The 480158-nt window shown below is 46.6% G+C and overlaps 9 protein-coding genes across 23 annotated transcripts; 6 read left to right on the top strand and 3 right to left on the bottom strand.

The window, feature by feature from the left end:
* Positions 1-6998: 6998 nt before the first annotated feature.
* On the top strand, positions 6999-14627 carry SSR2 (signal sequence receptor subunit 2). Its single transcript, XM_048513846.1, has 6 exons — positions 6999-7070; positions 8246-8409; positions 8820-8918; positions 10575-10683; positions 12129-12206; positions 14078-14627. The coding sequence occupies exons 2-6, from the start codon at positions 8246-8248 to the stop codon at positions 14186-14188; spliced, it is 561 nt and encodes a 186-aa protein (XP_048369803.1). The 5' UTR covers positions 6999-7070; the 3' UTR covers positions 14189-14627.
* Positions 14628-29263: 14636 nt separating this feature from the next.
* ARHGEF2 (Rho/Rac guanine nucleotide exchange factor 2) lies at positions 29264-228675 on the top strand. 10 transcript variants are annotated; one of them, XM_048513802.1, is made up of 29 exons: positions 29264-29487; positions 49493-49622; positions 55016-55380; positions 64057-64379; positions 80734-80905; positions 82945-83053; positions 84990-85029; positions 89409-89541; positions 168393-168540; positions 198456-198523; positions 201365-201428; positions 202432-202561; positions 203770-203879; positions 205081-205227; positions 205964-206214; positions 207860-207985; positions 208499-208616; positions 208840-209085; positions 210394-210470; positions 212214-212383; positions 213532-213599; positions 213683-213877; positions 216042-216146; positions 216712-216779; positions 217671-217712; positions 217860-217910; positions 220119-220541; positions 221581-221770; positions 224630-228675. In XM_048513802.1, exons 4-29 carry the CDS (start codon positions 64096-64098, stop codon positions 224740-224742), a joined length of 3648 nt encoding a protein of 1215 aa, XP_048369759.1. In that variant the 5' UTR covers positions 29264-29487; positions 49493-49622; positions 55016-55380; positions 64057-64095; the 3' UTR covers positions 224743-228675. The 10 variants fall into 10 exon arrangements, with proteins under 10 accessions (XP_048369759.1, XP_048369750.1, XP_048369723.1 ...); XM_048513793.1 differs by having other exon boundaries at positions 80722-80905; positions 221584-221770; XM_048513766.1 differs by having other exon boundaries at positions 80722-80905.
* A 4473-nt stretch (positions 228676-233148) lies between these two features.
* On the top strand, positions 233149-251583 carry LOC125437030 (tyrosine-protein kinase Fer-like). Its single transcript, XM_048504404.1, has 10 exons — positions 233149-233226; positions 236643-236855; positions 238871-238999; positions 240316-240369; positions 240992-241110; positions 243651-243745; positions 245404-245527; positions 249133-249290; positions 249974-250096; positions 251438-251583. Exons 1-10 carry the CDS (start codon positions 233149-233151, stop codon positions 251581-251583), a joined length of 1239 nt encoding a protein of 412 aa, XP_048360361.1.
* Positions 251584-273781: 22198 nt separating this feature from the next.
* Positions 273782-274993, bottom strand: RXFP4 (relaxin family peptide/INSL5 receptor 4). Its single transcript, XM_048504393.1, has one exon. The coding sequence runs from the start codon at positions 274991-274993 to the stop codon at positions 273782-273784; it is 1212 nt and encodes a 403-aa protein (XP_048360350.1).
* A 5109-nt stretch (positions 274994-280102) lies between these two features.
* Positions 280103-285802, top strand: LOC125434368 (mediator of RNA polymerase II transcription subunit 10). Its single transcript, XM_048499693.1, has 4 exons — positions 280103-280267; positions 282384-282467; positions 284291-284393; positions 285363-285802. The coding sequence occupies exons 1-4, from the start codon at positions 280146-280148 to the stop codon at positions 285456-285458; spliced, it is 405 nt and encodes a 134-aa protein (XP_048355650.1). The 5' UTR covers positions 280103-280145; the 3' UTR covers positions 285459-285802.
* A 20954-nt stretch (positions 285803-306756) lies between these two features.
* Positions 306757-372353, top strand: ANKRD35 (ankyrin repeat domain 35). Of its 2 annotated transcripts, XM_048514329.1 has the most exons (14): positions 306757-307046; positions 334460-334590; positions 337661-337749; positions 342193-342257; positions 349277-349334; positions 351729-351799; positions 355234-355340; positions 356206-356390; positions 357250-357287; positions 361926-364211; positions 366918-367007; positions 368096-368161; positions 369755-369850; positions 371311-371441. In XM_048514329.1, the coding sequence occupies exons 1-13, from the start codon at positions 307008-307010 to the stop codon at positions 369812-369814; spliced, it is 3285 nt and encodes a 1094-aa protein (XP_048370286.1). In that variant the 5' UTR covers positions 306757-307007; the 3' UTR covers positions 369815-369850; positions 371311-371441. The 2 variants fall into 2 exon arrangements, with proteins under 2 accessions (XP_048370286.1, XP_048370277.1); XM_048514320.1 differs by lacking the exon at positions 369755-369850 and having other exon boundaries at positions 371311-372353.
* Positions 372354-387771: 15418 nt separating this feature from the next.
* PIAS3 (protein inhibitor of activated STAT 3) lies at positions 387772-435401 on the top strand. 3 transcript variants are annotated; one of them, XM_048513730.1, is made up of 15 exons: positions 387776-387915; positions 389990-390048; positions 403740-404205; positions 409662-409746; positions 411845-411895; positions 413173-413263; positions 415106-415240; positions 417282-417387; positions 419541-419614; positions 420664-420824; positions 422642-422778; positions 425566-425737; positions 427243-427376; positions 431120-431157; positions 433946-435401. In XM_048513730.1, the coding sequence occupies exons 2-15, from the start codon at positions 390034-390036 to the stop codon at positions 434219-434221; spliced, it is 1941 nt and encodes a 646-aa protein (XP_048369687.1). In that variant the 5' UTR covers positions 387776-387915; positions 389990-390033; the 3' UTR covers positions 434222-435401. The 3 variants fall into 3 exon arrangements, with proteins under 3 accessions (XP_048369679.1, XP_048369687.1, XP_048369696.1); XM_048513722.1 differs by lacking the exon at positions 389990-390048 and having other exon boundaries at positions 387772-387915; XM_048513739.1 differs by lacking the exon at positions 387776-387915 and having other exon boundaries at positions 389547-390048.
* Positions 435402-442346: 6945 nt separating this feature from the next.
* On the bottom strand, positions 442347-456647 carry NUDT17 (nudix hydrolase 17). 3 transcript variants are annotated; one of them, XR_007245994.1, is made up of 9 exons: positions 456074-456647; positions 454555-454677; positions 451062-451245; positions 448681-448706; positions 448010-448102; positions 447376-447474; positions 444577-444713; positions 442580-442818; positions 442347-442543 (listed from the first exon to the last, which is right to left on the bottom strand). XR_007245994.1 is itself a non-coding variant. In XM_048513695.1 (8 exons), exons 1-8 carry the CDS (start codon positions 456164-456166, stop codon positions 442656-442658), a joined length of 918 nt encoding a protein of 305 aa, XP_048369652.1. In that variant the 5' UTR covers positions 456167-456646; the 3' UTR covers positions 442347-442655. The 3 variants fall into 3 exon arrangements, 2 of the variants coding, with proteins under 2 accessions (XP_048369652.1, XP_048369665.1); XM_048513695.1 differs by having other exon boundaries at positions 442347-442818; positions 456074-456646; XM_048513708.1 differs by having other exon boundaries at positions 442347-442818; positions 454555-454765; positions 456074-456643.
* Positions 456648-459898: 3251 nt separating this feature from the next.
* On the bottom strand, positions 459899-479876 carry POLR3C (RNA polymerase III subunit C). The gene is given in 17 exon segments (XM_048504383.1): positions 459899-461944; positions 463845-463994; positions 465249-465298; positions 465422-465523; positions 465874-466024; positions 466890-466950; positions 468513-468523; positions 468557-468570; positions 468696-468776; positions 470325-470398; positions 470401-470413; positions 471530-471634; positions 474096-474173; positions 475439-475641; positions 475734-475989; positions 477790-477967; positions 479769-479876. Coding segments are annotated over 16 exon segments (1575 nt in total). The 5' UTR covers positions 477937-477967; positions 479769-479876; the 3' UTR covers positions 459899-461865.
* Positions 479877-480158: the final 282 nt, after the last annotated feature.

Below are 480158 nucleotides of genomic sequence, written 5' to 3'. Positions count from 1 at the left end.
GGAGGGAGGACTCGGGGAGTTCCGGGAGAGCGTGGGAGGTCGGGAGATCACCGCGTGATGCATGATCTCATCTGGCTACGTGCGGAGAGGAGCGTAAGCTGCTTGAGCTCCATCCTCACCTGGGCGCAAGACCATTGTCCCTGCGCCCGCTCATTGAGCCAGGCAGTTCATGACCCGCGTGACTCCATTGGGGATGAGGGAGTGGGGGTAGCGGTGCCACCAGCAAGGTCCGTGAGGTCCCAGCTGAAGGCCCCAACATATCTGCAACCACGGGCACTGCTGGGTCGGCAGTGCACTCACGTTACATCTCCTCCTTTTTACATTTGTAGAAAAAGGGGGACCGAAATGCTAAGGGGCTGCATTTAAAGGGACGCTTTGTCTCCTCGGGCCATCTGGTCAAGCTTGACCGCATTGCTATTGCTTGTGTAACATTAGAACTTTGGCTGCTGGGCAAGGGAAATCTCGAGGGGTTTCTTACACACGCTACAGGCAATATTAGACACGCGATTGAACGTAAACAAGATCCGATAGCGAAGTGTCAATACAATTAAAACCGCAATGCAGAGCTGTACAATAGCACTCAACCATCCTCCGGCAGCCAGTCTCCAGAGGGCTGACCACCAATGGGGCAAAACATCATACTTCAGATTAGATACAACTCTTTGCAGCTCACGTGACTTCGCATATGAATCAAATCTGGGAGTTATCGAAAGATTAAAACACATATTATGTACATCTCACAACCTGGTGATGCAATAACAACAAGTAATCAATAGCTGCATCGACAGTCTAAGGTCGCTTTGATTTGTTCCTGCTGCCTCGGAGGCCAGGGCATCCAGAGCGTGGAGGTAGAGTTGATGGATCTCCTCGCAGATAACAGGCCAGCCGGCCAATAGTCTTAGCATTGCGGGAGAAGCGAGTCCGACTCCTACTAGGAAGTCGCGAGGGAGACGAACTCCGCTGAGAGGGCGACCGCTACGTCTGACAGGAGGGGTCGGCTGGGCAGAGCTGAGCGGCGGCGGTCTGCCCCGGGTGGAGCCTGGGTAGGATAAATGGTGAGGCTACTGAGGCAACAAAGAGTTCCGCAGAGAGTCGGGCGAATGTAATTAAACGCTCTCTCCCCTCAAGAGGTCCAGAACCAGCCCTGGGAGCAGGATGTTCAACACGGGGAATGTCCTCCATGCGCGCAGTAGTCCAATTGGCCGAAATTTAATTTAATCGGGCCCGGTCGGTTCCTCGCTTGGCTGCGCTCGCGATGCGGCTTAGGTGTTAGATCTTCGTATTAGCGACAGTCTGGTGCATAAGGGGAGAGAGCCAGCCGGGAGGGTTTGGACGACGGGTCCCCAGTCGGCGCCATAGAGTACCTGATAGATGAGGCATTCAAGAAGGGTTTAGCCCAGACTCGCTTAGAAGTCTCCGGCTTTGCAGACGCGGGAGCAGGCAGGAGTTTAGCGGCCTGACTCTGCGTACTGGCCCCAGGCGGCAGAAAGATGAGACGCTGGCAGCGCAGCAAACTGCCCAGATGTTGGTCTGGTGAAAGCTCACAGGGGTACGCATCGCCATCGGCAGGAGGCAGCAGAGCAGGCAAAGCGGATGGTACGAAGTTGCGGTGATGATCGCAGCAGAGCGCAATGTGAGGTTCTCGGTGTCTCGCGGTCTCTGCATGAAAGCAGCTCAGGGCTTACTGGTGAGTCGCTTCTTTGACGCCTCCCCAGGTCATTCGGTCTTCGGCGCTATGACGGGCGCTCCTGTTGAGACCGCTGGCTGGATCCTTTAGAGAGATGTGTCTAATCTCCGATGGGGTTGGTTTCTCTCCTGGCCATTCCATGGGTTGGCCTGTCCTGGCTTAATCGAGTCCACAGGACCCGCAGGAAGAGGGATTGAAACACACACCCTTTCCCAGGTTACGTAATGGGTCCCGCTTTGCGGCTCCAGTTCTAGGGGCGGATGGCGGGAGAAGCTTTTGAATTTAATATAAGAAGGAAGAAGGCTTCTTGTTTTGCAGCCTGTGAAGGTTAAGCCACGAAGTCTCCTGGGGCCGCTTTACCTCTTCTTTAGTTGTTTGACAGGAGTGGGCAGGAGGTATGCAATCTCTGTGGGAATTCGGTTTCAGAGCGCCATCAGGGCGCGCCAAGGCAGGGTCCGAGCCCTCGAGGGGAGGGAACAGGCTAGTCCTGGGATTGTGGGCATGCATGCTTAATCAGCAACACAAAGTGGGGCTTTGAAGCACCTTTGGGGATGGGTGCATCCGGGAATGAAGCAATCAGGCAATTAGAGGCAAATTCCTCGACACAAAGGAAAAGGGTTTCTTTGCAAGGGAGTTGCACTTTACCGCGATCTTTGGTGGCTAAATGGTGAAGCTGGATGGTGCTAAAAATTTTGTGATCGAATTATTCGGGAGTTGCTCACAGACCGCCTTAAGGGGCGGCTTCGTCGGAAGCTGCAGCAAACACTCACCCACCCAAATCATGAGAGGATCTTTGTGTTTGCAGCAACCCTGTGGGTATTAGGGGCATAATGGCGGCAGCCCCTTTTAAACTGGGGCCTGTCCTGACAGTGCTGCGGTATCAGACGGCCTAGATTTTAATCCGGTGGAGGCCAATAATTGGCCTCCCGCCTTTACTGGTCAAAAGCAGAAGGAGAAGAGGAGGAGAGGGAAAACAGCGCTCTTCCCGCGGAAATTAGAATCTCTTCGAGGGCAAGATTGGGATCAACGACCAGACGTTTTACCTGGCCCCAGACCAGAGTCGCTTTGACCTGACCCATGTGAGGTCCCTTCCCCAGAGATTGACGGATGTCTAAAACGATGTGGGTGGGACTGTGAGCTGCCGCTGAGTTCTGGTTGTTGACCGCGGATGCATGGATGTCTGCCTTCGGTTTGTTCCCCACCCCCCCCAGATGCGCGGTAAGCTCGGTCGGCCACTGGCTATCGGGCTACTCGCTGCTCGATGACGGTAAATATCAGCGCGTCCACTCAGGCCCTTTGAACTTACATCCTATGGCGAAGCTCCAGATATGGACGGAGCTCCCCGATAGGCGCCTCCACCGCTGCGACGGTGGTGTAGGCTACATGTTGGCTGCTGGGGCTCGTATTCTTTATTGGTCGGCATGGCAGCGATGGGGCAGGAGAATAGCTGATGCTATTGTCTGCAGCAGCTCCTGTGGGATGTTTTGTCCAGACCTGAGATGGATGGGTCCTTGGTGCGGAGTCGACACTTCCCGGACGATGAACAGTCCCTTGTTCAGCGGCGAGGCTTTGGCAGCACCTGAGCCCAATAGTCCCGTAGGGATGGGCTCGCTTCATACTGGGTTAGCGAATGAACCTCGTGGGGAACTTGAAGGAGATGGCTGGGTGCATGAAATGCAGATGCCACGAGGGGGGGTGGTTTTGGCAGGGCCTTGGCGCTTGGTCTGCTCTAGTACCTCCTCCTGGTCCTGGTTGGGGAGACTGGCGGGAGTCATCGGGCAGTCGCTTTCTCCAATGGAAGCCTTTCTGGCAACGGCACCGGGTTTTAGGTGGCCTCCTGGGAGTGACCCTCCATCAGTTGTGGCCCCACTGGCTGCTCTTACACTTCGAAGTGTCCGGTCTGCCGCGAAAGCTAAAGCAGTCATCCTGAGACCGTCTCCGCCGTGGAGAGTGCTGCGGGCGAGGAGGCTAGCTTTGCATGGATGGACCTGATGTCCTGGCAAGTCTTTAAGCATGGCCAGTTCAGGATTTTGCCCAGGCCCGGATTGTTCCAAGCGCACTGCGGGAAGCTGCTCTTTGGCGTAGGCATGAGGAGCTCGTTTTGGGCCCTCCTCGCCATCTGCTACCTGCCTCTGGAGCTTCCTGAGCCTGTTCACAAATTCAGCATAGGGCTCTTTGGGTTTTGGCCGGATGGAGGATGTTCTGGGTTGGCTGGCCGGCATTGGGGACTTTTAATAAATGCCTTATAGGCGACTCCAGAGGCGGCATCGTAAGGGTGGCCCCAGGCAGGACAATCTGATCGCTGATTGGCAAAGCATCGAAACCGCAGAAGTTGAGCTGGGCGGTGGTATACCGCCAGAGGTGGCTGCCTGTTGAAGCACTGCTGGCGAACTTCGCCCTGGTGACCACAAATTGCAGGCTCAGGAGCATGCTAAAGGTGCATCTTCCAGTCATCTGGAACCATTAGGTGGTTCCTTGCGATGGCCTCCAGCATGCCTCTACCGTGAGGTTAGTGACTTCACGCCCCGCATTGCTTTGCGGAGCTCAGTAAGGATGCTATAGCTAGGGCGTAATTTCCATAACCTCGCCGGATGACGCACCTCCCCTCAGTATCTGTGAAGCGGACGGGCACAATGCAAGAATCTCGGGTATCGCCTTCCGCCAGGGTTTTCTTCTGCAGATCGCGGACTAATAATGCTCTATGAGTTTTGAAACCGCCTAATACGCATACTTGACGGAGGTGCAGTGGCTTCGAAAATGAAGGTGCGGAGCAGGGGAGGGGCGGCTGGAACCGCTGGGAGAGTTTGGAAATGGGTGAAGGAGCTGAAGTGGGCAGAAGGAGGACAGGCGGCCCAATTTAGTGTGTGGGATAGAGAAAATTCCGTGGGTTGGAAATTGTAGGTGAAAGATCGGGAAGCGAGGGGCGGCCTATAGCAAGGGAGCCATAGGTTCAGCAGGCTAGCGGATGTATTTACAAAACATTGCCCCACGCCAGTAGCAGCCACATCGGGCGCTACGAGGCTTCCCAGCGTAAGAGTGCCTGGATGTTTTCCCAGTTCCAAGATTCAATGTCCCCCCTCTGGGTACCTTCATGGACACTGAGCTTCAATCTCTCTCAACCAATTTGGCGAAGCTCCCCTTCTTTAACGGGACCCTGCCGCATTTCGCTAACGCTTTCAGTCTTCGCCAACGCAGTTTGTCATAAGCCCCTGCTTTTGGTAAGCTCCCATACTCTGACCGTGTTCCGGCCGGACGGTGAGAGTGTCTCTAGGATGCGGCTCCCTGATGCGCTCGATTCAGGAGTGACAGGCGATACTGGAACGGTGGTCCCTGGACAGCGCTACTGATTCAGCTGACTTCGTATCGCTGCCCTTCCCAGGCGCACGGTGAGCAGGGCGGAGGTTCGAGGATTCTCGGCTCGCACCAGCTTAGAAGGCTCCACTCCACGGGTCAGCGCAAGAACGTAGACGAGACGCTGAGGATAAATATCTGGTGGAGATCGCCAGCAGCGGAGACCGGAGGTCCGTGTTCCTAGCTTAATCTCCGCCTGCCGTTCCCGCACCTTTTATTGTTATTCCCATTGGGGCGTAGGAGGTGGAGGACCGAGGGAGTTCCGGAGAGCTGGAGGTCGGTATCATCAGCGTGATGCATGATCTCATCTGGCTACGTATGCGGCGGAGAGGAGCCGTGCAAGCTGCCTGAGCCTTAATCCTCCCCTGGGGCAAGCATCCATTGTCCCCAAGCGCCTCGGGTGATTGAGCCAGGCAGTTCATGACCCGTGACTCATTGGGGGATGAGGAGTGGGGGTGCGGTGCGACCAGCAAGGCCGTAGGTCCGTTGGCGTCCCAACGTTCCACCACGGCACTGCTGGGTCGGCAGTGCACTACTACAGGGGAGTTGAACCCGAGTCCTTGCAACAAGGGTTGATCCAAGGTTGCTACATAGAAACAGCCAATGGCAAACCACTCTGGTCTTGAAAACTCTACAAGGTCGCCTTAAGTCAGCTGCAACTTAATGGTGCTTTCTTCTACCACCACCTGGTGAGGTTTATGCCTGAGCAGCAATCTGAATTTGTGTCTTCTTTGTCAAACCACAATTAACTAGTAATGTCTTTGTAGTCTTCTGTTCATGCATCAAGAACAGAGAAATCAACAGCTATTGGCTACAACACCTAAACAGAAAACCAACCGGGGGGGGGGGGGGCGACAAATTTGCACAGGAGCAGTAGCAAAACTGACCATCAAAGCCAGGCAACAGCAGCAGCCCAAATTCCCATTTCTACACAAGCCCTGTTCTCCCCACCACCCTTGTTTTTGTATTAAGTATAGCTACATAACTGTAGAGCCACAATGGCTGATTACATGGTAAGTACGAGGCCTGAGATACATCTAAGATCACCTGTTCTTGTTTGATCCTATCTCAACCATTAGATCAATCAAACAAAACTTCTTGACAGGACCATCACTACATAAGATTGCCAGCTCTGGATGGGGCAATATATGGGAATTTTGGGGGTGGAGTTTGGAGTTTGGTGAGGGTTAGGAGCTTGTAAGCCACCTTCAGTGGGCTAAACTGCCACAGATTCCACTTTCCAAAGCAATCATTTTCTCCAGGTAAACTGATCTTAACTGGAGATCAGTTGTAATACTTGGAGAACTCCAGCCATTGCCTAGAGGTTGGCAACTGTAGCAGCACACCACGTTCAGATAGCGTCAAGAGAATTGTTGATTGTTGACCCAGAGCTGGGAGACTCTCTTCCTCTGTGGAGGTCAATACAAACTTGAGCTTGTTTACCTTCCTTGAGCCATGATCAAACCAACGTCTTTCTTTAATTGCGAAGAACCTAACAACGGGGACTCAAATAACGTATTATGACCAGTCATAAAATAATATGTAAATATATACGGAAAGATTCACTTGATCTCAGCCCTGGAACACTGTTCTAATGCTGGCCTTCTCAGCCCACGATTATACCAAACGACTATGAACGACTATAAACATTACGGTCAATGCATTTCCTACAAAAATCTCAGTTTCCTCCCAACCTTCACACATATAGAATCAACTTAGTCGAATACCTCGGTGAGCATCACAAAAAAAAAAATTCACCAACCCTTTGAGTTTGTCTAATCAAAAAATTGCGCGGAGGCACTTTTTAGATCCCGCCTCTCCTAATGGCCCGCGTCTGTTTGTCTGTCTGAAGTTGCCTGATCCTGGGGAAACGCAAAACACGTGCGCGCTCGGGACTACATTTCCCTGCAAGCTCAGCGGCGGCAGAGGAAGCCACGTGACGCTTTAGAAGCGGGCGGGGTTCCGTCGAGGACACCCGGGGCCAGCACTGCTGACGCTCTCTTCCGGTCTGTTGGCAGCGGCAGAAGCAAAGGTGGGAGCGACCAGATTGTGGCAGGGGAAAAGGAAAAAGCGATCGGGAAAAAGTCTGGTGGAGAAAATATCGCAGGTTCCCCGGGGGAAGTTGTGGTTCTGGCAGCTGGTAGAGGAAAGGGGGGATTGAATGGAAGATGGTGGCAAAGAGGCAATTGGGAGTGGGAGGAAAATCAATGGGGGAAAAGAAGGGGGGGAGGCTTTGGAATAAGGACCCCAACAGGAGAAGGGAGAGGTCTTGAGGAAAGGAGGTAGGATCCCAGAAACATGGTTGTGACCTGGGTGGAGGATTTGAAGCATCCTGGCTTACCCCAAACTCCAAATTGGGAAGTTAAGTAGGGTTGGCTCCTGGTCGGTTCTTGGATGGGAGGCCATTTAGGAAGTCCAGAATTGCTGTGCAGAGGGAGACCATGACAAACTGGCTCTGTTGATCTCTTTCCTTTGAGAACCCAGTTGAATCAGTTGGAACTTGATGGCGCTTTCAACCATTAGAGGATTTGAAGAGGGGTGGCAAAGGAAAGGGAGGGATTAAGACTGAATGGTATCAATAGATTTTTAAGACAATGGAGTAAGGGAAATAGGAAGAAAGATGTGAGTGGGGTTTCCTAGGACTTGGTTGTAAGAATGCACAAAGTTGCTTTACGGTGAATCGAGCCCTTGGGCTATCAGGGTCAGCACGATTGCTCTGACTGACAGAAGTAGGTTCCTAAGAGAGCATTCATTGAGGTTTTGGAAAGATGGGACCCTTGCGGAAGGACAGCCCAAGATGGTATAGTACCTAAGGTAGAAAATCCTAACAGTTCTTTTGCACAAGGTTCATTAAAACAAATGGAACATGAAGAAAAGTACTCTTTCCTATCCATTATAAAAAGAAGAGTTGGTTTTTATACCTGATTTCTGTAAACTGTAAGGAGTCTCAAAGTAATATACATTACTTCAGACCTTCACACAGCATAAAATTCTGTCCTAATGAATATGACTGTATGCAGTTGCAAGTGCCTCCACTTTGTTACTTCCCTTTGCAATTTTCATTGCTTTCCACTCCCTTTGAAGAGTGGGGTGCTGCCTTGTGCTACGTTGCTTCTAGAGACCTCCCATTTCCCTCCCAAAGTCCTCCTTTCATGGGTGCCAACTTTGGGGAGCAACTGCATCAGAACTTCTCTTATCTCTTTGCAGATGAAGCTGCTGGTGCTTTCTGTGCTTTCTGTGCTGGTCCTCTTTGCTGGCGTCCACTGTGAAGAAGGGGCCCGGCTCTTGGCTTCCAAGGCTCTGTTGAACAGATACGCTGTGGAAGGCAGGGACCTCACTTTGCAGTACAACATCTACAATGTGGGTTCCAGGTAAGTCCCAGGAAGGTGATGAGGAATGGCTGGTGTTAAGAGCCATTAGAAGGTTTCAAGGATCAGATGGATACCCCCATTCCAGGAGAGATCATTGTGTCAGTTTAGTGGGAGGATGTCACACACTTTCTGTCGTCTTTCCCAAGGCATTCCAGTGCAATCTTGTTGGAAAATCCAATACAATGTTATGTGAGGTCATTTGGATAGCAATCAATTCTGGGCCAGGGGGGGTTGTGGGAGGCGTGTGGGGTGATTCCCGAGTCTGAATCCTGTCCCTGACACCCAACCGGGCATTCCTTGTAACCAGAAATGGAGTGTGAACAGCTCTCTAGTTCAGCTGTTTTTTCTCTCTTCTTCAGATCATAGCTTGTTGCTAATATATCCTTTTTTTCTGATCTATTTACTTGCAGTGCAGCCTTAGAAGTGGAGTTGTCAGATGATTCATTTCCTCCAGAAGACTTTGGAATTGTTTCTGGGATGCTCAATGTCAAATGGGACAGGATTGCACCGTATCCTTTTTGTGCACAAAGATGGTTAGGACAGGCTCATTAGAATGCTGAACATCCCAGCTATGTTTCTAACCCTCATGGTTATAGGGAGAGTGGCAATATCGTTTTAAAGCAAACAAAGAACCAATAACCCTCCTCCAATCCTTCATTTTGCTTCTCTTTTGGGTTCTTATTGGGTCCACCTGGACTTGTGGCAGGTTTGGAAAAACCCTGTTTATGGCTCCCTCCTGAAGCACAAAGCAACCCACTTATAATCGCTCACTGCCATCTGCAGTGTTTTCAGGTTCTCTGCTCTTGAATGCTATGTCTTTAATGCTTGTGAGACCTGAAATTCTTTGGGCTCATCAGTTTGAGCGTGTTCTCTGACTCTTTTGAGTACCTGCTCTGTATCCTGGTTTGTTATTGATTCCCCTTTTGTGTGTTTCTTTCTCTTCCCTAAGTATTCCTCTGTTTTCCTTGTACAGGCTCCAATTTTCTGCCATACTTTTTGTCTCTACCCCTGTCCCTTCCCTATACACATCACGCACAGAGAATCTCCTGATCTGCAGGGACAGTTGTTTCGGGAGTATACTGGGCTGCAGGAAGTCAGAAACTTCTGTTTCACATTTTTGCTTGCGGTCACTTTCAGTCTTTTTTAAAAAAATATTTTTAATTGTATAGTTTGAAATAAACATTTTCCTTTTTTTCCCTCCCACCCTCCCCATATATTATGTTTTACTTTTCTTTAACCAAACAGCAGCAAGTTCATTCATTGTTGTCTTCTTATCCATATGTCTTTTTTCAGCCTTAATTCGTTAAGCTCAAAAGAGAAAAAAATCAACATCGCTTGGGCATTGTGGCAGTATGTGTAATGCACCTAGTGTTGGTTGGAAATATTAATGTGCGCCTCTCTCCTTCTGCCTGGAATTCTCTGTTCAAATGTTATGCTTTTGGGACTTCCGGTGGAATGACATTTCACTCTGGTTGAGCCTCTGAGTCCTCCCAAAACTACACATTGCTGATAGAGGCTGTTTTTGGCAGCTGCAGAGCAAGTTTTTCTTAGCTCTCCCCTTCTCAGACATTGGGGACCTTCAAATTTGGCAGGCGGACTGGAAGGGTCTGGACCTTGGACTCACCAGTCCTGAAAAAAATCCAGAATGTGCAGCGTGAGTGAACTGTTGAGCTCTTGGGAACAGCCGCTCCCTTACCTTTGCTTTTCTTCTTGTTTTAGTTTTTCTTCTTTAAAATTTTTCCCCCTTTTTTATGTTCGCTCATGTACGTTTTTATTTTTAAATTTATTTTCCTTTTTTCCGACTCTCAGTTGATAAAATAGAAATTACTTTTAAAAATGTTTTGCTTTTGCACAAGGGCTTGCAGTTTATCTGTATTTCCCTTGAAGCACGGAGCAAACTCAGGGGTCTGCAACCTGCGGCTCTCCAGATGTTCATGGACTACAAATCCCATCAGCCAATTGGCCATGCTGGCAGGGGCTGATGGGATTTGCAGTCCATGAACATATGGAGAGCCGCAGGTTGCAGACCCCTGCTCCAGATGCTCCGAAAGGAGCAATAATACTGAAGGCATCCTCTGCCAAAGACCCACATTCACTGAACCGTGGCCTCTTTTTTGGTTCCCCTTCCGTGATGCCATTTGCTTCTTTAACCACCAGCTGCTCAGTGCCAGCAATGTCTCGCACACCGTGGTCCTGAGACCCCTGCAAGCCGGTTACTTCAACTTCACATCAGCCACCATCACATACCTGGCACAGGAAGGAGGACAGGTGGTGGTACGTGGGACTTGCTCTGGGGTTGGCTCAAGACCCTGCAATGTTGTTTTTGCTCCACAGCCTATTACTGGGTGTGGCTGCTAACCCACCTATTCCTGCCCAGGAGAGACGTCTCTGTTTAGGATAAGTGTTCAGCAGAAACTTCACGTGAATCTTCAGTTCAGATTTGTTCATTAAAAATTAATGAAAAGTTTCAACATGCAAAGTTTCAACAGCTTACGTTTCCAGTAGGACACGGCAGCAGTTAATATTGAGCAGAGAAGCGTATAAAATTCCATGAAAATAGAATGAATGAGCACGCCCCCTCCATTCTAAGTGTTACAGAGAGCAAATAAACTTTTGCTAGCATTCATACAACCCCACCAGGAAAGGCAATTACATGCTAATCAGAAAACTAATACAAAGACATGAGACCGAGCAAGTTACAGACTACAACTCCCATCATGCTTTGTCTTAAAGGGAGAATTCTACTTTTCCTAACATTGCATGTCTAAGTAACTGTAACGTCTGCCGTAAATCAGAAGTTTGCTCTTGTACTGTTCTTTTATAGAAGGCTAAAAGTGACAGCCCAAAGAGCCACTAAGTTTATTTGTCTGACGTGACTTCTTAATCTAATCTGCCACACAAAGAGTAGATATATTTGACATGTTCATAAAATTGAGCAAAGAAAAAATATTTTAATATCTGTTCCTCTTTGAATACCTCTGAATCCTGCTATCAAAACCCTGCCTTGCTGAAAAGGCAAAGAAACCGCCCACCTCTTCCTTCCAGGAGAAGCATGCAGGAGGAAAGGTGGTTTCTTTCCCATAATTTGGGTTTTTGCTGGGAAATAATGCAGAAGTAATGCAGAAGTACTTGCTGGAGATGGAAAGAGATGCTAAATCTTAGTGGGGAGGTGTGTAAACTTATGGAACCCCCAAAGTGCTGCGACCATTACCCTTCCCCCAAAGAATTTGCCCTTTGGCATTCCATAACATTCTATTAGGAGAAAGATCTTTTCTCCTTCCATCCTTGTGGAGCTAGTCTGGGGTAAATGGGGAGCCCTTGTGATGTCGATTGGGGCCTTACTTGGGCTTAAAGGGAGACCTTTGTCTTAAAGCTGAAAGTCCATTTGGGTGGAATAAAGGAGTTCTTTTTCACAGACCTGCTTTCCTCCATAAAAGTCTATTTTGGAGTGTTATGTCTGGCCCCAGCTGCGATAGCCTCTTGCTGAGTTTTGAGTCCATGGGTCTCCTAAAATTACTGAGCCAGCTGAAGGTGGGTGGAGTCCAGCCAACAAGTTGATGGTCTGGTTGGGTGCTCTCCTTCATGAGCAGCGGACTAAGGGTGGTGGTGGTGGTGATGGTGTTTCCGAGCGGCTCAGCGTCAGCCACGTCTTCCACACAGTAGTTCAGGCCAAGTAGTGTGGTCCATAACTAATCTCTCCTCCCCATCTGGTCTTTCAGGTTGGCTACACCAGTGCTCCGGGACAGGGGGGCATTCTGGCCCAGCGAGAATTCGACAGGAGGTTTTCACCACACTTTGTAAGTGCATGCAAAGTTTGCCTTGGACAACCCACAAGTGCCCCTGGTTTTGCAGGCTGACCAAGTGTTCTGTGTTGGTAATACTATTGATATAGCCTTGGAACACTGGCTAAATGTAAAGACTGAACATAAAGGATGTACTTCTCCAGGTTCTTGGAACTTCTTCCTTCTTCTACCGTCTCAAGCATACCTTGGGCTGAAGAGCCATGGTTGAGTCGTAAAGCAGATGCCGTGCATGCTGAAGTCCTAGGTTTGTTCCCCAGTATCTCCAGTTAAAAGGATCAGTAAGCAGGCAGAGCAGATGAGAACCTCTGCTGGAGACCTTGGAGAGCCACTGCCAGAGTAGACAAGACTGACTGTATTTGCTTTTTTATCTGCTTTGTTCGCCATTCTTGGTGAAATTTAAGCAGTGGCGTATCTGCCAGAGGGACATGGGGGGGGGGTCAGTTGACCCCGAGTGCCACCCATTAGATCACGTGGGCACCCAGGGGCCCGTGACAGGCTCATGGCCCAGCTGCTCCTTCAGGCATTCCCTGGGCTGCCCCTCGGCCCAGCCCCGCTAGGCTGCTCCTTCAGGCAGAGCAGCCTGGTGAAGCAGCTTGGTGGGCCGGGCCGAAGGGCGCCTGGCAAGCCCATGGCAGGCTCCCAGCCTGGCTGCTCAGGTGCCCTGAGCAGGTGTTGCCCTGGGCGCCATTTCCCCCCAGTATGCCTCTGAATTTAAGGCAGATTACGGAATTATAAAAATAATACAGTACAGACTAGTGTAATAACTGCAATAAACAATGCAGAATAAGAAGAGCATTGCTGGGTCAGATCAGTCGTCTGTCTATTCCAGCATCCTGTTTTGCACAGGGGCCAATAAAATGTCTTGGAGGGACAACCAAAAAGGTATGGAGGCCAAGGACTTCCGTTGGCTTTGTCTCCTAGCATCGGTATTCAGAGGTTTTCCACCTCTGAATATTCAGGCTCACTTTATTTGCCACGCCTACAAGCCTTTCATGGACCTCTCCTCCCTGAATTTGCATAATCCCTTTTTAAGCAAAGGTGTAATTTAGACAAAGTAAGGACACCTTGTTTAACACCCCTTTTAAAACCATCTGTGCTTGTTCCCATCATTACGCCCATTAGCAGTGAATTTCACAATGTGCTGAAATAGTCCGGCAGAAGGGCGTCTCAGTAGGGGAGGTGGGATGCGTGGGTGTGCATTACTTGGCGGTGAACTAATAAACCCTATCAAGGTACCATACCAGGTCAGACCCTTGGTCTCTCTCTCAAGGGGTCATCTCCTGTGACCAGTGGCGTACGGGGTCCAAATGGCGCCTGGAGACAAAAAACTCTCCAGGTGGGCCTCCCCCGCAGAGCCCCGCTTACTTGCGAGTAAGTGCCGCAGCACTTACTCACACAGTGCCTCGTCCCCCTCATTCACTTACCCTTTCCTTTCCCTGCAGGCTCTGAGGCTGGGATTCAGGGAAGCTGCCTCTCGGACAGCTTGTCTCTATGATTTTCTTAAAAGGGCTATGCTCCAAAGATTGCTTAAGGTGGTACACCCCTGCCTGTAACTAGTAACACTTTCCAGGAGCTCAGGCAGAAAAAAGGTCTTTCCCCATCCCTGCTGTTTCTCATCTAAATGGGGATGCCAGGGATTGAACTCCGGACCTTCTACATGCAAAGCTGATACTCTGCCACTGAGCCATGGCTCCTTTGTTGAATGGCCACCCTCCCTCTCCCCTTGAAGACCCACTGTCATTGACATGTGATTCCCCAAGCCAGTATTTGGGAACCCCCAGGGTTCTTACAACTGTTGCTTGACCTTGTGATGCAATATTTTCCTTCTAATACTTCATCCCATCCCCGTTACTTTTTATTTAAAGCTGGACTGGGCGGCCTTTGGGGTCATGACTCTACCTTCCATCGGCATCCCCCTGCTGCTGTGGTACTCAAGCAAAAGGAAGTATGACACTCCAAAGACCAAGAAAAACTGAGCTGGGCCAGGAAACCGTCGAGGTGGCATTTGGGAGTGACGGCAGAGGAAAGGGCAGTTCTGTGCTTCTTTTCCAGAAGTGGAATTGGTGTGTTGCTGTGTGGGAACCATCTGCTATTGTATTAAAAAAATGCCAGAGAAGCAGTCTTCTGAGCCTCAGGGCCGTCCCCTTTCTTCCTTTCTCACCTTCTCTGAAGTCCCTTGTTGTCTCCGCTTCTGAGAGACCCTTCCAGCTTCAGGAATGGAAACTCCTCCTCCTCTGTACCAAAACCTCATTGTTTCAGCTGGCAACCAGTTCTACAAAGAGAGGCGAGATCTGAGCTGTGAATGCGTTTAAACTGGGACTCTTTGACATTCATCTGAAATAGAAAGAGCGAGATAGCTGTCATGACGTGTGTGGGTTTTTTAAAATCTTGGAAAATAAACCACAAACAATCTGGTGTGATTATTTTTTCTTTGGTTGCCATGAAACTTCTCAGATGGCGCGTTTCAAAGCGCTACGCTGGGAATAAGTTGCATGCATTGGTATCCTGTAGTGTGCCTTTTGCGTATGTAGGAGCCAACATTTTGCAACTGATATTTGAGAAGATTGGGCTATCCAGATCAGGGTGAAAGGGTCCTTTCCATGACACACAATTAGGTTACTGAATTGCTGGGGTGGGGGGTGGGGGTGGGGGGTTGACCCTTGCCTTAGAAGCAGTTGCATAATGGGTGTTCCAACTTGATGACTAAATAGAGCTTCCGTGTAAAGAGGCAGTATATCTTTGCGGAGACAGACTACCTTTGTAACCTTAGGAGCTTCCCAGTATCAAGTTGGCCATGGGATGCTGGAGTGAAGGGCCCTTGCTTAGATTCAAGAGGGCTTTTATGAGAGTGTTCCTATGTCTGCTGGAACTTGGCCTGTGTCCCAGCGCTCCGTTGCCTTCAGTCAGCTCTGGTCTTACTGTGGGAGGGATGCAGAAAGGAGAATGTGGTCCATGATAGTGACGCGATCAACTAGAGGGCTTAGAGGATTCTCTTTATTTATTTATTTATTTATTTATTTATTTATTTATTTATATTTCAAATTTATAGGCCGCCTCTTCCCCAAGGGGCTCGAGGCGGCTTCCAACATGGCTGTTCTCTGACAGCAGCTCCAACAGCATAAATTAACACATTTAAAATCCAACATAAATTAACACATTTAAAATCCAGCAACAATCATATACAATTTAAACAATAAACCAATAAAACGGTAAAAACGGGCGCCCAATCCCAAGGCTAAAAGGGAGAATTAAATAATAGAAGAGGAAAAAAGGGGGGAGCGGCGGCCCCAGATAGAATCAACAGTGGGCCCGACCGAAATAACAAGGGATGGAGAATGGCAGCCTCAGTTTCAATTCCGATGTTTCAGTGGGGGGCAGTAAAACCGCGGCCAGCCTCTCCAAAAGCCCGGTGGAATAGCTCTGTTTTGCAGGCCCTGCGGAACTCACCAAGCGCCCGCAGGGCCCGGACTGATGGGGGTTGAGCATTCCACCAGGCAGGGGCCAGAGCCGGAAAGGCCCTGGCCCGGGTCGAGGCCATCCGCATCGTCGCGGGGCCGGGGGTCACCAGCAGTTCAGCCACCGCTGAGCGTAGTGGCCTACGTGGGACATAAGGGGTGATGCGGTCCCGTAGGTATGAGGGCCCCATGCCGCGTAAGGCCTTAAAGGTTATTACCAACACCTTGAAGACGATCCGGAACTCCACTGGGAGCCAGTGCAGACGGCATAGCACAGGGGTGATATGATCTGAATAATCACCACCTGCCAGAAGCCGTGCCGCTGCATTCTGGACCAGCTTCAGCTTCCGGATCAATCGCAAGGGAAGGCCCGCGTAAAGCGAGTTACAGTAATCTAGCCTCGAGGTGACCGCCGCAGATGGATCACGGTGGCCAGGTCGGGCCGGGAGAGATAGGGGCCAACCGCCGCCTGGCGAAGATGAAAAAACGCAACCTGGGTTACATGGGCCACCTGGCTCTCCATTGTCAAGGCAGAGTCCAGGCGGACCCCCAGGCTGCGGGCCAGGGATGTCGGGGCCAGAGTGACCTTCTAGAATAGGCGGCTGGAGATCCCTCGGTCTCCGCCCAGCCAGAGGACCTCCGTCTTTGTTGGATTAAGTTTTAACCTACTCTGCCTCAACCAACCAGCAACCGACTCCAAACAATGCTGTAGAGCCGCAGGGGCGGAGTTCGTCCCCCTCTCCATCAACAGAATGAGCTGGGTGTCATCCGCATATTGGTGACAGACCAGCCCAAAGCTCCGCACCAGCTGAGCAAGGGGTCGCATGTAGATATTAAATAAGAGCGGGGAAAGTAAGGCTCCCTGGGGAACCCCACAGCTAAGTGGAGCCCTTTGGGAAGCCTCGTCCCCGCACCACACCTGCTGACCCCGACCCTGGAGAAACGAGGCAATCCATTGAAGGACGGTGCCCCGCACTCCAGAGGCTGCCAGGCGGTGGATCAAAAGGTCATGGTCGACCACATCAAACGCTGCTGTGAGGTCAAGTAACACAAGCAGCGCCGATCCGCCTTGGTCTAGCTGCATGCGGAGCATATCTGTGATGGCGATGAGGACGTCTCCGTCCCATGCCCAGCACGGAAACCGGACTGGAAGGGATCGAGCACCGATGCGTCCTCCAGGAAACCCTGAAGCTGCCTTAACATCACTCTCTCAATTACCTTCCCCAGGAACGCATAAGTTCGAAACGGGACGGTAATTGGCCAGATCGCCAGGATCTAAAGATGGTCTTTAAGAGTGGGCGGACCACTGCCTCCTTCAACCCACCCGGAAACACTCCTTGCTCAAGGGAGCAGTTGACTATATTCAACAGGTGGGGTCGTAACTCCTCCCGGCAAGCTTTTATCAGCCAGGAGGGGCACGGATCCAGAGGACAGGTAGTAGGTCTAACAGCAGCTAGGGCCCTGTCAACATCGGACTCGCAGAGTAGGGAAAACCGGTCCAAGTTTGGACCCAAAGACGGCGAAGGAGCCTCAAGTTCCTTTACTGTATCAATTGTGGTCGGAAGGTCCCGGCGGAGAGACGCGACTTTATCTGCAAAGAAGCTCTGGAATGCCTCACAGCCAATTGCCAATTGAGAATTTGTAGACCCCTCCACCAAAGAGGTGAGGGATCGAACAATCCGAAATAATTGTGCCGGGCGGGAGCTAGCAGATGCGAGGGAGGACGAGAAATGGGCATTCTTCGCCCTCCGTGTCACCAACTCATAGGCTTTCATAAATGTCCTATAAGTTGTTTGCGCCACTTTGTCGTGAGACTTCCTCCACACCGCTCTAGCCGCCTGGAGTTCCCGTTTGATGCAGCTCCTCGGTATACCAAGGAGCTCGTCAGGAACGGGGCAGAGGGCTTGGGAGCAATTTCCTCGATGGCGCCCGGCGAGCCTGGAATTCCAGTCTGACACCTGCTCATCGAGGGTGCCAGGAGGCTCAGGGTCCCGCAGAGCATTCAGGAACCTGTCCGGTTCCATAAGTCTTCGCGGGCGGACAAAAATAAGTCCGTCGCCTAGACAGGGTTGGGACGGCGGGTCCACCCGAACCTTCAGGGCAAAATGGTCGGACCATGGCACTCTGCTAACAGAGGATACGACCATATTCACTCCTGCCCCAAAGACCAGATCCAAAGTGTGACCAGCTTCGTGAGTGGCGTCGGTGTTTAGAAGGGAGAGTCCTAGCGTCGCCATGGATGACACCAGGTCCACAGCCGCTGAACAAGAGGCGGCGTCCACATGGACGTTGAAGTCCCCCAGAACAATAAGTCGGGGGAATCGCAACGCCCACTCGGCCACCGCCTCCAGCAGCCGTGGCAGGCCGTCGCCTGGTGCGCTAGGCGACCGGTACACCAGGAGAACGGCCAACCTCTCCCCAGACCTCTTTAATAATAGATAAAAATGAAATCTTGGGTTAACCTTGAGAGCCAGCGTGGTATAGTGATTAAGAGTAGGTGCGCTCTAGTCTGGAGAACCGGGTTTGATTCCCCACTCTGTCACTTGAGCTGTGGAGGCTTATCTGGTGAACCAGATTAGCTTGTGCACCAATGCATGCCAGCTGGGTGACCTTGGGCTAGTCACAGTTCTTCTGAGCTCTCTCAGCCCCACCCACCTCACAGGGTGTTTGTTGTGGGAGGGAAGGGCGAGGAGATTGTAAGCCCCTTTGAGTCTCCTTACAGGAGAGAAAGGGGGGATATAAATCCAAACTCCTCTTCTTAACGTGCATTCTGCAACATGACCAGTTGAATGCTGGCCCCTGTATAAATGAAGCATGAATTGGATAATCCTTTTTTGCAGCATTTCTTTTTCTTTTTTGTAATTTATTAGGCTTTTGCTAATCATGGGCGCATTCAGTCTCAGTCCTGAAGCCCTGGAAATCCATCCAGTTATTCCTTCGGGTGCTGAGATGAGGCCCAGCATTCTCCTCCCACACCTTTCCAGCATCTCTTTTGCATTTGCAGGAGCTAGAAACTGGCTTTGTATTTTTAAGGTAAAACTGATCTTCTTGGGAAGGTCACTCTGCGGCCAAAATGCTACAGTGGGTGGCTTTCCTGTGCTTCTGCAGGGTTCTCTGAGCCCTGGTTACGTGTGGTGCTTTCCCCAGTGCTTACTTGACTCCTTTGAGAGCAAAGCAGGCCAGGACTCCCAGCTGCTCGCCACCCGGGGCCCCGTGAATTCTGCGGTGTAGGCAAAAAAGCCCTTGTAGGCTTTTTTTTTCCTGTGAGCAAACACTATGGCTTTTGTTACCACAGCACTTTGCAGGATTCCTCTCCCCCTCAGTCCAATGCCTGTTGCCACCGGGCCACTCCTCTTGGATGGAACGGGCACAAAGAAGAGCAAGGATCAGGCTCCGTCGAGAGAATCCCCACGGACAGGGCAAGCCCAATTGGCATGCCCCCCGGCCTGGGCCAGAGGGACTTTTTATTCCTGGATCCCAGCCTGTTCTGAATGGCTTTTGACTTGTGGGAGATTCCTTTATGGACCTAACTGGGGGTGCCTAGGACAGGAGGCTCCATCCTCCAAGGATTTGAGGCCAGCAGTACTGCAGTCTGGGAAACCTGATCTTCAACGGACACCAGCCAGATGGGTAAGCTTCCCCCTTTCCCTGATGGGTTGAAAGTTTCTGTAAGGAGAAATATTCATCACAAAGGGTGCTGTGTGGTTTCCGGGCTGTACAGTGGGTGTACATTCATCACAAACCTGTTAAAACGGATTCTGCTCCACTGAGCTTAGCATCCTGCCCTCTGTATGGCATTGCCTCTTCCGACCTTGGGCACACAGAGGTCTTGTTCTGCTACTTGAGAGTGTTTTTAATTCGAAGTGCCAGAGATTGAGTGAAAGACTGATTCAAAACATAAGGTAGGATAATAAATGCTGACCTGTTCCAAAGCCCTTTAGGGAATGGCACATCACAAGCCTGCAAGTCCCCAGAGACTACCCAGCTTGCTTGGGGTAAAGTGTCGATGACTGGGGAAGGCAATTCCAAACCACCCCATAAGCATAATCTTCCTAATGATGTGATGTGACATCATCCCATCAGTCAGTAATCGGTCAGTGCTTGCACTGCTTTCCCTTTTAAGGCTGTAAGCAAGAAGGAAAACAACCTTGTAAGGTAAGTCAGTATCAGTATATTTCACATTAAGAAAAGAACAAGCCTGCTGGATCAGACCAGAGTCCATCTAGTCCAGCACTCTGCTACTCGCAGTGGCCCACCAGATGCCTTTGGGAGGCAAGATGTGAAAGCAATGGCCTTCTGCTGCTGCTGCTGCTCCTGAGCACCTGGTCTGCTAAGGCATTTGCAATCTCAGATCAAGGAGGATCAAGATTGGTAGTCATAGATTGACTTCTCCTCCATAAATCTGTCCAAGCCCTTTTTAAAGCTATCCAGGTTAGTGGCCATCACCACCTCCTGCGGCAGCATATTCCAAACACCAATCACATGTTGCTTGAAGAAATGTTTCCTTTTATTAGTCCTAATTCTTCCCCCCAGCATTTTCAATGAGTACCCCCTGGTTCTAGTATTGTGAGAAAGAGAGAAAAAATTATCTCTGTCAACATTTTCTACCCCATGCATAATTTTATAGACTTCAATCATATCCCCCCTCATACGTCTCCTCTCCAAACTAAAGAGTCCCAAACGCTGCAGCCTCTCCTCATAAGGAAGGTGCTCCAGTCCTTCAATCATCCTCGTTGCCCTTCTCTGCACTTTTTCTATCTCTTCAATATCCTTTTTGAGATGTGGCGACCAGAACTGAACACATTGATTTTTCATGACTTTTAATTTCTGAAAGCCATCTTGGCTCCATAGGGAGAATGAAGGAAGAAATAAGATAACCAGGAGATTGAAGATGGAATGATTTGCTTAAGGACCAGTTAGGAACACATGCAGGTACCTTATGCCAAGTCAGAGAATCTGGGAAAGGTATGGACTCCATTGACTGGCAGTGGCTCTCAAGGGAATCAGGCAGAGACAGGCCTTTAACAACACTGAATACCGGAGACTGCTTGAACATATGTGGTCTGCCGCTGAGCCAGGCTATGTACTGAGTTAACAGCAGAAACAGATATTTCCTTCTTAACGCTACTAAGGCATCAATGCCCCAATCTGGACCGGGGTCTATTCTTCCCCTTCTTTCTGCCAACTTTGCAGCTCAGCACGATCTTTGAATAATGTCTGTGAGAGCCCAGACTGATCTGCAAGTGGGTGCAAACCGCCCCTTTAGCTGCTCTCTGAGAACGCTGGAATTCTCTTCCGCCTGCGCTCTTTCCAAGATTGAGCCTGTGCATCTTGTATAAGTACTCTTTTACGAGAACTGGCTTTTTTTTTTAGCCAGGGAGAAGATAAAATAATTAACCGATGATCATCGATTCCAACACCCTTGTGATACAATATAAACCTGGAAAACAAGCCATGGATTTCTTTGTTGCCCAGACGTTCTTATTGATTTCCCCAACGCTGATGTACATGCTTCTCTTCTGTTCTCTCAACATTCAATAGCGGAGCATTCAGTAGCGTGAAGTATCGATAGCTCCATATCTGAATAAGAAAAAAACAACACAAATTGAGGCTCCCATCAGTTTTGTATTTTCAAACTTCTCTTGCACCCCATGTCAACCACTTCACTTATGTTATTTATATTGTGCCTTTCTTTTTGGAGCTCAAGGTGTATCAAAAGCTGGGACAGCCAATAAACAGGGCAATAGGGTTTGGATGGCAGAGGTTTGACAGCAGGCAGAAGTCTGATACAGAACTGAAACAAAGTCAAAGTGTTTGAACATGAGACATTAAACCATGCAGACATTGCCTAGCAGCCAAGTAGTATTGTCCACGGTCCCCGTCCCTTTGCCAAATCACCTTGCTGAACCATTCGTTATAGTATAACTACTACCTGTGTAAAAAACCCCTTCGGAATAATTCAGTTTTGCATAGTTTGTCCATCCCAGTTGGATTGGATTGGGGTCAATTCTGTCTCCCCCATCCCATCCAGGCACCTTAATACCATTGCAAAACGTACAACCCCACAATACCTTAGGGAAAGACTATTTATGGTGTGTGGACAGAACTGCCAATGGCAACTTTGCTATAGCAGTTATTTAATTGATCAGTTAGTTATATTTTTTCCACCAGGTGGCGCTGTACACCTTTACATATGACTTGGGATGCCTTCAGATGTCAAACACAGCAGTGGTTCTTGATTTAAAACTGGGTGAGGGGGGATAGCCATGTCCTTCTGGCAGACATGCCACTGAACTGGGAAGTGGGCTTCTGACTAGCTAACAGTGAAGTACTCAGGAGTTCAACTGCCTTTTTAAACTGTGTGTCTGTGAAAAGTCCCATCAAGTCGCAGCCAGCTTAAGGCAACCCCAGCAAAGGGTTTTCAAAGCAAGTGATTAAAGCAGAGCTGGTTGGCCATTGCTTTCCACTACAGAGTCTTCCTTGGTGGTCTCCCTTCCAGGAGACCAACCCTGATTAGCTTCTGAGATCGGATGCAATTGAGCTACACCATACCATTCCAGTCCCCTGTTAAAATTGTAAAACAATTAAAATAGATAAACAAGATAATGCACAAAAGAAAGCCTTCAGATACAAAAAGAAACCAGCAACAACATTAGAAAAATAAAACAGCAACAACCACATTAGAGGACATTCAATAATTAACCCTCTCCGTGAACAAATTAGATATCAAGTGCAGATATTTCTATGTAGTAAAGTACAGAATTCCAGTTATCAGCTATTTCTGGCAAGGAACCCTAGGAAATTTCTGAAAAGCAATAACTGAAATTATATAAAACCTTTGGTGTGTTTTTTTAATTTGCTTGCTGTCGAAGACAGCTTAGTTTTTCAACATTTAGCCAGGGTAATTACATGCAGAGCAATTTGTTGAAATCCTTTTGGGACTGTTAGGGTATAATTAAATAAGTGCAATTCAGTGGAGGACTCAGCATATTAGTACCAAATGTAAGTAACAATAGTTGCCCATTTAATCCCACATATTTGAGACCAAGTGCAGTATAGCAGTTAGAGTTGAACCCAGGTTCAAATGCCTAGTGTGCTATGGAAGCTTGCTTGAACAACCTTGGGCCAATCATGTGCTCCAAGCCTAGCCTACCTCATAGGATTGTTGCGATGTTAAAACGGAAGAGGCAAGGGCCCCTTCCACACGTGCAGATTAATGCACTTTCAATCCACTCTCCCAATTGTTTGCAAGTGGCGTAGGAGGTTAAGAGCTCATGTATCTAATCTGGAGGAACCGGGTTTGATTCCCAGCTCTGCCGCCTGAGCTGTGGAGGCTTATCTGGGGAATTCAGATTAGCCTGTACACTCCCACACACGCCAGCTGGGTGACCTTGGGCTAGTCACAGCTTCTTGGAGCTCTCTCAGCCCCACCTACCTCACAGGGTGTTTGTTGTGAGGGGGGAAGGGCAAGGAGATTGTAAACCCCTTTGAGTCTCCTGCAAGAGAGAAAGGAGGGATATCAATCCAAACTGTTCCAAACTCTTCAAATGGATTTGCTGTTCCGCACAGTAAAACCCAGCTGCAAAGTGGATTGAAAGTGCATTATTCTGCATGTGCGGAAGGGGCCAAGAAGGGCGGAAGCTGCTTTTCACTTAGGAGAAATATTGTGTATAAATGAAGTAAACAGATAAATAATATTTGGACCTAGGATTTGCTGGGGCAATCCAGCAGTGGTGTACTATCAGTTTGATTATCGCTTCAACACGATCAAGAGCTGAGCTGTAACGTTACAAAAAAAGTAGGTGTGGGCTTTGCTTTGCTGAGCAGTGAGCAGACAAATGTTTGGCAATGCTCCGATCTTTAAAAGGTCTCAGGAGCCACCTGTTTGCTTTTCGGGCAGTGAGAAAAGCAGTGTTGAAAAGGTGCGCGGAAGCTGAGGGCTAGACTCAACCCCCTTACGATACTTGCAAAAGTGATTTCAATTGTCTTCTCCCCATATGGGGGACAGTGGCATATAAGTTTGGTTAAAAGATAAATAGGAAGATAGGTAGGTAGGTAGGTAGGTAGGTAGGTAGGTAGGTAGGTAGGTAGGTAGGTAGGTAGGTAGGTAGGTAGGTAGGTAGATAGGTAGATGATGGGTAGGTAGGTAGGTAGGTAGATAGATAGGTAGATAGGTAGATAGGTAGATAGGTAGATAGGTAGATAGGTAGATGATGGGTAGGTAGGTAGGTAGGTAGGTAGGTAGGTAGGTAGATAGGTAGATGGATGATAGGTAGATAGATAGGTAGATAGATAGGTAGGTAGGTAGGTAGGTAGGTAGGTAGGTAGGTAGGTAGGTAGGTAGGTAGGTAGGTAGGTAGGTAGGAAGATAGATAGGTAGGAAGGAAGATAGATAGGTAGGAAGATAGATAGATAGGAAGATAGATAGGAAGCAGTTAATTCTGGCCTGTAATCTGTACACTCTGTGTATGTGGGAAGAGGTTCCAGCAATAGACACCTTCATTTAAACCAGCAGTTCTCAACCTGTGGGTCGCGACCCCTTTGGGGGTCGAACAACCCTTTCACAGGGGTCACCTAAGACTCTCTGCATCCGTGTTCTCCATCTGTAAAATGGATAAATGTTAAGGTTGGGGGTCACCACAACATGAGGAACTGTATTAAAGGGTCGCGGCATTAGGAAGGTTGAGAACCACTGATTTAAACTTTCTAAAGCCTTTATTTAGTATTGCCAGATCTTAAATACATTTTCCTGTCGGGTTCCTGTGAGGTGAAAAGAAGTGAGCTGGTGGAGCGTTTCTCACTAGGGTGGCTGCTTTCAAACAAGCTACAAAGGAGAAGGAAACACCATGTAGTTTCCAGCAGTTGCCATTTGATGCATCTCTCTTGTTTCGTACATTTATCTAATCCCCGTTCAGAATCATCTAAACTAGAGACTGTCTTGCAGCAAAAGTTCTTAATTATATATAACCCATCCATTTCTCTCAGTTACTATGGGGGAAAGAGAAAAAGTTTTCTTGCTCTCTCCATTTCCTATCTAATCTTGCCATCCTGTTCAGGTTTGGTTGCCAGCTCTGGGTTGGGAAATACCTGAAGACTTTGGGGGTGGAGCCTGAGGAAGGTGGGCTTTGGGGGAGGGGATAGACTTCGATAGGGTGTAATGCCACAGAAGCAGACATTTTCTCCAGGTGAACTGATCTCTGTTGCTTGGAGATCTGTTGTAATTCCAGGTGATCTCCAGACACCACCTGGAGCAGTGGTTCTCAACCCAGGGGGTCGGGACCCCTTTGGGGGTCGAACGACCCTTTCACAGGGGTCGCCTAAGACTCTCTGCATCAGTGTTCTCCATCTGCAAAATGGATAAATGTTAGGGTTGGGGGTCACCACAACATGAGGAGCTGTATTAAAGGGTCGCAGCATTAGGAAGGTTGAGAACCACTGACCTAGAGGTTGGCAATCCTATGCTCAATATATAACAAATGGAGAAGCACTCTGCTCTTCCCCCCTCCCCCTGCTGCGTATGTGTGACTGTGCTTGTACTCCAGCTTGTGTGTGCTCAGGGTGAAGGCTCAGCGTGACGCAACCCTGACTCAGGTGTATGGCCTGCTGCCTCACCTCTGTTATCGTACCTTGTTTGCGGTCTGGCTTCTCTCTCCTGGGATGCTTCCAGCCAGCCAGGTGCAACTGAAGGTACCGATTACCTTGCATGGCCCAGCTGCAGGTCTCTTCTCCTCTCTGGTGGCAGGAAGCTATATTTCAGTTCCTGAAAGATATGGGCAAATGATAGGGTTTCCAACCTCCAGATGCCACCTGGAGATCTGCTGCGATTACAATTGATCCCCAGATGATCCATGTTGGAAGACAGGGACTTTACGCTGTTTCCTGCCTCAACCTACAGAGGGGGTTTTACTAGATAGCCAGAGGCTAGATAGGGACCTAGGAATTCACACCTTTACTCTATCATGCTGGCTCTATCCCTTTGATGTTAGATTGCTACTCTCAGGGACTTCCTTCCTTCCACCTTCTTCTCGGACACTTCTCCATCTTACTTTCACCATGCCTAGAGGGAGGATGGGTGCTCCGTGCATCCGTCTCCATCCAGCTAGAATAGGATAGCTTAGTGACCCTAACTGCCAGTGGTGGGATTCAAAAATTATAGTACCAGGTTCCCATGGTGGTGGGATTCAAACTGTGGCGTAGTGCCAATGGGGCTGGGCAGGGCACGATGGGGGCGTGTCTGGGCATTCTGGGGGCGGGGGATTCCTGGGCGGGGCTGTGGCAAGGACGCAGCCGCTGCGCCGGTCCTTGAGCGGGAAACGAATGCACTCAGACGCAGGCTGCCACACACACCGGTGCACCTCCTGCTAGACTGCTTCAAGTTCTGCGCGCTACTGCTGAGAGGAGGGGCGTAACTAAGGCAAAAATCACGTGGCAAAATCACCAATTAGTAACCCCCTCTCGGCACACACAAATAATTAGTAACCTACTCTCAGAAACCTGTGAGAACCTGCTGGATCCCACCTCTGCTACCTCCCTACCTTTCTATCCAGAATGGAGTTCACTAATAAATACTCTTTTTATTAGACTAGAAACTACAAACAACTCCGACTTTCTTTTGTCCCAAAGCTTACTCTCACAAGCTCACACACACACGTGCACAGGTAAGCTTTCGCTGTGCTAAGCCCCCAGTGCACCCTGCTCGTTGTGCAGTGGGAAAACACACTACGAGGTGTTGTTTCTCCCTACAATCAAGACAAGTTCCCCTGGAGAAAATGGCTGGTTTGGTGGGTGGTCTCTATGGCATTATACCACGCTGAGGTCTTTCAAACACTGCCCTCCCCAGGCTTTCATCAAATCTTCAAGAATTTCCCAAATCACACCTGGCAACCCTAAGTGAGTGCCGAACATAACAACAGCCGTGCTGGATCAGATCCAAGGCCCACTTACTCCAGTATTTTGTAGACACAGTGGCCACCCGGCTGCCTTTGAGAAGCTCACAAACAGGGAGAAGAGTTACCGGTTGTTTATATACTCTGCTTTTCTTAACCTTTAAGGCATCTCAAAGTTGCTTACAATCTTGTTCCCTTCCTCTCCTCATAACTTGGGAGGTAGGTGGGGATGAAAGTGTTCTGAGAGAACTGTGACTACTAGACCAAGGTCACCAGCAGGCTTCATGTGGAGGATTCAGGAAACCAACCCAGTTCACCAGAATAGAGTCCACTACTCTTAATTACTACACCAAACTGGAGGACTGTGTGTCAGGGCGTGATATTCGATATAAGTTTTATGTTTGTCTAGCAATAAAATCCGTTGTGTAAAAAAAATACAGTGGGCTGTAGAAAGCTAATCTTCCCAGGGCGAGAGATATTGATGGGATGTATCTACAGGAAGTGGTGCCCAACGCAAACACTAAAATCGCACACACACCCCAACATCCCAGCTTTGCCCAGGTGGGGCAGCAGATGCCTATGAAGATGGGGAGAGGGATGTGGTGTAGATACCCACATTTACAAAGCTGGATCCCAGCTTTGCAAAGGGGAGGGGGCAAGACCAGCAGTGTGCCTGTGAAGATGAGGAGAGTTCTCCCCATCTTCATAGGCACCTCTGTCTGTAAAGCTGGATTCTGTCATCCTGTCTTTGCAAAGGTGGGGGAGCCAGAAGAGGCATTGTTGAAGGCTTCCATGGGCGGAATCACTGGGGTGTTGTGGGGTTTCCGGGCTGCGCGGAACATGAGGAGAAAATGCTTTTGGGACACAGTCGTACAGCCTGAGAACCCCACAACGCTCCAGCCAGAAGGATGCCTGTGAAGACGAGAAGAATTTTCCCCATCTCTATAGGCACTCCCTCTCCGTTTACAAAGCTGAATCCTGAACTGAGAAAAGACTGTTTCCTTACTGCTGGATATGATTTTAACTGTCGTCCTTGAGTTATATGAGTTCAGGGGGCACCATTCACCTGCTTGGGAGGCTGTCCCTTTATGACTTCACATCTCCCCGCTGAAGTTAAAACAGAGGGTAAGAAAAGGTTGGGAGATGAGTTCTAATCTGTTTGGTATAACTGAAGTCTGCCCAAGAAAATCTAACATGGGGGCTTTCCGCACTGACAGAGTTGTACTGGTTTCTATCTTAGGTTGCGGAATGGTGGCGAAGTGTTTACTCCAGAGATGTTATGGATTATATCTCCATCAGCTCCTGCCAGCATGGCCAATTGGCTGATGGGAATTGTGTAGTCCATAACATCTGGAGTGCCAAAGGTTCGCCACCACGGATCTAGGTTCACCTCAGTGTATCCGCACTGCAACTGAGCTCAACGTTGTTTCCTTTTGTCTCAGTGTCCCCTTCAGTGAACTGGCGAGATCCCTGTCGCGAAAGTTATGAACTGCACCTTTCTGCTGGAACAAGGCGTCGATACCGGCCGAAGCTTCGAAGTGCAGACGCATCGTAAAACGCATTATTAATTCCTCATCCGTTCAACCAATCAGGAGCCGCTTTTGTGGCATGCGCAGAACGGGAGAGTCGTGACGGGCATGTAACTGTAAACTGTAAATACTGTTTAAAAAAAAGAACGCTCCCGTTTCCCGTGGTAACACAAGCTCCAATCAATGCGACGCAGGAGCCGAAACAGGCACCAAGATGATCCCGCCCACTTAGCTCAGTTCCAGGGGGCCAAGTAAGTTGCTGTGTGGACAGCCTGGAATGGCCCCCCCCCCCCACTGAAGGGAACCGAGTCGACCTTAGCTCCCTTCTGTAGTGCGGAAAGCCCCATAGGCAACCTGGATTCAAGCTCTCACATCTCTATGAGATGAACAAAGCTCCCGCCATTTTCTCTCCTGAACTATCAGGTGTATCATAGGCCCTCAGTTTACATCTGGATCTGAGATGGTCCCTGTATGCCCCACTGGGGCAGTTCACTGAGCAATCCAGTTTCACTCTCAGTTGTTGAGAGGGAACTATTTGTTTCCACTCACCACCACCTCCAGCTCCTGGGAGTAGTGTTGCCAGTTTCCAGCTTGCAGACAAAAAAGTTACACCAAGGCGTACTTAAACTCCCAAAGTGAGCGATATCTTAACCAATGATATATAAAATACAATTCTGTCTTTGTTTCCCAGTAACGATTCCAGAAAATTGCAACAATAAGTGAAATGTATTTAATTTATATATATACTGATATTTGAATTTATACATGGCAGATTGGCTTGAGAAAGAATTACCGAAACAAAACCAAATCTGGAGGTTTTCTAGCCAAATAAGACTTTATGCTTACCTGTTTCAGTTTCCAGGTTGTGGCTGGAGGTCTCCCACTCCATGAAGGTGGACTCTATGGCATTATACTCCATTACACTCCATTGAAATCCCTCCCCTCCACAAACTCTGCCCTCTTCAGATTCCCCTCTCTCCCAAATCTCCAGGTATTTCTCAGCCTATGGTAACCCTACCCTGGAGAAAGAAAAAGATAAGCAAGGAAGGAATGCCCATCAGGGCTGTAAAAACAAACAGTTACTCGCCAGAATGACAAAGGGTTAACTGCAGATCTTGAAGAGGTGGGGGGGAAAGGACTGTTGTTCCTGGTTTACTTGCTGTCAGAGTAGGAGGCTGGGACAGAGAGGAGGAAGAGGAAAAGAAAGGAGGAGGTGGCTGGAGACAGCGAGCAACGTTCAAACTGGGAGATTCACAGTAGTTTGGGGTCTTTCTACAGAAATCCCAGAAAATTCCTGGTGGACCCTGTGGGTTTTTATTTCCCTGAGCATCTAGGTCCACTTCAGAGCTCTTGCAAGAAACTGAGGAATTAATCTCGTGGGAATGGTTAGCTCACTTGCCAAAAGGTAAGGGTTTGTTGTTGTTAAGCAAGTTTCCTCTCTTCATAGTTTTAAGGTTTCAGTTTCCAGGTTGGGTGAAAAATAAATAAATAAAATAAAGTCATGCCGTTCTTGCCCCCCACCCCACTGGGGGGGATGGGAAGTGTGACAACTGAGCCCAGAGCTAAATGAGTGAAACAAAAATTTGCAGGATTTCAATATACAGGAAATCTGCATCATCTAACTTGAATATCGTTCTACTGAAATCAAGCCTCAATAAGATGCGACTGCTTAGTGGTAAAGCACTCTGAATACGCTCAGAGGCACTTTGTTTATTGGGGTTGCACCTTCAGGATTTCCTTTGAGGAACAGAGAAAGTTAGGGCTTAGCCTCACAGCCTGATTTAGTGTGGAGTATGTAAAGTGAGTTTCGGTGCCTTTGAGCATCTGCAGAGGGCTTTCCTATATGACACCTAAGGCGTGGCATCCTTTCCCACCTGGAACTGGGCAATGTGACTGGAAAGAGTGCTTTCTGAGGTAGACTGGAATCCCTCTCTGTGGATAAAACATAGCGTTGATTTGATTTGAAAGGGATTTCCCTTTTGGAGAGGCACACGGTGGGAAACAGCTGTTTTCTCTGTGTCCATTTTAATCTGTTCCTGGTCTTGTGGCTACTATGCTTTCCTTTAGGGTGTAGCTCTATTCTCTTGTGATTTTTAGCACTTTCTCTGTAACCTCTGGCCCTCTGCCTCATAAAGTGGCATAACATTGGAAAAAGCTCTTGTTGCCTGCACAGAGTGGCATAAGGAGGCACGAACCTGTCAGGGCAATGATGTAGCAATCTGAGTGTCAGACTGTGAACAAGGAGACCCATATTCAAATCCCCACTCAGCCATGAAACTTCCTGGGTCCTTCTTGCCGAGAGTTGCTGTCTCTCAGATGCCTCAGGATATTGCTACCTGGTGTTCAGAGAAATTCTCTTTCCACATGCTGACTAGCACCCTCTGTTTATTGTCACTGCGGGCTCATCTCCACCGACTGTCAGTATTTTTTCTTATGGTACAGCGTTTGTTGGTTGCTTGTGACAAACTGTAGTCTTAAACTGGCTCGGTTGAGAGCGGGGAGATGGGGAAAGCTGGTGGCTCTGTGGCCCGCACATGCAGAATAAAGCACTTTCAGTCCGCTTTCACAATTGTTTGAAGTAGATTTTGCTATTCCGCCCAGTAAAATCCTGCTGCAACGTGCATTGAAAGTGCATTATTCTGCATGTGTAGAAGGGGCCTCTGTGTAGTTCCAGAGGTGGGATCCAGCAGGTTCTCACCAGTTCCCGAGAGTGGGTTACTAATTATTTGTGTGTGCCGAGAGGGGGTTACTAATTGGGTCTGCTTTTCCATTAGAAATTCCATTAGGTCCCAAAATCATAAAGTCCTGTTGTTTCCTATGTGGCTGGTTAGCGAAGGTAGAAAACGGGATAATTCTCCCTGTTGGGCTGTTTTAAAAACATGTTTTAGAAATATGGTAAAGTTCCTTGTTTAAGGAAAGTATCCTTCTTTTGATTTCTAGAAACAAAATTAAGTATTTGAAAGTATTAAGTATTTGACAGGCAATCAATTAGAGGAGAAGTTTCTGTTGGCAGTAGACGATAGGACTTGCTATAATGAGTTTAAATTATGGACAGAAAGATACCCGCTGGAAATTGGGAACTTTTTTTTTACAGTAAGAGTTTTTTACAGTAACAGAGAAATTATTAATGCCACGCCCCCTTCGTGCCCCGCCCAGCCCCATTGGCGCTACGCCACCGTTTGAATCCCACCACCATGGGAACCTGTTACTAAAATTTTTGGATCCCACCACTGATTTTGGCCCAGGTGTTGCTAGGATTACCAGGTCCCTTACTTACCACTAGCAGGGGATGGGGGGAGTAGGGTTGGCAGTTCTAGGTTGGTAAACTTTTGGAGATTTGGAGATGGTGCCTGGGGAGGACAGGGACCTCAGTGGGGTACTATACCATAGACTCCTCTAAAGCAGCCATTTTCTCCAGGGGAATTGATCTCTGTAGTCTGGAGATGAGCTGTAATTCTGGGGCATCCCCAGGTTCCACCTGGAGGTTGGCATCCCTTCTCACTGATTTGAGATGTCAAGTAGGGGTTGGAGAGTCAGACTGGAGACACCAGGGTCTGTGATTGGCCAGAAGTCACTAAGTTACAATTACTGTCTCTCAATGGGTTATTGTAGAGATAAAGTGTGTGTGTGAAATGTATGCTACCCTGAGCTCCTTGAGAAAGGTTGGGAGAATGCTTTTCTCAAACTCCAAACCCTCTGTTCACACTGAGCCCCCTTCTGCACATGCAGAATAATGCACTTTCAATCCACTCTCAGTGCACTTTGCAGCTGGATTTTACTGTGCCGAATAGCAAAATCCACTTTCAAACAATTGTGAAAGTGGATTGAAAGTGCATTATTCTGCATGTGCGGAAGGGGCCTTATAAGGTGGAAGTACGCTAGTCCTAACCCTGCAACTGTGACCAAGGAAGGATCTTTAAAGTGTTTCATGGGTGACTAGTTCTATCTCTGTGATGAGCAAGATGGGAAGGTGGTCCAGGATTTGTAAAAAAGGAAATGTTTTGCACATCACATTGACTGTTGCAAACACACTTGGTAGGTGCCGGAAAAGGTGATAGTGGCCATTGTGATCTCCATGGGCACCAGGTTGGGGAGCCCAAGTTACAGGATCTCAGGGAACCTGCTGCCCTTGAACTTACCAGGGAAGGTCTGGTGGCCCCCTCTGCCCTATAGCCAGATTAAAGGTTATTAACTTCCAGAGGGGAACTGGAATTCTGGAATTACAACTGGTTGCCTACAGTGGGGTTGCAAACGCCATGTTGAGAAATTCGTGGATATTTTGGGCATAGAGGATGGGGGAGGGAAAGCAACTGAGTGTCATGCCATGAAGTCCACACTCCAAAGCAGCCATTTTCTCCAGGAAATGTGATCTCTATAATTTGTGAAGGTCAACAGGTACCCTGTTTCCCCGAAAATAAGACAGTGTCTTATATTAATTTTTGCTCCCCAAGATGTGCTATGTCCTATTTTCAGGGGATGTCTTATTTTTACTCTCCACAGCTGCATGCTCTGGTCGACGGGCATGCTTCCAAACAAAAACTTTGCTACGTCTTACTTTCGGGGGATGCTTTATATTTAGCACTTTAGCAAAACCCCTACTACGTCTTATTTTCAGGGGATGTCTTATTTTCGGGGGAACAGGGTATATACCCTGTTTCCCTGAAAATAAGACATCCCCTGAAAATAAGACATTGTGCGTGCGTGCGTGCGTGCGTGTATATACACCTCAGAAATCATAAACAAAAGAACTTTACTTATACTGAGAAAGAGATTATATACATATAACAAAGTATCACTTATATATAGAGACATTCTCAGTTCATTGTTTGGTTACAATTTGGTAACCATAATAAGTACCATTTACAATATCAAACTTCCAATTGGAGGCTTTTTACATAGCTTTAGTTAACATAAAACTGAACAACATCTTTCCCTAGTCAGAGAGCTACCATTCCCAACTGTCACTTTTAGAAAGTCCGCTGAGCTATCCCAGAATTCTTGCTGCATGCAAGACTGTCAAATCCAACAATATAGAGGACAGTTGTAATCCCAAGACAACTCCAGACTCTACCAGTAGGGTGGCAACCCTATCATGAGGAAAGGGCAGCTTTGGAGGGGGGACTATTTTACCCCCCTCCCCCGGCCAATCTACCCCATATGTGTTCTTGGGCTGATAGAAATGGGTTTAACCTTCCCTGTATGCTGTTTTCCACACTGACCCTCTTTCTGGGCTGTTGAAGGGTTCCTGCAGCTGCAATTTACCTTCACAAAGGTTGTCTCCTTTGGCTTGTGCTATGCTTTTTGCATCAATGTAAAAAACAGCTATGAACCACAGGGATTCTGGGGAAGTCTGAAGTCATTCTATCCTTGTTTGAAACTACTTTTTGTCTCCTCTGGTTAACCGTTTTACTGAGGGTTGGACAATACCTCCCCATGCAAATCTGTTGGATTTAAATGCTGGGAGCGGCACTGCTCTGTTGCAGAGACTGTGCATCTTAATCTGATTTGCATCTGGTCCTAATTTCCGTACTAATGGACAAGAAATGTTGACCTGTGGAATAACTATTGACTTGGTCTGTAACAAAGTAATAAAGGTGCCACCTTAAAAACTGTGAGTTGGAATATATGTTGTCAGCCTTTAAAGCGGACTCCTTTTATTTAGTTCTCCCAGTACCAGCCTATTACACAGAGGCAGTTGTTGCAAATAAATAAATAAAGCAGGGGTGTGTGTGTGGGTAAGTGTCATCAAATTGCTTCCAACTCATGGCAGCCCTATGAAACAGGTGTCAAGTGGTACCTTGAAGACTTGAGAATATTTTGTTACGCATGGTGGAATGCTCTACCTCCAGCTATCCGGGCCCTGCGGGACCTTGGTGAGTTCCGCAGGGCCTGTAAGACTGAGCTATTCCATCGGGCCTTCGGGGGGGCTGGCCGCGGTTCTATCGCCCCCCATTGAGGCTGCCGCCTTCCATCTGGTCGGGCCCTGATCTCCATCCTGGGTCCTACCTATCCCCTCCCTCCACTGGCCTTTAGATCGGGCAATCTGTTGTTTTAATTTGTATGTAAATTTGTAATCGCTATTTAAGCTTTTAAGTTTTAAGTTTTTAATGAATTAAGCTGCAACTTTGTATTTTGAAATGTTTTGTTGATTTGTTGTTTTAAAGTGCAGCCTTTTTGTGAGCCGCCTCGAGCCCTTCGGGGGTGAGGCGGCTTATAAATCTCATAGATAGATAGATAGATAGATAGATAGATAGATAGAGAGAGAGAGAGAGAGAGAGAGAGAGAGATGTCAACTAGGACCTGTTTCTTCAGAAAAAAAGTTCTAGTCCACAAAAGCTTATGTTCAAATACAATATTGTCAGTCTTTAACCAAGTAACAATCCCTAAATCCTTCACAAGAAAACCAAAGTCCCAGTCCAGTCAGAGTAATGAAACTACTACAGAGTAATGAAATTGTGGATCCTCTGAATTCAGTATCAACAGGGAACAAGCTTGACAGCTCTGGATTGGGAAATTCCTGGATATTCTGGGGGTGGGGTGGCGCCTGCAATGGTTGGGGTTTGGGGAAGGGAGAGACCTCACCAGGATATAAATGCCATAAGAGTCTACTCTCTAAAACAACCATTTTCTCCAGTGGAACTGATCTTGGTCACCCGGAGATCAATTGTAATTGCAGATTACTAAACCCTACCTGGAGGTTGGCATCAAACAGGGTAGGAAAAGTTTTCCTAGGAAGATGGTAGGAAGTAATAATTGGATTACAAATAGAGAGACTGATTTTATAGCACAAATTTCCTGTTTGCTGATTGTGTCATTTCACACTTTTTCCCAATTTTGTGACCTTGCCGATAACCACTTGGAATTTATTGCAAGAATCTAGTGAGGTTTCTGAATTCAGGGTAAATGTCACTAATCTGAAATGTTGGCCATCACCTTCAGTGAAAACAAAAAGTGAGAACATATCTAAATACAACTGGATTACTCATAGATGGAGACATTATGAGTCAGTATTTTTACAAACTTAAATAAACGGATTAAAATTAATTATAACCTCATGAAACCTTCAGTTATAAAATATTTCGATTAGAATCATAGAGTTGGAAGAGACCACAAGGGCCATTAACCCCCTGCCGTGCAGGAATGCACAATCAAAGCACTCAGGACATATGTTCATCCAGCCTCTGTTTGAAAACCTCCAAAGGCGGAGATTAGAGTAAAAGGAAATTCTTCTGGTATAACAGAATTAAGATGATGATTCTACCAAAGCTGCTAAGACAGCAATCCTAAGCAGGTTCACTCAGAATCCTATGTACTTATACTCAATGGGAGCTTACTCTTGGGAATGTGTTCTTAGAATCTCACTGTGCAGAGATCTTTCAAAATGTACTGTACTGACACTATCTTTAAAATATTATGCAATGACATAAAATTATTTATATATCCCCAGTGGATTTGTGTGTGTGGAGAGGAGTTAATCTCCCCCTTCAGATAAAAACAGGGATCTTGAAGAACATATGACCTTATTATACTCTGTTCCACATAAAGTAAAATTGTAATATCATCCACAGTTTCCTCCTGCGCCCCCCCCCATGTGATCCATTCCCCCCCACACTCATCATCTAGTCAGGACCAGACTGCGATGACTGAGGGATGTGGAGCACGTGGAGGGGCGGGGCAGGAGAAATTGGCAGATGAAATCTACTTAGGTCTTTATGGGGAACGGGGTATAAGAGCATGCACTGTGACTAAAGGCTTTTCTGCACACTCACCTTGCTCCTGATTTTCCTGGCAGTCAATCCACAAGTATTTTAATCAGTTTGGGCATGGTTCATCTGCACTATTATTTATTTATTTAGATTTATTCCCCACCCTTTACTACAATCTCAGGGCATGTTACAATAAAAACCATAATAACGTCATTCCAACACAATATTAGAATTCCTATGAAACCCAACCCTAAAACCATAAAACATTATAAACACTGCTCTCTCTGTGTGTTTTTGCAGTTGTGGCATCTTCTGCGTGCGCCTTCACAAATGAGGATTTTCATGGGAGCATACTGTTGTCATTGATGGCATGTCAGCCCCCTCTTTTTAAAAATGGTACTAAAATATGGACAGAGGCCCCTTCCACACATGCAGAATAATTCACATTCACTCCACTTTCACAATTGTTTGCAAGTGGATTTTGCTATTCCGCACAGTAAAATTCAGCTGCATAGTGCATTGAAAGTGGATTGAAAGTGCATTATTCTGCATGTGCGGGAGGAGCCATATTGCTAAATTGTTGTGACAACAGGTATAGCAGGTTCTTTGAACCCCCAAATTTCATGAAAAAAAGTCTTTCTTGCCTTCACTCATGGAAGCGGTATTTTTCCTTGTATCTCAATGAGGAAAGAGGCTTGCTCCTTTGTTTTTTAAGGGAAGAGATGTACTTTTTAAAAAATGAAAGCTGAAAATTCAGACGACCTAGTGATTCATCAGTAGCGATATATCAATATTTTAGTGTCCTGAAAAAAGGAATCAAGTGTCTTTTGGGGCAGGGGAGGAAGAGGGGGAGTGATTTGACCACAGTCAGTCACTGAGGAAAGGGGCAACTCAGAATTGGCTTCCCGAAGGTGGCTTCAAAAGAACCCAAAGAGGAAAAAAGTGGAAAAGACCTAAGTGAAAACAAATGCATGTGGAAATTAGGGGCTAAACCAAAGCAGTATGTGTCAGAACCAACCAGAAGAAATCCCATGTGGAAAAACCCTAAAGGAGAAATACTAACTCTTATCTAAGAAAGGGCTTCACCAGATCTTTTGATTTCAATATCTTCAGGCTCAACATTTCATAAGTCAATGCACTGGCAAGAATGTATGGTGTAATAATTTATACGTAGCAATTATTGTTCTAACTCTTCTTGTTTCTCTTTGTTGCATGCAAATCTTGTATAATGCCCGTCCGTCCGTCCGTCCGTTCATTCTCTCTCTTTCTCTCTCTCTCTCTCTCTCTCTCCCCCCCCCCTCTCTCTTTCTCTTTGTAATGGCACAGAGTCTTCACACATCTTGTTAATTGTATGGATGGGGGAATTTCAAAAACTTTACCATCTATATCATTTATGCTGGACCTTTCCCTTGAAAACCCTAAAGGTCACCATAAGTCGGCTGTGACTTGATAGCACCTTCCCTCATCATATATCCTTTCGCCTTGTTGGTGATAGAAAGTGCTGTCCAGTTGCAGCTGACTTATGGCAACCCTGTAGGGTTTTCAAGGCAAAAGACATTCAAAGGTGGTTTGCCATTGCCTGCCTCTGTGTGAGCTGAGAGAGTTCGGAGAGAACTTGACTGGCCCAAAGGTCCCCCAGAAGGCCTCATGTGGAGGAATCATAGGGTGAATCCCCACTGGGAAAATAAACTTTGCCCCCCTCCCACAGCACCTTTTCATCCTGGTCTCTGCCTCCCCACTGCAGCATGGATCTGTTGAGGGGGGTCAAAGTTAATCACACTATCAAAATCTGTAACTATTTCCTCATGCTCGAGATCTGCTCTGTGGCTCTTTCCAATTGGCTGTTGTGCTGGGATGGGAATGCGATCCCACAGCCCCTCCCCTCTGCTTGAGGAAGGTTTTTTTAAAAAAATGTCTGGCTGTGCAGCTTTGTAGGAACATAGGAAGTTCTATTTTTTTTAACTTTTTGGTTGTGCAGTTTGTTTTGGCCCAGCTTTCTAATCTGTCCAGGTCACTTTGAATCCTGACTCTGTCCTCTAGGGTATTAGCTACCCCTTCTAATTTTGTGTCATCTGCAAATTTGATTAGCATGCCCTCTATTCCGTCATCCAAGTCGTTGATACAAATGTTGAATAGCACTGGGCCCAGGACAGAACCCTGTGGCACCCCAATAGTCACTTCTTGATGAAGATGAGCCATTCATGAGTGCCCTTTGAGTTCGGTCAGTTAACCAATTACAAATCCATCTAATAGTAGCATTGTCTAGTCCACGTTTCACTCACTTACTTGCAAGAATATTATGGGGCATCTTGTCAAAAGCTTTTCCAAAATCCAGGTATGCTACGTCCGCAGCATTCCCTTCCTCTAACAAGCTTCTCACTCTAACAAAAAAAGAGATAAGATTAGTCTTCTGGGGTGGGAACTGAACCTGATTTTCCAGATTAGAGTCCACTGCTCTTTACCACAACGCCACTCTGGCTCACTTAGCCTTGTGGGGAGGAAAGTAATACGGAAAATGTGTCAGCGCTGGGCAGAGTTCTTACAGGGATAATGTTATCAGCAATGTGCAGGGAGCTGTGTGGGTGAGCAGTGAAGTGTCAGCATAGTGGGGCGTGTGGTGTTGTGAGGTTGGCTAGAAATAATGCTTTGGAAATTGGAGGGAAAAGAGTCCTGAAGGCTTTTCCTCCCATGTCTATTTATCTTACCAATGTTTTGATGGGCAATTTATTTGATGTATGGTGTACTAGGGCTGAACAGAAACCGAGTCGGGGTGTGCCAGGCAGCAGCTTGAACACAAGTTGGCAGGATGGGTGTACTTTGAAAGAAGACATTCTGCCGTCTTATGCGAGTTGCCTTCGTTCCAACGGGGCTGCTTCCACAGGGGAATTTCCCCTGCATGTGGACAATCTGAAATCTCTGCAGTAAAGAGGGCTTCCAAGGTTGCCAGCTCCAGGTTGGAAATTCCTGGAGATTTGGGGCTAAAGCCTGGAGGTTTAGGCAGAGGAGAGACCTCAGCAAGGTATAATGCCTTAGAGTCCACCTTCCAAAGTGGCCATTTTATCTAGGCCCAGGGAACTGATCTCTGTAGTCTCAAGATCAGGTGTGATTCCAGATCTTCCTGGAAACTGACAATCCTAGTTGGCATTCTATTTGTGTCAAGTCCGTTCTGTGCATCATACATCATATGTATGGCTTCTGTTTTTACTCCAGAGAAATTATCAGTCTCATTTTCTCCAGTTTAAAGGGGCAATTGCAAGATAGCTGTAGCTATTATGTGTGGAGGGGTGGGGCTAAGTTCTGCTTTCAGTATGGTATGGACTAACTCACCCCCCCTTTATGTTTTGGGGGGTTTTTTTTGCCCTTTCCCTGCTAACCATACTGTAGATCAGCTCTAGATCATTGCTCCAGGCTGGCCGGGTAAAATGGCATGCACCCTGTTACAGTTGATTCAAAGAAGTAAGAAAAGCTGAATGGAGTAAGAAAAGGCAAAATCTTTGGGCCAGGAAACTAAAAAAAATGTACTTGGATATTATCTTTATGAACATTATTTTTATTGAATTGTCGAAGGCTTTCACGGCCGGAATCACTGGGATGCTGTGTGGTTTCCGGGCTGTCTGGCCGTGTTCCAGTAGCATTCTCTCCTGACATTTCGCCTGTATCTGTGGCTGGTATCTTCAGAGGATCTGATGGTAGTAAAGCAAGTGGAGTGTAAATACTTGTGGAATGTCCAGGGTGGGAGAAGAACCATTTGCATTGGTTGAAAGTGTTAAGGGTTATTATTTTTACTTAAGATGAATCCTACCAGATCAGGTCAAAGGGGTGCCAGGAAGGAATGGGGGTCAAAGACTGGCATAAGAGCAAGATACTGCTCTCTGCAAAGTGGATGCCTCTCAGAGAGTTTTAGGATCCATCTTGTGGGTCAAGCCTGGCCAAGAAGGAAATTGGCTGCTGAACTTCTCCTGTGGCCATGAGGTGTTCCTGCCTGGGCAATGGGGATAATACCCATTGTGCCATCCTGGAGTTATTTAATCAGTGCTCCAGGCCGACCATTATTTATCCTATCTGCACCCACCCCATCAATCAATCAGTATTCAAGAGAATAGTCCAAGCAATCAATTCTTTGTGTCTGGCTTTCCTGCCAGCTTACTTCATACTGCCTCAGGACCCATTTTGGGGTACAAATATTGGTTCTTTGGCCATTCACTGTATCTGTGTGTTCTATGTATGCAAGCTCCCCTATTTGTGTGTCAGCTCTTTCCTTTTTCTCCTTGGAACTCTGGTTGTTTTTCTTTTCAGCTCTGCTTTCCCTGGACGTCCCTTGAAGACTGGTAATTATCACCCATCCCTAAAACCCTAACCAACTTCTTCCAGTTTCTCATAGTAACCTCTTGTATGTTTTGTGTATTGTATGTTTAAGCTCATTGCTTAAAATATACGCATATGTTCATTGTTTAAAATATATTTCTAATTTTTATCATTCTATTCTTTAGTAAAACCAGTTTTAAATATACAGTTGTCTGCTCACTTGAGAGTTTTCACCCAGGACTATCCTGGTATACATTTTCATGACCTTTATTAGTTTATTGACACATAGGTTGTTGATACCATAGGTTATTGATCCCAGTTACGCTCTCTGTCTCCAGTTAATTCCCCCCAACTAAAGTGGAGACTGCCTACTTAGGGCAATAAAAGGGCCATGTAGAGTCACTTTCTGGATCTCACAGTGGCCAGCTAAATGTTTATGGAAAACCCATAAGCAGTAGTGCATGAAAGAACAGTCTTGTATGTCTTAAGCGTCTGGTAGAGGTATATGGCTTTTGGATGTGGAGGATATTATAGCTAATCAAAAGATAGAAAATCTCCACTGGATCAGTCCACAGAGCCTTCTAGCCTTTAATTGCCCAAAGTGGCCAGGCCAGAAATCCTCAGGCAAGACTCTCTGCAAATATTTTACCCTCCAACTGTTGTTATCTTTCTCCATATATATCCTTTCAGATCTTACTTCCCTTTCTCCCTTCTTGTCCCATCCCTTTGCAATGTTTTCTGGCGTCCTTTTTACATTCTTTGCCCTCCAGAAAACCTGGACTTCAAGAGTATTTACATTCCTGCTGCTAGGTTTTATGGTGTTCTCTCCTCCCCCTCCCCTGCCCTTTGTGGCTCTCCTTTTAGCTTTACAACATATAATCCTTAGCCACCTACTCAATCTCAGATGATGGGAGATGGGCTGGTCAGACCCACTGTGGGTTTCCTAGCAATGGTGCTATGTTGATTTGGAGAGGAAGCTTTTCAATGGCTGGTAAAATTGCACAGGGCATGAGATGAGGTTGGACTGGGATGAAGAAAAAGGCTTTGCTGAATTATGAGAAGACAGACTGCTGGTCTAGTGCGGCAGGACAGACAGCTTCTCACAAACAGCCTGTGTGGTCTAGTGGTTAGTACTGAACTATCATTGAGGAGAATGGAGTCCTGATTGCTATATAGCCAGAAAGCTTATTTACCTGCGTATGTTATTTGCTTCATTTATACCCACTTGATTATTTGCTTCATTTATACCCACTTGGTTATTTGCTTCATTTATACCCTGCCTTTCTTCCCAATGAGGGCCCAATCATTCCCAATAAGGGCCCATCATTCTCCTTTTGTCCAGAATAGCCCTGTGAGGTAGGCCTGTGTGTGTGTGTGTGTGTGTGTGTGTGTGTGTGTGTGTGTGTGTGTGTGTGTGTGTGTGTGTAATCACCCAGCAGTCTTTCAGGGCAGAGTGGGGATTCAAACCTGTGTCTCAGAGGCCCCTTTTGCACCTGCAAAATAATCCACTTTCAATGCACTTTGAAGCTGGATTTTACTGTGCGGAATCGTAAAATCTACTTTGAAACAATTGTGAAAGTGGATTGAAAGTGCATTATTCTGCAGGTGCGGAAGGGGCCTTAGAGCCCAGTGATAGAAGCAACGCTGGAAGCAACTGTAGCAACCCCAAGCTCATCTACCGTGTTTCCCCGAAAATAAGACAGTGTCTTATATTAATTTTTGCTCCCAAAGATGCGCTATGTCTTACTTTCGGGGGATGCCTTATATTTCGCACTTCAGCAAAACCTCTACTACGTCTTATTTTCAGGGGATGTCTTATATTCGGGGAAACAGGGTAGTACACACCTCTGCACCATGCAGGAAATTCATAGCTACCCCCCCCCCCTCCTTTGCTAGTGATCCCTGCTCTGTTCTTAGAGGAAAGCAAACAACCTCCAGGATCCCTGGGCCAATCTGGTCTGGAGGAAAATTCCTTCCTGACCCCAAAGTGGTGATTGATGTTACCCTGGGTGTGTAAGAAAGGGCCTCTAGAACCAAGCACTATCATCCCTTTCTGCCTTCCCTTTCGTGGTCTGCCTAAATGCATAGTGAGGCACAGAATCAGCATTGCTGTCCGATGGCCACCTAGCCTTTGCTTAAAAACCTCCAAAGAAGGGAGCGCTCACCACCTCCTGAGGAAACCTGTTCCTAGTCAGACATTCTGACCACTATACAACAGTGTCCTGATCACTGGGCAGTTGTGAGAGGGAAAGGGGGAATGCATACTATTTCCTGTATGATACACGTGTGGTAGAGGCTACTATGCACCCCCCCCCATCACATTTCCCTGACTGGTAAATATTAAAGTGAAAAACTCCAAGATATAGTTAAGATCTGGAATGGGGGTTCCCAAAGACCTCCCCCACCCCCAAATCAGGTCACATCTGACTTATGGCGACCTCTGGTGGTGTTTCAAGGCAAGAGACATTCAGGGGTGATTTGCCACTGCCTGTCTTCACCACAAACTTGGAATCCCTTGGAGATCTCCCATCCAAATACTTGCCAAGGTTGATCTTGTTTGTATTCTGGGATCTGCGGAGAATAAGCTAACCGGGGCTATCCAGGCCAGAGCATCCCAGTGAGATTATTTACCATGGGAGGGTCTGATTTGACTGTAGGCAAGGCTGTTTAAACTGACTTCCTGCTTTAACTCTACTCCTTCCCTACCTTCACAACCATTGGTTCTGGTCAGGGGAGAAACGGTCCTATCATGATTCAACGATCATTCCTTCTCCCCAGGGAACTGTAGGTCTGTTTAGTGGGTTTGTGTGGCTGACAGAGAACCAGCAGTGTTCTTTTGTGTGTGTAAAATGCTGTCGAGTTGCAGTCAATTTATGGCAACCCTGTCGTATTTTCAAGAGAAGAGATTTTCTGAGGTGCTTTGCCATTGTCTTTCTGTGCATAGAGACCCTGGAATTATTTGGTGGTCTTCCATCCAAATACTAGCCAGACCAACCCTGCTTAGCTTCTCAGATCTGATGAGACGTGGCTAGATTGGGCTATCTGGGTCATGCTCCCCCCGAATGACAATTTTCTGGTTTCTCTCTTTTTTTTGATGGAGGGTAGTCATCACAGTTAAACTGATGTAAAACCAGCATAAACAACATATACTTGTATAAAGCCAGATGTAAACTGTGTGCACTTGTATAAAACATCTATAAACTTGGTATAAAATCAACAGAGAGCCAGTGTTGCATGGAGGTTAGAGCACTTGACTGGGATCTGGGAGAGCCAGGTTATAACCCCCACTCTGCTGTGAAACTCACTGAGGGGCCTTAGGCCGGTCACTCTCTTTCAACCTGACCTGTGTCACATGGTTGTTGTGGTAGGAAGGGGAAAAGTAGGGTATAAATCTATCTGGAAGAAGAAGAGTTGGTTTTTACACCATGGAATCAAACCTAGTTCTCCAATTAAGAACCCATCTCTCTTACCCATTAGAAAATGCTGGCTCTCAACATATATATCCCTGAGCTCCTTGGAGCAAGGTAAACAAAAGTACAGTTTGTAGTAGTTTAGATTTTATTTTTAGGGTTTTTTTTCCTGTCTAATTTTAATCTTTCTCCAAGAAGTTCAGAGCACCCTATACAGTTCCCTTTCATTTTATCCCACAACAATTGGATGAGGTAGGTTAAGCTGAGTGATAGTATGTCACTTCCAAGGCAGAATGGGGGCTTGAAACCAAGGTTTCCTAATCCAGCACTCTAAGAACATAAGAACATAAGAACTGGCCTGCTGGATCAGACCAGAGTCCATCTAGTCCAGCACTCTGCTACTCGCAGTGGCCCACCAGGTGCCTTTGGGAGCTCACAGGCAGGATGTGAAAGCAATGTTACTGCACTGCTGCTGCTGCTCCCACAGGCACCCTGGTCTGCTAAAGGCATTTTACAATCTCCAGATCAAGGAGGATCAAGATTGTTAGGCATAGATCGACTTCTCACTCTCCATAAATCTATCCAAAGGCCTTTTTTCAAAGCTATCCAGGTTAGTGGCCATGTACCACCTCCTGTGGCAGCATATTCCAAACACCAATCCTGCGTTGTGTGAAGAAGTGTTTCAACACAGTAGTCCTAATTCTTCCCCCCAGCATTTTCAATGAGTACCCCCCTGGTTCTAGTATTGTGAGAAAGAAAGAAAGAAAAATTTCTCTCTGTCAACATTTTCTACACCATGCATAATTTTATAGACTTCAATCAGATTCCTCCCCAGACGTCTCCTCTCCAAACTAAAGAGTCCCAAGTGCTGCAGCCTCTCCTCATAAGGAAGGTGCTCCAATCCTTCAATCATCCTCGTTGCCCTTCTCTGCACTTTTTCTATCTCTTCGATTGGGATGCACCAGGTCTCAGAGATGCTGTGTGACTTTGTAATGGGTCCTAGGATCTACCTCTGGAGCAACTGCTTGTTGTAGTTATTGCTCAACCAGTTGTGCCTGGCCTTTTAATTTGGGATTTGAAAAATGTCGTGGCAATGAGATATTTAGAAAATGTGGGCTCAATATAATCTCAAGTCTAACTTTTGCAGAAGCTTTGGAATGGAATGAAGGTTTGCGTATGTCCTTGTTACGGAGGAGGGAGGGAACCCAACCAGATTTATCGTTAAGACTTTGCTATCACAAAGGAATGATAGAAATGTAAAACATATGACTGAAGATCATGAGTTCGGCTTGCAGCCATCCTCGAGCTGAGTTCGTTTTTGAAATCTCTTTTGATGATTTATTGACAGTCATGCCACTGAGAAGAGCCTTCGTTGAGAATTTAATAGCTCCAGAACCTGCTTTTCTTCTTCTTTTTTTTTAAAAAAATATTTTTATTTTCTGACACAAAAAGACAAAGCACAAAAACATACAAAAAGAAAACCAAACCAAACACAACCCATTACATGTAATAAGATGACTTCCAGCTATCTCAGCTTTGACTGCAGGTTAACTCTAACTTCAGTGAATACAATTAACATGTTGGTTCAGTAATTCTTTCTTAAATGTCTTCTGGTAATTAGAATCTGCTGTTTTCTTCAGATTTCAAGCCCTGATACTATTTCTCTACTTGAGTAGTTCTTCAAAAGGTATTCTGTAAAGGATTTCCAGTTTTGTGAAAAATTGTCCAAACTGTTCTCTCTTAATAATGCTATCAGTTTTGCCATTCTTCATATTCTGTAACTTCAGAATCCAATCCCCTTTTGTTGGTATCTTATTGTCTTTCTACTTTTAAGCAGATAAAGTTCTTGCTGTAGTTGTCATGCACCTAAACAGAGTTCTAAATGGCTTAGGAATTTCTTCATCCATTATTCTGAACAGAGAGGCCTCCATTTTTTTTCAAAATTGTTATTTTCAGGATTTTTGCAGTCCCTTGAGTATCATGTCTCAAAAAGTCATAGCCTCTTTACATGCCCATCTCATGCGAAAAAAGACCCCTCTTTCTATTGACGCTTCCAGCACCTATTTGACAAATCTTTATACAATTTTGCCACTGGGTTAAAATACAATGTGTTTATCTGTTTGTGTGTTCTTTTTCCAATTATAATGATAATATGCTATAAATTAAAAACCTTTCCTCTACACTCTCCCACTGTTCCATCAAAGTATCACGACCAACATTTCTAGACCATTCACAGGTTTAAATTAACATTTATTATCTTGAAAAATCAACAACTCTATATGGTTGTTGTAGATTTTCTAAATTGTATGGCTGTGTTCCAGTAATATTTTCTCCTGACGTTTCATCTGCATCTGTAGCTATGTAACCCCAGCTATGTAGAAGGGATAACTGTAAGGTGACCAGATTGTCACCTTTAAAACCGAGACGGGGGGCGTGCGCATGTGTGCGCGCGCATGCGCACAGCCACAGGGGCGCACAGCCTTTTGGGGCGCTCCCCGGTTTCCCGCCCTGTGACAGGGTGGGAAACGGGAGCGCCCCATGAAAAGTCTTGAAGACTGCTGCTTTACCTTCTAGGGTGCTCCCATGTTTGGAGGCGGGAGAAGGGGGGGAGGCCTTGAAGGCAAAATCGGGACAATTAAAAAACCCCGCGGGACGCGGGACAGATTGGTTTATGGCGGGACTGTCCCACCCAAAGCGGGACGTCTGGTCACCTTAGATAACTGTAATACCTGTCACTAAGGCCAGCCCAAATGTCACTAATCAGCATGTCTAATTTAACCTCACAGAATAGGACAAATTCTTAATTCTTGTGGTTGCTTGCTGCTCTTAAACATATTCATTATCACCTTACCTAAAGCTTTTCTGGATTAAAATTAAAGTCCATCTAGCTCAGTGTGCTGTCTCCAAGAAAGCCAGGCAGATTTTAGACTTAAACTGCTACTGAACACTGCATGTCCATTTAATATCAGGAAGCTTTCTCCCCGACAGTTGAATGCCAACGGCCCCTGTTGTGCTACCTCAGTGACAATGCAAAGCTGTATTTACTATTCCATTCGGTAACCTATGCAGCTCTTGCACATCTGCTTATCAATGGCTGATTCCGCATGGGCCAAAAACAGCGGTGTGAAAACTGTGTGAAAACAGTATAAACCCTTTTACACCATTTTCACAGCATTTTCACACTGCTGTTTTTGGCCCATGAGGAATCAGCCAATGACATTTTTCTTAACAGGAGTTCAGCCTATGGGGCTCCCTTCCTATTTAACAATCACAATAATCTGGTTAGGTACGTTCAAAGGTGGGATCCAGCAGGTTCACACAGGTTCCCGAGAGTAGGTTACTAATTATTTGTGTGTGCTGAGAGGGGGTTACTAAATGGTGATTTTGCCATGTGATTTTTGCCTTAGTTACGCCCCTCCTCTCAGCAGTAGTGCGCAGAACTTGAAGTAGTCTAGCAGGAGGTGCACCGGCGTGCGTGGCAGCCTGCGCCTGCGTGCATTCGTTTCCCGCCCAAGGACTGGCGCAGCAGCTGTGTTCTTGCCACAGCCCCGCCCAGAAATGCCCCGCCCCCGGAATGCCCGGCCATACCCCCGTTGTGCCCTGCCCAGCCCCATTGGTGCTACACCACAGTTTGAATCCCACCACCATGGGAACCTGTTACTAAAATTTTTGGATCCCACCACTGGGTACGTTAGGCCGAGAGTATATCACCAAGATCAACCAGTGAGCTTTCCTGGCAGTAGGAAATGAACTTGGGTCTTCCAGTTTCTACTCTTACACTCTAACCATTACAGAATGGTGCAGTGGTTATGAGCAGCGGAATCTAATCTGGAGAACCAGGTTTGTTTCTCCACTCCTTGACACAGAGTCCTTGGGCCAGTCACAGTTTGTCAGAACTCTCTCAGCCTCACCTGCCTCACAAGGTGCTTATTATGGGGAGAAGGAGGAAACGTGATTGTAAGCTGCCTTGAGGCTTCTGCAGGTAGAGAAAAGCAGGGTATAAAAACCTACAGCTCTTCTTCTAACAGCACAGTCTCCCAGGTAGGTTGCATACATTGTAAAGCACAGGGTGGTTCTAGTGGGGATGGTGAAACCAGCTTTCATATATCACTATAAATTTAAGAACCCTGTGTGAGCTCATTTAGAACTGTGTCTGGTTTTTTTCCGCGTGTCCACATGAAAGGTAGGGAAAGGGCTGAGGAGAGCATGAAGCAGCCGGTCCGAGACTTATTTGGAAGTAAGTCACATTGAAATCTCAGAGGTGCATGGACTATCAGTGGAACTGTTAATTTGGGCTGTACGTCACTGGAGTATAGAGTGAGCGGTACAGAGGCAGTTATGTACTACATCAGCTCTGCATTCACCTTTAAAGAAAATGATGGGTTTGGATGATGGATTAGAAACTCATCTTAATCTTTGTATAAATTCATAGTCCTGTTCAGTCCTCCGACTGAATGTACAGCTTTCCCTGTCCTCTACTGATACGCAGAAGCGTACCAGGGGTAAATGGTGCCCAGAGACAAATTGTCTCCAGGATGCCCCCAGGCTCTGCTGCCCCCCCTCTGCCCCCACCACCCTAGCTCCGCCCCCTGATGCTCCAGGCTCCACCCCACTGTCCTAGACCCCGCCCATGTCTGCGGGACGCAGGCAAAGGTCTAGGGTGCCCACCTCCCCCCCCCAACAGACTCCCCCCCACCTGGATGGGTGGCGAGGCATGCGAAAGCGTTTTTTTGTTTCTTGACAAACCAACTTGATAGGACAACTGGGACTTCCACAGGTCACATGGGGGAGACGATTTTGTTTCCCCCACGTGGCTAGAAAATTAATAGCCAGGGACAAGGGAGGTGCCAATTGTCCCTAGGCAGATACGCCACTGCTGATACGACTTCTGATCACTTTCTACTGTAATAATAATTGTGTGCAATCGATTTGGAACTGACTTGCGGTGACCTTGGGACTGTGGGGTTTTCAAGGCAAGAGGTGAACCGAGGTGGTTTGCCATTGCCTGTCTCTGCATTGCAATGCCCGCCTTCCCTGATAGTGCCCCATCCTACTGACTCTAAAAGGTTTCTGTTGTCTTCTCCTTAAGTGTGTACTGTCGTGTGTAGTGATTCCAGAGGGGCACTTGTGTTCACCTGTTGGATCAAAAAACAAATAGGATTCTTGTGGCACCTTAAGGACAAGCAAAACTTTATTCCAACAAAAGCTTTAATGGGCCAGAGCCCCCTTCATCAAATGTGGTAAGTCTCATTGCTAAAGTTGCCAACCTCCAGGTGGTGGCTGGAGATCTGACTGGAATTACAACTGGTCTCCAGGTTACAGAGATCAGTTCGCCTGGAGAAAACGGCTGCTTTGGAAGGTGGATTCTATAGCATTATACCCCACTCAAGTCCCTCCCCTCCCCGAGGTCCACCTTCCTTAGGCTCCACCCCCCAAATCTCCAGATGTTTGTCAGCCTGGAGTTGGCAACCTTACTAACTGAAGAAATGGGCTCTAGTTTATGAATGCTTATGGTAAATTGGCCAGGCATAATTTCTATTGAGGGTTTTCCCCGAGAAGGGCTATAATTCACTTAGACCCCAACTGGAACGAATGGAGGAATCATGTATATCTGAGGTACTGCAGGTCAAAATGACCCCAAGTGGCTGTGAAAACTCTCTTTTAATAGTTCAACTATTACCTCAGCATAACGCAGTAGTTAAAATAAGATGGTGATAACCATTCAGTATTCCAATTTTTATTTCTTGCCTCTAAAAGTGTGAGTTGAAAGGATATTTGTCTGCCCCTTCCTTCCTTCCTGCCCTGTTCTGTGGTTTAGCAATTGTTGTCTGTGGTTTTACATATGTATTCCTATTCTGTGCTTTGTTGGAATCTATTGGGCTGCAATGCCAGATAGGTGGAAATGTTTTTTCAAAGCGTAGGAGAGTGTTTAACAAGTGTATATGGATTACAGCTGACATATAACTTTTTGTACTTCTTCTGTAAACAGCTTTCTTCGCATTTGGAACTGCTTCGCCCTCCTTCTCCAAACAAAGCTTTTATCACAGAGAGAACGCAACCTGGTTGTGGTCGGCTTGCCTCACCTTTATCCATCATTCCCTGCCCAGCAGCTCAGTCTGGTAGAATCTTTGCTCTGTTTTTGTGTCTGCTTTCCAAGGTTCCCATAGAAACACTTCCTACCGGAAGCGTTTAACAATCCTTCCCTTCCGTCCCTACCCTTTCCCTCCCTTTGGGGCTCAGATGAGATCACCCAATGACCTCACACTTCATTCTTTAAGCTAAAATTAATATTTGTGTTTTGCTTATCAGCTCCTCCCTTCTGTTCTGTGCATATGTGCAAAGTGCCGTCAAGTCACAGCTGACTTATGGTGACCTAGTAGGGTTTTCGAGTCAAGAGACTAACAGAGGTAGTTTGCCCTTGCTTTCTTTGCATAGTGATCCTGGTATTCCTTTATTACCGTGTTTCCCTGAAAATAAGATAGGGTCTCATTAATTTTTGCACCAAAAGATGGATTAGGGCTTATTTTCAGGGTCAGTCTTATTTTAGGGGAAATACGGTACCTTCACAATTCATTAAGGTGTGCTCTCGGCAGCCCCTTGCTTCCTCATCACGTGTGATGCAAGCTGCATCCTCATTGGCTGGGAGCACCCTGCTGGATCACACCATCTGTAACTACCAGTAGGGCTTATTTTTGGAGTAGGGCTTATATTTTAAGCCTCCTCCAAAAGTCCTGAAAAATCATGATAGGGCTTATTTTCAGGGAAACACGGTATTTATTTGTTCCATTTATAGCCTGCCCTACACTGACGTCCCAGGGCAGCTTACATAATGGGGTTAAAAGCCCCCTTAAAACATACAATCCTAAAAAACATAAACATTAAAAATCACCATAATAACATCAGTTAAAAACAGTCAATAAAAACATCACTAAAAATCCCCACCCCACCCTTCCCCCACACTTCAGCTGGCACTGATGTGGAGGACCCATCCAAATACTAACCAGGACTGACCCTGTTTAGCTTCTAAGATGGCATAGATCCTGGTGCTTAAAGACCTTTTGACCTATGTCCCATTACAAGTCTCAGGAGTGCATTTAATGCAATTGTCATCCTCTAACCAGGGACTGGACTTCTCCTGGAAATACAATGGATGGGCAGACTACAGTGATAACTTCCCTTGCAAAAAATGGCAGACTTTATGGTATAATGTCCCCCTGAGCTCTCTCACCTTCCCAAACTCTGCCTTCCCCAGTATCCACCCCCAAATCTCCAAGAATTTTTCAACCTGGAGTAGGCAACCTCCTCTTTTACTCCCCTCTCAACATTTTTGCTCGTAGTGATTTTGTGACCTGCTTTCCTGCTTTTGCCTTTTCTGTAAAGCTAATTATAGAACCATAGAGTTGGAAGAGAGCACAAGGGCCATCAAGACTAGCTCCATGCCCTGCAAGAAGACACAATCCTGACAGATGGCCATTCAGCCTCTGCTCAAAAACCTCCAAAGAAGACCACCACCCTCTGAGGCAGTGTATTCCACTGTCACAATTCCACCTAATGTTTAGGTGGAATGTCTTTTCCAGTACTTTGAATCCATTATTCCTTGTCCCAATCTCTGGAGCAGCAGAAAACAAGCTTGCTCCATCTTCAACATGGCATCCCTTCAAATATTTAAACACACTATCATGTCACCCCTTAATTTTCTCTTCTCCAGACTAAACACACCAAGCTCTCTAAGCTGCTCCTCATAGGACATGGAATCCAGACCTTTTACCCTTTTGGCTGCCTTCCTCCAGCTTGTCAGTATCCTTCAGGAATTATAGTGCCCATAACTTGACACAGTATTCCAGGTGAAGTGTGCCCAATGCAGAATAGAGTAGGATTATCACGTCCCTCAGTCTAGACACTGTACTCCTATTCATGCAGTCCAGAATTGCATTGGCTTTCTTGGCTGCTGCATCACACTGCTGACTAATGGTCAGTTTGTGGTCTATTAAGACTCTTAGATCCCTTTCACATGTACTGTTGTCAAGCAAGGTGTCCCCAATCTTACATTGGTGCATTTCATTTTTTTCTGCCTAGTTCAGTATCTTATATTTATCTCTGTTGAAATTCATTTTGTTAGTTTTGGCCCAGCTCAGTATATTCAAGAAAAGCAGAAGCATTTAATTAGCATCATTGTAATGGTAGATATCAGAAACTGACTTCCTGGATATTTGTTTTCATGAAGCTTAGCATTTGTACAGAGCTTTTCAGTGGGCAAAGAGCTCCACACACATCAGTGATTCTTCATGGGGAACATTTATCTTCCCTGGAGCTAGTCTACCAACTTTAGGAGCTGTTGTGGGTATTCCCAGATGTATGGTAGTTTCTGCTCCTAACATTTCACCTGCATCTATGGTTGGCATCTTCGGGGTATGTCATGGTAAGATAGGGAGGAGACGGCACATTGTGGCATGGAGAGAAACACATCTCTCCATGACATGCTCCTGAAGATGTCAGTCATAGATGCAGGTGAAACATTAGGAGCGAAAACCTCCAGACCACAGCCACACAGCCTGGAAAACCCACAGAGGACAGTCAATTCCAGCCATGAAAGCCTTCGACAATACAAACCTTAGGAGCTTTCAGGATTTTTAGGAGCAATTCAGGATTTTAGGCAGCCTCTCCACTCCACTGACAGTGACATCTGACAGGTCTCTGTAACTAGCCATAGTTTTGCCTTGACATCTGGACTGGCAAACTATGGTCAGATGTTGGTCTGCAGTGTCAGATTCCATTTTGGAAAGCCAAGCATTAATAACAGTTTGTCAGACTAGATCAGTGGTGGCAAACCTTTTCGAGACTGAGTGCCCAAATTGCAACCCAAAACCCATTTATGTATCGCAAAGTGACAACACGGTAATTTAACCTGAATACTGAGGCTTTAATTTACAAAAAACTGTTGGCTCCAAGGCATGCGTTACTTGGGAGTAAGCTTGGTGGTAGTCGATGGCTTTGCTTTGAAGCAACCGTGCAACTCTTCCAATGGGTGAATCACGACCCTAGGAGGGTTTACTCAGAAGCAAGCCCCATTGCCAGCAACTGAGCTTACTCCCAGGTAAAGGATTTTGCTTTTCTTCCTCAGTGGAGTTTAACAGCACTTAACAGGTCTACCTACACTGCTTCCCCAAAATTAGGTCTTAGGTTTAATGCTAATAATCGAGCCCAGCGGCCCAGGCCAGCCTAGATGTGTGTGTGTGGGGTGTGTGTGTGTGACTGTTTGTGCGTGCCCACAGAGATGGCTCCGAGTGCCACCTCTGGCACACGTGCCATAGGTTCGCCACCACTGGTCTAGATGCTATGGCAAACTGTGGTTACTAGTGAAATGAAAAAGAGAGGAAGATTTGCAGGAATGTGTGAATCAATTGTTTCTAAATCTCATAGTGTGGAGGATCAGGTGAATTGGTTCATGGACTTGAAGGAAGCTGTAACCAAGGGGAAGGTAGTTCTGGGTAAATGACTTCATTGTAAAATAGCTGACCTAGAACTTATCAGGGAATCTGATTGTGTTCATTTAGGATTCCACCAGGATCAAGGTTTTTCCTCCCATTACAGGTATTAAACAAGCAGAACAAAACTAGGCAGTAGAAAACAGTGACAGTCCAGTAGCATCTTAAAGACCAACAACATTTCTGACAGGGTATGTGCTTTCCTGAGTCACAGCTCACTTCTTCAGCTCATGCCCTGCCAGAAATGTTGTTAGTCTTTAAGGTGCTACTGGACTGTCCCTCTTTTCTATTGCTGCAGACAGACTAACATGGCTACCCATTGCGATCTGTCTCCATGGAAAGGCAGGCAGGTTGTGTTACCAACAATTACTACTGTTGCGAATGATCACTGGTCTTTTATTCACAGGTTGGAGCTTGTTGGGAGTCTTAGTTGTGATAATAATATCACACTCCTTATAAACGCAGAGTTTACGCAATAAAGAGACAGAGGCCGTTGCTTACTGAAAGATAGAGTTTACTGACTATAAAAGAAGGGAGGGGAACTTGGAAACAAAACAAGAAAGTATCTTTTTCATGGCTAACAAAAACTACTGGAGAACATGTGCAGAGAGTAACAAAGGAGATATACCTATTGCCTATGTGCAGACCTGCATGACCAATGAGAGTCAGTTACCTGACCACTGACTTCTGACCTCACTAACTAATTAGCATGCACAACATTAACTCCTTCATTGCTGGATCGTGTGACTGGCCCTTGCCAAATTACAACAGAGCTGTTTGTGTTTCAAGATGTTTTGACCCCTCTGCTTGCAATTTCCCCCCTTCTTCCTGTTTGTATGTATGTGCAGGTGCTGCCTCACTAGGGTGATGAGCTTTGGGTTGGGAAACACTTCAAGGTTTTAGGGATGGGAGTCTAAGGAAAGTGGGGTTTGGGAGGGGGAGGGATTTCAGTGGAATATTATGCCATCGAATCCAATCTCCAAAGCGGCCATTTTCTCCAGGTGAACTGATCTCTGTTGCCTGGAGATTATTTGTAATAGCAGAAAATACCCAGCCACCATCTGGAGGCTGGCAACACTATGCTTCACAGCATTTTTAAATCACTTTAAAATGGCGGCGGCAGCAGTGGTGGGATTCAAATAATGTAACAACCGGTTCCAGTGGTGGGGGTCAAATAATTTAACAACTGGTTGTTTACAAGCACCATTTTAACAACCAGTTCTGCCGAAGTGGTGCGAACCTGCTGAATCCCACCCACCACTGGGCGGCAGTGTCCATGGATCACACTTATCATGCATAGTTTGGTCTAAGGCTGTGGTGGCGAATCTACGGCACTCAGATGTCCATGGGCTACAATTCTCATCAGCCCCTGCCAGCAAGGCCAGTTGGCAGGGGATGATGGGAATTGTACTCCATGAACATCTGGAGTACCGTAGGTTCACCACCACTGGCTAAGGGTTTTACCAACCTGCAGACTCTGGGGGCTTTTTTAACATGCCCCAAAATGGCTCCATGGAAAGGTGGGCAGATTATGTTACCAACAATTACTACTGTTGTGAATGATCACTGGTCTTTTGTTCACAGGTTGAAGCTCTTTGTGTTTCAAGAAGTTTTGACCCTTCTGTTTGCAATTTCCCCCTTTCTTCCTGTTTCTTCCCCGCACCCCCACCGCCTTTCCTCCTTGGTCCATTCTGAACAACCAGTTGGAAAAAGAATGCTGGGCAATTTGAAAACTCTGAGATGTTTTTTAGTTGGAGCTAATAAAAGTTGTTGGACTTCTCTGTGTGTGCTCTGCTCCTTGTTTGTCTTGCTTCTTGTCCCCATTTTTAAACTGAGATTTGAGATTATATTGGTTGAGAAAAGGCATTGTAAAAGAAGTGGCTCTTGAGGAGAGACTTGAAAGAGAAGTGGATCTTGGTAGAGTGGGAGATGGAGACAGGCTGGTAGATAAGGAAATGCTGAAACCGGTAGAAGAGGGAGGAGTCATCCGTGACTGGTTTCTGACTGTTCTACCTTGGTTTTCTAAGGGTTCGATCCCACTTCCTTCCAACTGAGGGCCTGAAATAAAACCAAGAGGATCTCTTCAAACAACATGCGTCCTGTCTTTGTCTCCATTCTCTGGTCACCTTCTATATTTATAAAACTGTTTAACTGACCTTCCGGACGACTCAGTGCCAATGCCGCAGGAGGCAGGGGAGGAAAATTCCTATCAACAGTTGGTGCTTGGAAAAAAAGCGAAACAGGAAAAGAAGTTGAGATCATCCTTCTTCCGTTTCTGTCTTCAATGATTCCCAGGACTGTGAGGACTGTGGTGGCCACGTAACCTTGTGTTCCCCAAAACGTGCTGACGAGGGAGGGAAGCCGAACAGGGGGCAAAGGTCAAGTGCCAGAGGTAAGCGGCTCGGAACTCTGAAAATGAGAGGTGTTGGGGTTCAGCTCTGCCCAGAAACAGAACCCCCTCACTGGGAAGGCTATATTATTTTGCTAGTATCATCTGCATTCATGGTGTTTTACAGAAGCAAAAAAGCGGGGTCCTTATCCTAACAGTAGGCGAGAAAACAGAGACTGAAGGGAGCATAGCAACTAATTGAGGGATGATGTACAGTGTCAGCCTTGCATGCAGAAGGTCCCAGGTTCAATCCTCAGTATCTCTAGTTAAAAGAATGGGGTAGAAAGTGATGTGAAAGACATCAGCCTGAGACTCTGAATAGCCATGGCCAATCAGAAGAGAGAATACTTCCTGGGCTTCAGAGGGGACTAAAGTTACTTGTACGTCTCTTTCTCCTCCTCCTGATCAGCTTTATCTTCTTGGGTGCTGTGTGGTTTCCGGGCTGTATGGCCGTGTTCTAGCAGCAGTCTCTCCTGACGTTTCGCCTGCATCTGCGGGTGGCATCTTCAGAGGATCTCTGAAGATGCCAGCCACAAATGAAGTAGCTTATCAGGAAAGAATGCTCTAACTAGAACATAACCCGCCTGTAGCTCCACAGTACTAACAGTCCGGCTTACGATGAAAGCCCAACCGACAATACAGCTTTATCTTCTCTTGTCATAACCCCAAGCAGGGTCCCCTTAAATGCCTGTCTGCCAGCAGGGATCATATGGCCTTGCCCTGCCCGCTCTTGTGAGATATGCACAGCTCGTGGACTTAAAAGAAAACTATGTAAACAGGCAGGCCAGAAGACAGTGGAACTGGCAATGATCTTTTCAGGGCAAATCTCAAATGCATGCAAGGTAACCACACTGACCACTGTAGACTTGCGACTACTTTATACTCACAGGTTTCCTAGCTTTGCTAAACTAATTAAATGTCTAGTAGTGTGCCAGGAAGGAACCCATAATCCCTACTGAGCCTAATTAGGTAGTATACGGGCTTTCATTTTTTCTTTTTTGCCATTTGACACACTAGTACTGCCCTGCTTCCTTCTTTTTCTTCTGTCTCCTCTATGGAACTGTATTGCCCTGATCTAGATAGCCCAGGCTAGCCGGATCTCATCAGATCTCAAAAGCAACGCAGGATCAACCTTGGCAAGTTTTTGGATGGGAGACTCCAAGCAATACGAGGGTCATAGTAAACCATCTCTGAATGTCTTTTGCCTTGAAAATCCTACAGGGTTGCCTTAAGTCAGCTGTGACTTGACAGAAAAAAAGAAAACTGGATATGTATCTACTAACTGATGATATACTTCATGCATCAGATGAAATCTTCTCTACTGCACAAAAACCAGCGTGGTGTAGTGGTTAAGAGCAGGTGGATTCTAATCTGGAGAACCGAGTCTGATTCTCTAGTCCTCCACCTGAGTGGTGGAGGCTTATCTGGTGAACCAGATGTGTTTCGCACTCCTATGTTCCTTCTGGGTGACCTTGGGCTAGTCACAGTTCTTTGGAACTCTCTCTTCCCCACCTACCTCACAAGGTGTCTGTTGTGGGGAGAGGAAGGAGGCATATAAATCCAAACTCCTCCTCCTCCTCCTCCTCCTTCTTCTTCTTCCATAAACAGCTGTTGATTAAGATGCCTCAATTCATTATTTGTTTATTTGCCCAGATGTAGATAGTTCAGGCTAGCCTGATCTTATCAGATCTCGGAAAAGCTAAGCAGGGTCAGCCCTGGATAGTATTTAGATGGGCATCCTCCAAGGAATACTAGGGTTGTGTGGAGGCAGGCAATGGCCAACTACTTCCTCTTGCCTTAAAAACTCTATGGGATTGCTGTAATTTAGTTGTGACGATGGCAATTTTTTTTAATTTAAGAGACTCATATATCACTTTTCCAAAAGAGTGTAGTCCCAAGTGCTATATATACCAATAATAAAGAAGAATGGATAAAAACAATAACAATAATAAAGCAGAATTAATAGCATATTAAAATGATTAAAATATCACAGCATAACAACTGAGAAAAACCATGAGTGCCTTAGGAGAAAACCAGAAATTCTAAGAAAGGCAAGCCATCAAACGGCAATGATACCGTGTTTCCCCGAATATAAGACAGTGTCTTATATTAATTTTTGCTCCCAAAGATGTGCTATGTCTTATTTTCAGGGGATGTCTTATTTTTCCTGTGTTCTGTTCATTGGGCATGCTTCCAAACAAAAACTTTGCTATGTCTTACTTTCGGGGGATGCCTTATATTTCGCACTTCAGCAAAACCTCTACTATGTCTTATTTTTCGGGGATGTCTTATATTAGGGGAAACAGGGTAACAGCTTTGGAAACCATTTGGAAATGTAAATGAAGAAGCCAAAGGCACTTCAGACATACAAAAATGCAAACAACAGTTACCGGTAGTTTAAAATTAACCAATTCTAAACATTCAGATGTACAGGAAAAATTTTTTAGCCTGATCCCGGCATAAGAACTGCTGGCACTCAGACTAGAGATAACCAAAGATCTCTACAGTTAGCCATGAGGACTAGAAACATCACTGGAGAAAACATGGAATTTCATACCGCCTTAATTGGAAACACACTGCGGTGCATGGAAAAGCAAGCAGTTCATGGTGGCGATCAACGTGCACACCCTTTCGTAGACAGACGTGCCTGCTGGGCAAAATTTTTGCAACTTTCAGAAGAGTCCTGCAGTTTTTGACTCATTTCCCGTGTCTCCCTCTGCACACCTCATTCCGGCACCCAGATGGGTAATTGTTGGAGACATTGTTCCTCTGCTGCCATGATCCCAATCTGACCCTGGCTGAGTTGAAAGCCCTTTGAGAGCAAGATCAAAGTCAAAGGAATGTTTGAACAAGGCTTTATGATGGGTGCCTCTGCAGGGGCAGATTTTGTGCCATGGCTCGCTTAACAAAATACATTTTCTTTCTTTTTTTTAAAGCAACCCTCTCTCCAGGTAGAGAAGTGGTTAGATGCAGGAAGCAGGTTACAAGCACAGAGCCTAAATCTCATTCCTTGTTGGGCTGATTATTAAGCTTTGTTGGGGAAGCTGGTTTGCAAGCAGTACTTTTCATATTCTATCTTTATTCTACCAAATGGATAAATGATGCTGATAAGGAAACAGGCCTGGATTATTCTGCAAAATATATTCTGTGTCTGCTAGTTGTGAGAAGGGACAAAAAGCTATGCTCTCCCATTCCTTATCTAAAAGAACATGAGAGTTCATCTGGAGGCCATCAACTAGATCTGTGATGGCGAACCTTTTCAAGACCGAGTGCCCAAATTGCAACCCAAAACCCACTTATTTATCTCAAAGTGCCAACACGGCAAACACTGAGCCCTTCGGGGGAGGGCGGTTTATAAGCCCAATAAATAAATAAATAAATAAATAAATAAATAAATAAATAAATTTAACCAGAATATTGAGGTTTTTGTTGGCTCCGAGGCTTGCGTTACCTAGGAGTAAGCTTGGTGGTAGTCAGTGGCTTTGCTTTGAAGCAACTGTGCAACTCTTCCAACGGGTGAATCACGACCCTAGGAGGGTTTACTCAGAAGCAAGCCCCATTGCCAGCAATCAAGCTTACTCCCAGGTAAAGGATCACACTTTAGTTCTTCCCATGAAAATCAGTGGGGTTTAACAGCACTTAACAGGGTTACCTACACTGCTTCCCCAAAACTAGGTCTTAGTTTTAATGCCAATAATCAAGCCCAGCAGCCCAGGCCAGCCTAGATGTGTGTGTGGGGGGGCACTCTGTTTGTGCGTGCCCACAGAGAGGGCTCCGAGTGCCACCTCTGGCACACGTGCCATAGGTTCGCCATCACTGAACTAGACTGAGTATGAAGGCAAAATTCTTCCCATTAATTATTCCCAGTATCTGATATCCTAAAAAATAAAACGCTACAAAATTGAATGTCCCAATGACGAACCCTCCACCAATGGTGAGTCCTGCTCTGCCATTGGTGCAAGGGTTGCTGTTGGGAAATTCGAGTTCTTCCAGGCCTGCGGGCCCTCAGAAGCCCTGTCTCCACCTCCACTCCCCACTTTCCCCTCCTGCCAGCGCAGGTCCTGGCAACCCCCCCCCCCCCGGCCTTCCCTTCCCTTCAAGCATCAAGGGTAAGTGCACTGAGAGGGGAAGAGTACCAACACTTCAGCACATTTTTTGGGTGTATGTGTGCTTGCTAAAGCCCATTGCATCATCTCCCCAATGGGCTTTTACTGCTAGTCCAGATATATGTTGCCTCTAAACATGGAGGTTCCATTTTAACCAGATTGGGAACCAAAAAGGTTGAGGTAGCATACAATAACAAAAAAATTGTTTCTTTATTGTGTGCACAAATTCTTGGAGCCCTTATAATAACGTACAGTTTAAAATGCAACCTGCCCATCCTTGAAAATAACTGTATATTCACTTGTGTATCTGGGTATATATTTTCTGAGACACTGAGGAAGGCTTTTTGGGCAAAATGCATTTGGTCACAGTGGTTTTATGTGTGTTATCAAACTGTATTGTTTATATATGGTGGTTTTAATACTTCTATGAGGCTTTGTTTTTAACCTTTTTTATGAATTTATGCATGCGATAAAGAAAATACTATTTTGTTCATTTATGCTCGCACAGGGGTCTGCAACCTGTGGCTCTCCAGATGTTCATGGACTACAAACCCCATCAGCCCCTGCCAGCATGGCCAGTTGGCTTATGGGATTTGTAGTCCATGAACATCTGGAGAGCCGCAGGTTGCAGACCCCTGTGCTAGCACAACCTTCTTTAGTTCCTTTTTTTTGGTGTGTGTGTGTGTGGGAGAATTGGATTTGGTTCCCTTCTATTTAAGTCTCCATGACCAATAACAATTACTGATGGACTTATCCTCCATTTATTTTCTAGTTTCCTTTTAAAACAACTGGCCATCAATATATCAGTGGAGTTGTGTGTTCTGTGACCTGCTTGAGCGTTCTGTGAAGAAATGCTTCCCTATACTCTGACCTGTACACATTATCTATCCACCAATTTCCTTGGAAAGCCTTGAGTTCTTGTATTGTGACTGTGTGTTTTGTTCCTTCTCACTCTGCCTTCTCCACACCACTGAAAATAGTTTATTAGCTTCTAAGATGACTTGTAATATTATAACTGAGGGATTCTGTAAGTTACGCAAAATAGTAGCTGCTGCATTGTTTTGAAAAGTTCTTTAATCCGCACAATTGATCACACCCTTTAAAAAAGCTACTGTTCCTTCCGGATGAATTGATCACCAGGTTCACCTCAATCATGGTAACAACTCAAGAGGGTATCATTTGGAAGGGTTAAATATTTTTCCTGTACCTATGCTTTGGTCATTCTAGTGTGCAACTGAAAGTTGGGATCTGGCTGTCTTTATATTTACTAGCAGTAAAGCCTGCTGTGCAGACAAATACAACAGGCTCTAGTAAATTGTTGGGGAAGGTGCTCATGAGCTTCTTGCTGACCTGGCTGGAATAGGTCACTGGCCCGGTGGCAACATCCTTCCTTCCTTCTTTCCCTTGTCCTCTGTCAGTTCCTGGTAGCGGAGAAGCCTGGCTGCACACCCCCTTCCCTTCCCCCATTTGCTATGAGCAGCACCTGCCCTTCTCAGGGCAGTCCCACCCCCCTCCCCATGTGTGGAACTGGCATCACACTGCATGGTGGAAGGTGGAAAGGACTGGCGGATGCAGCTTCTATTGGTCTCCTTTCAAGCTGCAGGGTGCTAGAACAGGAGCTTTGAATGGCCACTGCAAGCACGCCTGGCCCCAGTTGAGGAGATGCCAGGGGGCTTTTGGAAGGGTGTATGAGTGGGGCTGAGGTTTCATGTGTGAGACAGAGTTGCATTTCTCAGGGGTGTGTTGGTGACGACTGTGTTGTCAAAGCAAAGTATTGTGGGGGGTGTAGTCCAGTCAGCCCCTCTTTGTTGGGGAAATGGCACCCTCTGGACTACATCTCCCAGAGCCCTTCGCTTTAAGGAGTGAGTCATCGGGAACATGGCTTGCCTTTTATATAGTAGAATTGTTTACAGGTATAGCAGATGTTTAGAATTCTACTATTATAGAACATGAAAGTTCTGTTGCTACCATAAGGAAAACTGATTTGTTTTCTCCTTTCGATCCAGAATTTGACTTGGGAAATTTCCTTGCTGAGATATAGTCAAAGCTAGTCAAATATACCAATGCTTTTGCTGTGAGTGTAGAGACCTCTCCAGACACCAAGCCATTTGCCTCTGGAGACAGACCCCACTTCTGCTGAAATGCTTTGAAGTTTAATAAGTAACAAAGGCGGTGGTTGAAAGGGTGCACTACCTTAAACACTGATGCATTTTTAAAAATTCATCCCACCCCTTCTTCCCTTCTTGCTGAAGATCTGACCCTGGCCAACTTCAAATGTTGTGAATTCTCTCTCCCCTTTTCAAAGATCCTTCCGATTTCGCAGGAAGAGTTGGAAGTCGCCTAGCAACCCACCCTTGGATTGCTGCCTCTGTTTTTTTGTGCTGCAGTGCCCAAACTTTATTTCCCTCAGCTTTTCTTGTATGTTGTATCAAGTACATAGTTTCTTGTATGGGGGAATTGGCATCCTTTATTCAGAGAGTTGCCACTCCCCACTCTACCCCTTGTCTTTAAATAATTGTGGGACATGTAGAACTTCCAACTTCCTCTTAATTGCAGTTTATGCATACTGTGCAAGCGAGAGAATTAACATGAACTGCAGCCGGGCCATCTTTGGTGTAACCAAACTGGCCATTTTGTTACAGTTCTTTTCTAGGTGGGAGACATGCTTTTGTTTTTATACCAGACCCGAACCTTTGGTAATCCAGGAAAGGAAACTGCTGAGGTGTTTTGGGGCGTTCCATTTTTACCTCAGCAGGCAGAGTTTCCTGACGAGGCCTAGAAGGCGACACCAAGGCCTGGTACAATGCTTTGCAACGCTCCCACACTTCATTGGCCTTCCCTCTTATGAATGGTTATTTCTTAGTTTTGTGTTTATTTTGTGTTAAGAGGTGATAAGTCTGTCCACACTAGACTTAAGTGACTAGTTACCGACAGGAATTTTGCAGGGCCTGTAAAACAACCTTGTTCAATTGAGCCTCTCCACCTAGTTAGCTGGGGAGATCGTAAATATGCTAGCCACTGCCTCGGCTTGCTATGGGTATGGAAGGGAGGGGGGTGGGTTTGTTGCCATCTAATTTTATACGTTGATTGGACCTGTTTTATTGTATTGTATTTTATATGGGTTTTTATCCTGTTGTGTACGCCGTCCTGAGCCTCAGGGGAAGGGCGGGTTATAAATATAAATAATAAAGAAAGAAATAGTTGTCAGCAGACCAAATGACTAACTTGCCATATTATAGCATCCTTGATTTGGAAAGGAGGCTAACCTGCATTTAATGTATATTATTTTGCCAATTGTGCAGAATTCCATAATTACTGTACCGGCTATCAATTGCTCTGTGCAGAGAGACTGGACTGAGAACAGTGTGGGAGGAAGTAAACATATTGAGATATGGTTGATATTCATCTGAAAAACTGGAATAACTTGGTCATTCACAAAAGGCATGGGGTATTTTCCTGCAAAATTACTAAAAATAAGTCTAGGAAATCACATGTCTGGTCAGACTCACATTTTTAGAATCCACTGCTGTATCTCCTAATGTTCCCAGAAGAATTAAAGTACAGCTCAGAAAAAAAGAGGATTATTTATCTTTTTATTGGCCAATGCATGCCAGAAACAAAGCAAAATCTTCTTGTGTTGTTTATTTGCCAGAGCTCTGACATGCTGTATTGAACTAGGCAAGGAATAGGTTTCTCCTCATTAAAAGACTGGATGGAATACTGCCTGCTGATTTTGTTTATTTGATTTATAAATATTAGAAACTTAGCTGTACGTAAAAAAAATAAAAGCTTGGTATCTGGATGAGCTAATGGGCAAAAGAAAGACCAGATAGACTGCTGTTTAAAAACTAAGGCCCAATTATACATTTTCCCCAGACTGACTTGAAAGATGTGTTCTGGAGTTTTGTATTTTCCAGTTACATGAGGCCCAAATCCAGTTGGGACCACAGTGTGAAGGAGCGTAGACTTTCCTCCTCACAATACTTCCCTGACCTCACCTATATGACCCCTTGATGTTCCATTGCCCTGTTTGTGGCTTCATGTATACTAATGGGCTACGTGTTATTCTTCTCCAAGAAGACAAACAGTGAATTCTGAGGGGGTGGGTGGGTGAACTGTCTAAGCCAGGGATGTCCAACTCTGGCGTTTCAGATGTTCATGGACTACAATTCCCATGAGCCCCTGCTGGCATGGCCAAGTCTTACCAACATACCACCATCTGGATCTGAATTGAGTATTTGTGTGCCTAGGAATTGCAGAACTCCAGATCATGTCTCTGAAGGTGACCCGAGGAAAATGTTACATTTAGTTAGGCAGTTTTTAAAAAGGGCTATAGGGCAACCCAGTCAAGCTTGTGTCATGTAGAAATCTCTCTTTTGCATTCTGCCATGGTTATTATCGGTGTTTCAGATTTGAGTCTGTGACTAAGCTTTGTTGCCTGTGATCTCCAGGAGACCAGGAGCTGGTTCTTCTGATAACTTTTAGGCCAGTAATGTAGATAATTTTTTATGCTTATTTGCAAGGTGAATCCTAATTTTTCAACCTCATCTTATCCCTGTTTTCTTTCCAACAGAGACTTTTCTCCCTGTTAGAGCCACAACCTGCTCAAAGGATGAACGGCTCAGCCTCTGAGGTCTTTCTGAACCCATATGGTGGCACTCCCCACCCTCCTTTGGTCCAGAAACACTGCTGCTTATCAGTCGTAGAACCATGCTCTTCTGCTGTTGAAGACTGGGAGACCGCAGATGCAGAAGAAGAGGATGACTGCCAATTCCTAAATGTGCAAATGCGCAGGTCGGGTAACCTGAGGTGTTCTGCGCATGCACATGACTCCTTCCGAAGGCACAGCTGGGAGCCTGGGAAAGTGCTTGATGAACCAGATTTTCATCAGCGGAGGTAAATGTGTGTGTGTGTATATACATGTGCCTGCATATGCACACACATATGTAATAATCTAAATATTTAGAACTCATAGCAGACTTGTGACTATTTCTTTGTTTACAGAAAGGGAGGATTTGCCTCCATTTAGGGACATTTGTTCTGTTTTCCTTTCAGGCTAGGGTTGTGTCACAAATGAGCCCTTTTCCTAATTTTGTTCCTATCCTTGCCTTTAGGAGCTGCCTGGTTTAATGTTTTGGTAGGGTGAGTTGCTAATGTCATTCTTTGGGGTTCAGCTGAGAGGAATAGATGCATCTTGTCTCTAGTTCCCATCCCATTTAAATGTGGGTGCATGAGCATCAAGGAGCAGCTTACCACTTTGCACATTTTCCACATCTGAATGTAATGTACTGTATATACTCGAGTATAAGTCGACTTTTTCAGCACATTTTTAATGCTGAAAAAGCCCCCCATGGCTTATACTTGAGTATATACAGTAATTCCAAGATAGCTACCGGAGCTGTGGCACACGGAGAAAGGAGATCACACCAGCTGTGGCAGAAGCATTTTGCCTGCACATCCAACTTTGAGCATTAAATTCACCATTCCCTTTTGTGTTTTTATGTAAATCCAGGCTTGTAAATCCTCCAGGCTCTCAGTACAGCTTTCACTTCACATTCTAAAACTTCAGGTTCTTCTACAACCAATTCTTCTTGGAAGGAGCTCTCTTGTATAGTTCTTCAGTGTATTGTTCCCATGTTTTCTTTATTTTGTCTAGTTAATGTAATTATTTTTCAAAAGAAGAAAGTAAGGAAGTTGGAACTATCAAGAAAAACGGTATCCAAGGGGCATCAGGCATGGGGGGGGGGCAAAAAAAGAGACAGAGAACATGGAGGGAAGTTGGCATCACATAACTGGAAAAAGCGTATTACAAATGGAGAGTATGAAAGAGGCAGTAAGAAAGAGTGAATTTGTGGAGAGATCTTCAAGACAGAAGCAGCAGAATACTGTTGCTTCCAAACAAAAGTTTCACTCTGGTTTGGCACTAGGGTTGCCACCTCAGGGCTGAAAATATCTGGAGATTTTGGGGACGGAGCCTGAAGACGGTGAGATTTGGGGAGGGGAGGGACTTCTGTGAGGCAGGGGTGTACCGCCCACGGGGACATGGGGTATCACATGTCCCCAAGCGCAAGCCATCTAATCACGTCGGGGGGGGGGGGGGCACTAAGCCCAGGCTGGCTCTGGGCAGTAGACCTGGGCGGCACCACTGGCTCTGGGCGGTAGACCTGGGCACCATTGGGGGTGGTGATTTTGCCCTTGGCTCCATTTTCCCTGAATACACCTCTGCAGTGAGATATAATACCATAGAGTTCACCCTACAAAGTGGCCATTTTCTCAATGAACAGATCTCTGTAGCCTGGAGATCAGTTGTAATCTCAGGAGGTTTCTGGCCCTTACCTAGATATTGGCAAAACTATTTGATATCTAAACTGGAGCTTCTTTGTTCTTTTTTAAAAGGAAGCTTCCATACAACATGATTCCTTAATAATCAGGTTCTAGGTTTTTCCTGCTTTGCCTTGGTCTTTCACAAACCTGGTTTGATATATTTTCCTTTAAAAAAAAATTCACAGAGTAACTTTCTTTGCACAGCCATGGGGAGCGGAAGGTGCACATTTCTTTAGAGGCCCTGGCCCTATCAACACTGGTATTTTAATAATTACAAACACAGGATGATTACAAAGTTTCCATAAATCTCTTACATGCGAAGCTGTCATACTGATTCAGACCACAACTCTATCAAGGTCTGTATTTTCTACCCAGACTGGCAGTTCCTCTCCAGTGTCTCAGGCAGATGTCTCTCACATCACAAACTATCTGATACTTTTAACTGGAGATGCCAGGAATTGAGGCTGGGACACTGAGAATGCAAAGAAGATGCTCTGTTGGAGAAACACAGCTCAATCCCCATAGTCCTCCAAAACTAGTGAATCCAACAAAGGTTGTCCAGAACTTCTCACCTGGCTAGAGCAACAAAGCTGATCATCAGAGGTTCTGAGTGCAGTTCTAATGTCTGTACTCCAGGCTTACCTGAGGGGTGTTAGATAAACTACATTCTGCTAGTGACGGGCAGACTTGCTATTTTCCCTGCAAATTTTTCATTTCCTCTGTTCTCGTAGCCTTTCTTTCACTCTATACTGCGTTTGTTTTTCCTTTTATCATTCCTCTTCAGCAGCCTGCCCTGGAAAAGAAGAGCGCCTGGGATGCTGCGCGCTGAGGGGTGTGACAGCAGCAGCTTCAGGTGGCACAATGCTGTCCACACGCCCCTCTCAGTGAGAGATGCCAGGGACCCAGCTACTCTCCCTCGGAAGTGGCCCAGCGGGAGGCTTAAGAGAGAAGTGGGGGGAAAGGCCCCCCATTGCTTCTGCGTCAGATTCTGTTTCTGGCGCTTGTTCTCCCCGTTAACACACGTCCCGCCAGAACCTGGTTGCAAGTGGAGTAGACAGCATTGGCTTGCGGTTCTGAGCCTGATCCGAGGGGGAGAGGGGACAAAGGGTTAGAGAAACCCCTTGACTTTTTTTCCCGGCCACAGAGCATGGCGCGGCATTGAGAGGGAACCAATCACGTAGCTTCCTGCGCTGATGCAATGCGCCGCAGGGATGTTTCCAGGTTTACCTGTTTGGTTGTGTTTTTTTATTCGCATGCGCCTAAACATGCAAGAGGAAACCGTCCACCCATCTACCGATCAAATGTTTAAGCAATAAAACGTGAAAAATCACTGGTAACACATTGAGCGGCATAAGCATTCCTAAAGAGAAATGTGTGACGTTTACACGGTTGTTTTTTGTTCACGCCAAAACTGGGAAATTTTCTGCGGGGGGAGGGGAAGGTCCCGCCCCATCAGGGGATGCCAGCCAATCAGGGTAGACCGGAGAAGCGAGATCCCCTGGTGGTGGGGATTGCTAAGAGTTCTGAAACTGGATGTGTCTGCTGTGGGCTCACTGCGGTGGGGTGGGAGAAACTCCGATGAAGAGGACACGGTTTCACAACAAACAAGTTTGGATCTGCGTGCAATTTTCAAGTGGGGATTCGACCTATGAGTTCAAGTAAAAGAAGAGCTGGCAGAAGGGGAAGGAACTGCTCTGCATTTTTGGCTGTTGCTGTTCTGATAAGAATTTCTGCCTCAGGCTACTTTTTCTTTCTTCAGAGGAAAAAAAATACCTTCAAACATTTCACAACTGGAAACAGGAACGTGTGTTTAATACTCTTTTCCTACCAAGGATTGCTGCCTAAAATCCTTGATCCTCCATTTCATTTCATTTCAATTTTAATTTATACTTGCCCTATCCCTGAAGGGCTCAGGGCGGCTAACAACATGGTAAAACAATATACAATTATAATCGAATAAATAGTAATGAAACAGTAATAAAATACATTAAAACTAAAAATAAGGATCAACATTTCAGATGGTGACTTAAACGTATCCAATCTAACAAATCGATGGTAACAATATCCCAATACACATACAATATCCCAATACACAATCCCAATACAATATCCCAATACACATCCCAATATGAATCCATACCATAGCAATACATCAATAAACCAGTGCATTTACAATAATACAATAACAATAACAATATATTTACATGTTAGAAATATCAATACATGGATAGTCAATACATTTACAGTAGATCAATACATTTAAAACCGTACGTTTAACAATGTATCAATACATGAACACTACATCAATAAGACTAAAAACTACTCCACGCTAAACTATCACTGCTGCAAGAGCCAATCTAATAATACTATCTATTCAACCTACCCTCCTTGACAATATATAATATATAAGAGGAGCTAACTAAACGAACGATAAATAAGAAGGAAGTCAGCTATAACTAACAGTTAAACTACAATTAAAGTGACAATTAAAAAAAGGGATAATTGTGCACAAGCCCAGATTGAAAAAGGCTATCATTTCCCTCCCATATCCATTCTGCCAGGGGTTCCTGCCACCAACCCCACAAGGCTCGGAGCCTGCTCTGTTCATTCACTCTTCAGTCACCTGCCTTACACAGTTAAAAAAAAAAGCCAAGATGCTTGTTCTTTTAGGCTAAAGATACCTTAGCCCAGTGATGGTGAACCTATGGCACGGGTGCCAGAGGTGGCACTCAGAACCCCTCCACACACACATCTAGGCTGGCCTGGGCCGCTGGGCTCGATTATTAGCATTAAACCTAAGATTAAAAGCTCTGGGGGGGGCTTGGTGTAGGTAACCCTGTTTAAGCCTCACTTTAATTTTTCATGCAAAAAACTAAAACACAATCCTTTACCTGGGAGTAAGCTCAGTTGCTGGCAATGGGGCTTGCTTCTGAGTAAACCCTCCTAGGTTGTGATTCACCTGTTGGAAGAGTTGCATGGTTGCTTCAAAGCAAAGCCACCGACTACCACCAAGCTTACTCCCGAGTGGCAAGCCTTTAAGAATAACCTGGTTTTCGGCTTCAAACCTCAATTATTCAGGTTTAAATTTACCCGTGTTGGCACTTTGCGATAAATAAGTGGGTTTTGGGTTGCAATTTGGGCACTCTGTCTCGAAAAGGTTCGCTATCACTGCCTTAGCCAAACACAATTGTCTTACAATCTGTTTTCAGCAGTTCCAAATGAACCTGGGGAGCACAGGAAGTAGCTGGCTGTGCACTGCATGGTGGCCTAAGTGTTCATCCACAGGCATTCAAATGGATGTGTATTAAAGACAAAGTGAATCCCGCCATCCATTCACAGAATTAAATTTTAGAGATGCTGGAAACAGAGCTAAACCCTAAAGAACAGGCAAAGTGAGAAATTCATATTAACAAAATTTTAACAAAACGACACTCCCTAAAGGAAAAAAAAGTTGAATTACTGAAATTCGAAACTGGGATTATGGAATGGGTGTCAAACTTCATGACCCCTCCATAGATGTTAGTGGGACTACAGTTCCCCTCTGGCAGGGGATGATGGGAACTGTAGTCCATAACATCTGGAGGACTGCAAGTTCAACACCTATTCCATATCCTTGTTGAACCAGTATAGAAAAAATATTGATGAAAACACACACACACTGCAACCAACCCTTAGTGACCCCATCCACAGTGTGTTCCAGGCAACAGAGGAGGTTTGTATTGTCTTTTTTTGGGAGCCTGTCATCTGAGTACCAATCATGGCCAACCTTGCTTGGCTCCTAAGCTCTGACAAGCCCAGGCTAAGCTGGGCTATTATTGGTACCTGTATTTTTTTTTTCCCCACTGCAGGGAAAAGACAACTTGGAGGGGGAGATTTTGAATGGAAAAAATGGCTAGAAGATTAAGGTCCATTCCCTTCTGCTATTTCACTCAAGGCTTTTTGGTTAAAAATCAGGAATGACATGCACAACTACATGTCACGTCTGTTGAACCCCTGAGCCCCAGCACTGCCCAGGGTGCTCCTCCCCGGGGTCTGAGGCGCCCTTCCTCTGGCCTGAGACAGGGGGCTGGGTGCAGCTGCACCTCAGTGGCCCTTTCCCAAGGCTAACAAGTCCTGAGTTGGGCCGTGGCTGATGGGACGATCCTCCCTGGTGTCCAAGCTGTCACTGTTTTTATTCCCTCCCTCCTATTTGGGTTTTGCCCCCATCTTTTCCCTCAGAGCCTCCAGCCTACTTCCCTTCCTGCCTGACCAGGCTGGGCCCCGCCTCTTTTCTGTTACTGCTCCAAGAGGGCAGAAGTCTCAGTGGGGCTTCTGGGCCTGCTCCAGCCCCCTTGCTGAGGGCCTGGGCTTCAGGTGCTGCTGTGGCCTGCCTTCCAGGCCTCTTCTGCCGCTGAGCAGCCTTTGGAGCCCGGGCAGCTGCTGGCCCAGTGCAGGGCTCCTCCTACAAACTGCCTTGCTCTGCAGGGTCTGTCTGCCACTGCCTGCCGCCCTGTGCGCCCCCAGCCCCTTGGTGAGTCTTTCTCCTGAGGCTCCTCCCTGGCCTTCTGAGCCCTCTCCTGGTTGTGGTGGGAGCCCAGGGTGTGGTCCCCAGACACTGTCTAGTTTGGGCCTTCACATTTCTTGTGGTAGAAGATGGAGAGCACTTAAGATATTGCCTAGCAAGACCAACAGCATTAACTTTTGTGGAGATAGACACGGCGTTGTGCATCCCCCATGATATTTTAGCCAGTATTGTGCTTCCCTTAAGATACTGGGAGGAATTCTGTCGCCAACAGGGAGAGATAGGCACTGAACTTCTAAAAGTTGGAAGGGGCCAGGGTGATTGGGATTGTTGTGACCTGCTTTAAAATGTTGCTAGTATGGTTATATAAACTGTTGGAGAAAAAGTAAGGGTGTGTGCAAGTGAGATGAGGGAGGGGGCAACATAAAGTCAGGGATCCCAGTTATTGGGGGGCGTGGGAGGTATGGCGGTGGGAGAACGAGTGTTAGGGGAAAAGGCCAGAGATATGGGAAGGCCTGGTTGTCTTCCAGTTTTCATCACATCCCACAATTCAATGATGGTGAGGTTAGGAAAATTAATCCTTCTCAGACACTGATGTTGTGTAATGCTAGATGCATCGATAATAAACCATGACCCTTAAAGATTATTTCACAAGGCATCAAGTGGACCTGGCTTGTATGACTGAAGGAGGGTGAGATGGTTGCCCTGAAAAAACCAGCCCTACCCTCCCACCACGGTTTCTTAATCCTCCATTAGTCCTGGACAAAGGGTTGGGTAGTCGTGGCAGTGCTGACACCGGGAATCTTTCTCCTTCAGGGTACTCCCCGTTCTGAAGATTCCAGGTAGTGACTATGTTGGCCTGGAGAGGGGTATTGAGGAGAGTCTGGCTATCTGGTTGGTGTACCAACCACCTAATGTGCCTGCTGGGGCTCCTAGAAGTAGTTGTGCGCTAGGTCTTGGAGGTACCTAGGCTAATGGTTCTGGGTGACTAGGACGTCATGCAGATGATTCCAGATGGTGCTAAGGAGAAGAAAGCATTAGTTGAGACGACTAGAGCGATTTTGGTGGAAAACTCATGATAGAGCGGCAATAACATCTTATGGTAAGCATATGAAGGCCTATGAGGTGATGGTTAAGGCCACAAGAAAAGAATATTTGACAGCTATCATTGCATCTATTAGCTCTCACCCCACTTCATTATTTAAGGTGATTCAGTCCTTGACACTCCTGATAGAGCTGAAACTAAATCCATTGAAGATAGAGGTTCTGTGGCTAGGTTGGGGGGGGGATATGGGTGGGGGTGGCCAGCTTCCTTCTCTCGAAGGTATGCGTTTAACACCTATGTGAACTGTCCTGAGTCTAGGAGTGATCCTGGATGCCTCCCTATCTAGGGAGGCTCAGGTCACAAATGTAACCTGCATGGCATTTTACCACTTTCACCAGGCTGCTGACACTCTACTTGTCCCAACCTGAGTTGGCCACAACGATCCATGCAACAGTCATCTCTAGGCTGGACTACTGAAACTCGCTCAATGCAGGGTGGCCCATCTCTGGAAGCTCCAGTTGGTTCAAAATGCAGTGACCCAGTCTTGGGGACCCTGTGGCAAACCCACATCCAGCCAGTGCTCCTCCACCAACTGCATTGGCGCTAGGTGAAGTACTGAACCAGGTTCAAAGTTCTAGTAATCACTTTTAAAGCCCTAAACCATAGGTGTCAAACTCGCAGCCCTCCAGATGTTATGGACTACAGTTCCCATCATCCCCTGCCAGCATCATGCTGGCAGGGGATGATGGTAACTGTAGTCCATAACATCTGGAGGTCTGCGAGTTTGACACCTGTGCCCTAAACGGACTTCAAATGCCGTTGTACCTGCGAGGCTGATTATCCCAATACATTCCTCAAAGAGCCTTAGCATACCTCAAGCTCAACAACTTATTGGTGATCCCTGTCCCAGAAGCTGCCCAGCTGCCTTCAACCAGGGCCAGGGCCTTCTTGGCTGGATGCAACACTTTGTGCAACTGGATCCCTGTGAGACTTGGTACAATTTGTATGACGGAGCTGTTCTGCCAGTCTTGTGGTTGAGGCATCAGCAATATCTTCCAGCTTCCAGAGATGGCCTCCTCCCTTCCCTTTCCTCCCTTTATCTATCTTTTCTCTTCCCTTTCCTTCCTTTATGCCTGATGTGAATGACAATGTTATGGGTGTAATATAGCATGGGAGGGTAATGGCACCATGTTTTGGATGAGAATGTTTCATTGATGATGTTAATATTTATTATTGGAAATGGCCGTGGGCCCACTGAGGGGAAGGGCAGCCTGTGAACTGAATAATTTTTTAAAAATGAAGCAGTTATTTGCCCTGAGACTGGCTTTTCTTCTTTTATTTTGAGACATCTTCCACATGAAGATGTGGGTAGTTTCCCAGTTGCAGTAGTAGGGAAAAGATATGGATACTGTGGAGAAAATGACTGCTCTGCGGGTAGGACCAGGAAAATCCCACCCACGTGGCAGTCACTTAGGCTTTGCTGCTGTCTTTCCAAAAAAATTCACAATAAAGCAGTTTGAGAAGGAGGAGAAAAGCTGATGCACAGATGCACCACACTGCTCTGGAAAAGAAGAGGGGAAAACAGCTTCCCAACACGGAGCTAATAACCCAAGTGGAAACACCGTCAATCTCAACCCTGTAATGCTGAGCCAAGTGGAGGATATGAGACAATTACTCTAAGTCTTCTGTGCTAGTTAGTCTGCCCCTTGATATTTGTGGAACTCAGATTCTAGTTCTTCAGGAACTGACATTCTAGGTAAGCTGAGAGACGCTCACTTTGCCAGCTAGCATGCACATTGATAAATATTCCAAGGTGTTAATAAAATTTGGAATCTTTCACAGCCTGACATTTGTAAGCGACAAAATAAATTCAGATGTTTTAATCACTTTAAGGGGTCATAGAATCATGGTGTTGGAAGATACCCCAAGGGCCATCCAGTCCGACTCCCTACAATGCAGGAACACACAATAACTCCTGACAGATGGCTATCCATCCTCTCTTTAAAAACCTCCAAAGAAGGAGACTCCACCACACTCTGAGGTAGTGTATCTAGTATACACCTGCTCTGGTCGCTACCAGAGCAGGTGTATACTAGATACCCTTATAAAGGGATGTTTCACTGCGTTTCTGAAATGAAACTTGGCACTTAAGAGAAGTTTGTAGGGCTGAGCCAAATTCAGATCCAACTTCTGAGTTTTGGGTTTTGATTGGAGTCATAGGCTGCCATCTGCTGGTAGCACAAGATTTTCTCAGCATTTTTCTCAATGTGATTGAAGATGCATGTGGACTGAGAGAGTCCTTGCTGAACATGGTGAAGCTACATGGTGAAAGGTATTAGAGGGGATCCTCCACAGCTACTTGAACTCCAGGGTGTCGCATAGCACCCAGTGTGAGACATTTGCCCTGCATCCTTGTTTTGGTAATAAGAAGGTAAGAAGAATCTCATTGGATCAGTAAAGAACTATCTAGGCCAACAGCTTGTTTCCCTCAGATGTTTGCCAGATGTCTCTGAGAATCCCTCAGACAGAGCTTTGAGGCAACAGCCCTCCCCTGTTGCTTGCTTCTCCGCCAGTGGCTTTCAAAACTAGTTCTTTTCCGTACACTCAACTTACTCCTACTGTTCTTGGCAGTCAATCCACAAGCACTGGAATTGGTTTGGGCTGGATCCTTCTGCACCTCGGGCCCCCCTCTTTACTTTCACGGTTGTGGAGTCAGTTTATTTTCTTCCACACATGACTTCGATAAAGAGGCTTTTCAAGGCAGGGTGCTGTCATCATCAGTGGAGTCATCAGTGGCGCCATAGCCCCCCCCCCTTTTAAAAAACAATCAAACCCTAAATATCGATATATTAATAACCTTCATTATATATTTCCCAGCTTTCATTAAAAAAATCTCTATCACCTTCCCTTGATGAGATATGCACTTGTCCTTATATTTCTGTAAGGAAGAGGCTAAAGACTTGCTTTTCTAAACAATGAAAGCTGGGAATTCAGAATAGGCTTAGCCCATGGTTGGTAACATGTCATATTTTAGGGCCTTTAAAAAAAGAAAAGAAAAGCCACTAATCTTTGGGAGGGGGAAGAGGAATTTGTTTGCACACCACAAGCCAATAATCAAAAATAGAGGTGGGTAGGCGAAGAAAACCAGCAGAAACATTACACGCAAAGGAAAAGGCTGAAATTCAAAATTCACTTACAGAAAAAGATTGTGGTAAAAGTGGTCCCAAAAGAATCAGAGAAAACCTGGAGGGATGGGGTGAGGAGAGAAAATGAGAAGAAAACTGAAGTTACAAAAATGTGCACAAAAGTCTGGGATAAACTGAAGTAGCATGAGGCCAGAACTACTGGGGGAAAAAGAAACTAATGTGGAAAAGCCCGTGCTCTGAACATGATGATTTTGTTTTTTTTATACAAGCTTCCTGCTTGCCCTTCAGAATCCAGAATGTATTTGCTAAATTACTGAATCCAGATTCATCTGATAAACCTGATGCCAACCTCACTCAACTGAAGGTGCTAGATAGAACCATTCCCCCCTTCCTCCAGAATTTGTAGACTTTTTGATCTTTCTCTTCACAGCTAGGTGGCTTGTTTTAAATTCTCTCTTGCTGGTTTTATTATTTCCGTTAGTGTTATTTTTTTTATTTTAGGACTGGGTTTTATTATGTCTTTGAAAGTCTCTTAAATGGCTTATTTGTTATAGAATATGATGAATATTTAATTATTAGAAGCCACCTTGTGTACAAGTTGCAAAGAGGTGGGGAACAAATAGCGGCAGTATTGCAGAAAGAGAGTTCCAGCCACCAGTTTTCTTAGACTGAAGAAGTTCATTTGCGGGTGCAGTTTCTTTGTTTCAAAAGCAGAAAAACTCATGGGAGACTTACCCCCTCCTCCTCCGTGGTTCACTGCAGAAGAGTTGCTTAGAAACACAGAGAAACCCAAACCACTCTCTCCACTTCTGCAAATGCAATGGGATGGGGGTGCGTGGTGGTGGGGGGGTGCTGAGAAGGAAGTCTGCTACAGAGCGATTCTTAAGGTCTGGGAAGTTGCAAGAAGCGAGAACCATAGTAGACTCAGGAGGGATCTGTTGGGCTGTCAGCGGGCATCATGTTTTAACGAGTGAGTAACTTCAGTTTGCTTTGCGTGTCCATTTTGTTGCTGAGTTTGTGCCATTGGAGGGGACACGAGCTCTGGGTTTGAAACTCCAGGGGGCAGCAGGTTGTTTGCTGGGACAACCTGTATTCATGCAAAACAAAGACAGGACGCTCGTAGAAGGATTTTGCCACAGACCGGGCCTCATTTTTGTATTTTCCCCTAAAACTGTCACCTGTCACCCAGAAGTAAAATACATCTTTGTAAAATGTGCAAAGATTTGGATAAAAGTGACAGAGGGATGTGCACGTCACCACAGAGCAGCAGGTGCCACCTCAGAAGGCCTATTTCTTCTTGAAGATAGATTTGCAGGGTGTTGGGCTGCAGTACAGCATTTTGATTTACATCTGGTAGCACTGTGGAGCTCAACAAGAGTTTCAGGGCAGAGGCGTAGCTCCAAGGGGATGGGGTGTGTGCCACGCACCGGGTTAGCGCCCCTGTAGGGGTATGGCGAGGGTGGGGGCGGAGGATGCACCGGTGCACCCGGCACTTTCCCTCCTTGCTACGCTTCTGTTTCAGGGTGTAAGTTTTCAAGAGTCAAAGCTCACTTCTTCATACTGAAAGCTTAAACCTTGAAACTCTTCTTGGGCTCTGCAGTACTACTGGGCTCAAAACCTGACAATTTCTTCTCAAATGTGAGCGATGCTATTGGGTCTATGCATATCACGTATGTGAGAGAGAAGGAGAAGGATTTCCAGGGCCCACATATGAAGCAGAAAGAATAGCTTTCCCCCCAAGGTCTGGTTTGGAAGGCCCTGCTGGGCTTTATGACTTTGTTTTGCCTGTTTACGAAGTTTTAGGAATAAAATAGTTTTGTGAGTCACGAAACAAAATGTACGAGGTGGGATCGGAGAGAGCACATCAAACTACAAGTTTGTCCTGGGCCCAGAGAAAGAATGTTTGTGCCCTGGGAATGTCTGTTCTTAGATGATGCTCATGCACATCACAAGGGCACCTTCTTAAAAGAGATATTCTCTCCTGTTAGGGAGGAGAATCTGTCACTTTGTCTGACTGGGTTTGCCTATAATGTTAATTGTTTGCTATATTTCCACACATTATTTAGTCTATAATTATGTATTGAATGTAAGCAGAAGTGGAATGCTCAGGGGGGAAGTCTGCAGTTAGACTGATCCAAATTGTGTTCAATAAATTTGTTTAATGTGTTTAATTGTGTTTAAAGTTAGCAATAATTTAAATGGATAATTAAGGTTAGATGGGAAATGAAGGGATAGAGGTGGGGGAAGGGAAGAAGGAGAGGAAGGGTTAGGGGGAAATATTTGTGAATTTTAAATAAGTAGTGAATATAAGATAGAATAAAGGCAGAAGGTGAGGTGTTTTTTTTAAGTAAATAGTATAGGTTAGTTAATACAACACAAAAGGGGAGGAAACCGTCTCACAAATTGTGGTGGGAACGGTGTTAGGGTTAGATAGGCGGTAATGAGTGTTTATGTTGTCAATTTATATAAAATGAATAAAGATTATTTTAAAAAATGTTAATTGTTTGCTAATTATGCATGTGACTTGTTTGCATTGCTTACTAGTTGCTTTGGGTTTGCTTCTGACCGTTTCCACACAGTTTGAGAAGAACTGAAGGAATAATCCTTTTAATGGGTCGTTTGCTTATACCGACACGTGCTCTGGGAGAATTGCGACAAACATGTAAATTATAGTTGATAATCTACTCCCTTATTGGCCAGAAAAACAGACAGTGGGAGAAGGCCTGTTTCTCATTGACCAATTAAGCAGAAGATTATCAGCACATTTGGACTCCTATCTCCGGAATTCAAGGATTAGAGATTTACTTTTTTAAAAAAGCTAAGGGTTCAGACCTGCTAATTTCTAAAAAGGAGCTGAGTTGTATGTCAGAATCTAGGCAAAGGGGTGCATCCAGCCAGCTTTCCCACTCAATTTCATTCATCTCCCTTGCTTACTACAGCCCTAATTTACATGACTTTTGTCCACGTAGGTCCCATGATCCCCAACATAACCTTTTTGGATGGTCAAGCAGGACCCTTCCTCTCTATTCCTCTGCATTTTAATTCTTAACGTTGTATTTTTCGCTTTTATTTGTTTGCCAGTGTTGTGCACCGCCCTGAGGCCTCCGGGGGAGGGCGGTATAAAAATGAAATAATAAATAAAATAAATAAATTTCATCAGCAGAAAAGTTGGTTGGATCTACCCCAACTCTGGAGGACTTTTTCTCTGACTTTTTCACAAGAACAGCTGTGTTAAGTCCATGGTCGTGAAGTAAAATGGAAACCCGGGGGGCACCTTAAAGATTTACCTTGTTGCCATGGCATAACATGAGCCTGAGATCGGTGGCAACAGAGGAATTTGGTCCACGCAGCAGTAGATGCATATGGCTGGAATATGCCTTTTTCCTTTTGACTAGCTGGCAACCTGGCGCATGGGAGATGAAGGGGTTAACCAGGTATTGGAAGAGGGTTGCTAGGCTGCAACTCAGGCATTGCTTTGTCCCTTTAAATCACTCAGGGAACTAGACCCAGTGGAATTGTGGTTTCTTCTGTGTGCATCCCTTGTTCTTTCTCGTCTTCTCTGTGGGTGGTACATGATAGGCTTGGGGAGGAGAACAGGTGGGCGGGAGAAGCTGCCTGGTTGAATTGCTTCCTTCATTGACAATTTTTAAAAGGGCGAGCACATCAGCTTGTACCCGAAATCCTGGGTTTAGGCCAGGACTGTGCTCTGAAACTCATATTGAATGCAGTTTGTTTAGAATTACGGCCATCCATTCCTAAAGAAGTCTTAAAGCCATCAGCAATCGCAGCTATACCCTACAAAGAAAGATTACATTTAAACTTGGACATTTACCTACCCTTTGCCATCTTAAGCCTGCGCTTTCCAGGGCGGCTCAAACTAGTAGAACTTAAAGGTTAAGACAGACATAATTTGTAGAGCAGTGGGGGTGTTCTGGTAGTGTCCTTACTATCTTTGCTCCAAATGCATCTTTTCCCTTTCCTTTGGTGAACTCTGTAGAAATCTGTTCTGTACCTTTTCTGAGCGGCTTGATTTGAGTAGCTAAGCCAGTGGTTCTCAGACATTTTGAAGGGAGACTTCTAAACGTGCTGGAATTTTCAGGGTATTTGTGAAGGAGGAGTTTCTCCCTTCCCAACATAAAATCCAGCATCTCATATCTGTTAATATTGAACAAAGGCTACAGAGTAGCTGTACAAGGTTGGGGCTTTCAAACTTTAAGCTCGGTGCGCAGTGTGTTTTTTTTCCAGCCCCATATTTCGCTGGCCCTCATTAGCGCCCCCGGCATGCCCCCCTTCCCACACTTACCTACATTCCTTTTCTATTTCTAGTACTTTTTGAGGCTGAAAAAAGCGGCCTCTTTACACTTCAGGGAAAAAACTGCCTGACAAACTATACTTCCCAGGAGACCTTGTGAGCCCCAAGGTCTCACTTGGGAACATGCCTAGAGATTCCCTCAGGGCAGTTTTTAGCCTGAAGATGTGAAAAGAGGCTGCTTTTCCCAAAAGTACCTGCTAGAAATAGAAAAGGAACATAGGTAAGTGTGGGAAGGGGGGCAGGGGGAATGTGTGTACCGCGGGGGGGGGGGGCGCACACTGCGGTGGGTGTTGGGAAAAGGAGCAGCGGCTGGGGGGGGCGATTTTCCACCCCCAGGCGTGTGCCCGGTGCACGACACCCCCCGTCTCCTTGGCGCTCCGCCACTGAAAGACTGTATTTCTGTCATTTTGTGCAGTATATAGGAACAATCAAAAATTTGCCACTCAACCTTTCCACCCATTCTTCCTTCTTCTTGCTTGCCTTACAACTTGTCTGAGAGAGGTATGAGTAGGGTTGCCAACCTCCAGGTGATGATTGGATATCTCCTGGGATTACAAATGATCTCCATGTGACGGAGATCAGCTCACTTGGAGAAAATGGCCGCTCTGGAAGATGGACTCTGTGACATTATAAGCCAGTGAAGTCTTTCCCCTTCCCAAACCCTGGCCTCCTCAGGCTCCACCCTCAAAATCTCTGTGTATTTCCCAACCTGGAGCTGACAGCCATAGTAGGCCATTTCTGGGTTTTGGCTCACAGTTTGAGAACCTGTGGGCTAAGCCTTTTTTTGCCATCAAGTCACAGCTGACCATTGGCAACCCTCTAGCATTTTCAAGTGTCTGTATCATTTCGCTGGTATTCCTTGGTGGTCTCCCATACAAATGCTTGCCCTGCTTAGTTTCTGAGACCTGCCAAGAGATAAGGCTAGCCTTGTGTTATTTAGGTCAAGAGGCCAGGGGACAGAGGCGTAGCTGGCCCACGCACTCTGTGTTTTTCGCCCCCCGCAGCGCCCTGCCCCCCGCAGCGCCCTGCCCCCCGCCTCCCCACACTTACCTTAGTTCAGCCTGGAAAATCAGCCTGTTCCCTTCAAGCTGAAAACGGCCTGGTGGGAACTATACTTCCCATGAGACCTTGGGGCTTGCAAGGTCACCTGGGAAGTGTAGTTCCCACCAGGGCGTTTTCAACTCCCTGAAAAGGGAATAGAGGCTGGGCTACTTCAGTCTGCAACTGCTCTTACAATAAGGTATTAAGTGTAGAAACGTGGGGAGGTGCTGCCCACTGTGGAGGGGCGAGGTAGAGATTGTTCGGAGTGCCACACGGGGATTTTCACAATGTCTCCCAGGCATGTGCCCGGTGCAACATGCACCCCCTGGCCCCCTGGTAGCTCCGCCTCTGCCAGGGGATATGAATTAGGGTTGTTAACTGACCAGGAGAAGAATGTCCTTCCTTCTTAAAGGAGGCTTCATGTGTGGAAATATTCAGCTGAAGTGTTTCATGACATACAGTGGTAGCCATGTTAATCTGTCGTAGCAAAATAAAACAAACATAAGATAAAACAAAAACTAACACACTGATTTCAGTATGAGCTTTCATGAGTCATGTGAAAGTCCATACTGAAATAGATGTTAGTCTTTAAGGTTCCACTGAACTTTTAAAATGTATATGGAGAGAGATAGGTAACATCACCTGACAACTGATATTCCATTAAGTCTCCATTAAAGGAACGTGACAGTTTTCCAGAGACCAGCTGGCAACCTTATTGGTCGCTCACCAGCTGCTGCACAATGGCTCGTGCATTTGCTGGAAGACCGACTTTCATCATTGGGAGCATGTGTATATTTGGGGGGGGGGGATTCAGCTTTGGGTCAAATGAAGAAATAAACGAGGAACATTCTCACTGACTGATCTCTTAGCTTCCTTTCCAGTGTGAGCCTGAAAGGATTAGCCCCCGACGAGATTGACTCCTCTGCGGTGCAGATGGACAGGCATTCTCGGGGCAGAATGGATCCCCGTCGAATCCCCATCATTCGGAGCAGTGATGAGATGGAGTCTGTCCTGTCCCAGGACGAAGAGGACGATGACCTGGAAGTGGCTCAGGTATTTAGTCACTTATAGCTTTGTTCACCCTTTTCACCCAAAGCTGGCCTCCCAGATCAGCTGTCAGCAATTGAAATCTGACACATAGTGCTGGGTGCAGGAGCTGTACATTAAAAGGAACAGGACATCGGCTTACAAAGTGAAGGACAAGACATGCAAAGGGGAGTTAGACAGGAAAGAGAGAGGAAGGAGATTATTTTAGGACACCAGAACTAGTGTTTTGAGTGACTTTTGGCATTTACAGGGCGGACTGGTTTTTTTCTTGTTAGGCGTTCTTGCTGGGATGGTGGTGACTCAGCTCCTACCCAGAAACCCTTCATCCTCTAGCCCAGGGATGTCCAACTCTGGTGCCCCAGATGTTCATGGACGACGATTCCCATCAGCCCCTGCCAGCATGGCCAATTGAATCGTAGTCCATGAACATCTGGGGTGCCAGAGTTGGGCACCCCTGCTCTAGCCAGTGCAGATGTTAGTCTTTAAGGTGCTTTAAGACACCTTAAAGTTTGTCTTTAACATCAGTGCAGATGTTAGTCTTTAAGAATTATCTTCCCATCAGCTTTGCAGACACAGGGGAACTGGCACTTGTACCAGAGTTCTTTTTAGCAGGAAAGGAATGAACTGCCTGCAGCTGCTCATTTTTGGACCAGTGACTGGGGCTGCTCTGGACTTCCCTTAGCTGTGGTATTCTGTTGACAGAGGCAGGCACCTGAGTATTTTCACTTCTGATTGCACTCCTTCACGTATGGGAAAGCTAGGCAGGTAATCAGATTTCCTAATATTTTGTTTTAAGGCTAAAAAGCAGCACCCGAAGAAAGGTTATAGTAGCGGCAGGACCAATTTTGATTGGATTTGATTGATTGATTGGATGATGTAGGTAGAGGGAGGATTTAACCCTTTCCTTCCTGTACTTTTTCCTCCCAGCATAAATATTTTCATACACAGATGCCTCAAGAACTTGTTAGCCCCTCAGGGGGAAAAATAGGCACCTTTTTTGTGTCTCCCACACCCCTCAACTTGGATATCAGTAGTTTGAAGAAGAAGAAGAGCTGGTTTATTACCCTGCTTTACTTTACCTTTAAGGAGTCCAAGAGCAGCTTATAATCACCTTCCCTTCCTACCCTACCACAGGTACCTTTTGAGGCAGGTGGGGCTGGAGAGGTCTGAGAGAACTATGATTGGCCTAAAGTAACCCATTAGGCTTCATGTGGAAGAACAGGGAAATAAACCTGGTTCTCCATACTAGAGTTTGCTGCTCTTAACCACTACACGACTCTGACAACTGGTTTGTATCAAGGAAGAGTTAGCCTTTTCCCCACAGTTGCTTTGTCAACCTAAAAAATACAGTGAAAGATCTGATCACAGATCTTCCATGTCTCGTTTTGCTGAACCTTTAGTCTGCAGGTATCTGTGTATTAGTATCCAGATTCTGATGCTTCAAGGGCTCATCACTGAAAAAAATATTCAGAAGGCCTGGATCAGTTTAGCCTCCTGGACATAGGCTTATTTTTCATCTGCTGTTCTTTTCCTGTCCACATTCCCCTTGTTCTCAGTTTGTATTTAGTGTTTAGTTTTAACCAGCACCTTTAGCTCTGCTCAGTATTTTCAGTGATTTCTCTCAGATTCATGAAGTGAAGAACAAGAGATGGTTCCACAGCTCAGAAAATCCTCCTTGCTATCAACTCACTGGTTGGTTTTGCAGAACCCATTTCTTGAAGCATCAAGAAATGCCCCATCTTCATTATTGTTATTATCATCACTGTACATCTGATAGTAACACGTGGCCCCACTGTGCAGATCAACACACTGTGCAGATTAAAGGGAAGGCAAATCAGACTACGGTATATGCTTCGGCGAACCTGCAATAACTGAGAAACTGGAAACCTGGTTTTGTAACATATCTTTTTTTTAAAGCTAAGTACAGAGTAGTTGGGTCTTGCAGTACACACAAAACCTCAGTCCTCATCCTATTCAGGCCCCAGTGACATTGCTTGATCAGGACTTGTGGCTGCATGGCATTAACTGTTTTTTCTTGTCTCTAGGAACATTCCATGAGGATGCAAGCATATCGGGCATCCCCAGGGTCTGTTTGTACTTCTCTGTCCAAGTCAGTTTCCATGAGTGTCATTGACAGCTACCCAGATGCAGATGGTGAGTGGGGATACTGTTTGAATAAGCTCCTTGACGAAGAAGAGAAGAATTTAGATTTATACCCCCCTTTTCTCCTGTAAGGAGATTCAATGTAGCTTTCAAACTCCTTTCCCTTCCTCTACTCACAACAGATACCTAGTGAGGCAAGTGGGACTGAGAGAGTTCTGTGACAGGCCCAAGGTGACACAGCAGGAATGTAGGCGTGGAGAAACAAATGTGGTCCACTCCGCTGCTCATGTGGAGGAATGTGGAATCAAACTCAATTCTCCAGTTTAGAGATTTGAGTCTGGATTGTGCTTGTGCTAGTGAGTTTGAGTTCCAGGGGAGATTTTAAGATCCCAGGTCTTTCTAGAGTGATGGCAGCCCTTAGTGGTTAACAGAGATATCTGTTTTTAAGATCTGTCCGCAAGGGGGAAATGGCAAAAGTAGGGCGGTATCTTTCCTTTGATCATCTGATCCTGTTGCAGCTGGAAGCTGGTTTCTGGCCACTACTCAAGATGTAGATTTTTACCTTAACTCTCTGGATAGGTACTCGCCCAACCACTAGGATTTGGGGCTGGCTCATTCATCATGGGGATGGTGCCCCCACCCAGGCCGCTCCCATTAGATAGACCTTCCTACTTCCTGGTGCCTCAGTGTGGCAGTGTATAAATCTGCTGCTTGCCATATCACCACTGCTTCCAGACCTGGTAATAGGGGAAGGTCCTGGCCGCCTGAGTGCCTGGGGCTGCTGCAGCCCATGGCCCATCCCCCACTTCCTCCAAGAGGGCTAACTGAGTACCTGTCCATCTCAGGCATGTACTGGTTCCATAGTCAGTTGCCTAGATATGCCTAGTGGGTGCTAATGTTTGCTGCAGAAGCATGAACTTATGAAACTGCTTTATCCGGAATGAGATTGTTGGTTCCCCCAGAGATGTATTGGGGAAAATGGCACCTGGAGACAACTCCTTCTTCGGGTGCCCCTTGTGGGCGTGGCTCGTGGGTGTGGCCATGCCCCCGAGCCATGCCCCCCGGCCTCAGTGCAGGCTGACTCCTGAGCTTCAGGGAGGCAAGGGGGGGCGGGGCTCGGTGGCATGCGCCCAGGGGCATGGGTGTCCCCATGTCCCTATGGGCCATACATCTCTGGGTTCCCCTCATATCTTGGACATCCCTCCCCTGCATTTAGTGCAAAAAATTTCTTAGATCACTACACCGAAAGGGGAAGTGCTTGAGACTGAGGATCCCACAGGCTTGGATGTGTAACAAAAAGAAATGGTTTGTTGCTCTTGCATGATGCTGTAGATCAGGGGTGGTTTACATGTGGCTGGACATGGCCCCTTGAGAGAACTTATCAGGCCCATGAACCAGCTGGGGAATCCTGCCCCCTGGCCTAACCTAGTCACATTTATGTTGTATCCGGCTGTCGTAACAAATAAGTTTGGATGGTACGGTCCATGCAAGTTTTTCATTTCTATTGAAGAAATGAGTTGGTGCTATTGTGCCTGCCAGTGTTTTACAAATGAAACTGTGTTCACTCTCGTGTTCTTGTAATATCCCTATTTGCATGCCTAGGATCACTGCCAGAGGTATACTCCTGCTCTAGAGACATGTTCTGCTAGAAGGATATTCACTTCCTGCTGTACATTATATTAGTTTACACTGCAATATGCTGCTGTTCTGCTTTGAACTGAGATTAAGCAGCAGGTGTAAGTAAACAGAAGAGAAAATCAGGTCTGTCCAGGTAAATAGGGACTGTTGGAACAGATTTTCAATTACATTATAAAAAGACTAGGCAGGTAGAATTTTCCGGCTTAAGCGAAGATCCTCTTAAGGTCATCTGGAAAAAATTATTTACTCCTAGAATAATCTTTTATGGAAACAGGCCACTAAGAACTTTCATTTGTTGTATTTTTGAGTGTTTTGCCTGTTCTAAGTTGGTGTCCTCTTCCCTTCTCAGAAATCTCCCTTTATACTGATGCAGCGAGCTTAGGTAATGGGTAAGTAGCCGTTATTACATTTTATTTGATTGCAAAGGGCTTTCTGTTGGACCAGTTGAAATTAAGTCATTGCCCTGGAATGCGCTTGGGTACAGCTGCACGTGTAAAATCTTTACATCTTCCCAGCTATGTTATTTGACCTTTGGGGGGGGGGGGCAGGGGGGAACGCAGCGGAAACTGCTGCCATAAATTCTCAGTAAGGCTAATCCTTCCCATTGTGTTGTCCTTTGTGAATACCAGACCCCAAGAATCTCTTCCATCCCCCTCCCCCTAAGCACCACTAGCTCTGTTGGTAATTCTTTGCAAGAAAGGACAAGATGGGGTGAAGAAGATATGGGGGCAGCTCTGATCTTTCTCTCTTTCCAAGAAAATATTCTCAGTATTATGGAGGCCCAAGCATGTGCCACCAGGAGCGCAGTAACTCTCCAGCTTTTTCTGGCTGACTGGAGCTGTCAATCTAGGGAGGTTATCATGTACATTATATAGCTGGTGAGTTAAATTTGGCGTGCAGGCTTGGCATACAGGAGGCATATCTTAGTCCAGGTGGCTTTCCCTTTGCTCCAAGGTGGAGTATCTTGCAGGTTGCTCCCAGATGGAATTTGCCAAATATCCCCCATTCTCCTTGTGTCCAGAGAAAATCCCTCTGTCCACCGCCCTTGTGGGCTAGCTCTTCCTGAAGTCTCCAGGAAGATATAACCTAGCCTCTCCTAACCCAAGTCTCTGTTACCATCTACAAATTAAAATGCAGACAAGGTATGATCTGGTCAATGTATTGTGTGGAGCTTGGAGGGATGTTTTTATTCATCAAGTTTTATTCCTCAAGCTATTTTTATTCATCAGAGCCCTTCGTGGGTGGGCGGTATGTTAAACAAACAAACAAACGTTTTGATGACTGAGTGTTGAGCAAGGAGATTTTTGGGATGGGTGATGCTCTAATAGCAACCAACTTCTCCCACTTGGCTAGGTTTGCCAATCTCACGACGGCACCTGAAGATCTCCAGACAACTGCTATTGCAGTTGATCTTCAGACAATAGAGATCAGTTCCCCCCAGAGAAATTGGCTACTTTGGAGGGCAGGCTCTGTGGCATTATGTCCTGCTGAGGTCCCACCCCACCCCCAAAATCTCCAGCTATTTCCCGACGCAGAGCTGGCAACTCTTTGCTCCTGCAGACAGAAAAGATCTTTTAAAAAACAATCACGTGGGTTTGCAAGCCTCAAACCTTGAAACATGGGTGTTCCCCCCCCCCCTCTGTTGGAGGTGCTCTGTTCTTGGCTGGGACAGAAAGGTTGAGACACAAACCAGTCTTAACAGTTCTAATAATGGCTTTATTAATAGAGAAAACAAGACTCTAACTCCTCCCTGGCTCTAACTAATGGGAGTACTTGCTTATCTTCAGGATGATAGAAGCTGCAGACTGTCTTTTTCTGGCTGCTTTCTCATGGATCACCGTCTCTTGCTTCTTCACAGCTCTGTTGGTCTTGGTCTTTGCTCTAGCTGCTGATAAACTTGGCTTGCCCTCTTTAGACCACCATATGGACACATGGACTCCTCTGTAGACCACCCTATGAACATAAGGTCGTCCTGAATATTAAGGAACCCCAGCTTCCCTTTGCACCTCAATGAGACTGACTGACAAACTAAAAACAGGGGATGCTGGGTAAAGAGAGGAAATTACCTACTGGGACTAACTAAAATACCCCTCCCATGGAAGACTTAACAATAAAGCAAAACCACACTGACTGTGGGGAAACTAAATCTTAAGACTTAACAATAAAGCAAAACCACACTGACTGTGGGGAAACTAAATCTTAAAGGGGAAATAACCAAAGGCTGTGTGGGGGCATAACAGTGGGGATATGAGCCCCAAAATGAGCAATATTTCCCCCCGCATGGAATAGAAATTCTCAAAATCAACAAAAAATATTTCAGGGCGCAATGATGGGAAAAGTAGACTGCTCTGATCTTGGAGGACCTGAAGGCTGACTACATCCTGTATGCATGGACCATATGTAGGAACTATTTCATTTAGGAAGGCACCATTAGCTCTGTGGTCAAGCATGCAAAAGGGCCTGGGGGTTTCAGGCAACAGATGCTGGGGAAGCCATTCTTCAGTAAAGCCAGGGGAGGCAGTTCTGAGTTAGCTAGATCGACCAGTAGTCTGGTTTAATACCGGGCTGCTCAACGTAATATGTGAATCAATGAAATAATGCTCTCCCTGTTTGCCTGTTCCGTTTTCTATCCCAAGATTGTGCTTTTCCTATTGATTTTTTTTTAAGTTAGGAAATACCTTTTGGAGAACACTGAGCACCATTTGGACTTTACTAAAACTTGGCCCGACCGAAGACATACTCTGTTCAACTGTACAGGGACACTGTGAGGGCAAAAAGCTGCAACATAACCTTAGCCATACCTGCCAGAAAAAAAAAGGAAACATAGAATTATGACTTTAAAAAACTTTTAAAAAGCATAATCATTTGTTTCAATTGCAAAAGGGAGCTTTTTAAACCCTCTGGGTGTAAAATCTACAGACACTGCTGGATTTGTTAGAGAGGTCAGGGGTTATCCTGTAAACCGCACCCCCTGCCTCTCTTCTAGAGGTTCAAATTACCGCCTCTCTCCCCCCGCCTCCCCCCCCCCAGTCTCCATTTATTTGGCAAAGTCTCTGTTCTTCCCCATCACTGCCCTGCCAGTTTTAATTTCCATCTTCATTACATGGCTTGAGAGGTGGCGAGGGAATTGTTGCTGTTTTGTACCGTGGCTTCTTTAGGAAATCTTCCTTGCCATGATTTTTGGAAAAGCTAATCTTTTCCCACTTATTGGTGGCTCCCAGTCTTTCAGTAACACCACAACTAAGGGACAGGGTAACTGCAGTTTGAGGTGTGTATAGGTGCTCTTTTAACAGATGGAGAACACTTATTCCCCTTTCTAGGACTTTTCTAGAATCGTAGGAATCATAGCCTGGAATTCCTTTCATCTCCCACTTGATCTCTGGAACATGCAAAGGAACAAACCAGTAAGAAAAAAAATGTGGATGTGGCTCTCCTGAAACCATATCTCATATCCTCCTAGAATGTCATCTTCATAGTAACCTGTGCATGATTTTAATCCACCCTTTGTTGCTTCCAAGGCTTAATTACTCTAAATTCCAGACCACTCGCTTTTTGTTAAGTGATTGTAGTCCACCTTGGCAGTGGCTAAGTTCTTGGAAAACATTTCAAATACCAATATTTAAATGTTCTAAATGTAAATATATTTGCAATTTTATGTGCCATTAAAGGTTGAATTGAATTAAATTGAAGAAAAAAATCTTTCTCTGTCACTGAATTGAAAAATGGGATATAATTGGGTGGTAAATCCTTTGGCTGTGCTAGTGGGACGGGGCTTGCGGTGATGGATCTCCCCCTGCCCTTCTTTCCATTGCAGCCTCCAGGACGTTTACAAACAGTAGCTGTGGGTTGGAGGATCCCTGTGTCATCTTAAATAAATTGACAAACATGGATACATAAATCTAAACATTATGGGTTCTCAGTGCCACTGTCAATTTACTTCTTTAAAACTTTTCTCGGATCATATTGTCTTGACATGCCTCTGCAATTTGATGACTTCTCGGAACTGGAGGATTTTAAATGCGTCTCTGTTCACTGATATTTGTTGAAAAGTTTATACAAAATGGGGATTTACCTAGAAACCTGTCATACGGATATTTGCACATTGTGCATATGTTTAGTGTAATGTTTGCGATGTCCCAAATATATCATGTGTATGACTGCTAACATTAGGATGTTTTGGGGACATTAATTCTTAGGGTTGATGGCACTTAATGGCACTTAAAATGCACACATTGACTTTGCTGGCTTTGTGGCCATAATGAACTATTCATTCATTCATTTACACATCAATGCATTAGTGCTTAGTCTCACTATATTAGTGACAAGAAATGATGTGATGGTGTTAGTAAATTGTAAGACAGATGAAATATTTAAATTGGCATCAAGATGGGAGCAGAGAGGGCTCCCCAAGATGGAGAGTGGGGGACCTATGGGGTGAGAAAAGATCTGAAGGCCTGACAGCCTTTCCGTGTCCCAACAGACTCGCATCTCTTTTCCCTCCACCCCCCAACTGCTGACTGACTGCCTTTGCAGCTTAGACAAACAGAGATGCTTCTATGCTTCGTCTCCCCAGCTGGGAACAGGAGCAGCCACTCTCTGAGGTCACCAGGGGCCGCCAAGGGAATCAGCCCCTCCCTATTTCCTGGCCTAGAAACAATAACAACAAAAAAGGGGATTGTTTGTCTTTGGTTGGTGAGTGTGCATACGGCCCATGCTTGTTTTTCTACCACCCATCTTTCTCACTCTTGTGTTCTCTCCATGCTTTTAGTTATATCACCGGGAGCTGCGGGCAGCTGGACACCACCACGGGGGAGGCCGAGGACAAGGTGCACCCGCAAAGGGAGGGGACCACCCTGGGGAGGACTTTTAGCTTCTTTAAAAAGATGACTGGGAAATCAAAGGTAGGACCTTGGTGTTTTTCATATTGTGCTGCACCGTCCAGCTGGACCGCTTTATCCAAATAATGCACATTTATTTTTCATTGTTTGTTATAGATTCAAAAGCATTGGCTTGTACATGACATCCTACTCCCATGAGGTCTATAATCGTGGCTGTGAATTCATTTCCTCAAACCACCGATGTAAATTTCAAAAATTGATGAACTATGCTCAGTTCTTCTCAAACACATTAGCTCATTTCTTTCCTGTAAACCATCCAGCTTCTTCATTTTAGTAACTTTCCCAACACTTGTATACGTGTTGATTACATACTGGTAATTCCTTCTTATACTTATTCTTCTTTGCTCATTAGCAATCTGTAATTGGGGGTGGGGGCACATATTTCAAAAACTGTTACAAAACCATTGGAAGGGCTTCCAGATTTATCAGCCCAACACATTTCTGATATTTCCATCCTGCAAATATGGAGTTGGTGCCTAATTCCCAGTACTCCAGGTTGAAGCATTACTGGTAGAGCAAATGGTACCAGATGTGTTACAGTTGTTGATAAAATGAAATATAATATTGGTGTGGCTTAGTTGAAAGGCAGCAATGTGGCTGTACTGCTTAATTGTCATAAGTGAATGTGAAGTATTGTGACAAAAGATGCAGTTGGGTGACATAAATACATTGTGAAGGTAGGCAGAAATCCAGCTAATACAGAGAAGATTATCCATGGTTCAGCATTAAGACAGCAAAGCTGGGAAGAAGCATGTTGTTTGACGACTGGTGTGGTACAGCTGCTGGGAGTTTGAACTGTAGCAGACTTCTCAGCCTGAACCCTGTGTTTGCAATATGGGAAAATGAATACTGGTCCTCCTCCCAGGGCTGCTGTATGCATCACAATAAGATACTGTGTATGAAATGCTTCACAAGTACTATACAGATGCTAAGTATATCTGAGATTGCAAATGCCTTAGCAGACCAAGTGCTTGGCAGCAGCAGCGGCAGCAGCAGGAGGCCATTGCTTTCACATCCTGCATGTGAGCTCCCAAAGGCATCTGGTGGGCCACTGCGAGTAGCAGAGTGCTGGACTAGATGGACTCTGGTCTGATCCAGCAGGCTCTTTCTTATGTTCTTATGTTCTAAGTTCTTATGTTCTAAGCTGAAGCTGAAGGGTAAGAGATTAAAAAAAGACAAAAGGAAGGTACTTCTTCACACAACACCTGGTTAAATTGTGGATTTCTCTGCCACAGGATGTGGTGATGGCCGCCAACTTGAAAGGCTTTAAGAGGACTGTGGACATGTTCATGGAAGATAGGACTATTCCATGGCTAGTAGTCCAAAATGGATACTAGTCATGATGCATACTTATTGTCTCCAGTATTAGAGGTGTATGCCTGTGGAACACAGACAGGCTAACGCTGCTGTTCTCGTCTTGTTTGTGGGCTTCCTAGAGACACCTGGTTGGCCACTGTGTGAGCAGACTGCTGGACTTGATGGTCTGATCCCCCATGGCTTCTCCTCCGTTCTTATATTTCTTTTGTTTCAATACTTTCTTTTGTTTGAACACCGAGCCCTTCTTTTGAATTATTTTTGCATTTGTCAGTACTTTTTTGAGAGTTTGTATGTTACACGAAACATAGTTCTTTTACCAATCTAGGCTTTGTGGCCTTTTCCTTGTAACGTCTGAGTAAGCATGGGATATGACGTGTTGTTGTGCTGACAACTTTGATTGTAGCCTGTAGGGGAGGGGCAACATATGAAGGATGGGGTTACTGCATGTATTATGTTTATCTAGAATTACAAGAGAGAGAAGAAGTAAAGAGACAAGGAAGATAGCAGCATTGGCCATGTCATGACATCTAGAGAAGACTACATAGGTTCATTCAGTTGGTAACATCTTGTGATGTGTAGTATGAATCAGGGCTTGGACCCCAGAGGGCCTGGTAGGACCTGGTTTCCCATCTTTTGTGACGGATCCCTTAAGTTGCTACTTAATCAGGGCTTGGACCCCAGAGGGCCTGGTAGGACCTGGTTACCCATCTTTTGTGACGGATCCCTTAAGTTGCTACTTAATCAGGGCTTGGACCCCAGGGGGCCTGGTAGGACCTGGTTTCCCGTCTTTTGTGACAGATCCCTTAAGTTGCTACTTTGAAGAAAAAAAACGTCAGAAAGACCTAAATAGGTGGGACTCAGGTGGCTTGCAGATTCACCTATTATGTTAATATTTTTTGACAAATCCAGTTAATACTTGATAAGTTGTATTGGGGGGGGATCTCTTGTTTTATAAATGCCACTTGAAGAATTATGGGGGTTCAACTGCTACATCCAGGGGGGCTCAGGGGAGCTGGAAGGCTATTAGGAGATAATAGCTATTCCTTTAACTGAAATGATGCATGCATTGTAAAACATGAGATTGGAACACAGCTTTAAAACAGTCTTCCTGCACAGCCATCAACTGATTACACAGGAACGCAAGTACAGCCCTGCTGGGTCAGACCACTGAGCCATCTGATCCAGCATCCTGTCTTACACAGTGGCCAGTCATTTCCTCTGGAGGTCCAGCAACAGGGCATGGAGGCCAAGGCCTTCCCCTGATGTTGCCTGTTGGCACTGATATTTAGAGGTTTGCTAACTCTGAATGCAGACATTCCTTTTAGTCACTATGGTTAGCACCACTGATAGACCTGAGGAATCAGAAACACAGGAGACGTGCATGTAAGGCTGCTGCTTTATTTTTATGTCAGAAAATTTTCTTGTGATTGTAGAACTGAATGTCTGTTTTCGGCATATGTGCACCATGAGTGCGGAGAGCAACAAAAAGCAGTTAATTGACACGTGAATTTGGCCTTTGTCTTTCAAGATCTCTGCAGAAACACCCAGCAGTCAAACAGGAACAAGACTTTCCTGTAATGTGTGAGGTAGCTCTGAATCAGCTAAAACCAGAGGGGTTTTTTTTTATGTCCACCATGAATGAGGCAGTGTCACAAAGAAAGTCATCAGGAGATGGTGCTGTTTCCTAATATTGAAGATGAGTTAAAATCTATCACTGCTAGAAATGTTTTAATTTGCAGCCCCCTTTACTAACTTTATTGGGTTCTCTATCAGTCCGCCTCCTCACAACCATGGTGTGAGTTCAAGTAACTGTTGGCTAAACCTGTGTGTTAAGTACAAACATATGAGTCTGTGAATTTCAGCGGAAGAACTGAGGAGTGAGGAGTGAAGCTGTGTAACCCTTTCCCGTCTCTTGTTTTCTTGTTCAAAATTAACTCCCAGTCATCCTTCGATCCTCAGGGGGAAATATGTGTGAGCCCTGGAGGGACAAAAGGCAACTGGAGGCAGCAGCAACAGCAAAAAATTAGAAAGGTTAAAGTTGTTTTCAACCCCCCAGTTCTTCTACAAAGCAGGTTTTTGGTCTAGAAAAGCTGACGTCAATAAAAAATACACGAGGTTGTATGTAACATATAACTTTGACCTTCTGTATGCACATTATACACCTGACTATACTCTGTTCCACAGAAAGATGATGGTAGGGCAGTATATTCCTCTGCCACAGAACAAAGCATGCTGGACCTGTTTTGTTATAGAATGCTCTGCCTGGGTCCTAGTGCCTACCTAGCCTTGCTACTGGCATCTGTTTGAAAGTAAAAATACATTTTGGCATAAATGCTGTTATATCAAAGTACCATGTATAATAATGCACAAAATAATGGTTTTGACCAAGGCAGTGCATGAAAATGAATGATAATTCTCCTATTTGTTTGGGACTATATTCTAATGTAGATTGTCAACTGCTGCACTTAAACTAGCATCTTTATGTGAAACAGAGTATAATTGAGTCTAAATGGGTGTGGCTTGCTCAAGGCTACCCAATGAGTCTGTGGCAAACATGAAGAAACTAGGGCTTTCAATTACAAGCTTTAAGTATCTCTGGTCGAGTATGGCGCCTGTGGACACCAGGATGCCCACTGCTGTGTTTGCTGAACTGAACTCCCCTCTTTCCCAAAACAAGTTTGTTATACAGTGGAAAGGGGATACTTAGTTAGATGCACATCCTAGACTTTAAGAAAGCCGACTTGAGTAAGCTTAGGAAACTACTGGGTGTGACCCCGTGGTTAAAAATACTAAAAGAGAAGGGGGTGCATGATGGATGGGAATTTCTTAAAAGTGAGATCTTGAAGGCACAATTTGAAACAGTTCCAAGAGGAGGAAAAATGGGAGATGTCTAAGGAAACCAGGAGGTATGTCTGAAGAACTTTAAACTGAACTAAGATTGAAAAAGGACATATACAAGAAATGGAAAAGAGGGGAAATCACCAAAAAGGAATTCAAACAAATAGCAAGGATGTGTAGTGAGAAAGTCAGAAAAGCTAAAGCTCACAATGAGCTCAGCTTTGCCAGAGAGGTTAAAAACAACGAAAAAGGCTTTTTTGGGTATGTCCGTAGAAAAAGGAAGAAAAAAGATAGGATAGAGTCACTGAATGGAGAAGATGGCAAAATGCCAACAGGGAATGGAGAAAAGGCAGAAATATTTAACACCTTCTTTGCCTTGGTCTTTTCTCAAAAAGAAAAGTGCTCATCCAGGGGAAAATGGAACAGAAGATATGGTAGGGGAAGTTCAGCACAGAATAAATAAAGAGGTGGTACAGGAATATCTGGCTACCTTGAATGAATTCAGATCTCCAGGCCCTGATCAGCTACTTCCCAGGGTATTAAAAGAACTGGCAGAAATAATCTCAGAACCACTTGCTATAATCTTTGAGAACTCCTGGAGAACAGGAGACATCCCTGTGAACTGGTGGAGGGCTAATGTTATTCCCATCTTCAAAAAAGGGGAAAGAAAGGACCCAAACAATTACCGTCCAGTCAGCCTGATAGCAATACAAGAAAGACTCTGGAACAGATAATTAAACAGACAGTGTGTAAGCACGTACAAGGGAACAGTGTGATCCCATCTCTTTTTTAAAATAGAGTGACACACTTGATAGACGAAGGGAATGATGTTGATGTAGTATACATAGATTTTAGTAAAGCCTTTAATAAGGTGCCCCATGACATTCTTGCAAGTAAGCTAGTAAAATGTGGATTGCATAATGCTACTGTTGCTTTGCAATTGGTTGATTGACCAAACCCAAAGAGTGCTCATTAATCTTCATCCTGGAGTGAAGTGACTTGTGGGGGTGCCACAGGGTTCTGTCCTGGGCCCAATGCTATTCAAAATTTTTATCAATGACTTGGATGATGAAATAAAGGGCATGCTAATCAAATTTGCAGATGACACCAAATTAGGAGGAGTAGCTAATACCCCAGAGGACAGAGTCAGAATTCAAAATGACCTGGACAGCTTAGAGAGATGGGCCAAAGCTAACAAAATGAACTTGAACAGAGATAAATGTAAGATGCTCCACTTAGGCAGAAAAAATGAAATGCACAGATATGGTATGGGTGAGACTGGCTTGACAGCAGTACATGTGAAAGGGATCTGGGAGTCTTAGTATACCACAAGCTGAACATGAGTCAGCAGTGTGATGGAGCAGCCAAGAAAGCCAGTTCAATTCTGGGATGCATCAATATGAGTATAGTGTCTAGATCAAGGGATGTAATAGCACCTCTCTATTCTGCATTAATTAGACCTCACCTGGAATACTGAGTTCAGTTCTGGGCACTGCAATTCAAGAAGGATATTGACAAGCTGGAATGGGTCCAGAGTAGGGCAACCAAAATGGTAAAAGGTCTGGAATGGTAAAAGATAAACGGTCCCTATGAGGAGAGACTTGGGGAGCTGGGTATGTTTAGTGTGGCAAAGAGAAGGTTAAGGGGTGACGTGAAAGCCATGTTTAAATATTTGAAGGGATGACATGTTGGTGAGAGAGCAAGCTTGTTTTCTGCTGTTCCAGAGACCAGGAGTAATGGGTTCAAGGTGCAGGAAAAGAGATTCCATCTAAACAGTAGGAGGAACTTCCTGACAGGGCTGTTCGACAATAGAATACACTTCCTTGGAGTGTAGTGGAGTCTCTTTCTTTGGAGGTTTTTAAACAGAGGCTGGATGGCCCTCTGTCAGGGATGCTTTGATTGTCTGTTCCTGAATGGCAGGGGGTTGGACTTGATGGCCCTTCCAACTCTATGATTCTGTGGAAACAGCTGCCTCAATCGTAGGCTGATACTTTGCTTGTAATCAGCTGACATTTTGTGGCTGGCTTCAGAGCCCAATGGCAGCCACGTCATGGTACTCACTTCCTGTTCTCCAGATGCAGAAGTGCTTTGTAGCTGCTGGACCATCAGCTATTTGAATCTGATACTTCAAGGAGCGATTATAGCTGGTCATCAGCATAGGGTTGAAATATGGTCATCAATTAGATTCAAGATCGAACCATAGTGACCACAGGTGTTTCAGAGCTGAGGTGCCATTCAGTTTCCATGCCAGTATTTGTTGTTGGTTGTTTAAATGTACTTATTCTCCCCTCATTCCAAAAATGAGGAGAAGGGAGCTGAAAGCTGGAGTGGAGAAACTGGAGCAAACATACTCATTTGGTCTTTGGCTTTTGAGTAGGTTTTGGGTTGAAGAAATTGGATCTGCTGTTCTCTACCATCTACCGGCATGGTAGCCACTACGCAAGAAATATTCTTTGTGCGTTAGTGTGTGTGGAGGGGGGATTGTAGCATCTCTGGGAATAGATCTTGAAAGCAATGATTGTGTGGACATATCTGTGGGGTTTGTGTTTTCATCTTCGATGACTGGTGTATCTTATTAGGAAGTGCCTTAAACTAGCGTGTAAAATAGAAGTTTCTTCTTATAGTTATGTTAAAACAGGGATATATCTGTGGACTACCAAACATGTGTCCTGGCAAGGTTGTACCATGAGTTGGATGCTGGGATGGGATCTCCAGGAAAGGCCTGTAGGAATACAGGGCGGGTTGCAAGCTGGATTTTAAGTGAGGACCAGGCTTGAATTGCATGGAGGCCAGCAGGTCATCTGCCCCCAACTTTCTTGTGATGGCTTCCTTTTGGGGTTGTCAGCCACCAGGTGGGGTCTGGGGAGCTCCTGGAATTACAACTGGTCTCCAGAATATCAAGATCAGTTCCCCTGGAAAAAATGGCTGCTTGGGGGTGTGGATTATGTTGCAATCTGTTTTTAGAAAGCTACACAGAGGCTCGAATTGGTCATCATTCATTAAGGACACAGCAGTGGCATAGCTTCCATGGGGCGGAGTGGGGATAGGCGTCCCGGGTCCTCTGCCCCAACGCCCCTCCTCCTTCCCCCTGACCCCGCCCCACCAGGTCCTGCCACCGGCTAAGGTATGTGGGGCGCGGGGGAATTGGAGTCTGCCCCGGGCTCCATTTTCCCTAGCTACCCCCCTGGGACACAGCCCCATCTTTCCTTTCCTAATTCAAGCAGCAACTAAGAAGAAGAAGAGTTTGGATTTATAGCCTGCTTTTCTCAACTGTAAGGGGTCTCAGAGCAATACCTTCCCCTCCTCTCCCCACAGCAGACACCTTGTGAGGTAAGTGGGGCTGAGATAGAACTGTGACTAGCCCAGGGTCACCCAGCAGGCTTCGTGTGTAGGAGTGAGGAAACAAACCTGGTTCCCCAGATTTGAGCCCGTAGCTCATGGAGAGGAGTGGGGAATCAAGTCCCATTCTCCAGATTAAAGTCCACTACATTATGCTGGCTCTCAAGAAATTCTGCCACAGGACATGAGCAAAGGGTTTGATGAGCAGGCAAGTGGATGGGAAAACTTCTTGATCTGGAATGGAGAAATGCAGACCCAAGAGCCCCACAAGCCCGGGCAGAGTGCGGTGTTTACCTGGGTCTGAGGGCCCTTTCCCCACTTACCTTAAGCCCCGCGCTACTCTCCACAAGTAGCGCGGGGTCCCACTGTACTCCCCACGTCAGGGGCGGCAATAGTGCAGCCGCCCCGACGCTGCCGCTCTTGCGCCCGCTCAGTGCGCGGCATCCCTGGCGCTGGCGAAAACGGCGCCTGTGGACGACCCCACGCAGAGCGCGGGGTTGTGGGGATGCCCAGACGCGCACCAGGGATGCTGTGCACTCAGAGCAGCGTGCAGTGACGGCGGCAGCAGGAGAAGTGGGGAAAGGCCCCTAGATTAGGGTGACCACCCGTCCCGATTTTCGCGGGACACTCACGCTTTTGCGTAGAGTGTCCCGCGTCCCGCTGGGCTTATGCCATTGTCCCGATTACGGACAATGGCCCGCAGCAGCACACTGCCTTTTGCGGCGGTGCTCCCCAGTCAGGAAACAGGGAAGCGCCCCAGAAGACACTGCGGCAGCCGCAGTGCCTTCTGGGGCGCTTCCCTCCTGACCGGGGAGTGCCGCGCAAAAGGCTGCCCCTTGCTCCTGCGGCCGCGCACGGGGGCTTCTGAGGCTTGCCGTTTGCCGCCCTGTGACAGGGCGGCAAACGGCAAGCCGCAGAAGCCTGTACGTTTCTGCGGCTGCGCACGCATGCGCGCACGCGGCCGCTTCCCCGTCCCGGGCCGGAAAGGTGACCATCTGGTCACCTTACCCTAGATGTAAGATAACCAGACCTAGTCAGGAGGAACGGATGGGCTGCCTGCAGTGAAACCGGAAGGATTCTTTCTTCTTCTTTTCAGTGCTGCAAGAGGCGTTATCTGGCGAGAAGCCCATGGCTTAGTGGTAGAGGACCTGCTTTACAGTCAGACTGTCTCAAGTTCAGTTCTCTATCTAAATTGGTCTTAGATATCAGGCCTGGGAAGACTCTCCTTGAGGGCTTGGAGTAGCTCTACTGGGCAGAAGAAACCATAGACCAGTGGCCTGACTCAGTAGAAAACAATTTTAATATGTTCATGCTGCAGTCCCAATGATATTTACATGGAGAGTTCCTTTACCTCCCCTACCAAGTGACCAGAGCATTCACACAGCTCAGGTTCCCACAACAGAGGTCATGCCTTATGGTTTAGATTGAACCCTGTGATTGATAGCTGCCTGGGAGCTGACTTGTTAAGGGAATTTGGGCGCACCGCATCAGCAACAGAGAGGCTGGCTCTTCTGCCACTGAGAAGTGTCTGGCCTCGTGCCATCTTTTCTTGGTTCCTCAAAACAAAACAACCTTCCTCTATCTTGTATAGCAGCTGCTGGGGCAATGAGGTCAGAGGAAGCCATGGTCTTTTCCTGCCTCACTCTGGACCAGTGGTTTGTTTATCCAATGATTGCAGACACCACCCTGGGCTTTCTTTAGCCGAAATGACTTCTTTGGTTTCCGATTGGGTCTGGAGGCAGCTCCCTTCCACTTTTCTATAAAAGGAAGACATTTTGCAGGGATTAAGAGCTAGAGAAATGAGGTTTCACTTACGAACTTAGGTCTAGCAGAATGCCCTGGCATGGGACAAAATGAGGCGGTAGATTTTATTGGCCCGAGTGCAAATCAAACAGTTTTAATAATCAACAAAGAGAGAGACCAAAGCCAGCATCCTGTTTCCAATAGTGGCCAGTGAGATGTTTCCAGAAGGCTCTTATGCAGAACGTGAAGCTGGTAGAGTCTCTCTGCTGTTTGTCCCTGTGCATTTGATGCACTGCCTCTGAGCGTGGCAGTGCTGTTTAGGCACAATGGCTGATATTTAGGGAATAGCAATTGCAGATAAACCACCAGGATGTTTTCCTGTGCGGATTCCATTGAAGTGAATTGGTGTGGCGCAAGAGCATTATAGTTCCAGCTCATGGTAGATTGTGCCCTGTCTGTGTGGTGAAGTGTTTTTTCTTCGCTAAAGTGTGTTTGGTTAGCTAGATGAGCCAACTCTCTTCTTTCATAAAACAGCCAACGGGCCCTCAGCTATCACCCAGATCTCCCCATTTCTTATCTGTCTCTGGCTGTTGCTGTCTGTCACCCCCAAAATGTTCATCTTGGACCAAGGGTGGAAGAAGAATGGAAACTCAGCAGGCTAGGGCTGTGGCCCTTTAACTCTACTGCAGAACAGTAAACCATTTTTAAATATCTAGTTTGTGGTATAACTGTTGCCAGGCTACAGTTCCAAAAATAAATTTTGGCACAGTGGGTCAGTTGTGTCAAGATGCTTTTACGATGACCTCCTTTCTTCACGATTCTTTTCAGGGTGCTTCTGTTTTCTTGAAGTACGCCAAGGAAAGCCGGCCTAGGAACTGCCCGCTATCATCTGACATTATTATTCTCGGGGACACAGAAGGAGTTTAGCCCAGGATTCTGGGCCTAATCTCTGTCCGTGCACTCCCCACTCCATAAGGAAGCAAATATATAGATTAGCAGCCAGCTGTTAACATAGTTAAACTTGGCTAGGGATTTCCTTGATGTATAAATGTTCACCCTTCTTGCCCCCTTGTGTTTTGGCAGAATCTTAGAAAAAGGCATTTTCTTGCAATTACATCCTGGACTTGGCTTCTAAATCTGGAAAGAGGGAAGGAATAATTGGAAAAACACACATAAAGGATTAGATTTAAAATTGCTAGTTTGTTCTTGCTCAAAACTGACAGCCACCTTCCAACCTGGATCCAAGCATCCTTCATGGAAGACTGTATACAAATTCCCAATTGTCCCTACTTACTACCCACTTTTCTAGTCCCTTTCTCTAGTGAATCACTATCCCAATTTGGACTGTACTTGGGGTGGAGGCTTCTTAAAATTATGTTAGACTTTGTTGCTAAGCTCATGGTTATTCTAGGTTCAGCTCTCTCCCCAGGATCTCCAGAAGATTGTGGGGTAGATGCATTGTATCTAGGACACATACACGTCAATGTGCACGTATGAATGCTGAGATATCGTACAGGCTCAGCTTCCTATTTCACTCCCTTCAGCTGCTGAGGTCTATTTTCAACTCTTGATAACAGATTGTAGGACAATTTTATATTTTTATCGTATACCTTTAAGTGGAAGAACAAACTCCTTGGCTATTGAAACAGTGCAGGATAGGCTATACCAGAACAAATGAATAGCAGTGGCGGAATCAGGGAAGGGCATGAGGGGGCTTGAGCCCCTGGTTCCACTTCTGTGGGTCACTTGAGAGTACATTTGGCTGCCCACCTCTGTTCCCCACCCCCAGGAGTGAGGAGCTGGGGCATTGTTTTGCCTGCCATCTCCTCCACACACACACACCAGCCTCTCTCAACTGGCTCTCTCCCTCTTGGCCTGGCCACCTGCCTTTGCTGAGCTCTGCTCAGGCTTCTACTATTCACCCCTGGGCTCAGAGACACCCCAATGGAGGCCAGGCGTGCACAGAGCCAGGCGATGCTGTAGGGCTCAGCGACTGGGTGGGAGATGGATAAGAGAGCTCACCCCTCTCTTGCACTGGTTCCCTCCCTCCCGGTGCTGGCTGCCTGCCCACCTGCCAACCCACCAGGCTTTGCTGCCGCCTACCTGTGCTCAGGCTGCTGACGGCCACCCCTGGGCTCAGAGGCACTCACCAAGAGCCAGGTGCACAGTGAGCCAGGCTCTACAGCAACACAAAGCACAGGAAGGTGCACCGCTTTCTCCTGCTGGCTGGCTCCCTCCTCCTCCCCCCTGCAGATGGGCGTCCTCCTACCTAGCAGCCAACTGCCCAGCGGCTGCCCTGATCCACCTGCTCTGGAGTTGCTGCTGACCATTTCTGCCCTAGAGGTAATGTTCCTTTTCTAATTATACCCTGATCAACTGCTCTGCAACAGTACTAAAGTTGTGCATTCACTTTCACACTCCTCCAAGGATTGGAGCACAAGGCTCTTACAGGGGCAGGGGACAGAGTAAAGGTGAGTGTCTCATGCATGCAGGTGAGGCGGCAAGCCAGACCCCATCGGAGAAAAAGGTAGCATATAAATGAAAACTTAAAAGTAATTCTTATTTAAAAAATCAGTAATAAAACAGTGTGGTGTATTGGTTAGAGAGATTGAGTAACTCCCAAGATTGGAGATTCTTGAATGACCTAGGGCCAGTCATTCCCTCACAGGGTTGATGCGAGACTGAATGGGGGGGGGGGCTCACATTGAGCTGAGCAATTCAGAGGAACTGCAGGATAAAATTGAATTTGTGTTGTACACCGCCTGGAGCCCCTTGGGGATAGGGCGGTATAAAAATCTAATAAATAATAATAATAATAATTATTATTATTATTATTATTATTGTTGTTATTATTATTATTATTACAAATATATAATTACGAGAAGAAGCCAGTATTGGCTTGTCGGGGTAATTTGGTGCAGTGATGGATTTCCCTATCTGTCAGATGTAGCGGGGCGGGGTGCTTGAAAGCTTGCCCCAGACACCATTTTCTGTCGATACGCCTCTGATTAATAGAACCTCCAGTAATGTGTATCAGAGGACAGGTTTTGCTATGAGATCTGGGGCGTTAACAAACACATTTGTCAGTGAAAATGTTGGGGGAAAGATGTATATGCCCAATGGGAAAGGCTAGCTGTTGCTTGTACTGTGCAAACCCGCATCCCTGCAGCTGTTGACTGTATCTTATTCTAATAATTTAAGTGTTTCTAATCTACCTTGTTTTTTCTCCCCACTGGAGACTGACTACAAAGAAACACAGAAGTACAATTTGAACAACAAAAAGCAATAAGCGGTTCAAGTCCAATATCCTGGGACGGGCCTGGATGTACTTAGATGGCTGACTTAAGACCATGTGCCAAGAGTCAAGGGTCAGTAGCCCATTGATATCTGCTCTTTGGCTTGCCCTAAAAGGGTGAGACCACTGGCCATGCCCAAGCTTAAACACCTGTATCAGGAAAGGAAGCATAAGCTCAGCCTAGATTTTATTCAACAGGCAAACATGTTTCCAGGATTCTCTTCCCTTGCTGGGTTCAAGCTAGATATATTGGCAGCAGAGAGCAGACACCATAAATTTAAGCCTAGGTTCCCTCAGATATATAGAGGCTGGGGGTGGGACATTTGAAATTCATAGTAAAAATAATATGTAGACTACCTTGGACCCCTGGACTACTTTTGATTCCTTTCCTCCCAATAGTCTTCCTTCCACATTCTCCCCCCCACCACCACCCCTTGAGCTGATTCTGAAATCTAGATTTAACTTAGAAGAAAAACAACTAGGAAGTGATTTTGTGGAGATAAGCATCTTTCTTGCTCTTAAAACCACCCCTCCCCTTCTTTATATGATGGGGCAGACCTTGAGCCTGGTGCAGTAATTTCTGGTTTGGTTGTAACCAGTGTGACTTTATAGAAGAGTCAGAAATGCTGTCAATCGTGGAGTGTTGTCAAGTGGCAGAGCAACTCCAAAGGAACAGCTAGTCAACATGAAACTAAGTGTGTGTACATGGGAAGAAGAAGAAAACTCTGGGCAATTTGATTCATGCACATATGTCTACTGGTTGATGACTCGCTTGTGCAAATGTCAGCTCACAGATTTCCCAGAAAGCCAGAGGAAGCTGGTGAGCCAGAAGATTTAATTTGGGTTGCTATTAAGATCAGCAGAAGAAAGGCAGGTAGATCTCAGTTATGTGGCAGGATGTTCTTCAGTGTTAGCCTTGCATTGCTCTTGCACAGCTCCATTCGTTACAGGGTGGCTTACGTAGGAGAGTGACCTGATGGGTTGTGGCCCTTATTTATCAGCTAATTGCGTGGGGGAGCACCGGCTCTTATGCGGGCCAGCCATAAACACAGGCTAAGGGAGAGCCCAGCCAACAGCACAGCCAGTCTGGAATTCAGTGGGGTTTGGAGAGCCCAACTGGAACACTGCCTTATATTAAAGATCCTCTTTTTTAAATTTTGCTTAATTTTGAAAAGGGATGTTTATGTGTGTTAAAGCCATTATTGTCTTAGGGAAGGTGTGAATTCCTTAGCCCTTTCCTCTCTAGCCTGCTGTTCCTTTCAGGAAATCTGCAGCTGTTAGGAAATTGTCATTAGTAGTGGATTTCTCTCCGTCTCCAACTTTAAAGCGTTCTCCAGTTGATTTGGGTTAGGAGGGAAGAAACACTGTCCAGCTGTTCCCAGCCAGACTGTGAGGACATGGCGTGCTTTGTGTAAGAATTGCATCAGACTCTCTGCCTGCTTTTAAAGCAGGTCAAATAAACAGATTGGGAGTTCCAAAACGATGCCTTTTGACAGGTGGTTTTTGTTCTTCTAGCTCCGTGCTTTAGTGCTAAATATGAAAGGTGATGCAACATAGTAGAAATCTGAGTTGAAGCTGGTTTTGTACCGGTTAAGTTGGAGAGGGTCATGTGAGCTTCTCCGAGCAGTTGGGGTTGAAAACTCATGCATATTACATACAGTCAGACTGACTCTTTTAACCATGTTTTCTGGTCTCTCTGCCAGATAACTATCCATCCATTTTGTATGCTGTTAGGGCTGCCTGGGTCAGATTCTGAGAGTGAATTGCTAATGTTGTCCTCTTTCATAGTTCAGGTCTCTTCCCAGATTCGGCAGAGTTACCTTCTGAGTGGATGCATGTTGTATAGCAGGCTCATATCAGTTCATGCCTATGAACGCTAAGGTGCCATACTATGTACAGCCAACCATTCCATGCCATAAAGCTGCTGAGACCTGTTTAGAACTGATGATAATTATAGGGCAGTTGTGGTTTTCACCCACTCCATCAAGCCTTTTGCCTTTTGAAACACTGGAGAACAATCTATTTTACAGTAATTCGGTTTGGAGAAGAGCCTTCAGAAATGTGCACTGGAGGAAATGGGGGCTTCAGCAGGCATCCTTGGTATGAGGATTGGAATGTCCCTGATTTTTGTCTGTTAAATAATAGTAAACGATGACGTAATTTCCATTCAGGAGAGGTTTGTCTGGTGACACTACATGGCACCCATGGACAGAGCGCAATGAACCAGAACAAGAACATAATATGTTAAACAGTACAGAACACAGTATTATAAGCAGAAGCACAGTACATTTCCCTAGACTGGGTCTGGTATGATGTAGTCCTATCTCCTTTATGAAAATGTCCCCCAAACAGTTCTGTTTTATATAGTTTGCAAAATGCCAGCAGTGTCCTGACCTCTTCAGATAGGCCATTCCACAATTTGAAAGCCACTACAGTGAAGGCGTGTATATGGGTAGAGGTTGGTCTTGCCCTTTTGTCAGGTGGTGCTTCTGGTTCAGATGAGCAAAATGGTCATGGCAGGACATAAGTGAAGAAGTGGTTTTGCAGATATGAGGGGCCAGGGTCATAAGGGCTTTGCATGTGACAGGTGTTATCTTGAGTTAAGCTTAAGGATTGATGGAATGACTGCCGAATGAGCGTGCTCTGCTAGCTCTTGATAATAACCAAGCTGCAGCATTCTGCACCAGCCCCAGTCTGAGCTGATTTACAGGGCGACCTTTGCAAAGTGTCAATGTTACTTTGTTTTGGATCCCAGGTGGCTAGATCAGCTAAGTCAAGGTAGGGTGCCAACTCAGTTGGAAAAAGCACAGGGGTTTGTGGTTGCATGAACTTGCTTCTCTAGCAATAATCCTGGGTCCAGTCTATTCCCCAGGCTCTTAACCAAGTCAGCAATGGTCAGCTGGACCCCATCAAAACTGGGAATCAGTGTAATTCCAGATGTCAGGCTTCCTAACCACCATTACCTCCATCTTGTTTGGGCTCAGTTTCCATTTGCTTGCTTTCAGCCGTTCGACCACAGCATTCAGGCAGTGGCTCAAGACTGTCTACCACATTGACAGGGGATTTAGACAGCGTTTGAGTGTCATCAGCATATTGATTATATCCATTTCCAAAGCTGTGAATGATTTCCCCTAAAGGCTTTGCATAGAGATTGAACAGCATGGGTCATAATGTTGCATCCTGTGAAATTCCACATAACTTCCATACTATAGATAAATGGTCTCCAGTGGCAACACTTTGGGTCCTGTGAGGAACAATTTATACCAGTCTAAGACACATCACCTGATACTTTCAGACTCTTCAACAGGATCGCATGATCTGCTCTATCAGAGGCTGCAGATGAATTCAGTAGGAGCAGCAAAGAAGTGTGGCCTTTGTCTACCTCCAAATGAAGGTCATCAACTAAAGTCCCCAGGGCTGTCTGTGTCTCATAGCTTGACCCGAAACCAGACTTGTAGTAGTGCACTGCCGACCCAGCAGCGCCGTAGTAGAACGTTGGGACGCCAACGGACCTGCGGCCTTGCCGGTCGCATCGCGACCCCACTCCTCATCCCCCCATGAGTCACGGGTCATGAACTGTCTGACTCAATCATCAAGTAGGACAATGGTCTTGCTCCCAGGTGAGGATTAGGCTCAGACGCCAGACGCCTTCCTCAAGACGAGCCAGCATGAGATCATGCATCACATGATGATCTCCGACTCCCCGCCTCCGAACTCCCGTCCTCCCTCCCACACTCTTCAATAGGATAACAATAAAAGGTGCCAGGAACCGCAGACGGAGGACTCGCTAGGAACACGGACCTCCGGGTCTCCCCGCTGCTGGCTTATCTCCACCAGATGTTATTCTCCGCCTCTGCCTTCGCTCTCTTACGCTGACCACGCGGTCACTCGCGCGCTGGTGTCGAAACCCGGGAATCTCAACCTCCAATTCCTGCTCACCGTCGCTTCGGGGAAGGTCACATACCGGTCCGCTGGATCGGGCGATCCAGGGACCACCGCTGCATCGCCGTCCTCTGGATCGTATGCGATCCAGAGACATCGCCCTAGGACACTCTCGTCCGGTCGGAACACCGTGAGTAAGGAGCTTGCAAAAAAGCAGGGCTTATGATTGCCACGCTGGACGAACTGGAAAGCGTTTAACGAAAATGCGCAGGGTCCCCGTAAAGAGAAGGGAGCTGCGCAAATTGGTTGAGGAGATTGAAGCTCAGTGTCCATGGTACCCAGAGAGGGGGACATTGAATCTTTAAGGACTGGGAAAACATCGCTTAATTCTTTTCGACAGAGCCTCGCCGGCGTCGCCGCTACTGACGGAGACAATGTTCGCCATCAGCCTGCAGACCCGCGGCTCCCTTTGCCGTAGGTCACTCCTTCGCATCTTTCACCTTCAATTTCAACCCCGGAATTTTCATCCACTAGTCTGGGACTGTCCTCCTTCTGCCCCCCCTCGCCTTCACCCATTTCAAACTTCCGCTCAGCCGCCTCCTTTGTTCGCTTCTTCATTTTCCGGGTTAATTGCACTCGTCAGCTTACGTGAATGGCGCTGGTTCGAAAACTCGCAGAACGATTAGCTAATGCATCTGCAGAAGAAAAGAAACCCTGACGGAAGACGATGCCGATTCTTGCATTGTGCCCTTCAGCCCACTTCACAGATACTGAGGGGAGGGTATGCCATCCCGGGCGGGTTGTCGAAAATCTCTAAGCTATAACATCCTTACCGAAGCTCAGCAATGCGTGGACGAGTCACTAGCCCTACGTGGAGAGGCATGCTGAGGCCATCGCAAGGAACCACCTAATGGTTCCAGATGACTGGAAGACCACCTTCGTGATGCTCCTGAGCCCTGCACAATTTGTGGTCTGGGAAAGTGAGTTCGCCAGCAGTGCTTCAACAGAGCAGCCACTCTGGCGGGCGCTTACACCGCCGCTCACAGTTTACGGTTTCGATGCTTTTGCCAATCCCAGCGATCAGATTGTCCTGCCTGAGGCCACCCCTACGGTCGCCTCTGAGGCGCCTTATAAGGCATTTGTCAAAGTCCCCAATGCCGCCAGCCAACCCAGAGTTTCTCCTCCATCCGCAAACCCCAAGAGCCCTATGCGGGTGAACAGGCTCCTAGAAGCGCTCAAGAGGCAGGTAGATAGCGAGAGGCCCAAACGAAATTCTCACATGCCTCGCAAAGAGAACGCTTCCACGGAGTGCCGCCAGAGCAATCCGGCCTGGGCAAAATCCTGAACTGGCCGACATATGCTTATAGTTTGCTTGCAGGACATCGGGTCCTCCGGCCCCACCGTTAGCCTCCTCGCCGCAGCACTCTCCACCGGGCGGAGACAGTCTCAGGATGACTGCTTTAACTGGCGGTGACCGGACACTTCCGAAGGCGAGTGTAGGCAGCCCGTGGGGGCCTACAACCCCGAGTGGAGGAGGGTCCCTCCCCAGGAGGAGAAGGCCACCTAAAACCCGGTGCCCACGCTGCCAGAAGGGGCTTCCATTGGAGAAACGACTGCCCGTCGGGAAACTCCCGCCCGGCGCCTCCCCAGCCCAGGACCAAGGAGGGAGAGTACTAGAGCAGACCCAAACGCCAAGGCCCCTGCCAAAACCACCCCTCTCGTGGCATCTCGCCGTATGCACCCAGCCCATCTCCTTCAAGTTCCTGCACGCAGGTTCGCCTAACCCAGTATGACGGCCCATCCCTACCGGGACTATTGGGCTGGTGCTGCCAAGGCCTCCGGCCGGGCTGAACAGGGACTGTTCATGCGCCCCGGAGTGATCGACTCCACGCACCAAGGACCCATCCATCTCCCAGGTCTGGACAAACATCCCACAGGAGCTGCCCGCTGACAGCGCTGCGCCAGTTGATTCTTCTTGCCCCATGCGCTGCCCGCTTCGACCCAATAAAGGCCACGAGCCCTGTGCAGCCAACATGGCGAGGCCTACACCACCGGCCGCAGCGGTGGAGACGCTTAATCGGAGCCTTCCGTCCATATCTGAGCTTCGCCATAGAAGGATGTAAGTTCAAGGGCCTGGTGGACGCTGATGTTACCGTCATCAGAGCAGCCAGGGTTCGACCAGTGGCCGAATCAAGCTTGCCCGACATCTGGGGGGGTGGGAGACAACCACAGACGGAGACATCCTCGGCCACGGTCCAACAGCCCAGGACTCGAGCGCAGCTCACAGTCCTTCCCATTGTTTTAGACATCCATGTCAATTCTTGGGAAGGGACCTCATGAGCGTCAGGTCAAAAGCGACTCTGGTCTGGGACGGTAAAGCCGCCTACAGATCGCTGATCCTAATCTTGCCCTCCGGAAAATTACTTTCTAATTTCCGCAGGAAGAACTGTTTCCCTCTCCCTCCTCTCCTTTCCTGTTTTTCGACCAGTAAAAGGCGGAGGGGCCACTGCTGACTGGGTTCTCCTGGATTAAAATCTCAGCCCGCCCTGACATCAGCAGCACTGTCAGGACAGGCCCCAGTTTAAAAAGGGGCTGCCGCCATTATGCCCCTAATACCCACAAGGGGTTGCTGCAAACACAGATCCTCTCATGATTTGGGTGGGTGGTGTTTGCCACGCCGCTTGCCGCCTCTTTAAGGAGCCGGTCTCAAGCGGCTGCACCCCCCCAGATAATCGGGATCACAAAATTTAGCACCATCCAGCTTCCTGCATAGCCACCAAGGTCACGTAAGCAACTCCCTTGCAAAGAAACCCCCCCTTCCCTTTTCCTTTGTGTGTGCGAGGAATTCATCAATTGCTCTGATTGCTTCATTCCTCGATGCAATCTATCCCCGTGCGGTGCTTCCAAAGCCCCTTGTGTTGCTGATTAAGCATGCATACCCACAATCCCCCAGGACCCGCCTCTGTTCTCCTCGAAAGGTCAGACCCTCGCCTTGACGCACCCTGATGACTTGGAAGCCAATTCCCACCAGGGTCGCTTCTACCTCCTGCCCTCCCTGTCAAACAACTAAAGAAAGAGGCGTAGGCGCCCCAGGAGGTTGCATTAAAAGCAACCTTCACAGGCTGCAAAACAAGCCTTCTTCCTTCCTATATTAAATCTAAACACTAACTGATCCCGATCTCCCGCCATCCGGCCGAACTGAGCCTGGCGGGACCCGCCCCCCCCCGTAACCTGGGAAAGGGGGGGGGGTGTTTCAGTCCCTCTTCCTACAGGTTCCCGTGGACTCCGACTCCGCCATGACAGGCCAACCCATGGAATGGCTTGTGAGGAAACCAACCCCATCCGAGATGAACGATCTCTAGAGGATCCCGCCCCAGCTTATCTCAACAGGAACGCTGGCCAATGCCCAGCAAGACCAATGACCTGGGGAGACGCCAAGGCGACTCACCAGCCAGGCTCCTAGGAGTCGCAAGCGCGCCAGCAAGACCACCCCGACACCCGAGAACCTCTGTGCCTTTATGATCATCACCGGCCAACTGCCACCGCCCTTGCTCTGCTGCCTCCCCTGCCGATGGCGATCGGGCCACCCCTGACGAAGCCACCAGACCAACATCTGGGGAGCAGTTTGCTGCCGCTGCCAACGCCTTCATCCTTCTGCCTGGCCAGTACTCTAGGGAGTCGGAGCCTGCTAAGCTCCTGCCTGCTCCCCGGCCTGCAAAGCCTCGAGACTTCCTAGCGGGAGTCTGGGCTAAGCCCCTTCATGAATGCCTCATCCATCAAGGTACTCTATGAGCCGACTGGGACCTGTCGTCCAAACTCCTCCGCCGGGCTTGTCACCAAGACTGTCGCTAACCACTCTAACACCTACCGCATCATCAAGCAGCTGCCGGGAATCACTCCGGCCCATTCATCGGCTCGCCAACTGGAACTGCACGCACACGGAGGACATTCCCCCCCCATGTTCGAAACATCCTGCTCCCCAGGGCTGGTTCTGGACCTCCGCGGGAGAGAACGTTCAATTATATTCTCACCACTCTCTCGCGGAACTCTTTGTTGCCCTCCAGTCGCTTCACCATCGCCCTACCCCAGGCTCCACCCCGGAGCCCGGACGCCCGCCGCCTCCGCCTGCCTCGGACCTCCTCCTGTCGGACGGCCATCGTCACCAAGCAGAGTTCTCCCTAACTTCCCTAGTGGGAGTCCCGGACTTCGCTTCCCTACAACAATGCTAAGAGACTATTGGCCGGCTGGCCTGTGCCTCATGGGTCCATCAACTCCACTCCTCCACCGCTCTGACTCTGGCCTCCGGTAGCAGCAGGAACTTCGCCGTTTAAGCTCTAGACAATCGCAGTAGCTATTGGGATTACTTGTTGCTGTTACAACCACCAAGGTTGTGAGAATGTACATAATATGTGTTGTTTTAATCTTTCTGATAATTCCCAGTTGATTCACATGAAAGTGCGAGCTGCAAGAAGTTATCTAATCTGAAGTATGATGTTTTACGGAGCGATGGTTGAGCAAGCACAGGCCAGCTCTGCATTGGTTTAATTGTGTGCCTTATTATCGGATCTTGTTTCGCTCACGCGTATTCATTATTGCCTGTAACGGTGTAAGAAGCTCCCTCGACTTCCTTACCCAACCAAGTTCTAATGTTACACAAGCAGCTTGGTCAACTTGACCAAACGGGCGGAGGAGACACGGCCCCTTTAAATCGCCTCTTCAGCATTCTCGGTCCCCTTTCTAAAATGTAAAAAAAAGGAGGGAGATGTAGTGCACTGCCGCACTCCAGCAGCCAGAAGTAGAACGTTGGGACGCTTAACGACCTGCGGCCTTGCCGTCGTGACGCACTTCACTCATCCCCCCCCATGAGTCACGGGTCATGAACTGTCTGATTCAATCACGGGCGCAGGGACAATGGTCTTTGCCCCCAGGTGAGGATTAGGCTCAGACAGCGTGCGACGCCCTTCCGCGACGAGCCAGATGAGATCATGCATCACATGATGATCTCCCGACCTCCCGCTCTCCCGGAACTCCCCGGTCCTCCCTCCTACACGCCCCCAATAGGATAACAATAAAAGGTGCCAGGAACCGGCAGACGGGAGACTCGCTAGGAACACGGACCTCCGGTCTCCCGCTGCTGGCGATCTCCACCAGATGTTATCTCCGCGTCTCGTCTCGTTCTTACGCTGACCGCGTGGGTCGACTACACAGACTGAAAAGGGTCCAGGCCAGATGAGTTATCCAAGAAGACTTTGAGTTGGTCTGTCATTGCTTTTTCAGTCACTTTACCCAGAAAGGGGAGATTGAAGACTGAGTGATAATTAGCTACATCATTTTAAAATAGAAATTGTTAAGTAGTAAATGGATAACTGTCTCTTTGAATGGCTGAGGGAAAGTTTTTTGAATAAGTGTTCGATTTATTATGTGCATCAAGGAATCATTAATCATAGACACAGAAAACTTGAAAGGTCCTCCAGGGTCATCTAGTCCACCCCACCCACCCCAAAAAAAGTGTGGTCCTTCCGTGATTTTAGCTGCCAGGATGAGCAAGGGCCCAGTACACAAGTGGTGGCCTTGACAGATCTCAGGATCATGTTAACATCCATGATAACTGGGTGAAAATGGTCCATAAGCAAACCAGATGAAGGATTACTTCTGCCTATATTAGAAGAAGAAGAGTTTGGATTTATACCGCCCCTTTCTCTCCTGTAAGGAGACTCAAGGTGGCTTCCAATTTCCTTTCTCTTCCTCTCCCCACAACAGACACTTTGTGAGGCAGGTAGGGCAGAGAGAGTTCCGAAGAACTATGACTAGCCCAAGGTCACCCAGCAGTATGACTAGCCCAAGGTCAACCAGCACCCAAATCAGCGTGCATTCACAATATTTTTTCAGTAAAACCTTGGAAAATTATCACAGCTTATTGTCTGTTCCTGAGACAAGAAAGGCTCAGATTTAGGAATCAGCAGATGCAGAGATACCTTAAACAATTGCTCTGGCCTATGACCATTGCAACTATCTGTTGCAATGGTCACAGAGAAATAACATTGGGGCAATAGGTTGCAGTTGTAATTTAGGCTGCAGCAGAGAAGAAGGAGGAGGAGGAGGAGGAGGAGGAGGAGGAGGAGGAGGAGGAGGAGTTTGGATTTATATCCCCCCTTTCTCTCCAGACTCAAAGGGGCTTGCAATCTCCGTTCCCTTCCCCCTCACAACAAACACCCTGTGAGGTGAGTGGGGCTGAGAGAGCTCTGAAAAGCTGTGACTACTAGCCCAAGGTCACCCAGCTGGCGTGTGTGGGAGTGCACAGGCTAATCTGAATTCCCCAGATAAGCCTCCAGAACTCAAGTGGCAGAGCTGGGAATCAAACCCAGTTCCTCCAGATCAGAGTTCCCCTTCTCTTAGCCACTACATCACTGCTGCTCTACGCCACTGCAGAATCAACCAGCTTAGAGGCATTCTTTCCTTGGTGAATCAGTTCAGTTCTGGATTGTACCACTTCAGATGGTGCATGCATGTGGGCAGGTGCATGCATGTGGGCATGTCCTATTTTTTTTAAAGCGTTCACGATGTAAACAGGTCCCTGCATTTAATAAGGCAGGACTTCAGAAAGAAAGATTTAACACAGCCATTGTGCTGATGTGGTACCCTGCTACAGAAGGAGGAACATTCAAAAATAGAATGCCCATACCTGAAATCCAAAGTTCTTTGATAGGGCATAAAGTAAACCTGTCTGACCCCAAATATGACTGTTCCTTTTGGGGAAGGGCTATGCATATTCTGTGTGTCTGCAGTGAATAACAGGAGAACAGTATCTGCTGTATGAATTTAGAAAACTAGCAAAATTCGCAAAAAATAGGGCTGAGGGGTAAGTTTCTACTTTGGAATCAGTGAAGATAAGCTTGAGTAGCTGGGCACTGCACCTGGTGAAATCTTAGGGCCCAATCAAAGAAGGCTCCAGGAGTTCCCTTGTCAGGGTTCCCAACATAATGAAACTCCATGCACTTGATAACTGAACTTTTAAAAAAGTTCCAGGAGCTGTGGACATCTGATTTGGCCTTTTAAGGTAAAGCCTGAGGTGGGGGTGAGCTAAGCAGGATTTGTGGCAGGATTTGTGAGTTAAGCAGGATTTGCTGTGTGCTTACATGGATATGCAAATTCAAGTCAGCTCTCATAATTGTGCTGTCCTTGGTGCAGAATTTGGGAAGTTTTTTCTTTGTCAAAGTTCATATGTAGGTCTACATTTGCATGTTCAATTGATGCTACTGATGACAGAACTACCAAGTTCTCTGTATGACAGGACTACAAAAGCTGACAAGGTGCTAAGCAAAGGGAGGGACATACCTTGGGCACCAAAATCCCTTTGACGGCCCTTCTGTTTGTTAAGTGCCATCAAATCACTTCTGACTTAGGGCGACCCTATGAATTCATAACCACTGAAATGTACTATTATTAACATCCTTACTTAGGTCTTGCAAACTGAGGGGTGTGGCTTCTTTATGTCAATCCATCTTACATTGGGTCTTCCTCTTTTCCTGCTGCCTTCAACTTTTCCTAGCATTATTGTCTTTTCCAGAGACTCTTGTCTTCTCATCACGTGATCAAAGCATGCCAGCCTAAGCTTGGCCATTCTAACTTCTCGGCAGCAGTCAGACTTCACTTGATCTAGAAAACTCTCCATTCTGCCCATGTAGAAGTAATAATACCAAACAGAGGGACCAATTGGGAAATTTCCCTTTTAAATCCATTTTTTACCTCTCCTTTCCCTCTCACCAACTTTCCCTGGGGGCTCACATGACTGCCTTGTTGCTGTATCCTTTTTCCTTTTGGCTTTTTGTTGTTGTTGTTAATAGCAAGTTAAATCATCTGAGTGGTTTGGAGCAAAGTTCTTCCTGTGACTTATTAAAACAAAAACATTGCACAGAGTTCCCATTCTAGAATGCAAGCTGTTTCTTCAAGTAAGGGCTTTGATGAAGGGGATAGAAGGGCAGCACCTTTAGAAAAAGAAGTGCTAAGATATTGTTTTGCTGCTTCAAATGCTCTGTCAGTTTCAGTCACTGCAATGTCAAATAATTTCCAGCCGGACAATCCAGTCTGTGGCTTTCCCCCTTTGCTGAAAAACAGCAGCTCTTAAGAACGTTGGGGATTTATTTAAAAGATGTAGAGCAGTGGTTCTCAACCTTCCTAATGCCGTGACCCTTTAATACAGTTCCTCATGTTGTGGTGACCCCCAACCCTAACATTTATTCATTTTACAGATGGAGAACACAGATGCAGAGAGTCTTAGGCGACCCCTGTGAAAGGGTCGTTCGACTCCCAAAGGGGTCCCGATCCCCAGGTTGAGAACCACTGATGTAGAGGCTGCTGGGGAGGAGCTGTGGCTCAATGAGACAGTTTCTCCTTGGCATGCAGAGGGTCCCAGGTTCGATCCCCAGCCTCTCCAGCTAAGAGAATCCAGGAATAGATGATGTGAAAGACCTCTAGCTAAGACCTTGGATTAGGGTTACCAGGTCCCCTATTGGCCTCTGATGGTGGGTAAGATTGCCAGCTCCAGGTTGGGAAACTCTGAGATTTGGAGATGGAGACTGGGGAGGACAGGGATCTCAGTGAGGTATCGTCAGGGTCGTGTCCTATATGCTGTTAATATATGTAACCATTGCTATCTGACTCTTGTTCACGGTATTCTGTCTTGATCTGAGTTCATGGCTTCCTTGCTGCTTCTAGACAACTAGGCCTCCCCTGACATGCCAGTACCATGGGAAAGAGTGATCATTATCTGGGCTGGCAGCCAGGTGACTCCATGTTGTTATCTGCTACTGACAGAATAACCTTGGTACCTAGTACAACTGAAAGTAACTATTCCCAGATGTTCTGCTCTGAGGAAATGGGAGGGGGGACTGTGTGGGGATAAATGAGTGTCAGTTTGCCAGGTTCTTCAGAACTGGCTTTGAATCTGCATGCCCAGTCTGTGTATCCATAATAAAGGCAAACAAACAGGGTTGGCCAAACCCCCAAAGAACTTGCCACACGACAAGGAGAATTACACTACTGGATGAGTGTTAATAACAACAGTGACTATAGTATTGAATATATACAATATTCACAAAGTGACATAAATTCATTAAAAAATGAAGTCCATTCATGAATCCATAAAGTTCTCCCGATGGTAATAATGTCATATAAATATTTTCATTCACAATCCAATGGAAAACAAGACTGGATATGGTGGAAAGGCAGCAAGACTCTGTGCAATTTGGCGGTATGGTTGCTGCTCTTTTGAATCTGTGCTATTTGGCGGTATGGTGAGTGGACTGCCTTTCCACCATATCCAGTCTTGTTTTCCATTGGATTATGAATGAAAATATTTATATGACATTATTACCATCAGGAGAACTTTATGGATTCATGAATGGACTTCATTTTTAATGAATTTATGTCACTTTGTGAATATTGTATATATTCAATGCTATATTCACTGTTGTTATTAACACTCATCCAGTAGTGTAATTCTCCTTGTCGTGTGGCAAGTTCTTTGGGGGTTTGGCCAACCCTGTTTGTTTGTCCTGTTGCCTGATTTTGTTCTTGCCCTTTCTTCTTTTTTCCCATAATAAAGGCTACTGAGCAATACACCAGAGTCTGATTATTGGAACAAGATTCAGGGATCTAACAGGTACAGCACCCGTAGAGTCCATCAAGGAGAGCTCATCTCTGTAGTCTGAAGATGAGGAGTAAATTCCAGGGGATCCCCAGGTCCCACTTGGAGGCTGGCATGTCGTCTACCTGAGAACATTGCTGCCAACCTGAATCAGTGTGGCCAGATTCATCATAACCCAATAGAAATTGTACTGAAGAAAGCTCACAGCAATTGCGGTCTACTTTCAGATGGAGTCTTGTTATAAGTATTATACGTGTCCAAAAGTACAAACAATACAACAGTTAACCACAAAGTAGTAGAAGAAGAAGAGTTGGATTTATATCCCCCCTTTCTCTCCTGTAGGAGACTCAAAGGGGCTTACAATCTCCTTGCCCTTCCCCCCTCACAACAAACACCCTGTGAGGTAGGTGGGGCTGGGAGAGCTCAGAAGAACTGTGACTAGCCCAAGGTCACCCAGCTGTCGTGTGTTGGAATGTACAGGCTAATCTCAATTCCCCAGATAAGACTCCACAGCTCAGGCGGCAGAGCGGGGAGGTTCCTGCAGATTAGAGTACACCTGCTCTTAACCACTACGCCACTTCTGTTTCTGGAATACAGACCCTAATAACACTGATTAAATTTCTGTGCAGTACAAAACAAAGGTTTTGTGTAACACAATGTAAGTCCATTAAGCTGACCAGAACCTGGATGTGTACCACTCGAACAAGCTTCAAGGCTAGTGGAACATAAATTCCTTGAAGGATTTTTTGCAGCAGCTAAATTTTTCAAAGCAGATGGCAGTCCCTGACGGTTTCAAATCATTGATGTTCTAACAGTCTTTTGTAAATTTTGGAAGCACAGACATACACAGTTTATGTTCCACTAGCCTGGAAGCTTGTTCAAGACCGCTATACATCCGGGTTCCGGTTAGCTGAGTGGACTTTCATTGTATTACATAGTATAAGGCCACTTTGTGTGTTTTGTCTAAAAAGCTTTCAGAACAGCGGACAACAAAAGCCAAACAGCAACATAAAATGGCCAGAGCAGTAAAAAATAAAAATGAGCAGTGGGATAGTGCAGGGGTCTGCAACCTGCGGCTCTCCAGATGTTCATGGACTACAATTCCCATCAGCCCCTGCCAGCATGGCCAATTGTAGTCCATGAACATCTGGAGAGCCACAGGTTGCAGACCCCTGGGATAGTGGAACCTCCAGAGTCAAATTGTCTCTAAAAAGTCAGGCTCTCTCTGTTTTTACCATAGACAGTCCCTGCTAAAACACAGTCCCTATTTTTGCTGTTCTGCAATGATACTAGCATGAGTTGCTAGCATCCTCATTCTTCAGGGCTTATTTATTAAAACTTTTTGCTCCGAGCTTCTAGCACAACAGGTTTCCAACTAGTAATAAAACTAGCAGGCATCATATAAAGCTATAACCAATTGCCAGCATTGGAGCAATTAGCAGCTGACATGACCCAGAAGAACATTTAAAAGCCAATGAGAAAGCAGTAGCCACAGGTTGCAGTAGCCGTAAAACAAGATCAAAAGCCAGCAAGAGCCATCCCATGATGAGAAACATGGAAGAGAAGTTTTCATTTGCCCCAGAAAACTAGGCAGGCACCAAGAAACCTCCACAGTGGAGGTGCCAACACAGAAAAGGCCCTTTCTTTGATAGCCATTTTCCACTCTCTTGAACAGCTGAACAAGGGTTTCCTGGGGCTGTCCCTCCTTTAGTGTCTGCCTTTGTCCCACCCCCAAAAGCCAGAACTGCTATTTTCCCTCCTCATTCCATTCTGGCTTCCTAAATGTTTGCATCTTATGAGAGTTCAGGGAGGAATTGATGTCAGCTATTTTAGCTTCTGAGAAAGGTTAACAAGGGGCAGATGGAGGGACGGGGGAACAGTGGTGTGGGAAGAACTAGATGCTGCTTCTCCCCAAGCTGCTACATAGAATCGTGGAGTTCGAAAAGACCCCAAGGGCCATCAAGTCCAACCCCCTGCAATGCAGGAACACACAATCAAAGCACTACCGACATATGATCACCCAGCCTCTGTTTAAAAACCTCCACAGAAGGAGATTCCCCCATATTCTGAGGTAGTGCATTCCACTGTTGAACAGCAATTATTGTCAGCGAGTTTTTCCTGATGTTTGGGTGGAATCTCTTTTCCTTCACCTTGAACCCATTCCTCCTGGTCCTAGTCTCCCCTTTCTTCTTTTTACAGTGGCCTCTCCTTTTCCTTTGACGGGTTTAAATGTTTGTTTCGTGCTAGAAATAGGATAGCTGCTGCATTCAGAGTAGCCCGATGGGTGACTTTTGTCCGTTCTGCAACGTCAGAATCTCAGACACCCTGATGCAGATGTTCCGGCTCAAACCTGACTCGATGCTTCAGAAGTAGTCTTTGCTGACTCACACCCACCACTTCCTAGAGATATGAGCCTGCCTCTTTGCTGTTCACATAATGAAGTGGAACCGTCCTCTCAGAGTCAGGGCTAGTCACACATTTAAGGGCCCAAGGGATCAGTGAAAATAGATGGGGAGAGGATGTGGGGGAGACCTCAAAGAAACGCACTCTCCATGAAGAGGTTTCTTCTTTCTTTCTCTTCTGATCCAAGGAACCTCAGTTGATTTTCCTCAGAGAACACACCCTCCAACTTTTGACAGATGAAAATAAGAGCAGACTTATGAAACTTGTGTTCCCATTTCCAAGGGAATATTATAAGCTCCTTTCCTTCCCGCCGATACTCGGCTGAAGGCATTTTACCATCTCCCTGCTGTATTCACTGATCCTGCAATATCCTGTGGTCCAGTGACTGAAAAGCCAGGATATGCTAGAGAAAAAAATCGTTGCAGTTGTTGCAAAATTGTGAGCCGTTCATTCCACGGTACATTCAGAGGCTTAACGTTTAGATACTCTGAGGGAGGAAGTCGAGTGCTGATCAAGAATTCAAAACTTGCAAAACATTAACAAGGTATCCTCTAAATAAATACAAGGGGAAAATAGGACAGAAATTGACAAGAAAATAGAAAATGTTACTGGTAGATAGGATCAGTTGGAACTAAGGTTCCCAGCTCTGGGTTGGGAAATACCTGTAGATTTTGGTGATGGAGCCGGGGGTGGGGTGGGGGGCTTCAATTGGGGTATGTGTATTGCCAGGGAGTTCACTTTCCAAAGTAGCCATTTTCTCCAGACTGATCTCTGTCTCCTGGAGATCAGGTGTAATAGCAGGATATCTCCAGCCGCCGCCTGAAGATTGGCAACCTTGGTTGGCACATGGGCAGGAAGTGGAGGAATGCAGCTGCATTTCTCTCCAAGCTTTTGTTGCGGTAGATGCGCAGAGAGCACCAGCTCACCAGGCGACACCGATTTCCTCTCCTCTGATTTCAGCTAAGCAAAGGAAAAAAGAACAAGTGTAGGGGGAAATTCCACAAATAGACAGAATGACTAATGCCTGTTAATCAGAAAAAAGAACCTAGTGGCACTTTAAGGACCAACAGATAAGGTTGTGTAAGACTTTGTTGTGTCCACTGCAATAGACTGACATGAGCGCCCGTCTTGAATTTGTATGTATGTATGTATGTATGTATGTATGTATGTATGTATGTATGTATGTATGTATGTATGTATGTATGAATGTATGAATGAATGAATGTATGTATGTATGTATGTATGTATGTATGTATGTATGTATGTTATTGTTATTGTTATTGTTATTGTTATTGTTATTGTTATTGTTATTGTTATTTAAGAACATAAGACAGCCTGCTGGATCAGACCAGAGTCCATCTAGAGTAGCACTCTGCTACTCGCAGTGGCCCACCAGGTGCCTTTGGGAGCTCTCATGCAGGATGTGAAAGCAATGGCCTTCTGCTGCTGCTGCTGCTCCCGAGCATCTGGTCTGCTAAGGCATTTGCAATCTCAGATCAAGGAGGCTCAAGATTGGTAGCCATACATCAACTTCTCCTCCATAAATCTGCAAGCCCCTTTTAAAGCTATCCAGGTTAGTGGCCATCACCACCTCCTGTGGTAACTTTGTTTACTATCAGTTCTTTAGCCAGTTGTTGGCCTTTCATTACAATCTGTGTTTCTCCGAGAGGCTTAGAATGTCGTAATTCGTTGCCGTAGTATTCATGCGGATCCCAGCAAGGCTGACTTCTGAATTTGACCAATGTTGATTTTGTCGATTTGAAGATGTTTCAAGTGCCACCCTAGTGTTTTCAGAATAGCGCCAAGGGTGCCGATTACCACTAGGACAACCTCAGCTGGTTTGTGCCTTGGGTCGATTCCCCACCCACCATTAGATGCGCGCTCCTCACGGCAAATATCCCGGGGTCCTGCAGCACTCCCCACTACACCAGCAGTGACAATGCAGCAACAGCGCAGTCACCCCGATTCTGCCGCTCCTCCCACCCCTCAGCGCGCGTCATTTCAGATCCTGGTCGGAAGTACACCTTTTTGAAACCACACGCTGAACACGGAGCAGGGGTCCCCTCCACTTTCACTTTTGAAGAGGGGAAAAGCCCTTTGTCGCTGAATCTCAATTTCCCCAAAATGTGGTATTAAGTGACTTCCTGGCATTCTTTTTCAAGTCACCAGGTATTGGTGTGTTGATGATGGTTACTTTCTTGCCTCAGTCACTGTGATGTCTGGTGTATAATGTGCCAATTATAATTACTATTATTTGTATTATACTTCTATTCCTCCCCTTCCTGGCCATAGCTAGGCTCAGGGTGGCTTACATTCAATAAAAATAATACATAAATCGGCATTTAAAAGAAATAAAAACCAGATCGAACTTCTAAATGTCCCTTCAGCCTATAAAATCTCCAATTCAAGTCATTAAAAGATAACCGGGAACCAAGATATAATAAAAGAAAGGAGGTGCACAATAAACATACATAACGTTACTTGTGTTCTGGTATTCAGTCCAATGGACTAAGTAATCATTGATTGTAAGAGGTCAGGAGGCTGTTAATATGGTACTAGAACAATGGATGACCTCAACCAAAAGACTGGTGGAACCTCTCTGTCTTGCAGGGTCTGCAGAATTGAGTAAGATCCCTCAGGGCCCTGCTGTAAGCTGACAGAGGCCCCTTCCGCACACGCAAAATAATGTGTTTTCAAACCACTTTCACAACTGTTTGCAAGTGGATTTTGCTATTCCGCACAGCTTTAAAGAGCACTGAAAGCAGTTTGAAAGTGCATTATTCTGCATGTGCGGAAAGAGCCAGAGTTCCATCAGACCAGCCTAATGTTGTTAGGGCCGGGGCCCACCAGTAAGTTCCCATTAGAGGAACAGACCACTCATGGCCTTAAAAGTTAAAATTAACACCTTGAACATGACCTGGAATTCGACGGGCAACCAGTGTAGCCAATGTAAGATGTTCCCTCGCTGAAACTCCAGTGATTTTGATAGTAGACCAGTGGAAGTCCTTTGTAAGAATAGGATGTAAGCACAATGATTTAGAAGGACATTTTTTTACCTCATGACTTTGAGGCTACAGGGTTGAATCCTGCTTGAAGGGAAGCAGGGTTTGTCCCTTTAAAAGAATTTGCTTGTGCGGGTCCATGGCTCAACATATTCATGGCATCACAGAAGTCCCAGGTTTAGTGTTTAGTATCACCTGCTAAAAGGTGATAGAGTGCCAGTTCTTGTTTGTAAAATGTCCCAGCATAAATCCCAGCATCTCCAGTTTAAAAGCTGCAAAAGACCTTGGAGAGCCACCATCCATCTGATTGAGTTCTTGGTTATTTGGACAAAGGTCTAGTTTGGCATAAGGCAAGGTCGCATTTTTCTTGGACATAACAAGATGTAGTGGAAACATTATTGTGGCTAAATGTGGAGTGTTCAGGGTCCAGCCTCTGCTAAGTCATGTCCTAAAGAAGGAAAAGAAGAATTCAATTAATACACCATCTTTCTCTCCTGTAAGGAGACTCAAGGTGACTTACAAGCTCCTTTCCCCTCCTCTCCCCACAACAGACACCTTGTGAGGTAGGTGGGTCTGAGAGAGTTCTGAGAGGACTGTGACTAGCCCAGGGTCATCCGGCAGGAATGTAAGACTGCGGAAACACATCTGGATCACCAGATAAGCCCCTGCCACTCAGTTGGAGGAGTGGGGAATCAAACCTGGTTCTCCAGATTAGAATCCACCAGCTCTTAACCACTATACCATGCTGGCGAAAAAAGACAGCTATATTAATCTGTCTAGGCCTGTATGATCTACTCTGACTGGAAATAACTCCCCGGGGCCTTCAGCAGAGAAATGTGCCTTTCCTATTGAGCCTCAGCCCTTCCCTTCATTCTCCAGGTCTGTGCATGGGGATCTTTGCCTGCCGTTGTATAAGGTCGAATCCCCACTTGAAAATTGCACGCAGATCCAAACCTGTTTGTTGTGAAACCATATCCTCTTCATTGGAGTTTCTCCATCCCCACTGCAGCGTGCACACAGCAGACACACCCAGTTACACAACTCTTAGCAATCCCCACTACCAGGTGATCTCGCTTCACCATTCTCCCCTGATTGGCTGGCGTGCCTTGATGGGGCAGGACCTTTTCCCCCTGCGGAAACATACCTTGTAGGGGCGTGATTAAAAAAAACCAACGTGTAAAAGTTTAACGTTTATTCGTTTACCTGTATGAACAGTTAATCGTTTACCTGTGTGAATCATTAACGATTCAAAGCTACACGTTTGACTGTTTAATGTCCTTCTGCTGGCTGATCGCAAAAGCAAAAATGAAACCAAGGAAAGGCTGCACGCACATCACAACAGCGCCAGCAGTGCTGATTGGTTGCCCGAATTCCGCGTTACGCTCGGCGGCGGGAAACGAGTCAGGGGTTTCAACCCTTGTCCCTCCCCTCGGATCAGCTCTGAACTGTGTCAGTGGGGTCCATGCCACTTGCCACCAGGTTCTGCCAGGACGCAGGATAACAGGGAGAACGAGCGCCAGAAACAGAATCTGCCGCAGAAGCAATGGGGAGGTTGTCCCTGAAACCTGGTTAGTTTGTGTGCAGAAACCTGGGTAAGAAGGTGGTGGGGATTCGACCTAAGTGCAGTCTGTGAGAATCTGTTGCTTGGTCAGTCATTGAACACTGGCATTTCAAGAGGAATGGACCAGGACACCCTTTTGTCCTGCTCCCCCTCCCCCTCCTGCCCGGGACTATGGAATTATCATTTGAAGAAAGCAGGAGCTTTTCCGGATCTCCTTTCTTCCAAAATCAGATCCAGGTGGTGAAATGCTGAGGCGATCAGTGGGTGGTCTGAGGAATCTGAAACTGATTAGCGTCAAGGCAAAATATGGAGAAGCCCTTAATTCCAGCTCCCTGTTTCAAAGGGCCATTTTATATGTGACCCTATTTGCGTGCAGAACAGCTGAAAAGGCCTTATGCACGTTGCTGCCGTACTGTTCAAAATACTTGTGCTCAGTGGATCATCTGATGTCTGCCACTCCTTCAGAGCCATTGCCTGGGGCCAGGGCTGTGCATCATTGAAGAATTAGTTACTCATTACAGCAGCCGTTTTGAGTACCACTATGTTGGAAGAGCTTCCATGAGCATAGGAAGCTGCTTTTAAGGACGGCCAGTCCATTCTGCCCCGTATCAGCTCTCCCGGGTCTCAGTCAGAGAAAAGGGTTTCCAGGCACTTTCTGTTAGCTAGAGATTGAAGCTGGGTCCAGATGTATGCAAAGTTTGTGCTCAACCTCTGAACTCTGGTTGCTCTTGAGGTTCACAGCCTTCCAGTTTCAAGCAAAAGTCCTTTTCCGAGCCCTGGTCTCTGTCGATGCCACTGAACTGAATGTGAGACCTTCTCTATGCAAAACATCACAATGCTGTGAGATCTCCCTAGCACTACCTATGGGAGGCAAGCCTTCTAAACATGTCCTTTATCTACAAACATAACAGTAACCAGTGAATCCCCAGTGCCTTGGGATCTGAGAACTCCGGCTTCCAGATTAGCTTTTACGTCTTTCTTCGGAGACTGAGTTTCTCCTACCCTGGTATTTATTTATTTTTCATATTTTTATCCCACCCTTTCCCCAAGGGGCTCAGGGCAGGTTACAACATGATTAAAACACACTAAAACATTAAATAAACAGAGCATTGAAAATATGAAAACGCCTTCCAAAATTACAGTATAAATAAAGTTATGAAATTAGATGGCGACTTAGATGCCTCTATCCCAGCTCGTTCTTTCACCTCTCCCCCCCCTCCCCCCGCCTGCTCCGGAGGCCGAGAGGAGATGATGGTGCAATTGGATATGGCTGGCTAGTTGGAAAAGGTCTGGTGGAACAACCAGGTTTTACAAGCCCTGCGGAACAAAGATAGTTCCTGCAGGGCTCTGACCTCAGCTGGTAATTTGTTCCACCAGGCCGGAGCCGAAAAAGCCCTGGCTCTTGTTGAAGCCAGCCAGCCGGATATCTCTCGGGCCAGGGACCAACAAAAGGCTCCGATGAGCGGAGGGGCTTTTAAGGGCGATGTGGTCTCGAAGATATGCAAGTCCGAAACCACGTAAGGCCTTAAAGGTCAACACCAAAACTTTGAAAAATGACTCAGAACTCGACTGGGAGCCAGTGCAGATGTTTAAGGATCGGTGTTACCTGATCACGGCTGGCTGCCCCAGTAAGCAACCTTGCGGCTGCGTTCTGGACAAGTTTCAATTTCCAGATCAAAGGTAGGCCTGTGTAAAGCGAGTTACAGTAGCATGATAGACTTCATGTCAGCCATCCTTTAACAAGAGGAGGTGGTAACAGTAAGGCATTAGGAGCGATGGCTCCCTTCTGACAAGCCATTCACCCCTTCCAGCCTCCATCCTGCATGGGAGAAAAAACCCACTGCCTGCTTGTTGTTTCAGAGGGCCTCAGGGAGAGCCCTTGAACGAGTCCGATACAGTCAGTGATGACGAGAGAAAACTCTGTGCTTTGCTCTCAATCACAAAGGCAGATAGGACGTTTCATGCCGGCAGAATAGTCCCCTATGGGTCGGAGGGGAAGTTTGGGCTGGCCAGGCTTGGATTAATTTCCTCTCGCGAAGCCTTTCATCTAGTGAAGCTTGATATGAGCAGCGTTGACACCTTTCCCCAACCTTGATGGTGGGGATGAGGAATGAAGTGGGTGGAACCCTTCATGCAGGTTAATTCTATCAGCCCCCTCCTAGTCATGCTAAATACATGTGGCTTCCCTGCTCAGAGGTAGTTGCTTCTGAGTACCAGACATTGAAGGTTATTCTTTCCAGCCTCCTTTGTGGGCTTTGCAGGGGCATCTGGCTGGCCTCTGTTGGAAACAGAATTCTGGCCCAACCTTATTTTCTCTGGTTGTGGTGGGTTTTCCGGGCTGTGTGGCCGTGGTCTGGTGGATCTTGTTCCTAACGTTTCGCCTGCATCTGTGGCAAAACGTTAGGAACATTAGGAACGAGATCCACCAAACCATGGCCGCACAGCCTGGAAAACCACCACAACCAGTTGAATCCGGCCGTGAAAGCCTTTGACAGTACTTGTTTTCTCTCCTTTTTTTCTCCAGAAAGGCGTTCCTTTTTTATATTCCTTCAAACGTTCAGCATCTGATCCGCCGCATCGAAACAGGTTCCAGGTCTGAGGTCTGGTTGCCTGAACTGATTTCTGCGCCCTTCCCCCTTCTGCATCCATTCACAGATGTTTTCTGTTCAGATGCTGTGGATGAAATTCTCTTTGAAGTGGAGTTAACCTGGCACTGACTGACACAGCAGACCAGTAGTTACTGGAGTGAGCTTAGCTGAGCAGTGGGGGGAGCAGTGGGGGAGGGAGAGGCTAGAGCAGCCCCGTAGAAAAAAACTGATCCTTTCCCCGCACTGGTAATGCTGCCGCTATGGAGCACCTGTTAAGAGAGATCAAGGGGATTAACCCCTCCCCTGGGTCTTCCAGCCAGACTGTAATTTCAGCAGTTTGCAATGGCTGGTGGCAGCGGCAGCAACAGCTGGGTGGGTGTGGCTTTAGTAGTCAGCAACAAGCAAGTTCCCACAGAGGGCACAGCACCGTTTTTCTTCTGTTCCTTTCCTCTCCATGTGAACCATAATGCTGAGAGAGTTCCTATACTTTCAGACCCGAGTAAAAAAAAGTAAAAGAAACTTTACACTAGACTAGTATTGGAAAGTTATTTCCCTAAACTGCAGGTAGCCTGGTTTGTTAATGCTGCTTTACGTCGGGAAAGCAACCCAGTTGTAAAATGATGGCAATGTATAAAATGACGACTTCATGCTACCTAATCTCCTCTCTTGTATGCAGATCTGTGGAGACAGTGATGATTGATGCTGAAAATGAAAACAGTAGAAGGGGGATTTTGCTGTTTATGGACCTATAAAAAAAGAGCTAGAACATTTCTGAGTGCTGACGCTGGCAGTACTTGCCCCATGGCAATCAGCTTCAAAGTGGGGTTTTCCTGCTTTTTTTAAAAAAAAACAACAACAGAATTCTCCTGCCGCAAAGTGTCCTCAACTGAGCCGATCCAATATATTACCCACTTGTTCCGTTCATGCATCTCCCAGCTGGGGAGATTGCTCTATGCTGCTTTTTTTTTGTCTGTGTATGCCATCTTGTGTCTAGCATTATTTTGCTAGAGTAGACCATGTAAAGTTCATATAGATGTCACTGGTCTGTAGCTCCAGTGACAGACCGGCAGTGGTAAAATTTAAATATAGAAAAAAAGAAAGCTCTTCTGATACCTCTGAATTGCTGCCCCAAAGAAGAAGAAGAGGAGGAGGAGAAGGAGAAGGAGAAGGAGAGTTTGGATTTATATCCCTCCCCTTTCTCTCCTGCAAGGAGACTCAAAGGGGCTTACAATCTAATTTCCCTCCCTCCCCCACTCACAACAAACCCCCTGTGAGGTGGGTGGGGCTGAGAGAGCTCCGAAGAACTGTGACTAGCCCAAGGTCATCCAGCTGGCGTGTGTGGGAGTGCACAGGCTAATCTGAATTCCCCAGATAAGCCTCCAGAACTCAAGTGGCAGAGCTGGGAATCAAACCCGGTTCTCCAGTTTAGAGTGTACCTGCTCTTAACCACTACACCATACTGGGAGGAACTGCTGTTGGGCTGGCAAGAGAAGACTGGGAAGAGCAAGATGCAAGTCAAACACTTGCTGTCTCCCCTCACTTTCCTTGCGATGTGAGAGGAAAAGTTGCATATTCAGAGATTTCGGAAACTGCAGAGATTCGCTGATTTGAGGTACGGTGAGCTTGGGTGAGAGGAAACTTGAGTTACTGAGAGTCCAACTCAAAGGGAACGTACATTCAATGTGAAGCAGGTTACAAGTGGCCACAGTTTATGATTAGTGAGATTCTTATGCTTCATCTAGCCCCTGAGCAGGGCTGCCAAGTAGGGGGTGGACTAAGGGAGCATATGTGTGTTTGGGCTGGATGTGAATGGTGTGAGCAGGGCTGCAAGAAAAAAAATCTTTTTCCGGGGGCCTTTGGAAGTTCTTTTCCTGAGTGTAATCTTCTGAAATTATTTAGAAGGTGTAATGTCAAAGTATAAAGGAAGTTGTTCGCTGGGAAAATTATGAAGTGTCTTTTCGGAAAGACTAAGAGGATTACGGGAAATGCAGTGAACCTCTGAGCCTGCTTACTTAAGGCCACATGAGGAAATCCATGTCTGTGTGTTCATGTGGAGTAGGGTGTGGCTAATTTGTTCACAGGAAAAGAGCAGTTTATGGATGAGTGAAGCAAAACCATGACCGTCCCCTTCTTCATTTAGCCGCATTCTTCTTGAACGTTTTCTCCGGTATGACTCTGATACTCAAAATGAGATAGCCAAAGAGGTGGAGAGTTTAGCTTCTGTCACCCGTACCCCTTATTTCCGGCAAGAAGACACCACTCCTACTTTTAAGAGATTCTTCTTCAGGGTTCCGCTTCTTCCCCAAGATCTCCAGAAATTAAATCACTGAGAGAAGGATGCATTGAAGTAGACACATGCGCATGAACACCGAGGGCCAAAACACATTTGATGCTGAGAGTTCTGTAATCGAGTTCCCAAGTGATTTTTCTCCTTGAAATCAGGCACATAAGACTCCCATTTGGATTTGGACCACGGCCACAAAGGCAGGAGCGGGTTTTCAGACTTTCCTCCTGTACCATTTGACCTACCTGCACAAGCTGTCATTTGCCCACTAGGGTGAACGTACAGATCCTTTGCTCAGGATTTGTATGTTTATGCCTGTGGGAGAAATAGCCGCTGTGTGTGAACATCTCTAATCTGGAAAATGGTGCATGAGATGAAGGCTTAATCCCCTCTTACCTATGCTGCAGTTATGATTCAGATCAGGGCCCTGCACTCCTGCTTTTTAAAATCTTTAAAAATTGTATTGTCAAAGACTTTCACGGCCGGAATCACTGGGGTGTCGTGGGTTTTCCAGGCTGTCTGGCCGTGTTTCAGTAGCATTTTCTCCTGACGTTTCGCCTGCATCTGTGGCTGGCACCTTCAGAGGATCTGATGGTAGTAAAGCAAGTGGAATATTTATATCTGTGGAATGTCCATGGTAGGAGAAAGAGCCATTTGCATTGGTTAACAAATGTAAAGGGTAGAATTTAGCAAGTGTGAATTGCATGTGTTGAGTGGAATCCACCCATTTTAGCATATGTAAGTAACAATGAAGCTGCATAATCCATTAGTGACGGCATCTGCATAGTAGTTGCCTGGCATTTTAATCCATTTGATTGCCTTCCTGGAGACATCCTGTGTCTGGGTGGTGTTCACTAACCATTGTCCGGGTTTTTAAGTACTGGTAGCCAAATTTTGTTCATTTTTATGGTTTCTTCCTTTCTGTTGAAATTGTCCATGTGCTTGTGGATTTCTTTAAAAGTTGCTTGGAAGCTTGTGTGAGGAACTCCTAGCATTGCACATACTTCAGATCTAAGGCACCAGGCAGTGCACGCCCTGCAGCAGCTGAAGTCTGTTTTGAAATGTTGATCACATTCGTGGGCAATTATACTAGAAAAACATATCCTTGTCTTGGGGGGCTGTTCAGTCAGCCCCTGCCTAATCTCAGCTTTTTGTTGGAAATCTGCTAGTTCCTGTACCTCTGTTTTTTAGAGAACTCTACAAAGTAGAATTTTTGAGGACACTTGGGGCCTAATGCTTGTTAACTGATTCAGCATGATTTGTTGTGTGATCTGTATTTATATGCCGTTATGGCTGTTTTATGTATTATGTTATGATCTGGCTCGTGTCTTTTTGTAAGCTGTCTTACATCCCTTTTGGGAGAAAGACAGGATAAAAGTGCTTAAAATATATCTGAACAAATAAAACCCCTTCTTGGTTTTTAAATTGGCATAGGATTGCGTCACTTCGAAGTAAATCAGTTTCATGCAGGTCAAGTAAAGTGCACTACACTGCGAAGTACTTGGATGGGCTGATACACTGTGAGAACTGGGTTTCCCCTCTTTCTGCGAAGTGTTGGAAGGGCTGGCGAAGGAGATTTCAGTTTGGGGCTTCTGCTGTTGTTTCTGTTACTCAATTTTTTCATTTTTGTTTTGCTTTTTATGAGTTGACCTGCTCCGCTGAAATTTGTCCTCTTTGCCATGGCTTTAGGAAGCTTTAGGAAACTATTATTATTCTGTCATTTCCATAGCTGCTACCAGCTCTCCTGATGCTCCCAGCTTTGCTTTGTTTTGTTCTCCGCACCTATTTTGTTCTCCCTCCCCCTGGGAAAAGTTTACTTTTCCACTCCAATCTGACCACATTGCATCTTTTGTCTTTGTCTGCCTCTCTTTGCCCTCACATTGCAGCTTCGAGTCTTTTAGCACATCTGGCTTGTAGGGTGAGAGTTTGTTATGTGTGACATCTCTGCTTTTATTCTTATTCAGTTCTTTTTGGGCCTGAAGTAAGATATTGTTTTTCTTTAGCTTTTCACTGCCCTGTGGCCAGGGGCACATTGGCATTCTCTCTGGGCTTGAAGATGTTCTGCTTCTTAAGAATGGCTGTAGGAATAGTTTTCTTTTTCCTTTAGGTTCATTTCTGGCTGCTGGCTCTATGATTCTATTATTCTATTCCATGGCTCATTCCGCACATGCAGAATAATGCACTTTCAAACTGCTTTCAGTGCTCTTTGAAGCTGTGCGGAATGGCAAAATCCACTTGCAAACAGTTGTGAAAATGGTTTGAAAACGCATTATTTTGCGTGTGCGGAAGGGGCCTATGATTCTATGAAAACTCAGTTCATATGCTACTGGGCCATAAGTGCATGTCTTTGAATTAGTTCTCCCCTCTGGTACCTCCGAATTATGTTATGGAACTTACCTCCGAATTATGTTATGAAGATGAAATGGGAGAGAGAAGAGCCGTATATGCCACTCCGAGCTCTTGGAGGAGACCCTGAGCTGCCAAACTCCTTGTGCGGCCTGGAGATATTCTGGAATTTCAACTGATCTCTAGACTACAGAGATCAGCTGCCCTGAAGACATTGGCTGCTTTGGAGGCTGGACTGTACGTCATTACACCGATCTGAGCTCCCTCCTCTCTTCAAACCCTCCTTCCCCCATTCCAGGTTCTACCTCCAAAATCTCCAAGAATTTTCCAAGCCAGAATTGGCATCACTACCTGACAAATCATGCAGTCAAACTTTTTCTTTACAATAAGTAATTCCATCAAAACTGTATATGTGTAAAAAACATTTCACATTGATTTGTGTATCATCGCTTTCAGATATTTGGTGGGTAACAATATATGACAGAACCCTTTCAGTTACAGCACTAGACTGTGAAAAACCCGTCCCCATGAGTCATGTCTACAACCTTCCCTCCTGGTGTTAGAGAGGGAGTAAAAGTTTTATTTTTCTGCCTTTGCAAACTGTCCACAAACTTCAGTTGATCCAAGATACAGCAGCCAGGTGGTTGTTGGAGCCTTATTTATTTATTTATTTATTTATTTATTTATTTATTTATTTATTTATAAATAAATAAATAAATAAAGCAAGCAAGCAAGCAAGCAAGCAAGCAAGCAAGCAAGCAAGCAAGCAAGCAAGCTTTTATACCGCCCCATCCCCGAAGGGCTCTGGGCGGTGTACAGCAGATAAAAGCAATAATACAAGGTAGGTAAAACATTAAAAGCAGCAACAGTTAACAACAATTATCAGAAGAGTAAAAATATAAATGGGCCCAGCATCTTAATTTTAGAATTCCCTCCCCGCCCCCCAGGGGAAGCATGGTGGCCTCGTTGGATGACAATGATCCAGTTGTCCGGGTCGGGCGAGGGCCAAACAGAGAAGGGGGCACCACATCAGCGGCCAGTTCCTCCAAAGCCTGAATGCAGGGATCATATTGCCCCGGCACTGAAAGATCTGCACATTTGTTTGTGGGAACAGCTCAAACAGCTCATTCTTCTCTTGAAGGTCCTAAAGGGTTTGGAGCTACCCAGTGGCGTAGCTAGGGAAAATGGAGCCCGGGACAAAATCTGAGTTTTGCAGCCCCCCCCCCCCCCCCGGCATATGGGCAGCGTCCCTCCCCCACCACGACCAAACAACATTTTTTTGCACCAGGTCATCTCAAAGTCACCATCACATTATAGAACATGCCCCAACACACAAATCTGAACACACCCAGGGCTCCCTAGTTTAAACAACATTGAAAGTGATGCTATTTTTTGAAGTGGGGGGAATCCACCCTGAAACAGCATCACTTTTAATGTTGTTTAAACTAGAGAGCCCAGATTCTCCCTTTAAATCCACCTTAAAAAGAGACTCTGGACTCTCTAGTTTAAACAACATTGAAAGTGATGCTGTTTCAGGGTAGATTTCCCACCCATCCACCCCAAACAGCATCATTGTCAATGTTGGTTGTTGTGGGTTTTCTGGGCTGTGTGGCTGTGGTCTGGTAGATCTTGTTCCTAATGTTTCACCTGCATCTGTGGCTGGTATCTTCAGAGGTGTATCACAGAGAGAAGTCTGTTATACACTGTGTCCAGACTTCTCTTATAACAGACTTCTCTCTGTGATACACCTCTGAAGATGCCAGCCACAGATGCGGGTGAAACGTTAGGAACAAGATCTATCAGACCATGGCCACACAGCCTGTAAAACCCACAACAAGCAGTTGAATCTGGTTGTGAAAGCCTTCAACAGTACTTTCAATGTTTTTTTTTAATCTAGGGAGCCCAGATTCTCCCTTTAAATCCACTCCAAAGGTAGTGGATTTAAAGAGAGAACCTGGGGAAAATTTGAGGGTGCCTGTCAGGAGAGCAAGGTTTAAGCTAACAGTACCAAAAATTTAGGCTATCTTTAGGACACTATTCTGATTATACCACCCAGGTTTAGTGAAGTTTGGTTCAGGGGGTCCAAAGTTATGGACCTTCAAAAGGGTAGCCCCATCTTCCATTAGCTCCCATTGGAAACAATGGGGGATGGAGCACCCCTTTGGGGGGTCCATAACTTTGGACTCCCTGAACCGACCTTCACCGAACCTGGGTGGTATCAGCAGGAGACTATCCTTATGATACCAGCTAGGTTTAGTGAAGTTTGATTCAGAGGGTCCAAATTTATGGACCCTCAAAATGATAGCCCCATCTACTATTAGCTCCCATTGGAAACAATGGAGGATGGGGTCACCCCCTTTGGGGGTCCATAACTTTGGACCCCCTGAACCAAACTTCACCAAACTTGGCTGGTATCATCAGGAGAGTCACCTGATGATAGCCTGAAATTTTGGTGCCGCTAGCCTAAACCCTGCAGGCCAACATTGAAAAAAAAAACAGTAAAAAATACAGAAAGCCACAAACGAACCTGCAATTGGGGCACTTGTCCCTGGATGTCCCTATGGTAGCTACACCTGTGGAGTTAGCCTGCTTGAAGGATTTCCTCCTCTGGTCCTCTTCCAATCCTCTTCCCAAGCCCTTCTGTCTGGACCAGGGGTAGGGAACCTGCAGCTCTCCAGATGTTCAGGAACTACAATTCCCATCAGCCCCTACCAGCATGGCCAATTGGCCATGCTGACAGAGGCTGATGGGAATTGTAGTTCCTGAACATCTGGAGAGCCACAGGTTCCCTACCCCTGGTCTGGACCTTCTGCCTTGAGTGGAGGTGAGTGGCCATCAGAAAGAACTGAGATGCCAACATTGAAAAGCCCTGAAAAACAACCTCCTAATCTCTTGAAGCTGTTTTTATGGTCTGCTTCTAGATTGGGTATTGTTTTATAAATATCATTTTAGGCTGCTGAATTTAGTTTTTATGCTGTTTTTATGCCTCTGATGTGTTCTTGTCTGAATACTGGTAATTGTATGTGGGGTTTTTTTTACTTTACTTTTTACTTTACATTTTTTTACTTTACTCTAAAAAGGAAGCATACATATACATAAATGAATGCATTTTCCACCAAGCAGAAATTATTGATTTGAACTTTGCTTCTGCTGGTATTTGTTTTGTGTTAGCTTTGATTGTTGATTTATTGGTTATTTTGGTTTGTAAGGTATATTTTTAGCAGTAGGTTTTGTTGTAATATTATTATGTAAGCTTTGTGTTGAATAATGCCTCTTGTACTGGGTGCTCAAAAAAGGTCTGTTTTGGGAAAACACTCTGTGCATGCATAGAAGTACTGTTCCTCTATAATGATTTTACATGGTGTACTCTGGCCCTGAAAACTGGGTCAATACATTTAAGCTCTGGGGAGCCCTCTCAGAGCTAAACCTCTGTTCAGCTTAATTTTATTTTTCTGGTTCCTTTCTCTCATTGCTTAGGTACTGCTTTTTTAATGACATTCCCTGGCGATTCCTGAATTGGAAGCCACAGAACTATTGTGGAATAGAAAAGACAGGGGAAGAAGAGGAGTGGCCCAGTGTAAGAGCTGGAAGAAAATGCCTTTCAATCAAGACAGCAGGGGTTGTTAAAGCACTAGTTAATGCTCATAGGAATTAATTGCTTGCCCCATTGGCTTCCACCTAAGCAGGAAGTGAGAGATAATTAAAAGAGCTCCCTGAAAAGGAGGAGAGCAGCTGCCCCGGCTGTTTCTCTAACAAGAGGGGAGAAAAATAAAATAAAGTCAAGACAAGATCACTGGATCGGACAAGGAAGGAAAGTGGCAGCCTGGGACTGTGATGGCGAACCTTTTCGAGACCGAGTGCCCAAATTGCGACCCAAGACCCACTTATTTATCGCAAAGTGCCAACACGGCAATTTAACCTGAATACTGAGGTTTTAATTTAGAAAAAACGGTTGGCTCCGAGGCGTGCGTTACTCGGGAGTAAGCTTGGTGGTAGTCGGTGTCTTTGCTTTGAAGCAACCGTGCAACTCTTCCAACGGGTGAATCACTACCCTAGGAGGGTTTACTCAGGAGCAAGCCCCATTGCCAGCCACCGAACTTACTCCCAGGTAAAGGATCACACTTTAGTTCTTCGCATGAAAATCAGTGGGGTTTAACAGCACTTAACAGGGTTACCTACACTGCTCCCCCAAAACTAGGTCTTAGGTTTAATGCTAATAATCGAGCCCAGCGGCCCAGGCCAGCCTAAATGTGTGTGGGGTGGTGGGGGCGACTCTGTTTGCGCGTGCCCACAGAGAGGGCTCTGAGTGCCACCCGTGCCATAGGTTCGCCACCACTGTGTGTTTAGCTATTTAGCTGAAAGATATAACAAATCTATAGGAGATAATAAAATCATCTTGTTTTTAAAGTTACCTTTTAGAATTCTTGCAAGGCTAATTAACGAGGTTTGGAAAGCAGGAAACTACTCTTTTGTTTGAATAATAATTTCTAAAAATAGGGCTTTTGGATGGGAATGACGCAAGAAACGTGGTTTTTTCCCATTCCTGCAAATGGATACCCTTCTAAAAAGCCTAGTTTTGGGCCGTTGTGAAACTTGATGTGCAAACCACTGTTCTACACTAGAAAAAAAGCATGTGTACATTATTGGTAAGCCATGCCTTAGGCAGTTTTTTGTTTGCATTGTTTTTCCAGTTCTGTAATCCTAGTCTTACTGCATTACTTATTGGAAAGCTTCGCTATCTGAGTGAATGGCTTTTCACATTTTGTCATCTGCTTTGAGTCTCAGAGAGAAAGATAAGTTATAAATGGCCAATTAATTAATAATATGTCAACTGTCACTGTTTATTAAGGACTGTCCTTAATTTTTGGTTCCCTGTCCCTGTTAAATCACTGCCCCTCCTCCCCCCCTTTTTGCCTTTGGGGATTTCATGTTAAAATGCTGTCAGTTAAGTTTCTATCATTGTCACTCTTCTGAATTCAGCTCCTGTCTCAGAATCTCATAAATTTACACTTCTTAATGGAGAATCGATTCACCCTCTCTCTAGCATAGATCCCTATGCACTGGTGCTAAAAAGCAGATAAAGGTATTTTAATAATTCCTCATGCTTGAACAATGGCAGATGGCAAACTCATCCACAGTTAAGAAAAAAGGAATACAAATTGGCTCGTTTAGTTTGCATATGTGCTTTGCTCTTCATGCGTGACTTCGAGCTCTGGCATAGCAAAAGAATTGATTTTAAAAACTAATTTTGGTTACTGATGACTTATAAATGATGACAACAAACTAGGTTCTTGCCCATATTAACTTAACCATGGGCAGGGTTTAGTTTTCTTTCTGTAACTCCACGCAGTATAAAGTCATCATTTCACAAATCTTGGATGCTGAGGAATATTTTAAAGTGGGATAACATATTATCAAGCAATTACTTTTCTAGTTAGCAAAACAAAACTGATTAATGAAACAAAACTTGGCTTTTAAATTGGTGGATGATGGGCAATGGTTGTACAAATTAATATGGTTTAATAAATGGTTGTAATAAATTAATGCTGCAGACATTTAATGGAGCCTGAGAACTCCCAGGCACTGATATATTGCAAAAGTGTACTTTTTTTCATCCATGAGATGCTGGGTGCAATATATGTAAAAAAAGAGGAAAAGGTCAAGAATGGGGCATCTTATTGAAGGAATGTAGGAATGTGGAAGCACACCTGGTTCACCAGATAAGCCTCTGCCACTCAGGTGGAGAAGTGGGGAATCTCTAGATTACAATCCACCTGCGCTACCTGTTCCACCTGTTCTCTAGATTAGAATACACTATACCACGCTGGCTCTAGTTAGCAACCATTCAGAGTTTCTGTGGGAAACACACGTTGTTTCTATGCAAAGATGTTTTCATTTTTTTATTTCACATATTTTAAGACTGAACCCCTATCAGTCCCAAAGCAGATCAAGTCGTACAAGAAAGATTTGGCAAGGAAGCTCTGCAACTTAATCCCAAAAAAGTGGTCCTTTTTGATGTGCTGAAAGATTTTCTGCAGCACATTTAGGGGCATTCTCTTCTGAATTATTGTCTCATAATGTTCTAGTGCTGAACCACAGCCTTCAAATAGGTTCTGGGTGGAAGGGAGATATAATCCCAGATATGTGGAGCCTTGTGTTTCATTGGTGGTGAAGTGAAAGCGCCTTGCAGGTGCTCTAAAGCATCTCCTGTTTTATTGTGCCGAATTTCTCTACACTGTTTCTAGTACTGGAATGGAATTCCTTGCCAGGTCTCAAAGCCTGCCCTCTATTGCTCTCTATTATTTGTATCTCCAGCCAGGGACTGCAAATCTGGCCTCTCAAGATCTAACAGAATGCCTGTGGGTGTTTCTGCTGCAATGTTCCTCCAGGATAAATATAGTTCTTTCCACAAGGACATCTCTGAGGTCGATTCCCCACCGGAAAAATGAATGTTAGATACTATCCAGTTTGGGGAAAACCGGGATCTTTTGAGCACGGTTTCAGCGTCCCCCACTGCAGCTTCTGCCCCACAAATGATCCTTGTTCCCAGAAACGCAGCAGCAACGAAGGATTCCCCACTGAGGCGGATTGAAGACGCGATCCACTCAGGGGCTATCCTGATTAGCTGCTGCTTTGTGTTGGGGTGGGATTTTTTTTTTAATACCTTGAGGATTCACGTCTGCACAAGCATGCACAGAACGACTCTACGTGGAGATGAAGAAACAGGCGATTAAAGCAAAGCCCTGTTTCCGCGCACCTCCATGTAGTCAGATCCACGTGGATACGATGTGTAGCACTGCTTTGTATTGCCTTCTACTCAGTCAATCAGTCAAAACCACCCCCATGTTGCTTTGTGTCCCATGTTGATCCAATCCGTGAAATTAAAAAAAGGCTGCATGTACATCGCGCACAGCCCACTGCGTTCTCATTGGATGGGAGGCTCCACGTCACTACCAGCGGCGGGAAAAACGAATCTGGATTCACCCCCACAGCTTCCCCACCGCTCCAGATTGCCCATGCGTTTTTTGAAAAGGTCTACTTTCTTCCAGGTTCAAAAATAACACAAGCTGGGGCGGGATGAAAGCATGTTTGGCACTGGTGCAGTGGGGAGTTCTGCTGAAAACCTGGATATTTTGTGTGACGAGCACACATCTAATCCTCAGTGGGGAATCGACCTAACATCTCCCTCTTTAAATATTGGATGACGATTGCAGTGCTTTTCTTGCTTATTAGCAAGAGGGTAGGCCCAATCCCTAAGGGTAGGAAAATGAAGTGGGGGGAGAGGGAGGAATTCGATTTTTGATCTCCAAGTGAACCTTCTTCCAGCTTTATTTGGGAAAAAATGATATAGAGCTTAGGGGGCTTTTTTTTTTTTTTTTTAGAAAGTACCAAACTTTCCAGAAATTGATAACTATCCATGATTTTCCACAAAGGGCCTGGTTATTTATTTATTTATTTATTTATTATTTATTTATTATTTGGGTTTATAAACCGCCCTCCCCCGGTTTATGTTTTCTTTCTGCATGAAAAAAAGACCTGGAGCCTGTTTAAATGACCCACATAAAATTTCTTATCTTCTTGCTGCTACCCTGAGATTTTCATTTGTTTAAATCAGGCACAACTTAAGTTGTGACCTATCAAGCTGACTGCAGTGGCCATGTCCCTGGGCTTTGAAAGCTACTATAGAACTAGTAGAATAGTCAATCAGCATATCTGCCTGCCCAATCCTCCTTTCTCACCCCACTCATCTTGCATATTGAAATGGAACTATGGCAGTAGATGCTGTTTTTGGTTGACTAGACCAGTGCTGGCGAATCTTTTTGAGACCGAGTGCCCAAATTGTAGCCCAAACCCCACTTATTTATCGCAAAGTGCCAACCTGAAATTTAACCTGAATGCTGAGGTTTTAGTTTGGAAAAAACTGGTTGGCTCCCTCTTCCTCCGCCCCACCCGCTCGAGCAGCCTGCTCTAGCCTCCAGCAAGTCCTGCGCACACTGCTCTGTGCCTCTCCAGCATCTCTGCTTCCTCTGCGCCCCACCCCACCCCCAGGCAGCAGCCACCCAGAGCACAGGCACCAGGCCCACCAGCCGAGTCCTCCCTGCTCACCACAGTGCGTGCACGCCATGCTCAGTGGCCCAGGCCAGCCTAGATGTGTGTGTAGGGGGTGTGATTTTCCGCCCCCCACATGACAAACTCTGTGAGCGCATGCCCACAGAGAGGGCTCCGAGTGCCACCTCTGGCACCCGTGCCACAGGTTCGCCATCACTGGCCTAGACACTCCAAAATGGCTGCCAAGTTCTTATGAGGTAATTTTCTGAGATTTCAGAATTTTAAAACCTTTTTGTTTTATAACATCATTTTTTTAACTTAAAACTTTTCTGCAAATGTGAGTAAGTCCTCAGGTCTATAGAAATAGTTCCCCTGTCTGTATGTGGCTCCATTGTTCAGAAGTTTTTATCCTCATCTGTAGCCAACTTCAGAAATAGATACATGGATTCAGTCTCTCTTGGGCTGATTACAGATGGGGGAGCTTACCTCCTCTCTGGCCTACTGCGGCATCAGGTGCACGCCTGAAGCCCTCTTGCTTTCTGCAGGGAAAGCCAAGAGCAAGAGCAGCAGGTTCGCGGCAACTTGTACAAGGAAGTTTGCTGCACGTCATTTCTTCTCCCTGTGCATGGCAAGTTCAAGGAAGTTTGCCACGTCGCGGGGTTCAGTTGCCAGTGCGCCTCCTGCGTAATCAGCCTTGGAATACTTTGTGACTCATTTGATAACCACCTGAGATCCATTAGCATGGCTAAATTAATCTTTAACTTTCTGGTTCCCCCCCACCCCCACCCCGCCCCCTTACCATAAACTGAAAGAGAAAGAGTGGAAGGCATCAATTTTATAACATATGTGATAGGGCAGTGGTCTTCAGCATTTTCAAGTGGGATTCACAAGTAAATTTACTTGTTAGTACCTATTTTCAAAATAATTTCAAACTGGGGGTCAAGATAAATGCCTAGTTGAGAGATCTGTGGTGGGTTTCCTTAGGATTCCTATTTGCTCACCCATGGCATGTACACCCTTGCTGTCAGCCCCAGTCCCCTGCCCTTGAGAAATTGAGGAGAAAAAAAATGACTGGAAAGTGGCCTTCGTGGGGATGCTCCAGGAATTTGCCACGTCTCTGTAGTCCTACCATTGAGATTACCTGTAAGTGATGTGAGATTCTCTTTAACCCTCTCTGGCAATGCCCTCAAACTCTCCCAGTATTTGAGAGGGAGCTGGCAGTTGTAGATCCCCTATTTTTTTTCTGTTCCCTCTTTGGCAGATAGCAGCTGGGAGGTGGGAATTGAGGTTAAGACAACAGCACAGAGAGAAAGGATTAAATACCCTCCCCCTGCTCCACTTCAAATGAGGACCCCCCCTGTGCCTGCTATTTACTCGCAGGACATCTGTCTATAGGTCTCCCAGTGCTATGTCTTAGTGTCATCCTACCACATTTTTGTCTTTGAGTGTATAAGACCAGATTGGGGGTGGTAATACTTTAAAGCAGAATGGAAGGCTGTGTGGGTGTAAGGTTAAATTATTTTTAACTAATTCATATGAGCTGATTTAAAATTGGGGTGCTTTGTGGTTTCCAGGCTGTATGGCCGTGTTCTAGCAGCATTCTCTCTTGACGTTATTGACCAATGATTCCGGCCATGAAAACCTTCGACAATACATTGATTTAAAATTGTTTTTAACTAATTCATATGAATGCATAAAGATTTCTTATGATGAGTTAGGATGCTGATCCATCTTGCTGAATATTTTACCTTCTTAGTTGAAGCATCTCTTCAGAATTTCAGGCAAAGAATGGTCTTTCCCAACTTCCGATGCCTGGTATCTTTTAACAGAGACAGTTTCAAATGAACTCGTCCTGAATTTCTGAATCAATTCATGACTGGGCAAGAACATTGGTGACTTAAGCCTTTGTCTCTGTGCATCTGCCCATCAAAGGATTTTGTCATTGCGTAAATTATATTGGTTTCCCTTGGGGCCAAACCTGTGCTGGGAGGTCTGTGTTGGGTGTACAGGGACTTGGTTCAGAATGGAAACATGGCATAAGAGGTAGAGAAATTAAGGCCTTTTCCCCTCATTGTTGTCCTGACCTAAATTTGTCCCAGGGAGTTAGCACTCCCTCAGGGCTGCTTTCAGGTCTGGAAAACTGCAGGGAGGAAGCCACCTTGAGCCAAGAGTAAAGAGGGGGACATAAACATTTTAATAAATTAATATTCCTCTTCCCTGCATGCTTCAATCTCAATTCATACTGGGCCCTGAGCACCTTAAAATTAAGTTTTTAAATATCGCCAGGAGCTCTAGACACGAACTCCCATAGCATGACTGCTTTGACCCTAAGGGTCTCTTTCATCTCTAGAATTTAATTATGTGAACACTGGAGTCCAATTCCCCTTCTTCTCCACCACTGCTACCAGACAATACTACATTTGTCCTACGCTTGCAGGCAGATGCTTTGACCTATCTCTCTTCTTCCTTTCCCTCCCATAGGCAAAATTGTGACTTCTCCCCTGTTAATCAATATTTCCAATAGTGAGCCTGGCAGCTCTCAAATCCCTTTGAACTACATCCCTTATGGATGGTAGTGGTGTCCCCTTACTTTTAATGGATGATTTCTCTCTCTTTTTTTTAATGGAGACTTGTCTCCAGTGTCTGTTCTCTCTCTAATAGCAACGTTAGTTTATTTTTATCTGAGTGCAATTTGAAAAGGGTGATGATAGGACTATATCAGCCAATGAATGAAACTTACACAGCTGGCTTCATTATTCACAATGAGCAAAATGTCCATTATTATGTGGGAGAGCTAGTGGACCAAAAATAGTATGTGGGGAATGTGTGCATAGTGTGTCTTCAGGTACTGTGTCTATGGAGAAACACTGCAAACACGTGTAGGATCTCTAAGGTGGGGAAAAATTTTTTTGCTCTTGTTGCGGTAGTGTCCAGGAACGCCGCATTTTATCTCTTCCCAAGGAGAAAATGGAAACCAAGCAGCTTACAGTTCCAGGTGTCTGGAAAATTCAAATCCTAAGTGGTTGCGAGTAATTTTCAAGCAAACATATGTTCCGATTGGCATCTCAATCACTGTTTCAAATTCTCGGTTAGTCCCTTATTTGAGGGTGAATTGGGAAGAGATCATAACTGTAAATGTATAACTGGAGATGTATAACTGTGAATAATGATCCCAGCATTGTGACTGGCTTTATCTCTGCATCAGCTGTTCCTGATAAATTCCAGACATCCTTCTCGACAGGTTCTAGGAGTGCGTGTGCACAAATATATAAGTCTAACTCTGATTGCTTTTCTTCTGTGTTCTCTCTGAGGAACTCAAGGCAACACACACAGTTCTGTCCTCTTCCATTTTATCACTGCAGCAGCCCCGTGATGCAGTTTAGGTTGCGTAAGGGTAACTGGCTGAAGGTCCCCCAGTGAGTTTCAAGACAGGGATGGGGATAAGAACATGAACCCTGTTGGATGACACCAAAAGTTCCCTTTAGAAGAAGAGGAGGAGTTTGGATTTATAACCCCACTTTCTCTCCTGTAAGGAGACTCAAAGGGGCTTACAATCTCCTTTCCCCTCCCCCCCAGGAGGGCAGGGGTGGAGGGCGCACTCGTGCTCCAGGCGCAGTTTTCCCCTCGTTCCGCCCTTGCCCCCCACAACAAATACCCTGTGAGGTGCATGGGGCTGAGAGAGCTCCGAAGAACTGTGACTAGCCCAAGGTCACCCAGGTGACATGTGTTGGACTGCCCAAGCTGATCAAGTTCCCCAGATAAGCCTCCACAGCTCAAGTGGCAGAGTGGAGAATCAAATCCGGTTCTCCAGATCAGAGTGCACCTGCTCTTAACCACTACACCATTCTGAGCCATTTTAGAGAGCAATCCTGATGGCTGCTTATGCTGCTTTGGCCAGCTTGGTGTAACTATGGCAGCCATAGTCTGCTTGCTGTGGTACTTAGTTATGCTGTGGGTGGAAGGTGAATAAAGCTTTCTATGTGTGCAGCATCAGCATCCACAGCAACTGCAGGGTTCAGTGGTGGTGCTGAACAGAGCAGCCAGAACCAGTCTGGGCCAAGCACCTATCAAAGGCCAAATGGTGGAGAAAGGTATATCCAGAGAGACCACTTGGCTGTCAGCGGCACCCCCATCACCTTAATGGGTCCTTGGACTATCAGAAATCCATGGGATCTGGCCAGTTTTGGCATGGGCCCCAGAGCTCCCCCTCCACAAACACACTAAGCCAGTCCTTTGCAGGCTGAGCACAAGCGGGTATGGGAGCACATCTAGCACAAGAGCAGCCCTGCCACCCCAGGGCACCTTTTGGAGAGAGATGAATGCTGGCCTCTGGAAGAGCAGTAGCCCTGGTCTGACCCCACCTCCCATTCAATGGGGATCAGAACCATATCCCCCCCTCCCAAGCCACCTCCACTCTTCCCACGCCCACCCTGCCCTGCACCCAGGATAATAGGTGAGGGTCTACATTCAGGAGGAGGATTTCCTGTGTATACTCCCCTCCCACACCTCTCTGCAGTCCCTGGACTTCTTCGTCAGTGCTGTTTTCTGAGCTTATGCTGACCATCTTGCGCTGTACTTCCCTCAGTTTTTTTTTTCAATTTCAGGGGATCGTACACATGACCCTAGAGAATCGCATCCTGAGACTTTCATAGCTAGAAATCTCAGAAGTTTTTTTTAAAAAAGAACCACCACAAAATGGCAACCAAGAAACATTTTTGAAGGGATGAGTGCAGACAAATGAGGAATTCTGAAAAATGTTTGCAAAACGTTTTCAGGGGCTTGTGTGGAATGGGCCAATGCTAGTCAATTTGAAGGGGTTTAGTACTATGGAGGCCTGGAAGAGCCAAGTGGATGCTAGCAACCTTAGCCCTATTTGGGTATGCTAATGAAAGGATGAAGCAATACAAAGCTGCAGACCTTGGGCTTCATTGGGAGCATTCGCTAAAAGGATTGGTGCCCTGGCTATTGCATGGAAAATGCCCAGGCTTTTTTTTGGGGGGGGGGGTGGTGGTGGTGGTGGTAAAATGTTTCAAATATGAACACACTGTGAAGGAAACCAGCTTCAAAAAGTTTCAGTGAAAAGAAATGCTGTAAAAGTGTTTTCAGATATAACAGAGAAAAAGTGTTTTGGAAACATTTCCAAAACCAAGTGGGGGAGGGGGAAACAGTGCGAAACTCCACAGAGGGAACGTTTTATTTCCAGCCTGAAAACATCATAAATGGCATATGCAGAAAAGGCCAGAGTTTATTCCAGTATAAGCATTCATGAATTAGACTGTCCTTCTTGTTTCGCCAACTTCCAGGTGGAACCTGGAGATTCCCTGCAGTTACAATCAGTTGCCAGACAACAGAGATCTGCTTCAGAGGGTGAACTCTGTGACACCATATCTAGCTGAGGTCCTTCCCCTCCCCAAGCCGCTCCTTCCCCTGGCTCCACCCTGAGATTTCCAGGAATTTCCTTACCTGGAACCAGCAATTCTACTCACTTTAGTTAGGCTGTGGAAAGCCTTTAAGGCTTGCTGGACTTTTGTTTTATTTTCCTCATGATGTATGATTAAACCTCTTTCATATATCCCCTTTATCACCCCCCCCCACTCCCCCCGCCAAACTGTAAAGCCCCAAACACTTCAAACCCCAGGCTCCTGCAGCTGGTCTTCCTTGACTGAAGTCAATGAATAACCTGGAAGGTCAAGAGGGAATTTCCTACTCATATAGCAGCTAAATGCGCTGGATCAGAGAAGGGATCTAGAGCCACACAGTGACATTTTAGACTCTTAACAGACCAGTTGGAGGCAGCAGTCCATCTAATTCAAAGGAGACTAAATCTGTGTAGTTAGTGGAGCCAGTCGTGTGGCCCACTTTGGGTTTGGGGTTAGCAGAGTGTGTGGGAACCAGGAATCCTTGCTTTGCCTCTCAAGTGACCTTGTCAGCTTACCTCGTGATCTTGCATAAGTTTTTTTGGTCTTTAAATCTCCCTGCCTCAAAGCAACAGTTGTGCAGCGGGCATGAGCACTGGAGGGAGAGCAGAAAAGAGCCACTTAAAAATCAAGGCAAGGGGAGGAAGGTTGGCTAACTTTTGAGCACGCCTGCAAATTCTGAGTTGGGGACGGAGAAGGCGAACCGACTGGGGAAGAGTATTCTGCTCACGCTCAAAGGCACGTTGGTATTTCATCACACCTTCCAAAGCATTTGCCTCGATTAAGCCTGCTGGAGTGACAACATGCTTTCTATTCGCAAACTGGGGTGCGCTCTCTTCCCTCTGACCTGCATTCACCCCCCAAAGTTGCATAGTGGTTTCTCATTATGCGTGAATGTGCCTTGATTTTCTGTTTTCTCTGTCCTTTTTCTCAAGCTTCCTTCTCCCAGGCTCCTGTCGGTATTTCATCCTTCCTTCAGCCACCTTGCCTTTTTTGGTTTTTTACTTCTGATTCCTGAACCTACCCCCTTGAGATTTCAAGTCCAATCAAACAGACTGTCCCTTCTCTCTGATTGCTGCACCGTAATCATTCTGACAGCATTGATCATTTGAGTGTTTGTGAAAATTTTGTGCTCCTGTACTAGCATTATGAATTGTCAGATCCTTCACCATCACAAACAAAATACAGTACAGATGAAATTAAGGAGCACCCATTGAGGTTTTTTTGGGACTGTCTAGTTCTGGAACAAAAGAGGGAAAACTTAAGACAAAGGGCTGTGAAGCATTCTGGGTTGAGGAGGCTCTTTCCCCAGAAGGGTATCCCATCTTCCTCCAGTGTTATTGACAACAAGTAGGCACCAGGGGAGTAGATAAGTCTCTCTTTTGATTATATAAATTGCCTTTCACAGAACTTCTGAGAGCCAGGGTGGTGTAGTGGTTAAGAGCAGGTGGATTCTAATCTGGAGAACCTGGTTTGATTCCTCACTCCTGCACCAGAGTGGCGGAGGCTTATTTGTTAAACCAGATGTGTTTCTGCATTCCTACACTCCTGCTGGGTGACCTTGGGCTAGTCACAGTTCTTTGGAACTCTCTCAGTCGCACCTATCTCACAAGGTGTCTCTTGTGGGGAGAGGAAGGGAAAGGAGTTTGTAATCCACCTTGAGTCTCCTTACAGGAGACAAAGGTGGGGTGTAAATCCAAACTCTTCTTCTTCCTCAAACAATGGAGCCAGTGCAGTGGTGAACAAGGGCCAGGTGAATTCCCATTGAACCTTGTGGACACCTGATCTGGAACTGAACAGGTAGCCAATGCAGTTGGCAGAGTACAGGCATTATGAGCGATAGCACTGAGGTTCCAGAGGGGACCCTCACCATCACATTCTGAACTACCTGCAGTCTCCAGAGCAACTTCAAAGGAAGCCCAGCATAGAGTGAATTACAGTGGAACTTCAGTCGAATTACAGAGTGGATTTCTTTTTACCCCTTCATTACCCAGGAGGTGGGGCTGATTCGATTCTGTCTTCTTTGAGCAGCTGTGCTGCCGCTGCCCCAACTTGAATTCTGTACGGTGAGACACAACTCTGCATGAACGCTCCAAGTTTGGGGGTCAAGTTCTGAATATGCAATTTTATTTTTGTGCCGGGAAATGTCTATCTTTATACAAGTGTGTGTGCGTGTGTGAAAGAGAGAAAAGTAAACAAATCCATTTATATGGCCTTTGTAATTTATCTGTTCATTTGCATAGGGCAAAGTTCCTTCAATAAACATTTCTTTCCAGAACTTTCCTGAACACTTCTCCCTCTCTCTGCCTGTCTCTCTCCCCTCATGCTCTGATTTTCCTGCCAGGCTTTGTCTCCTGGTTTAAAAGTCATTTCTGCATATGCGTGAACTGTCCCTTTTTACCAGCAATGCATTCCTAGTACTTGCTGCTGTTACATCAGTCTCTCTGTTTTCGCCTTTGGGAGATCCCTTACGAAATATTAGGGTGAGTGGTTAGCCTTGTGATACTTGAGGATCCAGGTCTTTGGAAATTAATCCTCCAAGTGGGGCATCTGGAAGTTTTCCTGAATAAGTTTTATTGAAATAAACCGGAGCTTTGGTGCCTTGGTTAGGGAGGGCAGGATACAAATTTAATAAATAAATAAAATAAAAATCATGGCTCATGCTATTAGTGAGGGGCAGATTTTATGCCTTGGTCTGATGTACCTGGCACCACCATGTGCCACTAGAAGCATCTGAATCCTTTTCCCAGAGCAGGGGTCTGCAACCTGTGGCTCTCCAGATGTTCATGGACTACAATTCCCATCAGCCCCTGCCAGCATGGCCAATTGTAGTCCATGAACATCTGGAGAGCCACAGGTTGCAGACCCCCAGAGGATGCTGCAGCTGGGCTCAGTATTGGCTCATATGTGGTGCTTCCGGTGTTTCCTCAAAGTGTATCCAGTGGAGATCTGAAATGATCCTTTTGAAGTGAGCCGAAAGAGAGGGTGGGTGGGGTAAACTGCAATGGCGAGTTATGAGTTGGTTGTCACATATTGTATACAAGACCAAGGTTCTTGGAAAAAGATCCCTTGCCCCATTGGCTGAGTGAGATACCTGTGGGAAGTTGGCCGCAGGGGCTACTTCACTTCAGCTGGTGTCTGTTTTATTGACTTGTGCAGAAAGAAAGGGGCATCTCATGCAGCTAGAGACTATAGCTAGGACTGCTTATAGCGTCCAAAACTGGGGACATCTGGAGGAACTGTAGACATTTAGGTCATTCTTCCTACTTCAGCTTGCTGCTCCTCTGGCACTGAGCTGCCTGTTCCAGCATCCTTTTTTTAAGTTGATGTAAAGCTAAAGCATCAGTCAGTCCCCTCCTCCCTCTTCATCTTGAGAGGAGGAGCGAAGCAGTTTGAACAGCCCAAGAACAGTTTTTGAGCTCCGCCAGTTAACTTCCTGTGCTGTGAGTTGGATGTGTAGAGCGGAGTCAGCCTGAAGGGTGTCTGTGTGGCACGCTTTCTCCGTCCACGTTTTGCTCCGGATAGAACTTCATTCAGCCGGCTCTCCAGCTGCTTTTATAAAATCCCTTTTCCATTTGGATTTTTCGATTGCTTTTCATGCCCAAAACGTCACCTAACAATCACGGCAGCAGGAGACTCGGTCAGATTGATTGGAAATCGGTGGGCTTCAATGTTGGATTATGTCTCGAGTAGAATCACTGGCCAGATCTAGGATTGATCGTACCAAGGAGATTGCTTTCAAGGTTAGTAACGTGGAAAGCTGGACTTCTGGGTTGGGGTGTTTAACTGTGCCTTGTCTGTTGGAGTGTGTGTATAAGTGGGGAATCTTAACAACTTTCACCCTTGGCAAGAAGATCAGAGTCTCTGGGGTGCCTTTTAGGCTCTTTGGCTTATTGTTGCATGGGTTTGGTGGCCACATGGGGCAGCCAGCAGTTGTGCTTTTCAGTGTGGTTTTCTAGTTTTTCCATAGAATGATTAACAGCTAGGGCCTTTGTAAACTTTTTTCAGCATGAGACGCAAGCAAGCTATTGGGAAAGTTTATTCATGCAGCACTGCGCACGTGTGTGTGTGTGTATGTGTGTGTGTGTGTGTGGCTCTATTTGAAATTCAGAAGTTCATTATATTTTTAATTATTTTCTTTTCAGAATCTGTTTCTTTTTCATCAGAATATCGGTTTTGCCACAGTTTGGACAGGGTCTGCTGTTTTGAAAACCAGGTTTTGAAATATTCAGCACAAGATCCAAATATGGGTCCACATTTTCTTTTTAATCTGATTCGAGTTTTATTAGTGAATCCGCGCTGGGCGCAGAGACCTCTGTAACTCAACCCTGAACACATTTTACATAAAAATAAAGTCAGATGGCTTTCACTGAGTTCCAAATACATCTTCTATCTTGCCTAGGATTGCAGCCAAATTCGGAATATAATGACCTGTTCTCGTGGCCCTTGTGCGTCTTGGCAAACTGTTTTTTTTTCCCCCTTTGGGCGCTGAAAGAAACTCATCCTTTTTTCCTTTTTAGAAAAGTTGTCCCCTCCCACACCCTATTTTTGATCAGAGACCTAGGCTTGCCAGATGTCCTTTTATTTTAAAGTGCTGCCCCCTTATTCCCTGAACAATCAGGCTTCTGTAGATACATCATAAAAGGATATCCCCCTATGTTAGCATGCTCATAACTCAGCCATGATTGAACAGCCCCCAAAGATCATGAGTGTCCCTTAATTCCATAGGCTTCCCAGGACGCCTTCTTTTGCTTGCTTTCTGTGCCCTTTATTGTTTATAATTAATAGGGGTTTTTATTCTTGTCATTTCCAGCAGTATTTCAGGTTTCTCCATCTCAGTAAAGCAAAAGCATCCCCCCAGGAACAAAAGTCAGACAACACTTGCAAGCTACATTGAGTCCAATCGTGTCTGACCTTAATGGTCATTTTTTTCCCTTTGTGCAACGACAATAGTGCAGAGTCATTTTTGCCCCAGAAGAGCGAGTTGAAAAAAATCCAATTGTCTGCCCAACAGTGTAGTCCCATTACTCTCCCCTCCCCCGTGAAGGGCTGCAGCACGTGGCATCAGGCGAGGTCTCTGTGTTCAGTCTGGAACTTCCAGGCGCGGATTCTGGCTTTGCATATTTGGGTCACAGTGTTTTAGGTTTGAGAAGGATGCTTCTGAAATTCAGTTTCACTGGCTGGCTTTGTCTTGGTTGTTGTCTTTCCCCAAAGGGAACCACTGTAAAGTTGTTCTTTTTTTCTGGCATAAATGTGTCTCTTTATGTCTTCCATGTGAGGACCGGTGGCGGGCGGGCGGGTGGGCGGGTGGGGGAGAGGGAGTCTACCTTCCCAGAACAGAGCTGTGCACTGTGTGGATTTTTTTATGAAAAGGGAAAAAAAAACCCTTGGGGGTAACCTTGTGAAATGAAACAGCCCAGGAAAGGGAACAGCCACTGTTTATAGCTGCTTCCTCCCACTCTTAACCCCTTCATTTCCCCCATGTGGGGAGCTGGGGGAGGAATTTGTGTTACAGTTCCTGCTACATAAGTCGATTCAGAAGCATTTCTGCATGGTGGAATACATGGATTTATGGGAATACATTCGCGCCTCTGTTGTAGTTGTGAAATAAAACATGATCTAAAAGCTCTATTTCCCTCCTGTCACACTTTTCCATTTACAACGAGAAACGGTCACAAATCAATGTACTTAAATTTCTTATCCACCAAAAGACTTGGCGCAGATGACGTTGGGGTAAAACAGGACAAAATGAAATCCCATAGAACCAGGACCCCCAAAGGCTAAGCTAGTTGAAAAGGCGTGAAGTTGGACCTACAGACTTTTGTTAGTCCTCATAGTAGCTCCTGTGAAGTAGTCCACTCACATTCCCAATGGTACAGGTGGAGGACTGAGAGCCAGATAAGTCCTTAACATGGATGGGATTTGAACCCATTCATTCGAGATTAAGTTTGCAGTCTAAGTGCCAGTTCCAGCAAGCAAGTAGATTCTTTTGCAGTCAGTACCTAAGACTGTGCCCCTTGATGCTTCCGCTTTGCCATGCCTCTATCTTTGCCATGCTTGGGCGGAGGTTGGGTGGGGAGTAATGGAGAATCACATGGCGGATTTACATTGCACATTTGTAAAAGTTTCCAAACTGAAACAGAAATGCAACAGTACAGAGTTTGCAAGAGTCTTCTTCCTTGCCACTGAGAAAGGCAGTAAAGAAGCATTTTCTGGGGATACTTTTGCTTAAGGTTTTCTTCTCTTTATGGCAGGGGCCGTTGTTGTGATGCCATTACTGAAGTGTGTGTGAAGTTTCAGTGGTGCCCTGAAGTTCAGTGAGGGGCACTTATTTTATTACCAAAGGGCAATTTGTTAATCCATCCCTGAGAAATGAAGTGATGATGGCACAAAGGGAATGTTTCTCTGCATGTTTTGAGCACTGATTTGACCACAGCCAGCCCCCAACCTCCTGCGTTACGCAAATTTCCTGGCAGGTTTCCACCCCTAAACCTCTCATTTTAAAGATTTTTGGCACTATCCCTTGCTCCGCCCTCTCCTCCTCCCCTCAAGCATCTTGTGAAGTAATAGCTGGCATGATAAAACGAGGCCTTGGTATCTCGACCCCCGGGCCCCAGGTGGTGCTGTGAGAACAGGGAGTGAAAGGGGGAGGAGGAGGGGGAGGGGAGACAGAGGTTTCCATCCGGCTGGTGCAACTGAGGGGCCAGCCGTGCCCTCTGCGTTTGGCAGCTTTAGCCGGCAGCTCTGCCAACAGCCCTCAGAGCCTCCCCGATGCCAAGTGTGGCAGCAGATTAAGCAGATGTTTCAGCGGAGGCTGAGTTTGTGAAAATGAGATGGAACAATTCCCATGGGAGAGAGCCGCGCATTATGCCCCCCCCCCCCTCTTGGTACACAGCATCTGTCTTTAACATGAGGGGGGGCGGTAGGTTCAGTTCCCATATTTGCATATGTCCCTGGATTGCCCACTGCTGATTTTATGACTGTGAATCCACTGAAATGTACGACTGTAATTTCACTGGATAACATATTCCTCAAGATCGATGCATTGTGTGATAGCTCAATCCATGTAGTGCTTGATCTGAGGGCTCATTCGCACCCATGCAACTGACCACTGTGAAGGTTAGTCAGTGAGCCACGGGCCTGTGTGTGTGAATCACGGGATCATCGAGTTGGAAGAGGCCCCAAGGGCCATCAAGTCCAACCCCCTGCAATGCAGGAACACACAATCAAAGCATTCCTGTCAGATGGCCATCCAGCCTCTCTTTAAAAACCTCCAAAGAAGGAGACTCCACCACTCTCCTGGGTAGTGCATTCCACTGTCGAACAGCCCTTGCTGTCAGGAAGCTTTTCCTGAAGTTGGAATCTCTTTTCCTTCACCTTGAACCCATTACTCCTGGTCCTAGTCTCTGGAGCAGCAGAAAACAAGCTTGCTCCCTCACGAACATGACATCCCTTCAAATATCTAAACATGACTATCATGTCACCTCTTAACCTTCTTTATGAACTCATCCACAAAGTTTGAAAGAGACCAAAAGTTAGCTTAATCCAACCTGCTGAAAGAATGTCTTGGTGTTGTCTTCTGTCAACCCTGTGAAAAGCAAATTTGTATGTTATGAAGCCCTCCTGTATGTCAGCAGACTGTTCTGGGAGTTTATTTTATTTATTTCTTCTTTAAATTTATAGGCCCCCCTTCCCCAAAGGGCTCAGGGCAGTGAACAACATAAAATACAATAATGTTATTGTATTTTCCATGCTCTGCACTTAATCCTCAGACAGACATGGACCTACTTCAGATCAGGACAAAAAGGAAAGAGGCTTAATCCTCCTTGTTTTCTTGACTTGAAATGGCCGTTGGGAACCACTTTTTACCCTATTGGGTAAACTAGTGCGCAGTCCATCAGTACTTGTAAGTTTCCTCAGAAGGGTAAATAGAGGACATCCAGGACCATTAAAGATGCAGATAGAAAAGAATAAACCCTTTCTCCGTGCATGCAGTGATCCCAATCCAAGTGGGAGAACGAAGCCACAAGGACTGGATGCAGGTTGGAACTTGCGTCTATTACGTTTAGAAGACTTTTTGCCATCTAATCTTAAAGAGAAGTGCTGATGTTGTTTTGTTTTGTTCATATCCTGCTTTTCTTTTGTGGAGCTCAAAGCGAGCATTTGGATCCCGTGCCTTCAAGCCATGCCTTGGGTAAGAGAATGGCAATCCCAAACTCTCACTGGCTCTTGAATCTTTATTGTCCCAGCACTGAGCCAGAGTGCTGATCTTAAGATATAAGTAGATTTGAACCAAAAGTTGTACAGAAAGAAAGTCGCACCAGATCCGTGCTTGCATTGGTGGGAGAAGAATGATCTGCCCCATTGTCCGAGGTGAACACATGGAGTTAGGAAGAGAATCCTCATGTTGAACTATTATTTGGGGTTGTGGTGTGTTTTCCGGGCTGTGTGGCCGTGGTCTGGTGGATCTTGTTCCTAACTTATCGCCTGCATCTGTGTATGGCATCTTCAGAGGTGTGTCACAGAGGGAAGTTTGTTACACACTGTGTCCAGTGAGAAGGGAATGTTTTAGTGGGGTGTAAATTGTCATGTCCCCAGGTGGGACATTATTTGGGGGTCATTCACTTATATTAGGATGGTCATGGATGCTCTCAAGTATCCATTCAAGTTAGCCTCAGCCCTGGTTGTCTCTTGCCCCGCTTTTGAGAATAGTTTTTACAGAGGACTCTGTCCCCTTTTTCAGGTGTGACAGCTGAAATGTTAAATATCGTTGCTATATCTGGAAAAAGTTGTCACCTCTCCTTTGTTTATGCCACCGTGGTTGGCAGGAGCATTAGGCACACTTTCATGTGCAGGGACACCTAGATAATGACATCATAGGGGACTGCCGTCAATTGGGTTGAGGACTCCCTGCTCTGTAGAGTATTCCATACAATGGATAATCCTGGTATTAAAACCAGGCAGGATACGATGCCGTGGTCTAATTTCAGTCTTGCCTACAAAGGCTTTTATGAGTACCCTTCTAGTAGGGGGGACGGGGGCAGGGGACGCAAGTCCCGTTTTATCTTTCCTTTCCCTCCTACAGTTCTTTCTGAGCTGTTCCGAGAATGAATGGCCTTTGGAACGCTGCCATATTTCCTTCTCCCCTCTACCCTGCGCCCCTTCCCAGCTGACTCCCCCCACCAGCTGCCGTGTCCTTTCACCAGTAATAATCCACAGATACATTGTGGTTCAGGAAACAGACCCTGCGTGTTCTTATCATTGTTTTCCGTTCACCGAGATCAGAGGGAGACGGTGGCCCTGTGCACTTGTGAGTGTGTGTGTGTGTGTGGGGGGGGGAGAACGGGGGAATGGGACAAGGGAGCTACCGTGTGCCATTTAATTCATGCGGCAAAGCTGCCGTCAGCCGAATCGATCCAGCCGTCCTTTGTTCTCTTGGGATATCGCAGAAGAAGCCGATCTGTTCCAGGCAGGGTAATATAAGTATATTTATTTATGTTTGTGACAACTTCTTTTTGTCTCTTCCCAAAACTTACTTCCTCCCCCCCTTCCTTTTGTGCCAAAGGTTGCTATTTCTTCTGTCTTGCTGGCAACAGCCGTTGACTGAGTGGAACTGTCTTGCTGGCAACAGCCGTTGACTGAGTGGAACTTCCATTCTGGGTCCGATCGGAGGCGCACAGAGTGCGAGGTTCAGCCGGCGACGGCTAACCAGCTGCCCCAGCAGGAAGCAACCCACTGGGGCACAATGGAGGCAGCCATCTCCTGTTGTTTGTTAACAATCCTGGATATGTGTGAAGAAAGCAGGGGTAGACAACCTTTCTTCCAGCCAGTGTGTGATCACAGGATGATGATGTTGGGGTGCTGACCTGCGTTAAAGAGTTCTTGAAGACGGGCCTTTTCTTAGGACCTCGTATATTTTTAAAACCAGAAATTCATTTTACATCCACTTTTACAGCTTGTCACCCTGCAGCGGGGGGGGGGGGGGGGGGGGGTTGGAGGTTGATAGGAGCTTTGTGGTTCTTCTTCCATGAATGTGAGCCTTAAAGAGGGTTTTTTAAAACCCAGCTCTCTTTATAATAGAGTCAACGTTACAGCACTGGCTACACTTCCAGTAGTTTTAGCAGAAAAGCCTGTGGCAGGGTGCATACTCATGAGTAAGCAGGGGCAGAGTCATTTCGGTGCCCGAGATGAGGGATCCAAAGAACAATTCCCGTTACTGAGCAGAAGGCCAGTTTCATCTGCCTTCCAGTGGCATGGAAAATCTGCCCTATGTCATGGCAGGGCTTCCTCTTGAATTTTGGATCCCCCCCCTAGAGCTCCACCTGTATTCATAATTATGATAGTACAATGATGGGTAACTCTTTTCTTCCTCCTGTCTTTCCCCATGATGTGTACTTATGGTTGAAGTATTACAATTCTAATACAGATTTGGCCAGTGATACTAACTGGAGGCAAACAGACTTTTCTGCACAAATGTGTGATCTTCTGTAGTGCTTGTGGGAACGCACTGTGGGGTTTGTTTGTTCCCATCTAGAAGGCTGGGCATCCTGCCTAATTCCTCCCCCATCCCATCCCCCAGAGGTCCTCTTGGGGAAAAGGTGATAAAAAAACCCCCCCTCCCTCAAGGCTTCTTGTGAATGAAGCGGATTGTGTTCCTGGGGTCTTTAAATTCTGCCCTTCTTCTTTCTCTTTTTCCCCTGTTTGACCAAGTTGATGAAAAGCAAAGGTGCCTCACATCAGAAATGGGGGCTTTGTTCTCAGACTGCTTTGAGCAGGCGGCGAGGGCAGGCTGCCCAAGGCCAGGGGCAAAAGCTACAGAATCTCTCTGTGATGCTGGGTTCGTAATGGCCATTCACAGCCAAGGTTTGCTCAAGGCAGGACTGGCTCATACAGTGAGGAAAGATCCAGGGTTTCATCTGAGTCCTGACTCAGTATTATGACATGCAGATAATAACCTTTTAGTATCGGTTTTACATTCAGCTCATTAAACATATAGCACTCCCCCAACCCCCAAGTCTTCAAAGTGCTTTATATATTCTTTATATCAGCCCTGTAAGAAAGGTAGCCTTGTACCATAGTTGTCATATTGCATATAGGAGAGAAAAAGTGACTTGCCTTAACAACAACAATATGAAGAAGAGTTGGATTTATATCTCCTATAGGAGATTCAAAGGGGCTTACAAATTCCTTTCCCTTCCCCCCTCACAACAAACACCCTGTGAGGCAGGTGGGGCTGAGAGAGCTCAGAAGAACTGTGACTAGCCCAAGGTCACCCAGCTGGTGTGTGTTGGAGTGTACAGGCTAATCTGAATTCCCCAGATAAGCCTCCACAGCAAAGGCGGCAGAGTGGGGAATCAAACCTGGTTCCTCAAGATTAGAATGCACCTGCTCTTAACCACTACACCACTGCTGCTCCTTCTTAATTCGTATTTGGTATATATCTCACTTTTCTCCCCAAAAGGGATTCAGGTTTTAACATTGTTCTTCCTTCCTCCGTCTTATCCTTCCAGCAACCCTGTGAGGTAGGTTAGGCTGAGAGAGGGACTGATCCAGGATTCCCAAGCAAGCATCTTTGGCAGAGTGGGTGATTTGAACTGTGGTCACCCAGATCCTAACCCGGCCACTACATCAAGCTGAAGCTACACCAGGGACATCCAGTCGTACTTATTATTAATGTGAAAACATTTATTATTTACATGTATATTAATATGTTTACTAATATTAACATGTTTATTATTTAGTATTACCCATTTGTGTGTATGTAAAGTGCTGTCAAGTCACAGCCGACTTCCAGCATGTCAAGGCAAGAGATGGTTTGCCGTTGCCTGACTCTGCATAGTGACCCTGGAGTTTCTTGGTGGTCTCACATCCAAGTGTCAACTACGGCCAGTCCTATTTAGCTTCTGAGAACTGTAAAGACCTGGCTAGTTTGGGCCATCCAGGTTCAGAGCATTGGGCATATAGCTCCATCAGTAGACATGGAGCTTTGAGAATTAACACAAGGCTGTTCTCCAGGGAGACTGCAATCTAACTTTCAAATGTAGATAAGGAGACAAAAGACAGGAAGGGAAAGGGAAGCAGAATGGTAAGAATATGAACAAAATGTAAATGCAGTTAGATTTCATCAACTGGGACCAAGGATGCAGGCTGCCTCAAACCAGGAGGGTTTCCTAGGCCTCTTGTGTAGCTTCCATTCACTCCAGGGGTCCTTGCGCAGGAAACTTTCCAAGTGCATTAGGCTCTTTAGGTCTGTCTGCGGTTCTTACTATTGCTTGAAATCCTCTGCCTTGCGGTAGGACGCTTCCATCCCAGCACATTCCAGTCTTTGCCTGCCATTGCTGATTGGCAGCAGTCTCTGTGAGGGGAAGCACCCTGGATGTTTGGGTTCTGGAACCTTCAGAGAAGCAAGAAACGCTGCACCAGACTACCAAAGCTGGAGCCATTTCCCCCTCCACAAACCCCAAGGCCTTCTGTCCCTTTCTGGGTTTTTTGTTTCTAAATCCGCTTGGCTTTTGTCCCAACTGGTAGCTCAGGCTGAAGCCGGAAACATTAAGCAGCTATCGTGTTCGCGAGCTGATTCCCTTTCCTGTCTTGTATTGTCTGGTAAAAGAAAGAGAACATATTACCCAAGAGAAAAAAGACGGCTGAGGGACAGGGGTTCATTGGGACTCAGCCGCTTGTGGTGGAAACTCTGGCATAACTCTTTGGGGAGAAGCTACTCCGAGGCGTTCACATATTCAGGCTGTTTGAAAAGTGAGAGCCGTAGGGTTGCCAACCCCAGGTTGAAAAATTCCTGGAGATTTTGAGAGTGGAGTTAGGGGAGGCTGGGGAGGGTGAAGGACCTTAGTAGAATATAATGGCTTAGAGCAGAGGTCTGCAACCTGCGGCTCTCCAGATGTTCATGAACCAATTGGCCATGCTGGCAGGGGCTGATGGGAATTGTAGTTCATGAACATCTGGAGAGCTGCAGGTTTCAGATCCCTGGCTTAGTTTACCTTCCAAAGCAGGCACTTTCACCAAGGGAATCGATCTGCATAGGAAATTATATTTCTGGGAGCTCTCCAGATGCCACCTGGAGGTTGGCAACCCTAGGCTAGAGAAGGTGGAACATGTGTTTAATTGTGTGTGTGCGTGCACGCACTCATGTACAGCTGTGATTCTGCAGGTCTGTGTGAGGCTAAGAGCTAGTATAACAGTATGTGTGATTGTGGACATATACAGTTATATCTGTATAATTTTGTATAATTAACAAATACACACACGTGCTACTATAGCGTGTTGTGCTGACCAATAATGTAAAAGGGCTTTTTAAAAGTGCCTCTTGGGCTGTTGACATTTAGAATGCAAATTCCTTGGAGCTGAAAATGAACCTGTCTGTTTTACTCTGTAAAGCGTTATCCATAATGATGATGCAGTGTAGGTAAAAATAATATGATAGCTTAATGGAGCCTCCATGTTCAGAGGCACTGAACCCCTCAGCACCTGATGGCAGGTGCAAACAGCAGGGAATAGCCATCTTGGAAATGTGGATGAGCTTCTGTGCTTGTATGACTGTGGGCCCATGGATGCAATTATTGGACTCATGGGGGAACTTGAGGCACGGTACACCCGCTTCCTACACTTTGCTGTACTCTACATGTATATGAAAGTGGGAAAGTTTGTCTGATAGAAGCTGCAGGCACAATTTGATGGATACCAGAAGCCTAAATCCGGATGGGCAACATTCACAGAGAAGAGAGATTAAGCTGTCATTTTTACAAGCAGGGGAAACTGAAGCTTAATTCTCCCTGATGTGCCAAATCCATTTCCAGCTGTAGTCACCATGCGAATAAATATGCCTCCGTACGATTTCTTTTCCTACGCACAGAAAGCTATCATGGCTAGGAGTAAGCACCGAGCCCACGTTCTAATATTCTGTGTTTCAGGATCATTCCATAATGAAATCAGAAGTGTCAGGTCAACCGCTGCAATGAACACTAGAGCTAACAGAAAAGGCTCTGTAATGTGTCAGTTAACTTTCTCTGAAGGTTATTGGGTAGGTCTTTGCCTACTTTGTTCTCTTTCTGTAGTCTGGATTGTGATGGCTGAGCTTGAATAGGGAGGTGGTGCCGCCTTTTGTGGGAGAGGCTGGGTCCAGGTGGCCTTTGAATCCTTTTCAGCACTGATAGGATAGGCTGGATTGTCCCTGCTTTACACTTTTGTTAAAGGCTTTCAAGTTGTCAGCGCTCAATCCTTTTTCCTCTCCCTCTTGCGCTCATTCTCGCTGAACCAGGGATGAATGTAAGATGCAAGAGTTATAACCGCATGGAAGGTACCAAGATTTATCTTCCAGCCTCCCCCTCAGCTACTTCATTCACAAATGCTTTACTTCTGAAGCCTATAACTTTTGCTGAGCTACTTTTGCTCTCTCTCTTTTTAAAATAAATTGTTTGGAATCTTACTAACAATTCTGGAATGCAAGGCACTGTAAGCATCCAATGAATCATGGACGCTATTTCTGAGGACTTCCCGTTTTCATTAGGCTTGAATGAAAGTAGCCAGGGAAGTCAAAATGGGGCAGGAGCAAGCCAGAACTGAGGGGCCTCTACAGTGCTTTGCAGAGCTACTAGGACATAGCTTTATTTGCTCCAGTGGTCCTCTAGGGTAGTGACTCACTGGGAATTTTCCCTGTAAGTGAAATGGCCAGTCTGCTCCTGAAGGTGGGTCAGTGCTTTTGTAGAAGGGAAAAGGAGAGGACATTGAAACAACAGGAAGGGGCTGACTGCCTGCCAGTTCCTTTATTCACAGGAGCAATCCACTTGAATGCTTCTGGCCAGAGGGCTGCACGATTAACAGATCTTAAACTAAGGGCCGTTTCATAGGCGGTATGGAAGTCAATGTATTTTGTGTGTCTTTGTGATGATGTCCAAAACCGTGCATTCTGACACTGTGGTAGTTTCTAGCTATTAATTTCTTCCTCTCCCCCTAAAATTAGAAGAGGCCACAGTCCCAACAGAATTAACACTTAGGTGTCTGTTCAAGAGGATGTGGAGTAGAATCAGATGCTTCTTTTGAATGGCCTTGAATTGTCTCAAAACAAAGTACGGTTGCCTGTGGAGGCGTACCAGGCCCAAGTGGTGCCTGGGGACAAAAACCCCTCCGGGCACCCCCCCTGCATGCATAGCCCCGCTTACTCACAAGTAACCATGGCTTGCTTGTGAGTAAACATGGCTTGCTCACAAGTAAGCCACACGTACTTTCAAGCCACGCTTACTTGCAACTTGGGCTCCAGCCCCTCTTCGCTGCCTAGAAGCCGGGCGCGAGGGAAACTTGTGCCAGCTTGTAGGCAGGGAAGAGGGGCTGCCCGTTTGGTCACGTGAGGGGGGAGGGCATCCGGCACCGTACGCCACTGGTTGCCTATCAACATCCAAATATACTATGTGGAATTAGAGGATAATAAATTTTTCAGATAATTTGAAACCATGGGGAACAATTACTTCATTTTTGTAAAATCCAGTCGTCCAGATGTCAGGACTGCAACTCCCAGCATGCACCGGCTCCTGCCTTTTTCCAAAAAGAGCGGGAAAGCAAACTGAGAAGCTACATCCCACTGGAGCTTCACGGCCAATGTGAGGCCAGAGACTGGGCAGGGGGAGAAAGCTGATTGGTTGTTGTTGAGTTCAGAAATAAAATAAATACTGGAACCGAGGACAAGAATCCTCAGTTCCAGCACCCTGTAGTCAGGCGACATAAATCAGTAAAGTGCCTTTTCTAAAGTTAGCTTTGTCTGAGTGTGTTCAGCCTTACAGATAAAATGGCTGCTTTGGAGGGTGGACTCTATGACATTATACCCTGCTAAGGTCCCTTCCTTCCCCAAACCCTGCCCTGTCCAGGCTCCACTCCCGAAATATCCAGGTATTTCCCAGCCCAAAGCTGCCATCTCTCTCTCTCTCTCTCTCTCTCTCTCTCTCTCTCTGTCTGTCTGTATGTATGTACGTACGTATGTAATACTTTCTTATCAAGCCAAAATCTAGTTTTTTATTTAAAAACATAAAATATATTATTTGCAACGTTGTTTACGTGTAAACTTGAGCTATTTGACTATTTATGGAAATTTTCTACTTTTCTCACCTTCTGACTCTTCTCCTTCAAGCCACGATTAGAATTTCAGTGTTCTTTCCATCAAAAAAGTGGGTCACACCCTCGCCCAATTTACTCCGTGCTCTGCAGATTTTTGTCAGTTAAATCTATATTTGTATACTGGGCTAACTGCCAACCAACTGGTCTATTCTTCTGCCAAACGCACAAACTAGGCAAAAGCTGGAGAAATAGGCAGTGTCTGTACAGCCCCTCCTTCTCATCTTTTCTCGCAGATGAGCTAAGAAGGGGGTGGAGAAGGTTAGAATGGGTGAAAACTGAGAATATGCCAATTCACATTCAGTCAGTGTGCATGATGCTTTACTAGATCCCTTCTCCTAGGACCTTACAATAAAAAAAATCGTTGCAAGGGAGATTACGAAGGGAGAAGAAAAAGCTGGAGGCAACGTTGAACACGGGGAAAATGTACCTCCGCTTCTGTTAAACATTCTTTGCTTTTATGTATCACAACATGGTTTGGGTTGTGTCATCAGCGATCAAGCTGCCTAAGGGATCCCTGGGTGCATGTCTTAGGCCCCTTCCGCACATGCAGAATAATGCACTTTCAATCCAATTTCAGTGCACTTTGCAGCTGGATTTGATTGTGTGGAACAGCAAAATCCACTTGCAAACCATTATGAAAATGGATTGAAAGTGCATTATGCCGCATGTGCGGAAGGGGCCTTAAAGTATGCAGCTTTGTTGGTATCCCCACAATTGTGTCCCAAGTTCCACTGTCTCCCTAAACATTCAGGATCATCTCAAAACTGCTGGATTTGTTGCTATTGAGCCCTTGTCAATTACTTTTCACTTGTGCTACCTTTCTGATTTGTCTGATGAAGATTTCTGTAAAAGTCTAGTCAAAAAGAGATACCCCATGTTGCGTCAATCTACAGAAGTATGTGAACTGAAATCTATTGTTTTTCTTTCCTGATGTCTTCCATCCTGTGAGTCTACCTAGCTGTCTGCTACTGCCTGTGTACAATGTGGTCACAATCCTGAAATGTCAATTCTTTCCTGAGGCAATAACCAAGGCCAGTATAGGGTAGAATACTGGAGCCCTTGTTGCTGGGATGGACCGGGGAAGAACACTCACTGATTTTTAGTTACCTTTTAGCTCAGTTTAACTGCTTGGCCCAATTTAAAGAAGACTGTAAAATCTAGACAGGTCTAGCATGGGGCCTAGAGGAGAGAGTAAGGGAATCTCATGTGATGGAGCCCAAATTTCCATTATTGACTTTCTGGATCCTTGACTACAATCAGGTTTACTTTGTCTCTGTGTTACTTCTTTCTCTGTGGCAGTAGAAGGCTGCAAACTGGAGGAGGATACTGCTTGGTGCGGTGTGATGCAGTGGTTAGCCTTAATATTTGCGTTTTAAAACTTTGGAATATAATCTTTGCTCCAGACGAAACTTCACATGCACGAGTAAACCCAGACACATTGTTAAGTGGGGTAGGTTGGTGAGCTATGTAGTGGAGGGGGGTTATAGAGTGGAGGGCTTGTCTTCATTTCACTGTGATTTGGATCACTAACAGTCACCTGTAAGCACTTTTGAAAACAGTCTTATCATATATCTCTTTTTTAAAAGTTTACAGGTACCTGTACTTATCAAGTACATTTATTATGCATTCACATAGGCCAGTTATGCATTTGTGGTCTGTTCCGCAGTGAGAGTACATTGGCTTTGGGTCAGATTCTTGGTTGTGCACACATTCCCCCCCTCCCCCCAAATTCTGAATTCACCATGCTGCAGATCAAAGAAGTCTCGCAGTTTTGGAAACCTGGCAAAACGTGAATTTCCCCCTCCCTCTTCACAGGGAAAATGAAGGGAATTCGCATTCATTTTGCATGTTTCAAGTTTCCTTGCTCCTCCCGGTTTTCCCTGCCCGCACAACAGCAATCCCTGCCTGCATGATTAGAATAAGGATGGTGAGCAAAAGAGCTGATTGGCTAGACTGTGTTCACTTTGCAGCTGGGGAAATCTGTTGAAACAGTAAATCGTGGGGAAAACCAGATTTGAGTCTACTGCCCTTAACAACTACATCATGCTGGCTGAGGAGGGTCTTTCATCAATCCTAGACTTGCCCTCTTCCTCTGGGCAACAGCAGCAGCAGCTGTATTGGGCTACCCCACATGCAGGCTGCTAGTCACTGCTTCTCCTGCTGTGACCCTGAAGGCAAGGCAAAGGCACCTGCATGCTGCCATGTCCTCATCTGCTCTGTGCTCGCTTCAACCTCCCTTTCTTCCCAGTGACATTTGCCAGAGTGCCCACCTAAATGAAGTGGTGGCCACCAGCACCCTGTGAAAGCTGGCTGTGTGGAGGAGTGAGCAGTGGCTGCATGTAGCATCAATGCTGTACACGTGGCAAGGGACAATGGCACCCCTCTGCTACTGCCCATTTATTTGTCTTTCTCTAGTGGCAGCAGAGTGGGCTGCCATCCCTTTGGAGAGGATCCTTCCACAGCTTATGTTGTCCATAGGGACAGGGGGTGTTGCGGTAGCTGCTGCTTGTAGAAGCAATCTCCGAATGCTCACTTGGGCTGTGGGAGAGGATGAGGATCTCCCGCCCAACAGTACCTGACTATGAGGGTCTCAAAACATGGAACTAGCCCTTCTTTGAGTGATTCGCTTTCTTCTCACATTCTTCTGCTTCCCCCCCTGCCTTCGCTTCTCAGATAAAGACGAGATTGATAACCCCTGAGGGGGAAATGTTTGCAGTTCAAAAGTACTCTATAAATTATCAAAATATTCCTATTTTCTATTAATTTGCCCTAGCGATCCTCCGGTAATGCTGGTTTCAAGCACTATGGAAGGGAAGGGGTTTTTTTCCCCCCTGGTTTTTGTCCCGCCAGCTTCCTCTCTCTGTCGATGCTGTAACTGCCACTGCCTTCTGGCCTCCAGCCAAACAGCACAAAATAACATATTTGTTCTGCTGAAATCCCTCCTTTACTGCTCTGCAGACCCGAAGCTCGCCTCTGCTGCAAGGGGCAGACAGGCTTGCTCCTATCAGGGCATAGGTCTCGCGGGCTGTCAGCGGAGAACAAAAGCTCTCTTTGTCCGGACGGCCTCGGCTGATACAAAACTTGGCATCTTTTCTACAACAGCCCCAGAGCTTCTTTGGAACGATTTCATCAGTGACTAAGTTTAATGTGTGACATATCCCCAAGGCTTGCGGGCAGCTGTACTTTTAACAGTAATGTCTAGGTTTGGATAAAGAAATAGTGAGGCAAAGTCAAGGCCAGTCACACAGGCAGGCAGGAGGTCAGTAGCAACCAAGTATACCACAAGCTGGCAGAAGCGAAGCAAGCTAGTACAGGGTACAGTAACAGTTAAATTAGTCATAGTTTCTGTCCTGAGTGGCAGAGGCTTATCTGGTGAGCCAGATGTGTTTCCTCACTCTTTCATTCTTGCTGGGTGACCTTGGGCTAGTCATGGTTCTCTGGAACTCTCTCAGCCCCACCTATCTCACAAGGTGTCTGTTGTGGGGAGAGGAAGGGAAAGGAGCTTGTAAACCACCTTGAGTCTCCTTGCAGGAGAGAAAGGTGGGGTATAAATCCAAACTCTTCTTCTTCTTCCTCAAACAATGGAGCCAGTACAGTGGTGAACAAGGGCCAGGTGAATTCCCATTGAACCTTGTTATCACTTGACCACTTCTTTTTATCACTATAATTCTGCATTGGATAACTTGCCAGTGGAGCTGAGTGTAAGGTACCTGGGTCCCCAGCTTGAGTACTGTAGGTACCTTCTACACAAATTCTTGACTGTATCCCATTCTGAAGGCAATCAATTTTGAAAGAAGTCTTGGGATGTGAGGGAAAGGGCTTGCTCAGGCTCTGGGAAGCATGTAGTGGAACAGGTTCCGCAGCTATGAAGGAAGTTACTGAAATGGCCCTCCTACCTGCCCTTGCAGTCTGAACTTGCAGCTGGGCATCATGGCACAAAAGATGCTGTGTGATGATGTGAGAGAAAGCGGAAAAGGTGATGGGTAGTCTCTTAAGGCCCCTTCCGCACATGCAAAATAATGCACTTTCAGTCCACTTTCAATGCACTTCGCAGCTGAATTTTACTGTGCAGAATAGCAATATCCACTTGCAAACAGTTGTGAAAGTGGATTGAAAGTGCATTATTCAGCATGTGCGAAAGGGTAAGATATGTAGGCTAATTGCTTAAGCCCTTTTTGCATCTCATGGGAAGGGCTTCCATTGGCTCCATGTGCCAGGTTTTGTGGCTTAGTAGAGGGCTCTTTCTGTTCATTGGTCCCCCTCTTCTTACATATCATCAGGATGTATACCTGCAGAACTAGGCATAGCCAGGCATTTCCTGCCAGATGTTTTTTGTCCCCAGCAAACACCTCTAGGCTCTACCTGTAGCTCACCAGGTTTTACCTACAGCTCTCAGGCTCTCCCCCCACTAAGTTTCAGTGTCTCTCCCCATCCGAGACCTGGCAACAGACATCACCAATCTGACATTTTCTGCCACTGGAAACATTTATTTGTGGACATGCGCAGTGGCATAGGAAAGGTTTCGCAGTCTGCGTCTGATGTGTCAATGTAGCGCAGCCGTTTTCAAACTGTGTTCCAAGGAAGCTTGGTCTTCCTTGGATGAGTTCCAGGGCCTGCTAAGAAAGACTTCTTGTCTGTTGAAACCAGCCTGCTGGTCCCTTGCAACGAACACCCGTAGTGGCGTGAGTGTACGTGTGTGCTGGGTTGAGTTCCACAGCATATACTTAGCTCACACATGACTGTCAAGCATCATGTACTAGGCTAGCATGCACAGGAAGTGGGTGGATGCCCCAAAATCCTTTTCAACTCACATTGGCAAACAAATCAACAGGGATAGGATTCTTCAGAGAGGGTCTGAATACCACTAGTTTTATAGAAATGGGGAGTCAAGTCTTGTGTTTGTGAATTGTGGAGTATCAGTAGAGGAATAAACACTCTGTTTCTTGCAGTGCTGCAGTACGTGCCAGCTCGTTTTGTATGTGAATGTTTGGTCTTGCTATGGCAGCCCTGCCAAAGACTGTTCTGTGCTAACCACTCTGTTGCACACTTTTTCAAGAAATGCAGCCTGTTGTCTCAGTTGCCAAGACATGTGAGACTAGGAGAGCTCTCGAGTCAAAAATAACTGGGCCTCTATTGCGTTATTCCTCAGCTGTTTAGCAACAGGAAGTCCCTGTCTCGCTTCCTCTTTCTCGAGGGAGGCTGCTATGACAACTCATTTGCCTTTCTGTCCTATGATAAGGTTTGCAAATACTTAACCCTCTCACCTCCCCATGCCGCAGTTCCCTATAATGGGTCCAAGGTACTATCATGCAAGGGGCAAAGGGTTGCCAGTGGTGCTAATTTTCAGGTTGATCCTTCCCATTTTTGAAATTTGACATCAGGTGTGATCTTTGGGCAGCCTACTTAATTTCAGAACTGAAACAGACCCCCTAAACTGAGATGCTGGAGCCGGAGGTTTGCACTGCAGCCTGCAGAAGGGCAGCATACTAGTATTCCTCCTGGGCCTGGCTAATCCAGAAGCTTCATGGAGCCTGCCAATCATAGGGGCTGATGTTTCACATTCCTGTGTCCTTCCTTTGCATGAAGAGGGCTTTGAGGCCTGAAAGTCCACAGTGCCCACTTGTTTACAAGGCTAGCTTTCAGAGCAAATTTCACATTATGGGCAGGTGTGGGGCAACCTGTGGCTGAAACTGCCATGTAGGCCTAATCCCATGGCACGGCAGCACCATGTGAATTTGTCTCTCCCCCCACCTTCACCCCGGTACCTTTTCAGGTGCTGAAATAGTCACGAGGGACTGTTTCAGCACTTCAAAGGGTGTGAGGGGTGGGAAGCAGGACCACATGGTACCACCATGCTGGGGCCCCCTTATGGCAATTTTTAAAGTGCTAAATTCTCACCGAAAAGGGCTCCTGCAGCTACAGGTTGTCCCGTACTTGCCTGTAATGTGTAGCTTGGCTCTCAGCCTCGGAACCCGAGGTTCCCAATTTAAACTCTGAAATCCCTAACCCAGCTAGTTCCTTCAAAAAAACAACAACAACAAACCCTTAAATGGCAGTTGAGGTTGCAGAAGAACTGAGCTCGCTTGGTCAAACCCCCAAGTGCTTTGTGACCCAGTTCAGCCTCTGCGTAGGCTCGGGAAGATGGAAGCCCCAATGCTTTGCAAAAGTAGCCAAGGCCCATTTCGACCACACTAGTGTATTTAGTTTTTATATATATATATTTGTTTTTAGAGTCTGTGCACACCCTCCTAATTCTGGCAGGATGCCTCACTGGGAATGTTATCAAAGTGGATTTTTTTTGTTTTGTAACAAGTAGGTTTGAGGAAGGGGAGCTTGATTGAAGTCTTTCATCCTCCCGGTCCTCCATTTTTCCCACACTCCAGCTGAATCAGGCCTGCCAGAAGCCCACTTCTGATAGTCGTTTTGAAGTGATTTCCCCCACAGTGGGTAATACCCATCCGCAATTGGGCATGAGAAAAGAAGACTTCTTTTTTTTTACTGCTGGATTCTAAGGACAGTGCAGCTAGCACGTGTGATGGGGGTGGTGGTGGAATTTCTCAGTCAGACACATGGTTGTCATGGTTATTGGAAGCAGAGAGGTACAGAAGAAGATGAACTGCATGGGTGTCTCTTTAAAAAAAAAAAAAGTCCCCGCCTCCTCTTCCTCCTCCTCTTCAAATCTCTTCAGTCTGGGCTTTTCAGAGTCAAGTTGGTTTGCATGCTGGGTTTTCCTTTCTGTAGTCAGAGACATTACTGGAAGGGATTGGGGGGGGCATATTTAGGTAGTTAAGTCGTGCCCTGTCCAGACACGATGAGTTACCCTACGGTTTATGAGAAGCAGCTCAGGCTTGGAGTTTCAGGAAGCTGCTGTCGAGATCGCCCCGTAGCAGGGTCAAACTGGAACGGGCAGCAGCCGTATCGGAGAGCCAATGTTGGAAAGGTGCGTGAGGAGGACCCTGGCTGGATTAACCACTGTTTTATATACTTGGTGGGATGTGATGTGGGCATTTTTTGTATTGGGGGGTGTTTCTAGCATGAAGGGAACAAATATCTTTATCCAGGCATTGAGGACATTGACAGCCTGTAATTGTCTCTTAATTAATTTTTTCTTGGTGTGATTGGGTTGGTTGATCTGTTTTGCACTCAGGGTCTGAATGATGTTCGTGTTTTTGGTTTGGCTCGCTCACTTGAGCCATACGGAATGACTTACTCAACGGGCACCTTTTGCACTGCACTTTTGACATCCATGCTATTCTCGGTTGTATGGGTTGATTTGTGTTGTGAGCAGCAGTTGCCGCTCTGGGTAAAGGGCCGAGCTAGGTAAACTTTCAGGGTCAAGCTAGATGGGACACTAGGGGATTCATTAATTTCTATCGTGCATTGTTAACTGCTAAATAGCACCTCCTTTGGACTAGTGCTTCAGTGTACAGGAAAGGGAATTTAACTCTTTAACCCTATGCCATTTTCCCAACCTGTAGCTGCTGTTTGCCTTGGAAGAAACCTATAATCAATAAAAGACAATCTGTATTCTCCTAGTAGACTATTGCTTGCTCTAGGGAGGGGTGGAAAATGACCTGGGAGGGGGAAGGGTTAACCCCCTTCCCTCCCTCTTGTGGCCCAGATCTGAATATGCGGGCGGGGGGGGGGGGGATGCAGCTGCTATTTATTCACATTATTCAAGTATTATTCGGTTCACATATTTTCTAGTGTCTTGTCTAATCTGACCTTCAGACTATTGCAACTCTGTAGTTCTGAGATTCTTTAACATTCCCTGCAGTTCTGAATACAGCAACTAATTCCCACCATGAAAATGCCGGGGACAGAGCCGCTGTGTTCCTGGCTTCAGGAATTTCCTGCTAGCACATGGTCAGCATGAAAGATGGCATTTTTGTGTTTCAGAAGGGAGCGAAGGAGTTGACTTGTGAGAGGAACGCTTGGTTGAGGTGTGCTTTTGCATATTATACCTGGAGTTAATTTGCGACAGTAGGTGGAAGGGTCTAGCACAGGGGTAGGGAACCTGCGGCTCTCCAGATGTTCAGGAACTACAATTCCCATCAGCCCCTACCAGCATGGCCAATTGGCCATGCTGACAGAGGCTGATGGGAATTGTAGTTCCTGAACATCTGGAGAGCCACAGGTTCCCTACCCCTGGTCTAGCAGATTCTCTTGGCTTCTAAGGGTTTTTCCTAATTTTGAACAGATGACATTTTCCCCAGTTCTTGCACTGAGATGTCTTAGTGTGCTGATATTTATGCAGTTGCCTTACATTATCAGTGGGATTTGAGATTTTGGGAATTCTTTTGTAAAACTTCCTTCCAAATTAACCTCCGATTTTCAGAGGTGCGGTCAGTGAAAGGTGTCTTCCCAAACCTGTTCCCTGAGATCCTTCAAGTGGCTATGCAGGAGCCAAACTCGGGATCTTTGACACACAAGACATCTGCTCTGTCTCTGGATGGACCCTTCTGTAAAAGCAGTGTGTTTCAACTCCAACATTCATTTGTCTGTGTGGTTCCCTGGGCCTTTCTCCACTCTCCCCTATCCCCCCTATGTCGCATGCTGCTCTCAGCGCGCGGCATCCCTGGCGCTCCCCGGCGTCCCCGTGCTCTGCGGGGGGTCATCAAAAGGCGCCCTTTGCAAGAGCGCCAGGGATGTCACGGGCTGAGGGGGCGCGACAGCGGCAGTGTCGGGGCAGCTGTGCTGTCGCCGCCCCTCTCGTGGGGAGTGCCGGGGGACCCCGCGCTGCTCTCCTCAAGTAGCGTGGGGCTTAAGGTAAGTGGGGAAAAGCCCCCTGTTATTCGGATAAGCAAAGCTGGCAGAAGAACAACTGTGGGGCACGCTGTAACTACAGATTTGGTGGGTGGTGGTGGGGAGAACGAAAAGGGCAAGGGAATCCTTTTCAGTACAAACCTTGCTCTGTGTCTTTAAACCTGGCCTGTGTCTGGAGGACCATTTCCAGAAAGGGACTTTTTGCTGAGGATATTAACTCATCTCTCTCTCTCTTTCTTCCCCCGCACTCTTCATGCAGAACAGAGAGAAAGAAAGGATGAAGGAAAAAGAAAAGGATGCCCGCTACACCAATGGTCACCTCTTCACTTCTATCACGGTTTCGGGCATGACCATGTGCTTCGCCTGTAACAAGAGTATTACAGCCAAAGAGGCGTTGAGCTGTCCCAGTGAGTATAACGTGTGTGAATTTAGAAGGTGTCTGGGGCGGGAGGCTGCCCTCCCAAAACTTAAATCGGGGATTACTGACTGCCACATCGAGGGAGAGGATGCAGAGAATGCCTGCTTGGATTCCCCGTACAATTAAAAGTTTTTTTCTGATGTTCAGGGGACTAAATTTTGCCACATTTGGTGGCTGGGAAAGAATTTCTCCCAAGCCAAATTGACAGTGGCCCTGAAGGGGGTGGATGGAAGCAGCTTTATCAGCATGCATTATTGCTTACTTACGTAAGTTATTCAACTCTTTCATTTTCCAGGCACTGTTCTACAGGGCAGCTTGCTTGTCTTTCAGTGCCATAACTAATGATTTCTGTGAGTAGGGTTGGTTGAGTAGTGTAAATTGTTCTGGCTTTTTAAATTTTCTTCCGTAACATTTATTTCATTGTCATGGAACATGCCCCGCATGTGGAAATGTGCAGGTGTAGGCTGACTGCAGAAAATTGCCTAGAAAGTTTCCGGAAGTTTCAGAGTGCGCGGTGCCCATCCCTTCCCCTCTGTCTCAAGCCGAGAGCAGTGTGGTTTCCCGCCGAAAGAGGCTGGGAGAGTGCTCCTCCCTCAGTTCTCTCTTTGCCACTGTGGAGAGAGAAACCGCTTCGTCAGAGTACTTTGATTTGCTTCTGAGGCATTTTCTTTCTCTTCATCGATTGGGCATTGTTTGAAAAGCACACAAAGTGTGAAACAGAAATAACACAGAACAATGAGCATAATGAATATTTATTCTGCCTTGGTGAGACTCATGACTCCAAGATGGGCCCATCTTGCCAACCTTTCACTCCTAAAGCCAGACATGAATGTGCCTTCAGGCTTAAGGCTGCCTTGTGCAGAGGCGTAGCTGGGCCAAACTGCGCCTTCTATGTTTTCCGCCCCCCCATGCCACCCAGCGGCGCTGGCGCTCCATGCACCTTTCCTTACCTTAGATCCTTTTCTTTTTCAGAACTTTTTCAGGCTGCAAAAGGCCTGTTCTCAGGAAAAACAGCCTGATGTAAACTACACTTCCCAGGAGACCTTGTGAGCCCCAAGGTCTCCTGGGAACTGTAGTTTCTCAGGCCATTTTAACTGCGAACAGGCCTTTTGCAGCTTGAAAAAGTTCTGAAAAAGGAAAGGAACTAAGCTAAGTGGGGGAAGAGGGGGCGCCGCAGGGGAAAGGGGGAGGGGCCTGGGGGCGATTTTTGCATCCCCCAGGCATGCGCCTGGTGAACAGCGCACCCCCTGTCCCCTTGTGGCTTCGCCACTGGCCTTGTGGGAAAAATCCCTGACTTCTGTGCATGCTCCCACAGAGAAACCTTTTAAGAGGGCTCGTACAACTTTGCTCACCTCAGTCCTGACAGCTTCATCCAGCCCACCTTCTAACTCAGCTATGGTGGCCAGTCGGGCAACCTTGGAGCCCCCTGTTAAAAAAGCTAAAAAGAAGGTAAAGAATATCCCTTAGTCTAAACTGCTGTCCCCTTGGCACTGCAGCTCATCTCCGACATGCCCTCAGGCTGATTTCCTGGCTCAACAGCCAGCTGCTTCTTCATCTTTGTGAGTCTCCAGGCAGTCCCACATTGGGGACTGCACATGCACAGGCCCACCACAGATAGAATAGGAAGCTTATTTCCTGTTCTGTAGCTGTAGCTTTAAAAGGCACTCGCTCCCACTCCCTTTGCCTAGGCAAGAACTTTCCCGTCCAAATGCAGCACGTAAAAGCGAGGGGGCGGAGTTATGTTCCCTCTGTTCTTTCACTGTCATGGAGGATAGCTCTTCCTTCCATGGCTTTGTTTCTGCTGGTTCTTGGCCTGCTGTCATGACCGAACCAAAGGACACTGCTCTCTTCAAAAATGTGCTACTTGTAACATGAAGATGGCAAAGACTGTTCTTCATAAGGAGTGTCTCTTGTGCCCGTATTCCTTCAATTTGTATGGCCTGCTTGTCCCTGACTTCTCAGGCTAGACAAGGCAGGACCTTCCACCTCACCGGATGAAACTGATAAATTGTCGCCTTCTACCCCCTTGGTGCTGGCTGGCACTTCGGCTTCTGCACGGATTCCCCTCGCCAGGACTGTTTCCAAGCCCTTGGCCAAAAAGACTAAAAAGAAGAAGCAAGGGGGGGAAGCATAGGGACAAAAAGAGGCCAGCAGATTTCCCAATCCCAAAGTCCTTCATGCTGGTCTCCTTCATGGTCTCCACCAGGCCCAACATCTCAGCCAAGGAGCAGAAGCCCCACAAGGAAGTTGCAACGTTCCGACTCTTCACAACTGAGGCACCTCTTTGGCAACTTGGGACACTCCATCACCTCTGCTGCCTCATCGCCGATCCTCTCCAGCACCATCAAACGGGATGGACTGACAACACTGGAGGATCACTACCATCACACGTCACCTTTCAGTCAGAGCAGGTCCTCTTCCAGGCACTCCTTTATCACTTCCTATGCCTTTCCTGAACCGTCAGAACCAGAAAAGCAGTTCAGTACTGAGCATGCCACTTCACCTCATTCAGGCGAGTGTCCTCTGTTGTCAGAGGATGATGTGATAGTCATTCCACTGCTACCTTGGGGCAAATCTTTTTGACGTGCTTTGGAGCAGAGAGCCCTGTCACCGCTTCCTCTGGCCCCACAAGTATGGCAGCCATGACTGTTCCTCGCTTTGTCACTTGTTTTGTCCCATGAATATTTTCCATACTTCCAACCTCCTTGTCATTGGAAGTACTGAACTAGTGACTGGTGTCAACGCCCCCCTTCTTTTTCATTGTCAAATCGGTCTGCTAGACAACCTGCATCAGTTCCGAAGGACTGCTATAGATGGGGTGCTGTGTGGTTTCCGGGCTGTATGGCCGTGTTCTAGCAGCATCCTCTGTCAGATCCTCTGAAGATGCCAGCCACAGATGCAGGTGAAACGTCAGGAGAGAATGCTGCTAGAACACGGCCATGAAGCCCGGAAACCACACAGCACCCCAGTGATTCCGGCCGTGAAAGCCTTCGACAATAGACTGCTATAGATCTCCAGAACCAAGGAAGAGGTGTCAGGACCAACACTCATCCCAAAGACCGCTGCGTATGTTTCAGATGCCCTCATCCAAGAACTGCTGTGCTGTCTCCTCGCCTGCCACTTGCTGGTGTCGATTGCCTACCCCACAGTGGTCAGAGAGCAGCAGTCGTCTCAGGTTCCTGGAACAGAAGCCATGGCATCTCAATGATCCACATCTAAGCGCAGAAACCGTAGGGACTCTGTTACTGCTACAACAATTCCTCAGAACCGATCCCAATATCTGTCTTACATGGAAATGCTGTAAATACACATTGTGTAGGAGCAGGGAAACAAATCCAGTTCACCAGTATAGAGTCCGCTGCTCTTAACCACTACACCACGCCGACTCTCCACTGGTCCTGTTAAAGGATGTCTGACTGCCATCTCAGCATTCCATGACTGAGTCAATTCTCACCCTGAGTTTTCAGCACCTGATTCCAAGAGACTTTTGAGGGCTTTGACTAATCTTTTTCTTGTATTAAAACCCCCTCTTGTTGCTCGGGGTTTGTCTTTAGTTTTGTCGCAAATCATGCATAAACCCTTTGAGCCTCTGGCAGTGTGATTTGTCTTTTTTTCCCCTTATAAGGTGACTTATCTGGTCGCTATCACTTTGATCAGAAGAGTGGAAGAGTTGTCAGCTCTATGGCTTGACTCCCCTTTCACCAGATTCCATCCCAATAAGATAATGCTACATCCTAGCTTAGAATTTAGGCCTAAAGTTGTCTCCCAGTTCCATATGTTCCCAGTTCCATATGTTCCAGGACATTAAATGACCTTTATCTCCCCAAATCCTCTGTCACTAGCTGAGCAATCACTCCGCAAACTCAAAGGGCACGCCTTTCTATTTAAATCGTACAAGTTCATTTAGACAAGACAACAATTTATTTGTCTGCTTTAGGAGGTCTAAGAAGGGAAAAGCTGTTTCTGTGCAAACTGTTTCTGGATGGGTGGCTTATGGCAGTTCTCAAGTGGACTGTCCATTCCAGATTAAGACTCACTCCACCAGGACTGAAGCCACCTCAGCTGCTTTCCTTGCCAGTGTAGACCTCCTGGCTATCTGTAAAGAGATGATGAAGCAGGTGAAATGTTAGGAACAAGATCCACCAGACCATGGCCACACAGCCCGGAAAACCCACCAGCACCTGCTGCAATAATGCTCTTCCATGGCATTGAAGGGAAAACTGAGAGGGGAGCCCTCTCTCTGCCTCTGTCTTCGGAACATTTAGGTGAGAATCTGCACTGCTCTTGGCTTGGGATGGAAGAGAGGAAGAGTGCTCCAAACTCTCTGAAACTTTCTAGTCGGTTCTCTTTAGCCAGCTTGAACAGTCGCATATATGCCTGCACAGAAAACACTCAATGAACAGCAGTTACAGGGAACTTTGTTAACAGTTTCTATCTCAGTTCCACACCAATAACATTGTGGAGGAAAATTATTTACTGTCCTTTACTGAGGGCACCCAGGATCGACGAGAACTTGCCTAGAAGAAAATCAAGTCTAATAGGTGAAGGAGACAAAGTTGTTACTCTCCAATGCATTTCAAGCAATTTGCTCTTCATCAAGGAAGTGCAAAATGACCTTAACTTATTTGTACAAAGAGCTATGGCCAGTAAATTCCTGTAGTAATCACTGGGTGGTATCCAGCCAGCTTTTTCACACAGTCTTTCTCACTTCTCCTTGTGTCTCACATGGTTTTTCTCCATGAAGGTCTCATGATCCTCAGCAGAGTCTTTTTGTAAGCAAAGGGAATCCCTTCCTCATACTCTGGGGGGGGGGGGGCATGGTCTTCTTCCCTGCTTCCCCCATTTTTACCCATCCCCCCTCCCCTCCACTGTCTGCAGGGACTATAGAGAAAAATTTCTGATCCTGTCACTTAGAGATGGTTTGGTAAGCACTGGGATCATATCTGAGAGATCAGAAGGGCATACTTTACTTCTGGGCTCAGAAATGGAATCTGGCACTTATAGGATTCTCTCCTGCTGCTAGGATCAAGTCTTCCACTTGAACCTGGTCAGGCTGTTCTTTGGAATGCTTTTGCATTGGAACCCAGTTCAATGAAGCAGGACCCTGATTTGACTGTGGCGTTTGTTCTAGCTGCATTTTGTACAGCTGAGCTGGTTGTAGTTCCTTTTAGATCAGTTTTCAAGATTATTTCATATCCTCCTGATTCAAGTTATCTGTGCCAAAAGAGCTGGTCCTTTGCATTTGTTATGTTTGAGAGGGATGCTTTTTGTAATATCTGTTTCTGTAGTGTGTTTTGCTGTAGTGTGTCTGGTCTCTCATCACTTTCTCCCTCTCATCACTTTCTGCCCTCATCAAGTAGCTTACAGATTTGAATACATTAAATATAACATCTAAAAAACCATTAAAACCAACAAAGAAACCAAACACCTAATTAAAACACTTAAAACCAAAGCTGAAATTCTCATAAAAACATAAAACAACAATTAAAACATGCGGAAAGAAGGAGGGATCACAAAATAAATGCCAAACAAAACAAAAAACTCATCATCCATTGGTGGAAAATGGCAACAAAAGGAAATTAATAAATCTCCTGGGAGGGAGGATTCCAGTGCCAGCCTTCTCTCAGTTTACTACCCACCTAATCTCATAAGGCAGGTGCATCTGAAACAGAGCCTTGGAAGATGATCATAGTGGTCAAATACAGTCATACAGGCTTAGTCAGTCCTTCCGTTATGTTAGTCCTAAGCCATATAAACCTTTAAAGGTCAAGATCAGCACCACAGAGGGAACCAGTAAATAGATGGGCCAAGATCAGAATGATATGACTCCTGTCAGTGGCTCCAGTCAGTGTCCTGGCTGAAGCATTCTGCACCAACTGCAGTTTCTGAACCCTTCTCAAGGGTAGCCCCATGTAGAACACACTGCAGTAATCTGATCTAGATGTAACTATGGCGTTCATCACAGTGTATAGAACTTTTCTGTCCAGGAAAGGCCTCCACTGGCTAACCAGTCAAGGCTGGTAAAAGGCAGTCCTGATCACAGCTGCCATCTGGGCCCAGGAGTACCCCCATACTATGGGCTGTTCCTTCAAGGAACAAATAAATTCAGAAGTATAGTTCTCCTTGAGGAAACATCAACCAATCGTCTCTGTCTATCAGCAAAGATGGCCACTTGACAGGTATAAGAACATATATTATGTGTTCTTATCTAGCGGAAAGTCAGCTCAACATTGTCTACTCTGACTGGCAATGGCTCCATGAGATCTTAGCAGATCCCAACAATATAAAGGGCAATGAAACTCGTTTCTCCCCTGAGATCTTAAGAAAACTAGACAGTAGGAGCACTGCTGTGTTTGAATACCTGATTTTCAACTTCTGCAGGAGGCTGAAGGTACAAAGAGGCTCATTACCACTGTGATGGCCATTTTAGCATCTCAGTAGCAGGAAGTTTTGAATGCCCCATCTGGTGGAAACAATAAAAGATAACTAATATGATTAGATGAGACACCACTGTATTTTGGAAACTGCCTTCCCCCTCTGCCCTGGAAACGGCAGAGATAGAAGAAAAACATTTGCTTAACGTTGATGTGGGGGCCCTACAGTCAGTTTCCCCTTTCTGATGCAAATATAGCATGTCAAGTTTTTCTCTGCCGTGTTGCAAAGTCAGCTTTGTGCAAATGTTTTTGTCTGGTTCTGTTATCGATTTTACAAACCTGCTACTGTCAAGAACCATCTCATTGTGCTCCGAAAGGAGGTTTGATTGAATATCAAACTTCCTGCCATCTGTTCACTCCTGTATGTGACTTCTGTCCCATTGTAAAAAGTAAATTGGGGCTGAGTGAAAAGGAAAGAAGGCTTTAACCTTTCAACCCTGGCTCGGTCTTGCAACACAGAATGATCCAAACTGCATCGTCTTGGTGCTTCTCTTAGAAATTTTGAATAAGAAAATGTGTGCCCTTTTAAAACCTGTCTTTCCCACCCCTTAAAATGCTGAGAATGCTTCAGGAAGTTAAATTTCAGTTAGTGAACTCAAATCAATCTTGATGGGTTAAATCCAGTGGTGGGATTCAGCAGGTTTGCGCCACTTCAGCAAAACCGGTTCTTAAAATGGTGCTTGTAAACAAGCAGTTGTTAAATTATTTGAATCCCACCACTGGTTAAATCCCTTCTTTTTCTGTAGAACTCCACTTTGAATTGTGGCTGTACATGTAATTTACTCTTTGCAGTATAATGGAAGTCCATGAGCTCCATCTTGTCTGTCTTATTCCTTACTAGTGGGCCCAGCCATGCTTCGCTGTGGCTCCGGGGAGGGAGGTTCGGAAGGGCAGCATGGCTCACTGGGCGGGTGAGATGTGGCTCGAGCGTGTGCGAGAGGCCCGTCGGGGCAAGCTGCTGGCACGCGCCGGGAGGCTCCCGTCCCAGGGCCGACGCCTGTGTGAGTGGCTTGCGCTCAGCTGGGTCAGGGACGTCTCGTCGTGGCTGACTGGGAGAGGGCGGGGGGGTTAGGAATGGAAGGGAGGGGAGAGTGCTACTGTGTGCTTCCTGTGGCAGGGTTGTGAACGCTCCTTCTTCCTCTCCCTGTGGGCAGCAGCAGGCGGTGTCGCGCGATGTTCACGCACACGGCGCTGCGAAGACGGGCAAGGCACGCCCCTTCCCCGGATCGGCGGGCCCTGATTGGTCCGCCACGGGTTTGGGGAAACACGCTTTCTACCGGGCTCCAGTGTGATCTGCAAGCCCTGTGAAGGTTGCAAAACCTGCCCGTCAGGGGAACGGATGTCGTGTCAAAATTTGGGAGTAATCGGTCCAGCCGTTTCGGGCGTTAGGGCGTGACTAACAAAGTCTAGCTTTATATATATATATATATAGATTATTCTTATTAAGGAGTAAAGCAGTGTAAGGCATTGGTATTGAATCCTGGACAGTCAGACCTGTATCCTACTATCCGAGCACAGAACACTAATTTTCCAACATTGCCTTTCTGCAGCCTGCTCTGACTTCCAGGTAGATGATTCCTCAAGTTGTTGTACTCATGTGAAGGAATAGTCTGGAGGCTGCTCTAAGGAAGGGAAAGGGGAATATAACTGCTCTATCTGTATCTTCTTTCAGCAGAGGTCCACTGGCAGAAGAGAAGGAAATGGGCCTTTTCACCCCCTATCCTCTCCTCCTGGTAGTGTCCTAATTGCCTCTCCTCCCAAAGTTCCTCAAATTGGTTGACAACAAATAGACGCTAATGATGAGGAGAAGCAGTGGCATAGTGGTTAAGAGCAAGTGCATTCTAACCTGGAGGAACCTGGTTTGATTCCCCACTCTGCCACTTGACCTGTGGAGTCTTACCTGGGGAATTCAGATTAGCCTGTGCACTCCAACACACACCAGCTGGGTGACCTTGGGCTAGTCGCAGTTCTTCTGAGCTCTCTCAGCCCCACCTACCTCACAGGGTGTTTGTTGTGAGCGGGGAAAGGAAAGGAGATTGTAAGCCCTTCTGAGTCTCCTATAGGAGAGAAAGAGGGGATATAAATCCAAACTCTTCTTCTTCTTATGCAACTAACATGAAACTTTCTGAAAAGCACAGGGAAATAAACCTTAGCAAAGACCTTTTCATTATTGCTTTTTGGAAAAGAAAAGGCCTGCAGCAACCTACCTTCCAGTGGGAAGGAATTCAACAATTGAAGGCAATTGCTGAAAATAGGGCCCCCCAGGACACCAAGCCAGTTTAGCCTCTGCTAAGACTAGTTCCTAGGGGGAAGATCCATCCAAGGATCTTGGAGCCCAGGCAGGCTACTACTGCTGAGCGGGGAGCTTTAGATACTTATTTTTATTAATTTATCTCACTTTATCTTCCTGGATCAAGCTGGAGTCCTCAGAAATCAAGATGCTTAGGGCTTCAAAGGTCAAAACTTGCACTTTAAATTGAGCCTACAAACAGACTGGAAGGTAATGCAGCTGAGAAATCACTGGCTTTGTGTAGTCATTCCAGCATACCCCTATAAGGACCTTGCAGGCCTATTTTGCATTGACTGAAGTTTTCGTGCAGTCTTCAAGGATAGTCTCATCCAGAAGGTGTTACAGTAATCTAATCCAGATTTTAGTGCAAGGTGTATGTGGTTGTGGTCAGACCAGCTTTCTGCAGGAATAGCTGCAGCTGGTGAACTAACTTTAATAGGCAAAAGGGATTCTGGGCAATTTGCATCACTTTTTTGTCTAATGGTAGTGTAGAGTCCAGTCATACCTCAAGCTGCAAACCTGACTTTTCAGGAGGACTATTTAACCATCTAGAGTAGATGGAGCATGTGTTACCAGATTTATTACCTACACATGGCACTGCTACTTAATTGAGATTAAATTTAATTCATGAAACCTCATTCAATTGTTCATTGCCTCCAGACACTGTTTAAGCATGGCACTACGTATCTTCAGCGTAGTGATGACACTTTCCGCGCAACAGAAATATAACGTCTTGAGAACGTCGTTAAAAGCGCTGGGGGAAGAAGTTCACACAGCTCTCTCCCACAAAAAGTCTTTGGGACGTTTTATTTCTCTCAACCCAGGTTTTTCAAAAATCACTAAACTGGCAGTCTTTTTCCCCAGCTTGTCTACTGCTTGCTGAGCGAACAAAAGCAGGCAGAAGACACTTTATTTCTCCTGCCCAAAACTCTTACTTTCATTTTCGGCATTTGCACCTGCCATTTTGTGTTCTGCAGCAAAGATTCTCCATGAAGATTCCCCATGGAGGTTTCCTCTGCTTGCAGCTCATCCATGCATGATTTCCATGTAAAAGGTAGATGAATAAAGTTTGTTTTGCCTGGAGATCCCATGCGCATGTCGTTTTCCCTTTTTTGCTGTTGTTTTGAGGGGGATGTCTGTGAAGCTACGCACACATGATTAGAGAATCTGCAACATGCAGCTTATCTAATTCACGAAAAGCAGCAGAGACACTTCGAGAAGAACAGAAGACACACGCTACATCTATTCTTGAGTCAGTCAGATCTGGCCACAGTGACCCATGTTTTAGTCGCGTTTAGACTGAACTATTGCAGTGCGCTGTACTTGGGGCTGCTCTTGAAGAGTGTTTGGAGGCTGCAGCTGGCTAGACTGCTGATCAGGAACAGCTATTGGGAGCATGTGACCCTGATATGACAGAAATTTCACTGTCTGCTGCTCCACTCCTGAATCTAATTCAAGCTGGTGGTTTTGACCTTTGAAACCAAAACATAGTGTATATAACTCAAGCGGCAATAATTACCGGTATTTTAACCCTGATCATTACAATGTGGTACTGAATATCCACCCTTTTTGGTACTATTAAAAGGGATAGCAAATGGATGGTTAAGACATTTATGATGCTAAACAGAGACCCTATAACAACAGAACTGCGTTACTTTAATAGACTTGCAGTTCCCTCTAGAAAGGCTAAATTAGTTCTCTTTTTCCATAACCCTAGATTTCCATCTTTAATTTTGGCAAGGCGGCATATGTTCAATCTTTAGGAGGCAGAGTTGAAGACAGTTTTGTTCAGAACTGCATTTGGCTTAGCTTAGCAGCAGTCCTGAGCAGTGATTTTAAATGTTGGTTCTATGTTTTCCGTGTATTATATTGTATTTTTTTGTTCGTAAGCCATCTTGAGCTCCGTAAGGAGGACCTGCAGTCCAGTCCATTGATTTATTGGAAGTAGGTTTTTATCGTTCCAATGCTGAATATGAATCTTTTAGGGTACACTTTGCTTGATCATTGGTTAACCTCCCAGTTTAAAAGTACACAAACATCCTCAAAAATCAGTGAACATTTTAGTACAGAAATTGGTATGAGTAATAACTTCTTCCTAGAAAAAAACAAATGACTGCAAAAGCATTTGTTTAAGGGACACATCCGGATAGTTACAATGGATACACTTAGATACTTTACTCAGTCCTTTGCCCAAGAGTTGCTTTAGTGTCGAGCGTATCTTGAACATATTTTTTTGCTGATTAAGTCTCAAGATCTGTGGTGGGAGCTGTTATAAACTTCAAGGCGATATCACATTGTTTGAGCATAATAGGGCTCTCTGGGTCCTCATGCCATTCATTCCTGAGACTTTGCATGTCATGTTTATTAATTGAGATTTATTAAGGGAGAATTTGGGGGTGGAGCCTAAGGAGGGTGGTGTTTGGGGAGGGGAAGGACTTCAGTGGGGCATAATACCATAGAGTCCAACTTCCAGAGTGACCATCTTCTTTAGGGGAACTGGTCACTGTTGCCTGGAAATTAGATGTCATAGGAGGAGATCTCCAGCCATCACCTGGAGGTTGGCAACCCTCTACATTGTGTAGGGGTGGACTCTTGCAGCCTAGTCCTTCTGGCTGTCCATGGGTGTCCTTCCAGTCTATTCTTGAGCCCCTCCCAGTTTTTGCTCCAGCCTGCTTTCCCAACAAAGCAATGTCCCAGAGCAGCTATAGTAGGCCCCTTAGAATGGTGTTCCTTATGGCTTGACGCTTCTGTCTGTGAGGGCAGATGCTGGGACCAGGGAGAACAATGTGGGCTGCGGGGGCCGGCATTGTTTTTGTATCTCTCCTTGGCAGCTCTGGCAGCGGTTCCGTTTTGTCGCAGTTTGTTTTCTTTCAAACCCAGAAGCATGTGACCTTGGCTTTTCGCCACATTAGGGCAATCACAGTTGATCTGGTTTCCCAGGGCGAGCCAGTAGCCTCTGCCCGGGTGGCTTGCAGCACCAGGGGCCTGCTTGTGGTGGTGGTGTTCCAAAAGCAGCTCTCTTACAAACAAACATTCTACAGTGCTTTTGCTTTCAGAGATGGCTCACTGCCTGAGTCTGGTCAGCTGGACTTTTCTGGCCAAGCTTTGTAATGGCTGTATCACTTCTGGCCATTGGTGGCGGGATCCTTTCTGGCTATTACATCCATGCTGCTCCCCCCTGCAGAAGCTTGATCAGGGAGAATCCACACACAGTCACACACTGGTGCTCAAAAAGCTGACGTAGGCCCCTTCCGCACATGCAGAATAATTCACTTTCAATCCACTTGCACAATGGTTTACAAGCAGATTTTGCTATTCCACACAGTAAAATCCAGCTGCAAAGTGGATTGAAAGTGCATTATTCTGCATGTGCAGAAGGGACCATAGTAATGCCTGCAAATTAAGAAGCAGTGCTGGATCGTGCCTTTTCCTTCTGACATGATAGATAAGTTCAGTGGTGGGCAGGGAGGAGAGAACTGCATGCCGCTTGCTAGTTTGCAGGTGAGCGTCCCATTGATGAAACCGTGTGGTCTTGCACCAGGAAGGTTAGAAGCAGTGGGTCATCCCTTCCCCCAGTATCACCCTTTGTTATGCCACCCAGGGAGACATTCTCTTGGGAAACGAGGCCTAATTTAAATGGGATATTGGCTGAGGAAGAAGCATTCACCCGTTGAATTTGGCATTCACGCTACCTCTTGATTGTGCTGGGCTTCTGCCCATGCAAAGCAGCCACACGTGCCATAGAGCATCTTTGCATGGATGGCAGCCCAGTTTAAATGAGACACTACGCAAGTGCAAAGTCCCACGAGAAAGCGCTTTCGCTGCAGACAGCATCACAGTTCAGTCAGGATTTGCTGGCTTAACAGTGGCCATTCCTTGCTCTCCCTGTCTGGGGCAAGGAAGGGGTTTGGCAGAAACCAGCAACTACTGAAGAGGAAGAGGAGGGAGGAGGAGGAGGAGTTTGGATTTATATCCCCCCCTTTCTCTCCTGCAGGAGACTCAAAGGGGCTGACAAACTCCTTTCCCTTCCCCCCTCACAACAAACACCCTGTGAGCTGGGTGGGGCTGAGAGAGCTCCAAAGAGCTGAGACTAGCCCAAGGTCACCCAGCTGGCATGTGTGGGAGTGCACAGGCTAATCTGAATTCCCCCAGATAAGCCTCCACAGCTCAAGCGTCAGAACGGGGAATCAAACCCGGTTCCTCCAGATTAGAATGCACCTGCTCTTAACCACTACGCCCCTGCTGCTAGGCAGGACCCAGATGAGGCTCATGTGCCACCAGTTATTCATTCACATATAATATCACACTTGCCTGGGTCAGCACTGAGGCTAAAAGGGTCTAGTCGTATCCGCCAAATAGGTTCTTTTGAGGAGTGTGGGGGACCTCCTTTGGCCAGCATTCAGCCCCCAAATCTCTTTTTAATACCTGTGCTCTACTCTGCAGATCTGAAAGCAGCGGCAGGGCCAGAGCCAGTGCAGCTATTTGTCACACAACTGGTTTTAGGTGTACAATGGCTTCTGTGCGGCGAGGCTGCCACAAACATCCCATCTCTGGTCGCTTCCTGTGGAGACTGTCTGTTCCACGTGGGCGGAGCTCTTGGCAAGGGCTTCAAACCGAACAAGCGGCCAGTTGGTGTTTTTCTTCCTGGCCTCCTCCCTGCTGGTTGGGGGCGGCTGTGGAATTTACAGGGTGTGAGATGTTGTGGAAGTGCTTTCCTACAGCCACTTCACAACATAAAAGTACCCTGTAAATATATATTTAAACATTAGCTGACAAAAGGTCGATTCTCCCACCCCCACCCCCCCCAAAAAAAACAACTATGTCCAACAGTGTTAGAAATGTGAGCAGGTAGATGAAGTGGCCGGGGGGAGCGCAAGAGAAACCTGGAAGGCTGGAAATTAAAACAGGTGGTCCATTGGGCTGCTTCTTTTGAATCAGTACATCATATTCAGCTCTCTTTTTCCCTCACAGCATTGGATGCTTGGAGAAGAACCTATTAACTGAGCATCAGACTAGAGATGCATTGTTGAAGGAAACGTGATCTATGTATGCACTTTGTATTTCTTGGTTTCCAAAATTTATACAGTGCCTTTTTGCCCACATCAGAACCACCATAGTAGCGTACAGGTTAAAAACATGCTGAAATTCATCTTGATAAACATTAATACAAAAAAAATCATCATAACAGTTAGAACCTAAGCTGCAACATACTTTTTTGTGCTGTGAAGGCAAGAGAGGTTCAGAGGCGGCTTGCCATTGTCTGTTTTCTCACAAAGCCCCAGGTATTTCTTGGAGATTACATTACCCACCAAATGCTAACCAAGTCTGATCTGCTTAGCTTCGGAGACCAGACGAGATTAGGCCAGCCTGGAAATATACGTACAAAAACATAGAAACGGCAATGCCACATCAACTGCCATCTGTTTGTAATCTGTTTTTAAAGTTTATAATGTCATATTTTGATACTTATTTATGGTATGGAATTGTTTTATTGCTTTTAGTGTAAGCCGCCCTGAGTCCTCTGGGAGAATTGGCGGGGCATAAATGCAATCAATCAATTGATCAATCAATCAACTGTTTACTTGAAGAAATTATTTTTATTTATTTTATTTTATTGAATTTATATTCCGCCCAATTCCCGGTCAAAGTTGAGCTCAGGGAGGCTTACAGTCAACGTTAAAATACTGCAACTCGAAATACAATTCCAAAGTCAATTCCTATATACATTTTAAAAAAATAATTCATATGTAGATGGTTGCCATTTAACAAAAGCTATAGCTAAGTATATGTCTCTCCCACTCTCTATTCTTTAAGTGCTGAGTGGAGAGAAAATGGGGAAAACGGGAGGGCAACCCCACCAGATGAAAAAATTTGGATGATATTTGTGATGGTCAAATGGATTATGGATACGGAAGTGCAATGCTGAGTCAGCGTGGAGAGAAGTGGAGGATTGTGGCTGGAATCGTTATTTCTGTTTTCACCCGTGTTTGGAATCTGGGACATATATATGGAAAACACTTAGTCTGCTACTGTCTGTGCTCCTTCCTTGGGCTATCTGCTATTTTCGGACTGTAGCCAATTTGGGAACTCTGCCAACTTCCCCTGCTTTGATCTTTGGGAAGGGGGGCAGAGGGGAGGGGCTGCAGCGGCTTGTATTTGTGGAAGTGGACGGCACTGCAAGCTGTTCAGGGCATTGTCTGGTTCAATGGTTTGATTGTATTCTCCATCCTTACCTTGTGCTCTCCCTCCTTCCCGCATTTGCCTTTGCTTAATATGTCTTAATATTCCAAAGCTGGGGTCAGTGGCTGAATGTCTGTACTGCCATTGTGTTTGAACTCATAAAAATTGTGACATGCATCTGATTTATCCCATCATACCTGAGAGCAGTAGGTAGATCGAAGGAGATACACCTTTCAGGTGCTCTTGAGCTCTAATAATACACAGAAACAACATACAAAGTGGTTTATTGATGTTATTTGGGAAGTATGCAGAATTCTATGCTTACTAGAGACAGTTGGAAATTATGAAATTCACACTCAACAGTGTCCCTGTTAACAAGGGACAGACCCATTTTGGAAACTTTGTCTCTGGTAAAACACTGCCCTTGTTTGTGCCTCTGTGGGGTGTCTTGTTAAGATTTCTTTAGGACAAGTTGCTAGCATTATCATTCTTCAGGGTTCTTGCTGCAGTGTCTCTAGAAGTTACGATATCTGAGGGCCAAGGTATATATTATATACACAAGTTGTGGCAGGGTAAATGTGCATGCCATGGTCTTCTTCATTGGGTAACTGGAGAGGCAGTAGTTCAGTCAGGCATGAATTGCTTGGCATGAGAATTGGTGTTTTGCCTATACTTGCTCTGTGCAATGTTGAGTGTGAAATTTACTTTCTCCTTGGGATGGGCTTTTCGGCATGCTCCTGATTACCTTGGCAGTCAATCTACAATCATTGGAATCAGTCTGGGCACACTGGCCACACAACGCCTGCCCTCTTTTTGCATTTTCACTGTTGTGGAATCTCTTTACCTTCTTCCCCACGTAGCTTAAATAATCAGAATTTTCAAGGGAGGGTGCTCCCTTTTTATTTTTTGTGCATGATGATATTGATATCATGGCTGCATTTTTAAAAAGGTACTAAAATAAAAAAGGTAAAGTTTCCCCTTCAGTCCGACCCTGGGGAACCACTGCAAGCAGTGATTTTATAGGCAATCCACTTTTGTGGGGTAGTTTGCCATTGCTTTACCCCCTAGCTATGAGCCAGGTACTCATTTACTGACCAAGAAATGGATGGATAGCTGAGTTGACCATGAGCCAGCTGCCAGGATATCTGACTCACCAGGGACTCGAACTCCTGACCAGGTGAGTGGCAGTGCAAGCACTTAACCACTACGCCATGCAGCACCTGTACTAAAATATTGACCTAGAAATACAGTTTTAAAATAGTAGGTTAAGCAGGTTGCCTGAATTCCCAGCTTTCATTTTGAAAAAACTAAGTCTCTAGTCTCTTCCCTTGCAGAGATTATACCTTTCTCCTCATATCTCAGGCCGTTTCCGCATGGCTACACTGCGGGGGTGCGTCGGCGTAAATGTCACCGACGCACCCCCCAGGACCGTTCGCACAGATGGTCCCGGTAGGGGCAGAGAAGATGGCGCAGCCTGCGCAGAGGCTGCACTTTCCCCTGAACACCTTACCGTCCCTCCGACCTTCTGGCGCGTTGCCCAGGCCAGGGGACATGCCCCCCTGCCCTGTGCGACAGCTCTGGAAAGGGGGGGAAATGGCGCCTTCCAACTGCTGCCGTTTGCATGGCAGCGTTTGGAAGCCGCTGTTTTCAAAAGAAAAACCTACGCCGCTTCAGGGAAGCTGGAGGTTCGGAAACAGCTAACTTTGCCCCCACTTCGAGGAGGGATTGAAGGCCGCCGCCGCTGCAATGCGGCGGCGGTGGCGACCATGCAAACCCCTCCCCAGGGACACTGTTTTCCGCCCGTGCGGAAACAGCCTCAGTGAGGGAAAGAGTTAAAGGGTTTCTTTTTTAAAGATAAAAACTGGGAATTCAGAGAACTCGCTTGACCTGTCTCTATATCAATATATCGATATTACCATTTGAAAATAAACTGAAATGAAAGCACTCGTCTGCAGGGTGGGAGGAGGAAGAGAGGGAGTGGTTTGACAATCATGACAGCCCAGTCATCAGAAAGTGGGTTGGAAGTAGGTGGGTGTCGTTGGGACAAAGGAAACCAACTGAAATATTTCTCACAATGAAAAAGGCAGTTCAAAATTGGCTGCCAGAAAGAAAGATCAGCATAAAAGTGGTTGCAAAAGAAGTGGAAAACCTCAGGGGCAGGGCTGAACAAAGTGAAAACTAAAGACTCCAAAATATGCTGGGAACTCTGAGGATATACTGAAACAGTATAGCCACAACTGACTTTAAAAGCCTTTTGGGTCCTATTTCTTATGAGAGTGGGAAGTGGTAGCTCAGGGTTGAGAAACATCCACCCCCAAAAAACTCCAAGTTGCCTAGGCCATCCTCTTTGGCTGGTTCTGCACGGGCTGGGAACGCACGTGCACACCAAGATGTACAAGCCCAGTGCAGCCCTGGGGCTGTTCGCTTGGCAGTGGAGGCACAACAGTGTTTTTGAAAAAAACTCGTTAATTGAGCGAGTTTCAAAAACACCGGTTGGGGGGAAATAACACGGTGCAGCTTCGTTTCGGGGGCAGAAACCGTGCAAAGTTATCCCCCCAACCAGTGTTTTTACTGCGTTTGCACCGCTGTCCTTGGCCCGTGCAGAGTAGGCCTTTGTATTCTGATGGGGGAGCTGAGGATGCAAGATTAGCAGCAAGCGAGTTTGTGGCTGAGTGAGGTTGGAAGCAGGGCCAACCTCGCTTCATAGCAGAGTGTCATAAGTACCATGTTAACCCTTGTTCTTGCTCCAGACATAAAGCAGTTAACAGGAAGCTTGTTTGGGCTGTGGGATTCTAAGAGATTTCTCCAGGCTTTGGCCCTCGTAAGTGAGAACAAGTCTATGAATTTCTCCCTTCCCTTCTTCCACTTGGAGCTGTGCATGAGACTCTAGGATTGGGCTCGGCAGTCTCATAAAACATGTTCCTTCCTTCAGAGTCAGAGTATGACTTCACTTCCATGTCTGTGGCTCCTGGCTGATGTGTCTGAATTAGCTGTTGTACTTGCATTGCTCTTTTGTGGGTTTGGCACGGGAAGATAAATATTTAGAGTAAGTATACTTTTAGGGAGCACTGGACCATATTGAAGGGTTTTCCTTTTCTTGGTCACAAAAACTCCTTTCCTTTAATAGCTGTACAGGCAGAAAATCGCTATTTCCTATCATTCTAGTCTCTTGCACATTTAATCTCTGCCTGCCATGTAGATGGACAAATGAGGAGATAACAGGAGAATTTCTTGCTTGTTAGAAGCACAGCAGCCCAGCCAGGAAGAATAGTTGCTGGCAGTTCTAAAGCTTTCCTAAAAAGCTGTGGGGAGAGCATAGACTGGGAGTGAGATGTGAGACCTTTTTGCTCCCCTGCTGTGTATTAACAAGGACATGTGCGCCAGGATGTCTCTGGCTACTGTTGTCTGGAAATCCCTCTATAATCTGGCATCAAAGTCACTGCTGTGTTTACTGACAATCTCTTTGTACCCTTGCCGAACGTCCACTCTTGGGATCGTAAGGACTTTTGCAACCTTGAACACAGGAGTTCCTGGGAGAGGAGGAGCGCCGTGTTGTCTGAAGATTAAAAAACAACAACAGCACTCTTGTACCTTACACCCCCTCCTGGGATATTGACGGAGTTTTTTCTCCCACTCATAGCGATCTGTCTCTGTTGATCTTTGGGTGACCCCACATCATGTTGTAGGGTGATGGCTACCCCCCCCCCTTGTCTGTAGAGGCAGCTTCTTGCTGTGACCTGCCGGAGTAGAAACTTTGCCTCCTTTAAGAAGGTTTTAAAGAGTATTTTTTTCTGAATCCTGAATAACTGGGGAAGGGGGTGGGTCAGACAGTTCTGCTGACTGCTTTTATTTTTCTGTTTTATCATTCATTATTGTTATTATTTATTGTATTGCCTAGACCGCCCAATCCCCAGAGGGCTCCGGGCGATGTACAGAGGCAAAGACAAACCAACAGTATACAATAGTATATCAGTATATCATCATTTTGTGCACCTCGCTTTCAGAGTTCTAATCAGGAGTGGCTCTGGAACAGTTTCTTCCCTAGGTGCTCCTATTTCAGAACCATCTGTCCAAGGCAGGGGCCCGTGGGAGCACTCCCCCACCTGAAACACTGATGCTTTGAAAAAAGAATTTTTCAAAGAATAACCTTTTTGCATTGTGACTTTTTTTGTTGTTCAGAGGATTAGAGCTTCCCTTTAGAATTTGAAAGTCTGTTCTACAAAAAAAATTGGATGCGGATGCTGCTTCAGTACACACCCATTGGACCAACCCAGTTCCACCCACGCAATATTCCCCTTAAAAGGTTTTTTTTTAAATCACTCCTATGCTTTAAATGATTTTGAAAAAGTTCTTATTCTAGTTAAAAGGACTGTAGGCTTCAGAGGGATCTTAAAGAGGGTAAAGAATGTAAAAACAGTGTTATTTATTTAAGATGGATGTTCATTGTAAGCGGGTAAAGCTTCTGGACTTTAAAGTAGCAGTTGTTATTTAAATTGCATGTTTCCAATACTTAATTGCTACTAAAATACACACAAACCTTTTGACTCAGCAGTATTATTACCTAAATTCCTGATGGTAATGAGGAGATCACTGTTTTTCCATTCATTCCTTGGAAGACCCTACCTGAAGGGTATGTTGGCCCCAGCTGGCAGGATCTTACAGCCTAACATATACCCTGAGTGCACCTGGCCTCCAGGTGTGAACACAGATTGATTATGTTTCCTTTGAAAACCCACATATTAAATGCTGAAGAGGCCCCTCTCTCCAAGTGCAGGCATAACATTGAAATAACTGTTCCTGCCAGTTAAATTGCTTTCCTGTTCACATCTCCACCTCCCACCCATGTGTTCTTGGCTATTCTGAGAGTCAAACTTGTGAATTTGTTATTGTTCTGTTAACATTACCAGGTACTGCAAATCAAGAAGCAGGACTTTGTAAGAGCAAAAGTATGAATTTTAAAAGCGTCTTTAGATTTCCAGTCCATCTAGCATAGATTGCAGAGGGTCCTGGGCCCCTTCCGCATGGACAAAGTACAGTGGGTTGCAGTCAGGGTTAAGCAACCCACGTTGCCGTCGGGGCGTTGGCATGCCTCCAGTGAACAGACCCCGCTGAGGCAATCTGGGTTACCGTTGTGCCTTCACACGGAGATGTGGGGGTTTTTTTTCACTCACTTCCCTCCGCCGCGTAGCTATGAGGCCTGGCAGGCATGGACCTCCACAGTCATGCTGCTGTCCCTGTGCCCCTCTGTAGCTACGCAGCAGAGAGGCGGGGACTGAAGCCGTGGCTACAGTCCGCGTTAAAACTAAAGAATCGCTGATAGCACGATTCTTGAAAAACCCGGGGTGGGGGGGAAATATGGAGCGGACTCGCATTAGGAGTGGGATCTCTGCAAAGTCCACCCCCCACGTGGATTTTATACCGTGGTTAGCCCGCATTTATTGCCCTGTGCGGAAGGGACCTTGGTGATCCAGAGGGGAGTAGCTCAGCTTGGGAATTCTACACTGGTTCCCTTTAAGTTAGTTGCTTAACTGTAAAAAATCAGATTGTTTGGAAATGATATGAAACTCATCACACATATTTGCCTAAGAAACCCTGGGAAAATGTAATTCTGTGAAGGGGCTAAAGTAGCAGAAGATTCTTAGATTAGGATTTCAGAACTTGGATAATGCATGGAGAAAATTCGGGCTTTATTTTAAAAAGGATCTCCAGTCATCATGGAGAGCTATTGCCAGTCAAAGTAGGCAATACTAGGCTGCATAGACTAGTGGCCAGAAGGCACCTTTGTGTTTAAGTATGATGTATGTTCTAAGTGTGGTAGAAGTTATTTAATATATATACTCGTGTATAAGCTGACTTTTTCAGCACATTTTTTAATGCTGAAAAAGCCCCCCCTCGGCTTATACTCAGGTCGGCTTATACTCGAGTATATATGGTACTTTAAACACTCTATTCTGTGCCCTAAAAATTAATTACTTTGGAATTAGAGGTGATTATGTTTCCTGTTTCCATTACTTTGTTGTGCTGCAATTTCAGTCAGTGTTGTGTTCTAGTCTTCTTTAACTCAGCTTTAATTAGGAGAATTTCTAAAACTACCTGGAGTGTGTGCATACATCCTATTTATACAGTTCATTTGCATTTTCTCCTGTCGCCCATTACCAAACGCACACTGACAAAATATTGCAAAACAAATTTGGGTGTGAGAGTACATCTGATTAGTATATATGATTTTCTGTGCAGTATTCAACTGATGTGTAGTGTGCCCGTGCATGTTGATAAACTGTCACATGAGCCAGCATGGTATAGTGATTAAGAGCAATGGACTCTAATCTGGAGAACTGGGTTTGATTCCCTACTTCCCTGCATGAGCAGCAGACTCTGATCTGCTGAACCAGGTTTGTTTCCCCGATCCTACACATGAAGCCACCTGGGTGACCTTGGGCTAATCCAGGGGTAGGGAACCTTTAGCACCCAAAGAGCCATTTGGACCCGTTTTCCCATGGAAAAGAAAACTTGGAGCCGCAAATACTTTTTGATATTTAAAATGAAGATAACACTGTATATATTGGTTTTTTTACCTTTACGCTTTGTATAAACAATTATAGTGTGTTGCATAATAAATCCATGAAGTGCTACAGAGAAAATTATATTTTATTTATGTAAAGAACACATTTTGAACAATTTGAACTCTTAAACAATAGTGAAGCGCTTAAGAGAGAGAGATGGGTACCCCTCACCCGATTTGCCCTTCCACAACTAGCCATGAATAACTTCTTCCCATCCCCAGCTTCACAGTGAAGTTTAGGAGGTCATCCATCAGGTCTTCGAGGTACCACCACCAGGACTCAAATTCTTTATCCCATTTTAAATGAGGGGTGAAGGCGGCTTAAGGGAGAGATGATAGGGTACCACAATGTGCCAGACCTCATTGCACTCCCTCCCGCCTGGATTTGCTGGCATTCCACAACTAGCCATGGATTATCTTCTTCCCATCCCCAGCCTCTCACAATGAAGGGAGAGAGATGGGTGCCTGTGCTGCTAGAACCTGATACGCGACGCATGCATGCATGCACACACCCTGGATTCTATGGAACTGTAGCACCGCCCCGATTTATGGAACTGTGGCTCCCTCCAAACCCTGCCAGGGGTTGGGAGAGAGGTGGGTGCCTGTGCCAGACCTGATCTCTCTCTCTCTCTCTCTCTCTCTCTCTCTCTCTCTCTCTCTCTCTCTCTCTCTCTCACACACACACACACACACACACACACACACACACGAGAGAGAGAGAGAGCTCGGATTTATGCAACTTTGCCCCCCCTGGATTTATGGAACTGTGGCTCCCTCCAAACCCTGCCAGGGGTTGGGAGAGGGTTGGGTGCCTCTGCCAGACCTGATCTCTCTCTCTCTCTCTCTCTCTCTCTCTCTCTCTCTCTCTCTCTCTCTCTCTCTCTCTCAATCGTGTGTGTGTGTGTGTGTGTGTGTGTGTGTGTGTGTGTGTGTGTGAGAGAGAGAGAGAGAGAGAGAGAGAGAGAGAGTGAGCACTTGGATTTATGCAACTTTGCCCCCCACCCCGGATTTATGGAACTGTGGCTCCCTCCAAACCCTGACAGCCGTTGAGAGAGGGTTGGGTGCACACACACACACAGCTCGGATTTATGGAACTGTGCCCCCCCTGGCTCCCTTGGCAACCCTCCTCAAAGTCCTGCCTTTATGCCTCCCTTACAACCCTGTTCCTGCACAGAGTCTAACAGCAGGGAGGGTGGACTTTCCCCCTCTGTTGCTTCACAGAGAGAGGGATGGACAGGTTTGAGGGTATGCCTCTCTTCTGTTCCTTTACAGAAGGGGGGGGCAAGAGTGGGTTCCCCTCTTCTCCACTTCCCTTGGGTCCCTGCCCTCTGGTTCTCCCTGGCTCCCAGTTCCCCTTTACTTCCCACCACCTCAATCTTTCCACTTCTCCCCCAGATACCCTTCCACCCTCGTCTCTCTCCTCCTCGTGCTTTTGCCCCACCCCCTTACATCCCTTCGTCCCCACTGCTCTCCCTCGCCCCAGCTGCCGTTGGCGGCTTTCCCGCACAGCCGCTTCAGCTGTGCGTGGCTGCGCCTGCCTGGGCACACAGCCGCTGCCTGCTCCGGCCGGCTCCTCTCGGGCGGCTGGCTCCGCCCCCACCCACACTTCTCCAGCCCAAGCGGCCAGCGTTGCGTTCTCCTCGGCCATCGGGGCTGCTCAGCTGTCCCCACTGCTGCCATCCCCGCCGCTGCCTCAAGCGAGGGGCTCGCGGCTGCCCTTGTCATGCCTTTGGGGCCAAGACCGCCCTCCACTGTGTCTCCCCGGCGGCTGGCGGGGCCGGCAAATCCGGGCGTCGCACCCTTTGCTTCAGCTGAGCCGGGACAGAAGGACTCCCCTCAGGTCTCCCTTGGACCGCGCCCCGCGTGAAGTGGTGGCCACGAGAGCCGCAGTAGAAGGAGGAAAGAGCCGTGTGCGGCTCTCGAGCCACAGGTTCCCGACCTATGGGCTAATCACAGCCCCACATATCTCACAAGGTGTCTGTTGTGGGGAGGGACAGAGTTTGTAAGCCACTTTGAGACTCTTTATAGAAGAGAAAGGTGGGGTACATATCCAAATTCTTCTTCTTCAGCAACAACAAAGAGGGTATTAATGAATCCATATATGATCATTTGCTTTCCTTTTCTGCTGTATGTTATTAATGTACATACATGTGTCATGTAGATGAAGGGAAAAGCCATAAACAAAAAGGGCCACCAAGAGCTATGGCCAGCCCCCGGCAAGGATTACCTTTTCCCTCTCTGAAATGACAACCAATTCCGTGACTTGCCTGGTTCCATGGAAGATACGCACCTCTTGACCTTCCTGCAAATAAACTGAAGGCACTGAAAGTTTGGGGTAAATAAGACATGCATGCACTGTGAAGCATTTGGAAATATAATGGAGCAACCAAAGTTTTCCAGTGCATTGATTCCACACTGGAAATAAGATCAGATAATTCAGAACTCTTAACATCCAGGGACAAATTTGGATGAGGAGAATTTTAGCATCATCCTTAAAGCCTGTTTTCTTCCAGCACTTCACATTTGATTGACTTTCAGCACTGACTGTCCTGTTCATCATCTGAAGGAACCTTGGTGACTTTGTGCACTAGGGTTTTTTTCTATCAGATCTCTCAACAAAGCCACAAGTTCCCAGGGAATTTTGCAGTATGATTGGCTGACCATGGTTGGAGACAGAATGATAGAACTCTTGGTCTGAGCCAGTAAGACAGAGTTCTTACATTAAAGTTCAAAATCATTTTCTGTTGGCTGCACATTCATTGATTGATTGATTGATTGATTGATTGATTGATTGATTGATTGATTGATTGATTGATTGATTGATTGAATTTGTAGACCGCCCCATCCCCGAGGGGCTCTGGGCGGTGCACAACAATATTCATTACAATCAGTAAAATTATTAAACCAATAAAATCTATTAAAATCTATTAAAAGCAGCGGTCAATACAAAGATATCAGGCACCCCAAAACCCAATTTAATTAGAGGCCTCCCTAAGGAAAGGGAACGGCCGGACTCCCCTCTAAGAGGGTAGCATATGGTGGTAATCGAATATAGAGAGAGGGGGGCACACATCATGCGCAAGAGAACTGATGGAGGCATGCCATGAAGGGTAGGCATTACATCATCAGCAGCTGGTGTCAGACGTTTGGGTCACTCTTTTGAAAAACTGCCCAGTGTTCTCCAGATGGTGCATGGAGGCAGAGCTCTTGGACATGGTGAGCTGTTCAGGAGCTCTGCATATGCCTTGCTGGTTTTGGCAAGTGGCACAGCTTTGTCACCAACACTAGCAAGTTGGCAAGGGATATGTGGCCACTTGGATGGATGGGTCTACCTACCTGGCAAATGCTTCAGTTTCCCACAGGGAGTCCTACTCAGCTCATCTATCTTTCTTCATATGTCTGCCTTTCAACAAGCCATGAAGCTTGACAAGAGAGAATGGGAGAGGAAGTCATAAGAACATAAGAAATGTCCTGCTGCATCAAACCAGAGGTCCATATAGCCCAGGGGTGGCCAACCTATGTTAAACCGCTCAAGTTTAAAGGCTCCACTTTTGTTTCCTCTGCTATTCGCGCCTGCCATTTTTTGCCACTTCAGGGATTCTCTGTGCTGCCTGACATTTGCTGAGTGTTCCTCACAGATGTTTCCTCAGCTGGCATCATGGCTGCCCACTATTTCAGTGTTTAAAGGGCATGAACTAACTTAGTTTTTCCTGGTGATTAGGAGAACTGAAATAGTGGGCAGCTGCGATGCCAGCGGAGGAAACGTACGTAGGGAACACTCTGCAAATGGTGGGCAGAACAGAGAATCCCTGAAGCAACAGAAAATGGCAGAAAAAAAGAACCATATTCACTGGAAACACTTTATTTTTCCACACTATGTGACAAAAAAAGAGAGGAAAAGGTTCTTTTTATAACATCTGCAAGACATTTTATTTGTGTTGTGCGGAAAAAGCCATTGTCTTAGCACTGACAGTCAATGCTTGCACTGATCATTTGGAGAGATAAATTCTGCAAGGCTATTTGTCATAATGATATTGCTCCCCTTCCTGTGGCACACTGAGGACTGGCCTTGCGTGTGTGTATAGAGCGAGAGATGATAGCTCAGTGTAGTGATTCTGCCCTGTGCAACATTTGTGGCTTTGTCCCAAGTGGACTTTTGGTCCTACCCATTTTTGTGATCTGTAAACATTATGGGAGAAAAGGTGGCATCCTTTAACATCTGCCCTATCCAGTAACACTCCCCTCTCCAATTCCCCTCCCCATCCAAGCAAATCAGCAAAACAACAGATTGTAGTATGGGGGACTGATGACTGTGTGCTTCCTGAAAGATTTCTTTAGGCCAGAAGTTTGGCATGCGGCCTCTGCCAGGCAGTGGGTGAGTTGCCGGCTGTGGCAGCCAAATGGCCAGGATGTGACCTTCATTCATTTTGGGCGGCAAGGGAGGATGCCTGGTGGAGAGAGACAGGCATCTTTGATTGAAGGAACCAGAAGGCAATGCAGTTTCTTAAGCAGCCTGTTTGTTTTTACTGTGCTTTCAACAGTGACTTTCAGACTCAGTACATTGACGGACTTCTTTCCACAGCTGCTGAAAAGCCATTGCACACCTATGAAGATACCTTTATACCATTAGCTGGTCTAGAGTGATGCTAGCAATAGCTGTGTAGGGTCTCGGACAGAAGTCCTACTTAGGCTGGTTTTGCACGTTCAAAATGCCCCTTGGTAGATCTGGGAGCATGCCTGCCACGGGGCTTTTTGCCCTGCTGTTGACTTTGCACTGCTCCCTAGTTCTTCGTGGGATTCGTGGCAGGGCCAGCGTGTTATGCCCCAAATGTTTCTGCCCAAGTCCAGTGCTTCTCCATTTGCACCACAGGCTCTTCCACAATGTCTTCCATGCATACACGGATAACCTCCATTTCCCGCATTCTGATTGGCTGAACCCGTTCTCCACACTCACTTGCACTATTTTAGTTTTAAATGGCTCTGAACACAAAACAGGCACTGAGGATCACTGCCCTTGGGGGCCTCCGTCTAAAATTCTTGCATGTACGACGAAATCGCCATCCCGCACACCCCCTCTGTGTAAAATCTAGATCTAAAATCCTCGTGTGTGCGAGAAAACCGGCACCCTCCTGTTCGTGGCGCCTACACACGCTGCTTTTCTGTCCAAGATTTCTCCCTCCTTTCTAAAACCAAGGTTACTCCCTCTGCTTACTTTTTCCCACTGCAGGGGGGGGGGGGCACTGATTATTGGTGCCTGTCCATTGTTGGGGTGGGCCAGAATGGCGAGGCGGGAAAAATGGCCCCAGTTCTGCTACTGAGGAGTTTTGCACTCCGGCAGAAGCTACTGGAGCAACAAAGGGGCATTTCAGAAGAACCCTGACCTTTGCAGTTCAGGAAATTCGTGGAGCAAAGTCAATGCCGCAGGGTAGCTCTGGGGCAAAAACGTGGCAACCACGCAGCAGCACTGGGGGCTGTGCGGAACTCCCAATTGCATTGGGGCATTCCCCGTGGCAACAGAGGAGCAATTTCGCTGTGCAAAATCAGCCTTAGTGCCTTTAAACAAAGGTCTTTATAAATTCCAGGGATACTGATCCTGGGATGATCTTCATGAAAATCAGATGTTCTACCACAGTGGTGCAGATCTTCCCAACATTATTCATTTATTTGCCAAGCGAAACCATCAATGAAACCACCTAGCATAGCATTGCCATTCTAATTGGCAGCGGTTTTCCAAGGGGTCAGATTCTGGATTCAAACACAGAGAGGACTTCGCCAGTGCCAGTTATCCTAAACTTCAGATATTGAGGATGGAACTAGGGGCATTTTGCATATGAAGCATGTGTGCACTTGAGCAACTGTCCCTTCCATCATGTTAAAATTCACGTGAAATGACTTCATATTGTCTCGGGTAAAAGATAAAGGTCCTCTGAGCAATTACTTACCCATGGGGCAACATCACAACGTTTACTAGGCAGACTGTGCTTATGGGTGGTTCGCCTTTGCCTTCCCCAGTTGTCTACACTTTACCCCCAGCAAGCTGGGTACTCATTTTACCAACCTCAGAAGGCTGGAAGGCTGAGTCAACCTTGAGCTGACTTCTTGAAACCGACTTCTGCCAGGATCGAACTCAGGTTGTGAGCAAAGCTTTGACTGCAGTTCTGCCACAGGGCTCTGTATACTGTCTCGGCTTTATATAGCCCACTTTTGTATGTTACAACAAGCAGCAGCTTCTCTGGGTCTCAGGCAACAGAGGGGCTTCCCCCAGCACTTGCTATTTGAGATTGTCTAAGTAGTGAGACTATGGGTTGCTGGAACCGGGCCCTCCCACGTGCAAGGCATGTCCTCTTTCTACAGTAGCTTCTTTGTGTTGTTGGCAAAAGATTCTGGGGCAGATCAGATGACTGTAATGTGCTCTCTATGGCTTTTGAAGGGTGTTCAGAAACTTGCGCTGGCTCAAAATTCAGCTGCTGCAAGGCTACCTAGGGCTTATTATGTGATTCACCAATATGGTGTTCTTCAGGTTGTGTCCCAGTCCCATCTGTAGTGCTACCTGAAATGGTGGGAGTCTCTCCCTTTTTGGAGTGGGAAATTAGCGAGAGCAGACTCTCGGCTCGGCAAAAGGTCGGGCAAGCTCGGGGTCTTTGTTGCCTTTATATACCAAGATCGGCTTTTGCAGGAAATTCTGCAGGAGAACAAGTAAAGTTTAACAGATTTATTTAAGGATCACAGGGTAGACAAGCATACAATAATCAAAGTAGCAGAACAAACACACAGTCCTAGGTTATAAGCAGTTTTGAATGGATAGGTTTGGAATAGCAGAGGAATTGGGGGAATTCTTAGGATTGGCAGCCTTATGGGCTAGCATGACTGCACTGTGCTCCCTTGTTCTTCAATACTGCAACATCTTCTGTTTGTATCTGAGCCCAACTGGGAGTGCTACTTTCAATCTTTGATGTATTAGTGGTTCATAGCTTTAATGTTGTTTGTTATTTTGTTGGCATGTTTGTGTCAGAGGCGTATCTAGGGGAAATGGAGCATCTGAGTTTTCTGGGGGGCCCCCACTCCATTTCCCCTAGATTTTGTCCCTGGCTCCCTAGATACGCCTCTGCCGGGGGGGTTCCGGTCCCTTTTTCCCTCCCCCCATGTCGGTGGTTGGGGGGCCTGAGCGGGGTGAGCAAGGGGTTTTTCACGCAGCTTTGCTTGATCCAGATTTGCAGGAGGGGAGTGGGAGGGCGGGGGCTGCAGGGGGTGGAGGAGGCAGCTGAAGAAAAGAAGCAAGGGGAGCCCTGGGGGGCAGGCTAAGATGACCCCCCCACTTGCAGGAGCCCAGAAAAGCCCCACCGACCCACCCCGTTGTGGAGAGATGCTGCGCCTGTGGCCACCTCCTGCTGCTCACCTGCCCTCCTTCTGTGCCCAGGCCATGCTGAACGACACCTTCACCCTTCACCATGACGGCAGCAGTGGCTGAGACGGCTCTCAGGTCTTCTGGCTCGCCTCAGTGCTGCGGCTCTCTTTGGTGGCAGTGGCAAGAGGCACACTGTGGCTCTGCCCTGCAGGCCGACTGAGCCAGGAAGGGAAGTGGTGGGGCGGACCAAGGCTGCTGGGCGAGCTACAGGGAGGGCGCCAGTATGAGCCGCTTCCTGGGGGCTGAGCTTTGGAGGGCCCCTCCATCTCCACCTGGCCCAAGGGCACAGTAGGGCCTGGTTCACCGCCAGCTTTTGGAAAGCCATGGGAGTTCTGCGCTCTTGCTCAGCAGACCCACTGGCCTTCTGCGACCCCGAATCCCCCCTCCCTCTCCCTGACGCCGGCGGGAAACATGGACGTGGCCGGCGGGCACCGCATGTGGGGTTCCTTACCAGGCGGGCTGGTGGGTGCGCAGCTGTAAGGGGTGTGACCATGTGGGGGGCGATTTTCCGCCCCCCACATGATCAAATGGCCTGAGCCCAAGGAAATGCGACCCCACATGTCCCTGTGGGTGGTTCGCCACTGCTTTGTGTGCCACCTTGGGAAATATCCTTGATGGACAGAAAGATGGGACTTAATTTTTGTATTTAGCTTTTCTAATTAACATTTTTATTCACATTAGTATTGCTGCTGGTCTTCATGGGTGCTTTTTATGTTTTGGTTCTTTAATATAGTTGTGTATTTTTGTGCTATTCTGTTTTTTATATATTCTACTTCACTTTAAATATAACATTGTGGAAGCCAGGCAGCATATACATTTTTTAAAATGTGAGTATTTTAAAAAATGGACTAGGATGGTTTCTCTGTTCATGCCGGCTACTGTCTGATCCTCCTGTAGCACTGAAGACAAGATTAGAACCCTGGTTTAGGTTTTAAGAGCCCATGGATACATGTCCCGTTTTAATGACTTGACACATTTGGGTCCTAAATTACTTCATTCTCTTCTCACATTGCCTCTGCTTTCCTTTTTTCAGCCTGCAATGTTACCATCCACAACCGCTGTAAGGATACCTTACCAAACTGTACCAAAGTCAAGCAGAAGGTGAGTGTGGGGTGATGGGAGCTCTTTTTTGGCAACTCCAAGGAGAAACGTTGGGAGAGAAAATTGTGAGAGCTGGTGGCATCATGCTGGCTGATATGAACTGCACCACTGCTTTATGCAAGCATAGACCAGAATCACATATCCATTGCAAAGCACAGCAAGGTGACAATTTTAACTGTCAATCAGCCTTTTTGTATGGCCATTGGTCAAGGTCAGAGGCCTAATTCAGGTGGGTTTAGAGCTGCCTTTCTGTTTTTCACACATGAGTAACAACACTGAGAGAAGAGCTGAAAATCACTTAAAACGATGAGAGGGAACTTGGTCCTGAAGAGCTCCACTGTCTTTTTTGTTTTAAGGCTGCAACTCAAGAATTAGTGTATGGTTGTAGGGTTTCCAGGTTTCCCAGGATTGGAGAGGGATCTTACCAGGCATGAAATTAGGCCTAGGCCTTGATACCATTGGTTTGATGACTTAACTTCCAGAAGTGATGTCATCACATCACTAATGATGAGTGAGTCACTCTGATTTTTGGGCAAAGATTCTTTGGTAAAAGTGACATCACTTCTGAAAATGATATCATCATGCCAGTGACATCAAGTCCTGGACCTCATTCCTGGTAAGACCCCTGCCAGCTAGCTGGGAGCCATCAGGGAGTGGGGGGGGGAGGGGAGGGGGCAAACCCAAGGGTGGTGACCCGGCAACCCTAGTTTGACTGCTGGACTGGAAACGGAGAGATCCAGGTTTGGATTCCCACTCAGCTATGGAAGCATTGCTTGTTAAGCCACTCCGTCTATCTCAACATAATCTCTCCTTTAGAGCATTGTTGGCTATGGGGATAAAATGGAGGAGAAGAGCATGATGCAAACTGCTTTGGGGCCTCATTGGAGAGAAAAGCAGGATATGAATGTTAAAAAAAATCATGCATGATATCTCAGAAATCAGCAGTGCCTGGATGAAAATTCAGCAGTAGGGGCTCAGGTTTCAGTGCAATTTTTGGTTGGAGAAGGAGTGTAAATTCTGCTAAAGGAACATGCCGAGAAAAACTGCTTGGCCACTTTCACAGAATGTATTCTGATGACAAAACCTGACTGTTCTTGATGCAGAAATACACCAAGCTCTTGTCTCTAATGCCAAAGTTTAGGACAGACAGGCCCTGCCCCAAAGAGTATGCAGTGGACAAATGAAGTCTCATTCTCTCAAGTTAATCGATCAACAAACACAGAAATCTTTCCCAACATCAATTACTCAAGGGCTAAAACAGATGTAACAGTTTCTGCTCAGTACAAAGTAAATTCTATGTGCACACCGCTGCCATTTGTCCTTCAGTTTGGACTGAAGCCATACAGAAGAGAGGGACAGTGGTTTAACCCTTCAAGCTGCACCCGTTTTCAGTAATCGATACTGGGCTTCCCACGCTGTAATTAGCATTCCTTAAAACTGCTAATAACAGTCTAGGGAGCCTAGTTTCCATTAGCAAAAGCAAGCATGACTTGAAGAGCTAAATCGGTTTCCTTTTCCATGTGGCCCCAAACTGAATTGCAGCTCTGTGTGTGCTTAACTTTACTTTGTACAAACCAGCCCTTTCCCTCTGAAGATGCCAGTCACAGATGCAGGCGAAACGTCAGGAGAAAATCCTACTGGAACATGGCCATACAACCCAGAATCCATACAACCCAGAAAACCCCCAGCATCCTAGCGATTCCGGCCGTGAAAGCTTTCAACAATAAACCGATCTTTGTTATATCTGTCTTGCCCCCACCCCCTACCCCCTTATCCTAAAAATGCCAGAGATTCAACCTGGAGCCTTCCCCCTGCAAGCAAGTGCTCTCACATTGAGCACTGTCTCATCTTTAGCCCAATACTGCCAATTCAGACTAGCAGTGGCAATTACAGAGAGAGTTCTTTCCCAGATCCTTTCAACTGATGCTGTCAGGAACAGAATACCAGGCCAGACTTCCAGCTAGGACAGTGATGGCGAACCTTTTTGAGACCGAGTGCCCAAATTGCAACCCAAACCCCACTTATTTATCGCAAAGTTCCAACCCGGCAATCTAACCTGAATGCAGAGGTTTTAGTTTAGAAAAAAACCGGTTGGCTCCCTCTTCCTCCGTCCCACCTGCTCGAGAAGGGGCCAGACTGCTCTAGCCTCCAGCAAGTCCCGCGCACATCGCTCTGTGCCTCTCTAGCATCTCTGCCTCCTCTGCACCCCACCCCTTTGGGCAACAGCCACCTGGAGCACAGGCACCAAGCTCGCCAGGTGAGTCCTCCCTGCTTACCGCAGTGCGTGCACATCATGCTCAGTGGCCCAGGCCACCCTAGATGTGTGTGTGTGGGGGTGTGATTTTCCACCCCCCACATTACGAACTCTGTGGGCGCATGCCCACAGAGAGGGCTCCGAGTGCCATCTCTGGCACCTGTGCCATAGGTTCGCCATCACTGAGCTAGGAGGTTAACATCTACACTGACTGAGAGCAGCTCATATCCAGAGAAAGTCCTTACCAACCCAAGATCCTTTTGAAATAGAGTTGCCAGGGTTGAGCCTGGGGCCTCCCACATGTGAAGTACATGTTGTTCTGCTGATGGACAGCTTAGGGAGAGGAAGTGGAGAGGCTGTGGATTCACAGGTAAGGCAGGGGATTGGATATGAAGGCTCTTGGCCATGTGGAAGTTCCACTGAGGTCATGACCCTCCCCATAACTTGATGCTACCATCCCTGTTCCAAACCTAACAATTGAAAAGCAGTGGGAAGATGCATCAAAGCTACTTCCCTTCCCCTTCCCCTTCCCCCAGTTGAACTTAGTGGAAATAACCCAACTGATTACTTTTCTCTCCTCCTTGTAGCAGCAAAAGGCCGCCTTGCTCAAGAACAATACAGCATTGCAGTCGGTGTCTCTGAGGTCCAAAAGTGAGTGGAGCTACATCTCATGTGGGTTAAAGTGGTTCAGGAGAGAAGGGCAACGGGAGGCAGCTGTGAGGGACAGGTTTCCTCTGCAAAAGCAAGCGACTTCATTAACAGAGACAGTGGAGACGAGCAGTAAGAACCCCCGGGAAAGAACAGGTTTAGATCCACTTCCTGGCTGTGAGGAGAAGACTCAGTCTTGCAACTGACTTCCTTTGCTAAAGATCAGCCCCAGATATTGTTTTCTTAAGATCTGAAAATGAGTGAAAGCATATGCTCTTTTAAGCATATGCAGACTAGCTTCCTTCCCAAACCATGTCTCAGAGACTTGGAGGAAGGGGATGTGAAAGTACTTCACACGTAATTTGGAAATTTGCTGCCACAGGTTACAGTTGGTTACTTACAACTCAGCTGGTGGCTTAGATAGCTTTAAAAGGGGAAGAGAGAAATTCATGGAAGTTGATGGGTGTATCTGGGGCTGTTAGCCACTGTTCAAAGGCAGTATATGTGTGGATCCCAGTTGCTGGGGGCCTTTCGTTGTTGCAGATTGCTTCCTGTAAGTGTTTGGTTTGTTGGTGTGAGATGGATTTCTGACTCTATCTAGTCAGGCTCCTTTTCCGTGGCTTCCAGGCAATCTTGAACCCCAGCACTTCTCTACACCAGCGTGGTATAGTGGTTAAGAGCAGGTTAATTCTAATCTGGAGAACCAGGTTTGATTCCCCACTTCTCCACCTGAGTGGCAGAGGCTTATCTGGTGAACCAGCTGTGTTTCCGCACCTGCCTCAGAAGGTGTCTGTTGTGGGGAGAGGAAGTGAAAGGAGCTGGTAAGCCACCTTGAGTCTCCTTACAGGAGAGAAAGGTGGGGTTTAAATCCAAACCCTTCTTCTTCTTTGTTAGAACCAGGGCTTTTTTCCTACCTGGGAGGCATGATTATTCTCTAGAGAAGAACAAAAGTCTGTTTTGCCATCCTTATTGCGGCTGTGTGATCTCATTGTTTTTAATTTTTTAGCGACCATTAGGGAGCGCCCCAGTTCTGCCATATACCCCTCAGAGAGCTTCCGCCAGACCCTGCTGGGATCCCGCCGGGGCCGTCCCACGTTGTCGCTTTCCAAAAGTGTCTCTACCACCAACATTGCAGGGTAAGTGTTGAAGTGATGGAAGAATGGACAACCTTATTGGGGACTCTCTCAAAACATGGGCCCTTTTTGTAAACAAATGCCAAGGTATAGTATCAGACTTGAATGAAACTGCTTATTCCAGCTTGGCCCTATTACCAGGGATGGAGACTTCAGCTGGCCCAATTTAATGCAGCTTGTCTCTGGTAGATTGTGGTATCCATCTTTCAGAAAAGCAGAGGCGTACCGGCAGAAAATGGCACATGGGGCAAGACCTTATTTTTCTCCTTAGTCTCTAGAAGTGAAGTGGATGGGTGGGTGTATTTTTTCCCTACAGCAGAGCACGTTATTGCACGTTCATGAATACTAAAATACTGAGCAGCCTGCCTCTCCACATTGGCAAGGCTCATTTTGAACTGTTGACAGTGAATTAAAAGACATGTTTTTCTGTTAATCCCTAAAAAGTATACACTTCTTCACTTTTTAACACTGCAGGGGAAAATAAACACAGCGAATAGAATTTTCAGTAATGTTTAATGGCGGTATTCAGTTACTAATCTTGTTAACCAAGAATATAAGTGCCATAAGCATAGTTCTGTTTTGACTTGTGAGATATTGGAGGGAGATCTGTGAGATATTATCTAGGGAGATTTGTGTTCAAATACTTGCATGTCCATTAGGCAAACGGAGCCCAAATTTTCATAGCCTAACCTACCACACAGAGTCACTGTATGGGGAAAAAACAGTCTTTGTATACTGGTGGTTGTGGGTTTTCCGGGCTGTGTGGCCGTGGTCTGGTAGATCTTGTTCCTAACGTTTTGCCTGCATCTGTGGCCGGCATCTTCAGAGGTGTATCACAGAGAGAAACATGTTACACAGTGTGAAACACTAGGAACAAGATCTACCAGACCATGGCCACACAGCCCGGAAAACCCACAACAACCAGTTGAATCCAGTTATGGAAGCCTTCGACAATACAATCTTTGTATACCTATGCAATATCTGACAAATAATGAGGCAATATTACTACTAGGATCCCATCTTCTATCCTTAGTATTTTTTATTATTAAAGAATCTTGGGTAGCTGCTAAGAAGGCTTTGTCCTACCTGAAAGGCTTGAGAACATCTGCTGGTCACAGAAGACTGCACTGAGCTGGGTGCACCCAGGGGCTGGCTTGGCAGAAGGTAGTCTCCAGAGGCTCATGCATTCAACTTTTCTTCTTCCCACCTAGGACTTTCAACGATGAATCCCCCTTGGGGCTCAGGAGAATCCTGTCCCAGTCTACAGATTCCCTTAATATGCGCAACCGAACACTCTCTGTAGAATCGCTGATTGATGAAGGTAAGATAGAGAAGAGTGAATGGGGCTTCAGTGAACTCTCATTCATTCACTCATTCACTCAGTCATTAATTTTGCAGGCTACCCTTGTACCCTTCCCTTTTCAGGCTTAGGGCATCTTCCAACATGGAACAAGTACAATAAAACGGTGCACATCCTCTGTTAATCGAATCTGTCCATAAGATACGTATCTAGTTGATGATAAAATCACATAAATTAAAACAGAAAACAGGGAACAGGATGGGAAGAGCGAAGTCAGTAGATGGAAAACAACATTGCTGCCTCAACCACAAACTTGGTGGCACAGCTGTGTCTTGCAGACCCTGTGGAATTTCACCAAATCCCACAAGGTCTAGGCCTCCTTTAAGGTGTTCCACATGGCTTCAGCCAGAGCCAAAAACTCTGAATGCCCATTCAATTGGTACCAGGTGATTGTCCCTTGTGAAGGGTATTCCAGAACTGAAATTCTGCTGCGGGATAGGCCTGATTCAGCATCACCATTCACCTAACTTTAGAAGGCAAGGGCACAAAGAACAGAACCTCTGAAGAGTTCTCAAAGAAGGAGCAGGTTCCAGTGGGAGCAGATGGTCCTTAAGATACCACAGATCTGGACTAGCCAGAACTCCGACTTGCATATGTATGTATACACACACACAGGCACCATTATACACTTCCCAATGAAAATAAAAGTTGGTTGCTTGATTGTTGCATGGCAAGGAAGTTTTGCCGGTTGGTTTCTTTGGCTGAGCCAGCCTTGTATGCAGGTTACTGTTAGCTAATCAAGGTGGGCAGGTTCCTGGACTAAAAGGAAGGGAGTGGAAGCAAGAGATAGTGTGGCCTTCTGGATATCGCCTAAGCCACGAGGGACTTTGTTTCAAAACTCCAAAGGGATTTGGGCCCCTTCCGCACATTTAGAATAATGCACATTCAGTCCACTTCCACAATTGTTTGAAAGTGGATTTTGCTATTCCGCACAGAAAAATCCAGCTTCAAAGGGCATTGAAAGTGGATTGGAAGTGCATTATTCTGCATGTGCGGAAGGGGCCTTGCTTGTGACTGTGTTGTATGTTGATGGCTCCTAATGCACCTTTGCCGTACGTTGTGGCACAGATCAGTTTTCTGAGGGCCCAAAAAGGTTTTGTTTCGCTTTTGTCCTCCCGTTCTCCTTCACCACCTTTGCTTTTCTCTCTCTCTCTTGCCCCAGGAGCCGAGGTCATGTACAACCAGCTGATGAGTGATTTTGAGATGGGCGATAAGGACTTCGAGGCTGATTCCTGGAGCCTGGCGGTGGATAATAACTTCTTGCAGCAGCACAAGAAGGAGGTCATGAAACGGCAAGATGTCATCTATGGTGAGCGGTTGTGTTCAAGCCTCCTCTCCCCACACCAGCCTATTAAACTCTCACAGCAGTTCAGCAATGAACGAAGGCCCAGCCACATATTGGAGGGAGATGCCAACCCGGGTCTCCCTGGCAATACATTTAAAAAATCACAGTTTGACAGCTTTGCAATAGCATTTCCATGCCCACTTCTGCTCCCACTTTGCTGGCTGCTGATTGCATGGGCAGGAGAGCACAGATGAGGCAGTGCAGTGAAGTCTGGGATTTTTTGAGCTATATGTTACCAGGGTAATGCACATTGGAGGTGCCCACATATTCCCACCCCCTTCCGCAATAGCAAGTAATTGGGATTTCAGACAACTTTCTGTACAAAGTGGATCTTTAGGATGATTCATAATAGAATCATGCAGCCAAATTGATTAATACATAACCAAACGTACCAAGTAGCCAGTCCCAAGAGGGTTAATTTTTGTTAGGAAGAGGTTCTTCTGTTTTGCAGTGTTCCTCCTTTTGAAGTTGTCTGGGCCCTCTACATCGGGGTGTCCAACTCCGGCTCTTCAGTTGTTCATGGACTACAATTCCCATCAGACCCTGCTGGCATGACCTGATGGGAATTGTAGTCCGTGAACAGCTGAAGCGCCAGAGTTGGACACCTGTGCTCTATGTCCTCAGCTCCAGGCTGGTCCTGTGGCAGGCAGATCTTCTTCCACCTTAGTTTCTTTCATCTCTCCACTCTCTCCCCCTTCAGAATTGATTCAGACGGAACTCCACCATGTGCAGACACTGAAGATCATGACCAACCTCTTCCGGAAGGGGATGTTGGAAGACCTCCAGATGGACCCAACGGTGGTGCAGAGCATGTTCCCCTGCGTAGATGAGCTCAGTGAGATCCACGACCGCTTCCTGGTGCAACTCCTTGAGCGCCGCAAGGAGTCACTGGCCACCGACAGCAACAAGAACTTTGTCATCAATCGGCTGGGAGACATCCTTGTTCAGCAGGTGATCCCACCGTTTGCCACCCCAAGTCCGTTTGGCCAGCCAGGCCAAGGGCTTGATTACTCATTCATTATTTACTCGAGTTAAAATATTTGGATCTAGCCTTCCAGTATACTTTTAAACTTCTATGGTGGGTAAAGACAAATGCAGTATAAATATCCCTCTGTTCAATCTAATAAAATAATTAACTCAGTCATTCAGCATGATAGGGCTTAGCAGGGATGGATATTAAAAATTTGGGGTAATTAAATAGCGTTTCATTTGACATCTGAATGCCCATTCAATTGGTACCAAGTGATTGTCCCTTGTGAAGGGTATTCCAGAACTGAAATTCTGCTGCGGGATAGGCCTGTTTCAGCATCACCATTCACCTAACTTTAGAAGGCAGGGGCACAAAGAACAGAACCTCTGAAGAAGTTCTCAAAGAAGGAGCAGGTTCCAGTGGGAGCAGATGGTCCTTCAGATACCACAGATCTGGACTGCTCTGTAACTAGGTCATAAACTAGGATGTGAGTCCAGGCAGGAAGGAAAGGTGGTATGGTATAGAGCAGGGCTCTGCAACCTGCGGCTCTCCAGATGTTCATGGACTACAATTCCCATCAGCCCATGGCCAATTGGCCATGCTGGCAGGGGCTGATGGGAATTGTAGTCCATGAACATCTGGAGAGCCGCAGGTTGCAGAGCCCTGGTATAGAGTGACGAATCTCGTTAGATCTTGGAATCTAAGGAGGGTCATTCTTGGGTGGAAAACCACAAAGGAAGGCAAAGGAGGCGGGGGAGGAGTTTGGATTTATACCCCCCCCTTTCTCTCCTGTAAGAAGACTCAAAGGGACTTATCTCCTTTCCCTACCCGGCCCCCCCACAACAAACACCCTGTGAGGTGGGTGGGACTGAGAGAGCTCTGAAGAACTGTGACTAGCCCAAGGTCACCCAGCTGGCACGCGTTGGAGTGCACAAGCTAATCTGGTTCCCCAGATAAGCCTCCATAGCTCAAGTGGCAGAGCAGAGCATTCAAACCCGGTTCTTCAGATTAGAGTGCACCTGCTCTTAACCACTACACCACTGCTGCCAAGAGAGAAGGTTAAGAAAACTGAGGGCCAAACTTCCCAATTTCTTCATGCGGCTGCCCCTTGTTGCATCTTGTTATTTCTTCATTTTTTTACACATGTAAAGAGGTGGCATAGAAATATTTTAGAACAAATAAATACAATGGAATGTGTGGGCCAGAGGGATGAAAGCTCCCCCCCTCTCCTGCCACTTCCCCTGTGTTTTCTTGTTCAAAGTATTTCTCTCCTGGGCCCTGGAAGTGAACTGGGCTGGAGAGGAAAGTGCTTGAACCCGCAGGGACAAGGCAGAGGAGGGGAGAGGCTTTAACTGCCTTCACTCACACACTGTATTTACAGAAAACAAAGAGAGGGAGAGAGAGGTACAGACACGTTTGCTTCAATATATGACCGGCGCAGCCATATGAACAGAGGCACGTGGCTGCCCCCATCAGGTTTCTTTTGGCCTGTGCCAGAGCCAGGGTCTGTAGTCAAGAAGCGCAAGCTGGAGAGGCAAAGATGAATAAAGTAGTTGAGTGAATTTGCATGGTTTCTATCTCCCCTGCAGCAAGGTATGACCTCACTCCTGTGTTCCTGCCTTTCAGTTTTCAGGCACCAGTGCTGAGCAAATGAAGAAGGCTTACTCAGAGTTCTGTAGCCGTCACAGCAAGGCCGTGAAGCTTTATAAAGAGCTGTTCACCCGGGACAAGAAATTCCAGCAGTTCATTCGAGTAAGGAGTTTCTTCTCTCCCCTCCCCAGTTCCTTACAGTCAAACCCCATCCATCTCCGTGGATCAGGGAGCGATAAGAGTGAAAGGGTGGTGCATGGCAGTGTTGTGCCAGAGGAATGTTTGAAGCCTTGTCTTAGGAAGAAGAAGAAGTTTGGATTGATACCCCTCCCCTCTTTCTCTCCTGTAAGGAGATTCAAAGGGACTTACAATCTCCTTTCCCTCCCCCTCCCCCCCCCACACAACAAACACCCTGTGAGGTGGGTGGGACTAAGACAGCTCTGAAGAACTGTGACTAGCCCAAGGTCACCCAGCTGGCATGTGTTGGAGTGCACAAGCTAATCTGGTTCCCCAGATAAGCCTCCACAGCTCAAGTGGCAGAGCAGAGAATCAAACCTGGTTCTCCAGATTACATCACACCTGCTTTTAACCACTCCACCACAATGAAGTCATTTGATATGTCAGCAGACTGTTCTGTGACCTGAGTGTTTTGCCTGTCTCTTCCACCTTCCCCAGAGGCTGACGCGGTCAACGGTGCTACGCCGTCACGGTGTGCAGGAGTGCATCCTTCTGGTCACCCAGCGCATCACTAAATACCCTGGGCTTATTGACAGAATCCTGCAGAACTCCAAAGGTACAAGTTATTGGATCAGCTTTCAACGGAAGGGAAGCATGGTGTATATGTGTATGGGGGGGGGGGACCATATGACACCTGTGGTCCCTTAATTTCTGGACCCAGGAGCCAAGAAACCTTGACAAGGCGGATAAACTAGACTAAAGATGGTAGATCCATCAGGATCAGACACCCCTCTTCTGGCAGATCTAGGTTTATGGACTCGGGCTTCCAACTTCCCCAGGTAACGAAGTGGATCAGCGGGATCTGAGCATAGCCTTGACCCAGGTCAAGGAGCTGCTTTCTACGATCGACCAGGAGGTGCACGATTATGAGAAGAATGCTCGGCTGCAGGAGATCTACGGGCGGCTGGATGTGCGTGCCAAGGCCGATCTGGCCAAGGGCTCTTTCTGCAGCGAAGAGTTGCTGCGGCGGAAGCTGGTACACGATGGCTCCATGCTCTGGAAGACAGCTGCTGGGCGCTTTAAAGGTGGGTGGAGTCCGATGTCTTATCAATGCTTTGTTAACCCTTGAATGGCAGGACTGTACTTAAAAGAGGGATCCTGATCATAAGTGAATGGCGTAATTGTGAGCAGGGGAAATCCTTTGACATAAAGGAGTAGGGGAAGATGCTGTGGGGTTTGAAGCAACTTCCCTTTAACAAAACCATAGCTACTACAGTAGCAGAGTGGCCGTGTCCTGGGGTGGCTTGGAGGACCGCAAAGGCAGAATGAGGTCACGGTGATGATTGGAAGCCACTTCTGACCTTGTGGGATAGGAGAGAATTCATGAGCACAAGAGTCATGAATGGCTTGTCCACCGCCCCTCTTTAATGCGTTATAGCACATAATATTGTCTTATGCTGGGTGAGACTGTTTGTCTACCTGGCCCTGTACGGACAGCTTCAAATGGGATATGGTTCCCAACAGTTCTTCTCAGATCTGATACTTGAGATCCCCCTAAGACTAGTATATGTGCAGAGCAAATTGTATTCCTCTGCTTTCAGTAGCCTAACATTTATAACAGGTGTCAAACTGCAGCCCTCCAGATGTTATGGACTACAGTTCCCATCATCCCCTGCCAGCATGATCTAAGCCAACTACACACAATCAGTTTACAAACCACAGATTGTGGCCTCCTGGGTACTGGATGCACACACCCTTCCTATTTTTATAGTCCCTGGCAGGCAGAAAAATCAGGAGGTTTATTTAATCCTCCAGGAGCCTGGCTGCTGAACTGTGTTCAGTTCAGTTGTGGAGACAGAGTTTTGCAGGGCACTGAAACCCTGAATAGTACCAGCATTCTGAGATTTCACAGCCTATCTTTGCAATCCTGAGAAGTAGAAACATACTATCTTTTTTTTTTAATGAAAGCCTGAGATTCCCAGGATGCCACGTTCTGACTGAACAAATTCTGGGGCCAGATTAAACTAACTACCCTATCTCCCCCGAAGCCTCATTCATTTTAACTCACTTCTGAGATTCTCAAGAGTGATTGCTTCTTAAAAACAATCATTTATAATGTATTGTCAAAGGCTTTCACAGCCGGAATCACTAGGGTGTTGTGGGTTTTCCGGGTTGTATGGCTGTGTCCCAGTAGCATTTTCTCCTGACGTTTCGCCTGCATCTGTGGCTGACATCTTATGAAGATCCTCTGAAGATGCCAGCCACAGATGCAGGCAAAATGTCAGGAGAAAATGCTACTGGGACACGGCCATACAACCCGGAAAACCCACAACACTCTAATCATTTATAACCTTCCGTTGGCAACTTCTCTCCCCTCTCCCTTTCCTCTGCAGATGTTCTCGTTGTCCTGATGACAGATGTCCTCATCTTCCTGCAGGAGAAGGATCAGAAATACAACTTCCCCAGCCTGGTGAGTGACTATTGGCTTGCTATGACTCTGAGCTGATGTCAGGTACCAGGGGCATAAAGCCAGCTGCTCTTGTGGTGACAATCAGGCATCTGGTTCTCTGCACCGCCATGGGAGATTGATAGCAAGGAGAGGAGACTGCTGGCTTGCTTTCTGCGGTACTTCAGCCTCCATCATTATGAAGGATCAGAAAGTGATGCTGCACTCACCAAATTATCAGAGATCAGAAGACACAACAATCCATCTGGTCCCATCAGGGTTTTAATTCTCTGACCCACTTCCTCAGTCCAAGTAATGTATCACGCAGGCAGTGGCGTAGTGCCAACAGGGCGGAGGCACGATGGGGTGGGACGGGACATGGAGGGGGGGTGTTCTGGGGCAGGGGTGGGCAGCGCTGCAGCAGGGGCACAGGGCCCACGTGTGCCCCGGACTCAGTTCCCCCTCACTGCCCCCGTGCATTCAGGTACAAGCTAAGCTACTCTGATTCTTTCCCCTTCCCTTTCACACTGACTGGGTGTGCCGCCTACCCATGCAGTGGTCTGTCTGCTTCCAACATCACTACCTCATAGAGTTGGAAGGGGGCCCATCCCTTGTTTGGCGCAGAGCAATCCTGACAGATGGCTGTCCAGCCTCTCCTGGAAGAGTGATGTTTTATGGTCAAGCTGCTCTTACTGCTTGGCTGTTTCTCCCAATGCTTAATTGAAGTCTGCCCTCCTGTCGTCTTGTTCTTGGGCTATATTTTTCTTGAGGGGGTTAGCACTGACATTTTCGCCAAATAGCTCGATTTTGGGCATTTTCAGGGATAGGTTGACAGCATGCATGTCTTCAGCAATGCTGTCCATTCACAGTTTCTTTGGTTTCCACGTGGGCGGTGGCCTCCAGGGTCAAAGTTCAGGGCTGTTTTTGCAACAGAACTTTCCTCCAGTCGCATAATGTGCCTGTACCACCGGAGCCGTGCTTCCCTCATTTTCTTTGTTATTGGTTAATTCCAAGTCTTCCCTCCCGTGACTTACGCTTATTAGATCTAGTTGAGGTTGGGCTTGTGTGATTTGCCCATTTCTGCTGTGACTGCTGATACAACTCAGCAGCTCTTCCACATGGTGGGTTTCTGTGCATTTTCCCTGCCCTGGCAGCAGCCGATAAGGACTTACATTCACAACTGACATAATGTTATAGCATCACAACACTATTGCAATTAGTCAAGTTCTCTGAATTCCCAGCTGTCATTTAAAAAAAAAGTCTGTCCCCTTTCTTTTTTGGAGTTAATAAGTGGGAAAGCATAACTCCATAATGAAAAGGGCTACAGATGCTGTAACAGTATTCTACTGCTGATTAAAACACACACACACACACAGAGCAAAAGTGCTCTGCTGGCTGAGGAAGGAGATGGCTGCTGTGTGTTGAGGGCAAGTTAGAATGGCAGCAGTGCGGGCAGGATTGGCAAGTTCCAGAATTTCGCATCCACACGGATGCCGCCCCAGCTTTGCTTCCATCTTTCCAAAACATCACAGCAAAGCAGGTATGAGAAAGAGCACAGCAAAGACAGGGAAGTTGGGGGAAAACAACCCACTTCCCACTAGCCTGTAAACTAGGGAAAACAACTGGTGTGTGACTCTAGCCTTGCCCTGTGAAGCAGCAAAGAACAAGTCCTTGCCCTCCAGTCCAGACTGCCAGCTGAGACACCTGGATTCTGCAGTCAGATGGCGGCCGATGAGATTCTCAGCTAAGTTTGCTTCCCTTACACAGGACAAGCGACCTGTGATCTCTCTCGAAAACCTGATTGTCCGAGATGTCGCCAACCAGGAGAAGGGCATGTTCCTCATCAGCGCTGCCCCGCTGGAGATGTATGAGGTGCACACTGCCTCCCGGGAGGACCGCAACACCTGGATGAAACTCATCCAGCAGACCGTCAAGCTGTGAGTGGTGTTGCTGCTCGGACAGCTGGTGCAGCTGTTGCTTCTGTCCTCTTAGGCTGCTGCTCATAGCACACAGGTGTAATCTCAGGAAGCAGCATTTGTAAAGGGCTTCTTCCTTTTTCCATCCCTAAAGCCAGAATTGCTTTCAGAACATCCAAAAAATGTATGGGTCATAATCCCTCCCACCAAACTCTGAACCCTGCTGGGATGTAAAGTGGCTGTGATTATCAAGGGAAGAGATGTTGCCGTATGTTAAATGAGATCAGCACAGTCTGTAGCAGCTGTAAGAGGCAGAATATGAGCATATAAAGGTCCCTCATACAGGGCTTAAGATCATTGGTGTAAACTGTCCAGTGATTTTTCCTTGAGATCCTTTAGTGGAGATCCTTTAAGTTAGGGATGCCTGGGATTGAACTCTGGGCCTTAGGCACATCGCATGTGGTCTACCATGGAGTGATGGTTCCTTCACTGTTTCTGGTGTTAGCAGCATAATGCTGTCTGTAGCATGGTATAGTGGTTAAAGGCGGCAAATCTAGAGAACTGGATTCCCCACTCCTCTTCATGAAGCCTGCTGGGTGACCTTGGGCTAGTCCAGGGGTCTGCAACCTGTGGCTCTCCAGATGTTCATGGGCTATAATTCCCATCAGCCCCTGCCAGCATGGCTGATGGGATTTGTAGTCCATGAACATCTGGAGAGCCGCAGGTTGCAGACTCCTGGGCTAGTCACAGTTCTCTTAGAACTCTCTCAGCCCCACCTGCCTCACAAGGTGCCTGTTAAAGTAAGAGGAAGGGAATGTGATTGTGAGCCAATTTGGGACAAGACAGAAAAGTGGAGTAAAAAATCTACTGTTCTTCTACATTTGGGGTTGGCCCATGTCAAAAGGGATACCACTTTGCTTACAGGGATACCGAAAGGGGCTATCAGAATGATCGGTGGAGCACTTCTCTAAGCAGATATAGCTGAAGCAGATATAAGTTTCTGGTGGGCGGCAGTATAGGAGGGGTACTGCCCTTGGGTCTGGGGCTTCCCAGAAGCACTGCACTACTGTTGGAAGCAGCATGCTAGACTAGATGAAAGTTTTCGCTGATCCAGCAAGGCAGTTCTTTTATTCTTGACCAGGTGGTTTTTCTTTGTCTGCTGTCTCCAGATGCCCTAACCGCGCTGATTTTCCACTCATTGAGACAGAGAATGAAGCTTCTCTTCGGAAACTAAAAGGTAGGGTACAACCTTGGTCACAACCACTCCAGAAAAGGGTGTGTTCCAACCACCTCCCTCTAGCAACATTGTTCTCCACACAGATAAGATTCAGCAACGAGACCGAGAAATCACAGGACTCCTTGAGGACAAAGTGGGGCTATTTGCTGATATCCTGGCCCTTCAGAGCGGTAGTGTGGACAGCCCCCTACCCTGCATGAATTCCCGCACTCTTTTCCGTGCTGAGTCATCAGACACTCCCCACGGCGAGAAGCTGATCCAGGAGGCCATCAGAGAAGGTAAAAAGTTGACAGCTAGCAAGTTGGAGAGGCTTTCTCCCAAAATGCCTCAGAAAGTAGGAGGAGTGGGGAGTCCTTATAAAGAGAAGAATGTATTCATTATGACAAGTGGCAGCAAGGGGGAAGAGCCAGAACTCATCAGGTTGAAGGTGAGGACTGTGGGACTATGACTGTGATGCCATGTACTTGCAGCTTAATGAGTAGAAGTTAAGGGGCTTTGGAAAGCTCAAGGCCACTACTTTAAGGCTGTTTCCCCTAGGAATGAATGACATCCACATGGTACACAGTAAAGGGACACTGCTGGGATTCAGGTGACCCAGCATCCAGTGACCCGATTCATTGTGAACCAGCCCTACAACTCCACTCATAGCTGTCTTGGGCTCTGCTGCTCACACTAGAATCTAACAGACTGTTTGGAGAATAGGATGGAACCTTGGCTCTCTTATACTTATGGATTAAGCAGCAGGTTTTAAAGAAAATTAATCATTGCTCTCTTAAAGTATTTGAAGGTCTGTCACCTAGAGGAGGGCAAGGAGCTGTTCCTGTTGCAGCAGAGAATAGAACTTGCAATAATGGTTTAAATTAAAAATGGAAAGGTTCCGACTGGATATTAGGATTTTTTTTAACAGTAAGAGTTGTTCAGTGGTGGAATCAGCTAGCTACTTATCTGCGATGCTCTTGTTACTCAAAATGGTGGGAGTCTGTCTCTTGTAGAGTGGGGAATTAGCAAGAGAAGATTCTTGGCTTAGCAAAAGATCGGGCAAACCCGAAAACGTCATTGCCCATGTGTACCAAGGTCAACTTTTGCAAGAAATCCACAGGAGAGCAAAAATATAGCAATTTTATTCAGGGATAACAGGGGAACAGAAGCAATAATCAAAGCAGCAGAACACACACACAGTCCTAGGATATAAGCAGTGTAGGGAGGATAGGTTTGAAATAGATGAAGGGAATTGGGGAATAGGGGTTATAGTCATTTGATCTTGGCATGGAAAGGCCCAATGAACAGAGCTAAGCGACCAGCGCAAGCTCTGGTAGAAGAAAGAACAACACGTTGGGGACAAAATCAACAGACAGGTGTCCAGAGATTGAACACTGGCTATTGGGAGAGGGGGATACTTACAGGGAAAAAGGGATCCTCGGGATTATGCAGAGTGGCCAGAGTGGCCCTGGACAAAGGGGAGTCTTGCCTTTCCAGGGGAAAGACAACTGGCAGACATCAACTTTAAGTGTTGAGTCATTAATCTAATAGTTTGACTACTTAGCCTGATGGGCTAAGCTGGTAGCATCCAGATGTAGGCAGGGAGCTGAATCAATCACAGCTGTAAAACAGTACCAATGTAAATAAGGTGGCTGTTAGAGAGGCAATAGTCAGAGGAAAACAGTTTTTGAGTTAGTGTCCTTCCAGCAGAAACACTTGGGGCAATTACATTAACAAGTCCTTTGTCTTTGCAGGGCCGATAGTCCAGAGCTGGAGATGGGAACGCTTTCCACTGCAGTCCTTTCATCCCTTTAGGAAGGGTGTGAGGCAGGTGTTTTGCAAGGCAGATATGGGCGAGGGCAAGTCCAGACAAGCTTTGACTGTGTCCTTCAGGGCACACTAGCCAGTGCAGAGAATGGGCAGGATGGGTAGAGATACTGTTGTCTTAAAACAGAGCCCTCCCCCCACCATGGGTCGGTCTGGTAACACTCTAGTCCAGTGGTGGTGAACCTTTGGCACTCCAGATGTTATGGACTACAATTCCCATCAGCTCCTGCCAGCATGACCAATTGGCCATGCTGGAAGGGGCTGATAGGAATTGTAGTCCATAACATCTGGAGTGCCAAAGGTTCATGGCTCTAGTCTGACCCTGAATTACGCAGGGGGTTGGGCTAGATGGCCTGTATGACCCCTTCCAACTATATGATTCTATGATAAGTGCATATCTATATCAAGATGTCTTTTCTGCTGCATTTTTATCCTGCTGTGACACATATCCTCTTGATCTAGAGAGACAAAAAGCAGCATATTTATGTAAAACTTCATGCAGGTATAATTGGTGCCTCAGTGAAGACTCATAGATCAATCAACCAGGATTTCTTTAATCAAAGTTCTAATAATGGCTGTGTGTCTCTACCCCTCCCCACCCTTTGTCTCTTTCATTGTTCCCAAACATGTCCACAGTGGAGTTTCTGAAGGATTTGTTTGTGGGACCCAGCTGGGATCGAGATCAAAACCACACCCATGATGCAAATGGCTGTTCCAGCCCAAACCCCAATAACACTACAAGTATGAAGACCTTTATCATTCTCTGCTATTCTCCCTTGCAAGACTGACTCCCCTCCTCTCCTCCTAGCTGTTTCCTAGCGATAGCTGCCCTTAGCTGTCACTGGTTCTCTGCTGTGGAAACTAGCAGCGCCCTGCTGAACTAAACCTGGGAGTTAATTCTTTTTGCGCCAGATAGTTGTTTAGCAAGTGAGCCATCTCTGGCTTTGCTGAAAAGTAAATGCATTCCTCTTCACTGAATGAAGTGAGGTTGGCTTTGTGCGGGGAGGGAAGGCAACATAGTACAGCCCAATCTCAGAAACTAAGCAGGGTCAGTACTTGGATGAGAAACCACCAAGGAAGGCTGTGCAGAGGAAGGCTGTGGCTGACCACCTGTGCTTCTCACTGGCCAGAAAGTACCTTTGCTGCCATGTGATTTGATGGCACATAAGTACTGCACTTATGTACTGCACTTATGCAGCGCAGCACTTATGTAGGCGTTATGGTGGGGAGTCTCGGGGAGGGGGCAAAGTATTTTGGAAAGGGATTCTGTCTTTCAGCTGCTGTCTCTCTCGTTGTTTTCTTACAGATGGGGAAACCGGAAGCATTAACGGCTCCCTTGAATTCAACAGGGTTGAATCAGATTCCAACCAACGTGTAAGTCTTTAGCAAGGGAGGTGGGGCGAAGGCATTTGCTCCTCACCCTCTTTTCCGTTTCCATGCAGAAGCCTACCTGTTGAGGGGTGAGCTTTGGTCTCGTAAGGAAGGCACCGGCTTGAGCTCCATGTCGGGCAAAAAGCTCCTGCAGGCACGCAGAGGATCCTGGAAGGAGGGCTGGGAGGTGCCCTAGCAGGACCTGTTGTGTTAGCAACTGTTATTTTCCCCCCAAGCGGTACCCACCATCAATACCCAGCATCAGATGTTTGGCGGTGTAGTATTTCTGAACATGGAAGTTGCATTGAAGCGTTATGACTTGCAGAAAATGTCAGCTTCTTAAAATGACAGATTCCAGGATGCTAAATGGGCCGTCCATTGCTTCTTGGGCATCGCTGCCCTGGCCCATTAGCACTGATGTTGAATACATGAAGCTGCTTTTATACTGAATCAGACAATATTCGGTCTGTCAGGGTCAGCATTATCTGCTCTGAGAGGCAACAGTTCTTCCAGCATCTCAGACCGTCTTTCGTGTCATCTGCAGCTCCGTTTAAAAGGATAACATTGCCAGAACTGAGCCTGGGATTTTTGTTTATGGAAAGATGCTTCACCTGTGGGTCATCCCCTGTTCCGGGACACCACAGATGGGCTCTGAGCAAATCCCTCATTGGCATACCTTCCTGCTGCAGAACTGAGAATTAGCTGCTGCTGATTGTCTGGACTTGTACATAGTTCCTTAGGAGAGGGGTGCGTTCGCTACCCCCTGTAGTGGGGGCCACTGACAGCCCTTCCAAATCAGGCGCGGGACCAGTTCTTGAAACCTGTCCTTTATGATATATCAGTCCATTTTTCCATGGGTAGCATATCTGACGCAACTGCATTGTGTCCCTGTAGGATGGGAATGGAAACCAGTTACAACAGAAAGCACCACAGGAGGTGAGCGGCAAGGGATTGGAGTGAGACATGGCGGGGCGGGGGGTGGGGGTAGGGGATAACAGGAGCTGGGTTCCCTGTTGCCCTGGTGGCAACTGGGGGCTTGTATATTCTTGTTGGACTGATCGCACTTTTCCTCCACCCTTCCAGGAGGTGCTGCAACGGCTCAGGGCTCTGTATTCTCTGCTTCACGGCTTGCAAGTGAGTGTGATTTGAACCATGACTTTGGAGAGGGGGGGGGATCCTGTTAAGTTGTAATGAATATCTGTCGAGTTGCTGTGTGTACGTATAAGAAGGGTAAGATGCATTCGACAATGCCCCTAAACAAGGCTGTAAAGGTTCTGTTAACAAAAGTAGACTCTGAGACAGAGTGGGTCATTTTGAGTGAAGATAGACCTAGATCAGGGGTCTGAAACCTGCGGCTCTCCAGATGTTCATGGACTACAAATCCCATCATCCCCTGCCCATGCTGGCAGGGGCTGATGGGAATTGTAGTCCATGAACATCTGGAGAGCCGCAGGTTGCAGATTCCTGACCTAGATAGTGAGAAGAAGTCCAGCTGCAGGTCAGCGTTTGCACTCGTTTGAAACGATGAGCAGATTTCCAAACTAAATCGAACTCAAGGGGACCCACAGAAGAAGTACAGAGTGCTGCTTTGCTGGCCCTTGTAGCAAATACTAAGCCACCTTCCCGCTTGCTTTTCACCCAGAATAATGGCCCAAGTTTCCTTTTTCTTTTAAGTTGAGGCTCAGGATGGGCTTTTAAATGAATAAACCATTTGGGTGCCTGAGGGAGGAAAAAGCCTTTTAAAAGCCTACATGTTTTCAGCGTAAATTCATGTTGTTGGTGGTGAAAAGTGGCACCCAGTCACAGCTGGCGGATGGCAACCTCACAGCCTCTGCATGGGCTGAGGGAATCCTGAGAGAACTGTGGCTAGCCCAAGGTCACCGAGAAGGCTTCATGTGGAGGAGTAGAGAATCGAACCCGGTTCTCTAGGTTAGTCCCACCACTCTTAGTCACTGCACCATGCTGGCTCTCTAAATTCATGTTGGGACTAGGTATATATGTGATGGCAGAGAGAAGGATTGCTCATGGTGCAGTAGAAAAACCTTTGTCCAGTTCTAAGAGAAGCAGGTCTGTTCCCATGATTCATATATGCCAAAACCTAATGCTAAAACAGAAACCAGTACAGCAGCCTCTAGTGAGAGAGTGTGAGCATTACAAAATAACATCAAACACCAACCATAGAGAGGACAGAGTGGAGATACTCACATGTTCCAGTTTAAGGGTGGTGCATGTTTAAGCCACATCTTAACCCAGATGGCCTAGCACAGAAAGACAATCTGGAATAGATCAATTCTTGGTTTCTATTCCTCCATAGAAGGCGCCTGAACTTTACCCATTAGGGTGAATTTTCAGTGATGGATAAAAATATTTTTGCTGGGGCTATTGGGTTTCGTTTTTATTCACAGTAGCTTTTATTTATTTTATATTTATTTATTATTACATTTTTATATGGTTTTAGTATTTACTGCACTTTTCTTCTGAGATGTTTTAATCTGTACACTGAGCTTGTTAAACAAATTCATTTTTTCCCCTCCATGATGGTGGCCATACCTGAAGCATCACACAGGGATTAAAAATTGAATCCAGTTCATAAAGCATCATAAATAATTTCTATTGCAAGCTGGAGAGCAGCAATCTGGAATGAGAGTGGATTGGCTAGCCGTAGATTTAAATGAAATTGCTGCGACATCAGGGTAAACTACAGGACCCTGGAAGGGAAGGGTCTCTCTGAACAGCCTACTAAATAAACAGAATATAGAAAAAGAAGAGTTTGGATTTATATCCCCTCCTTTCTCTCCTGTGAGGAGACTTAAAGGGGCTTACAATCTCCTTTCCCTTCCCCCTCACAACAAACACCCTGTGAAGTGAGTGGGGCTGAGACAGCTCCAAAGAACTGTGACTAGCCCAAGGTCACCCAGCTGGCATGTGTTCGAGTGCACAAGCTAATCTGGTTCCCCAGATAAGCCTCCACAGCTCAAGTGACAGGGTGTGGAATCAAACCTGATTCTTCAGTTTAGAGTGCACTTGCTCTTAACCACTGCCCCACACTGGCTGTGCTATGTATAGTAGACTGAACAGCCCTGTCTTGCCCAACTTGTTTCAGCTCAGAGGCAGGGTTGACTGTGGCCATTACTTGGATGGGACACCTTCAAGGATGACCAGGGCTGCTTCACAGAGAAGGACAATGGAAAAACCACCTCTGCTCTTTTCCTTTCTTCAAAAGCCCCATGAAAGGTCACCATAAGTTAGTTGCAACTTGGTAGCACCTAAGTATTATTATTATTAGACCTTAAATTCTTATTGTGCAGCTTCACCCTAACGGGACCCATTTTTGCCCTCCAGGCAGCTGTGGCACATCAGGATACCCTTCTGGAGATTCAGGTGCAGGAAGCAGGAGAACGGCGGGAGAGGCTGATTCGCACCAATTCGTGCAAGGAAGCCGCTGCTTCCACAGCGGACAAGCAGGCCACCGACTTCTCACTGCTGCAAAAGCAACACGCGCTGTTGCAAGAGGAGCTGAGTCGCTGCCGGCAACTGTACCAGGAGAAGGCACAGGAGGCTACGGCTCTGGAGGTGCGGCTGCGGGAGAGCGAGCAGGAGAGAGCTCGGCTGGAGCAGGAAGTGGAGGAGATCCGCAAGCAGACAGTGACCCTGCGGCAGCCTGGGGCAATCGTGGAAGCCATATGGGCACGGAAGGGGGCAGAGCCCCGGAGACGCAGCTTGCCCGCTGGCGACGCTCTGTACCAAAGCTTCACTCCACCTCAGGTAGGGCACTCACTTTGGACTGGGGAAGATAAAAACAAGAACATCCAGCCGGTGTCTTAGGACTGCAAACTCTAAAGCTTAGGGAAAGCGTGCCCTGAAATGGCAGTCATCATCTCCAGCCCTGTGTCCATTTTCTCCAGCCCCCTGTGGGGCAATTCACTACAAGGATGAAAGGAACCCAACCCAACTCCCCCTTCCAAAAAACCCACAGGTTGAAAACCAAAAGGGTTGAGCTAGCATAAATCCACAAAACAATAGTTTCTTTGTGTGCACAAATTCATAAAAAGATTGAAAACCAAAGCTTCATAGAGGTATTAAAACCACCATACATAAACAATAGAATTTAGTGGCAATCATAAACTACTGTGACCAGATACATTTCCACCAAAAGTCCTTCCACGGTGATCTCAGAAAAAAATGTACCGCATCCATATTGCTCACAGAACAACTCTATTGTTGGTTTACACATGGACTACACATTGGAAGTACAACTACAGCTACGACCTGTATGGTTGTGGCACATTCCTAACAGATGGGGACTCCTAGACAAGTTCAGGCCTGATACAAAAAAAAATCTTGGAGCCCTTGTTATAATATTATATGATCTAACATGCAACCTGCGTAGGCTTGAAATGTAACTGTATATTTGGGGTGTTGTGGGGTTTCCGGGCTGTACGGAACACAATGCATCTTCAGAGGATGCCAGCCACAGATGCAGGCGAAACGTCAGGAGAAAATGCTACTGGAACATGGCCGTGCAGCCCAGAAACACCACAACACCTCAGTGATTCCGTGAAAACCTTCGACAATAAACTGTATTGTATCTTTGTATGTGTGTCTATATTTTCTGAGACTACTGAGAAAGGCCTTTTGCCTGAAATGCATCTGATCACAGTGGTTTATGCATGCTTCGAAATAGCATTGTTTATATAGGGTGGCTTTTTTGTGCAGGGGCAGTGACTTCTTGAAACAAATCTCCATCATTCCAAAACTAAATCCAGACTGTTACCATCATACTTACCCATCTTTTTCCCCACAGCAGAGCCGAGGAGGTGACCCTCTCTCCCCCAGCTGCCACTCCTTCCAGCGGACCTTTGTCAATTGCCAACGGGATGAGATTGGCTACCACGGCATATCCAGTAGGCTCCAGGAGGGTGACCAAGACTTGGAGGTGCTGTCAGAGGAGGAAGGCGTAGAAATGCAACATACTCCTCCTTCCAGCCCGCGAGGTGGGTTTTCTTTGGAGCAGGCCCATCTTATGCAAGCATCTCTAAGAGAACTCTTTCAGGCTCTCCGGGGAGATTCAAATCAAATTTAATTCACCACCATGTGAAAACGAGGGACTCCTTCTTTAGCAACCATCAAGCCTAGGTTTGCGCGGGGTTGAGCATCCTACAACTGGTGATGACAAGGGAGAAGGAGGACACCTTTCACACATGCTAAATAATGCACTTTTAATTCACTTTCAATGCACTTTAAGGATTGCAAGTGGATTTTGCCATTTCACGCAGCAAAATCTAGCTCCAAAGCAGATTGAAAGTGCATTATTCTGCATGTGTGAAAGCGCACAAAATCTCTTGCAGGTGTTTTTGGCCTTGGAGTTGCTGCCCAGCTCATTGGGCATCACTGTCTCAAATTTTGGCTGCGCCCTTTCTAAAGAAACAGACATGAAGTATTATATGCCTTAAAAAATCCCTTTGCGCCTGTACCAAGTACCAGAGAGCAGCTGCAGCCTGTTCTTATATATTTAGTCTTAAAGAGCAGAAAACTTCCCTCCAGGGCAAATGACAGGACTCCTTCCCAAGCACAGCCCACCTTTTTGTCAAAATTTTGAGCACACAATGAAAACAAGTTGTTGAAACATTGAAGTTTTTTTTAAAAAGTACTCACTAAAGTTTGTCCAACAGACCGGATTTTACAAGCAGACCTGACTGTACCTACACTCTTTAGCCAAGCCCTGAATTTCCCTTGGAAGCAAACAGAGGAACCTGGCAGTTTAAACTTAACTGCATCTCTCAAGCCTTAAACCATTGCTTTATAGATTACTGCTTTACACTTTTCACACAGCTCCTGTTTAGAGGTGATGCCTTTCCTCCATGAAAAAAAAAAAGGGTGAGAAACATTGCATCGTACAGAGTAGAAATGAAACACTGCAAGAAGAATCTCCCAATCCGAATTTTCTTGTGAAAATCTAAATTCCTTTTTGCCAGGTTTCAGTGTCTTTCCCCAATTTTATTATTCCTGCTTCAGAGATACTGTAGGGTTTGGGGGATCTAAGTATAAGGCATGTATTACTGATTTGGCCTTTTAATGATGTCAGAATATGACATTTCATATTCAGAGACTGCATATTCAGCCAAGTGTTCAAATGGGGCTGAAATTTCATTCCGGCACTGTCCGGGAGCGGGGGAAGCCCCCACCCCCTGCCCAGACTTGCGCCCTCGCCTGCGGTCAGTAGGCGCTTCCTCCACGCCTCAGGATGGCGTGCCGGCGGGGGAACCCCGTCGTGGCGCCGGCGAGGCACGGGAGCGCTCCGGGGCCGGTTGCCATGGCGACGGGGGACGGGCGCGTTCCCCGGGGCTCTCGCCAGCTGGCGAGGCGGACGGGAGCCTCGGTTGCAGGGAGCGCCGCGCCAATGGGGCCAAGCCAGCCAAGCAGGGCCAGCTGAGCCCTGTTGGGCTGATTGCGGGGACGGGGTGTTTATACGGCAGGCAGGCGGCGGAAGGGATAAAAGGGGGAAGAGGAGGAACAACCGGGGAGAGAGCAGAGAATGAGGAGGGAAGGAGGGTGTGCGCGGGTGTGTGGAAAGGAGAAGGAGAAAGCGTGAAGGGACAAGGGAGGCAACAGTGGGAAAGTCCTGGGGCAGGAGACGTCAGGGAGGAAGGACTTGGAGAAGGAGAGAGTTGGTGGTTGGCTAGAGGGGGCAGGAGTTGAAAGGGGAGAAGCAGCTAGCAGTCCAACGTCTGGCAGGGGAACTTCCCCACCACCCCTCCCACACTTCCTGCGCGCCCTGGGTCAGCTGTGGGCAGCTGGCTCAAGCTGTGGCTAAAGCTGCTGTCCCACTTAGTCCACTCCCCGGACAACGGGAGTGAGGCCGGAAATTCCAGCATCTGGGCAGGGGAAGGCGGGTTGGCAACAGGGGTCCCGGCGGGGACTCCGCCCCGGGCACAGGACAGGCACGAATATCGAATTGTAAGAGATCTTTTTTTGCCATCAAGTCACAGCTGACTTAGAGCCACCCGATAGGGTTTTCAAGGTAAGAGATGTTCAGAGGTGGTTTACCATTGCCTCTGCCTCATTGCCTACGCCCCTACCTACATAGTCCTTGGACTTCCAAGGAATATCAGGGTCATGACGTGCAGGTTAGCCAAGATGGAGGTTGAGAGTATATGGCTAGTCCAAGGTCACCCAGCAAGTTCCTATGGCAGAATTGGAGATTCAAACCTGAATTTCCCAGATTCTAGTCCTACACTTTAACCGCTATACCAGGGGTCTGCAACCTGCGGCTCTCCAGATGTTGACCATGCTGGCAGGGGCTGATGGGATTTGTAGTCCATGAACATCTGGAGAGCCACAGGTAGCAGACCCCTGCACTATACCATGCTGGCTGGTGATGTAAGAAATACTAGTAAGCTATGTGGGAAAGATCTGGAAGCCAAAGAAGAGTAGCTTTTTATACTCTGCTTTCTCTCTTGCAAGGAGTCTCAAAGTGGTTTACCATCACATTTCCTTCCTTTCCCCACAGCAGACCCCTTGTGAGGCGGGTGGGGCTGAGAGAGTTCTGAGAGAACTGTGACTAGCCCAAGACCACCCACCAGGTTTTCTCCAGATTAGAGTCTGCCACTTTTAACCACTGCGCCACATGGGCTTTTAGGATCCCAGGTTACGGATTGCTTCTGCATAGCAGATTCTTCCGATATAACTCCCCGGAGCCTGACCTTTCAGTTGGGAGGGGTGGGGCAAAAATCCAATCCATGAATAAATCCCCACCTGTGTTTTGCATCTCATCCTAACTTTGTGTTGTACGCTGTGGGGGGCCTTCCTTTTAATCCAAATCAAAGCCCTGCGTCTTTTGTAACTAATTTCAGATTTCCTGAAGATGCAGGAGATGTCCGATTTTCCGAAGATGCAGGACATTCCAGAGGAGGTTGAAAGCAGCCAGGAACTGAATGTTGGAGACAGTGGAACTTCATATAGTTAGATTTGGCGCAAGGGGGGGATCACCCCCATACCTTCCTAAAGCCATCGGACAGAGACTGCTCCGCCAGGCAGAGACCACCTTGCCTCCAATCAAAACCATACCGTGGGACTTCAGGGACCTGGAAAGACCGCACCAAACTAAGGCCTTTTCTGTATGAGTGGTTTACATGATTTCATGCTGTCACATGCCTCGTGTTTTGGTTTTTTTTTTAATTTACGCACATGTTTTCCTCCGGTTTTCAAAAAGTTTTTCCCCCTCCATGTTTTCTTCCAGCACCTTAACAGCAATATTTTCATCCAATTCAGAGCTGGCTTTTCAGTGCGCAAGCAAAATTTCCCCTCCCCATTTTATTTTCTCCATCAAATAGTCAGCCTGTTTCCAAGCCCCCCGTTTTTCGTTTTGCTCTGTGAGACAGCAAGGGCGATACACAGCATTCATGCGGGCTTCCCCCTCCTTTCTTCTCCGGTGACAGCAGAGAAGGAAGAAGCCATGGTAGACAAGAGAGAGACCGTCCCCCGCCCCCTCCCCAGTTGTCTTCTTTCCCTTCATTTGCTCCCTTTCTTCCCTCCCCTCATTGGTCTGTTGTGGGATGTTGGTGTGAATCAACACAGCGATGGTGGCAGGGCAGAAAGAAGATGAAACAGGCTTGAGGGAATTGCTTCAGTAGTTCTCTTGCTCTCCCCCCACCCCCACCCACCCCAGTTTTTGCTGCACTGAGGAGGAGACGGAAGAAGAGCCAGCCCCATTCCAAGGTCACATTATTGTTACTTCCCTCCCATCCCTCCACTCGTTCCCCATGCTATTTTTAATTTGTTTAATGATAGAATTAGTGATAAAAGGATGGTATAAGTTAGAGCAAGGATGCATAAGTCATCCAGCACGTATTGCCTGGGCTAGTGTCACTGAGCACTAGGAAGTGCAAGAAGTACTTGATGTCTTCCTATACGTAATGAAGCCGACTCTACTTAAAATTTCACCAGTCAATTCATATGTACAGAAGAAAGCAAGCTGCCGCAAGTCTTGAAAGCATACATAAAACACATTATGGTTTACTACAGGACAACAATGTGGGCAGTCCTAATACAGGTGCTCAACTCCTCATTTTTGCCTCGCCCCAACACGTCCACGTAGATTTTGCAAGACAACAAAATACTGCTTTAAAAAATGAGAAAATTGGACCGTGTTATCAAAGGTGGTGATAGTTTACTGATGGTAACAGCTTGCACACTTTTAATGTGGTAGGGCAAAGCAGACTTGGAACGACAATGTGAATTAAGATTTTAGTGTTTGGGGGCGGGGGGTTGTTGAACATATGTTGCCATTCCTAAATGTATAGCATCTGCTGCTGTAGATTTAGGCATCCATTTTGAGTTGGAAGTTTAACGTGACTGCGCAGTAGTGCTAGAGCACCTGCCCAAAAATAAAACAAGGGATTGTCCTGCACTGTCACCTGCCCCATCACAGGTAACATCTGACCCTAACCAGGAGTACTGCTTTTTTAACAGTACCATGCAGAATAAATAGAACTGAAATAATAAGGGGGAGGGGAAACACCAAAACTGGGGCGGGGGGGGGGAGATGGAGCAGTGCAGAATGATCTAGGAATTATTTCCAAGCCACATGAGTCCACCAGTGGAAAATCTGTCGTAAGCTGTGCATGTGGAAAAGACCTAACTTTGGGTGGGGGGTGGGATTAATGGAAAACCATGTCATGAGAATGGGAGACGGGACGGAACTGCGCCACACACACACACACCCCGGACCACTGCTTTTATAGTTCCTCGTTGATGGACAGTGGATTTGGGGATCTGTTGTTCTTGTTGTTGCTCTGCAAGTTCTCTTCCCATTCTAGAACCGGGGGGGGGGGGGGGGTAGCACAAATGCCTACTGTTTTACCCACCTCTTTGTCTCGCTTCTAGGCAGTTTTATTTATTTATTTTTGGGGCAGGAGGAAGCTGCCCCCTCTTTGTAAAGCATGCATTTAAATTATTATGGTTTTTGTTTTGTTTTTGCTTTTCCTTGGGACTCTGTGAATACACAGGGTAGAAGGGAACATCTTAATTTTCCTGGTAAACTTCTCCAACTCAAAGGAGAACATCTGCCAGCCGAAATTATTCCAGGTCACAGAATTCTCACACTATACTTATGCTGCCACTGAGGGTGGGGTGGAGCATGTGGCCAGCGTGTCCACAGGTGGAGTTCAACCTTTCAAGCTGCTCCGTTGCTGGTCTGAATAGTTTAACTGAAGGATCTAGTTCACCTTTGGAATCCTATATTCCTTTTGATGATCTGCATAAGAGAGTTTTGGCACACCTTCGCGGTGAGCAAAAACATTGCTGCTCAGAAAGCAATCCACTCTGTGGAGGAACTTTGTCCGCCAGGTTAGCAGGAGGAGAGCAACCGCATACCTCCCCATTGCAAGCCCTCTTTAAGATCATGCCCACATTTTAGATGTGCCCATTGGTTCCCTACCAGTTTAAATGCCATGCTTGGTTTTTCCCTTTCCAAGGAAAGATGAGAGCTGTGGTGAGATCATGAGACTGGTGATGTTTCAAGCATGAATTCTCCACAGTTGAAAAGATTTACGCCTGTGTCTCTGAGACCATTTTTCACACCCCCATCGCCATTCAAGCTCGTGAAGCAAAACAGGAAACACCCTGAATTGCCTTTATAACCTAAAATCAAAAGGCATCAGATTGAAACAAGTCTTGGAAAGGCCCATGAAGGGTGGTAACCCAAGGGAATACCAAGCATCTGCTATGCACTGTGGGATTGCAGCCCATAATTGGCATGTCGAATTTCATGCAGTCATGATGTTTGTACAATGCATGACAAACACTTCCCCCTAGTGGATGGTGCTAGCTAGAGTAACAATCCTCAATAGGTTTGTCATCAGTGTTGCTGGAATGACAAGAAATCCCTGGGTGCGAGGGGGAAGGGGGACCACACATACATGAACATCAGAGTGTTAGTGACAGAACAGCTAAATAACATGGAATAGAGTGAATGGAAGGCTCCACCTGAAACCTCAGTCATGAAAATATTATTTTATGCAGAGATGACAAGAGGTAATGGCTGGGGAGGTCCTGCTCATGGCAGGAAAAAGTGAAACTCAGTACAGTTAATTTCTTTTTGCTCCAAAGCTGGAGAATTATGACCGGCATTTGTTTTCCAAAATAACAACTGGAGGAAAAAAAATTAATCCAAGGACTCAAAAAGACTTGGTTCTGAAATTGGTTATTTTGGAAAGACTGGGATTTGGGATTTTGTAACGTGTGTGAACCACAGCTGCCGCCACCCCCCACCCCCCCCCCCAGCATCTGTCCTGTGTGTGTCCCACTGAAATAACTCTTGAGGTAGAGAGGAAGAACATAACCTGTTCAGTGGGTCTTAGACAGGAGAATCTCCCCTTGGTTTGAACCCATTTTGTTGATCCTCTGCCAGGTTACCTTGGGCCCCAATACATGTAGGGCGAATGTGCTACCAAGTGTGAATCTAATTTGAAAGATCTTCCCATTTTTATACAAAGAAATAACTCTGAGGTAGAGAGGAAGAACATAACCTGTTCAGTGGGGCTTAGAACCCATTTTGTTGATCCTCTGCCAGGTTACCTTGGGCCCCAATACATGTAGGGCGAATGTGCTACCAAGTGTGAATCTAACTTGAAAGATCTTCCCATTTTTGTACAAAGAAAGAAAGAGCATGTCCCCACTGCATGTTTCCTCAGAATTCTAAATGAGATGCAGGTGGATGTGTAGAAGTAGCCCATTTTGGAAAAAATAGATGTTTTGATATATATAAAAACGCCTGCTCCCACCTCAAAAAAATATTTTTTTTTCCTGATGGCAAACAGATGTTTATCTGGGGAAATAAAACTAGATGGGTATTGGTTGTTTATTTTAAGAACTACACCATCCTGAAGAGAGAATCTTTTTTTTAAAAAAAAGATTAATTTAAGAAGAGATCCTGCTGTGCTGATAAATAACGTCTCTTAACAGAAAACGTCGAAGAGAAAGCTACAAAAGAACTCTTTTTTTAAATTAAATGATCAACACTGATATATATATATATATATATATATATAAATGTATGAAGAGCAAAAAATGTTTTATTGTTTTTTGTTGATTTAACTGTAAATGGAAATAAGATTAATTAAAAAATCAAAACCAAGAATGTGTCCACTTTGCTTTGGAGAGTAAAGATCCCTGTATTCAATACCCTTTGTAATGTTAACTTCATGCCTACCCCATTCCTATATGGGAAGTGACATCATCCCAAGGGATGATGTGTGGAGATTAGTCTGAGGGAATCCCAAGATGCATCTCCATTGCTCAGAAAGTGTGAACCCTCCTGAATCTTAACTGCCAGGGTAAAGAGGAGAGAGTAGGTCAGTGGCTGATGATATTGACAGGCTATTCCATAGTTACCTATTGACACAGAGGCCCCTTCCGCACACGCAAAATAATGCGTTTTCAAGCCACTTTCACAACAGTTTGCAAGTGGATTTTGCTATTCCGCACAGCTTCAAAGAGCCCTGAAAGCAGTTTGAAAGTGCATTATTCTGCATGTGCGGAACGAGCCAGAGATTGAGTCAGTCCCTATAAATCTTTTTGAACTTGAGGAAAGAACCAGTTGTTTTAGCTAGCTTGAAAGTAGAGTGTGCCGAGTTTGGGGTTTCCATGGCTGCCTGATTATTTGCCTTACTCTAGGGCCAGATAAGCATCCATCTCAAATGACAGCTCTCAACAGGACAGCTGTTTAAAAGATGCCTCTTGGGAGGTGCATCTGAAACCACGTGTGGTGTTTGGGTCCCCAGAGGATACCTAGGTATGTAATAGACCATACAGGATTGGGGCCGCACCCAGTGGTGGGATTCAGCCAGTTCGCACCACTTCGGCAGAACCGGTTGTTAAAATGGTGCTTGTAAACAACCAGTTAAGTTATTTGAATCCCACCACTGGCCGCACCACTGAGGAAGGAGTAGTGCAATTCTTGATGAAAAATACAGTTTTCTTGATGAAAAATTACCCCGTATCTCACTGCTTTAAGCTCTAGAAATGAAACACAGCAGGCCCCATAGAGCATATTTCTTTCCCCCTCTGATATGGGCATCAAGCAACTGGAATGGGGATAGGGATGCCCCCATCACATGTCATCTATGGAGACGATCAATGAGGCTTGGTCTACAGATGCTGCTGAATGAAGCGACCACGAGGTGGCAGATTGCAGAGGTGATGGAATAGTCCCATTTTTATTAATACTTTTCTCTGAAACCTCCCTACAAAAAAAATCCCATCCGGGAGAAAGGTTCTTATCTAGCTCTTCACATTCTGTGCTGGTTTTCTAGTTAGAGGGATTGTTAAATGTAGCTGCACTTTGAAAAATGTAGTCCTTTCGCTGCTATTCAAGGCAGTATATCCCATTCTCCCACTGTCTGCTGTAACACAGCCCTCTCTATCATCTCAGTCAAGAAAACTCATGTTGAAATAAAATGTTAGAATTTAAGGTGGACTTTTATTTTGCCTAGACCAGGTTGAGTGGCAAGAGAAGGCCGAAGCCTTTCAAAATTAGTTTGATCTGCTGCTGTTTCCCTTATGAGAAAAGCAGGGTCCAAAAATAGTTCTTCATAAATACAAATTAATAAAGATTGCAGTGGTGCTATTCAGATTGCAGAGGAGATGATTTTGGATTTTTAAAAAAAGTTTCCTTCTTTTTGGATTTCAAACAGTGGCATTCAATGGCCTTGGAATAGCCGTCATCTCAGTAAGCCACAGATGTGTAGGAGCATCTTGAATGTTGAGTCTGCTGCCCTTCAGGGGCCACAAGGAGACTAGCCAGCGAGTTAAAATATAAAAACTGCACAATCCAACAAAACCATGTTGGCTGTTAAATGTGAAAAGACACTACATGTCAGCAATCCATATCCGTCATCCATTGACTGAGTGTCAAATACAGATGCTGGCAGATAGCAGAATATTCTAGATAGCATAAAAATCAAGATGTGGACATTTCGTACCGTTTGTGTGGTGGATTGCCTCTGGAAACCCCCGAGGAAGGGAAGTCCACTGTAGAAAGCTGCTCGGCCAAAGTCCACAGAGAATGTAATTGGACTCTGCATTCCAAAATGTATGATTATTGTTACAATAAATCTTTCTGGAACGTTTTCCTAGCACAAAGTGTTCTGCTGTTTTCCATCTCTTCACCTCTCCTCAAAACAGCTTTGCAAATATAACCAGAGCAAGACAAATTGGGGGGGGGGGGGGGTCATATGTGGGAAAAAAGCACATAAAGTCAAGGTGTTCAGCTGATCACTGGAAAATGATAAGATAGGAATTTATAAGAGTCTGGCAGGTGAGCTGAAAGCAAATACAGAGCTCTGTTGCAAGGTGCAACAATTTTTAAAAGTAGCTGGTTTAAAAGCAAAATAAAAGCAAGAGTTGTTTACACAACATATGGCACTTGTTGCCACAAAATGTTTGTACCGGGAATTCTTTACAATAAAAAAAAACCCTTTCTTGTCAGCCTGCAGCAGAAGAGCTAGAGCTGAGTCAAGTAACAACTTTAGAGTCCAACAAGATTTTTGTCACAAGCTTTTAAGAATCAAAGCTAATTTAGTCAGATGCAAGTTGGAATGGAGATCCCTGAGCCCCAATATCTCCTAGTCAGAAGTTGGGAGGGGTATTGCAAAGAAAGGACTCAAGATGCGAAGGTACAAGGCAAAATCCAACCAGCTTGATTAGAGCAGAGGAGGAATGTTTAGGGGCAGAAAATTAGCACCTGTAGTAGTGAAGAAGAAGAAGAAGAAGAAGAAGAAGAAGAAGAAGAAGAAGAAGAAGAAGAGGAGGAGGAGGAGGAGGAGGAGGAGGAGGAGGAGGAGTTTGGATTTATATCCCCCCTTTCCTGTAGGAGACTCAAAGGGGCTTACAATCTCCTTGCCCTTCCCCCCTCACAACAAACACCCTGTGAGGTGGGTGGGGCTGAGAGAGTTCCGAAAAGCTGTGACTAGCCCAAGGTCACCCAGCTGGTGTGTGTGGGAGTGCACAGGCTAATCTGAATTCCCCAGATAAGCCTCCGCAGCTCAGGCGGCAGAGCTGGGAATCAAGCCCGGTTCCTCCAGATTAGACACACGAGCTCTTAACCTCCTACGCCACTGCTGCTCCGTATCCATATTCAGCCCAGGGAGGTCCATTGTTTTGAACGGTCTATTTCTAATTCACAATGGGGCAAACAGCCAGTGTTACCAAAGTGCAGTGGAGAAACATGAACAACTGGTCAAAAATCAGTCTGTCTTCCAAGTTGGTGTGATTTAGTAACCATGGGAATATGTTGTGATTTGGGGAGTTCCAGTCTTTGGCTATGAACTAACTGTATGGCCTTAGGCAAGCCTCTACCCTCCCCCTCCTGGAGCTGCACTTTGCCACAGCTGACTTATGGTGATCCCCCACAGGTTTTCAAGGCAAGGGATGTTCAGAGGTACTTTGCCATTGCCTGTCTCTGTATCGTACCCCTGGTATTCCTCACAGCTCTCCCATCCAAATACTTGCCAGCGTCGAGGCTGAGAGTGTAGGACTGGCCCAAGGTCACCCAGCAACTTTTCATGGCAAAGTAGGGATTCGAACCTGGGTTTCTCAGATCCTAGTCCAACACTTTAACCAATACGGCACGCTAGCTGTCAGTCCTGCAGCACACGGGTAAAAATACACAGCCGCCTACCTTACAAGGTTATTGTAAGTTTGCATATGTATGAAGCAGTTTGAAGACTTGGGAGAAGTTTTATTTATGTACAGTGGAACCTCGGCTATCGTTGACATCGGTTTTTGTCGGTTTCGGCTTTCGCCGATTCTTTGGTCAGAAATTTTGCCTCGGTTTTTGTTGATCGCTTCAGTTTTCGTTGATGCGTGGGCGCTAAGTTTGCGACGAAAACAGGCGACCCCCTGCTGTTCCATTGCTTGCCAATGGCAGCCTCGGTTTTCGTTGGTTTCGGTTTTCTCCGAGGTTTCCCGGATGGATTACCAACGAAAACCACTGTAGATTGTGTTGAGAATTACAGCAAGATCAGATATGCAACGGATGTGCCCTATGAATGCTAAGCTAGCTTACAGAGTTGTTATGAGGATAAAATGGAAAACGAGAGGACAATTATCAAATAAATGAACTGAAATTTTTCACTGTATGCCTTCCACTGATTCTAATGGCAGGGGTATAATAGAGAAACATTATGTAGGGGAAGGGGCTTAATCCAGAAGTAATTCCCTGTTGATGCCATATTCCTTTAAATGAAATGGTGCATCACATCACTCAGTGATGTCAAAAATCTCTGAGGTCATAATATTTCATTGTTTACCATCTGGACTGTGCCAACTGAGTATTCATTGCCGGCAGCATTTTTTAAAAAAAAAATTACCGATGGCGCGTCTGCACACCCACTGGAAATATGCCTGGAGTGAAAATCCTGACAAGATGTGTCCCATCAGGCCAATCCGGGTATAGTGCAAGTATGGTTCAAAGGCACTGGCCATTTATGCATGCACTTCTTACTACGTAGCTGTTTGGTTCACAGTGGGGTTTCCCCCATGTTTTTTTATTTGCATATTGCTTCTCTGCTTCTAAGCAAAGTGGGTCCTTCACTTCAAGGCACAATCTGCCATTTTGCTTCACTCCCCTCACCTTTCCCCTTTGCTGTTTTCTAGTGCAACCTCTTTTGGGGGGGTCGCATACCCAATCACTTTTTTCCTTTGCTGTGTTTTTCTCCCCTGCCGCCTACCAAACTAATGCGAGACCACAACCAGAGGTGGGATCCAGCAGGTTCTCACAGGTTCCCGAGAGTAGGTTACTAATTATTTGTGTGTGTCGAGAGGGGGTTACTAATGGGTGATTTTGCCACGTGATTTTTGCCTTAGTTACGCCCCTCCTCTCAGCAGTAGCGTGCAGAACTTGAAGCAGTCTAGCAGGAGGTGCACCGGCGTGCGTGGCAGCCTGCGCCTGCATGCATTCGCTTTCCCCACCCAAGGACTCACCGCTTAGCTGCCAAGCGCCCCTGCCACAGCCCTGCCCAGGAATGCCCCGCCCCCGGAATGCCCGGCCACACCCCCGTCGTTTCCTGCCCATCCCCATTGGCTTACGCCACAGTTTGAATCCCACCACCATGGGAACCTGTTACTAAAATGTTTGGATCCCACCACTGACCACAACAATTCCTTGCCAATTTCATTGGTCTATTGCCCTAGCATAGACCATCAGGATGAATTCTTTTTAAGTCCTTCTGATTATTCTGAAATGGTTCCCTGAAGAGTGGGAGAAACTGCTGGGGTGTGGGCAAAGGAAGGTGGGGAAGAGCAAGAAACTCCTTCACGTTCCCTGTGAAGAGAGAGAAAAAGTCACACATTGGCCCTTTCTGCACAGTACAAATAAAATGTCTTGAGGATGGGAAAAATGCGTTTTGGGGAGGACCTCTGCACAGGTTTTCCCCCAAAATGTCCTCAGGAAATTTTATTTCAGCTCAACCCAGGGTTTTAAGAAAACGTTAAATTAGCAACACACACACCCCTCCCAAGACTGCTTGAAGATGTCTCCTGCTTTCCTTGTGTGAACAAACAGGCAGGCAATGTTTTATTTCTTCTGCCCAATGAAGCTCTCCCTTTCATTTCTGCCTGTGCTCGCCATTTTCTGCTGCTTGAATCCTCTGTTGCGGCAGCCATTTGCTGAACTTGCCCTGGGTTGTTTGCTCTGCATGCATCACTCCTGGGCTTCTTGTATAAATAAACTTCATGAATCAACTCAACTTTTCCCGTCAATTCCAGCAATATATAGTTTTCCTGTTTTGTTTTATTTTTTGTTTTTAGTTTTCGATGAGGTCCCTTCGAAGACATGAAGGCATGATATGAGAATCACAGCCAATTCTCATATCGTGTGTTTGTTTCTTCGAGATGTCTCAGCAAGTAGTTGTAATTGAATCTGTCTGAAACCATTCCTTCCTCAAAAATAGTTCATTTGCAACACTTTTTTAAAATCATGAATTTTAGACTTTTACACAAACACAACACAGAGATTATTGGAAGTACTTGTGAGAACATTGACTCTGTATGAGCTGCCTCCAGGTAGCACAACTGTATAGTATGCTGGACATCTGTTTAGTCCAGATGTTGGCAAATTATGGCCCAGGCAGTGGTTACTCAGCTTGTATGAGCTTTCCTTACAGCCCTTGAATTTCTGGAAAAAAAATTTAGGAACACTGTCCCACAAGACTGCAGCACTGGCTGCTAGGTTGATGTTCCTGCAAATTGACATTGAGCATAACAGAAGCACCACAATAGTAAATTGCTGGCCCTCAAAACTGAGCTGACTCAAGGGTTGCCATCCTCCAGACAGAACGGTAGTCACTATCAGGTGGGGAGGTACAGAATCAAGTAATCAGTTAGGAAAGAAAACTGGACCCATGGCTTAAGAGCAGGTGGATTCTAATCTGGAGAACTGGGTTTGATTCCCCACTCCTCCAAGTAAGTGGCAGAGGCTTATCCGGTGAACCAGATGTGTTTATGCATTTCTACATTCCTGCTGGATTACCTTGGGCTAGTCACACTTCCCTCAGAACTCTCTCAGCCCCACTTCCCTCAGAAACTCTCTCAGCCTCACAAGGTGTCTGTTGCGGGGATAGGAAGGGAAAGGGGCTCGTAAGCCACCTTGAGTCTCCTTATAGGAGAGAAAGGTGGGATATAAATCCAAAACTCTTCTTCTCTTCTTCTTCCAAGTCAAATAAACTATTTAAAAAATCCACTGATCACCCTAATAAACCAGAAAATTGTATAGGCAGAATAGTTTGTAAATAGCAAATGCATGCAGTTTCTGACACAATGTCTTTAGCGTTTTGTTTCATGCTTACATCAAAAAGAAATCAGAAATCAAAACAAAATAGCTGTCTTTTTTTGAAACACGCCTTTCAATCTCACTAAGAAAGAAAATAACAAACTCCTGTGGTGTCGGCGTACAACAAAATACTTATTGAAGCCACTAAGGCTGTTTGTATACACTTGATAAACCTACAGTTATTACAAAAGCTTTTAAGGGCTCAAAGGGCTCCTAAAGACAGGTGTAATGACCCTAGGGTTGCCAACTTCCAGGCAGCACCAGGAGATCTCCCCACCTAGGCAGTTCCTGAAGGTTTGGGGGTGGAGCATTGGGAGGGCGGGATTTGGAGATTGGAGGGACCTCAGCAGAGTATAAGGCCACAGATTCCACCCTTCATAGTAGCCAGTTTCTCCAGGGGAGATAATCTCTGTCACCTGGAAATAAAATCATAGTTCTGGGAGATCTCTAGCACCACCTGGAAGTTGGCAACCATAGTGAGAGCACAAAACCACGCAGAGAGATCTGCTTTACAGATAAGGATGTCTAAATTCACCGCTTTGTTTATTTTTGGTTTGGTGCGCAGCCATTTCATGTGTCACTGTTTTGCCCGTCTTCGTTGTAGGTGTTTCTGTGATTCATTTCTATCTTTTGCATCATTCGTATGACAGACGTGTACCATAATAGCTCAACTTTCTCTGAGAAAACTAATCACTTTTAATAGGGAAACAACTGATGTGAAGAAACACAACATGGCACCGAAGTATTGATTCACACAAGGGAGAAAGAAAGCTGTGGTGGGCTTTTCGAATCTGAATGGGAGGGCTGGGAAATTTGGTAGCAGCCCCATCTATGAAGAACATGGCAGTACATGCCGAAACACTTTGGAAACAAACAAACAAAAAAACTAGGTTGCCTTCCTTCAGCTGCATTTGTGCCCTACAAGAAGAGGCAGAACCATCTTTTTCCAAAGTTCTGTCCCTCCATGGGGGAGGCAAATTGCCCCGGCTGTAACTGGCAGAAAAGCTTAACTATGAGTCCTGTCTCTCTGTTGCCAGCTGCCTCCGCCAGTGCCCTTGATCCCGGTGGCACAAAGACCCCTTTCCCAGCAGGATTGGTTCCACGGCCCCCTTACCCGGCAAGAAACGCAGACCCTGCTCTCAGGAGAAGGAGACTTTTTGTTGAGGGAAAGCCAAGGCCAGCCGGGAAGATACGTTCTGTCCGTGATGAATCAAGGACAATGCAAACATTTTATCATCCAGTGCTTGAAGGTAAGAAGAGCTTGGAGTGCTACTTTGGAGCTAAATTTCCAGTGTTCAGGTGTGCACCCAGTATTGGGTAATAACCAGAAAAGACCCCCAGATCAGCTGGGATTTGAAGAAATCGTTCGGAATATATGTCTTCGCAACAGGCTGATTGGAGAGATCAAGCCAAGGATGCTTCTCACGATTAAATACTGGGAGGTTTTGTAACTCTTTCTACTTGCTATGTTTATGAAAAGAGGCAAAGTATTGTTTACGCCAGATTGTTTGAAACCCAGGAAATGAAAACAAACCATCGAGCTGATCTGTTTACTGGCTTGTGAGCCTGTAGCAAATGTGCCAGTAGCATCCTTCAGACCTTTCTGTAGAAGTTTAGTTTTCCAGATGCCCAGACCCAGTAGGGAAATCCCCACCCCTGCCCCTGCCCCTAACTGAGGAGTGGGAGAAAAAGTGACCTCCATAGTGACACTATAAGAATTTCCCTAATCTCTATGGTGTTTACCATAGATGCAGTGGTTAAGTGGTTAAGTGGAAGACGTTGGCTAAAATTGAATACATCAGCGATGGGGGTCACGTGGCTGGAAAAGACTGAGACGCCAGCTGGAGGGTCATTTCTGAAACTCACTGGTGTTCAGCTGACAGATGAAGACTCTGTAAAAAGTCTTGGGGTATGACTGGACTCTGTGCTAGCATTAGATAAACAAGCGTTCGTCAACATTCACCTACCCGAGGCTCACCAACTGGCTCCCTATTTATCTGTCAGATCTTGCCACGTTGATCTAACCAACAGTTGCCTCTTGATTGGACTACTGCAATACCAAGTGCAGCTGCCAGGCCGCTGAGGGGAGCGTCATGGTCATTCCACTATACAGTTTCTGGTTCTTGCAAATATTGGCTCAGGCTTTGAGCCTACTTTAAAATAATACAGAGTGGAATTTAACTGTGCGGCGTGTGCCTGCAGTGTAGCAGAGCTCTGACCTTTGGAAACTGATAAGGAGCCAGGTGTTGGTCTGTAGTTTGATTCCCAGGGCTGCCAAGGTCAGCTTTTGCCACAAAATAAAACAAACCTCTCTGTTACGGTCTACAGCAGGGGTATCAAACTCACTTCTTTATGAGAGCCGGATTTGACATAAATGTGGCTTGGTTGGGCCAGGCACTGGGACGTGGGGAAGGGGTTGCCTCAGCTGGCCCCAGAATGGAACTGGAGGTGTACCTGGACGGGGGAGTCCACAGCAAGACCTTCCCCCAGTCACGGAGCTATGAGGGGGTGGGGTGTATGTGTCGTGCACCGGGCGCACGCCTGGGGGGGCGTGGAAAATTGCCCCAGACCCCTCCCCCTGTCCCCCGTGGCGCCCCCCCCGTGCCCTCCCTTCCCACACTGACTTTACTTCCTTTCCTTTTTCAGAACTTTTCCAGGCTGCAAAAGGCCTGTTTGCAGTAAAAACGGCCTGAGGAACTACAGTTCCCAGGAGACCTTGGGGCTCACAAGGTCTCCTGGGAAGTACAGTTCCCATCAGGCCGTTTTTACTGCAAACAGGCCTTTTGCAGCCTGGAAAAGTTCTGAAAAAGGAAAGGAACTAAGGGAAGTGTGGGAAGGGGGGGGGGCACCAGGGGGGCGGAAAATTAGAATGCACACCTGGCGCAGTTTGGCCCAGCTAAACTGCTCTGAGCTAAACCTCTGCCTTCCCCCCAACCCCCACTACACTCCTTGTAGGATCGACAGTGGTTGGTATTTTCTTAAGAATACAAAGGCAATTAAAGAAGTTTGCAAAATATCAATATAAGAAATATTCATATATTCAAAAGGCTTTTTTTAAAAAGGCAACTTTTGACCTTGGCTTTTGATGGGGGAGCAACTTGGAAGTAAGGGCAGGCAAGTGTGCAACCTGCACAGTGGGCAGTGGGACACCTCCTCCGTTTAAACAAGGAAACATGGGCAAAGGCACCGGGGGCTAGGAGCGTCCCGGAAAGCCCTCCGTGCATAATGGGCCTCTTTTACTAATTATGGGCACTCTTCTCTGCAGGGCAGATACCACTTTGAGCCAACTGGCCCCAGTTTCTTGAGTATCCCTCAGCTGATTCACCACCACTTAAAAACGCACCAAGGTCTCACCGAAAGATCCCCAGCACTGTTGCGCAATCCTGTTGTGAGGGTAAGCCAGGAGGCACAAGAGTCTCATAATTCAAAGTGTCAAGTTTCTGTGTATATTAAGGTTGCCATTTTCCCACTACTCTAAGTACACATTACGCTTTTATCCAGTGGTGGGATCCAAAAATTTTAGTAACAGGTTCCCATGGTGGTGGGATTCAAACTGTGGCATAGCGCCAATAGGGCTGGGCACGACAGGGGCGTGGCCGGACATTCCGGGGGCGGGACATTCCTGGGCGGGGCTGTGGCAAGGATGCAGCCACTGCGCTGGTCCTTGGGCGGGAAACGAATGCACGCAGATGCAGTCTGCCACACATGCCGGTGCACCTCCTGCTAGACTGCTTCAAGTTCTGCGCGCTACTGCTGAGAGGAGGGGCGTAACTAAGGCAAAAATCACGTGGCAAAATCACTAATTAGTAGCCCCCTCTCAGCACACACAAATAATTAGTAACCTACTCTCAGGAACCTGTGAGAACTTGCTGGATCCCACCTCTGCTTTTATCGCACCATCTTGCATCCTGGCAAGCAAACATACAATATGACTTCCTTGCTCAGATCTCAGTTGCCGAGAATAGAGATCCAATTTGGTACTTAGGGGTTTAATAGACATGTTGTGGTCTGGACTGGAGATCTCCTGGAACTACAGAGAGATCCGTGTTTAGCGGAATAAAATGGCAGCTTTGGAGAACGGGCTCTATGGCATCATACCTTGTGGAGGTCCTTCCCCTTCTCAAACTCCACCTGACCCTGGCTTTACCCCCAAATCTTTAGGAATTTCCCAACCCCAGAGTGGCAACCTGAGGCCCTGGAGAAAATGGCAGCTTTGGAAGTTGGATTTTAGAGTCAGCATGGTGTAATGGTTAAGAGTGGGTGGATTCTAATCTGGAGAACCGAGTTTGATTCCCACTCCTCCACCTGAGTGGCAGAGGCTTATCTGGTGAACCAGATGTGTTTCCGCACTCCTACATTCCTGCTGGGTGACCTTGGGCTAGTCACAGTTCTCTCTGAACTCTCTCAGCCCCACCTACCTCACCAGGTGACCGTTGAGGGGACAGGAAGGGAAAGGAGCTTGTAAGCCACCTTGAGTCTCCTTACAGGAGAGAAAAGTGTGATATAAATCCAAACCCTTCTTCTTCTTCTTTATGTCATTATACTCCCTTTCCTAAGCCATACCCTTCCCAGGACCCCCTCCCCAAATCTCTGGGAATTTTCACCCTGGAATTGGCCACCCTCAGCACCAAAATAAGTGGGTGCTTTGGCCTCATCTGGCAGGACTCTGCTGCTATTTAGATCATGGATTGTTTTCTTTTCTTTCTGTAGGTGAAATGGAACCTTAGCCACAATGACGTGATTTTGGGTGAGCTACTGGGCAGTGTAAGTGGCAGCAGGCTCCAAATGGTCCTCCTCTGTTTTTGAAGACTTGTTTTTAATGTAACGTGCAACAGGGCTAGGGAAAGAACACAATGAATCAGCTGGCAAGAGGAATGGATCTGGCGAAGGTCCTTCAAGTAGTAGATCCCGGACTGTGAAAAGCACACAGCACCTTCAACAAAGCACAGAAACAAATGCAGCTCCTCTGAAACATCATATGATGGAAATGATTCGGTTCTGCCAAAAAATGGGTTGCCACGTACTGAGTTAATGGAAGGTTAAAGGCTGCTTTCAAAGGCTGCCCCATGTAAAGTCTCATTGCAGTCAAACTGTAAAACCACTTTTACTTACTTACTTACTTACTTACTTACTTACTTACTTACTTGTTTATTTATTTATTATTTAGATTTTTATACCACCCCATCCCCAAGGGGCTCTGGGCAGTGTACAACATAAAATCTCAGTACAATCAAACAAAGGGGCACAGATTTGCTATATATAAATTATAGGTTGCACTGGCTCCATCAATTTTAAATACAGTTACTAAAAACCTTTTAAAACAGCGATAAAAATGATAAGGGGCGTCCAACAAAAACCCATATTTGTTCACTTCTTCCTACCCCAGGGGAATTTTGGGGAGGTATACAGTGGCCGCCTGTCCTATGACAACACACCTGTGGCTGTGAAGACCTGCAGAGAACACCTTGCTCCAGAAACAAAGGAAAAGTTTCTCATGGAAGCCAGGTCAGGAAAAGGGCTGCGAAACCCACCTCCACAACTGTCTCTATTTAACAAGGGGCCTTTCCCCACTTACCTTAAGCCCCGCGCTACTTGAAGAGAGTAGCGCGGGGTCCCCCAGCACTCCCCACGAGAGGGGAGGCGACAGCACAGCCGCCCCGCCGCTGCCGCTGTCGCGCCCCCTCAGCGCAAGGCATCCCTGGCGCTCTTGCAAAGGGCGCCTTTTGATGACCCCGCGCTCTGCGTGGGGACGCCCATGGGGACGCCCGGGCGTGCACCAGGAATGCCGCGTGCTGGGAATTGCGCGCAGCGACGGCGGCCGAGGGAAAAGTGGGGAAAGGCCCTCGGATGTCCTTTTCTGGTCCCTGCCCCTAGCAAATCCATGCCTCTTGGGAAGAAGAGAGGACTGGAGGATTTTGTGAAATTTAAAATAGTTCTTTGTTTTAAGCTGCATATAAATTTTCTTTTGCGGGTGATAACTGTGTTGGGAGTTGCTCTGTTGCAGCTTGTGAATTTATATTGTATTTTTGTGTAGCATTTTGGGTATCTGTTTCTTGGCTTTGTGGTCGTATTTACAATCTACATTGGGCAGGAAAACCCCCACTATAAATATTTAAAATAAATAAACTGCAAGGGATGTAAAATGTGACCCAGATCTTCTGACCTGTTTCATGTCTCAGAAAGTCAAACGTTATTTCTTATGTGTGATGGTATACATATGTCATAGAATCATAGAGTTGGAAGAGACCACAAGGGCCATCAAGTGCAACCCCATGCAATGCAGGAGCACACAATCCCGACATATGATCATCCAGCCTCTGTTTAAAAACCTCCAGAGAGGACTCCACCACTCTCCAAGGCAGTGAATTCCACTGTCGAACAGCCCTGACAGTCCGAAAGTTCTTCCTCCTAATGTTTAGGTGGAATCTCTTTTCCTGCACCTTGAATCCATTACTCCGTGTCCTAGTCTCTGAGGCAGCAGAAAACAAGCTTGCTTCCTCTTCGACATGGCATCCCTTCAAATATTTAAACATGGCTTTCACTTCACCCTTTAACCTTCTCTTCTCCAGACTAATACTAAGCCACAAGTTCACAGTTCATGCACAGCTGAGAGCTGGGGTTGTTTGCTTTGCAGTGGGGTTTCCATGTGCTCGTTTGTTTGTTTGTTTGTTTGTTTGTTTGTTTGTTTGTTTGTTTGTTTGTTTGCACACAGGATTCTCCTGCTGAGAATTGTCCCTAGATTAAGATCTGCCACGTTGCATTCACTCTGTGCAACTTCCATCTGGAAAGATTGCCTGTCACTTTTTGTGTGTGTGTGTTGTCTGTGATCCAGCATTAATTCGCTAGATCATTTAAGTTTTATGTCCGTTTCAGGGCCAATCACTCCAGGGTGAAAACAAACAAACATCATCTCATTCTTCCTCACTCACAAGTTGGCAGGCAGTTTGGAAGGCCAGGAAGATCCAAAAGCACTTGCAAGGGAGAGTCCTGGCTTGCATTCCCTCCCAGCTTCACCATTCACTCCCTTCTTGTACCTTTTACATTTGCAATTACTGCTCTCCATTCAGGGTCTCTCTCTCTCTTTGTGGCCAGAAAAGTGGGAAAAACTCTTGTTGGGTGGGTGGAGGAAGGCAGAGAGGAGCAAGAAAACCCAAAGAAAGCAAAAAGAGAGAGCTTTTTCCCTGTGCAGGGAAAGGAAAAAGTCTTGGTTTCAGAAACCATGAGGATTCTCTGATCTGAGATGGTGAATTTGAGAGAGGGGGAAAAGAGTGCATAAGAGATAATCCAACCCAAAGGGAATGAACGCTCAAAGCGAAGGAGGCCACAAGTACACAAAATGGCCAGGGAGAGGTAACAGAGGTGGGATCCAGCAGGTTCTCACCAGTTCCTGAGAGTGGGTTACTAATTATTTGTGTGTGCCGAGAGGGGGTTACTAATTGGTTCTGCTTTTCCGTTAGAAATTCCATTAGGTCCAAAAATCATAAAGTCCTGTTGTTTCCTATGTGGCTGGTTAGCGAAGGTAGAAAACGGGATCATTCTCCCTGTTGGGCTGTTTTAAAAACATGTTTTAGAAATATGGTAAAGTTCCTTGTTTAAGGAACTTTACCTTGTTCCTTTTGATTGCTAGAAACAAAATTAAGTATTTGAAAATATTAAGTATTTGACAGGCAGTCAATTAGAGGAGTAGTAGTTGTTTCTGTTGGCAGTAGACAATATGACTTGCTATAATGAGTTTAAATTATGGACAGAAAGATACCAGCTGGAAATTAGGAACTTTTTTTTACAGTAAGAGTTTTTTACAGTAACAGAGAAATTATTAATGCCCCGCCCCCGGAATTCCTGGCCACGCCCCTGTCATGCCCCGCCCAGCCCCACTGTTTGAATCCCACCACCATGGGAACCTGTTACTAAAATTTTTGGATCCCACCACTGGGAAAGGATCTTGAAACTCAAAATGTTTGGATCTTCAAATGTGGCCGGCACAGACCTGGGGTGATCCACCTCAGCCTGCCAACATTCTCAACCTTCTGCTCCTTTTCTGCTAGGATCCTGAGGCAGTACCGCCACCCAAATATCGTCCGCATCCTTGGCATCTGTGCGCAGAAGCAGCCCATCCTTATCGTCATGGAACTGGTGTCTGGTAACCAGCAGGAGGGTCAGGGGTGGCAACATAAGGACTGTGATGTTGCATGTGCCATTACGTCACTTCCAGGGAAAACCCAGAAGTGACTGCAGTTTTATTTTTCTCTTGTCACCACTTGGCAGAGGGACCTAGAGAAGGGAGTTCCCTGTCCCAAGCAGGGGACTGGCAAGCCAAGGGCAGGTCCACAGAGTGGTGTAAACAGGAGTGGCAGCTGAGGGTTGGTCCAGACATTATAAACCTGTGGGATGTAAGGGTATGGTTGCTGGTCTCAGGTTTTGAACTTTGGGGCCCTTTCTCAGACACCTTGTGAGGGAGGTGGGGCTGAGAGAGTTCTGAATGAACTGTGACTAGGCCAAGGTCACCCAGAAGGAATGTAGAAGCAGGGAAACAAATCCAGTCCACCAGATAAGAATCCACTACTTATCTGGAGGAGTGGGGAATCAAACCTGGTTCTCCAGATTTAGAGGCCACTGCTCTTAACTACTGCAACATGCTAGTTCTTACTTTATTCCAGCACAGCAGCCCATTCCAACAGTATAAGTAGCAAGCTCAGATACAGACCATAGTTCACCGAGAACAGACAGCCCTCATAAATCACAGAAGAGTAATTACCAAATCCAGATACAGTCCAAAGGTCAAAGAATGTAGATAGACTTAAGAAGTCACAGAAATCACTCACAGAGTCAACAGCAGACTGGTTGCCACAGTATAGGTATGTGCAGCAGACCAAGTGGGTTAGATTGAGGTAGGTTAGACTGAGTCTGTGTGACTGGCCCAAGGCTTCCATGCAATGGTGTACTTAGGGGAGGGAGAAAGGGGCAGATGCTCCAGGCACCACTTTAAAGTGTCACATGGGGGTGCATTCAGTTGGTACCCCCTCTTGCCCGCTCCCCCAGGAGCAAACAACTTTATTGGGCTGCAGAAGGCCAAGTACAGAGTGGGCGGACAGGCTCAGAAGTGCGCCTCTGGCTCCACTACTGAAGTCTGAGACCAGCCCCACCTTCAGCCCCACCATTGAAGTCCGTCCAGCTTGTCCCCACTCACCTCAATTTGGGGGAAGGGCACAATTTGGGCAGGGTGCGCAATTTCAGTATTTGCCTCAGGCGTCAGTTCCCACAAGTACACCACAGTTTCTATGACAGCATGGGGATTTGAACCTGAGGCTCTGTTGTTATTCAAAGAGTGCAATACTGTCTTGGAGAGGGATAGGGTTCCAAAGAGCACCTGATTTGCAGAGGGCACTAGTGTCACTTCTGGGGAAAACTCTGAACACACCACCACTGACAGCTTTTTTAAAATTCCACCTCTGCCCCACCAGTCTCAGGAGCAGAGGCAGGAATGTGGCAGGTCTGCCAGGGGGCTTTGGCTTAGCACTTGCTAGAACAGCTCCTTTGCCTACAAAATGTCCCAGGTTCAACCCCCACCATCTCCAGTTAAATAATTTTAAGTTACAGGTATGGGAAAGAGCCACTGTCAGTTGGAGAAGTCAACACTATATGGGCCAATTGTCTGACTCTGTATAAAGCAAGTTTGTATGTTCAGAATGGAGGAAATCTCTCAAAGGCAATAATGGTAGTATTGGGAGGAGGGAGTTCAGAATGCATTGAGTCACCTGAGTTTTGTGTTTGTTTTTTCTTTCTCGTCCCCTTCTCCAGGAGGGGATTTCTTGTCTTTCCTGCAGTTAGAAGGGAGCCGGCTCTGGGTGCGAGATCTCGTCCGTTTTGCGATCCAAGCTGCAGCAGGCATGGCCTACCTGGAGAGCCACTGCTGCATCCACAGGTATGGAGTTGGCAAGATGAGACATTCTTAACTCAGTAGATTCATTTCTGTTTCAAGACAGTGGCCCACTCCCTACAGGCAGAGGTGGGATCCAGCAGGTTCTCACAGGTTCCTGAGAGTAGGTTACTAATTATTTGTGTGTGCCAAGAGGGGGTTACTAATGGGTGATTTTGCCATGTGATTTTTGCCTTAGTTACACCCCTCCTCTCAGCAGTAGCGCGCAGAACTTGAAGCAGTCTAGCAAGAGGTGCACCGGCGTGCGTGGCAGCCTGCGCCTGCGTGTATTTGTTTCCCGCCCAAGGACTGGCATAGTGGCTACGTCCTTGCCACAGCCCTGCCCAGGAATGCCCGCCCCCGGAATGCCTGGCCATGCCCCTGTCGTGCCCTGCCCAGCCCCATTGGTGCTATGCCACAGTTTGAATCCCACCACCATGGGAACCTGCTACTAAAATTTTTGGATCCCGCCACTGCCTACAGGTCCTTGAAAGCATTTTGAAAATGTTGGCAAAATGTTTTTAATACCCCCCCCCCCCATTTGTTTGAGCCCCTCGAAAACAATTCCTGGCCGCTATTTTCTGCTTGTTTCGTTTTTTTAAAAAGCTCCGTGAATTTGAAACTTTGAAGCTTCAAAGCCTTGTGCTGCGATTCTTCGGGGTCATGTCTTTGTAGCTATGAAGACATCACTCCCCTCCCTACAAAACTCCCAATGAAAATTAATAGGCAAGATGGCGGAGCAAGCTCAGAAAATGGCGCCAAGGAGGAAGTGCGGGAACTGCAGAGAAGCATTGGAAACATCTTAAAGATATCGCACAGCAAATGAAAACGTTTTCAAAATGTTCCAAGAAAAAGAATTTCTAGAATCCAGTATGGATTTAAAATGTTTCAAGTTGGAAATAAAACATTTTGGGCTAACAACGTTGTGGAACCACTTAGAGGAAATGTTTTATTTCCTGCTTGAAAACATTTTATTTTGGTTGTGCAGAATGGACCTCTGTTTCTCATCTTGTTTTCATCCAATAATTATCCATCTCTGAGCCCCTTTCTACACGGGCATTGAGCTTGGGTGCGTTGGCATAAACAATGCCCGGGACCCTTTGCACGGACAGTCCCGGCAGGGCGGCAGGGGGCAACGCAGTCTTCGCACAGGCTGCGCTGTCGCAGAACGCCATACCTCTCCTCTTGGCTTCCAGCTTGTCGCAGAGGCCAGGGGACACCCCCCACCACAGGCTGGTGTGGCGGCTCTGGAGTTGCAGGCCAGGGGGCCGTGTCCCCTGGCCTCTGCGATGCGCAGGAAGCCGGGAGGAGAGGTATGGCGTTCCGTGACGGGGGGATGACGCCTTCCAGCTGCTGCCATTTGCATGGCAGCGGTTGGAAGACGCTGCTTCCGAAAAACCTCGCTCAGGGAGCGAGGTTCGGAAGCAGCGCCTTCACGCCGCTCAGGGGTGGCAAGGCTGGCGCTGCACGTAGTTTTTAGCATTCCTGGGTCGCTGTTATCCGCCCGTGCAGAAACAGCCTGAGTTGTAGGGGGTGGTGGAAGAAATAACATCCTCAGTCTGAATTCCTGTTAGCAAATTGCAACAATTGGTCAATAAATCAACTGGAAGATTTGGGCTGATTAAAAGGTGTCCTTCATTAATCGAACCGCAACCTTTTAAAACATTAGATCAAACATACTAACTACAGGTGGAAAATGTCATGTTAGAAAGGAAAATACATTTCTTCCTGTAAGAGAAAGTGGGGGAAAGACTTTTCTTAGTACACAGATTACAGTGTCTGGTATCTTATACAAGGCATATCTTTCTGTTTGGAGACAGAGAAATAGCAAGCAAGCAAAGGGGTACCTTTTCTTAGACCCGTGGTGGCAAACCTTTGGCACTCCAGATGTTATGGACTACAATTCCCATCAGCCCCAATTGGCCATGCTGGCAGGGGCTGATGAGAATTGTAGTCCATAACATCTGGAGTGCCAAAGGTTCGCCACCACTGTCTTAGACAATAGTCGCACATATTACAACAAGCAGCCTTAGAGAAACTTTCCCTCTGTGTTATCCATCTCTGAGTCAGAGTGCCAGCCAAATACCTCCTCTCAGATTATACCCACGTGCGGGCATTTGAAATATCTGGGCATTCTAAAGTTATCCCTGGCACGGTGCATGCTTGCATCATCTAAAAAGAATTTTTTTTCATCAGACAAAGGCTATTAAAAATCCTTGCTTCTTTCTAATATGTCCATTTAATTGAGCAAGTCACTCACAATACAATCCTAATACCGAATTCTACCCTTAATAGGGTTGCCAGTTCTGGGTTGGGCCACTGATCTCCAGGTGACAGAGATCAGCTCGTCTGGAGAAAATGGCTGCTTTGTACAAGGGACTCTATGGCATTATGAAGTCCCTCCCCAAGCCCAGCCTTCCTCGTGCTCCGCCCCCCAAACCTCCAGGTATTTCCCAGCTCAGAGCCAGCAACCATAAGACTCAGCCAAGACGAGATGCCACAGAATCTACTCCTTGATGTCTGGCATTTTCTCCAGGAGAATGGAGAATCGCTGCAGTCCAGCCTGCACCATTCTCAGCCTGGCAGCTTGCACATCCATACCAAGGTCACAGATGGCTCAGCCATTATCATCGCTTGAGGCTGTGGGGCCTCCCCCTGCTTGCATGTAATTAGTCAATAGAGCCGTGGTGGCGAACCAATTGGCCATGCTAGCAGGGGCCGATGGGAACTGTAGTCCATAACATCTGGAGTGCCAAAGGTTTGCCACCACTGCAATAGAGCGTAAACGTTGATTCTTATCTGCCTTTCTCCAAAGGAGTGAACTGTCTGTCCTAAACAATGCTTCTGTTGCCGCCTTCCTTTCTAATGCTGATATTATGGAAATGCGAGGGCGAGGGGATCATGGATTGGACCTTTCTGTAACTTACAGGTATATACCAGGGCCAGAGAGCCAAACTTTAGTTCGGCTATCTGAGCCCTGGGCTGACACGGTTCCACTAAAGCTCTTGAAACCTTCTTGAGTCTCGTTTGATGACCGGAGTAACAGACCCTTACATTGTCTCTAGAGATTGTACAACTGGGTAAAAACTCCAGGCCTATCTGGAAGGATGATCCCGCTAAGCCCACTTACCTGAATGGATTTTGGGCCAAACTAGATGTAACCACATTCACTGGTCCAACCCATGAACACCACCACCATTTTGCAGTGATTTAAAAAATGCTGTCAGGGCCCCATCCTGATGGGGTATTTTGGTACCTAGAAAGGCATGCGGGAGGGGGAATACAAACAGACCCGGGCCTGCTGTTCTGCAAGCCCAAATGGTGGCAGTGTCTGCAGACCTGACCTAAGGACACTGTTTGGTTCAGTTTGGCACTTAGAAAGGGGTAACATAGGTAAAGGACGCACTACAAAGATAGTACAATTCTAGCCTAATGCTGTGTACATTTATGCAGAAGCAAGACCCACTGAATTCAATGGAACTTACTCCCCCATAACTGTGCATTTCCTTACAATTGTAATTCAGATTTCTTTACCCTGGTGACACATACACCCTTCCACCTAGACTCCTGGGACCCCCATTCCTTTCATCCCTTTTTTAACCCTTTCACAGAGACCTGGCAGCCCGGAACTGTCTTGTGGGGGAAGGCAGTACCCTCAAGATCAGCGACTTTGGTATGTCCCGGCAAGAGGAGAATGGCATCTACTCGTCCAAGGAAGGCCTGAAACACATCCCAATCAAATGGACTGCACCCGAGGCTTTGAAATATGGTCAGGACATTTCAAGCTGCTGTTTTTAAACTTTCCAAGAAAGGGTGGCCGTGGTATGGATGGTAGCGGAAACTTAGTTTGTCACACCCAGGCAGCCATCTCTAAACGTGCTGCCCTATGGAGACTGGCAGGAGAAGTGCATCACTTACTAGCCCACTATTTAAGAGAGAGCTAAATGCTGCATTAAATAAACGCTCTTTCTTATGTTTGGAATATGCTGCCACAGGTGGTGATGGCCACTAACCTGGATAGCTTTAAAAGGGGCTCGGACAGATTAATGGAGAAGAAGTCGATGTACGGCCACCAATCTTGATCCTCCTTGATCTAAGATTGCAAATTCCTTAGCAGACCAGGTGCTCGGGAGCAGCAGCAGCAGAAGGCCATTGCTTTCACATCCTGCACGTGAGCTCCCAAAGGCACCTAGTGGGCCACTGCGAGTAGCAGAGAGCTGGACTAGATGGACTCTGGTCTGATCCAGCAGGCTAGTTCTTATGTAATTATGCATAGCTTAGGAAAGAGCTGGCCCAGAGTCATTGGAAATGGCTGACTTATCAGCATTCCTGTATTTGCCTATACCTTTAAATGTAAATAAATTCTGCTGTAAGTAGCGCTTTCTACGATGGTCTTTTGTTGTACTAACCACAAACCGTTCCCTCCATTCTTGATTTGATTCATTTTTGCAGGCCGGTATTCCACTGAGAGTGATGTATGGAGTTACGGCATTCTCTTATGGGAGATCTTCAGTTTAGGGAGCACTCCGTACCATAGGATGTCTAATCAGCAAGTGATCGGCCAGGTGGAAAGAGGTAAAGGGAAGATAAGGGGGGAGGTGGAATAGGGTTCCCAGCTGCCCCCTAATGATGGGCAATTGCCTGCTGATTCCTACCCCTGCCCACCGACACTCAGCTGATTGGTGGATGAAAGCAGGCCAGTGAAAGGGTCATCCCTGCACAATGATGTCGCTTCCAGCACGATGAGGAAGTGTTGGCATCACAAATGGGGGACACTATCACTCCACAAAACTCTATGGAAACCATAGAGTTTTAGGGCAAGTGCTAGAGCAGTGGTTCTCAACCTTCCTAATGCCATGACCCTTTAATACAGTTCCTCATGTTGTGATGACCCCCAACCCTAACATTTATCCATTTTACAAATGGAGAACACTGATGCAGAGAGTCTTAGACAACCCTTGTGAAAGGGTTGTTCAACCCCCAAAAGGGTCCTGACCCCAGGTTGAGAACCACTGTACTAGAACATTGTCATTGTCTCCCATGCAGTGTTAGCACTTCCACATTGCGCTGGAAGTGACATCATCCCATGGTGCCATGGACTGCCATCCCCTGTAGTTGCCTCCTAAAACTTCCTGCCATGCCACATTCCATGCAATGGCATATATGACAAAAGATTGTGGAGGCAGTTCCTGGGAAGATGGAGTTTCAGAGACTCTTAAAGCCAGCCGTTGCATCCTCTGTGATGCTCTAATTCCCCCCCCCCGCCCCATCTCTATGGTAAAGACCATAGAGACAGTGGAAATTCCTAGCTTGTATTTGATGGATGTTTTTTAATGTTTTAATGGCTCTGTTAGAGAATTGAAGATTTTGTCTGGATGCTGATTCATCTTCATAGCATCAGCGTTTGCTACTATTTTTGTGACTGCAAATTTACAGTTGGCGGATTTTAATTCTGAGTTTTAGGTTGGGGTCTTATTGTGTACAGAATGTGGCACATAGAAGTAGCTGACAGGATTTAAAATATCTCAGAGTCTTCTGTTCTGCAAGAAACCATGCCTCAACACTGCAGCAGTGGCGTCTTGGTTAAGAGCAGGTGTACTCTAATCTGGAGGAACCAGATTTGATTCCCCGCTCTGCCGCCTGAGCTGTGGAGGTTTATCTGGGGAATTCAGATTAGCCTGTGCACTCCAACACACGCCAGCTGGGTGACCTTGGGCTAGTCACAGTTCTTTGGAGCTCTCTCAGCCCCACCTACCTCACAGGGTGTTTGTTGTGAGTGGGGAAAGGAAAGGAGTTTGTTAGTCTCTTTGAGTCTTCTACAGGTGAGAAAGGGGGGATATAAATCCAACTCTTCTTCTTCTTCAACATGTCTGTCCTTTGATTTGTCTTACCTGTTCATCTCATTCCCCTGGGCAGGCTTTCGGATGCGAGCCCCAAAACGTTGCCCTATGGACATCTATGATCTGATGTTGCGGTGCTGGGATCGTAATCCCCGTGGGCGCCCAACATTCTCTGCCGTCTACAAGGAGCTGTTGCAGTTTCACTGGGATTCTGATGTCTGACTCCAGATGCAGCTATGAAAACATATGCCCACCTCCTGATAAATTTCTCTTAACAGTACCTGTTGCCTTCCTTTCTCTGGTGCCTCCCTAGTGGGTAGATTTTTTTACCCTCTGGGATAGAATGGCCTTCTGTTGCTACCTTCTGAATTCAAGAGTTTCCTAATGTGTTCGGCAATTTCTTGCTGGACACTTCCACACAGTAGTAATATATTGGGTTGACGAAGGAAAATATCCCGGGTTGGGGAAAAACTTTGTGTGGCTCCTGGTCCTGAAGCAGGATTATCCCATTATATTTTCCTTATCGTGGGTTTTTCAAAACCCGCAAAAATGAGGATCTTTTTCACAAATGCTGGGTTGAACCCACTTCCGTGGGAACACCATGGGCACCCAACCAGTTTATTTTTTTGTGCCCCACTGCCTGTTCTCCTCATCCCCCGTGATGTCAGTTTTGTTCATATTGAGCAGCTGACCAGCGACTGACTGCCATTTCAGCAAAGTGGGTTCACCACAGTGGCCCCGTTTCCTTTTCTTTACATGTGCTGGGTCCTTAGATGGCACAGCTAGGTAGGTCCACATCTTTGGTCGAATATTACACAGTGTGTACACAGTGTGCAGTGTGTAACAGAGTGGACACAGTGTGTAACAGACTTCCCCCTGTGATACACCTCTGAAGATGCCAGCCACAGATGCAGACGAAACGTTAGGAAAAAGATTTAGCAGGCCACGGCCACACAGCCCGGAAAACCCACAACAACCAAATTCATATGAACTTAAACACATAAACTTTAACATCCTGATATCAACTCTTACATTTAAAGCCAGCCATCTGGTAATATAACTTAATAACTTATAACTTAATATTAGGTACAGCGAGTGAGGCCTCCTCGTTTCTTTTCATCTTGAAGGACTTTAAACCTGATCTTAGGTTTTTAATTATTCCCAATAAATGCATTTGTATGAGATTGCCATTTTCTTAATATATTATCTTGTATATGAATCAGTAGCATCTGAAATAAAAAAATTCAATTTTGGCTTCTGGTTGTGAGTGAAGATCAAGCAACACCTGGGTGTGAGCTTGGAGATCACCTGTGTTCTTTCTGTCGCACCTCATGGACCCTTGCTTAGATGAGGGAATCCAGAGAGGGGCAAAATAACCTTGGAGAAGGGGGAGTTTGACGGTGTCTATTACACCCAGCCGGAGAAGCTGACAGGTACTTGCAGAAAACCCATGTTGCAAGTACTCAGGATGCACTGGGAGAAAGGAAGTTCTAGCAGTAGACACAGGTGAGCAGAAAGCTCGATCAACTCATGACTTCTTGAAACATCAGCTAAATGCTACATAAATTAACTTGCTTGTCTGGAGGAAAGAGCTAGTGATGAGGAGAAGGAGGTGGGTGTTGACAGGGAGAACTTAGAACATAGAGGGTTTGTGGGTGACCTTGAGCCAATCTCACAGTCTCAGTTTTGACCCTGGCTACCATGTTTCCCCGAAGATAAGACAGTGTCTTATATTAATTTTTGCTCCCAAAGATGCGCTATGTCTTGTTTTTAGGGGATGTCTTATTTTTCTGTGTTCTGTTCGTTGGGCATGCTTCCAAACAAAAACTTTGAAATGTCTTGCTTTCGGGGGATGCCTTATATTTTGCATTTCATCAAAACCTCTACTACGTCTTATTTTCAGGGGATGTCTTATATTCGGGGAAATAGGGTAGTATCTGGAAAGCCAAGATATACCAGGGTTGCGGCACAGAGGCAGGCAATGGCAAGGTGAATGATTTGTTTTGTTATGGCATGTGGTTTGGCTCAGGGTTGGGTTGTGTGTGGAATCTTTGTCTGGGGCCCATATTGGCTCTAAGCCGCTCTGCAACTGGTCTGTTGAACACTAGCCTTGCATGCACAGACTCTCCGGGACAATTCAGGGACATGCCCAGACTCTCCGGGACAAGGCTACAAGGGCCCTGTGTCTACCACACAGCTGCTAGAAGACGTGCTGCTTGGAATGTTAGTCTCAGGCATGTGCAAGATCAGGACCAGGAAATGTGAGGAGAAGGGAACGTTATGTGTAGCCGTCATTACATGAAATGTCCCCCAGTAGGGCAGATGGTGATTTCAGGCATAGAAAATGGCGCAGGATAAACACTCAAATCCCTTTCCCCACATGTGAATGTGAACGTGTGCCTGGGAATTAACCTCTGAACGGCACCTGTCTCAGTGACATAAGGGCTACATAATGTGAGAAGTGTATTGTCGAAGGCTTTCACGGCCGGAATCACTTGGGTGCTGTGTGGTTTCCGGGCTGTATGGCCGTGTTCTAGCAGCATTCTCTCCTGACGTTTCGCCTGCATCTGTGGCTGGCATCTTCAGAGGATCCTCTGAAGATGCCAGCCACAGATGCAGGCGAAACGTCAGGAGAGAATGCTGCTAGAACACGGCCATACAGCCCGGAAACCACACAGCACCCAAATGTGAGAAGTGTTCCTCATTTACCACTCAGAGTGGAAGAAATTCTTCGGAAAACGGTGCTTGATTTGTAACACAGCTGTTATTTAAACTGGACAAAATTGCACTCCCATCATGGAATGAACCACCAATAAACTTTGGCAGCATCTCCTGTTTGCACTCAGTACAGTGTTCTTCTTCCTGTTTGAGCTGTTCTTTTCCACAGTAGCGCTGCAGTTATGATTTTTCTTTTGAAAGAAACCTCACTTGGGCTGCATTCAGATGCCATATGAAACCAATGCTAACATTGTGCATGAACATGAATTATGGCCAGGGTCACAGGTGGACTTTGCTTCTGCCCCGTTCCCATCCCTTCTGATGCAGAGTGCAATAAATTAATTCTGGGCTGCATCCACAAATGGATAGGAAAAGGCAGCCCTACTGTGGAATCAGCAGAAAGCAGATTGGAAGTTGGGGGGGGGGGTCGGGGGTCTGCATGGCCTGTTCCTGGGACACTTGTTTGTGGATGCGCACACACACCCCACCTCGCTTTGTCACATCAGCGCACAAGCTATGCCTCAAGAACGATCTCATTGGGCCCCATGTTCTCCAGCAATCCTTTCTTTCCCCCTTCACAGCTGATTCATGAGGTAAAGCTGTACCACAGCTGAGGTTGCCCGGCCTACAGCTATGGTGGGAGCCTTTCTGCCAACTGTGTCTGTTTACCACTTGGACTGGAGAAGAGAGAGAAAAAATGCTGCGGGCCTCTGAGTTGGTATGTCACTTCCAGGTACAACCCAGAAATGACAGTGGTCAGCTCTAGGGATTACCAGAAACTCTATGGTTTGAGTAATTCCTAGAGTTACACACAGTCTATCATGAAAGCAAGCCTGGGAGAGCCAATGCTTGTTTCATTAAAACCTGGGTTCTTTTCTCCAATAACTCCAACCAGCTGAGGTCTCAACGATTTTTATTGAAAAACAGAAAACAAAGAAATAAAACTTAGATGCAGTTAAGGGATTGCTTAGGTGGTCATATCCCTTTTCGTTCTTTGTCCCCATTCCGGGAACCCATGGCCCAGAGATGTTTCTCTGACCACGTCTCAAGATGGAATTCTAAAACCTTTGTTTTCCCCTTCCCAGGAAAACTCTGTTCAGGCCACGAGGTAACTTAGGCCTTTGAAGTTTCATCCTGGCACCTTTGCATAGTTTCCTGTCCTCCCTCCAGGAGATCAAAAGGCAAAGATGCTTTTCACAGTCATGTGTGATTTTGCTCGTTTTACAGCACTATTCCATCACACGCCCCCTTTTGGAGAGGAAATCTGTAGTCTAATGGCTACATATTTCATCTATCCATATAGAAAAGATTACATGTGTTACTTCCACATCAGTCATCTCTAACTAATACAGAGATCTGCTCACTACAATTCCTTTTATGCATAACATAGTCCTTATGATAGCATAACAATACAGAATGAAGAAAATCATGTTAACACAAAACACAATTCCAGACTAATACATGCTTTCAGACTAATAAGCAATGCAATATCCTTGAGCGTTGAACTACAAGACTCATGCTCCTTTCAACCATAGTCTGATACCTTCTTCTCTGGAGAAAACACAATAGTATCTCTCCCTTTGGAATTTCTCTTCCTGGTTACTGCATGATGCAACATCATTGTGTAGGACATCACTTCAATAGGCAAATTCCCACCCATATCAATGTAATGTGAAATCAAATGAGTGTAACCTGGCTTGCTGCAGAACATACCTTTCCCTTCAGCCAGTATCTCTGCCACTTGAGCCTGCTGCTCTGGTGTGATACCTTTAGCACTTTGCATATCAAACCAAACAATTTCCTCCTCAAAGTGTGCATTCAAAAGGACTTCCTCTCCATCCCCCTTAACTTGAAGAGGAATGCTGCTGCTCTTGACAGTTACAGGATCTGCCACGTCAATATAGACTGCTTTGACTAATTGTGTAATTACAGTTGTATCACCTTGTGGAAAATCCACCTTCTCACACAACTTTTCATCCTCCACCCCCCCTTCCAAATCAACATTTTCTTGGGGCCTAGTGGAAACACTGATTTGTGCATTTCTACCTTTCTCATGGGTCAAAACATAAAATTTCCCATTAAACTGATTAAAAATTACATGTAATTCAACAACATTAATTAATCTTACACCAGTTTCAAAAGATGAAATGTTCATCTGTCCACTTCTCATGCTGTCATCTGAAAGTTCCTGTTCCTGGGGTACGATCTCCTTCCCACCAATCTTCTGGTGCTGGATGACCGCTATGGAGCTCATTCCGGGTGACTTCCAAGCCGTTTCCAAAGATGTCTTCTGTTCCCTCTGGCGATTTGCTCTCTCCCCCCTTTCTGAAAGGATGCTGGTAGCTTCCGAAGAGGATTCCATTCCAGACTTCTCTCCGCTTGCATCTGAATGGAACAGTCTCCCACCTGGAGGCTTTTTGTTCCCTCTCTTGAGACTTTGATCCCCTCCAGCTTCGAATTTTGGAAGTTGTTTTCTCTGCTGTGCTGTCAAAAGATTCCAAATAGCCTGTAGATGCAGCATAAAGCTTCTTAGGAGCTCCTGCCATCCACTTGAGAGCCCCTCTGGGCTCTGGCCAAGACCTGAGCCCTGGCCCCTTGACTTCTCCCTGCTGGATCCTGGCACATCTTCTCCCAAAGCACTCATGCCATCAGCATCAGACTCTCTGGTTACCATCTCGACCTGCACGCAGCCTTCTCTTCCCAAAAATTCTCACACTGGAATCACGAAAGCAAGCCTGCTGCAAATCCACGAAGGTGTTTACTCTGGAGTATCGGAGATCCCAAAATGCTGCCACCATATCATGAAAGCAAGCCTGGGAGAGCCAATGCTTGTTTCATTAAAACCTGGGTTCTTTTCTCCAATAACTCCAACCAGCTGAGGTCTCAACGATTTTTATTGAAAAACAGAAAACAAAGAAATAAAACTTAGATGCAGTTAAGGGATTGCTTAGGTGGTCATATCCCTTTTCGTTCTTTGTCCCCATTCCGGGAACCCATGGCCCAGAGATGTTTCTCTGACCACGTCTCAAGATGGAATTCTAAAACCTTTGTTTTCCCCTTCCCAGGAAAACTCTGTTCAGGCCACGAGGTAACTTAGGCCTTTGAAGTTTCATCCTGGCACCTTTGCATAGTTTCCTGTCCTCCCTCCAGGAGATCAAAAGGCAAAGATGCTTTTCACAGTCATGTGTGATTTTGCTCGTTTTACAGCACTATTCCATCACACAGTCACTTTGGGTTTCCCCGTGGTGGGATATAGTCTGTATTTTTCCCTTTCCTGTGTCTCTTGTCACTACAGTGGAACCTCGGTTTTCGTTGGTAATCCGTCCGAAAAGAATCGATGAAAACCGAAACCGATGAAAACCGAGGCAAACTTTTCCAGAGGAATCAATGTAAAGCCAATTAATCCGTTCTAGGCACTCCCAAAAACATACCCAAAACACATTTTTGGGTGAATATAGTGTTTAATGCTGAAAATAGTAACAAACGGTAACACTAGGACCAGCTTCAGAGCCAGTGGACCCATGTCGCACCAGAAAGCTGTCCAAAGAGGTCTGTTTCTGACGCCTCTTTAAGATTTGTCTGAAATGGGGCAAGACATTGTCATTAAACAAGTTGCAAACACGGCCTGCAACAGCTTTGTCCGGGTGATTTTTCTCCACAAACCCCTGCACCTTACTGCAAATCGATGAAAACCGCGGCAAATTGATGAAAAAGAGACAAATTTTTCACTCAAAAAATCGATGAAAACCAAAGGCAATGAAAACCGAGGTTCCACTGTATTTAGCTGTCTTAATTTGGCTGTTTCTTCATACGGTTGCAAATACAGATTCATTTTGCAGCTTGTCCTGGCATAGACCTTTATTTAGTGCCTCTTTTTATTTCTCCTTCAGCGTGGGTCTCAGCCCTGTATGAAAGGGGCACGTGGCAGACCCGGGCACACAGCTGAGACCTACACGTAACACTGCACATTGCTTTCATTCACCTAGCAGAAGGCCTATAGCTGCTACTGTCCTGCAGGGTTATAAAAGCCCAGAAAATGTTTGTTCCTTAGGTTTATGATACCCTAAAATACGTATGCGTCCTACAATCTGTTAGCAACGTATGTCAGCAGATGCAGTGTGTGGAATAGTAAGCTGTGTGCACCATGTGATGCTGATGGGCATGCGCACTAAAAGGGAGATCCATTTGCTGCTGGGAGATTTAATTGGTTGATTTCAAGCAGGCATTTTAGCCCTTATGAATAACCATTTTAGTCACCCCTAGTGATAACATTTCAACAAAATTTCCACCCAAGGGCAAGGAAAGAGATAAGGGTTTGCTAGGAACAGGGATCAGGGAACTGGGCCTGTCCCAAGTAAATATGGCCACCAGGAGCACAGGGCACATCTGGCTAAACTTTGTATGTATTGAGATGTCCTATTAAGCTGATTCCGCACAAAGCATTTACTGCGGGGCAAATGTGCGTTGCTGCAAGATTTCTTGAGCAGACTTATTTCTTCAAGCCCCACTTTCATTTTCTATTCTCCCCGCGGCAAGCGAGACCACTTCTAGCACAAATTTAATTTTGTTTCCCGGCCAGAGCAGGCAGAGTTGCCAATGAGCACAGCTTTGTCCTGGACCTCTTCCCTCTGTCCACAGCCAGCACACCTAGTTTCACCACAATCACTCCCTCGCACTGCTTTGCACGCTTCCCCCTCTGCCTTTCTAAATGCTTGGATTAATACATCGTTAGGAACATCACAAGCAGGGTCTCTTTCTGGCTCCACCCCATCTCCCCCTCTCGGCTTCTGCCCTCTCTGATGACCGGGAGGGCATTTTTGAAACTTTCTGTCAGACAAGCTTCTATTTTAAAAACAAGACTCTCTTGGGCTTTTGCAAAGGAACAACACATTATTGAGAGACTGCATCTCCATCCTGGGTAACAATTCCACGGCTGAATCTTTCATGGTCACCCACAGATTCTCTGACTCTCTTGTTGATGGGCCTGTTCCTTGTTGTCACTGACAAGGAAGAGAACTTAAAATCAGTTTTGTAGTTTTAAACTCACTGAACGATCCCTGGTCCTTCTACTTCTATGTGCCATATTCTTCTAAATGTCTGCCTCATGCATGCCCCTGGGGCACTTGGGAAATTAGTTTTCAGTCTGAACTTCAGTCAGGCTGACTTGATTGACTGACATATAGTTTGGCTCGAAGCCAGCAGGCTTGATCACAGGTTTGTTTTTCCAAAGAAACTGTAGGGGTGGGGAGTGATGTGGTCACAAAGGATCTAGAAGGAAGCGGACTAGCTGGTGTTTGTACAGAAGAGGAAAATCACACACACACAGCAGAACTGAGAAGAGCAATCCCATGAGATTGCAAAGATAAGAGCATAATTTTCCATGTCCGTCAGAGGGAGGAAAAGAGGAAATTAAACTCAACATCAAATAATCAAAAGAGGAGGGGGAAATACAGGCAATTAGAATTACCAATTTACTTTCTATTGCAGGGAGCAATTTGGTGCTAATTGGGTTAGGCTTGTCGGCAGTTGAGTGCAGACAATTAGACTTTCCATCACTTTCAGTGGAATCCAAGGCAGAAGTACACCCTTCCAAGCACACAGACTTGGTCAGACTTAAGAGACTGCAGTGTTTGTAAACTTGTCTTCTCTAGTTGGCCACTGCTTAGGGGAGAGTTGTGAAACTGATTGCCTAGAGTACACATGGAAACATATGCTTAAATCAAATAAGGATAACACCAGCTTTGAAAATAGATGTCCTTTACAGCATCCAGATGTACCGCCTCCCCATAGTAGACATCATGTTGGTCTAGTGTGACAGCCTGCATGAGAGCCAGCATGGTGTAGTGGTTAAGAGCAGGTGGATTCTAATCTAGAGAACCGGGTTTGATTCCCCACTCCTCCACCTGAGTGGCAGAGGATTGTCTGGTGAACCAGATGTGTTTTCTACATTCCTGCTGGGTGACCTTGGGCTAGTCACAGTTCTCACAGAATTCTCTCAGCCCCACCTACCTCACCAGGTATCTGTTGTGGGGAGAGGAAGGGAAAGGAGCTTGTAAGTCACCTTGAGTCTCCTAACAGGAGAGAAAGGTAGATTATCTCCTTCTCCTTCTCCTCCTCCTCCTCCTCCTCCTCCTCCTCCTCCTCCTCCTCCTCCTTCTTCTTCTTCTTCTTCTTCTTCTTCTTCTTCTTCTTCTTCTTCTTCTTCTTCTTCTTCTTCTTCTTCTTCTTCTTCTTCTTCTTCTTCTTCTTTCTTCTTCTTCTAGGGTTGCCAGTTTCCAGGTGGTGGCTGAAGACCTCCCATTATTATAACTGATTTTCTGGTGACGGAGATCAGTTCCTCAAGAGAAAATGGCCACTCTGGAAGATGAACTCTATGGCATTATACCTCACTAAAGTCTCTGCTCTCACCAAACCATGCTTTCCTCAGGTTCCACCCCCAGAATCTCCCTGTATTTCCCAACCAAGAGCTGGCAACCCCTATGCTGGTCCATAGACAAATTTTTAAAAACTTTATTAAGATCAATGAAAATGGAGCCTACGTTTTTGAGTCTTCCAGAACTCCTAAACTGGATGTTCAATGTACACATAAGAGGAGGAGGAGAGAGAAAAATCCTGCAGGTTTATAGCATCTAAAGAACATAAGAAAGAGCCTGCTGGATCAGACCAGCACTCTGCTACTCGCAGTGGCCCACCAGGTGCCTTTGGGAGCTCGCATGCAGGATGTGAAAGCAACGGCCTTTTGCTGCTGCTGCTCCTGAGCACCTGGTCTGCTAAGGCATTTGCAATCTCAAGGAGGATCAAGATTGGTAGCCATAGATCGACTTCTCCTCCATAAATCTATCCAAGCCCTTTTTAAAGCCCTTCTTAAAATGGAATACAGATTATTGCAAACTTAATTGGAGGTTCTAGCTGCGGAATGCAGCTGTCATATACCCTCGACCAAAGAACAGTGCGCTTCTTCTATCCAGGATGGTTGTCTTCTTCCAACCAGCATGCAGCTTCGGGAGGGGCACACGTGAAGTGGTGAGGGAGGTAGGGGGCACCCGCCTAATCAGCCAGATCAGCCAAATCAACCCTCGCGATCAGTGGGGTGACAGATGTTGCAGCCAGATCGGCCTCACGTCTTATTGCAAACTTAATTGGATTAGGAAGTGCTGGGTACAAAACAGATACACAATATTTGGAATATTGAGTCATGTTCTGGTTGTCCCATCCCATAAAGGCAACCAAGTGATGTTTGCTTTCCTTATTAGTGTTGTGATTCAGAGTAAATTAAATAGGCTGAATGAAACCCTGGGTCCTCTTGCAGGCTCGTGTTTTGCTGAAAGGGTGAAGGGGCCATTTCCATTCAGATTTTTGGTCTTGTCATCAGGAGGCTGAAGTTGGTTCCCAGTTCGGTCCTAGTTCCCTGTTCCTCATTCAGATTTCATAGTTCCTGAATTCTGATTTGGATAATTTAAAAGCTTTGCATCCCAAAATAAAGTTTGGACTGTCTCACAGCATACACTACCCCATTCAGGGGACTCCAAGGGGACATATGCTGGTTCTTGGTCCAAAGTCCAGTTCTTGGGCTAAGTTGCACTCTCAAAACAATCTTTGGACCAGCCAACAACACACACCCACATTCGAGATAATGTCCCCTGCAAGATGACATACTGTGGTACTGGTCTGGATACTGGTTCTGGCACCACAGACTTCTATTTAGGTCACCACCAGGAACCCTGTTGCACAGAAGATTTGAAAAGGTAGCTTAACAGTTGAGTAGGAAGGAAACGAATTGATAATAAAACTGCAAAGATTGTCATGCCCTTGTATAAAGTAGTGGTGCGACCGCACTTGGAGTACTGTGTTCAGTTCTGGTCGCCACATCTCAAAAAGGATATCGAAGAGATAGAAAAAGTGCAGAGAAGGGCAACAAGGATGATTGAGGGACTGGAGCTCCTTCCCTATGAGAAGAGGCTGCAGCATTTGGGACTCTTTAGTTTGGAGAGGAGATGTCTGAGGGAGGATATGATTGAAGTCTGTAAAATTATGCGTGGGGTAGAAAATGTCAACAGAGAGAAATTTTTCTCTCTTTCTCACAATGCTAGAACCAGGGGGCATCCATTGAAAATGCTGGGGGGAAGAATTAGGACTAATAAAAGGAAACACTTCTTCACGCAACGCATAATTGGCGTTTGGAATATGCTGCCACAGGAGGTGGTGATGGCCACTAACCTGGATAGCTTTTAAAAGGGCTTGGACAGATTTATGGAGGAGAAGTCGATCTATGGCCACCAATCTTGATCCTCCTTGATCTGAGATTGCAAATGCCTTAGCAGACCAGGTGCTCAGGGGCAGCAGCAGCAGCAGCAGCAGCAGCAGCAGGCCATTGCTTTCACATCCTGCATGTGAGCTCCCAATGGCACCTGGTGGGCCACTGCGAGTAGCAGAGAGCTGGACTAGATGGACTCTGGTCTGATCCAGTTGGCTTGTTCTTATGTTCTTATGTTCTTATCCAGCTGGCTCTTTCTTATGTTCTTATGAGTACCCTCTACATCCAGATGCACTGGGGGATGTGGGTGGGGCTCAAGCCCGAGGTGCTTTTGGTGGTGGGGGGGAGGGGGTGCAGGAAGAGCCCCCACTGGTTGATCTAGCTCACCCTCATCACCAACAATGGCAGCCACTGTGCCTCCTCGTTCTGCACCCCGGGCCCTCCAGCCTTTGCCTCTTGCTGCCAGCCACTGCCCGCCTCTCCCTTGAGCCTCAGAGGCACCCATCAGGGGCTGGGCACACAGAGCAGCAGGTGCAGCAGCAAACCAGGATCTCATCCATCCTTGCTGTCAACAATGCCAGCTGCCGTGGCTCATCTTCCTGTGCTCGGGCCCACCTACCTCTGTCTCCTGTTCCCGTGGGGGTTGTGGGGGTGGGGAGGAAGATTCAGTCGGAAATTATGGGTGGGAACAAGAGGCAGATCCAAACTTTGGAGGGGGGGGGGGATGAGAGGCTGATCCAGCAGCTGAGGGGGAGAGGCAGATCCATATTTAGGTGGGGGGAAGATAGGCAGATCCAAAAGGTGGGGGCGGGGGAGCAGATCTAGCAGTTGGGGTGTGTGTGAAAAGCAGATCAGTCAGAAGATGAGGGGAGAGACTGATCCAAAAGTTGGTGGGGGGGGGGATGGTAGGCAGATCAAAAGTTGCTTCCATCTAGAGCCAGCGTGGTGTAGTGGTTAAGAGCAGGGGGATTCTAATCTGGAGAACCGGGTTTGATTCCCCATTCATCCACCAGAGTGGCAGAGGCTTATCTGGTGAACCAGATGTGTTTCCGCACTCCTACATTCCTGCTGGGTGACCTCGGGCTAGTCACAGTTCTTCGAAACTCCCTCAGCCCCACCTACCTCACAAGGTGTCTGTTGTGGGGAGAGGAAGGGAAAAGAGCTTGTAAGCCACCTTGAATCTTCTTACAGGAGAGAAAGGTGAGGTATAAATCCAAACTCCTCCTCCTCTTCCTCTTGATTGCCCAGGCTTTTCTTGGGGGGAAGGGATGCTGAAGAGCTTGGGGCTGCTTGCTCGCCCCCTACCCCATTGGGGGAGATCCCTTCTCTGGTGTCAAGGGAAGAAGGAAGGAATGAAAGGGCAGGGGGAAGTGACAGTTGGTATTTAAAGAGTAAAAAAAAATGCCAGAGAGGGAACCAGCTTCTTGCTTTAGGCCCCTTGGCACGGCCAGCTCTATCTTTTGGGGAGGGCTGTGCATACCCAGGGGTGGGGGTCTACCCAGCATCTGGAGCCCAGCTTCAGGCAGGGCCGGGTACTTCTTTCTTGACTGGACAGGCTTTTCTTGGGGTGGGATGGGAGATGAAGAGCTGGGGGCTCCTTTCCCACCCCCTGCCCCGTCAGAGGAAATCTCTTCTCTGACACCAAAGAAAGATGGAACCAACCGAAGAGGGGAGAAGTAAATGTGAGGGCTTGAAAAGTAGAAAATGGAGCCACCTTCTTGCTTTGGGGCCTGGGCATGGAGCCGGGGGACTGGCTGGCTCTGCCTCTTAAGGAGTGATCTGCAAAACGACGGCAGAGGCACCCAGGATCCTGAGCTCAGCTGCAGGCAAGACTTGGCTCTTCTCTGACACTGCTGGGGGGTGCCAGGAATGGGGGGCTTGTCGCTTCTTTCCCACACCTTCCCATCACATTCCTCTTCCTCTAACACAGAGGTGGAATCCAGCAGGTTCTCACAGGTTCCCGAGAGTAGGTTACTAATTATTTGTGTGTGCCGAGAGGGGGTTACTAATTGGTGATTTTGCCATGTGATTTTTGCCTTAGTTACCCCCCCCCCCCTCAACAGTAGTGCGCAGAACTTGAAGCAGTCTAGCAGGAGGTGCACCGGCGTGCGTGGCAGCCTGCGCCTGCGAGCATTCGTTTCCCAACCAAGGACCGGAGCAGCGGCTGAGTCCTTGCCACAGCCTCACCCAGGAATGCCCCGCCCCCGGAATTCCCAGTCACGCCCCTGTCGTGCCCCACCCAGCACCATTGGCGCTACGCCACAGTTTGAATCCCACCCCCATGGGAACTGGCTGTTACTAAAATTTTCGGATCCCACCACTGCTCTAACAGGAAGCAGGGAACAGTCTCTGGAGGGTGAGGATGTGTGATGTGGAGTGATCCAAAGATTGCTTTGGGGTGTAGTTGGGCCCCAGTGTCTGTATGTGCATTTGCCAGCCCCACCTGCCCTCCCACTTTGGAGTTGCTGGCACAAGAGTGGGCTTTGGACCGGGAACCAGCAGTCTCCCACATGTTGGCATGTGTGAGGTGTGGTAGACCAAACCTTATTTTGGAGTGCAGAGTTTTTTTAAAATTGCCCTCAGGATTCAGGAACTAGGAAATGCGAATAAGGATCTGGGAACTGAGAACTAACTGGGAACCACATTAAGCCTCGTCCGGTCATCTTTGCTCCTTTATTCAAGTAACAACCAGACACTCATTTGTGTTTAATGAAGCTTCTTTCCTGGTCTCCTGGAGGCAATTCTAAGTAGCCACACCCACCCAGGCTATTTACAAATATTTCCTAAATCAAGAAGTTTATTAAGTGTATTACCTCAGATAGTGTATCTACCCCTTTGTCCTTACTCAGCCTCTGAAATTTGCAGAGGCAAACTTACTGGTGGTTTCCAGCCCCTCAATGATACAACTGATCTCCACCCAGGCTAGGGCCTTTTCCGCCTTGGCCCCTGCCTAGTGGTACACTCTTCCTTCGGCCATCAGGGCATTGTGGGACCTTGGACAGTTCCACAGGGCCTGTAAAACAGAGTTGTTCCATCGAACTTTTGGGGAGGCTGGTCGCTGATGCGCCGCCCCCCGCCATTCCCCGTATACCATCACATCTGGTTGCCGCTATTGTTGTGCCCAGTCTCTTCCCTGGGGGTAGGAGGTCATTCTCTGAATAGCCATCTGCTGTCGAGTTACTTGTTATTTGTTCTTGTCGTGTTAAATTATTTCTGGTTTTAATTTTTATATTGTAACTGTATGTTTTAATGGTATTTTGTTTGTTGTACACCACCTAGAGCCCTTCGGGGGTGGGTGGTATAGTAAGTCTCACAAATAAATAAATAAGAAGTTTGGCATCACTGTTCACAAAACACCCAGCACCTCCGAGGCACAGCACCACAGGAGTGCTGCTATTTATTTAATTTTTACGCTTTTAAACCTGCTCTTTCACAGCAAACAATATAAAAATGTATATCCATTAAAACATAAGGAAAAAGAAATGTAACAGAGTAAACATTTAAGTGATTAGACAGCAACCAGTAAGCACACTCGTATTATTCAGAAAGCAACAGAACAAAATTTAAGATTGAGCAGTTACTTTAAATGTAATGAAGGAATAAGATGTGTAAAATAGCAGAAAGTATAAAAGAAGGATGGATGAACACACCTGGGAAAAATGAATAAGAGTTTATTTTCTGGCACCTAAACTTTAAATAGAAGTGGCAGCCGGAGAAAAAAATCACTCTGGATAGTTGTCAACAGAGTGATTGTTGTATAGCCATGGTGGCGAACCTTTGGCACTCCAGATGTTATGGACTACAACTCCCATCAGCCCCTGCCAGCATGGCCAATTGGCAGGGGCTGATGGGAATTGTAGTCCATAACATCTGGAGTGCCAAAGGTTCGCCACCACTGTTGTATAGGCTGTGAAATGTATAGGCTGCTGAATCTTTTTCATGGTATGGAGCCAAATCACATCACCTGGTAAATAACATCCCTCTATTAAGGGAACAGGAGTTTTCTTTCCGAAGATATCTGACAACCCTAACTGTGGGGAGAGATTGCCAAAATAATGGCACCACCGCAAAGAAGGCCCTGTCTCTGGTTGGCAACTACATTACCTTGAGTGAAAGCAAAACACAGAACTGGGGTACTGCAGAAGATATCACCAGGTCCGTAATCATAACCAAGCAAGTAGATACTCTGATCTCAAGCTATGAAGGGTTGAGAAGGGAAGAGCCGGCATGTGGAGTTGCACACGAAAATGGATCAGCAGCCAATCAAATTCTCTTAAAACTAATGACATTCAGGCTCTGCAGCTTATGCCAATCAGCCAGCTCCTTCTGAACTAGTAGCACCTTTTTGAACAGTCCTTTGCATGTATTGTCGAAGGCTTTCACAGCCAGAACCGGGCTGTTGTGTGGGTTTTCTGGGCTGTATGACTAGCCTGGCGGTTGTAGCATCTGTGGCTGGCACCTTCAGAAGCATGTCATGGTAAGATATGTTTAGAAACAGATCTTACTTCGATGTGCCTCTGAAGATGCCAGCCATAGATGCAGGTGAAACGTTTGGAACTAAAACAACCAGACCATGGCCATTCAGCCCCCCAAATTCACAACAGTCAGACCTTTGCATCCAGTATCAGATTTACCTATAGGCTTGGCAGACTGAAGCCTAGGGTCTCAAAATCTTGGGGACCACCGGCCAAAGTATATAACATTTTTGGCCCCGCCACAGGCCTTTTTTACACATGCTGTCATAATGCACTGTAGTCTCTAAACAACCCTTCAGTTATTTTCATGAAAACCATTTCAGGATAACACTGTTTTAATCCGATAACTTGACACTACCATCGATTTCTGTATTGATTTTGTCCTTCCAGTTTTTCAGTGTCACATTTATGCATTTTTTCCCCAATCACTGCAGTATTTTAACAATAACATCTTATGTCCTTTAGAGGAGGAATTGTGAATTGCAGGATTTTAAACACCCATCATCATCTTCGGCTATACTCAATTTTGTTAAAAAAACACTCTTCCGTCTTCCTCTAGTTATGAGGGTGGGAGATTGGGAGCGGAATACTGCTTGAATCTTATCTTATTTGTCCTCTGCCTGTAGGAGACCGGATGTATACATAAGAACTCCGGAAAGGGGAAAGTCACCAGAACACATGGACTCCTGTGCTTTCCTGGACTAAGTATATTGGCGGGGTAGGTGGGAATGCAAGAATACCCAGTCTGTGAAGGGAATGGCCAGCAATGATTTTTATGAGACTCAAGGCCTTCTTCAAAATAGAAAAAGAAATGCTGGGAAATGCTAGAGAAATGAACAGTTGCTGATAATAATCCAAGCACAGACCATGCACAGATTTATCCCTGAACGCTAAAACAATTGTGGAGGGTGCAGTTGTGCGAACGAATTACTTCTTGTGATACTTCTTATGTTCCATTTCCCAATATAAGACCTGCAGCAAACAGCATTGGGGTGGTAAAAAACTGTACGGGTTATTAATTAATGTCAATTATAAGTAGTGTTAAGTTGTATATTTTCAGCGATGAAAATGAACCTCTTTGTCGATTTCTTGTTCTGAATTTTGACATTGCGTGGCTGCTCTGCACAATTACTGTACTGGCTCTGTTTGAAATGTGATTCTGGCCAAGGAAAAGCCAGGTCCAGGTTACATATTAAGACCCTCAAACATGTTAAGTTGAAGAGTCCCCCTATGCAGTGGCGTTGTGGCTAAGAGCAGTGGCTAAGAGCAGGTGCACTCTGATCTGGAGGAACCGGGTTTGATTCCCAGCTCTGCCGCTTGAGCTATGGAGGCTTATCTGGGGAATTCAGATTAGCCTGTGCACTCCCACACATGCCAGCTGGGTGACCTTGGGCTACACAGCTTTTCAGAGCTCTCTCAGCCCCACCCACCTCACAGGGTGTTTGTTGTGAGGGGGGAAGGGCAAGGAGATTGTAAGCCCCTTTGAGTCTCCTACAGGAGAGAAAGGGGGGATAAAAATCCAAACTCTTCTTCTTATCCCCCAACGTAATAGTTTCTTACACAGAGTCTTCTCAAAACTCTAAACTGCAACTGAATTAGGTTGTTTGTGGGACTCGGCCTTCGTATGGTGTCTTGTTTCAATGGGGCTGCTACCTGTGTGAAATAGTTGTGTGTCATGTATCTGCTCTGCACAGGAAGCTGGCCCATTTAAATGAGATACCGCGTGAAGGCAAAGTCTCACAGACAATGCTTGAATAAACTGGACCTTTAAAAGGAATTCTCCCCTTTAAAAAAAATGGAACCGATCAGAAGAAGAAGGCCCGTGGAAAAAAAACAACCCTGCAGCTTCCTTCCAATATGTCTGTGCTCCTCATTTTGACTTCCATAACAACGTAATCTCTTTAAGCAGGAAACATGCAACTGAACTTATTGCATTTGTTCAAGGCTCATGCTCATAATTTCTCCTGTGATAGATTTTTCTCATGATCATTTCCTCGGAGACCTTTCTAAACTACCCAGTCTGCAAAGCAGACCTATTCATTATGAGACAATCTCTTGGATGACCTCTCCGATGGCTTTTCTGCATGCCTCGTCCTTTGAGCAGTAAAGCCGATCAAACCAGTGCCTTTAGGGAAGGTCCCCAAAATTGCAACCCGTTCTTGTTACAAAGCCCATCCACAGTGTGGTAAGAAGAACCCTGCTGGTTCATACCAAAGATTCATCTGACCCAAAATCCAGACAGGGCTTGAGAGTTCTGGAATCATTACTGATCTCCAGCCAATAGTGATCACCTCCCCCAGAGAAAATGGCCTCATCTGGAAGGTGGACAAAAGGAGGTGGACCATAGAGTTTAAGAGAAGTGGAAGTCCTTGAGTGACATCGTATCGCCAGTGAGCTGCCTCCCCTTCCCAGACTCTACCCTTCCCAGGCACTGGCCCTAAATCTCCAGGAATGTTTCAAACTGGAGCTGGCAACCCTATAGGAGCCACCCAGATGCCTCCAGGAGGGCCACAAATTGGACATAAAGGACAATGGTAACCTTCTTTTGTTGTCTGTTCCCATCATTTGGTTCTTAGATGCACACTGCCTTGGACTTTGAAGGTTCCATATAAGTGTCATGGCTAATAGCAGTTGATTGGTCCCTCCTATAAGAATTTGACCAGTCCTTTAAAAATGGTTAAGACAGCAAATCCCATGAGCTAATGCTCTCTCCCTGGCCTGAATTCAGTGTTGTGCCCTTCAGTTTGATGGAGGGGGTGGGGATCACGAATTCAGGGATCATGGGGAAAGGGTAACATTCTCTGGCCAAGGAAAGGGGCAAATTCACCCTTCCAAGAAATTCCACAATCACTGCTCCAGGCCATTATGTGGTCACCAGCCTCTTCACAGGTTGATGGGGAGAAACCTGACCACCCTCACCCAAGCTGAACAACCTGACAGGCTTCTTTTGACCTGCTGGTGTGCAACATCCGTGGGATCATCAGAGCTATGCTGTATTCATTGGGACAGTCTTTCATTTCCGGAGGGAAGGGGCATCTTCAAGGTGTGAAGAGGTCTCCACTGTATCCAGCTATTGAGGACCACAGATTGATGAGGTCTTGGCTGCCTGTTCATCTCTCCCCTAAGCGATTCAGTTTGAAGGATGAATATAAACAGCTTTGGTTGCCTAGCAAGAAACAAACTTAATGGGACAGTGACCATGAGTCCATCCTGCAGCCACTGATACAATTTTAGGGGCAGTTCCAGTTCTTTAAAAATGGCCGTGAGTCCCCAGTACAAATAAGAACATAAGAAGGCCCTGCTGAATCAGACCAGTGGTCCATCTAGTCTGGGATCCTGTCTCATACAATGGCCAACCAGTTCTTCTGGAGGTCCACCAAAAGAGCATAGAGGCCAAGTTCTTCCCCTGATGTTGCCTTCTGGCACTGGCATTCAGAGGTTTACTGCCTCTGAATGTAGAAATTCCCTTTAAACATCATTACTACCTCCTTAAACCAGTATAATCCCCCTTCTAAGCTTGTGGTTCAGAGGCAGAGCTACAACGGGGCGGGGGGTGCGCATTGCACTGGGCGCGTGCTTGGGGCGGAAATCCCTCCCCATGGAGCGCCCTCCTGCCCCCCACCACATACACTTAGTTCAGCCTGAAAGTGGAGGTTGGAAAAGTGGCCTGTTCACTTGAGGCTGAAAACAGCCTGGTGGTAACTACACTTCCTAGGAGACCTTGTGAGCCCCAAGGTCTCCTGGGAAGTGTAGTTCTCACCAGGCCATTTTTTCCAGCCTGCACTTTCAGGCTGAATTAAGGTAAGTGTGGGGGTGGGGTGGAAAACGCAGAGTGCACACTGGGCACAATATGGCCCAGCTACACCTCTGCTGTGTCTCAGTTGATGCCCCAGGTGCTCTCCCCTACCACACACTTGTCCTTTCAGGGGCAGAAACAGCCCTCCATGGCTAAGCTGATCCTGTGGTAGGGCTGTCAATTCCAGATTGGGAAATTACTGGAGATTTGGGGTTGGGGCCTGGAGAAGTCAGGGTTTGGGGAGAGGAGCAACCTCAGTGGGGTACAATGTTATAGAGTCCACCCTCCAGAAGCAGTCATTTCCTCAAGCTGATCTGATCTTTGTAGTCTGGAGATCAGGTATAATTCTGGGAGATCTCTAGGCCCCACCTGGAGGTTGGCGACCCTACATCTGGGCTAAGATAGGTATCTTGGATTCTCAGTAGGTTCCATAAATGTCTGCACGGGATGAATGGTACACTCAGCCTTGATATTTAAAGAATTATAATTCTCATGAACTCTGTGACTCTTCCAGAGCGGATTATGATTCTGCTAAATGGACCAATAAAATGCAATTCAAAACAAGCCATAAATGTTGAAGGTCAGACAAGATTTTGATGATGCTGTTGGTAGCAGAAGTTCCCATCACATCGGCTTTCCTTCCATTAGGCTACAGTTCAAAGTCTGGGTGTCTTTAGAGCGTAGATCTGCGCTGACCCACACGTTAAGGAGTCCGTGAGTTGAAGACTGGTACGCAGTTAGGTGGTCTCCATCTTCCAAATCATGAAGCAGTCTGTGGTTGTCTTTTCCCTTGAGATGTCCCCCCAGACTTTGAAACCTGCACCCCTTAAACCACTGGTGCATCAGATCCACATTTTTATCTACCAAACCGGTCTGGAAGATCTGAATTCATTCCCACAGGATGTGGACGCTCTGCTGTTTAGTTCAGAGACGGAACTGGCCATCTGGCCATGTTCAAAGTAAAATATCTTAGGTACCAGAGTTTGGAAATACTTTTTTTTCTGAGAACCAAGATAACCACTGGCTGTCAGAACACATAACCTGTGCCATAGAACGACCAAGACTGGCTCAGCCCAGTAGCTTCATGGGTTAAACTTGGGTGCTTGGATGGCAGTAATTTCTGTTCTTCTGTAATAAGACTGTTAGTGCCTACACAGCAGGATTGGTGTGATAATGGATGTCAGGATTGCAAAACAATACAATTCCTGATGGCTGTCCCCTCTCCTATTTTATTGGCAAGAAAACCTTGTGAAGCAAAAATAGTTGAACTGGCTTAAAGTCGTCAGCTGAGCTTCATGACTAAACCGGGATTTGAACTCGCCCCCCCCCCTCCCCCCGGTCCTACCCCAACCAAATAACTACAGCATCTCTACAAAACAGCGGATGATTATTTAGGAGTATTCTTCATTGAAGACAGTGGGCCTCAGTTCCAAGAAATCAAATTATCGTTCTCAAAAGACAAGAGAAAAGAGGATATAGTTCAAGCAGCTCACGCTGTGCTCACTTTGGGTCAAGTTGACATAGCTATAAATTGCTTTCTACTGCTTCTTTTTATAAAGAGGGTTGTGGGAGGGGGAGGGGGGAGGAAGGGATAGGTTTGCCATCCTCCAAGTGGGGCCTGAAGATCTTCCAGAATTACAACTGATCTCTGGACAACAATGGTCGTTTCCCCACTTACTGTCTGCTATGCGCTACTTCCCCAAGTAGTGCGGGGTCCCGCGGCACTCCCCACTACAGGGGCGGCGACAATGCAGCCGCCCCAACGCTGCCGCTTTCGTGCCCCCTCAGCGCGTGTCATTCCTGGCGCTCCTCAAAACGGCGCCTTTTGATGACCCCGCGGTCGTGGGGAAGCCCGGGAGTGCACCAGAAATGACGCGCGCTGAGAGTAGCACGCAGCAAAGGGTGGTCGAGGTAAGTGGGGAAACGACCAATTATCAGTTCTTGAGGTGAAAGGGGCTGCTTCGGAGGGTAGATGCTTTAGCATCACATCCCTCCTGAGATCTCCCCCCTCCTCAGGCCTCGCTTTCCTCAGTGCCCAAATCTCCAGGAATTTCCCAATCCAGAGCTGGCAACCCTAGATCATCATAAAGTAGGGTTAATGGAGGTCCGCAGGGTTTACAATTGATCTTCAAGCAACAGAGATCAGTTCACCTGGAAAAAATGGCCGCTTTGGGAGGTGAACTCTATGGTATTTTACCTCACTGAAGTCCCTTCCCTTCCCTGCCCAAACCCCACCCTTCTCAGACTCTAACCACAAAAACTCCAGGTGTTTCCCAACCCAGAGCTGGGTTGGCAATTCTACCACAAAGTCCTGATCGATCCTATATATCACTGTTATTGAATGTAAGCTGCCCCAAGTCTGGCGATGACCAGGGATAAGCGGGGTACAAGTGTAATAAAATAAAATCTACGGAGCAGTCCTATGCAGTTGACTCTAGTCAGCCCTATAGATTCAATGTGCGTAGATTGGAGAAACGACACAAGATTGCACTGTGTGAAAAAAGTTACATTGGGAAATGTGTTGCCAGATCCAGATTGGGAAACTGAAGGCTGGCATTCCTAGTTATGATCAGTCAAGAACTCTCAAACATTCCATGTTAGGCATTGATATAAACATACATCTGGGTGCAGATGAAGATGTCATGTCAGCCTCCTGCAGTCTATGACAAAGCTAAGCAAGTATGGGGCTGATCAGTCCGTAAGCAGCAGGCCTCTTAAAGATTGCCCCGTGATTGCCCCCATGCCCCTCTTAAAGACTGCCCCCATCTTCCATGTACAAGGCTTTGAATTCTGTGTTGGCAAAAAAAATGCATGAAAGTAATAATACATTTTAGACCTCCAGTTCAGATAGTTAATTAATATAAACAGACCCAGATTAGAGTTTTAACCCTCCCTACAGTCACATCTATAGTGTGAATACCTTCACAATAATACCTGCTAAATCCAGTTGAGATGGGCTACAGTTATTCAGTGGCCAAAGGAGGAAATAAAACACTTTGCCTATGTTCAGGGGCATTCTTGTTATTACCTGTGACATAGTATCAGAAAGAGACACAGCAAGCCTCAGCTTCAGCTGGTTCAACAACTGTAGGCTCTAGAGTCTGAACAGGCCTAACATCAACCAACTTTTCCTCAGGATCCAGAAATCTCGGTCATGGTGGCATCACATGAAGCTCCCTAAGTTTCAGGGTCTGATCCAGGTATAAGCTGTGCCTTGGTGGTCAGTTTTGTTTCCTTGGTTCTCAGTTCCAAGAGGGAAGAGAGAGTGTGGTTCTCCTTGTCCACTTCTGGTTTTTTGGAGGGATTTTCAGATGGGCTTAAAGGCACAACCACCGGCATGACGTCCTCCTCCCCTATCTTATTAGTGGACGAATTCCAGTAAAAAGACACTGCTTTGGAGATCTTCTGAAAGGTTTCCTTCATAGCTTTCCGGAACTCATTCCGCATCAGGCAGTAAAGGACAGGGTTGAGGCAGCTGCTAGCATGGGCCAAACACGTTGTGAGGGGAAAGATGTAGTTGTGGAGAAAGTAAAAAGCTCTGTTGATGGGCAGCAAATGGAAATCGACCAGAACCCCCCAGGTGGTGACCACCTGATTAGGAAACCAACAGATAAAGAAGGAACTCACCACCAGCCGAATGGTGGTGGTGATGTGCTTCTGCCGTTTGGAATAGCTGCCATTGACTTGGCAGGTCTTGAGAAGCCGTAGGAGAAGAAAGTAGGAGACAGAGATGATTCCCAAGGGTATCACAAAGGTGAACACCACACGGTGGAGACGATAGATGCCCAAGCCATATCCTGTGGGGAACCTGAAGAGGCATATTTGAACTCCATCAATATCCTGCATGGCCATGAATATAACAGTGGGGACAGCAGCTCCCAACGCCAAGGCCCAGAGAGCCACGATAATCCATTTGGCTTGGTTAGGAGTCATTGTAGAGCCAGCCTTCAGGGCGCTTGCCAGAGTCCAATAGCGCGTCACACTCATGGCGGTGAGCAATGACACGTTGGCGTAGATGCTGGTGATGGTGAGAGAAGGGACGATTTTGCACAACACTTCGCCAAAGGGCCAAAGGAAATCCAGGGCTGTCTCTGCAGCCCAGAAGGGAAGCATCAGTGAGAACTGGAAGTCAGCCACCGCTAAGCCAAAGATGAAAATATTAATAATGGGAGTGGATCTGCCTTTCTGGGTCCTGATCAAGTACATTACCAGCCCGTTCCCCAACAGTCCCAGCAGGCAGACCACTGAGTAGACAACGGTGATGAATACCCTCATGCCAAACGACGCATCCGATGATATAAAGGCAGCGTCATCTGAACTTCCCCACAAGAACTCGTTGTGATGGACGGAACTGTTGGCTTCCTCGTATTCTTGAAATCCACCCTCCATCGTTGACAAAGCAACGGGGTTGCTTGAGAGGTGCATCAGCAACAGCCTTGACTATGGAACAGCTCCGATGGGGGACATCTTAGGAAGATGGCTACGGCTCCAGGTGATGCTGGCTGCAAAGCTTCTGAACTGTGATACTCTCTGAGCTGCTGCTACACAGGCCAAGTCCCAAAGAACTGCCGATCCAGTTCCAATCAGCTAAGAACCGTTTGCTCCGGTAAAAAGCACAGAAAAGTTTACTTTGCAAAAATCCACGTCCAGCCTTGAGGGACCATTTTACCCCACCCAGTCTTGGCAGATGAAAACCACAAGCTGTTGACTGGCTGGATCCATCAGCCTTTCCCTCAGGAACCAGTGGATTCTTTGGCCTCGCCGTGTCTCCAACTGTCTTAAGCAGCTGAGCCTATGTCCTGGCTGCTGCCTGCTCCTTTCTGCCTTGAAGAAAATAAAAGGAGGCTTCCTTGGCTGACCAAACGTTCTAACCACTCCCGGTTTGAAGATCAAGGACAGCCTCCTCATTATAGTGGGGCAGGGCTGGGTTTCTTGTGCGTGCCTCTGTGTGCCTCTGTGTGTGTGTGTGGGAGGGGGGGTTATGTATAAAATCCTGCTGCTTCTCTGTGCGGCGATTCTTATCTTTGATTGTAGCGCCTAGGTTTTTCTTTCAAGCAAAGCATGAGCAGAGACTGAGATAATTTTGACGCTGGCATAGAATCATAGAGTTGGAGGAGACCCCATCAAGTCCAACCCCCTGCAATGCAGGAACACACAATCAAAGGCATGACTGAGCTGAGCAGCATTTGGACACGGCTGTTGCATTCTGCATGTTCTTAAACAGGGGCCCCTTCCGCACAAGCAAAACAATGCGTTTTCAAACCACTTTCACAACTGTTTGCAAGTGGATTTTGCTATTCCGCACAGCTTCAAAGAGCACTGAAAGCGGTTTGAAAGTGCATTATTCTGCATGTGCAGAAGGAGCCAGAGTCTGCTTGTGTGGGTGCCTTAAAGGGAGGTTGCTTCTTAAGGTTTAATCTGTACAAGGGTGTATCCCTTAATCTTGGCTTGATGGTCCAAATCATCCCTAGAATGTGTGAAACAATCATCCTGAGGATGAGAGAATGCATCTGAGTTTGTGCAAAGGGCCTTTCCGTCACCAATGCACCCTCTGGGATTTGGCGAAGAGGCTTCTAAAGACTAAAACATGATAATTTCAAGTAGGCTTAAACCCTAGCCCTTTAAAGAGATTTAACCCTTCTGCTGTTTCTAGTGCTTAAGCACAGAAAAATAGAGTACACATAAATCAACCCTGGCTTTTTTGCAGCTGCCTGATAGGCAGAAAATTGATAGCTGGATCATTTCACAATATTTATCGACATGCCAGCGTTATACTTTCCAGCTTCCCTGAGAAGGGAGCAAATTAGGGCAGTACTGTGGAATTTGGTTTCCTGTGGAGGGAAAAGTACTGACTTAATGAATTTATGATTTTTGGTTTATTTGCATGGGCCAAAAAATAATTACTGCACTACTTTTTTCATCATTCCTATTACCCATCTCCTCCCACTTATGACTGTATGACTATAGCCTGTGCTGACATTTTATTTTATTTTATTTTATTTTATTTTATGATTTTACATTTTATGTTTTCATTACTACTGATTGTTTCCTGATTGCTTACTAGACCTATATGACAATCATTAAGTGCTGTACCTTATGATTAAGTGCTGTACCTTATGATTCTTGACAAATGTATTTTTCTTTTATGTACACTGAGAGCATATGCACCGGAGACAAATTCCTTGTGTGTCCAATCACACTTGGCCAATAAAGATTCTATTCTATTCTATTCATTTGCAAATGTGCCAGCAGAGCATATTGGAAGCAAGCAGGAACCCCTAAAAACAAGCAGTGCAACTCTGATCCCGCATTGGGATTCCAAAAGAGGACCGCCTGCGGCTCAAGGATACTTCAGCCAAATAACAGCTCTTTGCCAAAAATAATTTGAAAATTACCAGATTTAAAAAATCCCTTTTAATGTTATTTTAAAAGGTCCTGATTATATTTGAAATCATGATACACAAATCCATATAAATATAGCACATAACCAAAGTATGTAATTAATTTAGAATAATATCTGTTACCAACAGGATCTAACACGATGAGATTTACTTCCTCTTTTCTACAAAAACAACACACTATTAAACAAATTTATTGTTGACTGTAGATCAATATTCCAAAGATGTTACCTGTATGTTTGTAAATACCCCCTCCTTCGCAAACATGATACTGGGACTTTGGCATGAATAGCTGCTGCCCTCTAGTGGCTAGTGATGGTATTAGTAGAGAGTAGGGTCTACTGGTCAAGGCTCCATAGCTGCGTGTGTGATGGCAACCATGTAGGGTTTCCCAGGCAAAAGACTAACAGAGGTGGATTGCCATTGCCTTCCTCTGCATAGCAATCAGGATTTACAAGGCCATGAACATAAAACATATTAAAACATTTAACAGTTGAAAATACAGTTAAAATTGTAAAGTAATTCAATTTAAAATATAAATAACACTAGAAGGAGGGCTAGTAATGGTTATTGATGGTGTACCAGGTGAAACAACAAAGGCCTATTATGGACTGCAAGTCTGTCTTGCAGTGAGCATACAGTCCCTTTGGTGCAGACTTTTACACACTGATGTATTTTTCCTGCCATCACATCCACCTCGCTGCAGATTGCACTTCCCTCAGGTTTTCAAAGAGTGGGGAAAGTCCACTGTTTTCCCTGCCTGCGCAGGAGGAGTGAAGCAGTTGGACCTCTGCCAGGCTTTCTTTGCATTTGCCTGCCTTTCCCTGCCCATGGAAGAGCATTCCTGTCATGTCCCCACAGAGGCTTTTGTTATTTCCCCCCATAGTTAGAATGGTTTTACTGTATTGTTAAGTCCTATAGGAGGGTATTTTAGTTAGCCTCTGTCCCTTTAAGACTTTTCCCAGTAGGCAATTTCCTTTTCCTTACCCAGCAACCCTCTGTTTTAGTTTAGGCAGTCAGTCTCAATGAGCTGCTAAGGGAAGCTGGTGTCGATAATATTCGTGACATCCATATGTTTATATAGTGATCCAAAGAGAACAAGTCAAGTTTATCAACAGTTAGAGCAAAGACCAAGACTAACAGAGCTGTAAGGAAGCAAGAGTCAGTGAACTATCTGAAAGCAGCCAGAAGAAGACACAGTCTGCATCTTCTAACATCCTGAAGACAAGCAAGTACTCTGATTAGTTAGACCCAATGGAGGAGTAAGGGTCTCTCCATTAATAAAGCCATTATAAGAACTGTTGAAACTGGCTTATGTCTCCCCCTTTCTGTCCTAGCTGAGAACAGGGCGGGGGGGGGGGGGGGCAGAACAATTCCTTCCGGGTTGTTGTCCCCAGTTGCCAAAGTGATCTCAAGCTGTTTTTGACCTTTAATTTTTTTTTCATTGTTTCAGTGTTCCAAACGCTGAAACAACATTAAAAAAATCAGGGCAAATAAAGCTGTGGATCACCATGGGAACTAGGGACAACAACCTGGAAGAAGAGGCAGGCAAGAACGGTGGCTGGATTCGGGGCAAGGAGTGGGGATTCCTCACATGTCGCTGGAAAAACATGAGAAACCTCCCACTATGGAGCAAGATGCCATGGGTTGGGTGTGCTGAAGGCAAGGCATGCATGATGGGCCAAAATCTTAAACTGCTGGTGGACAACAGTGATAGAGGAAGACAGATAAATATCTTTGAAAAGGGAATTTTAAAATTTTGCTGCCACGACAGAGAAGACCTTTTTTAAGTTGCCACCAATCTTGCTTCAGCTGGCAGGGGTGACCAAAGCAGGGCTTCTGAGGATGATCGAACAGGTAGATTTGTATGATACAAGGCTTTAAAGGTCAATACCAGCAGCTTAAATTGGGCCTGGAAGTGAGTTGGAAGGCAGTGTAAATGGAACAAGACCGGAGTGATAGGGTCCTTTCGACCCACTCCAGTTGGCCCTCGGGTCACAGCATTCTGAACCTATCATAACTTCTCAACAGTCTTCAGGGAAGCCACAGTAATCTTATCTAGAAGTTACCACACTGGCAAGACCTTTCTGTTTAAGAAGAGCCACAGCTAGATCACCAGCTGAAGCTGCTGCAAGGCACCCCTGGCCACTACAGGTATCCAACAGGAGGTCCAGCTCCAGGGGAACCCCCAACCTGTTCCTTCACGGATAATGCAACCCCATCTACAACACTGGATAACTCATTTCCTGGGTAAGACCTTCCCCCACCATTAGCACCCCTGTTTGGTTGTGATTAAGTTTCAGCTTGTTAGCTGTTGTGACAGTCTGTATGAAAGACAGAGGTTTAAAAGGTGCAACTAAGTCAGTGGAACAAGATGCTATCGCAACAGAGCGGGGGAAAATTTCCTAGAAAGGTAGACGCACACTGGTTGGAAAAGCTGACTTGCGCTCTGATTGGTGGAGCAACCAGCTGACTCAGAAAGGGAAGAGGTATCTCCCTAAGAGAAAAAAATTAACACAGCAGTGGCACAGTGTTTAAGAGCAGGTGCATTCCAATCTGGAGGAACCAGGTTTGATTCCCCGCTCTGCCGTTTGAGCTGTGGAGGCTTATCTGGGGAATTCAGATTAGCCTGTGCACTTCCACACACGCCAGCTGGGTGACCTTGGGCTAGTCACAGCTTCTCGGAGCTCTCTCAGCCCCCACCCACCTCACAGGGTGTTTGTTGTGAGGGGGGGAAGGGCGAGGAGATTGTCAGCCCCTTTGAGTCTCCTACAGGAGAGAAAGGGGGAAATAAACCCAAACTCTTCTTCTTCAAACAAACCATGAGAACTGCGCATGCAACAGCCCCTCCTCCTCTTACTCTCAAGAGACGTATCGGCTTATTAGACAATGCAGAGGAGCGACAAAGGGCGGAGCAAAGGTGTAGCCACGCCCCCGCTCTCCGCCAAGCGATTGTGAAACGGGGCTGCAAAGTTGCGCATGCGTAAAATCTCCCACCCTTTCCTGTCCAACTCGCGGCCGGGCGGAGCCTCGAAGGGCACTAAGCCGCCTGTGATTGGATTGCCGCGTCTCTAGAGGCGGGGTCTATGGGAGGGGCCGAACCCAGAAGCGGTTTCCATGGCGACTCCCTTAGCGACGAGGCGATGGCGGAGAAGTTCGACTCCTTGGAGGAGCACCTGGAGAAGTTTGTGGAGAACATCCGGCAGTTGGGCATCATCGTCAGCGATTTTCAGCCCAGCAGCCAGGCGGGCCTCAACCAGAAGCTGTGAGCGGCGCTGCCCTTTCCCCGCGGGAGGAACCCCAGTGGCTTTGGGGGCGGTGGGTGAGGAGGGTGACGTATGGGGAGGGAGTGATGCTGTCGAGACTGCCTTCACAACAACAGTCCTGCGAGGTAGGCTGAGTTGGGGAGGGATGTGGCTAATCCGAGGTGGATGTCTGGGCGGTGGGAGGGTTTGAATCCAGGTCTCCCAAGTGCTCCTCGGACTCCAGCCATTAGGTCAAGCACATACTTTACTTTTCCTTTATTTCTACCTCAGGGCGGCTAACAGTGTAACCCATCAGAACAACATTCACACTTCAGTAGACAGACATAATCAGTAGGATGCGATAACAATTAAAATAGTGCAGGGGGTCTGCAACCTGCTCTCTCCAGATGTTCATGGACTACAATTCCCATCAGCCCCTGCCAGCATGCCCAATTGGCCATGCTGGCAGGGGCTGATGGGATTTGTAGTCCATGAACATCTGTAGAGCCACAGGTTGCAGACCCCTGAAATAGCGCAACCAGTCAGTAAGTAATTAAAACGTATAAAGATGCAGAAATGTAGTACCCTTTTATTCTCTACTCTGCTTGCCTCCAAGGGGTAACAATTGAATGAATCCAATCACATCACATTTAGCTTGCCCACCCTCTGGTCTCATTATATTCAGTACAAGGGATGGGAAAAGGGGAGCGGTAGCAAAAAAGGGGTGAGGATGGAGACCAGGCAGACTTGCAACGGTGATGCTCAGCGTGCAGCTCTTTCTGCACATGCTGTTTTCCTGCCCTTTGGCTTGCATCTAAAGCCTGGCTGCTGTATTTAGGTGTGCGAGGAGGTAGAATAGATGGTGCCGCTACTGTTACCCTGTTTCTCTGAAAATAAGACATCCCCTGAGAATAAGAGGTTTTGCTGAAGTGCTAAATATAAAACATCCCCCGAAAGTAAGACGTAGCAAAGTTTTTGTTTGGAAGCATGCCCGTCGAACAGAACACCAGAGCATGCAGCTGTGGAGCAGAAAAATAAGACATCCCCTGAAAATAAGATATAGCGCATCTTTGGGAGCAAAAATTAATATAAGACGCTCTTATTTTCGGAGAAACACCGTAGTAGGTACCAGCTTTGAGTTTTTTCCTTTTAAATGTGCTTTTCCTAAAAGAAACTCCCTGTAAAAAGAAATCTCGTTTTTCTATTTACAAGGGCATTCCCAACACAAAAAAACATTACAGAATATCACTGTGGCAGCTCTAGCAGTGGCCCGTCTTGATTTTCTTGCTTGCGTGAATCAGACATTGTCTCTGTGATGTGGAGAATTTTCCAGTATGCAAGTTTTATCAATGTTATATTCTTATGTGGAAGATGTTCTGCCCACTTATGTAAATATGGTCCATTTATCCGTAGTTATCAGGGACGACATGCTGCAAATCAGTCATGTTACGTGGTCAAAAAAAGGTTTTGAACTATGACCGGATGTCTGAGCTCGTCTGTGGTCTAGGTTTGTGTGTGGTTTGTTGGCCTTTTGCTAACGTTTTGTGCTAACACTATGTCAGTATTTGAAAATATTAATTTGAATTTCCCCAGAAAACTTAGATCACTGCTTTATTTATCTTCTGTTGCTTCCACAGTGGCACTTGCGTAGTGGGTCTTAAAAAGGAAGACTCGCCTTCCGAATCTGTCCAACTGTTCCCCTTGTTAGAGCAAAGGTTGAGCGGGATATTTGGGATACTATCAGTTCCCACTTTCCTCTGCTTGTAACCAACAGTTGACATGGAGACGTATTACTCCCTCTGAATGTGGGACTTCTTTTCTTGCCTTGTCACGGCTAAGACATGTGGTTAGATACATCTCTCACAGATGTGTCCAGTTCTTTTTAAAGTGTCTTCTAAATGTGATTTGTGATCAGGAAGAGATGAGAGCTTTATCCGTTTCTTTTTCTTTGTTCTAACATTGTGCTTGTGTTTTAATAACTGCTGGTGTTTCTGAGGAGACTATGAGAGTGAACAAGATTTCTTTATCAGTCTTCGCGTTGTTCTTATAGAGCATTCCTCTACCCCTCCACCACCCTGTTGTTTGCCACTGTATTATTAATTTTGTAGCATTAATAATAGTCTGTTTTTTTCCTAGGAATTTTATGGTTACTGGTTTGCAAGATGTTGACAAGTGCCGGCAGCAGCTTCATGATATCAGTGTGCCTTTGGAAGTCTTTGAGTAAGTAGCCAATGACTTGTTCGGTAGGGTTCAGGAAAGCACAGGAAACAGCATCTCTTTTCAGTGAGGAGTCTGACAATCACTGCAGACCTTGTATGTTTCTAGTCCCAAAGGTAACTTATATTGTGTGTGAAGGTAGTTGACACTGGACTGCAACTTTCTGCTGGCCACTTCTCAATTATAATTTCTTTCCCTGGTTCTGGTCGTAGATACATTTCCGGAAGCTGTATCATTTTTAATGTTTTTGATTCTGGTGGGTTTTCCGGGCTGTGTGGCCGTGGTCTGGTGGATTTTGTTCCTAACGTTTCGCCTGCATCTGTGGCTGGCATTTCAGAGGTGTATCACAGAGAAAAGTCTGTTTCACACTGTGTCTAAGTGAGAAGGGAAAGTTTAGTGTGGTATATTGTCCATGTCCCAGGGTGGGGAACCAATCATTAAGTGTTTGGGTGGAACTTGCTATGCAAAGGTGTGGTTGAGTGCACTGTATTGCGGGTGGGGTTATCAGTCCATTTTTAAAGTACTGGGAGCCAGGCTTTGCTAATCTTTAAAGTCGCTTCTTTCTTATTGAAGTTGTCTTGGTGTTTGTGAATTTCAATGGCCTCCCTGTGCAGTCTGACATAGTAAGCTTCTGAATTGTCCAGAATTTCAGTGTTCTCAAATAAAATATTATGTCCAGTTTTGTTTAACACATGTTCTGCAACTGCAGATTTTTCAGGATGGTTAAGCCAACAGTGTCTTTCGTGTTCCTTAATACGGGTCTGAATGCTGCATTTTGTGGTTCCTATGTAGACCTTTCCATAGCTACAGAGTATGCGATATACTCCTGCAGAAGTGAGGGGGTCTCTCTTGTCCTTTGCTGAGCGTAGCATTTGCTGTATTTTCCTGGTGGGTTTGAAGATGGTCTGTAGGTAATGCTTTTTCATCAGTTTCCCTATTTGATCTGTGATTCCCTTGATGTATGGTAGAAATATTTTTCCGGTGGTGGGCTGTTTCTCCTCAGTCCTCTGGGTTTTTCTTGGTCTTAAAGCTCTTCTGATTTCTGTAGTGGAGTAGCCATTAGCCTGCAGAGCCCAGTCTAGATGGTTGATTTCATCAGGGAGGAGATGAGGTTCACAAATTCGTTTTGCACGATCTGAGTTTTGATTATGCCCCTTTTCTGTTGTGGATGATGATTGGAGTTTTTATGTAGATACCGGTCTCTGTGTGTTGGTTTTCTGTATACTGTGTGGCCCAAGTTGGGTCTGCGAAAGACCAAGACATCTAGAAAAGGCAATTTCCCTTCTTTTTCAGTTTCCATGGTAAATTGTATGTTTGGGTGGATGCTGTTAAGGTGGTTCAGAAAATTCAACAGTTCCTCCTCACCATGGCTCCAGATTGTAGAAGTGTCATCCACAAATCGGAACCAAGTTGCAGGTTTCCTGGGTGCTGTTTGGAGGGCTTGTTTCTCAAAATGTTCCATGTAGAAATTGGCTATCACTGGGCTGAGGGGGCTTCCCATGGCTACTCCATCGGTCTGCTCATAATAATCATTGTCCCATTGGAAGTAGCTGGTTGTTAGGCAGTGTTGAAATAAAGCTGTGATGTCATCTGGAAACATCTGGCCTATGAGTGCAAGTGTGTCTGTGGAAAAGTCTACATAGGAAAAGTCTACATAGTAAGGAAATACTGGCATCGTGTTTTTAATCTTGCTGGAGTAAACCATTCCTCATGTTCATAGACACATCCCCGAAGATGATGTGGATAGACAACTTACACAGCTATAACATGACGAATTGTACTGCTAAGTATAATCATACTAACACAATTTTGTTTCGTTTTCCTAGGTACATAGATCAAGGCCGCAACCCTCAACTGTATACTAAAGAATGTTTGGAAAGGGCTCTGGCTAAAAATGAGCAGGTGAAAGGCAAAATTGATACTATGAAGGTAAGATGCAGATTTATATAAATGCTTGTATTGTTAGAACAATACCTGCATGTTAAAGATGATGTTTATACTGGGAGTAGCAGTGGCGAAGTAGTTAAGAGCAGATGTACTTTAATCTGGAGGAACCAGGTTTGATTCCCTGCTCTGCTGCTTGAGCTGTGGAGGCTTATCTGGGGAATTCAGATTAGCCTGTGCGCCCCAACACACGCCAGCTGGGTGACCTTGGGCTAGTACAAATCAATGCGTTTCACGTCCGACTGCATTATACAATTTAATAAATATCATATAAATATCATATAAATATTACCTCTCAGTTTGCATAACTTACAATAATATACATATCAATGGTTATCAACTTAATCCATAATGCAAAGTCTCACAGTGCTGGCGGGTCATCACCTTGCTCTGGCACTCATGGAAAGTACAGTCCCAAACCTCATAAGAGTCATGTAAGTGACACAATAGTTGTTTCTGCCTTGCAGACTCCAGCCGTCAAGGATCAAAAATACAGCAACAGAGCGGGCTCGCGTAACCTCCAGCGTAATTTCCATGCTGGCAGGGGCTGATGCGAATTGTAGTCCATAACATCTGGAGTGCCAAAGGTCCGCCACCAAGGGAGTAGATCAGGGGTCTTCAAACTATGGCCCTCCAGATGTTCATTGACTACAATTCCCATCAGCCCCTGCCAGCATGGCCAAGTGATAGGGCTCATGGGAATTGTAGTCTATGAACATCTGGAGGGCCATAGTTTGAAGACCCCTGGAGTAGATAGTACTGACTTTGAAAGACCAGTGGTCTCATTCAATGGTGGTCTTGCAGATAGCCCCTTTAACTGATTCCATTTGTAGCCCACCAGTGTCCATGTTTTCTTTACAAAAGGTAAACACACTAATACCGGGCACGTCCTTGATTACTAACTGTCACAAAAATGTCCTACTCTCATGTGTGCAATCCTTTTTTTCCTTCTAGAAATTCAAAAGCTTGTTGATTCAAGAGCTGACAAAAATGTTCCCGGAGGACATGGCCAAGTACAAAGCTATTCGAGGTGAAGATCCTTCTCCGTGAGAGAGAATTATGTTTTCCACCATTGCACATTTTTTTCCCTCTGGGTACTGCAGATAGGCTGCTGTGACAATATTGACTTGCCCAGAGGACTGAAGAAATCAGACTTTTCTGCTGGGTGACGATATGCGAAATGTTTTGTTCTTTCGCCAGACAGCCGGCAGATTCCCATGCTGGATGATGGCTTCAAGACTCTTGGTTTTGGCAGCTGCCTTCCCATACTGTCTCTCCGCTCTGTTGTTTTTGTAATATGTTGTTCAAATGTTTCAACATGACCTGCCATGTGGGATGGGGAAAGCAGTCTGTTGTTCTTGGTGCAGTCAACCTAAAAAAAGAAGCAGAAGAAATGTCCATGCTTCTTGTCTCTGCCTAAAAATTAAAGGGCTTGTTTTATTTTGTTCGGTGACACTGAAGGGCAGCTCGAGTAGAATTTCTAATGCTGTATGAATGAACAAGCCGAAATGTTTGAAGCACTGTATCAGAGAAACTTTCTAGCATTCTCAATTCTATATATATTATAGCAGTCCCCTTTCCAGCCTTTGGGGACTGCAGTTGTTGGCTTAACTTACATGCTAAAGGCCTTGAAGGAGTCTTTCTCCTTTTGTGTGGTTCCTTGGCATTTTGCATAATACCTGTACTGATGAAAGAAGCTCACATTAACGGCAAATCTGAATGTCGAAGATATAAGGCCTTGGCATCTTAATCCCTTTAAAATATGGTAATTTGGGGCTGGCTGATTTCACTGCAGTGTCCAGTGAGAACTTGTGCATGGGCAGATGCACCATAATTGCAGCCCTGCATTTGAAACTTGTGTATCCCTGCAAATCCATTGTTTTTCCATTCACATTTGTCAGAATCACGACATAAAATCCCCTGTTCCAGACCTGGGCATTATACGGCCCGCGGGCTACATCCGGCCCGCTGGATGACCCTGACTGGCCCGCATAGAAGGAACAGATCGCAACCGCATGGATTTCCACCCGGGACTACATTTCCCAGGGTATTGTGCGGCAGGATTCGGAACGCTCCGATAAGAACAGCCATGGGCAATGGAGCAGTTAGGCTTTCTCCCCGCCTCTCCCAGCGAGCAACCCTTTAAGCAGCGCAGAGCAGAGGTTGCAGCTCCCCGCCAGTTTTAGGCAAGGCGTCCATAGGCAGGGGGTGGGATTGCAGAAGAGGGAGGGAAGAGACTTCCACTCACTGGATCTGGTGAGCTGCGGTAGTGCAGGAGGAGGAGGAGGACGAGTTGGTGAGGAGGTGGAGGGGGTGAACTACTGGGAAGAGCCCCTACGGCTGGCTGGCTTGGCTAGCCCAGGCGCGCGCAGCGACGAGTCCTGGCGGTGAGAGGCAAGAGCCTGGGACGCGCCAGCAAAGATACCCCGAAGTCCAACTCAGTACTACCATTGTATTCAGTTGAACTTCATGGAATACATTATGCAAATCCATGACTACTACTTGTGTATCAGTAGGGGAAATCTCGGTAATATAAGCATTACTGTTGGGTTACTGTCAAATGTTAGTGCAAGCAGTCCTTTCTCTGAGAAAAAAATAACAGTCCTTTTGGACAAAATGCAGATAGGTTTAATGGCGAGGTGAGTAAAATTGTTGATTACATCGATGTGATAAAATCACACAAATGCTGAGCTCCTCAAAACATGTTAAAAGGTTGCCTGCACATTGTAACAGCCAAGGGACTGATAATTACATTGATGCTATGTCAGGCCAGTGTTGAAGCTAGGAATATAACATTCGGCGGCAGCCCTCCACAATATTTTCTGTTTCTTATGCGGCCCCAGGGAAAAAATAATTGCCCACCCCTGCCCTGTTCTATGGCACATCCCGACCCTGAAAGTGTGGGTGTAGAAGTGTAAAGGCTGGACTATTGACTATTGAAACTGTAGCAGAAGCTGCCCTTGTGGCCGCAAGTGAAGACCAAGCTTCCTGAAATCAGTTACAGGTATAATTGAGCTCAAAACAAGTTGTGACTATACAGGTGTTTTGATGTCCTTTCTCTTCTGTGCCCAAGCTCTGTTTTGAGAAACGTTGCTCTGTTTTGAGAAAGGTTGTACATAGGTGGGGGGGGGGGGGGCAGTATGATTTTTTTCTAATTTCACCTTCTTGCTGAAGACTTCTCCCTTTCTTTTCTGTGCATTATTCACATCTCCTGACTCCTGGCAGTCACAGAGGCTTGTTGGAGGTCAGTATCTGTGAATTCTCTCCGTTTGTGAGAGTTGGGATCCGATCCAAAGTGTGTCCTGTGGGATTTTTTTTTCACAAGTTCTTGTTACTAAGTCGCTATTTACCCGGATCTTTTTATTATTATTATTATTATTATTATTATTATTATTATTATTATTATTATTATTATTATTATTATTATTATTATTATTATTATTATTATTTTATTAAACTTCTATACTGCCCTTCCCCGAAGGGCTCAGGGCGGTGTCCATCAATTATATAAAACAGTTACAATCCATTTCACACCCAATCCCAATCTTGTTACAGTAGTCCTGAAGGGTGGGTTTTAGATTCAAAGCTCGGTGGAGTTTCCAGTGGCTGATTTAAATAAACAAAAGCATTTTCATGTTAACTGGTAGCAAAATGAAATCCCTTATTTACAAGTACAGGATATTTTAAAACAATTTGAGAACTCAGTTGATTAATCAGCTTTCGATTGCAGGGGCCTTGGTCTGACATCCTTCCTGGGGTGGTACTCTCTTAAATGCTATTCTTGTATTGCTGTACATCTGATTAGAATAGGGGATCTAACCTTAGTCCAGCTACAAGTGAAAAATGTAAATTCAGTATTTCGCAAAATTCAGAAAAATTACAGTTTCATTTTAATGGGAATGCAAAATGAGGGTAGACACCTTGAGCATGATAAATCATACCAAAACATGGCTGTGGGTAGGCCTGGCTCCTTGCCAGGCTGTGATGCTGGTCTTTGGATTAAAGAAGACTAGACTTAAGAAGAAGCATTCGGACTCTCACACACCCTTTCCTCTCCTGTAAGGAGACTCAAAGGGACTTGCAAACTCCTTTCCCTTCCTCTCCCCACAACAAACACCTTGTGGGGAAGGTGGGGCGGAGCGAGTTCTGAAGAAATATAACTAGCTCAAGGTCACCCAGCTGGAATGTAGTATCAGCAGGCTTAAAAGTGGAGTCACTCAGAGTAGAGAAGAAGGTTTAGTAGTCTTCGTGCACTCACTGCAGCCTTCAATCACTCAGACAAAGAAAACTCTCCACACAGGATGTTCTTTCCAACAGGAAGGCTTTTACTTAGCAGTTGCAAGGTTACACAAGACTATGCTATATAAAGACTTCAGGGCTATGCAGAACACTTCATCAGAATTATAACATTAGAACAGACTGCTTGAGAAGAACAGAACTATACCATAGACTACAGTAGACTGAATGCTTGAACAGAGTGTTACGTATATAAAATACAGCTACTTCTTCCCCAGCAACAATCTCTCATTGGACCAGAGTCCCAGTTGAATGCACCAGTCACCTTAAAGGTCAATTGTTGGATCTCTCAGACTTCTCGCAGGTGGCAGTGGCCTGCTGGGTAAACTTTCTGCCTTCTAGAATATGAACCAGTGAACCTCTATTTCATATATCATAACATGTCGGAGCAGGTGTAACCCAGGGTCCCTTAGGGGGAGCTAAAGAGCTCAGATTTTCCATATAAGGAAGAAAAGGCTCCATTTCCTCAGAATTGTTAGAGGCCTATAGCTGGAGCCAGTCAACTTCACAGAGTTCAGTTGTTATAAATTGTATTTGCATATTTCAGGGCTACCCTTGAAGGCTTGACAATAAGGAGAGAGCTCAGCAAAGAACAGCAAAGCTGCAAGTCCATCAACAGTGCCACAGGACACAGCTAGAGAGAACTGTAAGGGACTGAGACCCTGCTAGTCTATTTTGTATAACAGGCCAGAATTATATGTTGATTATTGTTTTGTATTGGTTTGCTATATTTCATTGTTATACTGCACACTATTGTTTATGAAGGAGCTGCGTGGCGTAGTGCTTGCACTACCACTGACACGGTCAGGAGTTCGAGCCCCCTGTGGGTCAGATATCCTGGCAGCTGGCTCATGGTCAACTCAGCCATCCATCCATTCCTTGGTCAGTAAATGAGCACCTAGCACACAGTTAGGGGATAAAGAATAGCCGGGGAAAGCAATGGCAAACTACCCCTCAAAAACGGCCTGCCTATGAAATCACTGCTTGCAGTGGTTCCCCAGGGTTGAACACGACTGAAGGGGAAACTTTACTATTGTTTATGAAACAGAAAACAGATTTAAAGTTTCTTTTGTTGTAAGTCTGGTGAATGTTAAGGGTCACAAGGTGGGATCACACTGTCAAAGACTTGAACTCCTTTTCCATTTCTGATAATATCCCTCTTAAAATCTTAGTTGGGTTACACAGGGAAACAAATCCAATTCTCCAAATTAGAGTCCCCCGCCCATGTGGAGGAGCGGGAAATCGAACCCGGTTCTCCAGATTAGAGTCCACCTGCTCTTAACCACTGTATCACGGTGGCTTTCAGTAGTAAGTAGCTGGGTTTCAGTAGCATAGACGGTTCCTACTTGGAAGTAGCTCTGTGTGTTTGAAGAAGGCCCACTTGGGGCTGCCTCTTGGGCTAGCACGACTTGTGCAGGATGGTCACCCATTCGAATTTGTTCTTTGAATCCCGATTTTCGGCTGCTGTCTGGTAATGTCACCCCATTTAATACCTCAGTAACTATCAATCTATTGCCTGGCCTTTAGTTACCTGTTCTGCACTTGAGGCAAGAGCCTTATTACTTCCCCAAAAAGCAAAGGACACTGTTTGCTTGTCGGAATGAGCTATGAGGAGACTGGGTATGATTGGCTGTGTTCTGCTTACCTGTGGGAGAGATATTAGCACAGTGTTAAATTGTTAAACTTTGCTACCACAGGATGTAGAGGTGGCCGCAAACTTGAAAGTCTGAGCCCTACAGGGATAGGGCAGGGTATAAATTAAAATTGAAATGAAATGAAAATAAAAGGGGAGTAGACGAATTCATGGAGGTTGGGGCTATCAGGGATTATTGTTTGTGATCCACTCCCTGCAGTGCCGGAGGCGGGATGCCTCTTTATGCTCAATTCGACCTAGGTTCGACCCGGGTCCACGCATGTCTGCACCTGGGCCGACTCCACAGTCACTCCCCTCTGCTGAACTTATAGCAACTGTTCTGACAACATTTTTCTGAACACTGTCAGGAGTTGTATAATTCGGGAATCTTTTAGCACGTTTTCCACAAAATGTCGATAATCTTTAATATCAATTTGGTGATTAAATATGTCATTAAATGATGGCAATTGTTCTTCAGCCGCTTTCCCTGGAACTGCAAGTTCTTCAATGTTCCAGTCATCTGGCTCCAGAAAATGCAGAAATTGTAATTTATTCATAACTTGATATTGGCTGCAACTTGCTTTTAAATGTTCACAATCCATTAGTCTTTTTTCCAAATTTTTTACAATGTTTTCTAACAGTTTTTCCCGGGAAAGTCCAACAAATCGATGATTTTCCACAAATGTTATATTTCTGGAGGTGTCTGAAGTAATTAATTCATGAACCTTTTTCTCGTATGAACCCTTTTCTTGTGTTTTTTCCATCCCTAGGGCGCTGTTTTTTGGCCTTGCAGAAACTGCCCATGTGTTTTGTAAACCATATCCTGTTATGCCATTTATATTTATCTGCTTTGTAGCACAGTAAGTTAATCAGGAGTAGATATTGCACTTCTGTTTACATGTGTATTACCTACAGTTAGTGGAATTATAAGAGGCTAAGGAGAAGCCAATAGAGTATAGGTTACTCAAGTCTTTTTGACTTCCTCCTTAAATTACTGTTGCTTCTTGTAGAGTAGTACTGATATGGAAGAATTGTGCTGATCAAAAATTATCTTCTCTTTTCCTCTTTCTTCCCCTCCCATGTTCTTCTTTTCTTTACTGTTTCCCATTGTCTAACTTCTTTTCTCTTGGGTTCTGTGTGGTTTCCGGGCTGTATGGCCGTGTTCTAGCAGCATTCTCTCCTGACGTTTCAGATCCTCTGAAGATGCCAGCCACAGATGCAGGCGAAACGTCAGGAGAGAATGCTGCTAGAACACGGCCATACAGCCCAGAAACCACACAGCACCATAGTGATTCCGCCCGTGAAAGCCTTCGACAGTACATTCTTTTCTCTTGTTTGTGCACACTCTCCTCTGTACCCTTTACTGTTCTTGCTCTTATACTAACTAGATACTGCTGAATATTTTCAAATTATTGATTTACAATGTAAAATATATAACACTGATTAAGTAAAGATTTTTAAAAGATGCAGTTAAATGTGTAAGGTGTGGAAATCACAAGCTGCTCTAAGTATATAAAGGGGAGAACACATTTGTTTTGATGTCAAATGGTAGTGGGGTCAGGGAGGAGGTGAAAGCAGGGGGTAAAAACCAACTCTTCTCCTAATTTATGAGTTATTAAAATGAGTTAGCAACTTCAGGGGGGCAGCATTATGCTGATGTATCTGTAAAAGGGGATTGTTTTTTAATGAAAAAAAGAACATCAGAGCAGCTTTCCAAAGTAAGATGTGTTTACATACTATAAGTTATGTATAGACTAAAAAGTGGTGTGTGCAGTGCAACCCGTTCACCCAGTACACACATAACAATAACTGGACATCCTGAAAGGAGCACACAATGAAGTTAACACAGTTACATTTCAAGATCCACTCAATCGCTTCAACATAGCTTCACCAGAAAACCAGGTAAGTGATTCCAGGCAATAGTTCACATACCTGTTGCTTGCTCACTATCTTTATCTTCTATGCATAAACAGTGGTTTTCTCAACTGAAGTGTTTCTGTCTGATGCCTGAAAACAGAAACCTGAAATGTTAGGCAGAGATTATAGTGTAACTGATATTAGCCCCTTCCTTTTATTTTTTCAGAAGCCCTGGGGGGAGGGTGCTCTGGCTGGCATCCATCCCCTTTCCCCAGGCACCTTTGCCACTCTGCTCATCCTGCTCTACTCATCCTGCTAGGAAGGAAGACATCAACCTGCCCAGATGGGGCTGACAGCTGTTGCAGGACAGTGGAGCAGGCTGCCAGGGAACACAGAAGGCCGGTATTTGGAGCTGTGAATACGGGAATGTTGCTGCAGCAGCTCTCTGCCTATTCATCTATGGCCATGGTGGCAAACCTTTGGTACTCCAGATTGTATGGACTATAATTCCCATCAGCCCCTGCCAGCATGGCCAGCATGGGGCTGATGGGAATTGTAGTCCATAACATCTGGAGTGCCAAAGGTTCACCACCACTGATCGATGGCCTTTACCAGAAGCTCAGAAGAGTAGAAAACAGAAGAGGGAAGAGCCAATGTAGTGATGGGTTTGCGTGTGTGTCATTCATCTGTGCTCTGCATAGAATGGACCACATGCAAGAATTTTAAATTGGGGTGGACTGTTAGATGACAGAGATCGCAGAAAACAGGCTGTGGTCATGCAGAGGAGTTGTGAGGTTTTGCATTGACAAAAGAGCAAAGGTTAACAAAGGAATCTTTTCTCACATTGTAGCTGGTTGGAACGATTAGGCCACAGGTGTCAAACTCACGCCCCTCCAGATGTTATGGACTACAGTTCCCATCATCCCCTGCCAACTATGCTGCCAACTATGCTGGCAGGGGGTGATGGGAACTGTAGTCCATAACATCTGGAGGGGTGTGAGTTTGACACCTGTGGATTAGGCATTAGCACAGCAGAGTCGTAAAAAAATGGGATTCCTGGGTAATCTCCCATCCAAATACTAACCAGAGCAATCCCTACCTAGCAACTTAGTTCTGACAAAATCTGGCTTGCCTGGACTGTCTAGGTCAGGGTACAGATACCACAGGACTGCACATTCCAGCCCCCCGCCCCCTGGTTGGCAAAGAAGAATGAAATTCTAAAACTAAAATACAGCCCCCTAAAAGTCATTCAGTTGCTGTGATCTGGAGGGAAATAATGGCTGTTCAAGGGAGCCCCATTATTTCAGATAGATGCAAACTGGGCTTAAGAGCTCTGGATAGGACCCTGTACCATCTGCTTCAATGTGCCCAGAAAGAAGGAATACTTCACAAGTGAGGACTGGAGGGAAAGATACTTAAAGTCTCCTGCACTTGCATTCACAGTCTAAACTTACACTGAACTCCAACTAGGCATCCCACTGGCTGGAAGAGGCCAGGACGGCCGCTTCAGAGCTGGCCAAAATCGCGCCCCCTCTCCCCCCCCCCCGCCCCCGCCGTCCGCCGCTCTGAAAACAAGTTTTTAAAGACGCCAGGCCAAGCCAAGCATTTTAGGCTGGCTGGCAACGTCCCTGGGGTTGCCTGGAGCATGGAGGGGACACCAGCCACGCACCCCACTGGCTGGGAGAGGCCAGGACGGCCGCTTAAGAGCTGAGCAAATTCGCGCCCCGTTCCCCCCCTCCCCCGCTGCTCCAAGAAACAGTTCTTTAAGACGCCCAGCCAAGCCAAGCATTTTAGCATCTCTTCTCCAGTCTAAACATACCCAGCTCCCTACGTCTTTCCTCGTAGGGCATGGAATGGTTGCCTCCAGTTGGCAAGCCCCGGGGTGGGAATGGGGGCAGCGGTTGGCCCAATGGGAATGTTTGCCTCAGCTGGCACGTCCTGCGGGGGCTGCGGGGAGACGGTGGCCCGATGGGTATGGTTGCTTCAGTTGGCAAACCCCGTGGGTGGCAGTGGTTGGCCCAATGGGAACATTTGCCTCAGCTGGCAAGTCCTGGGGGGGGCACAGGGTGGCCCGATGGGAACGGTTGCTTCAGTTGGCAAACCCCGGGGGGGGGGCAGTGGTTGGCCCAATGGGAACGTTTGCCTCAGCTGGCAAGTCCGGGGGGGGGGGCAGAGGTTGGCCCAATGGAAATGGTTGCTTCAGTTGACAAACCCCGGGGGGGCAGTGGTTGGCCCAATGGGAACATTTGCCTCAGCTGGCAAGTTCGGGGGGGGGGGGGCAGAGGTTGGTCCGATGGGATCGGTTGCTTCAGTTGGCAAACCCCGGGGGGGGCAGTGGTTGGCCCAATAGGAACGTTTGCCTCAGCTGGCAAGTCCTGGGGGCAGCAGAGGTTGGCCTGATGGGAACGGTTGCTTCAGTTGGCAAACCCCGGGGGGAGCAGTGTTTGGTCCAATGGGACCATTTGCCTCAGCTGGCAAGTCCTGGTGGGGGGCAGAGGTTGACCCGATGGGAACGGTTGCTTCAGTTGGCAAACCCCGGGGGGGGGGGCGGGGGCAGTGTTTGGTCCAATGTGAACATTTGCCCCAGCTGGCAAGTCCTGGGGGGGAGAGGTTGACCCCATGGGAACGGTTGCTTCAGTTGGCAAACCCCGGGAGGAGCAGTCGTTGGCCCAATGGGAACATTTGCCTCAGCTTGCAAGTCCAGGCTGGGGTGGCCCGATAGAACGATTTGTTTCAGTTGGCAAACTCTGGGGGGGGGGCAGTGGTTGGCCCAATGGGAACGTTTGCCTCAGCTGGTAAGTCCCGGGGGGGGGGCACAGGGTGGCCCGATGGGAACGGTTGCTTCAGTTGGCATGCTTGTCACGCTATCAACGCTATCAACTGGTCAGTGTCTTTAGGATGTGCCTGAGAAGGTTGCTCCTCCCCGACATGGCTTATGGCTTTCATTCTTTTCGGATCAGGGCCCGAATCATCAGTGGTCTCCTTGGGGTGGTCTGCTGACCACATCCAATCCTTGGGCAGATGGCGGTCTTCCGCATACAAGTCTTACATCAGGCCATTGGCATACGCTTAATTGTGTTGTCTCTCAGTTTTTTCAGGCCCTCGGCACATTTGGATTATCGGCCACAGCATCGGCCGCTGGGCATCTCACTATGCTGCTTCTCAAGATGGGGGTGGAACCGGGGTCTACCATCAGGAGCTCGCGTTTCATGGTTCAGCTGCAGGGGAATGCGACGGGGTGCCCTCTTACCTACGCTGCGAGAGAAGGTGGATCGCTTTGGTGCTCCTAACACGCTCATCATACACCTCGGGGAGAACAACTTACCAGCGTGGACAAGGACAGTGTTGATTCCACAGGATGCGGTCTGATCTGTCCCATATTTTCCACATGTTGCCCGGGACCTTGCTGCTGTGGTCTAAGCTGTTGGAGAGGTGTTACTGGCGAGGAGGAACAGGGTTTGATTCCCAGCTCTGCTGCCTGAGCTGTGGAGGCTTATCTGGGGAATTCAGATTAGCCTGAACACTCCCACACACGCCAGCTGGGTGACCTTGGGCTAGTCACAGCTTCTCGGAGCTCTCTCAGCCCCACCTCCCTCACAGGGTGTTTGTTGTGAGGGGGGAAGGGCAAGGAGATTGTAAGCCCCTTTGAGTCTCCTGCAGGAGAGAAAGGGGAGGGGTATAAATCCAAACTCTTCTTCTTCTCACCATCTGATTCTGACCTTCTAGCCAGGGGCTGAGCTGCTGGGAGACACACATTTGATACTGCCAGTTCAGATGGCAGCTTCTGAGTGCTATTGAGGTTGGGAGACAGAGAGATCTGACCTGAGAGGCACAGTCTTGGTGGGATGGAGGATTTTCTTTTCCTCATAAGCCTCAGTGAAATTAATGGAATGTAAATAATGCTAAGTGATACTTTCTCAAGAGAACCTGGGTTGTGTTTGGGAAAAGCGCAGAGGCGTACCGCTAATGGGGACATGGGGTAACTTGGGGGAATGAGGCGGCCTATAAATTTAATAAACAAACAAACAAACAAATAAATAAATAATCATCTGCATTCTCAAAACATGTTAATCCATTCAGCCAAAGTTTACAAAAACAAAGAGAAAAATTGACCAGGCAAATAACTGCACAGTTCAGGGTTAAATCCTTTGAAGAACTTTAGGACAGGGTGAATAAAATTTGTACAAGGTCTTGATGAAACCACTCCTAGCTGTACAAAGATAGTAAATCGTTACCTATCCTGGCATTAAAATCACCAGCCAGTATTATTTCAGCGGAGGGAAACTTAAACCTCCATAAAAGTGGAGAGATGGTCCCAGTTCATTAACAGAGGATATTTATCCATACAAGAGGGGATATATACATTCAGAATAATCCAGAATAATCCAGAATAAATTTAGTTTAACATCCTGAGCTATGGGGGCACAGTCTTGTAATACTGTCGAATCAATAGATGGGGATACTAGAGTAGAAAGGCGGCCCTGTAAGCGACCCCTATTACTTACTTGTGTGGCTAACAAAGAATATGATTTAAAACCATTTAAATATTGGGGTAAATGGAGCCAGGTTTCCTGTAGAGGAATAACATCAATGTTTTTTAATGTATTCAAGAAAATTACAATTTTTAACCTTATTCCTCCATCCCACCATACTTCATGAAATTAATGTAAGTTTAAATGCAGGTGCTGATAAAGCATCGGGTCAATCTAAAATATTAAACTTTTCAATTGAGTTTATTGAGATCATTCTGAACGCAGCCATTTTTAGCTCCATGACAGTTATTAGTACTATTATGGTATTTCCCAACAGTAAGGCAAAGATGAGGCAGTGAGATTTCCCCAGGGGCGTAACGAGGCAGCCTTGGGCAAACTGTAGCCCTGGGCAAAACCTGAGTGGGATGCCCACCCACCCCCATGGGCGGCCACTCCACCATGATCAAAATAGGGGCACCCCCTTTGGGAGGCTATAACTTTGGACTCCCTGAACCAAACTTCACCAAACTTGGGGGGTAGCATAAGGACAGTCTCCTGATGATATGCTGAAATTTTGGTGCCGCTAGCCCCGTGGTGGCAAACCTTTGGCACTCCAGATGTTATGGACTACAATTCCCATCAGCCCCTGCCAGCATGGCCAATTGCCAGCATGGCCAATTGCTGGCAGGGGCTGATGGGGATTGTAGTCCATAACATCTGGAGTGCCAAAGGTTCACCACCACTGTGCTAGCCTAAAAACTGTGCCCCCTGCAGGCCAAAAATGGAAAACCACTAAAATACCCAAAAACGAACCCAGCATTTTGATGCCCCCCACAAGGTGATGCCCTGGGCAGCTGCCCACCTTGCCCAATGGGCATTACGCCAGTGGATTTCCCCTCTTGGTTGAAGAATTTCTCCTGGTCAGCAGCAGGAGCGTGGATATCCATTTCCATCTGAGTTCCTGATGACATACTTGTTGGGTCCTGTACAGTTATTAGCTCCTGTTCCATAATTTGACCTTCTGTTCAACCCATAATTTCAGGAGAGGCCAGTATCGACATCCTTTGGAGGAGGGTTGTTTTTACTAATTCCAGCCTGTTCGTTATTGCATTTGGACATTAGTTGGAGGCTCCAGAAAGGAGTCCAGCACCTCCTCCGCAAGCACAGACACCAGTAATGATGAAATCACACCCCTATCGTATTTCAAAGTTTGTGGTGACTTTCTCAAAGATGTTAAAGTTTCAGGGGAAAGCTGAAAATCTTCCTGATAGCATGAGGTAGTCATCTTATTGCAAACATTCTGCAAGGAGGGTGCAAGTTGATCCAGTTCCGCTAGCTCCTGTGTCCATGTTTTCCCAATTCCTTTTGAGCGTGGGGGAGTTTGTAGAACCTTAAAAGATCTAAGGTCAATATCAAATTCAACTGGGGGCACTTAGGTAGTAGCTGTTATAAGGAACAGTGGAGAGTTCTCTGCCAAAGGTCCTCCACAGGCAATAGACAAAAGCCAAACTGTGCTTGGACTCCTTGGTAGGTAAGTTAGCAATTGGCTGGGATAGAAATGCTTCCTCTGTTGCAAATCATCTTAAGTCTTTCTGTCTGATCTTACAGGGAATTAGTGTTAACCAAAGTTCTTATTTTTAATTTTTTTATTCTATTTTAGACATCTTATCTGAACCTCCTTTAAATGCCTTCTGTCCAGAGACTTTATTTTCATCGTTTTGGAAGCTAGACTTTTATTCTTGTTTTATTTTATTTTGGTATCCTGTTTGAACCTCCCCTTTATGCCTTTTACACAGAGACTGTTTGGATTTTATTGTGGAACACTTTGATCTTGCATGCTCCAAATAAAGAATAACTAGGCAAAAGAGAATGATCAGGAAGGTGGAAGCAAGAGTCAGCCTCAGAGTATCTCTCTTCTTGCCTTTGGGAAAACCCCGCTGCATTCTATAGATACTAGAAGGAGGAAGACTGAGACTGACTTGCTAAGTGGAGGAAGGTAATTGTACAACACCTTTTACTCCTCCTCTCTCGATTTGATTGCTAAAAACTTTTACTCTGACTGCAGGAGTAACGATTAACGTGCACAGCTTTGTTGACAAAAGCTGATAAAAGACCAGTAATAAGCTTTCTAATAGCAGTGATTAGCTCCTATGTGTGAACCATAGCAAACTAAACTTGGAACTCTTATATCATTTCAAAACACTATTGTGATAATGGATACAAGGAAATGACGGCTTACCTTTCCGGGTTCTTAGGAACGAAAACTATGTAAACAACTTCAAATTGAACATTACTTACAGGATAAAATCCCTGTGGAGGAATTATTGAATGATATAAAGCTCACTAACAGGTTTGCTGTTTTGGAGAAAGAAATATCCTCAACACCTGAGCCTACTCAAGAGGAACCCTTTAAAGGGATAGCAGCAGAAGAGTTGCCTCACTCTGTGTTTAAGGAGTTAGTGCACTCTGAAGTAACACCTGGACTCTCACCTATGTTACAGCTGCTCTCTAGTGAAACTGGTTTAATTTCTAAGACATGCTAAGACATTCTAAGGCATTCACCCTGTACAGTGAAGGATGTACCTGACCCAAGGTGACCAGGCGTCCCGCTTTTGGTGGGACAGTCGCACCTTAAACCAATTTGTCCCGCGTCCCGGGGTTTTTTTACTGTCCCGATTTTTGGAAGGCTGCCGCACTGCCTTCTGGGGCGCTCCCCTTTTCCCGCCCTGTAAACTGGGGAGCGCCCCAGAAGGCAGTGCGGCAGCCTCCTGCGCACGCGGCCGCAGGAGCGCACTGCCTTTTGGGGCGCTCCCCGGTTTCCCGCCCTATGGAGCACCCCAGAAGGCAGTGCGGCAGCCTCCTGCGCTGCTGCACTGCCTTCTGGGGTGCTCAGCGGGAAACTGGGAGCACCCCAAAAGGCAGTGCGCTCCTGCGGCCCTGCGCGCGTGTCCACCCTGGTCCCGGTTTAAAAAGGTGACAATCTGGTCACCTTAACTTGACCTGAACTTGCCTACACAGTGAAAGATTCACCTAGCCCAGTGGCTCCACCAAGTGCAGTGTGGGGAAGGAGGTGCTTGGCCAAGCCACACGCAACATAGTTAGCTAGGCAGGATCTTGTTTCCTCCCTCCCTCCTTTGGGGGTGTCAGGAGGATTGTATCTAGGTGACTGAGATACATTCCTACCTTATTGTAACTGCTTAACACAACAAATCCATGCTGCTAAAAGATATATGCAACCAGTCTGCTATATGTTACCACTGCCATCTGGGACATTCTTTCCTTGATCTTTACTTTATGGCTTCACATGCTTTGTAAATACCTAGGCTTTCCCCTGATACCCTGATCATGGGAAACGGAGTCGCATCCATTATTTCGTGGGGGCAGGAAGCCAGGTGGCTCTCTCTTACTATCTGTCACCGACCTTGGGGCGCCTCTGGGGACTGTTTTTCATCCTGTCTTGGGAATTCGGGAGGGGGGGGATCTGCAGGGAATAAAGGGAATGGCTAAAGCCAAGTTTGTCAGAACTGGTGCTCTGACGCTTATCAATAAATGCTACTGATCGACAACACAGAGTCCGTTTATTGGCTTAAGGTTCAAGACCTAATAGGGGGGAAGGCTCTTTTCCACTGCTTCCCCCCCCAGCCCAGTCCACTCCTGTTTTCTCACAACAGTTAGTGTATTGGATTATGACCAGAGAGACCCAATTCAAATCTTCAGCTTAGAAAGCCTTTAGACCAATCACTCTTTTTCTACATAACTTATGTCGCTGTTGTTGTGAAGATAAAATGGAGGAGGCACAGTTTGAACTGTGCACACTATTCCGACCTCTTTGGAGAGGAGGCGGGATAAAACTGAACAGAGGGATTCCATCATCCCGCAAACTTTGCAGCAAGCATATTCAATAGGTGAACATCCTGTGTGCAACAGCTGTGGCCTGGCCACCCGTTAGTTTGTGTCCAATCTGTCCACTTGGCCTCTATCCGCCTCTGATGGCTACCGAATAGCTTTGCCACTGCTGGGACAATGGAGCTGCATTTCCTTGCCAGGCAGGGGCTTTCTGCATCTGTGGAAAAGTGGGAAAATTAGAATCATAGAGTTGGAAGGGGCCATACAGGCCATTCAGTCCAACCCCCTGTTCAATGCAGGATCGGTCTAAAATGTTTGTCCAGCTGCTGTGTGAAGACGTCCAGAGAGGGGGAGGCGTACCTTCTCCCTAGGCAGCTAATTCCACTGCTGAGCGACTCTCGCTGTCAGAAATTGTTTTCCTAACGGCCAGCCAGTAATTAAAACCCATTCTTGCTAGTTCCCTCCTTTGCTGCCAATGGGAATAGCCTTTCAGATGCTACACAGATGACAGATGACCAAGTTGGGTAATCCAATGTTGGGGAGAGGGGAAGACCGTGCTTCTCAAGAGGCTGTGTAGAAATGCACTCTGGCAAAAATAACGTTGATGATGCAGACTAAAACACTAAATAACTTGTAAAAAATAGACTTTGTTTGTAATTGCCGGCAGACAGGATGATGTGTTTACTGATATATTTATACAATTGACTATCTAGTAGGGCGCGGTGCCCTGACCTGGATGTCTGATCTGGTCAGATATATGAATCTCAGCAGGGCCAGTCCTGGTTCATATTTGGATGGGAGATCACCAAGGAAGACACAGGCAATAATAAACACCTCAGAATATCTCTTTCCTTGAGAACCTTACAGGGTCGCCAGAGGTGGGATCCAGCAGGTTCTCATAGGTTCCTGAGAGTAGGTTACTAATTATTTGTGTGTGCCGAGAGGGGGTTACTAATTGGTGATTTTGCCACATGATTTTTGCCTTAGTTATGCCCCTCCTCTCTGCAGTAGCGCGCAGAACTCGAAGCAGTCTAGCAGGAGGTGCACTGGCGTGCGTGGCATCCTGCGCCTGCGTGCATTCGTTTCCCGCCCAAGGACCGGCGCAATGGCTGCATCCTTGCCACAGCCCTGCCCAGGAATGCCCTGCCCCTGGAATGCCCGGCCATGCCCCCATTGTGCCCCACCCAGCCCCATTGGCGCTATGCCACAGTTTGAATCCCACCACCAGGGGAACCTGTTACTAAAATTTTTGGATCCCACCACTGAGGGTTGCCCTCAGTCAGCTGCGACTTGACAGCGCTCCCCCCATCCCCCTCCATCTAGCAAGGTACAGTGGAATCAATCCTGTGAAGGGGGTAGGATAGAGAACAGGACTTCCATCGGTCTGTGCAAGAAGATACTGTACAGTCTGAATATTTTAAAAGTGATTTGATAAACAGTGTCCTGTTCACTTTACTGTGGGTACCCTTGATTTTTCTTTATGTGTGTTGAATAATTCTCATGCTACATTCAATGCATGTAAAACTGAATGTGTGACCGAAACCACACATTTATCCAGATATCGGCCCCCAGTTTCATTTGTAAAGGCAACACACATTGGCTCTTTTCTTACAAAGATGTATACATGAACATGTAGAATGTCTGTGCAGTCGGTGTGACCTGTGAACAGGGACCTGCACAAACGTACAAAGTATTGGATGAAAAATCAGCTCCCTGTTTGGTGAACAGACCGTGAGGTGAGCTGGCAGATGTTCAAGCATCCCAGACTGAACAGAGAAGATGTTTTCTTCCCCGAGATATCTGGATATCCTCAGCACTAGGAAAACCCAGAGATACAGGAATTGAACGCACAGGAACCCACATACCAAGGTGGAAAAGTATATCAGTGCAACAAAAATAGGGAATTGTGGGTAATAGGGAATTAGAGGGATTACATTCTTGTAACATGTCTGTGAATTCATAAACACTGAAAAGCTGCCTAATACAGGGCCTTTCCCCACTTACCTTAAGCCCCGCGCTACTCTCCTCAAGTAGCGCAGGGTCCTCCGGCACTCCCCATGACAGGGGCGGCGACAGCGCAGCAGCCCTGACGCTGCCGCTGTTGCATCCCCTCAGCGCGCGGCATCCCTGGCGCTCTTGTAAACGGCGCCTTTTGATGACCCCATGGGGTTGTGGGGACACCCGGGCACGTGCCAGGGATGCCGCGCGCTGAGAGCAGTGTGCGGCATAGGGGGGATCGTGGTGAGTGGGGAAACGCCCACAGAATCAGTCTATTGGTCCACCAAAGTCAGTATTGTCTTCTCAGCCAGGTATTGGCTCCCCAGGGTCTCAAGCAGAGATCTTTCACATCACTTCATGCCAAATTCTTTGACTGGAGATGCCAAGACAATGGCAGGGAGAATTGAAAAAATTCAGGACCAAGTGTTTTAAACACCCACCCACCCACCCACCCACAATCAGGTAAAAAGCCAATTGGGTATTGGCTTTACTTGGCTTCACCAAAAATTCGTAGGTTTTAAAAACCGGAAATTTACCAAGCATAGTTGTTTCTACTCAGCCCTAGTTCGAATCCCCACCCTGCCAGGGAAGCTTGCTATGTGACCTGGGTCCAAAAAACTCTTTCTTAGCCTAACCCAGGGTCTGCAAGATATTCATGGGCTACAAATCCCATCAGCCTCCTGCCAACATGGCCAACTGGCTGATGGGAATTGTAGTCCGTGAACATCTGGAGAGCCGCAGGTTGCACACCCCTGGCCTAACCTGCCCCACAGTGTTTGCCATGAGGAAAAAATGGAGGAGAACAATGTAAGCTGTTTTTGGGTCCCTACTGGGGGGAAAAACATGTGATATATATCATTAATAAACGCAGGCAGCTGAGAAGGTAAGCCCTGGTGGATTCTTCCCCTGCGGTGAGTGCTTTTAAAAAGAGCCTGTTCTAACATTCCACATCAAACAGAACAGGAGCTGCTGTCGAGGCACACCTGTAGTGTTAAATCTCAAAACCATCCACTGTAGGTTGAAAAGCAGGTGATAGACTAGTGCTGGGATTTTTCAAGTGTCTGTCTCGACGCAGTTATAAAAGGGTTAACTGTTTGTATGTAAGCAAGTTGCTGAAGTCACTATTTATGACCTGATCTATTGATTAGCTACTGGTCAGTCGGATAGCCATTGCTTACATGTTAGTGAGCAGGTATATCTGAAGTTATAAAGCTAACTCTGTTTCCTCATTTGAGCCACTGGCGTAATGCCCATTGGGCAAGGTGGGCAGCTGCCCAGGGCATCACCTTGTGGGGGGCATCAAAATGCTGGGTTCGTTTTTGGGTATTTTAGTGGTTTTCCATTTTTGGCCTGCAGGGGGCGCAGTTTTTAGGCTAGCGGCACCACAGTTTCAGCGTATCATCAGGAGACTGTCCTTATGCTACCCCCCAAGTTTGGTGAGGTTTGGTTCAGGGAGTCCAAAGTTATGGACTCCCAAAAGGGGTGCCCCTATCCCCCATTGTTTCCAATGGGAGCTAATAGGAGATGGGGGCTACAGTTTTGAGGGTCCATAATTTTGGCCCCCCTGAACTAAACTGCATCAAGCTTGGGGGGAATCATTAGGGCAGTCTCCTGATGAGACCCTGAAAGTTTTGAGACTGTGCCTTCAGAAATGTGCTGCCCTTCCCAGCCTGGCAACCCCCCCAGTTGACAGCAATGCAGAAAACTCAATGCAGAACAAAGCATTCTTGGGCAAATTTCCTGGGATGTTCTTACAGGGAGGGCATTCTTGGATGTATCATCACCAAAATTTCAGGGTATCATCTGGAGACTGTCATGATGGCACCCCCAAGGTTTGGTGCAGTTTGGTTCAGGGGGTTCAAAGTGGATATCCCATAGGAGGAAATGTGGGATGGGGTACCCCCTTTGAGGGTCCATGGACCCTCAAAACTGTAGCCCCCATCTCCTATTAGCTCCCATTGGAAACAATGGGGGATGGGGCACCCCCTTTGGGAGTCCATAACTTTGGACTCCTTGAACCAAACCTCACCAAACTTGGGGAGTAGCATAAGGACAGTCTCCTGATGATATGCTGAAATATTGGTGCTGATATGTCTAAAAACTTCACCCCCTGTAGGCACCAATGTCCTGGTGCAAAAAAAATTGGTCATGGTGGAGTGGCCGCCCATGGGGGTGGGGGGCATCCAACTCAGGTTTTGCCCATGGCTACAATTTGCCCAGGGCTGCCTTGTTACGCCCCTGGTTTGAGCAGACATGCCACCGCCACCACCACAACTATGAGAGTGAGACAGCAGATAGGTACCAAGATGTGTACAGAAAATGTGTAGATGTGTAACAGGAAAGAAAGGATTTCTTATTTTATTTTCAGGTAACCCTCCCTTTATAGTTAGTAAAGTCATATATAAAAAGCAACTGAGACTCTGTCTCTTCAGTTCTACTGTACTCTGAGCAGCAAGCCAGGGGCCGACAACTTCCCCGCGGCAAAAGTGGCTGGCGGCAGGGAACGGACAGATGGCTTTTCCGGCATGAGGTAAACTGATGAGAGATTTGCCCAGGGCTGAGCTGTTGCAGAGTCCTCTTTCTAGTCGCCTCTGACATATTCCAGTCAGGAGGTGGCGCTTGGCTCTGGGGTTGTGTGGGTGTCGAGATTCCACAGAAGAGCAGAAGGAGTTGAATAATGGAGTGGGACCGTTCAGCTGCCAGAGAATCCTCTGTTTTCAATTCCAGCTCTCAACAGCCATAGAGAAAAACACTCTTTCCCTTGAAAGAAGGCTTAATGTATGGAAAAGGGCAGTTGAAGCGTTTTAGGGTATGGAGATAAGTCACGTCACTGGGTAAATAACATCTCATTAAGCCTCTATTCAATGGGCAGGACTTTTTTTTTTCCTTTTGCCAGAAAGGTGGCAGCCCAAGGCCCCTTCCACACAAGGGTTAAACAGGACTATCATGTCACCTTTTAACGTTCTCTTCTCCAGACTAAATATACATAACTACCAACAGGGGCATACCACCCAGGGGGGACATATGGGGTCAAATGTCAGTGGGGTGTGGCCATTTAGTCAAGTGGGGATGGGAAATGGCCCCCCCACATCCCCCCTCCTCCCCCCCCCCCATGTCCATACACTGACTTCAAGACCTGGTGCAAAAAACCGTTGCTTGGTCGTGGTGGGGGAGGGCCAGAAAATTCAGATTTCGCACTGGGCTATATTTTCCCTAGATACGCCTCTGGGGTACAGTCTGTTCTACTGTGGCAGGTCTCATCCTATGGCAAACAGAGAGCATCCTTTAAAATGGAGTTTATGCACGACAAAGGTAGTGAGATTGGTGATACATGAATAGAATAGAATATCACGCATGCTCCAGTTTAACTGGGACAGCTACTAATCTACGGCCCCCATCTTTGTTAATCACTGTCTCTGGTTTTTACATTGGGGAGATTCCTTGTCAAAACTTGATCTGTACAACATTCCTAGCATAAGCTGCTAGCGTTATCACTCTTCGTGGTTCAGCCTCATTTGCAGGGTCTCAAAATTACATTTCTGAGGGGGATGGATTCACCTTCTCTCTAGGGCTCCAGCAAGCCTGTACCTGAGTGTGAATACTAAAGGACCATCCAGGAGATGGCCAGCCAGCCTTTTCATACTTTCTGCAGCTCCAAAGGAACTTTTTGACACTGCTAGACTAGCCCTTTCTCCTTAGATCACCACGTCGGCCCTAGTTAAAAACTGGATGAGAAACCACCAAGGAAGTCCAGGGTCACGATTCAGACAGCCAACGGCAAACCACCTCTGAATGCCTCTTGTCTTGAAAATCCTATGGGGTCCCTACAAGTCCGCTACGACTTGAGGGCACTTTCCAGCGCCACACGGCAATGAAATTTCCCCCCATGTATCCTCACCAGATTCACTCTCCTGGCTTTTACAGCAAACTGAAGCATCAGAATACAGCACCTTTAGCATGCTTTAGGGAAAGAGGGAAGGTCGTGGTGGTCACACGGCTTATGTCCCTGTTTCCACTTTGAGGGAAAGCCATTCGGAGGCTCTTGTCTACTGTGAGGACAACCGTGTGAAAAAAGATAGCCCTGAGTTTCTAGGGAGAGGGTGGGTCAGAAACTTCCCCGCTTTCAAAGCCAGAAGACAAGAGCGATTAGTGATGTGATCTCGAGCAAGTCCAGACCTGGGCCAGGAGCTGGGAAACAGGTGTGCGGGAGGCTCTGAGGGAGGGACTTGGTGAAGGCCCGCAGGCCGGGAAAGGGTTCATCTCTGAATGCTGTTGGGACATTACTCACCTTTACGGGCTCCGACAGCCAGCATGGCTACTCTGGGTCCTCCGATGACGTTTCCCTGCGGGGTTCCGTTCTAATCCCTGCTGGATGCCCGGGATTCAACAAACACCTATCCTGAGAAGAGACTCTTTGCCAGTGATGGTCTGAGCGTGGTTTACTGGCCTGTGATCCCTGCTGACTGGAACGTGTGGGGGGATAGTGCTGTGGGCACCATGAAGAAGATGTTCTCTTGCTCCAGCAACCAAGTGGCGGTGAGTACCCACTGCTGTGAAATTAGTTTTGATGTGTTCCCCCCTCCCCCCCAAGTAAATGGCTTATATTCTGTCCCTATAACAGGTGCCGGTGGTTACTGACAAAAGCTGGCAGGTGAAAGCCAGTGTATTCCACTGCCACACCTCACGTTCCGCATCTGACATACTGACGAGCTGAACTTTCAGTTTATTAGAAAAGCAACTATCTAGCCCTTATGTGAGCAATCCTTAGTGAAACTGGGGAGGGTCAAGGAGGATTTTCAGTTATTGGGTGGGGGGGGGGTCAGTATTCTTTATAGCTCTATTCTACTGCCTCTACACTAGGTATTTGCAAGCAGAATGATTTATGGAGATTTGTTCAATCTATGAATACAGCATTGTAAAGTTTAATTCAGATTAATTCTTTCAAGAAATTTACATATAAACCAAGAAGTGGTACTTGGGTATGTGTAGCAGGTGTAGCCTTCGTATTCAAAATTATTTTTTGAAATTCTGCACTGCTCAAGTCCAGGGATTTATTTCCGTTGTGGTTCTCTGGTACCCTTTGTAGTATTGGTTTTCAAGATCAACACTTTGTGCTAGACGTATGATAAAACAGTGCCCCTGAGCATGTGCAGAATGTCTGAACCTCACCATTGATCCTAGTCTTGAGGACAACTGGGTAAGGAATTTTTAGGCTAGAAAGCATGGTACATAGAATGAGAGGGCAGGGTTTTGTGTTCAGAGATCATCTCTCTTGATAGAGACTTCACCCTGCAGCATCCCTTTCCTCAGAAAATGCAGTTCAACATCCACGAGAGAACAAAATGCAGTTCAACATCCATGAGCAGCAGCAGCAGCAGAAGGCCATTGCGTTCACATCCTGCATGTGAGCTCCCAAAGGCACCTGGTGGGCCACTGCGAGTAGCAGAGTGCTGGACTAGATGGACTCTGGTCTGATCCAGCTGGCTTGTTCTTATGTTCTTATGTTCTTAACATTTCTGTAAAACCTGTGTTTATTTTGGGATAAGCCTGCTCCATTTTCAAGCAGACAGAGGTCCCAGATTTAAGTTCTTATAGGACATTAAATTGCTGAACTGCAAATCCGGAAAAACAGGTACTTGGATTGGGATAGATATCAAATTGAGAGAATTATCGGCACCTATTAAGAACCCCGTGGCGTAGAGTGGTAAGATGCGGTACTGCAGTCAAAGCTCTGCTCACGAACCGAGTTCGATCCCAATGGAAGAGTTTCAAGTTGGTTGCACGTAGCTGACTCAACCTTCCATCCTTCTGAGGTTGGTGAAATGAGTACACAGTTTGATGCCAATAAAGGCTTGTGTATGCGTGGATGTATGCATGAGTACACAATTTGCTGCAGGTAAAGTGTAGATGACTGGGGAAGGCAATTGCAAACCATTCCATAAATGTAGTCTGCCAGTAAATGGTGATATGACATCACCCCTTGTGTCAGTAATGACCCGGTACTTCCACAGGTACCTTTACCTTTTTCTTCTGAGGTTATCAGGGCCAACCAGAGAGAGTTTCCTGCATACTGTGGTTAAGCCAAAGGGAACTGCCTCCTTCAGTAATTAAAAGACACAATCTGCTGTCGTGTGGTTTCTCGGCTCCCTTCATTTTGTTGTGGCTTCAGGCAGTCACTTTCCCTTGACAGCACAGTCATATGCAGGATTTATTCCAGTCTAAGCCCACTGAAATCAAAAGGTTTAACTTGAGTAACTTGGCATAGGACTTGCTGTGTCATTCACACTGGGAAATTCTTTACTGAAGATAGTTGCTGTTGGATTCGGGATTGCCATTTTAAAAAACTGGTTCCTGTAGCTGTCGCTCTTAGTTCGATCTGTACCCATTACCAGATAGTGTTATTCAGCTCCACACCTTGAAGAGATTCATTTGCCCATTTCAGCACATTAAATTTATATTAACAGAAATGGACTCCCCCTCCCTGACCAGTCAGCAACCTTGGTTGAATGCTATCCCACCATAGCTCTCAGTGGGCATGGACAGTCCATCACAGCTCCATGGCTACAAGATCTAGAATCTAGGTGAGGGCTTTTTTTAATGGAGACTTGGGGCCAATGGGCAAGTTATAAAATCCTCAAAGTCCCCCAAGGGTCTACCAGGGGTTTTGTGTTCAGGCAGCTGCAAGTCCACTGTGGTCCCAATCCAAATATGGTCCATGCATGCCATATTTAGAATTAAATTCAAGCACAGAATTCCCAGGACAAATCGGTCAGCAGAATACCTTGGGCACAGAATAACTTTGTGTTGCGTGAACTGGTATTACTGAAATCTGCATTTCTTGAGTATCTCCAGATCAGGAAAGGAATTTCCAAAGACTGGTGAACGAAGCAGTGTTTTAATTTTTATGGGTTTATGTTCTGGCTTTCCCTCAGAGCATGTGGCTTGCCTGTCTGTGGGAAAATGCTGAGAAGAGCAATAAACACAGAAATTAGGCAATTCTACAGTCTGTCAGATAAACTGACACTGAATTTCTTGGACACCATCAATGTGTCATTACAGCTTACTTGAATAATATTATTATGGAAAGACGTATATAACTTTGGCTGTGTAATAAGATACACTGAGAAACACCTAGAATCATAGAGTCGGAAGAGACCACAAGGGCCATCTAGTCCAACCCCCTGCCATGCAGGAACACACAATCAAAGAACATCTTTTAAAGAGGTCAGTTCTCTAGTCAGCGTGGTGTAGTGGTTAAGAGCAGGTGCATTCTAATCTGGAGAACCCGTTTTGATTCCCTGCTATGCCACTTGAGCTGTGGAGGCTTATCTGGTGAACCAGATTAACTTGTGCACACCAACACATGCCAGCTGGGTGACCTTGGGCTAGTCACAGTTCTTCAGAGCTTTCTGAGGTGAATTGGTGGCAAGTAAGGTTGCCAACTCTGAACTGGGCAAAATTCCTGCAGATTTTGTGGGGCCTGGGAGCAGTGGGGTTTGGGGAGAGGAGGAACTTAAGTGGGGAATAATGTCATAAACCCCATCCTCCAAAGCAGCTACTTTCTCCAGGAGAACTGATACCTGCAGTTTGGAGATATTCCAGCAGAACTCCAGGTCTCAACTGGAGGTTGGCGACCCTACGGACCCCATACCTGCCTGGAGCTTGCAGTATTGAGATCACATTCAAGTCTCGGTCCCTCCAGCAATTATCAGATGATTTTCTTTAGCTCCATGCCATGAAAAAGTCAATTGCCCATTTTTATATATTAACTCTATTATAAGGACAGGCCCCCCCGCGTGCATTTGGCAACATTAAGCTAAGCTATATACCAGCGGAGCCTTGAAACTTGACTCCATTTGCTGCAAGTACTTAAGCCAGTTTGAAGCCTGGCCAGAAATTCCTTTCTCCCATTGAGCTCCTCCTGTCATTCTTTCCTCTTGCTACACCCAGCCCTTGGGATATTCCAGCCTTGGGGACTATATTTTGCATGAAATTGTCGCTGCGTGAGGCCGTCTCTGAGCCTGATAAACAGGCCTGGTTGGGGCGAGTTCATCTGGGCCTTTTACACGGCAGGTGATGTTACCTCCCCAAGGAGTTCCTGTCCATGCATGTTCGGAATTTTTTTGATGGCCTTGAGGAGGTCAAATCCACTGGTGACATGAATCGTTGGCAAATGTTTTTCTTCTAAACCAGCACTTTGTAGAATTGTTTTCCTAAAAGATGGGAAGTGAGGATTCTGCCTACTAGTTTAGAGATAAACTGTGGAGCTTAAAAAAGGAGGGGGGGCATTTATCCTGAATGCTAGATGGGTACTCTCTGCTTGCATTTTGCAGTGGAGACTTTCATTCCGCACATGCAGAATAATGCACTTTCAAACTGCTTTCAGTGCTCTTTGAAGCTGTGTGGAATAGCAAAATCCACTTGCAAGCAGTTGTGAAAGTGGTTTGAAAACACATTATTTTGCGTGTGTGGAAGGGACCTGAGAGAGGCCCGTGTTCAGAAGTGCTTCTGCTGTCCAAGATTCATTTTTTGCCGACTCAGTCTTGATACGAGGAGAAGGGCATTAGAATAACATATCCTGCAACGTTTCCTTGAAGAAGGGCTGTGGCTCAGGGGTGGAACATCTGTTTAACACACTGGAGGATCCAGGTTCCATGTCTGTCATCAGAAATTATTTGTTTTATTTGTATATTTATGACCGTATTTGATTTGATTTATAGGCTGGCCTTCCTCAGAATTTATTTATTTATTAGATTTCCATCCCGCCCTATCCCCATAGGGCTCAGGGCGGCTGATGATAAGAATTCAGTTTGAAATCCCAACTATTGCCTGTTTCCTAATAGCACTGTAAAACCTAGCTCTAATTAAGGGGAATGAAAAGGAGGGAAGGGGAGAGGAAAGGAAAGGAAAGGGAGTCCAGTTGTGAAGAAAATGCCACTGCTGTTCTCAACCATAGGCCTGGCGGAAAAGCTCTGTCTTGCAGGCCCTGTGGAATTGAGACAAACCCCAGATCTCATTTGGCAGAGCCAGTCTAGGGCTAGATCTGAAAATGTGCTGGCCCTGGTCGAGGACAGCCAAAGATCCTTCGGGCCAGGGACCCCTAACAAGTGGTTATCTACAGAGTGAAGGAGAAGCAGTCCCACAGATACAAAGGATCAGGTGATGCCGGTCTGAGTAGACAGTACTGACCAATAGTCTGATAAGGCAGGTTCTTGTGTTCCTTACAAAAACAGATTGTTATAGCTTGATGCATGCCTGGGTGATAACACAAGGCCAGGGGTCGGCAACCTGTGGCTCTCCAGATGTTCATGGACTACAATTCCCATCAGCCCCTGCCAGCCTGGCCAGTTGATGGGAATTGTAGTCCATGAACATCTGGAGAGCCACAGGTTGCAGACCCCTGCACAAGGCACAGTTCTTAACCTCTGCTTTTATTCTTCTGAATCTCTTATAAGTTTTATTCTTCTGTCTCTCTTATAGCTGGAGATCTCCCAGAATTACAACTCATCTCCGTGCATAAATCACATATTTATTTATTTGAAACATTTATTCTGCTCCTCCTGGAAGCAGAGGTGTATCTAGGAAAAATGTAGCCCGGTGCAAAATTTGAGTTTTCCCGCCCACCAATATGGGTGACTGCCCTCTCCCACCACAACCAAACAATGTTTTTTGGCACCAGATCTTGAAGTTAGCGTATGGACCCAGGCAGTGGTGAAATTCAGCAGGTTCGCACCACTTCGGCAGAACCGGTTGTTAAAATGGTGCTTGTGAACAACCAGTTGTTAAATTATTTGAATCTCACCACTGGACCCAGGGGGAAGATGTGGGGGGTGATTCCCCCCCCCATGTGGCTAAATGGCCGCAGCCTGGGGACATTTGCCCCATATGTCCTCCTGGGCAGTATGCCCCTGTCTGGAGGAAATGGCTGCTTTGGAAAGTGTACTGCAGGCTGACCAGACGTCCCGCTTTTGGCAGGACAGTCCCGCCTTCAAACAATTTGTCCCTCGTCCTGCAGGTTATTTCAATTGTCCCGATTTTTGGGAGGCTGCCGCATTGCCTTCTGGGGCATAAGGCAGTGCGGCAGCCTCCCCCGCGCATGGCCCCAGAAGGCAGTGCGCTCCTGCGACTGCGCGCGGCCTCCTACCCCCCGCCCCGGTTCACAAAGGTGACCATCTGGTCACCTTAGTGTACTGCCTGGCATTTCACCTTATTAAGGTCTCCCCCCTCCCTAAATACCACTCTTCCCAGGCTCTCAAAACTTCCAGGCATTTCCCAGTTCAGAGCTGGCAACCCAACCTATCAGCCATCCCAGCTGTTCTGTGATGCTCCCCAAGCTATTGCAGCAAAGTGGGTTTGGCAAAGACAGCAGGGAAATCCCAGAAGGTTAATGAAAGCACATGAAGCTGTAAAAAACCCGAGAAAACCAACAGCTTCCTCATAGCACCTGTACCTAGGCAAGCAAGCAGTGTGTAAGTGGCCTGTCCACCTGTTTAGCAGACCAGCATTGTTGTTGCTTTGGTTTTTATTTTTAAAGAAAAAATAGCAAATCTATTTCCGCGAATCAATTGCTGAGGATCTGCAGAGACTGTAGCTGCGGAAAAGTCAGGGCTGAAGCCTGTCGTTGCCGGTGCAACAGGCCCCAAAGCTCGCCCTGTGGAGAGGGTATGTTTCACAAGGGCCACACACCCTGCTATTGCTTAATTGTTAATTAAGTTTAAGACAACAGGCTACAAGACAGGGCTGGAGCGTCAGCACCGTTCTCAGAGAGGTGTCTTCCTCTCTCTGCTCAATTCAAGCTCTGCAAGTCAGGAGTAAAAAAAACATTAACATTCGTTTTTCCTTGGCAAAAGGCAGGACCCGTTCATTGGATGCAAGGAGCAGCAGTGGCGTAGGAGGTTAAGAGCTCGTGTATCTAATCTGGAGGAACCGGGTTTGATTCCCCGCTCTGCCGCCTGAGCTGTGGAGGCTTATCTGGGGAATTCAGATTAGCCTGTACACTCCCACAATAACGCCCCAGCTAGGTGACCTTAGGGCTAGTCCAGAATTGTTAAGGAACCTGCGGCTCTCCCAGGATAGTTCTAGTGAACTACAATTCCCCATCAGCCCTTCTACTCAGCATGGCCAATTGGCCATGCTGACAGAGGCTGATGGGAATTGTAGTTCCTGAACATCTGGAGAGCCGCAGGTTCCCTACCCCTGGGCTAGTCATAGCTTCTCAGAGCTCTCTCAACCTCTCACCTACCCTCTCACAGAGGGGTGTTTTGTTGTGAGGGGAAGGGCAAGGGAGATTAGTGAGCCCCTTTGGAGTCTCCTGGCACAGGAGAGAAAGGGGGATATTAATCCAAACCCTCCTCCCTCCCTCCTCTTCTTCTTCTTCTTCTTCTTCTTCTTCTTCTTCTTCTTCTTCTTCTTCTTCTTCTTCTTCTTCTTCTTCTTCTTCTTCTTCTTCTTCTTCTTCTTCTTCTTCTTCTTCTTCTTGGCTGAAGGGTTCCTGGATTCATTTCTTAGCTCTGAAAAGAGTGTTGGGCACAATTGAATTGCCAATTTTTTTCATGGCTGGATCCCCTATCTCAGGGGTAGGGAACCTGCGGCTCTCCAGATGTTCAGGAACTACAATTCCCATCAGTCCTGTCAGCATGGCCAATTGGCCATGCTGGTAGGGGCTGATGGGAATTGTAGTTCCTGAACATCTGGAGAGCCGCAGGTTCCCTACCCCTGCCCTATCTATATCAACAACATGGCAGACATACATTCGACACTGCAACTTTCCCCACTGCTGTGTCTTTATAAAGGACATCTGTACCTACAGGATTTTTGGCTGTCAACACAGTTGTTAAAAGTACAGCAGAATGCAGTGGAGAGAGATATAGTATATCTCACAATTAAAGCATCCAAAGGTCATAATGGTTAATAGCTGTACAGAAGACAGAATTTTTGTTAGGTGCTGCTTGGCATTGATAACATTGTCATGCCCCCACAGAGGCTTTTGTTATTTCCCCTTTAAGTTCCAGTTTCCCCGTAGTTAGCATGGTTTTAGTTCTTTGTTAAGTCTTCTAAAGGAGGGTATTTTATTTAGCCCCTGTCCCTTTAAGACATTTCCCAGTAGGCAGTTTCCTTTTTTATCCAGCAATCCCCTTTTTTAGTTCTAGCCTAGCCAGTCAGAGTGAGGTGCCAAGGGTAGTTGGTGACTGGAATATTCGTGACGTAAATATTAGTATGTGGTGGTCCAAGGAGCACAAGTTAAGGCTAACAGCAATTAGAATCAGACTGAGCGAACTAAAGGGAAGCAAGACTTGGGGCGTTTCCCCACTTACCTTTGCTGCCCTTTGCTGTGTGCTACTCTCAGCGCGCGGCATCTCTGACGCGCGCCCGGGCATCCCCACCACCAAAAGGCGCCGTTTCGAGGAGCGCCATGGATAAGAACATAAGAACATAAGAACAAGCCAGCTGGATCAGACCAGAGTCCATCTAGTCCAGCTCTCTGCTACTCGCAGTGGCCCACCAGGTGCCTTTGGGAGTTCACATGTAGGATGTGAAAGCAATGGCCTTCTGCGGCTGTTGCTCCTGAGCACCTGGACTGTTAAGGCATTTGCAATCTCAGATCAAAGAGGATCAAGATTGGTAGCCATAAATTGACTTCTCCTCCATAAATCTGTCCAAGCCCCTTTTAAAGCTATCCAGGTTAGGCCATCACCACCTCTGTGGCAGCATATTCCAAACCAAATCACACGTTGCGTGAAGAAGTGTTTCCTTTATTAGCTCTAATTTTCCCCAGCATTTTCAATGAATGCCCCTGGTTCTAGTATTGTGAGAAAGAGAACAATTTCTCTCGTCAACATTTCTACCCCATGCATAATTTTTATAGACTTCAATCATATCCCCCCTCAGACGCCTCCTCTCCAAACTAAAGAGTCCCAAACGCTGCAGCTCTTTCCTCATAAGCGCGAAGGTGCCCAGTCCTCAATCATCTCAAGCGTTCTTTCTGCACTTTTTTTCTATCTCTTCAATATCCTTTTTGAGATGTGTGGTGACCAGAACTGAACACAGTACCTAAGTGTGGTCGCACTAACGGCTTTATATAAGGGCATGACAATCTTGCAGTTTTATTATCAATTCCTTTCCTGATTATCCCCAGCATAGAGTTTGCTCTTTTCACAGCTTTCGCCATACATTGAGTTGACATTCCCATGGAACTAATAATTAAGACGCCAACTCCTCTCCTGGTCTGTGACTGATAGCACTTCGACCCCTGTAGCTGTATGTGAAGTTTGGATTTTGCCCCTATGTGCATCACTTGCATTTTGCTACATTGAACTGCATTTGCCATTTCCCAGCCCACTCACCCACTTATCAAGGTCCGCTTTGGACTCCCTCGCATCCTTTTGTGGTTCTCACCAATTCTACATAATTTGGTATCATCTGCAAACTTGGCCACCACGCTACCCACCCCTACTTCCAGGTCATTTACAGTCAGGTTAAAGAGCACCGGTCCCACACGGATCCTTGGGGACACCACTCCCCACATCTCTCCATTGTGAGAATTTCCCCATTTACACCCACCTTGCTTCCTGCTTCTCAACCAGTTTTAATCCATAGAGGATCTCCCTCTTATTCCTTCATTGCTGAGCTTTTCTCAATAGTCTCTGGTGAGGAACTTTGTCAAAAGCCTTTTGAAACTAAGTAGACAATGTCCACCGTTCACCCCCTGTCCACATGCCTATTTACATCCTCAAAAGCGAACTCTAGTAAGTTTTTCTTCTGTAAGACAGTGATTTTTGCCTCTGCAAAGCTTCATGCTGACTCTTCTCAGCAGGTTTTGCTTTTGTACATGTTTTATAATTTTATCTCTTTAATGACAGATTCTACTAATTTCACGGTGAACAGATGTCAAACTGACTGGCCTGTAATTTCCTCGGGTCCCCCCTAGATCCTTTCTAAAGATTGGTGTGACAATATCTTCCAGTCTTCTTCAGGATGGAGCCTGATTTCAAGGATAAGTTGCATATTAAAGCGAGAATCATCTGTACTTCATGCTTGAGCTCTTTAAGAACTCTTGGTGAATGCAATCTGGGCCATAGGATTTGTAGCATTTTAGTTTATCAATGGCTGCCAGAACTTTCCTTGTCTACCACTATCTTCGCTAGTTCCTCGATTCTTCCTAAGAAGCTTGGTTCAGGGTGCAGGAATTTCACCTCCTCTTTGCAGTGAAGACAGATGCAAAGAATTCATTCAGCTTTTCAATCTCCTTGTCATCTTTTAGCACAACTTTGTTCCTTTGTCATCTAACTGGCCTACCGCTCTTGTTGGCTTCCTAAAAATGTGCTTTTGATGTACTTGAAGAACTGTTTGTTGCCGGAGCCTGATGTTCACAGCCATGCTCTCATAACTTTTTTTGCCTCCCTTTACAGCTAGCTAACTTGCTTCTTTGCCACCATTTGTGTTCTCTGGTATTCTTTTTTTATCAGTTAAGTTGACTTCCATTTTCTAAAAGACATCTTTTTTTTCCCTAATAATTTCCTAACGGCCTTTGTTAACCATGGTGGCTTTCTTTTGACTGGGCACTGCTCTTCCTAACCTGTGGAACACATTCTCCAGTTGAGCTTTTAAGACTGTGTTTTAAATAACCTCCAAGCATCTTGACATTTTTTGGACTCTCTTGGATTTTCCCTTTCAGCTTCCTGCACACTCATCCCCTCATCTTTGAGAAATTTCCCTTTCTGAAGGCTGTAATGTAACTACATTAGTAGTTGTCACTTGTTCGCATGCAGAGATACTGAATCTGACAGCATTGTGGTCGCTGTTCTCATTGGCTCAACAACAACACTGACTTCCCTGCACCAGGTCCTGGGTCCCACATAGAATTAGATCTAGATCACTATCTCCCTGGTTGGTCTCTCTACAACCATCTGCCTCTAAGCCACAGTCATTTAGCATATCCAGGAATGTTCTCTCCTCTACTATGACCTGAACATGCATTTTTCTCCAGTTTATATGGGGATAGTTAAAATCTACCCATTACTAATGCACATTTTTGCTTTGTTGGCCTCTCTAATTTTTTCCATCCTTGAAATCCTCTTGTGCTTTGGTCAGGGGACGATAATATATTCCTAATGTTAAACTATGTTTCACCCCTGCATTGATATCCACAGTGCTTCTGTAGAGGAATCAGCTCCCCTGCATTGTCTATTTTATGTGACACTATGCTCTCTTTGAGGTAGAGAGGCCACCCCACCCCAATACTTCCCGTCCTATCCCTTCCTGTAGAGCCTGTAACCTGATAACAGCATCCCACTGGTTCTCCCTCATTCCCACCATGTCTCTGTGATGCCCACTATATCAATGTCCTCCTTCAAAACTCTGTAATTCAGCTCCCATTTTAGGTCAATGTTTCTACTACTATTAGCATGAGACACTTGTATACTCTGCCCCCGTCCCTAACCTGACTTATGTGTTTTGCCCTCTAGCCTTTTGCAGACACTATCACTTATCACATTGCTATGTTCCTCACTTGAATGTGGTTGATTTAAAACCTCCTTTCCTCTTCTGTCTGCATCCCTTGCTGGACTCTCCTGTATTCCAAAACCGTCACCTCAGCTCCTGTCGGCTTCCCCAGGAACTGAAGCTTCTAAAAGCTGTTCTTGCCACCTTTTAATGTTGGAGCCAGCAGCCTGGTTCCTCTTGCTAAGATGAAGCCCTCGGCCCCTTTTGTACAGGCCTGCCTTTATCCCAAAAGGTTCCCAGTTCCTGACAATCTGAAACCCTTCTGCCTTGCACCACCTCTTCATCCACGCATTGAGACCCTGTATCTCCGCTGCCTAGTTTCCCTGGCGCCAAGTGGAACAGGTAGCATTTCTGTGAGAATGCCACCTCAGTCCTGGATTTTAACCTTTTTTCCTGTAGCAGCAGCCTAAATTTAGCTCTGTGAACCTCCTCGCTACATTTCCCAATGTCATTGGTACCAATGACCACAACTGCCGACTCCACCCCAGCACTGTCTAACAGCCTATCTAGACGAAGCGCGGACATCCCAAGAACCTTCGCACTTTCAGGTGGTAAGTCACCATGCGGCCATCAATGCCTGTCACAAACCTTAACTCTCTTATTCCTGATGATCGAATCACCCACTACAAGCATTCCCCCCACCTCAGGGGTATCCTCAGTGCAGAGGATAGCTGATCACCAGCATGAAGGATCCCATCTAAGGGAACATCTTCACCTCAGACTGGCACCCTCTTGTCACCCAGACTCATTCTCCATGACATCTGAAGAGATGTCACCTTGGGAGGGACCCGGGCTACAGGGTCCCCTGAAAAGCCTTGTTTGTTGCCCTCTGCCTCCTCTCAGCTTCTCCCAGGTTCAAGCCACCTTGGCTTCAAGAGTAGTGTGACACGTCTTTGAGTGCCAGGAGCTCATTGCAGCGAGGGCACACCCATGACTTCTGAGGGGGCGCAAGAGCGGCAGGCCAGGCTGCCATGCGTTGTTGTCACTCAGTTGTGGGGAGTGCCAGGGGACCCCATGACTACTCTGGAGGCACTGGCTGTAATGCCCATTGGGCAAGCAGGTGGGCAGCTGCCCAGGGCATCACCTTGTGGGGGGCATCAAAAAATGCTGGGTCTCGCTCTTTGGGTATTTTGAGTGGTTTTCCATTTTCGGCCTGCAGGTGGGCGCAGTTTTTAAGGTTATGCAGCACCAAGAGTTTCAGTGGTATCATCGGGGGGGGGGACTGTCCTTATACTACCTCCCAGGTTTGCCCAGGAGGCTTGGTTCAGAGAGTTCAAAGTTATGGACCCCCCCAAAGGGTGCCCCTGTCTCTCATTAGTCTGGTTTCCAATGGGAGCTAATAGGAGATGGGGTTACAGTTTGAGGTGGTCCGCCATAACTTTGGCCCCCCTGAGAAACCAAGCTGCACTGCAAACTTGGAGGTATCATTAGGGCAGTTCTCCCCTGATGAGTTAGACTCCAAAGTTTTGAGACTGTGCCTTCAGAAATGTGCCCACTCTTGCTTCTGCAACCCATTACGGCAGCAATGCAGAAAACTCAATGCAGAATAAAGATTATTGGGGCAAAATTTTCTAGATGTTCCTGCAGGGGGTGCATTTTTTTGATGTATCGGCACCAAGAATTGTCCAGGCGTATCATTATCTGGAGATGATGGCACCCCTGCTCATTACGGTGAAGTTTGGTTCAGGGGGTCCAAAGTTAGTGGGACCCTCAAAGGGTAGCCTCCCATCTTCTTAGCAAAGAATGGGGGGGATGGGGCACCCCCTTTGAGGGGTCCCATAACTTTGGACCCCTTTGAAACCAAATCCTCGGTGCACGCTTAAACTCTTTGGGGGTACCATAAGGACAGTTTCCAGGATGATGTAAACCCTGAAAGTTCGGTGCTGTATTACATCCAAAAATGCACCTCCTTGCAGGAACATCCCAGGAAATTTGCCCAATAATGCTTTGTTCTGCATTGAGTTTTCTGTATTTGCTGTCCATGGTGGGGGTTTGGCAGGCTGGGGAGGAAGGACAGTTTTTGAAGAGTGCAGTCTCAAAGCCTTTCAGGGTCTTGAGATCAGGAGACTGCTCCTGATGATACCCCCCCAGGTTTGGTGCAGTTTGGTTCAGGGGGGCCAAAGCTTATGGACCCTCAAAGCTGTCCCAGCCCTCCCATCTCCCTATTGAAAAGCTCCCCATTGGAAACAATGTGGGATGGGGTACACCCCCCTTTGGGAAGTCTCATAACTTTGGACTCCTCTGAACCAAAACCTTCACCAGAGATGGGGAGTAGGATAAGGACAGTAATCCCGATGGGGATATAGCTGTGAAATTTTGGTGCTGATATGTCTAAAATGCACCCCCTGCAGGCACCAATGTCCTGGTGCAAAAAACATTTGGTCGTGGTGGAGTGGCAGCCCATGGGGGGGGGGGGGCATCCAACTCAGGTTTTGCCCAGGGCTACAGTTTGCCCAGGGCTGCCTCGTTACGCCCCTGACTTGAGGAGAGTAGTGCGAGGCTTAAGGTAAGTGGGGAAAGGGCCACAGTGGACTTTCTTGAAAGCAGCCAAGAGAAGTCACAGTCTACAGCTTCAAATATGATCAAGACAAGCAAGTACTCTGATTTAGATAGACCTAAGGGAGGAGTCAGGGTCTTGTTTCTCTCAAGTAATAAACCTATTGTAAGAACTGTTGAACCTGGCTTGTGTTTCCCCCACTCTGTCCTAGCCAAGTACAGGGCACCAAAAACAGATTCACTTTGGGGGCAGAACAAACAGTTTTAAAAATGCAAGAACCTTGTCCTTTTTTGCTGTTGGAAGGGCTGAAGGCAGGGCATGGTTGGCGGGAATATTTACATTGGGGTTCCAATTGGAATCATGCCTGCTATTTAGAAGGGAGGGGAAACAATTCAAGTTTCATTTAGGGAACTTTCAATTTAAATCTGACTTGGCTCAAAAACATGTAGATGCTTGGGCACAGCAGGAGTTCCCGGAAATTTCTGCAGGATATAAGGACATCGTTTTTTGAAGCCCCACCTGGAAATATGGCAACTCCATCTACCAAGGAAGGCTGGCTACGAACCTGGTCTAATTTAATCTGTTTGTTTTTTAGTGTGCAATTTGATTTTTTTCTCCAAAGAATTGCTGGACACATTTGAAGACTCCTTTCTCATGATCAAATTGATGTACCTTTCAAAAGCTAAAAGCTTTACTGGCATAGATGATTGGAATCAAGCTGTGGCACATAGAGATAATATTGGTCCCATATTTCATATGGTTTGATTATGATTTAATGTTCTATTTGGGAGAGTTTGTCCTGTATATTTTTGTATCTGATGGGAAATAGAGTAATTGAAAAAGTCCCCTGGCCAGAGTGGTAAGCTGCAGCACTGCAGTCAAAGCCCTCCTGACAACTTGAGTTCGAATCCAAAGGAAGTTAGTTTCAGGTAGCCGGCTCAAGGTTGACCTCAGCCTTCCATTATTCCGAGGTCAGTAAAAGGAGTACCCAGCTTGCTTGGGGTAAAGATGACTGGGAAGGCAATGGCAAACCACCTTGTAAACATCATCTGCTAAGTAACCATTATGATGTGACATCATTCCATGGGTCAGTAATGACCCAGTACTTACACAGCCACCACCTTTAACTTTTTTAAGCATTGTCCGTGTTGTATTTTAATTGTTGCTTTGCAAATTAATTAATTGGGCTGCCACCTCCAGTTTAGGAAAGATGTTGAGATTTCGGGGGAGGAACCTGAGGAGGGGAGGGTTGTGAGAGGGGAGGGAGCTCAGTGAGATAGAATAATGCAGTGGCGTAGTGGTTAAGAGCAGATGCACTCTAATCTGGAGGAACCGGGTTTGATTCCCCACTCTGCTGCTTGAGCTGTGGAGGCTTATCTAGTGAACCAGACTAGCTTGTGCACTCCAACACATGCCAGCTGGGTGGCCTTGGGCTAGTCACAGTTCTTCGGAGCTCTCTCAACCCCACCCACATCACAGGGTGTTTGTTGTGAGGGGGGAAGGGCAAGGAGATTGTAAGCCCCTTTGAGTCTCCTCACAGGAGAGAAAGGGGGGGATATAAATCCAAACTCCTCCCCCTCCTCCCCCCTCCTCCTCTTCTTCTTCTTCTTCTTCTTCTTCTACTACTACTACTACTACTACTACAACTGGCCATTTTCTGCAGCTGAATTGTTTTCTGTTGCCTGGAGATCAGTTGTAACAGCAGGAGACCTCCAGACACCAGCCTCCAGACACCAGCCATTTCTCTCCCCTGTGCCACTGGGGGGAAGGGTTTTTTTTTTTTAATCAGTATGGTTCACTATGTCAGTTATCAGTTTAAAAGGAATATTCAGACAAGCTCTCTTCAGAGGATGTAGGAGGAGGATCACTATTGTTTGAAACAGGGCAGGGAAAATGCAGAGAAATCTGCCTGGTGGAAACCCCACTGCCGCTGTGCTGCATCCGCCACTGCATTCGGTGGAAGGCAGAAAATTATCCCCACGTGGAAAGGGCCTGAGAGGCCTCTTCCGCACATGCAGAATAATGCACTTTCAATGTGCTCTGGAGCTGGATTTTACTGTGCGGAATAGCAAAATCCACTTGCAAACAAAGTGGATTGAAAGTGCATTATTCAGCATGCGCGGAAGGGGCCAGAGAGAAAGAGCAATCCTAAGGAAACCTGCTCAGAAATCCCCCCCCCCCCATTTCATTGTACTCCCAGGAAAATATTTTGAGGATTGCAGTTGATGTATCAGCCAATAGGGCCGTGGTGGCGAACCTTTGGCACTCCAGATGTTATGGACTACAATTCCCATCAACCCCTGCCAGCATGGCCACGTGGGATGGGAATTGTAGTCCATAACATCTGGAGTGCGAAAGGTTCACCACCACTGCAATAGGGCATAACTTCCACAGCGGGAAACAGCGACACAATGGCCATTTCCCCACTGAGAAATTAAAGCCGTATACAACCAGGTTTCAAAAGAAACAGCGCCTTTTCATTGCAGTTTCTCCATCCCCACTGCAGCGTGTATCTAGTGAAGGCCTCGATGTCTATCATGGTTTTAAGCAATGAAGCACTCCCCACAAACGTGCAATCTGATCAGCGGCTCTGTTCTCCCTCGTCCTGATTGGCTGTTGTGTTCTGTTGGGGCGGAAATTTTTTAAAACTTTTTTTTTGCACAGCTACATCACTATGTAGATGTGTAGATGGGAGCAGCTTTCTTCTGATTGGCTATTGCGTTGGAGTGGGAACAATAGCTGTTTTTCGTGCACAGCTACGTTTACATGCAGCTTTGACATTTTCTAAACTCTTTACCCACGCAGCTGCGCTGGCACGAAAGTCTAATTTCTGTTTCCAATTTACAGTTGGCACACCAGTCAAAATACGTTTCCACGTAGCCACGTTACAACGTTGCCACCACCAGTGCGAAACAAAAAAAAACTGCCCGTTGCGCTCTGATTTGCTGGAAGGCTCCACGCCACTCCCTACGGTGGGAAAATAAATCTAGATTCTGAACCTCCCCACCGATCCAGCTTCAGCACATGTTTTTTTAAAAGGTGCACTTACATGCAGTTTTCTAAAAAACACGTGATAAGGGGGAGAGCGTGCGCCAGGACCGGGTTGAATCCGTGTTTGGCAGTTAAGCAGCGGGGAGTTCTTGCTGAAACCTTGATATTTCGCGTGAGTATCACGCGATTAATTGACCGTAGGGAATTGACCGATATCTCCATTCTCATAGCAAGAGAGGGCATGGTGTCTAACCCACCTCATGTAACACTGCTGAAGCCTCTGCTCTCTGCAGCGCTGTGTCCTTTCCCCTGCAATTGCTATTGATCAAAAAGCTAAAAGGGTGTTTGCTATTTTGCTGCAGAGCTGATACATCAGAAAGTCAGTGCCTAGGAACAAAAACTTAGGTGTTCACCGCATCAGCTTCCCGTTCCACACCCTGTCTACCATTTCACACCCTGTTGCTGCTGAGGTACGTTTTGAACTGGCGATGGTCTACTTGCAGATGCTTATACGGTTCTAAATGTACCTAATCAGCAAAAGGGTCTGAAATGGCAGGCTGTGCACCGCAAGGCACCTCTGCATCCATGTGCAGGCATTTAGAGGCATGTGCCCTGATGAGAAAACTCATTCCTACCCCTCTGAGATTCAATTTCCAGAGCCACTGGGGGATGACAAGATAAACAAACAACTCAATTTTAATGGAATCCTGAGAGAAGGGATTTCAGTCGGCTGAATTTGCTTTCCTTGCTTCCCCCCCCAGCTCATCCCGTCCCATCCCTCCCCGCCTTGGACGCTGTAGCCCAAAACCCCACCAAAATTCTACTCCTGGGGGAGGGGCACAGATTTCTCTCCCAGGAACAGCAAGATGAGGTTTGAAGTGGTAGGAGGAAATCAGAGAAAATGATGCACAAGCCGCCTTTTATTTGCAGAAATTGTCTTGTTGGATCTAACCCTATCAATATCAGTCCTGCCTGCACCAGATTTCCATAAATCAGTGATAGCGAACCTTTTCGAGACCGAGTGCCCACACTGCAACCCAAAACCCACTTATTTATCGCAAAGTGCCAACACGGCAATTTAACCCGAATACTGAGATTTTAGTTTAGAAAAAAATTGGTTGGCTCCGAGGCGTGCGTTACTCAGGAGTAAGCTTGGTGGTAGTCGGTGGCTTTGCTTTGAAGCAACTGTGCAACTCTTCCAACGGATGAATCATGACCCTAGGCAGGTTTACTCAGAAGCAAGCTCCATTGCCAGCAGCCGAGCTTACTCCCAGGTAAAGGATTGCGCTTTAGTTCTTCGCATGAAAAACAGTGGGGTTTACCAGCGCTTAACAGGGTTACCTACACTGCTTCCCCAAAACTAGGTCTTAGGTTTAATGCTAATAATCGAGCCCAGCGGCCCAGGCCAGCCTAGATGTGGGGGGGGGGGCACTCTGTGTGTGCGTGCCCACAGAGAGGGCTCTGAGTGCCACCTCTAGCACCCGTGCCATAGGTTCGCCACCACTGCCATAGATGAACTTTTTCAATGTGAAAGTTAAGATGTCTTCAAAACAGTCCCCCTTACTGGCTTGCTTTTTTCATTACACCTATTTACAATTGCTTAGTCTATTTTATTTTGTTTTATTTCATTCGATTTATATCCTGCTCTTTCCTGACTATTATGAGGCTTGGGGGCAGCTAACACTTAAAAATACAGTCAGTTAAAATACATAATATACATATCACAATTTAAAACATTATCAAATTCTGAAGTTCCAATTGGCAAACCCTATCAAACATAATAATGCGCAGGATAACCAATCAGTACGGGAGAGAAACACTAAAGGAAGACAAAATCCAGAACGAAACCATGTAACTGTTGCTGCCTCAATTATAGTCCTGTCAGAACATCTTGGTGTTTCAGGCTCTAGGAAAATGAGCCAGATTCCTCAGGGCCTGGATCTCATTCGACAAGGAGTTCCTCTAGGCTGGGGCCAGACCCAAAAAGGCCATGGCTTTGTTTGAGGACCAGAGATTATCAGTTGATTGTTGCCAATTGAGTGCAATGCCCTCTGAAGGGGTATATTGGGAGAGGCCATTCTGCGGGTACGATGGTCCCAGACCATTTAGAGCAGTGATGGCGAACCTTTTCGAGACCGAGTGCCCAAATTGCAACCCAAAACCCACTTATTTATCGCAAAGTGCCAATAAATTAACCTGAATACTGAGGTTTTAGTTTAGAAAAAACGGTTGGCTCCAAGGCGCACATTACTCAGGAGTAAGCTTGGTGAAGCAACCATGCAACGCTTCGAATGGGTGACTCATGACCCTAGGAGGGTTTACTCAGAAGCAAGCCCCATTACCAGCAACCGAGCTTACTCCCAGGTAAAGGATCGTGCCCAGGCTAGCCTAGATATGTGTGTGTGTGTGTGTGGGGGGGGTGATTTTCCATCCCACCCCCACATGATGAACTCTGTGCATGTGTGCCCACAGAAAGGGCTCTGAGTGCCACCTCTGGCACCCGTGCCATAGGTTCGCCATCACTAATTTAGAGCTTTGAAGGTCAATACTGAGACCATGAACCTGATTTGGTGCTCAGCTGGGAGCCAGTGCAGCTCTGGGTATGATTTGGTGCTCAGCTGGGAGCCAGTGCAGTCTCAATTGTGTTCCTGTAAGGACCCTCCCCACTGCATTATGGACCATCTGAAGTTTCCAGAGCAGTCTCAAAGACAGCCCTGCACTGAGAGAGTAGTCTAATTGGGAGGTGACCATTGCATGGATCACAGTAGCAAGGTTGGGGTCAGACCGTCAGTGTACTAGCGGCTTAGCCTGGTGAAAATGGAAAAATGCCATTTTGGCTGAGGAAAGGGAGGCCTCCAGGGTCACCCCCCAGGCTCTTGACAGTGTTGTTCTTGCTGGCTAAGTTCTCTGCTCAGCCAAGAGTGTGCTTGGGTAATGTGCTTCTGCCATGGCACGGCTCAGTCCATCAGATCTGGCTACGTGACAACATCATGAACTCAAAACCAGGGTGAGGTTAATCCTTTCCTTCTGAATGGGATGTTTACCCTGCTTTGCAGGCAAACATATCCCATTTTTACAAAAGAGAGGATTTGGGGGTGTGTGTGTGAAGGTTTTGCATGCTCTGGGTATAGGTGGAGGGGAGATTTTTCTCCCCCCTTTCAGCTGAGTTCTGCTGTGTCCTGGCACCAGACCTGTAGAGGCAAGTGGGAAGATGTTGTTCCTTCCACACACGCAGAATAATGCATTTTCAATCCAGTTTCACAACGGTTTGCAAGTGGATTTTGCTATTCCGCACAGCTTCAAAAAGCATTGAAAGCGGATTGAAAGCGTATTATTCTGCATGTGCGGAAAGGGCCCTGGTTACAGTATCACAGCCTGACAAGGACCTTTGATCTCCGCATAGGAAGCCCAAAGCCTTTGAATAGATTACACAAAGGAAGCCAAATGGTGGGAGATCAAAGAGCTGATTTACAGGCAGGGCCCAGGAAACAGAGTTTACCTGAGAACCAAGGGGAGAGAAAAAAGTAGATTCTGATCTAGGCCAGGCAGGAGAAAGCAACTGCAAATCCCAGGTCTGAAACAAAACCAGCCTGGAGCAATGCTAGAGCTGAGCTGAAAAGTCTATGTATTAGAAACCTTTCTTATTTTCTGTTTTTTCAATAAAATCTTTGGAAAACTCAGTGGTTTTTGAGTATCTGGAAGAAAAGAACCCAGGATTTAAAAGACAGGAATGGATCCCCACATTCCTGGTCTTGTGATAGCAAGTTACGCTGCAATTACTTGTGTAGCATGCTCTTCTTTGATGCTTGTGATTGCAGTGTATACACTTAATCCAACGAGAATTACGCATACCTGCATTCCATTGCGATCAATATATTTCTACATGTCCATGTGTTATTGTACCTGGGCCCAACTTTCTCTGGATTGCACCTACTGGCCAGGATCCAAAAGAGCTACCAGAAGTTTTAGTCATGTAAAGACTGGTCTAACATGGTTGGTTTATCTAGCTAGACTACTCTGCCAACCTGAGAGAATTGGCATGCATGGAACATGGGACCTTCTATATACATTGCAAACACGTGCTCTTCTTCTGATGCACAGCATACCCCTCTTACATGAAATGTGCATTGAGCCACAAGAAATGAACGCTCGCTCTGCTCACGCAAGAGCACGTTCGGAGATCTTGGTGGCTGTTTTAGGTATCAGTAGGCAACTGTAACAAAACTGCCAAAGCTTTTGGGTCTTGGTTTTCAGAAATGAAATATGTTTTTGGGGAAATGGGTTGGACTGGAAGGACAAATCTGCCCTGGAAAGGGGTTCCCCCCCCCCCCACGCACACACTGTCATGACCCCTGGTGAAGGAAGGACTTACAGCCTCCACAACTGGAACACATCTGTGTCAGCAGCCACCTTAAGGCATGGCTGTGCTAGCAGTGGCTACGGTGAGAACCAATCACATGTGGTGCTGGCCCCTTAGGGTTGTTAATTTTGCATTGGAAAATTACTGGAGATTTGCGGGTTGGTTAGGATTGCCAGCACCGGGTTGGGAAATACCGGGAGATTTTGGGGGTGGAACCTGAGGAGGGCGGGGATTAGGGAAGGGGAGGGACTTCAGTGGGGTAGGAAGCCACATGTAGCCTGGAGATCAATTGTAATAGTGGAAGATCTCCAACTAGAACAGGGGTCTGCAACCTGTGGCCCTCCAGATGTTCATGGATTACAATTCCCATCAGCCCCTGCCAGCATGGCCAACTGTAATCCATGAACATCTGGAGAGCCATAGGTTGCAGACCCCTGAACTAGACCCTGGAGGCTGGCAACCCTAACCACAACACAATTCTGCCAGGCAACTCACTACACTGGAGCATGATCACTGGCAGTGAAGTGGATGTCACTGAAGGCACTAATATCATGCAACTCACCTGGACCTGTCAGCCAGGTGATTTGTTCAGCTTGGCCTGGCCCACTGGGCAACTCACCATTGCTCAGCTTGTACAATTAGACCAGGTCTGAAGGTGACTCTAATGCAACTCATCTACACAACTCACTACCTTACAATTGTTACAGTTTGCCTGGACTTTTTCCAGGGATAGGCTCCAAGAGTAAGAAATCAAGGAAAGCTGGGTGGACGGGGGGGGGGGGGGGGACAGTTAAACTTGGGCCCCTTCTCATGCAGAATAATGCACTTTCAATCCACTTTCACAATTGTTTGCCAGTGGATTTTGCTATTTTGCTGCCAGACTTCAGTCCAAAATAAACGGCAGATATTAGCTACAGTCTTCATGGGGAAATCAAAGATCAGAACAGGCAATAGACTGTTCAAAAGAATCACACAGCATGGCTTGAGCTTAAATCCCCTCCCCGCCTGCCCCTGCGCCCAAAAGGCACGAACCCCCGTTCCCGCAGAATCAGAGAAAGAGCATACAAAGGAAATCGAAAGTGCAAAGCAAGATGGCATTTCACACTGATAGTGGTTTGAGCGAAACCAGACCCTCAAGGACAACTGGCAGAAACAGGAGATAGCTGACACCTGGGTGAGAATAAGCATCCATCATTGCCCTCCCCCCTGACAGAATGGGGCCATTCTGATATTTGCACAGTGAAATCCAGCTGCAAAGTGCATTGAAAGAAGATTGGACGTGCAGTATTCTGCATGTGTGGAAGCGGCCATAGGTTGGTAGGTGGGAAGGAAACAGGAAGAGGGGAGAGGCTCTGGTGACTGCCAGGGAGAAAGAGGTAATAGTTTGAGGAGGGGGATATAGGGAAAAATGTGATTCCCCGCTTGTCCTTGCAGGCACCTTTCTTTTATTGTTGAATTTTTCCACAAGACCGTATCTAACAGCGGTCTCCAAATTGTTACCGGTGTAATATTTCATGCAGCCTTTTCAGCATCTGGTTTTTCCTGAGGCAACTTGTTCTAAAGCAACCAACTCTAAATCCGGGGGTGGGGGGGCACCATGTGTTTTCTGGGACACTGGCCAACATTTTGTGGGACAATATCATGCAAGGCACTATGGGATTGTTGACATGAGAGAAAGGACAATGATCTTAAGCCACCTGTCCTGTGAGGGCTGGAAAAAAAAGTGCTGGAATAAAACAACATTCCCCACATTCCAGCTTTAAGTCCCTTTCTTCTTTTAACACAGTGGTGGTTACTAGGTAACACAGCATTTCCGTCATTAACTCCCTCCAGTTGGTAGTTGCTAGGCAATGTAAAGACTGCCGCTCTCTGCCTCCTTCAAGTCTGGATGATGCCTAGTCAAGGTAGGTGAGGACTTCACACCTGAGACAGTTGCTAGGCAACAGAGGCCTGGCACTGTGGTCCATTTGGTTTTCTTCCTTTCTTCCCCTTCTGAGCAGCTGAGAAACCCCTTGAGCCAAGACTTACTCAAGTCTCTGGCTTGGCATCTCAAAAAATAACATTTATATGTTATTTCCCCCAAAATTTAAAAACTGAGAAAGAAACTTTGTATTTGTTCCTCTACAGAGGTGCTCTTTGTTTCTACATCTGACAGTCAAAGGGTACATGAAATTGTGCGCATCTTGACCCAACCGATCAACTACGCATAGAAGATCCAGGCAGCCAGGGGTCTGAAGCTGGCTGCAGCAGTTGGTGTGGGGGAGGGGGTGAAGGCAACCCATATAGGTTTGCCAGGCCCTCTCAGGGGATGGGTGGGGCAGTAGGCTTGCCAAATCCAGTTTGGGAAACTCCTGGAGATTTGGAGATGAAGCCTGGGGAGGACAGGGACCTCAGAAGCCTGCCATAGAGTCCATTTTTTCCAAAGGAACTGAGCTCTCTAGACTGGAGATGAGGTATAATTCCAGTGCATCACTTGAGGCTGGGATCAGTGGTGGGATCCAAAAATTTTAGTAACAGGTTCCCATGGTGGTGGGATTCAAACTGTGGCATAACGCCAGTGGGGCTGGGCTGGGCACGACGGGGGCACGACCGGGCATTCTGGAGGTGGGACATTCCTGGGCGGGGCTGTGGGTGGGAAATGAATGCATGCAGGCGCAGGCTGCCACGCACGCTGGTGCACCTCCTGCTAGACTGCTTCAAGTTCTGCATGCTACTGCTGAGAGGAGGGGCATAACTAAGGCAAAAATCACGTGGCAAAATCACCAATTAGTAACCCCCTCTCGGCACACACAAATAATTAGTGACCTACTCTCGGGAACCTGTGAGAACCTGCTGCATCCCACCTCTGGATGGGATCCCTAACCCCATAGATGCTACTACTGGACTGGTTCCACATGGAACCAGGAAAAACTGGTAATGTTGTGAAAAAAGTTTCCATGCATTAAACTTCTTATAAAGGGACAGGACATTTTTTTCCTCCAAGTTGTTGCAACCATACTTTTTTAAAGTATGGTGTTAGTGTTACCAATTATCTTGTCTCTGGCACACCTTCTTGCCGATATTATGCACAGGAAGACAAGATGCTGCACATTTTACACCCTGTAGCTGCTGAGGCATATTTTGAACTATCTGATAACAGATTGTAGGGCAATAATGTTTTTCCACATATCTCTAGCCCTCATAAAAATTACTCTCTTGACTCTGAAAATAGCGGAGGTTCTTGACTTGTTAACCAGCAGATAAAATCCTTCGGTAATAAGTAGCAACGTGAGATATGGAACCTGCCAAATGATAAGAACTAAAATGGAGAAGCATGTTTGTATTTCTGTTGTGAAACCTTGGAGGTTTGTGATATCTAACACAGTTTATAGATCACGTGAAGCTATCTTGCACTGAGCCTGTTCTGGCTGGCAGGGGCTCTTTGGGCTGTCAGGCTGGGGGAATTACACATCACCTGGGACCTGATCCCTTTTAGCTGGAGTTTCTGAGGAGTGAGTCTGGTGGTGCCTATACTGCAGAGCAGCTCTATGGCTGCGGAGACTTCACATGAGCAGATCCAGCGGACGACGGTGCACCGAGGGGGCCTATTCCAGGCGACGATAAGTGGGCGGAGGTTGGAGATTCCCGGGTTTCGGCACCAGCATGAAGTCGGCCCGTGAGGGTCGCGAGGAAGAGGCGAGACGCGGAGATATCATACGGTTGAGAGAGCCAGCAGCAGGAAGCATGCGATCCGTGGATCCGGCAACTCTGCTGTGTGCTAGTCCCTGGCACCTTTTATTAGGGTTTTCAATAGGGGCGGACCGGGAGGCGGGAGAGCGAGAGAATATTGTATCATACATGACATCATGGGGTTGCCTACGTGCGGGAGGAAACATTCCCGTCTGGGTCTAATCCATACCTGGGGGCAGGCGCCCCTTTGTCCCTTTGTCTGGGACATCTGGTGACCGTGAGTCAGGTAGTTCATGATCTGTGACTCACAGGGGCCTGGGGGGTAGGTGAGCATGTGCGCCCAGAAGGACACAGATGGCACAGGCATTCCTGCGCTCTCTCTGAGGCTCTGCTGGGTTCGCGGGGCTCATCCCTACAGTGAGGATTGAATCTGTGACCTACATACAAAGCAGATTCTTTACTAGCTAAGCCACAGCCTTCCCCTTGGCCAAACCCTAATTCCCAGCCTTCTTTTTGAGGAGGCCATGACAGCAGTGGCGAGATCCAAACATTTTAGTAACAGGTTCCCATGGTGGTGGGATTCAAACTGTGGCATAGCGCCAATGGGGCTGGGCGGGGCACGATGGGGGCATGGCCGGGCATTCCGTGGGTGGGGCATTCCTGGGCGGGGCTGTGGCAAGGACGCAGCCACTGCGCCAGTCCTTGGGCAAGAAACGAATGCACGCAGGCGCAGACTGCCACGCACGCCGGTGCACCTCCTGCTAGACTGCTTCAAGTTCTGCACGCTACTGGTGTGAGGAAGGGCGTAACTAAGGCAAAAATCATGTGGCAAAATCACCAATTAGTAACCCCCTCTCGGCACACACAAATAATTAGTAATCTACTCTCGGGAACCTGTGAGAACCTGCTGCATCCCACCTCTGCATGACAGCCCCTATCTCCTTTGACAGCATTCTGACAACATAGTGTTACCCGTAATAAAATTAAAGAAGCGCAATTTTTATTTTATATTATTCCCTGCTTATTTAGTCATAAAATGTTTAGATAGGTTTTTTTTAAGGTCCCCGTTGTGCACGTGACTGTTGGAGGCATCCAGGCCTGACTCACGAAGCCACGCCCTCCGCTTTAATGGGCCTGCAGTTTGAACACAAAAGACTCATGAAACATCACAAAAGGGTGCAGGACTTGTGACTGCTTTTACCAACCGCAACCAGGAAGAACACCTTTAGCAGTGGCTACCACCTTTTGTCTCCTGATGGGATCAAACCGATAAGGTCCAAGCTGGGACCTATGAGATCACCCACAGCAGAGAAGACCCTGCTCCACTCCTGGACTTGCCTTCCGCCAATGAGAAAATAGGACCTTTTATTATTTACCCTCCTCCTTTGTGTTTGAATTTTTCTCTTATAAATTGTGTTGCAAGCGCCTAGTTTGGCGCGTTCGTTTTAGTAAAGTGCTCCTGCATTCAAGATTCTTGCGTCTCTCCTCATTTCCATTAAGAGACCCTGGGCCTTTCCCCACTTACCTTAAGCCCCGTGCTACTCTCCGAAAGTAGCGCGGGGTCCCCTGGCACTCCCCACGACAGGGGCGGCGACAGCGCAGCTGCCCCGACGCTGCCCCTGTCGCTGTCGCGCCCCCTCAGTGCGCTGCATCCCTGGCGCTGTTTAAAACGGCACCTTGTGATGACCCCGCGCAGGGTCGTGGGGACGCCCGGGCGCGCGCCAGGATGCATAGGGGGGATTAAGGTAAGTGGGGAAAGGCCCCCTCTCTTCTTGCCAGGCCGGGTTTCGCTGCCGCTCGGTTGATATTGTTTCAGTTCAGCAGCATTAATTGTTACTCTGGCAGCGGGTAACAATAGTTCACGTTTATTTTAAAACACGTAAACCTTGTTTACTGTGTTGGCACAAATATTACCGAAGCTGATGGCTTAGGAAAGAAGTTGTGATCTGGGAGGTGGCAGACTCAGACTCAGCTCTCCCTACCGTATCTTTCCGTCTCTGCTTGCTCTCACCCCTGCTTAATTCAGACTCATCTCAAACGTTTATGGGAAATCAGCAGTTTCCCTCCCCTTGGTGGTTTGTTTCTTGCAAGCAATCTCCTGTTCTTATTGCATTCATTTTCGATTCTTTGTAATCTAGTTTTCCTGCATAGTTTTATGTATTATCCTTTTATTGCATCTTGTGTAATATTGCAATCCACTTGTGCTGCATTGTTGTGTGTATATTGGTTTTTTTTTAAGAAAAATAAATAAAAATCTGCCTTAAGTCACAGGTAGAAAGGCAGACTAGAAATGAAGCAAGTGAGTAAGAAAATAAATCCCCTGACCAGGATGGTCAAGGCTTGTCTGAACTTGTAGATCTTGAAAGCCAAACAGGGTTGGCTCTGGGTTGATGCTTTTTAAAAATGTATTAATTACAATACATAGAAAAATAATAAGTCATTAAGAAAAAATGTTAAAAATCACATTAACTAATATCTATAATCTAATAGCAATAAAATGAATCTTAATATTCAGTGAAAACACGATACAGATTTGAGAGAGAACCTTCCATATTACTTGTTTCATCTAACATTCTGCTATTTCCATCGATACATATCAAATAAACAATTGTAATTACCGTTGTTGTTGTTATTATTTTAATTAAATGATTCAGCAACATACAAGAAAGACAATTCCCACTTCTCATCTAACTCATGCTTTGATTGTCTATTTACAAGGTTAGTTAGTTTAGCCATTGAAACATACTCTCATACCCCCCCGCCAAATTTCTATATTTGAATTGACTCTGGTTTGGGTAGGAGACCGCTAAGGAAGTCACCTCTGAATGTTACTTGCCTTGAAAACCCTAAAGTTTCACCATAATTTTGATGTGACTGGACGGTACATTATATCACCACATGAATAAGAATTTTCTTGATCTCTCCAATCAGGTTGAGAGCTGGAACAAACATGACCAGAAGCTGTTTGATGCAGTTGAGAAAGGAGATGTGGGGAGAGTTTCTGCTCTCGCTTCCAAGAAGACTGCAACCCCCACCAAGCTTAATGCCTTGGGGCAATCCGCGTACGTAAGTTTTTCCTGTCCCATAATCCCTCTTTGCTTGCAGGAGAGCTACCATCTTGGCCAATGCTCTTCTGTTCAGACAGTCTGGGTTTTAGGGGATAGTCTTACCTAGCTGTCTGGGCTGCTATGCTAAGCTGATTAATTGATCAAATAAACCAACTTGGGTTGTTTTTGATAGGTTAAAAAGGATGTCCCTGAATAGCTGAGCAGCAGATCTTTTAAAAAAAGTTTTAATTATTAATGCCAGTGCTTAATAAATCCATGGGTGGTTCCATTTCGTAAGATTCATTCCCCCCCATTCTCTCACACCAGAAGAAATTCCTCTTCTGAGATGGTATCTGCTTATGATACACTACATGCTGCAACATCTGAAAGCAAATAAGCCACACCTTTTTCTTTAGAACTACTTATGTAGTGGAATGTAAAATTATGTAGATTTCACAGAGTAAGACTCAAATGACGAATCAAGTAAAATGTCTTTAAGTAGATGCCCTTCCCAGCCATAGTCCATTCTGTGGTAGCCCTTCATACACTGTAAAATATGTCCCACCTGTTTGACATAAAGGACTCTCCCACACCCTAACCCATGAACATCTCATATGGAAAATCCCCATGTGACGAGTGCTATGAGAAGGTGGTTATTATCATGTGATAATCGCAGTGGCTGGAGAAGTAATGTGGCTGTCAGGATACGGCATTCTCCTTCAACACAACTCCAGGACATTGTTACGTTTATTGTGAATATGCATTAGGAATATTATTAATAAAATAAGTGTTTGATGGGAGGGAAGGTGGCCTAATAATAATAATAATAATAATAATAATAATAATAATAATAATAATAATAATAATAATAATAATAATAATAATATGCATTTATTGTCATTGTGCACGCACAATGAAAATTACAAGCATTCCCCAATGCACACTATTTCAAACCTCACACCTAGAGGTGGGATCCTGCAGGTTCTCACAGGTTCCCGAGAGTAGGTTACTAATTATTTGTGTGTGCCGAGAGGGGGTTACTAATGGGTGATTTTGACACGTGATTTTTGCCTTAGTTATGCCCCTCCTCTCAGCAGTAGCGCACAGAACTTGAAGCAGTCTAGCAGGAGGTGCACCGGTGTGCGTGGCAGCCTGCGCCTGCGTGCATTCGTTTCCCGCCCAACGACCGGCGCAGCGGCTGCATCCTTGCCACAGCCCCGCCCAGGAATGCCCCGCCCCCAGAATGCCCGGCCATGCCCCCATCGTGCCCCGCCCAGCCCCATTGGTGCTACGCCACAGTTTGAATCCCACCACCATGGGAACCTGTTACTAAAATTTTTGGATCCCACCACTGCTCACACCCCATCCTCACATTCTCCTTCCTCCAACCATCCCTACACAGCCCCAACCACATCAGCATGAAACCATGGAGTTCAGCATAGCCACAGCTTTAAAATAGATGCTGTCTCTGAGCCTATTTGTCCTTGTTTTTATAATCCTACATCGTCTGCCAGATGGTAACATTTCAAAAAGAGAGTATGCCGGATGAGACGGGCCTTCAGAATATTCTGAACTTTCTTTTGGCAGCAGGAATTATAAAGTTCTTCCAAAGAGGGGAGAGAGCAGCCAATAATTCTCTGGGCAGTAGTGATCACCCTTTGCAATGCCTTCCTATCTGCCACTGTGCAACTGGCAAACCATGCACAGATGCAATATGTTAGAACATGGCATGGTATATAGCCCAAACAAAGTTGGTACTTGCATGGGAAGCCACCAAGGGAGACTCTGTAGAGGAAGGCAGTGACAAAATTCTGCTTCTCACTTGCATTGAAAGCATCATGCTCAGGTTGCCAGGAGTTGGTTGCAACTTGATGGCGTGTATATACGTAAATATTTGATGAAATCTTAAGACTTGGGGTTCTTTTAATTTGGTAATTCCTATGAGCCTGAAAGCCCTGATCTAGATGCCTCAGGTTAGCCCGATCTCATCAGAAATCAGAAGCCAAACAGGGTTGTCCCTGATTAGTACTTGGATGGAAGACCTCGAAGGAATACCAGAATTTCTGTGCAGAGAAGAAGGCAGTGGCAAACCACCTTTGAATGTCTCTTGCCTTGAAAACCCTATGTGGTTGCCAGAAGCTGGCTGCAACTTGACAGCACTTTCCACCACCACATGAGTTGAAAGAGACCACAAGGGTCATCAAGTCCAACCCCCTGCCATACAAGGACACGCCATCCAAGCACTCCTGACAGATGGCCATCCAGCCTCTGTTTAAAAACCTCCAAAGGAGGAGACTCCACCACCTTCTGAGGCATTGTATGTCCAACAGCCCTGACCAGCATTCTTCCTAATGCTTAGGTCAAGTGGAACCTCTTTTCCTGTACCTTGAATCCATTACTCCTTGACCAAGGCAGAATTCCCACTGAAAATTTAATCTAGATACAACCAAGTTTCAAAAGAATCGGCACCTTTTCATCCAGGTTCCAACATCCTCACTGCAGCATGTTTCGAGTGAAGACGTCTAGGCATGCCCCTTGGGGAGTGCCTGCTGTCAGGGGTGCAATTGTGAAGCTAGCAGCACCAAAATTTCAGACTATCTTTAGGAGACACTCCTGATGATACCACCCAGGTTTGTGAAGTTTGGGTCATGGGGGCCAACGTTATGGACTCTCAAATGTGTAGCCCCCATCTCCTATTAGCTCCCATTGGAGTGTTTTCCCCCCCAAAATGATGCATATACAAGCAGGTCCAGGAAAATCCTGTGATAAGGGGGTGGGGGAGTGCCAGAAACAGGACTGATCTGTGTTCTGCAGTTCGGCAGTGGGGAGTTCACAAGAAAACCTGGATATTTCGGGTGACTATTCCAGGATTAATCACCAGTGGAAAATCACCCCTAGTCTCCGGAGCAGCAGAAAACAAGCGTGTTTCCTCTTCAACATGACATCCCTTCAAATATTTAAACACGACTATTATGCCACCTCTTCTCCAGACTAAACATACATATTTAAAGTTGACACTGGATGCACATGGGCTAGAAGACCACCATGCTGGGTTCAAGATTTGACTTTTCTCTTCCCCTTGAAGGTTCCACTTGGCAGCGTCCAAGGGGCTCACAGAATGCCTCACGATCCTCCTGACTCATGGTGCAGAGGTTAATAGCAAGAATGATGATGGTATGTATGTGTGTGAGATTTGTGGTGGGAGAGGGGGGGAGATTCTGACCTACAGGTAATGTTGCCAACCTCCAGGTGGGCCCAGGAGATCTCTCAAAATTGCAACTGATCTCCAGATGGCAGAGATCATTTTCTTCAAGGGGAAAATGTCTGCTTTGGAGGGTCAACTCTGTGGCATTGTACATATACCCGGTTCTCCTCAGACTCCACCCACAAAATCTCCATGAATTTCTCCACTGGTAGTTGGCAACCCTACCTTCACCAGCTGCCCAACATCATATAAATTTGTTTAGCTTTTAAAAATATGAACCTCTCGTTTTTTTAAACAACGTAGATTTTAACAGGGAAGGATGGAGGGATGGAGCACAGAGATCCATGCCCTAAAGCTCTCTCATATGCTAACAGTTTATCACTTCTAGTCATTGGCTGAACTGCTGTGATGTCATTGAATCAGTTGGGGTTTCATGCTGCTGATATTTGTGATGTTAATATTTTGATCAAGGCTTAATGTCTGTGACATCCAATTGGTACCCATTGAGGCAAGACAGTAACCAAATATAAGCCAACTTGATTGTTTTTTAAAAGAGGTAGAGCCTTAATTTGGTTGGTCCAGGCTAGCCCATCTCATCAGATCTCGGAAGCTAAACAGGGTAGCTCTGGCCAGCATTTGGAGGGAGAACACCAATGAAGGCAATAGCAAACCACCTTTCAATGTCTATTGCCTTGAAAATGCTAGGGGTTCACCATAAGTAGGGTGCCACTTGTGGCAAAAAAATAGATCCTAAAACAGTGATGGCGAACCTTTTTGAGACGGAGTGCCCAAACTGCAACCCAAAACCTACTTATTTATTGCAAAGTGCCAACATGGCAATTTAACCTGAATACTGAGGTTTTAGTTTGGAAAAAATGGTTGGCTCTGAGGCACGCATTACTCAGGAGTAAGCTTGGTGGTAGTTGGTGGCTTTGCTTTGAAGCAACCATGCAACTCTTCAAACGGGTGAATCACAACCCTAGGAGGGTTTACTCAGAAGCAAGCCCCATTGCCAGCAACCAAGCTTACTCCCAGGTAAAGGATCGCGCTTTAGTTCTTCGCATGAAAATCAGTGGGGTTTAACAGTGCTTAACAGGGTTACCTACACTGCGTCCCCAAAACTAGGTCTTAGGTTTAATGCTAATAATCGAGCCCAGCGGCCCAGGCCAGCCTAGATGTGTGTGGGGGATGATTTCCCCCCCACATGAACTCTGTTTGTGCGTGCCCACAGAGAGGGCTCTGAGTGCCACCTCTGGCACCCGTGCCATAGGTTCGCCATCACTGTCCTAAAATGTCTTTGATGGGGTAGCTTAACTCAATTCACCTTTATGGCTGAGTGAAGTTTCTCAGACATCCCTTGTAGCAGTCAGGGGGATTCCACATAGGCCAAATATAACATCTGCAGGATGTTATAAAAACTGATTTTGGGGGGAACTTTGCACAGGTCCTGTTCCCCCTCAACCTGGGATTTTCAAAAATTGTTAAGCCAGCAATTCTTTTGCACAATCCCAGGTTGGAGGAGCTCCTGCACAAACACTGCAGGCAGGAGACACTCTATTTCCCTCCTTTCCACCCGTTCAATTTAGGCGCTGCGCCGTCCCCCATCAGGGAGAATCTGCCGGCCTGCCATTCTGTGCAGGTCACCCAGCACTCTGTGGGCAGATTCTCTGAGCGCCCAACAGTGCACAAAGTCCCCCAAGCATCTTTTCTCCCCGTGGCAGTGAGTACGACCGCCAGATAGATCTACAGCAACATGGCCTTTTTCTTTTTCCTATTTCTTTTGTGTGTTGCGCATACTCAGCTATGCAGGGGCAGCAAATCGGATTGTGGAACAATCTGTATGTCTGCAGGGGCTCATTTCTGCATGCCTGCACAGGTACGCATGCATTGCAGGACATTAAAAAAAAGAGAAGCATCCCTGTGGGAAGGTGCAAAAGCAACCTGGATTGTTTCCATGAGTTCCAATCGCTGCCTGAATGGGTGAAGGGCACACGTGTGCGAACAGGAAAAAGGAAAACGGGTTCCTTTATAACGGCTGCAACCCGTTATACATGTGTTGTGTGGAATTCACCTCATTCATATATAGTGCAAACAGACCTGCAGCTATCACCTGGAGGTTGGCAACCCGTCGCCCCTCCCACAAACAACACTGTGTGTTCTTCCGGCCTCCAAATCTGAATGCAATATCAAGGTTTGGCTCAGCTACTCACACATTCAGGGTGGGAAACACCCACACTGTACAGCCAGTGATCCGAAACCACACCATAAATAATATATTAACGCACATGAGAGATTCCCCCGTGTGCTATTTACAGGAGGAAACAGCTTAAGCATCAATATGCCAAGTAATTCTCCTCAGCCTTGCTGGATTTCTTTGTCCTCTGTCTCAGCGACCAGCATTAGGACCAAAAGTTGACATGTTATTGGATAAGTTAAATCTGGGTTCTCCTGACCAAACTCATGTTTTCTGAGGTGGGAGCGCTTTTCTGCTTGGAACTGTAGCGGGGGGATACAAGAGGCTCCTGCCATCCCTCCGTGCCATTTTTACCATCATAGTCCCTCGGATCTTTAAATTACATTCCCTTCAGCTGCTGTGTGATTGCAGGATACACAAGTTCTGTCAGAGGAACTCAGACACAACCCACCAAAAAAACATGTCTAGTTTCACCTGTAGTCTACCACACAAGGTGACGTTCTTAAAAGGCCTTAAAACTGCAACGGTCAACAGAGAACTGCACTGGTATTGGGGTAGCCTACTCCTGGTTTGGACATTCCTGAAGATTTGAGGCTGGAGGGAGGGGTTTGATGAGGGGAGAGACCTCAGCAGGGTATAGTGCCGTAGAGTTGGCCCTCCAAAATATTCGCTTTCTCCAGGGAACCGGGTTGTCTTGAGGTCAGTTGTTACTCCCAGAACTTCAGGCCTCATCTGGCAACCCTAATTCAAGTACAGAGATGGTAGACCAGAAAAGGACAAGTAGGTTTTGGAAAGACAGAATTTCACATATAGATTCAAACTGGCTGATTACATCAGACTTGCACAGCTGAAGTGGTAGTAAGCTAAATGTGGGCTCAGTTACTTAGCAATCACATACCCCCATGTATCATTTTGCTCTTCAGCCAAAACAGAGGCTCATTCCGCACATGCAGAATAATGCACTTTCAAACTGCTTTTGGTGTTCTTTGAAGCTGTGCGGAATAGCAAAATCCACTTGCAAACAGTTGTGAAAGTAGTTTGAAAACGCATTATTTTGCATGTGTGGAAGGGGCCAGAAAGTTGATAAAGGGTTTTTTTTTAGGAGGGTGCAATATTTGGCACGGGAGCTGTGTTTGGAATGGTGCGGGGGGGGGGGGGGTAAACCTAAGCCAGCTCTATTTCATAAAAATGAAAAGAATGCCACAGGAGTTCGATGCACTCCAATGGATCCTGGGATCAGTGCTGATCCTGTTTTGGGCTTTTGAAGAATGCCTTGTTAAAAGTTTTGTGATTGTGAGTTGTTCACGTGGTTATGCTTCAGGGTTCAACACTGTCCACAGCATCTGTAGGACCTAAACCTCTGAGTGGGAGAGCATGGATACCTCTTATCACTATCACGCTTCAGTATAAACACACACACATGAGTGTCATGCACTGCATAGCTACTCTTGCCAGCTATCCCAGGAGATTTTGAGAGTGGACCCTATGGAAGGTGGGTTTGGGGGAAGAGAGGGACCTTAGCAGGGTATAATGGCAAAGAGTCTGCCCTTCAAAGCAGCCATTTTATGCAGGGGAACTCATCTTGGTTGCCTGGAGGTCAGTTGTGCTGGTAGGTAGGACATCTCTAAGTGCCAGGTGGAGGTTGGCAAGCCTATGCATAGCTTGCCATTATTTGTAATATAGCTTCTGAACTCCATTTTGAACTTTTGAGAACATATCCTAGGGAGTGATAATACCTTCATAGAGTATCAACATCACTTTCTTGCCTTCAAAATCCATTGAGGACACGCCACTGCGATGTAAATAAATCCACCACAGCACACAGTAGGTAGAGTACCACCTTCAGCAGTGTGTAAGAATTGGAGTGTAGACAGTATTTGCCTGCGGTGCAACGATGGAGGGGGATATCAAGGCCTGTCAGATGTGACAACTGACTAGCCTTTGAAGTGCAGCAAAGCTGCTTTCTGGGGTTTTTTTCTGTGGCTGCTGACATTTTGGAACTAGTGAGGACTAAACTCCCTGTGGTAAATATCTAGTAAATGCTAATCAGGTGCGTTAAAAATATATCAAACGCCTATTTTGTCTTCTCATAAGGTTGAGATGTCAAGTAAAGAGTTACTTGTCTGTTTCCGAGTCAAAATACCCGCAGGATGCCTTAGAAGAAGGAGTTTGATCTACATTGTGTGATAATTTCCCATTTTGTACTTTCCCCCCTCAGGCAGTACGGCTTTACATCTGGCTACCATCGCTTGCCAGCCTCAGTGTGTGAAAGTTCTTCTGCAGGTAACAGAAACAGATCTTCCTTCCTGTCAAAGGGCTATTGGGCATTCACTGCTTTCCATGCGCCTGTTTGCTTTGCAGTGGGGTTTTCCCACAGTTTTCCATTTGAAAGGGAAGACCCCCTCTGTGAGCTATCCCCACCTATGCCCCGTCTACCATTTTGCCCACCTGCTGCTTCATTTTCATCCCCCCCCCCTTTTTTGTGTGTGTGCTGCTGGCTAGACCCTATCACTGGAGCAATAGACCATGTCATTTTTGTCGGAAGGCTTTCACGGCCAGATTCAAATGGTTCTGGGGCCACACAGCCCGGAAAACCCACCAGAACCATGTCATTTTTATTGGTAATTCTCTCTGATAAGAGATACCTTTGCATTACAAGCAGAGTGGTTTTTATTAGCGAACTCCATTCTGGATAGAAAAGTGGAGAAACCTGAGGAGAAAATGCTACTAGAACACGGCCATACAGCCCAGAAACCACACAACACCCCCCTTGGAGAGATAGGTTCTCTATTCTAATCTATCTGTCTGCATCTCTCTGCACACACGGTGCAAGATGGAAGGTGGGTGGAGGACTGGCGGAGAGAGGAGGAGAAGCAGGAAGGAAGGAAGTTCCCAGAGAGTAGCAATCTACACATCAAAGAGTGGTAGAGAAAGGTGCCCAGGGTCTTGACCCCCTCTAGCTATCTGATTCACTGATAAATCCTCCTCTATCACGAAGGCAGGAAACAGCATAAAGTCCTTCACTTCCAACAATTTTCATGGGTCTATTGCTCCAGCGATGGACCTGAAGTGTCAAAACAAAACCAAAAAACAGCCTAGTTGATCCTGCCCAGAAGAGCTGTTATGTGGGTGGAGGGAAGCTGGAAAGCATTAAGTCAAGAGTAATGCTTACGGGTATGAGCTGGAAAGCCTGAATCAATAATCAATGCTTATTGATTTTCTTTGCCTTCCTGCGGTAGCCCTTTTGTGACTGTGCCCACCACCCAGGTTCAGAATTCCAAAGGTGACCACAGGTTCAAAAAGGCTGGGGACCGCTGTCCTAGAATGTTCCATGATGCAGTGACATCATGTCTGGTTACATAGCTGGAAGTGATATAGCAGAATTGTGAGATGCAATTGGGTAAGTCTCACCCCACCCCCCAGTCTCCCAGGGTTGCAGGAGTCCCTATTGCGGCATCCATGTGAGCTGGGGGTCCTCAGATACATAGCGACTGTTTGTGCCTCGTTTTGCTTTTGCGACTGAGCCAGTCCAGTAGACTATCTGATCTGTACTTACACACAAATAGCAAACCTCAGTTGGAAATGACTTCCTGTTGTGTGGGCAATTATAATTACCTTTTTATTTGGTTTTTAGAGTCTTTACAAATCCACTGTGTGATGCAATGGACAAAACAGACATGTCCCCACCTGCAAGGCTTATTGTCAATTGGACCCACCCTAACAAGTAAAAGGATAGGGGATGGGAGATGGAAACAGACCTTCCCATAAGTTACAGATGAAAACAAGGACATTAAACAGGAATGTGCTTACATTGGCACAATTTTCAGTCTAAGAATTATGATCTGATTTTCCCCTCTCAGCGACAGATTGCTGAAGGCTCTAGGCCTCGTGGTGCTTGAAGTACCCATTTACTTCTTCTTTAGGGTAAAGTTACTCCAGAAAGGTATTACTGTCCTGCAATCTGTTAATTGTTCTAAATGAGCCTCACAAAATGACAGGCTGTGTTCAACATGATGGAGGAGCCTTAATAGTCATGGTGTTCACTTAATTGTGTGTACTCTAGAGAGATGGTGCATTCATTTCCCACTCACAGATTTAATTTCTAGAGAGAGGCCCCTGCCCCCGCAACGAAGGACAACTCAAATTTTAATCAGGCAGCATCCCGAAAGAGAGCGCGTGAGAAAGCTTCACATTCGTTACTGGGGAATTCTGGTCATTCCATGTGAACATGCAGTATAATGGATCCAGCCATTGGTCGATCCCAGCTAGAGACTTAAATTGGTGAAATACCATAAAACTTTATCTTGCATTGTGATATCTAGCAGGCCAAGAAATGAAAAAGCTAAAAGCTCAACTCCAAGCTTAGCAGCAACTGTAGCCCATTCTCCACAGGCAACACAAACAGTTTAAATGAACCCGTGTTGCCTGCGTTGTCATTTGCACACTGGGTGCAGGGGTTGTCCGGGATTGCTGGGATCGCGGCGTCAGGATGCGGCATGGTTTGCACAGGAAACACTGTGTTTTCCTGTGAACGACGCATCCGTGAAGCCCCCATCTGAGAATCCCCACACACAAGAATCCCCCCCAGTGGCGTAGTGGTTAAGAGCAGGTGTACTCTAATCTGGAGGAACCGGGTTTGATTCCCTGCTCTGCTGCTTGAGCTGTGGAGGCTTATCTGGGGAATTCAGATTAGCCTGTGCACTCCCACACATGCCAGCTGGGTGACCTTGGGCCAGTCACAGTTCTTCTGAGCTCTCTCAGCCCCACCCACCTCACAGGGTGTTTGTTGTGAGGGGGGAAGGGCAAGGAGATTGTCAGCCCCTTTGAGTCTCCTGCAGGAGAGAAAGGGGGGGATATAAATCCAAACTCTTCTTCTTTCTCTCACCCAAGAATCCCCCACACACTTACTGGCGCAAACTGGCAGCCGCCTGTAGAATCCACCATACTGGTGCATGGAAGGGGCAGGAACAGAACGCCTTCTGCTTGCTGTAGTTTGCACAGGCAAGCAGGAAGCATCTGACACCTGTGTTGAAGGAAAACAGTTGCTAATTTACCAGCTTTCATTTAACCCAGGTTCTGTCAAATATGATGAATTAGAAGCATTTGGGGGGGGGGGGTTCTGTGGGAAATTCTCCTTCGTAATGCTTTTTTCACATTCCTGAAACTGCTATATTTGGTCCATGCTTCCACACACATGGAATAATGCACTTTCAACCCACTTTCGATGCACTTTGCAGCTGTGCAGAATAGCAAAATTCACTTGCAAACAATTGTGAAAGTGGATTGAAAGTGCATTATTCCGCATGTGCGGAAGGGGTCTATATGTGTATGTGAAGAGAGAGCTGACAGTTCTACTCTGCTTCAGAAGTGGTTGTTTCACCTGGCTCTATCAGTGGGATTAGAGTTGCCAACTCCAGTTTGGGAACTTCCTGGAGATTTGGGCGAGGTGCCTGTAGAGAGCAGAATTTGAGAAAGGGAAGGCACGCAGCAGGGATATCATTTTCTAGACTCCACGCTGTGAAGCTGCCATTTCCTCCAGGGGGTAGCCATGTTGGTCTTCAGTAGAACAGCTAAATTCGAGTCCAGTAGCACCTTGAAGATAGCAAGGTTGTTTTTTTTTGGCGGGGGGTGGGTGGGTGGGTGGGTGAGAGTCAGAACTGGTGGAGCCCAGAAGCGTGTTAGTCTCTAAAGTGCAACTGGATTTGAATCTAACAATTTCCTCCAAGGCAACTGATCTCTATAGTACGGAGATCAGTTGTAATGTTGGTAGAGGTCCAGGCCATACCAGGAGGTTGGCATGGACCTAGCTAGTGAACAACTTCTCAGTGAAACATGGGCTTTGTAGTTCCTTTCGAGGAAACACTGGTGTCCATGTCTGTTCACTTAGCTAACGCCAGTGCAGGTCAAGGCAGAATTTAGGTGCAGAATGTGGGGGTGCTCATATAGCAGTTGTTTATTCCTAGAGCGGAATGTACTCCTTGGTTTCCAAGCTGATCCGGGAAATCCATCAATCTCCACCTGATTTGCCACCTGGAGAGGAATGGTCCCGTCCCAACAACAAAAAGAATGACCCAGTTTAAAAGGCCCAATCCCATTTTCTCTGGGGAAGTCTATGGGTCTTCTTGAGACACGAGTTTCAGAATTTTGTGGCTTCCAAATGCATCCAATACCAATTCAAATCGGAGCGGTGGCACACAGAGAGAGGACTCTTCCCCCGTGCCATTTTCCTGAGCTAAAATGCCTCCAAGAGTTGCTACCTGCCCCATTTGGGAACATCATGTGTAGTCCCTCAGTACGTGTAGGGCAAATAGTGGCTGCCTGTGATTGTCTCAGGTAAACGGTATGGGGGATAAGATCTAAGGTCCCTTTACCTGTGCACTGAGTCCTCAACTTGAATTGGGCCCCATCAGGCACCTGGGAAGCATGGAACTCCGCTGCTCTCAAGCCAAGCCATGGATGTCCCCAGGGGAAATGTAATGTACAGCTGAATCCACGGTGGGTGTGGCCAGCTGTTAGTGATGGTGCACATGATAAACCTGGCCCAGTGCCGAAGTATTGACATCTACTCTTGACATAATACCTTCAGCTAAGTATGCCGCTCTGGACAGCGGTGGGGATTTTGAGATTAAACCTAGGACCTTCTGTGTGAAAACCACGTGGTCTACCACCAAGGTGCAGGCCCACCACAGCCTCATTAGCATGGAAGTCCAGCTCCATCCTTGCCTGAGACTTTCCCTGGGTCTAATTGTTTTCCCTGTGATGTTGCAAGAGGCCCCCGTGGGGGGTAGTTTCGACACAGAGGTGACTGGGAAGGGTAAGAGCTGGGTGGGGTGTTCAATCCCGAGATGAGAACAAAATTTGAGGAGGGGAAAGGGCGTGTTGCGAAAGCTGGGGTGGCGAAGAGTTTCCTGCTTGACGGCTTATTTTGCCGATGTCTTGGTTCGCCGTGCCTGCGAGGCAACGAGGCCCAGCAGCCTCCTCTCTTTGTGGTTACAACAATGTCTTATAAAACAGCATTTGAATGAGAGGTGCAGAGTCAATTATTGCCTTTAGAAGCATGCACATAATTATAGTTGTTTCAAAATATGGGGGAAAGAGAACATTCAAAGGGGGTGGAACTGGCATCTGAACTATCCCCATTTTAACTAGGAGATGAAATCTATAGTGCCACGTGAATGGTAGCAGATCTGCCAACCTCCGGATGGGGTCAGGAAATCTCCTGAAATTACAGCTGATCTCCAGATTACAGTGATCAGTTCTCCTGGAAAAAATGGCTGCTTTGAGGTCCCCTTCTCCCCCCCCCCCCCACAAAAACTATTCTCCCAGGCTCCACTCCCAAATCTCCAGGTATTCCTTGACCTGGAGCTGGCAACCCTAATTGGTGTACGAGACCCTCAATCTATGCATTGGGCAGTACTAAGCCTGAATTCTCCTTAGAAGCTAAAATGACTAAACCGAGATGATCGTACTTGGATCACGTTATGAGAAGACAAGGCTCACTAGAAAGGACAATACGGCTAAAAAAAGTTGAAGTCTCACGGGACAGGCACGTCAGGGGAGGCCTGCTTCTCTAACAAGCATGCAAGGCCATAAAACTCAGGTCCAGAAAAGAATGCATAGGTGGCAGTGGTTACATATAGAAGACCTGGTCACGTATATCAAAGGAAGCATTTGGTTGCATATCAAAGCCGGTTACATGACAGACACGTGGTCTTGGGTTACATTCATTTTAACCAGATCTTGGGTTACATTCATTTTAACCAGACATTCATTTTAACCAGATCTTTAGCCTGATCTTGTCAGATTTCGGAAGCTAAGCAGGGTCAGAATGGGAAGGGAGACCTCTAAGGAAGACTCTGCAGAGGAAGGCAATCACAAACTATCTTTCCTTCTCACTTGCCTTGAAAGTCCCTTGCTGGGGTTGCCAGAAGCAGTCCGTGACTTAAAGCCACTTCACACACACATTTGTATATATACAGGTACAGGTATACATTCTTAAAATTCACCAGCATTGCTCTGTGAGGTTTCTGCTCTATGGTCACTGAATGAGATGCTTATCCCATTATGCTCTGAGTTTTATCTGAAATCTGAATTGGTTTAGAAATGTGTGGTTCTCTATTATTAGAACAATGTTCCCAAAATCAATGGGGTGCATTTACTGAAATCTGTGTGGCTTTCATGGGATCTGTTGCACATTCATCTGATAAATATCTCCTATTTTCACATTACCATGTAGAAGAATTGCTATGGGATTAAGATTACAATACCTACAGCCCAATCCACAGGGATCAGGCAGCCGGGGGTGGGGGTGTTACTGCCACACCATCACCCCCCCCCCCCCAAGTACTTCCAGGCTGCGCGGGGAGGCAGCACAGAAACTCCCCGGCTGCTTGAAAGCCCTCCACAGCCCAAAACAGATTCACACCATCCTTTTGGCAAACTGCCATTTGCTAAGCTGTTCAGGTTCATGATTGTCTCTGAATGTGCCTTAAAACCCAACAAGAACTGCCTTTCCCCAGTGTGGAATCACTGACTATTTGTGTATAAAACTATGAGGCTGCAGATGTCTCAATTGGTTGATCAAATGCATGGGCAAATCAAGTGTTCGGACTGATCAACTAACCTTTTTTTTTACATTTTTTAGTGTTATCAATTTATCACTCTATCAATATAGTTATTATTTTTTTAATCAAAAGATCTAAAGATATGCAAGGGCAGGAGGCCACAGGCAATAGAAATGATACAGCAGGACAAGAAGCAGGAAGGAGTCGGCAACAAATAGGAGGGCGAAGGGGAAGTGTGTGAAGCAGAATGAGGAAGTAAGGGAGTCAGACTTGGCGGGCTAGCTGGCTTTGGGCAGAGGGAAGAGGTCTGGAGCAAAGCTATGCCCACTTGCAAATCGGACCTGCTCTGGCCACAAAGCAAAATGGAAATTGCCCTATAACTGGTTTTGCTTGTCACAGAGAGAATGGAAAGTGATAGGGGGGCTAAAGAAAATACATCCTTGCAAGAAATCCTACTGCAATGGACATTCGCCTCTGCCACGAAGCAAATTTCTTGTGCATAATTGGCGTAAGAGACCTATTGTGTTGCAAATATTCCAAAACTGGGAAACTCTTTTTTTTTTTGGCTGAGGACTTGTCACAGTCCAAACCTGAGAATTTTCTCAACTATATGTCGTTGTTTTGTACGTAACATTTTACAGTTCGTGTTTTCCTGTGCTGATGTGTACTGCAGCCACTTTTATAAAGTGTAGCAAGTTGGACAAGTCTGTAAATATTTTTTTAATTGCTTCCTTTCAGCACGGAGCCAATGAAGACTGTGTAGATGGAGAGAATCGTACGCCACTGCACTGGGCAGGTAAGTCCCCGTAGATTTCATGCTATTAAAAGCCATTTGAGACATGACATGATGTGTAGTTGGAGTATCAGACTAGAACTGGGAGACTCAGGTTCAATTTCCCATTCAAACATGGAAGATCGCCAGGGGACGTTGCGTCCATCAGTCATTCTCTTTCAATCTAACCTATTTCACTTCACGGGGTGGTTGTTGAGAAGATTTTTTAAACGGGGGAGGGGAAAACAATGTTGTAAGCTACTTTGGACCACCATTGGGGGAAAGGCAGGGTATAAATGAATAAACAGGACAGTGTTCAAATCCATGTGTAGGACCACCGTATATGCTGTTTGAATGCTGGCCTATGTATTTATATATCCGTGGTGGCGAACCTTTGGCACTCCAGATGTTAAGGACTACATTTTCCATCAGCCACTGCCAGCATGGTCATTGTGGTGAACCTTTGGCACTCCAGATGTTATGGACTACATTTCCCAGCAGCCCCTGCCAGCATGGGAATTGTAGTCCATAACATCTGGAGTGCCAGAGGTTCGCCACCACTGTTATATATAGTCCTACAAGACCCAATGGGAATCTAGTCTCACGCCAAACAAGAGATTCCTTCTGTTAAGATTGGTCTCTCTCCATCCTACTTTGAACAAAAAAGCAGTTCACCGTGATACACCTCAGTTTTTCTGTAAGCAGAGCAACTGCCCGGATTTTAATTGATTTGCCCATTTGTGCTGTGAAGCATATTGCTTCAAGCTCTTTGGAACCTCACGGAAATCGCCTGCCAGAGCTAAATGCAACCTTGGACCAAGGCTTGGAACTGCTGTTGAGCTACGAAAAAGCACAAATGTCAAGTCTTCTAAGCGGTACCTGCAGGAGATGGTCTGGGTAGGATCCACAGATGCAGTGTGGCTATTCTTGGGCTGTTCTTGCATCAGAAAGCACCACAGTTTGGCATCATTGCTAACTTTCTGCGTGACTCCTGTGTGAATACAAGAACTGACCCTTATTTTGCTTATAATCACTAGTCCACCAGTGGGATCAGAGCATTGGAAATTTCAGCGGTGACAATGCCTTAGGCAACCATTTATAGGCAGTCAGTTATAAGATAAGGTAAACTAAATTGTTGAGTTGCAACCAACTATTGGCAACTCCAGGATCAAGAGGTTTTCAAGGCAAGAAGTGAGCAGAAGTGATTTGCCACTGGGTTCCTCTGCAACCAGTTCCAGTCTTCCTTGGTGATTTGTATACCCTGCTTTTCTCTACCTTTAAGGAGTCTCAAAGCAGCTTACAATCACCTTCCTCTTCCCACAACCTTGTGAGGTAGGTGGGGCTGAGAGAGTTCTGAGAGAGCTGTGACTGGCCCAAGGTCACCCAGCAGGTTTCCATTGGCATACCTTGGGGGGTCATTTGACCCAGGCGCTATTCATGGGGGGTGCATTTTGGCCACCCGCCCTTGCCCCTTCCACCCACCTCGCCCCACCTCTGGGACCCCATTGTCTGCCTGCCTGGGAACAGGGCACCACTAAGATCTTGTGCCCCCCCCCCCTTTGAAGCATGCTTCCGTTGTTTTTGCTGCTGCAGAGGCTCTGGGCCTTTCGGTGGCTCGCTGTCCTTTCCCGGGCCAGAAGGAAGACTGCGGAGCAGGGGCATGCTAGGGGGCTCCTACTGTGCACTCTTCCTCCACTCGAGGCTCTGTGGACCTTGTGGCAAGGGATAGGGCCGCTCTCACCTCCTCTGCTGCTGCTTCTTTGTTGCGCCAACAGTGGCAGGACACAGAGCCGCGCGGAGACCTGACATGTGCTGGGCGCAGCTTTATGCTCACCTTGCTCCTGCCCAGTCTCCTTTTGGGTAAGCAGCGCCCGGCTCTGGCTCTTGGCCCGTTGGCATCCAACTCTGCTGTGCAAAGACTGTGCAGAAGAGAGGCCCCCTCCTCGCAATCCCAGGCAAGAGACGAAGGCAGCGCAACAGCTGGGCGGTCCCCTCACTGGTAAAGTTGGTGGTGAGTGGTGGCAAGAAAACAACCAGCTTGGGTGTGGGGGAGGTGGCTTGCCCGAGTGCCGTTTTGTGGCAGCACGCCACCGCAGGCTTCATGTGGAGGAGTGGAGAATCAAACCAGATTCGCCAGATTAATATCATCATGCTGGCTGTCAAGTACCCAAGTATGAGATCAAGTGAAACTGGGCTATTAGGACTGCTCTGATTAGTGTTCTCAGCAAATATTTGTAAATGTGGCATACCACAAACATGCCATACCACTCCTAGGATGTGTTGCTTCTAAAAATCACCGATAGCTGTTGGTCAGAGAAGAAACTGCTGTAGAACCAAGAAACTTTTGTTGTGGCCGTGTCATTTTAAAAAAAATAAAGTTTAACACTAGCTCCTTCTTTTTCTCCACACACCCTGCAGCCTTCTCAGGATGTGCATCTAGTGTGCTGCTGTTGTGCGATCAAGAAGCCTTCCTAGATGTCATGGACAATGTAAGTCTCAGTAGGATTCCTTTGTTGTATACACCGGGAAAAAATATTTAGTAGAGGAGTGGGCAGAACCCAAATCAGGATGAAGCCTACCTGCTAAAGCCAGAAGTGGTCTGTAGACACCAAGAAAAAATATAATCACATGTCTCAAACCAGTAGGTAGGTGGGGAAAAGGGGAAAGCATTTCATTGCTCTTATATGTTCAAAATCTACTAGTAACTACTAGGCCAGGGGTAGGGAACCTGCGGCTCTCCAGATGTTCAGGAACTACAATTCCCATCAGCCTCTGTCAGCATGGCCATGCTGGTAGGGGCTGATGGGAATTGTAGTTCCTGAACATCTGGAGAGCCGCAGGTTCCCTACCCTGTACTAGGCTGATATAAGTACATTCCCTGTAATTCTGCCATTTGGCCACACCTTAGTGATGGCGCTGTTGAGGCCACAGCCACAGACTTAACACAGCTGTCCCTCTTGAATAATGTAGAATCCCTTTCCCCAAAAATTTCATAAACAAAAATAGAGACATGCTTGTAACACCCCAGCGTGCTAAGAATGAGAAGGGCACAAATCGAATAGACAAAATATTGCCATATCCAAGATTCCAAGACCCCCCAGGTGCCAAGTACTCACTGCTGAGAGCTCTGAGGTCTACTATATATGTTTGTTCCTTTTTTTTGCCTTTTTTGCCTGTCCTGCATGGTTTGAAAACAGAACAAAATTGTTTGTTATTTAGATTAAAGATATTCTGTGGCAGTCTGTGCACCTTCATGCGCGTGAACCAGCCAGGAGTGGCACATTCAGAAATCTAACTTCTGGAAATCCTGGCAAAGGAGTTGAACTCTGAAAAAAATGACACATGCTCGATTCAGAAATAGATCATGGAGGAGGGCAAGGCTGGAGCCATTTTCTACATGCACGGTAGTTCTGATGCTAATGTTGGCATCATCTACGGGAAGTGAGGTTAAACCACAGTTTTCAAATTATGTTATGCCTGAAACGCATGCGGGAGGGAAAGAGATACCTCAGGCCCCTCTGAAACGTGCAAAGAACAATTTTAGCAAAAATAGGGACAGTGATTGAAAAGACAAATGGTCAACTAATTGGGATTGTCCCTGCTCAATAGAGGCAACTGGAGAATATATTAGGGTTGCCTGATCCCCCTGGCAGGAATTGGGGGTAGGTTATCAAATCTAGGTTGGAAAACTCCTGGAGATTTGGGAATGGAGCCTGAGGAGGCCAGGGACCTCGGTGGAGTGCAATACCATACAGTCTACCCTCCAAAGCATCCATTTTCTCTAGCGAAACTGACCTCTGTAGTCTGGATATGAGCTGTAATTCCAGGAGATCTCCAGTTGCTACCTGGAGCATGGCATCCCTAGAATATGCTGAATCCCCAACCCCAGTTCTGAATTTACTTGGATCCAAACAACAAGTAAAGAACCAGGCAATCAGTATCGGGCGTTTTCCCCACAGACATAACATCCTGAGAGAAAACCGGGATCAAACATACTGGGTTGTTTGTATCTCAGTTTCTCCCTTCGCACGGTTGCTCTGTCAGCGCGTTCAGGCCGGGAGGAAGAACTCCAGTGAATTATGCACGAGCCCCCGGTTTATTTTCATTTTCCACATGAACATTTACGTAGTTTACGTAGATTCCTGCGCATGGGTGAACATTCGCGTTTTTCCAACGTTCTGATTGGCAGTAGCTGTGGGACGGGGAGAGCAGGCAGAGAGGTGGGAAAAATAAACTGGGCCGCCTCCTGCGGTGTTTGCATGGGAGTGGAAGCGGCCCGGGCTTTTTAAAAAGAACCGCCAATTTTATGGTTTTTTGAAAGCCACGGGATAAGGGAAATCTTGCGGGGCGGACCCAACTGAGGCTTGGAAGCCATGCGGAAGTCATGGCCAAACTGGGAAGTTTCACCTCCTTATCCCAGGATATATGGTCTGTGGGGAAAACGCAGATGTGTCCATTTCTGCTTCTCTTAGCATCTGACTGTTGAAACACACCAGTCTTTACCAAACAGAACTCTGCTTAACATTTTCTATCCGCCATGATTTAAAACTTGAGCTTGAGGCCCTTTACTTCAAAGACAGACATGTAAACGCCCCAAATCTGATGATTGCTGTGAAAGATAACAAAGCACTTAAAGGAGAGGTAGCAATATATAAAACCTTCCCATGGAAATTATAACAAGTCTCTCCATGCCTGCATGACCAGATGGAGAATATTTTTGGTGCCATTTAAACGCTGGTAAACATTAGAGTTCAAGAAGGCAACTGTGGTAGGCCCTTAAATTGGTGCTGGGGACCTTTTCATTTTTGCAGCACTCAGTCAGTTCTGAAGACGACCTGGGAGGTGCCCTGTGCTTCCAAGCCCCATGCCGGTGTTTTAAGCCTGTAGGGATGCAGGCTGTTGGACCTAACTCCCGTGGCCTCACCTCCTTGACAAACCTGATTTCTGTGCATTCAAAGTTGATTCCTGCCCCTACAGGATACAATCTAAGAGACCTCTGTGTGTAACAAGGAGCTATTTACTGACAACATCTATCTGGATCTATCTGAAACGTTCAGGGCAAAATTGGTTCTAACCAATAACAAAACACTTGGTTATAGTAGCTAGAGCAGGGGTGTCCAACTCTAGTGCTTCAGATGTTCCTGGACTACAATTCCCATCAGCCCCTGCTGGCAATTGGCCAGCAGGGGCTGATGGGAATTGTAGTTCAGGAACATCTGAAGCGCCAGAGTTGGACACCTCTGGGCTAGAGTGACAGTCTGGAAGACCCAGGTTTGACTCTGCAGTCTGCCGCAGAAGCTTGCTGGGTGACCTTGGGTCAGTCACACACCCTCAGCCTAATTTACCTCACAGCGTTGTTCTGAGGATAAAACGGAGGAGAGGAGAATGATGTCAGCCTCTTTAGGTCCTCTTTGAGGAGAATGGCAAGATATAAATGAAATAGTAGAAGAAGAAGAGTTGGTTTTTATACCCTACTTTTCTCTACCTTTGAGGAGCCTCAAAGTGGCTTACAATCACCTTCTCTTCCCCTCCCCACATCTTGTGAGGCAGGCAGGGCTCAGAGAGTTCTGAGAGAACTGTGACTGGCCCAAGCTCACCCAGCAGGCTTCATGTGGACGACTGGGGGAACAGATCTGGTTTGCCAGATTAGATTTAGCTGCTCATGTGGAGGAGTGAAGAATCAAGCCCGGTTCTCCAGATTAAAGTTCACAGCTCTAAACCGTTGTGGTCATGCAGTTGTTGTCAAGCTTAGCTCTCTTAATCATCTGAGGCCTAAAAATCATTGTGCTGCCTCCTAGGGAGCAACTTGTGAGCTTGAAAAACAAGCTGCCCCTGCACAAATAGCTGGAGGCCATGCTCATTTTTTTTATTTTTCACTTTGACAACAAAGCAAGGCTCCCAACTTCTTTCTCCCTCCTTCCAGAACGGACAGACACCTTTGATGGTTGCAGCTCAGGGGAACCATGCTGCCATCTGCTCCCAGTTGCTCCAGAGAGAGTCCAAAGTTGACCTCACTGACAAAGATGGAAAGTGAGTTTCTTGTCTGTCTGGCACGAGCAGCGGGTGGGATGAAGTGCGGGTGGGATGAAGACCTGCAGAGGGGGGAGATGAAGTGCGGGTGGGATGAAGAACTGCAGAGGGGGGAGACACATTGCTGACAGCAGCTGCTGCAGTCCCTATTAGGGCATTCATATGTCCTTGATCTCCTGACCACACCAGCAGTTGGAATCCTCAATGTGATCAGCAAGACAAGAGACTCCAAGAAAGTATCAGCCACAAGAGTCCTGTTGGATCAGTTCAAAGAGCAGTCTCATCCACAGCATTGATCACTCTTGGAAAGCACGAACTGGCAACCCTAGGGAGGGCATGAATGATGAAGGCATCCCCTCCTGCTGTTAGTTGTCTCGTGTGGCTGTGAGGTTGTCATGAGAACAAAATGGAAGAGGTGAAATACCATGTGCACCGCCTTAAAGGATTACGTAAACGTAACCTTGCCTAGAACGCCTTGTATGATAACTCTCATGGCCGAGCAGGAATGGCAACCTTGGGCTGTGCTTTTTGGCAGGCAGTAGCCTTTGCCTTCATCACTACTTCTGGCCCTGTGTTGCCCTCATTGCTAACACATTCCCTACGCAGGAGCTGGAACACTTTAGGTGCATTCCCCGGATATCTTGAAATACAGCATGGGAGTTTAGGAAGCACTGTTGGGCGCATATGGCTCACTGCACTGTGTTTAAAGATGCCTGGGGAACGTGAACCAGGGAAGTGTAATCTGCTATGGCTCCTGGCCGGTGTGCAGTGAGCTGAGAAGCATCAGCTGGGGCAAAAGCTGCAGGCAATTACCCCTTGTTGAGCTGCCTGCCACTGAAAACTCTTCTCCTTTGCCTCTGTGTAGAACTGCCCTCATTCTTGCTTGTGAGAGGGGCAGCATGGAAGCTGCTGAGCTACTTCTGCAGAACGGGGCCAATGTAGGGCTGGTGGACAAGACAGGCCACAATGCCCTCCACTATGCCACAAAGTCCAAAAACCGTCCCCTGAAGCGTCTGCTTCGGAGTGCCCTAAAGAAGTCGAAGAAAAGAGGTAAGGGGAAGATCACGTGTATGTGTGTGCGAGGTCCTTGGGTTCTCAAACGAATTCGCTACATTCATGTAGAAAGGCATTCAGGCCTCTCATTTACCTGCCCCCAGCCCAAATTTCCCACCCCCAAGGAACAAAGTGAGAAAAACCCCAGCCCCAGATAGCGAGGCTCTAGGAATTCCCCTACTCTCTATGGTAAAGACTATAGAGACTAGAAGACATAGTCTAGAAGTGACATCATCTCCTCACCAAACTCCACCCTTCCTAGGCATTTCTTCCCCCAAATGCCCCAGCATTTGTTGAGGCAGTCTTAGGAACCCTAATACTGAGTCACTGGCTTACTCTGGAATACTGTAAAACCGTGATTTTTTTAAAAAATTCTAATTTGTAAAACCAGCTTCAGATCTAGACTTCAGATCTTAGGCTGATAGACCCTAACTAATCATCATTACTGGTGGCTTGAATTCAAACCATTAACTATTAGTTTAATCACCACAGTTTTGAGTGATGTCTGAATACAGCTAATGCTTTCTCGGTCTTTTTTGAGATTCTTCCAGCATTGTCCAGGCATTTTCGGCATGTACATCCATAAGGACTATGAACTTGCTTTTTAAAAAGCCCTTGGAGGTCCGCAGGATGCTGGATTCCATGCCCCAATGCCAGTTTTTACTGTTGCAATTGTGTGGCCATGGATCATCAGTTCTGCAGTGCTAAGTTGATTTATAGCTTAGATTAATTGATTAAAACTCTTGCAATCAATAAAAAGTATGGAACTCACGGCAAAGTAAGCTAAACTTAGCGTTTTGGGCCAATTTGTGTCTTAACCATCACTTTTTCAAATCTTGTTTTTCCATTTCCACAGAAAGTGGGTTGGACTGCTGGTCAGAGACCGGTTCCCAGGTAAGGAAATTCTCACCTCACGGGAAAGGGACCACTAGTTTCTCCATGGTTATCTCTCAACAGCTGCGTGAGAAACAGGTTGCTCTTTTTTGCGCTGTATCTCAGTGTGGAGTGGTGGTTAAAGTGTTGGACCAGGATCTGGGAACCCCGGATTTGAATCCCCACACTGCCTTGGAAATTTGCTGGGTGACCTTGGGCCAGTCACATACTCAAGACCTTGACCCTGGCTAGTATTTGGATGGGAGACCTTCAAGCAGTGGTGGGATCCAAAAATTTTAGTAACAGGTTCCCATGGTGGTGGGATTCAAACATTGGTGTAGCGCCAATGGGGCTGGGCGGGGCATGATGGGGGCGTGGCTGGGCATTCCGGGGGCGGGGCATTAATAATTTCTCTGTTACTGTAAAAAACTCTTACTATTAAAAAAGTTCCTAATTTCCAGCTGGTATCTTTCCGTCCATAATTTAAACTCATTATAGCAAGTCCTATCGTCTACTGCCAACAGAAACAACTACTTCTCCTCTAATTGACTGCCTGTCAAATACTTAATACTTTCAAATACTTAATTTTGTTTCTAGAAATCAAAAGAAGGATACTTTCCTTAAACAAGGAACTTTACCATATTACTAAAACATGTTTTTAAAACAGCCCAACAGGGAGAATGATCCCGTTTTCTACCTTCGCTAACCAGCCACATAGGAAACAACAGGACTTGATGATTTTTGGACCTAATGGAATTTCTAACAGAAAAGCAGACCCAATTAGTAACCCCCTCTCGGCACACACAAATAATTAGTAACCCACTCTCGGGAACTGGTGAGAACCTGCTGGATCCCACCTCTGACTTCAAGGAATACCAGGGGCCTGACACAGAGGCAGGCAATGGCCAACCACCTTTGAATGTCTCTTGCTCTGCAAATGTTATGGGGTCACCATAAGTCAGCTATGGCTTGGTAGCAAAAATAAAATAAATCCCAGTGATGCTATTGAAAACTATTGTCTGAAGACAAGTGTTACCAACCTTTTCTTCAAGAGATTTTCCCTATCTGTCCCCAGATGGTAGTCCCTTCTCTTGGCCCAGACCGTTCCCTGTATGGCTTGGTTCTGTTATGATGCCATTCATCCTGTATCAGTCTCATGCTTCCTTGGGTGATTCTGTGGCGCTGCCTTTGAAAACAGTCTGGAAACTTCAGCTTGTTCAAAGTACAGCAGCCAGGCACAGGAGACAGGGACCCTTTTTGCATACTGGAGTTACTCTTGATTTTCCTGGGAGTTGATCAATAAGCACTGGAATCAATTTGTGCAGGACTCTTTTGCACATCTGCTCCCCTGAGCATTTTTACAGTTCTGGAGTCTGTTTACTTCTTCATGTGGCTTAAAGAATGAAGATTTTAAGCATAAGCATAAGCATTTTATTGTCATTGTGCACGCACAGCGAAATTTACAGCAGCATTCCTTGATGCACACAATTTCAGACTCATACCCCATCCTCACTTTCCCCTTCCTCCACCCATCCCTACACAGCCCCAAACATATCAACATGAAGCCGCGGAGTTTAGCATAGCCACAGCTCTAGAGTAGAAGCTGTCTCTAAGCCTCTTTGTCCTAGTTTTGATAGACCTGTATCGTCTGCCGGATGGTAACAGTTCAAAAAGAGAGTGTGCTGGATGAGACGGGTCTCTCAGAATATTCTGGTCTTTTTTTAGGCTTCGGGAATTATAGAGTTCTTCCAAGGAGGGTCACAACTGATGTCACTATTAGTTGTGTCAGAACAACCCCCTTGTTGTTTTTAAATGGCTCTAAAATAATGATATAATGTTAAAGTGTTACTTTGAATTTTTAGCTTTCATTGAAAAAAAGTAAGTCTCTGTCTCCTTCCGCGCCTGCAGAATAATGCACTTTCAATCCACTTTCAATCCATATTGCAGCTGGATTTTACTGAGCAGAATAGCAAAATCCACTTGCAAACAATTGTGAAAGTAGACTCAACGTGGATTATTCTGCATGTGCGGAAGGGCCTCTATGTTCTTCTCTTGCTGAAATATAAGGGAAAAGCCTGTCTCTGCAAGGGCAGGTGCTAGAGCTTTTCAGTGAAAGCTATGAATTCCAAGAACCTGCTTCCTAGCATTATTGTCTTTTCTAGTGAGTTTTATCCAGTGACTAAAGTAAAGTCATTTTAGCTTCTAGCAGCATAATTACCAGATAAAGCTTTTCTTGGGCTGTACTTTATCAAGCTGGGAAGGAGTATGATATATGTTTGGTGTTTCCCTTGTCAAAATTATGAGTGCTGTATTTTTAAAAACGGCTGGGAAAAAAGCTAGGCTGAAAAACTTATTCCTTGGGTTGGGTTTTTATGTGTGCAGAGGGCTTGAGGGAATATTCAGACATTGTAGATGCAAAAGTGTAAATATTCATTAGCAGTTCACGGAGGTCAACATAATTTATTCCATCACTTAGAAGAGTTGTTGATCATATATGTATATATAAAGAAAAAACCATGTATATAATATAAGGTTGGCGTCGTTTTGTACTTTTGGCCCCCTTCAAAAAAATGTCGATCAGACCCAGCCCTTCTCCCTTGAGGCTTGTCTGGCGCTGACTTTGCTTTCTTTACGGCATCAGGCCAAAATGTTTCTGTTCATCCAGGCTTTTAATTAAGAATCCTTTAATGCCATTTTAGACTGGAAACTGTTATTTGAAGCTGGTCTGTTTGTATAGTCTTTTTTTGGTCTGTGCTTTTATGCCAGGCCTGATCTTTTTAATGCTGGGTTTTAATTAACACCTTTTAAGGTTTTCTTTGTTTGCATATTTTCGTAAGCCACCTCGGGCAGGTTCTCGGAAAGGAGGCGTAAATATCACGTACGTAAATAAATAGAAAGCACATTGGTGGATTCCGCACAGAGCAAATAGAACGGGTGTAGGGTGCAATACGAACTGTTTTTTTGAGGGGGGGGGGATTTCACACAGGCCCTGTCCCCAAAATGAGTCTGGCCCATTTTATTTCCCTCCCCCCCAAGATTTTCAAAAATTGCTAAACCAGCAATCCTTGTGTAAAATCCCAGGTTGGAACTGTTCCCGCGCAAACAGCCAGGCGGCAGACGCTTTATTTCCCTCCCTTCCATCCCTTCCCTGTAAGTTCCATGCTGCGATCCACCAGGGAGAATGTGCCCACCTGCCCTTCTGTGTAGGTTGTTCAGCAGGTGGTGGGCGGATTCTCTAAAGGCCCCACAGGTTACAAAGGCCCCCCAAACATGTTTTCTCCTCGTGGCAGCGAGTATGACCGATCCACAGCAACACGTGTTCATTATTGCTCTGCTGTTGCAGGGAAGGAGCAGCAGGGGTGCAGGAGGTTAAGAGCTCATGTATCTAATCTGGAGGAACCGGGTTTGATTCCCAGCTCTGCCGCCTGAGCTGTGGAGGCTTATCTGGGGAATTCAGATCAGCCTGTACACTCCCACACACGCCAGCTGGGTGACCTTGGGCTAGTCACAGCTTCTCGGAGCTCTCTCAGCCCCACCTACCTCGGAGCTCTCTCAGCCCCACCTACCTCCCAGGGTGTTTGTTGTGAGGGGGGAAGGGCAAGGAGATTGTAAGCCCCTTTGAGTCTCCTGCAGGAGAGAAAGGGGGGATATAAATCCAAAACTCCACTCCTCTTTCTTTTTTTTTCTTTTGCAGGTTGCACATGCGCAGCTACGCAGGTGCGGCCGATCGTTTTGTGGGACAATCGATGTGGCTGTGGGGGTTCGTTTCTGTATGCCTGTGCAGCTGTGCATGTGTTGCAGGAAATAAAAAGAAAGAAAAGTACCTCTGTGCGAAGGCACAAAAGCAACTCAGATTGTTTCCATGGGCTCCAATTGCTGCCTGCATGGCATGCATGCGAATGGGGAAAAGGAAAACGGGTCCTTTATAACAGCTGCAACCCATTATACATTTGCTGTGCGGAATCCACCATTGTGAATAGTCGAAAGGGGGTGCAGTTCTCATTGGCACAGCAGATGGCAACAGCCTGAAGCCTTCTAAGCCCCAGCAGGTGCGAGTTGGCATCACTGGCATGCAAAAATATTTGAGTTTTTTTTAATCGAGTCCCATGTAATTCTTTAATTGTTCTATGAGCAGCAGTGGCATAGGAGGTTAAGAGCTCGTGTATCTAATCTGGAGGAATCGGGTTTGATTCCCAGCTCTGCCGCCTGAGCTGCGGAGGCTTACCTGGGGAATTCAGATTAGCCTGTGCACTCCCACACATGCCAGCTGGGTGACCTTGGGCTAGTCACAGTTCTTCTGAACTCTCTCAGCCCCACCTACCTCCCAGGGTGTTTGTTGTGAGGGGGGAAGGGCAAGGAGATTGTAAGCCCCTTTGAGTCTCCTGCAGGAGAGAAAGGGGGGATATAAATCCAAACTCTTCTCTTCTTCTTCTCTATGTAATTGATTTCCCCATCATGTTAAAAATACTAATTATTGGCTAAAAAATTATTGGCTTGTACATCACTGACAACGTTCAGAAGGTCTCTGGGTGATTTGGTCCATCTTTCCTTGGATAATAATGAATCATGCGTGGAGTGGGGTAGAAGTCTACCCATCCTTCAAACAGCGAAGCTAGTAAACGAATAAAATGTTTTTAAATTTATTGATTGTGGTTTCAGGTTCTAACCGAGAGTGGCAAAGACACCGATGTAAGCAGCCTGGCCCTCCAGAGTGAGAGAGGAGAGGACAGCGATGAGGAAGATGAGGAAGAGAACGCGGAGCTGAGAGAATGGAGGAGTCGCTATAGAGAGGAGAAGATGAGGGTCATCCAGTTGGAGCTGCAGTTGGCCCAGAAGACAAAAGAGTGTGTCACCTTCTCAGAAGGATGTAAATCGATAAAGGAAAGGGTATGGGATCAGGTGCAAGAGATTAACCAGCTCCTTCCTGAGGGGAAAAACAACACCCGGGATTGGGAGGAGTTGAGCAAGAGGTACAGCTGTGACCTTTCAGAGGAAGACTATTACCTTAAACTTTTGGCTGAACAAGTACAAGAACTCAAGAGGAGGAAGGTGGAACATGAAGAGCAGGAGAAACAGCACGTGGAAACCCAGACAGCTGAACTGGAAAAAGAGGAGCTGAAGTCTGTGATGGCCCAAGAGAAGAGAATACGATGGCCTGGTGAAGAGGAGGAGGAAGAGAAGAAAAAGCAGCAGAAGGAACTGAGGTCCCTCCAGGCGGAAGTGTCTGTGGCCCTTGAGGAGAAAGCAAGCGCCGTACAGAGGGTGCAAGAAATGGAAGGCCACATGGAGAACATGAGGGCGGTGATCAATGTCTACGAAGCCAAAAAGAAGTCACAGGGTGGGATGCTGAAGGCTCTGGAGGCCCGTGTGGCAGAACTGGATAGCGAAAACCAGCAGCTGCGTAGTTTGCTGGCGATGAATCTGGGGGAGGCTGAGAAAGCAGGGAAACAGGAGACAGGATTCCCCAGGGATAAAGTATCCCAATTTTTCACTGAGATGGAGGAGGAATACTCCAGAGTGCAGAAGGAAAACTCCATAGTCATGTCTGAGAACGAGGCCCTGAAAAAGGAAGCTGATGAGGCCATCAGAATCAATCTCCAGTTCCAGGCAGTGCCATCAGCAACGGTCAGGAGGAGTGTGACGGTCTGGAAGAAGGTAGTTATGGGCCTAGAGAATGCCCTAGCCAAGCTGCATCAAGTCAACTCCCGCCTTCTGGAGAAAGTCAGGCCTCTTCGGGAAGCCATTGTGGCCTCTCAGTCAGGAGTCATGGTAAACGGCACAGGGCATCAAGAAAAAGAGCCAGGAAAGGTCGAGACGGAAAAGAACCAGCTGCATGAGGAAACTCCCGGACAGGTCAAACTCAGGGTAAAACCTGACAGGGGGGACAACAAGGCCCGCTCAAGTCGGAGGAGTTCTGACCTGGAGAAAGAAGTGTGGGATCTCAAACAGAACAATGGCGACCTTGTGAAGGAGCTGGCTCACCTAAGCAGGGAGAGGGAGAAGCTGCAGGAGGAGCTTCATGGATTATTCCATCCCAAAGAGGAACCTCCTCAGAAAGAGGCCATGGGGAGCTTGGTGGTGGAAGAGCTGAGGCGGACCATTGACTCCTTGAACCAACAGCTCTTAGCTGAGAAAGAAGAATCAAAGAGGCTGCAGATGAAACTGGAGGCCCAGAGGAAGGAGATGGTGGTTGTGAGGGACAGCTTCATGAAACAGGTGACCAAAGAGGGGAGCAACGTTGGAAATGAAAACCTTGGCAATAACATCTTGAGGGAGTTACACTGGAAGCTTGACAATGTGGTGAAGAAGCAGAACGAAGCCTTACAGCTGGTATCCGAGATGGAAGAGGAGAACCACGTCCTTGGGGCTGACCGTACACATTTTGCAGAACATAACGGCTTGAACCCCTTCGCAGCAGAGGAAAAGGCTTGGCGAGAGATGTATGCCGAGGCCTCAGATGCCATTGCTGATAACTGGAAAGTCAGACAGCGAATGAATGAGCTGGAGAAAGGCCTGCAGGGGCTGAAAGAGCTATATGAGGCAGCCCAGGCCTCTCTGCTTGGGAGAGGCGAAGAGGGGGCCACAATGAAGCAGCTGATTGACCAACTCACCATCAAGATGGCCGAGCTGCGCCACGAGGAGGAAGAGGCCCTCCGGAAGCACGAGAAGGTCCGTGGCATGCTGTCCCTTAGGGCACAAGCCTTGGGAGAGCAGCTGTCTGCCCTTCAGGAGAAGTATGAGAAAGTGAGTGGAGAATCCACCCACCACAAGGAAGCATTAAACTCTGAGCGCCAGAGGAACAAGGAGCTGCTAGCTGAGTCAGCAGAGCATGAAGAGGAGGTGGATGAACTGAGAGGGAAGTCACAGCGGTTGGAGATTTCGGTGGACAAGTTGAACAGGAAGGTGGAGGAGCTGACCAAGACCTGTCAGGACAGAGAAGGAAGGGTAAGGACCATTGAATTCTTAAAGGTCAAAGTGGGCTACTCTCTAGAAACCGGAGCAGTTGTTGAAGGAAGTATTGGTGTGCGTGTGGATGTATGTGTGTGTGGGTTCTTCCTGTCAGCCATGTCTAGCTTTCTCAGCTAGAGGCCCCAGAGATAGATGTCTCAATTGCATAGCCTGATTGAAATGTGACATTGGTTGAGGCAAAATAACTTTCCTGTGGGACTTTGCATTGACACACCGTCACATTTTAGAAACTGGGCTGCTGGATGTGCAAACCATCCTCCCCAATGCTCTGTAAGCTGGGTCAGTGTTTCTACAACTGGAGTAGGAGAACTCTAGGGATGTGTGGGATACTTTGGGGGCCCATCAGCCCCTCTCATGCCCATCCAGCACTGGGAAATGTCAGCCCCTACAGGAAAAAGGTGTAGGGACTCTCCACGTTACAGGAAGGAGAAAGAATTGGATTCCCCCACTTTTGAAGGGCAGAAACTAACTATCATAGTTACTTTTGGGGTAGTCTGGAATTGTTTTTATGATACTTGCTAATGCAAAGCATTTTATCTTAGAGCCAGAGGGATCCCACTCTGCATCTATAGATAATCCAGTGGAACCTCTGTTTTCGTTGGTAATCTGTCCGAAAAGAATCGATGAAAACCGAAACTGATGAAAACCGAGGCAAACTTTTCCATAGGAATCAATGTAAATCCAATTATTCCGTTCTAGGAACTCCAAAAAACATGCACTAAAACATTAAACACATCACCCACTAGGCAGCCAATTTAGGATTGGTATTTCTTATATATTAAGGAACAATACGCATCACATACAATTGTAATCATATATCTATCTCATATCAACAGAATTTCATCATTCACTGTTGTATCATCACATGAATTATTTTTCTCTTTTTCTATTCAATAATCTAAACATAAACAGTCCCTTCAAAGGTGTTTCCACATTCATTCAAATTCCAGGTTCTTGCAGTTGATCACAAAAGTTCATTCATAAATATTGCGGTCTTCAAACTCCAAAAAACATACCAAAAACACATTTTTGGGTGAATAAACATAGTGCTTAATGCTGAAAACAGTAACAAACAATAACACTAGGACCAGCTTCAGAGCCAATGGACCAATGTCGCACCAGAAAGCTGTCCAATGAGGTCTGTTTCTGACGCCTCTTTAAGATTTGTCTGAAATGGGGCAAGACATTGTCATTAAACAAGTTGCAAACACAGCCTGCAACAGCTTTGTCCAGGTGATTTTTCTCCCCAAACCCCGGCACCTTACTGCAAATCGATGAAAACTGAGGCAAATCAATGAAAACCGAGACAAATTTTTCACTGAAAAAATCTATGAAAACCGAAACCGATGAAAATCGAGGTTCCACTGTATATGCAAAGGTAGTTTTCTCAAAAACTACCAGACCACACAGCCAGGAATATTCACCATAGCCAGTTGATTCTAGGTATGGAATGGAACTGATTGTTCACTGCATGAATCAGAATGCTGGACTTGATGGACCCCTTGTCTGATCCAGCAGGCTGTATTTATATTCTTATGGAAAATCAGATTTTTGTGTGACGTGGGTCCTATTCTGTTTCTGCGAGCCACCTAGAAAGCTTTTCCAGACCCCTTCCAACCCTTGTTCAGTTAGCCTCTATTTTATGAAAACCCATAAAGTTTCTTGTTTTCTTTGATGTAAACTCTTCCAGTAATGAGGTGAGATTGACTAGAACAGTGATGGCGAACCTTTTCGAGACCAAGCGCCCAAATTGCAACCCAAACCCTACTTATTTATCGCAAAGCGCCAACCCAGAAATTGAACCTGAATGCTGAGGTTTTAGTTTAGAAAAAAACGGATGGCTCCCCCTGCCTCCACCCCACCCGCTCGAGCAGGGGCCAGCCTGCTCTAGCCTCCAGCAAGTCCCGCACGCACCGCTCTGTGCCTCTCGCATCTCTGCCTCCTCTGAGCCCACCCCCCCTCCTTGGGCAACAGCCACCCGGAGCACAGGCACCAGGCCCGCCAGCCAAGTCCTCCCTGCTCACCGCGGTGTGCGCATGTTGTGCTCAGTGGCCCAGGCCAGCCTAGATGTGTCTGTGTAGGGGGTGATTTTCCACCCCCACGTGACAAACTCTGTGTGCGTGTGCCCACAGAGAGGGCTCCGAGTGCCACCTCTGGCACCCGTGCCATAGGTTCGCCATCACTGAACTAGAACCTTTGAATGATGGCCCTAAAAATAATTTATCCGTGACCTGACCATCTGGGCCATGTACAAACAATACAGTCGTCTTACTTTTCATTTTAAGTGTAGCTGATATGGTTCTCTCCATATTGTTTTGAGAATGTCATTAAGATGGAGCTCTTCAGGGGACGTGGCGTGGCTTGCTGTGGTAGGGGTCTGCCTGGAGCATTTTGAAAGGTTGTGGATATGTGAAAACCTTTTAATCAAAATGGGGGTTCCCAGTTTGTTAAAATTTGAAAACTGATTAGCTGGGTCATTTACAGTGCAATCTTAAATAGAGATACACCCTCCTAGGACTGTTGAAGTCAATGGGCTTAGGAGGGTATAACCCTGTTTAGGATTATGGTGTAATATTTCTATTTTACAGACAGGGCAACTGAATCTGAGCAAGAACAATTAGCTCGCGGAGTCCCTGGTAGAGGAGAGTCTTAAATGATGTCTGCTCTGTCATATCCCTGCAGGTCAAGAAGCTGCTAAAAGAAACAGAGAAACTTTCAAGTGAAGTCCTCAACTTGCGCAGCGAACGTGCCCGTCTCCACCTGCAAATTGAGGTGAGTATTTTTGTCGGTCAGGTTATCAGATGAGTGCCCCTGGAACTTAATAATGTGCACCTTAGAAGACCCTGGAAGAAGCTAGCATGCTCATAATCAAGACCTTCTACTCCCCCACCTTCTACTCCATCAAACAAATGTGCTAGTAATACAGTTCAGATTTGACTATTTTGCCTACCCAATCTCCAGTGTTCCATTTTTCTCCCAGCCAATGAGGGCTTGAATCTTTCTGAAGAAATTTTTCATACAAAACTTGCATCTTTCAAGAATGTTTTAGATATCCTACACCAGTGATGGCGAACCTATGGCATGGGTGCCAGAGGTGGCACTCGGAGCCCTCTCTGTGGGCACGTGCACACAGAGTTCGTCGTGGTGGACGGAAAATCACCCCCCCCCCCCCACACACACATCTAAGCTGGTCTGGGCCACTGAGCATGACGTGCGGACACCGTGGTGAGCAGGGAGGACTTGGCTGGCGGGCCTGGTGCCTGTGCTCTGGGTGGCTGCTGCCCGAGGGGGGGGAAGGTGCAGAGGAGTCAGAGATGCTAGAGAGGCACAGAGCGGTGCGTGTGGGACTTGCTGAAGGCTAGAGCAGGCTGGCCCCTTCTCGAGCGGGTGGGGCAGAGGAAGAGGGAGCCAACCGTTTTTTCTAAACTAAAACCTCAGCATTCAGGTTAAATTGCCGGGTTGGCACTTTACGATAAATAAGTGGGGTTTGGGTTGCACTCAGTCCAGGTCTACTGGAAACCCAGTTCATCGTTCAGCTTGGCCATACACAATTGTAGAATTTCTAGGCAGTGTTTTACAACTATTTCTATGCCCCAGTGAGGGCTAGAACCTTAAAACAAATTCTTTATATGCAGCTTTAATCTTCCAGACAAAACGGACAAGATGCTAGGAAATTCATGACTGTATCATCCTAGTGTCTTTTTAATGCTTAATTACAATGCCATTGGGCCTCAATTTAGATAATGTTTGGTATAAAGGCCTTGTGTTCTCTGTCAATAAACACACGGGACTTTGTAAAGTCTAGCAAGGCCCAAGTCAGCTTGTGGCTCAGGTTCACTGGTATTTGTCAACTCTTCCAGGTCATCCAGAAGAACCATCAAGAGATTGTGTCCATTTACAGAACCCACCTGCTCAATGCAGCCCAGGTAAGAAGACTGGATAAATTGTGCTAGGTGAAGATCCGCAGGGTTCGCGATCTGTCCCGACATAGGGAGGACAGCTGCTAGGTTGTACAAACAGTAGATCACATGGCAAAATTCCCCTTTAATAATAGCACTTCAGATTGTGGTTGGAGGATGCTGTGTACACAGCAAGATTTTCTGCTGTTCAAGGAATGAATCCATGTGTTACCTGGAGTCCTCTGCTATTGCATTCTCTCCACAACTCTCTCCTGTACCCCATTTTCTTTTTCCTTCTATTATCTTCTTCTGTATTCAGCCTTCTCTTCTGTCTTGTCCATTGCTATATCTGGCTGATTCTTGTAGCCTTCTAGCTTTTTGCAGAGGGGGGAAAGGGGGTTATTTGGTCCTTATCTATGGTTTAGTATTTCCATCAGATCAATAAACTTTAACTAATAAGATCAATGAACCCTAAATTACAACAATTCCTGTGTGCAGAAACCTAGCTTTAGGTAAAAGACTGGGTCAGAAATTCACTGTTTGATACTAGTTTTTGTACATATGGGAAGGTTTTTAAAAATTATATATATATGGGAACATTCAGTGACACAATTTCAGCGATACAGTGTGGAGCACGGACTCTGCTTACATTTGTCATCTCCAGTTTTGGAAATATCTGGAACTTTTGGGAGTGGAGTCTGAGAAAGGCCATGTTTGGGAGTGGGAAGGGACTTCATTGGGATGTAATGCCACAGAATCCACCATCAAAGCAGCCATTTTCTCTAAGGCCGTTTCCGCATGGCAAAATCATACCTGTGCACCACGGGTTTTTTTAAACCTGGGTCTATTTTATCCCAGGGTGTCTGTCCACATGGCTGCCTGTTGTTTGAAGGGATGTAGTGAAGACCGGGAGGAAATGCTCCAGTTTGTTCTGCACGTGGACGGACTTCTGTATTTACATTGCAGACAGATCTGAGCATGCCCAGTGTCCCACATTCTGATTGGCTGTTGTTTTTGAGTGGCAGCAGTGAGCAAATCTGAGCGTGCCTGGTGTCCCGCGTTCTGATTGGCTGTTGATTTTGAGTGGCAGTCAGGTGGGGAGATCAGGCAGCTGGGCGGGAAAAATAAACTGGGTCTGCTCCCGATTGGTTTTTGCACCGTAGCAGGAACAAGCAGGGTCACACTGGGATTTTTTAAAAGAACCTCCAAACAGGCGATTTTTGAAAATTCCAGGCTAAGGTAAATATTGCAGGGCAACACTGGGGCAGGCCTGCTTTAGTACAGGGAACCGTGCGGAATTCTCAGCTGCACAGGGATATTTTCCTTGCTCAACCCAGGATATTTTGATCATGCAGAAATGGCTTAGATCAGGGGTTTGCAACCTGTGGCTCTCCAGATGTTCATGGACTATAATTCCCATAAGCCCCTGCCACCTTGTTGCTTGAAGATCAGTTGTAATCCCAGAGATCTCCAGCCACCACCTGGAGGTTGACAACTCAAACTCTGCTGTTCACATTGGCTAGCTGCTCTCCCTGCCATGGTGTTCTGGGAGGCTTTAGAGCATTGTTTGGGGGTGGAATTTATCGACTGTACTTGTAGGAATGTATTTTTCCTATTCAGGGTTTTATGGACGAGGAGGTCCATGCGATGCTGCTCCGGATCCTGAGGACAGACGGATGACCGGCCAAGCTTATAAGCCTCCCCCTTTTCTTCCAAGTGAGAATGTTGTCTTCTTACATTGCCTCCCTTCCACCTGCCAAGGAAGGCATAAACCTAACCTGCATTACTCAGGGGCTGTGCCTGATCCCTACCAATCTCTCTCACTAAAAGCAGATCTCATTCCCATGCTCTGGTTCAGTCCTGGAACACTGGAAAATGTTCTGTCACATTTCCTCCAAGTGGTAGGAAGTTCCAAGGGCTGCTTTATCTAGATTGGGCTCAAGGCTTGGTGTTGTGCATGAACCTCAGGCCTGCGTGTTTCTTTTCCTAGCTTCCTCTCTCTCACTTTAATTCCCTTTCTTACTTTCTTTTTTCTTGACGGTTTGATGTTGAACACAAACTGTAACTTGTGCAAGCCAGAGGCGGACTGGAAGCCAGAAAGGCAAACCATCGTTTGTGAATCCTGGTTTCCAGAAACGCCCCAGTTTGCATAAAATAGCAAACTACTGTTGGTCAAGAAAGAGAATCTGAGTACATGGGGAGGGGAGGGGAGAAAGGAGAGTGCGAGACCCTCCTCCTTTGTATTGTGAATGGAGGAGCTTGGGTTTGGTGAAGCAACCTCAGAGCATTAGAGAAAGATATGTGGCCTTTTGGGAATGAATTGGAAAGCCATTCAGACTGTAGTGAGTAACAACCAGCTCTTCCCCTGCACAACACAGCAGTGTTGATCCCCCAGCTCTGTGGCTTTCTAGTCAGTTGTTGCTCCCCACCCCCCAGTGCCAGATTTCCAATTTGTCAAGCAGTTCCTTCAGTCACATGTCTCCGGGCGCACATTAACTGGCCATGTGGAGGGCAGAGAATCGCCCCCACACCCTCCCCTTGGCCCCACCCCGCCAAGCTGCTGCTTCAGCCGGCTAAGGTAAATGGGGCGTGGGGGGGAGTGTGTGTAGGGGCTCCCAGAGCAGGTGTTGCCCCAGGCGCCATTCCCCTCCCCCCCCCCACACACCTCAGCCTTCAGCCTTGATCCCCACCCAGGTAATTCCAACTCTAGCAGGCTACAGTAGCCATTGGCTACCAAAAGGGCATTAGCTCAAGAGTCATAGAGCCAAGCTGGACAAAACCTCAGTGAGAGAGAGAGAGAGGACTTTTCAAGCTTGCTCACAACATTATCATAAAAACAGTGACCGCTAAGCAGATTAATTTCCTTCCACCTTTCAGTAATCATAGCTGATCTCATACCTCTTGGGATCTAGCACACTTTTTTTAAAAAAAAAATCCCATCTTTCCTCCAAGGAGTTCAGGGCAGCATACATGGTTCTCCCCTTCCTATTTTATCCTCACAACCCTGTAAGGTAGGTTAGGCTGAGAGAGAGAAAGAGAGAGGTCATGCAGGGAGTGGGACTGAAGGTTCAAGGTGTCCAGTCTGGTGGTACTGACTCCTCGGGAAGTTCAAGTTTGCCGTTTCATAGTACATCCTGTGAACTATACTGAGCACTGCAATTATTTCTTCATTGCAGGATTTAATTCCACTGTGGACGATAATAAGAGAAGAAGAACACTGGTCAGTCACTTCTACAGCCAGAAACTGGTACACTCCTTCGCTGCCAGGGCACAAGAGCCATCTTTGACTTCTGGAACACCAAAAACGCAACATAAATCCTGAGTATTGCCATAAGTATTCTCTTGAGGCCTGATGAGGGTAGAGAGCCAGTCTCTTTTTTTAAAAAAAACCTTTACATTCTAGCTATGTCCCAATGTTATGAAACCAAAGCAGTGGGGTGTGTGTCTGAAATCTGCATTCTGATGCTTCCAATTCTGCGATGCAATTCTGCAGTTGGAATTACTCATGGAAATTAAACAACACATACTCTAGCTTACCATTTTATTCCTTTTATCTTCCTCTCTCTCTCTTTTAAACAGAATTGGGAATTAGGATGGGGTGGGATACTGGAGTGATAAAGAAACAATAGGAATGTGGGAAGCAAGCAGTGGTGGGATTCAGTAGGTTCGCACCACTTCGGCAGAACCGGTTGTTAAAATGGTGCTTGTAAACAACCAGTTAAATTATTTTAATCCCACCACCGAAACCAGTTGTTAAATGATTTTAATCCCACCACTGGAAGCAAGTAGTATTTAAGGGAGAAAAGGAAATACCTACTCTTAATCATCAGTGCCATTGTGACTGGTCTTGTTATGGCTGAGCTAGTTCCATTTCGGTATTTTACTTTCAAATACCTCTCCTGCATTAATTGATGTGTGTGCTATAAACCACTGGGAAATTTCCCCATACATGCCCCACTGAAATGAATGGGAACTGAGATAGGGTCCGGCCATTTTTCTCAGTGGGGCTTGTACAGGAAAAACTTCCCAGTGGATTGGACCAAAAAAGGTCTCTCACCTCCATTCTCTAAGCATTATTTGTTAAATCTTCAATTAAAGGGGTTTTAACACTTTCAAAGGATTTGTGTTGCTGCTGTTTGTCTGCTGTTTTCAGTTTTTAAAATGCCACCTTCCTTTGGTCCCCTGAAAAGTCAAATAAAGGATGAATGCTTGGTCAAAACGTTTTTGACTCAGTAACTGGTCTTCACTGTGACCACCGCCCTGTCCCCACAAATTGCCTGTTTTGACCCTAATAAAAGAAACAGAATGCACTCAGCGCCAGTACAAAGGGACCAGCATTGAAGAATAAAGGCATGAACCACTCTAATGTTGGCACCGTATCAATGCCTTGTGGTTCAATATATAAAGGAGATTTATATATTCTGTGTATATATATATATCAATCAGAAGAGTAGAACAGAAGAGACACATTCTCAGTTGCTTTTTATACATGAGTTTCCCAACTATAAATGGAGGGTTGTGGGGTTTCCAGCTGTATGGCCAGATGTCAGCCACTTCTGAGGAAGTTCCTCTGAAGATGCCCACCACAGATGCAGGCGAAACATCAGGAGAAAATGCTATGGGAACACGGCCATACAGCCCAGAAACCACTCCAGTGATTCTGGCCATGAAAGCCTTTGACAATACATATAAAGGGAGGTTACAAGGAGATAAAAATAAGAAATCCTTCCTTTCCTGTTACACATCTACATTACTGTACGTTTGGTTACATCTTGCTACCTATCTGGTGTTTCACATGATGTTATGTACCTCGTGTCTCCTCTCTGGGTGTCGCGTCTACTCAAACAAAGGAACACAGTTAACTATCGCTTCAGATGTGCGTGCTCCCTAACATGTAAGCAATGGCTATCTGACTGACCGATAGCTACTCGGTAGATCAGGTCATAAACAGTGACTTCAGCAACCTGTTTACACACAACAGTTAACCCTTTTATAACTGAGTTGTGACAGACGCTTGCAAAATCCCAGGCACAATAGAACCGGGGGCCTCACCCCTCCTCTGGGTGCAAATGCAGCACAAGTAATTCTGTAGTCTTCATGAGCCAACTTGGTGTTTAAGTAACTAAATACAGAGGGAAGGCAGGAGGGGTACTGTGGCAGGTGCCCATAGACTTCTCTGTTGCAACAATAGCCCAATGTGCTACATGCATGAATGCCAAGCAGAGGTATAACTTGGGAAAATGTCGCCCCGTGCAAAATCTGAGTTTTCGGGGGGGGGGGCCCTCTCGTATGGGTGGCCGCCCTCCACCACGATCAAACAATTTTTTTTGCACCAGGTCTTAGTCAGTGCATGGACCCAGGGTGAAGAAGGAGGGGTGTGGGGGGCAATTTTCCGCCCCCACGTGACTAAATGGCTGCAGCCCAGGGACATTTGACCCCCCTATGTCCCCCTGGGCAGTACGCCCCTGATGCCAAGGGAAGGGTGGGGGTGCCACAGCAAGGAAATTCCACTATTCATGCAAAGCTGGCTCACGCTTGAAGTGTTTTGGACAGTCGGTGATCTTGCTGCTTTATTATTTTGAACATTACAAGATTCCCATGCAGACAGTACTTGCGTGCACAGTGTTAACATGCAGCAGCCTGTGCGTTGTGACTGACACGTGGCACTCTCACACCAGAATCTCCACAGCTCCCCACGTACAGACAAAGCACATGGACACAAACACACAAAACAGAGGATTGTCTGGGGATGATGCACAAAGGGAGAGGGTTGCAGGTTATTTTCTACCGGGAAGACTCTTCCATACCTGTGAAAATTGTTTTGTGGTCCAAAATCTCAGCGATCGTGTGGGGATCCTACATGTGTTGCATTTGGGTGTAGCAGAAATGAGGGAGGAGGCTGGAAAACATTCTAAGGGTCTGGGCTGACACATCTTGCAATACTCCTCTTTATGTAAAATGCCCACTGTAAGTGCAAATTGGCTGACCTGAACAGCCTTCGGCCTGTCCTTTCCCTCTCCTTCCTGCCTTTTTCTGCCTTTCCCTTGCCTTTTTTTGCTTCCCCTAACTGACCCCCCTCCACTACAGCCAAGTCAAAGTAACCAACCTTAGACATCACCCCACAGTGCAATAGGCAGACTGAGACAAAAACGGTTTCCATAGAGAAAAGGTGGAGCAAAAGGGGACTCAGCTGCCAACTCAGTTAGGGATCAAAGCAAAATATTCAGTATTTTTGAACTGATGACCTCTCCAGAGGGGGGCAAGAAGAGAACACAGGGAAATTAGCATGCTGTTATTTAAGCTAGAAGCAACAGGGTGGAAAGCTCCTTGCGGGACACAGAGCTTATATGTACTCCCTGCCCCAGAGTTCCTGTTCTTTAGGCTGCCAGACAGAAGGCTAGGAAAGGTGTCTAGTGCCCAAGGAGTGGGGGATTCTATACAATACCTAAACTCTGTCCACTGTACAAATTTGCTGAGTTTATACAATAAGCAAACTTCTCCTATTTTCTGCACAGAACTGGTGTCTGGCGAAGCTGGCAAGACCAGTGGAAAACCATGGTCGATTCCCCACTGAGGATTAGATGCGTGCTCATCACACAAAATATCCAGGTTTCCAGCAGAACTCCCCACTGCACCAGCACCAAACATGCTTTCATCCCATTTCTGCCCACCCCCCCACCCCCCGCAGCACGTATTATTTTAGAACCTGGAAGAAAGTAGACCTTTTCAAAAAACGTGTGGGCAATCTGGAGCAGTGGGGAAGTTGTGGGGTGAATCCGGATTCGTTTTTCTCACGTAGTGACGTGGAGCCTCTTATTCAATGAGAACGCAGTGGGCTGTGTGCGATGCATGCGCAGCCTTTTTTAATTTTATTTTGCGGACCGGAGATCCACGTGGATACGAAGCAACATGGGGCCGGTTTTGACGGATTGACTGAGTGGAAGGCAACAAAGCAGTGCAATCGTCATATCCACGTGGATCCGACTACATGGAGGTGTGCGGAAACAGGGCTTTGCTTTAATTGCCCGTTTCTTCGTCTCTGCATAGAGTCGTTCTGCGCATGCTTGCGCAGACATTAAATAAAAAATCAAATTTAATTTAATTTAAAATTTTAATTAAAATTAAATTAAATTTCAAATTAAATTTTTAAAAAATCCCACCCCAACACAACGCAGCAGCCAATCAGGATAACCCTTGAGCAGATCGCGTGTTCAATCCGCCTCAGTGGGGAATCCTTTGTTGCTGCTGCATTTCTGGGAACAAGGATCGTTTGTGGGGCAGAAGCTGCAGTGGGGACACTGAAACTGTGCTCAAAAGGTCCCAGTTTTTCCCCAAACTGGTTAGTATCTACATCCATTTTTCCGGTGGGGAAGCAACCCGTGTCAATTTCACTAGCCTACGTCCAAACGGCAACTGATGAGGGATTTGTGCAACTGACAAGATTGCCCCCCTCCAAACACATAAATAATGTGAGCCCTCTGGGGCTGGGCCCTCCGGGGGTGGGCAGTATAAAAGTCGAAGAAATAAATTAAATAAATTAAATAAATAAACAATGGCATATAGTTGGCCATTCCCAGTGGCCAATAACCCCTTTGGGGGCAAGATCCTGGAAAAGGTGGGGGTGGGTCAACTACAGGCACACTTGGACGAAACAGATTATCTAGTTCATTGGCAATGGATCAAATGGCCAACTGGGTCCAATGGCCAACTATCAGGCTAGCCTGATCTCATCAGATATTGGAAACTAAGCTGGGTTGGCACTGGGTATTTGGATGGGAGACCTCCAAGGAATTCCAGGGTCTCTACACAGGCAGGCAATGGGAAGGCATTTCTGAATGTCTCTTGCCTGGAAAAGCCTACATACACAGAATTCCATGCAGTTACGCCTTTCTAAGCCCATTGACTTCAGTGGCTTAAAGAAGGGTAACCCTGTTTAGAATTGCCATGTTAAAAGTGCTGCTTGTAACAGTCTCACCTCAAATTAAACCCAGCAAAGTTGGAGGTCCGATGGCTGTGCCGGGGTGATGGTCCAGGTGAGGGAATTCAACTCCCCACCCCAAATGGAGAGAACTTACACCAGTGTCCTCTGTCCGGAGTCTAGGAGTGACTCTGGATGCTTTCCCAGGTCACAAAAATGGCCAGGACTGCATTTTGCCATCTTTGCCAAGAGTGGCAGTGGGGTCTCTACCTGGCCCGTTCTGATAAGCCACAGAGATCCATGCAACAGTCACCTCCAGTTCAGATTACTGTAACTCACTATACGCGGGGCTTCCATTGAAGCTGCTCCAGAAATTACAACTAGTCCAAAATCCAGTGCTGTATGTGCTCAAGGGGACCCCATAGACCAGTGATGGCGAACCTTTTCGAGACCGAGTGCCCAAATTGCTACGCAAAACCCACTTATTTATCGCAAAGTGCCAACACGGCAATTTAACCTGAATACTGAGGTTTTAGTTTAGAAAAAACAGTTGGCTCCGAGGTGAACGTTACTCGGGAGTAAGCTTGGTGTAGCAACTGTGCAACACTTTGGGGTGAATCAGGACCCTAGGAGAGTTTACTCAGAAGCAAGCCCCATGGCCAGCAACTAAGCTTACTCCCAGGTAAAGGATCACGCTTTAGTTCGTCCCACGTCGTGCCCCGTGGCCCAGGCCAGCCTAGATGTGTGTGTGTGTGGGGGTGGGTGGGTGATTTTCCACTCCCCACATGACAAACCCTGTGCCCGAGTGTCCACAGAGAGGGCTCTGAGTGCCACCTCTGGCATGCATGCCATAGGTTCACCACCACTGCCATAGACCATACGTATATAACCTGAGCTCCGCCAGCTGCACTGGTTCCAGATTTACAGGATCAAATTCAAGGTTTTCATGCTGACCTGCAAAGCCCTTAACTGTTTGTCGCCCCGGTATCCGTGGGACCGTCTCTTTTGGTATACTACTAGTACAGGGATCTGCAACCTGTGACTCTCCAGATGCAACCTGTGACTCTCCTGCCATGCTGGCAGGGGCTGATGGGAATTGTAGTCCATGAATATCTGGAGAGCCACAGGTTGCAGACCCCTGTACTAGAGGGTGTTACGCTCCAAGGGAAACATCCTCCTGGTGGCCTCTGGCCCCAGAGTTATCCGGCTACCCTCAATCAGGACCAGGGCTAGGGCTTTTTTTGACTTTTATCCCAGCCTGATGGAACAATCTTTATAATGAGACTTGGGCCCCACAGGGGTTAGCTTAGTTCCACGGGGCCCGTAAGATGGAGGTATTCTGCCAGGAGAGTAACAACAGTCCGTACATAAACTGGCTTGCCATCTTTAGTCTGCTTTAGCTTTCCTGGAATCCATTACACAAGAATGTGTGTGTGTGTGTGGGGGGATTTTAACTGTGGGTTTTTTAAAATTGAAGAAGAAGAAGAGTTGGGTTTATATCCCCCCTTTCTCTCCTATAGGAGACTCAAAGGGGCTTACAAACTCCTTTCCCTTCCCCCTCACAACAAACACCTTGTGGGGAAGGTGGAGCTGTGAAAGCTCAGAATAACTGTGACTAGCCCAAGGTCACCCAGCTGGCGTGTGTTGGAGTGTACAGGCTAATCTGAATTCCCCAGATAAGCCTCCACAGCTCAGGCGGTAGAGCGGGGAATCAAACCCAGTTCCTCCAGATTAGAGTACACCTACTCTTAACCACTATGCCACTGCTGACATAGTGTCCATATCCCTTGTGGGTTTGTCTATATTTTGTTGGAAATTGCCCTGAGCCCAGCTTTGCTGGGCGGAATGAGGGATATACATTGAATAAAACAAACAAACAAACAAAGTCTGACTTCTCTCTATGATACATCTCTGAAGATGCCAGCTTCAGATGCAGGCAAAACTTTAGGAACAAGATCTACCAGACCACGGCCACACAGCCCAGAAAACCCACCACAACCAGTTGAATTTGGCCGTGAAAGCCTTCGACAATACATTCTGTCCCACCTCTTCAATTGTTGCAGTTTCCAGAATGTGTAAATATATTAAAAACATAAAATCACAATATGAACCCATCACATTTAAAACAAATAGAAAAATAGGAGCACAAAACATGGAACAATACAGCCTTTCATAACGTAACATCACTGTATAGCTCAGCATTAAAATTACAACATCAGCCCAACACGGCAATTTTATTGAAAAGATAATAAAATCTCACTATGGTGAGTTCTGACAGCTTTCTCTGGGAATATTCAACAGCCGTCTTGTAAAGCAATTGAATCTGAGCTTTAGAAGAATATCTAATAGGGTCAATGACAATTAACTAATCCCAAAGGCTTAAAGAGAGAGGGTGCGCAGGTGAGAGACGGTTGATACTGGAAAAAATAGGTAAGTGGAGATAAAAGAAGTTTAGAGATTTTGAAACATCTCAAGGATGTGAAGAATGAGAGGCGGGAGTCCTGAAAAATGGACAGATCTGCTAGATTCAGGGCCCAGCCGTCAGGTAGGGGGAAAAGGGGTACAACTTTACTGATAGGATTACCATCAGCCTGGAGATAAAGACTTAATGGGATGTATTTGCCAAAGGTATTGTCGAAGGCTTTCACCGGAATCAACACGGCCATACAGCCCAGAAACCACAAGGCACCCAAGTATTTGCCAAAGGCTTTCACAGCCAGAATCAACTGGGCTTTCTGGGCTTCGTGGTCGTGGTCTGGGAGTTTTAGCTCCTAATGGTTCACCTGCATCTATGACTGGCATCTTCAGAGATATGTCACAATAAGATGTGTCCCATTTTACCGTGACATGCCTCTGAGGACGCCACCCATTGATGTGAGTAAAACATGATGAGCAAAAACTATCAGACCACAATCATGCAGCCCAGAGAACCCACAACATGGGATGGGATGGTTAATGGGTTAATGGGATGTTATTTACCAGGTGCTGTTATTTACCTCCATGCATGGAAAGATTCAGTTCCCCATTTCTACTTGTTGAGACTCGGTTACAGGGACAGGACATTTTTCTCCAAGCCTGTTGGCAAGCCTGCTATTGGACCCCAGAATTCCAGATAAAACATGCTCTTCATCTGCTTTCTCCCCACCATGCATCATTTCATAAACTCTGTTGTGCCTAATGTATTGTCGAAGGCTTTCACGGCCGGATTCAACAGGTTGTGGTGGGTTTTCCAGTGTAACAGACTTCCCTCTGCGATACACCTCTGAAGATGCCAGCCACAGATGCAGGCGAAACGTCAGGAACAAGATCCACCAGACCACGGCCACATAGACTGGAAAACCCACCACAATCTGTTGTGTCTCCTCATGCATAAGCAGAATAATACACTTTCAATCCACTTTCATAATTGCTTGCAAGTAGATTTTGCTATTCTGCGCAGTAAAATCTAGCTGCAAAGTGCATTGAAAGTGGATTGAAAGTGCATTATTCTGCATGTGTGGAAGAGGCCATTGTCAAATTGAGCAATATACAGGAATTCCCTTTCTCATCTCTGATTGTTCAGCAAAGCCCTCCTTTGAACTTTGGCCATCATTGTGGATACACTAGTTCCCCATTTTGGCAAGGCACTACTAGACCCCCAAGGGTTGGCAGGATGGGTAAAGCCGCTGTTGTCTTAAAACACAGCCCTCCGCACTCACTATGGGTAAGTCTGGTAACATTTGTGCTGAGTTCTAAGATCCAGTCCATAGAAGGTCCCCTTCGCCTGAACAGGGTGATTTTGCCACAAAATGATTGGGTGCAAGATTTGGGGGTTCTCCTGGATGTACAGCCGTCTATGATGGCGCAGGTGGCAACTGTGGCTGGGAGGGGCCTACCAATGCCTCCGTCTGGTTTGTCAGTTACGCCCATTTCTGGACCAAAATCACCTGGCCAGAGTTGTCCAAGTTCTGTAACCTCCAAGTTGCACTACTGCAATGTATTTTACATGGGGCTACTCTAGAAGACGGTTTGGAAGTCTGAAGTTGGTATGTACGCCGCAGCTCAGCTGCTAACACCTCAGGCAATCAGCATGTAATGCCCGTACTGGAGGATCTGCAATGGCTCCCAGTTTGCTACCAGGCTTAATTTAAGGTGTTGGTTATGACCTATAACACCCTAGATGGCCTGGGACCAGACTACTTGTGGGAACACCGTCTGCCATACAGACCGGCCCAGGTGCTAAGGTCACAGTGAGGGGCTGTCAGCAGTCCTTTCCACCTCTGAGGTGAGGGAGTGGAGGCTGCACAGAAGGCTTTCTCTGCAATAGCCCCCACTTTATGGAATGCCTTCCTATTAAGAGGTCCAACAGGCACCAACATTATGCAACTTTTGGCGCCTTGTTAAGATGGTAATTTTTGCCCAGGTGTTGACTGATTGATGCCATCTACCCCCAGACAACTGGGGGGTTTTTTTGGAACTTGTCCTCCACTGCACCTGTGGGGGCGGGGCTAGGGAAAAAGTGGTTTTTCGGTATTGGTTAATTGCTTCTTAGGTATGTTTTTAGGAGATTTTATTTTTTGGAGATTGTATTTTAGGAGATGTTATGGTAATTTTTGGATGTATTTTTAGAATTGTAATTTTTAGATGCATTTTTAGAATTGTCTAGTTATTAGACAAGTTGTGAAGTTTTACACCTTAGTGTATAAGGAGGGAGGGGGAGGGAGGGGAGCGGGTGCCCCTCCTCCATTGCATGCTACCCCTTACTCTCTCCTCTCCCCCTCCCTCCACTAGGGTGGGTGGGCCATGTCCAGATGTCAGGCCCCCTCCCTCTCCCCCTCCCCCTCCCTCCCCTCCCTTGCATGCCACCCCTCACCCCCTCCCCACCCCCCTCCCTCCGCTAGGATGGGTGGGCCAGGTCCTGATGCCCTGGGATGTATTTGAAGGGCAAGATAGAAATCAATCAGTCAATCAATCAATCAATCGAGCAAGCAAGCAAGCAAGCAAGCAAGCAAGCAAGCAAGCAAGCAAGCAAGCTGACTCAGTGCTAGGATTACCAAAACTGTTGAGGCCCTTTAACGACAGACAGAAAGTTGAAATTCAGTAGAAACATAGTACAAGAAGACCTGATTACTAGAAATATCTCTACTTTCTCAAAAGTAGCTAGAACCTCAGAACAGAGCAAGCCAATGCATTGATGAGACAGAATTCCAAACCAAATTAGCGGTGAGAACAAACACATGGCTCTTATACTGCCTGTGCAGGTAGATGCTGAACTGGTACAGAGATTGATTCATGTGACTTAAGAGTCCCAAGGACTTTGTAGCAAATGTGTGATGGAAGTTCTATGCCTGCCATATGTACAATTCTGATCATGTCCTCAGTGTGTGAGTCAAAGAGTCCACAGTCTTCCTCCTTGCACATTGTTTTTGTGTCCAAAATGACTGGGGGGTGGGGGGGGGGGAGTTATCTGCCTAACTGGGACAGCTACATGTAACAATGGTTCCATATAAGTTTCCAAACTGGAGTAAATATTGTCACCTGGACCCATTTAGGGATGTGGTAATGGTGTATGGGGTAGGGGGAATGATACTACTTGTATCTGTCAGATTTGAATCCAGTAGCAGCCCATAGGTGTCAAACTCACAGCAGGGGATGATGGGAACTGTAGTCCATAACATCTGGAGGGCCGCGAGTTTGACACCTGTAGACCAACATGAGTTTCAGGGTTTATGCTAACTTTTGTACTGCAGACCAACACAGCTACCCTCTGAAACTGCTTCTACTTGAGTGTTGCAGTCATGATCAGAATGGGCCTGCAATGCATGCATCTGTTCTGCAAATATAATACAGTTGTCACGGACAAGCCTCACCCTTCCAAAATTTGTAGATATCTATGAATAGTTTCATCCTCAAAACATGTACAAAAATGTTCCTCTCTCCTCCTGCACCTACAGTCTCTGCACCTACAGATGGGACGCAATGAAAGAATACATTAATACAACCATTTAACCAAATCTACTAAATAAATTAATAATGGATTTCCATTCCGCTGTGATGGCGTCTTTGTGATGACCTTGTAGCTGGGATACGCAATGGTGTGTGCAGGGGGGAGAGGGAGGCTGGAAGTGTGGGGGTATTTAGTTTTATTGAACTATTATGAAAATGTCTTGCCAGACTGGGCCTGTGACTTTGATTTCCGGCTTCTTACTGCCAAAGAAAACTCTGCATCTCACTGGAATGGTGGTTTTAAAAATGTAGTGGGTTTCAAAGAGTTTTTTTTTCCCCAAGGGGAAAAAAGAAATTAACTGACCCACCCCCACTGAAAAAGTGATTAAGTACAATTCTTTTGCACTGCCAGCCCTTCCAATCCAAACTTCAGTGACAAAGTCAGCAAACGCACACATTCTCACACACAAACACAATAAGTTTCTGGATTTTTCTAGAGGTAGTTGGAACAAAGTCAACTTCTGAACTGGCCAAAAAGATTTCACTTCTTAAAGGAAACTTGGTAAGTCAAAGGAGTGTAGGCATGCTCTGTCAAAATCATGCCCTCCTACACTTCACAGATAAAAAATAAGGGACATGTTTGCCACATTTCTATTCGTACTCTGACAATCACAGCCTGAACCCTCAAAAAGGATATTTCAAAAAGGATATCGAAGAGATAGAAAAAGTGCAGAGAAGGGCAATGAGGATGATTGAAGGATTGGAGCACCTTCCCTATGAGGAGAGGCTGCAGCGTTTGGGACTCTTTAGTTTGGAGAGGAGGCGGCTGAGGGGGGATATGATTGAAGTCTATAAAATTATGCATGGGGTAGAAAATGTCAACAGAGAGACATTTTTCTCTCTTTCCCACAATGCTAGAACCAGGGGGCATCCATTGAAAATGCTGGGGGGGCGGGGGGGGAGGAGAATTAGGACTAAAAGGAAAAATTTCTTCACGCAACATGTGATTGGTGTTTGGAATATGCTGCCACAGGAGGTGGTGATGGCCACTAACCTGGATAGCTTTAAAAGGGGCTTGGACAGATTTATGGAGGAGAAGTCGAAGCATGGCTACCATCCTTGATCTGAGATTGCAAATGCCTTGGCAGACCATGTGCTTGGGAGCAGCAGCAGCAGAAGCAGTGGTGGGATTCAAATAATTTAACAACTGGTTCTGGTGGTGGGATTCAAATAATTTAACAACTGTTTGTTTACAAGCACCATTTTAACAACCGGTTCTGCTGAAGTGGTGTGAACCTGCTGAATCCCACCACTGAGCAGAAGGCCATTGCTTTCACATCCTGCATGTGAGCTCCCAAAGGCATCTGGTGGGCCACTGTGAGTAGCAGAGTGCTGGAGTAGATGGACTCTGGTCTGATCCAGCAGACTCTTTCTTATGTTCTTAACCCCTCATTACATATTGCTGAAGGTGCTGCCTCTGTGCACTGAATGTTGCATTCATTTACTCTGCAACCTCATCTCCAAATTTATTTTAAAAGCCAAGAGGGTGACTGTGTTTTGGGTAAAGACAAAAGCCTCTCTAGTCCAGGAGTGTCAAACATGCAGCATGGGGGCCGGATCCGAGCCCTTAAGAGGACATATCAGCATAAGCATAAGCATAAGCATAAGCATTTTATTGTCATTGTGCACGCACAACGAAATTTACAGCAGCATTCCTCGATGCACACAATTTCAGACTCATACATCATCCTCACTTTCCCCTTCCTCCACCCATCCCTACACAGCCCCAAATACATCAATATGAAGCAGGCCCCCGAGCAGCCGAGACAAATCTGCCCTTGATCCTGATCTGGCCAAACAAGTCCATGCAGGGTCACTGGGCCAGATCAGGAGCGAGGTGGGATTCCCTCAGCTGGCTCGTGGGCCTGATAAGTCCTCTCAAGATGAGGTAGCCCCCTCCCACAGTGCTAACTTTTGCTGGGGAGCCTACTGGGGGCCTGCCAGTCAAGATAGATACACAGACACCCCCAGGGCCTTGCCCAACCAAGTCACATTTACGTTATATCTGGCCCTCATAACAAATGAGTTCGATACCCTTGCTCTAGTCTACGATCTGTCCTCCAGAGTTTGAAATGAGCCTTGACAGTGTATAAAAGGACATCTTTGGCAATGCAGTGTTCACAATGTGTTTTGATACGCATGCCTATCTGAGGCAAGAGATGCTTCTCTACCCCCTCCACACTCAGAAGATTTAGCTTCTAAAGACTCAAAGAAAGGAGCTGGTGAGCATTGATAGGATGTTATCAACAGCTGTCTCCCCAGCGTATGGAAAGGCAGGTTTAATGTTCATGCATATGTACTTACTATGGAATAGCCAACTATCTACTGAGAGATTTACAGTTCAATCCTAAACAGAGTCACAGTCTTTTAAGTCATGGAAGTCAATGATTTGACTCTGTTTGGGACTGCACTGCTAACTTCTGCAGACCCAGGACAGGGACCCTGAAGAACGACTTTGTTAGTAAAGAGAGGTCCCAACAGCCTGGATGAAAAAAAGTTGTGCTCCTTTAGTAAAGGGTTAATAGGATATTATTTACCAGTGGCTGTATTTACCTTCGTGCCATGAAAAATTTCACCTGCCCATTTCCATGCATTAAGATTTTATTAAGGGACAGGGAATTTGTTTCCCTCCAGGTTGTTAACAACTCACCTTTGCAACATGTTTCAAAAGCATCCTGCCAAGGCGGAAATAGGATCAAAACAAGTAGGGACAGAGGTTTATGAAGGACAGAATATAAGAGCTCTTGGTAAATTATATTAATTGCATTTCAACCTGATCTTTGTTCCAACAAGAAAGCACAAATAAGGTTCTTAAAAGGACAGGGGAAGTGGGATAAAACACAGTATTTCATTGTTTGCTGTACCTGCATTTTGAAGATTTTCACAGGGTGGGATGTTGGGGAGCATAATGTAGTTACTGGCCCAATGCTTGCCCATCATGTGTAGGAAGTTGCAGGGGAGCATTATCTGATGTTTCTCATTTGGCTCCTCCTTGGACACCCGGATCTGTAAGGCAAAAGGGGTCCCATGCATCAGTGGCTGCAATAGCTGGCAGTCCCAGGGATATGAGATGCCCTTTCCATTTCTCTCCCTTGCACATAATGCCTTGAAGCAAAGTGATGTTCTGCCTGCATATCTTGGGGAGTGAGGCTTTCTGCACTGTATATACTTAACCTGTGCAGCACACAACGGCTGGAAGCTGTTGAGGGAGGGAGAGTTTTAGTGGCAATACACAGGAGAAAAACATTGTATCAATCCATGTTGGGATTTCACCTCTGTGGCTCATTAATGTATTTATTAATTTTTTAGACTGCTCTGCCTTGCTTCAACCAGCTGAGAGAGGTTTACAACAATAAGAACACATATAATAAAATCAAAGACATTCCTGGCATAAATCTGATTTCATGGTACCCTAAGCCATATCTTAAAACCTGAGGGGAGGACAATTTATTTATTGTTTATTTATGCAGTTTTTATACTGCCCTGTCCTTCCACATCAGGGAAGTTTCCAACATATGTAATCATCATAATCAATATAAATAACTAAAAACTTAAGTATATAATAAAAAAATTACATTTTAATATTTAAAACTATAAAGGTCTAGCAAGCAAAACTTACTGAACAATTTAGAAGAAGAAGAGTTTGGATTTATATCCCCCCCTTTCTCTCCTGCAGGAGACTCAAAGGGGCTTACAATCTCCTTGCCCTTCCCCGCACACAACAAACACCCTGTGAGGTAGGTGGGGCTGAGAGAGCTTGGAGAAACTGTGACTAGCCCAAGGTCACCCAGCTGGTGTGTGTGGGAGTGTACAGGCTAATCTGAATTCCCCAGATAAACCTCCACAGCTCAGGCGGCAGAGCTGGGAATCAAACCCGGTTCCTCCAGATTAGATACATGAGCTCTTAACCTCCTACGCCACTGCTGCTCAATAAAGTAAGAAAGGAAATTAACAATAAATTAAGAAAGGAACTTAAGAAAGGAATAAATTAAGAAATTAACAATAAATTAAGAAAGGAACTAGTAAAGGAAGGGGAGGAAGGCCAGCTAAGATGCCTTCACCCACAGGCCTGTGTGGGATACACTGTTCTTGCATTTCCAACTGGAGAAGTGTAGGGTTTTCTTTCCCCCATACATCCTTCCAGCCCCCACCCTTGGAATCCCAGCAGGAAATCACGAACTGTGTTCCCAATCAGTGTAGAGTCTTCAAGGCCACACCAGAGATAAGGCAGGTGCTAGCCGGCCCCAAAGGATGAGAAAGTTACTGCCCACCTAAAGCAAAGATAAACAAGCCAGAGGTTCCCATGTTGCCATCTGCTTCCGCCTCACCCCGCAGTTTCATAGCAAGAACCAGGGAAGAGCTGAACTGTTGACAGGTCTTCACAGGGTCTGTAGGTATTTGTGTCCTGAAAGAGAGTTTCTTCTAAGATCACGGGCAGGGCCAGCTGCATGTTTCAAGGGGCCCAGGCAGAGTTCCAAAGGACCCTTCCCCTCCTCTGCCCACCACCAGGTATGTATGCCTCCCACCTGTATTTATTTATTTATCTGATTTCTAAACCGCCCTCCCCCCTAGGGGCTCAGGGTGGTGAACAACAGTGAAAAACAGCATACCCAACTGATAAGCAATAATAAAACTCGGAACCGTACAGCGTCAGATGGCATTTCACCCTCCCCCCTCCCTCCCTTTATGCCCACGGGAGGCCAGGTGAAATGGCAGCAACGTATTTAACCCGGCTGGCCAAATGCCTGGCGGAACAGGTCCGTCTTACAGGCCCTGCGGAAACTCTTGCAGGTCCCTCAGGGCCCTGATCTCCCTTGGAAGCCTGTTCCACCAGGTAGGGGCCAGAGCTGTAAAAGCCCTGGCCCTTGTAAAGGCCAGCCTGATAGCTTTAGGGCCAGGGATCACCAGGAGGTCCTGTATGTCTCCCAGTCCCACCTGTATGCCACCCACCTGCATGCCTCCCACCGGCTTGTGTGTCCTCCTCTTGTCGTCTTCCAAACTTTCCCACCGCCCATGCTTACATTGCCTACAGCCCTTTCCCTAAGGCGCAAAACAGCGCATGCAGTATGGACGGTGGGGCCCTAGTAAGTGACTGGGCAGGGAGAACTGGCAGTAGTGAGCCCTGACAGAAACCTCCTGGCGTCATTGCAGAGCACACCAGCACACAATGAGACATGATTATATCCCACTGGCATGCATAATTACATCCCATGCAAGATATTTTTTTTTCTATTTCTTTTCTGAAAAGTCATAAATATCATAAGAGGGAAGAATCTGTGGTTGGGTGGTTCAGTTTCTGCTGTGCACGCAGAAAGTCTCAGCAACTCCAGCGAGAAGAATCAGGTCTTAAATTGTGTGAAAGACGCTGCCAGTCAGAGCAGGCGATACTGGCGCTGAGACTTATTATGCAGCAGTGGCGCGTTCTTGGGCCCTGATCTTACTTATTTACTTTATTTAAATACTTGTTTACTTTATTTAAATTTAACTTTGCATATCAGGCCGTCGTGAAAGGAGCAAAACACCAAGCTGAAGAGAGGGGGGGGAAAATTCCCCCTCGTGCAACGTTTACTTTACTGCCACCGTGCGTGAAGCGACTGCGAAGGCGGATAGGAACGCGAAGGGGTGGGGGGAGTCCGCTGCGTCTGAGCGCGGACCGAGGATTTTTGCGCCGCTCCCTTTAAGCCCTTTCCTCTGTTCTCTACGGCACCGCATTAGCCACGCCTCCTCGCTTCTAAAGAACCGAAAGGGGCGGTCTTGACTCGCTTTGCTCTGCGGCTGGTTGCCTGCTGAGAAAGTTGTCCGCGCTCCCTTGGCCGTTCTCCGCTCCTGGACGAGGCGGCTACGATGTCTCAAGATGGCGGAGGCGGCCGAGCTGAAGGTAGGGGGTGGAAAAAGCGTGCGTCCCCCCTCCCGTCTCCCTGACCGGGGGCAATGGGGGGGAGGGGAGAAGAAGCCTTTGTTGTAAAAAGGACAGGGAAGGAGGACAAGGTAACGGAGGGTGGGAGGGAGGAAGAGGTAGAGGAAGGTCTGAGGATGGAGGGGGTGGAGACCTGGCAAGAGTGATGGGGGTAAAGATGGGGGTAGGCGCGGGGGTGGGGGGCAGCTCAGAGGAGAGGTAAGAGAGCGGGCAGGCAGAAGGGGGCGCTGCAGGCCAGGAAGGTGTGGGGTAAGGAGAAGGTGGAGAGAGAACGATAGACGCTCAAAAGGGGGGAGAAGTTACCTAGGTCTGCAACCTGCGGCTCTCCAGATGTTCATGGACTACAAATCCCATCAGCCCCTGCCAGCATAGCCAATGGACCATGCTGGCAGGGGCTGATGGGAATTGTAGTCCATGAACATCTGGAGAGCCGCAGGTTGCAGACCCCTGCGCCCTAGGGGGATAATGAGGGATAAATCGGAGGTAAAGAGGAGGCAGGAGCCCTGGACAGTGTGGGTGGGCGCACAGACGGCTTGCATTCTGGAGTGGGGCGAGTTAATGAGAATAGGGAAGGTGGGCTTAAGGCAGGAAGGGGGCTACTAACTGGGATGAGTTGTGGGGCAGGAAGCGTCCTGTGGAGTCTGAAAAAAGAGGAGTCTCGAAGACGCGGAGGGAGGGCTGGAGGGTATCGCCGTGGTTAATGCGGGGTAAGGCTTGGGAAGTAGGACGAGCTGGAGAGGAAGCCCGGTTAGGGAAGAATATCTCTTGTGGGTTGTGAAAATGGGGGGGGGGGGGCTGGAGGAAAGGAGAAGGGGGGCGCTAGAAGAGGGAAAGGCCAGTGGTAGCGACTGGCCGAGGGGAGGGGGTGGGGGAGGGGAGCGGGAGTTTGTGTGTTCACACGACTATGGGATATGTGTGTGTGTAGTGATGATGTGGGGAGAGGGCTGGTGTAGCTGGGGTTTGGGGGGAATGAGACGGGGGTCAGTGGGAGGGGAAACTCAGAAAGTGCATTTATGGAGGGGAAGGACAGAACAAACAACACTAAGATAAGATAAGACACAGGCTGAGTTGGGAGGGAGAGTCCTGAAAGATTAGGATAAGAGAGAGATGCGGAAAGGCTGTGCAGGCACAGCACGTCTGGAGGGGAGATAATGCAGGAGGGGAAGGATGTGGGGGACAAATAAGTGAATTGGGTGGAGATAAGAACCAGCAGAGAGGGTGCAGGGAATGTTTTCCCTTAAGGTAAGTTTGGCTGTTTAGCCGGATTCTGAAATGTGACGTAGTCTTTGAAGAGTAGTGATGAGGGAGTTCAGAAAGAGCCCAACTCAGAGAAGTTGAGTCTTTCATCAGAAGAGAGGAGGGTGGCATATCTGAGAAAGGAGCCATAGGGAGATGTAAGGAAAGGGAGAGTAGAAATGGGGGCTAGAAGCTTGGGTCGTATTTGGGAGTGAAGGGGATTGGACTGAATTTTGTTTTGGTGGTGGGAAGGCAGGCATTGGAATCTGGGTATGGGATGTTTATTTAGAAGGCAGAGGGCTTTTTTTCACGGGGCGGGGGAGGGAGCAGGGCAAGCTTGGAAATGGAGCTAACTTCAAAATGTAAGGAGGGGGGAAATAAGGTGGGGGAGTGATTAAGAAGCTAGTTAGAGCCGCAAGGGAATGATAACGATAACAAGGAGGTTGGCGCAATTCATTGAAAGGCAGAAGTGTGCCCGGGACGTGGTCTGAATGCTTGCTTCACTACCAGAATGCGGAGAGTAATTATGGAGTGAGACTGAGCATATGCCAAGTGTCTTTTCCACAATCCTCAGTTTCCCTACATCCACACACCTGTATGATTGGAAGTGTTGCTTCCTGGCAGATTAGAGCCCCAAGTCACTTTTTAGAACTTCCCTAGACTGGAAGAAGGGGAGGGGGCGGATGACAGCCTGGAGTCACTGTCTGCTGTGTCATGTGATCACGTGGCTGGAGGATTTCTTGTGGGGCTGATCTCCTTCTGTATATATTTTTTTTCTTTTTCTCTTTCCCATCTTTAGGATTCAGAGTGTAACCATCATTGTCCAACATCAGACCCCGGAATATGCATTTGTCCCTGGTAATTCATGAATTCCAAAAAGAATTTGGGTCCTTGCTAATGTTTTTAATATATTTTCCCCACAGGTTCCTATCTATATAGCTTCTGGCTGGGTGGGGCTCTTGAGTTTTATCCACCTGATTAGAAAAAGATGGTGATGCTATTAAAATAATTGCAGTGAGGATTGAGGAATAAGTGCACTGGAGTAATTCCCCCATCTTATTTTTAATAAACTTGATTTGGATTTTTTTTTTGGATGATGGCTTCTTAATTCAAAATTCATAACATTGTGGAGGCCCTTTGGAAATATTTCCCCAGTTAATGTATGAGTTTTGAAATGTGCTATTTGCATGAGAACAATAGACTAAAACTTGGCTGTTTTGGTCTGCTATTCCCTTAGCTGCCATTGGCTGGGGAGTTGTCATGCCAAAGAATAGCCATATTCAAATTGCTCAGGAGGAAGCTGTCCATCTTAGGACGTTGGCTGAAGAAAGTCTCACATAGGGCCTGTGGCCAGACATTTTGGCAGGTTGTTTGGCAGGAGAGCTTTGCACATCATTTTGTCACGTCTCCTTGTTGGCCAGGAGGCAAGCAATGCCCTTGTTTGGATTTACAAGCTCATTGCTTTGTGCTGTTTGGCTTTTGAAGCTGGAGCCCTGGTACGCAAACAGCAGATGAGGCAGTAAAAATAGTTTTTGATTGTGCACCTGAATGTTCCCCAGAGAGGGTAGAGAATTCCTGCAGCTAGAAAACTAATGTAGAGGGGCGAAGAATTCTGGCCTAACTCGGGGCTGGTGTGCAGCATTGGTGTAGTGGCTAAGAGCAGTGGCTAAGAGCAGGTGCATTCTGATCTGGAGGAACCGGGTTTGATTCCCAGCTCACCTTGAATTCTATCAGATTGGCAAGGGGTAGGAACCTGCGTCTCTCCAGCTGTTCAGGACCTACAATTCCCATCCGCCTCTGTCAGCATGGCCAATTGGCCATGCTGGTAGTGATAAGAACTGAACATCTGAAAGCAGTTCCAGATGTACACTCCACACCGCCAGCTGGGTGACCTAGGGCTAGTCACAGTTCTTCTGAGTTCTCTCAGCCCCACCCACCTCACAGGGTGTTTCTTGTAAGGGGAGAAAGGCAAGGAGATTGTAAGCCCCTTTGAGTCTCCTACAGGAGAGAAAGGGGCAGAGGTGGGATCCAACCAGTTCTCACCACTTCTCTAGAAGTGGTTACTAATTTTTTCTGAGTGCCGAGAAGGGGTTACTAAAGCAACCTCCCTGCCCAATAGGGACTGGAGGTGCGTGTGGGCGGCGGCGGCACCATCGGAGCCTGTTATTAAAATTTTTGGATTCCACCACTGGAAAGGGGGGATATAAATCCAAACTCTTCTTCTTCATATCAGTTGGCTGGTCAAATATTGCCCATTGATTGTTTATGATTTAAGCACAGTCAAATGTTGCAAATGTTTATTTAAAATAAAGAGCCAAATATGTTCTGAAACCAAGAATGCCATAATGTAGTGGACAGCTCACTCTTTTATTTCATGGTGGGGTCAGCAGGAGTGCCCTGCAGCATTTGGATGCAAACGTGGCAGCCCAGCTGTATTTCTCCTCCTGGCTAGAATTGCCAGCACCTCCAATCAGAAAGAATTTACCATGGTGCCTTTCAAAATTGCTTTTTAAAATTAATTCTGTTGCTTTGGTTTATTTCTGGGTTAATTTCTTCTTCTTTTTTTGTTTAGTCTTGTAATTGTAGGCTAACTCTGAGAAACTGCGCAGGAAAGAATGCTCAAGTGAATAGCTCATGCATTTAGAAACCTTATCTAACGTTGTTAAGTTATGAGTCATTACAATTTTCTTGTTTGGCAACGAGCTAACTAATTTGTTCCTTGTAATGAATGCAAGTATCAGACCTGTTGATGATTAAGGTATCTTTTTTTTCTAATAAAATTCTTTAAAAATACTTGACCAGTTAATTGATCAAACCTGGGTGTTTTAACCAGTCAAACAAACTGTAAGTTTTTAATCTGACCATTTCCTCACTATATACTTTTTTTGTAATGTATAGGGATTTTTTTTTTCATATCTTGTTGGGGAAGTAGTTAGGCCAGAATATTTCTCCCTGCTGTGCTAGCTTTCTAACTGCAGGGAATGGGGGGTGGTTGGGTGGTTTTTTTTTTGGTGGTCTGAGGTTTTGTTTTTGCTTGGGAAGTATTTAACCTTATGATTCTTTTCACCTGCAGAGCAGTTTTGTTTATGTGTGTTTCAACACTTGTTCACAAAACAATATCGACAAATTAACTAATTTCAATTAGCATAAGACGTCTGGGTGTTTCTAAAATGGCAGCAACTGAAAAACTGTACAGCAGGAGGAGAAAAAGTCCATTTCTGGAAGAAGGCTGGTATTACCTTTTCCCTCTTCATGGGTGTTTTGAAAATAAGTAAAAATCCTTTGGAAGAACATAACTGCTGCTCTGGAATTGCAGCAGAAAAGAATACATGATGCTGTCCTTCTCCCAAATCAAGCTTATACTTTATACCAAAACATATCTTCTCCTACTGGCTATGGCTGTTCCGCTTTTCAGGAAGAGAAAAATGCTTCCCAGTGCTTGAGGTGCTTGGGTTTTTTTAATCTCGCCGAAAACGTTGCGGCTCAAGGAAACCAGTCTGGCCCTGTGCTCAGTCTTGACGCAAAACCTTCACTGACAGTCCTCCCATCTTGGGGAGGGAGGATATATCTCTGGCGGGATGGTTATCAGTGAGGCTCAGTTTTAATAGGCTCAGAAATGCACTGGGAGCTCAGAAATGCACTGGGAGCCAATGTAGTTATAGTCCGATAAGGGTGTTGAAATGTATCTCCACTGCCTGGTATTCAGGACCGGTTGGCATTTCTTGGTTGCCTTGTGGACTGAGTCCAGCTCACAGTATCAGTGTGCTGCAGAAAAGAAGGTTGTTGTTGGTTTTTTTTACGACATGCATGTGAACATTTCTGTGAGGTTGCAGGAATTTGGGATCGGCCATTGTTGTGCCAGGTTTAGCTGTTGAGATAACTGCAATAAATTGTAGTTTGGAATTAACGAAAGCATTCTTACAAACTGGGTACAAACATCTCGGCCTCCTCCCTCCTGTTCAGTCCACACCATAGTGTGGAATTTGAAGGGAGCAGGGTGATGGTTGAACAAGTAGCATCAGTTTCCTCAAGCAAGCAAGCCAAGCTGCAATCCCAGCATATTTACCAATATTCTTTGTCAGAGTTGGACCGGGGAGCCCTCAAATCAGCTGCTCTATGCATATAAAAATAAAACAATACTGCAGAGATTCCGTGAGCTTCTTTTTAATGAGGGTGGGTAACTTCTTCATGTCTGTTACAGAGATGTGTCAAAATTATAGGTTCTCTCTCTCCCCCATTTCAGAGAACCACTGAAAATGCGTGTCCCCAGAGCAGTGACTTGTGTAGTGATATAACAAGCAGCCACCTCTCAATGAGTGGGTTCTTTGCATGTCTGGGAGTCTAATCTACGTTTCTTGCCATATGGGACGTAGTAGGTAACAAAGGAATGCCGAGGAACCGGTTTCACAGCGCATTTCCAATAGTGGTTCAGAAATGCTGTGGTGTCCCAAGCCTATCTTTGCCAAACCCAAGTTTGTCTTTGGATTAACCAAAAAGTAAAATTGAAAATGTGCCTAAATCAGGGGTGTCCAACTCTGGCGCTTCAGATGTTCTTGGACTACAATTCCCAATCAGCCCCTGCACAATCAGCCCAGTTGGCATGGCCGGGTCAAGCAGGGGGCCCCTGATGGGAATTATGCTGAAATCCAAAAGAGAACATCTGAAGCGCCAGAGTTGGACACCCCGGCCTAAATAATTACAAAAAAGGATAGGTGGGGAGGGGGGAGCAACCCCTCATCCATGGAAAACTCCTATGCCTGCGCAGCTTTGCTTTGGTTGATGTGGCAAATCATCAGGTGTTTTGGAACAGAGAAGCTTTGGCCAGCGTGCCTGGGCCTTGCTTTCCCATCCCTCTGTTTAAAAGCTAAAGCTCACCCCCCCCCCCCACCCCGGCAATTTTCCTGCCGATTCCCCCTTTGCAAATAAATTCCAAACCAGGATGTTCTCTTTTGAGGAGTGTGATTTCTCAGCGTGCCTGGCATGTGTGCGTGTGTGCTGCCTTTTCAACGACAGATTTAGCCCACCCAGGGGGCCCTGAACATTTGCCCAGCTGGCTGCCTTTCGTGGCTTTCTGTAACCTCTTTTCTTTTCTTTCTTTGAAGTCTGAATGCTGTCTTCCAGCAAATCAGCTTTCCTCTTGTCTCTCTGTCTTCCTACTCCCACCCCTTATCAACACCTTTCTACCCCCTCCCAACTGTTCTTGTGGCCCTAGGCATAGGGGGGGGGCGTTTCCTTGTCTTACAGGGGCGGGTGTGTGTGTCATCTTTCCTCTTCTTCTAGGGCTATATTCCCCTTGAGGGGGTTAGCACCGACATTTTGGCCAAATAGCTCGAATTTGGGGCTTTTTCAGGGGTAAGGCCAGAGAACTGCAGATGTTGTTTGAATTTATGCTCATGAATTTGTTATTGATGACCTTCACTCAGTAGTGGCTAGGCTGCGGTCTACCTCTAGGAATGGATGTCTTCTGCACTTTAAAATGAATGTGCATCGAGGGGGCTGCAGGCAGCCAAGATAACACAGAACTGGCAACCAGAATAAATAACAGAGATTAAGCAAATCATATATGTGCATGTAGTTATCTGTACACCATTACTCTGCTCTCAAGATTTTTTAAGAATTCAAGACGTTTTGTCAAGGAGAAGGGGAGTGAAAGAGAAGAATGCAGAGTTACTGTGACATGGGAGGAAACAACCAACTATTTTTTTTATCCTCAGCTTTTCTGGCTAATGTCCAGCTTGCGAATTCTCTATGGTTTGCTTTCACTCTCCTCTTCATATCTATGGGGCTGGTCTGTCACATTTCTTTGCCACCTTTCCTCCAAGGCAGTATACTTGGTTCTCTCCTCCATTTAACCTTTCTATCAATCTTGCAAGGTAGGCTAGGTTAGGCTGGCCAGCCCAGGATCACCCCTTCAGTTTTATGGCTCAGTGAGGATTGGAATGTGGAGCTCCTCAGTCCTAGCCCAGGGGTCAAACCACTGTACCAGCTAGCCCAGGGGCTTTATTTTATACGAGGAAACAAAAGCTGTGTTCTTTGTTTTTGCGGTACAATCCTAAAAGCAAAAATATGTTCGCTGTGTCCATATTCAACACTCGTGGAAGCCAAGGTCCAATTTCTGTGCAATAGTATGTGGGAAATATTTTTTTAGTATCTCCAGAACAGTCCCTATTTTAAGCCGACTGGGTTTTTAAGGCCTGTTTTCCAATATGCTGCTGTGAAACAGACAATGCTTAGAATCTCAGTTGTAATACATTCGCTGTTGGAAATGAGAATCATAACCGTTCTGAGGGAGATTTCTTGCTGTGACATGTGAAAAATGCCATTTTTATGCTGTACTGTGGAAACTGTAATTGGAGAGATTGTGGGCATGGAGGCAATGCGCACCCTGGCTATCAGGATGGGGTGCTGGTTGCCAGAGCTGGCGGGCTGTTGCTTTGGCAAGAACTCTCAGTTGTCTGCCAAAGGAGTTTCAAGGCCTCTGTTCAGAGAGAGATACCAAATTCATGCTGCAGTCTCTCTTCTCGTTAAAAGTGACTCATTTTTAATCTTTAGGTTTGATTGGAAAGCTTTTAAAACATAAGAAGTGCCTGCAGCACTGAACAGGATTTTTAAAAGCAGATGAAATTGTATGGATGGTGACAGCTAGCCAGCCATTCTTTAAGAAGTAGCTAAATCTCCCATATTGAGAAGGCCAGTGGTTCGCTTTGCAGAAATTTTTAGCTAGCACCTGAAAGTGTATGGGTGGGAAGCATGGTGGGTGTCTGTCAGAAGCTTGCTTGTCACCGATGCGCTATGAGACGGGTCTTGGCAACTGTGAATTTGAACCAAAAAGGTACACACAGAGTTAATAAAAATGTTATTGTGCACAATGAAGAGGGCAAGTATCTGACTACTGGGGTAAAAGACAGTTTCTCAGAATCAACAGGGATGCTTGTTTTTTATGGGCAAATACAACTATAATTAGGCAGGACTGATTCAAAATTATGCTGATGCTTTGCAAAAGTATGTTTCCTTATTCTAGACAAAAGTTACTTCCTTATCCGCACAGATGTTGGGAAGTTGTCCACTTCGTCTTTCACATTCTCTTCAGGAGTTAGGGTTAATCTGGCTTGGCCTGAAATAACTTGGACAGAGAGAAATGAAGGAAAATTAAATTAAACTATGTAAGCACAATTTAGTCTTAGCTATGTTAGTCTGTACAGTCATGCAATATACTGGCTTCAGGTAAAATTTTAGGCATAACCTATACCATATATACTCGTGTATAAGTTAACTTTTTAAGCACATTTTTAATGCTGATAAAGCTCCCCTCGACTTCTATTCGGGTCATTAAATTTTTTGGTGTGTTTCTACTTTGCCAGCCAGCAGGGGGCGCAGTTTTTATGCTAGCGGCACCAAAATTTTCAAGGTACCCTCAGACAACACTCCTGATGATACCAGCCAAGTTTGGTAAAGTTTGGTTCAGGGGGTCCAAAGTTATGGACCCCCAAAGGAGGTGCCCCCATTCCCCATTGTTTTCAGTGGGAGCTAATAGATGGGGGAGAGTCTCTTTATGATACCAGCCAGTTTGGGTCAGGGGATCCAAAGTTATTGACCCCCAAAGGGGGTGCCCCATCCCCCATTATTTACAATGGAAGCTAATAGTAGATTTTCTGATTTCTGATAATATCCCTCTTAAAATCTAAGTTGGGTTACATTTGGACATACAGATGATGAGGAGGAATCCAGTTTTGAAGGATTTTAACTCTTGTGTTTTAGCTTGGTTGCTGATTGAGCTAAGGTTTTTGTACTTTTAAAGTTATTGTTGAGACCATATTGTCCTTGTTGACCCTCTTTTCCACTTACAGAGCTAGTTTACTGTTTTTCTTTGAAATAAATATTAAAAAACATTTAACCTACTGATGCCTCAATTAATGTAATTTTATTGGTATCTATTTTTATTTTTGAAATTTACCAGTAGCTGCTGCATTTCCTACCCGCGACTTATACACAAGTCAATAAGTTTTCCCATTTTTTTTGTGGTAAAATTAGGTGCCTTGTCTTATATACACGAGTACATACGGTACTTTGATTGTTCTTTGGTTCACTTAGGCGTGTCAGGCCTTCCCCTTCACTCTCACAGAGAAAATCCAGAAAATGGCTTCATCACTTTTAATTCCTTTAAACTGATCTTCACATTTACCTGCACAGCAACCCTGAGAGCTTAGCGAAGTGGGCTTGGATGGCACAGAACGCTTCCCCTTATAAGAGGAGTTTCTGTCAGTGGAGTAGGCCGCCCTCACATCACCTATTCTGCTGCAGCCTAAAATGTTCCTCAGAAGGCCAGTCTTGAAGGACAAGAGACCCTCAAGAACAGCAAGCTAGGAGTCTTGGAGAATGGTGAAAATTCCCCCTCCGGCCCATGGGCTAGATTGGAGAAAATCTGAATTCAAGTCTTCCCTGAACCATGAAGCTTATGGGTGATCTTGGCTCAATAGTATACTCAGCCTGGTTACCTCACAGGCTTCTTGCAAGGGTGGACTGGGGAGAGGGTGGTTGTTTGAAGGAAGAGGGAGATAAAATGGGGATAGATAGCAGGGGCCGGTGGGGTGGGGTGGGGTGGGGTGGGGACCCGAAACTCGTAAAACATGGCTTGAGTGACATGTAAAGGACCACCCTGTAAGACTTAGAGTGTTCCAGAACTTGAATCTCTCTTCTAGCTGCCTTGAACCATGAGGAAAGATAGGGTATAAATGTTTAAGTACCTTCGTAATCGCCAAACTCATCTAACCAGTTGGCCAAAGTGACACCCTCTTATTCCCTGTTTACTGGGCACGGATTTTGAGTGGGAAGAAAATATCAGCCTGAGAGAGGCATGTGAGAAAATGAAGAGGAGGGACTACAGGAAAGGAGTTCAGTAAGCTGATGAGAAGCTCTGCCTCAGGAGCAGCAGTGGCGTAGTGGTTAAGAGCAGGTGCATTCTAATCTGGAGGAACTGGTTTTGATTCCCTGCTTTGCCGCCTGAGCTGTGGAGCTTTTGAAGCTGGAGCCCTGGTACGCAAGCAGCAGATGAGGCAGTAAAAATAGTTTTTGATTGTGCACCTGAATGTTCCCCAGAGAGGGTAGAGAATTCCTGCAGCTAGAAAACTAATGTAGAGGGGCAAAGAATTCTGGCCTAACTCGGGGCTGGTGTGCAGCATTGGTGTAGTGGCTAAGAGCAGTGGCTAAGAGCAGGTGCATTCTGATCTGGAGGAACCGGGTTTGATTCCCAGCTCTGCCGCCTGAGCTGTGGAGGCTTATCTGGGGAGTTCAGATTAGCCTGTACACTCCCACACACACCAGCTGGGTGACCTTGGGCTAGTCACAGCTTCTCGGAGCTCTCTCAGCCCCACCCACCTCACAGGGTGTTTGTCGTGTGGGGAAGGGAATGGAGATTGTAAGCCCCTTTGAGTCTCCTAAAGGAGAGAAAGGGGGATATAAATCCAAACTCTCCTCCTCCTCAGCAGTTAATGTGCAGAGATTATTCATCTAGTTCCACTGGAAGCCGAGCTCAGACAAGTGACTCAGCTTCGATGCTCTTCCGAGCCCTGGTTCAGGGGATTAGAAAAGTTCCCTCGGTCTCATACGTTAGTTTTCCTTCCATTTCTGAGTTTCTCCCAACCACAGTTTGCATATCTAAATCAGACAAGCTGTGGTTAGCACAAGTCTCCTAACCGTTGTTTGCAAACCTCATTCCAACAATGGTTTCAAATCATGGCTTGGAACTTGGAAGGTAATACCATAGTTTGGCCCAATTCAAATGCTACAAAAAGGGTGCGTTGGGCGGGGCGGAGAAGCGTGTGAGTCCGTGACACGTTCCTGGTCGTTCCAAACTGCAGTGTACCAGTGCTGAGGCATAAGCCTTATAAATAACGTGGAATCAGGGATGCATCTGCCGTGTGGATTTTTAGTTTGATTGAAGCCAGGTTCTTGGTGGTAAAGATGCCATCTGGAAAGAAGCGGGAGCTATAATGTGGCACCCGCATGGAAATGTTCAGCTGTTGCTTGGGCATGCCAGAGCTCGCATTATTCTAGCTCAGAACTGGGTCGGGGGAACAGATCCAAGAGCAGAAAAAGGACCAGCTGCACACCAGTCTTACTGGGGCCCTGGCAGGATAGGGCCTTGCTGTCCACAGCCAACTTCAGCCTTCACTGGCAAGGGGAAATGGACAACCAAGTGTGTACCAGATTGACTAGTTTGCTTCAGACTGGTGAGGATGTAACCCTGGTTCTAAGAAATGGAGACTCGCGTGCAAGATGGTTCTGTCCCTCTCCACAGCTCCTTCCTTCCTGCCTTTGCCACCATTAAGAGAGAGGTTAGTTAGCATGACACTGCCAGTGGTGGAACTAATAACCTTTGTCAAGTCTTTGTTTGCAAACGTACTGCACTTGGGGTGTTGGTGTCATTTAGCAGGAGGGAACTTTGCTTAACCCTCTCACACTTGGCAAATTCCCTCTTGAAGAAGAATCCTCTTCAAATCATTTCATTTTTTGTTTCCTCGGCATGCAAGTAAAATACTGGTTGCTTTCTATACCAGGATTGTATATTATTATAATAGTAATAACATGGGTGTGTGTGTGTAGTATTTATTAGGAAAGAAAACAGTCCCGTGTAACATTTTTTCCCAAGCATCTGCATTCATATTTCCCTCATCTGATGCTGACTGGTGTGGGGGGGATGTGAGCTCACAGCTGTGCAGATGTAAACGTGCACATTTGTATTCTGAACCTGTAGGTGGTTTGAGTCTCTCCTTTTTTTTTAATCGGCTGTAGGCTTTTTGAAGCTCGTGTGACAAGGCTGTAAAGCCCCCTGCCTAGATGGCTTTTTAAAAATTAAACAATTGATAATGTTAAAGTTAAGTGTCTAGTTTATCAACATTAAAATTACAGGATCTAGAAGATCAGATTGGAACCCCCAATTCTGCTGCGGAAGCCTTCTGGGTGACCTTGGGCCAGTCAGTCTCAGCCTACTCTACCTCACAGGGTTGTTGTGAGAATAACATGAACCGTGCTGCTATAAGCTGCTCCTGGCCCTCTTCTGTGGAGAAAAGTGAGATGTAGTCAGACAGACTTTCACATCCAGGAAAGTTTACTTCTGCAGTGTGAAAGAATAAGAATTATTCGCTCCCCTCCCTGATTTCTGCATAGGTCTCAGTTTTGATTAGGAAGGGGGTCAGCTTGGTACAAAATTGTGTGTGCAGCCAGAGCAGGCACCTAAAGCACCGAATTATGGGCCATTTCTGCATGGAGTGGTGTGGTTGTACCACCATTGTATGTATTGAATACATAACTGGTTATGTATTGAATTGTGATCTTAAGCGCTGTATTTGTGGGATGACTTGGTCAGGAAGAATCTCCCAAACAGTCTAAAAATGTATTGTTGAAGGCTTTCACGGCCAGAATTGCTGGGGTGTTGTGGGTTTTCCGGGTTGTATGGCCATGTTCCAGCAGCATCTGAAGATGCCAGCCACAGATGCAGGCGAAACGTCAGGAGAAAATGCTACTGGAACACGGCCATACAGCCCGGAAAACCCACAACACCCTAGTCTAAAAATGCCCTGCTGGATCAGGCCCATCAGCTCATTTCCTGCAGGAGCTGACCAGAAGTAGAGTATGAAGGCTGAAGTCCTGTCTCCCTAGGAACTGGTATTCAGGCACCCTGCCATTATGGCCGCTGTCTCTTGATAGATTTACACTCAAGTGATCCCACTGCAATTGATCAGCAGGTGTGGGGGGAGGATGGCAAGGTGAGGCTTGGGGTGGTGAAAGGTTGGAACGTGTGGCTAGAGGTGGGGGAGGATTTGGAAGTGATTATTAAGGTGGGGGAGGGTGGCCAGGTGTGTCTTGGGGTGGGGGAGGGTGGCCAGGTGTGTCTTGGGGTGGGGGAGGGTGGCAAGGTGAGGCTTGGGGTGGTGGGATGGTTGGCAGGTGAGGCTAGGGATTGGGGAGGGGTAGAAGGTAAGTATTGGGGGTTGGAAGGTGACTGGAGACTGGGGAGGGCAGGGTCTTGGAAAGAGAGGGGCTTCAACGGGGTGTAATGTCATAGAGACCACCTTCCAAAGCAGCCATTTTCTCCATGGAAACTGTTACCTAGTCCCTGTTACTACTTGTAGTTCTGGGAGGTTTCCATCTACCACCTGGAAACCAGCAACCCTACCCTTGAGTGCCAACAAACAGGGGAAAGAAGCCAAGATCTTCCTCTGAAGCTGACATCAGTATTTGGGAGGCAGGAGAGAGAAATGTTTTAATACTTTAGAAACATCGAAAATATGTTTTGGGGGCAGTGATGGGGAGAAAATTGATTTTTTTGGTGGGGGGGAAGACTGCAAATACTTCCTTATCGAGCCTCAATTATACTTTAAAATGCTAACTCTGTCATATCTATCTCAGGAGCAAGAATTCTGATTCAAGAAGATGATAGGTCCCTACAGGTGATATGTGGCCATCCCCTCTGTGTACATAATCCAAAGTAGCGCGGTGTGCCGAAGTACAAAACAAGAAAGAGAAATACATGTAGGGCCAACAAACTCTGCACCCTGCAGCATCGTGTTGAAATTAGTTGGTCTTACAAATGAGTAAAACACGACTAGGATCAGGCCGCACAGGGAGGTTTTCTTATCTGGGCTTCTATAATAGGTAGCCATTCAGCGTCATCAGTCAGAAATAGGAAACAAGATCCTCTGTATTGTGGGTCAGTTGTTACAGATTAGTGGTTAAGAGCATAACCTGTGATCCGAGAGACCTCTGTTCCTTTCTGCAGGTTCTTTCTGTGGTGTTAGACAAGCCCCTCTCTCTTTCGCCTTGGGCCATAATGTTTTTTGTTCATCTTTAACTACATTTTTATGGCCTTGGTTTTGTCTCTCCTCCCCCCATACACTTTTACGCTGATATTAGTAATTGCTGTTCTAATTTGTATTGTTCTAATTTGTATTGTTCTAGAGTTCTAATTTGTATTGTTGCAAATATAATAGCTTGTTATGATATTTATTGTTTCATTGATTGTTTCCCCCAACCATCTTGAGTAGACTCTGAAGACGGCAGGGTAGGTAAATTTTAAAACGCTGCTTCACTATTTTGTTCCATATCCTGCTTCCCCTTGCCACGGGGCTCCAAAGTGGCTTATCACGTGGTTCCCCCCTTTTCTACTTTATCCTTGCAACAACAATCCTGCGGGGTAGGTTAAGCTGGGAGATTGCGATGGGCCCAAGGTCACTTTGCAAGGCTACGAGGTCGAGTAGGGATTCAGCCCCGAATGACCCAGGTCCTGGTTTACTTCTGTAACCATATGCCATGCAGGCTTTCAAAATAACCTCGGTCACGTTTTATGAAGCATTTTTATTTTCATTTGTCCCAGTGTTTCCAACTTCAGAATCCCAATCGCTCCCCATTTTCATAATTCCGTCCTATTTTTTCCTCTCTGTGTGATTGTTCCAGACTGGCTCAGATCTTGTACTCCTTCTTGTGTCTGGAAGTCCCATGAGCCTATCAGGAAGGCCTAAGGACTATCAATTTGTTTTGTGAACTATATGACACTGAATGAGCCTAGTGTCTGTTTAATTGGGTGATCCTTCAGTTTTCAGTGTTTTAAGTGAGAGGTAGAAAATTCTTTGTACTGTCGAAGGTTTTCACGGCTGGATTCAACTGGTTGTGGTGGGTTTTTCGGGCTGGGTGGCCGTGGTCTGGTAGATCTTGCTCCTAACGTTTCGTCTGCATCTGTGGCCGGCATCTTCAGAGGTGTATCACAGAGAGAAGTGTGAACATTGTCCTTCAGACAAGAGGGTTTACACTGTCACCACTGGCTTTCACCAGCGACGGCAGGCACAGATCTAAAGGGCAAATGGTAGGTTTCACAGCTGCTGGGATCCTGTCAGTGTCAGACTAAGATAGACAGCTGAATTGGTCCAGTATAGGATCTGAAGATGGCCAAGGGGGCCTCCAATTTGCTAACAGTATCAACACTGGTGGAGAGGTCCTGGTGGAACGACAAGATTTTATCTGTGAAAAAGCTCGCAAATGCCTCACAGCTGATCGCCAAATCCCTAACATTTGAGGAACCGTCAGTGAGGGCAGTCGAAATGCAGTAAGAGCAGCATTAGGACATGGTAAACAAGTACTATATGCCACGTGCAGTAGCATCGGCTACGGTCCTGTTCCCTTTGTAAAAGCACCTTCCCGAGCCATTCCATTATGTCATAGATCCCTTTTGGTCAGGCCCCACCCCCCTTTTACAGGCCTCAAACTCTTCAGCCTTTCCTGTAGGGAAGCTTTCCCTCAAACTCTTAATCACGGGGTTGAAATGAGGATTCTGATTTTTTTTTGTTTTGTTTTATTAATGAGTATGAATGCAGAATCAGGAGGCGGGTGTTGATTCTCCATTGATTATCATGAAGGGGTGATCTTCCGTGTGTGTGGGATGTCAGAAAACTTCTGCTTGGAGTCCCTGAGGCTGACGGCAGCACTCTGATTGGCTTTGGGGGCTGCCTTTCCCAAATCCACACATTTCTAACAGTGTCTCCTCTTCCTCCTTTTAGCACATGGTTATGAGCTTTAGAGTGTCGGAGCTGCAGGTGCTGCTGGGTTTTGCGGGCCGAAACAAGAGCGGACGGAAGCATGAGCTGCTCACCAAGGCCTTGCAGCTGCTGAAGTCTGGCTGCAGCCCGGCCGTTCAGATGAAAATCAAGGAGTTGTACCGCCGTCGATTCCCCCGGAAGATCCTGACCCCCTCCGACTTATCCATGCTCCACCTCCAGACGGTACAGCTTCCCTCGGCCACGGCGCTGACTCAGGGCGCCATGTGCCACTTGCCCTACAATAATGGATCGGTGGCTTCTCCTGTGCCGGCTGGCATGTTGCCCCCGGTGCCTATGTTGGGACCCAAACACGAGCCGGATGTTTCTCACTTGTCACCCCCCATCCATCCGGTCCATCCGGACGTCAAAATGAAGCGGTTACCCTTCTACGATGTCTACGATGAGCTCATCAAACCTACCACGTTAGGTATGTCTGCTAAATTTCCTCCCCCCCCAGCTTAAAAATGCATTCTCCCTTACTTGTTTGTTCTTCCATGCTGACTGTAGATGGAAATGTTGGCTGGATGAAAGGGGAAAGGAAGCGTCCTGTGAGACTCAGAAGTATACTGGATTCAAAAAAAGATATTGGCTGGTACTGTTGGGAGGAGCATCATTTAGTGCCTAACTGTCAAACTCAGGCCCCCCAGATGTTCATGAACTACCATTCCCAGCAGCCCCTGCTAGCATGGCCAGTTGACCCTGCTGGCATGGGCTGATGGGAATCGTAGTCCATGAGCACCTGGAGCACAGGTGTCAAACTTGCAGCCCTCCAGATGTTATGGACTACAGTTCCCATCAGGCAGGGGATGATGGGAACTGTAGTCCATAACATCTGGAGGGCCACGAGTTTGACACCTATGACCTGGAGGGCCTGAGTTTGACACCTATGATCTAGTGCATAGCCTGGGACCAGATAGCAGAGGCATTTTTTCAGTTTTCAGAGGGACAGAGGAAACATTTCTTTCTATCAGGCATGCAAAACTGCAGTAATGGTCATTCTTGGAGGCTTTGGCTAGCAAAGGCTCCTTCAAGGGGGGCAGGTGGAGTTGCTTTGGTCCCTGATGATTCCAAAGGGGTCGCCGTGTTAGTCTTTAAGGTGCCACTGGACTGCTGCGTCCTGGGCCTGGCAGTCTTGCATTCTTCAGATTCTTGGGTAGAGGGAGAGAAGAACCTGTTTTTGTGTTGCCGTGAAAGAATCTGGCTGCAGCGGCAGGAAATCTAGCCCAAACTTTGCTTTAAGGCAGGTAGACCTGCATTTTAAGCAATGTGTATTTTGCACTTAGGCATTCAGCACTTGGTATGAATTGTATAGTCAGGTGACAGATTCTGCCTTTTTTCCCTCTCCATGACTCACTCAGGTCTTACTAGTTTTGGAGAGAGGCAAACAACTAAACCAGGAACACACCCCTTCCAGACAATGGGGAAGCATATTCAGCCGCTCTCCTGTCAGCCAACATTACCCTCATGCTTCCAACCCAGGACTGCCAACAGGCCAGGAGAAAAACGTTGTGGCCCTTTAAAAGAGGTTTAATGGGCGAAAATCAGCATACCATGGAAGGAAAATAGCATGATAAGGCTGGGTAAATAACATCCCATTAAACCTCTCTTAAAGTAACAGGACTTTTTTCTTCAAAACAATTGGCAACCCTATTGTAGGCATATGATATTGTTTTAATTGTGTGGCTTGTTATTTTAATGGTCCCTTTGTTGGCCTCCTTGGATGCCATATTTGGAGAAATGAAGCATAGGAATTTTTAAAATCACTAAATACCTTCAGAGGCATCAGGATTAGAAAAGTAAAAAATGAAAGAGTGCATACATTGGGGTGTAACTAATACTGGGCTTTTCTGCATTCTCATTTTCTTTGATTTAAGCTCCTGTTGCTTAGAGTTTTTTCAGTTCTGTATGTGTTCTGCTCCCCCTAGTGGTCGATTTGGTATAACACAAGTTTAAATCCAGTATTAGTCTCCTGCAAATTTAAACTGCAGGTTTTTTCTCTAGATATAAACTTGTTCGGAATGGAATTGGCCACCAGAGGGAGCAAAGCACATGCAAAACTACCCCCCCCCCCCTCAAAAAAACCAGGAACTTACAAACAAGGTAACCAGGAATGTGGAAAAGCTCTTTATTAGGTGGTCTTGCGTCTGTACTCTTGCTTAGAAGCATAAAAGCACCATGCAGGATTAGACCAAGGTCTACCTAGTCCAGTAATTTTTGCAGGAGTCCCAGATACATCCATGGATGCTGGTTAACCTTCTGCCCTGCCTTTGTTTGGATAGTTAAGAGCTTCTGTACCCATTATGGGGCGGTATACCAAATTGAATAAAATAAATAAATAATAATAATAATATGGCAGAGCCACAATTTACCACAGGCCACACAGTTTACAAGTTTGCAGCTTATAATTTCGTAATATTCATGGTCTACAACCCGACTATGTGATGCAGCTTTTTCTGAGCACGTGATCATTCTGTATTTTGGGAAAGGGAGACCGGGCACGAACAGGTTGGTCCCATCCCCCCAGCTCCCATTATCTCTGGCCCGTCAGCACTCTGCCTGTGCATGAAGGAAGGATTCGTGATGGGCGAGTTGTACAGTGGTCCCCATGCCTGCTTAACCAGACAGCTCACACAGCAATATCCCCTACAATATCCCCTACAGCACTGACATACAACTTGCCCAGAATGAGGAAGCAACATGGGCTGTACTGCACAACTTAGCAGTGCTGCAGCCAAGGTGACTAGCTTGTACAACTGATCACAGCTAGACTTTCTTCCTTTTTCGGGAGCAGCAGCAGCAGAAGGCCGTTGCTTTCACATTCTGCATGTGAGCTCCCAAAGGCACATGGTGGGCCACTGTGAGTAGAAGAGTGCTGGACTAGATGGACTCTGGTGTGATCCAGCACGTTCTTTCTTATGTTCTTAGAGGAGCATGCCTAGGGAGGGGGCAGGGGATTTTGAGGACCGTTTTGACCTCCCATCCCATCCCATCCCTGAAGGCAGACGGTATCTCCCCCATCCTTTCCCTGCTTCCCATAATTCACAGAGTTTCCCATTCACAGAGATCCCAACAATTCTCTTGCAAATGGTGAGGACTCGCCTGTATGTTCACCCTGTGTGTACGAACAGTCCGGATTCTGTAATTACACAAAGCGCCTGTAAGAATCAGTGTTCAATACAGAATTCAGAGTCCTGAGGTGTTCTTCAGAAGCAGGGGTGTATCGCCGGAAAATGGTGCCCGAGGCCAGCAGTGAAATTGTGTGTGTGTGGGGGGGTGGCGGGCATCTTTTAGAGGCCTAGGTGGCATGAGTGGGTCAGAAGGTTCAGCAGGGAGGAAAGACATTTGGCAACTCTTTCAGCTATCCATCCATCTGGTAGACTGAGAAAGGGGGAGAGGAAAATAGGGGAAGGAGTGAAGTGGAAGGTGGGGAGAAAAAGAAAGAAGAGGCGGAAGGAGGGAGAAAAAGTGGAAAAAAGAAGGAAAGGAAAGCAAACAAGTAGAAGGAAGGAAAAGTGGAAGAAAGGAAAAGAAAGAGTAAGCAAAGAATGGAGTTACCTGTTGATGGCTATCGCTCCCTCTCTCCAACTCACCCTGGGTGACCCACCATTATTGATGGCCATAGAGCTTTTGCAGTCCAAGGCGAACTCCTGAGGATTGCAGTACTTGAGGATGGACATGGCTGCTGGGGGGAGGGGCTGGGGAGGGGACCCCGAGACTTGCCTTTGGTAGGGAGCCAGTGAGCTCCGGACCCCGTTCCCTCTGACCTGGGATCCCTCCTCCTACAGATCCCCTCTAGCAGCCCCTTCTGCTTTTACACTTGCATACTCTGGGACATGCCTCTCCGGGGAACCTGAGAGCTGCAGAGTGGGATGGGTGCACCAAGGAGGAAATGAAACAAGGGATCAATTACTCTGTAAAAAGCATTGGAGAGCCCAAAAAGTTGCAAACAGATCTTTGCCTCCCTCTGGAATCCCGCCCACCCACTTACCCCATTCACAGGGTTCAAGAGTCAGAAACGCAATATTAATAGTTTGATTGTCAAAGCAGTGAAATCAAATCAGCCACTGCTTCTCTCCAACGTTGTTTTTTTTTTAAGCAGTCAGTCGTTTGAGGAATGGGGAGACTTGCTGTTTTCTTTCCAGATTTGCTTGTGGTTTTAGTTCTCACTTTTGAACTATGAAATAATAACAGAAGCCGTTTTTAATTGCAAACAACGCGATGGGGTTTTAGCTGTGGAAGGAGAGAAAGCTTCTGTCTGCAGGTTGGGAAAGTAAACCGGTGTGTGTGTGATTTTTTTTGTGTGTGTGTGTAACAAGCAAAGAAATTATATATTTTTAAAGCTATGGAGCCACAGTATCACTGCCCTCCGTCCCCTCGGCTGGCTGACCCCTCACTATCCTGCCTGCCACCTCTCCTGCTACTCTGCGGCTGGCGCCCACGTGCCTCCACCTTCCGCAGTTGCCTCCGCCTTGTTGGGGTGCTTCCTCAGGTGGTGCCCGTACTGAACCCTCAAGGCTGTACGAGCTCAGAGGCAGAAAGGCAGGGAGGCAGCTCCGCTCTGGGCTGGAGGAGATGAGCGGGAGATGGTCTCGCGACGCCTCTGTTCAAAAGCACGCTTCAGTCTCTGTCTGCTCCGATAGACACGAAAGTCCTTTTACCTGCTGGAATGTTAGGAAGCGGAGGGAAGGGGCTGGGAAGAATTTGCAAGGGAAAACGGGCCCCATAACTGATAAAACCAGAACAACTTTTGCAAAGTAAGGAACTATTTTGCAGTTGTGTCATTTGTGCAGGGCACGGAATCCAAGGCAGAGTTTGTGATCACTAGACTTCCCCCCCCCTTTCTGTTACCAACAGTCTGAAATACACGCTTTCAGAATATGAAGCTTTTTCTGGCATGAAGATTCCAGTTGAATTTCCATTGAATTAAATGGAGGTGACTTAGAAAGGTCATTCTTCGCGTGAGAACTCCGAGTGTTGCTGCTGAATGTGTTTGTTTAATATTTATTTAGTACATTTTTTTATCTTTACCTCCTTCTAAAGATTAGTGCAGTGCACATAATTCTCTCCGCCTCCATTTTTATGCCCAGAACAACCCTGTGAGTTAGATGAGGTTGAAAGAGAGTGATTGACTCAAGCTCACCCAGCAAGTATCCATGGGAGAACAGAGATTCGAATACAAGTCTCTCAGAACCTAGTCTGATACTTTAGCCCAGTGGTGGTGAACCTATGGCACGGGTGCCAGAGGTGGCACTCGGAGCCCTCTCTGTGGGCACACGCAGAGTTCATCATAATGGGGAAATCACTACCACCCCTCTGGCCACATCTAGGGCTGTGGGCCTGGGGCCGCTGGGCTCGCCATTGACATTAAGCATCAAACCTAAGACCTAGTTTTGGGGAAGCAGTGTAGGTAACCCTGTTAAGTGCTGTTAAACCCCACTGATTTCCATGTGAAGAACTAAAGCACGATCCTTTACCTGGGAGTAAGCTCGGTTGCTGGCAACAGGGCTTGCTTCTGAGTAAACCCTCCTAGGGTTGTGATTCGAAGAGTTCCATGGTTGCTTCAAAGCAAAGCCACCGACTACCACCAAGCTTACTCCTGAGTAACACATGCCTCGGAGCCAACTGTTTTTTCTAAACTAAAACCTCAGTATTCAAGTTAAATTGCCAGGTTGGCACTTTGCGATAAATAAGTGGGGTTTGGGTTGCAATTTGGGCACTCGGTCTCGAAAAGGTTCACCATCACTACTTTAGCCGCTACTCCCCTCTGGCTCCTGTAATGTCTCGTGCGCTTAAAGAGATCCTTTCATGCTCAGCTGAGCATCTGGCTCTGGCCCCGGAGGCACCCGGTGAGGTCTGACTGTCTTTTACTTTCTCTCTTTGCAGCTTCCATGAACAGTCAGAGGTTTGAGGAGGGCCAGTACTCTTTTGTCCTGACGCCTCAGCAGGTGCAGCAGATACTCACCTCTCGGTAAATTTTATTCTGCATTTAGAGTGATCCCTTTCGCTTGTTCTCTTTTTGAAACGCCTTTTGCTTGTTCTCTTTTTGAAACGCCTCACCGCCTACTTTGCGGTGATGACATAAAAGAGCGTGCGGATGTACTTTTAGCTCCTTTCTGCTAGCTACACACCTCTGTTCCTTCCAAGGCCTTGGAAGCTGTGTAGTACAAGCAGAACTTCCATTACAACGGCAGCATGTTTCCTACGTCCCTTCTTCCTGCAGTCTTCCGTTTCCCCTGAAAAAGTTCATGAGGGTCAATAGACACCCCCCCCCCCCCCAAAGCAGGATGGGAATTTAAGTTGGGGGTGGCAGCAAGAGTGGGATTAGGGTTAATGAAAATTGCCTTCCTCTTGTGCCATCAGTGGAAGTACTTTTTGCAAGGAAGAACAGGGGATTGGATAAGAACATAAGAACATAAGAACAAGCCAGCTGGATCAGACCAGAGTCCATCTAGTTCAGCTCTCTGCTACTCGCAGTGGCCCACCAGGTGCCTTTGGGAGTTCACATGCAGGATGTGAAAGCAATGGCCTTCTGCGGCTGTTGCTCCCGAGCACCTGGACTGCTAAGGCATTTGCAATCTCAGATCAAAGAGGATCAAGATTGGTAGCCATAAATTGACTTCTCCTCCATAAATCTGTCCAAGCCCCTTTTAAAGCTATCGAGGTTAGTGGCCATCACCACCTCCTGTGGCAGCATATTCCAAACACCAATCACACGTTGCATGAAGAAGTGTTTCCTTTTATTAGTTCTAATTCTTCCCCCCAGCATTTTCAATGAATGCCCCCTCGGTTCTAGTATTGTGAGAAAGAGAGAAAAATTTCTCTCTGTCAACATTTTCTACCCCATGCATAATTTTATAGACTTCAATCATATCCCCTCAGACGTCTCCTCTCCAAACTAAAGAGTCCCAAACGCTGCAGCCTTTCCTCATAAGGAAGGTGCTCCAGTCCCTCAATCATCCTCATTTTCCCTTCTTCTGCACTTTTTTCTATCTCTTCTTCTCGGACATCCTTTTTGAGAATGTGGTGACTCAGGAACTGAACACAGTACTCCAAGTGTGAGTCAGCACTAATGCGTCTTTATCATAAGGGCATGACAATCTTTGCAGTTTTATTATCAATTCCTTTCCTGATTATCCCCAGCATAGAGTTTGCCTTTTTCACAGCTGCCATACATTGAGTTGACATTCCCATGGAACTATCCAACTAAGACGCCTCAAATCCCTTTCACTGGTCTGTGACTGATAGCACCCTGACCCCTGTAAGCGCAGTAAGGTGAAGTTTGGATTTTTTTTTGCCCCTATGTGCATCACTTTGCATTTTGCGCTACATTGAACTGCATTTACCATTTAGCTAGCCCACTCACCTAATTTATCAAGGTCCGCTTTGGAGCTCTGTGTCTAATCCTTCGCTTTGTAGGTTCTCACCACCCTACATAATTTGGTATCATCTGCAAAATTTGGCCACCACGCCACTCCTTGCACCACCCACTACTTCCAGGTCATTTAAGTGAATAGGTTAAAGAGCACTGGTCCCAATCACGGATCCTTGGGGGACACCACTCCCCACATCTCCATTGTGAGAATTTCCCATTTACTAAGCCTAGGAGGTTTTATGCCAGTGCCTTCCATCGGCCCATCAAGCAGAAAAAGATTTTCAGATAGTTTCCTTTTCTCACGCAGTACTCTATACTCTGTCTCACAAAAAGATGTTAGCAGGGTTGTATATTCCTCCACCACAGAACGATCCTCTGAAGATGCCAGCCACAGATGCAGGCGAAACGTCAGGAGAGAATGTTGCTAGAACACGGCCATACAGCCCGGAAACCACACAGCACCCACACAAAATAATAGTTTTGACAAAGACAGTGCATGAAAATGAATTATAATTCGTTCGGGACTGTATTCTCAGACACAAGCATACAATTTTGCTCAACTGCTGCACTTCAGCTGACCATATTAAGATCTTTATCGGAAACAATGTATAGACCCTTTGGGTCCAGAACAAAAATTGCAGGTAATTTTTTTGGGCCAGCCAGTGTAAGTCATCTTTTTGTATCATTCCTCCAGAGATATGTTACCTGGTGCCAAATGCGATTACTCCGTACAGGTTCAGTTAAGGTAAGGAAAATCTTTCACTCCGCTTTTTTCTCTTGCATTGGAGAGGAGGTGATACTTCTGCTTCTAGTACCTGGCTAATTTATTGTCGCATACACTTTCATGTGTACCACAGCTCACTTCTGCAGGTGCATGATGTGTTACATTCAGTAGGCAGATAGATTTGTATCTAAAGATGCAAAGGGTGAGAAGAGTTGTTATAAGGAGAGGTCAGACACTCTTGTGTTCCCAAGCCGTAAAGCATAGATCGCATGAGCAAAACAGAGATCCACAACAAAAGATCTACCTGGGTGATATTGACAAGCTGGAATGGGCAATCAAAATAGTAAAAGGTCATCCCCAGTATGCCTTTCCTTCCTGCCTTCTGAGAAATGCAGCTCTCTCTCTTTTCCCAAAGCCTCGGCCCTACTCACATGCCTTTCCAAAAGCCCCCTGCCAGTCTTCTTAGCTGGGGAAAACGCCTGGGGAAAACGCCTGATCGAAATGGCGTTCTTAGCTGGGGAAAATGCCTGATCGAAATGGCTATTCAAAGCCGCCACTCTGAAAGCAGACTGTTAGAAGCAGCATCTGCCAGGCCTGTTTACCCTCTGCCACCCAGCGCGATGCCGGTTCAGCACATGGGGAAGGGGGTGGGATTGCCCTGAGGAGAACCAGGCACCATCCATAGCAAACCGGGGGAGTGATGAGGGCATCCTCTTTCAGGGAAGGGCAAAGGATGAGAGAAAGAAAGAAGAAAGGACACTGCCAGCAATGAGGCTCTCACTGCCCGCCTGGTGGCAAGAAGCTTGTGTGCCCCTTCCCCAGCAGTTTTCTAGAGCCCATTGCGTTAGTTTGCACAACAAGTTTTACTACTGGTTCTTTAAGAAGAAGAAGATGAAGAGTTTGGATTTATATCCCCCCTTTCTCTCCTGCAGGAGACTCAAAGGGATTCTCACTTCTCTTGCCCTCTTCCTCACAACAAACACCCCTGTGAGGTAGGTGGGCTGAGAGCCCCCTGATAGCTGTGACTAAATTCAAGGTCACCCAGGCTGGCATGTGTGGAGGCGAGGCTGGTCTGGAATTCCCAGATAAGCCTCCACAGCTCAGGGTGGCAGAGCTGGGACCCCAAACCCGCCTTCAGGATTAGATACACGGTTTAACCTCCCACGCCACTGTTGTACAAGCTTTAAACTTAAGTGCCAAAAGAGATTGAAGCTCTGACCACGGCAGGAAAGATTTGGGTGCCATTTTGCGTGCCTTTTTGTTTTTCACACTTCTGCTGGTCTTTCCTTTGCTTCCAGGTTTTGTTTATGTGAAACCAGCTGTCCGCAAGAGGACTACTTCCCTCCTAATTTATTTGTGAAGGTGAATGGAAAACTTTGCCCCCTTCCAGTGAGTATATACTCCCCCTACCCCCTCTGGTCTCCTGAATGGATCCTATTTTTACCTTTAAGTAGTCTGTTGTGTGACAATGTGTGTTCCATGATCAGAGTTCTCAGTTCAGAGTACGTTCAGCTTTGACTTCTCGAGGAGTTAATATTCTTTATTTGTTTGCTGCTTTTCCCAGGAAGTGTTCAAAAAAAGGTGGGCAATGAATAAATACCGGGGGCGGGGAGGGAGGGAGGCTTTAAAAACAATCATCACAAAATCTATGTAAACAAAAAAAAGAAAACCTTTAAATGGTTATTCATTTTATGCATTTGTTTGGGTAAAGATTGGCATCCTAAGTTGTTCTGGAAATTCCGCTTCGTCCGTCCAAAAGCATGGCTCGTTACCTGTGTTAAACCAGTAACGTTGAAATCAGCGTGTGTGGGAAGAATACCTTCTTTTGAGGAGGCCATTGTATTTGCCAGGACTTTTGATAAGTTGTAAATAAGATGTGAATTGCAGGTGAGAGCTGGTGTGGTGGTTAAGGGGTCGCCATACATCAGCTGGGACTTTACAACACACACACACACACACACACACACACACACACACACACACACACACACACAAATTGCTGGTATTTTGGGGCAGGGGGATCATTTGGGATTTGTTTGGTTCAAATGGGGACAGTTTTTGTTGATTTGTGAGCAAGGTTGGCGCTAAGCTAGCAGTGATGGCGCAATTTTATGGCACGGGTGCCAGAGGTGGCACTTGAGCTCCTCTGTGGCACGCCGCGACAGAGTTCGCCATGTGGGGCAGAAAATCACACACACACACACCCGACAATAATATCTCAGGCTGCCTTGGGCCACCTGAGTATGACATGCCGCGGTGCTGGGCGTGAGCAGGAGGACTCAGTCGGGCAGGCCTGGTGCCTGTGCCCGGTAGCTGCTGCCCGAGGGGTGGTGCAGAGGAGGCAGAGATGCTAGAGAGGCACAGAACAGCCCGCGCTGGGACTTGTTGGGAGGTTAGAGCAGTATTGGCCCCTGCTCGAGCCGGTGGGGCGGAGGAAGAGGGAGCCAACCTGCTTTTTCTAAACTAAAACCCTCAGCATTCAGGTTAAATTATGCGGGTTGGCACTTTGCGAGCAAATAAGTGGGGGCTCTAAGCAATTTGGGCACCTCGGTCTCAAAGTCTACCACGCGCTTAAGGTGCATGGCGAATGATGGGCTGCAAGTATTATTAATAAACAAAATAAAAAATGTAAATTAAAAAACAAACCGGGTAACAATGTATTGTCGGCTGGCTTTCACGGCCGAATACTGGTGGTGCTGGTTTGTTGGGCGAATATGGACCGAAATTTAGATGCATTACGTTGCTCGTATTTCGCCAGAGTCTGGCTGGCATCTTCAGAGGATCTCACCATTAGATCCTCTGAAGATGCCAGCCACAGATGCAGGCGAAACGTCAGGAGAGAATTCTGCTAGAACACGGCCATGCAGCCCGGAAACCACACAGCAAACCAGTAACAAGTAGCCATTTACGGAGATGAACTAAACGTACTGAAAAGAGATCAGCAACTGAACAGGAAGCACACTGGCAGCGGTGGAGCTGACCAAGCAAAAACTGGGTGCGCCTTTGTCCCCTGGGATTTAACAGGTGACGGGTGGCAGTGTTTTGCGCTCATCGTAGCTCATTTCCGAGCAAAGCCCCACGTGAAGTTCACTGCAGCAGTCAAATCATGAAAACGTTGATCAGAAGGGCAGAGATGCTGCATTCCCAAGGAGGAGATACGGTCTGTTTAGGGGATAAAATGGACAGGATGGCTAATGGTTTGGATTCGGATGTTCTCTTGTGCCCTCACAGGGTTATCTTCCTCCCACAAAAAATGGCGCGGAGCCCAAGCGACCGAGCCGACCTATCAACATCACACCCCTGGTGCGGCTTTCTGCAACAGTCCCCAATAGTATTGTGGTTAACTGGTCCTCTGAGTTTGGCCGGGTAAGAGTGGCAGGGTGGGGCAATTCTTGCAATTGAGGAGATTTTTTCCCCCTTCCAGTTTGAACAGAACTACCTTGTTTTCTTTCCCATCCTAGCAGGGATGGTGCATGTGTGTGTGTGAGAGCGTCCACTGAGACCTTGTATTGTCAAAGGCTTTCACGGCCGGAATCACAGCGGTGTTGTGTGGTTTGTGGGCTGCATGGCCGTGTTCTAATAGCATTTTCTCCTGATGTTTCGCCTGCATCTGTGGCTGGCATCCTCTGAAGATGCCAGCCGCAGATGCAAGCGAAATGTCAGGAGAAAATTCTACTGGAACACGGCCACACAGCCTGGAAACCACACAACGCTCCAGTGAAACCTGTTCCACATCTCAGCTTCCTCCTGATTTTCTTTGCAGTTGATCCACAAACATTGGGATCAGTTTGGGCACAGTTCTTGCGCATATCTTCCCTCCCTGTGCATTTTCACAGTTGTGTGGAGGTTTATTTTCTTCTGCATATGCCTTAAATAATGAGGCTTTCAAGGAAGGGTGCTGTTTTGATCAGTGGTGCCACAGTATTCCTCCCCCTATTCTTTGAAAGATATTAATAACATATTGATATAGTGGAGTAATAATTTTTAAAAACGAAACCTGGAAATTTAGAGACGGGCTGAAACAAACCCTTCCCTCATTGTAATATAAGAGAAAAAGATATATGTTTGCAAGGGAAGGGGGTACAGATATCAATATATTGGTCTTTTAGTGCCTTAAAAAACCTTGTCTTCAACTGAAGCCTCCTGTCTTGGGGGCGGAGGGAGAGAATGGCTTGATGATGACACTAGTCCAGTTACTGAAGAGAAAGCTGGAAGGGGCTGGGAGTGGGTGAAATCTGACAGAAACATTACGCATGAGGGGGAAAAAAAGCTGACTCAAAATAGGCTTTCAGAAAAAGATCAGGAGAAAAAGATCCAGAAAAAGATCAGGGTAAAATGCTCCAAATATTTTTTTAAAGGAATAACACCCCCTGTCCCCAAAAAAACCCTGAAGCGAAACCTAAATTTGAAACTCTGGTATTCAAACCCAGAATTCTGTGTTCTGTGACTAAAAGTTGACACCCTCTTATAACTTTTCATAGTAATGTACACAAATATTTAAGACCATAAACATTTTCCTTGCTGGACTGAAGGCTTGTCCATTTCAACAGTCTCTCGCCACTTTGAAACCCCTTTTGTGCACTTTCCCCCCGCTCCCTGCCTGCCTCCTTTCCCTCAGTCTTTTCTTGGCCCTTTATGAGATCACCTTCGTCCATCCAACCAATTTTCTGCTCCCTCACAACAGTTGTACTGGCAGTTAGTGTGGTGCGATTTTCCCCTCGGTTTCAGTAGCTCTATATTTGCAAACGTTCCATGACATCACAGCAGTTCAGCCAATAGTTGGAAGGAGGGAATTGTTGCAGATAGGTGGGAGCTGCAGCTTAGAGATTTCTCTTCATCGTTGGATTCTATGCAGGACTGCCCGGGGACCGTGTATGCGGAGGCCAGCCACAAAGGATCAACTTGCAAGCTTCTGGCAAGGTTGGCTCCGTGGAGTGCACCCTTTCCCCGCCACCGCATCATGAATTTGGAGGTTTATCTTGCCTAAATGGTCACGTGAGAAAGGCGGGGGCATGCCTCTCAGTTCTCTTTCTGCCGCGGTGTAGAGATGACGCATTCTTCTGGCTGTATTTATTCTTCCTAAGCTCTCAGGAGAATAAAATTTATTTAAGAGGTGTCCCACTGTGGGCTGCTGTGTATAGGATTGTTCCACAGCAGTGACAGGAGGACTGAGGGAGGAATGCTCCCTCCCCCTTGGTCACATGACCATTTGGGCAAGAAAATCTTCCAGCTTTGGCATGTGGTGGAGGGGAGGAGGAGGAGGGCTCCACAAAGCCAGTTCTCCAGGGCTGGCCTGTGCATGCACAGTCCCCATGCGTGCTTGCACAGAAGACCACTCAGTGAACAATTGCACATGAACCCGACCTTGCTTTCCACACAACCGTAATATTGGCTTTCTTCTCCCTAGACTTATTCCCTGTCTGTTTACTTGGTGAAACAATTGACGTCTGTGACGTTGCTACAGAAGCTGAGGGCTAAGGGCATCCGAAACCCGGACCACTCGCGGGCCCTGAGTGAGTTCTGAATTGCTTGACTGTTACCTTCGTCAATCTGGCTGATGTGTTTGCTGGGGTGGCGGGGAAAGGGTCTGACGTGGCCAATGAGGACTCCTCCAACCAGGTGAAGTCACACGTTTTCCTTTTCCAATTTCACCGGAGCTGGATGGGTACGCCAAGGGTGTAATTTGAAGGTTAATGGGGGAATATGTGAAGGAACAGTGTGGGAGAGTGTGCTGCTGAGCGTGTGCCAAGGACCGCGCTCTCCTCTCCTGCCTCCATCTTTGAGATTTAGAGGCAGTGCCATTCGATAGTCAGCTGGTGACCCTGAGCTCCAATATGTGCTGTCCTTATTCTTCCTTGCTTTCTTGTTCAGGGAACCTACTTCCAGACCTCTATAGTCATAGAATCATAGGTTGGAAGAGACCCCAAGGGCCATCAAGTCCAACCCCCTGCAATGCAGGAACACACAATCAAAGCACTCCTGACAGATGACCATCCAGCCTCTCTTTAAAAACCTCCAAAGAAGGAGACTCCACCACACTCCAAGGTAGTGCATTCCACTGTCCAGCAGCCTTTACTGTCGGGAAGATTTTCCTGAGGTTTAGGTGGCATCTCTTTTCCTTCACCTTGAACCCATCACTCTTGGTCCTAGTCTCTGGAGCAGCAGAAAACATAAGAACATAAGAACAAGCCAGCTGAATCAGACCAGAGTCCATCTAGTCCAGCTCTCTGCTACTCACAGTGGCCCACCAGGTGCCTTTGGGAGCTCACATGTAGGATGTGAAAGCAATGGCCTTCTGCGGCTGTTGCTCCCGAGCACCTGGACTGTTAAGGCATTTGCAATCTCAGATCAAAGAGGATCAAGATTGGTAGCCATTAAAGATTGGTAGCCATAAATCGACTTCTCCTCCATAAATCTGTGCTCCCTCACCAACATGACAACACGGCTACCATGTCACCTCTTAACCTTCTCTTCACCAAACTAAACGTACCCAGGCTCCCTAAGTCTCTCCTCGTAGGGCATGGATTCCAGACCTTTTACCATTTTGGTTGCCCTCTTCTGGACCCACTCAGCTGATGCGAGTGAAGCACTGAGCTGATGCCAGTCTGGACAGAGGTTGAATGTGAGGAGCTTGGAGGAGTTTGGGTGGTGGGGAAGAGATAGATTCCTTGTGGCAGCCCTTCACCTCCCCATTCTTTCTTGTCTTGTGCCAGGTGGCAGCAAATCCCATTCTTCCTTTGTTGCCTCCATCCAGGCATTTAGGAGAAACGCTTGCAACAGCCACATTCCCCTGGTCAAAGGAGGCTGCTGATGTCTCTTCTAACTGGCAGATGTTTTTGGTTCTTTCCTGATAGCATTTAACTAGAGATGCCAGGTGTTCAACTCGGGACCTTCTGCATGCTTGCCACGGCCCCTCAACATAAATTACATAAGACGGGAGACCGGATTTATTGGCTCGGCCAGGCTAAGCAGGGACTGTTTAAATCAATCACCTAGTCTACAGTAGGAGATCCACTTGTATTGCATGTGTAGTGAGACTTAGGTCCCTTCCACACATGCAGAATAATGCACCTTCAATCCACGTTCAGTGCACTTTGCAGCTGGATTTTACTGTGCGGAATAGCAAAATCCACTGGCAAACGGTTGTGAAAGTAGACTCAAAGTGGATTATTCTGCATGTGCGGAAGTGGCTTTTGGAAAAAAACCTGTTTCTTTCAGCCCCTCCTCTTATGGATTAATAATATGGACCCACATTACAGGGTTTTTGTAAGGAATATAAAAGGATAACATGTGGCGCACTTGACAGAAATGTTGGCCATGTGGTGTAGTGGTTGGAACGTTAGGCTAGGATCTGGGAGAGCCAGGTTCAGATTTCTGTTGTACCATGGAAGTTTGCCAGATGATCTTGAGCCAGTCACTCACACTCAACCAAACCTACCTTGCAGTGTTGTGAGGACGAACTGGAGGAGAGAACGAACAAAGCCGTTTTGGGGCCCCAGTGGGGAGGAATATGTGATATAAATACGGTATAAATGAACAAGTAAATAGTGTATTTATCGTGACCCACCTCAGGTCATGTCATGATCCACTAAGACCAACCGTCTACATAAATAGCACGGTGTACTTCCTAACCCTGAGAGACCTATTCTGCTTCTCCTCCTTGCAGTCAAAGAAAAGTTGACGGCTGATATCGACAGTGAGATTGCAACGACAAGTTTACGTGTTTCTCTCATGTGCCCGGTATGTTTGCAGTTTGGGTTGCCCCTTTTTGTTTGTTAACTGGTGGAATTTCAGAGCATAAAAGTGGAATTCCAAGTACCAGCCATGCCTGACGCTGCTTCCAAACTCCAACAAGATCAACATTCCGCACTCTTGCTCCAACGCATCCAATGCGGCGGCTTCAAGGATGCCTCAGATCCCCTCCTGTGGACAGCTGCACCATCACAGGATTGGTGAATTCCATTTTTATGCTCTTGACTTAAGGTGCAATCCCATGCAAGAAGTCTCCTTAGCTGGGGAAAGAAGGGGGTGGGACTCCCCTCAGTAGTATTGTCTTGCAATTGCAAGGGATGCTGGTGGTGATGGGTACATGTATCTGCAGTTTTAATGCAGAAGGGTGGACTCAGATACCAGGAAAAAAAACCCAAAGCTGGCAAGAATTGTTTTGGTTTTTTCTGCAACTTTTGAAAGTTGGATAAGACCCATAGCTTTAAACCCCCACCCACCCACCCACCCACGCTAGTTTCCACTCTCCATACTCCTTGCTCAGGCAGCAAAGTTTACACGATGACTTGCGCTGTTATTGTAAGTAGTAAGGGGCAGCCTTTGTCTCCAGAATCTTATCATTTAAGGGCTGAATTAGACATGACAGCACCCAGAGCTCTCTGCCAAGTTTGGATGGCTGCTGAATTCTTATCAAACAGTAGATGAGGAGGGGAGATTTAAACTACAGTGTCGATTGAGCAGTAGGAGTTTGCACCCTTTTTCTGTTATTTTCCAGGTTTGTTTTAATAGTCCCGGAAATTTTTGATATCTCCCCCCACCCCACCCCACTGAATTCCTATACGAGCTTTTTTCAGTTATTTGAATCAGTTTGATTGAGCATGAAGGAACGAAGAGATTAGATTCATCTTATTTAAGGAAGCTTTTCAGTTTGCCCTGTGATGCCTTGGGAGTATACCCTGATTGATTGACAGGGTTCTCATTTCAAGAGGTTGGTAATAACAGACCAAAAGGTTGGGAGTTTGAACCATTTCTAGCCAACTCAACCACTCTTTCCTTCCTTCCAGCTGGGCAAGATGAGGCTGACTGTACCTTGTCGAGCGTACACCTGCACTCACCTCCAATGCTTTGATGGTGCCCTTTATCTTCAGATGAACGAAAAGAAGCCCACGTGGACTTGTCCCGTTTGTGACAAGAAGGCTCCCTACGAGGCCTTGATCATTGATGGGTAACTGAGGAGGAATCTTTGGGTTCCAGCTTCTTAGCCTGCTCTGTACCAAGCCTTTTTTCATTCCCATGATGCTCTTTGCTTAGGGAGGTCGTAGGCTTACCTCATGCCATAAAGAGGCAGTGGGGTAAGCGTGACCTATATACATTTTGAAAATTGAACTAATGCAGTCGCCCCCTCTGTGTTTTCCTTACACAAGACTTGAACTCACACAGAACTGGTTTTGGAGCAGTCTGCAGCTTCTATACACTGCCACACACCCTTGTGCCTCGGTGGAGGTGATCTTGTGCATGGGATATTGAACTAAATTTCACTGATCTGGAAACAGAGCTTCTGTATCCAGCACAGTGACTACTGGAACTGAAGGAATTAGGCACAGAAATCAAATTCAGCGTGGGCTGGGGGCATGATTCAACAGCGGAGCATTTGCTTTGCACGCAGAAGATCCCAGCTTCCATCTCCACTTCAAAAAGGATCGGGAAACAGATGATGGGAAAGATCTCTACCAGTGGTCTGGCTCAGTATAATGCGACGTCACACGTTAATTTGCACTCTTTCTGTAATTTATTTAGTCACAAATCCTACTCTGCGTTGGTGCAGAATTTGACTTGGGGAACTACCAAGTTTTTAAAAAAATTAAAAGCTGAGGTTTTGAATTCTGCTCTTGTATGGAATTCCAGGACACATGCCATCCTCTTGGTAATGCCTGAGACAGTGATGGCAAACCTATGACATGTGTGTCAAAGGTGACATGCCATGACATTAGGGGTGACACGCCAGGGTTCACCAGCACCCGACAACGACTATTCTCCCTGCTTGAGTTACCAAGAAATGTGTGTGACCCTGCACCATCACCCACTGCTTAAAGTGGATTCTCAACCATCCATGTCAACTTGTGATCTGTCACCTTCAGAACTGTGATTGGTGGTGACATGAATATGTAAAGAATGGTTTTCCTTTTGTTCAGGGGTGGGGCGGAGTGTGACATACCGATAGAGTCAAGTTAGGAGGCATTTTCCGAATTTTTGTCACTCTGAGCCCAAAAAGCTCACAGTTGCTGGCCACCTTATTGGCTAGTGAGGTCAGCATTTGCATTCATGCACCTTATTGTAGTGGTTTCAGCCCGGGGCTCCCCAGTTAAGGGAGAGAAACTTCCCTGGAAGACCAGTTTTTCCTACCACAGCCAAACAGCTGAAACACTGCGTTGGACCATTGATCTTTTTTCTAGCTCATCAGCGTCTGCTCTGTTCGCAGCGACTTTGCATAGAAACATCTTGTTTGCTGACACTGGTTACCAGAGTTCCTTCATGGGAGACTAAAACTGCAACGTGATGCCCATGTGTGCCATGACGCCCCCCCCCCCCCCCATGGGTTTCCTGGCACCCACTTCTCTCCCAGACATTCTTTTCCTGAAGGAAAGAACCAATCCTGGCTTCCTTCCATCTAAAGGAGGAGCAGCAGTGGTGTAGTGGTTAAGAGCAGGTGCATTCTAATCTGGAGGAACCTGGTTTGATTCCCCACTCTGCCTCCTGAGCCATGGAGGCTTATCTGGGGGATTCAGATTAGCGTGTGCACTCCAACATACCGGTATGCCAGCTGGGTGACCTTGGGCTAGACACAGTTTTTCTGAGTTCTCTGCAACATGCAGGCAAGGGTTTCTTGGCAGGCAAATTAGAATGGGGAAAACAGTTCCTTGAAGGCAGAACTTCTGCCATCATCTGCCCCTCTCCTCCTCCTCTACCCCCACATCTCCCCCAAACCTTCTTAAAGGATCTTAGGCAATTTTCTCCATTTCAGACCATTTTTGTTTCACCCAGTTTGTTCGTGGAAATCCTCAACTTGGTCACAGACTGCGATGAGATCCAGTTCATGGAAGACGGCTCGTGGTGCCCGATGAAGCCCAAGAAAGAAAACCAGGAGGTTTGCCAGCCGTCGGCTTACAACGGGGTGGAAGGTAAGGGAAACCAGGACCGTGGAGCATGCGTTCTCTGTGAGCGATTGGCAGCTGCTGCTCTTTGTATTTGAACATTAGAGCAGTGTCACTAACATGAGAGCATCTGCTGCTAGAAAGAACCGTGGAAGTGGTGCCTTTCTTCCTTAGAGATTTTCACATGGAGGTTTTCCATTGGTTTGGGTGCCGACCTACAGCTTTTTTTCCTGAGCTTCCCTGGGTCCACATTTTCCCATTTGTGTTTTTTTCCTGTGGGTTTCCTCGTCGTTTCTTCCTGCTTTATCAAAATGCAGTGGTTTGGAAAAGCATGAAGAACCAGTGGAGAAAAAAGTGCAGAAAGTTTCTGGGCTTTGCAATAGAAAAATGAGGATGCACGGAAGAGTGGAGAAAAAATACTGCAATTACGCCTGGCCAATTCAGTAGGATTAATCAGGTGGTGAATTATGTCTCCAGAATTTTATACTCACAATTCCCATCAGCCCCTGCCAGCATGGCCAATTGGCCATGCTGGAAGGGCCTGATGGGAATTGTAGTCCATAACATCTGGAGTGCCAAAGGTTCGCCACCATGGGCGTAGGAGAATTCAGTGTGGGAAGTGTGAAACAAACCAGGATGGCGGCACAAGGGGCCCTTCCGCACATGCAGAATAATGCACTTTCAATCCACTTTCAAACGCCCTTTGCAACTGTGCGGAATGGCAAAATCCACTTGCAAACAATTGTGAAAGTGGATTGAAAGTGCATTATTCTGCATGTGCGGAAGGGGCACAAGGAGCTACAAATAAGGTGATGCCAGGGTGGGTCAGGAAAAGCATCCTTCAGGAGGTGGGGTTTTGAGGATGAAGTTGGAAAAGCACCTTTTTGAATAATAAAAGCCTAATTTGTCACCTGAGCTTATAAGTGAGTGCAATAATGTCTAGGCAGGAGTCATGAAATTTATGGGGCAGAACCTAGGGAGAATGGAATTTCTTCACAAATTCTTGGGAGACATTTTAAGAATTTCCCCAAACCTGTGTGGTAAAGACTACTATGGGGGCCATTTTCCCTCCCTTTCTTAAGTTTCTCAGAGGCAGGATGTTGGGGCTGGGGATGAGAGAATTTCCTGCTGGACCTGGATAGTAGGGAAGCCTTTAAGCCTTCTTTTTGATATATTTTTTCTCATTTGGGGATTTTTTTCCCCACCTGATTGTTTCTTTCATGGTGTCTCCACGGGCAAAATGAAGAGGGTTATCATTTGGGGATGTCTGAAGTCTGTGCATTGCGCTGCTACGGAATACCCCGTGCAGGAAGCGGTTCTACTGAATACCCTGTGCAAGAGCAGCAGTGGCGTAGGAGGTTAAGAGCTCATGTATCTAATCTGGAGGAACTGGGTTTGATTCCCCGCTCTGCCGCCTGAGCTGTGGAGGCTTATCTGGGGAATTCAGATTAGCCTGTACACTCCCACACACGCCAGCTGGGTGACCTTGGGCTAGTCACAGCTTCTTGGAGCTCTCTCAGCCCCACCTACCTCACAGGGTGTTTGTTGCGAGGGGGGAAGGGCAAGGAGATTGTCAGCCCCTTTGAGTCTCCTGCAAGAGAGAAAGGGGGGATATAAATCCAAACTCTTCTTCTTCCCTGTTCAACACTGGTTTTCTAACTGGCAGCCGCTGTCACAGGGATTCAGGCAAGAGAGGCCATCTCCAGACTGGAGGTTCCTTTTTCTGCTGGGGAGAGAATCTGGGAGCTTCTGCACACAACGCAGAGGCTCTGCCGTTGAGCCATGAGGCTCCTCTGCCTCTCTCCCCGTGCTGAAAGATAGGAAATCTCATCCACACAGGTCAAGGCACTTCTTTGCCTTCGTGGGTCCTTCTGACAGCCATCAGGGGTTTTTTCCTCCTCCGTGAACGTGTGTAATCCTTTTTCCAAAGTTGTCCTGGGCCACTGAATACCTCAGGCCACTTGCATGTAATGTAACTGTGTTCAGTTCTGGTCGCCACATCTCAAAAAGGATGTCGAAGAGATAGAAAAAATGAAGAGAAGGGCAATGAGGATGATTGAGGGACTGGAGCACCTTCCTTATGAGGAGAGGCTGCAGCGTTTGGGACTCTTTAGTTTGGAGAGGAGACGTCTGAGGGGGGATATGATTGAAGTCTATAAAATTATGCATGGGGTAGAAATGCAATGTTGACAGAGAGAAATTTTTTCTCTCTTTCTCACAATACTAGAACCAAGGGGCATTCATTGAAAATGCTGGGGGGAAGAATTAGGACTAATAAAAGGAAACACTTCTTCACGCAACTTGTGATTGGTGTTTGGAATATGCTGCCACAGGAGGTGGTGATGGCCACTAACCTGGATAGCTTTAAAAGGGGCTTGGACAGATTTATGGAGGAGAAGTCGATCTGTGGCTACCAATCTTGATCCTCCTTGATCTGAGATTGCAAATGCCTTAACAGTCCAGGTGCTCGGGAGCAACAGCCACAGAAGGCCATTGCTTTCACATCCTGCACGTGAGCTCCCAAAGGCACCTGGTGGGCCACTGCGAGTAGCAGAGTCCTGGACTAGATGGACTCTGGTCTGGTCCAGCAGGCTTGTTCTTATGTTCTAATGTGAAGGGAGATCTTTCTGTGTCCAGACTCCTTGCTCTCGACTCGGCTGTTAGGGGGCACTGAAAAGGCTTCCCTTCTTCCCCTTCCAATGTAAGGTTTTCAGCATTAGAAAGATCGCAAACAAAGAAGTTAAACTTTCTCAGACTGCTCCTTGTCTTGTCTGAATCCCGCCCTGACCCTCCTCTCTTTCCTTCTCTTGGCAGCAAATTCCCTGTACCTGGTGGGCCCCGACGGGAAGCAGCTAGCCGACAGCAAGAAGAAAGTGGAGGTCATAGACCTCACGCTAGACAGTTCTTCGGACGACGAGGAGCCCCCTGCAAAGAAGCAGTGTCCGGTCACCACGGCAGCCATTCCGTCTGCAGTGGGACCCAAGGGGTAGGGGAACCGCTTCAGTCGGGCTTTCCGTATCTGACCCTGCTCAGGTTTCAGATCACAGCTGAGTGTCCCTCTTGGGCTGCTGCGTCCACGCTTTTTCCTTCCACTTGTGCTGCCGTGAATGCAGAGGCATCTGTGGCAGCAGCTCAGCATCCACATGTTGTTTTCCTTACACTTTCCTTTCCGTGCCCTCCCCACCCGCCCAGCCATTTCCTTTCCCACTGCACCAGAGAGCTTTTTAAACGTTATCCACTAACCTAAATAGCTTTAAAAGGGGCTTGGACAGATTTATGGAGGAGAAGTTGATCTACGGCTACCAATCTTGGTCCTCCTTGATCTGAGATTGCAAATGCCTTAGCAGACCAGGTGTTCGGGAGCAGCAGCACTACAAAGCCATTGCTTTCACATCCTGCATGTGAGCTCCCAAAGGCACTTGGTGGGCCACTGCGAGTAGCAGAGTCCTGGACTGGATGGACTCTGGTCTGATTCAGCAGGCTCTTTCTTATGTTCTTAAAAGGTGAAGTTAGTCCCCTATGCAAGCACCGGGTCATTATTGACCCACGGGGCAACGTCACATCATGATGTTTCCTAGGCAGACTACACTGTGTGGTTTGTCGTTGCCTTCCCCAGTCATCTACACTTTACCCCCAGCAACCTTGTTGCTTGTTTTACCAACCTTGGAAGACTGAGTCAACCAGCTTGCCCATGCCTCAAGTACAGGGGTCTGCAACCTGTGGCTCGCCAGATGTTCATGGACTACAATTCCCATCAGCCCATGCCAGCATGGCCAATTGTGGTTTGTCGTTGCCTTCCCCGTCATCTTCCCCAATTGGCCATGCTTTGTTTAAATGTTTGTTTAAACGTTTAAGGGGCTGATGGGAATTGTAGTCCATGAACATCTGGAGAGCCACAGGTTGCAGACCCCTGCTCTAGTAGCAGTTGTTTCAAGGTGGAAACCACCTGCTAATCACAGTGCCCACCGCACAAGGGGCCTGGGGCACTTCTCTTGAAACATGGGAGGGTGTCACAAGTGGGTGCCTTCTGAGGGGTGCTCAGAAGAGCCACAGGTGGCATGTCAGAGAGCCACAGGTGGCTTCCAAGCCACTGAGTGAGAATCACTGAACAGTAGAGCTGTGAACTCCAGCGGTTTGTCAGTTACCAGTGGCTGTTTTTAAAGCTACCCATTGGTGAAGGGGTTGGATGGCTATTTGTGGGGGGGGGAGGTCTAAAGTAAGGTAAATGGCAGTGACACAGGCAGAACCTGCAAAAATACGTACTTCCCTGGCCACATGGCGTGCAAAGGCGCTTAGACTGCAATTTCCCTTCAAATATCGTAGCCAACGAGGTTTGGCTGCAGCAAAAACAAGGGAAGGTGGAAGAAGTGGATCGTCAGGTGAAGGTGCAGATGTTTTCCCCAAATCTTATCCAAAACCAAGTAAAATCCCTGTATGGAAGCAGCCTAAATTACCTTGTGTAGGTCTGATTATCTGTACCTTTCGTTGCAGGGGTATAAGCGCCGACCACCAACCATCCTCAGTCTTGCGGAGCCCCCCGATGGCAGCTGTTGGCAGCGACTACCTATCCAGCCTTCCAATCCCAGACTACCACCCTTCTTACCAGGTCCCTTCAGATATCCAAGGTAATTTTCTCTTCCTTGCTTAGCCTGAGGGTCAGTCAGTCTCAGTTTAATCTTTAGGACCTCTTTACGTAGGGACTAGATTATACATTGGTGTCAAACTCAGGCCCTCCAGGTGTTCATGGACTACGATTCCCATCAGCCCATGCCAGCAGGACCAATTGACTATGCTAGCAGGGGCTGCTGTGAATTATAATCCATGAACATCTGGAGGGCCGGAGTTTGACACCTATGGAACTGGCCTTCAAACCTGAGTATTGCCCGCCTCTCCAGCATGGAATGGTTTTATGACGTTTAAACAAAGGAAATATCGATATATCTCTTTAATGCTTCTCACAATTGCCTGGCTTTTAAATGCTGTTGAATTGCCTGTCTGGGACCAAAAGAGCAACCTTGCCACTACCTGTCTTCTCCAAGAAGCGAAGGTGAGTAAGGGAAGCAGGCTTTGCCCTATCCCTGAGGCACCCAAGAATAAACTGAGCTGTTTGTAGCCTTGTCTGCTTTAAAACTTTTTGCACTATTAATTACTCCTACAAGCAGCAATTCCCCCCCCCCCCACACAGACACACACAGCTGTTCAAATGTCCACCAAAGTTTCTAGCCCTTGATAATTTTCCTTAGTCTGCCTGCCCCTACATAAAAGTGACTGCAGAAATGCACAGCTTTGTAAAGTTTTCTTGTCTGGTTGTCCGTAGGCGATTGTGGGTTAGGGTTGCCCATCTGTGTTAGCTGTGTGTTCTGTGACCTTTTGGTGTTATCCTAGTCGGGTCCCTCTCTTCCAGCTCTTATTGTCTACCTGAATTCTTAGTGAGTTGGTCAGCAAATAGAGCTTGGTGAGGGAAATTGAATCCTCCCCCTGCCCTTCCTTAGGAAGAAGGTGGACTTCCAGGTAAGATAAAGCGGATGCTGTGTACCAGTTTACCAGATCAAACCTTTAGCAGCAGAAATTGGTACTAACCATTGGTTTGGGATGCGCAGAGGGGTTTAGCTTGGCCAAATTATCTGGGAAAGCCTCTTTAAACAGGATTGGGAAAAACCTGGCGGAGAAACGGGGAAGAGTTGGACACCCAAAATGGAACTAAAAAGCCTATTTATATTGGTGCTGTACCTGTTGACCTGTAGGATTTTTACAGCAACTTACAAGCAACTAAAAACAGAGCTAAAACTCTGATACAGAACAGGTTACTGCTTTTCTTAAAATGAGCAGAAACAACGGCACCAACCGTTCAGAGTTTGCCAACTAAAAGCCTGGTGAAACAGGCAGGTTTTGACCTTGTGCCTGAAGCGTGGCAATACAGGTGCCAGATGAATCGCTTTGGAGAAGGAGTTCCCTAGACAAGGTGCCACCATAGAGAAGACCATGCCTCTTGTAATCACAAAGGGGTAGCTGTGTTAGTCTCTTGTAGCAACATAAAACAGAAGTCCAGTGATACACTAAAGACTTAGCACCATTTATTCCAGTGTGCGCATTCGTGTGTTGGAAGGTAGCACTGGATTTCTGTTTTATCATGCCTGTAGTAGCCCCCCACCTTTTGTTTGTGAAGGCAGAGGGAACGCTGAAGAAGAGTTTAACATAGGATTATATGTCATCTGTTCCATTCCATGTCTGTGCTGCAGCTTCCCTGCATTTGGGCTCTCATTTTTTTCCAGTAATAACGCTGTGAATGTCTGTAAACTTTGTTTATGTGGATGCATGCACTGTGTTCTTTCATGTGCTTATTCCATACGTATTTGGAACATATTCCACAAAAGAACTTGACCTGTGGCAATGAGGCTCCTTTGTGTACGTTTGCCTTTTTTTCTTGTTTTGCGTCTGCTAATCCTGGGAAAGAAGCGCCAGAGCTCTTGCCTCCTTGGCCCCTTTCGCACATGCAGAATAATCCACTTTCAACCCACTTTCAATGCACTTTGCAGCTGGATTTTACTGTGAGGAATAGCAAAATCCACTTGCAAGCAATTGTGAAAGTGGATTGAAAGTGCATAATTCTGCATGTGCGGAAGGGGCCCTTGTCCCAATCCTTTCCACCAAATAAGATTTCTCCAGGCATTCTTCATATGCTTTCTGGCCTGTTTTTGAAACCTTCAGGACTAGAGACTTTTTTAAAAAAACAAAGGGAAGAAAGAACTTGGAAAACCCACAACACCCTCGAAAAGGACTCTCTTAGGGCTGCTATATTCAATGGAGAGTGTCAAAATCAGTGGGGTTTTTTTTAACAGTTACAATTGTAGAATGCCAGAGTACTGCTGGTTAGTATTAAGCGGGACGGTGCTGCTTTTGTGGGGGAATCTGCTGTCTTAAGAATGTAAGAAGAGCACTGCTAGTTTAGACCAGTGGTCCATCTAGTCCAGCATCCTGTTACACACAGTGGCCAACCGGCCCCTCTGGAGAGCCAACAGCAGGGCAAGGAGGCCAAGACCTCCTCCTGGTGTTGCCTTCTAGCCCTGGTATTCAGAGGTTGACTGCGTGTGAATGTGGAGGTTCTTGATAGCTCACTCTACCATGATCTTTGTTTGTGGAGCTTTGTAAGGAAATGTGAGTTCAGTAGGATGGCGGGTGATGATGGCAGAGCTTGCAGAGTGGAAAAGGCAAAGATAGAATCCATTAGAGAGGCTCAGCTAAGCCTGGCCAGTGGAGGGAGATCTGGACAGGGGTGTGTGTGTGTGCTGATGCAGCCTACAGATTGTGAGTTGCATTTGCTGACCCATGCCCAAAGCTTCCTTTCTCCTGCCTGCCTTGTGGTGTGGCACATAGACCCCTCCCCCCTTTCTGCTCCTGGGAGTCAAGAGACCTTCACTGACAGCATAGGAAAGGAATTGGGGGTCTGAAATCCCTGCCTTCAGCCTTCCACTGACAGAAAACTAGCTGGATGCAATTCCATTGATGCTGTGTGAGAAACCAGGCAGAACTCATTTTCTGTAATCTATTCGTGTCAGTAGACTAGTGGAAGGGGGGCGGGCACGGGAGAAGACCTGTGCTTACAGGGTAGGGGGAAGGAAGCCCTCTGCACATGTTCAAAGTTGCCCCTCTTTATGCTCATGCATGAAAGCTGAGAAAGAGAGTCCCCAGCAGTTTGGGGGCTTTTGAGGTTGTCTCCATCTTCCTTTGACATTTTTCTTTTAAAAATCATTACCATTATTTAATTTGGTGTAAAGTTGTCCAACCCTCATCCAGAGAACTGAGTTGTGCTTTAAAATAAATACGTGAACTGCCAATAGGACGGGCTCAAAAAATCCACCGCCGAGCCCAGAAAGCCCAGGAGAATTAACCCCCAACCCCATATCCAGCCCACTGAGAGAGACCTTGTGCTACTTACAAAAAAAAAAAGATTTTGGCACTTCGGGAATCTCTCCTAGAGCTGTTATTTTGTGGGCCATTTTGAATGCCTTCTTTCCCCTCCTGCGTCTTGCAGTGTTTCCTGTAAAAAAAAAAGCTTGAAACTTGAGTTGAGCTCTTCTCGCCAGCAAATGCCAACTGTTGTCCAGTTTAACTTCACTCCTTCCAAGTTTTTCCTGCCCTCAGAACAGTAGGGGTTGTTTGGCCAAAGCTTTATATTCAAATAACAAGATGAGATTAGCATCTCCAAACCCCTCCCCCAGCCAAACGGAGAGTGGAGATCCGAGCCCATTTTCAGAACACCCGGCCCTTGCTGAAACATCCCACCCTCTTTCTTTTAACCCCTGCTTCCTCCCTCCCCAATATGTTTATTTTACCATTAAGGTTATTTTTCCCCTTTTCGTTTTTCTAGGTCTGGATTTGTTTTCCTTCCTTCAAAGTGAAAACCAGGTATGTTTTTTTCCCCTCTCTTCCATCTCCCCACCTTCTCCAGTCTTCCTTTAATTCCTTCATCAAATCAGTAGAACCGTAGTGGGGGGGGGGGGGATGAGTCCGTTTTACGCCATCTCCACTTTTACCCATGAAGAGTTTCTGTGGCTCTTTAAAACAGCTCTGCACGTTTCTCAAAGGAACGTGTGATCTGTTGCTGAGCCACAAGAGGGAGACCTTCCTTCGGCTTCCCTTCCTGGAGTCTTAACTTGGCTCTTCCTCTCCTTTTGGGGACTTTGTGTCAGGAATGAGGAGGTTTAGTACAGTCAGGAGTTTTGCAGGGAGCCTGCTTTTGAGCAGGTGGAATTACCATGTGGGCACTTCAGTTTCCTTGAGTTTTCTGAGGAGCTGCTGTCCAGCACGTCTCAGCTCTTCGAAAGCTTCCCTTGATGGGAAACCTGGGCAGAGATGAAACTGGCCCACACAAAGTCAGCTTTCATAGTGGGAGGGAGGACAATATGGTGCCGGGGCGCAGGGGCTACCCCTGCTCGGCCTCCTCTTTGGCCAGCAGTGGCATAGTGGTGAAGAGCAGTTCTACTCTAAGCTGGAGGAGCCGGGTTTGATTCCCTGCTCTGCTGCCTGGGCTGTGGAGGCTTATTTGGGGGATTCAGATTAGCCTGTACACTCCCACACACGCCAGCTGGGTGACTTAGGGCTAGTCACAGTTCTTTGGAGCTCTCTCAGCCCCACCCACCTCACAGGGTGTTTATTGTGAGGGGGGAAGGGAAAGGAGTTTGTAAGCCCCTTTGAGTCTCCTCACAGGAGAGAAAAGGGGGATATAAATCCAACTCTTCTTCTTCTCCTCCAAACCACAATTCCGTCTCTGTCTTGGCAACCAATTGCAGCCCACAAACCAGTTCCCGCAGAAGTTGCCACGTCTCCCTGAACGGTGATAGTCATACCTGGCTTCTTCTGAGATGACACCGTGTGAACTGTGTCTCCGTTTCTCAGGGGTTTCCTTTTGGGCACCGTTAATGCATTAAACTGCACTACTTAAAAAAAAAAGAATTATTGTGCAGATGTATAAAAAAAGGCAAAGCACCCTTTGATTTGCTGCTAGAGTTGTGGGAAAGAGGTGGGGAGGGGTCTGGTGAGACCCTGGTAAACTGGTACACTGCTTTCCTCTTCCTGAGCTAATACAGCATCATTTGTTCCAATGGCTTAGCATATGTATGGGGCAGGGCACGGAGTTGTAGCCGAATAAATGTTTTTCTGATGCTCTGCATGGATCTTGGAGATGTGCCATGTTTGAGCCACTGGTTTTCGGTCAGGAGGAAATTTTTGCCTTTCCACCAGGTGTGAGTTTTGCCACTGGAGCTGCTTGCTGTGTGAACATCCACCAACCGTGTTCATTCTCTCTTACGGTAGTTTATGGTGGTCTGGCTTGTAATGGGTTGATTTGGGGGGGAGTGGGGGACAGCAGTCCTTTCCAACCCTGGGGAAAGTAGGTTTTTCCATTCTCTCTGTACTTTATCATCTAAACCAAGAGCGCAACATTTGGCTGACTAATCGTGTACACGAACTGTTGCGCAGGTGTCAAACTTGCGGCCCTCCAGATGTTATGGACTACAGTTCCCATCATCCCCTGCCAGCATCATGCTGGCAGGGGGTGATGGGAACTGTAGTCCATAACATCTGGAGGGCCGCAAGTTTGACACCTATGGAAGGAGTCGAGTGGTTGCCTGCTTGAATACAAATCAGTATTGCTATTCGAGGTGCACACGAATAAAGTGTGTTGTCTTTATTTTCCCTGATGTGCACAATATGTCCTTGGAGGCATCCTTTATTTTGTTTCTTGCATTTCCCCCCCATGGGTATCCCAAGTGGCTTACAGCACCCTTCCTGTGTACATTGTAGCCTCACAACAACCCTGAGAGGTATGTTAGGCTGAGAGAATGATTGGCCAAAAGTCGCCCCGTGGCTGAGGGGAAATTTGAACCTGGATCCTAGCCCAACACTCTAATTATTACCCCATTCTCTCTTAGAAAAGGCGTTCCCCCTTTCCTCTGACATCCTCTTACACAGGGAGGGAAAGCTTCTTCCAAGGCAGTGTGTACCATCAGCTGGTTCTGCTTGCAACAGCTCTTTCCTTCGGCAAAGGCTCAAAGTTCCTCCTACAGGAAAACAGCCACAGGATTCAACCCATTTTTATGCATGAATTTAAATTATTCAGTGAATGCACTGAAATTGAAAAGCAATTCATCAGCTAAAGTTTCCTTTAAACCTCCAGCTGCAGCTCTTGTCATATTTTTAAGGAAATCCAGCATTGTCGTGTAGTGGTGTATCTTCAACAGGGACTGGTGTGTGTGTGTGTCAAATGACCCCAGGTGTAACGGTGGGGGAGAGGGGCACAATGCCTCCCCTCCCCTGCGCCGACTCAGAAGAGCTGGGTTGGCGTGGGGAAGGCACTTAAAGACAGAGCTGGCCTTCTCTAGGTGCCCGAGGGCCTGGGGAGGGCAGGATGCGGGCTGGGGGGACGGCTCCGACAGGTGCTGCGGCAGCAGGCCAGCCCAGGAGCTGGCTTGCTGCTGCAATGCCTGTTGGAACCGCCCCCGAGCACGGGGGTGGGGTGCACGTAGGAGGTGTTGCCCCCGGGCGCCATGCCCCCCCAATACGTATCTGCCGTAGCGTATACAGTTTGGCCGTTTTGCATCGCTGGTCATTTTCCTTGTGCCTTTTTTTTGACTGCATGTAGCCTTTCTGAAGGGTCCGTGACCCACGTCTTTTCCTTTGTTCCCCCCCCCAACAGCATTACAGCCCTTCCGTGATCACCTCCCTGGATGAACAGGACACCCTGAGCCACTTCTTCCAGTACCGCGGCCCCTCTCCACATTTCATGAACCCCCTCGCTCCCGTCATGGTGGGATCCCACGGCGCAGTTGGGTCCTCCTCCCCCGGCGGCCGCCTGAACAGCGTTGTGTCTTCTCCTTCCGTGGCCTTGCGGGAGAACCACGGGCACAACAACACGGTCGGAGGCAGCCCCGTCTTGCCGAGCTGCCGGCCAGATATAATCTCGCTGGACTAAAGCGGGGCGCATAAACAGACTCTCGTGGGCTGGTGCGGGTTTGTTCCTCCCCGACTGAGACGCGTGCACAAAAAAAGGTGGATTTTACTCCAGTCAGCTTGAAAAGAGATGAACTGAGTGATCTCTCGCGGGCGTTCCGGACTGGGTGTCTTCTGTAGATTCTGCACGAGGTTCAGAAGAATGTGGAATTTGGCATTGGCTGCAGTGTCCTGAGAATCTGTGTTTTCATTGGCTTGCGTTTAAATCAAGTTTCTAGCCCCCGTGATTTCTGAGATGCCTGGAAATGTGTAGGTGGTGCTTGGTGAACTCTCAGGAGGCCGGAGTGATGGTTGAAATAAGATTTCCAGCAGTTATGGGGCAGGGTCTCGGTGCCCCCTGATCTAACAGAAACAGTTATTTATGCAAAGCTAACAAAACAGATGCGTCATCTCTGTGGCGTTGCAGTATTTCTGGGTGCACAAACAGTTTCCTTAGCACAGAATTGCACACAATCTGGTTTGCCATCCCGATGCAGAGTGCTGGTAAAACGGTGGCACCTTGGTTTCATCCAGATGCTCCTAATTGTGTGTAGACAACGTGCATTTGGGGCAGCCATGCCCAGTGAATCGGCAGCTCAGCAGCTGGTGGCTGTAAAGGACAACGGGGCACTTGGCAGGAAGTGAAATACTTTGTTTTGGACCAAGTTAGCCTGATGTTAAAAAGGGTGAAAGCTTTGCAGTTTTCATAGCACTCTTCAAGGCAGAAATCTTTGCCTGATGAAGAGTCCTGCAGAGCTCAAAGGTTGCGTGCATGTCTGCCAGTCTAGCTTCCCCTGACCCCAAATGCTTATTTCTTTGCTCTGTTACCTGAGCTTGTCAGTACAACTTTTTTGGTGGACCGGTCGGCCCTTGAGAGACTATAATGCAGTGCAGGCATGCCATCGCCAGCCTGCAAAGCCACGGCTTGCAATCCAGGAGCCAGCACTGGGAACGTTGGGGCCTTTTTCTCATGTCATGCCGTGCAGAACATCAAGTTGGTGCTGATGAAGGAAGCAGAGGGGCAGGGGCATGATACTGGAGAAAAGGCAGTAGGTAGGCAGTTGAGCAGCAGTGGTGTAGGAGGTTAAGAGCTTGCGTATCTAATCTGGAGGAACCGGGTTTGATTCCCAGCTCTGCCGCCTGAGCTGTGGAGGCTGATCTGGGGAACTAGATTAGCTTGTGCACTCCAACACCCGCCAGCTCGGTGACCTTGGGCTAGTCACAGCTCTACTGAGCTCTCTGAGCCTCACCCACCACACAGGGTGTTTGTTGTGGTGGAGGGTGGGGGGAAGAGGGAAAGAAGATTGTAAGCCCCTTTGAGTCTCCTACTGGAGAGAAAGGGGGGATATAAATCCAAACTCTTCTTCTCCTTCTAGGAGCAGCAGTGGCATAGTGGTGAAGAGCAGGTGCACTCTAATCTGGAGAACCCTCCCCAATATTACCTGTGGCTTAGCATTATGTGAGCCTCGGTAATAATCTCCTTCAACCTTTCTAGGGGCATAAGCTTTCGAGAGCCAAAAACTTCCCATCAGATGGTTGTTGGGATAGGCCGTTGTCTGTTAACACAACATAGATCTAGCAATTTCTTAGAAACCCCTTCAAGCGGAGGGGCGGGAATGGGGGTCACAGGGAATTGCGCATCAAGGAACCTTTGAGAGAACTGCTGTGAGGACTCTTCTTTGTCACTGCAAGTCCTTCATGTTTGCAGCAGCGAGAAATACGCAGAGAATGGCCTTTATATGGAAGCAGCTGTGGTGAGCTTTGTGAATCGCCCTCAGGAGACAGCCTCGTTTGCATTAACCTGGGGTACCTTTGCCCGTGCAGAACATCAGGTTGGTGCTGATGAAGGAAGCAGAGGGGCGGGGGCATGATACTGGAGAAAAGGCAGTAGGTAGGCAGTTGACACTCTTCTTCTAGGAGCAGCAGTGGCGTAGTGGTGAAAAGCAGGTGCACTCTAATCTGGAGAACCAGGTTTGATTCCCCGCTCTGCCGCTTGATCTGTGGAGGCTTTATCTGGGGAACCAGATTAGCTTGTGCACTCCCCATTTGCCAGCTGGGTGACCTTAGGCTAGTCACAGCTCTTCAGAGCTCTCTCAGCCCCACCCACCTCACAGGGTGTTTGTTGTGAGGGGGAGGGAAGGGAAAGGAGATTGTCAGCCCCTTTGAGTCTCCTTGCAGGAGAGAAAGGGGGGATATAAATCGAAACTCCTCCTCTTCTAAGCAGAGGCCTGATTTTGCACAGCTGGTTTGCAAGGAGCTGATCGTAAGATTCAGACCGCTCTGCAAAGTCCTTTTAAAAAAATGGTTCTGGCTACACAATCATTCATTTTGTAGCCCAGGAAACCTGGCCTGCTGCTGGAAGTACTTCCTTGTAGACCTGGACGAGTGTCATTTGTTCTGCCTTGAGTTGCGCTTCGTGGATCTCTGACTTTGCAGTGAATCACCCAGCGTTGCCATGTGAGAAGCAGACCCGCGTCAGGCCCGCGAGTTTCCCCCTTGTGTTGCTGTGTTTTTTTAAATTCTTGCCCCATCCATCCCTGTTTGTGGCCCGTGACTCTGCCCAGTCTTTCGACGTTACTATAATGTATTTTTTTAAGCTGTAGGCCTAAACCTTCCTCCCCTCCTCTTCCTCGTAAGATATTTCCTACCAGTCTTGTACAGAGAACAAATAATATCTTTATCTATATATATATATTATATATATTATAATCTATATTTTCAGTTTTTGTACATACAAAACTCCAAAGATCTTTCTGGTTTTCTTCTTCCTTTTCTTTCTTTGAGGACTAAATGAAGGTTGCGCCTTCCTGCCTGCACATGGTGCATGTGGGTGGGGTAGCGCATCGTCCATTGCACAACTTATTTATGTATTTAAGTATACTGTGTGTGTGTGTATATGTGTTAAGTTTGTAGCAATTGTTTCCTAACCCGAATCTCACTGTTTACCTGTTCTTGTGTTCTCCAAGTCAGTCGACACATCTTCCAGTGCTATGAGGAGAGATGTTGCAGAGACTCCTACCCTTAAAATACAAACATTGGCGGTTTGTAATGCACCGCTCCTTCTTTATGGTCGCTGTGCGTTGCACTTGTACAATATGCAAGGCTTCGCAGCGTATAGATCAGAATCCCGTTGACTGAAAAGTTAGTTTCAGCAGCAAGTGCAATATCTCCTTGTTCTGTTGCTTAGGAGAGGATTAAACAGACAAAACCAGAAATTACTAGGATATTGTGGGTTTTCCGGGTTGTATGGCTGTGGTTCCAGTAGTATTTTCTGACGTTTTGCCTGCATCTATGGCTGCCACGTCCCAGTGATTCTGGTCATGAAAGCCTTCGACAATACAAAAATGGAAATTGGTTTTGAAATTGTACAGGACCTGTGGTTTAGGCTGACTCCTGCCTGGTACTGAGGAAGTGGGTCCCAGTGGCTTGGCATATGGAGGAGACACAGAATCTGAGTAGAGAGCCTGTTCCCAAAAGCATTTTCCAAAGTCATAAGAAGTTCATTACACCCTGAAAATTGTTGGTATTGATGCCACCCGAACAGCCAGTGTGTTAGATAACATGCCCTTTCTAGCACTGTCTGAAAAGCTATAGACAAGCAAAATCACCAAAAAACTGTTGAAAGGATTGGAAAAGAAATATAGCTCGCTACACTCCAGTGTGACAGTGGAAGGCTGGAATAAATGCATGTGGCTCAGCACAACTGCTGCTGTCCTTGGGTTGAGCAGAGTCTCTGCAAGCAATAACTTTGGGCTTAGCTCTGCAATTGGTACTCTGTGCAGGCACAGGTCGTCCTGCCTGGGTGACTGCACGAGTGACCACTCGAAGGACACCATTTACCAATGAGCAACCCTTTCCTCAACAAAGGGTGAATTGCAGCCTCTCTTCCTTTTGCAGATTGGATGTACAAGCCGAGATAGAGAGGAACACCACCGGCTCCTCCCCGACACTTGTGTTTGTGGTGGTGTGGTCAAGTAGCTGGGAACTACATTTCCCAAGGTGCGTTTCTGGCATGAATAACTTGTGGCAGGCTGGGGAAGCTCTCTGCACATAAGTTTTAAAGCTAGCCATTTACCTCTCTTTCTGCCCTAGCAGGTCACAAACAAGAGCCCAGGGCTATTTACTCCTCCCTCATTGAAATCACAAGGACGTCAATGCTCAGCTTTAGATTGCACCCTAGAGTTTGATACCACAACAACGGAAAAATATATTAGTTGCATTACGGGCTCCTGTTTTAGCACCTTTTAATATGTTCCCGTGCTCAGTTTTTTATGGTGAATTTCAGAGATGCATTGTGTCAGAATTAACGGCCTTGCCTTTCCAAATGATAGTATTCTGGCTCGGTTTGATACAGAAAGGCGTATGGAAAGGGGCTGGGATTACCAACCTCCAGGTGGGACCTGGAGATCTTCTAGAATAACAATTGTTCTCTCAGCTACAGCAATCAACAGTGTGTGTGAGTGTGAGGGGTGTGTGAACTGTATGGCATTACAACCCTCTCCTCTCCCTATCTCCAGGGATTTCCCAAGCTGAAGACGGCAACTCTAGCTAGGGCTGCAAGCTTTGAATTCAGACAGTCCTGAACCTCGGTCCACAGCATCTGCAAGTAGAGGATCCCACAACGGGAAGTGTTGTGAAAGGCCCTCCTTGGCCTGAGAGATGCTGTTTGTCACTCGGGTGGACAGAACTGCTTTGAAGCTGTAATATGCCAGTGCAGTATTGCTCACACAGCAGTGTTTGTCGAGTGTATGTAGGCTGCCGGAGAAGTTTAGCTGTAGAGTAGCCTGGCTGTCTTTTAAGGATGCTTCTATGACCAATTCACTGAACAAAAAGAGCCTGAAAATCTAGAGAGTGGAAGAGCTCTGGGGTCTATGCCAGGGAGGGGGTCACTTCCTGCTTTGTACAGAGTACCCAGCAAGGAGTAGCAGCTTGGTTTAGGCTTCTCTTTAACAAAAAATAGTCTAACATGATTCCTGTGGCCTTTCAAGTGTGTTACTTGACCGACCACCCACCCTGCTGTAGCCCTAGGAAGTTACCAACAGTTAATTTTTCAGAACAACAAAATAGAACAATGGGCCTGATGGACACAGTTGAAAACTCTTCACAACCTTAAGTTAGCTCTTGGCATAATTTGGAGGGCCGGCTTCAGCTGTGCGTGGCCTGTTTTTTGTAAGAAATCCACGAACAGGCACCTTGGAAGAACCTCCGCATGTCTGTTTCTAGTCCCTATGACTTCAGATGAACCTGCAGAATTGTGAGCATCGTATTTTGGCAAACTCCTAACGCCAGAAAAAGAGCAAAGCAGAAGCCAGGTCTCGAATGTCCCAGACTCCAGTTTGTCTCCAAACTGTCCTCCCCACTCATCCCTTTAGTACCTTCCCATCCCTATACCCAATTTCCCATGACTCCTCTTCCTGTTCCTCTTGGTCTGTCTGAAAATTCTAGAAGTCTGGGCTAGCAGGAAACTTCACGAAGCATTGCAAAATACCCCCCCCCCCTTTTCCTCGTCCTATCTGAGCTAACAGGCCCTATTCTTTACACAATGTGGTTTCAAACTAGGGAACAATACTGTTCAGAGGCACCAGCCAACACACCGTATCAGAACTGGGATCCATTTTTCCCCACGGTTGGCTTTCCGCTGTGTTTACGTATCCCTGTTTTATGAAGGTTCTGTTCAGAAGGGAAGCCCTTGTGCAGATTACGCAGTTGTTTTAAATACTTTGTACATACAAATCCGTTTTGCAGGCACTGGCGGGGTGACAAAAAATAATCCTCTCTGTAACACGAGGAAACGCTTTATCGGTGTCCCTTCGAACGACAGAAGAATCGCCTTGCATAAATTGGCTCTTTCTCTTCAGTTTATTTATTATCTGTTAAAAGCCCCGGTTTGTTTTACCAAGCGGGAGCCGTTGTGTATATGCAAACTACTTTTTAGATAAAATAAAATTATTGGAAAACAATGTTGTGAAGTGATTAAAGACGTCAGTCACCTGCACAGAGAGCTGACTTGTACCTAGATTGCGTCTTTTCCTGCCACATTTTCCCCCCATCTCCTTCATTGCAGTAGAAAGCAGGTCTCTCTAAGGGCACTTCCGCACATGCAGAATAATGCACTTTCAATGCACTTCGCATCTGTATTTTACTGTGCAAAATAGCCTGGAAGCCATCCTTGGTTCAGGAAAGCTGGGTTAAAATCCTGTTCAGTCGTCATGTTCATGGGGTTCTTGGGCCAGTTGCCTCATTCACATCCTAATTTACTTCATAGGGTTGGTGTGAGGATAGGATGTGAAAGAATCACACTGAACTAATTTAAAAAGAAGTGGTATATATGTTATTCAAGTTTATACTACTAGGTCTGTAATTCCTGGGAGCTCTTCAGAGGTTCACATGGATTGAGCACTTCCCCATCAGCCCCTGCCAGCATGGCCAATTGGGGCTGATGGGATTTGTAGTCCATGAACATCTGGAGAGCCACAGGTTACAGACACCTGTGCCAATTAATCCATTCTTTTGAATGAGGGAGTGAAGCCCCTGCTGGAAAGAGTCTGACTCAAATGTCATCTTGTTGGCTACCTTGTTGTTTCCACTCTATTGGGTGTTAATGTGCCACAGAAGTACTTTTAATACGAGGAGCAGCAGTGGCATAGTGGTTAAGAGCAGGTGTACTCTAATCTGGAGGAACTGGGTTTGATTCCCCACCTGAGCTGTGGAAGCTTATCTGGGGAATTCAGATTAGCCTGTGCACTCCCACACACACGGCAGCTGGGTAACCTTGGGCTAGTCACAGTTATTCTGAGCTCTCTCAGCCCCACCTACCTCACAGGGTGTTTGTTGTGAGGGGGGAAGGGCAAGGAGATTGTAAGCCCCTTTGAGTCTCCTACAGGAGAAGGGGGGAATATAAATCCAACTCTTCTACCTTCTACCAACTTGCTGTTCCACACCCACAAAAAGAATTCCCTGTCATCTCCTTTCCCTGCTTGAACGTGGAAAGTTCCAATAGGCAGGAAAACAATGGAAGAAGTATTTGTATTCTGGTGGGGTTTTGCCACATTTGCTCACCCCACCCCAGCCCCTGCCCCTAGTATTTTACCAAAAGGCAGAAGTAAAACTTACCAAAGTAAACATGGATCATCAACATGGCCTTGACTTAAAAAAAAAATACAACCTCTATGTGGTACAGTGTTCTATTATATGCCACCCAGAACTTTGGAGAATAGTGTTTTAAAGTGAATAATAAAACTGAAGGGAGCCATAACCTTTTTTGAGCTTACAGGGCCCTCTGGACTTTTGAAACAGCGTGGCGGGCACAGCCACAAAATGGCTGCCGTAGCTGACTTTCAGTCACACAGTGGAAATTTTTGTGCTATAGTGGCATTTAAAAAATCTACACAGCCAATCAAACCTCCAATGGCCAGTCAGAAGCCTTGATAGGAAAAGCCCCATATGTCCTCCACAACTTTCTAAAAACGTTTGATGGACACCGCATTGAGGACCCCAAAACAGTGCATTGTATCATCAGACCTCGCCCAACAAAGGCCTGCATTCAAACTGTAAACATAGCATGAAACTCACTGAACAAGTCACCATTTTGTCACCTCAGCACTGACATATGAGGTTAAAATGGTAGCAGGCTACAGTTCTTTAGAAGATGTGTGAAATTAAAGTGTGACCAGTAAAACTTTGAATTCTGGTAATAGAATCAGGGGTTTACACTGGCAAAGGACAAAAAACAACATGTAGCTGGTTACTAAGGGACCCATAACAGCCTGAGAGAGTCTAGTCACAACTATTACTTTCCCTGAGGAAAATGAAAGACCACAAGAAGAAGGTGAAAGTGAAATACAGACCAGGGGATTCGAGATCTCAGCTTCTGAAGACACTGTCCGTGATCTGAGAGAATTCAACCAAAAGAGCCCCTTCTATGGGATTATTTAAAGACCAGCACGTGCTGATGGAAACAGAAGCCCAAGCCATTGGAGACCACCAAAACCTGACAGAACCCCCATTTTGAATAAAAGCCAGAATATTCTCACCAGTCTTGAGAATCTTGGTTGAACAGTTGTTCACTTAAGCATAGCAACTAGACAGGATCCAGCAGCTCACTTAAATACTATTTAAAAATCATTTTTAATTAATTGCACAGTTGCACTGAGATAAGGGCCCCAACTGCATCCCACTCCCATTCCACTTTCTCTCATATCCTTTGCTTCTGCACACCTGCATCTTGTATGTCCAGCCACTGTGCATCTGCAATACCCAGTTCCCAACAGGAATGTCTTGTGAATGCAGAAGAGTAGCTGATTTTGTGTGGCGAAGAATATCAAAAGCCCAGGCCAAACATATCTACATTTTGTCATTTCAGAATCCTGCCCCATTGGCACTAGTCTCTCCAAACTTGCATCAGCTGCCCTTCTTGCTCACTCAGTTTGCGGTGCTAACGTGTCGAGCCAGAGCCGAAGGGCGAACTTGGTCCCAGTACTGACCCGTTCCATGTCCTCGCCTTGTGGGGGAGCAGTGTTGAGGAACAGTGTGGTAGGAATCGTCGTGGTCTTTGCTGCGCCGTGCTGCAGTTCTGTGATCCTGGACCAGACAGCAAAAGAAGATGATGCCAGGTTAGACCTACTAATAAGGGTCAGACTTGAAGCTTCCTCCCCTACAGACATTATCAACAGGTCTGGTTCTCCAGCCAAGACACTGAAGTGGCTCCTTGGCGGTGGGGCACTAAGAGAAAGGGTGATTAGTTTACTCCTTGGCACCAGTGGCATACAGGAGACATCCCCTCCTGGGCCTGCAGTGTCCAAGGTGAGGGAAACGTTCAGTGATTCCCAAAGCGGAATACAATTACCAACCATGAAATGTTTCTGCCTAATAACGTCTCCGTGTGAGTCACTGCCCTGAATCTTACCTTCTTCCAGTCAAGCTCTGCTGGGTAATCTTGGCCTATCTGACCACTGGGTGTGATTGGCACATCTAATCACTCCCATGTAGAGATACAGCAGAGCAGCCTACTTTCAGAGGGAGCCTCCTACTTCCTCTCTGTATGTACTCTAGGCTTCCTCCTCATTACAACAAATACACACAGAGATATGTTACTCATGCAGAAAGTCAACAGGTGGGCTCGTCTAATGGCCGATAACATTTTCTAAAAATCAACTGTTTTTCAGCACGAGACTGAAAAGCCAACCAATGTTAATTAACGTGTACCCTACCTGTCACTCAAAATAGCAAAGCAGAACCGTTTCTTTCCTTGAGTTGCTGGCTAGCATAAATCTGAGGCCTTTCAAACACATCCTAGAACATGCTTATCTTAGAATTTGCAGACTGCAAACGTCTGAAGGTAATGTTCACCCTTGAATGATGGCAATAAAAGGATGCCTAATATCTTTGTTTTAAAACAAACATTGAGAAATACATTCTCAATTGATGCAAATAATCAACTAAAAGCTGTACTTTCCACCCTGACATGATTTTTTAAAAAAAAGTTTCAAAAAAGGTTCATCTTCTAATCAGCAGAAGTTTGCCAACAGCAAGGACGGAAACTGTAAGTTTACAGCGAAGTAGCTACAGTTAACCTTTAACACGATTGGTGAGTTCAACTGTGACTCTAGGCTAGCCAATTGGCCATGCTGGCAGGGGCTGATGGGAATTGTAGTCCATGACATCTGGAGCGCCAAAGGTTCGCCACCACGGCAAGTCTAGACCAATTAGAGGCTGTTGCCGGGGCGGGGGGAAAGTATCCTTGTTGGATGTATAAGAACCATTGCATTGCATATGCTAAGTTCAGAGAGTTGAGTCTAAGTTGAGAGTGTTGAATTCAGTGTGTGTTCACTGTGTTCTTGCTGAAGAGCTCTGTATAGTCTTGTATAGCATAGTCTTGTATAGTCTTGTATAACATAGACTTGTTTCACCTTGCAACTGCAAGGTGAAACCTTCCTATGGAAAGAACATCTTGCGTGGAGAGTATTCTTTTCCAAGAGTGGTAGGAGGCTGCAGTGAGTGCAAGAAGACTACTAGACCTTCTCATCTTACCAGAGTAGCTCCGCTTTAAACTCTGCTGATACCCCCCATCCCCATTCAGACAGAATGTCATCTGCCCCCAAAATGCAGCAACAAAAAAGCCCACAAACTTTAGTCACAAAAACAAAGAAATATTGATCTTAATTACCATTTTTAAAAAAACTGATAAATTAATGAGCAATATTAAAAAAACTGATCTTTGCTGATTTTAGAGATTATTTTTCACCCATTTGTCAAGAACGTGTCAATAATTTGTCGCTATGGAGAAAGTGATATGCTTTCGCCCACCTGGTTTTCTGTAATCACTCTTCATACACATACCTAATAACTGGCAGAAGATTGTCAACTACCTTCTTGGCATCTCCGGCTCCATCCTCAAAAGCAGCAACAGAGGCCAGGATTTGGGGCTCCAGCCAGGTGTAGGCACTCACTTCAGCCTCATCGGGCTTAAATCTCATCTGAAACATGACAACAGTTTGAAGGAAGGGCAACGTACACCGTGCACACAAACCGTACAGACTTCCCTCTCTGATGGCAAGAAGCTCAAGGTGCCCTCTGTAGAGTCACACAAGAACACACCTGAAGCTGTCTTCTACGGAATCAGACTACGGAATCCTTATGAGGAGAGGCTGCAGCGTTTGGGACTCTTTAGTTTGGAGAGGAGACGTCTGAGGGGGGATATGATTGAAGTCTATAAAATTATGCATGGGGTAGAAAATGTTGACAGAGAGAAATTTTTCTCTCTTTCTCACAATACTAGAACCAGGGGGCATCCATTGAAAATGCTGGGGGGGAAGAATTAGGACTAATAAAAGGAAACACTTCTTCACACAATGTGTGATTGGTGTTTGGAATATGCTTCCACAGGAGGTGGTGATGGCCACTAACCTGGATAGCTTCAAAAGGGGCTTGGACAGATTTATGGAGAAGTCGATCTATGGCTACCAATCTTGATCCTCCTTGATCTCAGATTGCAAATGCCTTAGCAGATCAGGTGCTCGGGAGAAGCAGCAGCAGCAGAAGGCCATTGCTTTCACATCCTGCACGTGAGCTCCCAAAGGCGCCTGGTGGGCCACTGCGAGTAGCAGAGAGCTGGACTAGATGGACTCTGGTCTGATCCAGCTGGCTTGTTCTTATGTTCTTATGTAGTATTGTCTATTCAGACTGCAGCGGCTTTGCCAGTTCTCAAGGCTGAGGTCTTCTGCATCCCCTTCGACCAGGTCCTTTTAGCGAGAGGTGCTGATAATTGAACCTGGGACCTTCTGTATGCCAAACAAAGGCCCCTCCTCCAATCAAGTTCTTTCACAGAAGGGAAGCCAGGCAGGGAAGTAGCCATCCCAGTGCAGTCCTTGCTGGGAATTCTTGTGTAAAACTGAACCACTTTTTTGCTCTTATTTTTCCAGTATATCAAGCATAGAGATGTCAATGGATAGAACTGCCAGACTACGTCCACTTAGAATTATGGCAAACAGGTGCTTTCAATAGTTACCGGAAGTTCCAGCCGTATGCCAACTCTGATCTTTTCATCTATTTGTCTTTGGAGTGAAAGAGGGAGGGATGGCAGGATGGGATAGTCCCATCTTGTTAGATCTCAGAAACTAAGCAGGGTCAGTGCTTAGAAAGAAGACCGCCAATTAAGGCTCTGCAGAGGAAGGCAATGGCAAACCACTTCTGCTTCGCTGGCCTTGAAAGACCCTCCTTAGTTCACCATAAATCTGCTGGCATTTGATGGTACTTTACTCACACACCTGCCTCTGGAGGCCAAAAAATTTCCTCCCCGACCACAAGTCCCTCTGAGCATACGCAGAGTACCTTTCTCTTATTCCTCAGTAACTATAACAGTCTATGCTTCTAAATTTAGCAGTAGAAAGGATCTTAAGCTTGAGTTCCAGGAAGTGATGGCCACTAACCTGGATAGCTTTAAAAGGGGCTTGGACAGATTTATGGAGGAGAAGTCGATCTATGGCTTCCAATCTTGATCCTCCTTGATCTGAGATTGCAAATGCCTTAGCAGACCAGGTGCTAGGGAGCAGCAGCAGCAGAAGGCCATTGCTTTTCACATCCTGCATGTGAGCTCCCAAAGGCACCTGGTGGGCCACTGCGAGTAGCAGAGTCCTGGACTGGATGGAATCTGGTCTGATCCAGCTTGCTTGTTCTTATGTTCTTAAGCACTGAACCCCAGTGTAACAATTCTGTGCTGCCAAGTCATGACCAACGCATGGCGACCCCAGGCCACGGCATTTTCAAAGGGAAGGGATGAGTAAAGGTGGTTTGCCATTGCATCCCCCCATGGAACTTGCTTGGTGGCCTCCCATCCAAGTACCAACCGCAGACAGCTTCCAAGCTCTGATGCAACAAGGCTAAGCTGGGCCTCAGCACCTTCCAAAATAAAAAAGTCCTGGGTGGTGAATTCCCCATATCCTGATTCAACTCACTTCAACTCTGCCAGCTGATGAGGGACAGGCTGTGAGATCCTGGTACAATTATCAATAATTTAGACTCTAGAATCAGTAGTTTTTATCGTGCTATCAGCAGAGACCAAACTGCAGAAAGCCAGATCGGAGGATTGTGGTTCTTGCAAACATTCCCTTCATTTCCTGCTCCCAATGTTCCCACAGATTTACAGAACAACAAGGTGTGAATGGCTTTGTTATGGAGTTCTGCATGTCTCAAGGTCGAGTTTGCCTCAAACCTCCATCCTCCCCCCTTCCTGAGGCCCAAGGCGAGGATGCCTGCTTACTATGTTGCAAAGCACAGTGATTAAGGATAGAAAGTTCCATTAACATATGACAGATAGTGAGAGGCCCAGATGCGGCCCAAGCCGTGACCAGCTGATGCCAGGCAAGGTGAGAGCCATGCCTGACACAGGCCCTGTCTTCCTGTCCCAATTCTCACCCCCCCCCAAAAAACCCGCTGCCCCAGCACTGTGGTGTCTTTTAGACATTTTGCCAGGGTTGCCACACTTCCCAGTTCAGCCCTCTCTCTCCAGGGTTCCTAGCAATTAAATCTCTCTGAGAGAAAGGGCACAGATGGTCTGAGGAAGGCCACTCAGGCACTGAGCCCTGGCATGAAAACAAAGGAAGCGGGGCATGTCCTTTGTAAAGGGCCCACTGACCTCACCTGCAGCTGCTGGTGGCTCTCAGGAGAAAGCAACAGGAGGTAGATGACCACGTGGTGGCGCTTTGGCAAGCCTCTGCTCAGCATGGGAGGGTATACAGACTGTGAAATCATTGGAGAGACAGTAGCAGCAGTGAGAAAAGGTTTAAAGGTTTGCCTCCTCCCAATGCATCTAGCCCGCCAGTTTGTTTGTCTGTTTGTCTGATTTAAAATACCGCCCCATCCCCAAAGGGCTCTGGGCAGTGTACAACCAATAAAACAATCAACCTCCATCTTAAAATCACATGACAACATCAACAATGACAAGTTCATTGGCCGTTCACATAACCACCTTCTAGTTTATCCTTTCAATAGGAGATGTTGGGAATTGAACCCGGGACCTTTTGCATGCAAGGCCGACGCTCTTATCACTGAGCCGCAGTGAACAAGCCTGTCTTATTCCAAGGCAGACGGTTGGTCTGTCAAGATCAGTACTGTTCAGTTTAACCAGCAGCAGAACTGGTATTTCACAGCACCTACTACTTGACTCTTTCAACTGGACATGCCTGAGATCAAACCCAGGACTTTATGCCGAGTAGATGCTCTATCACTGAGTCATGGCTCCTCCCCTCCAGCAGCCACACTAGGAATGCCTTACCTCCCAGAGGGCTAGCATTTGCCAGGAGAACTCCCCATCCTGCAGGCACAAGCCCGTCTCCTCTCGCAGTTCTCGCAGCCCGTGAACCAGAAAAAAGTAGGTTGGGGAAGATCATGGAAGACAGGTGAGCAAGGCGGGCAGAATCAGGGGTAAGCTGCAGAACTTGCTTTATATCCTAGGTAGGAAATGCAATTTGACATAGGAACTTGCTTAATACACCAGAAAATGCAGCTTGACCGTGAGCAGTCATGAGCACCTCTGATTTTAGAAGTTCAGCCCCAGAAGACAAATTACTGCAAAACCTTTCCACGTTTTCAGTCGGTGTATGACAGTGGTGGCGAACCTTTGGCACTCCAGATGTTATGGACTACAATTCCCATCAGCCCCTGCCAATTGGCCATACTGGCAGGGGCTGATGGGAATTGTAGTCCATAAAATCTGGAGTGCCAAAGGTTCGCCACCACGGGCGTATGATCACAAGCTTCCATGAAGGCGAGAAATTTGAGACAGTTTAAACTAAAAGTTGAACTCCTGTTCTACTATCCAAACATCACATGGATTTGTACCCATCTTGACGAAGATTCCAGCTTCCACCTTTTTTTGAGTTTGTTCTGTTCACCCTCCCTCCCCGATCTAAATGGAAAAGCAGTTCATGCAACGTGATTTGTTACCTGTTCACCAGGTTCAAGGTGACCACCTGAAAGAGAAGAGAAATATCTGAGTTCTGAAAGTTTTTTGCTTTGTTTTTTTTAGAAGCCAGCATTTAGTTTGAGAAATTTCTGATTCACTTCTTGGCCTAACTCATTTAATATTTTATATTTGCTTTCATGTTGTTTTTAACTTATGTATACTGTTCTAAGTTGGAAGTCGCCCCCATGAGACATGGTGGAACACTCTTCCTACAGCTGTCCGGGCCCTGCGAGACCTTGGTGAGTTCCACAGGGCCTGTAAGGCGGAGCTATTCCACCGGACTTTTGGTGGGGCTGGCCGCGGTTTTACCGCCCCCCACTGAGGCTGCCTGTTTTTCCATTCTGGCTGGGCCTTGATTCCATCTCGGGCCCTGCCTTTCCCCCTCCCTTCCTGGCCTTAGATCAGGCACCTGTTTTTAACAACTCCTGTTGGTCTTAATTTGTATCTAATTTTAAAGTAACTGCTGCTATCAGGATTTTAATAGGGTAAAGTTATATTTCTGTACTGGTATGCTGTCACTGAGAACAGCTGTATTGTGAGCCGCCTCGAGCCCTTCGGGGGTGAGGCGGCCTATAAATCCAACAAATAAATAAAAATAAATTGTGTATTTTTCAACCCACATTTCCTGTGAGGAACTCAGTGTAAAACACATGCCCCTCTTCTGTCCTCACAACAACCCTATGAGGTGAGTTAGCCTGAAAGAAAGATTGATAGAACCAGGGTTACCAACTGAGTGGCTGCTGAGTGTAGATTTGAAGCTGGTTCTCCTAAATCCTGGACTGACACTCTAACCAGTATGCCTCATGGCTGAGTGAAAGCTGGGTAAATCATGGAAATGGGTGTTTGGAGTGTGTTTTCCTGAACACTCATGGAACTGCCTTACACTGAATCACGCCACTGGTCAATTCAGGTCAGTCTTGCCTACATAGGCAGTTTTATGGTCTATGGCAGAGGCTTTTCATATCACCAGCTACGGGATTCTTTTAACTGGGGATGCCCTTCCACAAGCAAAAGCAGACACACTGCCAGCTAACCCATGGGCCCTCACCTTTCCTCTAGAAACTATCACAACCTGAGGGAGCAGGAAGTCAGGTAAATGGTGTCAGACATGAACTAGGCATACCCCCGGTGTAGGAGCATGTGACTCTGGTGCGTGAAGTGCAAACTAAATTGAAAGACAATTTTCTTTCTGATAAATTGTCCAAGTGTGAATTCCACAAGGACAAACTGGACTTCCTGGGTTACAGGGTGTCTGAGAAAGGTTTGGAAATGGATCCTAATAAAGTACAAGCACTGCTGACATGAGAGCCATCCAGGAAAAGGAGACAATTACAATTGCCTCCTCCACCATCTCTTTAGGCAACTTCTTTCTCTCACACTTAGAACCTGTCTTCTCCACTCCTTCACACCATGGGAGTAATAACACTGGTCTATCTTGCAGGGCCGTTTGTAAAGATTACCACTACAAATGTTCGTGAAGCCCTTTGAATCTTAGGCTCATTCCGCACATGCAGAATAATGCACTTTCAAACTGCTTTCAGTGCTCTTTGAAGCTGTGCGGAATAGCAAAATCCACTTGCAAACAGTTGTGAAAGTGGTTTGAAAACACATTATTTTGCGTGTGCAGAAGGGGCCTTAGGAAGTGGCACTTTGCCCACAAAGGCAAATTAGATCAGATAATGCTTTCTTCATCAGGAAGGGGGATCTGCTCAAGGCTCTGGGAGTCTGAACTGGATAGGAAATTTCATCACTATTGCCTATACGTTTTAAAGTTTCTTGACTCAACCTTAAGAACTAAAACCTTGTTTTAACGTCTCCCTTCCCCCAAGTGGAGACTGCCAAGTTGCTGAATTCTGAAACGTGTGGAGTCACTGCAAGAATTACCAACTTTGGTTTGGTAAATTCCAGAGATTTGGGGGTGGAGTCCGCAGAGGGCAAAGTTTGGGGAGAGGCCAAATAGGTGTCAAACTTACAGCTCTCCAGAGGTTATGGACTACCGTTCCCATCATCCCTGCCAGCATGATGCTGGCAGGGGATGATGGGAACTGTAGTCCATAACATCTGAAGGGCCACGAGTTTGACACCTGTACAGAAGGCTACAGTGACATACAATCCACCTCCCAAAGCAGCCATTTTTTCTAGAGGAACTGATACTGGTAGTCTGGCATCAGTTGTAATTCTAGGAAATTGGGGGAAATGTGACGGCTAAGGTGCGGTGGTTGGATTTTTCTCCCTGTAGTGAAGTAGTTTGAAAGACATTACTCTTAGCACTGCTTTTCTGCCTTCTTGATTTTGCAAAACGCAGCTTTCGAAACTCTTCCTACTCTCCTCCCTGCCTTTAACGATCTGATCTGAACCATACCTGGAGGGACCCAGAGGTTGGGAAAGATGCTCAAGTTCTTGGATCGTCGAGTCAACAGAACCTTCCGGCAGGCAGACTGTAGGAGGACGGCCACGCCCACGTCTACACCTCGACCTCGGGTCTCCGCGGGAAGAGAAGAGGCTTGTGCATCATTCAAATGCTTGATGGGGCAGAAGGGGGCCCTCTGTGAAAGAAAGCTGCTAGTAATGAGCGCCAACGTGGGGAGGAGATTCACCAGGAAATGCCCCCGTTCCCTTAAAAAATGTAAGCCTCCTTCTGCTCATTGGTGGTCAAGCGCCTATCAGCAAGTAGCAAAACTGGAATCAAAGCCTGGGTGTTTCTGCATCCTCAGGTGGGGCAAAGAGGAACAGGGATGCTGCCCTGTTTTTCCACACCTGATACCATCACTTTGTCAATCAGAGATCCCCATGGAGAGAAATCACTGTGTTCTAGGGGGCAGTTACACCCTTTGTTTTAAAAAAACACCACAGCCAGATGTTGCCTAAATATTACCGATGAGAAGGTAGAGAGGTAATGATTGAGAAAGGAGATAGGGAATTCCCTGGACACAAGCCACTGTGTGGTTCTTCAGACTCCTGGCTCCTTTTTGGATTTGAAGTATACTCAAGGAACGCCCTCTGCTGGTCAGGTGCTGCCGTTCATGTAGTAAGCAAGTGCCTTGACCACAGTGGAGAGGTTGCAGACATGGACCTTTAAGGAATGCAGACTCCCAAGAAGTAACAGAGGCTGCGACACAAATAACAGGGCTGGGGTCTCGTGCACTGGCTTGTAGCTGCTCGTAGCCTGCCTCTTGCAGACTGTCAAATCCAAAAGCAAATTGCACTCGAGGGCTTACTCCCTTATGTTTTAAAGCACGGGTGTCAAACTTGCGCCCCTCCAGATGTTATGGACTACAGTGCCCATCATCCCCTGCCAGCATGATGCTGGCAGGGGATGATGGGAACTGTAGTCCATAACATCTGGAGGGCTGCGAGTTTGACACCTATGTTTTAAAGTAATGTTGCGGTCTAGGTCTTAATAAGCAGAAAGCCTACCAATTTCCTCAGTCAAAAGGGAAAAAAAGTTCAACTTAAAGCGACACACCGTCTACAAAGCAACCTGGGAGGCTCTTGTTAGATACTGCATCTTATGTTATGTACAAGAAACAAAATGCCAATTTTAACAGTTGGAAAACTTCAATATCTTCAACACAAACATATAGACAATGTCTTATTTCCATATGTCCTTAATATTATACATAAAAGAGGTAACCGAGTGCACAAATACTTCTTTGCAGTTAAAAAAACCCAGAAATAACGAATGGCAATATCTACAAGACTATTTCTTTACAACTCTTTAAAAAGTCTGGCAAACTAAACATAAATCCTCTGCCAGTATATACAATACATGGGCATATCTTTGCACAATCTTATGACAATTGTTGTAGGTAACAACCACTCCTCTGTGGGGCATAGTATGAAGATCAGATGTCTTATCACATAAGTGTCAAACTCAGGCCCTCCCGGTGTTCATGGACTACGATTCCCATCAGCCCATGCCAATGATTGCCATCAGCCCATGCCATGATTCCCATCAGGGCCAATTGGCCATGCTAGCAGGGGCTGCTGGGAATTGTAGGTCATGAACATCTGGAGGGCCTGAGTTTGACACCGATGTCTTATCAGAAGCTTGAGCTAATCAGAATCTAGTATATTTTGGTCTCGAGAAGAAAGCCTTCTGTTTGGCCTGGAATTCTGCATTGACAATACATTACAATCAGTTTAATAATGCCCCCAGAAATTACTTTTATTTAGTTCTTCCTGTAACTCTTAAAAACGACTGCACTTACATGCTGTGAATGCTTTCAATCTCTGAAATGGTTTCTGCTGCTCATCTGAGAGTACAGCTTGCTGCCAGAAGAACCAACATTAAGACTGGCAACTGGATCTCTGCAGAGGCAACATCAGAGCAAGGCCTTGGCCTCTATGTCCTGCGGCTGGTCCTCCAGAGACTCAATGCTGGACGAGATGGACCTCTGGTCTGACCCAGCAGGGCTCTTCTTGTGTTCTTATCAGATGGCCCCTGACTTGCCCAGCAAAGCATTGCTTGCATCTTTCTGTTCTAAATATCCAGCGCACATGTGTCAAACTCGTGGCCCTCCAGAGGTTATGGACTACAGTTCCCATCATCCCCTGCCAGCATCATGCTGGCAGGGGGTGATGGGAACTGTAGTCCATAACCTCTGGAGGGCCGCGAGTTTGACACCTATGATCCAGCACATTCAAGACTAGAACAATGTCAGGAGTGGCACCTGCCTCCTCCTGCCGTCAGATAGAAGGCGTTAGGAATGACACACCTGGGCAGAAGAGTATCATTTCCGCTGGAGTTGGGGGCCAAGCACTGAACTTCCATGTAACCACACCGGTCATATGTTAATGGGCCTTTTCTTTCTTTGATATGTTTCTATGTGCTTAGACATGGAGGTAACTAGGCTGACCTTGCTTGGTACTCTGGATGGGAAGAGGGAGTAGTGGAGGCCACGGGTGCAGCCCAGCAGGAGACTATCACTGCTCTGGCCTTGGGATGCTCGTCTGCGAAAACAAAGTCTTTCACACCTTGTTTTCTCACATTCCCTGGGAAGTTGGGAGGGGGGAATGCAGGGGAGACAAAGGGGAATAAATATGACTGTAAAAGCCGGGATCGCCAGAACTGGCTTTCTGAAGCCTGAGTCCTTGATGCCAGCCCAAAAAAGACTACTGATACTGTATCTGGTGTCTGCTTATTGATTGTTGGTCCAAGACCTGACACACATTTACTGTTTGTTTTCAAGATCCCAGCAGGAATTCTGTTTTGGCTGCAGTAGGCTAGGCCACCTACCTCACCAAGATCAGCTTGAGGCATTTCCCCACTTATTGCCCACCATCTGTTGGACAGAAATGGTACAAACTGGGGAGGAAGCTATGGACCCCTGGGCAGGCCCAGCAGTGGTGGAATGGGCCCAGGAAATGACAAAAGGCACAAGCCATGCCCAGCCATTCCTCCCATGCTGCTGATACCCTCCTTTCAGGGTAGGGTTGCCAACCTCCAGGTGGAACCTGGAGTTTTCCTGGCATTCCAACTGATCACCAGACTACAGGGACCAGAGTCCATGGAGGAAATGACAGCGTCGGGGGGGGGGGGGGGGGCTCTACTGCATTATTTCCCTCGCTAAATTCCACCCTCCCCATGCTCTGCCCCACAAACTCCAAAAATTTGTCAACTTGGTGATGGTAACTGTATTGCAGGGGCCTCCTCGGACCCCCGAAGCCCGTGCTTGGGCCAGCTATAAAGATTTCTTCTGCCCCACCAGCATTTGTATTTTTCAGAGTTGAATTTTCAACAATCTGAAACTTGGGGTTCTAATCTCAGATAGTTGACCAGATTCGAGGGGGTGTTGCACAGAATTTCCATTTCAGCTCCGGCTACAAAATCACCTTCTCCCCCTTCCACTAACCTGCAGTAGGACTTGCTTAGAGCCGGCAAACTCCATATCCGAGATGAGGAACTGGTGCCGATGCAGTCCACAGTTCACCACCAAGCTGTCTTTGGGTGCTGCACAGAAGTGACCAACGATACTCTAGGGTAAGAGAAAAAGACGAAGAACCTTTCCATACTCCACTGACTCTTGCAGCAAACCAAGGATCTGGGGTGGGCATATACCATGGCTCCACAGAAGAAACGAAGCGCAGAGTGTGGAATTAGATATAGAATTTCAGCTTCTTGTTTTTTAAAACAAATAATCTGCCTTTTATGATTGCCAAGATATGCTGGAATTATGTAGGGATAAGTTTGTTTATCTCAGGTATCTAAGAAACAGCTGGGATATATTTTTGGTTACTGATAGCCAGCAGGGTTTCAGGGTTACTGAAGGTCAGCTAGAACAGGGCTTTCAGTCAGGTGGGAATATACTACATCTAATGTCCCACCGAAGATTTTGTTTTTCAAAGGGCGTTTTAAACTTGTCGCACAGCAGCTTCCATTGAAAAAAATTAGCCCTTTTGCAATCCCCCACCCCTGTAAAATCTGGGGTGCAAGTAAACCGGCGTGAGCTAGTACCGAGTACCAATAAGCCAGGTCTGCCCACCCAAGATACCTCTGTGGCTCAGGATGCATTTATTAAGATTAGTAGCCAGAGATTGACTTCTCCTCCATAAATCCAGTTAGCTTTTCCTTTTAAAAAGTTACATTCAGCCTTATCTGCAATGAGTTCTCCTTATCTGAAATGAGAAATCCTGGGGTCCAGGCAATCTCTAATCTGAAAGTTGTTTCCTCTTATCCCCAGTTGTGTGGCTGATGGGTATAGTCAGTGGCATGTGGGCATGCTGCATCCAGGTTTGGACTCCGATCTGGGGGATCCAGGTTTGAATCCCTACGCTACCATGGAACCTTGCTTGGTGGCCTTGGGTCAATTTCACACACACAGCTAAACCTACCACACAGGATTGCTGTGGGGATAGAAAGAGTAGCGGAGAATGATGCAAGGTGTTTTGGATCCCCATTAAGGAGAAAGGCGGGTGCAAGTGAAGTCCATAAAAAAACGAGTATTGCAGAGATCTCGGTCCAAGTCCATGCTTGAGAGCCAGTGTGGTGCAGTGTTAAGAGCAGGTGCACTCTAATCTGGAGAACTGGGTTTGATTCTCTGCTCTGCCACTCGACCTGTGGAGGCTTATCTGGGGAACCAGATTATCTTGTGCACTCCAACACATGCCAGCTGGGTGACCTTGGGCTAGTCACAGTTCTTCGGAGCTCTCGCTCAGCTCCACCCACCTCACAGGGTGTTTGTGAGGGGAGGAGGGGAAGGGAAAGGAGATCGTGAGCTCCTTTGAGTCTCCTTACTGGAGAGAAAGGAGGGGATATAACCCAAACTCCCCTTTTTCTTGAATTCAACTCAATTTGGACCCGCCTTCGCGTGCTTTTTCCCCAGCAAGACAGCAAACACAACCCCACGCGCACACAAGTCCTGTTGCTCCTACCTGCTGGAACTTGGCTAGCTGCGGCCTGCCGTTATCCTTGGAGAGATACACCAGCACTTTCCGGACATTCTCCATACTCGCACCCTTCAGCATCCGTGCAAAATCCTTCGTCGCAGAGCTTCAGTCTCCTTGCAAACACTCCGCGCCCGTTCTGCAAAGCGGAGCTACCCGCTCCGGGAGTTTCATGACACCCGTTGCAATGTCGCCGGAGAGCCTTTGCAAAGATGCTCTGTCGTTGCACGGCAAGCGCTCCCTTGCATGTCGCTTGTGCATTTCAGCCAGCTCACATGGTCGCTTAGGAAGCACAGAGAAGCTCCTACAGGAAACACAACTTGTGCTAACTAGGGGGAAGCCCCGTGTTTTCCTTCTCCAGGCTCAGGAGGAAGAACCACAGAGAAACAGAAATAGGTTGGGGGAAAGAGAAGAGAGCCCTCGTGTGGTAGACAAGACCCATCGCGGGCTGGGAGGCCACATAGCCACAGGTCATCTGAACCGTTCAACATAGGCCCCTTTGGCACATGCTGAAGAGTTTGGATTTATACCCCACTTTTCTCTCCTGTAAGGAGACTCAAAGTGGCTTACAAGCTCCTTTCCCTGCCTCTCCCTGCAATAGACACCTTGTAAGGCAGGTGGGGCTGAGAGAGTTCTGAGAGAACTCTGACTAGGCCAAGGTCACCCATCAGGAATGTAGGAGAGCAGAAACACATCTGATTCACCAGATAAGCCTCTGCCACTCGGGTGCAGGAGTGGGGAATCAAACCCGGCTCTCCAGATTAGAACCCACCTGCTCTTCTTAACTGCTACACCAGGCTGGCTCTGCAAGCAACCAGCAAGATTGCAAGATCCACAGAACACAAACATACAGTTTGATGGAGGAAAGGGAAGGGGGAGATTTGGGAAGTCAGTAGCCCCTCTGGAATATAAGAATCTGGCGACTAAGCACCCTTTTTGGAGGCTTCAGGAAGTTCATTTTTGCCTGGAGCAAACTGGATTTTGGGCTGTTCCCCCAACCACTTTGTTAAAGAAGCAATAGCTGTAATTCCTGTTAAAAAGATCAAAACCAGGGGTAACCCCAGACCTACTTGCTGCAGTAATTGAGGGGGAATGGATCTCTTTTAAGACAGACAGATTTTTTTTAGGATATTTTTTACAATTGCAAAGCTGGACATTAATTTTAGGTAAATACATGAAGTGTTTCAATTGATCAAGGTGGGATTTTGTGACCTCCACAGGTTGAAATTTCCATTACTCATGAAATATGGTCCTGAGGGTCTTTTGAACTTCTCAGATTCTTTCCCTGAGGCCGAATCCACATTCAGGTGAAATTCTGAGACAAGTCTAAAAGGTGTACACACACACACAAAATTTCACCAGTATTTGTTTCTAAAATGCTGTTTCTAAAATGCTAATGTTTCGCCGGCATCTGTGGCCGGCACCTTCAAAGGTGTATCACAGAAAGAAGTCTGTTACACATTATGTCTAAAATTTCATCTCTCATCACCTCAATTTGACTCAGTTCTTCAGACACAGTGTGTAACAGACTTCCCTCCGTGATACACCTCTGAAGATGCCAGCCACAGATGCAGGCAAAACGTTAGGAACAAGATCCACCAGACCACGGCCACACAGCCCGGAAAACCCACCACAACCAGCCTTAAAATTGTTTTTAATTACCTGGGCTAGGCAGGGCCGCAAAAGAGGTGAACAATTTACTGTCCGGTTTCACTTGTTGTGAGGTATGTACAATCGTTTCTCCCTCCTGTGACCCAGGTAAATCAGGATACTTTAAATCTTCCAATTCCTGTGACCATGTTTTGCCCTCCTTTTCCATAGTTGGATTTTCGAGCAGAACCCTAGAAGAACGCAGATCTAACTCATAGTCCATCAGTAGGTCCTTATGTGGTACCGGGTTCTGTACGTATGAAGAGACGGTATCTGTACAGAGGGCTATGGAGTGTCCATTAACCGAGGCTACAGGATGTATTTCACACCTTTTAATCCTGTTTTTTGGGGATGGGTTAGTCAAGGCCTTTACTATCTCTGATGGACTTTTTTTTGGTGTCAGATGATTGGTGGAAACTTGATCACTACCTGCTAGAAGGCTCCCCTTAAGTATATCCAGTCTCTCAATGATTTTTGCTTGATCTTTCTCCTCCAGAAGGGCAAACGACTCTTTAAGGTTGTCTTCCAGGATTTTGTCTCCAAGCCATGTAGTATCTCTTTCTATCTCCATATCATGGGATATATCAAGTTGTATTAGTGGTAGATCCTGTTCAATTGTACTCGGGTCCGATACACAAGTCGTAGACGTCTTTCTAATATTTCTTGTCAATTGAGCAAACAATGGTGTTATAGTCAAATTTCTAAAAACACGTGTTATAAAAATTCCTTTACGTATAAAGGCTGCTGAATTCTTTAAAATAAGCTTTGGAACAGATACTGTATCAAAAGTAAGAATGATTCTTTGGGGCCCTTGTGCGTTAAAAGAGTTGTTTAGCTGTTCAACATACACCAAGTCTATGCGGTTGGGCCTCCTATTCAATATAACACTAATGTGACGTTTTGCGAGCTTGAGAGTATTCCAAAAAGGACGCTGCCCATGATAATTATAAACAGACAGGCATAATTTGTTCTGGGCCAGCACCAATTGTTGCGGGCCTATTCTTGACCCCTCTTGGATGGTGGTCAGATTTCTACCTTGTGCAGCTTGTTTCATTGTCCGCTTTTGATTTATGTTGCAGGGGAGAAGATATTCTTGTCCTGTCTCTTTATTTGGGCTCCCATTTATTGTTTGACTATTGAGGAAGCTGTTAATCTGGTCCAATTTAATGCTGATGTTTTTAAGTTCCTTGTAAATGCTTTCCACTGTCATTGCAGTGAGTTTGGTGAAAACAAACAATTCTGGGTTATTATAACCATCTTTATTGGCATCCTTGCTGATCAGTGATGTATTTGCCTCAGCCAAGTTCCCAGCAATAAAATTGGATCCTGCAGATGTTTCTCTATCAATATCTGTTGCTTGAGAAAAGTTCTCCTGGTCAGGGGGCTCCACTAATGCAAGTGGTGAAAAACGGTTGGTAACAGGAACTGTAAACTCAAGTTGTAATGTCTCTCGTTTCTCTAAAGAGTCTTTTGGAGCAAAATAATCCATAATTTTGAGTTGTTTGGAAACAGGCGGAGACCCAGACTCCTCTGTATCACGTTGTCTTTTTTTTGTAGCCATCTGGACCTCTGTATCACCAATCAGGTGCCTTCAGTAATATATCTAACTCTTTGGGGCTTTTAAGTGTATCTCCAACCCCATTATATTCGAGAGTATAACAGGCACATTAGAGCTTCTGATATTGTAAGTCACAGGAATCACAGAGGTCTCAGAACTGAAAGGACATCATTTCCTAACCGACAGAGTTTTAAGGGAGACCTCCAATAATCAGGATTGAGTTAATTGTCAAATAAATTGTCTCCTCTAAGCAACCAGCACGTCTCTTTGTATAAAAGTTTTAGTGCCTGCAGAAGCCGTTTGCAAAGTAAACACTCAGTCTACCGTCTTTCCAAGGTCAGTTCGTACCTTATTATCTGCAGTCCTTTCAAAGCAGTAAGGAAAAAAAAAACAATGAAGAAGACGCCTGATAGAAGAGCTGCCCGGTTCTTCTTTTAATCATTAAAAATTATCCCATTCAGTTGAAAAGAAGGACCTACATAATATGGCGTGCTTATAGTAATAAAAGCTTATCTTATATCAAAGAAGACTTATCTTAAAAAATACAATTAAAAGGAGCTTGGCAGCGGGCGTCTTTTCCACTCGGTGACCGGAACCGGAAACCCGTTTTGCTTTTATTAGAATTTGGCTATTCACTCTGAGGGGCATAATGTGAGCTATAAATATGAACTGCAAACAGGTGAAGTTTATGGGTTGATGCGTGTACTTCCCTCCAGCCTCTATCCTCCCCCAAGAGGCTGACAAACCAGGGGTGCTCTTAGATCTCTTTTTCCATGAACGCTCAAGTGTCATCGGTGGGACCAGGTGCTTTTAACCAACCAAACCCCCTCCTGGAACAGAGAGGATATCTGCCTGTCACATCCATGCCTGGGAAGCACCCAGATTGGATCACCAATACCGTGGTGTGGAGAGAATAAACAGGGAGAAGCTTTTCTCCCCCTAATACTAGAACGCGGGGTCATCCGCTGAAGCTGAAGGATGTGAGATTCAAAACAGACAAAAGTATTTCTTCACACAGTGCGTAGGTGAACTGTGGAACTCTCTGCCCCAGGATGTGATGACGGCTGCCAATTTGGGAAGCAGTGGACATGTTCATGGAGGATAGGGTTAACCATGGCTACTAGACAGATTCAGTACTAGTCAGGGTGCATAGCTATTCTCTGAAGTATGAGAGGGGCACACCTCTTATATTAGGTGCTGTGGGACACTGGCAGGATGACGCTGCTGCAGTCGTCTTGTTCATGAGCTTCCTAGAGGCACCTGGTTGGCCACCGGGTGAACAGACTGCTGGACTGGGCGGAGCTTGGTCTGATCCAACATTGCATTCTTATGTTGTATTCTTATGTTCTCTGTGTGATTACATTTAGGAACTGCAACAGCTGCTCAGCCACTGATTGGTTCTCATCCTACAGATGTCTTACAAACATTAAAAGGTTTTTGCAAGTTTCAAGTGATGGTTTTGGCTTATAAAATCCTAAACCACCTAAGGTGGGGGCTCCCTGAAAGACCACCTCCTCCCCTGTGAACAGGTCTGACTGGTGATAAGATCTGGTGATGGGCCAATCGCTGCTTGAGTAGATTAGGCTTTCGATGTTTCTAAGCGGCCCTCAGTTTTTAAGCTGCTTTGGCTGTTTAATTTTGAATGAGACGACACACACTTTTAAAATAATAAACCTGCAAGCCTGTGCTCCAGGAATGAAATGGCAGCTACTTCAACTCAGAAGTTTTAGTTGCACAGACCCAGGGGTTGGGGAGGCTAACAGATAAACTCATACAAATGGTTGTTAAAGGCCCCATCCAAGCTTCCCAAGTTGGCAACAGAGGGACAATACAAGGACAGCAATTTACCAGCGACAGGTACTAGACACCAGAGACCATTCTTGAAAGAGGTGCGTTAGCTATATTAAGGCAAAAAGTCTGTTTTAGGCAGGTAGTCATGTTGGTCGGCAGAATAGCAAGATTCGAGTCCAGTGGCATCTTAAAAAAACAAAAAAGTTTCCAGAACGTAACTTTTCGAGAGTCAAAACTTCTCTCCTCAGCTACAACAGAAGCAGAAAGTCAAACTGAATCCTACTGATTCACCTGCAGAAGACTTTCCAATACCTGCAGTCCCCCAAAGCCCTTTTCTCTACCCAGACTCAACATGCTGAAGCTATAGAAATACGACTTTAAGAACCTTTTCTGAAGAGGCGTTAAAAACATACTAAGTGGTAGGCATTGAAAAGTTTTCGCATCACTTCCAATGATTCAGGACGGAACAAATTGCTTAGTTCTATTTCTCAGACACCTTGAGGATGACCCTGAGCCACGAAAAGGTGGACTAAGGAAGACACTTTTGGCTTGCAGTGGGGCCTCCTGGGACAATCCCTCCACCTCACTTTTCCCTTGCACCCTCCAAACTGGTTGTATCAACAAATAAATTATTTAAATGTTCTTGTAAGTAAACATACAATAAACAAAGGCCCATCAGCGACTGAAAGCGTCTCCCCCACCCAATAGCCCTCTGCAGCAGAGGAGAGGGATGCATTTCTCAGTTGCCTGAAGTCTTTTTTCCCAGTTGGCAGGAAGGTGCTCAGTGCTTCACAGTGCTGTTGATGTACGACTCCAGGAGGAAAATGGTCTCATCAACTTGGTTTTCGCTGGCATCGATCCTTTTAGGGAAAAAAGAATTACAGGCATAAGCATAAATGTATCAACCAATTTCCTGGTTTGCTCTCTGTTGCATATAAGGGGCATTACCTTGGGGGTCTAAGCAACAGCTTGCTTGAAAACACTGGCCAGATATTCTCTTAGCACCTAAGCAGCAGTGGCATAGTGGTTAAGAGCAGGTGTACTCTCATCTGGAGGAACCGGGTTTGATTTCCCGCTCTGCCGCCTGGGATATGGAGGTTTATCTGGAGGATTCAGATTAGCCTGCACACTCCAACGCACGCCAGCTGGGTGACCTTGGGCTACTCACAATTCTTCTGAGCTCTCTCAGCCTGCTGCTGCTGCTTCTTCCTTGTCGTTGTCATTATTTAAGAAGTCTTCGTCATCACTTAAAAAGTCATCATCGCTGTCGTCATTATTTAAAAAGTCTTCATCATCACTTAAAAAGTCATTGTTGCTGTCATCATTATTTAAAAAGTCTTCGTCATCACTTAAAAAGTCATCATCGCTGTCGCATTATTTAAGACGTCTTCGTCATCACTTAAAAAGTCATCATCGCTGTCATCATTATTTAAGACGTCTTCGTCATCACTAAAAACGTCATGGTCATTATTTAAAAAGTCGTCGTCATCATTACTAAAAAAGTAATTGTCGTCGTCGTCCTCCTCCTCTTCTTCCTCCTCCTCTTCTTCCTCTTTCCACTCCTCCTCCTCTTCTTCTTCCTCCTCCTCCTCTTCTTCCTCTTCTTCTTCCCCTTCCTCCTCTTCCTCCTTCTCCTCTTCTTCTTCTTCCTCCTCTTCCTCCTCCTCGGTGGTATGTGTATGTTCAATTCTAGATAACAAATGGATGGTTGGATCCTATGACTCTGTTCTGCAAATGATAGCACCTTCTCCTTGGTGCAAGGAACCTTCCCGTTAGTTAGCCTTTGGTGTCAAGAAAAAATACTACTGTGGCTAATCAAAGTGATAGAGGCTGTAAAAGTTGGACCATACCCCACCAAAGAAATGAGCATTACTAAGAAAGCTCATTTCGAAGAAAATAAATATTCTCCCAGTTGACCTGGGGGAGACAGACTTTGTTTATAATATGCAGCAATAGATACTGTGACTTTATAAAGACAAAACAAAAGTAGTAATATCTTTTCTGAGTGATGTCACTTGGGGATGTCACTTAGTGATGTCACTTGGGAATACACCCACCTACTGGAGGCAACAAAGGACCAGTGTGCTTGTAATTTATAATGGTTTCTTCCTTGATTGTTGTCAGTACTTCCTGCTCACCACCTCTGGTGACAGCAGGAAAATGAGCCAAACCATTGTAAGCGTTTCAAGGTCACAAAAGGGCCTATCCCATTTTGCTTACTGTGCCCCTTCTCATAGGAATTTAGGGTGGTTCTCCAACCCCTACCTCTCATTTTATCCTCTCAACAATCCCGTGGAGTCAGGTGGGTGGAGAGAGGCTGTCTGTCCGAAGGCTCTGCAGCACAAGTGTGCCTGAAAACCGCATGTGGAGGGCCTGATCAACACCTGCTGCCAAATAAGGTGGCTGGCTGGACAGAACCATTTCAGAGGAAAGGATGGGGGAGAGAAATAAAATTGTAAATTTCTCTTCTGCATTAAAAAAAAAACACATACACCCAGCAGATAGAAACATCGCCATAGAAAGGAGCGAGGTGCCTGGAACTCCCCCCCACCCCCTGCTATTTTCTCAAAGGAAAGAAGCACCCAAAAGTGGCATTTCCCCCTGAAATCTGAAGTGGTACAGTCCACTCCATCACCTCATGCTGTTGCAAGCAAGGCCAGACTAGAAGCTTTTACAATCCTAAGTGCTTCTGGCTCTTACACCTCCCTATAATGTAGGCAGGTGGGAGTCCCCCGCCTTCCCTTCTCCCTCTCTGCTCACTTGTTCACGTTGTGCTTGAGGCTCTCCAGCTGCTGGCGCTCTGGGGCCGTGATCATCTCCTCAATCTCTTGCAGTTGCGCCTCCTCTGCGCCCGTGGCCTGCATCGAAGCAAGGATGGCCTCCACCCGCTGGGACTTCTCCAACAGGCGCCTGCAATGGACAAGCATGGAGCTGCCTTATGCTGGAGCAGACCACTGGCCAGTCAAGTCCGTACAGTCTACTCCGACTGGAAGTTGCTCTTCGGGGCTCAAGTAGAGGTCTTGCATGTCACCTATCCCCTGTCTGTCTTTAAACTGGAGATGCTGGGATATGAAGCGGGGACCTTCTGCATGTAGGTACTCAATCACTGAGCCATGACCCCTCCCCTAAGGTTACACGGACACTTCAGTCTAATCATGGCTGATTTGAGAAGCCGCAGTGTTGGAGGTGGGGAATCTGAACTCCCATTGATCAGTTAACCTAGGGAACAATCCATTAAGACAGGGTACCTATGGCTGCCACGGCATCTATTGGCACCTTTTCTGGACCCCGACAAGTGTTTTTAAGAAGTGAGTGGGGCCAGGGAGGACTTTTGCCCAGCAAGGCTTCTGATTGGCTGTGCAGATTCTTTTTAATGCTGCCTTGGCAGCAGCTGCCACCACAGCCCAAGGATTTGCACTGTATTACTGAAGTTAATTTTATGGCTGTTTCCGCTTCCTGCGGCAGACATTTTATTGCTGTGGCTACCATGCCGTGTCAGAATTCCAAACGGGTCTGCAAGTTCAAAAAGGTGGGGGAAGGTTACGCTACGGAACAGCGAGAGCCAGCGTGGTGTAGTGGTTAAGACCCAGGGTATTCTAATCTGGAGAACCAGGTTTGATTCCCCACTCCTACACCTGAGTGGCAGAGGCTTATCTGGTGAACCAGATGTGTTTCCACACTCCTACATTCCTGCCCGGTGACTGTGGACTAGTCACAGTTCTCTCAGAACTCTCTCAGCCCCATCTACCTCACAAGGTGTGGGGAGAGGAAGGGAAAGGAGCTTGTAGGCCACCTTGAGTCTCCTTACAGGAGGGAAATGTGGGGTATAAATCCAAACTCTTCTTCTTGTTGTTCAGCTCTCGTTCATTTCGACAGGAGAATCCCCCATGCATTGTGCATAAGGCTAGAGTGCATTCACGCTGCTCTTCTAAGCTCAGCCCCTGGTGATGGAATTGACGCTGGCCTTGGCAAGTCTTCAACTGGCCTTGGCAAGCTTTCCAACTCCACAACAAAAACCTGCAAGAGTCTTACCAGTTGCATGATCTCACACAGCTGTGTTACGGCACCACTACCTGGGAGGAAAAAGAGCTGGAGAAAATGGACCAGGGGGGGAAACTTCCAGCCGCGAGGCCTTATCCTAACGACCCATGACATCCCGCTCACCTGTTCTCTTTGGTTTCGTGCTGTCGTCTTTCAATCAGATTGGCTGCGCTCTAAAATGGAGGGAAAGGAAAGGGTTTTCAGTTACTTTGCTAGGAGAAGTCGATGGAAGAAAGGGGTGGGGAGACAAGGGAATATTGCACTGAGAAAAAAAATCAGCTCAATATTTGTGATACCTTGTGACAACGCTGGAGCAGCAGCCGAGCAGAGGAGAGCACATTGACTGCGTACAGGTAGAAGGTCCGGGAAGGAGCATGATCAGGAGTTTTGGGGATTTCCTAGGGGCGAAAGCGGGAGAGGAAACACTCACTATTATTATCCTAATAATGCTTTGCATTTTTATATAACAACATGTTCGAGTAGTTTGAGTAGTCAAGGTATTGCATTAGTCAATTTATTGGACCGCTGGAAAGTCTGGGTAGATTATTTGGATGGAAGAAAAAAAAATAAACTAATGATTAATGGTTTTGCAGATTAAGGGATTATGAAAACTAGAGCCAATCGAGAAAAGTGTGACGACTAAAGTGTGATGACCACAAGGAGAGGAAGATGACCACAAGGAGAGGAATGCTGCTGTAAATTTCGTTGTGCGTGAACAATGACAATAAAATGCTTATGCTTAAGATACCTGCAAAGTGACAACGTTAGATGACAGCATCTTGTACATCATTTCCTTGGCTTCTTTCGCAGGAATCATGGCAAAGTCTTCTATTTGTTTCTGTTCCAAATGCTTCTTCCTCAGGAGGAGACGGAAGATTCGGGCACAACGGGAACCAAACCTAAAGCGGGGAAGGAAAGGAGAATCATGAAGTGCTTCATTCCAAGTATGAAAGTTCCTAGGCTAGTTAATATTCTTCTCTGTACACATTATGCAATATAATGAAAGGACTCCATGATATAATCTGGCCTTTTTTTCCATGTTTCTAGGTCTCAAGGCTATAGGAAAAAAATTCAAAATGCACAGCAGACCTGTAAAATCAAGTAAATAATTCAGAAACGAAAGGCCGACTTTATACAGATGAATTTCTGTTCAAAACAAGAAAAGGGAACCTTTCCCCACCCCGATAAGTACACGTATCTTTACTAATTACACCAAGTTATTCTGCTGTATATTTGGGGAGATAGTGAGCACTTCCAAGAGATTAAAATACAAGGAATTAAAATGTCATATTTAAATAATCACTCTGGAATTTATTTTAAAACTACACTCTCTCGAGGTGCCTTGGTTTGTTATTCCAGTTGATCCAGAGGTGTCAAACTCAGGCCCTCCAGATGTTCGTGGACTACGATTCCCAGCAGCCCCTGCTGGCATGGGCTGATAGGAGTTGTAGTCCATTAACACCTGGAGGGCCAGAGTTTGACATTAGACTATGCTGTTTTGCAGCCTCATCTAAAACTGGAGGCAATGGGACCACCCACCTCCTCCGATACAGTTTTCCAGTGGCGCAGGGAGCTCAGGAAAGCCTTGAAACTTCCCCCCATTGGAAAGTCCCAAAACACCAAGAAGCATATTCATTCTAGTGCCTCCACATTCAGCCAAAATTCAGTCAGGCTTCATACGCCTGCCTTCTCACTCCAAGCCACATTTTCAAGCACTCCAACTCCAAGCCAGAAACAACACGCTTAACGAGGATTTCTCTTTACCTTTCTTGAACGATTGACTCCAGTGTCGCAGTAGCCAGAGATGCCAAGGCCTTGTGAAGGTCTGTTTGGGAGAAGGTTAAGGGGAAAAAATGGGAGAAAGTAGGCAAGGAGCATCATGCAACACTAGAGCTTGGGCGGAGATTCAGATCCTCCGATGATGCCAGCCACAGATGCAGGCAAAACGTCAGGAGAGAATGCTGCTAGAACACAGCCATACAGCCCAGAAACCACACAGCACCCCAATTTGGTACCAGCTGAAGCCAAGCATGCTGAATGCTGTTTTGCCCAGCCACCCAGGCCCAGAACAGCCATCTCCAGACAAAGAGGCTTTGCTAAACTGGACAAGATTTGGCATTCTGATTCTTTGAGGCAAACACATTATTAGATCCAGCAAGCAGATGGGCTGATAAACGTTTTTGCCCCCGGCCCACAAAAGTCAGCGTTCTTTGTTTGCGAGATGGAGATACGCCAAAGGTCAACCTCTGTACAAACACCCGGTCATCACGGACTCATGGGGTGATGCCACATCACAACATTGACTAGGCAGACTTCACTTACGGGCAGTGGTAGCATTCAAACAATTTAACAACCGGTTCCGGTGGTGGGATTCAAATAATTTAACAACTGGTTGTTCACAAGCACCATTTTAACAACCGGTTCTGCCGAAGTGGTACAAACTTGCTGAATCCCACCACTGCTTACGGGGTAGTTTGTCCCCGGCCTTCTACACTTCACGCCCAGCAAGCTGGGTAAATATTACCGACTTTGGAAGAACGGAAGGCTGAGTCCACCCTGAGTTGGCTGCCTGAAATCAGCTTCCCAGATCGAACTCAGGTCGTGAGCAGAGTTCTGACTGCACTCCTGCAGATTACCATTCTACACCATGGAGATAAGCAACTCTTGAAAGCTCTCATTCTCACATGAGAGAGCAGGAATGAGGATTGTCCTGTTTCAGCTGCTCCTCTCTTCCGTTCCCGCTAGTTCCCTTGCATTCTCTTTGTTCTCAAAGGCTTTCCCACTTCCCAAACCACAAGGTCTCTCTACAGACGCCCACCTATGTCCTTCTTTGACAGGAGTGCCAACATTTCTAGAATGTTTTGGCCGCAGGCTCCATCTGCCATGGGCCCCTCGGCCACCTGTTCCCTTTCTATAATAGTGCAGGTTTTAGCACCCAGACTCAGGATACATGGACTATACGCATTTTACTGCCCCTGCCAGCATGGCCAATTGGCAGGGGCTGATGGGAATTGTAGCCCATAACATCTGGCGTGCCAAAGGTTCGCCACCACAGTCCTATACCCTCATCTTTTGGCTGGGGCCAGGCCTGAGTGCAAGAACTTTTCACCCAGACTGCCAGTTCACACAGCTCATACGCAGGCCATGTTTACTTCCAGCCTAGCAACTCGGCTGCAGTTACTTTCAGTCTACGTGGGCAGCATGAAGGGAACTGCCCACCTTTGGTGGACGTGGCAAAGTTGACACTGCTGTACATTAAAAGTGCGGGACGGGCATGAAGAGATGAGCTACCACTCTTAAATGACTCCTGAATCCGCATCGCCTAACGCCTGTTTTGGTTTCTGTCAATTGACCTCTTTATGCCAAGAAATGATTTCAAAAGATACTTGATCACGTAACATGCCACTCACCGCCGCACCACAGATTTCTTTCCAACAAACTCCAGCTGTGGGGAAAGGTAAATGAGTGGACAATGTTTGTTAGGTCTGAGAAACACAGAATCGAAGAGCATCCTATTCCCAATGTACTTTTCTACATAATTATTTAAAATCCCAAAGACAAATTTCTTACCGGATCATCCGCTAACAGGGTGAGGTACTGGTCAAGAATCTGCTTGGAAATGTTGTAACCAGCTGGAAGTGACCGGAATATCTTTAATTTAAAAGACACAAACGCACACAGATGGAGGGACCAATAAGACAGGGAAGTCCTGTGCCTATTCAAATACCGTTAAACCTAAGAAGAGCAGATGTAAAAGGTTCTTAGCAGAGTGCTGGCCAATTTGTTTTTAATCACTGGTTAACGTTACACCCACCCAGAGAAATTGCTAATTAAATACCAGATTTCAGCGTGAGGCAATTTCAATGGTGAAAGACTTGCAGTGGGTATTATCAAAAAACACCAGGCCACACAAGATATAAAAGTTTCTCATTTTTCAAATAAGATACTTGAAAAATGTATTTCTGGATGTGTTACCTTTAATAATGTTGTTTTGCGTTCATGACCACTGAGGAAGGCCAAATAAACCAAAACGCACATGGTCCTGCAGCGATCATTTATAACGACTGCATCATCAACCGTGTCTGAGATCTCTGTAACAGTTTATACTGATTGTTTTTAATGTGTAGCCTGCATCCCACGCCCCATGTTTTTAATAATTTTTTTGTGTACATGGTATGATAAATATAATTTTGTTATAGATTTTATAGTTTCCAGCTCAATCTTTGAGGCTTCCTGCATTGTTCTGAGTTCTTTCTTTCCTCTTTTTTTGTGTTTGAGAGTATTGTTTCCCCTCAAATGTACCTTATATATGTATCTCAAGGTGATAAGTTCATACTTTTCAGCACAAAAGCCCCCCCCAAACCTATACACTAGTGAATGGCTGAGTTTGCAGACCTGCAAAAGACTCCCATTGGCAGTAGTTGCCATCACCACGCTAGCATCTTCTTCACCGGTGTCATGATAAGCTATCCTGTTGAAGGAGAACCTGGTCGGACTTTTGAGTAAGGATCTTGTTGAGCATCTCTCCCCATGAAACTCGAAGAGATACTCGTCTGTGAGAGTTATATATTCCACTTCAGAACTTTTAAAGTTATTGTTGAAACCATACTGTTTTTCTTTGAAATAAATATTCAACATTTTTTATTGGTATCTATTTTTATTTTTGACATTTACCAGTAGCTGCTGCATTTCCCACGCTAGTCTTATACTCGAGTTTTCCCAGTTTTTTGTGGTAAAATTAGGTGCCTCGACTTATATTCGGGTCGACTTATAGGCGAGTATATATGGTATGTAAATATATGGCTATAAATATAGGGTAAAATAACAATAGCTTTGCCACTGAGGCACAATTTCCAGGTGACTCTGTCAAAGCCAGGCAAGCCAAATGTTGCCATTGGTCTGAACCAGCAGGGCTCATATGTGCAGAAATATCCAACCCATCACCATCACTGGCATTTCCTAGAGAACAAGTATTGAAGCAATTGAAACTGCTTGGCAAGGTATGCAAGCCCTCATTCGTTCTCAGAGCTGGAGATGCTGGAATGTTCCAGCTACAGACGCGATAGCTCCATCCACCTAGTTCATTTGGCCCGGAATGGAAAGAGGGACCTTGTCGCACGGTTCTTTGGCACGTGTCCCTCTGGTGAGGTGACTTGGAACCCCTCTGGTCAGCCCAAAAGTCTGAGCAGATGCTTTCACCTCAAGAAGACAGCTGGCTGGGTGTATGGTGGCGCTGGAGGTGGTAATCTCACTCACACGCAGCATCAAGCATTAATCTCACTGCTTGTCTGCAGGGACAGGAAAAGGAGAGCCACGCTTATCCCTCCAGATAGGAATCCATACATGAGCCAGTGCGGCAGAGCATTTAACAGTGGGGGACTCTACCCTGGAGAACCAGATTCATGAGCAGCAGATTCTAATCTGGTGAATCAGGTTTGTTTCCTTGTTCCTCCACAAGAAGTCTGTTGGATGACATTGGGTGGGATAGAGACAAGCCCTACCTAGCTTACAAGGTGTCTGCTGTGAAGGAGGGAAAACAATGGTAAGCTTCTTTGAGATTCTTTCTAGAAGAAATAACTGTTCTCCAGATAGTTATGGACTACAAGCCTTATCATCCCCCGCTGTGCATGATGCTGGTATATGGGATGGTGGGAACTGTAGTCCATAACATCTGGAGGGCCACGAGTTTGACACCTGTGCCTTAGAGGTAGAGAAAAACAGTGTATATAATCAACTGTTTTTCTTTTTTTTATACAGAGACAGACTACTGGCCTATTTAGTTCAGTATTGACTGTCAGCAGCTTTCCCTAATCTCAGGCTTTTCCCTCCACACCTGCTACCTTGGATCTTTAACTGGAGGTATGAAGGATTCCTGCTGGGATCTTCGGTAGGCAAAGCAGACTCTCAGGGGCAGGACAGGTTCTCCATTTAAAAAAAGAAAAGAATCCTCCACATTCAAAACACAGAACTCTAGGGGAAAAACTATGCTGGACACCTTCTCCATGACATGCTAGTCTTCTACATATGGAGGGGCAGTCATTCACATGAACTACCACTCGTAGTCTGAAGTGGTACAGTCCAGACACAGGCAGACACCTTCAGCAAGCCCCAGAGCAGAGTTTCAGCCCCAATCAAACTGGAATGTCTAATGGCTTAAGGAGCCACCTTTACTGAAACGTCTCACATGGGAAAACCATCAGACTGCTGGGATTGGCCACTGCTGAATGTCACTCTGCGGTGAGTCCAGCTAGTTGCTGGATAATGTGCAAAACTGATCTTTTATCTGGGACTTTTATCTGGGATTCCCGGGGAGGTGGGAATGTCCTGGCATCAGCAGGCAAGGGATCCCCAGTGAGTTTACAACCCAGACTTTGAGGGCCTTCCCAGAGAAGACTCTAGCGCACCTGGTCCATCCTGTTGGCCACCGCACTGACGATCACTTGATCTCGGAAATGTTGATGGAAACGGTCAATGTTGACCTGCCAGTAGATTCCATCATCAGGCGGGGGCTGAGGAGATGCAATTGGGAGAAAGCAGAAGAGAATGTATAGGCTTATCCAATGCGAAGACAATATTTAATTGACAATGTACCCTCTAGTAGTCCTCTCCAACATAAATTCCAGGACAGTGAGTACAGAATCCTGCCGAGAGTATAAACTTGGTCAAAATTTCTTGATGGCATCAATTCTACATTTCTGAGGGGCAAGGAGCATGGGCTGTTTCCCCTGCGGTTTCAAGAGGCCAGACGTCTGTAGCTGCCCCGAGTGTGGTTCCTAGCATGGACCTCAGGGAATGGTTGAAGGACACAAGATACAGAAAACTTGGTGTTATCAAGTCTGGGTCCAGTTACTGCCTCATGGGAGACTTTCTGGGAGCTCCTCAGTTTTGTCACCATACCTGCATGATGCTGGAAAGGCAGGATAGAAACAAAAAGAAATTGTTTCCATCTACTCTGCACAGGCTTAACGACTATTACAGTTCTTAATTTTTTTAAAGTATTTCTCCAGGGTTCCTCATTCTCCGAGGCTCACGGTCTCACCCCATCAGTCCCTCCCAACATGAGCATTGGCTATACTGGCAAGGGCTGATGGGAATTGTAGTTCATGAACATCTGGAGGGCCGCAAGTTTGACACCTGTGATGCAAGGCCTTTTTAGTGATCAAGGTGAAACGTCCAGACTAATACGGGGGCCCCAGTTCTTCTGGGAAGATTTCTCACACCAGTTGCACTGAAGTTGAAAGGCAGCTGCACAAAAGCAGTCAATTGTTCCCCTGCACTGGGTGGGCAGGGTCTCTCCCTCTCGCACATATATCCTGAAAAGCATCCAAAGTCTTCCAGCCCACTTTGCGTGGTGGGACTTCCAGATCAGATTGCCTAAGGTACTGGAGTACTGTGGAGTACTGTGTCCAGTTCTGGTCCAGTTTTGTCCAGTGTCCAGTTTTGGAGTACTGTGTCTAGTTCTGGTCACCGCATCTCAAAAAGGATATTGAGAAGATAGAAAAAGTGGCGAAGGGCAACAAGGATGATTGAGGGACTGGAGCACCTTCCTTATGAGGAGAGGCTGCAGCGTTTGGGACTCTTTAGTTTGGAGAGGAGGCGGCTGAGGGGGGATATGACTGAAGTCTACAAAATTATGCATGGGGTAGAAAATGTTGACAGAGAGACATTTTTCTCTCTTTCTCACAATACTAGAACCAGGGGGCATTCATTGAAAATGCTGGGGGGAAGAATTAGGACTAATAAAAGGAAACACTTCTTCAATGCTAACGCAGGATTGGTGTTTGGAATATGCTGCCACAGGAGGTGGTGATGGCCACTAACCTGATAGCTTTAAAAGGGGCTTTGGACAGATTTACATGGAGGAGAAGTCGATGCATGGCTACCAATCTTGATCCCTGATCTGAGGGACTGTAAATGCCTTTAACAGACCAGGTGATCGGGAGTAACAGCCGCAGAAGGCCATTTCTCATGCTTCACATCCTACATGTGAGCTCCCAGCACCTGGTGGGCTACTGCAGTAGCAGAGAGCTGGACCAGATGGACTTTGGTCTGATCCCAGCTGGTTTGGTTCTTACTGCTCTTATGTTCTTAGGTCCCTTGCCTCCAATCCATACAACCATGGCCTGAAACCACCTTGTGAGCTTTAATGGGCCATGCAAGGCACTAGAAATGGCAGAGCCAATCGTCACCATCAACAGAAGAGTGGACAGGAGGAAACCAAGAAAGTAGCCCATGAAAAATGGGCTAGTTGTCCTTAGAAAGAATGTTGAAGAGGAGAGACTTCAGGAGCTGAGTATGTTCAGTTTGGGGAAGAGAATGTTAAGAGGTGCCATGATAGCCATGTTTAGATATTTGAAGGGATGTCATGTTGGTGAGGGAGCAAGCTTGAGCCTTCTGCCGCTGCTCCAGATTAGACCAGGAGCAATGGGTTCAGCAGAAGGGAAGGAACCTGAATTCCAAACATCAGGAAAAACTTCCTGACAGTAAGGGCTGCTAGACAATGGAATGTACTACCTTGGAATGGTGTAGAGTCTCCTTCTTTGGAGGTTTCTAAAGAGAGGCTGGATGGGCCATCTGACAGTGGCTTAGATTGTGTGTTTCCCTTGCATTGGTAGGTTGGACTTGAATGGCCCCGGGATCTTCCAACTCTATGATTCTATGATCAACAGAAGAGGGAAGGAAACTGAGAAAGTAGCCCATAGAAAATGGGCTAGCTCTCTTTAGAAAGACTGTTGAAGACCTGGGTTAAGATGGCAGCTGGTGGGGGACAGAGAAATCAAGACGTTCATTGGCTTGATAGCAACATAATATCTTCTTTATTTTTATGGCCTATAAACCACTTCACACTGAATGTTTTTGGAGAAGCTGTACTGAAATAAACTCAAGTAATAATGTCCGGCATCTGCTTATGTAGGGAACACTGCACCCCTCCCCGCCACAGACACTCACTCAGATGAAAGATTTCAGTACCTCGTTGCTGTCTGTGCTTAGTTTCTGCCGCTTCACCTTGTGTTCACAGTCATCTTCGTTGTCAGAGTCTCCTCTTCCCTTCCTGTGGGTCAAAAGGTCACCCTTTCCAGTTACTCCACCAATCTTCCGAAGTGTTAAAGAAGTAACAAGTGAGGGTTTCATTCGTTCTGTAGAGAGACACTCAGGCCCCACCTGCCCCGTGGTTTGCAAGCCAGATATTTCGCTCTGGGCAGACCTACAGTGTAGCCTCAACGTCATTTGATAATAAGTTTCTCATTCTTAGGGAGTCCTGAAATGTTAGTTTTGTGGTGTGCTAGGTGCGCAATTCTTGCCATCTCGAGTTTTATATCCAAAGGTTCTTCAGGGAAAGTCCGGCAGCCCCTTAAAGACGGACAATATTTACTAGTTAATGAGCTTTCATGAGTCACAAAAGATCATACTGGAAAAAAATGTTGGTAATGTTTAAGGGACCACTGGATTTCTGCTGTGCTAAAACGGACTAACACAGCTGGTGATGGCAAGTGCCATCAAGTCTCCTTCTTTGGAGGTGTTTAAAGAGAGGCTGGCTGGCCATCTGTCAGGAGTGCTTTGATGGTGTGTTGCTGCATTGCAGGTGGATTGGACTTGATGGCCCTTGGGGTCTCTTCCAACTCTATAATTCTATTCTATGAAGTCAAGTCGCAACCAACTTCTGGTGACCTCTCATGGGGTTTTCAAGGCAAGAGATGAGCAAAGGTGGTTTGCCATTGCCTGCCTCTTCATGGCAACACTGCACTTCCTTGATGGTCTCCCATCCAAGTACTAACCAGGGCCAACCCAGCTTAGCTTCTGAGCTCTGATGAGACTGGCCTGGACAGAGCCACTGGAATCGTCCCTGGGAGAAGACAGAGGCTGTTCAATTGAGCACAATCCGCAGTTCCCCTGTTCATCTGAAACCAGCTGAAAAGCGGCCTGCTCAGTCTCAAACTCATAACTGAAAATGTCACCACTGCCCACCACGCTTTGTCCGCCTCCAGCATCTGCTGCCCACGTTCCCACACTAGGGCTGAGCAAATGCAACTGGTCTCAGGTCAACCAGCAAGCTTCATAAACAAGTAAGGATTTGAACTCAGGTCTCTGAGATCTGAGTCCAGGGGTGGCCAACCTATGGCGCTCCAGATGTTCATGGACTACAATTTCCATCAGCCAATTGGCCATGCTGGCAGGGGCTGATGGGAATTGCAGTCCATGAACATCTGGAGTGCCATAGGTTGGCCACCAATGTCCTAGTCCAACATCCTAGCCACTACATAGCCCTGGCTCTCAGAAATTCACTAGCTGTTACTATACCAATCAAGACATACTTCACATGTCCCCTCACCTACGAGATTCAGCCGTGGAACTGTGTACATCTCCTTCTCGTTGAACACCAGTGTGGGCACGGGAGGAGGCAGGGCTTCTGAAGGCTCCAGGTTCTCAGGGGCAGACGGGCATCTCTGAACAAAGTGAGTGTCTGCCAGACGCATAAAAGTGCTGGAGACTTCACTGTAGTCCATTGTTTTTCCATCTGAAAAGGACGATGCATCAGTCGCTTTTTCTGGTCTTGGTCCCCGCCAGTGCTACCTTAGTCCCAGGGCTGAAGCCCCTCTAGCATCTCACCTTCCATCGTTTCTGTCAGCCGGTCGGCCACCTTCTTCACCACGGCGCTCATGGTCATCTTGCCGTTCAGCAGCAGCTCTTCCACAATCAGCTCACCTGTGTCACTGTAGAGGGTCTTGGCAGTGTAGATGTACCGGGGATAGCGAAGGATCCGCAGCACTCGGCTGCACTGGGCTTCGTACTCCACCAAGCCTCGCTTCTGCAGCTGATAGGTCACCAGGTTGTGCTGGATAAGCACGCATAGCGCCTTCCGAACCTGTGATAGAGGGAGGAAATGCTCGGTACACATCCCATTGCCTTCCTCTGCAGAGTCTTCTTTGGAGGTCTCCTTTCCAAGTATTGACCCTGCTTGGCTTCTAAGAACTGACAAGACTGTGCTATACTATGTCACCCTACTGCCCCATACACATATATTTTAACATATAAATTAGCCTGGCATAGAACTTAATGTCAATCAGGGACCAAGGAGAGCTTGGTTCAGATCCTGGCTCTGGCATAAAGCTCCTATGCCAGTCACTCTATCCCAACCTGACATGGAACAAGCACATAGAAGAGACAAATAGTTAGCCAACCAATGCCTTACAATGGTATCAAAACCTCTCAAACATTACAGTTACATTTGTTTCCAAACTTTTACAAAGCACTGCCATCTCTTTACAAATAAATGCATACAGCTTTCACGTCTTCACTGTGCGCAAGACGCAGCAATTTTATGCATAAGAATGCAGTACCTCTGAAAACAGAGCAGACCTTAGAGTAAGATTGCTAAGTGGAACCTTTATGTTCTGGTTTACTGGCCCTCTGTCACAACCCCAGATTTGCTCAAAGGCAGGAATCAGTACTTTGAAAGTAGAATTTTTGTTTTATTTATGGCAAGCATGAAGAGGCTGATAATTAATTGTCTGAACTGGTCAGATTCTTGCAAGTAATAGATCGTATGTTCCCGGCAGAAATATGTCACACCTCCCCGTCCCCACGCCCTTCAAGCACTACTGAGGCAGTACACACAATTCCCAGAGAGAAGGAAGCTAGAAGGGGAAGAAGGGGGAGGAAAGAAGGCAGTTTCACCCAGACATACACATTCCAACAACACGTAACATTCTTGACTTGATTACTCTCTCAGGCCGGAAGCGTGAGAAGGGTCCCAGTAACAAGAAGGATGGCAGGAGCTGAGCTAACCTTGCGAGGGCCATGACACCCTCTAGGGCAGTGGTGGCGAACCTATGGCACTCCAGATGTTCATGGACTACAATTCCCATCAGCCCCTGCCAGCATGGCCATGCTGGCAGGGGCTGATGGGAATTGTAGTCCATGAACGTCTGGAGTGCCATAGATTCACCCCCACGGCTCTAGGGGAATTGGTTGGACTCTGAGCAAAAGAGAACACTGGGCTGGGTGGACTACTGGTCTGATCAAGCAGGGCTCTTCTTATGTGCTTAATACCATGAACTTATGGCCTTATGAAGCTGGCTTTATACTGAATCATGCCACTGGTCCATCTAGCTCAGTACCGTTTGCTCTGAGTGGTAGAGGCTCTCCAGGACCCCATGAAAAGAATGGTCTTTTCTAAAACCTGCTACCCAAGATCCTTAACCAGAGATGCTGGGGACAGAGCTTGGGACCTTCTGCATGTCAAGCAGGTGCATCAGCCACACTACGGTTGCCTATGAAGAAGAGGAGTTTGGATTTATATCCCCGCTTTCTCTCCTGTAAGGACACTCAAAGGGGCTTTCAATCTCCTTTCCCTTCCCCCCTGCCACAACAAACACCCAGCTAGCATGTGTTGGAGTGAACAAGCTAATCTGGTTCCCCAGATAAGCCTCCCCAGATCAAGTGACAGAGCAGAGAATCAAACCTGGTTCTCCAGATTAGAGTGTGCCTGCTCTTAACCACTGTACCACGGTAGAAAGTGAAAGCTAGCCCACTCCAGTTCTCTTGTAAATCTTCCAACATGGCTTGGGGCAAGGGAGAAGTGTAATGGAGCACTTATTCTAGCTCTTTCTTTCTGCATTTCTTCGTAATGCTCACCTTGTTTTTAAGTATCAATTCAGCCTACCTGGTCGAGCGACATCCCAGTGTCGTGAGCCATCATGCGTAATGGCTGGCTTCCCATGCGGATGAGGTGCGTCCCAATCTTTTCCACAATCTCACCAAAATGCTCACACAGCAGGAGGGAAGAAAGTTTGATTTCGGCCTGCGTCATCCTGGCGAGCTACTGTTATCAGTCCCGGCTTCTACAAAGGGAGAACATGTCCACATGCTGGAAATATTAACTCAGGAGTCAAGAATGAGCTTTAGGTATCAGGAGTTTAAACCCAAGAGATAATCATACACTTTTTTTTCATGGAGAGTTTCTGCCTAATTTTAGCACCACAATGATAGGCAAAAGACCACAGGAAGCAGTGAGTCTTCAGTGAAGTGAGTTTATCTATAGTGCAGCTATATACAAAACTATTTACAGATTCACAGAACAGACAGACAGCATGCTCCGCTCAAACTCCTTAAACCCTAACAACACTGTTATCATATCTGTTCAGTCTTATATACAAGTATTGTCCAATCGGCTTAAAGGTCAGGTAGTCCAGCCAGAACTGGTTTACTCAGGCTCTGTCCAGGACTTCACCTCCTGCATCTGCCAGATGTGCTGTCATTTAGATCTTTTTCATCAACCTTGCACACAACATGCTCAGTGATGTTTTACATACTCTGACATATTGTACTACTGTCAGGCAGTTCACTAGCAATGAAATACAGGAAAAGCTTTTACCACTGCATTCTGTGGAACGTATCAAACAAACCTGAGGGCTATTCTGATTTTTCTTATTACCCCAACTAAGTGGTTAACAAACTCTAAGGATGGAGGAGAGACTACAACATCAGAATTCATGCAGGTTAACGACACAATCCAGAATTAAAATGAAAAAGCCCCTTCAGCCTAATACTGTACAAATCATCTTATTTATCAAAATACTTATAATCTGGCCTCTGTGTTTGTCTAAAGGGGGCTGGAATCATCCACAAGACTTCCCAACCCATTCTTTGCCTCCTCCCTCCTTCATTTCAAAATGTGTCAAAATGCAAACAGCAACCTCCTTTTGGTAGTGCATGGTCTTGCCTTTTAAATAGATCCCATCCATGTGTACTTATATGGGTTGAAATCAATGGAATTTTTAAGCTGGTACATTTATAGTGGTTAACAGAATGGCAACATCAGTAAGTTGCTGGATACTGCACAACCAGGACCATTCACTACCTGAGTTGCTTCATATACATTGGGGAAAAAAATCAATTTGTGAATAATCATAGTAGCGCAACAATAGCGCAACACCCAACAACACATCAATGCAACCAGATTTGGAGGAGTTTCCCTGTTCAAGTCACAAATTCACTCAAGGGCTTTTAGCAGCCCCCAGCTTACATCAACAAGATGGGGATATCAAAACTGGTCAACCTTACATCACTTATTTACCTCATGTCCAACAAGTACCCAAGATAATTTCCCCCTCCTCCAGGTCATCCTCATGACAACCCTGAGAGGTAGATTAGACTGAACCAACGTGACTGGCCCTTAAATGCTAAAGCATGTTATTTACCAAAAGACTTCAATGAGATCAGGTTTACTAAAACACTTGGATTCCCAAATCCTATTACTGGATGATTCAAACAGCAGAATTCCACAATCTTCTGTCAGAAGCACCCAGGACTCCTGTTTTCACCCCAGCCCCGCGCATTGATGAGCCCATGGGACTTGGCACCCCACAGGCAGATTCCACATCGTCGCCTTCCAACAAACACAGCCCCTTCCCCTTTTTCAATTAAAACCTGGCATCCAAACCATTAATCCACTTTTAATTCTACAGCCAACTGCACATTCACCTATCCCAAATTATTCTCTTATGGACACCCGTAAAGTGAAAGGCTAAATTACTAACCCCACGCTAGCCACCACAGCAACCTAGTCACACCAGTTTCCGGGTCATTAGAAATAACATCCGGTCTAGTCTCTCTCCCCCCCCCCCCCCCCGCCCATATTACGGTTATGTTTTTCTGTTATTCCGAATAGAGCGACGGACACGCCCCCCCGGGCAACTTCCAGCGAATCAGCTTCATGATGGTCAGAGGCTGTTTCCGAAAGGAGCAGTGGGCGGGCATACGCAAATAGCTCTCCGACGTAGTTGAAAGACTCTCGGAGCTTTTGAACTAAGGACGCCTTCGGGGCTGGCGTATGCAAATAGTGGGCGGGTGTATGCAAATATATCTGTGACGTAGTTGAAATAATCTCGGAGCCTTTGAACTAAGGACGCCTTCGGGCTGGCGTATGCAAATAGTGGGCGGGCATATGCAAATAGATCTCCAACGTAGTTGAAAGAATCTCGGAGCCTTTGAACTAAAGGCCGCCTTAGGGGCTGGGTTATGCCGAGTAAA

The sequence above is a fragment of the Sphaerodactylus townsendi genome, linkage group LG01 (assembly GCF_021028975.2).
Source record: "Sphaerodactylus townsendi isolate TG3544 linkage group LG01, MPM_Stown_v2.3, whole genome shotgun sequence".
Lineage (NCBI taxonomy): Eukaryota > Metazoa > Chordata > Lepidosauria > Squamata > Sphaerodactylidae > Sphaerodactylus > Sphaerodactylus townsendi.
Note: the sequence above shows the minus strand (reverse complement) of the source record. Positions and strands in the feature narration are given on the sequence as shown.

Coding starts and splice junctions, on each gene's coding strand:
- SSR2 (XM_048513846.1), top strand. CDS start 8,246: ATGAAGCTGCTGGTGCTTTCTGTGCTTTCTGTGCTGGTCCTCTTTGCT. Junction 8,410..8,819: donor ATCTACAATGTGGGTTCCAG/GTAAGTCCCAGG, acceptor ATTTACTTGCAG/TGCAGCCTTAGAAGTGGAGT. Junction 10,684..12,128: donor AGGAAGGAGGACAGGTGGTG/GTACGTGGGACT, acceptor CTGGTCTTTCAG/GTTGGCTACACCAGTGCTCC.
- ARHGEF2 (XM_048513784.1), top strand. CDS start 64,096: ATGAACGGCTCAGCCTCTGAGGTCTTTCTGAACCCATATGGTGGCACT. Junction 80,906..82,944: donor ATGACCTGGAAGTGGCTCAG/GTATTTAGTCAC, acceptor TCTTGTCTCTAG/GAACATTCCATGAGGATGCA. Junction 168,541..198,455: donor AGAGGCGTTGAGCTGTCCCA/GTGAGTATAACG, acceptor TCCTTTTTTCAG/CCTGCAATGTTACCATCCAC.
- LOC125437030 (XM_048504404.1), top strand. CDS start 233,149: ATGGCGCGTCTGCACACCCACTGGAAATATGCCTGGAGTGAAAATCCT. Junction 245,528..249,132: donor AGCCACTGCTGCATCCACAG/GTATGGAGTTGG, acceptor ACCCTTTCACAG/AGACCTGGCAGCCCGGAACT. Junction 249,291..249,973: donor ACCCGAGGCTTTGAAATATG/GTCAGGACATTT, acceptor TCATTTTTGCAG/GCCGGTATTCCACTGAGAGT.
- RXFP4 (XM_048504393.1), bottom strand. CDS start 274,993: ATGGAGGGTGGATTTCAAGAATACGAGGAAGCCAACAGTTCCGTCCAT.
- LOC125434368 (XM_048499693.1), top strand. CDS start 280,146: ATGGCGGAGAAGTTCGACTCCTTGGAGGAGCACCTGGAGAAGTTTGTG. Junction 280,268..282,383: donor GCGGGCCTCAACCAGAAGCT/GTGAGCGGCGCT, acceptor TTTTTTTCCTAG/GAATTTTATGGTTACTGGTT. Junction 282,468..284,290: donor GTGCCTTTGGAAGTCTTTGA/GTAAGTAGCCAA, acceptor TCGTTTTCCTAG/GTACATAGATCAAGGCCGCA.
- ANKRD35 (XM_048514320.1), top strand. CDS start 307,008: ATGAAGAAGATGTTCTCTTGCTCCAGCAACCAAGTGGCG. Junction 337,750..342,192: donor TAATAGCAAGAATGATGATG/GTATGTATGTGT, acceptor TTCCCCCCTCAG/GCAGTACGGCTTTACATCTG. Junction 349,335..351,728: donor TACGCCACTGCACTGGGCAG/GTAAGTCCCCGT, acceptor CACACCCTGCAG/CCTTCTCAGGATGTGCATCT.
- PIAS3 (XM_048513722.1), top strand. CDS start 387,892: ATGGCGGAGGCGGCCGAGCTGAAG. Junction 413,264..415,105: donor GAAAACTTTGCCCCCTTCCA/GTGAGTATATAC, acceptor GTGCCCTCACAG/GGTTATCTTCCTCCCACAAA. Junction 422,779..425,565: donor GGCTTACAACGGGGTGGAAG/GTAAGGGAAACC, acceptor TTCTCTTGGCAG/CAAATTCCCTGTACCTGGTG.
- NUDT17 (XM_048513695.1), bottom strand. CDS start 456,166: ATGCTGAAGGGTGCGAGTATGGAGAATGTCCGGAAAGTGCTGGTGTAT. Junction 444,714..447,375: donor AGAGCCACCAGCAGCTGCAG/GTGAGGTCAGTG, acceptor GTCATGTTTCAG/ATGAGATTTAAGCCCGATGA. Junction 442,819..444,576: donor AATCTTCTGCCAGTTATTAG/GTATGTGTATGA, acceptor TGTCTGGTCCAG/GATCACAGAACTGCAGCACG.